This window comes from Leptinotarsa decemlineata, unplaced genomic scaffold (genome assembly GCF_025532065.1).
Source record: "Leptinotarsa decemlineata unplaced genomic scaffold, Ldec_3_MD MMD2_tig00026314_RagTag_RagTag, whole genome shotgun sequence".
NCBI lineage: Eukaryota > Metazoa > Arthropoda > Insecta > Coleoptera > Chrysomelidae > Leptinotarsa > Leptinotarsa decemlineata.
The window spans coordinates 14,891,042-15,369,180 of NW_027412684.1; the positions used below are offsets into that span (position 1 = coordinate 14,891,042).

General features: G+C 35.0%; 12 protein-coding genes and 1 non-coding gene across 16 annotated transcripts in view; 5 read left to right on the forward strand and 8 right to left on the reverse strand.

The window, feature by feature from the left end:
- The window catches only part of Naa15-16 (N-alpha-acetyltransferase 15/16), a 143,348-nt gene extending 88,590 nt beyond the window's left edge, over positions 1–54,758 (forward strand). Inside the window, exons 8-11 of the mRNA XM_074181446.1 lie at positions 47,628–47,821; positions 50,591–50,699; positions 50,854–51,197; positions 53,331–54,758. Coding sequence (XP_074037547.1) covers positions 47,628–47,821; positions 50,591–50,699; positions 50,854–51,197; positions 53,331–53,522 — 839 coding nt within the window. The 3' untranslated portion in view covers positions 53,523–54,758. The remainder of the gene's footprint in view (positions 1–47,627; positions 47,822–50,590; positions 50,700–50,853; positions 51,198–53,330) is intronic.
- LOC111511517 (uncharacterized) lies at positions 23,615–32,456 on the reverse strand. The gene is made up of 2 exons (XM_023167528.2): positions 32,339–32,456; positions 23,615–29,005 (listed from the first exon to the last, which is right to left on the reverse strand). Exons 1-2 carry the CDS (start codon positions 32,348–32,350, stop codon positions 23,696–23,698), a joined length of 5,322 nt encoding a protein of 1,773 aa, XP_023023296.2. The 5' UTR covers positions 32,351–32,456; the 3' UTR covers positions 23,615–23,695.
- Positions 54,759–65,551: 10,793 nt separating the features above from the next.
- Positions 65,552–158,321, reverse strand: LOC111511519 (mitogen-activated protein kinase kinase kinase 11). The gene is made up of 12 exons (XM_074181448.1): positions 157,943–158,321; positions 152,089–152,385; positions 143,870–144,371; positions 112,481–112,810; positions 94,354–94,529; positions 92,598–92,769; positions 89,742–89,927; positions 84,739–84,909; positions 78,652–78,744; positions 75,602–75,740; positions 73,881–74,285; positions 65,552–70,574 (listed from the first exon to the last, which is right to left on the reverse strand). Exons 2-12 carry the CDS (start codon positions 152,365–152,367, stop codon positions 69,944–69,946), a joined length of 3,084 nt encoding a protein of 1,027 aa, XP_074037549.1. The 5' UTR covers positions 152,368–152,385; positions 157,943–158,321; the 3' UTR covers positions 65,552–69,943.
- Positions 158,322–160,816: 2,495 nt separating this feature from the next.
- Positions 160,817–369,703, reverse strand: LOC111512496 (uncharacterized). Its single transcript, XM_074181447.1, has 6 exons — positions 368,409–369,703; positions 367,279–367,303; positions 170,614–171,281; positions 167,646–168,176; positions 162,993–163,262; positions 160,817–162,631 (listed from the first exon to the last, which is right to left on the reverse strand). The coding sequence occupies exons 1-6, from the start codon at positions 369,457–369,459 to the stop codon at positions 160,914–160,916; spliced, it is 4,263 nt and encodes a 1,420-aa protein (XP_074037548.1). The 5' UTR covers positions 369,460–369,703; the 3' UTR covers positions 160,817–160,913.
- LOC111512495 (Protein interacting with Ttk69 and Sin3A) lies at positions 174,610–207,674 on the reverse strand. 2 transcript variants are annotated; one of them, XM_023168629.2, is made up of 4 exons: positions 206,672–207,674; positions 181,178–181,441; positions 179,736–180,016; positions 174,610–178,090 (listed from the first exon to the last, which is right to left on the reverse strand). In XM_023168629.2, the coding sequence occupies exons 1-4, from the start codon at positions 207,480–207,482 to the stop codon at positions 177,965–177,967; spliced, it is 1,482 nt and encodes a 493-aa protein (XP_023024397.1). In that variant the 5' UTR covers positions 207,483–207,674; the 3' UTR covers positions 174,610–177,964. The 2 variants fall into 2 exon arrangements, with proteins under 2 accessions (XP_023024397.1, XP_023024396.1); XM_023168628.2 differs by having other exon boundaries at positions 179,736–180,019; positions 206,672–207,673.
- LOC111514207 (uncharacterized) lies at positions 287,972–301,887 on the reverse strand. Its single transcript, XM_023170446.2, has 2 exons — positions 301,417–301,887; positions 287,972–291,338 (listed from the first exon to the last, which is right to left on the reverse strand). Exons 1-2 carry the CDS (start codon positions 301,658–301,660, stop codon positions 290,845–290,847), a joined length of 738 nt encoding a protein of 245 aa, XP_023026214.1. The 5' UTR covers positions 301,661–301,887; the 3' UTR covers positions 287,972–290,844.
- Positions 318,735–319,973, forward strand: LOC141485253 (uncharacterized). The gene is made up of 3 exons (XM_074181605.1): positions 318,735–318,845; positions 318,905–319,126; positions 319,183–319,973. Exons 1-3 carry the CDS (start codon positions 318,795–318,797, stop codon positions 319,828–319,830), a joined length of 921 nt encoding a protein of 306 aa, XP_074037706.1. The 5' UTR covers positions 318,735–318,794; the 3' UTR covers positions 319,831–319,973.
- Positions 344,219–344,290, reverse strand: TRNAT-CGU (transfer RNA threonine (anticodon CGU)). Its single transcript has one exon. It is a non-coding gene; the product is annotated as a tRNA-Thr (tRNA).
- Positions 345,240–360,669, forward strand: LOC111510208 (uncharacterized). 2 transcript variants are annotated; one of them, XM_074181753.1, is made up of 5 exons: positions 345,240–345,396; positions 346,095–346,255; positions 346,509–346,748; positions 354,466–354,613; positions 359,033–360,669. In XM_074181753.1, the coding sequence occupies exons 1-5, from the start codon at positions 345,311–345,313 to the stop codon at positions 359,343–359,345; spliced, it is 948 nt and encodes a 315-aa protein (XP_074037854.1). In that variant the 5' UTR covers positions 345,240–345,310; the 3' UTR covers positions 359,346–360,669. The 2 variants fall into 2 exon arrangements, with proteins under 2 accessions (XP_074037854.1, XP_023021875.2); XM_023166107.2 differs by lacking the exons at positions 345,240–345,396; positions 346,095–346,255; positions 346,509–346,748; positions 354,466–354,613 and adding exons at positions 355,852–356,023; positions 356,328–356,537; positions 356,745–357,067.
- Positions 369,704–370,666: 963 nt separating the features above from the next.
- On the forward strand, positions 370,667–372,525 carry Tim9a (translocase of inner membrane 9). The gene is made up of 3 exons (XM_023166110.2): positions 370,667–370,848; positions 370,897–370,992; positions 372,305–372,525. Exons 1-3 carry the CDS (start codon positions 370,786–370,788, stop codon positions 372,440–372,442), a joined length of 297 nt encoding a protein of 98 aa, XP_023021878.1. The 5' UTR covers positions 370,667–370,785; the 3' UTR covers positions 372,443–372,525.
- LOC111510209 (ras-related protein Rab-38) lies at positions 372,451–380,786 on the reverse strand. 2 transcript variants are annotated; one of them, XM_074181592.1, is made up of 6 exons: positions 380,531–380,785; positions 379,178–379,210; positions 378,093–378,246; positions 373,993–374,053; positions 373,759–373,939; positions 372,451–372,717 (listed from the first exon to the last, which is right to left on the reverse strand). In XM_074181592.1, the coding sequence occupies exons 1-6, from the start codon at positions 380,652–380,654 to the stop codon at positions 372,584–372,586; spliced, it is 687 nt and encodes a 228-aa protein (XP_074037693.1). In that variant the 5' UTR covers positions 380,655–380,785; the 3' UTR covers positions 372,451–372,583. The 2 variants fall into 2 exon arrangements, with proteins under 2 accessions (XP_074037693.1, XP_023021877.2); XM_023166109.2 differs by lacking the exon at positions 379,178–379,210 and having other exon boundaries at positions 380,531–380,786.
- Positions 380,787–383,782: 2,996 nt separating this feature from the next.
- Positions 383,783–441,502, reverse strand: Setd3 (SET domain containing 3). Its single transcript, XM_023166113.2, has 5 exons — positions 440,556–441,502; positions 397,672–397,786; positions 394,243–394,370; positions 392,052–392,251; positions 383,783–384,271 (listed from the first exon to the last, which is right to left on the reverse strand). The coding sequence occupies exons 1-5, from the start codon at positions 441,317–441,319 to the stop codon at positions 383,994–383,996; spliced, it is 1,485 nt and encodes a 494-aa protein (XP_023021881.2). The 5' UTR covers positions 441,320–441,502; the 3' UTR covers positions 383,783–383,993.
- LOC111510211 (uncharacterized) lies at positions 418,161–435,165 on the forward strand. Its single transcript, XM_023166112.2, has 2 exons — positions 418,161–418,497; positions 432,573–435,165. The coding sequence occupies exons 1-2, from the start codon at positions 418,372–418,374 to the stop codon at positions 434,805–434,807; spliced, it is 2,361 nt and encodes a 786-aa protein (XP_023021880.2). The 5' UTR covers positions 418,161–418,371; the 3' UTR covers positions 434,808–435,165.
- Positions 441,503–478,139: the final 36,637 nt, after the last annotated feature.

Consider the following 478,139-nt stretch of genomic DNA (forward strand, 5'->3'; position numbering starts at 1 on the left):
AACCTTCTTAGTCTATTTAGAATCCGGTTGTGAAGGAATTTCAAATTCAATCACAACTAATTTGAGGAAGTGCCAACGAGGACGCGAAAATCCTTAAATACGTTAAGTATTTGGATCAAGTTTCGGACAATCGGAGTGAAAATAGGATACCACCCTGCTAGTGGAAGCAGGTGGAAAAATCACTGCTTTGAAGAGGTATGGAGGGTGGAAATCAACATCTGTGGCGGAAGGATATATACCGGGTGTCAACGAATCTATTAGACAAGTCATAACTTCTATTAGGTGTATGAAAATGAGATTTGGTATAGTTAAATGGTATGTGAAGAAGAGAGTTTTCACATATTTTTCTCTTTCCGGCCACTTTTGGTTTCACCGGAAATGGCCCCGGTTCTAAATTTTTAAATGGTGGTAATTTTTTTGGATTTCTGAGGTAATCCTGGATCAGAAAGTGATATGTTCGAGAGATTTTACGCCTATATAATTTTTTCAGAGTCACTTTTGAAATTGCATCTAGGTGGCCATGATAGGACGTAAAATCTAAGGACATCAAGTGATATCAGAAGATTACAATCGCGGAGTATTAGTGACTAGTATGTTAGATATGTACAAAACAAATTGGTAAAATTACATTTTAATGTCTTAACCAATATTTTTCATATGGCAACCATTTTTGACAAGCACTTTCCGAAAAAATAATTTTTTGACGAATCCAACGATACGTATTTATTTGCAATTGTATTACAAATAAGAACATTAATTAAATATCACTGAGAAAAATACTTGATAATAATTTATTTACTTTTGTAATTAGAAGTTGTCCTATTCGAAAATAGGCCATTCAGGTTTTTTCAATTGTTCTCGTTTCAGCGCTTATGTAATTCTTACCCAAAAAATATTAATTCAGTCATCATATTAAGGAAAGGAAAAAAGTGTGCTAATGACTTCATCACATCTAACTATGTAACGTAATTATTTCAAGGTCGCTGGATATATGAATATTAATATTTCATCGCCGAATAAAAAAAGAAGTCGTTCTTTTGTTGTGCAGCAACGAAATCAAAACGGCAACGAAAGTGAAAAGTATCAGAACACACCAGTCGCGTTTCCTCTCGAGAGTTTCCACCAGTTACTTTCTCTTGCTTTATTTTTTCCGTTTTAATGAAATCATGTGAAATTTCATCAACTAGAAAATTATGTGGTACTCGTATGCATGTATGTGGATTGTTTTGCGTGAGATTGGGTACGTATATGTTGATGGCAATGAACTTGAATCCGAGAGAAGAGTTCTTTCTTTTCGAATGGATGAAAGTAAACTCGTTTCGTTTGTTTGTTTATGGATTCGATTTGATATTGAGAATGTCGTATTCCCATCAATGATTTACTTTGGATATCATCCTTATCAATCATGTACTTGCACATTCCAGTTCACATGACTAATGAAATGAGTAATAGATATCGACTAAAAAAACTAAAAAACACGCTTTTAAAGAACATCGAAGTAAAAAGTTATTTTTTTTAAATAAGCCTAAAACAATAACGAACAAAAACACTACTATTATTGTGAAAAAAAGCGATGGGTGCCTAATATACAAAAATATGGCACACAGCGCCCACGCGTTTTTCACAACAATACTAGTATTTTTTGTTTGTTATTTTTGAAGCTTATTTAAAAAAATTATTTTCAACTTTTTATTTCGATGTTCTTTAAAAGCGTGTTTTTTAATTTTTTCAAACTGTATTTATTTTTCACTTTTTAGTCCGATTTATTGTCAAAAAAAAAATTTTTCATTAATAATTATCTCTAGACAACAAAATAGCAAAAAAAATTCGAAAATATTGAATTTCTCTATTTGTTTAAAACAATTTAATAAGCAAATTACGTAAAAAATTCATATCCTGTGTTAATAACTGCCATTGTTCAATGTGAAAACAGGCATCAGATAAATATCAATAGAAAAAAAATTTTGGATATATCATTTTGCAATAGTTATAAAAAATCATAATTAACAAATCAATAAATTTTTATGAACTTTTATCACAGGATCGTATGAAGTATATATATCAAAAGGGCTCCACGAAGTTTAAAATTTATAGGCCAATTATTTATACCTTTTATCCCATACCTGTAATGTGATATAAAACTATATATTTTGTATTTGAGTGATGAACTTTTGAAAATATCAGTGTCTTCGCCACACTACAAATTTTAGTTGGGATACACTCGTTTTCACTTTCTAACTATGTTACCGTATTGTTTTTCAATTTGCATGCTTTGCTTGAATCACGTTCCTAATTTGCTTTAGCATTCAATTGGGCTTATGTTGGGCTTAACCGATTCTTCTTCATATTGATAGTTCCATTTCCAAATCGAAATAATGCCAGCTAGAGTAATGGATTTGGAAATAATTCATTAAGTATTTCCTACATGACCGAAACAGGATACTCATATATACATATTAGAATAAATTACGGCAATCACGTTCATTTCAATTATCGCAATTTCTCGTCGATGCTTAATAAATTTTCATTCGTACAAACTTATGGACTATAACATATCTTTCCTTTTTTTTTTAGTTGTTCTATTCAAGGACATTCCTTATTGGGTCGATTATTATTATTGTTCTATAAGCGAGATCGTATGGCATTTGTCTTGAAAGTTAAATATTCTCGGTCAAAAGAAAAACATCGACTCCGTTTTTGGATTTGTTTAATTGAGTCACGAATTTCTATGCTTTTTTGATATCTCAATAATTCGATGAGATGAAATGCCCCTCTTGTTTATCGTAAATTATATTCAGTGTATATTGTCCTATATGTTAGAACTTAGAGGTAGAACCTCATTTCTTCGAATTGAAGGGGTTATATTTTTAGGAGTGATTAATTTTTGGGAAAGAAAGTTTTTGGCTTTCTACTATATATATATATATATATATATATATATATATATATATATATATATATATATATATATATATATATATATATATATATATATATATATATATATATATATATATATACAAAACTCATGAGGAGACATGACAATACGTTGATCACGACTTGGTACACCAAACCTGGCGCTTCAGGTAGGTTTCTGCATTACCAATCATTTCACGACAACAAACAAAAAATCAATCTGGTCTTAGGAATGAAAAACAGAGTGATCCTCACAAGCCACTCCACCCTTCGGAACCAGAATCTCAAAAAACTTACAAACTTATTCATAGCCAGTGGATATCCACCCAAATTAATCAACAGTTTAATCTTCAGTCGTTCCACCACTCTTACTGAACCCAGTAGGGTTGATGCTCCCCTTCCCATACACAATGCTGTGACTTCCAAATATTTCTCCATTCCTCACATCGAAGGATTATCTTATAAAATTAAAAAAAAATTCAAACCTTTCCAAAACATTACAATTTCATTAAAAAATACAGTGATAGTAAAAAACATTTTTTCTAAATTAAAAGATAAAACTCCAACTCTACACAACTCAGGCATAGTTTATGGAATTCCTTGTGCAGAATGCAACCAAATATACATAGGCCAAACTGGCAGACTCCTCAAAGATAGAATCACAGCCCACAAAAGTGATATAAAAAACAACAAAAATAGCTGCACTTTAGCACAACATTCCATCAACCATGACCATAAAATTGCATATGACAATGTCAAAATATTAGACCAATCCAACAACGTACACAAAAGAATGTTCCTAGAAATGACAAACATTTTCAAAAATCCTCTCAGTATGAATTCTAGAAGAGACATAGAAGGACTTAGTATAATCTATACTTACCTACTTCACTTAGACAATCAAAACAGACGCATCAACCATCCTGCTACCAATCCAATACAATAAAAGTCAATCTGCACATCATAATGATTGGAAATATCAGTCAATAAACCCTCTTTTAACTCAATCAAAAAATAAATTTACATTCAACCATTCATCTATCAATTTTCAATATTTGCTGTAAATGACAAGACAACTGTTCATTCCTCCAAGATGTTAACCACAACAAAATTCTATTCAATTTATTTTTAAAAAATTCATCACAAATTTCAATTAGCACTTTATTCCTGTCTGATGATAAACTTAGTCACTTTTGCATTCCATACCACAGACATGGATCTTTTCTCCTTTTCCAATATTTTTTGACAAGACAATTGACAGTTGACTTGGACATGTTCCTTTCACAAGATGTATACAAAAAATTTAAAAAATTTTATTTTACAACAATCTAATGTTATTAGTGCCATCCACATTTTATTATAATGTTCTCAATTTTAACCTGTTATCCAGTATCATGAGTGTTTCATAAATCATCACAGTTTCATAGTGTTTTAAGAAAATAATTCTTCCCATGCTTGCTTCATATACATAACCTCAACTTTCGTAAGTAAAGTACAACAAATTTTGACAATTGTTAATTTTCATCTTATCATCTAGAGTTCCTGAAGAAGAGTCAATAAAGTCTCGAAAGCTTGAACAGAAAAAAGAGTTCTCATTTTTCTCTGTCTCCGACTGCACACCCGTTTCAATCCCCGTGCTAGTTCTTAACTTAGCCAGTCGTGCTAACCTTCAACCTCTATATATATATATATATATATATATATATATATATATATATATATATATATATATATATATATATATATATACATCCCGATATCAATATGGCATCCATACATTGAATGCGCTGATAGGGCGTCCATCATAATTTGAAGAATTTACCGAATATATTTCATGGTAAGTACTAGAAAACTGATTTCTGTAGGCTGGCATGACATTTTTACCACCATAAAAAAATTGAGTTCACTATTGATTCGATAGTAGAGCGTCCGTCCGTCAAACATTCATAAGAACTCCTCAGTATACACCATCATCAGACATCTGATTGATAATAGGGAGTCCAATAAGTATATTTTCATACATGAAATAGATTATTGGGAATCCTTACAACGTTGCCAATATTTACCGCATTAAATGTAGGCAGCAAGTGGGTTTTAATTTCTTCACATCTGTTTTTCAACAAGCGTTGTGCCAACGACAAATTGCGTATGGATTTCAGGTAGCCGGTATGTATTTCATTTTTACATAGGTACCAAGTGATATTGACTGATCATGAAAAGTTTATTCCATAACGAAATTTTCAATATCATTCGATAATTTTTGTCTTGGTTGGCATATTTCCATTTTAACACTGTATGATATTTAAGCGAGCCGAATATAATGATAGGAGAAGTGAAACCGACACATGCATGGTGTGATTATTGAAAGTTCAACTTTAATTACAAAAAGTTCATTGTATATTTCCATTAGAAAACAGCAAGAATTCAAACTAGTTGAAGACGCCAAAATGACAGACGATAGGATAAATAATATGAATTACCAAAGAATGTAAATATTCACGGCCGTAGATGACAGTGTAAAATCTGTTTTCAGCGTTTGCGTGGTTTGCAGGTTTTTATGCCTGACGTTTCGTCTACTACTGCGGTATACATTATCAGAGGCGATGTGGTAACGGTTGCAAAGCCCGAGTTCGTGGTCGAGTTGTTGTTCCCGTTAACTGAGTTATTGAGCATTGAAAAATTTGGTTGTTGAAAATTGGACGTGCCTGAGTGTTTTGTTGAGCACAGTCATATTTACTCAGTGTCATATTTATTCCATTTGGCTGATACACACTACACAGGATAGCCATCTAGAAGGCATCAAGACCTGTCAAGATTCATTTCCGTGTATGGTATACGATTTTTCGAGTCATGCATTTTTCAATATTTCTTTAAGGACTGACCTAAATATTTTTTAATTTTTTCTAGAGTTTTTCGTTTTTAATACGCTTTTATTAGGTCGACCTGTATGTATGTATGTAACTATGTAGTCAAATCTAAGAAAACTAATTTAACCATCTTTTAAAGATCGTAGCGTTATGAAAATTGGCAGTTTTATGTGATTTTGATGACAATATGGTAGGTACTCTGGAGCTGATCTGATGATGGAGCCGGAAGATAGGCACTAGGATTCCATGATGAAATATCGTATCATAGTCGTGTTTGGTCTTGTAATGAACGTGAATCTCTTTTTATCAATGTGCTCCACAAGATCACATTATAAAAGTTCAAAAACATTATATTTTGTTCATTATGATTTTTTTTAGTAACATAACATATTGTTTTAATTTTTCTATATATTTATCATTATATCCTGTTTCTGTATCAAATAAAGACATTCGGTAAGTTGAACAAACTGTTTTAGCGCAATTTGTTTATAAATTGTGTATGACCGTATGGGAATTCAAAAAATTTTTATCTTCATAATATGATATTCAGAAAAAAATACGATTTTTAATTGTTTATGAACGTTTTTTATATATCTCGAATGTTCAAATGATTATTCGGAGAATGTTTTCTATTTTGAAAATCATAATTGACATTTCTCTACAAATTGACAGAAACATTTTTCATAATTAATTTTATCATTTATTACCAAAACAATTTATTATTAACGCATTCTTAACCGTCAGAGTTAGTATCTGAGTTTGATACGTAGAATGCCTGAATCAGTTTTCGATATACTGGATGGTTAGTATTTTGTTGATCAACAATCATGCCGTACTCGAAGTTGAAATTGTCATCATCCCAACAACATCGGATGCACTCATCACTGTTTTTCTACTGCTTTAAGTTTTACTGCAGTTAGATACCTACTATGCAACTACAATGAACTAGTTTCAGTAATTCTAAACCTGCCAATGATTATGGTGTTTTCATGGGCAAAAACAGAGTCTCTGTTTTTTCTCATCCCCAATCTGTAGCTGTTGAAAGATTGTTAAGCTATGTTTGAACTTGACTAATCTGATCAAGAAGTGCTTTTTTCCGAACTTTCTTCAGCAGTCTCCGAAAATTATGGTTGAGGTGTCATTCGATTCGGAATAGCGTCTAGAAAGTTTTTGAAAACGGACGACTTCCGAAAATGAAAATAGCAAAAGTTATAAACAATTTAGAGAATAATAAAGAATGGATTTAATTTTTTGAAAATATTTCTAAAACTAATTGAGATTTTCAAAATCGAAAATTCGAAAATAGGAAGAAATTTCCTATAAAAAAGTTTCAACTCCCGGAACTGTAGGACCAATATATATAATTTTCCCGAAGCCCTGAAAATGAGCTCGAAATCGGCTGTCTGGCCGCGCGTGAGCCGTGCCTGTTTGGGCCATTTTTACTAAAAAAAATTTCAGCATTTAAAATATATAAATTAAGGAATGAAAGAATTCAGGCATATACTCAAATGATAAATGAACAATAATCTGTCGGTAAAAAATGTTTATTGCAGTTATTCGATTTATTACGCTATTGTTAATTAACAATTTTCTATCGCTCGATCATCAACAAATCAGAAGTTAGATGAACATATTTCTTTAAAATTTTTATCACTCATTGTTTAAAAATTTATTATAAACAAATGCATTGTTTATAACATGATTGAATTTTTTTTGGGTCTTAATTTTTGATAAAAATCATGATTTTTTTCAATTGTCTCTTGAAGAAATTTTTACAATGCAAAAAAACGCATTTGTTGAGTAACAATTTTTTTACCACCAATTAATAATATTAAGAAACCAATTTTTTAAAATAATTATTCATTTTGTTTTTAATTCGGAACAAAAACAATTTAATTTTTAAAATTCTCCATTGTGTATTGAATAAACAATTTGTTATAAACAAATGAATGTTTTCATTTCATTTTTGTTCCAGTTGCAATTGATGAATGAAAAAAACCATGCATTTTTTTATTCACTCCATTTTTTATCGAATTTATAACAAAGTTTTAAACAATAAGTGATGAAATAAAAAAAATATTTTTATGTAGCTTCTGATTTGAAAAAAAAAATACTAATAATAATAATCAAAAAAAAATTGTTCTTCGATTATTTAATAAACTTTTTAATTCAAAAATGCAGTAAATGGTTAATAAATAACTGAAAAATAATAATTTTTCAATATTTTGGAAGTAAATCAATTCCTAACCGTTATAATCATAACTCTATGGAAGGAAAAAAATTCCACACTTTTAGTTTGAAAAATATCACACTTGCAATAATGATAATCGAGTGATAAAAAATTGTTAATTAACAATAGCATAATAAATCTAATAATTGCATTAAAAATTTTTTACCGACAGATTACTGTTAATTTATCTTTTGAGTATATGACTGAATTTTTTCATTCCTCAATTTATATATTTTATATGCTATAATTTTTTTTTTGTAAAATTAACCTAAACACGCACGGCCTACACGCGGCTAAACACCCGATTTAGAGCTCTATTTCAGAGCTCCGGGAAAATTATAAATATTGGTCCTACAGTTCCGGTAGTCAGGACTTTTCGATAGGAAATTTCTTCCTCTTTTCGAATTTTTTTTTTTTCGATTTTGAAAATTCCAATTAGTTTTTGAGATATTTCCAAAAAACTGGACCCATTTTTTATTTTTCACTAAATTGTTTATAACTTTCGCAATTTTCATTTCCGAAAGTCATTCCGAAACATTGGCAAATGTTTCTCTGAAAATAGCTCAGCATTCTTGGATTATTCTTTCCTTCAGTGGCTTTATTGAATCAGATTGCGTCGTCTTTAAAACAACCTATTTTAAGTAAGTGGCCCAGAGGAAAAAATCTAGAGGAGATAGGTCCAGGGATGTGAGAGGCCATTCAGTAGAATCTCTTCTTCCAATACATTGATCAGCATAATTATTATCTAACCATTGAATAACTGGAACTACAAAATAATAAGGTTCCCCATTCTGTTGAAAATGTAATACATTTTCTTTCAAAGATAAATTGCCGTGTATGTCTCTGTGATTCTCTAATTCATGAACTATCCGAGGTTCGATAGATCTTTCTAGCATGTGATCATACATTTTAGAATTTTATTAGGTTGCTTCAAAAATGTTGTCTGTTTTAATGTTAGCTCCAAATCCCAATAAATGTTTGTTCTACTGTGTCGTGACATATACTTATCGATTCTATTAGCCCCCAACAGACAACGTGTTACCTCAGGGCTAGCACTAGAGTGCCACCAAGATTTAACCTAAGCCTCGGTAGATAATAACATTATCCTGAGGTGGGTTAAAGGGCACGACAGGAGTGAAGGTAATCGCATTGCCGACTCTTTAGCCAAGGAAGCGGCTGGACTAAGAATTTTGGGACCCAGTGGCACCCACGGCCTGATGACTTCGACAATTGCTGAACTAGCCAAATGTTACACCCATGCTCAATCCTTAAAGAGATGGGATGAAATCAAAGGATACAATCTTGCCAGGGTCACCCTGGGCGTCCCCGAGAAGCTGGCGCCGAAGAAATATCTGGCAATGACCAGGAAAAATCTACGCGTAACAGTAGGATTTCTGACTGGCCACTGTCAACTAGGGAAACACATCCATATTACGATGCTAGTGGACACACATCTATGCAGGACGTGTGAACAGGAAGATGAGACTGTCAGGCATGTCCTATGCGAGTATCCGGAGTTATTGTCAATGAGAGAGTATGTGTCTTGGCGAGTCTTGGCCTACACCTGCCGATATTAAGGATATGTCTCCCAGTGACCTGTCCACCTTCCTGGAAAGGACAGGATTGACGATGACCTAGGAGGACAACTCCTCGGAAGGATGTACAATGGGTCACATGTGGCCTAAGTGCTGTGGGCTTACACTCACCTTCCCTACTCTACAGGTACAGATACAGATACTTTGATAACTCCAGAACCTCAGCTATCTCGATCAACTTCACTTCGAGGTCATCCAAGCAACGGTTAATTTTCTGGTGCGAAGTCCCTCCCTACTCTACATAGCAGGGGAGTCCACGATGCAAAATGGGGATTTACTCGAGCGTCATTGAGACAGATTACATTGCAAAGCTTAGATGATAAGAAGAAAAAAATGTTATATAATATATACCTTTTCATCGGTGAGGAAAGCGGCTATAGATTTCTAAATATGTAAAAAAATACTGTTGCATGGACATACTCGAGCGCGTCAGATATTGATAGCATCAATGTCCTACGTATTTTTAATAATGTTGGTATGTTAATCTGATCGTTTGCATGATGTGGGTGGTTGTACGTAAGGGTTGAAAGTGAAAAGAAAAAAAAAATTATCGAGCGCGTCAGATTTTCTAAGGAGATGTTAAGTGCAACAAAAAAAAGGTCTCATACAATAATCTAACGATTTCGATCTGACGCAAACTCACAGCCATTATTATAATGTGCAAAAATAATTCGCCATTTTGAGATACTCAAGCGCGTCAGATTAAGATATATATGGTTCATCTTTGTGTTTTAGACGTGCTGTCTCATAATCTGACGATTATCTAGAGGGATTCGCTTAATCTGACAAAAACAATATATTTTTTCATTTTTTTTTAATTCATTGAACTTAATTAATTGAAAAGGTCAGGAAATAGCATGCAAGATTCAAGATTTATTTATAGGTCATCATTTTCACACACATATGTATATATATATATATATATATATATATATATATATATATATATATATATATATATATATATATATAGTTTTATTACCCTGAGTGTGAAGATAGATGCACCTAAGTAACTAAAGTACTTGTGTTGCGCTTTCCATCTACCACTCAGGGTATTCAATTATATGCAATTAACTGTCATATATTTATATCTATATACACACATTTCGATTAATTAATTTACAGAATTGATGAACATTGGGAATGATGAAGAGCTTGCTGAACATCGTTTATGTTTAGCCGATTCAAATAAGTGTATGTTTTTTAAGTAGAATACTTGTATTTATAAGAAAATAATTTTGAAAAAATGCTCAAAAAAATTAATTTTTTATAATCATTTGATTAATTAATGAAGAAAAGATAAATGAAACTTTCTTTGTTTTTTACCACTTTTATTTGTAACTAACATTACTGCAGTTTCTTCCTATAAGAACATTTTCAAACTTATATATTGTATAAATTAACACATTCTGTCTCAAGGTGTCCTTCATATGATAATTTGACTGAACCACATGGCCTCAATCCAAAAATGTATTTTATTGGCTATAAGCCTATTTTGTTTTATATAATTCAAATATTACAATGTACAATTCACTTATCTTGATACTTCCTGTTGCCTGACAAGTAAGTTATCTCAAACAATTTTTCCAAATTTCTTAACCTTAAAAAAATTTCACAACTTCAATTATCACTAAATTCCCTTTTCAACTAGATCACTTACTTTCAGGTGAGCACTGATGATGACGAAAGTCGAAAGCGCTTTGCAAGAATTTTAAAAATTATACACTTTAATACAAAACCTCTTCGATTCATTAAATTTGAAAATGTCGTTATATATTGTGTAAGTTTGAAAGTGTCCTTAGAGGACGAAACTACGGTAACGTTAGTTACAAATAAGAGTGGTAAAAACATAGAAAGTTTAATTTCTCTTTTCTTCCTTATGATTTCCTACCACGTAGTAACGGCTACATCCATCAATTAATTGATTAATTAATCATCATCTTCATCACGAACGAGTCTCTGTGATCAGCTGTGATGGCGTCATGGCAACAGAATTCAGAGTGGGGACGGAGTGAGAGAGTAATAGATAGAGAAAAAGTGAATAGAGAATAGAGGAATAGAAACTCGGAGAGGGAAATATAGGTATCACACAGCTGCACGCATTAAACTTTATCGACGAATTTTTGTTATTTCGGCTTGCGGAAATCGTCAGATTATATATTTTTTGTTAACCTTGAATTATTTTCTCCAAAATGAAAATAAATTAGCTATGCTCAAGAATGTCGAAGTGACGTTATTTTTTTACAACTTTGCTGCCCTCCCCTTTCTTTACGTCACTCTCAAATTGTCAGATTACTGGAATATACACTTTTTAGCAGGTAATTAACTCACCCCACCTTAATCTGACGCGCTCGAGAATTTCTGATGATCATTTTTTTTTCACTAATCTGATCCTCCTTTATCCCTCACAGGCGGCCTTATATATGGGGCTAACATTTGGTGGAAGTACTCAACCGGGTACAAGGTATCCCCCTGTATATTAATCTGCCGCGCTTTAGTAAATCCCGAAATCCCCGCTTGGGCTCCCCTGTTAACAGATACAGATACTTATTATTGGGTGAACAATTTTTCATCCAACCCACCCCAGCCAGGTAGGGGTACACGGTGAAGGGTGGTACTGATGTCTGAGGACTTTCATACAGTCATCACCTTTTAATTATGAACCCATTTGTCTTTCTGGGTAAGGGTAAGGGAGCCACGCTCCAACCTGATTGAACTGAGGATGACTTTCCACAAAACTTGACTGAGATAATTTTCAGTATTTTAATAACACTCTGCCTGCCAAATCACCAGATTCGAAATCCGATGAAAAAGGTATTCAGAAACGACATCCTTCAAATATTGGTCATTTGAAATGACCAATCAAATATGTTGTTGAAAACGTAATCACAACATTGGGAATATAACTTTTAGACGATCACTGAAAATATTGAAATTTCTTGTTGGAGAGCATTGATAGGTGAGTCCTTTGAACATTTGAAATACACACTGTAGTGCACCGCTGATTTTTCTGCATCGTGTTACGTTATCAAAACATCATCTAGTTGCTCATACGGCGTGGTCATAATTACACCTGATGAAATGGATTGCAATATATCCAGGAAAAAATGCACCATAATAATTTATGGTATAAGATTTATGTGCAGTTCTTTACACGAATAAATTTTGCTGTCGAGTTTTTGTTCCTATTAGATAACATTTGAAGTGAGTTATCATTTGCAACATAAGTAGAAGATTATTCACGCCATGTGAATTCATTGATGAATTATGAGCGTGGCGAATTGATTAATTCTCATGAGACTGCGGATGTAAGGAACAGCTAGCCTTTTCTTACAGAAACTACATACAGGCAAAGCAAATCTAGCTGTGCCTCTGAGATGCGCGAACGATGAAGAGAGATGGTAACTGTTCGCTACTTTTATCAGGAAGTACAATCCCGTCCCTCAGTAGGGGACAGGAACCCCAATTCATCCTTATGTGCAGGTGGAAAAAATAATCAATAGATAATGAGTGATATGAAATTGCAATCAATGGATATGCACATTCTCATTAGTGATCTACGTAGCAGGTAGATAATCTACAGAAGGTTGCTTGCAATATTGATAATAACATATAACACAATTCATTTGATATTTTTGAAGATGGGTTGCCTAAGACTTTAATATAATTTTTCGCCTACTGTCGAACCATGGTTTTCGTCTGGAAGTGTTTCGATTCGAGTAGATTACCATTTTCATACTCAGACTCGTCATCCCCAAATTCTAGTTCCGATGCAGTGTCGCTATTGTTATCATATAAATCAATAATTAGAACATCCACAATGACGTCTATCATGAATTCATTCGACATGAAATCGTCCGCAAGTTTCTTGCTCATTCACAACAAGATTTCAATTGCTCGGAAGAAAACTGTTCAAAATAAATTCGTCTCAATATTGTATCACATCGTTGAAATTAAAAATACATTTTTTGTTTGCCACGTAATCTTTCAGTCCGACCCAAACCAATTCAGTTGGATTCAAATCCGGATGATGCGGCGATAATCGTACAGTAATGAAAACTGAAATAGCTAGAAAGAACTAATCTATTTCATACCCCTTGAATTTTTGCTTAGGACATATAATTTAGGTTCCAACCTTCTTTTTTTCCGTTGGCATTTCATCGATTTGTTTATTATGATATGGGTGTATTTTTACAATCCGCATATATTATGATCACAAGTTGTCTGATTTGATTTTTCGCACGCAAACTATTGTGGCCTCTGCTACTCGTTTTTGAAAGTTAATATTTGAAATACAATATTGATAAGTTATCCTAATATTCGCAAAAGGAATTCTTATCATATCTGCCGTTGCTTCCACTTGCATAAATATTAATACTTTGTTCACAATTTTTCTGTTTTGTCCATTAAAAACCTTGTTTGTCAGATTACTGGTCGAAAGCATTCTAAAAGACATTGAATAACTCACAGTTCACCACACACAATAATATCCTCACTTATTGTTCTAGCTCGATGTGCACTACACGAGTTTCTCGATGTTGATGAGCTTTCGCCCCACTCCGCCAGGTGGTCTACTGCGCGTCCAATATTCAGAATCACAGCTAGATTTGCCAAGCTGTAGACAATTATACAATCCGGTTTTTGAAAAATCATCATCATTATGTGCTGTTTGACAAATTGTAGAAGATTTCATGAATAAGTCGAAAAAAATCCAGATCTCGATCATAATGCATGGAAATGAATTTATATCCGAGTCTCAGAGGACGATGAAAAAAAAATCACTTTTTTTTATTGAGTAGTTACGGTCTATAAAAATAATTACACACATACTAATATGGACAACTTGATTTTTCACGGTTTCACCTTCAAATACCAGGACGTTGGAAAGCAATATTGTAACTTTAATTGGATCGTGGTCATGCCTACAGTCTTTTGTTGGTTTTTTACAAACATAAAAACTACGAGGTTTTGGTATGTGGGCGGCGAGAAGGCATGGAATGTGTTTCTTCTTAATAATATCAGAGGAAACATTCTGCTAATTCGTATAGAAAAAATCGTTATAAAAACATAAGTGCATTAGTTTGTTTTATAAATCATGTAGAAACTGGACATATTAAAGGCAGTTTGTAATAGATTTGTGGGTAGATTATAATATCGTGCTTCACGATTTAGTCTAAAGCGTGCATTTTTTGTTAACTACTTTTAGTTTTTCAACAGTTATCATTCCAACAATAGAGCAGTGGAACTTTGAGGCATAATGTCTGTCTGCTAGGAAACAATAGTTTATGATTCATACATACTTTTTTTCATAAACAATTTGCCTACCGGGCATATTTCAAAAAGAGTCACTATGAGCAATAGTCTCCAATTTTTCTTACTCATAGAAGAATGGAGATTGCAAATTATGATGAAATATGGTCAACCATATAGCGAGAAAACATCTATTCTGATAATTGGAAGATAAAAAAAACATCTGAAATTTCATACAGAAAACATGAATTCAAAAGCTGTAATAAAATAAATCATTTCGATAAACATTAATTAAAAAAATAAGAAACGACCAGGGAGAGTCAACTGGTTATCTTGTAACTGTAGTGGATTTCAGCCAATAGAATATGGTCTCTTTTTATAGATCTTCAAGTTCCTAGAAAAAAGTGTAGTAAACAATACAATGATCGATAAACTTTCAATAGTTACAAACTATTTGTATTCAATATAATATCAGTTTTGTAATCCAGAATAAGTACTATTCCAAAACGCCAGAACTGCAACACTTTTCTCGACGCGCGTTTCACCACTCCGTTGACATTTTCAAGAGATGAAGTAGATTGAAACTAAGCTTCAAAGTGTTGAAAAGAGTGTTGCAGGTCTGGCGTACTTGTTTTTCTACGCCAGAGGTTCCAGTTCTATCTTCAATTCTGTTTTAAGATGCGTAACCATATGAACCAGTTGTCCGTTACGTAACACTTTACATACTTGGCTTGTTGTGAAGTTACAGGGTTTTCTTCCGGAAGCATTTTGACTGGTCGTATGAATAATTCTGTAACGTAACCGAACAAGGTACGAAATAACGCCGCACGCAATGGTGGTTTGGTTTGTAGGTGCATACCTAAGCAGCCCGTGAAGAAACACCGTACATGAACGGCTGGTTGTGAGGTGACACTTCCGAAAACTTGTTCTAACTGTTGGAAATCGTTCTAACCGAACGAGGTACGAACAGTAGCGCCTGCAACATATTTACTCGTCCCAACATGTCGCCGTGCGTAACTAACGCCTGTACGGTTACGCATATCGAAGTGCAACAATATTTCTTCTCCATTAGCCGTAACGTAATGTGTTAGCTGTTTCGTTACATTTGTCACAAATTATTACTCCTCTCACGAGTACGTTTGTCGAAGAGTTACGACAGTAGTCTATCTCCACTTGTTGCAGCGTAATGTGTTCGCGGTTACGTTACGAGTCATTCGTTACAAATGGATATACGCCTTGCGGGTACGCGTCGTTACAAAATTGTAACAAATGGATACGCCTATTACAGGTACGCATATCAAAGTAGTACGGTAACTTTATGGGTCATTTTTTGCAAATAGATATGCACCTCACTGGTATGGTTGTACTTTTTTTCTATTACTCGTAACGTGTTCACGGTTACGTTAGGGGTCATTTGTTACAAATGGATAAGCGCCTTACGGTTGAGTTACAGACCATTTTTTATAGATGGATTCTTGCATTACAGGTTCGCTGTCGAAGTGGAACGGATAACAAGCATCAGTAATCCGTTTCTACGTAACATGTTGCGTTACGGTAACGTTCCAGTTGGGTAACATGTTGAGTTACATTTACGTAACATGTTTCGTTGCGGTTGCTTTACATGTTACGTTACGATTTATTCGTTTCAAATGAATAAGCGCTCATATTCCAAATTAATATGAGCTATTCTGATTTGAATTCAATTATTTCCAATTTACGATTTCCACGTAGGCATCGGACTCTTAAAGGTTGAAATATTATAGTTTATATTCATTTACATCGATAACGCAATCAGGCTACCCTGTATATAAAGGGAGTTGTGGTTTATCAGGCATGATTTACTATAACTACGTTTAGATATGCATCTTTTTGCACTTTTTGTTCACTTCGTTTATAAGATCACCGGGAACATCTTTAAATTGCGGTTACTGACAGCTAAAGCTCCTTCACATAGTTTTCACAATACGAGGTGCATTCGTTAACTGGTTATTATTAAAAATTCGAAAGTTGCTGCCCAAATTTTTGCTATCGATGAAAAGTTTCCTTTTTTATCCATAATTGTATTGCAGCGTTTTCCATATTCAGGTTAGAAAAGTGTTCATCATCAAGATTTTTTTTCAAGACAATAAAAATGTATTCATTCATTTAACTGTCATGAAATCTTGACATTTGCGAATCAGATAATTCCGAGGGAAACGTTTAACGGAACGAATTGTTCGCAGAATTTCTGCTAAATGGTATACCATCCTGCTGCATTGGAGAGAACGGCGTTGTGAAACTATTCTCACGAATAACTTTGACATCTCGAATACACTAGATATACCGACCAACGCCCTCTTTGCCATTATCAGTGCAGGTTATTGAGAGAACACGATCGCTAGTCACCGTCCCCATTAGTATAGTCAAACAAGTTGGAATTATGATAAATCCTGACAATATATATAAACGTACAGTATTGTAGCAAGTGATTTTTACCGATCAGTGATCGCAAATACATCCATGCTAACATTAATTGCATGTGCAATCAGAGGTGCATATGCCTGAGTAAAAAAGAGGCTGTGCCACACAAGTTGTTTTTTTTTGCGTTTCTGGATCGTCCTGTTGCCTGTATACCATAATACAAACCCCTTGGAAGTGTGCCATATCCATTATTAAAATGAATAATAATTTATTACAGTGTATGTCTGAATTATTCTAATAAAACCTTCGTTTTATCAAAAGGTTGATTTTGTGGCATAGCCCCTTCTTTAACTGAGGCACTCAAATGTAATTCTAGAAAAAACAACATGGTTACCACTCGAAAACTTCCTCGTACAGAACATTGAAAGTCCCCTTTGAATTACTTGAGATGTTTATACGTCATTCTATGATATAAGAACATACCGAGTGTTGTTCAATGAATTGTTTCCTCCTCGCTTTTGGGGCTTCGTCACGAAATGGAATTGCTACTAGTTGACATATATTATTTCCGAAGAAGGTTTCATACATGCAGTCAAGACGCATTGAAACTGACGAGAGAGACGACAGAACTGACAGAGGTAATACCTCGAAACCGGTCTGTAGGTGATCTGCTCTAATAATTTCAGCGTAGTCCTGCTGCTGGGTGAATGAGAAACATCTGCGAGATTAACCCCTGTGGGTTACCAGAACCTACTGTGTAGAAACGTAGGAATATATGAATATTTCGATATTTCATTTCGAAATATTAATTTTCTTATAACAGTTCGAATATTCTCTTCATGAATTCCTACCAGCACAATAAAACACACACTAACTTGTTTGTCCTTATTTTTTTTGTATTATAATTTGCTAAATTAATCTAAGTTGCTAAACACATAGCAACTCAGCTTAATTTATATCCACTATTCAAATTTCTTGTTTAGCCGCTCAATTCACTTTCTAAACTGCCCTCTTGGGTCGGGAAGACGGACTTATATCGGTCCTTTCGAGAATTCTGTAGACGGTTCAGTACTGGACTAGAATTTCACCGGCGGTTCCAGACTGCATTATTTAGAGGTGAGGTCATGTGTTTGTTCGATGAGTCGGCTGGCGTATCGATCAGGGGTGGCTTCAGATTCGTTACAATAATAATAGATACTCAGATTATTTACCCTCTAGTTAATAACTTTTTTTTCAGTTTGTATCTGAAAGTTGCTTCTTTGCATGTACAACCGTGGAACGGACGGTTTGGGATTCAAACTCCTATGGAGGTGCATGATTTTTTCTGGTCTTTTCGTCGAGTTGATACTGCTCCTCTACTTCTCTTCTCCAAACAAGTAGAGTAAGATTGGAATGGCCAGTATATTCGTTGCAGCAACTTTGTTGTTTCCTGACAGTTCTGATGACCAGATATGTCGGAGTTTGTGCTGATACTTGCCGCGGAGAGAGTTCTGCTGGTGTTACCTCTTGTGAGTGGCGTTCTTCCACCCCGTCTCTCCAGCATCCAGATAGTGTAGGATGCTTCCATCTACGAGCTGCACATCCTTTCCGTAGTCCCCGCATCATCCTCTTTTGGTATGGAGCATTGCACATTTGTCTATACCAAATTTCATAGCGATAGCATGCGTGTATCTTCCATCCCCTCAAAGACTGGTGGATATCCTTCTCTCCAGAGGCATAGAGTTTAAGATCATTCATATAAAACAAAGGGGTTTCCGGCGATGCCACAGTTATACTCTCGAGTATTTCTGAGCGCAACAGATAAGGGCAATAGTGAGATACGCAGAAGAGAGAAGGCGACTGAAGGAGTCGCCCTGAAATGCCTTCCTTCTTAAAATCTGAGCAAATGCAAGCTGGGTTAATGTGATGTTGTATCCAAAGCCTTGCGGAAATCGATCCAGGCCATACTATATCCAGGCTTTTACTATATAGAGTCCTGCGTTACACATTCATCGATGAGCAGGTTCTCTTTACATCCATCGACTCCTCTCTTCGACCCTCTCTGTTCATATATCCGTTCGAACACTCGGTCAACTGCGGTGAGTATTCGTGTGTATGAGATGCTCGTAAATAACTCAAATTTAAGAATGTTATCGGTCTGTGATTCTTAGGAATTATTGTTGATACTATTATAATCATTTATACTAGTATACAATTCGCAGTTGAAAATATTTCTGCTAAATATGCTCGGTTATAAATGGAGGTTCCTCTGATGGATTAGTTTCTCAAGCCGACCACCTCAAACACCTTTTTTGTATAACTGGTGATACGGCGATGACTCAACTCGATCTTATTTGAGAGGTCCGCCCCGGGCTTTGGTCGAATTCCTGACACGAATCGCAAATCGAAATCGTGAACCTCGCAAGGCACGCGCGAACCGAACAATCGTACGCTTTTGTAGTACGTGAGTGGAGCAAGGTCGCGCCAAGCCGGTCCGAAATGTTTTTCTTTTTTTTTTATTCCGCAGAGGGCGCTCGCGGGCTGCACATGTGGTCGTTTCCTGGAAAGCGATTATTAGTCCAGGAAGTGACCTTTTTGTCGTATAGTTTTGTCGAACAGCTCCGATGTTTATAAACATTTGAATTTTGATTGTACTTATCCTGGAGGTGTACGAGGGTAGTCTGGAAAGTTTCCGTCCTAACAGATATACAAGACCTTTTTTTCATATTGTTTTTAATTTTTTTTTTATATTTTTTTAAATATTTTTCAACATAGTACCTTTTGAAGGTTGTCGCAGTTGCAGTTTTTGTACATTCCGAACGTTTATCGTCTGCCAAGCTCTTACGCTAGTTGCACACACACCGATTTTGGACGGCCAGTATAAAATCGGCCGATATTTTATTAGTAGCGGGTGCTTGCACACTCACCGGATTCTTATCGGTCAAACAATCAGTTGCTTTGTTGTCGTAATTAGCACGCACTACCAGAACGAAGTTAATGCGTAGTAACTACAATTTCCTCGAGCATTCGAGACTGGAATGGTCGGTAAAAAACCGGTGTGTATGCAAGAGTGTATTTAGTCATGTACGCCACTACTTCTCGGTTCTGCCGGCGATACGCTAGTTGCACACACACCGATTTTAGACGGCCGACTTTGTACCGGTCGTCCAAATTCCAATAGTGAACCACACACGGGACCTGGCACACACGCCGACCGGTGATCGTCGCCGGTAAAATACCGGTGAGCAGCCGTTCACTGCCACTGTATCGACCAAGTAACTTTTGTTTCATCAAGTTTTTCGGTTGTTTTTTCATACTGTTTTTTACGAAAAATAGTGATTATGGTGTCTGTAGACCAACTACAAACGGAGCAATAGCTGTTCATGGAAATAGAACCAAGGGAAAAAGCACTCAGATCGCCGAGTGACGTATGGTAAACCTATGGTAAGATAAATTGAAGCGCATTAGTCGTGATTCAGTATTCGTAGAGTTCAATTCTTTCGAAAATGTATTTAACGTTCATGAAAAATGAGAATTCAAACTTTCTCTTGTATTTGTAACTGTTACCGAAGTTTCGTCCTACAACGACATTTTCAAACTAATACAGTGAACTGAAATATTCAACAATGTACATCCCTATATACCTATACAACCAGACGGTCCTTAATGACTTTATTATCTGTATTTTGTTTACGTGTGACAGTGTGGCTGGCCTAATCTCAAAACTGGCGAGTAAACAATTTTGTCATTGAGTAGGTAACATCCGCAATGCTTACGTTTATGAATTCCCAAGAGTTCCAAATAACTGAGTTTCCAAACCCTTACCTGCATAGTGCAAAATTTTGTATCGTTTAGATTCGAGAACTCTTTGGTTGCATTTCAAGGAATGGTTTGAAAGCGTCCAATTTTTTTTACCTAATCTGAAAGACCATTCATGTAACTCTAGAAGAGAAGCAGCTATCCTCCACCCACCTATCGTTGATGCACCCTGTATAGATATTGTATTCCTTTTTTATAGCAAAGCAAACCAATTCTAAAGAAACAAAAAGAGAGCTTTATAATACATCAATTATTTCCAAAGGACAAAACATTTTTGCATTTGTTTAGGTAAATATTTTGTATATTGAATTTAAAGCCTATTTTTACCATTTACATCAGATATGTATGGACTAAAACTAATAAAGGTGTTATTGTCTCAGTATAATTCTCATTTACATTCAATTCATAACGATTTATACGATTTCATATTTATATTCAAACTTAATGTAAGTACGTAAGTACGTATGTAAGTAAGTAAGTACGTTCAGGATTCACTTGTCAGCTCATATACACCTACTCATGCACATTCCCTTGGTTTCTACTTCCATGTAGCTGATAATAGTCTAATGAACAAGTTTAAAAAATGAAAAAAAGAGATGAAGGTCCTAAAAATATGAGCGATAGCTCATTCGATTCGGAATCACCTCTAGAAAAATGTTTTTGAAGGATTTTGGTGCAGGTAAAAAATTGCAATTGAAAAGTCATTCAATTGTTAACCAACAAATTTTTCCCCAATCTCTGTTAGCATAAATAATAGGATAAAAGGTATAAATAATTGGCCTATAAATTTTAAACTTCGTGGAGCCCTTTTGATATATATACTTCATACGATCCTGCGATAAAAGTTCATGAAAATTCATTAATTTGTTATGATTTTTTTATAACTATTGCAAAATGAAATATCTGAAAATTGTTGATAAAAAAATATTCAATTGATATTTAGCTATGTCTGTTTTCACATTAAACAATATGTTTATTAAATTGTTTTAAAGAAATAGAGAAATTCAATATTTTTGAAATTTTTTTTGTCATTTTGTTGTCTAATGATAATTATGATTAAAAACAATCAAAATTTTAATTTTTAATTGTTTTAATCGATTTTTTTATATTTCGATTGTTTAAAAAATTAGTTAAGAAATAATTTACACTTTTAAATAGTTTGGCAAAAAAATTCTATTTATTACTTGATTGTTTATTGGTTTAACAATTTGTTATAAACAAATATTGACCAACGTTATATCTGAAGCAGAAAAAATTATGAAAACAGCTATATATGAAAAAGTAGGCACTACAATTACCGTATCGTATGATATTAGAAAGTATTATAATAAATAAAAAAAATTATGGCACTTTTTTATATATAGCTGTTTCTATAATTTTTTTTTTTGCTTCAGAAAATAAAATTTAACGTTGGTCAATATTTGTTTATAACAAATAATTAAATAATAAACAAAAAATTTTTTTTGGCAAACTATTCAAAAATTCAAATTATGATTTTATTTTTAAAAGCAAAATTATTTCTTAACTAATTATTTAAACAATCGGAATATAAAAAAATTATTTCAAACAATTAAAAATTGAAATCAAGAAAACATTTTTTTATCATAATTATCTCTAGACAACAAACAAAATGTTTCAGAAATTGGGAACGAAGATTGGGAAAAGATTTTTTAGTTAACAATTGAATAACTTTTTGAAAAATGGTGATAAAACTTTTTTTTCTACGGGACTCGTAGATACTAGAATTTTTTCAAATTATTAAAATGACATTTTATGTTATAAAAAAAATATTATTTTTAATAAACTCTCTTCAGCGGCAGCGCGCGTATGCCGTACAGCCCCGCGGAACCCTATTTTCAAAGTTAAATTAAAATTATAAATAATGGAGATAGAGTTTCGGGAGTTAGGACTTTTTTATTGGAAATTGCCTCCTCTTTAACGTGCTTTTTTCAAAATTGCTCAAATATTAAATTTTTTTGAGTTATTAACGAAAAACTAAATACCATTTTATTAAAATCTTATTTTGTTAATAACAATTGCAATTTTTTACCTGCACCAAAATCCTTCAAAAACATTTTTCTAGAGGTGATTCCGAATCGAATGAGCTATCGTTTATATTTTTAGGACCTTTATCTCTATTTTTCATGTTTTTGAACTTGTTGATTATACTATAAAGATTGTTTTCGATTCGTCAACCGCCAAAACTGAAAGCTTCAACAGGAATTAGCCAGAAAATGATACATTGCTTGAACCTTTTCTGAAGTGTTTGCAAAAATTTTCAACATAATTTTTTCCTAGCATCAAAATCGAGCGAGTAAAACCGAAAATAATGTTGGTTCCTTCGCTCCTATTGAAATTGATCCTACCATTTATGTACTTGTGATATACTCTTAGAAGTTTTTCTGGTTTAAAGTGCTCAGTTTGTAAAGAAATTGAGTTTGAAGTGAAAAAAGATGTTTCTTAATTCTGCAAAAAATCAAGAAAGAGCAGGCTGGGTTCTGAAAAGCAAATAATATTATAAAAAAACAGACTGGGTAATTCACATTATTCAAACACGATTGTCATATAATTGTTTATTGTGAACTTGAAAATTTTACAAACTAATATAACTAGGTAATATAAAAAGTTTAACTGAAAAACTAATTAGACATATGTTCAGTCATCAATTCAGCTAATTTACATATGAATTCAGGGTCGTTCTCACGCTCCGCCCATTGCACAATTTCCTCTAAATTTTCTTTATTTATCGTGCCTTTCACTAGATAAAATTCCTCTTTTTTAGTGGCCATTAAGATTCGCTTGGCGAATGAAAAATTCTGTCTTTCCAAACAAATATCCAACGCAGTTTTTCCTTCATCATTTTTGATGGTCAAGTCGCAATTGTATGATATCAGTAGATCTATGGTTTCGACTGTACCTCTCTGTTGACACGCAGATATCAAAGGACTATTTCCAGATAAGTTGGGTTCGATAACGTTCACATCGAGACCAAACTCAAGAAGCAGTTTGACAATTTCGTTGTGACCTCCAACGCAAGCCCAGTTTAGTGCCAAGTGGAGGTCTTTGAATTCCAGGTAGTCCTTATCTTTGTTTTCCAGAAAGAGTTTGACTATGTCCAACTTTCCATATAGACACGCCCACACAATGGGAATGTAACCCATACCCGTGATGTTGTCCCTGGAGTGGGCATCCGCCCCTAATTCCAGTAAACCCTTCACACATCTCACATCCCCAGTTTTCACAGCCCAGTGTAGGGCGTCATTCAGATTACTGTTGTTTTTGTACTTTTTCGCACACAGCAACTGTATGACTTTCAGTTGGCAGTTTTTTCCTGCCAGCAACATTGGAATATTTCCATCCAAGTTGATATCTCTTGCATCAAAGCCAAACTCGGCGGTAATGATCGCCTTAGAAACGCCAGAGCTATCTCGAACTATGTCTTCCAATTCAAGAAGGTGTTCCACGCACTCGTGGTACCCCAACATCGATGCCCAGATCAAAGCGAGTTCAACTTCCTGCGCATGCTCTTTCCTGTATGTCCTTGAAAGCAATATTTGAGTTATTCTACTCTTTCCGTACAAACTGGCCCAAACCAGAGGTGTGTATCCCAACCCTTCGAATCCATCCTTGAGATGCTTATCAGCTCCTGCTTCGAGCAAAGCTTCAACACACTCGGAATGACCTTGTCGCACAGCGAAGTGCAAAGCTCCCACTCCCCCTTTTGCTGAGTTCAAGGGTTTTGGTCCCAGCGAAATGAGTTTTACTGATAGGAGAGCGTGGTTATTGGCTTGAGCCCATCGCACAACTTCCTGGAACTTCTCTTGCGTATTCAATACATTTAAATCACAATTATCAATTGCGGTCAGGTGTTTAATGACATCTAAGCTGCCTGATTTGCTAGCCAACAACAGGAAAGTATTTCCATCGTTGTCGATTGTATTAACATCAATGTAGTCGAGCAGTACACTTACACAGTCTCGGTAATTGGAGGAAGAAGCAGTGGAACAGGCCTGAAGTATTTGTTCTCTGGGAAACTCTCTGTTTGTTACTAATGCCCTGATTATTTTAGAATGTCCGTAGGTAACTGCGTACTGCAGTGGGCTGAAATCGAAGCCATCAAGCTTGCTTTCATCAGCTCCCATTTCGAGCAGAGCTTCCACACAACTCAAGTGCCCACCTTGACAGGCATAGTGGAGAGGAGTGAGTGATGATTTCTTCTCTTTTATCATTTCTAATAAATTGAACTTTTTGAGAAGTTGGTAAGTTACATCTGACCTCTTTTGAATGCCTGACGAAAATATAGGGTTGTTTCCTCCAACATCCTTCTTATTCACATCAGCTCCCATATCGTGTAGCATCCGCACTATGTCGGTTTGGCCATTAAGGCAAGCTCTATGTAGAGGGAAGCCTTGGTCGATAGTCAGAATTTTTTTTGATAAAAGAATAGAGAGTATTTCTTTACTCCCTTGCCCAGAAGCAATTTCCGATAAGTATTGGTCATTATACTTCGCTTGCAATAGCTCTTTGTTTTTCAAAAACATATCCCTGATCTGAAAATCATCAAAATGTGAAGTTTCGCCAAACTTTTGGCAATTTCGTTTACTAAAAATTTGATGAAAATTCCTGTGGACTACGATAAAAACGAAAACTTCAAATATAAACTCCTTCTCGAATAATAGTTCCTCTTTAGCAAATTTTTTATAGAGACTCTCAACAACTTCTAAAGAACACGATTTCATAGCGGAATCGAAAAGGTCGTATCCAAAAAATCTGTCTTTGGTATTCTCCAATCCATATTCAAGTAATTTTTCTATAATTTCTAAGGAGATTTGCTGGGAATCTTTTCTAAGAATTCTTGTATGAATACCAGACTCTTTCCATTCAATGTGTGAGTGTGAAGTAATGTTGTTGATTCCCTGGATACTGCTTGCCTTGTATAGGTCGTAAAATGTTCCGTGGGTAACTGCTACCTGCAGAGCTGATCGACCCAGGATATCCCGATCAGTAACACCAACGTTGGATTCGAGAAGAGCTGTAGTTTTTGTCATATCGTTGGATAAAACTGCTGAATGTAAGCTCAAACCTTCTGATAAAATCCTGTCGAAGAATAATCTAACTGGTTGTAGTTCATGATAAAAAAGCATCTTCACCAGCGGTGACCAGCTCTGGTCAAAATTGCCAGGGATTTTTTTATCCATAATTTTCTTCGATAACCACTGAGCTGCTAAAAATTCTGCAAATGTTCGGTGGCCAAAAAGAACTTCACCATTATCACTGATACCTGACACGATCGAATCTTTTTTATAGCTCTCTTTAAATGCAACAGAATCCTCATCTAGGTCGTCAAAGTCTATAAGATTTTCCAAGCTGTCTCTGGTATAGAAAAGCTTCAACGCCAGCTTAGACAGCGTTCTTTTCAAACTCGTGGCTTCATACGAAGTATATTCGTTCAACTTGATATTTATGAATTTGTTATACACCGCTGCAATGGTAAACACCTCATCTTCGTTCTCGCTCGGATCATTGCCAAACACTTCTGCGAACATTTTCGTCTGCAGAGGAATTCCCACGAATGATTCGTCTAAGAAAGATGTACATTTTTTGATCGACTGTACTATGCTATCGATTTGCGTTTTGTCGTATTTCAAAATGTGGTGGTTTTCAAAGTACTGGTGAAGAAAGTTCGTGTGATCACTAGTGCTGAAGCAGGTCAGTTCATAAGCTAAACAACCAAGTTCCTTTTCCAGCTCGTCTTTGAACGTAAGTCTGGTTGTGACCCACAATTTCATGTTTGACATTGATTTCAAGAGAGACATCGTTTTTGTTGAAGCCACCTCATCGTAACCATCAAACATCCAAGTCATGTGGTCCTTTAATGAGTGTATCATCAGACTCATGGCAAACGGTCTCAGACAATCTTCACAGTTCTTTGTCTGTTGGTTACACAAGTATTGTAAAATATGCGCCTTTGATTCACAAGATTCTATTAGTGAGATGTGATCGCTCAGATTCACGTAGGTCACCCATTCGTTCTCTTCGAGATGGTAAGCCATACTCTTCAGCAAGTTCGTTTTTCCCATTCCTGCATTACTGCTGATAATCTTTAACTTGGATATATGTTCTTGGGCGAGTGCGTATTCACTGATTGTGCTATCTCTATTGAAACTCGTGGATTGGTCTTGCAAAATACCAACTGATCCTTCAGATCTTAACCACTCTAAACGACCATTCGTTTCCAATTTCAGAATGTGCACGCTCTTCCCTGTACAGTCGTGTAGGGGTTTAATGGAATCCATGGCAAGTTTTAAGAGAATCGGAGTCTGGTCTATTGTCAAAATATAAATATTGTCATTTGCTGTATTTTCTTCTACATTACTCAAGTACTTTATGAGGTTCATTCTGTTAATATAGGAAAAATATACTCGTAAAGTCATCTGGTTCCACGGTATTTTTTCTTCCTCCCCTTCAATAATTATGAACAAATCACCTTTGTGAGACTGGTTCCTCCTCTTGAAAACATTCTCTTTATTGAGTAGAGCTAACTCAAAAGTGGGCTTAACCAAATGTCTCTCGATGTGAAAGTCTCCTAGGTCAGGTTTGTAACCTAAGACAGGAGGCGTCCTAATGATAGACAGATAGGTTTCCGGTTTCAGTTCACTAAGAACTTCCTTGGCATCCCTCAAAAATTTTAATGAAATGTAGGATTTGCCTTGAAGGGAAACTGAAAGCATCTCCAAATTATTCTCGAATAGTTCGTCATCCTTAAGGGAACACAAATTTTCAAAGGTGTCGAAATTGCCGAATGTAAGTGGCTGGGCGCCTATCAAAATGAAACTCATGCTCTGCAACGCGCTCTCGAAGGCATTGAGAACGTCTATCACTATTTCTGAGGATGATCTGCAATCCAGAATTATAGGAATTAACCTAATATTCCAGGCTGACATGTAGAGGTCTCTCAAAACAAGGTGTGGCACAAACTGCTGTCTTTCTTTCAGAACGCTGCTGATGAGATCTTTATCCTTGTTGGAAGTCTGTTTATATATAGAATCGAGTTGGTCTTGGGCGATATTGGTATTCCAGGGAAGTGATTTATCGATATGTATCTCACAGGTCTCGTTGATCTTCTGTCTTATCATCGCAAAAACGTTTTCTAAGTATGTCGGTTCGGAAATGTTGGTCACGTTAAAAGCCACCAAAGTTTTTCGTAAAGTTTCCAAAGAACCTTCCTCCTTAGCTGTACCTATTTCAGGATCGACCACGTACGGCATCAATATAAACTCCAGTAACCTTTCCTGTACATTTTTTTTATTGAGTACGATAATATCACTCTTTCTGCCGAGGGACCATTTCGAGAAAAAGTTTACCAGACTTCCAACAGAGATGTTGTTAATATTTTTGAACTTTTGATACAGCTCGGTTCTTATCAGTGCGTCAAGTTGTGGTTCATCTGCTTGGTTATCGTATAGAGCTAACATGGGTGTGGGAGGATTGATTATCTCGGATGCGGTCTTTTGTTTTTTAGATGTATTTAGGAACTCCGTACCGGGAATACTTCTCATTGATATCGAGCTTCCTTTATTTGTCTTCAAGCTGGTATTCGTGTACAGTATCAAATGTACCTGGTCCACGTTAACGTTTTCAAAGATAGCAAGTGTGTTTATGTTTTCATTAATTTTATCATATGCTTTCTTGTACTTTTTGAGAAACGAATCAAGACTCAGTGTGTGTTCGGCTTTATGTTTCAGCTGAACGCAGAATACTTCTACAGACCCGTTTTTGTCTACGACTTCGACAACCACATCGTCAAAGTCTCCAACTCCTTCTATGTTACACACCATGCGAAAATCCGCCACTGTGGAATCCAATGCAAGTCTTGTTGCTAAAAGTGCGGCCATTTTGTATTCGTAATTTCTCCCATAATCCCTGGCCTCTTTTCTCAGTTCCATAGCCTGGAATATAAGACGTATGTTAGAGACGAATGTGCTATTGGGTAATCAAATAAATCCCGATCTTTTGTAAAAAGTTTTTGTGAAAATCTCAGAATAAAGTGTTTTTCAATACATATTGTGTAGCCTTGAAAGAATGTAATTGCGTGAAAACTATTTTTCGTGTTTTTTGGCCGAGCTGCATGTGTTTATGCTTGACGTTGGTACCGAGTTGGTACATAGGACAGGAAAGCTTTTCCCTTGACCAGCCTAACTGGGGTTACTTTGGTGTTCTCTCTCCAGGATCGTATGGCCCGCTCGAATTCTCCTTCGCTGTACCCATTTCCTTTGAATACATTTTTTAGGTGATTAAGTTCTTCTGGAAAACTCTCAGGTTCACAGATATTTCGTACTCTCTCAACCAACGTTTCAGTATCCCCTCTCTCTTTTGTTGTGGCTGGTAGTTGGAGTTTTTGTTCAGGTACGTACCTGTCCGTGTGTGTTGGTTTCCTATACATTCTGTGAACATCAAGGAAGTCTGGAATTCCTTGGGTTTCTCGTTCCATTGTGAAATGAAATTTTGGGTCGAGATAGTTTAGAGAGTGAGCATGGGTGTGACATTTGGCTAGTTCCGCAATTTTCGAAGTCATCAGGCCGTAGGTGCCACTGAGTCCTAAATTTCTTAGTCCAGCCGCTTCCTCGGCTAAAGAGTCGGCAATGCGATTAACTTCACTTCTGTCGTGCCCTTTAACGTACCTCAGGATGTTATTATCGACCGAGGCTTTGGCTAAATCTTGGTGGCACTCTAGTACTAGCCCTGAGGTAACACGTTGTCTGTTCAAAATAGGACTTGTCTACTATCAGTGCAGATTGTTATGTCTTTTGCCAGAAATTCCTTTCCTGGTTATTTCTTTTGTGTCCATTGAGATACCAGCCAGTTCTGTTTGAACCAAGCTCGTATTTTTTCCCATTCCCCACTCAATCCTTATTCTTAGTGATCTGGAGTACACTCCACATCCTGAATCTTCTTTGGTTTTTGAGCCGTCTGTATATATGCGTATTGCATTTGTAGCATCTGACTCTGTGTTCTGTTTTATTTGTATTTTGTAGGCTTTATCAAATACAAACCTGGGTTCAATTGCATCACTGATTACCTGCAGCAGAGGTTGCGCAGTGAGATCTTCTTGCCATAGGCTCAGCCTCAATTGACCCATTCCTACCTAGAGGTTTACACAAGCCGTGCGCAATCGTAGCATGGCCATTTACGCAACCTCCTTAACGTAAAGCTCCAAAGGGGTCAGACCAACTGTATAGCCTTAGTCCAGGACAATTAGACTTCTGCTACAGTTGAAATTACAAACATCGAACTTTCTACTAGACCTTTGAATATTCGAAACAAACCTGTGATTCAAATTTTTTGAAAATGTTTCGGTAGTGCAGGGCTATTAGACCTGACTCTATTATGTTTGTGTATTTGAAGTTTTCTACAAACAGTTTCCGTTTTTCTACAAGTCACCGTTTTGTCAAAAATTCGGCATACATTACATTTATTTGTCGTTTAAATTGAAATATTTTTGAATATTTCATATTCATTCACTTCATTTGAGATTTGAATTAGGAAAAATAAATCCATTGATAATTTGAGGTCAGCACCAGCTCATTTACAATAACCATTAACAATAACTGGTATTTTTATTACTGAATGGATACTGGACACAAACTTTTTTAGTTAAGTTCCTAAAAGTAGTATGATTGGAAATATTAGGTAGGTACTGTAATATTTTCAAGAATCAGCAGTGGTACATAAAGAGAATAAATATATCATTTTCATTCGAGCGATTAACAGGACCGTAATGGAAAATTTCACAAATTGAGTATATTTGGAGACTGGCTGTAAATTGAAATATCTAATAGAACAATTCGTTCAGGCCAGTCTCAACTACATACACTGTAGGTGAATGAACTGACACCCATGAGAAAACAACTACTCCCCTGACTAATACCACGAAGGGCGTTGGGTTATATCCGACAGGTGTCAGTGCGATGACACCTGTCGGATATAACCCACATCTGCCTGTGAACGAGGTTACCAACCGCAACTTTTGAAATATAAAAGCACTATATATTCACGATAGTATACGAACATTACCGATCGAAAAATTGTAATAATAATAAAAATGATAATCGACTTTATTCGTCACAAGTGATAACGTATATCTTATTTGTATGAGCGAAGTGTCAGCTAAAGATGTTTTTCAACATTCAATTGAAACAAAAAATACAAATCCATATTTAAAATCTAGAAGTTGAGGTGAAATAAAGTAATTTTTTAATGAAATAGGTGCATCGTCTTGTAATATTATGCAAAACGATACTGATGGGGTGATGAGACAGGTGTGTTCTTCCGAAACTTCGAAGTACACCATTCAGGATGAGTGTTCCATGTAAGTGAAATTTTATAGCGATACTCTTTCATGTATTATATTATTACAATGCGGTGTTCCTAACAAAATTTGTAATGGATTTGTTATGGAATTGAAAAGTTTGGAGTACAAACTGAATGCAAAAAAGTGATGTTTGTGTAATACTTATCGTTTCGGAAGGATGTTTTCTTCCAGTTTGTACCTGAAAGAAGATTCTGTGTATGACCTACACTTCTTTGTAAAGTTTATTTTGAACGTAATTGCTTTTTTCCTTTTTTCGAAAATTCCACATTTTTTGTGTAAAGATGGGGAAGAAGAAAATGGAAAAGGCTGTATAATATGATCATTTTCCAATGAAAGTTGCTATGACCAAGTATAAACAGTTTCCATTTTTTTTTTTTTTCAAAAAGTTAGAGTCGAATTTTCAGTATTTCAAGAGTATCCAAGAGTGATAATAATAATAATAATCGACTATTCGTAACAGGAGATACGGGATATCTTATTTGTATTTACATAAATTGAACAAGACCTGATGACGAAAGGGCGAAGTGTCAGGTAAATCTATTTTTCAACTCAACCTTAAGAATAAATAGATATTTAAATCAACAAATTCTATTCGAATAATATCGCTTACGATACGTTTTCTAAAATGCATAATAATTACGAAATGGGTAACTTTTGCACAATTTACCCGACTCTATCTCTTGCAAATATTTTGGTACAGGATATTATTGAAAACGAAATACTTTATAGAAAAATCAAAAATTTATATAAAAATATTTTACAGAAAATTGGAAAATGTATATATAATTTTGGTCGTTAGCCAATATTTTTTAAGTATGTCTGCTTGTAAAGATTACGCAAATTCCAATTTGATGAAGTGCAAAAGAAATTAGTTATTATGGATTTAACTTTTCAAATATTATATATTCACCTTATTTCCCATCGTTGTTTTTTCTCCAATATTTTTAACTATGGCACTACTTTGTAGGAATATTATGCAGTAATAATCTAGAAATCCTATTTACCTTCGAAGTAAAATCAGATAGAGGTTCTTTGAACAGATTTCAGGACCGGCTTAGGAAACAGTGTACACATTCCTAGGTGATTATATATAAATATGAATACTTGGTTATACAAAAATTACAATGAAAGCTTTCAACACTATTGATTATTGGTGATTATTCGTTCCTAGTAGATAAGTACGAATAATATTTAAAATTTTCAGAATATCGAATTCTCATTCTTCTAAATCATTTTAAGAAAAAATGTGTTCAATTTTTTTAGGTTCAATCTGATATTCTCATGAAACAAACCTCAATATCAAACTCAAACAAGCAATAGTTTTGCATTCTGAAAAAAAAATCGAATACTTATATTTTTGAAATGAATCAGGTCAAAAAATCTAAATATTATGAATAACTTGAACATTTAAGGACACATTTTTCATATATGAGTGGTAGTTGTATTGCGAATCCGGTAGATGAATTTTAGGTAGGAAAACGAAATAAATGAAACTTAATAAATTATTACTTAGATTTTTTATGATCTTTTGCAACTTTTCTTGAATAATTTACTTACTAGCTTTACTTATCGCCATATCTCAAATCATAAATAATGTCAATTAGAAGGTTTGACGCCGAACAAACGTTTGGTAAATTTCATGTGCTTCATTTGTAAGTATACGTGTGGTATATTTCACGTGCTAAGAGGAATTCATTATTATACTTCGCATTATCAAGCGCTAAAAATTCGTTAAGTGACAGTGACGATTTTGGATATTGAAGAAAAAGTGAACCCAAAAAAATCTATTACTCAAGTATTCATAACCAAGAGCCGGTATAACCTTCAAACTCCATAATAAAATATCTTTGGATTTATAATGTCTCACGGAAAACATCAGTATGTTTAAGCCGGCCCTGTTTCGTAGATAAGTTGTCGATTATGAATTTTCGGGAAAATGTTATTAGTCACTGATAATGAAAGGAAACCAAAAAAATAAAGACCTGATGAAATATTTTCTGATGAAACTTAATGTTTTGTTCAATTGAAGGCTGATCAACCTGCTTGGATAAAAAAAATCAATTGAGTTCGTTATCGGGATCGGCTCTAGCATTAAAATAGAATAAATAATTATATAGTGATATTGTGGTTCATGTCCAGCTTGTATTAGAAATTTGAGACGAAAGAGGTATAAAAAAAATGTTTCGTATAAAAGTTTTAGATATCGATGCATTTTTTTGAAATATTATCCAATATACAGCTCATCCAGTAGAAGCGTGTCGTTTCAAAATTAAATTTTTTTTTCAAAATGGAATGGAGTATACCGTTTTCCATATTCGAATTAGGTCAGAAAAGTACTTCTGAAGAATATAGGATTGTATGGGTATATACCGAGCGGTCCAAAAGTTAAACCAAAAATGACGTCATAAAGTGGATCTAATCACCCGTCCTGATTTTCATTGAAATAGAATTTGGGGTGTCTGTTTTGTTACGAATATGTTTGAGAAATATAGTTTTTTTTCATTGAGTATTGATAATTTGAACACTTATTTTTTCATGTTGTAACCTTCACTGTCGCGGTTTCTGGAATATGCCGTTTCTCCCATGAACTTCATATGTGCTTCAAATCGGGAGTTCTTAAATTTCTGGAAATTGTACGACATGGAAAATTTCACTAGAAATATTCGACATATCACAGGATAGTGTTCTCTCATAGTTCAAGTGAATTATAAGCAGATTCCTAATATCTCTGTAAACCGGAAACATCAATATTTTCCAGCCGGCCCTGTTTCGTAGATAAGATGTCGATTATGAATTTTCGAAAAAAATTTGTTAGTCACTGGAATTTCAAGGAAACCATAAAAAATAATGATCTGATAACAAAATATCTTCTGATAATATAATGTTCAATTGAATGCAGATCAACCTGTTTGGAAAAAAAAAATCAAAAAGTCCGGTATCGAAATTGGACTCAGCATTGAAATAAAATGAATATTTATATGGTTTATGTCACATCTAGCTTCTATTAGAGATTTGAAATGAAAAAGGGATCAAAAAATGTTTCGTATAAAATTTTTAGAAAACGATGCATTTTTTCAAAATATACTCCAGTATACAGCTCATCCAGTAGAAGCCTGTCGTATCAAAGTTAGGTTTTTTTTTTCAAAATAGAAATAATAATGTGTGGAATTCTTTGAATGGTTACTTGTCAAGACTCAAGAGGATAAACATTTCCTTGACAATATCATATGGACAGATGAGGCCAAGTTCACAAAAAATTAAGTTTTCAATAGACACAACAGTCATTATTGGGCGCCAGAAAATCCCCATGTTGTCTGCCAAAGGGGTTTTCAAGAAAGATGGCAATTCAATGTATTTTGTGCCATAAAGAATGAGTAAATTTTTTATATCGAGTTTTATGATGATAATTTGAATGCATCAAAATATGAAGATTTACTGAGGAATGGAATTCAAATGATTTTGAATAATAGACCAGGAAGAGAACGTGTATGTTACCAAATGGATGGTGCTCCACCCCATAATTCTCATTCAGTCAGCGAAGCTTTAACCGAAATCTTCGAAGACAGATGGATTGGTAATAATGGACCTTTTCGTTAGCCTCCTAGAACACCAGATGGCAATCCATTAGATTATTTCGTGTGGGGTTTCATCAAAAATATGGTTTACAGTACTCCAATAACAACAATGGAAGATATGAAATCGAGAGTTACAACTGCTTTCAATAGTTCAGACTTGATTAGAAGCACTACACATGACAATCTTTTGAAGAGATTACATGTTTGTTTAAGTAGAGGTGGAGATGTGTTTGAACATAATCTGAAATACACTAACGATTAAATTAACTCATTAATTTATGGGTTTATTATTTTCAGTTCGTGTTTCAGCGTTAATAAAACTATTGTTTGAAGATAAGTTTCATTCGATGGTTGAGGAGTATTTTAATAATTTTTTTTCATTGTATTATCTGTGACTAATTAAGAAACATCAAACGAAATATGTTTTACAAAAATGAATGATGAACAAGGAAACCATGTCAATTTCCGTTTGAAACAGTTTCTCTCGAAAACGGTTCAAAATAGAAATGGTATTATCTGAACAAAGTTAATCTAAAATTGGATGTAGAGCTCAAAAAAGTTGAAATATACAGGGTGTTCCATTTGAAAAAATTGAGTTCCACTCATTTTTTCATGAGATCAAAGTATCTGCATTTTTTGAAGACCCTGTATGAGGCAAATGAAAATATGACTCGGAGTGAAGATCCTCATAGTATCACTCCACTCCATTTCAAATTTGATCGTTTTAGTGCAAGAGAGTTCAAGATTATCAGCATTTATATAAGTTCATGTTTGGTACAATAAATATCGAAATTAATTTATATCTTCTAAACGGTAATAGATAGGTATAGAAGAAATAGTATATGAATTTGTTGACAAAGTGATAATGAATCATAATATGATATTATATACGGGGTGTTCCGCTACTTTATAGTAGAAGCGACAACGCCGCTTCGTCTAGGCGTGTAGGTCATATTGACTTATGCATACTGTGGAATTTTCAGGTTGATCCGTTGAATAGTTTGCCAGAAACGGCTAATTAACTCTCATCATGAAAAGCCCTGTATATCAGTGGCCATACTCAGGTCGAAATATCGCAGTCTCGTTCCGATCATAATTGGTTTTATTATTGTTATACAATCTATTTCAATTAACTGGAAGAGAGGTTAAAGATCGAAAGTACTGTTGATTCAAGAACGATCCGTACTATCTTACCAATTCTCTGAGACATGACCTTTGGCTGGTAGTACCGCCAAAGATATATGTTTTTAAGCGATCGTGGTCCCAATAGAACGAATCAAACTTTCACTGGCCACCTTTGATTATATTTCGTGATTACGGAGTGCTTGAACTGGAGCAGTGAAATTTGGCATTTTTCGTCGGGTATTATTCTAATTTCTTTCATCTGGTTGGAAAATGTTACAGAACTCACTTTCCTCATCGAAACACTTTCTGACGTAAGTGAATTATTATTTAGATTGCATTATATAGCATTCCAAACTTTGGACACAGATGCTCGTGAAAAAGTCAATGACATAATTCACAAAATATATCTGATACAAAAGAACAAACTCCAACGATTGATTCAGTTTAGACTTCCCGAGAAACGGGCCCAAAGTTTGGAAAACTATTCTAATCATAAGTTTTTCGACAGATTTGTAAATCTATCCGACACGAAATTTACACTCAATGAAACGAGATTATTAGAAAAAGGCCTCAGTCATAACATGAAACCATATATTAATTCTACGACCATAGAATGTTTAGGTATAGAAACAGAGCTGGCTTTGAGAGGTGCTTGTAATTATAATAAACATGTCGCGGCAAACATTTTGAAATCTGAACCTGTTGATCAAATTCAGTCTGATGGAGAAAGTAAAATTGCAAAATCAATTGAGAAAAAAGTTAAAGATTGAAGTGATTTTTACGAGAGCAGATAAAGGTCGAACGGTTATTGCATTACATAAAAAGGACTATACATAGGAAATACTCTAGATTTCCTTAATTCAGGAAGCTACGAGATTCTCAGGAATGACCCTACAACTGTGTACCAGAAAGAGGTTAAGGAAACACTCAAAACAATAGAATTGGTTATGAATGGAAAGGATAAATGTAGAGCATTGATCATGAATCCACAACCACCAAAACTGTATTCCCTTATTAAATTACACAAAACCAATTTCCCGATTAAACCACTGGTGTCGTTTGTAACGGCATCTACGTAAAAATCTCAGAAATCCTGATTGAATTGATTCAAACCTATACCAATTTCAAGCCAAAATTTAGTATAAATAATTCTTATCAATTAGTGGATAATATTAAGAACGTAATTCTTCCGGATAACGCAAAATTAATATCGTTCGATGTCCAAAATTTATTTCTCAGTATTCCGCCAACTGCAACAATTGGACTAGTTGAGTGTCTCTCAGACAAAAACCACGTGAATCCACTGATAAAACAGGAAATTGTAGAGTTACTTACCATTTGTCTATCTCAAAATTATTTCCAGTTTGACGGAAAATTCTATTCATGCAGTGAAGGACTAATAATGGAAAACCCTTTGAGTCCCCTGCTGGCGGAAATTTTCATGGAAAACATAGAGTATGAAAACCATAATAATCAATTAGCTAACAGTTTTTTGTACTGGTACAGATACGTAGATGACATCTTAGTATGTTTTACTGGTACAGATAGGCAATTAGGCACGTTCATTGAATATGCCAATTCCATCCACCCGTCAATAAAATTCACCACTGAGAGGGAGGTAAATAATTCAATAAATTACCTTGACTTAACCATTACGAAAAATAACAATCATGGATTTGCAATTTTCCACAAACCATCGTACACGGACATTATCATACATAATTCCTCCACACACCCTTACCAGCATAAAGTTGCTGCATTCAATAGTTTGCTTCACAGATTATTGAATATTACACTGTCTGATAGGGATTTCCAGAAAGAGCTTAATTTGATCAAACAAATCGCGGTTAATAACGGTTACAAAGTAGATATTATAAACGCCATTCTTTCCAAAAAACTACAAAAGCAAGCCATGGACTTGGTCTACCCATATTCAAGATGCGATAACGTCAGTTATAGAACATTGGCATATTTGGGTGAACCAACCAGAAATATTGCCCGTTTTATGATGGATGAAGGCGTAATCGTAGCTTACAGATCGAATAATAATCTGAGTAAATTTATTAAAAACAATAAAGACAAAACTTCGGAGTCGATTAGATCAGGACTACCTATATAAGCTGACTTGTGACTCTTGTCCAAAACTGTATATTGGCCAAACGGGAAGAGCATTTTCCCAAAGAATCAAAGAGCATAGAAGTAGTTTTGTAAATAGAAAGACCAATTCCACATTTGCGAACCACCTTTTAGCAGAAACATGAGTTCAATCACTAATACGATGTGTTACATTTAGAAGAGGAGAATCTTCTAGAATGTTCAGAAATCAATAGATTCAGGAATTCAGGTAATTTACTGAATGATCAATTAGAATTGAATAACTCTCCGTTACTAAATATGTTTTCAAATGTGGAAAATGGAACATAAGCTAAGGTAATTTAATTCATTACAAACTTAGGTAGAAAATCAGGTACTTGAAATTCAAATACTTCAAATTATGGAATGAGGTATATATATATATATATATATATATATATATATATATATATATATATATATATATATATATATATATATATATATATATTATATATATATATGTCGGAGACGAAACAATAGTTGGAACTTTCCCTGGAAAAATATTTAGTCTAGACTTTCATTTGCAGTAGTATTTAAATAATAAAATTTAGAGTACCCAGTTGTTTATGATTTAAGCCGATTTTGTTTTCCCAGTCTTAAAGCGATGCACCTGGGTCCGAGGTGAGACATCTGGTCACTAAACGTAGCCACGGTCACAGGATAGATAGTTTTATTCTGCTAATAAAAAATATAAGGTAGACAGTTTTGGGATGTTTGATAATTTTGAGCTGGGAATGCCGAAGGGTATGAAGTGAGGTACCGTGCAGTGCGAGTTGAACCTCGAACAAGAAAGGTCGTAATCCTGCTGACCGTGGATTCGTTATCGAACTTACGGGTCTATCGTGATAAGTGCTGGTTAGTTTTTCTAATAACAATCTCTTCAAAAATATTTTTAGAATACGTAAGCGTTTTTATCGTATTTTAGCAGACTTCGTTTGCAAATTTCTTGTGCCACATATTTCGGTCGCAATTATTCAATGAACGACAGTTCAGCATCTTTTTCATTCATCAACGGGCAGGCCAATTGGACAAAATAAGTACATTGATGATGGTGATGACAATTGATATGTGAAAAAAAATACACAATGGTAAAGGAGCACACGAATGACATAATTCCAGAAATCCACAAACAAAATAGTTAGGCCACAAAGGCAAATCACTCACTGTCCGTGGCTTCAAATTGTGTCGTGTTTACTTTGGTGAAGAGTAGACTAATTAAAACTAGAAGGCAATGGAATTCAATAAGAGTATTTTTCAAATGTATTTGTTTGGAAATATTTTTGAATTATAGTCATAGAAAAGTCTGAGAAATAGAAATGTTTGACATCTAATCTTTAAATGTTTGAATTTCTAGAAGTAGATATTTGAAGTTTTTCGTTCTTCTCTTTTATTTTGGTTAATGTAAATATATAGAATCGTTTTTTCAACAATATTAATGTGATATCAAGAATTCGAGCTTCTTTTTACAGCACATCCTTTAAAAATATTCTTTTTTTATCAAGGAAAATTTTCAAAAAATTCTGTTAGTTATAAAATAGGTCCAGTTCTGAATAATTATTGAAAATTCACCGTTTTAGCTGTTTAGTTTGTTGGTGAGAGGCATGAAAGTTGAAAGTTTTTTGCGTGTTCGGCGATTTTCTGCTATCGAAAGAAATGGATCAAAATATTTGCATCAAATTTTTTTTACACGTTCAAAAGCACTTGAAATGTTGACAGTGACATACAGTGATTGTACTATCAGCCTGAAAAATGTTTACAACTATACAAGTTTTTCGCATAAGGTCGAGAAGATGTAAATGTTGAGAAAGCGAAAGTTACTGAGAATGTAGGCATGAACCATAATCATGCCTTAGCCACCGTATTCACCAGATTTGACACCCTGCGACTTTTTCCTGTTTTATTTCTCCTGTTTGAGACCCATGAAAAATTTTTTTGAGAAAAATAAATATTCACCTCATTTTTTCAACAGACCTCGTACATCTAATATTTTACAAAGATATTTATGAAGAAACGTTCGTGTATCCTTGTTAATAATATAATAATTCCATCTCAAGTGGCAGTTATTAGTTATTCGTGAATTAGAAATAGGGGAACAATTAATTATGTTCAAATGTCTGCGATTTTTTCGCAGTTTGTCCAGTGTTTCACTCCATTCTGACTTATTTGTTCGTACAATACTCGTTAATTTCATTCCGCAGTAAATTATAAAAGTGTCCTTGATTCATTTAACGGCAATGAGTCACGATTACCTTGGATAATTGTTTAGATTAAACGAATTGAAAATCTAGTGAATGGACACCAATTTTTATGCTCCTTTATGAATTCTCTTCGCGCAAACGAATGCCTTGCATATAGTTAGTTATATTCATCATAATCATTTCGACCAATACTTAGGAGGAATATCAGCATTCACCATTTGTTACGGTTTGCGCAGCGCATAGGAGTGTCTGTCGGCTGTTTTCAATTCAAGGATTAATGTTTTTAATAACTATTTTATCGCTATTTGCCAATAGTACGATTAAAAGCATATATTCCGCCTACATTCAGTATTCCCGTGTGTAAATTTATTGCTCATTAGAAGCAATAAAAATTATTAATTTCAATCCAAACGTTGAAAAATCTGAAAAAATACAAAAGTTCGAAAATTATTTGATTATTTTTTTTTATCGAGTTCATGTTTTAATAATCATATTTATTTAATTTGATGTTGCACTATACAAATCCAGTTCTGTGAATAGCCATTTAAAATATTTATAAAAATACAAATATTTGATTTTCTGAGAAACAAAGGTTTTGGACTTCTACTTCTCTATCTTTATATAAAAAAAGGAAGGGGGCAGTCAATTTCAAAATGAACTCTTTACAAAGATTTGTAGATTATGCACATAAGTAACTTTCAGGCACAAACTAGAGAAAAATATCCTCTCAAAACAACTATTTTCATGTAAACAAAGAATTACACTAAAGAAAAAATACTTTTGAAACAATAAATTTTATATGAAAATTGGAATATACAACAAAAAAAAACAATTTTTCCTATTCAGTTTGTACTCCAAAAATTCGTTATGGAATGGAATCGCTTTATCGTCTCTTCTGCACCAATCTAGATAACGTTATGAGATGAAACACTCCATTCATAAAATTATGACTTGAATCTACTCCTGTCATCGGTAACAGTACGTCATACCATTCATTCGCTTATTTGATTTAATCCCAGCCTTAGGAATCTTGTTTGAATTGAAAGGGGTTTATTTTTAGAAGAGATGAATTTTCTGGGAAAGGCTTTGGTTTTCCACTTCTCCACCTTCATATTCCAAATCTCTGGTGCTTTATCTTGTAATGTTATCCAGATAAGTGCTGAAGAGGTAATGAGGCCAGTGTTTTATTCCGAAACACCGATCGATGTCCGCCATTGAGGATGACAGTGTTTCATGTAGGTGAAGATTACCTCTTTCACATATGATATTGTGTAGCAATCCTGTGAATGATGTCTGAGTCGATTCCATAACGAATGTTAGCAGTAAAAACTAAATAGGAAAAAGTGTTTTTGTATAATTCAATGTTCATATAAAAGTAATTGTTTTGAAAGTATGTTTTCTTTTGTGTAGTTCAATGTTTATAGAAAAGTAATTATTTCAAGAGGGCTTTTTTCTTCCAGTTTGCATAATCTACACATCTTTGGAAGGGATAATTTTGAAATGAATTGTTTTCTTCCGCTCTTCGAAAGATTCCCACTAGTAAAAAAAATATTTATATATTCTAATTTTAATTGACAAAAAACATGGGAAGCAAAGCAAATAGCTTAAATAATTTATTTCAGTTTGGTACTGAATGTCATGTCGAATGCTTCTCTCATAATGAGAATTCATTGGCATATTCAATAATAATAATAATACATGGAACAAAAATAAAAACACACATGAAAACTTAATATACGGACACCAATGCAGAGTTGCTACATTATTTCACAAGGCACAAAAATTGCCTTATGTTTTGGAATCAGGTCAGTTTGATAAGAAAATGGGAACCTCATGTGCAAAATGAAACTGATGAAAACAATTTTTCTTAACCAATTGAAGCACTGACTTTCGACTCGCCTTTTACTAACTTATTAATCATTCCCTGATGTTGCTAACTTGGTTAGAGAAGCACGTTTGGAGTTCTAGTGATTTAGTGAGGAGTGTTTTCTTTAGAATTCTTTCAATATTGACATTACCATTCTAAGTATTGAGGGTAGTTTGAGAAGCTGGTATAAGGAGTGATAAATGACACCTTGTCTTTTTGAATCAGATGAACAATATTTGTACAAGAGATTTCAAAGGAATACATTTAGCTCTCTATAAAAATTATAAAAATTACAGTGTATATAAATATTGAAAGTTATTCAGTGACTCATATCACTGAATAATTTCAGTTTCGTCATTTTCAAATGTAGTCAATTTTTTCCCCGTGGGTTCACCAATAATTGACTACATTGAATAATCCAACTTAACTTTATTTCACTTGAAATACAAAAAATACTTCAACCAAAACTTCAACTATTATTTGAATGTCAATCGCCTCACTAGACCACTTCGCGTACCGCACTGTAACGTCCACTTGACTGTCTCGATATCCTCGTGGCTAGCCTTTAAATATCGTAATCAAATGTTGTCGAAATTTCTCCGAAGTTCTGTCGAAGTCGGTAGCATTATTCTCGCTGCTTCTCGATTGGCGGGAAATCATCGTGCACTTGCGCGCTCTTAGCCACGTCACGCCTGATTTGTGGCTACCAGCGGCAGTCTGCATTATTTTCTTTCGGGCATGATTTACAACAATACTAATCTCTTTCAGTTGTTCAGTCATAGATATTACAAGCAGTACCCAGCTAAATTGTAAAGTCGTTGTTTAATTTTGATAATTCTACCGTTGATGCTATTTGATGAACTACTCATGTTTAATAATCATCTACTAATTTTGAACTAAAACCATAACAAATTAATAATTTTTTTGAAACACATTTCAGATCACCCAGTAATTCTAATAGTAATGTTCAGAGTACCTTACAAATCTTTCCACGATAAACCTGTTATATCAACTATTTCTCATTGATTTCATTTTTGTTCAATATAGATCTGATTCTCAGTTCAATTCAGTTTTCTGCTGTGGTGAATGTTGCACGGATCACTTGATAAGCAAATATGCCGTACCTGTCCGGTCAGACAGCAGAACGCTTTTTTTTATGTCTCATATTACTAGATGTTATATAAGACAATGCCGATATCTACTTTTCACAATTTATGTAGATTCAAATGATTGTAGGTGATACAGATTCTAGTATTGAAATAAAGAGACGAGAAAAACACGAAGGATATGGGTGTGTCGGCTTGGCCTACGTTTTATGTATGAACATTTCTGTTGAAATGTTAATTGTTGCTAGGCATAGGCGTCTCATGGAAATCGATAAAGTCAACAAGTATCTGCCGATACTTGTTGACTTTATATTTCGAGTTCATGAAACTTGAAAAATTTTTAAAATTAAATTCTGTAAATATGAAGGAAAACTATTCCAGAAATACTTAGTGCAATCTTGCAATTATAGCAAACGTCGATAATAGAAAGTCAAACTTATTTATGAAAACGCTACACAACTAACTACATCTAACTATGGTTTGATGATGATTTGTTGGTTTGGTGACCTGGTTTTCGTGAAGCTGCTACAAATGGTGTTTCCGGATCTGAAGCAGGGTCTGGCGTTGTACTTGGATCCAATTCTTCTCATCCTTTCCAAAAAATGTCTCACGTAAGGAAGGACGAGCACTAGTTGTGGCGGCTTCTCTTCCTTGCAAGGCCCTTGCTGGTTTCTTGCCAAAATATGTTCCGCCATCGCTTAGGAAGTAACCATTCCGTTGAAGATATTTTCTGATGATGCCTAGTTGTTCCTTCTCGAGACTTTCCTTCGTATTACAGATTTCGAAAGTAGGATCCACTAGAGTCTTGATGATTCCTCTTTTGATAAATTAACGGTGATTGTATGCTTCAGAAACGTAGTTCCATACTATGAAGGTGTCGTTAACATATCTCGTTAACATACATAACAGTTTCGTACACAGCATCCTACTAATTCCATGATTACTTCTATAGGTTAGTTCCTTCTATCTTTCAGGTCGTCGTCTCCGGATATCTTCCTCTGTATAATTTGAAGTTTTTCTTCGACAGGAACGTTGGTATAAAGGCTTTCCACGATGAAACTGTTAAATTGATCTTGCTTTTTGACTTTGATTGCCTCTAGTAATTCGACAAAATGCCTTGAATTTTTCACTAAAGATGAAGTAGTGGTTGTAAGTAGTGGAAGTAAAAATAGCTGAATCTCTGGAACTACTGATCGATCTGAGCGGAACACCTTTCTTGTGGATTTTGGGCAATCCATAAAGGTGAGAGGTTTTACTCTGAGGGAAACGCAAGTCATAAGAAAAGATTGTGAGTTCGACGATGAGCAGTGTTGCCACTTGGTGTCTTTGTCTAAATATGGCATTAAAAAAAATGTTGTTATAATTTCTGACCTCACATTTGTATTTTTCGGTAAAAATTGAAATGTAACTGGTGCCAAAGTCAAATTTCAAATGAAGCTATTAATGAAAATAATTCCTCATTATGCGGATTCGACTGATCACACTGTATTTTTTTTGTGATTCGTATGATATGTATCAGTTTTATCTCAATGTTGTACGTAAATTTGTATTGTCAGAAGAAATGCAACTAACTGGTTTCCCATCCGAAAATATTGGTTTTGTATAATTTCGACATCAATTGTAACTCTTCCTCGTCTACGCCAATGCCCTCGCGTTGATGTTGCACAAGCATCTCATGCACTTCCCTTTTCCGTCGTACTGACAATCAAGAGCAAGTCGTGGTTTTGTCTAATTATGGCGAGATAGGTACTTCTTTCTAATTGTTGAATTGACCGCGTTCATCCGTACTTGGATGCAATGTAAAGGTTGATTTTTGATTTTCAAACCGATTGAAATTTCTATCTGAGAAACGTATCCGCGAGATACCATAGTCAAGTAGTGTTATTTTGCGTTATTAGAGAACTTTATAATCACTGTTATATCTTTTTGAGTGTCTAGAATTGCGGATAACGTTGTATTTCCGGATTTTTTATAGGTGAAAATCAAAGTGTTGAAATGAACTTTAATTATAACTTCTCACTAATAATACCATAATAGAATCGGTAATTATCATTAAATCTCTCTTATTCGCGAATTTGTTGTACAAGCGTTTATTTACAAGCTTGTAAAAAATGAGTTATTTCAATCAAAGCAAGCTATTGTAACAAATTAAAGAATTAACAGTCTTAAAAAATGTATTTTCACTATTTGAGTTCCTTGTTTAACCACTCGATTCACTTTCTGAACTGCGCTGCCCTCTTGGGTCGGGAAGCTGGGCTTATATAGTGTAACGGTTCTTTCTAGAAATCTGTAGTCGGTTCGATACTCGACTAGAGTTTTACCGACGGTTGCCGACTGCATTATTTCGCAGTAATGTCATGTGTTTGTTCGTTGGCCGGCATATCGGTCAGGGCGGCTACAGAATCGTCACACTATATATCGTTGAAGAAATACCAAAAATGAAGAAAATTGGCAGTTATAAAGTGATGTTCGCTGGCAAATAAATTATTTTAAAGAAATGTTTGCCAGTTGTCCAAAAATTATTTCAAATATTCATATAAAAGTTATCATCATTTACTACAATATAATCTATATGCGAGGGTGGTTTCCGACCTCAACATTGAGATAGCAGCACTAGTAAATAAAAGTTAGTGGGTTTCATTGGTCATCTGTTGACAGTTACTCACCAAAGTTTCAGCCATTTTGGATACGCAGTTGTTATGTAAAACACGTTTGAGTGAGTGTTTATGAAAATGGAAAAAATCGTATATAGAACTGTCAATAGAACTTGGTAGACGATGAACGTTCGGGACGTCCAAAACCTGCAACTACCGACGAAAACATCACCGAAGTTCACCAAATGGTGCTAGACGACCGCCGAATTGAAGTGAGAGAGATATCAGAGGTTATGAACATGTCAAAAGAACGTGTTTCTCATATATTAAATCAACATTTAGTCATGAGAAAGTTGTCCCGCTCGTTGGGTGCCGCGTTTGCTCATGTTAGACCAGTGTTGGCACTGTTTAGGTGCAGTGAATCTGAGTTTTGGCACCGATTAACTACTGTAGAAGAAACTTAGATACACGCCCGAAACAAAAATACAGTCCAAACAGTGGATCGCAAAGGGGAAACCGGCTAAAAAAAAAGCAAAAACTGTTTTTTTGGCTGAGAAAGTGATGACTGGTTTTTGGGATAGTTATGAAGTTATTTTAATCGATTATCTTCAGAAAGGAAAAACCATTACAGAAGCATACTACGCATCATTACTTGACAAGCTGAGGCAGAACGTACGGAAAAACGATCATATTTGCAGAAAAAGAAAATCCTGTTTCACCAAATTAACGTACCGTCTCACACCTCAGCGGTTGTCATGGCGAAAATACACGAATTACGGTTTGAACTGCTCAACCATCCGCCTTACTCACTAGATCTAGCCCCAAGCGAGTTATTTTTGTTTCCTCATCTCGAAATTGCGCTCGGAGGACAGAGATTTTGCAGAGAAAAACGCCGAGTACTATTTGCACGGGTTACAGAGATATCTTGTATCCTTGTTGGGTCGGAAACTTTTCAAACTACCCTCGTAAACCACCCAACAAAATTACTTTTTCCTTACACAAGAACTGCAACACTAGACGCGCGTTCCGCCAACCAAGTTGGCGTCATAGCATGAATTCCCACTTTCACTTTTATCCATACCTCAAGGATTTCTCGAAAATTAGCGGTTTATTAAAAAGTGGACAATGGTCTGTTTGGTATAGGACCTCTGTTGCTCTAAGTCTAGTGCCTCATACCCAGGGCTGTCGCCAGGGGGGATGGGGGGGAACTTCCCCTTTGCTTTTTCGACTTGGAAAAAAGTTGGGAAATTTTGGGCCGTGAAGATAGAAAAAAATAATAGTAAAGAAATGAATAAAAATTAAAAAAATAAAAATGAGAGAAAAGAAAGGGAGAGATAATAAGAAAAGGGAAAGAACCAGGAGAACTGTTTAATTTCTCCCAAGTAAGAGAACAGTCCACAAATGTTGAAGTGACAATTTTACTTTTCGCTGTTTTTCGCTGTTCTATGTAGACTCTGTGTCGCCATAGAAGCAGTATTATTGAAAATCACGTTAACCCCAATTGTAACAAGTCAATGTGAGATAAACTAGAACGTATCTGATTTCTAGACATGTGTCTGTTCCATTCTGGTTTCTGACCAAAGGTTTTTTTGTTACAGAAAACATTTCGCCGTCAGAACTGAAGAAGCTGAGGAACAAGCAGAGGAAAGCTCGGCGAAAGGCGGAACAAGAGAGCGCGCAAGCTAGAGAGGCCCAAGTAAAAAGGGATCAGCATCACAAGTCACGGCAACAGGGAGACGTGGAAGCTGATGCTCCTCAGTTGGACGAACTGGTTCCTGATAAATTGGCGAGGGTAAGTAGTATTTTTAATTGTGACGTCAAAATTTTTTGTATCGTGATCTCTCATAGTCGTCAGAGAGTCTTGGTTATCCGATTCAGCTTGTGATACTAAAACGTCGTGGACCTGAATGAAAACTCCTAAAAAGCCAAGCATTGATTTATTTATTGTTGTTGTTTCATATGTTTTGTCCGTTTTGATGAGTCTACTTCAAACTGTAATATCTCAGTGAATACTTATTCAATTCATTCAGCTGTCGAAAGCGCTCGTATATAATAAATAGGAGTTACAAAACTTCAAATCCTTTATTATATTATATTATCCATTATATTATCCATTTGAGTAATACAAATCTGTAAGTAGTACTAGTACTCTTTATGAGGCTAGAACCATAAAAAATGTTTTTTTTGTTTTGTTACGTAGGTGGCTGTGATTTCAAATCTGAATATTGCTTTCGAGTTCAAACGACTTTTCTAAATAAACTTTATTAATAATGTTGAAAATAAGGATAGTTTACTATTGATCAAAATTTCTATTTTTTGTTCTCCCCTGTACATCGTTTCGAAATTTAGAAATTTGACAACTCAAATCCAAGTTTTTCGCAATGCACCAATTTTGATCAAAAATAAAATTTTCTGACAAACGGATAATAAAAAAGTTTCCCATATGGTGCAAACTTTTTGAAACTCACTGTATAATAACTAAAGCAAATTCAAATCCAAGATAGAGTGGATGTAAACATTGATATGCCCCACGCACGTGATATTGAAAATCCCAAAAATTGGCCAGGGTCGTATTCAGAACCAACATCTTGTTGATCGCAAATGCTATATCATATTTAGAAAAACTTTTTTATAATAACGAGTGAAATGCACAAGTTTTGCAGTTTAACGGGAAAATGCAGATAATATGTGTAATATAAAAAGATTTTCATTGGATTTTTCACAGCGCCCTCAAGCATTATATGAAAAGATACGTAATTATTTCTTTATTGATAATTTTTATTTTATGTAATATCGAAAGGAATATTAATAAAAATTATTCAACTGGATGAATTTGTCTCTTCATCAGTAGTGTCATCCTCACCAATATGAATTATCAGTGGCTCGATTTGTGCCTCTATTATGTTATCAACCTTCCACATCTTTGTATCGACTTCCGATATCACATGCCGAACACACTTCTCACATTTCTCCGCTGTGACTCTTTTCAAAGCCTCATCAGAAAGTACTTTGACATCTGCAAATTTGAACGTGGTGTTATGCTGAGCTACAAAATTCTTCACATCCGCCCATATTAACTCGATGGGATTGAGCTCGCAGTGGTATGGAGGCAGGCGAAGGACAATTTTGTTTTGGTATGCTGCCATCTCATCGACTATATACTTTTGGTATTCAAGCTTGCGCTCTTTGACAATTTTTAGTAGCTGTACTCTTAGCATTGAGTCTTCAAAGCTAATATTCTTTGATCGCAGCCAATTTTGGATTTCAACCTTCTTTGTCGGAATCTTCTCTAACCGTCGCGAATGATAAGGTGCATTGTCCATTACAATCACAGCATTATCCTCCAGATGGGGTAGAACTTTGGAGAACGACTGTTCGAAAGATTCACCGTTCATTTCTTCGTGATAATCTCCAGTTTTCTTCGACTCGAAACACCACAGCCCTTCAGCAACAAACCCATTCTCATTGCCGATGTGACAAATAATAAGCCGTTTTCCTTTATCTGAAATTATGAAGAGGTATGTAAGTAAATAAAACAAATACGAGGGTTACTTTTTATATATTAAGATTGAGGCAGGTCTTAATATAAATATAAGTTTACCTGATGGATTTGTTAATCCGGTGGATAAGTCCATCTAGAAAGGCCCTCCTAGATATGGTCACAGTTTCATCGACCCATACTTTAGGGGTAGAATGACCAGCATTAACCCAGGTTTCATCCACATAATAAATTGTTCTCTGTTGTTCCCTATAATATTTAATTTTGGTCAAATACTGTCTCCTCCATAACACAATTTCCTCTCTATCCAATAATAAACTATTGCGCCCTCGTTTTTTCCATACAAAATTCAAATGTTTCAATACTTTATGTACTGTGAGTACTTTGTCTATCGTGGGTATTTCATTTCTGAAAAAGTACTCATGCACTTTCCTCCTGATTGCATGTTTATCAGCATCATCTATTGATTTTATAATGGTTTGACGATTCTGATTTGTATTCGGTTTGGAAAATGTATTATTTTGTTTATATTCCCGTAAAACATTGTAAATCGAAGCGCAACACACTCCAATTTTATCGGAAACTTTCGATACGACTTCGTCGACAGTGGATGTCTCAATTTCTTCCATCTGTACTGGTACCGAACTCGTACCAAGAAGGCGAATTCACCAATAAACGCTGCCCTTTCCATCTGACACTGGGCGATCACGTGAACATCACGCTTTGGTTTTGTTTTACTCTACCTTGGATTTGGATAGACTTCAGTTGCTGATAAAACACCGACTTTTTTCAACAAAAGTCATGCATATCATTAATGCCTGGAAACATTATGCAGCCAGTAATTTTCAAAGATAATATGAAAAACAGAAATGTTTGTTTTTATTTATTATTTATTCTTTTTTTTTTGCAAGTTCCAGAAGAAGTTGGAAGCAAACTTTTTTTTATATCCTATCATCTCGTTGATGTACTAACAACACGGTGATTGATTGACTTTTCTAATGTACCAGAGATGCTCAATCAGTTATTCTGAAATATTAGTTCATATTTATTTTGGATTTTCAGGTAGATGATCCTCTGGAACAAGCTATCAGATTTCTCCAACCTCTCCAGACATTGGCGAAAGATAGGATAGAAACACATCTAATGGCGTTTGAACTTTATTATCGAAAAAGTAAGTTATCCTACAATCTTATAAAGTAAAGTGATAACATAGATATTTTGAAATGCATTTATTCATAACTTACTGAAAAGGTCAACACATACCATGCAAACTGTAGTTATTATATTTTGTATCAATTTCCAATTCTGAGTATTGTATTGCGCAGAAAGAGTCCTCTTGATGCTCCAGTCACTGAAACGGGCTCACCAAGTCGATCCGAAACATCCGAAAGTGCACAGCTGTCTGATCCGTTTCTCCCAGTTCATAAACGAGATCAGAAGCAGTTGGGATCCTAGGGTGGAGGAGGTCGTCCTCAAGGAATCCAAATTATTTTTCAACGGCAAGGACGCACACAAACTCAACAAGGAATTCCTGGAGAATAACTCGGACAGTTTGCGTGCTGTTTTAGAAGGAGCTAAAATGATGTATCATCTCGACAATAAGAGTCAAAGCCAAGCCATCGAATTGGTTACTAGTCTGGACAATAAATATCAAGATGTAAATATTCAAGTGAGTATATTATTCCTGGTGAATTTAATTTTTATTATGTTAAAGACAATTTCCGGAATTGTTAGCGGTGGTCTGCAGGTTTTATGTCTGACGTATCGTCTACATCCGCGGTAGAGACTATTGAAGACGATGAAATAATAATAATAAAGCTAGTACAAACGTTAATAATTATTTGAAATAGATATTTATAATCTCTAAAGCTTTAAAAGCTTATACGTGAGTGACATTGTAAATTTTGAGTATATTGAAATGTTTATGTAAATCAACGGTTCATACTTAAGTTTGAGCTGTGCTGTGATTTGTCATTCTGGATTCTGGGTAATGATTCAGTAAGTTATCTCAATTCAGCATAGTTTTATATTCGGGTAGTTGAGTTTCATTAAATTTTTACTATTAATGATGATATCAAATCTTCTTGATGGGTAAACTTCATTTTCCAAAAGCATTTCATTACAACAGTAGTTTCCTCAATTGTACTGGCACTCTACAATAATTAATAATGCAATTTATATAATACTAATGATTCGACTTCTTACTCTTGCAACTTCTACTACTTGTTTTCAGTTTGAGAGGTCATAGTATGTGAACTCTTATATGGTTGGGTTGAATAGCCGAATTGGCCCTTTTTTTCAAATTAAATTTCTACCTCTTCCCTTCATACTCTTGGATAGTTGTTCTGAGTTTTGTCAAGCAATTCGATAAAAACATGAGTGGTTCATGTTTTTTTTTCAAAAATAACTGTCGGGGTGGAATACTTTGGGAAAATAAAGAGATACTGACAATTCAACAGCTCCCAGACATGCACTAACGTTTTTTTGTTAGAAGAGACTCAAATACTTGACCTATTTCAAAGCTAGAGGGGATAAAAGAATTCAGACAATTCAGAAACTCACAGACAATTTCAACCCACAGAAAAAAATGTAACAAAGTCTGGCTACCTGCACTAAATATTACAGGAATCAGACCATTTATCCTAACCAATAGTAATGAAGTAATGAATAGAAGAGAAGATTCAAACCCCAAACAATGTAGTATGCTCTTTTGGTGTAAGATCCGAATTAGAAATAATTTTACACGTATGTTTATCCGATGAAATATCTTTTTTCAAAAACTATACGTCACGATTTGATCTCCACAAACTTTATTTGAAAAATATATATGACAACATGTTTGGCTAGCACAGTAGCTTCCTCAAGTGATTTGAATACTTCATTACATTACATTTACATTCGTTTATTTAACTATGTTACATAATGTTTGTAGCAGGTCATATATATATAACAGTTTAATTCTCACAAATTCTGAACAAATTTTTAGATATTGAAAAAACAAAAATATAAAATATAAATCATTAATAAATATAGCATAAACATACAATTTTAAAAAAGGCTAACAATATCGTAAATCTGCAACAAGAATTCTATACCAAGATTAACAACAAACTTTCCCTTCTTATATATTATTATTATATACAACTATAATAATGTCAAATCTCATTTTGTAAAAATTCTTGCACACTGTAAAAACATTTAGATTTCAAATATTGTTTCATTCTGATTAAAATTAAGACTTCTTAATTTTGACGGAATTTTATTATATAAATTCAAGTTTAAAGAATTCATTTCGGATGTTGTCAAACGAAATTTGGGTATTTTCAATAAGCCGCGAGATCTGGTGTTATATTCATGGTTATGAGAGAGTTTTTCATAATTTTTATATACTATAGGTAATCATAATTGAGACTACCTCCAAAAAATTTCCATAATTATTTCTCGGTTTTTAAGAAAGCAAGTCTTTTTAAAAAAATTTAGTAAGTTAATTCCTGGTCAGACTGAAGGATTCAAAGATGACTCTTTCTCAAACATTTATATAATGAAAAATTATATCATCATATCAGAATCTGTTGTCAAGTTTGAGGGCCTTCCTAATGCGGAATTTCTTCCTAATGCGGAATTTCTTCCTAACTTAAGAATGATGCAACCACCTCTCCAAGTAACATTTAAATACTATTGAAAGTGAAATACACCACCAGTGTATCCTGGAAAATTGAAATTGATCTCCGGCACTCTCAAAATTGCACAATCTCGTCGCCATGCTCATGTCAGTTTGTTTTATAATTTTTTTTGTCCACAGGTTTGTACAGAAATCTTAAATTCTCTAAGAAAAGGCAACTTTGGCAGTTGCGATGCTCAATTAGAAGAATTCGTCAAAAAGTGTAATTCAAGATTCCCGTACACAGCGGCATTCAAACCGCCTTCAGAGATAGTCCCGCCTAGCGAGTCGAATCACGTTTCGCCCGATCAAGACGGCTACAACAGCAACTGATGGCCGCACGATCGAGAGCATTCGACCGTTGCTGCTGATATCTCGCAGGGAAACAACAAGTGGTGTCTTATCTGTGAGAGTGTGGACATTTAACCGATAGTGTTTTTTTATGAAATTTATTAATTAAGTTATTGTGGTATCAGGTGTACCTCAGGACTCGATTATAAAATATCTACAAATTGTGCACAGTAGGGTCAACGGATCGCTTCACGTGCGACATTGATTTGTGATAAGGTGGCAAAGTTGTGAAAGCGGAAGCGATGTGGCTACTGTTCTAAACACCCTAATCTTCTTAAAGAAAATTGCTTTTTATTTATGAAATTCACTAATAAGTAACCTTTTGTTACGATTGTGGGCCAATTTCAGAAAAGTCTTCACTATTTTGACGATTATCCTGCAATTGCGTTATATTTCATTTTCCAACTTCAACATCTGTCAATTCAAATGAAAATAAAACCACCTATTGGATTTTTCTCGTGCACCGTTTCTTGTCGCTTCTTATTATGTGCTAAATATGTAGCAATTTTAGCATTTGTCACCTCGTCTTCCTCAATCTTTCTTTTTTCTGAACTTTCGCCATCCATACTTGTTTGCATAACTATCTCCCTTGAATATTCCGAGTTCAAGCCATCATCCGCATAAGAGCCATCTCTGATTGAATGTAAAAGTTATTTATTTTTCACGTTTATAAGAAAGGGATTCAATATAAAAGTATGTGTTTCATGGCACATATTTTATTTTTATGACGCATGTGTAATGATTCGTTGTTCCAAGTGTATATTACCTTTCCTTTTTTTATTTGTACATTTACTGTAAATTATTTCAATTTACGATTCACGGCGGAAAGTAGCTTACCAGACAAAGTGTGGGGCAATATCGACTTTCTTTTGAATATCGAGAGCTTTTTACTCACTGTTTTTTAAATTTTATATGGAACGTTGCATATTGCAACGTTTGATTCGATGATGATGATAATGGTAACGTACGGATTTCTGTGTGACGTTGGCATGATTTTAAAAATGTATTCTTGGATTTCCACTACTAGCGTGTTCATAGTGCTGTCGATTTGACGAATAGTTTTTGCTGACACTACTGGGACGCCAACAGAAAGTCGATCTGGGAGTTGTACTTATTGATTCATTTGTCATATGGAACTGATTTTTGCTAATGGGAGTAATATTTGAATGTTACGGAATAATTAGTCCGGTAAAATTTAGTTTTTTGGCTCTCACTTTTTTTTAATATATTTGACAATTCTAACTGTCAGTTGTAACAAAAAAAATTATGTCGTTCTACAGCACCTTTGTAGAAAATGAACTATATTTGAAATAAAATGGCAGACATAATGAAAAAAGGAACCACTCACTTGTTAGTTACCAAAACAGGATGGAACAAAGGTCGTTTAGTAAGAGAGAAAAACTAATATACTAAAATACTGGTAATGAATCTGAAGTTAAAACTTGATGCTTTAGTCTACTTTCATATCTCGTGCTACAGTCCTTTATTCACTCACCTCTTTTTTTTTTTCATACAAACTGATCAGTTTTCCTAAAATTGTATCTTCCAGCAAACTGCCTCATAATTTTTTTTGGTCATCAAATGCTTTGGTGATTAGCCTCGTGTTCTGTGTAGGCCATGTTAATAACTCCCCAAGTCACCATGTTCATCACAACTGCAACTAGATGAATTATCTCAAGAAAAATATCTTGTCGAGGTAGAAACGAACTCAAGACCTTTTGATCATGGGCCCACTCACCCCTACCATAATTATTTATGAAACTCAATGATACTTTTACAAAGAACTTTTGTATTGGAAAAATTATATGACCAACAAAAAGTTGAAAATAACACCTGTTTCTTTGTCATGTAGGATGTACCTTCCGTAATTGCTGTCATGTTCGCAGTTTGTGTAGTTTTTTTATTTGAATTAACAAAATATATTCATTTGCGGCAGAAAACTAAAATGTAAATTGGTATATTCATAGTTATAACTATAAAACATCATCTATAAGCAGCAACCTAGTCTCGTGTATACTTTTCAAACAGAAGATGTCTGCACATTACATTTGTTGCAAATATTTATTGAGTATATAATGGTTAGTGAAACGACCTGTGAATCTAACCTAGTTCAACGAATGCAAAGAAAAATTATTTCACAAAGAATGCGCAATATATGATGTTGAATTTACCGTTGGCTAGGATATGTTACAGGTTAGTTAGTTACAGGTTACGATAAAATCGTAAAAACATTTGAAATGAGTAAATGAATGTTTGCCGCATACTCGAGAAAAAAAAGGCATTTTATGGTTTTTTCGATATTTTCCACTATGGAGTGGTCTTATTTTGAAATGTAGACGGGAGCGTCAAATGTTGACTTCATATTGGTAATCAGAGAACAAATACACGTAAGTATGGTCAGAAATACTTCAAAAATTAGCGCGAGTCCGAAAAATAAATTTTATCGTGGGTCTTTCATATTGACACTATATAATAAATCAGTATATGGTTTATAAAATCGAGTTTTGAAAAAGTTACATTTGTGCTACAGCATATTTCTCCTGCGAGTGGGATTAAGATTACCACATTTTATCTTCTACGAGCCAATTACTTTCTCGTATTATTTTTTTTTATCGAAAAAGTACCATCAGTCAGTATCTTCATCGAAAAAATCACTAGACCTTTGAAATAACCATATTATTTTCAAATTTTTCCATCCACTCCTTGTGTCTTGTTTTTCCTTTTCCAGTTAAACATCACCGTAACATTGGTTATATTTTTATTCTCTCTCCTCCTAAATGACCTTCGTTCCATTCTGTTTTGGTTACTAACAAGTGAATGGTTCCTTTTTCCATTATGTTTGCCACCTCTTCATTTCAAATATGGTTGTTTTCATTTTCTACGAAGGTGTTGAAGAATAACAGAATTTTTTCTGTTACAATCGATAATTTGAATTGTCAATTATGTGTACTCGATAGTTCAAATTATCTTTCTGCTGTAATCGAAAGCTCAAACTGTCAACTGTCTATTGTTGACAGTTTCAGCTGCCGATCATAGTTAAGTGACAGATTAAAAAGTCGAGTAGAGCTTAAAACAGTTTGGACGTCTCTATTTGTTTCTTATTAGTCAGTGGGCTATGCTTGCAGTAAACAAATCTAAAGCAAATGGAACTTCAAACGTTCAAGCCAGTCTCTATATACCTACACAGTAGGTTTAATGGACTGACGCCTATCAGAAAACAACTACTCCCCTGACTAATACCACGAAGGACGTTGGATTATAACCGACAGGTTATATGTGAAGATTCCTGCACTGACGCCTGTCGGTTATAATCCAACGCCCTTCGTGGTGTTAGTCAGGGGAGTAGTTGTTTTCTGATAGGCGTCAGTCCATTAAACCTACTGTGTAGGTATATACACACGTGGCTTGAACGTTTGAACTTCCATTTGCTTTAGATTTGTCTCTATTTGTTTTAAATTTTTCTTTGGCTAATATTTCATGTCCTTTTTCATATATTTTAGCAATTGATATATCACTGGTTGTATTTTTATTTTTTTTTTCCTACATCTAATTTTTTTTACCGATTTTTTTGCTTCATTCTTCAAAAAGCCATATCCAAAATATCTCTTTGTTTATTCGACATTCATCAAATATAATATTGTTATAATTGAAATTACTACCTCTTATTCCTTCATGGTTTTCTTTCTCGTGATCTTCCATCTTCTCCGATTATTCATTTCCAATTTATTGTAACATTGATTTTCCTTTTTCTTTTCCATTATCACATATTTCTCTCTGTGCCATAATTTATTTTTCATTCCACTCTGTTTTCTGTCCTGTGGATGCAGGGTCCTATTAATACAAACGGTGATTATAAATGAAATAATAATCGAACAAGTTACCTCCATAATTACTTTGTCAAAACAAAAAACAAAGCTGTTGCTTTGGAATTTTTTGGCTTTTGTTCTGTATTGATGAAACTTGGTTTTCACTTTCATTTTATTTCTTTGCAAAACCTCTGAACAATATCGTGGACTCCATCCTGAGAAATATGCTGTTGCACATTCGATTTATTCCTAGCGTAAATGATATCAAAAATACTGTGATACAAACTCGTTTAATCAATCAACTGAAAAAATGCTACTGTTCGTTTTTGATTATTTGAAAATGGAGGAATTTAAAATGGAAAGAAATTTAGATATATATCATCAGTTTTTCGTTTATTTTTCATACCATCGAACTAGGGAACTGGGTTTTGGATGTTTTGGTACTACTAGGTGTGATTTTCATTAATTTTTAATTATTTATATTCCATCTGAAAAGACTGCAAAAACCAAAAATAATTATAATTTTTCTGCCATTTTCGGTGATATAAAACGATTTCACTGATTATGTACTATCTTGATTATTACTTGTGAGAAAATAAAACCAAGAGGATATTCCATCTAACTATTGAAAGGGATGAGCAAATTTGATATTTGGAATTTGGCCACTTGCTTTTTCTGCATATGCATTCATCATTTGAACAGAGTTTTTTTTATTGAGTAGTTGAAAGTTCAGTACATGATGATGATGTAGTGTCAGCAAAATGATTCTGAGCCGCAGTCATCTATCCATATATTTAATTGATTTTGTAGATAAACAATTCGTACTGATGTTATTCAGTACATAATCAACATTGTAAATTTTGGTTAATAAAAAAATTGAGCAAATTTCCTAAGATTGTTTTATTGTTTTTTAATGTCATAATTTGTGCTATCATTTGCTATTGATTCTGAGTAAGAATCGTTTTGGGAAGTTTAGTTGATATTGCAGGTGGACATCAAACAATATGAATGCAATCACAGAATGTTTGCAAAAAGGTTGCATGTGGCGGCACAAGTTATAAATAGCAATGAAATATTCAGTTTGAAAAGAGGCTGGTCATAACTATTTTCAGAGCAAAACTGTTTCCAAAAACCAATAGGTGGCGCCATTTATTAGTAGCTGTGGCGAGTTCAGTTTGAAATAATCAGTTATTTTCTTTTAAGATGGGAAAGTGGGAGTTAGTTAGGAAAGCTATGGACTATGCTGTAGACGACCCCTCCCGATATAGAACGCCCCGACACTCGAATGAGGCCCTCATGTCCCCCGTCAACGGACGAATAGCTTTTTCATCCAGCCAAGTAGAGGTATCCCGTGAAGGGCGGTACTGATGTCTGAGGACTTCATACCGCCATTCCCTCAGTCATGAACACATTTGTTCTTCAACAAAAGCCAGCCGAAAGGGTAAGGGAGCTGGGCTCCATCCTGATTGAACTCAAGACGACGTACAGTGGGAAGGTGGGATCCATTTGTCCCTCTGAGATACATCAGTTGAAAAGGTAAGGGAGCCAGGCTCCAACCTGAACGAAACGAGGATGACTTTCCACTGAGAAGGTGGGAGGGGTACATACCAATCATCTCAGCAGGAAGATCTTCAGAAGATGAAGCGTTTATGGGAGAGTTGTTACTAAGGTGTGCTATTAGCACACTAACGTAGTATGTGAAGATGTATTTATACATTAATGCTAATCACAACCAACAGATGGCGCCATTTATTGATAGCTGTGACAAGTTCAGTTTGAAATAATAAGTTAAATATCCTTTAAGATGGCGAAGGTGTTTAGTCAGGGAAGCTATAGATTACGCTGTAGACGACCCCTCTCGATATAGAAGGCCCCGACACTGTCGAATGAGGCCCCTATATCCCCCGATATCTTCATCCATCTCACCCCAGCCAGGTAGGGGTACACCGCGAAGGGCGGTATGGATGTCTGAGGACTTTCATGCCACCATCACAAATCAGTCATGACTCAGTCCCTCTGACGAAAATCAGCCCAAAAGGTAGGGGAGCAAGGCTCCAGCCTGACAGAAACGATGATGATGACTATGGCGAAGGTGAGAGGGGTATATACCAATCATCTCAACAGGAAGATCTTTTTCAGAAGATGAAGTGTTCGTGGGAAGTTGTTACTGAGAAGGTTGTTTCACATTTTAATTTCACTTCCGCTATTAGCACACTAACGTAGTATCCGAAGATGTATTTATACATTAATGGTAATCACAACCAACAGATGGCGGCATTTACTGATAGCTGTGGCAAGTTCAGTTTGAAATAATAAGTTAATCTCCTTTAAGATGGTAGAAGGTGGGAGGGGTACATACCAATCATCTCAGCAGGAAGATTTTCAGAAGATGAAGCGTTTATGGGAGTGATGTTACTGAGAAAGTTGTAATACATTTTAATTTCACTTCTGCAATTAGCACACTAACGTAGTACGTGAAGATGTATATATATATATATACATTAATACTAATTACAACCAACAGATGGCGCCATTTACTGATAGCTGTGGCAAGTTCAGTTTGAAATAATAAATTAATCTCCTTTAAGATGGAAAGGTGGGAGGGGTACATACCAATCATCTCAGCAGGAAGATTTTCAGAAGATGAAGCGTTTATGGGAGTGATGTTACTGAGAAAGTTGTAATACATTTTAATTTCACTTCTGCAATTAGCACACTAACGTAGTATGTGAAGATGTATATATACATTGATACTAATCACAACCAACAGATGGCGCCATTTACTGATAGCTGTGGCAAGTTCAGTTTGAAATAATAAGTTAATCTCCTTTAAGATGGGAAGGTGAGAGGGGTACATACCAATCATCTCAGCAGGAAGATTTTCAGAAGATGAAGCGTTTATGGGAGTGATGTTACTGAGAAAGTTGTTATACATTTTAATTTCACTTCTGCAATTAGCACACTAACGTGGTATGTGAAGATGTATATATACATTGATACTAATCACAACCAACAGATGGCGCCATTTACTGATAGCTGTGGCAAGTTCAGTTTGAAATAATAAGTTAATCTCCTTTAAGATGGTGAAGGTGGGAGGGGTACATACCAATCATCTCAGCAGGAAGATTTTCAGAAGATGAAGCGTTTATGGGAGTGATGTTACTGAGAAAGTTGTTATACATTTTAATTTCACTTCTGCAATTAGCACACTAACGTAGTACGTGAAGATGTATATATATACATTAATACTAATTACAACCAACAGATGGCGCCATTTACTGATAGCTGTGGCAAGTTCAGTTTGAAATAATAAATTAATCTCCTTTAAGATGGGAAGGTGGGAGGTGTACATACCAATCATCTCAGCAGGAAGATTTTCAGAAGATGAAGCGTTTATGGGAGTGATGTTACTGAGAAAGTTGTTATACATTTTAATTTCACTTCTGCAATTAGCACACTAACGTAGTACGTGAAGATGTATATATATACATTAATACTAATTACAACCGACAGATGGCGCCATTTACTGATAGCTGTGGCAAGTTCAGTTTGAAATAATAAGTTAATCTCCTTTAAGATGGGAAGGTGAGAGGGGTACATACCAATCATCTCAGCAGGAAGATTTTCAGAAGATGAAGCGTTTATGGGAGTGATGTTACTGAGAAAGTTGTTATACATTTTAATTTCACTTCTGCAATTAGCACACTAACGTAGTACGTGAAGATGTATATATATACATTAATACTAATCACAACCAACAGATGGCGCCATTTAGTGATAGCTGTGGCAAGTTCAGTTTGAAATAATAAGTTAATCTCCTTTAAGATGGGAAGGCGGGAGGGGTACATACCAATCATCTCAGCAGAAAGATTTTCAGAAGATGAAGCATTTATGGGAGTGATGTTACTGAGAAGATTGTTTTACATTTTAATTTCACTTCTGCAATTAGCACACTAACGTAGTACGCGAAGATGTATATATACATTAATACTGATCACAACCAACAGATGGCGCCATTTACTGATAGCTGTGGCAAGTTCAGTTTGAAATATTAAGTTAATCTCCTTTAAGATGGGAAGGCGGGAGGGGTACATACCAATCATCTCAGCAGAAAGATTTTCAGAAGATGAAGCGTTTCATGGGAGTGATGTTACTGAGAAGGTTGTTATACATTTCATTTCTGTAATTAGCACACTAACGTAGTACGTGAAGATGTATATATACATTAATACTAATCACAACCAACAGATGGCGCCATTTACTGATAGCTGTGGCAAATTCAGTTTGAAATAATAAGTTAATCTCCTTTTAAGATGGGAAGGTGGGAGGGGTACATACTAATCATCTCAGCAGGAAGATTTTCAGAAGATGAAGCGTTTCATGGGAGTGATGTTACTGAGAAGGTTGTTATACATTTCATTTCTGTAATTAGCACACTAACGTAGTACGTGAAGATGTATATATACATTAATACTAATCACAACCAACAGATGGCGCCATTTACTGATAGCTGTGGCAAATTCAGTTTGAAATAATAAGTTAATCTCCTTTAAGATGGGAAGGTGGGGGGGGTACATACTAATCATCTCAGCAGGAAGATTTTCAGAAGATGAAGCGTTTATGGGAGAGATGTTACTGAGAAGATTGTTTTACATTTTAATTTCACTTCTGCTATTAGCACACTAACATGTACGTCGTCTTGATTTCAATCAGGTTGGAGCACATTAACATAGTATGTGAAGATGTATTTATACATTAATTCTAATCACAAGGTTGCGGTAGGTAAAGCCGACATCTATCGTAAATTTTGGAAAGTTTGTTTCCAAAAAAACTTTGATTTTTTTTTAGTTTGCCTGCATCTATCACTAAAGAATCTGGGAAAGTTTCACAAATGCAGGGTAAAAGTGTTTCCTATGGTATAGTGGATCAATCGCATTTAGAAGCCATCTTCCATAGAACTGGTGGACACAGTTGAATCTATGGGATGGATGAAAAATGTGTTCTTCTGTTAACAGGGACATGAGGGTCTCATTCGACAGAGTGTCAGGTCTTTTATATCGGCAGGAGTCGTCTACAGCATAATCCATAGCTTCCCTAACTAGTTCACGCCGAAATCCATCTTGATTTTCTTCAGGTTGAAGCCTGGCTTCCTTCCCTTTTTAACTGATTTTGCCAGAAAGACAAATTGGTCATAACTGTATGGGTGTTAAATGGTATGGCGGCATGAATGTCCTCAGACATCAGTACCGCCCTTCACGATGTACCCCTGCCAGGATGGGGTGAGAATTGGATGAAAACGTTGTTCATCTTTCATCGGAGGATATAGGGGCCTCATACGACAGAGTGTCGGGGCCTTCTATATCGGGAGGGGTCGTCTATAGCATAATCCATAGCTTCCCTGACTAATCCCTAACTAGTTCAATCTTGTGATGATTAATTTGAACATTTATGCTAAACACAAAGTAGTGGTCAGAAAATGGCGCCACCTATCATCAACTTCAGCAAGTTGAAATGAAACGTTCATTTGTGTCTTCCATTAATGAAACTGATAGTAGTTTACTGAATGAAGTGTAAAATATCTTCTTATAGAAAACAGAATTTGCATAATATTTCAATGTGACAGCCTTTTTAAAATGTCTTTATCGAATGTGGTTGAACTGATCTGCAAAAATCTTAGTGCAGCCATTTGACGGGAAAGAACGGAGTGAAAAAAGTAACTCAAATTCAGTGGTGTCAATAATGAAATATAAAACTGGCCACAACTGAATTTTTATCAAATATGGTCGATTATCAATTATTGCATCTTTCTGAAATGAAACATTGAAAGGAGTCTTTTGAAAAATTCTATTTTGAATAGTTACAATATCATTCACACGGTATGAGTATTAGGTAATGTTTTGTTATAAAGATACTTTGGAATGTTTATACAATAATTAAATAAATAAATCTAACTAGATATATTTGTGGAAGCCACAGAAATATTTACTAACAATATTATGTATAAGATATTTACAATATACTTTTATCCAAATACTGAACCTTTGTGATACTTTAAAAATATATCATGGCCACAATCACCTAATCATTAAGTATTTTCTAAACTAATCAGGTGGAATATATTACATAAGGATGGAAAAACCACAGAAACGGTTTTTTAACAATTTGTGCCCGTTTCCAGGTCATTTCCAGTGATAAACGTAATTCCTCCACACTGCCTTTAAAATTAGGTATGGTTAATATGGTTACTCAATTTCCTAAGTACAAAAATTATATCAAAATGGATGGTACACTGTTAACAAAAAGTCAGTATCGAGTGTGGAATGTAACAGTCTCAAACAAATGCACAAAAGTATTCTTATTATTGAATTAATGAACTTTACATTCAAATGTATCACAACAAATTGTTATTTTTTTTTAAATATGTGGTCTCTCAATATGCCATTTCTATGAGTTGGGAGGATTTCATTTATTGGTTGTGCTTATAAAAAAAATGGTTTGCTTTACATATCATGAAATAATATTCATTATTCTCTTGAGGCAGTGGACATTGCCAAATACAATGAAACGACAGAATGTTTCCAAATGGCGTACACATAGTGCCACTAAGAAATGCAATGCTCAGTTCTTCGCTAATGAAGAATTTTTTTAAGAATATTTTTGAGTGTGACCTTTGAAGTGTAGAGGTAGCCAATGATGATGATTTTTTTCAAAAACATAAAAGAAGATGCCACATAATCACAGCAGTGCAGCGTTCAGAAATTAGGTCGCCCTTCAGGTGGAAAGACACCCGCAAGCAGTACATGCACAAGAGGCCTAAGAAACATAACCAAAGGCCTCCAACAGTCGCCGTTTGATATAACACACAAAACTCAGCCACAAACACACAATTTGGATCTTTAGACACACCTAAACACTCATCACCAGTAATGCACAAGGGGCCACTTTGCAAACATTACACACATTAGCGTCAGTTACAAAGGCTAACTTCAAAAGAGGTCAAGTTACAATCGCGCTGAAGTGCCAAGGAACAGGTCGAGGTCCGCTTGGAAGCGAGCGAATAGTGGATGGTATGGAGATTACATTTTTGGCACCTATCAACCGCATGGGAGATTTCTATCTTCGAGCACTCAATCCCATAGGAGAGGAGCACGGTGGTGGTGGTGGTAAGAAAACACAGAAAAACTATCCCAGGACCTAGATTTTTTGAGGAATGATTGTTTTGGGGGGTTAATATTCAATACGTTTAATTGTGTATCTAGTTCATCCTTCTTCCTTTCTCAATAGTCAAAAGCTGGCGCCATCTATAGTAAATTTTAGAAAATTCCTTCATAAAGAGTAACTTCATATTATATCCTGATTTTCTATATATTTTATTACCGTTTAGAGAAATGGTTGATCTTAAAACTCTGAATCCAAACCCAAACGTGAGGATGTAAATAATCTAAAACCCTATAGACACCAAATGAAAAAGTCAAAACCCATTTTGAGGTTAAGAGATTTTGGGAGTTATAGGTGTTGGCATTCAGTGCTCAGGGTTATATTTGGCATTCAATTTATGAAAACATAAAACTGATATATCAATAGATCATATCTCCTCGAGTGTAGCAATAGACGTATTTATGAAATTTTAGGTTATATCTAGTAAACCTGATGTTATAGGTACTTTGAGATTCATATTTAGTTCATCAAAAAACTTCATGAAGTATATTTTAGTTTTGATGATAATGTTGGGAAAGAAAGTTTTTGGCTTTCTAATACTCCATCTGATACAAAAAAATGGATGAGAGAATCTTCCAAAGAAAGGAAGGAAGATTCTCTCATCCATTTTTTTGTATCAGATGGAGTAGTAGAAAGCCAAAAACTTTCTTTCCCAAAAATTAATCACTCCTAAAAATATAACCCTTTCAAATCAAATGATAATGTTGTCCTGAAGAATACAATACCAATTTGTTGGTGATACATATAAAGTTCAATGAAATTAAAAATGAGAACAGTTTTTAAAGATTAAACAATTTTACAAATATCATTTCTTATATTCCTGTTTGCGATTAACGAAAAAAGCTTTTTAACCATGCATAAAAATTGCACGTGGATGACTATCAAGTTATAATATCACTTGCACAAAAGCTGCACAGGCACTATGGATTGTATATAATTACTATACATTCCCATGTTTAAAAGAAATAAAATTGAGCATAATGTTCAGTTGAGAAATTACAAACCTCTTGATCACAGATTTTTCAATTCAAAGTTCAGCAAACCTCGTTGATAGTCTTAGAGTGTCATAATTATTTGAATAGTTTCAATTGCATGCTTATGAAAGGTTCACTTTCAATAATCGCGACTGCAAGTGTCTTTGAATGCAAACTATATTAACATAACGTAATGAACACATCAGAACAAAAATACTGCTTTCGATAAGCGTTTCGCTAACCAAGTAGACTCACCAGGAGATGACAACAACAAAATCTTTAGACTTTGAATTTTTACATGTATCTGGTCCAACCATTACCTTTGATAATAGAGGTCATCAAATGAATGTAATCAGAAGAGGGTATTACTTATTGTGTTATTATTGAACTTTACTGCCTATTCTCCTATATTTATAACTACCTGTTATGATACCTAATATGTATCTCTTATTATTACCAACAATAGAATATACTTTTGAAAAGTAATGAAATGTGAAACATTTACAAATTTGCTTGGAATAGAATTGCTTCCAATTTGATAACTATTTTCAAGGCTTACCTGTTTGAAATGGAAGCAAGAGAAGAGTTAGATTACGTTCCACGGACTTGACGTATTTGCCATTTTCAACACAGAGGATTTTGTGTCAACTATCATTCATATAAAGTCGGGAGTACCTCAAGAGTCTCATTATGCACCTCTTTTGTTCAACATCTTTGTTAATGAGATTACTAAATCTTTTTAAAATTCAAACATTTTAATGTTCACGGATGATATTGAAATTTTCAGACCAATGGAATCATTAGACAATGTTACTCTGTTACAACATGATTCAAATAGCTTGGATAAGTGATGTATCGAAAACAATTTACACATAAACATCCACTAACACGTGTCACTTCAATGAAGGGGTTATCTTTGACTTGCATTTGCGATTCGTAGATCATATTGCTGTCGATACATCAATGCTACTGGGCTTTATATTACAAAATTGCAAAGTATCATGAATCAATTCAGCGAGAACAGTGTATCTTGCCCTAATAGTCTCCCGCTTAGAATATGGCTCGATTATTTGGTAACCATTTTATACAAATCACTGTGTCACATTGGAAAGAGTACAACATAAATTCCTGAGATTCTGTGCCTATAAAATGAAAATACACATTGACAATCATGATTGTACAATTCCTTTGAACATTCTTTACCTAGACTTGTTGATCAGAAGAAGAGAGAATCCTGACCTTATACTTGTATACAAATTAATTAAAGGCCTTATTATATGCCGGGAACTTCTCTGCAGGTTACACTTATACGTGCCAAAGAAAACTTTCAGAAATAATGATCTGTTCAACGTTTCCTTCCATCATACGAACTATGGAATGCATTCTCCTATTGATTGTTAACTTAGAATGTTCAATGAAAAAAGCTGAACCTAGAGATCACTGGTATAGGGCTGTAAAAATTTAAATGTCTTCTGAGAGGAACTTGAAGATTAATTAATTATACACCAAATTCTTGATGTATTCACGCATCACTTATATGTATCGTTTATATTATTCTCGTCATTCATCTCTGTATTTTGAATTGTATAATTTATAATTCTGTTTCTCTTAGTGCTTTTGCCCTGAGTCTTTTCTATGATTTTTAAATTGCATATGAATATTTATTTTATTTGATGCTTGTACTATTATTAAACGGGTGATTCCGTGCAATATAAAAAGTTCACATATTAAATTGAAAATGATGTACTAATGAGAGTTTAGAGTTAGATGGGTTTAAGAAGAATACTAGTACTTTCAGTTATATCTCTGATAGCTCCCCCCAATGCTCCCAATAAAATAGTCTGACTATATTTTTTGTTCATAGACTGGTCACGTTTCCCCTTGAGCTAACAAGTATATGATATAGAGAAAACAGTTATTAAGGAAATAGCTCAAAGTAACCGTCATCTTCAAACATAGTAGATACATTAATTAGGAAATTGGGGGCTTCATAAATCTTCCATTTGAACCAAAATGCACCTATGGATTGATCTCAATTTCCGAGAAATTGAAGATTCAAATGGCTTTCAAAACTACTCATATACTTCAAAAAGTGATGGGTAACCTGAAAGATAGGACATCTTCAACATATTCGGTTCCATAGACTAGACAAGTCTAGTGTCGCTGAGCACAAAATAAGTAAGGATTCTTTGAAAATATTGCAACCAGTACATAACAATAGGCCTTCGAAAGTTTAGAAATGGAAAAATTTAGAATGAAATTTATGAACAAGGACAGAGATCACATTCCGAACAGCTGGTTTTTCACTCTATTACAAAATAATTACAGATAGAAACTAGGTAAATATTAGGTATAATTGGTAGTCATTAAAATAGTGATAAGAAGTTATATAAGATAACTGAGAATTCATTATAATACCCTCATTATCAAAGGTAATAGTGCGACCAGATGCACATTGAAGATTTGAGTTAGTTGTAAAATTTGTTTGTAATCAATCGTCTGTTAATTATACTATTTTGGTTAGCAAAACATGCATCGAAAGACAGAGTGTAGTGTTCTCAATGAATCAATTTGCACCTTTATATTCATACACCAAACTTTTTGAGAAAATTGCTGCACTGGGAGTGTCCATACACCACACATACTTTTTCTTTAAGAATCCCTTAGAGTAAAAGAAAGCACACACAATAACGAACCCTGTTCTTTGTTGATATAGGTAATTTGTGTATGAGTAACCTAATTTATCGATTTTTATCCTCATAGTAGAAAATAAAGTGAAAAGTAAAAGTTTGGTGTATGAATTATCGATTAGTTAATACAGCACACGAAACAGAATAAGTACTATTCAGAAGTACTTGACTACTGTAATTCTGACCACAATTTTGTCAATAAGAATGTTCTGTTCTTTTGACAATAACGTTTCTTTCTTTCTAAGTTTTGACGACCCTCTGTAGTGTGAAAAGAGATAAAGTTTCCTCACAGATTTGAGAAAGCAATCAGAGGTAGTTACCGTAAACGTCATCCAAAGGAAGTAAATATTTATTTGAAAATCATATATTTTCTGTCTTCAAATATATGTTACATATAAAATGTGTAGAAATAATTATGACAATTAAAATGAATAAATAAGGCTCGTCATTTGAATAGTATAAGATGCTAGTCCATACCATCATCTTTAGTATTCAAATCTACTCACAGTAGGATTGTAACTTCTTTCTTACATTCACAATAAAATAGGATATTCCATGTTGGACAAAACAGTTCAAAATACTTTAACCCTCTTCGAAAGCCCCATCTAGTTTCTCAATGACTAATATGTCGCTGGGCGTTGAGTATTTTTTAAATAAATAACTTCTCGATAATTTCTTATTCAGCATCTTTTTGTTTTCCACAATGAAAATAAAAATTACAATTGTGGTAGCCAAATTTGACTAGATTCTACCACAGTAATCATCAAATAATTTTAGAGATGCTTAAATAACCCTCGATCTCGATATCTTTTACAACCAAATAGGGCTCTGACGGATAATTTCGTAGAAAATAATTTAAATAACAAAAATTCATCGAAATGTAAATAAAATTTAAAAAAAATTAGACTAGTAAAATTGAGTCATCTTATGTGCATAATCTGTAGGAACAATATTCTTGAATAATGTCAGTCAATAAATAATTTTACTCTAATCAAAAATTAAATTTATGTTGATATATGAGAGGAATTGGAGAGTACATATTCATTAAAAAAAAGACTGAAACTGAAGAACTTTGCCATTTCACCGAAAAGAAAATGTAGGGTATCGTAATTCTGATTTTCTGAAAAGGGATCAATTGAACTAATAATATACGGAAGCAGAGAAATGTCATAAATTTTTATTTATTTTTTTTATTACATCGACAGTCAAAATTTTGATGTCGTAAAATATTGATTTTAAACTTGAAAATGTTTCTTTTATCTCATTACTTTATTATTGGCACAACTTTTACTTTTGATTGTTCAATTCGTCATTATTTTCTTCACTCTTAAACTTGAAAAATTGATGTTAAACTCGAAATTGAGTCTTGAAATTAAAAATTTTTACTTTAGTCTTGAAATTTGACTTTGAATTGATAAATTGGATTTGAATCTGTGAATAAATGATACAATGTCGGATTTAAAAAAAAAAGAAAATATGTGACACTCCTGCGCTTGTGTACTAATACACATTTGGGAAGATTTCAGCAGATTACACTAAAGAGAAACGACCACCACCGAAAATATCCATATTACTTACTTCCAACACATTATGCACTTAAGCTAACCGAAAAATATTGCTTGTATACTTCTCCATGCCTAAAATACGACACCTAACTCCAGATTTTACAATAAAATACACCGCATCTATACATCATAGTTACGTTACTAGCGGGGTTATGACAAGAAATCCTTCTCGATTTCCGCCAGCGTAGGCCTTTGCCTCGTCCTTCTAGCTTGCAAAGGAACAGTGGGGTCCTGATGTTGCCCGGGTACAGGCAAGTCTATGAGCGTAGTCGGAGAAAACCTAACCCTACTCACGCTACTGTTGCTCTCCTTCGCCGAAACGTACGAACTGTCATCGCTAGTGAGGCTATCAGGTGGGGTGGGGTTGGTGGGCGTGTTGCCCCCAGAATGCCCCTGGGTCGACTGGTAGTTGCTCCTCTTCAAGCTGGATCGAAGCTTGGTGTATCCAGAGGTTTCCAAAGTGGTCGGTCTCTCGAAGTTGGAGTCGTGAGAGTTTTGACGAGAGTAAGTAGAGTTGTTGTAGTCGTACTCATAGGGCGGCCTTCTGGGCAGGTAGTGCGATGAAGTGTACTCGTCCTCCAAGCGGAAGCTGGGGTTCACGTTGGAACCGCTGGTTGTGGTTGAGCTAGCATTGGAAACGTTTGAAGGCGTCCGCTTGTGGGTGTTCAGGGGCAGTCTCTGAGGCGTCCTAGATCCGCTATGGCTGCTAATACTACTAGGGTTGTCGTAAGCGTAGTCGGTTCCGTACCCATACAGTGTAGTCGAACCGCTGTACTCTGAGCTATAGCAATAATAAAAACAATTCATTTGTTTGAAATATACAATATATTATGATGATAATATCCGGTATACAAAATTTAAATAAACATACTTATTTTCACTAAAATATAATTTGCATTATAGCTCCTTTTATATGAGTGTACTTTTTTCGTAGACAGTTCCTACTTTTATTTCCACAATCAAGTAGTTCATACGGGTCATTGTTATATCCAGGTAAGTTGTATTCAGGGTGTAACTGAATAAGTGTAAAACATTTAAGGAGGTGATTCCTCATTGAAAAAAAGATAGGATCTTTCATATAAACTTCATTGGAGCATCTCTTGTTGAGATACAGCCCCTTACAGGGGTACATAAAATTTGTATAACAATTTTTTTCACAAGCACTGAAAAAGTTACAATATTGAAATTAACCTGACGTTTTGTACTACCAAAAAGAGGTGGAAGACGCAACCCCTAAAATTTATTTCCAATGTAACTTTTTGTCTTATTATTTGTTCACCATTTAAAAATTAATTTCCAAAAAAGAAGAAGAATTTCCAAAAAAGAAAAAGTCACTCCCAAAATAGCCTTTTTTATATAGGTCCGAAACTATATAACAAACTACCACTTCAAATTAAAAAAATATATAAACTCAGTTCCTTTAAACACCAAATAAAACAATTGATTAATGAAAATAAAATATACCTATAAATGAAAATAAAATGAAAACATAAAATGGAAAAAAACTTGGAAAAAAAAATGATAACAATTTAACAAAATATTAAAAAAAATTAAAAAGCGCTCCTCAAGTTAACTCATTTCTACTCAATATATATATATATATATATATATATATATATATATATATATATATATATATATATATATATATATATATGTATATATATATATATATATATATATATATATATATATATATATATATATATATATATATATATATATATATATATATATATGTATATATATATATATATATTGTTTTCCTTGTTTTCCTTGTACAGAGATATGCACTACAAGCATTTATGCTTAGGTAACCTCTGTACAGGATTATATTATATTATATTACTATATTATCTGTAACAATCTGTAAAAAATGACAATTATGGAATGGATGAATAAAGTTTGATTTGATTTGATTTGAATAGCTTGTTTCATTCTAAACAAAAAATGTCTCTTGGGTTTTTTGCCCAAAATAAACCAGTTCGCAGCAAAAAATTATTTTACGAACAACTACAGAGATACATCGTCATAAATGCGAACTGGATTTATTGTTATTTTGTAGTTAGTATCTGCATTAAACGATTAAAGGGTATTAAACAAAACTAATTTATTAATAACAAAACACACAACATGTAGAAATCATAGTAAATGTTCAATATGTCTACCTTCAGACATTACGCATGCGTCTAGACGTCGGCGCATTGAGCCACGTATTCGCTCAAATATTCCCTACACTCATTAAGTCCTCTACATCGCGAACAGGAGTACGATAAAACAAATGCTGTAAATGGCTCCAAATAGAGAAATCGAGAGGATTGGGATCCGGGGATCGAGCGGGCCAGTTCTGTGGTCCTCCTCGACCTATCCACCGATTTGCATATGTTTCAGTTAAATGCTGACGTGCTACTTGACTAAAATGGGCGAGGGTCCCATCATGCATAAAAAACATATCCCTTCTGACGCCCAAAGGAACTTCCTCCAGCAGTACTGGATGCACTTCTCTTAAAAATTGAACGTATGCCTCACCATTTAATCGAGGAGGTAGAAAATAAGGCCCAATTAAATCATCCCCAATAACTCCAAGCCACACGTTAAAAGAAAACCGTTCTTGATGGTTACTTTCGACAATAGCGTGAGGGTTTTCATCAGCCCATATGTGGTAATTATGAAAATTAATAATCTTGTCCCGAGAAAAACTACATTCTTCTGTGAATTCTATCGTCTAAAGAAAGTCACAATTTCTTATAATCATTTCCAGCATCCAATTGCAAAATTCAAGACGGTTCGGAAAGTCTCGCGGTAACAGTGCCTGTACTCGTTGCAGATGGTAAGGGTATAAGAGTTGTTCCTTTAAAATTCGAAATACCGTCATATGATCAACATTTAGCTGGGAAGAAATCTTTCTAGTACTGGTAGTAGTTTGTTCTTCAATCAAATTGAGCACTGCTTCCTCAAGCTGTGGTGTTCGTACTTCTCGATGGCGACCACAATCCTGCGTTCTTTTGTCGAATGAACCATATTCTCGTAATCGTTGATGAAATCGAGCAAATATTCTATGTGAAGGATGCTGTCGTTGAGGATACATTTCAGCATATCTTCTAGAAGCTTCTAACCCATTCCCCTGCGACAGACCGTAAACGTATTAGTATTAATTCACTTTCGAAAATTCACAAACTGACAGCGTCATACCAATTTAATTGTCACTATCGCTAATAGCGACCTACTAGATAGATTAGTTTCGTATTTTCGCATTTATGACAATGTATCTCTGTAGTTGTTCGTCATATTCAGTAGTAATTTTTGTGCCTTTTTGTTTCAGTAATAAAACATAAGGGCTCTTAAAAGTCAGACCTTGACCTTCAAGTAAATTTCAAATTCCCACGATCAAGTTCAAGTCCAAGGTCATCATCGAATAACAAGAAAAATCGTGAATCCTTGATACTTTGGTTTTTTCCTGCCCCTCCACATTTTCAAGTAATTCAGCTGTATTGGAATTTTTGGACCACTTTGTATATGAGTATGTGGTTATACCACATAGTGGTATATATCCTGAATTTCATAAATCAATGCATATATGTTGGTAATAAAATGAATACACTGGTGTACATGCTTAAGAACCTACGTACTGTCCTAGATGAGGAACACCGTATTTTGTGGTACAAAAATGAATGAATACAAATTAGGATGTAATTCTCCCAATATCGTAGGGCCACAGTTCTTCAATAAGTTACCGCATCCTCTATCTTGAATGTTTTTAAAAATAGATTGAAAGATATGCTTGTAAATAAGTGAATTACTGTGGATTATTTTTTGTCTGAAACTGACAGATGAAAATAATTTATATTCATCCATTTCATAGTGTATTTTTATTTGGTAAAATGATTTTTGTGTATCCTACCAATCCAATACAATATATGTTGTCAAGTGGATAATAAAATGTTATTATATTATTATTATTTAATATATATAAGTTATTTACTTACAAACAAGCGGTTGATCTGCTTCGTAAGTTTCAAATTCATTCACCATTCAATATACATGTACTATAATTTACTGACGAATAAATTATTGTTATTATTATTACCTCGGATACACCCCAGGGTCAGGATACTGGCTGTAGACGTACCCTGGGTCCGGCCTGAGACATCCCACGCAAGGTCCAGAATCGATCTGACACCGGTGGTAATCACCAGGAATGTAAATCGTCGCGCTTCTTTCGTAGGGCACGTACAGTTCGGAACCGTCATTACTGGTTGAGCTGGATTTCCTCCTGGGTGACGGATTGGGGGGGTGATGTTGAGGGGAGTCGGTGAACCGCAGAGGTTTCATTTCTTCATTTTGTACGTTGAGTAGTTGCGACCCCGTCAGCATGGGGCGACAATGTTTGGTCGGGCCGTGGTATGTGTTGTGATTATAACCTGACGTTGTGGAATACTCGTAGTCTTGATTTTCTACGGGACGCCAAGCTGGCAGTTCATTTACTTCTAATCTGGAACAGGACCGAGTTAGTTTATTAGAGGATACTTCGAGGACATTCTTATCCATGCTGAACACACAGTATAAAATTGCTTACCTAACCAGACTGTTTTAGACTCGGTTCTATTTTCTTTGTCAAACGAAATCTAAATACCACTATAAAAACATTTCTTAATATGAAAAACCAATACCAAGGTGTATTGAGAAAGTGCATCATCGGATTAAATGTAAAGGAATATTTAAAATATGAGGGATTCTTAGGGCTGGTTTAGACATACTAGTCTTTGTCACAATTCTAGTCTTTGTCTCAATGCCTTAAGAATTTTCAAGACACTTTTTCTTCAATCACCATAAACCATCAGCTATCAACCCATATTTGTAGACCATTCAATTAGATCAAACTTTGTTTGTAGAGCAGTTCAAGATCTTCAGATCCGGGTTTTCCTGCAGCTTAAGCCCGTTATTGACGTTGAAATTCCGGAACTTTCAAGGTCAACATTTCAGGACTAAAATCGACCACTTATATTGTCGTCAGATTATTATCTCTAATTATAAATACTTTGACTGGTAACACTGTATGTCACTAGTTCTAATTCTTAGGATTAAAAGTAAACTGTATAAATTGTACGAAGAGATTAAAATGGAGGCAAAGTCTGAAACAAGGACTATGATGTGTAAATAAGACTATATCTATCTGCAAAAGAAATGCTGTTACAAGTATTACACATAAAGATATATCATAGACAAAATTTTAATAAAAAATCTCATAGCTTTTTGGATAGTACATTTTCCAAACTATCGAAATACAAATTCTCAGTATTTCAATGACCACTTTTTCTTGATGAGTTTACTGTGCCTTGAGTTATGATTACATTCAATAATCAGTTTGGAGGTCTGGATTGTGATAATTCAGACTGAGTACTAGTAGACCATATACATTTGTCAAATGTTGTGCTGGATAGGTTATTAAGGTTAATAGAGACAGATCAGACACTCTGTCAATAAGGAGAGCTATAATATTGCCGATTGGTACTAGGCAGTAGTAAATAATTTACACTTACAGAAATTTGAATTTCTCAAATGTCGTGATGACATAAAAAACACAATATTGTATGCTTACTCGTACACCATTGAAGTTTCGATTTCATCGCAAAGAGAAAATTCAACTACAATGCTCAGTACACGTATAACCGTATAAATCGACTAATGCAATTTTCTTGACATACCACAGTCATTCAAACCTGTAGAGTAATATTTTGTTCCATTCCCGGGTTTATTAGTATCGATGTATACTTCAATATTTTGAAAATATATTTAGAATTTTCCTACCTATTTGGTTGCAGTCTTGGGTGTAAAGGCGAAACATTAGATAACCTAACGTCATATCCAGAGGCAACGCCTGCTAACATGGCAGCTATATTATACAATACTAATTCCACTATGCTGAACTTTGGTTTCATTCGTTGTCCTGAAACACAAAATAAAAATTCCCAAATCCAAAAGAAGGAATAGAAACATGTGTGTAATAATCTACCCACTAAGCACAATTATTTGCAAGGCTCGATTTCACTAGTTCAGACTTTCGTTGTCTACTATATAAAATGATTTGAAATCCCTGAAACAACTAAAAAAGAAGAATTGAAAATGAATAGCTGAAAATAACAATTATATTAAGCAAAATAAACCTGAAATGAGATAATAGTGAAATAAAATACAAGTAAAAATAGAACAATTGAATAAATAAAAAATAAAGAAATGAAAAAAGAAAATAAAATGAAAAGTGGGGAGATTCCAAGTCACGTTAGTTCACGACGTTTCGATTGTTAGTATCTACAATCGTCTTCGGGTGATGACTGGACTGATTCCTCCGAGAGATGACTATTCATAGGTCGTTCGAGTACTTTCACTTATCCCCGCTTTCCATTTTCCGCTTCACTGGTTCCGTGATGATGATAGGTTTCCTTATGTTGCGTATTTCTACGCTGGCTTGGCTGAATACATTGTTGGACAACATGTATGCGGCTTCCTTGAATTTTCTCCTAAGCCAATGTTCCTCTCTGTGCAAGATCTCAGTTTGGGACCACTCGATGTTGTGTTGATGGGTCTAAACATGGTCTGCTATTCCTGATTTGCTGGTTTCCCCTCGCTGTGTGTGTTTCTTGTGCTCGGCAATGCGAACATTCAATGGCCTCTTAGTTTCACCAATATAGGATTTTCCGCACCAACAGGGTATCCGGTAAACGCAATTCTTGGAATCGCAGTACGCGTTTGGTGGCCTGGTTTTCGTGAGGCTGCTACGGATAGTGTTACCGGATCTGAAGCAGGTTCTGATGTTGTACTTGGAACCAATTCTTCTTATCCTCTCCGATAATCCTCTGATGTAGGGAAGTGCAAGCACTGGTTGTGACGGCTTCTCTTCCTTGCGAGGCTCCTGCTGTCTTTTAGCCAAAGTCTTTTCTACCATCGCTTTGGAGTAGCCATTCCGTTGAAGATCATTTTTGATGTCTAGTTCCTTCTCGAGACCTTCCTTCATATTACAGAGCCCAAAAGCACGGTCTAATAGAGTCTTGATGATTCTTCTTTAAGTCGATTGATGGTGGTTGGATTCGAGGTTCAGATACTGTCCCGTACGAGTGGGTTTTCGGTATACAGATGTTTCCCACTTAGTGTTGGTCCTCTTCACCAAAACGTCTAAGAATGGCAATTCGTTGTAGATTTCCTTCTCCATTGTGAAATTGATGGAAGGTCTCACGCTGTTGATGTGTTTCAGGAAGGCGTCTAGTTCAGTATTCCCATGGTTCCAAATTATGAAGGTGTCGTCAACATATCTCAACCAGACTCGAGGTTTCTTGTTTCGGAGGAATCAGTCCAGTCATCACCTGAAGACGATTGTAGATACTAACAATCGAAACATCGTGAACTAATGTGACTTGGAATCTCTCCACTTTTTATTTTCATTTCTTTATTTTTTATTTATTCAATTGTTCTATTTTTACTTGTATTTCATTTCACTATTATCTCATTTCAGGTTTATTTTGCTTAATATAATTGTTATTTTCAGGTATTCATTTTCAATTCTTCTTTTTTAGTTGTTTCAGGGATTTCAAATCATCCATATTGATAAATTTTAAACACCTTGTACAACAACATCTGAAGACATCTGAATCCAATTGATCAGACTCATCTATATGTCACCAACTTCATCTTGAAGAAATACCCTGTATATGCAGTTCAAATTGTAGAATTTTAATATTTGATTAGGTGACTATGTATGGTTCTGAGAAGAAAACTCTTAATTTATACGGCTTCACTTGTTAATTTTCTTAATAAAAACAAATCATTCTTGTTTCTTTGCTATATTTTCTATTTAAATCTCTTTTCCACTGCAGAGCAACTAGGGGGAAGATATCTTCACCATTACTTTCCAGCTTGTCTTTTCAGGACCTTTGAGTAGTTCAACTTAGTTCCACTGATGACACTTGTACATGTACATCTAGAACCCTGTATATTTTTCTAGACGATTTGGTAGAATATATGTTCAACGATGTAGCACAAAAGACCATTTCCATTCAAAATTGAAATCTAATCTAATCTAATACGAATGATAAGCCTGAAAAGTCGAAAATTGTGGCGAGCTAAGGATTGACGAGGTCTTACATGTCAACGGCCGATCCTTATGATGTCATCTGTGAAAATATTGTCAAACAACAATGTTGTGGGAAACAAAAGACGATTTTTAGAAATGAAAATTTGGGGATTGAAACTTGTCACCAACTGACCTTCTTTTTATTATATTTTTCAAATGATAACTTGCGTTATGTAGTCGAAAAAAAAAGTTATATTTTAACAAAGACCTAGAAAACTATAAAGGATTCTATTTGAATTACTTGACTCGGGTTTTTCCTGGTTGAACCAAAATAGGTTTTCAACGGTTTTTTCGTCAAAAATATCGTTTCAAATTTCAAAATTCTAAGCCCAGAAAGACCTAAATGGAGGCGTGTGTCATGATTTTGTTGTCACCCAGTATGATGTGAATTATCTTCTACCATTGAATTAAAACAAAACAAACTACCTCAGGTTTCAGATAGTGAAAAATCAGATTCAATGTGCTTAGTATTTATCCCAAATTTTTTCAACTACATGTGAATACCTAATTTTATTTAATTCTGCTCAAATATTTTCCCACGAAGAGAAGAACAAGAGACTTGTATGTCACAATGTTCATTCACTGCTTGTGTCAAAAAAATTTCACTTTAATTCGCTCTAGTTTACCCCTGCGGGAAAAATTTTCTAACTACATGGTTACCATGGTTCAGAATATTATTCGGATAATGGATAAAATTGAGATTTTGATATAGGACTAAAATCACTTCACTTACCATCTGCACTATACAATGTTGGTATCGGCACATTAGGTCTAATCGTTCCAGGAATGGGATATTCGGGTCCCCAATCTTCAGGCGGTGAATAATCTGTTGGTGCAAATATAAACTTCTAGCTTTTACTTTCCTTTGTGAATATGATCGCAATCTAGCTACTGAACACAAAAGTTGCAGTTCTACAGTAAACGCATAAGTACATTCTTCGACTGGATCATAACACAGCAACTAAATATTTTCAGAAAAAATTAATATTTCCTTATGTTAGAAGGAACTCAAAATGGACTGAAATTTTTGAAAGATTTTCTCAAATATCTGTCTAATCACTTTACTTACGTATCTGCACAAACTGTAAATCAAAACTGTCCATATTACTAGAATGTTTTACTTGCTTAGTTACAGGCTAGTAAACAACCGAGAACAAGTAGAACTTTCACAGATAATCAGTGATTGCATAGCAAAACATTTCTTGTTTTGCAGACACGAACTTGATATTATAAAATATTTTTGGTATATTTCCTTTCCAAACTAGAATTTTCTGAAGCATGAATATAATCATGATAGATTTAAAATCATTGTTAGTAATGAAATATTAGAGAAAATCATGAGGAAACGGAAAATATTCAATAGGATTCTAAAACTGTGCAACACGAAAGGACTAAGTTCATTTGGCATTCCATTTCAATCAATAAATACAACCTCACAGCATTTTTGAATTTGATAATTATCTTGACTCCTCTCATTTATATACCAAGTATGCACTTAAACTAGTCTGATTTTGATAGCCCAGTGGGAATGGGAGGTGCCAGTAAAAACATGACGAAACTTTAAAAATACGTAATTGATGATCTTGCATTGTTAGAAGGTATTCGTAGACTGTTCAAAAATTAAGATGGATGTTCAAATTTTGCGGTCTACGTACATTCAATTAGTATTTTTTTCATTTTATGTTGGTACACTTGTGAGGCATAAAATTTTGCAGTGTTTTGCGTGTTCAGCGATTTCCTGCCATCGAAAAAATGGAATCAAGTGCTTAAAAAGACTTGAAATATTGACAGTGGCATACGGTAATTGTACTCCCGAGTCAGAAAAATGTTTACAAGTGGTACAAGCTTTTCAGAGAAGATCGAGAAGTGAATGAGGACGCTCGGTCTGGACGCCCCAACACAAGAACCGATGAAAATGTTGAGAAAGTGAAAAAAATTGTTATGGAGAATAAACGAATTCCTATTAGAGAAGTGCTGAGGATGTTGGCATACCGGTTGGTTCATGCCATGCAATTTTTGTCGTAAATTCTGAGCATGAAACATGTGGCAGCGAAGTTCATTCCAAAATTCTTGAATTTTGACCAAAATCGTCAGAAATTGTTGAATGCAGGTCAAAAGCAATTCAAATTGGCTTAAAATGGTCATAACTGATGACGAATCATGGGTATATGGTTATGACATTGAAACCAAAGTTCAATCGTCCCAGTAGAAGAGCCTAGGAGAGCCAAAAACAAAAAAAAGCACGCCAAATTTGATCAAATGACAAGGTTTCGCTCAGTTTTCTTTGATTACCGTGGCATACTGCGTCTGGAGTTCTTACCACATGGTCGTACAGTCAATAAGGAATATTATTTCGAAGAAGAAGCAAGAAGCAATCCTAAGAAAAACGTATTCATTGCTTGTTTGTGATTTTTTTGACAAAAACAATACCATAATCATGCCTCAGCCACCGTATTCACCAGAATTGCCCCCTGCGACTTTTTCCTGTTCCCAAGATTAAAGGGACCCTTGGAAGGATGGAGGAAATAAAAACCAAATTGCTGAGAGAGCTCAAGGATTTACAAAAAAGTGCACATGAACTACTTTGAAGGAGACAAAATAGAGATTGATGAATAAACAAATGTTTTTTGAGAAAAAAGAAAATTCACCGCATTTTTCATCAAGTGATTGGGTCAAGAAAAAAAAATGTGGGAATTGGACTACATCATTGATGAAACCATTGAAATAATATGGAAGAGGCAACCGAGTTGAATACCACCTTCCGGTTTCAATTATGTAACTCATTTATGTATTCTTAAAAAATTTGGACACATTATTAAAATACAGCTGAACAACTCTCTTTCCAAATCTGATATAAAAATTATATTTTTTCACAAATCTTTTCAACCATTTTCCAAAGACAGGCTTGTGACTGAACGTTTGCAGACCCATAAAAACATGTGAATTCACAGTTAAGCTACCTACGTCTAGACAAATATACCCGTTCTCAACAAAAAATAGGTGGGAATGGAGAGAAATCACGCGAATCATCCTGTAAGGATTTTGAATACAAGTTGAACTTTTATTATTGCCGGCATTTAAAAATGAACTAGAGACTAACTGAAGATCAAATAAAAGTAATTTATAATAAACATGACACAAAAAATTTGTATATATTTTATAAGTATATTATATAATTTCAGACTGTTTAGATTCGGAACTGATGCAAATTTTAGTGTTTTTTTTTTTGTAGAAATGATGAAATCGCCAACATTCGTTATATCAAATAAACCTTGAAGAGCCTACATTGCAAAAAAACCAATAATGAAAAAATCAGTTTGTCACTTCACAGTGTTAGTACTTGAATTATAGGAATAAAAAAATGTAGTCTCAGGTCTACTTCCAGCTTCATGGCACATTCACTTAGAAGAAAAAAAGTATTTACAATTTTTTTCGAGAAGACTTGTTAAAAATAGAAATCAATGTTCAACAAATTAAATGAAAAATGTTAATGTGCAAATCAGTAAGAGGCAAATAAAAGCGTTCACGCAAAGAAATATTAATTTTGATTAGAAACAAACGGTGCGGAAACCCAGAAGGACATGCGTGTGAAAATAAAATAACAGCAATTTAAAAACATCTTAGCAATGTTTATTAAAAATCAGATTACATTAAAAATAGACCATCACCAATAAAGACAACTTTTTTGAATATATTCCGAACTTGGAACACATTACAAATTAAAAACCAAAATGCAAAAGCAGGAAAGAAAGAAATGTTTGTTTTTTCATTCAAGCTATACTATAGCCTGTTGAAATCCAAGAGCTATGGAATATATTCAAATTAAAACTACATAAATAAACTGGCATAAAAATCTAAGTCTCCTAACTACAAATAAAATAATTACACAATCAAAATCTACTCAAAGATTCAGGATAAAATGAAACAATATCAATATTCCTAAGACATGCTACTGTGCTTAAAACTAAAAAAAAAAAACTTAAATATTTGGGGAAGTTCAATTGACTTACATATTATGTTGGGGATATCCTGAGATATACCTTTATAAAAATTTGTAATTAATACATGGGAATGTATACCTCATTTTTTGTAAAATGTTCATAGAGGGAAATTAAAGTTACCTATAGGATATTTTTAATAGTCATCCTAAGAAAAATTTCAATGGGAAATTTCGAAGAAAATGACATACCAACCTATTTATCCTGTGCGATATATTCCAGTCAATACTTATCACAATATATATAAAAAAATAGGCAAGTAATTATGTCTTAAATTGTTTTGAAGTTTCATTTTTTCTCTTAGTTCCTAATGTGTGCCCTTCTTGCACTCATATTTATGACCACTCTACCAAATTGACAGTGAAATTGTGAGAACTTTTACAACGGTTAATACGACTATCAAATTTTTTTTTGTGAAAAGGTCAATTTTATTTTATGAAAAAATTACCATATACATGTTCTACATTTTGAATCCCTCCACAAAATCATAAAGCCTGGTGAATAGTACCATATGGGAGATTATCATTTGGGAGTCCTGCTGACAAGTGAGACATGTTAAGAAAACAATAGTTTCATAATGAAATTGATGCTTCCCAAATAGTTTCCAGAATTTTTCTGTTAGATTAATCACCATTACGGTTTCATTACATTTATTTCATGAAATCATGTCTGACTTGTTTTCTACTGGAAACTGTTAGAAATTATTTGCAAATTAAATAGTTAGATGAAATATGCAGAACATCAAGATGTGAATGAAGTTTAAGGAATAAGATGTTTTGAATACTATACTATTTGGTTTTCATTAATCAGATTTCAATTATACCAATATAATAAACACTGCATTTTTTTAAATAATTCTTTTGTATCCCGAAAGACCTGAAAAACCAGTTTCAATCAAACTGTTAACTCATTTAATAATTTAAAATACAGCAGATCACGATTTAAAAACTTGAAAAGGTTGCTTTTATTGAACCCTAGGTTTAAACGTTTTTATCTGGCTGCAAGCAGTCTGTGAATTGAGGGACATATTAGTGTCTTAAGGAGTACCTCAAGTAACACTTTGTTCGAAGACTGTATCGAGAAGCGATACACACATAATGGAAAATAAATATTTTGGAATAAAATTTCGAAATATTCATCTCTCCGAACTACCTACACCGTAGGTTTTTTTAAGTGCCTGCCGGAAAGTGACTACTTCCCGGCTAATACCACGTTAGATATTGAATTATATCCCGACAGACAGACAAGTACCAGACCAGACCTTTTACCAAGTGGTAAAGGGGGAGATATATCATAGACCAACAGCTGATGACAAATTTGTAATTTGCAGCAGGTATTTTGAATACTTTGAAATGAAAAAAAACATCCTTGAAAATCAATAGCCTGGGGAGATATTTTGCGATTATTTTGTTATTGTATTATTGTAACTCGCTAGAAGAATTTTTCAATAAATGTCTTCAATTTCCGTTTCAAAATATGCATAGTATGTAATTAATTACCAAATGTGTTCACGTATACTTGTTTAGATTAGATTAGTTGATATTGATGACTGAATTTTTTCTTATTTACATTTGCACTCCTCGATTAGATACTCTAGAGATCTATACTGTCTGTTGTGACAATATATTTTTAAGATGACGTGTTGAAAAATTATATACTCCTTCATCATCAGTTCTTAGGCTTTGGAGAAATTATTTTAAACTCCTATTAATAAAGAAGGATTATTACTTATTGCAAATTTATTACGAATATACTAGCTTTGTGATGAAACAGATATAACCTACAAAACAATCCAGCCGGCAATATATTATAGTATGTGAACCACATGAATAAAGTTGTGAAAGAGTGTGATTTGCATGTGATTTTTCACAGGTAAAGTATTATTGTTTGTTCGATTTTAACTCTCAACCATAATGAACTTAAGTCAACTTCAATTGTATGTTGGACGTCAAGTATTTTTAAAACCGCTCAGTGAGAAGATGTCCAATAATCAAGAGGTGTTTTTTGCAAACTTTTAACCCCCCCTTGATATGTGGTAAGGTTTTAGACAACCCCCTTCCCCATTCAAAATGACATGTATTTTTTTGATTTAAGTATCTTGAAACGTTTGGAATATTTCCTTAAATACAAGTACAATCTAATTTGATTTTGGAAAATAAGTATATCACGTGATTAATGGACGATTCCTAACAAAATAATTTAAAATAGCCGCAATGGGTATCTCAGACTTTCGGTTTCATTGTCAGTAACATGAATATAGTTTTCAAAATACCTTTTTCAAACTCGTCATCATTTTTCAGTTCGTCAATAAGAAATCAAATCATCACATTCGATTAATATATAAGTCTGTCTAACAAAATGAAACTTCAAAACGATCAAACCCCCGCCGGGGAAAGAAATAATACTAAAACTGACTCAGTCTATATAATTTAAAACTTTTTTTATGCCTCGAGAGTATTTGTAGGCAAGCAGTCGTCAAACTATGGTGCCGCAATCGTCTAGCAACCGGTCGGTATCGTCACCTTCCCCGCAATTCCCTAAATCCACCGAATTGCTCACCCCACGCGCTATCACGAAACTATTAGTGCTGAAGACGGTATCGTAATGCGACTCCGAAATGTTGCCGATAGATCTACTCAAACGCTTGTGGCGACCCAGCCCCTTGTCTTTCGGGATTAGAGAAGCGTTATTTGTGGGAAAACTATTGTTACGAGGCGTAGTACTCCCAAACCTTTTCCGATCAGAGGCAGTCAAAGCGGATACTTTGTTTAGGAACAACTGTAGCCCAGAACTTTTGTTACTATCAGTAGGAGACGTGTTACCTATTTCGTGCGCCTGTCTGTTCGGGACGATCCTCGGTTTGTCCAGGTTAGGCGCGCTTTTCGACCAGATGGCACTCCGGTTAGCGGCAGGCCGAAGCATTATCTGGCCCCGCTCTCTCTGGTGGCAGGTGCTCGGACCCCAAGTTTTTCCCTTGACTCCATCGGCTGGTACTGAAACGAATAACGTGGTCTGCCGAAATGGTCATGGTTGCACATGAGCCCGATTGTCTGATGAGCCGTATGTGTGTCTTTGAGAATAGCGATCGACAGAGGTGTATGTCTTTTGTATGAAAAGTGAGGTACGTCACATTAATTTTTTGATGTCTAAATTCTACTCTGTCTAAATTTTTTAATGAAGTTCTATCAAGTCTCTTAAGAAAGGAAATTAATAACTTTGCTGAAAGCCTAAATATTCTGGATCTGGAGTAGATTAGTAACTTGGCTCTTCAAATACCCTTTAACAATCCACAATAATGAATTCCTTACCAAAACCATTTACAAGCCCTCTTAAGGACCTTCATAATCTATGAGATAATGGTCATTGAGATAAACTATATGGATGCATAGAGTACACAAAAGGCATCTCTCTGGGATACTTCAAAAACCAACAAATCATGAAAGACTACATATGAATTTCTCAAACGCCAAAGGAAAATTGTGCGCTACATTTACAAAACAGTCTCGCTTCATGAAGTACAAATATATAACGATTATCCAGAATTTATTTCATAAGCAGCGAAATGTTATCTTCATGGCAAGTCAATAAAGATAATCATTATCTAAATTTCCTAGAAAAAATATCTGGGTTTTCCGTTATTTTTTACTGTCTGCAACAAATTTATCTAAAGTTCTTTCACTGTGCAAGTAGACCAAAGATTGCACTTTTAATTTAAAGTCTGTGAAAACAATTGAAAATAAATTCAAGATATTATTTCACAGGTTTATCTGTTTTCGTCATACCTGAGATCAAACAGTAGCGCCTCATCACATCACCACCTGGCTCGATTTGTAGGCATAAAAATGTAGAGAGGAATGAAAGACATTTCTACATATAGTCTGGTTCACATGTACTCGATTTAGCTCTTTTTGGTGACATTTTCCAGCCCTGTCCAAAAATTACGACCAAAGTGTCATTCGATTCGTATTTTTGCCTAGAAAGTTTAAGGGAAGGTCCGAAAACGCGCCGATAAAAATTACAAAAGTTATAAACAATTAAGTAAAAAAAAGGGGCTTTAGTTTTTTCTTAATATCTCGGAAAATTTTCAAAATTTTGGAAATTTGAAAAAAGATTTGAAAAGATCAATGAATTTGCGTAAAAACAGTCCCGACTCCCAAAACTGTATCTCGATTATTTATAATTTTTACAGAGCCCTGAAAATAGAGCCAAAAGCGGGTAGTCTGGCTTCCGCGCGCGTTTCGTCACTCTGACATAAAAACAAAAGAAAATATTTAAACATATTAAATGTAAATATTAAGGAATGAAAAAATTCATGGAATGTTAGGATACATCAATAAACAATAATCCGCTATCAAAAAATTTTTATCCCAATTTTAACGTTAATTATAAATTTGTTAATTAATAACTTTTTCTGAATTGAAAGTTGATATAAAAATAATTATTAAACCTGGCATTTTTTTCCTTTGGCGGAGTTATCCTTAATAGGCAAAAAAAATAGATTACCGTTGCCAAAATAGAAAAAAATTGTTATTTTCTATTTTTTTATTAACAATTGAAAATTATTATTTTATAAAAAATACATTACAATTTTTTTTAAACTTGTTATTGTTTTAATGTCTCATGGCTAAAAAAATAATTAATATATTTTTTTGATTCTTCACAGCTATTATTAATAAATTTATTGTAAACAAATACATTGTTTATAAGCAATTCGAAAATTATTTTGCATTATGTTAATGGAAAAAATTCATGATTTTCAGAAAAAAAATGGTTTCTTAAAAAAATTTCTTTGTTGCTAAAAAATGCGTTTGTTAATTAACAATCGTTTTTTGCAACTAAATATTAAAATTAAGGAACCGTTTTTGTTTTAATCATAAATTCTACTGTTCTTTAAGGTTTTGGAAACACTTTTTTTTGTTCTTTTTTTAATTGTTCATTTGAAAAAAATTGTTATAAACATTTTTTTTCAATACTTTGTTCTATAATAAAAGTAACTATGTGTTTTTTTTAATTTATTCTATTTTTTATAAAACTTTTAATATTGTATATCACTTACAAGTGAAATTCATGATTATCCAATACTTAGCAATACCTACTGATCTATATGTTTCTCGTACACATTATTTGCAATCTATGAACTCAACTTTTCATCGTGGTTTGCTAGAATTTAATAAGCTTCCAATAAAGGCCAAGCTGTCTTGTCCGGTGAGAAAATTCAAGGATGCTTTGATTGAATATATAAAATCAAAATGCTAAATATTAACAGTTTGTAACAGTGTTAGCACTTTAAATTATTACTGTATGACATCTACTACATACTTATAGCAAATATTTGTTTGTTTCATTTATTTATTTGCTTTTTGTTGTTAGATGTATATTTATTTATGTTTGTGTTTATTATGGTTACCAAGAAAAATCTCTGTTTATACTGAGTTCTATTTCATTTTATAATTCATAATTTAAGAATGGTTTTGAAACAATATTAGGTTTTCTATTCCAATAAACAATTTCAATTCAATTTTATTCCAAGAGAATAAAATTTCATAATTACTAGAAATAAAATCAAGAACAGTACTTTAGACCTGAACCTCGGTATTATGCTTATTTTCAAGGTCATCAACAACTTTGAATGATGACATTTTGAATAACCCTCGTATGTTCTTTATCTTTATTCGTACAGCAGGGCACCACATAAAACACATGTAATTCAAGTTACCAACATTAAGAGAAAATAAACGTATTTGATCGATCAATCGATCGTATATGGATATATTTGTTATTTGAAATATGTCAAGGGGGGGAAAAATACAAGTACGATCGTGAAACTATACTTTGAGGACCCAAATTTTCAAGCAAAAGACATACACCTCATTCCATTTTGCGCTCGGGTATACGTTGAATAAGTCACCGGGGGATACTCAACATCCGTAATTATTCGAAAAATAAAGTTATTTAACGATCAAAAACTAAAAAAATAGTGTAAGAAGCAAAGTTCCCAAACTAATCAAAATCGGGAAAAACACTTACACAAAATCTTCTAATGTAAGCAAAAATTCTAAAAAACACACAACTGTGACATGCTCATAAAGACATGCTCGAAATAATGCTAAATGACACTTGACAAGTTCCTTCGAATGGCTCAAGAGAGATGTTACTTTTGCGAGCTACGGGATGTATGAACAACAATAAGAAGAAATTCATTCTTGTGTCAAAACATTATTGAAAGTTTGCTGAAATTGAATTGTTTGATTTATTTTCATAATCACAATACATTTTGTTACAAAATATGGGATATTTTTTATGTAATGATAATATGATTACTAATAATCTCATCAGAAATACTTGGCTTGCCAGGGATTGGTGTTTGGATTGTCATTTATATATTACTTGTGGTTTGAATTTTTTGTTGATATCATAGATGGCGTCTTGGAAAGGGAAGTCATCATCGCCACTATGGATATTTATTTACAATTGATGGCCAACGCAAAACCTGGTCGTTGTGGGCTTATCAAGACTTTTCTCCCGTCTTTTTAAGACACCCATCTAACAATTCCATTAACTTTACTAGTTTACTAATACAGAGTTTACAGAGGAGATGGATGTCGAGTGTATGACTCCAACTGACCTCACTGTAAATTTAGTTCAGGAGCGAGTCTACAGAGGAGATGGATGTCGAGTTCACAACTCCAATGGACCTCCCTGTAAATTCAGTTCAGGAGCGAGAGCTGCGGCGTACCCAGAATCTGTCTCAGGTGGGGGAACTAACCCCCCATGAGCAGGTTAGCAAACGTTTGCGCTCAAGTGAGGTCTCACCAAAACCAGAGGCAAAAAACAAACTAATCCGCTTCATTAAGAAGCTGGGTTTGTTTGGCCGAGTGACAATAGGTGTGAGCCACAATAAACCCTTGCGGGTTGCGGTGGAGGGTCGAATAGACCCACTCACTTTGGACCTAACCTTACTAATAAAGATTCTCATATTCCTCTGGACATAATTTGGGTTGTTCATCAATTAATCACCTCCTTTGATCCAGGTCCTCACATTATCAAAAGACATGGATGAGCTTTCTCTGTACAGCACTGCTGGAGTAGTTCTTCTGCTCTCTTCATTTTCTGATCTGGTTCCATACTAATAATTTTTGTAACCACACAGCTAATTCAAAACCCATATATGGAGTTGATGATCCGTCTCCAACACATGCATCAGCTTTTTTGTTACTTGAGAGTCCCGAGTCCCTCAGATCTTCAGAGTGAAGGTCATGAGGTATCTGGTTGTTTTCTTTTTCTGCTATTTCGGAGCTGCCTGACTTGTCCATTTCTTTCAAGTCTTTTTTATAAAACCCATTCCAACAATCTGGTTCAGTTTGCTTTATATACCAGTATTTTGGTCAGGTGTACTATCAATGGACATTGTCCTGTAAGTAGTCAGTTTTTCTGTTTTTTTTTGGAGAAAACAAATGTATGTCTAATTCAAAATATTTCATGATAATGAAATTTATTTTCAATGAACTCAGTTAATTTTTTCAGAATGCAGTAAATAAATGCCAAAAACCTAATTTTGTTTTGAAAATGTTCACAACATTAATAAGTATACTTCGAGAGATTCACTCTTACCCAGCAAATACGAAATTTCTTCTTTAAATACCCTCAAAAAAGCTTCTGATCACTTCCTCCAAGGTGACAACCTAACCTAAAATACTGCTAAAACTAAAAAAAGTTCTTTTCAAGCCCAAGAGGAATTAGACAGAGCATTTTTCATTTAATTTATGTAGCTCACAAAAGTCCATCGATAACCAGCATGAAGGATTAAAAGAAATTAACAACTTACGTGCGATGGCTCTTAGCCTAGGAATAGCCGGTGACCCGGGAGGACTATTCGGCGATATGATGCCGCCAATACCTTTGTGGTCTAGAGTGTGTAGCACAGTTATCGTATGCCGAAAGTCCGAAGGGGAGCTGATATTCGAAACGGGGTCCTTCTTCAGTATCTTCAACCTGGACATCTTGAATTTTCCTGAAAGGAACAAAAAATCAATCGATTCACAATTTCTCAGATAACAATCGGCATGGATATCCTGTGGATATCCATTTCATGTTCAATTCAGGTCAGACTATCTTTGGACATGACATGTCCCTCAGTGTACTAGGAAGGGATATTCATCAGTGGATAATACTATGGACATACAAGGTATGTCATAAAATTTATACAGGGTGTAACTAAATAAGTGTAAAACATTTAAGGAGGTGATTCCTCATCGGAAAAAAGATAGGATCTTTCATATAAAGAAATTTCATTGGAGCATCCCTTGTTAAATACAGCCCCTTAAAGGGGGTACATAAAATTTGTATAACAATTTTTTTCACAAGCACTAAAAAAGTTACAATATTGAAATTAACCTGACGTTTTGTACTACCAGAAAGACACTTAGCCAGAAATTTATTTGGTTTACCCCATGGTTGTAAGGGGTGGAAAACGCAACCCTTAAAATATATTTCCAATGTAACTTTTTGTCTTATCATTTGTTTACCATTTAAAAATTTATTTCCGATAGCCTGTTTCATTCTAAACAAAAAATGTCTCCTGGGTTTTTTCCCAAAATAAACCAGTTCGCAGCAAAAAATTATTTTACGAACAACTACAGAGATACATTGTCATAAATGCGAAAATACGAAACTAATCTATCTAGTAGGTCGCTATTAGCGATAGTGACAATTAAATTGGTATGACGCTGTCAGTTTGTGAATTTTCGAAATTGAATTATAACTAATTGTGTGTTGTTGTTCTGTTCTTAATTTGTTACTTTAATAATTCACTTGTTATTAAACTGGCATACACAAATGAGGAAATGGCTGATATGCATTACGTTTACGGTCTGTCCCAGGGGAAAGGGTTAGAAGCTTCTAAAAGATATGCTGAAATGTATCCTCAACGGCAACATCCTGCATATAGAATATTTGCTCAACTTCATCAACGATTACGAGAATATGGTTCATTCGACAAAAGAACGCAGGATTGTGGTCGCCATCGAGAAGTACGAACAACACAGCTCGAGGAAGCAGTACTTAATTTGATTGAAACAACCTACTACCAGTACTAGAAAGATTGCTTTCCAGCTAAATGTTGATCATATAACGGTATTTCGAATTTTAAAGGAACAACTCTTATACCCTTACCATCTGCAACGAGTACAGGCACTGTTACCGCGAGACTTTCCGAACCGTCTTGAATTTTGCAATTGGATGCTGGAAATGATTAAAAGCATTTGTGACTTCCTAAAGATGATAGAATTCACAGACGAATGTAGTTTTTCTCGGCACAAGATTATTAATTTTTATAATTACCACATATGGGCTGATGAAAACCCTCACGCTATTGTCGAAACTAACCATCAAGAACAGTTTTCTCTTAACGTGTGGGGAAAATTTAATTGGGCCTCATTTTCTACCTCCTCGATTAAATGGTGAGGCATACGTTCAATTTTTAAGAGAAGTGCATCCAGTACCGCTGGAGGAAGTTCCTTTGGGCGTCAGAAGGTATATGTTTTTTATGCATGATGGGGCCCCCGCCCATTTTAGTCAAGTAGCACGTCAGCATTTAACTGAAACATATGCAAATCAGTGGATAGGTCGAGGAGGACCACAGAACTGGCCCGCTCGATCCCCGGATCTCAATCCTCTCGATTTCTCTATTTGGGGCCATTTACAGCATTTGGTTTATCGTACTCCTGTTCGCGATGTAGAGGACTTAAGAAACCGCATCATCGATACGTGCAGGGCAATCAGAGATACTCCAGGAATATTTGAGCAAATACGTGGCTCAATGCGCCGATGTCTAGACGCATTCGTAATGTCTGAACGTAGACATATTGAATATTTACTATGATTTCTACATGCTGTGTGTTTTGTTATTAATAAATTAGTTTTGTTTATTACCCTTTAATCGTTTAATGCAGGCACTAACTACAAAATAACAATAAATCCAGTTCCCATTTATGACGATGTATCTCTGTAGTTGTTCGTAAAATAATTTTTTGCTGCGAACTAATTTATTTTGGGCAAAAAACCCAAGAGACATTTTTTGTTTAGAATGAAACAGGCTATCGGAAATAAATTTTTAAATGGTAAACAAATAATAAGACAAAAAGTTACATTGGAAATAAATTTTAGGGGTTGCGTTTTCCACCCCTTACAACCATGGGGTAAACCAAATAAATTTCTGGCTAAGTGTCTTTCTGGTAGTACAAAACGTCAGGTTAATTTCAATATTGTAACTTTTTCAGTGCTTGTGAAAAAAATTGTTATACAAATTTTATGTACCCCCTTTAAGGGGCTATATCTTAACAAGGGATGCTCCAATGAAGTTTCTTTATATGAAAGATCCTATCTTTTTTTCGATGAGAAATCACCTCCTTAAATGTTTTACAGTTATTCAGTTACAACATGTATATACACTGTGTCCAAGATGAGTAAAAAAAAAAGCTTTTTTGACAATGTTCACAAAGAATATCCTGTGGATATCCCCCCATCGTATATTTGCAATATCCACAATGGACGTTCACTAGATATCCGTCAAATTTCTGTGCGTTGTCTGGTTTGCCTGGCACAAGGATATATCCCGGCCCAAAGAAATATGTATTATCGTTTCACAATAATTTGTTATATTTGTTAGCGATGTAAACAGTACCTTTCCTTTTGATAGGAGTTGGTGTCTGCTGCGAGATCATAAAGTGCAGTTCTCGTTCGAGTAGGTCGATTTCTCTGGCTTGCAATTCTTGCTCTCTCTGCCGCAGTTGTTCCTCGTGCATCCTTTGCTGCAGCTGAGCTCTGTTAAGGTCCTCTTCTCTACATCGCAGTTCCTGAAAAGGTAGATGATTTTATATCTAGTCGTTCTTGAAAAAAAAGAAAACAAAGTATAATTCAAAAAAATATTTACCTCTTCGTAAGATTTACAAGCCTGGCGACATTGGAAAAGCGTAGGAAAAAAAGTAATGAATATTAAATAGAGTGATAATAAGCGTTTCTTATGTCATAACGTATTTATTGTTTTATACGTATGTATCTCATCAGACATATGTCTGAGATACATACGTATAAAACAATAAATATTTCGAATTAAAATCTCAAAACATTCATCTCACCCAACTACCTACACCGTAGGTTCTGGTAAATGCCTGCCGGAAAACAACTACTTCCCCGGCTAATACCACGCTGGATATTGAATTATATCCTTACTACAGTGTAGGTAGTTGGGAGAGATGTTTTGAGATTTCATTTCGTAATATTTATTTTCTCATAAAACATAACTAGTTTTATGAGTGCAAACAGCACTTCATATCATATCAAATCCTGCCATTCCCTTGTATTTACATATTTAAATGCTTACTATACATCCACGATAATTTAACAAAATATAACACAAATTCTTCTTACCACAGTTACTCAACCAGAAATGGAAAATTGTTAAGTATTCCTAGACACAGATCCTCTAAATTTGAACAGTCACCCAAATATATGGGAATAAAATTATTCAATCACCTACCTGATCACTTTAAAACCATGAGTTTGATGTCATTTAAAAGAGAAGTTAAAAATTTGCTCCTGTCTAAGGCTTATTACAGCGTCAGTGAATTCCTTTTTGACGACTTTAGCTGATTGCGGTCCAGATTTTATTATTTTATTATACATCCAATTTTGACTAATCTTGTTTTTTTTCTTTATATTTTATACATTTTTATACTACTGAGATATTTTATCTTAATGTATGTTTATTTTCTTTATACTATTTTAACGTGTTGTACTGACATGTCCTATACGTTGTTAACGTCTCAAAGGATAAATAAATATTATTATTTATATGTTTCGTTGGCTGTTGCTTTCGGGTGGACGCATTTGTCCAGTAAAAACAAGTTTGACTTCGTCAAAACTATGTCGGTTTTTCATAAAGTATTATAAATTGCAATAACATTAAGTAAAGGCAAATGGAAGCATACATACACATAGAAAACTATTAGAATGGGAGAAATAATGAATGTTACGAGGGTCTCCTTCTAATTGTACAAAAAGTAGTAAAATAATTTTGTGGAAAGGTGTCTCATTGTTTTTCAAAATATTTGCTTCTAAGATTGATACACTTTTGCTTGTTAGAAATTTCTTATTTGTACATCTGCTGGGAATTATGAATAAACATATATTCGCAATAACATAAGGGCGTTTTTTATAGAAAATATGGATTAATTTGTTTGGAATTTTTCTTGGAAAAAAACCAGTAGCTCACAGATGGTGAAGCCGACCACTTTCAAAACCCTTCAATTTTATTCTTTCAATTTGTATGTAGATTTAACCACTGTCTAATGTCCAATTGATAATATGTCTGTATTTTTGAAGTTTCTGGACTGACTACATTGAACTAAATGATAAAAAATCTAAATAGTTTTCCCTACCTTTTCTTTTCTGCGCAATTCCAAGAGTACCTCTTCGATTTCTTGTCGCCAGTCGTCTTGCATTATGTGAAAACTTTCGTGGGGTGTTTGTGTAAAAGACGAATGTGCTATGTGGTCTAAGTCGTCTAAAATTAGTTCGAAAGATGGCCGCCGGTGAGGATCTGATTCCCAACATTCTGAAACAAAACAACAGAATTACTTGTCTGAAATAGTCCCTCTCCAATAATTGTTTCTTCATAAGTCACTTTTGCTGAATAGAATTCATTTTTCAAATCTTCAGGGCTGACTAATGCATATTGATTTCGGAATCTTTTTTCATCATATAACCAGAACATTAAAGAAACTTGCAATATATTAATATGAGTGATGAAGATATACAATAATTATCATTCACCTGTCGAGTCTCATCTCAGGTGAGGTATTCCATTGCGAAATGTTTACAAAAAATATTTCTACGTGAAAATCAACTCCTTATCAGAAGAAGAGGAAGTTTAGGTTAAGAATGAACGAAATCTCGAAATTCAGAAAGGACAAAAACCAAGATAAATACATCTCAGTTCCATACCACCAATATACGAGGAACTTTGGAAAGATTTTCAAGGAACTAGGTATGAAGGTTGTTTTTAAAACAAGTCATACACTACAGAGCCATTTGGGAAGTCCAAAAGACAAAGTCGAGAATTCGGAAAAATCTGGAATTTACGATTAAAGTAAGATATAAGGAACACATGGCACACTTAAAATATGGAAGACCTGAAAAAATCAGCAGTCGCCCATCATATTTTGCAACAAAACCATTCCACAGACTTCAGTTCATTAAGATTAGTTAGACAAGTTAACAACAACAGGCAACTAGATATCTATGAGAGTGTAGAAATAAGTAAACACAATAATATTATGAATAACGATGACGGACCTATACCAAAGAGCACACTATATAGCTTGTTAAAATAAAATAATGTTGTTGGTTTTACTGATTAATACATAAGGACACATTGCAAAAATAAATTTGGATAGGCAATATTGTGAAATTGATTTTTATATAGCTGAAAATTGTTTTATATAAACATATATTGTAAAATAATAGATAAGGCAAAATTGTAAAATTAATTAAGGTTGGTATACCTGCATGGTTGGTACACCTGGATGGTTTACCTGTATGGGATACCTATGTAGCATAAATAGGGTTAGCTTGCATTAGTTTCTAGTTTTAATCTTCCTCTTTGAAGATGATCACTTGGTGATCGAAACACGTGTCGAGGTGTTAATAATAATGATTTGGTGTTGGGAAAAAACTCCAGTAATATTCATTACTACACCAAAGGTTCCAAACAGTGAATCATAAGTCCTTATCATATATAATTTCTATACAGTGTAACATTTCCTTACTAATCTCTTGATGTAGACTCTAGAGCTAGAAAGCGGTACATGTGCCCTGTTCGAATGACTAGCTCTTGATTTGCGGAAGCAAGGGCGCAAATGGGTTCTTGTTTTTTTTATAGAATAGGGTTACCAAATTAAAAGCTCTCATTTGGACGCCATCTACAGAAGTTTCTAGAAATACTGTTCCGCTTTTAAACACTTGTCACTGTAGACCAACTTAGTTACACTGGGATGTGGGACATAGCAAGCATACCAATAATAATAATTATTCATTTATTTCGTTTGTTAAAAAGTACATAACAGTGGATAATTCAGTACAATAACAAGGAAAACGTCACAAGATTCTGTCCTTTTCATATACATATATTCAAACTCAAGTATTTATCTGAATATTTTAATAGAATTGAGATAAAAAGATGAAAAATATATGTAGTCACATAAAAGTAGCGAAATACTACAACAGTAAAATTGAAGGTCATGGTTATAACTAAAAAGTTTAAAATAATGGTAATGTCGAATAGTGACAAGAACATTAAAGAAGACAAAAAAGAAACACCTAAACTAAAATTCCTCAAGGGTGTAGCAATTTTTTTCAATGAGAGTAGCTTTCAGTCTTGATTTAAAAATATTGACATTTGGCGCAATCTTTACCGAATCATCAAGCTTATTGTAAAATTTTGGTACAAGAAAAAGGTGGCTTTTTTGGTATATGGTGGTTCGATGCATATGGGGTAGGTTAGGGTATTTATGCATATGGGGTAGGTTAGGGTAGGGTATTTATGCTGATTAGATATAAAATTATGACCATTCTGGTACATGTATATGATTAATTCATAAATATAAATACCGGCAACGGTGAGTATTTCGAGTTCTTTTAAAATGTTTCTACACGATTGCCTCCATCCTATACGAGCAATAGTTCTGATGGCATATTTCTGTAGTGTAAAAACCCTCACTGCAGACGATCCAGTGCTTCAGTTCAGTATTCCATATCGTATATGACAGTGTATTGATCCATAGTACAGATTCAACAAAACTTGTTTACTGCAATGGTTTGACATGAATCTTAGCGCATAGCAATTTCTGCGGAGTTTGTCGCAAAGAGTTTCAATGTGAGGGATCCAGATTAGCTTGTAGTCAAGTGTAAGGCCAAGCATCTTTGTTGTTGAGCAAGGTTCAACATACAACTCATCGTTCTCATAAATGCTAAAATTGTCAATAAAACTAGGAATACGGTTTACTTGAGTGTTTTAATAGGGCTTTGCATTCCCAACATTGAAATGAATCAATTCACAAAAATACTAAATCAATAATGAAAATCAATGGTCACTGTATAAAGAGATCAGAGGTTCAATGTTCAGATATGTTTTTCAATGATGGTCTTAATGGGAATAACAAAATAGTGGGTCTTACCCTAGGTTTTAATGTGCTAACCCTAACAATTTCTAACCAAAATCCTATTTCCTGAAACCATCAAGAAAATTCAAGGCTTTTGTTTTACATGCCTCCAAATAGACTCCTCTGACTCTTGAAATATGGGACTCTGGCAGTGTCCAGCAGTATCCACCTCAGACTTATATTTTACAGTGCAGCCATACAAGACCATGATGATCTCCTTCTTGTGTCCAATTTATTTAATTTTTTCCTGTTTTTATGCTATTAGTGGTTCTTATACTTTTATTGGTTCGTATAAGTATGCTTTTAATGATGTTACGATTTTACGATTCCATGATTTTTTATGATCCTTGCCTGGCAGAACTATAATACAAAAAAAAACTGTTGAAATTGTACTTAAATCACCACTACGTGTTCAATACATGAAGCCAGGCACAGAAAAGACTTTAAAAATTTCATCCTTCACACACAGAATCGGTATCGGTTCAAAGTTCAGACAATTCTACCATCTGTTACATTATTCCCCTCAGACATATACCCACCATCGAGTCCACCGATTCTAAGTATGAAGTTACCAAAAGTAGATATATAATATAGAATGCTAGGTCTTCTAATTGAAACCACAAATGTACGGTTAGCTCCTGTTGGTGACACCGTGCATATGTGAAGTTTTTCATTTTTGGTAACCAGTTGTTGTCCATCTTTGCAATTGGCTGCACCGCGCCAGAAACACCTGTCCGCGGTTTGCCCACTTTTTTGAGTGTTCCGTCCACAAATTTTCCCTTTTGATTTATATCATATACACTCAATAACGTCTTTATCTCTGTATATGTATATATATATATATATATATATATATATATATATATATATATATATATATATATATATATATATATATATATATATATATATATATATATATATATATATATATAGATTAGTACTTTTTGATTATTCCCATATTGATTTCAATTTAAGAGCCACCGGTATACAGCTGTTTCAGCCTATTGGGCATCGTCAGTACCGGGCAGGCGGTCCTCGATTGAAGACAAAATGAGAAAAACCAAGAAAGTACTTGATAAAAATAGCTGCGTAAACGCAAGCGAAACATAAGTGGAACCACCTATTGGTGTGACACCCAAGTCAACTTGCCAAGTTTTTATGTCAGTGTTGGTGGTTTGACCAATCAACCGACAACTGCGGTGGCTCTTAAATTGAAATCAATATGGGAATAATCAAAAAGTACTAATCTATTTATCTTTTATATATATATATATATATATATATATATATATATATATATATATATATATATATATATATATATATATATATATATATATATATATATATATATATATATATATATATATATATATATATATATAAGTGGTTGACGTCTATTTGCCTACCTAACCCTAACATGAATGACATTGATCAAAGTAAACAATATGGACTTTGAATAAGTGTCAGCATTCTGATTGATTTATTTGGAGTACTAGTGTAGACTGCTCAGAAGTAACCCAGATATGTGAAAATATTAAATAGAAATTTGAATTATTGGTATGTTACAATCTACAATTCAAAATTCATATGAAAGGTTTCTTTGTGTTCAGATTGTCTCCCAAACAATATTAAATGAAAAGTGGAAAAATGGAATGTTACAACGGTTTATTGGCAGTATCATGAATAATTTTTATAGAGTTTATTGCCTATATTTGCTTCTATTTTAGAAATCTATATTACTGCGTTTTCATTTATTCATGGTTGTTCGGGTATGAATCTGTATATGCATGAGTGTACGTAATAACTCTATAATTGAAATATTTTCTCTCTACATTGTATTAAATACGGTTTGTAAAATTGTCGTCTGACACACCTTTAGAACATAACTGATACGAAATATACATAATATAAAATTAATAAAGAGCTTATGAAAAAATCGCTAAAACCGAAACACGAAAATATCACTCAAGTACGGCACTTTCTCTAGAATCGTATTCGAATGTCCTGAAGTTATATATTGCTGATATTTATCGGATTTTCATATTCCACAGCTTTTTTTATACATTATCCTAAGCATGTACTGCTTGTTTCATGAAATCTTTAAGAAACTGACGATATTCTGTACAGCTGAGCAGAATGTATTAAAACTTGTAATTATTAATTATTATTCTCCGGTAATATTCAAAAACAACGGTAATATTTTAAAAACTTGAATGTCATACGAAAGCAACCTACAAACGCTGATTCATTTGTCATATTTATTTTCCATAAAAATATAAAGTGAAAGACATTCTGTATAGCTTAGTATATGTATTTTTATTAACTTGTGATCGTTAATTACTATTCTCCGGTCATAGTGAAAAACGTTAATATTACGTAGGAATCGGTTATGAAAAGTCCTATGTGAGCCACTGCTTTTACCAACGGCTAGGTTTCTGGTATTACCTCTTTTCAGCAAACTCTTATATGGGACTAATTTCTTAGAGAACAGTTTTCTGCGTCAGGCAGTGTCGGTAACATTATTTAGGTCACTCAAGCCACGATTACTCCATTGTCCATTACTTAAACTGGATAAGCAGTTCCATATACGAAAAACACGGCCAACTACCGTTTGATAATGTGTCGTAATATAAATAAATGCACATCCAAGTAGGCTTTAGCGATATCAAGACTGAATACTGAATCTCGTGCGAATTGAAAAATTATTTCTTCTTTGAATCGAGTCAAATATAGAATTTAACTTCTCAACATTACGATTCTTTTCCTCAAATACAGAAGAATTGCTACTAATCTGAACACTTTTCTACTGAAACAAGTTAGGTACAATCCATTTTAACTCGACCTTCTAACAGTAGTAACAGTATTTTATCGTTAAAAATAATAATTTCAAATTGTCCCCAGAATGTTTAATTTGAGGTTTAGCCACATCAGTTACATACTGTTTCAAATATATTGTCTTTCTTTTTCCATTCATATTTAATCAAGAATATTTTTCATAATTAATGTGTATGGTGTTGATATTTGTTTTCAAAATAGACTAGAAACGGTATACTGAACACAAAGTATATGGATGCTAAGCAAATTTCTCAGAATAGCGAAGTTAATGATTGATATTTTTCGTAAAATTGTGATAAAACTGACCGATACTTGATGAAAATCCATCATAACATCTTCAGGAGTCACAATAGTATTATGGCGCATGGAGATGCTATTGTATGGCGAAACAGGTGTCGTCGATTCTATAACACTTCAATACATTAAAGTTATTTTGAGGTTATTTTCCGTAACAAATAATTCCAGTAGGTTACATAACAATCGTAAACGAATTATTAATGATTATGTTGAGTTTCAACACTTATTCTTCCACGTAAACTACAACAAAATGAGTAAATGTTCTAGCTATAGTTAATTAACAGTATATTATATTATATAATTGGGGTATGAATATACTCTTGAAACACCCCCGTTTGGAATTCTAAATAATTTATAAAATTACTGAATTTCGTGAATGAGTAGACCAAAAATATAAACAGCAGATATACTATTTCTATATAATTGAATTGATAAAATTGATTTCATCTTTCCCCTTACTCAAAACAAAATTAAATCACTTGTTAATTTTTCCCAGTAGAAGGGTTCAAAGAAAATCTGAAAAAATACAAAGAACCTTTTGGGGTACATGAACCGTATCTATGTCCAAGATATGGAATGCTTGTTATGGTTTCTCCGAATTCATAATATATCCTAGGATGGAAATCAGAGAAAAGTTAACCAGTCTAAAGCTGTTGAGGAAACACAAAAACCCCGCAAGTTTCCGAAGATATATTTTTTCTGACATTCTGGACATTTCATTCTTTTATTCTCTGATAGAACACATCTACAAGTTTTCAATTCAATTATATGATTCTTTTTATATTGAATTATTTCATTTGTAAGACAAAATTTTTGAACATGACAAGTTTTCAACTAATTAAACTCTTCAGAAATATTACGCAGTACCTTTTCGGGGTTCACTTTTCAGTTTGCCCTTTATTGAGCAGATTCTTTATCGATTTAGCTTTGGTTATTTTCAAATTTGTGGAAGTTTGAGAACCCCTAAAACATCAAGAAACACGGAAGAGAAATCTATTGAGAATCCACGTTGACACTTTGGTTTCTAACAAACAGAAATGTTCTTTGCCGCTCCATATAATATGCATTAAATCAATCACGTCACCTAACAATCAAAGGAGAAATTGAAGGCAACAAGTTTAGAGATTCCTGCTGATTATAAATGCACCTTGAGCGTGATATAATAACACCTGGGCGTACCAATTCAAAGAATTCAATCGTTAAAAGTTTGAATCAAATAATTCGAGTTCATTTCTAAAAATAACTCACCATCCTAAACTTTCAATAATACAGAAAATATCAGTCGTCATAAATTGCACCTGTTCCGAGTATTTTAAAGCAAGTGATAACACATCTATGTCAGTATGAAGCCCATAAACTTTATCTTTTGGATTACCTAGCGATAACTTCAATTACGATTCTGCCGATATTGCGTTGATCTCGGAATTGGTACTTTGCCCATATACACCTATTACAGGGTGTGTTTGAAACTGTTTCTCATCAGTTCTGTTCGTTTTGGCTGAGTTTTCGAAACAATCTCTGATAAATTCACTCTACAATCAAAATTAATTACTTGTGTTTCACATTATCACCAAATCATCGTCTGAAAATTTCATAATTTTATATTAGTATAATTTTTTAGAAATAATTCTCCTTGGCAACTGATTATTAAAAATATTTAAACAATACTGAATAAATAAAACAAGAGGAAGGGTCAGCGCAAGATTTTAAGAGTTTCCCAAAAAATTTCTCCACTGGTTAACGGCAGGTTAACGGTTGTAATTAGGAAATCATGTAAAAATAAAAGATTTTCACAAACCCAGAGGAAATATACAGATAATCTACTTATCTTAAAATATATATGAAAAAAAAATATTAACAAATTTTGAAAAACTACTCTACTTTTATATTACTATAAGACAATCTGCCAATGAAAGTAAATCACTTTACAAATAAAAACACAAAACTGCCGAAAATATACATATAGTTTTTTTTTAGGTGATTCCATTATTGCTATTTCAACTTATATGGTCGGTTGAACTGGACAAAAGTTTTGGGGAGCTTATGATGGCACTGTTTGGAACCTTTGATGTACTAATTAATATTACTGGAGTTTTTTACCAACACCAAATCGTTATTTTTAACCCCTCGACACGTGTTTCTATCACCAAGGAAGATTAAAACTAGAAACTAATGCGAGCTAACCCTATTTATGTTATATAGGTAACCCATACAGGTAAACCATCTATTATTTTACAATATATGTTTATATAAAACAAATTTCAGGTATATAAAAATTAATTTCACAATATTGCCTATCCAAATTTATAAATTTGTCGAGGTGTTAAAAATAACGATTTGGTGTTGGAAAAAAACTCCAATAATATTCAGTTTTGGGGAACTAAAATAATCTCTTTTCAGCTCAAGATTATCAGTAGTTGTTTTGGAATATTTGCCAAACACTAGAATTGTTGAATTTCGTTTTTTGGCTCTACAGCCTAATATAAAAAAGGCACAGTACCATCCAATACTGTTTCATATTTGTTATATTCCGAGATACACCAATATACAATGTGACGTTTCGATTATAATATTCCATCATCAACTCCATTTTTGGTATACGGACCTCTAGTTTTACCATCGATTTTTGTAGCCACTAAAATTGAACACTCAATCCCCAGCAGATTTCTGAAGAATTCAAATACTTTTTTTCATCAACAACTCTAGACACTGAAGTAGATTCTAATACTGTAGTAAGTAGGAGGGTGTTGCAAACAGCTTCATCGGACCAGAACCTGACATTGGCATCGATTTAGGCTTTGCCAAACAAATATTGAACACCTGGATGACAAGAAGATTTATGGACTTCCGGCAGAATCTTCCAGGATTGGCTCTCTCCAAAGCGTTCATTCACCCTTCGAAGCTTGATTCCAAACAGTTGTTGGACTACAGTAGGGATGAACTACGATGTCTAACATGCCTTCTTGCAGGTCACTGTCATTGGAATCATCATATGCAGACACTTGGACTGTCGGAAGACAGTGTGTGTCGCCTCTGTCTGGAAAATGATGAAACAGCAGAGCACATACGTTGTGCCTGCCCCGCTGGGGACCCAATCAGGTTTTTAGAGTTCGGCAGAGCCGTACTAAAGACCACTCATCATATAAAGTAATCGGCTTCGTTAAGAAGCTGGGTTTATTTGGTCGAGTGTGAATAGTTGTGAGCCACAATAAACCCTTGCGGGTTGCGGTGGAGGGTCAAATACCACTCACTTTGGACCTAACCTAACCTAGGTAGTAACTATGTGGAAGCTAATTCCCAGGTGTTTTGGTCGTAGTCTGCAGGTTTTTATGCCTGGCGTTTCGTCTACTACTGCGGTGTGGCGATGTGACAATCGTCACAGTTATCGAGTTGTTGTTCTCGTTCCGAACGCGGTAACGACTCTGGTGGTTTTATATTCTTATTACTGGGCGTGGCTTGGTTTCTCTTAATTGGATTACCTGAATTTGTTTGTGTACTTTTAAGGACAGGTAGCCAAATTTAATTAATGTTCATTGCCTCTTCTTCTTTATTGAAGTCATTTCTGTGTTTTTGAATTTATATGGTCTTTCTATATACTCTTGGATAGTAATTTTGAATTTCATCGAGTATTAGTGTATCTTTCATCTATTTCAAAATTGAAATTGAGAGTTCGAAATATACTTTTATTTGAGTGAATTCTATCAAAAGTCATTATCATTAGTTAAAATATGATGCGACACTATGGCATAAAAAATACCGGCATATACGCAGTACAACCCTTGCTAAGCCGGGGCGGATCACTAGTACATATTGAAATGGAGTCATTTTGTAGATCTTCAATTCATTCAATGCCAGCTGATTTACTTTTGTAAGCTTATTATTTCTATTTCCATTTCCAAAAACTGATATTATTTAGCCTTCTTTTACTAACGTTATTATTGTTTCATTCTGATAAATCTGATGTAATCTTTAGAAAAGTGTGCGTTCAAATTATTATAATACGATTTTTTTTTGTACAATGGAAGAGAAACCTCTGATTGTGGCACTTTAGGCGAGGTTAGATGGGATTTGAAATTCTTCCATTTGTTACGTTGTTAGGTTAATATGTCTTGGTTTTTTTGTATCCTTTTTAATTAACTTCACCTGTATGTATGTATGTATGTATGTATGTATGTATGTTTGTTTGTTTGTAACTCTCAAGCATTATTGTGTATTAATTTCACAATAATACTGGTATTTTTCATTTGTTATTGTTTTAAGCTTATTTAGTTCGATGTTCTTTAAAAGCGTGTTTTTCAGTTTTTTAAACTATATTTATTTATATATTAACTCGCTCCCGACGACAGAAATAATTATTGTTATATGAAAGCACAGCTTGTCACAAATGCCTGTCGCAGTACTAGCCAACCATCCAAACTACCTGTAACATCTATAAGTTACTATCTCGCCTCCTTTGCTTGAACAACACCCAGCGACGCTCCCTAACTTTGACACCACCTTCATCAAAGTACCGACAATATAAATGATTACTATTGCAGTCTGGAAGTTTGTCTCATTGATATTCAATGTGTGAGCCGTCTATTCCGAATATGAAAATACCAGAGAACAATGATCTACGGAGTACGCAAGCATAATGAAGAACAAACCGTACATACAGGGACGTTCTCGGCAACATATTCCAATAGATAAAACAAAGTCACAAAATCGTGACGGTTATGAAAGAGCTGAATCGATTTTCACGATTTTTGATTTGTTAGATTCGTTTCCACCCGGAGTAGCAAAAAAAGCTATCAAAACATTTTAAAAACTTGCATGGTGTATGCAAAGACAATTGAGGGTGGTATAACATTTGTTATTGTACTAGCACCAATAGTTTTTATGTCATAAGAGATGCAAAGTCAGAACGTTGTCATTCACAGTGCCGCGAGCGAGAAAATCGAATATTTCACAACGAAACCGTAATATAATTCGACCGGGGAATGTTGCGAATCAAGCTACTGCATGTGAAGAAAAAATCGCATTAGACGAGCGCCGTGTTCAGTGTTGCCACGACTACTGTTTTTGCAGTAGATATTCTGTTTTGGTTCTCGAGCTACGATTTTATTGTTTGAAAGTTATTAATCTACAGATGATTCAGTTTACTTTCTATAATGATTATACAATGACTGTAAATAGTGGAAAATTACCGTGTATAAAATATATTTTCACTGTTTTTTGTATCAATCTGATATTTTTATTCAAAACCCAGAAATAAATCATATTGGTGTTGTCAAATATTGGCCAATTTACGGGTTTTGATTTTCCAAGATACACACTGTACGTTTCCATATGAACTTGAGCACTTTCAATACATATTCGGAAGGGATTTTATATTTCAATATACCGGGGAAAAGGCACTACTGTTTCAATTTCCCCTTCTTATCATCGCTTATTACCTGTGTTAGTGTCCTAGGTTTTCAGTGAAAACAAATGTTGGTTAACATTACTCACGACTCAAAACTAACGACTTAAGACTATTGTCTGAACTTTTGAGTGATGTTAATGACATTTCACGGGATGAAAAAATACAAATCAAACTTCCGACTATTCATACGCTTCTACTTTTCAAACTCTTGAAGATGCCAAATACTCAAATCAGGTATTCACTCAAGTCTTCACCTTTTTATTCGAAAAATAAAATACATTCTCTAAGTTAATCAGGCGATTTAAAAAATGTCTCAAAGAAGCTGTTCAGCTAAACGTAACGTGACGTCACCAGATATATGAAATACAGGACCGGCTACGAACGACCATTAGATTCATACGTTTCTGTGTAGGCGTGAAAGATTTTTTTTGTGTTTGTATTCATCTATCTGTGTTGTGAAATATGGAGGATAAAAAGTCAAAAAAGCATATACATGGGTATTCAAACAAATTGTTTGTAACTGTTATCTAAAAATAGATATGCGATATTTCGATACATGAACTAATTTTTGTTACGATGATCATTTTAATGTAAATAATCACATTTATTTTAAAGTAATAATAAAATAAACACATTTACACCTATTAATGGTGGACAAAACTGTATTCATTACCTAAACCTATCAGTACACTCAAATTTTCATTTCTGAATAATGCAAAAAATTTAAATTTAGATAATTGGACGCTTCTATTCATTGAAAAAAAAAAACCTAATACTTATTCTTGAAATTGAACTATGCCATAACCACGAGTAAGTCACATTATCATTGAAACCTTAAACATTAAGTGCTTCGTTTTGAACAGCTCGGACATGATTCAGACGCTGAATCTAACATATCTCATGACGTCATACTAGCTGTCGACAAACGCGCAGTTATAATGTTGCGTATCTTGATAATGGTAAATGCTATCGACTTGAAATTTTCATGAAAATATATGAAAATTCACGAAAATGGATTTGACTCTATGCTCCAAAGAAATTTTACTGAATTAAAACGAAAACATTGTTTACAAAGTTGTGATTCTATATACGTTTCATCATTATTTTTCCTTATCTGTTTAGTATAATTTTCCTACCCCACCGCAAGAGACAGAATTTAGTGCCTACTATTTTGGAAATATAGTATAATACAGGAAACAAGATCCTTGGAATGAGCGCTTTGAAAATATGGGAGAAAAAGAGCAAAAAAATCATGAGACTAGTTTCCAGAGCTTCGGAAGAAATGGATGTTTCCTAAGTAGCAAAACAATTCTAAATTTGTATTTGTATATTGAATTTCCAAGTAAAGAGATGAACCCGACGGAACAGGAATTACCCTGTATATGTACACCGGTTGCGACATTCAAGAGAGACGAGAAGGGCCTCTAGCGTTCCGATGTGGTAGGAAAACCCAATCCGCAAATCAATTTGAATAGAGACATTAGCAATTGCGGTTGTCATACGCAGACTTGGCGGGCGCAATATGAATTACGCTCCAACACATGCTTCTTTAAAAAAAAAGGAGACGGGTTGTTGTGACAGAAAAATAATGAGGTTCCGGTCGGAACGAAAATATATAGTAGAAAACGTTCAACGCCGGAAAAAGAATTGAATGATGAGAATGTGTATACCTAGTGTACCGAATAAAAATATTAAATAATGTTGCGGAAAGTCTATTAATGGACGATCATCAATATGTCTTTCGGAAACAAAGCCATATAGACAAGCTTCTATCGTAGGTCATCCATATTTGGAATTACGCAATCGAGAAACATGAAGAATCAAGACCTGTTGCGCTTTATATTTCTAAAGGTACGTCCACACTGGAGCAACATTTGGGAACTTGTAGCAATTTAATGTTGCAACTAGTTGCTAAATGTTTAATTCATTAAACTTTGACATAGACATGATGGAGGAAGACTTATTAACTGCTACCGCGTGCTTTCCAATTTTGTATGGTGATTCACGAAAACGAAAGCGTAAATGTTGGGTCCTTCCAAGTTTGAAGAAAAAGGAAGAATATGGTGGACAGAAATTATCGGATTTAAAGAAAGATGACGTTTTGTTAGAATTTCGAACCGTGCTTCAAAAATTTTTTGCGCATGAGTAGTTCATATATGGAATTTTTGCTGCAAAAATTGCACCAGTGATTAGAAAAACAGATACAAACCGTAGAAAGGCTATACCTCCACAAGACTGATTCGCTTTCTGGCAACTGGAGATTCCTACAGCAGCTTGATGAATTTATTTAAGATTTCGAAACACGCTATCTCAAAGATAGTACCAGAAGTATGTGCTGCGCTAGTAAACGCAATTAAAGTCCAATTTAGGGTAAGTAAACTTTATTGTACTCTTTTTATTGATAAATTTACAACTTTCACATGTTACTCAATTGAAATGCCTCTGCAATAATGTTTGAAGAACCAAAAGCAGCAGAGGAGTCTGAAGAGTTTTTTATGTATATCTCCGATGGTGATGTAGCAGGTGTGCTGCAATACGATGAATGTTATCGTGGTCTCGTAAAAGGTCGCATTGAGAAAATTGGCTCATATGTGTTAGTTGATTATGGAATGCTACATTCCATAATACATCGAAGTCAAGGTTTAGCAGAGGACTAACATAACTCGACATCGAATTCTTGGTCAGAGGGTTCACGAGCGTGTTGAATCAGACCGACGCGACGTGAACCATCCATGTGATATATTACCTGAAGGATTTTATAACTGCTCAATTTATTTTTGACCGACCGTCCCGGTACAGTACAGTGGCATACAGGCACAAAAGGAAGTCATTCAGTGAATAATAAAAAACTTGCATAGTAAACGGAGAGTGGCTGGCAAATCATGATATCTAATAGAATTGGTCGATACTTGACGGTCTTCACTACGACTTAACTAAGATACAAGACATCTCTGTAATCCTTCCAAATAGAACTAGGAGTTTTTCTCTGCAAAATAATTGTTCACGAAGGTGATGTATGAGAAGGGGCGTTGCCTTGGTGGAACAGAATTTTTTTTCTGCAAATGTGGCTGTTTTTGGTCTAACATGAGTAAACGCGGCACCCAATGCGCGGAAGCTTTCTCGTGAATATTACTGGATTTTTATCCCAACACCAAATCGTTATTTCAACAGCTCGACACGTGTTTCGATTAACCAGTGTATGGCTGTAAATAGCCATGTCGGTGAGACTTATTGACAGAACCTACTAAAACACGCGACTGATAACCATAGCAATCTATGGCGCCAAATCCAAAATGATAATAATAATATCTTTTCTCACAGAAAAAAAAATATTTTTTTTTACAACAAAAATAATATATGATGGAATCGGCCGATACTTGATAAAAATCCATAACTGACGTATTCTAAAAACACTTTATTGTGTGATTTTCACTAGACAGTTTTACAAAAACGCAACACGTGTTTCGCCATACAATGTCCCACTATCTAATATCCTAATATCTAATTCTACACATTCAATGCTATATATACCTTATTCTACAATTTGAAGTACCTGAATTTCAAGTACCTGATTTTTTTACCTGAGTTTGTAGCGAATCAAATTACCTGAACTTATGTTCCATTTTCCACATTTGAAAAAATATTCAGTAACGGAGAGTTATAGAGTTATTTAACTCAGGAGTATACAGGGTGTTCCTTAAACACATGCTAATATTTAAGGAGATAATTCTTAGACATATTTTAAGAAAAAAACTATGGACGTATGTCCTAAACGCCTTAACTTTTGAGATACAGGGTGGCAAAGTTTTCAAAAATAATCAGTTTTTTAATAATAACTGAGATAATTTTGTAGACATCTTTGGCATATTTGGTACATATGTTCCATGCCTCAAGGCGCATTTTCTGATGTACACAAATTTGTATTTTTTCAAACAGTGGCATCCCTACGGGTTTCGCATTGAATATTTTTGGGGAAAAAGTACTACGCCAATGCTTTCTTTTCAAAATAAAATCATTTTTAAAATCCTCATTTATTTTTGAGAAAATTTGATCTCCTGGTATTTCTTTGTCCGACGCATGATTTTCAGTCAAAAAAATAAAAATCGACAGAAAGCAAATTAAGAAATTAGATCAATTCTAAAATGAATGAGAATCTGAAAATTGCTTCATAACGCATTACCAACTCCCTAATAATATTTGAAAACAATCTGCAAAAAAATAAATTTTTCACAAAAACGAGTTTCATTTTATTTTGTGACAGTAAGTCTAAACGAATAGCACAAATTTGCTAATTAGTAATAATACCAAAACTGATTATAAAAATTGTTGGAAGTGGCCACCTGCACTTAGTATGCATGCTTCCGCCCTTCTATGCATGGAATTACGCACCAGTTCAAATATTCCCGGCGTATTTCGTATAGTTTCACACGAGGCAACTATTCGCACTCTTAAATCTTCTAAAGTATCAACGGGAGTTTTATACACAAGAGTTTTAAGGTGACCCCATAAAAAAAAATCTAAACTGTTGAGATCGGTGGATCTTGCTGGCCATTGCCGAGGTCCTCCGCGACCTATCCAACGATTAGGATAAACTGTATTTAAATGGTTTCGGACAATTACACTGAAATGAGCAGGGGCGCCATCGTGCATGTACCATATTCGATTCCTTAATGCAAGTGGCACATCTTCCAATAACCCAGGTAAGTCTTCTTCGAGAAAGTGTAAATAAGAACGACCATCAAGGCGTCCTGGTAGAAAAAATGGGCCTATTAGATGATCACCTATAATTCCTGCCCATACATTAACCGAAAATTGGTGTTGGAAATGGGTTTCGGTTATTGCATGGGGATTTTCTTCAGCCCATACATGATTGTTATGGAAATTTTGAATGGCATTCCGAGAAAAATTTGCTTCGTCTGTGAACAAAATTTGTGTCTCAAACTGCGGATTTAGTGCAATACTTTGTAGATACCACTGACCGAAGTTCACACGCTGTGGAAAATCTCTGGGGAGTAATGCCTGCAATCTTGAAATATGGTATGGGTATAACAAAAAATCAACCAAAATACGCCAAACAATTTGATGACAAATATCCAGAGTTCTAGCGATCTTCCTCGTACTCGTCTCAGGATGTTCCTCAATTTCTTGCAGCACCGCTTCCTCAATTTCAGGAGTTCTTACTACACGAGGTCTACCTTCCGGAGTCCGTTTCTTGAAACTACCAGTTTCCCCAAGTCGACGATGAATATTTGAAAAGGTTCGGCTACCTGGTAAGGCACGATTAGGATATCTTTCCTGATAAATGCGCCTGGCTTCTGTTGCATTACCATCGGCAAGGCCATATACGTAATGCATTTGCGCCATTTCCGCATTCGTATAATTTACCATATTTACTGATATTCAGAAAAACAGCGGACTACCAAAATAACTTCAATAACACTTCAAAATCAATCAAAACGCGCTGTGACAGTTTTTAACACCAACACCTTACTTTAAACCATAATCAATATTAGCTACTGACGTTTTTACATACAGAGAATTCGTTTTTTATTGCTATGGTGGGTACGCTGTTTTTTTGCTTTTAATCTTTAAAAGAAATCACATATTGACAAACTCAATATTTCCAAGAGGTGCAGTAAATAAATTCTGCTACACGTCATTTATTCCAGGATAACTAAATTTATGTTTTCAAAAATTATTAAGTGGTGCTGCGTTATGACGTAATTTTAATTGAGAACAGTGCATCTGACAACAAACAAATACCTTTTAGATCCTCAATTATTTTGCAACAAATTTGATCTCTTAGTTTGCTTTCAGTCGATGCACGATACCGCATCAGATTTTTAAGGAATTTATCTTTAAGTAAAGCGATTTTCAATTTTTTGAGCAAAAACCATGCGTCGGACAAAGAAAACCCAGCATATCAAATGTGCTCAAAAATGTATGGAGATTTTAAAAATAATTTTTAATTCAAGATAAAGCAGTGGCGTCGCGTCGCCAAAAATATACATTCCAAAACTCGTACGTACGCCACTGGCAGAGAAAATTAAGAAAATTGTACATCAGAAAATGCGCCTTGAGGCATGGAACATATGTACCAAATATGCCAAAGATGTCTACAAAATTATCTCAGTTATTATTAAAAAACTGATTATTTTTTAAAACTTTGCCACCCTGTATCTCAAAAGTTAAGGCGTTTAGGACATACATCCATAGGACGTTTTTTCCTTAAAATGGGTCTAAGAATTACCTCCTTAAATATTAGCATGTGTTTAAGGAACACCCTGTATAAACTGACTTGTGGCTCTTGTCCAAAACTGTATATTGGCCAAACAGGAAGAACATTTTCCCAAAGAATTAAAGAGCATAGAAATAGTTTCGTAAATAGAAAGACCAATTCCACATTTGCAAACCACCTTTTAGCAGAAGGACATGAGTTCAACCATGAATACGATGTGTTACATTTAGAAGAGAAGAGTTTAAAACTTAATCTTCTAGAATGTTTAGAAATCAGTAGATTCAGGAATTCGGGTAATTTACTGAATGATCAAGTAGAATTAAATAACTCTCCGTTACTGATCAGTAATTTAGTTCATTACAAACTTAGGTAAAAAATCAGGTACTTGAAATTCAGGTACTTAAAATTGTAGAATAAGGTATATATAGCATTTAATGTGTAGAATTAGTTATTAAGACACGCCCGAGGAAGCCATTGTATGGCGAAAGACGTGTTGCGTTTTTGTAAAACTGTTTTTAGAATACGTTAACAAAAACAATGTTCTTGAAACGAAAATAAGTACTCACTTTCCATGAGCTCTCTCCAAGGTTGCGGACAGGTGCTTGGAATAGGCAACGTCAGCTTGTTGACGGCGACGCCGTAAGCGACAGCCAACGTGTCGATACCTTTGTAGGGAGTTTCGCCGGTGAGCAACTCCCAGAGGAGTACGCCGTAACTCCACACGTCGCTCGCTTTCGAGAAAGTGGAGTTCTTGATGACTTCTGGAGCCATCCACGCGTATGTCCCGGCCTGCGACATCCTCGTCGTCTTGTACACCTCGCGGGCCAGTCCGAAATCGGTGATTTTCAACGTTTTTAGCTCGAGGTGGTCGTCTTCGATGGCTTCGCTCAACAGAACTGAAACAATGAAAAATAACCTGGTCAATATAGGTTTCTTGTCGTTTACTATATGCCGACATACATATTTAGGGAGGTATAGACCAAAGCCTAAATTTATCAGAAATGACAAAAAAATTATTGAAAATTATTGGAATTTCTATCAGTCCTTAAAACTAAACTCATTTGTCTATAATAACTATTCATAACTTTTTGAGTTACCTATCACAAAAAATGTGAAATTCTCTGTGTAATTTTTTTTATTTCGTACGTTTTTCATGAAAAAAACTTCAGTTCTCAAAACCAGATACATTTCTCCTTGAAACTATTTATTACTTTTTTAAGTTATCACCAAAAATTGCAAAAACTCATTGCAGATGTTTTTAAAAATTTCTTTTGGTTCATGAAACTAAACACATTTTCCTATAAGAACCATTCACACATTTTTAGTTATCACCAAAAACTGCAAAAACTAAATGCAAATATTTATAAAAATTTCTTTCGATTCATGAAACTAAACGCATTTTCCTATGAAAACCATTCACAAATTTTTAGATTTTTCACAATAAATTGCAAAAAACTCATTGCCAATTTTTTGAAAATATTTTTTCAGTTCTTAAAACTATTCATAATTTTTTTTAAGTTATCATAAAAAATTGTAAAACGCTAAATGTAATTTTTATTTCTTAATTTCGTATATTTTTGCAAAACTTTTCAAATAAAAAAAAAAACTACAATTCCCAAAACTAGACACATTTCTCTATGGATACTATTCATAACTTCCTCAAGTTTTTTTATCGACCTTTTTTGGTTAATTGTTACCTTCCACAATCTAAAAAAATATTAAATTATAATGGAAAACTTTATACAAGTGTAGAAGGGCAAACTTTTTAGTTTACCCCGATAAGTTACTGCGTAAAAATCAAAGTATTTTTCACAAAGAAAAATGTTCTATTTATCAGTAACTTGTCGTATTTAACAATTTTGCCTATCAAAAATATTATTAAGAAATGATACTTATCTTTTGCGTTTCGGAGGCCAAAAATCTGCCTCCGTCTTCAGAAATGGATAAAAAATTCGAATAAATTCGCAGTTATTCCTTTTTTGATAGCTTATTTCTTTACTTCTTCGACAGATGTCAAAGGAAGTTTTGAAATATGAAATTATGTCAATGTTGTTGATTGACAACTGAAACATTCGATGTAATACAAGGTACTCTCCGATATCAGTTTGTTGCCATTTCGCCACTATCCAAAGTTTTCTTCAAGATGGGTAGCTAAGTACGGTCTATTTCTAAGGAGCTATTCGAGACACAATTATCTCCAGACATGAGAATATACGCTGATTCTTTTAGCTTACGTCTCTTAGAATGAGGCTCATTGGTAATCTTACTTGTCCTATTCCATTCCACCCGATGTTCACCGTCTGATTTTAAAATGAGTTCTGATAATTTTGATCCCGTCAATTGTCTATTTTTTATATAATCTCGATGTTCATTCTCACGCACTTTCAATGGTCTTGAGGTTTCACCAATGTAACTTTTACCACAAGAACAAGGTATTTTATAAATACAATTTTTTTGTTTTTTCTTCAGTGTTGTTGGGTTTTGTATGTGTGAGTATAGATCTCAGTGTATATCACACATACAAAACCCAACAACACTGAAGAAAAAAAAAATTGTATTTATAAAATACCTTGTTCTTGTGGTAAAAGTTACATTGGTGAAACCTCAAGACCATTGAAAGTGCGTGAGAATGAACATCGAGATTATATAAAAAATAGACAATTGACAGGATCAAAATTATCAGAACACATTTTAAAATCAGACGGTGAACATCGGGTGGAATGGAATAGGACAAGAAAGATTACCAATGAGCCTCATTCTAAGAGACGTAAGCTAAAAGAAGCGTATATTGTCATGTCTGGAGAGAATTGTATCTCGAATAGCTCCTTAGAAATAGACCGTACTTGGCTACCCATCTTGAAGAAAACTTTGGATAGTGGCGAAATGGCAACAAACTGATATCGGAGAGTACCTTGTATTACATCGAATGTTTCAGTTGTCAATCAACAACATTGACATAATTTCATATTTCAAATTTCCTTTGACATCTGTCGAAGAAGTAAAGAAATACGCTATCAAAAAAGGAATAACTGCGAATTTATTCGAATTTTTTATCCATTTCTGAAGACGGAGGCAGATTTTTGGCCTCCGAAACGTAAAAGATAAGTATCATTTCATAATAATCTTTTTGATAGGCAAAATTGTTAAATACGACAAGTTACTGATAAATAGAAGATTTTTCTTTGTGAAAAATACTTTGATTTTTACGCAGCAACTTATCGGGGTAAACTAAAAAGTTTGCCCTTCTACACTTGTATAAAGTTCTCCATTATAATTCTATATTTTTTTAGATCGTGGAAGGTAACAATTACCCAAAAAAGGTCGATAAAAAAACTGATTTTTTCCTCCACAAAAAATGACTTTCGTTGAATATTCCTCAAGTTATCTCACTAAATGTTTCTAAAAACACTATTTATAACTTTTCGTCAGATCTTAAAACTACAAACATTTCTCTCTAAAAACTATTCGTGACTTTTTCAAGTTATAACACTTTAAACTATTCATAATTTTCTTGAAAATGTTATTTTCTAGAAAATAGCGTTGGAAATATACATTATTTTGCACTTAAATGCAACACCCTTTTGAAAGGTACTTTCATTATACAATACACATTATTGGGAGTATGTAGTTGAATAAAAAAAAAAAATTCAGCCATATGCTGAATAAACAAATTGAAATTATGCATAATATGGTAAACTACTAGGGATTATATGACAAATAATTCCTGATAAAACTTAAATATTCTTTTTACTTTTCATAGAAATGAAGGTGAGTTTATAATAAAACAAAATTTTCTGTGTGTTCTTAGAAATTATTTTAAAATATGAAGAATAACGTTTTCACTTCAGCCATTTGATACAATAGATATTACAACCCAAAAATGTGAATTATGATTTTTTTAGTAAGTCATTAAAGTTTTATTGTACATTTTAATAGTTATTAACAACTCCAAACGTAAACATATATAGGTAAAATTTTCATCAACTACGTATATATCTATAATAGGCGTTATAAAAATTCATTTGGTTATATCGAGTACTTGAATTTTGTAACTTACTCGTTTATTTAAACCAGATATGCAAAAAAACAAAAGCAATAAGATTTTGATATGTTCTTAAGTGATTATACAAATAATCTATCCGAACGTTTTTATACTATCGTATGGCTAACGAAACATACTAACCTTCAAAAGATACGCGTACAAATTTCACAGCTGTCGGACTATTAGTTTGTGGGATATAACATTCTGAGTGAAGCAACTTGTGTCACTTCGAAGAAAATGGATAAAAGCATTGTTTTTGTAAAAAAAAAAAACGTTGAAGATCATGTCCATTTTGTTATGTAGCGTATCCTTATAGTCAATTCAAATTTTATCTAACCTCAATCATCAATTATTCAAATCAAATAAATAAAAATACATCCTAGCAAATAGCCCAAACAAATTTTCACATAAATGCGCATGAGCAACGGGAACAGTTCTTAACAGTTCAGCCTCGAGAGCAAGAACGATTCGAAACGGTTCAAAACAGTTTAGGATCGAAACCAAAACAGAGGATTCATCAATCCGAAATCATCCTCAATAAACCAGAACGCTCTATATCAACTGCGCATGATCCTGACGTCCTAGAACTTGAATTTCGCAGAACGAGAACAAGCCTAAAGTATTCATGCATTAATTTCGTTATCCCAAATTTCAATTTTTTGAGTTGAGCCGTTCAAAAAATTAAAGAAATGCACTGTATTTTTCAAATAACGTTTGTGGAGATCAAATCATGATATGTAGTTTATGAAACCAACTGTTAAAAATGAAAATGTGAGTAGGGCAGTCCAATAGCATTATTTGTCTGTCTGTGTGAAAACGGTCTAGGACTAAAACCCGTCGATCAATAATACTGGACCCGTGAAAAAATCACGGTCTTTCACAACTCCAGCTGTCGGTGAACTAGCTAGTGTAGCCCGAAGAAATTATTAAGATCGTTCACGAAGGTTGTCCTAGATTTCATCGCTTTTCCAAACCCAACCTCTCGCAAGAAATACCACCCTTATTATTGACTCGCCCATAACACGCATCCATCAAATAGTCCTCTTAGTGAGCCAACACGACGCCATTCAACTTTCTATAAATCAAAAATGGCTGGCATCAATCATTGCTAATTAGACGTGGCTACAGCATGCAGAGCTATGATTGGTATTAATTCGATAATAGACAATCGCTATCTACGGACATTGCTCGTGACATTTAAATGCCAAATTGATTTCCGAGGAATCTCGTTCCGATTTCATGCAATTCGATCGCAATGCGGTTCATGGATTTCGCATAGGTTCTCGAATGAAGCACGTTCAGAGGCTTCATTAATCGATTCATTCCGAGTACTTACGACGGTGTCTAGTTTCACTTGGGACGTTTGATTTTGGGATCGTGTGTGTTTAAGGGTCTTCAACACACAAAAAATGAAGACGAAACAAAGTGTCTTTCACAATTTTCGATGAATTCCATGTGTACACAGTGTGGACGTATGATAATAATAATAATAATAATTATGTTTGTTTACTGATACCACTTTGGCGAACTCGCTTTACCATAACATCTGGTCAAGCAAGAGTCCAAACAGGGTGGGCCATTTTCAGAAGGGGTGTATTTCAGGGTGATTCCCTCAGTTCCCTTCTCTCCTGCATCTCGCTATTGCCTTTATCCGTTGCGCTCAGAAACACTCGAGGGTATAACTGTGGCACCCCCGAAAACAGGAGGCACAAGGTCACCCATTTGTTTTATATGGATGATCTTAAACTTTATGCCTCTGGAGAGAAGGATCTCCATCAGTCCTTGAGGGTGGTGGAAGAGTACACGCATGCTACGGAGAGGATATGCAGCTCGTAGATGGAAGCATCTTACACCATCTGGATGCCGGAGACACGTATACTTACCTCGGGGTGGAACAACGCCACTCACAAGAGGTAACAGCAGTGAAAAACTCTCTCCGCGGCAAGTATCAGCACAAACTTCGACAGATCTGGTCATCGGAACTGTCGGGGAAGGACAAAGTTGCTGCAACAAATATGCTTGCCATTCCAATCTTACTCTACTCGTTTGGAGTAGTGAAGTGGACTCGGGAGGAGCTGTATCAACTCGACGTAAAGACCCGAAAAATGATGCATCTCAATAGAAGTTTCCATCCCAAATCGTCCGTTCCACGGTTGTACTTCCTCCGACAACAGGGAGGCCGTGGACTTTTGAGTTTGGAGTGTCTATATGACAGAATGGTGCTGGATACAGCCTGTAAAATCGTCAGGAGTTCGGATCCCCTTCTCTGCATGGTCCGTGACCATGAGAGAGCAGGAATTGGAGCATTCCTATTTAGGGCAGCTGCCCGAGCAGCTGATGAACTAGGTATAGTTTTCAACTCTGAACGAGGTGACTACAACTCTGTCACCGAGTTGGAACCCGTTCAGCAAGAAGCTCAGATAAAAGCCGCAGAGATCACTTTACTTCTGCGGAAACACAAGGATTAGCCAATGCATGGGGTCTTCTTCAATAACATTGGAGACCTTGGCTTATCAAAGCGCCTGACCTTCTCTTTTCTCAGGTCGAGTGTGCTGAAGTCGGAAACTGAGGGGTTCATCATGGCTTGAGAGGATGGTGTCTTCAACACCTTAGTCTACCGCAGTCGCGTGATGGGTATAGAGGTTCCTGACACAAGGTGCAGGGCCTGCCGCGAGGCGCCCGAGATTCTTATGCACTTGCTATCAGCATATGCGGTCTCGGCCTATATCTATCGACATAACGCGGCCCTAAGAGTGCTATACTACCATTTACGGCACTCTTACGGTATTGAAGAGACACCGGTGTTGCCCTACGCTCCGGGGGATATTGAATCCGTTGTGGGGAACGAGAAGTGCCGAATTTATTGAAACTATTCGTTCCCCACTCTCAGGCTCAAACAAGCTAATAAGCCTGATGTAGTCCTTCTCGACCACCAGACCAAAACGATATTTGTCGTAGAGTTTTTAGCTCCTGACGAATATCGTCAGAAAAAAGGAGGAAAAAAGGATAAAATATCGAGATTTTCTCTTTGAACTTCGCAGACTCTATCCAGATCACTCTGTCAAGATGGTTGTTCTGATTATTAGAGTCCTTGGTGGAATGATGTCCTCTCTACTCTCGAATCTTAAAATCATACCGGCTTGCCGCACTAAGGCAGAAATCTTAGCCGCACAGATGCAGAAGGCTGTCATTCTTGGCTCACTGCGCTTGCTCAGGGCACATGATTCTCGGACCCAATGATCACTTACCCCACGGGTAGTGGGGAGTGGTCAATGGTTGATAATGCTGGCGCGCCCTCCTGAATGTATCGGGGCTTCAAGTGATAGGGCCTGACCAACGCACACTACGGTTAAAAAATAATAATAATAATGTTTTATTCCTTTCAAATGATCATTTAACAATGATATAGGAAACGTCAAGTAAAAAAACATGTAGATGTGTTACATAGAGAGTACACTACATTGATTACAATTATTTGGAAGTATACTCAAAATACTCATTCATAGAATAAAAACATCCCTCCAAAAGGTATTCTTTAACTTTGTGTTTAAAAGTAGATATTAATGGGATACTTTCATATTTGAAGGTAGACAATTGAATAGCTTGGAGGCTGCTAGAAAGGGTGACTTTTGAAACAATCTGTTGCTGCAGTTTAATTAGATTTCCATTTCTTGTTGGGTAACTGTGACACTTTGAATTGGTTTCAAACTCAGACTCTTTCTTTTTTACAAAAAGTAGACAATTATAAATGTATATAGATGGTAGTGTTAAAATTTTTTTTCCCCAAAAATGGGTCCACAGGAATCTGTGTGTCGAAGACCATACAACATACGTGTATCGTCACCACCTCCCTGTATAGTGTGTTTGTCTGATTAAGTAGAGTTTTTGTTTTCATTTTTTTTGTTTATATTCTTATCGCGAGACGACTGTGGTTTTCTGTCTGCCGCGAGAGGAAGAACATATAGACAAAAGGTTCGATTCCGGAGAAAGAACCGAAAGTGCTCGAGAAAACTGCAGTTGTACTGGAAAAGTGCAGTTTCTTATCTCTCTCTCTCTATTCACCGATTCCTCAAGTGCCGTTGTGACCAAAATCAAGGTAAGGAAATCACAGACACGTTAAATTCTCTCTTTTTGATATCATTATTATTGTTAGTTAATTCTCATTCATTAGCACCACTGAACAGAACGAACTACTCGATAATTTTCAAAGACCTATTAAAACAGTCCACTAAGTTACCCAATATATAACAATACGTATTATCCTTTTTTGAGAGATTAATGCTCGACTGATGTTAATCCCTTCTCCCCACAAAAGCACATCGTAAGATAGTACTGAATAAACCATCGCATAGTAAATATTCAACAAATGCTCTTCATTCATAACCTTTTTAAGTTGTACCAACGCGTAAAAACTGGTGTTGATTCTCTTGTAAACATAATTTATGTGAACTTGCCAACCCAACGCAGAATCTATATGAAGTCCTAAAAATTTTGTGGTTTCCGACGGATAGATAGTGACATTATTTATATCAACCTGTATAGGCTCAAGTGTCTTCGGTTGAAGAATTGAACTAACACCGTTTTGTCGGCATTGACTATAAGTTTATTTGTATGACACCATTTCGTAAATTTACAACTTACTGTGTTCAGTGTCGACTGTAGTTCCGCAGGACTATCAGCTCCTTCTGAGACTGCAGTATCATCGGCAAGAAGTGATATTGATTTTGTACCTAAATGTTAAGGTAAATCATTGATATAAATCAGAAAAATTAGTGGTCCCAAAACTGAGCCCTGTGGAACTCCAATGTCTACGTTAAATGTAACAGAGTTTGTATCATCCCATGTCACATATAATTTCCAGAACTTCATATATGATATTACCCATGCAAGAAATGTCCCTCTAATACCAATTGCATATAATTTGTTTGTGAGTAAATCAAAATCTATGGAGTTTTGGATAAGTCAAAGAAAAGCGCAGCTACAAATTTACCTTTGTCAATACCGTTATAAATATGCTCCAGAAAAGTTGCAGCCGCCCCTTCTGTCGACTTACTAGGGCAGTATCCATGTTGATAGCTACTGATTATATTGTGTTTCAACAAAAAAGAAAATAATTTGTTACAGATACTTTTTTCAATTACCTTAGCCAACACACTGGGAATGGTTACTGGTCTATGTCTATAATTATCGATTATAAGGGGGTTATTTTTCTTGTATAAGGAAACTATTTTTCCAATTTTTAGAAGGTCTGAAAAAGTTCCGTCCCCAACAGATTTATTGATGTCTCCCTTCTATCAAGTTACGACTTTTTAAACGGAACATCGATTTTTTATTAATTTTTCACCTCTAGAGTGGATCTCAAAAAGTATCTCATTTATTTTCGGATACATATTGTTTTTTTATTATATAATGTATTTAAACCACATCTTATCTATTATGTACTAGCTTTTACCCGCGGCTTCGCTTACATTTATGCCATTAAATAAGTGTCAGTACAATAGAAATGAATCAATATGAGAACTATATTTTAATGCTTGGCTGGGATTATCAATTTTTAAAAATTATCACATACGATGAAGTTTCGAAAATTTAAAATATGCTTTAATGAATTGCAACAACAAATGTTAAACTAATTTTCCGGTAGTGAACTGGGTTTAAAAGGTTTTAACATATATAGATTAGATAGAGACCAAACAAAAAGCGATAAAAAAAGAGGAGGAGGAATACTAGTAGCCATCAAAGAATCTTTAATAACTGAGTTAATCGACATATCTCCTGACAATATAGAACATCTGTATGTTAAATTATCAATAGGTGCTTCAACAATCATTATCAGTGGTTTATATAAATATTCCTCCTGCTACCGTTGATTATATTTTAGAAAAATACTGTACTAGCAAGATTATCCTTTGTGGTGACTATAATATACCCGACGCATTTTGGTTTAATGGAGAGCTTGGTCTGAATTTTGATTGTCCAGAAAACTCACCTGCACCAGCTTTAATACATTAATTTAGTTCCCATAATTTATATCAAATCAATAATATTCCAAATTCAAGAAAAGTTCAGTTAACTTAGATTTAATTTTTTCATCATTCATAAATATGTCTGTTCAAAATCCATCGGACCCAATTTTTCAAAATACCTTACATCATTCTTCGGTATGTTTTTGATTTAAAAAATGATAGAAAGGAATATCTAAAATATGACTTTGTAAATGGAGATTATATGGGCATGAATGATTTCTTGGCAAGTAGTTGCAAATTTTTACAATATTCTCTAGACAGCTTTGGAGTACTTTGTTCCACTAAAAAAAATATTAAGCTTCTACTGTCCCAATATGGTTCAATTCTGAGCTGAAAAAATTAGTTTCCAGATTTCTAGAAAATGATAAAACGTAACATTTGGTTATGTTCAAACGTAAATGGTTCTTGGAACACCAGTCGAATACTAAATCGATTTCATTTTGTAAAATTAAGCAGTCTTCATAATCGTCAATTACTTTGTATAGCTTTAGATCATCAGCGTAAAGAAGTTTTGGGTAGTTCATCATTTTCGCCAGGTCATCAATGAAAACCAGAAATAAAAGAGGCCCCAAGTTCAAGCCTTGTGGTATCCCTGAGCTAGGTGTGTACAAAGAGGACTTAAAACCTTCATGTTCTACGTATTGCTTTCTATCAAAGATATAGCTTGTGAAAAGATCAATTAAACTACTTCCAGAAAAGCCAAACGATGATAGTCGCTGAATGAGGATGTAAAAATCAATTTTGTCAAACGCCTTTTGCATGGCCGTATAAACTACATCAACTTGTTGCTTTTGGTCTAAAGCATCTGAAACATGTTGTGAAAGACATGCAAGATTGGGTCACACATGACTTTTGTTCCACGAACCCATGTTGATCGTCCGATATTATATTTCTGATCGAGTTATATATAAAACCGTATAGAATGATTTCGAAAAGTTTCGAGAAATTGCTTAATATAAAAGTAGACCTGTAATTTTTCATAACAGTTGCGTCTCCTTTCTTCAAGATAGGACATACTCGTGCTGTTTTCCAAATCTCCAGTGTAGCAGTGAAATAAAGTTTTAGTTTGGTTGTACAGTGTAGTAAATTATTGTCGAACCCAACGGGGTAAACATAACAGTAGTATATTGGATTACGAGGACCCACCTGCTTGGTGATATTTATGCTTACCTATGGTGACTTTTGTTTGCAAATTCTGGAAAAAAACCTGCTCATTACCTAGAAACAGAGGAATCGTTCCATGAATTTTTTATTTCGTGTAGCAATTGCAACAGGCGCCGACAATACCATATCTTCTTTACGTCAAAGGACAATAGAAGGGGATGATAAACATTGCGTCTAAAGATCAGAACCTTCTTCAGATATGTGTATACTATTTCGGAGCCAACTCACTGAAACCAAACGCAAGCGTTTCGCATTATTGCGTTTACAGGGTACCATACGAAGTCCTATATCGGTAAAACTAGAGGGCGGTTGAAAATTCGCCTGAAAAAGCACGAAGCGAATAGAAACCAGAAAATCGGAAATAAGGTCCGACCACCACCAAGTGGTCCGTAGCTGGAATCTTCTGCGGGTTAAAACACTGATTCAAACGAATGTTTCAAGAAGCTGCCTTACGTACCTAGGTCATTTCCAAACTACATCATGTCCAATGATTTCTAAACCATATACATAGACCGTATCACCCTGTGCCATGAAAAACGTTTTGACCTTATTCTACGATTTTTACGGTCTAGCTCTGCTCCAAAGAACACCATTTCGCTATATATAGCCAGAACTCCACAACAGAAAATGTCATAAACTTTTCATACGCGATGAAAGTGTACGATCGATATCTACATGAAAGCAACGTGGAAAGCGAACGCCTGGAATTGCTGAGAGGCTTTCACGTTCCATAAAACAATCATAAAAGGACGTTCAGGTTGGATACAGAATACATAACGAAACGTACGGAGCGATAAAAGTTTCAAAAAGTCACTGGATACCTCCGTGAAAACGGGTTACTGCTCACAATAACCGTTCAGATAAGGACCTGTCGGAAATGTCTGAAGAAAAATTGATCCGCCAGAGTATGGAAAAGTATGGATATTCAATAAAAAAAAAATCCGAACAGAAAATTTGAATGATACAAAATATCAATATAAGTCAAGTCTGGTGACCCTTACGGGCAGTTCACGGTTCCTCTAATTATTTTATACTTATACTCTGGTGAAATTATTAGTCATTAAGGAGGTAGAAGGTAATCTGATCCAATTTGTCAAGTATATAAAGCACTAATTAGGTAGAACTTAGTCAGTATGAATATGCCTGAGCAAGCTATTGTAAAGCGAAATTCATATTGCGGTTTCGTAAACTGTTCAGTAAAAATCTCACAATGAATGTTAGTGGAAAAAGCCTGCGCAGAATTTATCCTGGGTAGTTTCGTCCAAGAGTTCTCACCACTTTGAAACCTAGATCCCAAGAACCACAGCTTGGCAAATCTAACTATGCCTCTGAATATCGGATTCGCAGTAGATCAGCTGGTGGAGTGGGGAGCGAGAGCTCATTAACATCGAGGAACTCGTCTTGATTCCGAATTTGCTGTTGAGAAGCGTTGTGTTTATCGATAATGCCCCATATCATAACAAACAAATCGACAAAAAGCCGAAATGCACTCATGGCTATCAAAGATAAATATTCTATTTGGAAAAAACATGCTGAAACCTGAATTATATGCTCTCATAAACAACTATGTATACGCCAAAATTCAAGCGATATGAAATAATCAGCTCTTTATAGCAGCAAATCACAATGTTATACGATTATCGCCTTACACCCGGATTCGAATCCAATTGAGTTGATTTGGCTTGGACTGAAAAATACGTGACAAATAAATACGTTACTTTCTATGTCAGCGTCATGCAATACTGCAACGATTTCTTTGGATGTCTTCTTCCGAACAATAGAAATCTCTTTGTGAACGAGCAAAGAAATTTGGAGACGATTTCATGTCAAATGAACCCATGACAGACACCATCGTGAATTATCTGATTATTGATTCACCTGATGAGGAGGTGCAGGTGTTTTCAGTCGCGGACCCAGGACATATCAACCTGTCTAGGAACCTATGCGACTATATTTCAATGAGGATGAGGATAGCGACACTGCTTCGGAACATGAATATGGAGATGACGTTTCAGATGATGAAGATGGTGATCTATCTTGAATCGAAACACTTCCAGACGAAAACTATGTATCAACAGTAGACAAAAAATGATATCATAATCTTCAGGTAACTAATTTTCAAATATATTGAATGGATTGTATATCTATGTATATATAGTGGTATATTATAATCAATATTGCAAGCAATGTTTTTTAGATCATCTACCTGGTATGTTTCATAATCATTTCTAGTAACTATGCATTCAATTATCTATCAACTATCGGTTGTAGGTTTATCCAGGAGGCACAGCTAGATTTGCCAAGGTTTACAGTTTTGAATGGCATTAATTCCAATATTCTCATAAAGTTTGTTTACGACACACACATAATGAACACCGATGGTAATTCTAGATTCAGAGTTTTAACAAAGTAATTCAAAGAAATCGTGGTAATTATACGTAACCAAAGATAATATTTTATGTCATTGTAATCACAATTCACATCTACTATTCAATTTACATCATCACGCTATAGAATGCGCATCACTGTACCGTCACAAAACAGCGATATTACTGATATCGGCCATTATTTTGAAAAACTTCCAAATCAAATGAAGTAAACCATCCTTGTCGGCAGATTTACTTGAAAATTATTCACGTATGTGAGGCTACCCATTGTACAGGAATCTCAAGACTGACTATATACTTTCTTGACAACATTAAATACTCCAAACAGTTTTTATACGAAATATCATATGAAACGATATTGGCGAAATGTCTTGCTTGTCGATAATCCTAGGAGTCTCTTTCCTAACACGCTTCGACTATTAATTTTATCATTCTCTCCGAAGAGATAGGATGTAATTGCCGCGAAAACCACATCCTCTTGGCTAACGTATCGTCAGATAATGGATGGGCGTTCAAAGATTAGATTGCAACTTGAGCGCCACTGTAGGTTACAATTAATAGTAACAGGGCATTTCAGAAGAGTTGCGAAATAAATCAATAAAAAATTATCTTCCAAAGTAACAATCGACTCCCTGAAAAAGTTGTACTGATAAATTCTCCCAGATAAGTCAGATAAGACAAAATACAAATAACGGGCGCCTCAAGATATCTCTTTGATGTCCAGGAGAGTGAAATGATATTAGCGGTTTTATATATTTTTCTTGATCTTTAAATGCCTATTACATCAGTGACGGCTCGTGCTTTGGAGAACAGGGGAGGCTAAAGTCATAAAGACTATATACACACAGAAAAGCCCGCCGGAGGCGCGAACATTTTTATGTTGTTGCCCACTTTGCTTAATACTAAAGTAAGGGCATGGGCATGACAATGCGTAAAAAGTGCATGAGGAGCTGTGGACTTTATTTTAGTTTGTAAACCATTTAAATGGCCGGCCATGACCGCAGCCCCATCATAGGTTTGCGCAATTAACTTTTGCCTAAAATATAGGTGTCACACGTACGAATTAAAAAATTAAACAAGCTGTGCGCCCAGATGAAACATCATGAAAATCCATAAAACGTTATTCCACATTACCATCTTTGACATATCTAAAAACGATTGAAAGTTGTGATGTACAGGTAATATAGGTAGTTTCATCAATTTCCCATGCAAAAAAAGAAACACTTTCAATCTCCTTGCTTATATTTTCTTTAATAATATATGCCACACTGTCTATAAGCTCATTTTGGATGGTTTTTGAGGTGCCCGAAAAAACGCTACCGTTTGAAAAAGTGCCATATTGTGAATCATATTTGCCCCATAACATTGAAAGTTCCTTGTGATTGCCGTGATTAATCGAATCTTCGGTTTCATCGTGTCCGCGAAAAGCTAATTCTTGGGAACCCAAATAAATCGTAACATCGATGAGCCTTTTTAAATTCGACCGATTTTCCCTAATCTGATTATTAAAAGAAATTATGGCCTCTTTTTGAGCTGTATCTAAAGCTGTTGCTATATTTTGTTTGCTAAACAATTTTAATTTACAAAACGAAAATATATGCCCATTGACTAATAAGAAAGAAAATATATGCTCCTTACATCTAAAATGTCTTTCTGTAGAACGAGATAATTTTTTTAAATCGGAGTAGTCTATTTTAGACCACGTTTGGTATTCCGTTTTTTACGGAAAATAAAACACAGGACCAACAAAAAAGTTTTTCTCGTTTAATGGAGCCGGTTAACCAATCGCATTTATCGTACCAACTAATATTAAATCCTCGATTTTGTCGATTATCTGACGCTTTAATTGAAATCAAATGTGGTTGAGGCCTTCCCAGAGTTTTAATAATGTAGAATTTATTTTCATAAGATAAAGACTTCAAATTATTTGTCAGCAACTAATCGACTATATTGTAAGATTTTTTGATTTCGTTCCACTTATCCATAATAAATGAAAAAAAAAACTTATCGAAAAGTGAAAACCTGAAATCACCTTGAAATTGAAAGAAAACATTTTAAAAACACATTAAAAATATTACCAAAAAGCACTGCTATAATACAATATTGCCTGTTTTATACACAAATAACAAATATTATCAAGAAACACTAAAACGATTTACCGAAATATTGTTCAGTCCCGGTCCGTCACGGCATCCCATCCGAATAATTAAATAAAAAACAAACGCAGTCGCACACTAACGGAGACCAACTGGAGGCTAGCCTCCTCTAACGCTATAATTTCTGCAACTGAAATTACAAATCGGTACGTATGTCGCTGGTTGCATCGGTCTCGTGGAGCCTGTGTTTGTTAAAGCGGTCGGAGGCTTGGCTCCCTTGCAACGTATGGCATTTATTATTTCGGGTTGATGGTTTATTCGTTATTCGTTCATGGCGGTGTGTTCGAGTTTTGTTGATGCAGGATACAGTGTGGTACGTACTACGTAATGAGTGATAGTGTTTTTTCGGGCATATTATGTATTTATATTAAAAATTAATGGTAAAGTAATGATACCCAAGCATTAAAAAAAATTATCATAATTATTTGTCAATACCTTTTAATTTATTGCGATGAATATCCTCAAATTTTATGGGGAGGCTAAGCCTCCCTTGCCTCCTCTGACGAGCCGCCGCTGTATTACATAATATTACCCCGATTACTGAAACTGCTGCTCCATAAATTTTTACAAATTTGAAGCCCCATAACTTTCATTAAGGTAGTAGCCGATAGTTTTTCGTTTAGTACACTTTATATGCATTGATAAAACTAGTGCCCCAAAATTAGTGATGCAGTATTATTTATTGGTTTAAACACTCCTGTAGAATTTTTCAGTATTGGAATTGATCCAGTTTTTTTTTAAGCGTGAAGTGAAGTCTCTTTCACGAATAACTTTTTGAATCATGTTACTAACTTCATTAGTTCAGTTGAAAACTTCAATAATTGACACAAAATATATTCATTTCTTTTACATAATTTCAGTTAGCCTTCATTTCACAAAAAGTAATTTACAATTTGAGCTACGTTTTGCTAGTAAATAGTCATAAACAACTTAGCAAAACAAAAAAGTAGGTGTTCGTTTTTTGTACATAATTAAAGAACTATTGCAAATATACAAATTTAAAAAAAGATCCTCGGAGAGCAGAAAATTCACTAAAATAAATGTCCACCTGCCGAAACTATAGCGGCAATATTCATAGTTTCAACTGGACGGTTAAAATGCATTTAAAAACGGGTGCTTTCGTACGCTCAACAAAAAATATTTTATTCTATCGATTATGAATATTGAGGCTCGATATTTACCATAGCGAAATTATTTATACCTGCACATTGTTACATAAGATTATACAAACAAAGAAGCCACCTTCTCTTAATAAAAACATAACCTTCCAGATTGAGGTTTACCACCTAAACGTACGATTCAAATCTAGAGCTACGCCATTACTGCATACAATAATTTGATTCTACTAATGAAATCGTTTGCTATTATTATAATTATTATCATTATACAAAATAGATAGTTGGTGGATAGATACAAAAATGTCATCACTATTTAAAATCTACAAAATTAAATTAACAGAGGAATTCATCATGCCTTCCAAACTATTACAGATCTGTTCTATAGTATAAAAATTTTCAATTGAAGGTATCTCATATACAAATTGAACTGAGAGCTAACGGCAATAATGGTAAATGTTAGAACTAAATTCTTAACGGGGTTATTGTCTATGCATCGCCATTGTAGATAATTTAAAAGTAAGATGATTCCATAGAATTTGCCCCCCGTAACAAGATAGCTTCTGAATATCGATAGGATGTACGAGCGAATAGTTCGTTAAATACTTTGAAACATCGGTAAACTGATCAACACTTCGCAGGTCTATTATATTTGCGTCCTTAAAATGCCATAACTAGTCATTCGGTTTTTTCATTATCAAGCGTCCTAATCTAAATAGGCGTAATATGTTCCGTTTCTTGTGAAGATGATTTTGTTTTGTATATATTAAATATATTTTATTATATTTATTAAATAGACTGTTATATTTATTAACTTTAAAATATAAGATAGAGTTGTCCGATACTTGTTTTTCAAAATACATTATCATAGATTTTCATCACATTCACACTTTATTGTGAGATAATTAGTTGCCGTAGTCATTAAACTCAGGTATAAATGTTCGTTAAACTCAGGTATAACTGTCATTAATTAGTTCCTAGAATATTATTAATTTCTAGGTAGATAGTAATATTTTAAAAATTATATATAAATCACAATGTATGCAGAATTCAGTTTGTTATTGAACACGCTTGAAAAAGCTACTGTGCAGCAAAACACGTGTTGCGGATTTGTTAATCTGTTCTAGTGAAAATCTCACAATGAAGTGTTTTTCAAAATACATCATCTTTAAAATAGTTTTTGAGGTGAGTAAACAACTGACAAACAGCTGAATAATATGATTGAATTTTATTATTTTTATAGTATTAAGATGGATGCCGTAGCAGGCCCAAGTAATGTACAAAGAAAGCGGAAGTTTATGTCGTTGGAAGAAAAACAGATTGTCTGTAGAGTGTACGGAAATTTAAAAAATACACTCTGTACAGTGGAAACTGTAGCCCAGTGTTCATTATTAACGGGAATATCCGCGTCGACAATTGAACGCATTGTACGTGAAAAAAAGGTGACTGGGATTGTGCAGGCTTCAAAAGTACATTGTCGTGGTAGAAAAAAAATTGACTGGGATTGTGCAAGCTCCAAAAGTACATTATCGTGGTAGAATTGTACGAGTACCAGAAAAATTTTATACGCTATACCATTCATTCTTTCTTTTTTGAGAATAAAGCGCCAACCCTCGAATCCATTAGGACAAATGTAATGGATAATGATCTCATTTCAAAAATGAGCAAAGAGAAGATAAGGAAAATAATAAAAGAAGATTTAAAATTTATATATGCTAAACGATCCCGTAAATCTGTCTAAATAGAAAGAGAAATATAGTCTCATGGCGAAGGAGATATCTTCGCTCTATTAGAGAAATGCGTTCTGCTCACAAAAAGATCTATTATCTGGACGAAACGTGGGTGAATGCTGGTTACACAGTATCTAAGATCTGGCAAGATACTACTTACTGTAACTAGTTGTATTTCAATTTTACTCGACTCTGACTACCGAAATTAGAGGCGTTTTCTGCAAGTCTATTCGAACAAAATAATTTTCTGTAGTTTTTTGGTCAAAAATTCCAAGTCCGCCCCTGCATCGGTTTGTAAACACGAACGACGCGCCGTCCCAGTATACGAAACCACATGTTATCCGTGGTTTTGTATCGCATCAATAGTGCGCTAACTGCTAAACAAACTTTCTGTCCTCCATCCCCGTTTGTTTACATCTTGTTTTGGTTATTTCAACGCAAACTCTGGTTGGAATAGGCTCGTTAAGTTACGTTAGCGGCGTCATCTCATCTCATCGCCGCGACTATTCGAAAGTTAACGACAGAACCGAGGTATTTGTTACGAAGTTGATGAAACCCGAGATGGGAACAACTGGGCGACTTGAGTAAATAAATGCTGAAATATAATCCTTAACTTTACGAAAGGAACCGTCAAGGATCGGCTTTTTCGATAGTTGGATTGTTTTTTTTTTCATGGATATCGAATGATATCCGTTACTATCAGAACAACAATATAGAGTGGATAGCTATTGAAAGCGAACGATGATATCGCCATCGATTTTACTGGAAAGGAACGCTTTCTTTCTCTTTTTAGTCCCTTGTTTTTCTATCAGTTTCAAAAAACTTCATTCTTCAAGTAGAAAGAAGGAAGGAAATCCAATAAAAATGTTGCCAAACTTCACTATAATGTCTTCATTCATCCAAATGCTTGAAATTATGACAGTACATAGGTAACCTCTGTTTTTATTTGACATGAAATGACATTTTTTTATCTGGCGAAGAAGTATGTTAACATTTATTTGCTTTTGCCCGCGGCTTCGCTCGTATTAATGCCATTAAATAAGTGTCAGTACAATAGAAATGAATCAATATGAGAACAATATTTTAATGCTTGGCTGGGATTATCAATTTTTAAAAATCATTACCTAACCTAACCTACTCTATTCTACTCTACTTTACTCTAACCTAACCTCACTTAATCTAAGCTAACTTAACCTAACCTCACTTAACCTATCCTAGCCTAACCTAACATAACTATAGTGTCCGACCGAAAGTTCGGTAATGAATATTACTGGACTTTTTTCCCAACACCAAATCGTTATTTTTAACACCTCGACACGTGTTTCGATCACCAAATGATCATCTTCAAAGAGGAAGATTAAAACTAGAAACTAATGCGAGCTAACCCTATTTATGCTATAATGGTAACCCATCCAGGTAAACCATCCAGGCGAACCAACCATACAGGTATACCAACCTAAATTAATTTTACAATTTTGCCTTATTGCCCGTCCAAATTTATTTTTGCAATGTGTCCTTATGTAGTAAATCAGTAAACCCAACAACATTATTTTATTTTAACAAGCTATATAAGTATGCTCTTTGGTATACGTCCGTCATCGTTATTCGTAATATTATTGTGTTTACTTATTTCTACACTCTCATAGGCATCTAGTTGCCTGTTGTTGTTAACTTGTCTAACTAATCTTAATGAACTGAAGTCTATGGAATGGTTTTGTTGCAAAATATGATGGGCGACTGCTGATTTTTCTTTTTGTCTGTCCATAATATTTTGCATTGCAGTCCTTACATTCAATTTCGTAAGACTTTTCCGAATTCTCGACTTTGTCTTTTGGACTTCCCAAAAGGCTCTGTAGTGTGTGACTTGTTTTAAAAACCACCTTCATACCTAGTTGCTTGAAAATCTTACCAAAGTTCCTCGTATATTGGTGGTATGGAACTGAGATGTATTTATCTTGGTTTTTGTCCTTTCTGAAAGTCGGGATTTCGTTCATTCTTAAACTAAACTTCTTCTTCCTTATTATGTCATTTACAATATCCCTCGAGAAACCGTTAGTGGCTGCTATTTTCTGTATTGTACGTTTTTCTTTTGTGAACCTATCATGTGTTAGAGGGAAAGTCAAAAGACGATGCACTAAAAAATTCAACCCAGCACGTTTGTGCTGTCCACAGTGATGTGAACTGTCAGGAATATACCTGTACGTGCTTGTTTTTTTTCTAAATATATCGTATTCTAACCCTCCATATTGGCTCCTCATTACCAAAACGTCAAGAAATGGTAGTTGTCCCTTATTTTCTAACTCATACGTGAATTTTATTGATGGACATCTATTATTTAAAATGGAAACAAAGTATCGAATATTGCGAAAATATCATCCACATACCTTGGCCAAATCCTAGGAAAATACTTTCGACTTTTCTTAGGTTTCCATTTCGAATCTACTCATGTAAAGGTCTGCCAGGTAGGAGGACAAGGGGTTTCCCATGGCCGTTCCTTCCTGTTGTTCATAAAAGCAACCTTCTACCTGGAACCGATTTTGTTTCATACACAAATTAGTAAGAAAAACGAATTCATCGATTTCGTTATTATTGAAATTATTTTTCTTTAGTAATTCCCCGAGGTATTGCAAGGTCTGTGGAATTGGGACGCTAGGAAATAAGGAACTAACATCAAAAGAAACCAAAATCTCACCTTCTTGCAGAACCACGTTTTTTGTATGTTGTATGAACTCTTAAAGAGTTTTTTATACTAAAACTTGGTTCCGCAATAGACAAGGTTTCAAATCCCTTAGCCACTTTGCTATTTGGTAGGTAGGAGCTCCAATAGCTGACACGATGGGGCGCTTTGCTTTTCCCGGTTTGTGGATTTTTGGGAGGCAATATAGTTTCAACACCGTTGGGTTGGAAACTTGCAACTTCCGTTTCAGTTGAGGGGTAAGTATGTTGTCGCATTTCTTGAGGACGTCTTTTACTTCGGCAATCATCTTTGATAACGATTTCCTGGACAATTTCGCATACGGTCCGTTAGAAATGAGAGTATTGACCCTTTCGTAGTAGTCCGATTTATCCAGAATTACTACTTTGTTACCTTTGTCGGCTTTCAAATAAAAAACGTCCTTTTCTCTCAAACGTTTGATGAATTTTTTTTGGTTTTTATTGTTGTTTATCGAATACTTCCGTTTATCTGTTATCTTGTTCTTGGATATTTGATTCCTGACCTTTTCTCGAACTAGCCCTTTCGAGGAATCGGGCATATATTGAATCGAACTTTCAACACTAGCAACGGTATCTTCAAGAACTTTCTCGGAAGGCGGGATGCCAAATTTCAAACCGTTGTTCAAAAGGTTGATCTCTTCTTTATCAAACGATTGTGATGAATGATTTTCAACAATATTTATGACTTTCGGAGTGGTTTCTCTCGGTTTATGCTTAGATATGAGGGTTTTGAGTTTCTTTAGAAACAAAATATCTGTTTGTATTAGCCTAATTTTAGTTGAATACTTACGATACAGATTCAGTTCCGTTGACCTGGCCGTCATTATGTATTTATGATGCACTGTTTGGAACCTTTGGGGTAGTAATGAATATTACTGGAGTTTTTTCCCAACACCAAATCGTTATTTTCAACACCTCGACACGTGTTTCGATCACCAAGTGATCATCTTCAAAGAGGAAGATTAAAACTAGAAAATGATGCGAGCTAACCCTATTTATGCTATAAAGGTAACCCATAAAGGTGTTGAAAATAACGATTTGGTGTTGGGAAAAAACTCCAGTATTATTCATATTATGTTGTTAAATGTCAATGTATTCAGACAATTATTAAAAGTTCCGCCATTTTGTAGTAGTTGAAGATATTGACATTATATTCTAGGGTTGTGAAGCAAGACCCCCCCTTTCCATTTAATTTATTTTCCCAGATGGCGCCTAGTCGCCATCTTGAAAGTTTCATCTGTCAATTTCACTTCAAAATAAAGTATTCATGCATTAATTTCATTATCCCAAATTTCAATTTTTTGAGTTGACCCGTTCAATAAATAAAAGGGGGGGGCATTAAAGAAATGCACTGTATTTTGAGAAAAATTAAAAATCACCTCATTTTTTGAACACACCTCGTATACCTTTCCACCTGTTAAAATTCAACCCCTCGCCCCTCGAAGAACCTCTCTCTTGGCACGGCCCGGCAAGGTGTTCATCATTACAATTTTTCTATTGAGTGCGGTGACCCAGTGACGTTGAAAAGTAAATAATTCAAACAACCAACTATCGGCTCTCGACACCGACGAAACCCAACCGCCTTCTAAGGAAGTCCAATGCCGAACGAACGAACTCTAATTGCATTATTCGATTCGCGCGGAGAGATGAGAGAACGACCCGTCGGGAAAACACGTCGAATCGCTTCATTTTTATGTATACTTATCAGCCGACGTTAGTTAAACCATAATTCCAACGATTTCATTGCATCACACACCTACGGTCCATAGTAAATACGAGTATTGTAAGTACTTCGACGTTTACTAGAATAAACATGTACTCGTGCAGGACCGTCGTCGCGTCGGTTAGCCCCTATAAAGGCCGCCATACACTGCAATGTTGCCCGACAATTTTAACCGTGACTAGTAAAATTGTGCGTGCAAAACTGTAGTGTGTGGCGTAAGTACTGACAATCTTATTCGGCAATTTGAATTACGGTCGCCACCATAATTTTACACGTACGTGCCAACAGGTTCGTGCAAGTCGACGTGTGTGTGGGCATAGCAATCTTAACCGTCATTCATCGACAGCGAAAACTCTTCAAAAAAGGGTGTGTTTCTGGCAAAAATAATTCAAACATGAATACAAGAACTTGGAGCAAAGATTTTGTAATAGAATTTATTGAGTTATATAGAAGTCACCCTTGTTTGTGGAATGTGAACTGCAAAGAATATAGCAACAAGCGTACCAGGAATTGGTGACGAAAGTACAGTAGGTAGACCATGATGCGACAAAGGAGACTGTTAAAAAGAAAATAGATTCCATAAGAGGATCAGTAAGAAAAGAAACGAAGAAAGTAATAGATATCAAAAAATCCGGCGTAGGAAGTGACGCAGTATATGAGCCACATTTGTGGTATTTTACATATTTCCAGTTTTTAGAGGACCAAGAAGTTCCGCGTCAGAGCCAATCCAATATTGAAAGTGATCAAGAACTAGCAGAACAGGAACATTTACAACAGGTGATAATAAAAATATATTTTTCTATGTTTTTTCTATGTTTAGGTATTTTTTATGTTTATGTCAGGAATTGTTAATTTTTTTGTAAATAAACCAAATATTTATTTGTTAATTGTAATACCAACGAATTGAACAGTTATTTGAGTTTTCACAGTTTGAACATGTTGGAGATAAAAAAGAAAATATGTTAATGTTTATGTTATAAATTTACACTCATGAGAAGGTAACTGTGTTAACTTCTTTTTTCAGATTTTCAACCCGAACTCGGTGAAATTGTTGCACATTTGAAATGGTTAAACTGAAAATAAGGTGATTTCAAAGAAGTATAATAACAAAATTGTTTTTATGGACAAAGAGCGAAGCTAAACAATGTGGTAACGTTGAAACTAAGATTGTTTGAAGGTGCTTGACAATGTTTCTGTATAAGAAGAAATATTCAGGACTACCATTGTCTGTTTTTTTCTATTTTGCCTTTTTTATCACTAATACCGCTGCCACTGCCAGTTTATGTGCTCGTTTCATCGTGTCGGTGTCCAAACTCCAAACTACCTGTGAATTGGCTTTGTGACCTGACAATGTATGAACGCTTCGTCCCTACAATTTTGCACGCACAATTTTACTCGCCAAGGTTAAAATTGTCGGGCAACATTGCAGTGTATGGAGGCCTTAATATTGTGTTATTGTGACTAAGATAAAAATGATGAACATAAACTGTTTAAGTTCCACTGACCACAGCACGACTATCGAACAGCTACCAAGAATAGTTAATAATAATAATAATAATAATATTTATTTGCCATCCCACCTACGTTATGGAATACCGTTTTGGGGAGTATGCAATTCATCAGCACTTCTGTCTGTATTAGTACTGCAGAAACGGGCTATCAGATATATGTGTAAAATTAAACCTCGTGATTCATGCAGACACAAATTCGCTGAACAAAAGATTTTAAAAGTGATTGCTTTGTTCATTATGCAAACGGTTTGCCTCATTTACAAAAATATGTCCCTATTTGAGGCTTCATGCCATTCTTATAGCACCCGTTCTACCGCGTTGAAATTGCCAATTCTTTTAACAAATTTGATCAGGAATTCTATTTATTACAATGGGGATGTTTAATCACTTGCCCTCAGATATAAGACAGGCAAATTTGATCAATAAAATGTTTAGAATAAAAGTAAAAACATTTCTGGCTGATAGACTCTATTATAATTTGCATGAGTTCCATAATGATAAATTTGCGTGACAAAATGTGCATATTTGAATTCAGGTTATATAAGATTTTTGTTTATATTTTTGTTTTGATATAAATGTTTGTTTGTCTGGTTCAATGGGTGTGTTTATTTATGTTATATTATATATAAGTATATATATGTTTATAAGACTATTATATAAGTACTTGTGATGTATTGTTTGGAACCTTTGGTGTAGTAATGAATATTACTGGAGTTTTTTACCAACACCAAATCGTTATTTTTCCACCTCGACACGTGTTTCGATCACCAAGTGATCATCTTCAAGAGGAAGATAAAACTAAAAACTACTCAAAACTAAAACTACTTATACTAATCAGGTACATCATACAGGTAGGTAATCAGTAATCCCACCCATACACTGCAAAAAATGTGAGTAAAATTTCGTGATGCATTCTGTAAATTTCACGGTATATATTAAGGAATCATTATTTTTCGTGATGTTTAACGCATAAATCCTAAAGCCCAGTATTATTTCTATTTTGATATGGTAAGTTTACATATGCTATGTACTTTTCACAAATTATTCTTCAATTTTGCATGTTCTATTTGGTAAAAATATTGATTCGATATTTATCCTGGAAAAAGTCATAGTACTTTACTAAGTTTCCGTTTATAATATTGTATTATGTTAACACACTTTATTAGTTCTGTAGTAGTACATTGTAAATAACCAGTAAATATTTTGTAATTATTTATTTCCAACATCAATACAGGAATTTTCAACGCTTGACTTCTTCAACGTAAAAATATAAATCTTAATAAAAATCATTACTAATCGTGTAATATTGAAGAATTTGTTGTGTAGAATTCCATAATAAACTCGGAAAAAAGTCGTTATTCAAGTGCGCGCGCATCCCCCATTTGCCAGGCCACACTCGATTTTTGCAGTTACGTTGCGGTTGTTTCGTATAGGTTAGAATTTAAGAATTTATCATAAAGTTTGTTGCTAGTTATTGATTTCATCGAATGTCTCAGTAAGTACATATATTTTGTTTATATGAAAACAACAAAGATGTTCAAATGTAATTTGTGAACATTCCATTGTCACACTATCAGAAAATATGATATTCACTATTATGTTCATAGAAATTGACCAAGTGTTGAATTTATTTGTCGCCGAAATGGCTGTGGCGTCATTTTAAAATCGTATACAGGTTACAGGCAACATGTATTCAGGTCACATAATTATTAGAAAAGTAGTAGTGTTGGAATTCGAGAGGGAAATTCACATAATAATAATAATTGTAATGTTGCTGGTTGTAATTTTGCTACATTGAACAAAAAACATTTATTTCTCCATTTATAGTCATTTCGAAGAACCTAATGTTAGAGTAAGCTGTCCTCTTTCTGTAATATGTAATATAAATACGATTTTTTCTAATATCAGAAGCTTCAGATCACATGTTTTCCGTAATCATAGGAATCGAAACAGAACCGTTTTCAGCATTGATTCACAAATTGAAAGAAGTGATATAAATCAGACTGATATACAAGAAGTGCCGGCACCTACTAATAACTCACAAGACTTAAATTGCTCCAGAGTTGAAATTGAAAAATTAGGAGTGCAGTTGCTGGCGAACATGTATGTTCCGTATAAAATCCTAAAAATAGTTCTCGACATTACTCTTTAAGAAAATAAAGTTTTATTTCAGTACATACATATCATTATTCATATAATTATTCATGAGAAACCTATTTATTTTTTCATTTAAGGTGATGCACAAGAAAATGAAATCTTCTTTGTTTTTGTGGAAAGAGAGAACATTGATTTGCAAGGATATGGAACATTTATGGAAGCTCTAAAAGTTGCGTTTTCATTATATTTCATTCTTGATTTGAAATATCCTCCAAAACTCCAAGCAACCTTCGAGCTCCTACAGAGGATGTATCTCAAAATTCATCCTGATGCTGGTTCCAAGAGTAGAGGAAAGGTTACTCAGACAAAGAAGAAAGTTTTGAATTATATGTTGAAATTTAATAATCATTCATTGCAAATGAAATGAAGATCTAGAAACTATGTCTACTTACTGAAAAGCAATTAATTGTAAAATTATCATCTTTATGTACCAAGTGAATGAAAAAAATAATAATAATTTGAGGAATTTGAACTTAGGATCAAAATTTATAGCCAATTCAAAATGTAATATAAACTTTCGATAATATATGGTTGTTAGTATTTAAATTTATACAAGAATAAATTTATCTTTTGGTATTTTTCAAGCAACATTAATAAATGGAATTGAAATCTTCCTTGTGATACATAAAAATGATAATTGAATGGCTATTTGCTATTAACACTAGAATCGTATCATCTTTTGTTGACAATCTTGAAAATTAATTTTTATAATTGAGCCCATTTAATAGTACGGTAGTTACAATTTTTAGTTTCGAATTCTTATTAGATATGTCAACAAATTAAATAACTGGTTCTTCCCTTGAATACATTTTCAGTTCCCCTTTTTATAGCATTTAATATTTGTAACATTATTGTGTTAGTTTTTATCGTTCCTTACATTATTCAGTTCAAAAATGAGTACCTATTTATTTTTATTTGTTTATTTGAAATATTTATTTTATGTTAATTCTGTGTTTCAATAAATATTTTTGTAATGGTTTTGGATTTTAATATGTAATAACCATGAAATACCTTGTAGTTTTACAACAAAAACGTAATAATACCTTGTAATTCTACATTCTAATATTACCATGTATTTTTACATATGCCTACCCTATGTATAATGGAAATTTACAAAGGAATTCGAAATTTCGCATGGTAAAGATACAGTTCCCATATTGTATTATTACTCATGTTCAGAAAAAAAAATCCAATTCAAGTAATGTACAATTATATGAAGGGTATAGTAAGATTACAGATTTGATGGTAAAACCATGCTATTATTACTGAAAATTTCCACAATATATCGTTTATAATAACCTTATTTGTGGTGTAATTTCAAATTGCAAATCTTTTTTACTGTGAAATTTTACTAAATAAATTGTGTTACTTTTACATTTTCTATACTGAAAAAAAATTACGTAATTAGTATCGTTATATGATTACATAATAGATTGTGGTAATAAATTGCCAACGATAAATTGTGTAATTATTTTTATCAGTGTACAAGTGTACCACCCTAAATTAATTTTACAATTGGCCTTTCTATTAGTTTACAATATGTCCTTATGTATGTTTAAAAAGACACATTGTAAATATATTTAGATAGGCAATATTGTGAAACTAATTTTATATAGCTGAAAATTGTTCTATATATAGCTGTAACATTTAAACATACATAAGGACATATTGTAAATAATAGAAAGGCCAATTGTAAAATTAATTTAGGGTGGTACACTTGTAAGGGTGGTATTACTGATTACCTACCTGTATGATGTACCTGATTAGTATAAGTAGCTTTAGTTTTGAGTAGTTTTTAGTTTTATCTTCCTCTTGAAGATGATCACTTGGTGATCGAAACACGTGTCGAGGTGTAAAAATAACGATTTGGTGTTGGGAAAAAACTCCAGTAATATTTATTATATAAGTGTTGATAATATTTTTAAACAAGTCTGTACACAACTATGTTGAGACAAAATTTCGATATTGAACTATAGTGTATGTTCTAACTTTACTTTTTTGTAAGTGTTTTTATATTCACATTTTATATTTCTATATTTACATTTGTATATACTTTTCACAAGCTTTGTCCACAAGATTTATTCTTAATGACAATAAAGTATATTATTATTATTATTCAATTTGAAATATACAATAATCTTAGTTAACGACAAATAAATATAGTTCCCACAGAAGGATAAACCTGTGCGTGGGTTATATCACATTAATATACAAAAGATTATTATGAATGAAATATAAAAATAAAGTTTCTATCAGTATGAACAAAAAAAAAAACACTAGTAGAATTGTATACAGATATCACATTAAAATCACATATATTCAATATAAATAAAAACATTTAGGTTTTATAATGAAACAATCGCAATAAATACATTGCATCAGTCACACATCAATCATATAAACACCCTATTTTTTTTAAATAGGGTGTTGGAGAAATTGACCTACAGATTACACAATTCTAACCACATACATCTTCTACAGGCATTTACCCATTGCGTAGTAATATGTATTTTTCACATCAGCATATTGGTGTATCTGTGCTCTAAGCAAACCTGAGATCCAAGCTTTGAGCTTATTTTTGAACATGTTAATGCCAACGGTAGTTTTGATATGTGCTGGAATAAGATTATACAGCCGAGGAGCTAAGTACTAGGGTTGCCTTTTATATTTCGGGAATAGAGAACAAAAACAAAGATTAATAATCGAAAATCACATTATTGTTTTTCAAAATATTCCCCATGAAGATCTATACAATTTTGCATACGTTTGAACCAATAGTTGAAGCACTTCTGCCACTATGATTGAGGTATCTCCAAAACATGCATTCTGAATTCAGCAACCGCTTCTTCTAGTTTCGAAAAACGTTGAACTCTCCGTTTGTTTTTCATGTGCGGGAATAAAAAAAAAAGTCATTCGGTGCCAAGTCAGGACTATACAGCGAATGATTCATGAAATCGATGTTTTGGGTGCTCAAAAATGCAGTTGTTTAAGCTGATGTGTGAGAGCTCGCATTGTCGTGGTGAAGAGTGATCCGTCTTCAGCGGTTGGTTTTTCTGATTTCTTGGAAGACAAATGGCAAACAAATGGTTGTGTACGACTCATAATCGACTGTTTTGCGTTGTTCTAGTGGTACGGTTGCGACATGTCCAGTTTTTCCGAAAAAACAGGCGACCATTTGCTTGGAAGTGCTTTGTGCGCGAACAACTTTTCTTGGATTTGGCTCATCTTAAAATAGCCATACAGTCGACTGCTGTTTATTTTCGGGCTCATACGCGTAAATCCACGATTCATCATCTGTCACGATGTCATAGACGTATTTCGAAGCACCGCGATCGTATTTTTTGAGCATTTCCTTCAACCAATCGACACGAGTCGTTTTTTGAGTAATTAACAAATTGTGTGGGATCCAACGCAAACACATTTTTTGACAGTCAAATGTTTATGCAATACTGAATGTATGCTGGTCCCACTAATGCCTAAGGTTGTCTCAATCTCACGATAGGTCACATGACCATCTTGCAATATCAGTTCGCGCACAGCATTAATGGGTTTCGGAACAACAACTGATTTTGGACCACCTTCAAGAAATTCGTGTTGGAGTGAACTACGACCACGATTGAATTCACCATACCATAGATAAACACTGGTCCTTGATGGAGTTTCATCGCCAAAAATTGAATTAAGTTCATCCATGCACTGTTGCTGAGTTAATCCACGTCAAAAGTATCGCAAAATAATCGCACGAAAATGTTCGCGATTTAATTCTATTTTTGGGCCGAGATAAATTTTTAAAGTTACTGTAAACAACACAAAGAGTGCGCGTATGTAAAAACGTTCTGAGTAGCTATAAGTAAAATGTCCAACTTTACGATAGAGCTGTCAGTTGCCAGATTGCAACCCTAGGATTGCCAAATCCCGAAACATAAAAGGCAACCTATCGTACGTATAACACTTTTGTAAAGTGTTTTTCTGTGATTTTGGCATATAGGTTGAATTCATTTTGGGGCGAGTTGCATAATGGTGTCCAGTTTTTCTAAATTCAAGTTTATTTTTGTGTGACCTTATAACAGTTTTGAGAAAGTAAACTTGCCTTATGTCTAAAGTCAATGTTTCCTTATATCGCGCTTCTGTGGGGTAAGTTCTTTTTTTATTTGTTATTCAATAACATTTCGTTGTGAAATTTTCACTAGAGATTAAGGATAGACTATAAAAACACACTTTTGTCTATTTTCCATGATAGTTCTATATTTGTTGATTAGTTTCGGTTATTGCACCATTTTCAAAGTTTTGAAACGCGTCTAGAAATATGTTATTGTTTTTCATCAAGTAATGATCGGTCCATTCATAACACAACTAAAAAGTTATGAAGTTATTCATCTGTGATGGGTCTCAAAGGTAGAGAGAGTTATGAATCTAGTGAGATATGAGATCATCGACTACTCACCCAAACGGTCACATAAGTAATTAACGCTTTTTTCAATAGCTATATACTTCGAATATAAGCTCATTTCAAAATGGACGCCAATGTCCGACTCTGTCCCGTCGCTAGAGTTGTCGATTAGCGAAATTTATTTGTCCAAGTTAACAGTTATGAAAATAAACAATCGAGTAAAACAGTCGATTTCATTACCTGCTCTATTGGGTAATTCGATTCTCGTGCGTTAGCCCGATTGAAAACCTAAATTGGAGATAGACAACAATGCAAGAACGCATTAGCCTAGTTAGCTATGCAGCAATATTGATAATAATAAAATTGAGTGTCTTATTGAACGACGAATGAATTGTTTTGCAATTGTTCTTTGCAAACAGTCATGGTTTTTCCCACAGATACACAAATAGAAATATATATGTTGATGGAAAAAATATTCTTATTAGTTTTGACATCCGTTTATACCATCAGAAGAGGTGAAGGTGAATTAACAATGTTGTTGTTTGAAGTATAAAAATGCTTTAATTGGAAGTTTTCGCGTGTACTAAATTTTTAAAATAGGTCGAAACTTTAAAAAATTCATGACTCCAAACTATAATTTATGCATGTGGGTAATTCTGATAGGTCTTGAGATGCTTATCAAACAAAATCTGACATCTCAGCTTCGACTTCCCTGAACAACGTGGCGCCCAACGTGGGGTCACGAAATTTCTGTTGCAACTCACGAGTGTATTTTACCTAAACCTTAGAAATTGTCTCTCATTGTCAACTTGCATAATAAATAATTTCGAATTACTCACCGTTAGAGCTCTTCAGGTCCCGGTGTATCAGCGAGATCGGCGCCCTGCAATGCAAATAGTCCATCCCCTTCGCGATCTGCACCGCCCAATCGACGAGCACGTCCGGCCTGATCTTTCCGCCGGCGAGCACCCTGTTCAGCGAACCTCCCCTGCAATACTCGAGCACCAAGCACAAGTTCGGCTCCTGCAGACACACGCCCTCGAGCGAGACGATGTTTGGGTGCGACAGCAGGCAGAAGAGCTTCGCCTCCTTGACGACGTTGTCGAGCGTCGCCGAGGCGTCGGCGTCCGAGTCCTGCCGAGCCGCCTTCACGGCCACCTCGCGCCCGCGCCACACTCCGCGGTACACTTTGCCGAAGCCGCCGACGCCGATAACTTCTTCGAGCTCGAGCTCGCCGAAGTCGATCTTCACGGGGTCAATGTCCGCGATAATGCTGTTCACGTGATCCGAGTACTGCGACGGGTTCTGATGGGCGACGAAGTTCGACGGAAAAATCCCCACCTGGAAGAAAAAGTTCTTTTTCAATTTTTTGACATTCTACTTCTTCATGAATATATAGGGTGACCAGATATTTTTGACGGTTTTGCAGATTTCTTCAGTGCTTCTTATACAGTGTGTAACAAAGAAAACTTAACAGAGCCGTTTTTTAATATGAAAAGTAAGACCTTTAAAAAAAGCTCGGACACGTCGGGTTTTAATTAAAGGGTGCGTCCGACGACCCTTATTTAGATAGGGAAAGTAGGTCGAGTGGCACCTTGTTTTAAAGGTCTTTCGAATACCTTTACAACTCTGTTGTTTGTTAAAATTGCCATGTTAATAATACATTAGACAGACTACTCGGTAACTTGTATGCCTAAATAAAAATTTTTTCGAGCAGTTATCAGTTTTTTGTTAAATAAAATCCCTTTTTTAAAATCAATACCCACTCCTCTTCTTCCAGTTTTCATTAGTACATCGTTCGATTGTTAAACGGGTCGTGTATTGTTATTTGTTTAAAAATGCCTTACACTACTGCTGAAAGGGTTTCAGTTATTGCTTTATTTTTTGGCAACGACCAAAATGTTAATAGAACATCAATTTTATTTACCGAGCAAAACCCTGGTAAACACCTAAGCAGAAATCACGTTCTGGATTTGGTCACAAAATTCAGGGAGACAGGTTCGGTTTTAAATAAGAAAAGAAATGTTCAGAGAAGGGTAGTGAATGACGATAATGCGATTGGAGTGATTGGTCAAGACATCGCCAATCCCAGGTTAAGTACCAGAGGTTTATCAGCAATGGCCGGAATAAGCCATATGAGCGCATGGAGAATCCTTAAAAACCACAAATTCCATTCTTACAAAATTAAACTTGTTCATGAACTCAACATCTGTTTTTCGGACGAAAGCTCATTTTATTTAAATGGTTGCGTGAACCGTCACAATTGCCGTTATTGGTCGGATGAAAACCCAAGACAATACGCAGAAATACATACCCAACATCCCAAAAGTTTAATGTCTGGGCCGGAATATTATGCAATCATATTATATGTCCATTTTTCATTGATGGAAATTTAACCGGTGATTCTTATTTACAACTTCTTGAAGAGGCAATACAACCTCGTATAGTTGAAATAATTGAACAGGATCCAAGATGTCAAGATGAATTTATCCATTTTCAACAAGACGGTGCACCACCCCATTATGCCCAGCAGGTTCGAAATTTTTTGAATAATCATTTTGAAGGACAATGGATTGGCAGAAGAGGTCCAATTGAATGACCAGCACGATCACCAGATTTAACATCACTGGACTACTTTTTGTGGGGATATTCAAAGTCTAAAGTTTATGCTACATAGCCAGCCAATTTGGATGAATTACGTCGTAGAATTATTGATGAATGCCGAGCTATAACTTCTGAGATGTTGAATAATGTAAGGCAAAATTCGAACAAAATCTTCATTGTTGCATGGAGCAAAATGGCGCACATTTTGAACATTTACTCTAAATTTCCTATGTGAGTTACCCTTATTAGGTGTTACTTTTTTGTGTGTGCTTTAAAAACAATTATTGGGATTCATTAACCCTAAAACAGTTTTGTAAACTTTTCTGTGTCATCAGCATTCAAGGAAATCAGCAGGTTGTATTCGTTGTGTAGGTAAGTTTTTATTATGATTCACTTTTTTATCAGAAGCATAAAATATCCATGTCAAAAAGCAACCTTCATAAGGAGGTGTCACTCAATTTACTTAAAATGTAAGAGTGGTAACCAACCCCATCCCCCGAAAAAATCTTGTAATAAACAAATAATTCTTACTTTTTTACGAAATCAAATGGACACGTATTAGCAACTTGTCATAAAAAGCAAAAATTTATTTTTTTATGAAAGTTCTGAACTTAAATTTTACCTTAAAAACAATTTGATTTATTTTAAAAAGAGTTGAAATCAATATAAATACCTTTAAATCTTCAAATTATCTCGAAAATTAATCGTTACAAAAATTTTCTTTTAACAAAGTTGTAAAGGTATTCGAAATACCTTTAAAACAAGGTGCCACTCGACCTACTTTCCCTATCGAAATAAGGGTCGTCGGACGCACCCCTTCGAGAGGGTGCGTACAACAAAAAATCTAAATAGTCTGAAAGGTGTCCCCTTTTAATTAGAAATCGACGTGTCCGAGCTTTTTTAAAAATCTTTCTTTTTATATTTAAAAACGGCTCTGTTAAGTTTTCGTTGTTACACACTGTATAGTGTCAACATCAAGTGACCATGCGAACAGTAGTGATATTCCCAGCTTAGTAATCAAAAACTTCAGTATTGAAGATGTTTATCATACCCTAAAAAAATTAAAGCCTAAATTTACTGGGGGACCTGATCATATACCAGCATTCATCATTTAAGATTGTGCCTCAGCTCTGGTTGAACCACTAACAACTCTAATTAATATATGCTTGAAAACATCAACTGTACCATCAATATGGAAAATGTCAAAAGTCTGCCCAATTTCTATCATATGCAAATTTGCAAAAATTTTTGAGATGCTTTTTGAGAAGACAATCTATTGTCATATCAGCAACATTATTAGCCCCAATCAACACGGTTTCATGACAGGCCGTTCAACCACCACCAATCTTGTAACAATAGCTCAATGTATTGCAGAGGGTATTGATTGTCAGTCTCAGACTGCTGTCATCTACACAGATTTTTCTAAAGCATCGACAGACTTGACCACAATGTCCTGCTACAAGCTTTCGACTTTTGGGTTATCCAATGAATTAATGACTTTATTCAAATCGTATTTTTACAACCATAAGCAGTGCGTCCAACTCAATGGCCTCAAGTTTATCGAATATATAGCCCCATCTGGTGTACCACAAGGATCAATTCTAGAACCCTTACTGTTCAATATGTTCATCAATGATATCGGAGCTGACATTGATGTCAATTTCCCTTTATACGCAGATGACTTGAAACTCTATCACAATATAACATGTTCTAATGATTGCGAACGTCTAGCCCTGAATTTAAATCGCGTTGCTACATGGTGTCGAAAAAATAATGATCTCTCAACATATCCAAATGTAATGTAATGTCTTACTCACTGAAAACGAACTTGAATTTACACAACTACGTCATAAACAATCAAGTTCTGGAGCGTCCTGACACACTCACTGATCTAGGTGTTACTTTTGATGCATCCCTCTCTTTCAATAAACATATTGACACTACTCTAACAGCAGCTTATCGCATGTATGGATTCTTAGTTAGAAATACAAAAGACTCCGAAAAAGCTTCAACATTGAAATTACTTTATTTCACTTTTGTTCGATCTAGGCTGGAATATGCATCTGTCATGTGGAGTCCCTACTATCAGGTTCATATAAATCAACTAGAAGCCCTACAGAGGCGCTTCCTAAAATATATGTCTTTTTAACTTAAATACCCTGTTATGAATTGCTTGTAACTGACAATTTTTGTGGTCTAGAAGTAAGGCGTAAATATAATTCATTTCTTTTTTTTATTCAAGGTCATAAACAATATCATCACCTGCTCTCAACTGATACATATGTTGAATTTTTGGGTTCCTAGACGATCATCTAGAAATAGTGTCACATTTTATCTCAACACTCCGCGTACAAATATAATGAAAAAATCTTCAAGTTATACAATGTGCGATACCTCTAATTCTGTTAGTCATGTCCTAGATATATTCAACTGCCAGATTATACAAATCAAAAGATATTTCTTAGCTAACTGACAGTCCATTATTTCCTGTTTTCGAATTTATTAGCCGTGGTCTGCAGATTTTTGAGCCTGACACTTGATCTGCAGATATTATCAATGTTGGTGCGGCAATGGACGAAGTAATTCAGCAAGTCTTTCCGAATAGAAGTAATCTATAAGGGTGGTCCCAGAAATACCCGGCCTGACCTAAAGATAGCGGTGGTAGTTCGAAAAATATCACTGTATTAGAAAGTACACAATCTATACAGCATATGTTTCAAGTATGAACACGTTGCGTTGTTGATTATTTGTTTGGTAGTCATCAATAGCGAACGTTTTTGGTGAATTTGTGAAAATGGAGTAAATTGATCATTGATATGTGGTACAATAGTTATATTTGAAAGGCCTTAGACCAACTAATATAAAAGCAGAACAGGATTTTACTCCAGAAACGGTGTAGAAAAACCACAAAGCGGTACTGACTGAACCTACCGCTTTGTGGTACGTCGAAAGGAACAGCAAAGTTCATTACTTCGACCATTGCCGCAACGCCTTTGATAATGCCTGTCGTAGTTGCAGACGAAACGTCGGGTTCGAAAGATAGAAATATGGCCAAAAAATAATTGTGATTTGTATCAAAAGATGCTTTTCAAAACACGCAGTTGTCACCTTAATCGAGAACCTAACCGCAACTAAGTTGTACTAATACGGCGAGATATTCGTTACAAACGATGGGATAAGCATACCCTGCATTTGTTAAGTTGTCTACATTGAAAACATAAAAAGATCACTGAACACAAAGGTACTAAAGTAAGTAATGAAAGTCACCGTATCAAATTCGAGGACAATGCAGAAATCAAACTTCATAAACACTAAAACAATATCTATATTTCTGTGGGTTTTCGGGTATTACAGTGATCTTGACGTGACAACTGAAGAAGAGTACTTTCACCATTCCAATGAAGATAACTGCCGCAGTTGCAGTTGAAACTTTTGGGGATTGTAATCGAAGAAATCTACGATAAATCCCGGAAACCAACCAAAACATTGACGCCAGTCACTGAAATCCTACATTCCTAAAATATCTATATATTATAGGAAACTCAGGGGGTCAATAAAGCTTATCTACCTGTACTGTTTGAGTTTTAAACGGTGAGCTCAAAAATTTAAATTTAAATGGAGTAATAAAATGAGTTTGTAGTGACATGGAGGAACGGTGCAAGCAACTGTAGAATATGGTTTGGCGTTACTGAATGAAAGTGCATTAAACTTGGACGAAAACTAAATATTTTCTTTAGTTTTAAAGCAACCCTCGTATATGTAAATAGAAAATAAAAGGACCTACTATACGAAACAGAAAACTGTCGGGAAATATAAAAAACGCAGTGTGAAAACTATAAAAATGTCTCACATAATTGATTCCAATTTAAATGCATTGAACAAGATACAAATTAGGTATTTTCTGATGATTTAATTGAATTCGTCCAACGATTTCGTTTACCTTTTCTATGGCCCCTTCGTCCCACTCAAATAATTAGCTAAGGACCATTAACAAACATGTTTTCAAATCTTCATCGAAAAACAATAGCCGCTTAAAACCGCAGACATGGGGAGACCAACTTCGCCAAATCGGGGTTATTTACTGATCACCGCCAAAGTGAATATCAAAAAACATCTTCCCACATACCACCAACTCTCGAAAAATAAATATTGCGTTTGAATTCGCCACCGGGAATTCAAAGTTTGGGATGTCAAATGTGGAATGTGAGATGGTTTGTCGAAGCAGGGGTCCCAACACTTTCATTGAATTAAATTTCTCGACTTTTCCAGGTTTTCCCTGACCAATTTGTCGTGTTTTCTAATACATAGTATCAGAGGTAACCGTCTGATAATCCAAAAAGTAAGTCAAAGTGTGAAAACGAAATTTCATTTCAATTTAATGAATTTAATAGTTGGTTCAAAGCTTCAGCAAAATTATACATACACATAAAAGTCTGAATATGTAAGGATGAAATCTAAATATGAATTGAAATGACAAATATGTAATAATCACTACACACAGTTTATTAAATAATATCATTAAGATAGTTTCAGTTAGAGTCTTCCAACAGGGACTTCCGAACATTGACAATTGATAACGGCCATCTTGTTGAAGCTATATCTGTCAAATTAGTTTTCATTTATTCAATCTATTTTGCCAAATCACCATGAACGGACATAGCATTCAACAACACGTGCAAATGATAAAATTGGTTCATCGAAATAGGTGTTCTGTTCAGGCAACGTACCGCGCGCTTCACCCATTTTGGGACCACTGGTTCAGTAAACGATCAACCAATCCCCTTACGTCGACGAAACGCATAATCTGTCGAAAACATAGACCCTGTTTGTGAGAGTGTTCAGGAGAATTCGAGGAAGAACTCAATCTTTCGCAGACCACACAACTTGTCGAATTTCGCGACGTGGGCCTGCACCAGTAGAAAATTCTACTGACCCAGGAAAAAAAGTTCACAACGACGCGTGTTCGCTGTATGGGATCTGGAGCAGTTGGAAACTGACCCTAATTTTCATCGAAAAATCATCTTCATCGATGAGGCCCATTTCTGAACCCATGGGTACGTGAATGAATTTGGAACGATACCAATCCACATGAGATCCAAAAGCGTTCGATACATCCCAAAAAATCAATGTTTGGTATGGATTTTGGTCTGACGGCATCATGGATTCATATTTCTTCAAGAACGATGTTGGCCAGGCCATCACTGTCAACGGAAAGCACTTTTTTTGACCTAAATTGGATGATCTTGATCTGCAACACAGCTCCTGTCACATTTGATATTCTGCACGAGCGAATTGAGGGTATGGTCTTCTCACGTGGAGGTGATGTGACTTTTTCCGAGTGAGCGTTCCAGGTAAGTCTTTAATCAAGGACAATGTAAAGATATTCCACCTCCGTTCCAAATGGAATGACCTCACCATTGAGGGAAATTGGCGTTAGATCGTCCAATTATTTTCTCCTCTTGGTGAAGGGGATTAACACAGTTTTGCTGGGGTTGACAGACATGTGCTCCCTCAGGCACCAACTGGGAACAACGTCCAACGTGCTTTGGAGGATATTACAAGCTACCCTTACCGATGTGGACCTTGCCAGGATGACAAGGTCATCTGCATAAGCTTGCAGATCAACTTTTCTTCTGTCAAGGGTATCAAGCAGGGCTGGTATGAAAAGCCCATAATTTATATTTGCATAAGCTGGCAACATTGCCCAAAAATTCATAATAAAAGTTTAATAACAATGATTGTTTCACACGGCACAACAAAACATGTCTGGGAATTCTATCAAAATAATTGAAATAACTATACTAAAACTGTTTCGCATTATTCTTGGAAAAACTAAATTGACAATTGCCGTATAGCCAGAAAAAATTACTCATTACTACTACTATTACAATCCAGGCGAGTTTCCCTGAAAAGAATTTGAAGAGCGCGTAATTGCTAATTAGGCAATTGTAGGACAATGGCGAGAGTAAAAGCGTTTAACAAAAGGCACCACTATTTACGAGATGGAATTTCGCATTAATTTGTTAAAACAAATAAATAACAATCATTTCTCCCGGAAACGCCATTATTATATGATTTCGTAAAGGTGAAGTTAGAATTGTATTTTCGAAAAATGTGGATAGATGAAAACATTTTCTAGAAACGGCTCAGTAAGTTCCCAACATTTTCGTTTTGTAATCAAATATCGAAGTTAGTACTCCCAAATAATATTGGTTATTCATCAAGACCCCACGTCAACAATACCTTAAAAAAACTGCAGGAAAGTTGAGTCTCACTTCAAAATATCTCAATCTAGAGTCTACTGGACATTATTCTAAATGACCATCTGACCCGATCTTGGCAGATGTATAATGTGAATATTAGGCATGGCGATTGGAAATCAACAGTAGTGGCCAAAAGAACTCATTTTTATGATTCAATCAGTAAATAAAATGAAACGTATAGATAACCTTACCTTGTCTCCGATTTTTCCCGTCCACCATCCCTCGTCACCCGAAATTTTGGCATCTTCGCTGAGGACCTCGACGATCTGGCCCTTGCGCAGCGACAGCTCGTCCTCTCCCTGGGCGTCGTAATCGTAGAGGGCCGTCCTGAGGTAGGGGATGAGCTGCTGCTGGTGGTGATGGTGCGGAGGCCTGTGCGTTCGCTCGACGACATGAACCGGGCTGACCATGTCTCCATTGCGGGGCGCTTCCATGGACCTCAGCTGGTAGTGCTCCACCAACGGAGGCATCCGTTAAGGTCGTCAAGTCTTCGGAGATAAACATTCTTAGGTCAGACAAGGTGATATTAATAGATAATTTGTTAGGATTTGGCGATTTTGCCTCAATATATGTGAATTCTGTCTCCTTTAGTAGTAAGATAGGGCACTTGGGAGCAATTTGTATAAGGAGCTGTACTCAATATTTTTAACGATTTTGACGTTTCGTTATTTAAATACTTTTCACGTCTCCTAAACGCATTATTAACGCTTTGTTTACGTTTCTTGGAAGCTTTCTGTCAACTCATCCGTCAAGCGACCATTAATATACTTCATAAAAAGGGTTCCATGAAAGTTCTTGAAAGTCTTCCCTTAACATGTCTTGTCTTCATGAGAGTCTTCCTACCAGCTGAACTTCATGGAGTTCAGCTGGTGGTGCTTCACCAACAGAGGCATCCGTTGAAGTCGTCAAAAGTTCGAAAATGAACATTCCTTGGTCAAACAATGTGTTATTAACAGATTTTGCCTGAATATTTGTGACTCCCGTCTCTCATAGTAGTAAAATAAAGTATTGGGAGCACTTTTAATGGGGCGCATTTATGTAGAATCTCGATAGGATGATCGCTTATGGTAGTATATAAATGGCGAGTTTCGACAATCGTTGTCGCCCATGAGGGAGTGAATTGGTATTTTTTGGCAAGCTTGTCAAGGTAAAAATAGACATACAAAAGTTTCATTCGCAGGAGTTCAGGAATGTCAGAAAGCGTTCAGAAAACGTCAAAACGCGTCCAAGAAACGTAAAAAAATCGTTTGGTAAGCGCAAAAGCGTTGAAAGTCCGTGTAGGAAAGGTGAAATGCGTATGTGTAAGGCAAAAAAAAAACCTTCAGGAAATAAAAAGACAATTTTCTTAAATATTAACGTTCCTAAACGTGTTTTGACGCGTCCTAGAGGCTTTCGACGTTTTCTGGGCATTTTTTTGACGCTTTGATGTTTTCCAATCGATTTTATACGTATCTTTAAAACTTTTTACAGTTTTTTAAACGTTTTACCGTTTTTAAACGTTTTACCGGTTTTAAACGTATTACCGTTTTTAAAAGTTTCACCGTTTTTAGACGTATTACCGTTTTTAAACGTATTGTCGTTTCTAAACGTTCTACCGTTTTTAAACGATTCACCGTTTTTAAACGTTTTACCGGTTTTAAACGTATTACCGTTTTTAGACGTATTACCGTTTTTAGACGTATTACCGTTTTTAGACGTATAACCGTTTTTAAACGTATTACCGTTTTTAAACGCATTACCGTTTTTAAACGTATTACCGTTTTTAAACGTATTACCGTTTTTAAACGTATTACCGTTTTTAAACGTATTACCGTTTTTAAACGTATTACCGTTTTTAAACGTATTACCGTTTTTAAACGTATTACCGTTTTTAAACGTATTATCGTTTTCAAACGTATTACCGTTTTCACACGGATTACCGTTTTCAAACGGATTACCGTTTTCAAACGGATTACCGGTTTTAAACGTATTACCGTTTTTATAAGTTTCACCGTTTTTAGACGTATTACCGTTTTTAGACGTATTACCGTTTTTAGACGTATTACAGTGTTTAAACGTTTCACCGTTTTTAAACGTTTTACCGTTTTCAAACGGTTTATTACCATTTTTAAATGTTTTACCATTTTTAAACGTTTTACCGGTTTTAAACGTATTACCGTTTTTAAAAGGTTCGCCGTTTTTAGACGTATTACCGTTTTTAAACGTATTACCGTTTTTAAACGTATTACCGTTTTTGAATGTATTACCGTTTTTGAACGTATTACCGTTTTTGAACGTATTACCGTTTTTGAACGTATTACCGTTTTTAAACGTATTACCGCTTTTAAACGTATTACCGTTTTTAAACATTTCCGGTCATCTCCTAAATACCTATCAATGAAGTCACATTCTCCAAAATTTACCTTCCTGTGGAAAATTTTCATCCCACATCCACGCGCGCCAATCTAATGTTTCGAAACTTGCCGTCTGCACGGTTCTCGTCTAGCGACCGTCCCATCAAAATGCTCCATAAATATACCCTAAAAGTGCTGCGAAATGATACATCACACTACTTCCCTTGACTTCAGCAGTAACAGCTCTACCATCGGAGACGGGAGGCATCCGATAAACAATTTTTCACTTTTTGAATTGATTATTGGGGAGATTAGGAAAAAAAGAATTCAAAAACCAATTCAGATTCAAAATTCCAGAAAATAGAAGGATTTCGATTAAGTTCTGCAAGCTTAACGGTAAAACTAGCAGAACCCAGTGTATAAAAACTACACATAAAAATTGAGTGATGGGAGGAAGCAGGATCCTGAAATTATATGCTCTCATGAAAGTTGAATTTAATCTATTGATCAGTACAAAAGAATAATTCCACAACTGAAAATTACATTAGGTATTTCAGATAAGTCATCAAGTTATCAATTCAGTTACCAGGTCTGTTCAAAAAATAAGGTGAATTTTCATTTTCCTCAAAACATATTCACTTATTCATTAGGGTTCTTTCCAATACTCGAAGCAGTTCTGTTATTGACTTATTGTTATGTCTTTGAGCTCTGTCAGCGCAAAACGCCGTCCTTTCATGGGCCTCTTCAAACATGGGAACAGAAAAAAGTCGCGGGGAGTGAAATCTGGTGAATACGGTGGCTAAGGCATAATAACGGTATTGTTTTTGGGCAAAAAATGACTAACAAGCGACGACGAATGGGTAGGCACATTATGGTGATGCAAAAGTAACGAATTTTTTCCACAATACCGGAAGTTTTCTTCGTATAGCTTCTCTGTATATATATATATATATATATATATATATATATATATATATATATATATATATATATATATATATATATATATATATATATATAGCTTCTCGGTAATCGAAGAAAACGTGGCTTTTTGATCGAACTTGGCGTGTTTTTTTTTTTTGGTTTCGGCTCTTTGGTTCTGACGATTGGACTTTGGTTTCAATGTAATAACCCTTTTAAAAAAATCTGGATCGCCGTTGACGCCATTCAAAAATTCCTGAGCTATGCTCATGTGACAGTTTATTTGCTCAAAATTCAGCAACTTTGGAACGAACTTCGCTGCCAAGCGTTTCATGACCAGGAATGTATGTAGACCGCGAAAGTTGAATATTCACCTTATTTTTTGTAACAGTCAACCTACTTACAGTTTTGAAGCCATTTGGATTTTTTTCTAAAATTCAAAAGTATAGAGCTTGTAGATCTCTTTTTCTTAATCATTGTTGTTTATGAGGGTTTATTTACAATTTGTCGAAATGTTTTGACAATTAAAACAGAATTCGATAATTTATTTAATAGCTATTGGTGGATTGGCCTACTCCATTAGGTTAATGATTACAATTTTATATTTCAAAAGAGTGAAATAATATACAACAAATATTTTTTCTTTCATCTAATTCAATGTTTGTATGAAAGTAGTTGATTCAAGAGGGCTTTTTATTCCTGTTTGTGTCTGAAAGTTTCTTCTTTGCATGATCATCTACATATCTTTGTAAAGAGTTTATTTTGAAAGTATTTGCTTTCTTCCTTCTCTGGAAGATTCCTACATTTTTTCTATAAAGATGGAGAAGTAGAAAACCAAAACCTTTCTTTGCTAAATATTATTCTCTTCTGAAAATATACTCCTTTCAAATATACTCCTGAGTGATTTCCTAGCATTGTACACATACATCCTTAGAATATGTATTCTCTTTCATGAACTTTATAATTGTTTTCACCTTATTCATTAGCGTCACAATTGTGAAAATCAAATCAAACAATAAACGTGATTACATATACTAAACCGAAAAAAGCTAGAAATAGTTGAAAGACGCTTAGCGTGCAATTATTTTTCCCAACTCATTTAGTGAATATGGCAGTGAGCTTCTCATTTAATCTCTACATACAAAGTCTCATAAGCTTCCTTACATGAAAACTTCATATCTTATGAAAAAATTATGAATAATAGCATTGGCCCAGATATTAGGTAAGTCTTTTGTCACTCCCAGGTACCCTTGTATTGGTGTTCTTGGAAAAAAAGTACTAGTCCAATCTATAGAATTCCACATCATCAATAGACAAGTAATATGAATAAAATAATACTGTTTCTTATTTAAATACTTAAATCAAGGAAATTACAATAAATGCAAATGAATATACAGAGAACAAACAATATACGGTATAGTAGGTACAAAACTTTGAAAGAATGCCTGTGTGACCATTTATCCAAATATTGATCCAAAAATAGATATGAACAGAATTAAACTGAAATGTATATAAATACTCAAATAGTATAAATACCAATTAATACTCACCATTTAGGAAGAGATTATAAAAAAAAACAAAAAACATATTACTGAATTTGATAGAAATATAATGTTCGGAAATTACATTGCCTGCTATCTAGATCCAGTACCTATGAAATTTTCAAGTGCAAAGTCAGAGAAATTGTGTCGGCACGGAAAATGGATGTTCTTCGGTAAAGAATTTTATAGTCGTTGGCTATATCTCAAGTGGGTATTTCAAGTTAGTTCCTATATTAATTTTTTGTTGGTAAAGTACTCTAATTGATGCTCCTATTTCACATAAATCCTGAAATGTAATTTTTTCTGGTAAAGTCGCAAGATAAAGAATTCTGGAACCACCCAAATTCCACCTCTATGAAATTTATCTTGTCACTCAAAAATTTTGGATTTGCATAATATATTTTATCAGAATAAACTTGATACACTCGGAATAAAACCTTTGAATAAAGTTGTGGTCTTTAGTTCATGTTTATGGGAGATTTGCCAGAGGAGTCTTAGGTTTGTTTTATGAATGCAACCTCATGCTACAATCCCTAATTAAATGAAGGATTTTACAAGGTCTACACAAACTATTTTTAATGATCTGATAATGTGTTACATGTTATGTCCTGATCATGTGCTTCGTTGAGTTTAGAAAAATCATGAATATCGAAAAAAGTCTGGTAAAACTAAATCAGTTGACTGGTTTTCAAGAAATAACTCTGGAGAGGAGTCCAAGTTTTTTTATTTGAAATAAAATTGTTAATCCACTGTTGAATGACATTTGAACAATTTTTTAAGATTTGACTGAATACACAGATTTTCAACACTATCTTTTGATTCTTATAGATTTGTATTTAATTCAATAACCCTGATTATCCAGACACCTATATTCCTGAGGTAAATGTTACATTTATCAACATAACTGAAATATTGTAAGATGCTAATAATTTTCATATTTATTTTAAATTTGATAACGTTTCACTTTCATTGAAGGTGAGAAAACTTCTGTTCCTGTCATTTGGTATCAATTTATTTTCGAAAAAAAATTTAGATTTTTTTTCTGTTACAATTTATGTCTTTTCTGAATACGGGTATTTCTATTTCAATCCCGATAAATGTCCAAACTTGTAATTTTTCCAAAGAAGACATTCAATGGAATTTGTGCAAAACTCGTATGAACAAATTCATAAACACTAACTTCACATCCCATATTTGTTTTGATTATGAACCAAACCAGATGTTCGGAAAAAAGTCTAATTCATACATACCAATTCAACGCGATAGTCCCTGGATTTTTCGGTGGAAAACTATTAAAATCCATCATCATTTTAAATTATAAGGCCCAAATGACAGAACACATAGAGCCAGGTGGTCACACAAATAACACTTCAATTATTTTGAATACATTTTTCGCTCGAAATCGCGTTGTATCACTTGAAAAATGGCACAAAGAAATGAATACGTATGCGAGACCCGTTGATACACAAACACCACTACTTATTTACACATTTTACTGGATACTATTTTGTCGAACCTGTCAGTACGAAATTGTTTTCGGCCATGTTTTTTTCCTAACCACCTCCTGCGAATAATTCGAATAGTTTCCTCTTTTACCGACTCGCGTATTAGACGAGTTCAAAAAACCTTACAGGAATGTTTCTAGTCAAAGCTCGATGCCCGGCAACTGCTTTTACGGCTGTGAGTATGAGGTTGCCTGTATACGATTAAATAAACATATTCGTTGTCGGTTGTGGCATCTAGTATTTGATAGAAAAATCATTGACGTTTTTCGGCTTTTAGGTCACTTTTCCTTTCAAAATAGTTCATTTTGGATACTAAACATTGTGGCAACTAGTGTGGTTGAAATAATGAACGTACTTACATTTCGAGAGAATTATAAATTTTTTGTCACAAAAAGTGCATTGGAAACTACTATTACCATCTAGTAGGCAAAATACACATCATCAATTCAAGATGTATTAAAAAACGGACGCTATAAGGTCTGTTCTGAGGAAACAACTTCCGTCAGGTGGCGGTATAAAACTCTAGGGAAACAAATACAATGTCAAAGTACTATAGTTATGAGCTTTTTGCAGATCTAGTCCGTAACTCTAACGATGCCATATAGTAACGATTATCGTAGAAAATACTGAATGCTCTCATTACTGGAAGAACATATTTTTCTTCAATTAACTGTTCATTTTTCAATTATGCTTCCTCTTCTACCAATTTTTTTGCAACTCCGTCTTTCCTACATATATAATCTTTCTCTTAGTCTAATTCAATGTATACAAGGCGGTCATATTATACATCAAACAATGAAGTACATCAACCAAAATGAATGAGATAACTTTTCGAATGAACCAGTAGAAGAGTCCATCACATCAACTTGTTGACTTATTGATGAAATTGAAAATTTGTCCATATTGAATATATAACACTAGGTTACAGATATGTTGACAGTGAATGTGTCTATTCGACTCTCCGGAGCAACTCGCGAGAGTTTATTATGACTCCTCTCTTTGCAATGAACAAATTTAACTTAGAAGCTAATTGGTTTCTTTGGATTTTTCAGGATTGATGGTGAGGGTGAAACTGACAAACATATTAAACCAGATTCAAGGTACATCGAGACAGAGACAAAGTTTGTGGACTGCTGTTTCATCATCTTTCAAATGAAGATAGTATGCCGGATCTTCCAACAATCCGCGTTTCTTCATATGATGGTCAGAGGACAGTAACATGCCTTCTGTAGCACAACAATTGTTTGGCCTGTCAAGGAATCCAGAGCAATGACAATTTGTTGAGGAGGGTTTTCAGCCAATTTACTATCAATTCGGACGTAACTAAGTGAAAGCCAAGTGCTTTCTGAGCCGCTTCACTACCTCAGATTTTTTTATTGATTTTCTCGTATGTGTGCAGGTGGCTTTTGCTAGTATCTCCATATATAAATTACTGATCCAGTTTCTGCCTGAAATACGGTCGTAGAAGACACTAGACAGGTTGATATGTCTGTCCTAGGTATGTGACTGCCATACAACTACACCGGAACCCGAAGATGTAGGTATTTGATCTTTTCGTGAACCAACCAGCTATTTGATCTTATTAGACTCTCCCAGAGTATTCTCTGTAGAGGTTAGGAATGTTTAAGACGAATAGTTGAGTATATAAATGTTATATAAAGGACTTTCAACTTTGACAATTGATAATGGCCATCTGTAAGAGTGTGCAGGAGAATCTGAAGCAGTGGATTTCGTGTCGCTCACAAAAAATCGGCCTTTCGCAGACTACAACTTGGCGAATTTTGCGTTGTGATTTGGGCCTGAACCTGTACAAAATGCATCTGACCCAGCAACTGAAGGTAAACGACAATAGACAACGACGTGTTTTCGCTGAATAGGCTCTGGAGCAGTTGGCAACTGACCCTAATTTTCATTGAAAAATCATCTTCAGCGATGAGGCCCATTTCAGGATGACTAGGTACGTGAACAAACAAAATTGTCAAATTTGAGACGATACCAATCCACATGATATTCAAGAGCGTCCAATGCATCCCGAAAAAGTCACCGTTTTGTGTGGATTTCGGGCTGGCGGCGTCAAAGGGCCCTAATTCTTTGAGAATGACGTTGGCTAAACAATCACTGTCAACGCAAGCACTATAGCGATGATTGCCACCTTTTTTTAGCTTGAATTGGAAGATCTGGATTCCAACGACATGTGGTCTCAACAAGAGGGCGCTACATGCCACACAGCTCATGCTACATTGGATATTCTGCACGAGCGATTTGAGAACATGGTCACGTCACGTGAAGGTGATGTGATCTGACCACAGAAATCATGCGATTTAACCTCGTTAGACTTTTTCTTGTGGAGTTTTTTTAAATCGCAGGTGTATGAAAATAAGCCACAAACCACAGCGGTCCTCAATGCCAACATAACCCATGCCATCGGTGAAATTCAGCCTGATTTATGCGCTAAAGTCATGGAAAATCGGACGTTTTTGGATGCGCCTCACCCAGAGAAGCCGTGGCGGACATTTGAACGAATGGATCTTTCAAACGAATGAAAAAATTTGATGATATCTCACATATCCTTTATTTTATTTAAATTTAAAGATAGGAAGCGCTCAATTAAAAACCGTATATATTGAAATACGCTTTATTTCGCTGAATTCAAAGCTTTCTCTCCCTACACTAGTTCCTAATAAATGAATTTAATTCAAAACCACTAAAATAATCGCTACGACGTTGAGCTACTATCATGCAACGGTAGGGTATTTTTATTCAGATAATAAGTTACCCAGTTATTAAAATAAGTCCTTCGTTTCCTAATCTCAGCACCACGTTCTTCTGCGAGAAAAGAATGCGGTCTCCTGAACTTAGATGGAGAGCGTTTCCTCCTACAAGCGTGAAATTCCCCGATGCTTATGCTGCACTCACATCTCACCTCCCCCTCGGATAACACCCTCTCGGAATTGGTAATTGTGTCGCTGTTGGAAGAATCCAAGTTGAGCTTGGACTTGTACAAGCTAGCCGGCACGGCTCTAAACTTTTCGTGAATCAGCTTTTCATATTTCGGGCAGTTGCTCTCACAGAACAAATCCTCCTCGTCTCTGTATCTTCCGTTCTTTTCGGCGTGCAGAGGGGATCTTTCGGGAGGTTTTTCGAAGTACCGACGGGGCATAGCATCGCCCTGAATCAATACAGGGGAGACATTATAGTTATGATTATTGAGCTCTCTCTCGTCATCAATTTTGGGCAGACACGACGAATTTTTTCTGACTTCCTTTTGCGATGACTTGCGTTTACCTTTGTCTCTGGAACCTGGAGATAAGTTTTGTGATCCTCCTCCCACCATTTCTGCCAACTTAGAGGAACTTTTCCCCGCAAACACCGCAGATTGCCGAATGTCTGATTTGCCTACCTTTACCGACCTTCGAATGTGGGGTATGACCTTTTTAAGATTAGAAGTCGTTGTCTCCACCAAACCGCTAATGAATGTAGGTACTGTTATGTTTGAGATATCGTCACCATCTTCTTCAATGACGTCTTGGTCGCTCCCCAGTTCAAGATTAGACACCCTTACGTCGGTAGCATGTTCCTTCGTTATTTTATCTCTGAGATTCTTGAACGTCTCCAGCTCTTTGGATCGTCTTACGCACGATCCGGACTTCATCCTCATTTGTCTATATTTTCGATCGTCGACTGTTTCGAGGTCGAGAGACGATTTTTCGCCTTTATCCGTCGCAACTTTTGAAGAGTGTTGAGCTTTAGGTCTTCTTTGTACTACGTCGGCAGAAGACTCCGTGGTGATTGATTCCTCAGTGGAATAACTAACGCTCATGCTGATTATTTCATACGAAATCGAACTTTCTGCGTGTATCCGAGGTGTAGAAACTGAGTCAAGACTGATTTCTTGCTTTTTCGTTTTTTCTTGCTTACCTTCTTCCTTCTCCACATCCTCTTCATGGCCCGCTTCAAAAACCTCCCCAATCTTCTCCCGCTTTGTGTCCTTACATGCTGAGTCAAATGACTCCATGGGTTCCTCCCGCTTGGACTTCTCCTTATCTCTCGTCTCAGGTGTCTTTTCTTCTTTTTCAAGCTTCGTTTTTTCCTCTGCCGCAGGTGCCACCTTTTCCTTCTCCTGCTTCATTTTTATTTCTTTATCTGCCAATTCAGCTATTTCCTTTTTCTTCTCTTGCGTATTTTCATTTGTATCTCCCACCTCAACCGTTTTTGCCTTCTGTTCTTCCAATTTCTTTTTCTCATCTTTGGCTTCTCTTTGATGTTTGCAGGCCAATTCAGCTAGATGAGCGATCTGAGTGGATTTCGTTTTATATAAGCCGATGTTGTATAATTTGGGAGCACCTTCGGGTTCTGTTTGCACCGCTGTGGTTTTCGATCCAGCTTGAATTGATTTTTCTAATGCCTTCATCGATTTCTTCTGTCTTAGTCCATCTGGAAGTGAAGAAAGTAAATAAGTATTATTGAATGTTTCTGTAGAAAGCATTTATATGATCCTATATAATTTTTAGAGTAACTTGTAATTTTTCTTTTATTTGGTCCTAGTACGATCATATTGTCACATACTTGTTATTACTTGTTCAACTTATATCGAATACATAAAATGATGAATTCATTATATGAATTCACATATGAATTATTTCGTTGCTCCAACTGTAATAATTGAATATTTTCAGCATAAATTACAACAAGTTAATTCTGAGTGGCTAACCCTCTGGATATATTTTCATATTCCAAATGATAAAATTTGACAAACACATCTATCGATCAATATCACTTTTGTTTTTTCAGTTACCTGATTCAGAGGCTTTGATCAACGACTTTATTGAGGATAACTTCTCCAAGGTGGCACATTTTGGTTTGTTAGTGGAATAGTTGCTGTTCGATATATGGTGAACGGAGAACCCTTTAGGATTGATATACGTTTTGTATACGTTCTCATCGATGGTGCTGATGACATCCAATGATAAAGCACTCAGTACTCCCGGGTCGTGCTGGTTTTTGTTATCCAAAAGTTGGTATGACTGAAGCACCTTCTGCCGCTCCGAATTATGCAAAGAATCCGCTGAAAATATTATAGAATTTAATAGTGATATATGATTATTTTCATTTGATTCTTCAAAAAACTGTCTTTAGATAGTAGCTTCGTTCGTCGAACGGCTACAATGGACATCTAGTATAACAGTAACAATAACAGAAATTAATTTCTGTATTTCATATATAGGAAATTATTTGCGACGAATCTCCCAAATGGAAGACGTTGTATAGGTACCAGATGGTCCTACTTTAACTTTATGGGTGGCATTAGCTGGGATTAATTGTTGTTTTTCCGTCGAGTATCTGCCACACGTACCTACAAAGTCGTAGGTTCACATGAGAGGCAAGGGTATGGTGTTTTCACCTAAATTTGAGAACATCACAATATGTTATAAACATGTTATCTATGATCACAATTCACCTTTATTCAGAATCGTTATTGTCAGAGATAATTTTATCTTGAGGTAATGTTGATTTGCATTTACTGTATTGCTAGGTTAGGTTAGACGTTAATCTATCCGAGCGAGCCGACTGCTGTCTCTAACCAATAGTGTGATAATATGAAACATATATATGGAAAATCAACATAACTAGCTGAAAATATGTTATTGGTTGGATAAAACATGTATTCATTTTGGTCATCTCTTCAATTTCAAATCAGTAATAAAACTTTTGAATAGTGAAAATTCGGTAAACAGAAATGATTTTCCACTATTGAAATTAAACTAACGTATCAGTTGATACGTCAAGAAAAGTACTTCGACCAAGCCACCAAAGATGACTGCCGCAGTTGCATTTGAAACGTTTGGAGATTGTAACCAAAGGAGACCATGGCGAAACCTGGAAACCAACCAAAAGTTTATATATAAGATTAGGAAGAATTATATTATATTTTTTCTACACCCGTACTCTAACAATACACTTATATGACCATAATCCGTTTCATAATGATATCCATTATGATACAGATTTTTCATAACGATACAGATTATCAACCAATAGAAACCCATAATTTTTCAATCAAGATTCCTGTTCCTTTGTTTGTCCTAGATTCTAACCTAAGTAACTAATTGCTTTATTTGTCAAAATCAGTTTTCATATTACCTACCTATATTATCAAAATGTCTGAAAACAGCGATATAGAAGGAATACCATCGACTCCAATATTTTTAAAAATAGCGTATGCAACTCTCATGTAATGGTTATTAATACACTCGCATATACCATACAAAACTCGCCTTCGGCTCGTTTCGTATCCCGGTTAATGCTCGTGTCTTAATAACCATCATTACATGATCGTTGCATAATATACTATTATGACATTGTTACAAATATTGAAACCTAACCTTCCTGGTTCATCACAAAATCCCAAACATTGAGAAATCCAACATTTTCATTTGTGACTGGTGATCAGTGACGTGAATGAAACAGTTAATATTGTATAATGATTCGGAAGATATTCTAAAGCCATCTAAAACATTCAATTTATTGTACTGAGAGTCGCTTACCTATCACTTATATAAATTACGTGATATGTTTTTCGAAATAATGAAAACTGAGGTCGTGAAAAGTCATCTCCCCTTTTTCTTTCATTTGATAAGTTATTATTACTAGCCGATTTTCTCATGAAAAATCTGTCTTTCACCCATGGAAAAGAAGGGTAACAACCTAATTTCTCAAACAGAATAGCGGAGGTCTTGTGATATCTCATTTGTGAAGTATTTCAATTTTATATCGAATTCTGGTTCGTTTATATACAACAAGGAAATCAGAAAGGCAAAACGGGAGTCTTTGAGGAAGTTCTGTGAGAGTATCTCTGACTTACCTCGCAGCACAAGAATTCACAAGATTCTCTCTAGACAGCCGACTGCTGAAATTGGGTCGCTTAAACGACATGATGAAACATTCACGCCCAAAAAAGAACGATTGGGACGTCGCAAAGTAGGCTATCAAGTCTTTTCAAGCCCTTCAAATCTCCCGGAGAGGATGGTATATTTCCAGCACTTCTTCAAAACGGACTGGAAATAATTTAACCTATTCTAACAAAATTGTATAGAGCTAGTTTGGCGTGGAACTATATACCACCCAGTTGGTTGGCAGCACGGGTGGGTGGGATTTAGGAATAACCACCAGTATGCTTATCAAACCAGAAAATCGACAGATTTAGCATTAAACAACTTCATTGAGAAAAACTTCTAATCCCTTGACAACAAGGGGATTGCGGTTGCTGTATTTCTTGATAATGAAGGAGCATTTGACAATGCACTACATACATCTATAGGATTGTCTCTGGCTAGGAAGGTTATAGAATCGACGATAACTGGCTGGATCTATGCCATACTAGTAAACAGAACTGCAATTACGACTCTTTAAGGCGAGACCATTAGCTTCAGGATCAACAGGGGCTGCCCTCAAGGTGGGGTACTATGTTCTCTTCTGTGGTCGCTCCTGATGGATAGTCTTCTTGATGCCCTCGACAAAAAAAAGCTGATCTGCAAGCTTATGCAGATGACCTTGTCATCCTGGCAAGGTCCACATCGGTAATGGTAGCTTGTAATATCCTCCAAAGCACGTTGGACATTGTTCACAGTTGGTGCCTGGGGGAGCAGATGTCTGTCAACCCCAGCAAAACTGTGTTAACCTTCACCAAGAGGAGAAAATTGGACGATCTAACACCACTTTCCCTCAATGGTGAGGTCATTTCATTTGGAACTAAGGTGAAATATCTTGGCATTATCCTTGATAAAAGACTCACCTGGAACGCTCACTTGGAAAACGTTTTACACAGAGCCAGACTGTCTCAATGGACATGTCGAAGGATTTGTGGTAAAACTTGGGGTTTAGGTCCCAAACATTTCCACTGGATTCATTAGACCAATGATCACTTATGGTGCAACTGCCTGATGGCCGAAAGCTTTACAGAAAACGGCCCAAGCGAAGCTCTTTGGCTTACAGAGACAGGCTTGTCTGGCTATCAATGGTGCCATTAGTACCACACCGTCAGCGGCCATTGATATCCTTCTAGATCTACCTCTGGAGAGAGAGGCTAGATGGACTACATACAGACTTGTGCACAATGCCAATTGCACAAATCAATTTAATACAGAGTGCAACAGATTGTTGGTTGACACTGGAAGTTACAGCATTCTGGAAATGACCTTTAGGCCTCCAACTGTCAACTACGAACTTCCTTAAAAAGTACTATTCCCGAGTAGAGAGGACTGGATCCTCCGGGAGAAGGAAATATTATGAGCAGATGGATCACACAGATGGATCGAAAACACCTTCCGGTTCTGATGCAGGTGTTTTTAGTCGCAGACCCAGGACAGAGATAAAAATATTCTCGGACAGTCAAGCGGCATTGGTAGCTCTTGGCTTCTACCGAGCAACGTCTAAATTGATAGCAAATTGCCAAGAACGACTCTCCTCGACAGGAAGACTCAACAGATTGTCTCTGGTCTGGATTCCTGGCCATATTGGCCTGGAAATCAACGAAGCTGCTGACTACCTTGCAAAGGAGAGTGCTGCATGCAGCTTCATCGGACCAGAACCTGTCATTGACATCGCTTGAGGCTTTGTCAAACAAACTTTGAACACCTGGATGGTAAGAAGATTATTGAACTTCTTCTTCCAGGATTGGCACACTCCAAGGCGTTCATTCACCCTTTGAAGCTTGGAACCAAACAGATGTTGGACTACAGTAGGGATGAACTACGATATCTAAGAGGCCTTCTTACAGGTCACTGTCATTTGAATCATCTTATGCAGAGACGTGGACTGTCGGAAGACAAGTGTGTGTCGCCTCTGTTTGGAAAATGATGAAACAGCAGAGCATATATTTTGTGCCTGCTCCGCTGGGGACCGAATCAAGTTCTTAGAGTTCGGCAGAGCCGTATTCTTACCATCTGACTTGAAGACCACTCACCATACAAACTAATCGGCTTCGTTAAGAGGCTGGGTTTGAATATGGGAAGGTTGTCGCGGGTATCAAGGCGGGAAACTTGCACGTTGACTATCCGACTACCTCATTAATGATGAAACAGCAGTGCCTGCCCCGCTGGGGACCAAATCAGGTTTTTAGAGTTCGGCAGAGCCGTACTCTCACCATCTGACCTAAAAGACCACTCACCATACAAACTAATCGGCCTCGTGTCGCGGTGGAGGGTCAAATACACCCACTCACTTTAGAACTAACCTAACCTGGTTCGTTTCTAAGAATCACCGATTCTTAAATTGGCTCAACCGGCCTGAATGCCGTTCAAAAGTTTCATTTAAATTAGTAATTAATTCAATTGTATGATAGTATTTAAGTTGATTTTTTATGCACCACTTGTTTCATAATCTGTAGAAATTAATCTTCACATTTGTTTGGATTGCGCACGCAAACCACGTTGATTAGGAACATAGTTACCTGGAGATTGTTTCAGTTTTCCATTCTTACTCAAAACCAATTCCGAATCGCTAAAAGACCTTAGCCTTTTCATTCGGGAGGGTTTATATTCATGCAACCCTTCTCTGGAAGACGCCGCTCCTTCGTTTTTTCTGTAGTGCAATCTATTCGCAGTGGATATTATTTCGCTATTTTCGGCAGAAAACACCTTTGTTAGTGAAGAAGAGTATACTTCGAAGAAACCCACGTTGGTGCCTTCATTCTTGTACGTCACGTGAGTCCTGCCAAATGCATCGATAAAAAAGTTGACGAGTGTTTGGACTATCGGTTCTGTGACGATGTTCAAGGAGGGTAACACTTGTACGGAAAGTTCTAGAACAGGTTTCTTCGGAGGTATTTCTAGTCTACCGGTGTTTTTATTTACTAGAATCGGTTGATACGGCTTTTCAGTTTGGGATGACCTGACTGCAGTAGTGATGTTTTCGGTGGTCACGGAAGCTGCCCCCGAGACGAAATCTCGAAACAGCCAATCTTCGGAACCGACAAAAGAGACTGAAATAAATAGTTGTACATATTATTGATAAGTAGTATTTTGCAAAATAAGAGGTCTATTCAAAAAATAAGGTAAATGTTCAAATTTCGCGGCCTACGTACATTCGATTTACGATTGTTTTCATTTTCTTCTGTTGGTACACTCGTCTCGAATATATGTTCACCGTTTCAACTGCTTACAATTTTTGGTTTGTTGTTGAGAGGCATAAAAGTTGTGTTAGGAACTTAACAGAAAGAAATTTCTTCAATATTAATCTTAATTTAATAGATTGTAACTTTTCACTCAACAATACAAATGTGAATCAGATTTATGATAACATCAAAGAAAATTGTGAAAATATCTTAAATGAAATTGCACCTTTGAAAAGAATTACTTTCTATGAAGAAGATCTGCCTTGGTATGATGGTCAAATCAGAAAGTTGAGTAAAGAAAGAGATTTTGCTCACAAGTTATTTAAAAGAAATGCTAGTGATGTCAATTGGCATAATTATAAAAATAAACGTAATGCTGTCGACAGCATATAAATACTGAACAATTCTTTTCTTATTTAAAACCGAACCTGTCTCCCTGAAATTGATGTTCTATTAGCATTTTGGTCGTTGCCAAAAAATAAAGCAATAACTGAAACCCTTTCAGCAGTAGTGTGAAGCATTTTTAAACAAATAACAATACACGACCCGTTTAAACAAAACAATCGAACTATGTACTAATGAAAACTGGAAGAAGAGGAGTGGGTATTGATTTAAAAAAAGGGATTTTATTTAACAAAAAACTGATAAGAAGAACTGCTCGAAATTTTTTTTATTTAGGCATACAAGTTACCAAGTGGTCTGTCTGATGTATTATTAACATGGCAATTTTAACTTCAAATTATCTCGAAAACTAATCGTTACAAAAATTTTCTTTTAACAGAGTGGTAAAGGTATTCGAAATACCTTTGAAACAAGGTGCCACTCGACCTACTTTCCCTATCTAAATAAGGGTCGTCGGACGTACCCCTCCGAAGGGGTGCGTACTACAAAAAATCTGATTAGTCTGAAAGGTGTCCCCCTTTAATTAAAAATCGACGTGTCCGAGCTTTTTTTAAAAATCTTACTTTTTATATTCAAAAACGGCTCTGTTAAGTTTTCGTTGTTACACACTGTATACAATTTCAATATTCAAAAAAGTTCCTTACAATCAACAACAAAAATAAACTGAGTTGAATGAATAGTGAATCTGCTGAAGTGTAATGAAGGACAAATTGAAAAGTTACACTGAAGAGTCTAATCAGGGACGTAGCGAAAAGAAATTCCAGGAGGGGAGGGAATCCACATTTTCCCAACCCCACCAGCAAAATTTCCCAACTTCCGAAACAATGAAAGCCGAGGGATTAGTTACTACTATAATATATTAATTTTCTTACTTAGCTATCCAAATATTGGCTGAATGCTTATGCCCGTTAGGGTATGCACAAACAAAAATGAATTTTGGTAATTATATAAATAATAATGGGAATTATTCTACTTTGGACCAAGGTCCTTGGTCTTCTACCATATCCTCCATGTATAGGAATATTCAATACAAATGAAAGGAAACAACACTCAAGTAATATTGTGTTTATTGTTTTCTACTATTATTTTTTCTATTTTCACGGCCCGAAATTTCCCAACTTCTCCAAGTCGAACAGCGAAAAGTTGGGAATTTTGTAAAATTTGTGGACTGTTCAGGACTGTACTCTTACTTGGGAGAAATTAAACATTTTTGAAGTTTTCAAACAACCCAGAATTTCAAAGTATAGGATCACCAAGTTATACTTGTTGGGAAATCCCAACTTTCTCCCGGTTCTTTCCCTTTTCTTAATACATCTCCCTTCCTTTTCTTTCATTTTTATTTTTATTCATTTTTTTCACTATTATTTTTTTCTATCTTCACGGCCCAAAATTTCCCAACTTTTTCCCAAGTCGAAAAAGCAGGGGGGGAGCCTTCCCCCCCATCCTTCCCATGGCGACCACCTCAGTGACCACCTGCAGCTAGGTTACAGGTTACTTGAGGCTGGTGGGTATAGTTTGTACCCTGCAGCCAAGGGAGAAAATTTTTGGTTAAGGTGCATCACAGAAGACCTACTTTCCAAGTCGCACATTTGTATTGCTTGGTTGATGAAGGTGGTCGCGGACTGATCGCCGATCAGGTCATCACTAGATTGCAATCTTGGAGTCCCTGATAGCAAAGCACCCACTGAGATCCGGGCCGGGTCAGCTTATATCTCTCTAATAGAGTCCCACTCTGGCAAGCTTGAAAAATCAAGACCACTCACATCGTTTACATGCTGAATTTAATCGGTCAAATTTGTATAGGTGTGAATCACAATGAAACTTCTCGTGTTGCAATAGAAGGTCGAGTAGACCCACTCAGTTTAAAATTTACTATATACCTCTTACTAACTAAAATATTTACCCCTTGGTCCTCCCATTCCTCCCAATCTATCTTCAATGGTTTTCTCCTCATCAACAATTGAAACATTACTTCCCGTTGATTCAACGATGGCATTGAGTTTTGCATGCAGATTATCGAATTCATCCTCGTCTACAGTCCCGTCTACAGGGGCCGTTCGGAACTTATCTGTTGAGTCGACTACTTTCTCAGTACAACGACAAGGACGTCTGGTTTTTGGTCTGAGTTTGTCCAGGGCTTCATCGAACGCATTAGGGTATTCATCGGAAATCTTCGGTTCTGTGACTGCTATTGTTTCGCTATTTGTTTCTACCGGTGATGCATCGGGTACTTGTAGGTGAGTTGTTTCTGCTTCGTCAGAGGTTTCCTCAGTAACTACTAACGGGATGATGCTATTTTCTTCTCTGGATTCCAGTTTTGGTTCACTTTCTCCTTTACCTCTCTCAGTTTTCTTTGTTGGATCGGTAGTTTTTGCCACTTTTTCTGGTTCACTGTCAACAGATGCTGCAACTTCTAACAATGTTTTCTTTGTTTTGAACCTGATCTCGTTCAATGTTTTTTGCAGATTCTCTATCAATTGGTTGGTTTTTTGAATTTTCGACTGGACAATGTCATCTGCTACTATGCATCTGTGGCATGTCTTCGATTTTATTTCCACTTGGGTAATTGATCTGTAAAGAAACGAATAGTTATGAATTGAATCTAACAAATTGAGGAACTCAATAACCCTGTAGGAAGTTTGAAAACTCCTAGTGGGTTCGAAGTTATTATCTATTTTTGGTTCCAATTAAAGAAAGACAAACGACCAACAGTTTTTATTTCATGGGGAGTAGTTCAATAAAGTTTAGTTTTTGGAGATAGTTCATTTCCATAAAAAACTAAAACGAATTCAGAGACGATAAATTTGGATATTTCGTTCATATTTTGCTGCCCGAAGATTTTTTAAAACAAAAAGTCACGATATGCATTGTCATGTGCTTTTAAGGAACACTGGTTTCCATATCAAATTGAGTATACCAACAAAATAAGACTTCAAGAACCACATATTGATAAAAACTACCAATGTAAGGTCGGTAGCGTTGTTACTAATTTGGTAATTGGTATGATTACTCTCTCCACAAAATGAATTTAATAATTACCCTAGACGTATTACCTATAGTAAAACCAATAATGATTGAGAGTAAAGCGCGTTGTCATATCTAAATTTTACGTTACCAGTTTATAGCAGAATCAAAATATAGTAAGCAGTAGAGTTGTAGGTTGTGGCAAATTATAGATAATACACAATACTAGTACGATTAAAAGGTATTATTTATGACAAAAATCAGTAATGAGCTTGTAATGAGTAATACTTATACATTTCCTGATTACTGATCAGTTAAAATTCATTATTTTCTTTATAGTGTTAGATATTTATTACAACTAGTAGCAACGCTGTACGCAACAATATTTCTGTCTTTGTCACTTTACCGTAACTTCCATCTCATCGTTGCAGTCCTCACTAATGTACTTGCAGCCATGAGCGTATCATTGGTTTGTGAATTATACAGCGTGAATTGTACGTTTTACAGTTAAGTTAGTCAGCAATCGACGTGTTGTGATAACAATTGGTGAAAATAATAGTGCTAATAAGTGTTTAAGCGTTACATAATTATATTTCTACACCGTTCTTAAACTACTCAAAAAATGGAAGACATGGTCGGGCCTTCCACGTCGAAAAAGGTAAAACGGTCGGAGTCTCGGTCAGTAAGAGAAAAACAAATTGTACTGCGAGTATTTCACTGTCTTGAAAGAGATCATCAGCCACCAAAAGATGACTTTGTGCATATGTGCTGTAATTCTACGTGTGTACCTCCGAATAACCAACCGGGCATTTCTACATCATTAAGTTCCACAATTATAAAAGATAAATTAGTTGATATGTCCTCTGATTATACCGGTGTACCAAAATTATCGATTTACAAAATACTAAGAGAAGCAGAAATTCATGGGGACGTACAAACGCCAAAAACTAGTAGCGGACGAAAAAAAATCACAGTTGATGAAGAAGCCTAAACCAGTATACGATCATGAATTGGTCCCAAAAATGGGTAAAGAAACTTTTAGGAAACTTGTACACGAAATGAAATTTACGTACGGAAAAGTTGACAGGAAAAGCATTCTCATTGAACGTCATGAAATAATAGCATGGAGAAGAAACTATCTAAGAAAAATTGACGAATTTCGGAAGCTCAAAAAAAAAATTGTACTTCATGGACGAGACATGGGTTAACCAAGGACGTACGGTCAAAAAAGTATGGCAGGATGGTAATATAACAAGTGCAATATATTTGTATATGTAACTTTTATTCATAGAGGTTGTCAGACTTTCGCGGCCAGAGTCTACTAAATTGGTCATTTTTTAGGAGAGATTAATTATATAATCAAGTACAATACTCAATTTTTTTCTGGGTCTGAGAATCATGTGCCCAGAGTGGATATAATTCGCCAATAATGACAGCCTTCTGTATTTGCCCAGTCAAGATTTCTGCCTTCGTGCGGCAAGAAAGCATGATCTTAAGATTCGAGAGTAGAGATGGTATTATTCCATCAAGGACTCCAATAATCAGAACAAGCATCTTAACATAGTGGTCTGTGGGGTTCGAAAAGAAAATCACGATACTTCATCTGTTTTTGCTTCTCTTTTCGGACAAATTCGTCTCACCGGGAGCTCAAAACCCGACGACGAATTTCGTCTTGCACGAATGTTATTAGCTTGTGTGAGCCCGAGGGTGGGGAATGAGACAAGGTGCAGGCCCTGCATCTTGTGTCAGAAACCTCTATACCCATCATGCGACTGCGGTGAAGACACCATTCTAGCAGGCCATAATGAAACCCTCATTTTCCGACTTCAGTCCACTTGACCTGAGGGAAAGCGAAGGACAGGCGATTTGATAAGACGTGGTCTTCAATGACATTGGCTTATACTTTTGTTGCTACAGGAGTGAAGTGATCTCTGCGGCTTTTATGTGGGGCTGTTGCTGAACGGGTTATAATAATTATTATTATCATTATTCAATCCGACCTTTTACATCAGACATGGTCAGAGGTCCGCTTTCAACTTTGGAAATGGAAGTACTTTCCAAAAAGCTAGCAATGAGTGCTGGCGAAATGTCAGGAAGAAATTCCATATGGCAAGCCCTTAAACCTGACAAAATATAGTGATATACAGTTGGACCACAGTGGATGACGTTTTTCAATCGTATGACAATCGTTCACAACTGTAAATACTTTACATGCACAGTTCTTCATAAAAAAAGTTAGGTTGATCGAAGCGCTAGTCCCATTGTTTCATTTTCATTAACTTGTCAACTTATATATATATACGTAAGGACGATGGAAGAATATAATATAATTTCGAATGTAATGTAATATAATTTTGCATATCTGAAAATGACAATCATAGATATGTATAAGCAGATATTATTAATGACGCATTATATATAAAACTCAGAAGTAAGATTACCCTGATAATAATTTCAATATCTTGATATACCATAAGAACAATAAAAACTCACAGCAGATTATAAATGTACCAACAATGGATAAATGGAGGAGCAGCGGACCACGAGATATATTTTCAGTCAACTCCATATAGAACACGTCTTCATAAGGGAATATGTTATCACCTTTTTTTATTCAGATAAATAATTCTGTTGTAATATATGTTTATGACGAACGTATCATATTTTTTTTTTATTTTTCATCAATCTAAAACATGAAATTATATTGTTTTTAATTGTGAATTGATGGTTATCCGTACTCCATGCCGACTGTATCTGGAACTCTGTTCTCAACCGAGTAAGTAATTAACAAATCTTCTTTTTTATTTTATGATTCAAAAAGTACATGATATACATAAAGAGAAACGCGCCATGAAAGACAGTGTTTTTGTTCTGGTGTGAGAAAATAATTTTCTTCAGATACAAAAGGAGAATAGGAAGGTAAATACAAACAACATTTTCGACATAGACATACTCTCAATTTATTTGACACCAACTAACAGCATAGATTGTACAAGCTTTTAAACAAATGAATGTCAGTTGTTATACAAATCAACAACTACAATATACAAATCTGACATTGTCAATACCGCTTAGATCTGTGCATACACTATCACAAATTTTAAAACTCTCAGTTACATAATATATCCATTTACTCTAAATTAGGGCCGGTATACAAATACAGGAGTTGGAACTCCGCTGTAAGATAAAGGACAACTCTATAAATCCTTTCAATATCAAAGTCTAGTTGGTTGTGAGGATAAAGAAGTGAATACGCCACAAAATCAACCGAATTTAAACCTCAATAACAAACATTTCTGACTAGTTTTGTTTTTTTGAATTTTGATGAAGTTTAAATGATGGATCTCCTTCTTTATCTACATCCTCATCCATTTTGCAATAGACATACCTTCAAGGTTTTCCTAACAGGATCTTTTGTCCAATTCTAAAAATATCTGTCACGTCTCTTCTGGTCGTATTAACAGTCATTGCCAAGTTTAGGGAGTGTTAACGATAAAAACAAGATCAGAACTCACTGAACTTAGATATGTTGTATCAATTCATGGAAAGGTGTAACGCAAAAACAGTATTTCACATGTAGAAGAAAATATTTGCAGTACAACAAACGTATATCCTTCGTAAGTCTGTATGATCGGTGGACATATCTAACAGAATCATACCGGTGGCTACTTTTTTGACGCTCACCAATGGGACCTCCATCAATGGGATGGAGAGGGGTTGATTATAAAAAACTTACAATGTGCTACAAATTAAAATTCAAAAAATGTAAACTGTCACGCAGATAACTGTGTCTAACCTATTTTCCAGGCTTGTGGACGGTTGTTTCCAGGTTTCAATGACATATTTCGTCTATGAGTGCAGTAGACATTATTACCAAAGGCAATGGGCAAAAAAGTAGTACTTCTTTTTGTCGTATGTAGTATGTGCTTCCTTCATCAGTACCTACTTAGCATTTTTGTGAGGACGGCGTACATTGCCTTATTGCTTTTGATATTGCTATCAGCGTTGTATAAAATGTTAGGCAAAAAAACTGCAGACTATGCCCAATAAAGCCAGAAAATAGCTTTGACATAATACTCCTCAAGTTTCTTATAATTTTTCTTGTCATTTTTTTGGGTTTTCAACCTTCCACAATACAAAAAATCATCAAATATATGTGAATAAATGAAAAAATGCTCTGAAAAGTTCACCTGGAAAAGTTACTGCGTAATATCAACCAATGTAGAGTGTACAAATTGTCAGTAATTGAACTCTTCAGCAGTATTTATAACGCAGTAACTTTTGGGGCGAACTTTCCACTGTACCCTTTATTTCACTTTAGCAGATTATCTGTTGATTTAACTGAATTTATGTTCTCTTTTTCTCCTTTTTTTTTGTTCCATATGATTTACGAGATCCCAGCGGTAAACACCAAAAAATTATCAATCCTGCACACAGATCTTATTTCCAGGATAGATTTCCATATATCTTGAAACTTAACATAGAAGTAACTATTATGGCCAAACTTTTATCAGATTTGCAGATCGGGATATACATATAGTACATAAGTGAATGATAATCATTTGAGACCATTTTCAAAGTTTAAAAAAATACCCCAAAGGTCTAATATGTCCAAGGTGTTGACAAATGTAAAAAAGACGATGGGATACAAAATCTACAGAGGCGGATTTATCATTTGTTTCTTGGAAATCATGACTTTAAAACTTAAATTTCGACTAAAATCTCGAAATGTGGACTTTATTCTCGTAATTTTGAGTTAAAACTGAAAATTTCAACTTTAATCTCGAAATTATGACTTTAGCCTCAAAATTACGAATTTAATATCGAAATTACAACTTTAATCTCGAAATCACGACTTCAATATCAAAATTAAAGTAAAATTTCGAGATAAAATCGAAATTTCGTGTTTCAAAGTCGAAATTTCGTGTTTCAAAGTCGAAATTTCCAAGCAAAAAATAATAAGAACATGTGGTCCTTCTGCGCTTTCGTAGAAATCAACATAAGAATTGGCATTCAAAGAAGTCTTCAAACAAAACAACAGTCTGAAATGTTAACGGGAGGATGGATCATAGAAGTTTGAACCATTCTTCCAGTCATGATGCCACATTCGCAAATGACAAGACAGAAGTGAACGTAAGATATGAAAACTTAAATCAAGTTGGTCGGTTATTTCCAATAAAGACTCTTTAGAGTATGTATCATTATATACAAAGTCTGTACAATGAAATCTGGTGATCCTTTCGTTTGCAGAAGCTTTCAGTGAGAAAAGAGTATACGCTTCAAAGTATACTCCTCACTAATGGCCAAAACAAACTATATATAGTACCATTAATATTACATGCGGTATGGTATAATGTACAAGATAAAATGGTGCGCAAAAAGTCGTTACCAATAGATACGAGTTATCAGCTAGTAACGGCGATATGCGTACCATTCGACACAGTTATGTTATCATGAAAAAATTTTAAATATCGTTCTTAAATTACCAGCGAGTTTTGTAGTTCCTATTAATGAAGTTGTTCAACTTCACGTTTTGACTAGTGTACTTCCCATAAATAAAGCAATGGCCCAAATGTACCACGAAATAATAGTCTAAGAACGGCATTTTCAAACCTGACTCGATTCTCATGTCGTTTAAAATACCCTCAGCTGATGAATATACAATATTTACAGCTTCTCCAAGTATATATTCCAAAGTATAAATTATATACTTTTTCCAATAAATAATTCCAGTAACAGACAACTAGACAACTAAATACTTTTTCAAAATATTTTTTGACTACTAGTTGTGCATATATTATGTGAATAGAAAAATCTATCAACTAAACTTCTAAACGATAAATATATTTTGTACAATTTCAAATTCCATTTTATGTACAATATTTACAAATAAAGTGAAAGTTAACTGAAATTATCCACAAACAATTACAGGACGAGAAGATATCGACTCAAATAAAATGAAAACTCTAACATTTCAATATAACTTCTTCCGAGACGTTTGTAATTCTACCTGATCTTATTTACAAATTCGGCGATGCTAGCCAATTTATAATTCGGTAGTTGTACAATCATAAGACGGATTCGTGGACTCTTCGTCCACCGTAAAACTAATATTTCAACACAGCCATCTTCTTTCCAATGTACACGCCTTTCCTTTCAGGCAAACTGTTAAAATCCGACATCTTTTTTTTTCGACCTTTCGCCAGTTTTCTACAATTTCATCTCTCCGCCAAGAGATACTCGATAGAAATCGAGATAAAGTGTCACCCTCAAGAGCGTGGTTATTCCGTTTAAGTTTCTTTTTCTTTCTTCACTTTATATTCCTCGCCCAGTATGGTAGCAATTTCGCCCTGCATAAAGGCCCACGGGACGTTGGAATTGGCTAAAGGACATTTTTCGCCACTTGGGCAATAAACCTGAAACAACAAAAAACTGTATAGCAAATGTAAAAATTGCTAGTGCTATTTTTTTTATACTGATATTGACGTTATTACAACATATATCAAGCTTACATGATATAACACTTACATTCTTCTTTACCAAAATGTTATCAAAAATTACCGAAATGTATACTTGACTTTGAAAAAAAATAATATACTATATATTTTTGACATAATATATACCTACGAAAATATGACGTCATCAACGCTTTTTTCAAATGGATACCTGAATTATGATACCCGAGTTAAGAGGAATGCCTTGACGTCATTGAAGGAAATGGAATTTCGTCATAGTGTAACTCGTATTGGCAGTTATTCTAGGGTAATTAATTATAAATGGTTTGTCAAATCAAATATTTTTTCATTGTTGAATGTTTCATAACATTTTTCATTTGTGTCGTCAGTGTTCACTATGAATTTCGTTATAATAATGGCTGGATATCCTGAATTGCATAAAAAATTGTAAAAATAACATTTATGTAACTAATATTTGCAATAAAAAAGTTACTTTCCCAAAGAAGATTATCAAACCATCTAATTCTGAAGTATCCATATCATTGAGTTATGATCCAGAAGAACCAATAAAATATTGTTATTATTGATAGCTGATAATTCGACTTAATATAATTCGAAAGATAAAGTAGACATACCATAACAGGTTAATTGGAAAAACGTAATTGGGAAGAAAAATAAAAAAATTAAATGAATACTTTTCAAAATAGGGAAATAGTAGTTTCAAACTTGAAAGAAATACTGAAAACAAACAATTCAATAATAGCTGAAAATTCAACTATGGAAATGAGGTAATAGTGTTGAAAGATGTATCAAATGTATAAGGTACACTTTATATTTTGTAAAAAGATTATTAGTTTCGAATATCTACGTAATTATAACTACTAAATAGAAAAAATAGATCGCCTGTAACCCACATTATTTCAAATTTGGCGCTATTTCCCCTCCGATGACGTCATAAAGATGGTGCCTTGTATACTCAGCCTGCTGATCTCAAAAACATACCATGAGGTGTGCCAATTTGCAAATTGGTACAGGGTAGGTAACAATACAGAAGGTGTTTTGAAAATTCAATTAGAATATTATATGTTCCTGTAATTTTCACAAAATAATATATGAAAAATGAATGTAATAAAAATTACATGACACCCTCTACGAGGGTGTCATTCCTATCATTTTGGTCCATCAAATGATGATATGGGTTGCCCATTGAAAGAAATTTCCATTTTTGATAACGTGAAAATTGAAAAAATGGGATATTCCCTTGAAAAAATCGGTGAAGAAGTCGGTACTAGAGTAAGGCTGCTCTTCTTTCGGAAATTTTCAATAATATTGTTTATTTAAAGAATGTAAACTTTCACGGCCAGAGATAACTGTGTGATAGATATTTTCCAAGTTTTGTGGCCGTGGTCTGCAGGTTTTTATGCCTGACGTTTCGTCTACTACTGCAGTAGACTTGTCGTTTCCTCAGAACGACGGAACCACGGCCAAAAAAAAACGGAAAATAGCTTGCACATTGTTTATTTGACTCAAAATGAATTCAAAATAGTCAATTTTCAGAAAATAGGTACAGAAGTTTCTCGTACCCGAATTCGTGAGAAAAACTTACCTCAGATCCAGCTCCTTGCCTCTTGATGCTATCCCTGCTGCAGGGAAAGCAGAACTTGTGGTACGGTACAGAGGGACACTGAACGAAATGGGTATCTTCTAGTCTTTCCTGGCAAAGGGTGCACTTCAGGGTGACTGGTGTTGCGGGAGTTGATGCCACACTTTCGCCATTCGTAGACAAAGATTCGGTATTACCTACTGTCATAGCACCAGCTTCAGTGGACGTAACAGTAGTAGAAGACACATGCCGTGACCCTGAGGATCTCCTGCCGCTGGACGACCCTGCTGAAACCAAAAAGATGTGACGTAAGTTGCAAGTTGTACGCCTGCACAAATATCTTATAATGCATATTACAGAACGGACGACCAAACAGTCAGCATGTAGCACGTAGAATGAGAGTGATCTCGACTCTATATCATGATAAACAATAAATGACTTTTTTTAATCGGTTAACCTTCTGACCACAATCTCAAAATTGGAAACTAGTATTACTGATAATAAATACTGTCAAAAAATCGTCGTCTGGCAAATGGACTATTAATGTCAGTTGTTGTGGCACCGTTTGGAACCAGACTTCTAAATCTCAACACGATTGCCCCAAAATAATGATGAAAACGGATGATGCATTAACGAATGATGAATTAGAATCAGCTTGATTTTCCACAAATTTAAATTTGAACAAAAAAATAATATGTTAGAACTCCTTCTATGTACAAATGTACATTCTCTAGAACTAGATCATCATTCTGGCCATTACTGTTCCTGTGTTCGTGAGTCTCACTAATTCAAATTTTATGACTATTTAGTGGGTATCGGCCGGTGTTATTGATTTATTTTACCTTTATATAGGCTGTTCATATTACCAATATTGATTTTAGTATATTCACATATGGTTTGTTTCTTCTTCTACCATTTGTTTCAAATGAATGAATGGTACGTTATTCGTCACAATAAGTCCTTTTATTTCAAACAAAACTATTGATGCAGGCCAAAAAAATCGGTCAACTATTTGAATATGAAATTCCAGATGTATGCCTTTGAATCGAAAAAGCATTATATTAACAAAGAAATAAATGACTCGTGACTTCCATTCAAGACTGGCGATCCAAGTTGTTTTGAATGATTCTTTTGTTGAAGGAAATACACGTGCAAAACTATCAATTATATTCAGCAAAAGAACACAACAGCATATTTTATGTGAGGAGTTCTACAGTCTCGTTTTTATTTTGCGATATAGCAGTTTCAGATCTGAGTCTGTCTTCCGATGAAGAATCTGTTTTTTTTGCTAAAAACCGATCTACACTCGGTTACTTCAATATACATTGGAGAGGGTTGCAATAGGCTGATAGACACGGACACGACTTATTCACAACCAATTCGAACTACGACACAAAGCTGTGCTTCCTTCGTGCTTCGGAAACAAATATAATTTGGAAACTCACCTGAAGAATTCGGGGAGTGCTGAGATCCTCTCGATGCTGATCTGGGAGCCACGTTCGTGGGAGGACTACCCCCTGTCGAACGGGGGCTGCCCGGGGGAAGATTATCCGCAACAGACATAAGAGCGGCCATTGGGCTTTGGCCGGATCCGGTGGTTGGTTGATTCTGTTGCGTTGTACCGGCTACGTTGGCTTCTGGCGGAGAGCCTGTCCTGTTCAGGGGTGAACTGGACGTAGTGCCATTTGTGTTTGATACTGATACCGAAGCTAAAACAATGTTAATGGTAATTCAATTAATATTATGAAGTTCAAAGATGATGAGATGGTTTCTGTAGGTATTCTGTAGGTATTCGAGTTCCTTACAAATGAAAAGCTTGAGGTCAATAGCTTTTTCACTTGAAGTTCCAATTCTGGATGATATCTGATTGATGATACAAAAAGAGGAAAGAGGCAGAAGTAGAAGAAGAGACGCAAAAACAAGAGAGCTATTAACAAAAAATGTATGTTTTAACAATTCAGTTGGTCAATTTTGAAAAACTGGTCAAAGATAAAATTTTGGAATCCAATAATTACTTTCAGCATATTAAGACGACATACCTAAAAAAATTGATATTTCTATTCTCGTATATAGAAATATCCCACAGCTTTTAAAAGTACTTTGATACGAATATCTTGAGAATTGTCTAGTCATTCAGGAAGGTTTTTATCTTACTTTCCCGGCTCTACAGTGATAAAATAAAGACAACAGACCTGCTAGGTCAGTGACTAATACAAACAACATATTTGAGTGCGTTGAAGGAGGTTTCCTAAAATAAAGCGCTTCACTTTGAAGCGCAAAGAAGACTGCTAATGTGACGGCATTTTCAATGGAATCTGCAGAGATATATTCTTATATGAATTTATTATCATTCAATGAATCTTTTGTGAATCAAACCCATCTTCAAGAGGTATGTGAATACCTCATTATACTATTTTTACCGAAACCATTATCAACTATACACTATTTCGCTAATGAAACTTGAATAATGCTCCAAAAAAGTATTTTAAGTAAATAGATCAAATTTGTTTAAGAGGATTGTACGGGGAGTAAGTAGTTACAATAATAATGGAATGTTTTACTTGAACTGATCGGTTGTTAATAATATTTTCAACGATCAAGGTCATATAAATACCAGTTTTAGTCACGTTTGAACAAGTTTCTATTTCGAAACCGCAAAAATTGAACGCTTGAACGCCATTACAATATCACGTTTCAGTTTGGATTTACAACAATATGGTAACCTTCTTCTAACAGTTCAAAAACGTGAGGCCATTTACAAAATATTGAATAGCGAATTAATTTCGTCAGCTTTGGTAAGATTTTTAATATTTTCCATTTCATCAATCCTGATGACGACTCAATGATGTCTCAGTTTGTCCAATCCAAGATTTTTTTCTGAGAGGTGATTCGTCTTCACATATATATATATATATATATATGTTTGTAACTCTCCTTGCTTGATCTATTCGCGGGCAGATAGCGCTGTACGCAACCTCCTTGATATATCGACATTATTACTTGATCTAATCACGGGCAGATGGCGTTATACATAACCTTAATATAATTCAAACTCAGTTTTGATGTATTTCTTCATTTGAAAAAAGTATTTTTTCATTACCACGCGCGCCTGCTGCCTTATTTGTTGCCCTCCTTTGCGCGCTTGCTGCCTTCCTTGGGCTTGGTAGCTGATTTTCAGGCTCCATAATCAGAAAATATCAATGGTCATTTTTCTAAACAATATACGGCTGATTGATCCCACAGTTTAGATAAAATGAATATAGTTTAAAAAGACTAAAAAACACGCTTTTATAGCATACGAAACTAAAAAATGAAAAAAAAAATTGTTCGAAAAACTTAAAAATCATGCTTTTAAAGAACATCGAACTAAAAAGTTACAAATATATTTTTTAAATGAGCTTAAAACAATAACTAACGAAAAATACTAGTAGATATTTTTGTGAAAAAAGCGTTCGATCTTCTTTAAAAGCGTGTTTTTTAGTTTTTTAACTATATTCATTAAGATTCTGATCTGACAACGTTTTTAGGTTATGTTGACATCCTGCTTAGTCAGTGCCATGTTCCACCAGCTACTATGTGTAACCTAATTAACACTTGAGGCAACGCAACATTACAAATTCGTCATCAAGTTGTGCAACTAAATAAGTAAAAATTTGGACCAAGCAATGAAAACGTAACCAGGTGAATACATGCTTCTATTTTTGAAATTCGCTAACCAGTAAAAATATGTCATTATTTTACATCAATTGCATAAACTCGGCATTTAATAATCATTCTGTGAATGTATTTTTTACACTCCATTATGCTCCAATATTTCTCAAAACTATTTACAATTTAAGGTTGAAATTTATAATTACGTCATAAAATGCATACTTGAAACTTTATTGTTTCATCTTCAGGGCTGTCAAGTATAAGAACAAGGCATACATAATAAAATCGGATTCTAGAATGATGTTTTGTTGAAAACAAAATAAATTATGTTTCTAAAATAGCAATCGTTGAAAAATAATAAAACGCTTCGAACACTTATGTTGTGATTCACATTACGTAGTAATCAGTTTTGAAATATTGTGATTTATCATATATTCATCAATACCTCCTCGTATATCTGTATGCAGATATTTGACGTAGTTGTTCTAGAAGCGCTCCTTCAAAAGACAAATAGAGCGCGAAGGTTATATTTTGACCATCTTCTGAGTAGATGATACAATGGCACTTGAAACTTTGAACCCATCTCGGGCGATAAAATAATAATAAGTTTCTTAAAATAAAATACAATAATATAATAATAGTGCACTTTCATTCAGAGATATTTCGAATAAACAAGTATCCACTAAGGCAGTGCCTGTGCGTGGGTGATTTACTTATTCCAAATATTGACAATAATTAGTACACTTCAAAATAGGGCTCAGTTGCATTTCTATATGAGAGTTATATGTATAAAATCATGTATAATTCACTAAAATGTTTGTGACATAATAAAATTGTAGTCAATTTAATAAAATTAGGCTAATGAGCCTTACACACAATTATTGAAACATAAATATCATAACATAGGTAACGAACATCAATAATCAACAAAATAAAATATATGGAATATTCTAATATTCAAACAATGAATGGATAGCCTTACGTTCTAAAGAAAGAATATAATGTTTAGTCTTTTTTTTGAAGGAGTATATGTTTGAGACTTCTTTGTTTTCCGTCGGCAAAAAGTTATAAAATTTACTAGATAAAAAAGAATGATTTCTCTGTCCTATTTTCTTTCTGACTGGTTTCGTTTTCAGAGAATTATTCGCTTTCAGACGAGTTTGGTAGTTATGGCTGATGAGTGGGAGATTAAATCTGTTTTTGAATTGTCTTATCACAATTTCATAGTAATAAAGCTGACGCAAATCAAAGACTTCCGTTTCTGCAAATAGTAGGTCGGAGGAATACCTCATTGGTTTGGATGATATAATTTTCAAAAATATTTTTTGTATTACTTCAAGATTCTGCAAGTGAGCATTCGTTGCTGCCCCCCAAGCTAGAATACCGTAAGTAAGTCGTGTTTCCACTAATGATTGATAAAGAATTTTGAGATATTTGAAATCCAGTATTTGCTGAAAGAATTTGAACCTGTATAGGAGAGAACGTAGAGTTTTACAGACTTGCACCAGGTGTTTATCCCATCTAAGATGACAATCCACTATTATGCCCAGATATTTCGCATTATTGGCTCTTTTAATCGTAATAGTTTCATCCGAGCTTATATCAATTTGTAACTTATCGTAGTCCGGGAGGCCACTGACGTAACAAGAAAATGGAACGAAACAGGTTTTTTCATAGTTTATTGAAAGTACTTTTTGTCCAAAACATTTAATTAAATTTGCCATATCTTTTTCTGCCATATGCAAGAATTGATAATTTCGTAATATACTACATGAATTATAAAAATTGATTTTTTTTAAGTTTTCAAGGTAGGACCTCGTTAATCCTGAGCTTGCACAAGTTCAGTCTTTTGAGAGTTGTCGTACGTAGGAGGGCGATAGTTAGTGATGGGATCAAAATGCGCGGACCCTATCATTTGGATAGTAGATTTGATAATAGATCTATTCGTGCAGGATACTACCAAGTTTGAAGGTTAAAAAATCTGAAACTAAGTGAATGGTCTTGTAGCAAACAGATCAAGTAACGAAAAATATACAGATAGGGTTTAGTTTTTCAACACTATTGCATAACCATCAAATGTGTATTGCGGTGAGCTATTACAGGGTAATTTCCCCTGTGGCATCAAAAATCCATTCAATTACTTCATTTTTTTTTTTCGGAAGACCAAAGGTCTGCGTCCAAAGACAATTAGTGTTATTACGAGTTGCCAACCCCAATAAGTAACTAGGTAGTTATGAATGGGTGAGCATAAAAAAAGAATGAAAAAAATGATCATGTTTAACAATGGTACGTAATCAATTAATTTTACACATGCTTTCTTATTGTACTCCACAGTTTGAATGAAATAGGTAAGAAACATCAGTATTCAAGAAAAAATCTAATATTTCTTTTGAATAGGGGGCCTGAGTAGACGTTTTTGTTACAACCGTATTTTTAACGAATTCACCACCTCGTGAATTTTCGAAAGTTGGATCTGTTTCTCTTCATCTGAATGTACTCGAAATTAGATAATTCGCAAAATGCGAAGCAGAAAAACATTGCATGCAACCTTTTTACCTAGACCAACTGAATTAACATTCATTGGCAACGTCGCACAAGCGAACGGATCGCCAAAGCACCGGCAACGTCGCGCGTGACGCCGTTTCCGTTGAGGCGACGTGCTGTTAAAAATACGCAACCGGGAAAAAACTGCTGCTGCGGTCGCATTCCCCTCGGCCGGACACGCCCGATCTGACCCGAGCCGATTATTGTCATCGGCGCTACGTCACTAGACGTGTACAGAAAAGGAGGTCACGTGAACGTTACACGTATCGATGCGCAACGCGTTTCGACGGCCGAGAATTCCCATTCGCCACGTCTGACCTCTTCGCGAACCTGCTAGCCTGGTAAAACAACATTGCGAAACGCTACTCACGACTCGCCGTGGCTTTTGCTGCTGCATCTTTGGCGAACGGAAAAATAAACAGGGTTGCCAAACTGACAGAAATTTCTGGAATTGTAAGCTATTTTACACTTGCATTAATCTATGAGTTTCCAGGAATTTGTGAGGAATTAGTTGATAATAATAAAAACTATAATGATAATGATAATTTCAATAACATTGAAGATCTCGGCTTGTCAAAGCACTTGACCTGTAGCAAAATATGGGTATGTTACAGGGTTGGATACAGAACTATTATTCTCATTTGAAATTTTTGGTTTTTTATTGAAAATTGTCTACGATTTGAACTTTTTCATACTATCCAAATAGTTGTTTTAACAACTGATGAACTGTAACAACTTCAAATTCTACACTAAGTAAATTTTATATCGTGATTATCAATTTCAACCTTCAATTAGGACAAAACAACTTTTTGACTTCCTTATTCTCCATCTTTATACTTTTTTGCGCAACGTGGAAAAAGGTAAAGCGGAAAATCGTGAATTTTAAAAATAAAATCAACTCTTCATTCAAAAGTCAGTTTACCGTTTTCATTTGTTTTCCAACTTATACCTATGAAATGCACTAATTGATAACGCATGTATTTTCTTTCATTTTCCCAATTATATTTCAGTAATTGACTGAATGATGTGTTGTTGGTGATACCCTAATGCAAAGTCGAGAATCTAAAAATACAAATAATAGTCCAGTAATTTTCCTACTTGCTCAATTATTTTTAATAGCAATGAAAAGGTCTGCAATAATTGTTATAAACTATTTGGTTTTTCCAATACATAACTAAATTTCCTGTATGCACCTTGGCAAAGTTATCGTTTGTTCGATTGTACTTTCGTCACTAGCAAAGTATAGTGATAAACTAAAATAACAACAGATGGCGCTACTAGTATCGAATCCTTCACAAAACGCGTGAACAAATTCCACAGCTGTCGGACTATTAGTTTGTGGGATAGAACATTTTGGGTGAAGAAAGTTTTGTAAGTTTGAAGAAAGCATTTTGTGTGTTGATGAAGCATTGTTTTTTGGCAAAAAAAACACTTTTGAAGCGAAGGCTTGGCTCTATAAACATTATTCGGGCTTTACACCAGAAAAACCAACCATTGAGAAGTGGTTTGCTAAGTTTAAACGAGGTGGAATGAGTACTGAAGAAGCTGTTACCGACGAAAACATCAAAAAAGTCCATAAAATAATGTTAAATGATGGCAAAGTGAAGTCAATCGATATAGTTGAGGCTCTAACGATATCTAAGTAACGTGTTAGACGTATCGTGTATGAATATTTTGGTATGCGAAAGCTCTGTTCAAAGTGGGTGCCACGCGAGGTCATAATCGATCAAAAACAACAACGAAGTGATGATTCTGAGCAGAAAAAGAAAGTGCTGATTTATCAAAACGATGCACCGTGTCACAAATCAATGAAAACGATGGCAAAATTGCCTGAATTGGAGTTCGAATTGCTTCCGCATCCACCGTATTTTCCAGATCTGATCCCCAGCAACTTTTTCCTGTTCTAAGACCTCAAGATGAATGCAGCTGGGAAGAGATTTAGCGCCGAGGAAGAGGTAATCGTCGAAACTGGGGCCTATTTTGAGGCTCAAGACAAATCGTAGTATAATAGTATATAGAAACAAAACCTTGACAACAAAGTTTTCGTTTTAATGAAAAAATGTTTTTGGCAAGATGTTTGCTAGAGTTTTCTGAGATGAATTGATTTAATCACATCTTAGTAAACATATTTATCAACTGAATCATCCAAACGAAAGGTAAAAAAGGACACCAGAATTTTCAATAAGATGGAAGTTTTGATAATCTCATTACCTAATTCTGATAGAATAAACACTGGTAAAGCCGAATTTTGCACCGAATGGGAAAACCAAAAATCTGAAAAAGTGTTAACCAAAGATTCTTCAAAAAACTGCAAAAACAAAAAGTTTCAATCAATTGACGTTGTACAAATCAAAAACCACTTCAATAGTACATCAAAAGGATATATATCGTCACGATCACAGACACATTGAAAAAATACATTTGGCTGAAACAATTCTACATAATATTTGTTTTAATGCACAATTATTTTCGAGAAAATTTAAAAACCAATAGCCCTTTGATAAATGAAGATGATTTCAATTCTCACACACACACAGAGTAAACAGCTGCCACTAATTTTACCGCCACTGATCTGTCAGTCCCGTATCCAGTGGGCGAGATTTTTTCAGTTGCCCCTATGATATATATATATACACACGTCTAGTAGGTATATAAAATATGTAGGTTAATTTTTCTCTCGTCTTTCCCATAAAGGAATTTCTATACCTCCAGACAGATGTTCCATTTCCTCTCGAGGTCAGCTGTTCGTTTATAGTAACGAAATAGATAATAACAACTTTGAAGCAACGGCGAAATGTGAACGGGCACCTGTACCTGTGCCTTCTGCTTATAGTTTTTTCACTACCTTGTCTTTAGGTCAGATGTTTCGAACGGATATAGACTTTCTTTGTTTCTCTCGGCATTTTCTACGACACACCTGTCGTGCGAAAAGAGAAAAATTATAGTTTGCTATGCAAACGAAGGATAATTTGCATCTTCTGCGTGCAAAATCAATCAATTTTTCTGTAAATTTGTCGCATCAATGAAATATCTTTCTCGAAAGTCTTCAAGAAACAGCTCTTATTTTGGTGATTTTGTTAATCCTTTGTTTTTTATATTAATTATATCAGAAACTTTTTGAAGCGGTGACAAAAATATTTATATAATTTCAATATACATATTTATTATGATGTATTATAAAAAAAAATTAAAAATTCCATACAAGTGTCGCAGGAAAGGTAAATTTTCGTTATGTGGACACCCGGCGATTTTGAAAAAATTTTTGACTGTACTTACGTATTTTGATGCGTAGATTACGAATCCGAAAGAAAAAAGCGGCGCTCTCCCTTATTTAAAAAGTTACGGCCCTTCAAAGTTCAGAAAAGGGCAACTTTTCAGCCTTCTTTTTCACTAAATAAACTATTTAAAAACACAAGCATTTATTCCTTTCTTTAACACTTTTCACTTCAATAATCAACATTTTTCTTATAAAAAACTCAATTTAAAAACGAATGCTTCTCCTGGTGACATTATTCTATTTTTAGGTTAGTTACTAGTGACATTTCAGAAAAAAGCAGTTGGTATTTGCCGTCGCCTACTATTTCAAATTCGTAATACACCACCAAAAACCAATTTACGATCTATATAATGAAGGTAAAAAACATTTGAATTACTTCAGGAATATGGATTGCATCAGTCGTACCAACCATATCATTAACCTTAAAAACGTAAAATACGGTGATATGTAACCAAAAAGCAGCTCCGTACATTTTTTAACATTTCTATAAGAAAAATGTTGATTATTGAAGTGAAAAGTGTTAAAGAAGGAGGAATAAGGTGTAAAGGTGACCTAGTGAATAAATGCTTGCGTTTTTAAATAGTTTATTTAGTGAAAAAGAAGGCTGAAAAGTTGCCCTTTTCTGAACTTTGAAGGGTCGTAACTTTTTAAATGAGGGAGAGCGCTGCTTTTTTCTTTCGGATTCGTAATCTACGCATCAAAATACGTAAGAACAGTCAAAAATTTTTTCAAAATCACCGGGTGTCCATATAACGAAAATTTACCGCAGGAAATACAATTTTTCATTAAATTGACTCAAATCTGGTTTCATCAATTTGTATATGTATTCGAGAATTATAAAATAATGAATTATCAACAATTGATATATATATATATATATATATATATATATATATATATTTATTTATTTATTCATAACATATATGTTCATAACTTTTTTTGTTACGTGGACATAGAACTCTCAAACAATTCATAATAGCCCACATAAACACAATAACATAATGAATATTTTACAAAAATTGTTATTCTACATAAAAAGCATACCTCAGTGTATAAGCAATATGAATTATTATTATTTTCTCGGTTTGAAATGTTTCTGATTTTAAAAATTCCTATTCCAATTTAAAAAATTCCTACGCCATCGTCTCACTGCGGACATTTTTAAAAACGCCAACCAACGCACGCTTTGATGTTTCATTGTTTGATAATTGTAAATGCGCATTCAAAGCGAAAAATTTACAGAAATTATCACATGTACTACCCACCCGCTCAACCCGCGCAAAAAGTCGATTCCGTCGTTGAACGATAGAGAAATATTGCGGTCAACATTTTTCAGATAACGCATAAAGTTTGGAATGTTTTCGAGTATACTTCACGATAGGTTTATCTCTCTTTTATCGCAGCTACTATGAAGTGAAATTGGGTGCATTTCGTGGAAAAATTAGTAAGATATGTGAAAGTAACTAGAGTAAGAGTGTACAATATATACGAGGGAAAACTAATCAACGTTGATCTATTCAAGAATACCTCCAGCTTGCTTCATGGTCGACAGTTCCTAAACATCAGATCATACTGGTGTTATCCTTCCAGACTTATCCTTACTACTTGAGAGCCGTTTGACTTGTTGTCCTTGAAAGTACCTGAAAACCACGGCAGCCTCATTGCGTCCCCCCCCCTCTTTTTTACGACACCCATTCCAACAATATTGTTAGCTTTACTGAATTGTACAGGTCACTTGCTAGATACATGGACTAAAAAGTCACGTGCCTAAAACATATATAGCACTAACGTTCTTGCATTCAACGCTTTTTCAGCTTTTCAACACTTTTTTTTGTTCTTTTCGAAACAATGGATCAAAAACAATTTCGTGTTTCAATTTTACACTGCTTCTTGAAGGAAAAAATGTCTTAAAAGTTAAATTAAACGTTGCTTTGCTGACTTCAAACGTGGTCGTAGACACACCGATGACGTAGAACGCAGTAGACGTCCAAATGAGGCAGTAACACCAGAAAACATAAAAAATATCAAAAGGACGTGTTGGCTCTATACTGCACGAGCATTTGACTATGAGAAAGCTCTGTTCTACGTGGGTGCCGCGTGAGCTCACTGTTGACCAAAAACAAGAACGTCTTGATGATTCTGAGCAGTGTTCGGCCATGTTTGAACATAAGAAACCTGAATCACTTCACTCCGAAATCAAAATGTGGACCCTCGTAAAACCCCGGAAGGTTATGGTCAACAGGGAATATTATATAGCGTTATTGGAGCATTTGAAAGTCGAAATTGCAAAGAAACGACTGCATATGCCAAAGAAAAAAATGTTGTTTCATCAAGACAACACACCGCAAATCAATGGCAAAATTGGGCTTCGAATTGCTTCCACGACCACCGTATTCACCAGGTTTGGCTCCCAGCGACTACCGGCTGTTCGCACACCTCAAAAAAATGCTCAACGGTAAAAAATTTCGCTCGAATGAAGAGGTTGCTACTCAAACTGAGGCCTATTTTGTGGCAAAAGATAAATAGTTCTACAAAAGTGGTAATGAAATGTGTGGCTCTTAATGGAGGTTACGTTGATAAATAAAGCTAATCTTGAACAAAGAAAAACGCGTTTTCTTTCTTAGGTGAGGGACTTTTCAGGTGTTATTTTGTCATTTCCTTCTGGACATGATTTGTTTGCATTTGTGATCTTGTTCCTCAACATTAGTTTAAAATACGGGGAACCATCTCTGTCTCTTTGTTAAATTGCCTGCAGCTAGAGTCTCCATCGTTCAGACTTGTTGAGGTATCCTCCTCTTGAAGATCCCTGCTTTGTTAAAACCGTTCTGGAGTTCTATTCCACTGCTGGTTGCGGTGGAGGGTCACTTTTGACCTATTCCCGTACGGTACCACAATAAAGACCCGATCCCTCCTAATTCGGTGTTTCCCCCATCATTAATAGATAAGAAAGATTGAAGACAACCTGTAACCTGCTTAGTTTGTTAATAGCGAAGGAATATTTATCTTCGGCCACCAGACCATTGAAGTTTACATTATAATGGGTTTAACGATCATGGTGGTTTAACGATCATGTCTGGTTTTAGCCAACCTGTCTTTTCGTAAGTGCCAACATTAGTGCTACTTCTGCATCTCTTTGTACTCTTTCTAGATGTTGGTTCCAGGTCAGCCCGGGATCTACAATCACTCCCAGATATCTGACCTTTCCCGAGAGGTTCTAGGCCCTCTGTTTTGGCCCTCTTGGCGATTGCTACTATGATCGATTTGAATGAGTTAATGATGAGCACTTGATCCTCGTTGATGTGCTGCAAAAACTAAATGGAATCGAAATACAAAAGAAAATGGTTTAGGCAGCTGAATACATCCAGATATAATTGAAAAAAAGCATAGGACTTGAAACATACAACTACAGGGAACTGGAAGGTACAAATTGAAATATAGTCGGTTCAAGTATATTCGTTTTCGAATATCAAATTTGAAGTAAAAATAAGCTATCATATCTAGTTGGAAAAATATTCACCTTTGTCCACGTTCGACGAAAATACCAACGTAAATGCTAACAAAAAGCCATTTAAACAACACGGAAAAACTGCCATATAATTTATTCTACGCTTATCACCAATTATTCAAACTAAACGATCACCTTGGAAAACACTGCGTAGATCTTCGTCAACAAATGCATTTAGCAATGAGTCACGGTCATGGGTGTTTACATTCACAGCAAATTACATGTCGTAAAAAATAATCGGAAAGTATAGGATTTTCATTAGCAGCCCGTTTGTTTTCATCAAAATAACATTCAGACCAGTCACGGTCGTAACTGTTCATTCAATTATAATCGATTTTTTATTTTCGTATATGGAGACTTTTTAATGACCGCTGGTGATGACAGACCTAATTTCGACAAGGACGTGATTAATCATGCATTTGAAAATAAAAAGAAATAGACGAATTGTATATAATTACAGGCTAAGACACTTTCAATGGAGCCGGAATGGACGCTCACTTATTTATATACAAGTTTGGATACTCTCATACTAAATTAGCGACAAAAAGCCGCTACTCGAAGAACACAACATATTTGTTGTGATTGTCTATGTGTAAAGTCATCAATATGTAAAAGTTTTCTTGAAAGTTTAGTCAAAAATGTTTAAGTGAAGGCCCCCTTTATTCACGTCGGTATCCAGGCCGGGTGGTTCGGATAATCACGTAAAGGGGACCATGTATGTGAAATCAAAAACCCGAAGGTCTCCCGAAGAGGAGATGACAATAAAAAAGCTATATTGTCTTTATTATGAAAAAAGTTCGACAAAAAAGGGGTGGCAGAGCATTGCTTCGAGCAAGACTGCTACGCCCCCCCTGACGAAGCTCCTGTCAACTTTGACAAATGCGCCCGAGTGGGACGCAAAGTCCAATAAATTTAGAGAGAGAAAGGACAGAGATAACTTTAGATTTTCTTTGATTTTTGATGTTCAAGGTCACAACGTTCACGTATTAACAGAACAATATTTGATATTTATAATTTTTTCTATCTGCTTGCTCCTATTTCGTTCACATGAATAAAAACTGATAGATGACTGAAGAGAAATGTGAATTATTTGACAAAATGCTTTAGGATATGAATTTACGGTTACATTTCAGATCATGGGGTGCTAATTAAGAATGTGGTTTCTACATTTTGTGAAAAATCGTCTTAAATATGTTTGAGTAGTGTTTGTACCATTTTGCATTTTCTTATGAAAGGTAAATCACAACAAATGTAGATGCGACCTTTTTGATAAGAAACGCAATTCAGGCGGCTCAACTGTTGATAATGCGTTAACAAAATGACCTTTCGCACGTGAATTTATAAATATGTAAGGTTTATTGTGAGATTCAAGTTTTCATCACGGTGTATGGGATGACTTTGTCCCCAAAAAAATATGGAAAGGCGAAAAAAGAAACTATGTATTCGTGTATATACATGCAAGCAAGATCCAATTGTAATTCATAAAGTTAGATACGTTACCATTAATTCAAATTTACTAGAGATCCACGCAAATTTTTCATATTATTTGTGGATTTCTTTTTCTTTACTATTACCACAAGAAGCATCGTGAAGTAATTCCAGTAAAACTGGAAATTATCCAGACGAGATTTATGTAACATCCTAATAAAAATTCATATCTATAGCCAAACTTTTTCTTTCCAACTTCTAATATTGGCTCGTCTGACATCAAGGCTGCCAATAGATTTCGTATAAACCGAATTCATTTGAATAAATCATGCATAAACAATTTGATAATAATATTCAACATAATTTTCCTGGTGAATAGTCTTGGGCCTCTTTAAAATACTTGCAAATTAATATTTGAGGTGTGTTGAAAAAATATCGATCTCCTCGCGGTTGTGAATATATAATTTAACAATTTGGGCGTTTTTGATAAATTTAAAACATACTTTTTTCCGCTTAAGAATCCTATCGTCGAAACGTTTCGTAATGATTTATACATTAATGCTGACAAAAAAGTAGTCCTTGAGAAAGTATAGTGTTTGCACTTCGCTTCGAGTTTGATTCAATGCGTAAAAGTCATCTCGGACAAAAGCTTTCGCGAGACAAAAAGCAAGCCAACGCAGCAGCCGAAGAACCAGTCTGATTAACCGAGCCAGTTTCAATGACATCCATTTGTCCTTGAGAACTTTCTCACGATGCAACAAGCAGCGCAGCCCTGACCGGCCGATGCATCTGCTGATGCAGAAACGACCTACGGCATTGAATGCATCTCGCATGGGTGAAGAAATGGTAGTATTGCGATACGGCGATAAGAGCGTTGAAAATGGTACAGACAATATTGTATTACAATGTGGCATAATGATGGGTCTCACGTTAGCTACCTGTGACGTTTCCATTCGCAAACACTGACGTGTATGTTTTGTTTTGGGAGTGTTAGAAACTTTCCCATGATTCTTTCAAATAATTCCCTTCAAAGAACAATATAATAGACATCAAACAATTACTCTCAAGAGTTACTATACCATTTATTATACAGGGTCCTGCAACAGTGGCGCGGTGTTCCATATATCTATGTAGGAAACAGATAGGAATCTGAATTTCTATAATATTACCTTATTACTCGAGCTCGAAAAAATAAAAATATTGGCGGTCACACAGGGTGTTCAATTTTTTCTGGGTGGATCCCAACTGTGTTTTTTCAAATGGCAACCTATATTTTTTATCGTTTTTTCGGTTTCTACATAGAAAATAAAAGACACTTTATGTATATCTTCACTTCGAAAATATTGACGGTTTTCGAGATATCTAGCATGACAAGTTTTTTTCCAATATTCGTCACTCAGAATATTTGAAATTATAAAGTTGTGCAAAGTCCAACTGAATTTTTTTTGGTCAAATATTCTACATGGTAACTCTCTCAAACGATATATCTGAAATCTACATATGATATACAGGGTATGAAAAAACACTTGCCACATATTGTAAACAAAAATTTGCAGAATCTTCCTTGTTTTCAATGGAACACCCTGTATATTATTGATCCATAAGGAGCGCCAACGAAACCTCTACAAATTTCATTAAGTATTTCCTATGGCTAGGTTCAATAGTTTTTCTTAAAAAAGCATTTTTTTCGAAGAATGGTCGTTCTTCCTATTTCTACGCCATAAACTCGATGAAAGACTTTATTCAAAGCGAAATCCATTTGACGACTGATAAGAATGTACGAAAGACATCGTAATTCATCCCTGCTATAGTCCATCATCTGTTTGGTATCAAGCTTCGAATGGTGGATAAACGCCTTGAAGTGAGCCAATCCTGGAAGATGCTGCCAGAAGTCCATATAGTCTAATCAACAAGTTCAAAAACATGAAAAATAGAGATAAAGGTCCTGAAAATATGAGCGATAGCTCATTCGATTCGGAATCACCTCTAGAAAAATGTTTTTAAAGGATTTTGGTGCGGGTAAAAAATTGCAATTGTTATTAACAAAATAAGATTTGAAAAAATGGTATTTAGTTTTTCGTTAATGACTCAAAAAATATTTATATTTAAACAATTTTGAAAAAGCTCGTTAAAGAGGAGGAAATTTCCGATAAAAAAGTCCAGACTCCCGAAACTCTATCTCCATTATTTATAATTTTAAGTTGACGTTGAAAATTTTTGATAAATGATAAATTGATGATAATTTTTTTTCAATTGATATTTAGCTATGTCTGTTTTCACATTGAACAATGACAGTTATTAACATAGAATATGAATTTTTTACGTAATTTGTTTATTAAATTGTTTTAAACAAATAGATAAATTCAATATTTTTGAAAATTTTTTTTGCTATTTTGTTGTACTTATAGAGACAATTATGATTAAAAAAAATCCTAATTTTAATTTTCAATTGATTAAAACCGATTTTTTTATACTTCGATTGTTTAAATAATTAGTTAAGGAATAATTTTGCTTTTAAAAATCATAATTTACACTTTTGAATAGATTGGAAAAAAAATTGTATTTATTATTTAATTCTTTATTAGTTTAACAATTTGTTATGAACAAATATTGACCAACGTTATATTTTTTTCTGAAGCAGAAAAAATTTATAAAAACAGCTATATATAAAAAAGTGCCATAAAAAAAGTATTATAATAAATAAAAAAATTATGTCACAATTAAAAGTGGTAAAAAATATAGACATTTTCATTTCTTTTCATCAATTGAAAAAAAAATTATCAACAATTTTTAGATATTTCATTTTGCAATAATTATAAAAAATCATAATTAACAAAAAATAATACATTTTTATGAACTTTTATTGCAGGATCGTATGAAGTATATATGTCAAAAGGGCTCCACGAAGTTTAAAATTTATAGGCCAATGGAGATTGGGAAAAAATTTGTTAGTTAACAATTGAATAACTCATTTAAAAATGGTAATAAAACTTTTTTTTCTACGGGACTCGATTCATTCAAGTGTTAAGAAGATACTAGATTTTTCTCAAATTTTCAAAATGACATTTTATGTTATAAAAAAATTATTTCTTTTGATAAACTCTCTTCAGCGGCAGCGCGCGCATGCCGTAACAGCCGCGCGGAACCCTATTTTCAACGTCAAATTAAAATTATAAATAATGGAGATTGAGTTTCGGGAGTCAGGACTTTTTTATCGGAATTTTCCTCCTCTTCAACGAGCTTTTTCAAAATTGCTTAAATATTAATATTTTTTGAGTTATTAACGAAAAACTAAATACCATTTTTTTAAATCTTATTTTGTTAATAATAGTTACAATTTTTTACCTGCACCAAATTCCTTCAAAAACATTTTTCTAGAGGTGATTCCGAATCGAATGAGCTATCACTCATATTTTCAGGACCTTTATCTCTATTTTTCATGTTTTTGAACTTGTTGATTGGACTAATAAATCTTCTTACCATCCAGGTGTATAATCTTTGTTTGGCAAAGCCTAAAACGATGCCAATGACAGCTGCCTGCAGCACCCTTCTTTGCAAGGGAGTCAGCAGCCTCATTGCCTACCAAGCCAGTATGGCCAGGAATCCAGACCAGAGACAATCTGCCAAGTCTTCCTATCGAGGAGAGTCGTTTTTGGCAAGTTGCTACAAATTTAGACGTTGCTTGGTAGGAGCCAAGACCTTCCAACGCCGCTTGACCATCCGAGAATATTTTTATTGACTTGTGTATGAGGTTGGATTCTTGAAATCTCTCCGTACACAATTCAATAGCGTAAATTTCCGCTTGAAATACAGTCGCATAGTTTACTAGGCAGGTTGATAACTCTGTCCTGGGTCTGCGACTGAAAACACCTGCACCAGAACCGGAAGGTGTTTTTGATCCATCTGTGAACCAACAACTTTCTGCTCTTAATATTTCCTTCTCCCGGAGGATCCAGCCCTCTCTACTCGGGAACAGTACTTTATAAGGCAGTCCGTAGTTGGAGATATAAAGTTAAAGGTCATTTCCAGAATGCTGTGCCTTCCAGTGTCAACCAACAGCACTCTGTATTAAATTTATTTGTGCAATTGGCAATGTGCACAAGTCTGTATGCAGTCCATCCAGCCTCTCTCTCCAGAGAAATGTGGAGAGGAGGTAGATCTAGAAGGATCTCCATGGCCGCGACGGTGTGGTACTGATAGCACCACAGATGGCCAGAGAAGCCTGTCTCTGTAAGACACGAAATAGGAGTTTGCATCCTAAATCGTTTGTCGATGTACTTCCTCCGACCACAGAGAAACCGTGATTCTAGATGGAGACATGTATCATAAATTTGAATCCCCTTCTTGCATGGTACGTGTTTTTTGAAAAGCAAAGATTGAAGCATTTCTCGCGTACCTTACTCGAGTACCTGAGGAACCAGGCTTGATTTTTGATAACCGAGCGATGTGACCCGAGGTTTGTCTTCATGGATCATCGAAGTGACACGATATTCGTCTTGGACTTTCAGGATCTGATACAGAAAAATTTCATACGAAAAGCGGATGAAACATCGAGATTCAATCTTTGAACTACGTAGTCTCGTTAGGATCGTAGAAATCCGTGAGAATTGGGGAAGGACTCGAAAAAAAAATTAATTAGCTGTGCTATCAGGAATATACGATTTTGAGGTGCCTATAATATAAAATTGAGGTTACGTATGAATATTGTTGTAAGGCTATACATTCGAAATTGTCATCTCACCAAAAATATATGTGATATGAAATACTAAAAATCGATATTTCTCCAGTTACATTATATAAATACCCCCGAAGTTTTAATGAAGTATTGTAACTGTCAAACTAAAACATCCATGTTCATGAAAGTTTTACTTCTTTCCGGTATTGTACTGTCTAGAGAGTTTTTGAAACTTATTGATAGAACTTCTGGCAACAGTCTTCAGATATATCATCAAGTGTAAGTTAGATTTGCATTGTTCTAAACTCTAGTCCCATAGGATGTAGACTTTCTACATTCTACATAAACAACATCTAATTATTCTACAGGTTTGAGACTAGAGGAAATATATTGTTATTTTTGGCAATTATTATTGTAGTTTATAATGCAATTGTGTCCCACTTTTATCGATAATAAAAAAAAAAACTAAATCCACATGAACGATTCATTTCGAAACTGCGAGAATCTTTTATATATTAAATTTGCAATCAGGTTCGGTTCGGCGAAATGCAGTTTGTTTTCCTTTGAATTGTTTCTAATAAAAATGAACATCAATAGATTCTCTCAATTTGAAACAGTGTTTTCTCTTTCGAGTAATAGTTATATCACCAAATATATTTGCAAGTCTCCCGCCTCCAAAAAGTTTCCAAACTGAAGAAACTGAACCCAGTATCAAAGTACATCTCTGCGAGGAACCCTGTGGTTTCATTGAACCCGACAGAAGACAGAAAGAACCTCAATCCCAAACCAAATAAAAGCAAAAAAAAAATAACGACCGTCATAAATAAACGAATAAAATGCCAAAGCTAGTGGATACTACCAAACACACCTTAAAAAAGAATCCTAAAGTATCACACAACGGTAAACACGAAAGGGGGCCAAGTTGGTGTAGAACAGGCACTCGGCCGGAGCGCAGGTAATACAAAAAACGTTACCGAGATTATGGAAAAGAAACCCACCGGACCAGTAGTAGTAGTAGTAGTAGTAGTAATACTTGCAACGTTGCGACACCGTTAGCCTCGTCTAGAGAACTTGACGGTTCGTACGGTTATCTCTGAGAAATATGACGGTGTAGAATGTCTAAGAATAAAGTCTTTTGTGTACTACCTTTTTTGTCAACAATTCCAATAACAACTGTTCACTTCCACGATGTTTCAATTAAATAACATTTTTTTTTTAATTTTTAACAGAAAACGGCATAATAATGGTTACATTTTTGGTCACCATTTTTTAAACATTGAAATGAAAGCTATTTAAAAGAGTAGAACATCAATAATGATCATGATTGCATTCCATGCGCATTATAATTGCCTTTCACACCATAAAACTCATTCAATTATCTAAGGAGTAATCGCAAAATTAAAACAATTGCGCCACTATAGAAATTTAAGCGTCGTTACACGCTTGACGAAGAAAGGCTGCAACTGCGAAAGAAAGGTTGAGATAGTATTTTTGTTTTGTGTGATATATATTTACTTATTTCAAAATTAAAATCATTACTTAGTTGTGGCCATACTTTTTTCGGTGAATTTTATCAAAGATCATTATCATTACTTACAAGCTAATACAAGCATATATGTTCTGACACCCATGTTGGGTACATTTTTATTGTTAGTGAGAAACAAGTGTTCAACACTTATCGCTATTTCTATACTCATTCAACAAATTCATGATGTTTTCTTTTCTAGTGAACAGCACGCCTTAGCACTATTGATTTGACCAACTATTAACGGAGCAGATGATATTTGACCAACTATTAACGGAGCAAATGATATTCACAACTTTGACCTGGAGGAAAAATCGTCTGTACTTTATTAAGGCGACTTTCCTACCGTTTTTCCACTCCATCGATTGTGCATTAGGCCTAATGCACATTCACCTTATTAGTACCAAATAGCAACGACAAGGTCATCTTTGCTCATCCCAACCGATTTTCCTATGAAAAATATTCGTAATCAAAATAAAACAAAGGCGAGTAATAGTGATGTTTTTATGAAACAGAGAATAGTGTGGTGTGTATTCTCCAAAGTCTGCCTTGACATTTACGAATTCCGATTTGTAGAGTTCTGTCTCCAAACACTTTTTCAAATCAGCGATATGAATAATAATCTTAATAGCTCTTGAATTTTTCGTACCGAATAATATTCGATTGTAATATAACTTTCCTTTTGATGCAGAAACTAAGCGTTTCATTTTCTGTACCTATTTTTGAATGGTTTTATAATATCTATTACAAAGACTTATCAGTCGAATATATTGATTTTGTAAAATCTCTGTCATTACGACGAAACAAAGCATGTTATTGTTCACTTCATGCTAGTTTTCAACAAATCGAAACCGATGTCATTCGGCGCCCAACGTGGGGCCCCGTACAATAAACACATTCTTCTAGCAACGCCAAACTCAAAGTGCGTGATTGTGAAACGACGGCAACGATGGCCGTGAAAGCCACCGCCGATGACGTAGTGGTCGCGAAAACGAGCAGGTACCGAGGCATATACTATTAAAAGAGCCGGTCGAGCGACTAGTTTCAGAACCGGTTCCACTTTATAGTCGGCGAAGTATTTGGCATGACAGACTTTTACGTCACACCATGTTCACCTCAAACCGAGCGCGCGGCCATTATATTATAGTGAAAGCTCGCGAATTGCCAAATTATATTTTCTTATATTGTATAACCGTTGCTCTCAGTCATTAACGTCTAATATTTTGAAATCTGTTCGTTCACCTCTCGGTCAGCCATTCAATTCGGCTCTGGTGCGGCCAATTTACCGATAGAATCCATCAACGTAACGGCTTTTTCAAGATATTCGTAACGGTGGATGAGATCCAAGCTTGGCAGTCCACTTAAAAAAAATGGGTTTATTCTCAAACTGAATTGCCGTTGTTCATAACCACTGACTATGGTTGTGTTATTGTACATTTCAATAAGTACGTTATGGATAGAAGAATCAAATTCATTTGTAATGAACGAACTCAAAACAATTACAATTGCCATTACAACAAAATTCTCAACAAACTGCCGTAATTTGGAAGTTGTAGTATGAACATTTTCGAATTAAGAGAAGTTTTGAGGTCTTGAAACATGAAAACTTACATCCAGTCCTACCAAACACATAAGAAAAACGTAAAGAGGTTGGTTATTCAAATCAATGAACCACATACAGATTTTTTTAGCAACAAAATAGAATATAAAGAGATTGAAATGATATAAATTGAAAGCACAAAAAAATGGGTGATGCCAAAAACTCTATAGGTGACGTGGAAGTGTTGATAAGTAAATATATTCTGAAAAAAATATTTCTTGCGAAAATTTATGCAAGTTATATCTAATTACGTTATCTTAGTAGCACTGGGTCAGATTCTGCCACCTCTTTCTGGTGTTATACGACGCATACTTTCGTGATGGATAGTGTTGTTAGTATTTTTGTTTATTGAGAGGTTTCAGTTTTGAGTAATTAGGTATCTAATAGACCCATCGTCCCGACTGTATGTAAGCTAACAAGAGAAGTGTCAAGTCAGATGTATTTTTGTATCTTATCCAAAGTAATTTATTGATTTGTTTATTTGAAATACAATACTCTACATGACATAGCCCAATTGCAGAGCAGGAAATAACAGAGTATAATAAATACATCACAAACAGGTGACTATAAAGACTACACATTATATATTTATAATAGGTGACAAAACAATTATTTCAGGAAGTGGGATTTTATATCTGACAGTTTGCAACTAAATATATCTAAATTATCACTAACAGCGTTTGTCACTTTACACATGGTATAGATCGGAGGATTCTCCAGAACATTTGTGCGAGATGTTTTTATATACAAAGTTTTCGGGTGTCTGGAACAGATTCTAGGAATGCAAATATTAAACTTTTCCAGTAATGTTGGGCAGTCAACTATACTTTTGATAATTTTATAGGTTAGTGCAACATTATAATATTCACGCCTTTTTTTGAGAATCAAAAAGTTATACTTTTGTAGCAATTCAGAGTGGGTTGTTCCTATTGAAGGATAAATGCCATCAGTTTTTAGGCTTAGCAGTTTTGAAAATCGTCGTTGAATTGCTTCTACTATATCTATGATATTGATAAAAGGGACTCCACACAACTGACGCGTATTCTAACTTTGATCTAATGAAAGCATAGAATAGAGTTTTTAAGGTCGAAGTTTCTTTGAAATCACTACTGTTACGTGCAATTAGTCCGTACAAACGACAGGAGGAGGTTACAACATTATCGATATGCCTATTAAATGATAGTGCAGTGTCAAATGTGACGCCAAGATCGGTAAATGTTTCTGGAGTCACAAGGAAAACATTTCCTATTGAATAATCAAAGATCAAGATGTTCATTTTTAAACTGTAGGACATGACCTTACATTTATCCGGAACAAGTTATTTCGATAACACCATTCTACAACCCGTTCTAAGTTTGCTGAGAGGTTCACACAATCATCTATGTTCTCAACGAGGCAGTATAGTTTTAGATCATCAGCATACAAAAGGAAATATACATCTATAACATCTGCAATATCGTTAAGTTATTGAAAACTATTCGATGATTCAATCCAGATAATAATTCTAGAGTAATTACCTCGAAAGTCCAGTAGTTAAGTTGAGAAAGTGTTGGTATGAACTGCAATAGATGTGTCCGCAAAAAAAATATGAAACCAATTTCACATGCACTGGAACCGTTTTCATTTATGGATGAAACTTACTGATAAGCAAAAATAATTAGAAACTATGGTACGTAGACAAAATAACGAGATATGCAGATGGAGGTCCAGAAAAATAAGCACTCTAGGACAAAGTCAGAAAACTGACAAAGAAAATAAATATTGAACAAAAATAATTGAATAATTCAAAATAAAATGCTGTAAAATTTCTTAAGCCTCTCATATTCGAGATGATTTCAATTTTGTGATCAGAAATAAATTGCAACAGAAATATTCGCGCTTCAGGCATTTCGCCTCTTACAAGAGATAATATTCCGACATAAACTCTCAGGATGTCCCACATTTTTTCGGAAAAAATATTACACTCGTGTCCTCGGTTGCTATGCGCGTGTAACTAATAATAGAAATCAGGAACAAATATGATACCGATAAGTGGTATCTAGCAAAGCAAAACAAATATATGCCATGAGCGATAAAATATTGAAAACAGGAGATACCGTTATCTTTTTTTATTTAACAAATATATCTGTTGACGTGTTTACGATTAAGACGACGCTGTATGGAATTTGATTCCTCTCAAGATAATAATCGAGTGAAAGAATTAGGTTCAATTTTTTTCTTAGTCAGGCCTTGTATACATTATAATGATTGTTGATTTCATTACCGGTTTTTGATAGTTGTAACAATTTTCTAGTTTTTTTTCTATGAGCGATATCTCACCTGGCGGGGGTATTCTGAAGTCCCCCGCTACAGACTGATATAACGGATATACAAATGAAGATTATGGGCTAAGCGCCAACATAACTACACCTCCGCATCTCCTTTAGCGGTTATTGGATCAACAAACCTAATATTACCCAGTAACAAGCCCAGCACGTACACTATTACAAAACAATCCCAATTATAAACCACTATTGCCAATTTAGAATCTATTAATCAACGCCTTATTCGTTTAAAAGACCGGCAGTAGTAATTTCAGACACAATAGCAAGACCAAAATTGATACAAGTGAATAACTACTCGAAATTACCACTTGCTCCGAACAATAATCGAACTCTAGCCATTTTAGACAGACCTTGTTACGTCACGGAATTCTAGACACGTAACGATGACGCGCCATCAATGCGAGTGTGTTTGTGTTTTGTTTTCCGTAGCATTCTCTTTGGTTAGTTGAATAATTTCACATTCGAAAGTCGGTATATGCCTGCATCCGGTAGGAACTGATAAAGCGCAATTTTCAATTACTTTCCATGTCGGTGTACGGTACTGATAAAGCTGTAACAACACCATTTCCATTGTTGAACTCGGTTTTTTATCGTAACGGCGGAATCGATGATTCACCAAGCTTCCACGGAATGATAAATTGTACGTGCAAGCAAAATCCACCAATTTCTTTACTGAAGAAAAACAACATAATAGAAAGCTTTTAAGCAAGAAGTACAACTCTTATTTCAATTACACAATCAGAAAAGTGTTTTTGAATGTTCATACTTCTATTTGGAAAAATTACAGGATCTCGAATACCCACACAAAACTTTTACATTTAGAACCATGCTGCGGTTGTTAAGACCTCTGTAATTACCACATTTTTAGAAAAAAAACTTTTTCAGTGGGGTCTTGCAATTATTCACTGAATACTGATTCATGTTCTCTAGATCGTTCATATAAGTCACGTCTTTGATGAAGCTTCCCAAAGATTCGGACATATTTTCAAATAAACGGGACATTTACAGATAAACTACAGTCGTAAAATTAATACAGTTATATTGTTGTCGGGCAATAGTATTCCGTTAAAGGGTCAATATTTTCCAGAAAGAGGTAAAAGCTCATCTTCAAGTTCAACAATAAAGTTGTAAAGTATCTTCTTCAATATACTTTACTATCGGCAATCAAGCAACAGAGAAAAACGAAGAAATATTTTGAATTTGAGTTGCAGTTGTGCTAAACGTAAACTAGAAAATTTTCAATTGATATAATAATGTAGTGATTGAATGACTAGAGATTAATTTCAAAACATTAGCAATGAAACAGTGATATTCAGATTTGAAATCGAAACCTTGCATTTTCAAGAAAATCTATAGTTTTCAAATATTTGGCCAGTGATCAACTTGGACAAATGTCACCATTGTACACGATTTATTTGCATTTTTGAATAAAAGTCACCTTCAACATATTTTAAACTAGATTATCGCAACATTTGGATTTTTGCAAAAAAAAATCGTTCACCAAAATACCCTTCCTGATAAACCTACTTTGTAAAAAAAGAATGCACCCATCAAATGTTGAATATTTTATTTTGAATTCAGCTGAACATCTAGCTAGCTAGACAAGCTAGCAAAAATATTTTTCCTCATATCGCAGAGCAATACAGAAATAATGATTATCAATAATTATTGATAATTGAACAATCATTATATTAGCAGAAGACCAAGTGTTCCAAAAAGAACTTGATCATAATGAGTTAAAGTAAGGATATTTCAATAAAGAATATCTTGATTTAGGTTAAATTATCTGGATGCTAAAAAAATCAGAATATTTACTATTTTCTTTGAGAATGTGGTGGATTTCTGGAAGAATTTTGACCCCATCCAAGCTGCCAAAACATCTGGATACTAAATGAACTAACCACATCCAGTACAATGAGAAAAAAATATTGAATTATTATTTTTTTATTCAACGATTTTGTACACCTACGATTTGTTGTTATGATACGCTTATTGATTGGCTTAGTGAAAAAAGAACCGTCCTAGTTCTTTCTTTAAGCTGTCTGAAGGTGTGAAAATAAGGTTGAAATATTCAAAACATTCGTAACATGAAAAATCCACGTTAAAAGTTGAGGAAATATTTATTGTAACTAATGATGATTCACGATTTGAATAATATTTAGCTATGTTAACTAACTCAAAACGTTAAAATGAATCTATTGGCCTTCTGCTACTCCTGCTAGTTAAGAAATTTCACTAGTAGCAATTGGAAATTCTGTATTTACATAAATGGTGGGTGGGTGGTGATTGAAATTGGTACATTGGATTTTCTTGATTCTCTCAATCTACTAATGGATTGTTTGAATTATCGGATATGGGTGCGACAACCAAGAGAACACAAATCAGTACGCCACCTCTAAAAATACCATACCGTTCGTTTTGAATGCGGAACCAGAGTCAAAGGAGGTCGTCCTGATCGGATGCTTCTCCTGCTTGAAAGTCCTCTCCGTAGAAATGACAAAAGGTTGCGCCAAAGACACAGCGGGTAGAGAATCCCCTCTAGTAAGAGGAGGCCTAACGGCCGTACCGTGTTCCTCCACAGACATCATCCTCTTCGTAACGCTGCCGTCCCCATTAGAGTGATGATGACCATGGTGGTCATCCTCATCGGTGGCGGACAGACCCCGCTTGATGCCCTGCTGGGACATGGCACTGGGTCTCCCGTTGCTCGGATGGTGGTGAGCTGGAATCTGGTGGTGGGCGGCCATGTGGGCCGTCGACAGTCGTACCGCGGTACGCGCGACGATATCGTGCTCGGGGGTGGCCTCTAGCTGAGGGCGGGACATGGCCGAGCTGCCCCTTGGCGGCGGAGGCGGTTGAGCGGCCTGGTACTCGGCGAGCATGTTGGACCGCGAGTGGTGCAGGCTGTAGGTGGTCGAGTGATGGACGGCCGTCTGCTGCCTGCTCGACGCCGCCGCCGCCACAACTTCCCCGTTCTGGTGCTCGTGAGCGGAACGGTGCGTCTTAGTCGCATGGCGCGGCTGCTGCTCCTGGAAGCCGTGCGCCCGTTTCATCTGGCGGGCCGTCTCCAGAACTATTTCGATCCGGTCCGCCCCCTCGTAGTTGACGCACCCCCTGCAAACCGCCTCCGAAAAATCATGGACCATCGCCCAGGGCATCCTTGGCAGGTCACAGAGGTAGCACTGCTGCCGCTTGGCCTGCTGAATTTGCATCACGGACATCTTCACTGACAATCAATCTCTCACTGATCCGAAAAAGTACAATCGACACACTGTAACACGTATAGTAACAACGTCTCTCGCTACGCCATGCTCTTCGCGCCTAGCGGTAAACGATACAATCCGAACACAAGCGCTTTACTAACTGATTTCTCGAATGATGCACGGGCCCCTTTGCTGGCAGCGCGAGGCGGTGGCGGGGGTACGAGTCTGGCTCGGTAATCGTTATATCGGTGACGTCACGACGATCCGGAGACCAATGGCAGCCAGCGCTACGTCACGATTTGCGCGCGCTGCAGCGGATGAATGCCGCCGCTGGCTCGGTAGATGCGAGTGATCCGGCCAGCTTGAACTAGAACAACGCGGTGTTGCCGTTGAGCGTGAAATTACCCAAATTATATAGGTAATTTTGAACCTCATGTGAGTTCCAGTATTTTTTGTAAAAATAAGTGGATATTTCGGTAAATATTTCTTTTGAGGGCACACGGCGATTTTTAATAAATTTTCGAGTGTAACTACGTATTTTGATACGTAGATTACGAATCCGAAAGAAAAAAGCGGCGCTCTCCCTTATTTACAAAGTTACAGCCCTTCAAAATTCAGAAAACGGCAACTGCCTTCTTTTTCACAGGATAAACTATTTAAGAACAAAAGCATTTATTCACTAGGTCACCTTTACACCTCCTTAATTGCCACTTTTCAATTCAACAATCAACATTTTTCTTATGAAAAACTTAATTTAAATGCGAATGGTTGCATCAGCCATACCAACTATGCCATCAACTTTAAAAACGTACAATACAGAGATATATAACCAAAAAGTAGTTCCGTACATTTTTTAACATTTTTATTGAAAAAAGTGTTGATTGTTGAAGTGAAAATTGCCTAGGAAGCAGGAATAAGGTGTAAAGGTGACTTAGTGAATAAATGCTAGCGTTTTTAAACAATTTATCTTGTAAAAAAGAAAGCTGAAAAGTTTCTCTTTTCTTAACTTTGAAGGGCCATAACTTTGTAAATAAGGGAGAGCGCCGCTTTCTTTCGTATTCGTAATCTACGCATCAAAATACGTAAGTACACTCAAAATTTTTTTTCAAAATCGCCGGGTGCCCTCAAAACGAATATTTACCGATATCTTTCACTTTATAGTATGTATTGATATTTCATCGATGAAAAACCACGTTGGAATGGTCACTACGTGACAAGTAAAAGTACATAGGTCTCAAACACACAGGTATCTAAAGACTTTACTATATTTCACGAATAATAGTCGCTAACATAACTTATTGTATGTAAGGAAAAAGAGTATGATAGATAGAATGCGGAAATATTTTCGTTTATTATGATAACTAATATTGAAATCACAATGCTTATTTAGTAATAGCTCACTGGGTTGAGTTATGTAAATAATTATCTTGTTGACCGGAGTAAATAAAAAAAATAATCCTTTTTTTATAGATGTAAAATAAGGTATTTTTCCATAACTTATGATTATTCTATTGAAAATTATTCTCTTATAAGCATCTTCTCCATTGGACACGGTATGCAATTTATAATAGTAAATCTGGCAACTCTGGGATAATGTATATTCGGACGTACACAGCGGGATATGCCGGATTTGATAAATGAGTACGTAGTAGGCCCAAAGTGATGTTTGAGCATATTTTGTTTACACTGCGAATGTCCTTTCATAGAGGATGAAAAGCAGTCGGAAATAACCGTTCCTTATTAGGGTTAAACTTTGAGGACATCATCTGGAATATAGAAGGCCCTACTTTACATATAATTCAGATAATTTGTTAGTGTTTTCGAAGAAAATAGCATTCGTTTATTCAGTTATTCAAAGAACAAATCTTGAAACAAACAGAACATGTAAAAATTATGTTCTCTTGAAAAAATTGGTTCTATTAGTGTATGGGAATCAGTGAGAAAATCCTGAAAGAAATATGATTTTAAGGTGATTTTCACGATCTAGAACCATTTCTCCATACTTTTATAACTGTCTTTTTGGACTTTCTCCCTCCCCATTATTACATCGAAAGTAGGAAAGGAACAAATCATAGCTATGTGTCAAAAACTTTTTAGAACAAATCGTAGATTTGATGGAGATATTAATGGAGAGGGAATAATTCAAAATCGTTTTTCTATCGCTGATATTTCACGACTCTATGTATAGTCGTTCGAAATAAACATATATTATCTAACTACATACACAGTAGTTCGTGTAGTGCAGAATGAAAGTATCTTGTCGATATGTTGTTCCATTCACCTATACAATAAAAAAAATGGAATAATATTAAACGCAGTTGAATGTTTATCCACACGTGACTTTCAAACGTGCTCTTTGCATTCGGAAATGGTGTCAAGCAGAAACTATCAAAACAAGTATTCAAGTGAAATGAATGATGAAACATATTAAATATCGTGACAAAGAGACAACGGTAAAGTTTTCCATTTTTTGCTCAGTTTCGAGTTCAATCTTGGAATTTTTGTTGAATTCTGACTGCAAAGGCGGAATTTAATAAAATTCTGACTTCACACTGGGATTTTCGTAAATTTTATAAAATTCCAACTTCAAGTTAGGAACTTTGCTAAATTTAAAGTTCAATCTCGGAGTTTTTGTTGAATTCTCATGCTAAACTTGGAATTTTGATAAATTCCAACTTTGAACTTGGAATACTGTTAAATCTCGACTATGAACTTGAAATTTCAATAAAATCTGTTTTGAACTAAACATTTTATAAAATTACGACTTTAAGTTTGCGATTATGCTTAATTTCGAATATAAAATTCCGAGTTTAATGTGGAATTTTGCTAAATTTCGAGTTCAATTTCGGAATTTTCGTTAAATTCTCTAATCTAATCTAAAAAATTCCGACTTCAAACTAGGAATTCCATAATTTTCATTGCGTGACTTTTCTTTCTAATATTTAGCGACAAGTTTTTTAAATTCTGGCTACAATCTCGGAATTTTTGTTGAATTCTGATTTCAAACTTGGAATTTCTATAAGTTCTGACGTTTACCTTGGAATTTCAATGAATTCCATTCTTGAACATTGAAATTTAATGAATCCCAACTTAAACCTCGATTTTTCACTAAATTCTAACTTATGAACTCGAAATTTTATAAAAACCCTATTTTAAAGTTGGAATTTTGCAAAATTTCTAGTTCAATCTCAGAATTTTTGTTAAATTCTGATTTCAAACTTGGAATTTCTATAAATTCAAACGTTAAACTTGGAATTTTAATAAATTCCATCCTTGAACATTGAAGTTTGATTAATACGAACTTAAAACTCGATATTTCATTAAATTCTAACTTATGAACTCGAAATTTTATGGAATCCCTACTTTAAATTTGGAATTTTGCAAAATTTCGAGTTCAATCTTGGAATTTTTGTTAAATTCTGGTTTCAAACTTGGAATTTCAATAAATTCTGACGTTGAACTTGGAATTTTAATGAATTCCATTCTTGAACATTGAAATTTAATGAATCCCAAGTTAAACCTCGATTTTTCACTAAATTCTAACTTATGAACTCGAAATTTTATAAAATCCCTATTTTAAAGTTGGAATTTAGCAAAATTTCTAGTTCAATCTCAGAATTTTTGTTAAATTCTGATTTCAAACTTGGAATTTTGATAAATTCCATCCTTGAACATTGAAGTTTGATTAATACGAACTTAAAACTCGATATTTCATTAAATTCTAACTTATGAACTCGAAATTTTATAAAATCCCTACTTTAAATTTGGAATTTTGCAAAATTTCGAGTTCAATCTTGGAATTTTTGTTAAATTCTGGTTTCAAACTTGGAATTTCAATAAATTCTGACGTTGAACTTGGAATTTTAATGAATTCCATCCTGGGACATTGAAGTTTGATGAATTCCAACTTCAAACTCGATATTTCATTAAATTCTAACTTGTGGAACTCGAAATTTTATAAAATTCCTACTTAAAATTTGGAATTTTGCAAAATTTTGAGTTCAATCTCGAAATTTTTGTTAAATTCTGACTGTGAACTCGAAATCTAATAAATTCCGACTTCAAAATAAAAATTTTGCGGTTTTTATTGTGTGACCTTTCCCGTATTCAAACGACAATATTTTTTTGTTAGATTCTGTTTGAAATTCCTGATTTTCCATTGAATTCTGACTTTGAACTTAACATTTTATTGAATTCCGACTCTGAACTCGAAATTTAATAAGAAGCATAGGGAGCAGCACGTGTGCAAAAGTGACGATTATGTTGGTTGCCAACCGTTTCGCTGTAAATTATGTTTTTTTTTGAAAAGCCGCAGATGAAATGTACATTCTTTGACATCTTTTGAGACTCTGATTAGATAAAGTCAGCTAACTTTTTGTTGCTACGTGGTGAAACAATTAAATTTTTCATTATCTTATCGAACTCACCAATAAATCGTCAGTAGAGCACTCCACACTGAAAATATATAATTGAATTTGATTATCTACATGAAATAAAATACGGTTTCTATTGCCTAATAATATTATCCAATAAAAAACGAGACTAATTTGACGACTCTAAGGACAAACAAGTGAATACTTTATTCTATCCAGCCTTTCTTGTCCTACATATTTTCGATTGATCAGATCATGTTTGATAGTCACCTGTTCGTGAATGTTCAAACGTAGGGAACATTCGATTTGATTTGATACGACGAAGTCTTAGTAGAATAGAGAGAGAAGTATGTTATATCGCCTAAGATGTCACCTCTGTTAAATATAGGATCTTTCATTAAGCGCTTTCAATCTTTAAAGTTAAATAACAGCAGCTTGACAGAATTAACCTTTCTCAATTTTATATCATGTGGATTAGTTTTCCGATGGCATTCCAGAATAGCTTCCCAAATTTCTGCTACTGCAGTTGTCGATTAATTGGTCAAACCATCAACACTGACATAAAAACTTGGCAAGTTGACTTGGGTTTCACACCAATAGGTGGTTCCACTCATGTCTCGCTTGCGTTTACGCAGTTACTTTTACCAAGTACTTTTCTTAGTTACTCACATTTTGTCTTCAATCGAGGACCGCCTGCCCAGTACTAACGATTCCCAACAGGCTGAAACAGCTGTCTACCGGTGGCTCTTAAATTGAAATCAACGTTTCACATCGATATTGGGTACTCTTTCGTCTATACTCAAAAATTAGATGAAATATTCCTGAACCCACAAATCAAATCAAAATTTCCTATGAACAACGCAAAATGGAGTAAGCAGATTGATAATTGCCCAATTGTCTCAGAAGATGCAGAGGAAAATAAACAAGTTCTGGAATTATCTTTCTTTCACAAATTCGAAAAAACCACCATGAGTATATTTGTCCAGAACTTTATTCCTCCCAAGTGCGCCGCTAGTGTCCACAGTGATCGACGACATGTTTGTGGCCCTTTCGTCTCCTTAATTGTTTATAAAAAACGATTTGTTTAGTCTAGTTAGAAATGTATCAAAGGCAGGACTTCTACGCAAGTCACTAAGTGGCCTCAATTATCTTTTTGAAGAAAATTATTTTGTCTGTATCAATAAATGGGAATAGACGCATGCTTTCATGAAGCAGTATTTCATTTCAAGTCAAATAGCAAAAATACGATAATTACAGTCCACTCCAAGTGTTTCCAGTTATCCCATGGTCCTTCGAGCCGGATTAATCAAGAAAAACATTCGGTGAACTCGAATCAAACAAGTGTGTGAGCAAGCTGGTTATCAGTGTCTAGCACAGAAGCAGAGAAACTCCGAAAAATCGCCAACAAAGTGAGTTCCTTTGAATCTACATTTATTTTTCCAAACATTCCAAATACAGTTTCGATTTGAAATCTAGTTCAAATCAATTACCAATTCACAAATTAAATACAATACATACAGTCCCCTCAGAGTGTTTCAAGTCAGTACAATATTTCTGATTCAATTTCAAGAAATTTAACTTCAAATTCCTCATTCCGTTGGTCCAATAATGGGAAGAATCATTACATCCGTGATTACTGGAATGAAAAAAGCGATGGCGAAAACTTCCGCAGAAGTTATCAAGGAATTGTGGTCAGAAGATTCATCTGATTGATCTGATGAAGTCAGATTTAGAGTTTTGCCCCTCGATTCATGGGTCATGCGCCTCAAGACGCCCATGAGTTCCTCCGTTATCTTTTAGAAGGTTTACATGACGACGTTAATAGAATTATTGAGAAACCTAAACCGACCTTAACGGAGATTAACGAAAAATTGAGCGGCAACGGAAAAGCGCAAGAGTCATGGCTGATTTATTTGAGTACATATAACTCTTAAGATTGTAGATAATTTCGTTGGTCAATTAAAATCCACGATGAAGTGCACACATTGTGGGGAGTCATCTGTAACCTTCGATCCTTCCTGGGATTTGTCACTCCCCATACCACAAAGAACTGACCAATTGAATTTATCACAGTGCTTGGATTTCTTCACAAGAGAGGAAACTTTGGATGGACATGAAAAACCGACGTGTTCAAGTTGCAAGGGAAGAAGAAAATGCACAAAGTCTCTATCGATCCATAAGTTTTCCCGTATTTTAATCATTCATTTTAAAAGATTTTCTCAAACAGAAAGATTTAGAGGCAGTTAAATGTTGCCATCAAATTTCCTCTAGATGGATTAGATATGAACAATTATGCAGCAGAAAATGTGACTCCTTGTCGTTATAATCTATATGCACTTTCGAATCACAGTGGGTCTACCTACAGCGGACATTATACAGCATTCTGCAGACATCCTTATACTGACACGTGGCACGAATACAATTATTCACACGTGTCACCAATTTCATCAAAATCGCTTGTGAGTGGAGATGCCTACATCCTCTTTTGTGAAAAGAAGGAAACAAGTTCGCACCTTTGAGCGTTTTGAAATGTTATTTTTGTACTGTTGTTTTTGATGTAATAAATTAAATGTTAGTAAGGTTAATAATGTTTCATGGAAATACACTCGTAGCTCTGATAAATGTGAGAAAGTATCGTAAACTTTGCCTTTCAAAATGTTAATATAATATCCACAAGCTGTTTTCCCAATTTATACCAGTGATACGAACGATCAATATTCAGGAGTTTCAATTTTACCATCGCCAAAACTGTTTCGCCAACTCTGTCATTTGTCTGTCAAGAATATGAAAATGTTTGACATCATCTATTGAACAAAACTATTGTGTTAACGTTTCTCTTGGAGATTTTTTCAATAATACGCAAATATTTCCTAACAACTTAAATGAAATGAACAACCCCTAGAATTTTCAGGATGGTATTTTGAGTTGGCATCCTGTCTTTCAAATACCTGTCCTTGCAGTATACCTGATAATTCTATAAAATCGATGTTTCAAATTCACATTTCAGTTTTATACTTGAAAATGGGATCAAACCCGAAACCAGTCGTATAAATAAAATTTTCCAGTGGTATTTAGACAAAAGTGTTTTTATTCATTTCATTTAAATGATCATGAATTACCATTAAGTAAACAAGTCATCAATCACACATATTTCCTAACAAATAGGTACAATTAAATTTTTCAAAACTTTTCAAAATTAATGTAAAACAATGAAATCCAAGTTATTCTGATTATCGCTCCCTAAACTCAAATACCAGGTGAAAATATCGAAAATGCAGAATTTCTTATGTAAGGATTTCTTACACATTCTTATTGGAAATTCCAATTAGACTTTTTTCATAAGGTGGTACTTGAAGCTCTAAAATCAACTACTACTGGATTGCACAGTATGAAAAAAAATTCTCATTACATTAGTTCTTGCTAGCAGAAAGTCTGGATACAAACGGATCAAAAATGAAACTTGGTCCAGACACACAATTTTTTCGATATTTTGACTGCAACAGTTTCACAACCTCAACTATTATAATCCAGAACCATTTGAAAACTCAAGCAGTTTATTCCTAATCATCTGGTTGTTAAGATTGTTGGGCCAGTCTGTTGGTATGGAAGATCTTTAAAGGAACAGCAGGTTTGTAAGTTCGCATATTTTAATGAGTAATGATTTTGAAAAGAAGGTTGGTTCATTGTTAATATTCCTAGGGCTTCAAGTTTCTATTCCTTTCGCAATGACCTCAACGATGTCAAAGAACACATTGTTGAATCGACCTCTTTACACAGGCTTTGCTGTCCAGCATGTTTTTGGGATGACTGTTCATCAACTACTTTTCACAGTTTGTGACTTGAATCGTGATGAAAATATATTTCGGTTCATGTGGGTTGTGTACGTTATTTGTACTCGTTCCTCCACATACTGTAGATCGGTGTATTCTCCAGCAGGAATTGGCTCACTATTATCTCCTCCTTTTTCAACAAGATGTAAACGAGTTCTTTTATTATTCACAAACAAGCAAATCTTTACACTCTGTCTACTTTATCGGTAACACTCGCTTGTTCCATCTTTTGCCACCAAACCAAAGATGCATAGGTATGTCACCATGGGTTTATCCACCATTTAGTTTAGCCATCATAACATATTTGGAGACGTCTAGCCAGCACCTTCACTTTTATTTTCATCCTGTCTATGGCGTTGCTTCCAGGACAATCCAGGATCTAGTATAAATCTCACATATTCAACATCTCTTTACAGTTGTATCTTGTCACCTAGGAGTTTTAAAGGTTCTAGTCCATCTTTCTATATTGGTCCAGTCGGTGAATGCTCCAAAAGACCTTATGGTAAGCTTTTGTCTCGGTCCTGTTATAATAGGTATTCAGAGTCTACTGCTCACTCCATTATTGAATTTCTATATAGTGGAATAAAAAATGAGATCAGCTCCCTAAAAATACTATAACTGCTTTTCCATAATAACACTGGTTTCTCATGCGCGATTGTTAGAAAAACTCAATACCGTCATCAAAATTTCCAGTTTTTCCGGTAATCCCTGGAGTAAAATCCGAGTTTCCCGCAAATAAATCGCTCCGCTCGCAATCACCAATAAAAAAACAGCCGTTTTCTTAGTAAGAACTCTCCAAGGTTAATGTTTACATCGAAGAAAAGGTTATAAATAGCCGAGTTTTCGTGCATAAATCGCATCCACTGAATGACTAATAGATGTTCGTTCGGCTCTGACGTTGCTGCCATTATACTCTCAAGATACGTGTCGAGTTAACTACATTATTAACAAAAGCGAATCGAGCCATGAATCGCCAAAGGTCACTTGAATTATTTATTTTCGTGAATGCGTTAATAAGTAGTATTCCAGTCTCGGTTGTAACGAGGTCAAAACTTATTTTTTGTGAGCGTCTCGTCGAACGCCACGAAGGCATCGAGAAGGTCCATGTACGAGTTCTAGTAAGATTAAAAATTACAAAATGAGGGACTACCGCAAGGAGAACCTGCTTATCGACAGATTATGCAGGTCCCAGGCAAGGCATTTGATAGATACAATGTATGAGCTCAATAGGTTGGTATCCTTAGCCCAGACGTTTTGCATCTGACAAAGTAGTGAAGTGAATTTGAATACTAGATGGAGGAATCGTTGACCATAAAAGGTACGAGCCCAGAAAAGTGTGTTCCAAGATGAAGCACTCAAACTCTTCATTAATTTTTTCTGCCATCTTTAAACTTTACGCTATGTAGAAAATATTTTCACTGGTCCTTGAGGGAGATGAAAGATTACATGCAAGTTAACGAAATCGATGTTGACTAATAGTCTAAGATCTGAACCTAAATCGACTTTCACCGAGCTGATAATAGAATAAATATATTTTATAATGAATTTAGTATATTAGAAAATATGTTGAAAATGGGTTCGCTAAAAAATCCTGGACAGAATATTTTTAATTATTTTTTGAAAAATGTTTTTTAATTAAATTTTACATCAAGATAATAAGAAAATTTTTGTCCTTACTTAAAGTATAAAACGTATAGAATGTGCAGCCGTTGGGTTGTCTATTATTTACCTGGGCGAACTACTGGTTTGTCAGGTATAAACAGGTATATCGATGCCAGTTACTTTCACTGATTAGATTATAAAAAAAAATTATATCATCATAAGAGCTGTTTCATTGCGAACACGTTAATATAGGGTTGTCTCCAGAAAATTCGGTCCTATTAGGGGTTTGCGAACTTTAAAGATTTGAATTTCAATGCGCGTGGAAATGTGTGACAGAGAGATCCGAGGTAAATATACTGTGTAATAATAAAGGACCCAACTCATCTGATCATCAGAAGTTTTGGGAAAGAACGAAGATACTACTACAAATATGCCTGCTATTTCGATTTTACTCTTCCCTTAAGCTCCTATAAAGTGAGCTCAGGAGAAACTGCACCAACTCAACATGAAAACCTCAAAAATGATAAACTTACATAGGATTCTGAATCCTAAAATGCTCCTTCCATGGTAAGACAACAATAATAGTGTTTGAATAACGAAAAAGTTCTAGATGGAGCCTGTGAGATCATTAGCAGTTGTATTCTTTCTCTGTGGTTCATACAATATTAGTTTTTGAAGCGCCTCTTTTTATGCCCGGGCAGTCGACCAATTTGGTGATCAAAACTCATTATAATGAAACCAGTTTTGTAAGAGACTACATCATACTTTACTCATACAGCCGCGAAATGTAGACTTCGATTACATGAATAGCAATATCTCAATATGCGAAAAATCAATGTTTTTGCGTCCATTAACGGAACCCGAAATTATGGAATTGATAAAGAGCTTAAAGCATTCAAACTCAAGTGGTTACGATGAGATATCAAACAATTTATTGAAAAAATGTTCTTATGAACTTTGCAGCCCAATGACGTATATCATAAACTTGTCTACTGAAAATGGAATTTTTCCGGATAGTCTAAAACTAGCAAAAGTAACACCAATTTATAAAAGAGGGGATAGAAAACTCTATGAAAACTACAGGGGAATTAGCTTACTCTCAAGTATTTCCAAGATTTTTGAACTAAATTTAAAAAATCAATTAATGTCTTTCTTCACAACAAATAACCTTTTTTCAGAAAACCAACACGGTTTCACAAAGAACAAAAATACAGAAACAGCACTTTATGAGTTCAATGAGCATGTGGTTAATGCACTTGATGGTAAATTCCATATTTGCGGATTGTTCATAGACTTCTCCAGAGCTTTCGATTGCGTTAATCATGACCTGCTATTAGGAAAATTGGAAAGATATGGTGTAAGAGGAGTTGCCCTAGATTTCATGAAATCCTACATGGAAAATAGAGGGCAACGTGTCAGTGTTGGAAACACTCTCAGTCAGTTGGCAACCATTAGGCAGGGTGTCCCACAGGGATCAAACCTTGGACCCATACTATTTTTGATATATGCAAATGACCTGATGAAATATTTTCAAGGATTGTCAACTATTCACACAGTAGCGTATGCAGATGACACAAATTTCATAGTGAAGGAAATTGATGTAACGACCCTACAGGAAAGAACCCAGGATGTACATAAACAAGTAAACATATGGGCAGAAAAAAATCACTTGATACTCAATACATCTAAAACTGTGATGATGAAGTTCACAATTAGTAACTGGATCGAACATTTTGTTATCCATGAAAATGGGGATCTGCCAATTGAATCTTGTACTTCTACAAAAATGTTAGGCGTCACCTTGGACTACAAACTCACATGGACTCATCATATTGAGACCCTCTGTGTATTAAATTGAGAAAAAACTGCTATGCTCTGAGATTCATGGCTAATTTTTGTAGTAAAGAGATTTTACTGAGCTTATACTATGCGACCATAAACTGCCACTTGAGATATGGAATTTTGAATTGGGGTACCGGATCTGCTGCTGAAAGAATATTTATTTTGCAAAAAAATGCAATAAGAATCATTGCCGGTATTGGTTGGACAGAATCATTTAGAGATGCTTTTAAAAATCTCAAGATACTAACTGTTGCTGGTCTCTATATTTATGAATTGTGTATATACCTACGTTTATAGAAACAAGCAGCAACATAATTATCCAACTCGTTTTAGAGACAAACTGATGCCCAATATTCATAGAACAACTCTTTATCAGAAAAGTTTTCTTTATCTTGGACCAAAAATGTTTAATAAATTAGAAGAATCGATTAAAATATCACCAAATCTTAACATTTTTAAATCAAGACTGAAAAAGGCACTTATTGAAAAAAATTGCTACACACTTGACGAATTTTAAACTGTTTTTTTATATTTTAATGACAAAATATCACAACTATGTGATAAAATTGACTTTCATTTATTTATGGTTATTTTTTTTTACATAATCTAAGCCAAACAAATAATTATATGTATATACCTATATGTATCATATTTTTAGATTATTGATTACTACAAACATTATACTCTGTAACGTGTCCTACCCTCAGAAGCTTTCCTTGTCACTGTACGTATAACAATGTACTTTTTAACAAGGAAATAATAAAAAATTATTATTATTATTATTTCATTACTTTCAAGATAACACAAAGATACGCTAGTGCAATGAGTTTTCTTGAATACTGAAGACCTCTGTCTCAGGCCATGCGGTATACAGTTTCGAGTACTATCGATTTTGCATTAATTGTAGAAGCAGTAAAAAATGAAACAACGTCCTATTATCTGCGTTACTCTGAAGTTGTTAGCCATTATCAATGAAGAATCATTAACGAGACACATTGCTTTACTCTGAATATTAAAAGTGATGGCCGTTTTACTATCGAGGCCGAGAATAATGCATTTTGTAGTATTTGTGAAAACACATTATTCAATGGTTCTCCTCAAGTTAGTGGCAAAATTTTGAAGGTGAGGTGTCACTTGGCCTCCCATTTACGATTTAACTTCGATTACGACTTCTGCCAAAATTATGCAGAATTGGTCCAATCCAAGGCGTGTATACATCCTTCACGTTTTAGACTACATGAACTACTTTGTTTACAGGCCTACTACTGCAGTTAGCAACGTTTCCCTCTTGCAAGTCAGATGGCGAGATTATCGAGAAGCTGGTCGAGTTAGAATAGGTGTGGACTACACCTATTCTAGGCCTTGCGGCTTGATTATGGCCCTAAAAGTATGTTTTATGATTCATTTTCTACTCTATAGAACAACTTGTTTTTTAAATTAGTTTTACTATACTTTTATTATTATCATCTCTTTAGCAATAAGCTGAGAATTGTGACAAGTTGGTATCCTGAGATTCTCTAAGTAGAGGCATCATGCAACAAAGGATGAAATGTGGTCAAGTTTTTCTTGTGTTTGTCTGGCGACTTCAAATGTTAAGTATACAGAATGACTCGTAGACCAGCTTGTTTTTTTGCATTTTACTATATAGCAAAGATGCTTTTCGAAATATACCTACTTGTTTTCGAGGGGGATAAATTAAATTTTGTTATTGGGAACCAGAGTTCTTCTCGGTGATGAAACGACGAATGAATTTATCTTAGCAAGAGTCACCTTGTTATCGAAGCCCTACTGATACTCACACCGTCAATTGTTTTGTTTTTGGTCGTTGATCCACGATAATTGAGTGTTCCAATCTTGGTTTCAAGTTCTCCAAACCTGATTAGTCCCTAAGTGAATCTTGAAACATTTAATCAAAATCTTTAAAAGAACTTAGATATGTTCTAAAACAACCAACAAAGTAGTTTCTTATTAGATGGGCGTCTTTATAGAATACTGATTTCCTACAAAAACCTACTAAATATATGATCCAGTTGAACAACATATCGGGTTTATCAAGTTCCAGATGAAAAAAAAATCAAAGCACCAAAAAAATCTCTGCAGATTTAAAGTCTATCCAAATCCAAGATAGAGTAAAACAAAACAAAACCGAAGCGTGATGTTCACGTGATCGCCCAGTGTCAGATGGAAAGGTCAGCGTTCATTGGTGAACTCGCCTTCTTGGTACGAGTTCGGTACCAGCACAGGGTTGTAATCAGTCGTTTGCGTGTTTGTGTGGCGTGCGTTGTAGTATATTGTTTAAAATTGTTTTCCAAGATGTCCAGTACAGACACTGCTGATGACACTGTGAGCTATCCTCTGAGACCAGCCAGGAAACGATCCAAAATAAGACATTTGAGTGTTGAGATGAAAGAAGTGATTTTAAATATGTTCAAGAAAGAGATGGAAGAAATTGACACATCGACTGTCGACGAAGTCGTATCGAAAGCTTCCGATAAAATTGGAGTGTGTTGCGCTTCGATTTACAATGTTTTACGGGAATATAAACAAAATCATACATTTTCCAAACCGAATACAAATCAGAATCGTCAAACCATTATAAAATCAATAGATGATGCTGATAAACATGCATCAGGAGGAAAGTGCACGAGTACTTTTTCAGAAATGAAATACCCACGATAGACAAAGTACTCACAGAAATAAATGAAGATGTTTCATTGCCAAGCGGTCAACATTCCATAAAGTATTGAAACATTTGAATTCTGTATTTTGTATTGAAATTGTGTTATGGAGTATTTGACCAAAATTAAATATTATAGGGAATAACAGAAAACAATTTATTATATGGATGAAATCTGGATTAATGCTGGTCATACTACCCCTAAAGTATGGGTCGATGAAACTGTGACCTCATCTAGGAGGGCCTTTCTAGATGGACTATCCACCGGATTAACAAATCCATCAGATAAACTTATATTTATATAAAGACCTGCCTCAATACCAATATACAAAAAGTAACCCTCGTATTTGTTTTATTTACTTACATACCTCTTCATAATTTCAGGTAAAGGAAAACGTCTTATTATTTGTCACATCGGCAACGAGAATGGGTTTGTTGCTGAAGGGCTGTGGTGTTTCGAGTCGAAGAAAACTGGAGATTATCACGAAGAAATGAACGGTGAATCTTTCGAACAGTGGTTTTCCAAATTTCTACCCCATCTTGAGGATAATGCTGTGATTGTAATGGACAATGCACCTTATCATTCGCGACGGTTAGAGAAGATTCCGACAACGTCTTCACTGCGAGCTCAATCTCATCGAGTTAATATGGGCGGATGTGAAGAATTTTGTAGCTCAGCATAACACCACGTTCAAATTTACAGATCTCAAAGTACTTTTTGATGAGGCTTTGAAAAGAGTCATAGCGGAGAAATGGGAGAAGTGTGTTCGGCATGTGATATCGGAAGTCGAGACAAAGATGTGGAAGCTTGATAACGTAATAGAGGCACAAATCGAGCCACTGATAATTCAGACTGGTGAGGATGACACTACTGATGAAGAGACAAATTCATCCAGTTGAATAATTTTGATTAATATTCCTTTTGATTTCATATAAAATAAAAATTATCAATAAAAAAATAATTACGTCTCTTTTCATATAATGCTTGAGTGCGCTGAGAAAAATCCAATGAAATTTTTTTTTATATTACATATATTATCTGCATTTTTCCCGTTAAACTGCAAAACTTGTGGATTTCACTCGTTATTATAAAAAAGTTTTCCTAAGTATGATATAGCATTTGCGATCAACAAGATGTTGGTTCTGAATACGACCCTGGCCAATTCTTGGGATTTTCAATAACACGTGCGTAGGGCATGTCAATGTTTACATCCACTCTATCTTGGATTTGAATTTGCTTATTGTAAAGATGTTAACTAATTAATTTCCATAAATGATATTTACTGTATCATTTACAACTATATGAGTCACCACACAAACAAAACTTCATAGCGTGCCTACAGCAACTACCATTTTTATTTTTGTTCAGTTTCGTATCTTAGTTATACGTAGAAAGGATCAAGCTCTGAGTGGGCGGAAAATTCTGTTACGAAATAAGAATCGAAATGTCTCGACTAAAATAGAATTTGAAAGCAACAAAATTTTAGGTCGGAGCAAAGGTAAATTTGCTGGCTTGCTGATTGAAAAATTATACAGAAATCTAACTAACAGTTGATTAATTGTTTGGAGGGATTATCAATTCTAAACAACTACTTTTCTATATTATACCAAAACAGCTATCGAGTAGCATCAGAAAATTTCCTCAAATCTTAATAGATGCTTCTTTCTCGTTTTCAACCGGAGAGAAATCTAACTTTATGGGGTGAGAACAAAAAGGGCAAGAAAAATGTTCCAAATGATTATAGATCAGTCGCTTTTTACTATCAGTGATATTAAAAATTATGGAGAAAGCCGTAAATCAGCACGTTCTTAAATATCTGGAAAGCTTCAACATCTTGAGCGATCATTAATATGGCTTTCGGAAACAAAGATTAACAAGCGACCTTCTGTCGTATGTCACCCATATTTGGAATAACGCAATCGAGAAACATGAAGAGCCAAGAACTGTTGCACTTCCACTTTTCTAAGGCCTATGACCGTGTGTGGCATGAGGGTTTGATGGCCAAACTTCGATTCTATGACTTGATGGATCATTTTTGTGTATGGCTCTCCAGCTTCATGAAATAACGTACCCAGCAAGTGGCTGTCGATGGATATCTTCCGAATACTTTTGCCATCATCGCTGGTGTTCCCCAGGGATCCATATTGCCTCCAATCTTCTTTTTAATATATATATATATATATATATATATATATATATATATATATATATATATATATATATATATATATATATATGTTTTGGCATAATCATATCGCTGGAATTGCAAGTACTGCTTCTCAAAAGCTAGGAAAACTGTTCCGAACCAGAAAACTGTACACTGGATTCCATGCAGATTCCACGCCTGACTAGAGACTCGAATATCACTGATAATCTGGAATCTGGAAATGTTGGAGATTTGTCTCTCTTTTATAGATACTTTCACCAAGAGCGATACATATCAGAAATACCCGACAAACTGTGGCTGCTCATCGTTTTGAAGTTCAACTCAGTACACCTCCAACTTCAGTGTTTAATGTTTCATTTGAGAACTGCGTTTCTGCGGAATAAACTTCCTGGAAACGTTTTCCTAAATGAATTCAATCCGCAACGATTCAAATCCAACACGAATCGCTACTTTTGCACAGCCACTGCTCTTAGAGCGCCTCTAAGATTTTCCTGTAGTGCTTGTATTTTATCCTTAAAAAAAATAAAAAGAGAAATGAAAATTTTTATGTTTTTTACCACTTTTAATTGTAACTAACGTTACTGCAGTTTCGTCCTATAGGGACATTCTCAAACTAATACAATAAACTTATTGTATTAGTTTGAGATATCACACGTCCATATAGGACGAAACTGCAGGAACGTTAGTTACAATTAAAAGTGGTAAAAAACATAGAAGTTTTCATATCTCTTTTCATTATGATCTGCTACCACGTAGTAACGGCTATATCCATCAATTTACTTCAAAAAAAAATACTTCCTGCTCATTAATACAGGAAGTAGATGGAATGACTTCTGTCTCTTTTTTCTCCCATCAGCATATTTCTGTTTTCAAAGTAGCTTTCTATTACGTTGAAATTGATAGGGTATAGTTTATCTACTTTCTGGTAGCTCAGTATCCTTCAGATGTAATGGTACACTCGACCACCCTGTAGATTTCTATGGGTTGAACAAAGCCTGCAAAAACGGTAACTAATCTTTTATCAAGTTTTTTACAAACTGTAGGTTTTCGGCTAGAATGAATGATCTGAAAGTGTCGAGTTTGTACATTCTATGCAGTTCTCGCTCAGCAATTAAACTGGAAATATTGTGCTTCAACATGGCTTGGATGGCTGAGATGAATAGAGCTGTAGGGCTTCTTCAAGGTGGCATGCAACAAAATGATGTAGCTCTTCGTTTGGGGGTCTCCCAAAGTGTTATCAGTCGATTGTGGCGGCGTTTCTGTGAAACTGGCAGTCCAGCCAAACAACATCCAGGGCGAGGACGCGCTACAACTGCAGTTCAAGACCGATTTTTGGTCTTAACCGCAAGAAGACAACCGACAATCACAGCACCTAAGTTGGTTAACGTGTTGCAGCAGACGCACCAGGTAACCATTGGTCGTGATACTGTCAGAAATCGACTGCATGAAGCAGATCTCCACAACAGAAGGCCACTTAGATGTCCACCTTTGTCGGGAGGCAATCCCGGTAGAAGATTAGAGTGGTGTCAAGAACATCAAAACTGGGATGCAGACCAATCCAGATTTGGATTTCATCCAGATTCTCGTCGACAGTACCTCGACACCATTCTTCTACCTATCGTCCGTCCGTTTGCTGGTGCTGTTGGTGAAAACTTCCACTTAATGCACGATAATGCTCGTCCACATGTCGCGCATCTAGTGACTGACGGGATCACCAACGAAGGAGTTGATGTATTGCCATGGCCAGCACAATCACCGGACCTGAATCCCATCGAGCATGTGTGGGACATGCTTCAACGAAGAATTACTCCGCATATGGGGAACATTCACACAACGTTTCAATTGAGAGAGCTATTAATCGCTGAATGGGCAAATGTACCTCAACAAGACATTGACAATCTCATTTTGTCGATGCACGATAGATGTAGGGCCGTAATAAACCAGGCCATACTTTGTACTAATTCCATTTTTTATTGTATTATAATTTTTTTCGGGGTGATAAAAGAAGAGCCATATTTTTTTTTAGTTTTGCTTATATGCGCACTCAGTATTTTTGACCATTAAATAAATTTTGTTGTAAGTTACATTCGTTTAATAATCACCCGTCAACTTTTTTTTCCCTAAAGCGATCTAAAAAAAAAAATCGCCATTTTTAAAAATATCCCTAGACTTTTCCGATGTGTGTAGTTTTCCTTTCTGATAAAATTTTATTTATAAGCAAATTGTCCTTTCTCCTTCTTATATGTTGTTCTAATGCCTTCTTTTGGATCAGTTCTAACCAAGCAGTCCTTCATTTACTTGGGAAATTGCTGTTGATTGTTGATGATTTCCAGAATTATCTGGGAAGTTTTTTCTTCAGTTCAGTAGAAGTTCCCCAATTCTTTCTGGCCGAAGTGAATATAACGAGAAACACAAGAAAAATGATATATTGAATTCAATTTGAAACTTCCATATCTTCTGTCGAATGTAATATCCGTTGTGATATTAGTCAGGAGCAAATTGATTTCTGACAGCTCCATCAGCTATAAATTATATGAATAGAATCATTCATCTTCTAATGAATCTGGGAATATTTCGAAGATTGAAGAATGTAAACTTTCACGGTCGTAGATAACTATATGAAGGCTATTTTTCGGGTTTCTGACCGTGGTCTGCAGGTTTTCATACCGGACGTTTCGTCTACTGCTGCGGTGGACATTTTCAAAGGCGTTGTGGTAACCCTCGCAATACTCGAACTGGTGCTCGAAAAACCTGCAGACCACGGCCAGAAAACCTGGAAAATAGCCTTCATACATTTAGATAATTTTGAACGGTACAATTCCATTGAGAGCTTTGCCATTTTTCCCTGAAGCTTGCCAACCGAACGTGATTTATTGTTACACATGGAAACGATTTATTCAATGTTCATAATGGTGGAACAAATAACTCTGCTAGTTTTAAAATTAGCGAGTCACGATTTGCGTAAATGTACTACTTGCTCAATGAATTATGTGACATTTTCAATGACGAATTTGGTTCTGTTAGATAAAGTATTTAATTAGTGGAAAACTCTTGAACTACGTAGTAGTTTCATAAATAGAAAAATAAATATAGAAAATTCATAACGCTTTCCTCGTCAAATATCGGGAAGTGATGTTAAGAACATTTCTGAATATAATTTTCCATGAAGTTCAGCAATTGAAAGATTCAAGTGTTGATCTGAATCGGAATGAAACATCATTTACTCAAAAAAAATTGTTATTTCTTGTTATTTCCGTTTCTTCCTCGTACTCTGCACGTTGGAGATGGTTTTATTTGAAAATATTTTTTTAAATATTCAAACAAAAATATTCACATTTTGTGCAAATGTTTGCTTATTGTGATGTTCATGTTCATGTTCACTCAGAGTGGTTTTTACTAAAGTTGTTGTACCTTAAGGCAGCAGGATCTTCTTGTATATACTTGACGAGTATCGTACTGATGATGGCGTAACAGCCGAAAGCGCTTTGCAATTTACAAATAAATTTTTTTTTTCACGAAATATGATGCCTTTCCTGATTTATCAGTCACGTGTATGCAGTTTCAACAAATCTCACCTCTTACCATTAGACTTGTTTGTCTCTCTAGGAATCAATGAAAAACGATAATCAATGTATATAATGAAGTTGAGATGTGCCTATAGAAGTAAATTTCATAAAAAATGGGTCAATTCATAATTTTAATACCAGGAAGGAAAGTAATACACAAGTACTAGTTACATCTTTGTCATTATGAAATCATTCGACCATCTCGGTCCAAGATTATACAATATTTTCCCCAGTGATGTTGAAAATGAGATTTGCACGTGGAAAAAAGTTAGGAAACCCTATTTGAATCGTGTCCCTATACGGCTGAAGAATTCTTTTTGTACCTCCAAATTAACGGTGTGTTTTTGAAATTTATACCTAATTTGAATTGAAGGGGTTATATTTTTAGGAGTGATTCATTTTTTGGGAAAGAAAGTTTTTGGCTTTCTTCTACTCCATCTTGATACAAAAAAATGTGGGAGTCTTCTAAAGGAAGGAAGAAAGTAATCAATTTGAAAATAAGTAACTCAATACTTGGATGTGTAGATCATGCAAAGAAGCAACTTTCAGACACAAACTGAAAGAAAGCCCTCCTGAAACAGCTAATTTCATATAAATATTGAATTACGCGAAAGAATAAAAAAATATTTCGAAACAAATACTTTTACATGAACACTGAATTATAGAGAAGATACTTTTCTCTACTCAGTTTGTATTCCAAACATTCGTTATGAAATGAAATTCAGATATCATTCACAGGAGTTCTACTTTAAATGAATGGTAATAAATTGCACTTACATGGAACACTGTCATCCTCACTGGTATACATCGATGTTTCGCCATAACACACTTGCCATTGTATCAAGATGGAGTAGTAGAAAGCCAAAAACTGTCTTTCCCACAAAATATACCTAATATTATGACGATAAACCACTCTTGTTCATATATTCAATTGTACTTTTTATTTGACTTATTCAATAGCATTGTTTGTTTGAATTGAAGGGGTTATATTTTTAGGAGTGATTAATTTTTGGGAAGAAAGTTTTTGGCTTTCTACTACTCCATCTTGATACAAAAAACAAGGATGAGGGAATCTTCCAAGGAAAGGAAGGAAGTAATCAATTTTAAAATAAATAACTCTATACATGGATGTGTAGATCATGTAAAGAAGTAACTTTCAGACACAAACTGAAAGAAAGTCCTTCATAAAATGAAGTACTGAGAGGCTGGAAGGTCTTGAAACGCATTATAATGTACGTGACTGTTAAAAAAATAAGGTTAATGTTAAATTTGGTAAGATACGTACATTCGCTTAGCGATTCGATCGGCATATCGCTAACTTCCTCATGAAGAAATGAATATTATTTGAGACGAATGAACATTAATGAAAATTTGACTAATTTATCAAGCAACGTATATTATGTAAGAAACGAATTATAATCTACTGAAGAGGAAGATGATCTAATGTCACAGATTCTTTTCACCCGAACTTTGAGGAAGGCAACTCATTTCCGTTTTCATAAGAGCTTATCTAGCCATAGGCCTTTTCATCACAGTATCACATCACAGTATCAGCCATCTTTTTTGTACTGTTTTTTGTAAACAACCATGTTAAAGAGCCCGCAACTCATGTTTTAAAAATTAAAATATAAACTGAATTTTATTAATTGTAAAAAAGTGAAAAAAAAGTAGTAAGTCAAAATAATCAGAAAAATTTTTTTATAATCCATTATAGTTATGTTATCTGTACGAAAAGGAACAACAAAATGGTGTTGTTATCTCTCTCTCTCTCTCTCTATTTTAGATGGTCGTTGCTTCCTATCTTCAGGCGCATATGACCAATGCTCCTCCTGTTGGTTAACAGGAGCTTCGTCGGGGGGCGCAGCGGTCTTGCACAAAGCATTGCTGCGACCCATTTTTTCTAACTTTTTATAATAAAAAACACTAGTTTTTTTTAACAAGTCGTCTCCTATTCGGGAGACTTTTTGGTGATTTTTCACATATATAGCCCCATTTACGTGGTTACGTGGTTATCCGAACCACCTCGGCCTGGATACCGGCGTGAATAAAGGGGGTCACTTATTCATCACTTTTTAGACACTCCACATTTCAATTTTAATACAACACAACACAAAACGGAGCCCCACGATATCACATGGTATTCGCGTACCTTCTTTGTGGACGGACGTTATCAGCACGTCCGTCCACTACCACGGCCACCACGGAACTGTAGGTGTTGTTATAGAGTATGTAAAAGTGATACACGATAAAAATCATTCAAAACCAACACATACTATTTTACAAATTGTCCAAAGCCTTGTCTTGAATATCACAAAAAAATTATCAAATCATCAAGCAAATTACACATTAAAGCATGTGCAAAATGTGCGAAATGTGAATTATGGGTGAGAAAATGTGGCAGGAGTGACCGAGGCTTTAAATCTATTGATGATGTTACCAAGAATACTTACATTTGCTCAGTACATTATATTGGAGAGAGTGGTCCAACTGAACAAAGTGGAAAGTCATCTTCGTATTAGTCAGGTTTGGAGTCCAGCTCCCCTACGCTTTCGGCTGATTTTTGGTCTCGAGAAGGACATCAGTGCCGCCCTTCACGGGATACCCCTAGCTCGCTGGGGTGGGAAGGATGAGAAAGTTGTTCATCCGTTAACGGGGGACATGAGGGCCCAATTCGACAGAGTGTCGGGGCCTTCTATATCGGGAGGCGTCGTCTACAGCATAATCTGTGGCTTCCCTAACTAACGAGTTTCCGTACCTTCAAAAACTCTCTGATTCCTCGACTGGATAGACTGCCGAATGGAAGGCAGCTGCAATTCTCTGCGGATGGCTTCGTTTCGCTCGAACCAAGGAGCATTCACAATCATCCTAATTAACTTATTTTGTAACCTTTCCAAAATGGAAATGTTGGACGGAATCGCTTGTCCCCAGACGCCTGAAGCATACATGATGACAGGCTTGAACATCGTATTATAGATGGTAATCTTGTTCATGAGGCTCATTTTAGATTTTCTGTTGGTCAGAGGGTACAGACGTGCTATCCGACCCTCGATCTCTGATTTGACGCTCGTTATGTGCGGGTTCCAAGTGAGCCTACGGTCTATTAAAAGGCCGAGGTACTTTACCCGCGCTTGCCAGTCAATCTCCCTTCCAGAGATTCTCACTTTTCTGGCCGGAGAAGATTTCAGTCTTCCCATGGTTATTACCTGAGTCTTTTCTGGGTTCACTCGGGTTTTCCAATCAAGGTACCAGCGCTCGAGGTCGTCCAATGAGGTCGTGCCATACTCGGTCGAAGGCCGATTGCATATTGTGCTAGCAGCACATTATGCACTTTCTTGTTAGCGTTAAGCTCGCTGATGGTGTTTTCGACCAACCTCAGAGCCTGTAATTCAGTGGAGTGATCTCTCCTGAAGCCGAATTGTTCGTTAGGCAGAATATTTCGATCCTCGACTCCTTCGTTGAGTCTTTGCAGAACAACTCTTTCAGCCAGCTTAGCCGCCGACGAGAGTAGACTGATCGGGCGATAATTCTGCGGGAACAGCTGGTTCTAACCCTGTTTTCGCATCGCATGCTTCCACCTTCTAGGGAAGTATCTGAACAAAACCCTGATCCTTTAAGCTATCAGGAATTTCAACATACGTACATTATTGCTTATTGCATTTTTGACTGTAGATTTCATAAATTTCATATATATTAGGGGGCGTCCATAAATTACGTGATGTGTTTAAGAGGGGGGGGTTGAGTCAAATCTCATCTAATCTTACGTTGGAGAGAGGGGGGGTCCCGGCGAATATCACGCAATTTTTTTTTCTGATTGAAACAAAAAAAAATTACTATTACTACTATTTTGGTCCATTTAATCCAGATTGTACATGCTTAAAATTTAATCTTAAGCGTAATCGTAATACGATTAAGATCATTCACTAATTCGTTCGAAAGAAAATAATTTCATTCATACTTCGACGTTATACATCTACTGACTGTCAAACCACCATATTTGTTTTATACCAAATAGCTCGATTTAATCTGAATTTACGGTACAGTGTAGCCCGTCCTTTCAGCCGAACGCGCGACTCGATGAACGAGAGCGTACGAGCTCATATGGACATGTTGGTTCCAACATGTCCATATGAGCTCGCGGTCTCTCTTGAGACCGCGCATAATTCTCCATGGACTGAGTTAGAGTAGATATTCTTTTTTTAATCACAGTAGTTACGATTTAAGTATTCTATTGTTAAATTTTTATTACACTCTCAGCAATATTGATTACTTGTCTTAACTAGTCGTAAATAAAAGCACGAAGCAATTTTTTTTTCTTTTTACAATAACCATCCAACGTGTTTACGTACAAAACCCACATTTTGAAAAATCTCACGTGAGATTGGGGGAGGGGGTTGAGTAACATCTCACGACATCTCACCAGGGGGGGAGGGAGGGACAAAAAATTAAAAAAACACCTCACGTAATTTATGGACGCCCCCTTATGTTGTATTAAATATTTTCCTCTATAATAAAAATTACTAAACATATTCAATTCAGTATTTATATGTTTGTCTAATTAATAATGTCATATGTACAGCCTCAAAATATTTAGGCCTTGATTTATTTATTAGTTCCATAAGTAATACTCTTGTCAACTGAAATATATTTTCAATTACATCAAATAAATTGACATTATTATTAAGAATAAAACTGTAAATACTATTTTTATAAGTTTTTAGATAGTAAACAAATGCTGATACCTAACCTCTCAATCAGCTCAATTTTTTCCTTTTTGCGAACGCCCATGACGTTTTAAGCACCTTTTCAATTATGAGCCTCAACTGAATTACAAACAATTGAAGCACCATCAACGGTTTTTTCTAATAATTGATTTGTTTGTAGAGACAATATTCCTTGCCCAGCCATTGTTGACTAACCCATTAAGGCCCAGAACTATTTTTTTCCAAAATTGGTTATTCTGATACCTTTTTAGTTCAAGGAACGTCAGAAATGACTCAGAAAAATACTTTAAAAAATGCTATCTTTTTGGTTTTTGAGTTTTGAGGTGGGTCGTTAATGACCCCTTGGGACTTAGGAGTGCAATAAATGTACACTTGAGATATAAGGTGGTTTATTAACTTTATATTATTTGAAATTAACTGTGATACGTTTGAAAGCATTTATCATGTAGCGGAACTTCACAAGCATCACAAGACTTGTTGGTCTTATTTTTGCATACCACACATCGGAGTCTTCTTTGTCCAGTTAATTATGTGTCGTCCGCTTCCAATTTTTGGGTACTGAATGCTTGCCCTCTTCGGTTCTGGACATGTGCTTCGTTTTCCGTATTTCAGTAAGAGTGCTTGTGTAACTGTACAGTAATTTGAGACGTCATTATCCAGCTGATCCACTCCCCCCATGAAAGTATTATACCTATTTACAACGTAAGGCTGTGATATGTTGACTTTAGATCTTTCTTTTGCCAAATATCTTTCACATTTGGCCACTGGTTCTAACCCATACTCATTAGACATAAGTGTGACAATATTGTTATCCTTCCAGCGAACACCAACCACATTATTATGGTTATCAAATGCAGAACACATGGAGCCTCTATCAAGCTTCTTCATTGTAGCAGTTTCTATCACTTTGCATTTGCCAGTTCTGTTTTCTCTAGAGGTACCTGTTGCTCCTATACCTTTTTGACCCAACATGTGATAAGTTTTGCAGAAGTGAAAAAATTGTCAAAATAAAGGGAGAATTTTTGATCATCGTAATGTTTTTTCAGTATTTCTGCAAAAAGAAATACTACTGATTCTCCCAGTCCCATACCTTTGTCGATATCCATGTTCTTATCTTTGCCTTGATACACTTGAAACTGTACACAGTATCCGTACTTTAGTGCTGCAACCCATGCCTTATATCCAAAAGGGATAGGTTAACCTCTTATGTATTGTTTACATCCATGCCTTCCATAGTAAGGAATCATGGATTCATCAATGGATATGTTGCTTTCAACAGGTGCATATCGCAAAAAGTTATTATTTAGTGCATCAATAAGATACCTTACTTTGGCAAACTTATCGTTTTGAGGCAAGTTATCGTTATCTGCTGCATGCAAATTAGAAGATATTAAAAAAAACGATTTCTGCGCATAGACTTGGCCACCAGAGGATTATGAACATCTTCGTTTGTTTTCCAATACATTGTTCTTCGTGGTAATGAAGCGTATCCACTCACAAGGAGAATTCCTATGTAGGTGTACATATCGCCAACATCCAACTGAAATCCTGCTTTATTTCTTTTTGCAGCATATAAGCATGAGAATCTTACTAAATTTTCAATAATTTCTGGGGTCAAAAATAGTTCAAAAAAATCTAAAGGATCACTCTCCCTGGAAACAGTTAGGGGCTGACAAAATTTAAAACCAGTATTGGTTTAATTTTTCTAGAAATCACCTGGTGCTTGTCATTCGAAATCTGCAATTTTTGGCAATGTTTGTGAAAAAATGAAGTTTCCAATATTATGATTCACAGCTAAGTTTTTAGAAGTAGAGGGTTGAATTGTCTCCTGAATTACTTCTGCGGCTTCTTTGCTTTCTTCTGGGGGGTCGGAATTGTCATAAAAGAACTCTGCTTCAGCATTTAGTTGTGCTGCACAAAGATGGTCCGGATCCTTACAGTCTTCGTCTCCTGAATCTTCGGCACTCTCATCACCATCATTAGGTGGTAATATCACAATTCCGTCTGGAATCACATCATCTGCATCTAAATTCTCTATCTGCTCTAAAAGCTCAGCAGCTGTGAGTGGGCGCTTCCTAAAAAAATAACCAATAAAAATATTCAAGAACTTCTGAGGCCCAAGGGGTCGTTAACGACCCACTAAAAAAGACACATGCAGTTTGGCAACCACGCAATCGAAGTTTGATTTCTTATAACCTTACTTGTGAGACATCTTTTATAATTGTACTAATTTACCAAAATAAGCAATGAAATACTAAAAGGTTCTTACCAGTTCCGATATGAAGTCATTACACGCACAAGAAAAAAATACTATTTTCAACAATTTCTCTGAAGCCAGAAAATCACAAAAACCCTGAAACAAGCGCCCGGCATGCAGAAGGTAAACAATGCTAATATGGAAATAAGTTTTGATCTTTTGTTTATGCAAAAGAAGTTAGGTTTGACAATAAAAATCTGAAGTGGGTCGTTAACGACCCCAGGGTCCTTAATGGGTACGAATGTTTTGAATTGCCGCTATTTCAATATGACGGCTACGCTTGCGCTCGTCTTATGATAAAAAAACATATTCATGAATGGGCCTACAGAAAGTCATTGCCAATTCTGAGGCTTTCTTTATCGACTTCTTCTTGGTCTTCTCAACGAATATGCCATTCGAGCTCAATTTCTCGACAGAGACACACATAACGCAAGTCCTGTTTCACACTAGCTCCAGCAACAGAAAAATGGGGCCACATCTTCATGTAGCAGTTTACGTAAGACACAGTGGTTTCACTGTGCTTGATGATGCAGATGACGACGTACACGCATTACTAACATGCCCAATGATCTTTATACTTCCGTTATCTGTTGTGTTGACTTTTCCATCTCGCATTCGATTTATTATTGTACATAATGTTTGGGTTAAACCCGATAAGAACCGTTAATGTGTAAGATAAGCCGTTGCGCAATGAGTTCTACAATTTTTCTTCTTAAAATAAGCGTTCAACGCTGGTCTTCACTAATGACCAATTAAGACGAATGAAAGGTCTTTGTACATTGCATAGGCAAGTCAGGAAAATCCTTGACGCGGTCTGAAAGCTGTGCCTATGAGAAAATGGCGATTTAGAATTCAAATCGTTATACAGGGTGTCGCATTCAAGACGAGATGACATGTTGATGTGGACTATTTTTCAAGGACCCCAAGAGAAATATGACCTTCAAAGACGGTCTACTGCGAATTTTTGAACATACTCGATCTTCGATATTTTACGACGTGTTGATGCTACGGAAAAAGTATTGATCTTTGATGAAATATTCGCGTTTTCAAAATTTCAATTTTCTGGTCATATAAACAAAATCAATATAAGTTCATTTTTCGATTAATGAGCCATGAATGCCACGCACTGTAATATTTTATTATTTCAATGAACAACACTCACCAAAAATGATTATTTTATTTCACCACGAAACAAATATTTGCGATTTCGTTTAACTATCCGTTTGAGCTCAGAGATGTTGATATTTCGACAAACCTTCCTTATTCTGTCCACCACAATTGCTCGGCCTTGTTCAACACACTTAATTTTTCACCATTTTCCAAACATAAAAATCGAGGGATGTTAAATCAGGAGACCATAGTGACCATAGCTGGAAAGGGGACTGTTTCTTTTTATCTAACGCACTTTCTGGAAATATCAATAACCCAGTAATTTTTCTTTAGAACTTGTGTCTACATTTCTGATATAACAAAATTCATCAGTTGTGAATGTATAGCCTCAACAGTAAAAATATTCTTTTTCAAAAAAAAATGTCATTCAAGAGATTACCTTGAGCCCAATAATAACCTAATAGTTTGTTATTATATTGATCTCGTTACAAATCAATTAATTAACTGTCCTAAACGAATTTATTTCCATTAATAACTAATTTATTAACAACACTTAGCAACTAACGTCTAATTCATTTCCACTATTTGAATTCCTTGTTTAACCGCTCGATTCACTTTCTGGACTCAGCTGCCCTCTCTGGACGGGAAGCCGGCCTTATATATCGGCAACAATGGTTCTAGAATTCTATCGTCGTTTGACCATTTTGAGAGATTCAATAAAACACTGCCAGATTCATTGAAATCAATGCAGCTGCTTTTCCGTGAGTAATTGAAGCACGTTGGATGTCTTGAGTTATATTCTGCAACAACGTGTTCTTTGCTACTTCGGAAATTATCACCAAACAACTGAATTTTTTTCTGATTTGGAGAAACCAACTGCAGGGATGATGAAAGAATGAACATGCGTCCTCAATAAAATACGTTTGCGTCTAATCAATTGTTTGGATGATAGCTTGCACTCAGTACCTCGAAAATTTTAACCTCAAATTGGTTCTGTCTAATGTTACGTATATATTATAATTGAAAAATTGGAATAAAAAAGGTTTTTAAAAATTAATTGATGAAATGTTGACTAATTTTAGGAAAGTGGTCCAAAATCATAACATGGGATCTCCCCAATAAGTGAAGATGCACAAATTGATGACGCATATGTACTCTTTCACTGCCCCAACTGTATACCTATCAACCGACCAGAAATCATGTGCGTGCACATATTCGCTTGGCAAGAATGCCAATAGTTTTCTAAATATCCAACGGAACCACTCGGATTCATTCCTAGAACTCGACTGAATAATCGAAAGGAATGTTTTGAAACGTGAAATGTAAGCAAACAAGCCGAGCAGTATAATACTCATAAATTGTGTATCGACATGAAAAGCAAACAATCAAAAATAGCCACCGCAGAAATAGTTTATTCCAGAGAGCAGTTGGGGAATATTTTATTTGTAATTATTCAGTTCAAACCAATTTCAATATTAGAAATGGCGGAATGGAAATTTCCATTAGGTTCTATAAATATCTAGATGAAGTTTTTCAGGATAATATCAAAGTAAATACAATTGAAAGGCTTGTTATTGAAAAACATTGGCCTACATGAAAACAGGGACGGACTACGGATGACGTAACCATCCTGTCAACACCAATCAGAGCTACTCAAAGAAGATATTCAAATACTTCATATTTATCAAAAATATAATATTTGATTCATGATTTTGAATGAAAAATTCACGAAAATAAAAAAGCAAAAAGAAGGAACTCTCAGAGAATTTTCACCAAAAATATTGCTGCAAATCATACTCTAAACAAAACAACGCCGGCCGGCACTGGTAGCCGTTAACCAATTGTGACGTGGCGAAGAGCGCGCTCAGTTCGACCGACACTATTCTGAATAGCGCGGCTATTCTGCCGACTTCGATGGAATTATGAGGAATTTTCCAACGCCTTCGATTGCCAAACATAAGCGCCATCCACTCGCCCACCAAGACAGTCAAGTGGAAGTTACAGTGCGCTACGTGATGCGATAGATCGCATTGCGATCTATCGCCTTACTAGATTCGAATGTATATTTCGGATAATAGTTGAAGTTTTAATTCAAGTGTGTGTTGTATTTAAAGTAAAAGAAAGTTAAGTTTGATTAGTGTTCAGTGTAGTCAATAGTAATAAAGCCGATCATAGGTTATGTTAAACAATATAATATTTCCCAAAAATATAATAAGGGTTTTGCTAAAAAAAAAATCATGAAAAAGTTACCAACTTCACGCGGCACTCAACAAAGACTAAACATATCAAGAAAAAACTCTTTTTTGAATTACAGCAGCAAATAAAATAATCTACAAGAGACCAAGTAACAAACGAAACGAAAAAACCACAGTTGAGAATTCACTGTTAGGTTATGTATTTCTTGGTGGGGTAGAAGTTGCTGAAGGGTTTGAAGTAGAAACCCAAGCTAACTTGATAACACCTAACACAATATACAATAAAAAAGCTACTTATAACTAAATATATAACAAAAGATTGGCATATTAAGGATTTGATAAATTAAGAAATAAATTCACATATATGATAGAATTAAGAAAAAAAGATGACATATTAAAGTATAAAAATACTCAATAATATTAGCATTACGTTGAAAGGAGCACTTTTTAAAAGTCATTGCCAATTCATTGATTTGACACCAGTTAATATCTATCAGGTTTAATTGAGACTGGAGATAAGAGCAGCTCTCTGAACTTGTGATAGATGAAAAGATCTTCAAGTCGTCTGCAAAAAGTAAGTTGCCACACGAAAGCTCGGAGATGAGATCATTTATGAAGATGAGGAAAAGCAGGGGTCCCAGATTGGAGCCTTGTGGCACACCGAATGGTGATAAGTATGGTGCAGACGCAAATGCATTATAAAAAACAACATTGGTTCTCTGATCCAAATAAGAGCGTAGAAGTTGAGTTAGTGAGAGATTTAAACCCATTTGAGCTGCTCTTGAAGTAATCATTCGAGGGAAAATTATAATTTTTCGAAAAACATTGCTCAGTCGCATTCATTTCGTGTTTTCCACTAATAGTCTAGTTCACATGTACTTTTTTTTGTAACATTTTTCAGCCCTGTCCAAAAATTACGACCAAGGTGTCATTCGATTCGTATTTTTGCCTAGAAAGTTTAAGGGAAGGTCCGAAAACGCGCCGATAAAAATTACAAAAGTTATAAACAATTAAGTAAAAAAAAATGGGGCTTTAGTTTTTTCTTAATATATCGGAAAATTTTCCAAATTTTGGAAATTTGAAAAAAGATTTGAAAAGATCAATGAATTTGCGTAAAAAAGTCCCGACTCCCGAAACTGTATCTCGATTATTTATAATTTTTACAGAGCCCTGAAAACCATTTTTTTTAATCATGATTTTTTTCAATTAACATAATGCAAAAAAAAATTTTCGAATTGCTTATAAACAATGTATTTGTTTATATAAATGTTTAAATAAATTTATTAGCAAAAGCTGTGAAAAATTAAGAAAAAAAAATATTAATTAGTTTTCAGCCATGAGACATTGAAACAATAAAAAATTAGAAAAAAGTTTGTAATGTATTTTTTATAAAATTATAATTTTCAATTGTTAATAAAAAAATAGAAAATAACATTTTTTTTATTTTGGCAATGGTAATCTATTTTTTTTTGCCTATTAAGGATAACTTCACTTAAGAAAAAAATGCCAGGCTTTTAGTTTAATAATTATAGGGATTTTTATATTAACTTTCAATTCAGAAAAAGTTATTAATTAACAAATTTATAATCAACGTTAAAATTGGGATATAAATTTTTTGACTGCGGATTATTGTTTATTGATGTATTCCAACATTACATGAATTTTTTCATTCCTTAATATTTACATTTAATATGTTTAAATAATTTTTTTTGTTTTTATGTCAGAGTGACGAAAGGCGCTCGGAAGCCAGACTACCCGCTTTTGGCTCTATTTTCAGGGCTCTGTGAAAATTATAAATAATCGAGATACAGTTTCGGGAGTTGGGACTTTTTTTATGCAAATTCATTGATCTTTTCAAATCTTTTTTCAAATTTCCAAAATTTTGAAAATTTTCCCAGATTAAACAAGTAAAAAATAAAGTCCCATTTTTTTCACTTAATTGTTTATAACTTTTGTAATTTTTATCGGCGCGTTTTCGGACCTTCCCTTAAACTTTCTAGGCAAAAATACGAATCGAATGACACCTTGGTCGTAATTTTTGGACAGGGCTGAAAAATGTCACCAAAAAGAGCCAAATCGAGTACATGTGAACCAGACTATGAAGCAAACGCTTCCTAATTTTCCGCGAGCAACACTCGCTGAATTTCGCATCGAAAATAGCCGCGACCATCGTACACAATGGGTGGCGAACTGAGACGTAGTTGCCAAGGATATTCAATAGCAGATCGATCGTCGGAAGCCATGCCTATTCGAGTAAATGAACTTGTCAAGGGAAAACCGAGAGAAGCCGTGACCATGCATCTTACATTCCAAATTAATGGGGGCTCGCAGCCCCTCACCAAAACCGATCGATGGGGGAGGAAGCGGGTAGTGTTTTCGATTTCCCCTCGACGGAAATTAATCGTGGCGAAATACCATCCGGGCGTATCGAACGATCAGATGATAAGCCGGACAAAAATATTTACGTTTCTGATCTACGGCTAGGAAATAAACATTGAGTCTGTAGTATTCATATGCGACGGTTGATCAGCTGGTGGAAGTTGATTATTCGGTTTTTTTTTTCTATTTTATTTTATTATATTATAATATTCATTCATTTTCTTAAATTGTAACTTTGTAATTATAAGGATCGATATAATTTTTCAATATACTTACTCAACCCTGTAAATGGTTTTTAACTGTTGGGTAATAAATGATATCATTATTATTGACGGTCTCGATATCCTCGTGGCTACCCTTTAAATATCGTAATCTAATGCCGTAGAAATTTCGCCGAAGTTCTGTCGAAGTCGTTAGCATTTCTCTCGCTGCTTCTCGAGTGGCGGGTAATCAACGTACATTCGCGCGCTCTTAGCTACGTGTGGCTACCAGTCCGAAATCAGGCCGAATTTGACCGATGGCATGGGTTATGCATTCAGGCGAGAATATTTCAGAAAATAATCTTTACAAATACCACTCGAGCTGAAAAGTTTCTCAGATTAATGTCCACTTTTTTCAATCTCAAACTTTATCATTTTTCATTAATACCAATTGAGCAACCAGAAACTGTTTGCTGTCATGGTATTGCCAAATAACAAAGTTTCTGTTGAAAAATTGAAATTCATAAACGAAATTTTGAGAAGATCAAAAAAGCAAAGTTTAAAACATTGTTTCAATATTCACGACGCCACGATCTATTCTCCCGAAAAGTCCTCCTCTCTGGCATTCTTGACCGAGCGACACGACACTTCGGGCTTTTGCCAAACAAAAATGGGTGCCAGCAAATGCCAGAAACGCGGGCCTCGGTCAACGAAAAATGTCGGGCAAGTCCATTTCAAATACTCCGCGGTTAATTTTAATTTGGATTTCGTAACCTGAAATTGTGACAATCGAGTCAGCATTATTTTCATCCGGATCAGAGCAAAAATGTTGCAATGGTACTTGTTGTAGGTCTGGATGCGGTCCAGTCACGAGAAACTATTTATGTCACAGTTCCATTAGTTCAATCATCCAAGTGTTTGGCGAAAACATAATATAAATGTAGGTTTTTCACCGAACATGTATGTTTTTTTGGAAGGCTGCATCCGAATTTTAACTTTGTGTATTCGTCAGGTGTCGGCGATGAAAAATCCTTAAGGTTTTGACTTTATTTTAATTTTTTTGACCATGAAACTGTGCACTTCTTGACGAAACGTACACTATGAAAAATTGAATATCGGAGAATTATTTGATCCCGGTAGAGCGCGCTGATTAACTTGATGAAAATTAATAATAAAATCCATGATGATAACCATACCTAATTAAGTAAATTTTCAACACAAATCATGAAATTATAAAACAAAAACTAATTGGCGCTCCGGGGCGACTTCATTGATTCCAGTGGCGCATTTGCTTTTCAGCTGCAGGAAAACCCGGAAAAACTAGCAGCAACACATCATCTGAAGATCTTGACCTGCCAATGTCCTATCTCTCATAAAACAATATGAAGAATGTCTCCAGAGGCTACAAATAATTCAATACATCGTCTGAACACTTCGTGCACGACTATCGTCAAACTTAAACCACCGACCAGGACCACTGACTGCATGAAGATTATAATAGTGGTCTGCTAAATTGAAGTGTTTATCTATTTAAAACCTTCATAAGAGTTTGGTGTTTCCATCAGACGTTAAGTCATGTTTGAAGATCATCAGTGTTATTTATGATGCACTGTTTGGAACCTTTGGTGCAGTAATGAATATTACTGGAGTTTTTTCCCAACACCAAATCGTTATTTTTAACACCTCGACTCGTGTTTCAATCACCAAGTGATCATCTTCAAAGAAGAAGATTAAAACTAGAAACTAATGCGAGCTAGCCCTAATTATGCTATATAGGTATCCCATACAGGTAAACCATCCAGGCGTACCACCCATACAGGTATACCAACCTAAATTTGATTTTACAATTTTGCCGAATCTATTATTTTACAATATATGTTTATATAAAACAATTTTCAGCTATATAAAAATTAATTTCACAATATTGCCTATCCAAATTTATTTTTGCAATGTGTCCTTATGTATTAATCAGTAAACCCAACAGCATTATTTTATTTTATTTCAACAAGCTATGTAGTATGCTCTTTGGTATAGGTCCGTCATCATTATTCATAATATTATTGTGTTTACTTATTTCTACACTCTCATAGGCATCTAGTTGCCTGTTATTGTTAACTTCTCTAACTAATATATATGTATCGTTTATTTAGCACAAGCTAATGCAGTTACAATATTAGTCTTAATCTAATTTAAAAATTTAAATGTCACAATTAAAATTTAAAATTTAAAATCATGTACATTGAAACATATAAATAAAAACAGCACAATAAATAAAATCTTAATCTAATCTTAATGAACTAGTCTATGGAATGGTTTTGTTGCAAAATATGATGGGCGACTGCTGATTTTTCAGGTCTTCCATATTTTAAAGTAATAATTCTGGATAAATCGGACTACTACGAAAGGGCCAATATTCTCATTACTAACGGACCGTATGCAAAATTGTCCAGGAACCCGTTACCAAAGATGATTGCCGAAGTAAAAGACGTCCTCAAGAAATGCGACAACATACTTACCCCTCAAATGAAACGTAAGTTACAAGTTTCCAACCCAACGGTGTCGAAACTATATTGCCTCCCAAAAATCCACTAACCGGGAAAATCAATGCGCCCTATCGTGTCAGCTATTGGAGCTTCTACCTACCAAATAGCAAAGTGGCTCACTAAGGAATTTGAAACCTTGTCTATTGCGGAGCCAAGTTTTAGTATAAAAAACTCTTTAGAGTTCATACAACATACAAAAAACGTGGTTCTGCAAGAAGGTGAGATTTTGGTTTCTTTTGATGTTAGTTCCTTATTTCCTAGCGTCCCAATTCCACAGACCTTGCAATACCTCAGGGAATTACTAGAGAAAAATAATTTCAATAATAACGAAATCGATGAATTCGTTTCTCTTACTAATTTGTGTATGAAACAAAATCGGTTCCAGGTAGAAAGTTGCTTTTATGAACAACAGGAAGGAACGGCCATGGGAAACTCCTTGTCTCCCTACCTGGCAGACCTGTTCATGAGCAAATTCGAAATGGAAACCAAAGCAAAGTCGAAGTATTTTCCTAGGATTTGGCTAAGGTATGTGCACGGACTGGTTATTAGTCATATTAGGAAATGCCAGTTCCAGAAGTTCTCACGTTTTTGCCACCTCTTGAACATTTACTACAAAGTGAACAAGTGAGGATTTTTCCAGCAAAAGATTTACAAACACAAGACGAGATATACTGTAAGGAATCATTCAATCCAGAGCGGTTAGGAGTATTGATTCTGCTATTTTCCTGCTCACGAAGAACTTCAAGAATTAGGAACAATCCTCTTGTTGTCCTAACGAGTATCTAGTGGACTTCAAAGACTCCATGAAATCGTTTGGTGGGAAAGATGATACATTCTTACGAAACTGCAGCTGCAATTATGGAATTTTCACAATAAATTTTATTCACGACGCGTATGAAACTATTCTGTATTTTATAGAGTGGGCTATTACAAAACATAATTAGATAAATAGTTAACGCTGGTAAAATTGGTAGATTTTTGAAAAACAATTACATTACTTCTAGGAAAACGGAAAATTTATGAATATCACAATCATTGACGTTTCATAAAAACAAGTTTAATAATGTGAATGAATAACTTCTTGTCGGTCGTTTAGAAGGAAGTTGGAATATTTGCGTTTATTTATTTTCAAAGATTTTCAAGTAACTTGATTCAGGTTTAATTTTTGTCTTTTATTCTCTGTATGTAATATATCTTAGTCCATGTTAAAATCGTGGTTTATCTCTAAAATGTCCAAAAGATGGGAAGCTGAGATGGATATGGTTTTCTTAAGTTCAAAACTTCTTTTATGCAATGCTCTTTTTGAATTTTATGCTATCAGTATTTTGGGATGCGCATGGTATAATATTCATCGACTATCTTAAAAAGGAAAAACCCGTCAACAGCGAGTGTAAAATAGCGTTATTGGAGCTTTTGAAGGACGAAGTCGCGAAAAAACGGCCTCATTTGAAGAAAAAGAAAGTTCTGTTTCATTAAGACAATTGTACCTTGCCACAAATCAATGAAAACGATGGCGAAATTGCAAAAATTGGGCTTCGAACTGCTTCCGCATCCACCGTATTGTCCAGATCTGGCCCCCAGTGACTTTTTCCTGTTCTTAGACCCCAAGAGAATGCTCACTAGAAAGAGATTCAGCGCCGATGAAGAGGAAATTGTCGAAACTGAGGCTTATTTTGAGACTGATGACAATTATACAATAAAAATGGTACCGAAAAATTGTATGACCACTATGAATGTTGAATCGCTCTAGGAGGCCACTATTTTGAATTATAAAATCAAATTTTATGGAATAGCCTATGAATTTTTCAATCCAACTGTTATGTTAATGTTCCTCTTTTGTCAGTCTTTTTATTTTATATATGATAATTTTACAGATTGTAATTTTTGATGAGGGTGTATACTTGGTTATTGGCCTGTTTGAAAAGTTTTTTTGTCAAGTTCATCATGTCAAGTTTTATCATGTTCGGGATGAAGTTGCTGTTTACTGCAATTTGTTTTATCAAATTCAAATCCTTATTAAAATTCTACATAGACATCGGGATATTGATGAGCCTGGGGTTCATGCTGTGGTAAGCTGCTAATTTATGTTGATACGGGTGATCAAAATGGCTATCTATAGTTGTTGTATACAAAACAAGACCGCAAGGAACTGATTAGTGCTAGAACTGTGAGGCTAGATCAAGGACATGCTCTATGGAATGAAATACAGGGCTTCTCTGCCTATCGTGTATGAAAATTGTACTAGCGGCAAGGTAGAAACATTCTTTAGAGGACAACCTACGGGCGAAGACTGATCGAGAACTAGTGAAGATCGAAGAATGATGAAGTTGGGAAAGGTTTCGGAAAATTCACTCTGGTTATTGAAGTATCTGAAGGGCATACCAAGGAAAAATGTTAGTCCAGAAATTAGCGTGTGAAGCAGGAACAGAAAAAGAAGTGAGCCGCAGTACATTGACATGGAAATAACAATCTGGTCTAATGAAAAAACGATTTATACTCCTCATAACTGAAGAACTAGTGTTTCGATAGATGCATAGAGCCGATTGACCTGATTATTTAACTACTTCCAAGTACAATATGGTTCTAAAGTACAATATCAGAGAGGTATGGACGTTTTCAGCTCTCTGGTAAAAGTAGGTCATGATACTTCAATTTTCCAACAGATATCAGAGGTGACAAACAAACCGAGATTCTGCAATCCGAATCCAGCCTTCCGCTGATATCCTCCGCTGAATCTCGCGGTTATTCTCGCTGTACAACAACATGCGTAAGAACATGATCATGTTCTATTCGCATTAAAATAAATATGGCGTATTTCGCAGAACACATAAACGATATCTAAAAATATGCCGCGCCAGCTGGCATGTAACTGGTTTCGTTTATTTTTTTTGGAGCACTGCCATCGATCACTTCATGTTTCTATTAGAGAATAATAACATACCTCCGTGAAAGCACATGTAATGAACACCTCAACAATTGGACGCGCATGATTCAACAATTGAACAAACGTAATGGATGCAGAAACGGTGAGAAGATTTCAACTTTTGTCGTTCGAATAGTCTAGCAGTAAAAAGGTTAGAAAAGTCATCCACGTTATACCTTCATAGTAAATGGAGCTAGGTTAGCCGTAGATAGACTAGCATGTCTTCCAATTTGTTGTTATCATCTTTGTTGATGAAGGTTGGGTTCATATTGATCTCCCACCACTACATGTGACCACGTGGCAATCACTGCTGATGGTCCAGCACATTTTTTGACTGAATGGTTATTGGTCCGTCACCAAGATGCTGCGAGGAAGTCGTCCGCTACCTCCGATTTCGGTTCAAGTGAGCCACGATCAGAAAAACATCTATGACGTCAACGAACTGCTCAATGCCAAAGTACATGTTGCACCCCTCACCAAAAAAAAGTTGGCAGAGCAGTGTCATCGCTGGCAGCGATTCGAACACAGCAATCGGAATTGTCTGGCAATTCCCATTTGCGACAAGTGCGCCAGCAGACACCTTTCGGGTGAATGCAAAAATCCACGCGCCAACCCATCAAAATGCAACAACAACAATTTCGCACACTACGAACTACCGCGGCTATCCCAAGTTCCTCAAGGTTCAAAGGGAGTCCAAAGTAGGCGCAGGTGCCGACCGAAAAGCACCCAACTCTGAAGACCTGTCGGCGCAGCTGGCACAGACACAATGATAAGTTATGCTGGAGCAGCAAAGAGCGGGAACAATAACTCTGCCAAGCAGACTGCAGCTCCCGAAGATCCTTCCCTGCCGAGGCAACCAACATTGCCTGTCTCTCTCAATACCAATAGGATTCTCAACAAGAAGCTCGACTTCGAAAATTTCTTGACTGAAAATAACATCGATGTTGCACTTGTGCAAAAAACCCACTTGCACAATGAACCTTTTGGAATTCCAAACTACAGTTTCTACCACATAAAACGCGTCCAGACCAGTTTCTTTGTCTGGCTTCCTGGCCATACTGGCTTGGAAGATGATGAGGCTGCTGACTCCCTTGCAAAGGAGGGTCCTGCCTCATCTAATCAGAATCTGTCATTGGCATTCGCTTTAGGCTTTGCCAAGCAAAGATTAAACACCGGGATGGCAAGAGGATTTATGGACTTCTGGCAGAATCTTCCAGGATTGGCTCACTTCAAGGCGTTTATTTACTGTTCGAAGCTTGATACCAAACAGTTGTTGGACTACAGTAGGGATGAACTACGATGTCTAACAGGCCTTCTCACACGTCACTGACGTCTGAATCATCATATGCAGAGACTGTCGGAAGACAGTATGTGTCGCCTCTGCGTTGGAAAATGATGAAACAGCAGAGAACATACTTTGTGCCTACTCCGCTGCGGACTGAATCGGGTTATCAGGGTTTGGCAGAGCCGCACTCTTACCATCTAAACCAGGGGTCTCCAAACTTTGAAGCCTTCGGGCCATAATGATTTTTTCTGTTTGTTCCAAGGGCCAATTTCTGCCCTTAACTATATTTCTAGACTAGGATAGTCGCAAAGTGCGTAACCTAAGCAAACTTACGCTTTTTGTGCATTTCAATTATTATTGTGTATTGTGACACTTAACGACATCTAGTGGCGAGTAGTGGTACTATGTACTATCTTTTTCAGCTACCCGCTAGGTGGCATTAGGCGTAATTAAATATTTGGAATTACCGCGTTGGTTTGAGAAAGTTCTGGTTCTAGTTAGTGTATTCCGATCACCTCGAGATGGCAGTAATAATTGCATATAAAAAGGCTAGCAGCGCAACTGCGAGTTAGTCTGCGTAGGAAAGGCGAAGGAAGCGATACTGTCTATTGTGAAATAAAGTAACATCCGTCAATAAAAGTATTTTGATTTGACTTATTGTTTTTATGTGTGATTTGTTAGTATGGAAAAGAAGCGAAAAATCGACAGTGAATGCAGAACGTTCCAAGAAAAATGGAACTTTCAGTATTTTGTGATTGAGTCCAGTAATAAGGCGCTATGAATCGAGACATCTTCAAAGTTACTCCAAGTATACAGGAAGTTTGCGGAAGGAAAAATTTGAAGCTTTGAAACGCGGACTCAAATCGCAGCAATCTTTGTTTACCAAAGCGAATACTGAACAAGAGTCTGCAACTCGCGCCAGCTTTCGTATGGCTCTTGAAATCGAAAAACGTGGCAAACCATTCACCGATGGAGAAATGATAAAAGAAGGCTTGATTGCAGTAGCCGAAGAAATATGCCCCGAAAAGGTAAATTTATTTAAAAGTGTCAGTTTGTCAGCAAACACCGTGGCTCGGAGGGTGCAAGACATCGCAGAAAATATATCATCTCAACTGTCTGACAAAAAATGGACATCATGAGTGATTTTCTCTAGCATTGGATGAGTCAACGGATGTTTCAGATACTGCTCAGGTGTTGATTTTTATTCGCGGAGTAGATAAAAGCTATGAAGGATCTAAGGAACCCCTGTGGCCCGGATCGACTCACTGGATTAGCTCTTATGTCTATTCATAGAGACATTGACATTCCCACCGACAAAGTCATAAATATTTTTGCAAATAAAAAAAGAAAATTGGACTTTGTTTTTTGAGGAAATTTTCATGTGTAATACATATTCGAAACCTTTATATTTAACATTTTAATTAAAAAAATCTCATTATTTCCGAGTGTTAACTTATTTAATACCACACCATATCAACAAATGAAAATCATCTTAGAAATCAAGTTACTTCTATCAACACTTCAATTCTTTTTCGCCCACTGTGGGGGCGAAATGCGGATATGTCATACATATTATATTAATTCCCCCCGAAATAAAAATCTGCGTACGGCCCTGATTAAAGCGCATAATTTAATTACGAAGAAGCGAACTAATGCGATGATTACAAAGTGTGATCAAATTGTAGTGTTTTGTAATTAGTGTTTCAAAATAAAGTGGTAAATTTGAGTTTTTGAGCATACAAGTTATATGTTACATTACTTAGAACACACACATAGACAAAACATCAGTAACATTGCAAGTTCATGCAATGCAATAAGAAATTGTTAGTACGGCTCAGGAATTCGTTAACAAAAGAATCCAAACATCCATTTCCCGATAACACCAGACAATGAAACACACTCAACTTAAACCCATTATAGATCGAAATAAAGAACCGTAAATCTTCGGGCCATTCTTTATTGGGATAAACGACATAAACGGTCTAAATTTAGCCAGGCTCCAAGGCCCCCTTAGTTTAATAAACCCTCTGATCATCTCCCATTCACCCGTCCTGTACTTGTTTAACATTGCACTTGCAGCTATTTTCGACATTCGTTGCTACACTACGCTTCGTCGACGTCTACATCCGTATTTTATCATGTTACTATCGACTAAATTTAAAACGTACGCCTTTACGACACGGCCGACTTTTCTTCACACAGATGTGAATAAAACGTTTGATGTTATTTTAGATGCACCTTTGGGAGTCTCCATCTCGGATATAACAAGAAAAAAGTTATTCCTAGCTCCAAGACGACATCTTTGTATCTGTAAAGTGAAGAGAGTTAGTGAACATAATTCTGATGTTTCAAGGCCACTTTTGTCATTCACGTTTCCCAGAGAAACGAGGGATGCTTTGGTAAAAGTAAAGTTTGGATTTCTACACAACTAAAAATAACTACAACGCGGAATGATGCGATGAAAATCGGAAAATTTTGTAGGAACCTACTGTGTCCGTTGCGAGTGCAGAAGATGAAAGCTAGGATCAAGTCGACGAGGCAACACGCGTGTCACATCCAATGCAAGATGGACTACAGGGCACTCAAAAGATCCTGCAATGGTGTAGTAGTATGACAAATAGCCTCTGAAATGAGACGTGTCCAACACGCTTCGAGTCGAAAATTCTTACCATTTCCTGCTCATTTCCTCAATAGCTACCACGTATTGTGGATCATCCGTCAACAGCTGATCTGGTGGAATCCTTCTGGAACGATATTACAAGCAACTCAACCTAGACACTACATTCCCAGCGCCTTTCGAAGCTTCCTCTACAGTGCTTCAACGGTTGAAGCCAAATGAATTGCGCAAATTGATAACCACCGAAGAAAACTTATCGAAGAGCTCAGATACTTCAGGCGGATAGGTTGAGTACTCATCGGTGAAAAAAACTTTGTTATGGAAAGAATTGCAGTTCTATAACTTACTCACATCCGTATGTGAGCAAGTTATTATTTTGTTATGGTTATGATTATTTTGTTATGCTTACGGTTATTTATTGAATATGGATACCCTCCGCCGTTGACCTAGTGTTAGACCAGAGAGTTTCAATTGGAGAGGTGGCTGGCTACTATGTAATGTAGATATGTGATGATAAACCTCATCTTTCTATGACCGCCGGGTATTTGATACAATATTCAATAAGCTCATCATGCATTTGTTCAAACGCCTTTACTGTGCCCAAAAAAATTGTGACGTACCTTGAACATCTGATGACTCTGCAGAACCTAAACAGTAACAGCTACAAGAGCTTACTAATAAAAATACGCACGATGCTATTTTCTTATTTCTGAATAAAGTTTACTCTGAAATAAATGTCGGTGAAAAGACTGCTGCAGTATTTTATTAACTGTCAAAGGCATTCGACTGCGTTGATCACAAAATACTGCTGAGAAATCTCCAACGGTATGGATGCAGAACCAAATGGTTCGATTTCTACTTAATGGAACGGACGCAAATGGTCAAAACATCTCAACTTCCAAAAAATAGGGAAATTAATTCTGGAGTTCCACAAGGTTCTGTATTAGCTCCCATTCTTTTCTTATTATATATTAATGATCTCACCAAGCTCAATATTTCTGGGAAGTTCACCTTACTTCATTATCATACTTTGGAATAATAAAAAAACTTGTGAGTTGCACAAAATAATCCCCGCCGACTTGAAAAAAGTCAAAGATTGGTGTGATTCAAACATTTTGTGTTTTAACTAAACTAAAACAAATTTATTATCATTTAAATGCTCAATCAACGAACTTTTTTTTGAAGACAGATCACTGGAATCTAAAAATAACACTATATTTGTCTTCATTGACCTGAATTTAAAATGTGTGGATCATGTCAAACAACTCACTAGAAAAATCCGCTCATTTCTTTGAGGTCTCAATTTAATAAGCCTTGCACACTGCAAGATAGCATACACTTCCGCCTGAAAGACGGATGTGTATAGTCCTAGCGGATAGCTGTAGTTTAGATTTCTATCCGCTCGGTATATTCCAGCTCCCGTTCCATGTTTGGTCTTCGATCCATCTGTATACCAGGTGTTTTTTCCAAGCATGTTTTCGGGATGACTAATGGTCTTCCACTCTTCACGACTAATATTTTTGACCGTGAAGTTTGTGTGAAAGGTGTACTTCGGTGTCATGTGGTCCGTGCACATATTCAGTATGTGCTCCTCCACGTGTTCCGAAATTTCTGTTCGGTCCGATCTTTTGTAGTTCGGTGAGTTTTCCAGTCTGATTTGGCCCATCCTGGCCTCCCCATCATCACAAAGTGTAAAGGAGGTAGATTCAGGAGTGTCTCCAATGCAGCTGTTGGGGTAGTTCTCATTGCTCCCGTCATTCCCAAACATGCAACTCTTTGCACCTTGCCTAGTTTGTTGATGGTGGTCGCCTGCTTCATCTTTGGCCAGCAGACCAGAGATGCGTATGTTATCATGGGTTTAACCACCATCATGTATAGCCAATATACCATGTCTAGTTTTAGCCCCCATGTTTTTCCATAGGTGCGTCTGGCAAGCATCAGTGCTAACTCCGCTTTTCTTTTTATCCTGTCCAAGTGTTGGTTCCAGGTCAGTTTGGAATCTAGAATTACTCCCAGATATTAAATCTCCCCCGACACTTGTATTTCTTCACCTCGAAGTTTTAGAGGTCCGAGACCCTCCGTTTTAGTCCTCTTGGTGAATGCTACTATGGTCGATTTGGATGGGCTTATGTTAAGCCCTTCTTCTTCCGTCCATCTTGTTATAATATTATGTGGGCCTGCTGCATGCATCCCTTCACTACATTATTGTATTTACTCTGGACTAAGATGACTAAGTCGCCTGCATAGCCCAGTGCTTTATACCCATTATGGTCCAGGAGACGTAATAGCTCGTCCATTACAAGGTTCCATAACAGAGGGGATAAAACCCCCCAGAGGACAGCCCCTTGCTTCCCGTGCCACGTGATTGGTATATACACCATTACCCCATAATGGTTGTATATACCAATCTTCTCCTGAGCATGCAGTCTATCCACTTACAGCTTGTCTTGTCGATCCCTCTTCTCTTCGACGCCTGGAAGATTGATTCTAACGACGTATTATCAAATGCGCCCTCAATGTCCAAGAAAGTAGCTAAAAGTACTTCCTTGTTTTTGTAAGTATGTTCTTCTTTTTCAGTTACCCGACATAGAGCCGTTTCTGTTGTCATACCTGACCTGTATGCATATTGGTCTTGATTTAATGGTCTGATAGCCAGTTATATGTCCTTGATTTGCCTATCAAGTAGTTTTTCTAGCGTTTTCAACGCGAATGACATGAGACTGATTGGTATCAAGGCCTTCGCCGAGTCCTGTCCGATTTTCCCAGGTTTCGGAATGAAGGTGGCCCTGATCAGTCTCCAGATTTTTGGTATGTGTCCCAGTGCTAAACTTGCCCTGAGAATTACACACAATTTTTTGAAAAAAACTTCCGGTCCCTTTTGCAGCATTACTGGGTATATGCCATCAGGTCCCGGCGACTTATAGGGTTGAAATGAGTTTACAGCCCATTTGATTTTCTCTAGATCTATCACCTTCTTTGTCATTTGCCAGTCCTCCCTGGATGCCCTTTTGGGGATCTCCAGTTCTGAATTCGCCCAGCACTCCGGTGTTAGATTTGTAATTTCTGACCCGGGAAAGTGTACCCGGAAAACATTGGTTAAAAACGATGCTGACACGTCCTCCGAATGAGGTTGGAAATTCAAGTTAAGGGTCTGGCCGGTTTATTGAGTAATAATGAAAAATTGAAATAGATGGTTTATATTCAACGTTGTTATGTTGCTAGTTCGAAATTCATCATAGTATGAAGCCTCCGAAGACTTGAAAATTGCACACATATTTTTTTGTTGTTCTCCGTTTGCATCAAAACACCGGAAGCATAAAAATACACGTAAACGGATTTTAATGTTCAGTACCAAACTGTAGCGTATCTTGTGCCTCAGAGGTGAATGCTGAAATATTTGAATAACCAAACAGGACCTTGAAGAGAAAAACAAAAATACAACCCTCACCCGTATCGGCCAAACTTTGTTAAACAACAATTTGCTTGACACCCCCTCCCAAAAAAGTTGTCCCCCTCGATGCCGGTCGGGTCTGGTGTCGACCGAACCCCGATGACATAATTTTCATCTCGCCAGGGAGAATTACGCCAATTTCACTCTCACAGCAGATTCACTTGTCCGCAGAGACGCGCTGAACTCAGCCAAGGAATCGGGGGTCGATGCGCCTGCGCAAACTGCCGTCACATGCATAATCACAGAGGAGCAGCCTTGGATCGATCGGTCAGCTTGCAGAGATCGTTCAGTGCACCCTGTAATGCAAATAGCTGCGCCCCCTTCCCCCCCAGCTGTAGTTAGCGAGTGGAATATTCCACCCACACCACCTATAGGTAGGCCGTTACGGCAATATGGTTTGATTACATCGTCCATAGTAGAACGGACACGAAAACACGCCAAAGTTTTGTGTGTGTGTGAGTGTCGTAGTCTGTGGTAATGGGCACATTAAATATACGAGGGTCGATACAACGAACTTTTATGTTTTTGAGGAGGAAAATTCATTGAACCAAACGGTGGAAGAGAAAACCAACCTTTCGAAAGTGGTTCAAGAAAGCTAGTAAGCGTCATGGGACTTTGACCTACTTTGACGAACACATCAACAGTATCACTCGTTTTCGAAAAAAAAGTCTTAGACTTAGCTCAAAAACAATAATAATTTGAGAAAGTTTCTTTAAAACGATAAAAACATGGCTTCATTGTTTGATACATCAGGATTATTAAGTTGACCTGTAGTTCTTGTCCCAAACTCTACATTGGACAGACAGGGTGAACTTTTTCCACAAAAAAATCAACGAGAAATAAAAGTAGATTTTCAAAACCTAATTCTAAATTAATGAAACATCTTTTAAAGAAGACCATGAGTTCAATCACGACTATTACGTTTTACACTTGAAAGAGTTGAAAATCAATCAGTGGATTGTTTAGAATTCGCTCGATGCCGAAATACAATTGAATAATTCTTTTTCAATGAATTTGTTTTCTGATGTTGCCAAATTGAAATTGTAGGTACGATTGATCCGTGAACCAAAGTTGTTTTAATTTCATTTCGTTCCTAGATTGTAAGAATAAAGTAAAAGCCATTATAAAGCTATTTAGTGAAAATCTCTCAATAAAATGTTACTTGAATACTAAAGTGAAAGGGTGGTGTTGGTATTATCTGATAATCCTTCATAAACAGATGACCTATTTTCTTCATAGCTCTGGTAATAAAAGATAAAAAACCTTCACTGATTTCATACGTATTTTATATGAAAAAAAGGTTTTTGACTTTCCACTTCTCCATCTTTATGCAAAAGAAAGCAATTAAGTTACTTTCAGATACAAACTGGAAAAAAATCCCTCCTGAAACAACTACTTTCACCTTTACATTGAATCACACGAAAAAAAAAATATGTTTTAAAATATGTTTTTCCGTTAATCAGCTGCCGCCCCCATACGAACGACAACTCTCAGAAGTTGAGAAACTTGTGCGAGCTAAGGACTAACGAGGTCTTACCTTTTAACGTGTGATTCCTAACACGGTTGCAGAACCATTCCAGCTTCAACCAGATAAATTCTCTCGAGAAAAATATCTGGTCGAGGCGGGAATCGAACACACGACCTTCCAATCGTGAGTCGGACGCACTACCACCGCGGCCAATTCCACAACCAAAGGAAAAGGAAAAGTACTTTCCATAAAAATGCTTTCATATGAACATTGAATCACTCTCACTGTTGCCATCGTTGCCAAAACAACTCTTCAAAAATTTGGCGTATAAGTTTTGAAAAAATTGAGTTTTTGTTTCTGTAAAATGGAAAATTGTGAGGAAATTTCTTTTGTCACACATTCGCCCTTTGGTCATAAGGTCTTCTTCAATCATTGAAAATACAAATAAGATATCTTGTATCTCTTGTAACGAATAAAGTCGATTATTATCATTATTATTAATATATATTCAGAAAAAAGCAGTTTCTCTAGGAATTCTTATTTTACTTTTCCCTAAACGGAATAAAAAATGTCTATATCTGTTTTCCAGTAACCAGCTGCCGCTCTTTTGAAAACGACAATCCTCAGAAGTGAAAACTTCTTAGAGCTGAGGATTTACGAGATCTTACCTTTAAACATACGATTCTGAAATTACATTTCAATGTTCTGAAACATATATATTGCATATATCAGACGGCATAGGATGGAAAATATTTGATTTAGCTCGACATTGTCTACCTCATCACTTGCCTGTATGATGTATGATCGATATGGTTCCACATAAAAAATAGACATTGATATTGCATTGTGACCAAAAATAAACTCATTGGTTTTTTTCCGCCCTGAAAATAAGGGTTTTTATTTCTCTTAAGCCGGAATATTCGTTTCATTTCAACACGAACATGGTATAACATCGTAAAACTCCTGAAATTCTGGAAATGCAATAGTCTATTGTAGTTATCATACCGCAATTTTAACACCCTGTAACTTCATTAAAACGTCAATAACTATTATGAAGGAGATCTTTAAACAAAATAAAGTTGAGTTTGATTCATGAGTTTTTGAAATTCACTTCGAAAAGTATCAATTTGAATTGATGTTTCAAAGGTTGGGTTTTAATTTTTAAAGGAATTTGTTTCTAATTTACATATTGGCAACAGCGCCTATATCAAGTTGAAATAATTTATACGTACCTAGATATTCTACTTTAAAAAATGAAAATTATCTTTATAAATCAACAATTAAAGCAAAATATAAATTATAGTTCAATACCACCTCCACAAGCCACATAAACAACAGTTGTTTTATTATTTATTTTCATAGAGGAAGATAGGTTAGGTGCACAAAATGTCATATGTCACAGAATGTCTTGGAACTCGGAACATAAGTAAACAGAACAGCACGCCTCTGAAATATGTCATCTTTGTTTGTCTCATACAGGGGACAGATTCACTGTCCTTTATTAGATATAACCGATGTTGCCAAATGATGAAATAGAAACGAATTCCTTCTAAATGATGAAATGATAAGTTTAAAATGAGTTGTTTTAGAGCTCTTTTATGAAAACTACTTGATTTTCGTCAGGAGGAACATTCCCCATTCCACTTACGAAAAAACAGAACCGATAAAGTCCAATCTTCCGAAATATTCGCATTGAATTTTTCTTAAGGTACGAACAAGAACGAAAGTATTCGTATCGATATTTGTCAACCCGAGCAAAATTCGAAAAAAAGATCAAAGATGATGTGTCGAATGACAAATGATTTTAAAGTCAAGTTGTGTTTTTATGTTCTCAACAGTCATGTCCTGCTTTGTTTTTTCTATGAATGACTTTGTCAGATGAGTAGACATTAGTCTCCATCGACATTGCCACTGTTGTTATTTTTATACTCAGGAACTACGAATTGAAAAACAAAAATGAATGGCATGGCATGCTGATTATTATCTCCACGCCTAATGATAGACATAATTTCATTAAAATAATTGACATGGAAGCATCACTTCTATTTCAATTATTTTAATGAACAGTGAAACAATTTAACAGTGATTAGGTGATCAAGTTAAGAAGTCTAAAGTACAATCGACGGTGTTGGTCGTCAGCGTTGATCGGCATAATGTGGACCACCCTTTAGAATATGTTTCCACTTCAATTGACCCCTCAACCATTCCAAAATAAATCTTTATCTATTATTAACATCGACATGAGCTGTCTCATTTCAAATCATCAAACATCGTTCGTTGTGTACACGACAGTTCTAAACCAACTCTTCAATAATTCAATGGCCAAACAACCACGACAAGTGCAATTATGAATAATGCAGTCGGGTCAACTAGAGCGCACCGCTCGTCGAAGCCGTTTTTTTTTGTAAGTCGATAACACAGCAGCGCCGTCTCGTGCTGGAATTCGGCATGCGACTTTACCCAGTCGGGCGTCTCCACCACAGGAAAAGTCGATAAAAGGTGCGTTTTTTCGATGATAGAGTCAGGAACAGCACTTCATGTCGACCACGATCCAAAAGTGACTTTGAAGTTACCTACTTTAAGTTTTTTACACTGTTTTTTTTGGGTTTATAACTTTGCACAGTTTGGAAAAATTAGAGCTGAATCAGTAGATAATCTTTTGAAGTGTAGTAAAGGGCAAACTGAACAGTGCACCCCGAAAAGTTACCGCGTAATTTAAACTACTGGAAAGTCCAATTAGTCAGCAAGTTGTATTCATAAATTTTGCCTACACTTTGGAAAAATAAATGAAAAAATTAAATATTGATACTTGGTTGATTTTCACGCGGTTTTACAAAAACCGCGACACGTGTTTCGCTATACAATAGCTTCCTCAAGCGTAAAATAATAATCCTTTTCCGTTTTGAAACCTGAAATTCACTATGAAAAATTCCCCCAAACTGTGATAGATCCAATTTTTTTTTGACACAAGTCAACAGTGCCTAGGTATCTGTAACTGTAGAGTAGGGAGGGTGAGTGTAGACCCACAGCACTTAGGCCACACGTGACCTATTGTACATCGTCCGAGGAGTTGTCCTCCTAGGTCATAGTCCATCCTGTCCTTTCCAGGAAGGTAGACAGGTCACTAGGAGCCATCTCATTTATTTCTCATTTCAACCTTCTTGGGGTTCCCTACGTGGAGGCACACAGGTGAGGGAGCTTTCCTGCAGGGGCAACCGGTTCCTTGCCTTTTTTCAAGGCGGAGCTCTTGGCGCCCGCCGTAGGAAATGCCTTCGCTGTTGGAGGTGGAGTGGGGGAGGAGAAGGGTGCCCTTATACTTGCTGCCACTCTTGCCTCCTTCGCCCTCTTTCTCCTTTTGGCCTTGGCGCCGCAAAAGCGCTTACGCCTTGACATTTGTATTACATCACGAGGTGATCTGCTATGTACAGCCTCATTCCAAGCGGTAGATTGGAGTGGACATTTCTGTTGATCCCCAGCCACCGCCTTAGATTGAGGTGTGCACTTCTGTCCAGCCTCGGGATTGGTTTCTGTTTTTGTTGTTTCTGTTTTTGTGTTTGTTTCATTCATGCGTGTTCCCACGAGTAGCAAGGGAAGGAATTGGTCACCTCTGGCAGAGCCCCGCATTACCATAAGTAGGCTGATTACAATGAGGTTTCGCCCAGGTTTCCAAGGGGATCGTTCGTAATCGCATATCACTCTGCAGTCAGCTGTCGGCACGATTCCTTACACCTAAGCTTAGGTAGGCTGGTCCACGGTGGCATGTTTTGCAAAGGCATTCGAGGAGTTTTAGTGACTAGGCAATCAAATCAAAAAGTCAAAGGTACCAATCGACGGCGTTGGTCGTCAGCGTTGATCGACATAGTATGGGCGCACCTTTAGAATTTATTTCCATTTTTATTGACCCCTCAATCATTCCAGAATAAACCTTTATTTATTATTATATTAACATCGACATGTCAAAAAAAAATTCAATTATCACAGTTTGGGGCGAGATTTTCATAGTGAATATAGGTTTCGAAAATGAAAAAGGATCGTTTTCAGAAACGTCAACCACTTGAGAAAACTAAGTATCAATATTTTTTTTCAATTGATTTTTTACAAATTGTAGGCCAAATTCATGAAAACGACAAGTTACTGATTGATTGGGCTTTTCAGTTACGCAGTAACTTTACGGGGTGAAGATTTCAGTTGGCCCTTTACTACACTTTAGCGAATTCTCTATTGATTTAGCTTTTATTTTTTCGAATTTTGGAAGGCTATAAACCCAAAAACAGTGTAAAATATTGAGTCCTCCACAAAAAAAGTATTTTGAAGAATGGTTACTTTAAAATTTCAAGATATAGACTAATAAAGTGACTTTTTTGTCCCAAAGGCCAAACAAACCTAGCAAATTGAGCGAGAAAAAAGTTGAATCGAGTGTCACTAGCAGTTTGTTATTCATGTTGGAAATCATTCAAAAATTAAACGGATTTGGATATGAAGACGTTCACATTACAGAGAATCCAAAATTTCTTCTATTAGGTTCCTTTTGTTCGTTTTTATGCGTCTATTATACTTTAAACTGTAATATCTCAGTGAAATAAGCGCCATTTGAATCAGTGCACTTTTGCCAACGTAACACGAGTCGATTGATTATGTCAGCATAAAAATTGTGGACTCGGGAGTCGATGAAATCGATGAAGGCCATTTTTTGCGTGGTCCTCATTGACGGAGGTTCCACCGGTTGAAGAAGTGTTTGAAAAGATGGTAGTCGGTTGGAGAGAGGTCTGGGGAGTATGGTGGTTGAGGTAGAACTTTGACGCTCATTTCGTTTAATTTTCGTACGGCGATTTGTGAAACGTGTCGCAAACGCTGTCGCACTTTTCAGTACATTTCGTCCATTTTCTCACAATAGGACTCTGGTGTGATGATGGTTATAGTGAACCACACCAGCCGCTGACCACCATACAGTAACTATGGTCTTTTTTGGTGGGATTCGTCTTTGGGAAGTGCCTGGGGGGCTCATCGGGGTCCAACCACTGACCTGGACGTCTCCAGTTGTCGTAGAGGCTCCACTTTTCATCACGTCACGATCCGATCCAAAAAAGGATCGTTTTGGTTGCGCAAAAGCAAAGAACAGACTTCGAAATGTGGCAATTTCTGTCGATCGTGGGGCACCCAAGTTTCGAGCTTTTTGACCTCTCCAATGCGTTTCAAACCATTAAAACCGTATGGAAGCTGGCCCACCGATTGTGATGGGTCAGTCTCCACCAAGTTTCTCAAATCCTTGACCTGGATTATTCTGTGAAAAACCAAGACTGAATTACTGCAAAGAACGAGATTGGTAGAAAAGGTTTTCTTGAAAGAGATCTGAGAAAAGAGGATCAGACAGCTCCCATTGAAAGAACCTTATAGAATCCTCCTATTCACGTCGGAAACCAGGTCGTAGAACACGGGGTATTTACCTAAAAAAAAGAACATGGCAACTGGGCGTTATGTAAATCAACAGTCAATATAGTAGCAATTGATTTTGTTATTATTAAAAGAGGAAATAGATTTTTTTGTGGATACAAACACAGTGGAGGATTTACAAGGTATAGGCCTTACAGTATTTGCCGCCCTTGCATCTACAATTGTCATGTCCTATATTATTTTTAAAATCCAAAGATTTAGTTGAAATTTCACGTTAAATAATTTCTGGTATATTTTTGAGCTAATCAAAGCTCAAAAAGTGCACGTAAAGTTCACTTTTTGAGCCTTGTAAGCTGGTGAATGCGTGACGAGAGCGTTACGAAAAGTGTGATCTGGCAAGGCGAACGGAATTTACGTTTCGTATATTACTGTAGGGGCAAGAGAGAGAAAGAGAGAGAGGTGCGAGCACACATTTACGGTCTAGTAGGCTCTGGAGAATTAGGAGAAATCTGTCATACGCTGTTGCCACTAATTTTAGCAGGAAAGTTCGCGTCCGAAGATGGACAACTCTTGGTGAACTTTATACGAGATTAAGTAGTAGAAATTACAAATGAATAGTACAAATGGAAGTACAAATGAATAGTACAAATGAATAGTACAAATGAATAGTACAAATGGAAGTACACATGAATAGTAATCGAAATGAGCCTACCACAGGACATGGAACAATACTCGATACAGTTTTCTCTGGATATATTTCTGATTTTCATTCGAAAACATATGTATCTCATTTCTCATACCATGAGCATATTGTCTCGGTCTCACAATCAACCACAGAATTTACTAATGTAACTGAAAATGAAAATGATGAAAATAATAAATAAAAATACAAAATCCATTCAAAAATGGTTATTCATCAATGAAAACTCATAATAAATTCAAATTCTTATAGAAAATCAATACATGTATATGTATATACTTTTATGAAAAGACTCGAAATACAACAGTGTATGGGAATTTCAAAAACATCAGGAAGGAATTCAGATACAAAAATACAGCAAGGACACCCTGTACATATATTGAAACCCACAGCGTTGACCGGAAACAAGCAAATAAGAGTGGGAAATTCAAATATTGAGATTCTTACATCGAAATACGAAAAACTGATAACTGATATAGATTAGAAAGAAATGTCAGATAAAATTAAATTAACATCTGTGATGAAAAAACGAAAAAAGCATGATAAACTAATTGTTATTATTTAGGAATGATGTAAATTCAAAATTTATTATTGTGAATCACTTCCTTAGAAACTGACATCAAGTGATGCTTTTGGAAAATAATGATATTTACATAAAAGTGAGGTTAACTATTTTTGTACGAAACTATAAAATGAAAATTTATCTAAATTTAAGAGCCAATGTTAAATTAGTAGAATAGATAATTTTCCTGAAAAAGAATTTGAAAATTTGTATATGTGAAAATTGATAGATGGTAACTAGGGAAACGAGATAGATTTTCAAATTTTTTATCAACATTAGGATTCTTCTTGAGGCAATGAAAGAGACGCCACGCTAAATTTTTCTCTCCTTAAAATTTGAAATATATAGTATATAAATTGAGAAGTAAACAGAATAGTAGGCAATACTGATTTGAAATAATAAATTCAGTGAAAAAACCTACCTGTCCAGCCAAGTCTAGTAACATATCCATGAGTTCCAGCTTCGCAGAAATATCACACCACACACACACCAGCGTTGGAGGAAAGTAAGGTATTTACCTATACCATTTCTAAATAATATATGCATATATTAATGAAAGTATCCAAGAACTGAACAAAACCCTCAAAATTGAATTCTGAATCAAAAACTCGAGTCTGCAGAAATACAGTGACCTACAATAGTAAATTGACATTTGCCAAGTATGTTCGTGTATTCACTTTGAATAGTTCGTTGTAGATTTAGGACATTCTCAGATTTAAGGAATTTTCTATTTTGGCAATTGATATATATATAACTATAAATTATTTTTGATTTGGGTATTTCAGTCAATATCTGCGGGCTATGGAAATACTATTTTTTGTTATTCAAGCTTTCGGAAAGTATATTTTTCTCCTTTATCAAGAATATCAAAGTTAGTATAAAATATAAAAAAGGCATATAAATCCAAACAAAAAACGAAAAGTTTTATGTTTGGATTTATATGCCTTTTTTATATTATATAAATATATAATTTTTGAATTCAACATATTTTTACTCTGATAATTAAAACTGTTCTACATTTTCTAATATCAATTGTGTCTTTTTCCAAATTTATTCACAGGAAAATCTACAAGAAAAGTCAAGTTTGGGTAAGTAATTGTTGAGCTTATGCCTGAATGCCTATGCCTGAGGTATAGGATTTAAACTCAACATAAGAGTCGAGCCGAGTAGAATTTTCATCACAAGTAATAATAATAATAAAAATTAAAAATTTATATTTTTCAAAACCCAAATTAAACTTTAAAATCATTGAACATCATCATCATCTTATAATAATACATGTGTATATTATGCATATAAGAAGTAATCCTTAGTAAGTAAGTAATTTTATTGATTATTTCTGACTCTCTGCACAAAAGAGCCGAAGCGTTTAATTTTTCTTGGCTCAAGGTCGATCTCAGATGATGTTTTACCCTGTTTAGCCTTTCTCACCCGAACAATTCGTAGCGGAATGTACAATGACAATTGAGAGAGAAAAGTCATCGGCAAAATTAGTTGCAGATTTCTATCCGTATGACATCAGAAAACCGGCATTCCAAAATCTTTTTGATTTCCATGATGTTGAAAAAAAAATCTATCTCCAAATTTGCCGCCCTAGGCTCAAGCCTACTCAGTCTGCTGATAAATCTGCCACTAGGTTTGTTCTGGTTCTACGAAATTCAGGTTCTAGGACATCAGGATCATGCGCAGTTTATATAGAGCGTTCTGTTCTGGTTTCAACTGAGAAATGATCCTGAACTGTCTTGAACCGTCCCGAATCGTTCTTGCTCTCGAGGCTGAAAGATTCGTGACGGTTCAAGACAGTTTAGAATCATTTCTCAGTCGAAACCAGAACAGAAGATTCATCAATCCGAACGTATCCTCAATAAACCAGAACGCTTTATATCAACTGTGCATGATCCTGACGTCCTAGAACCTGAATTTCGTAGAACCAGAACAAACCTATCATGTCTTGCGGATGTTAGAACCAGAACAAACGTAGTGATAAACAACTCAAAATCGAATTTTTCTACCTCCACTCGGCAACACCATCCTGCGATGTAAACCGCCTCCCTACCGCGATGGCAGAATCCACACTCCCGGGATGTGTGGGTGTGCATCAGCTTACGTGCACCGAAAACAAATCGATTTTGGCTTCGAGTGTACCGCGATGTGTACGCGTTGACTGTACACGCCTGTGACGTCACACCGCTGACTTTAAACTCCACTGAAATAATATAAATATTCCCACCGATTCTTGTCTTATGTCGATTCGAGGTGAGATAAATGTAACTGGGTTATCAATGTTTTCGTAATATTTTCGTTTTCAACGACGACGTTCAGATAAGTCGTCGGTTACGAATGATTATTTAATTAGTATCGAGCAGTAGAAAGTGGAGTTATGTGAGAACGTAGGAGTATTATTCAGAAATTGATTTCTGATATTTTTATGCAGAATGAAAAGGAAATACTATATATAACATTGATAGAATTCCAAGTTCCATTTCGATAAGTAGCAGACACCTTGATGACAGGTTTTTAGGTCTAACGTTTCGTTTACTATTGCGGTAGACATCATCAAAGGCGATGAAGTAACGGTCGAAGTGCTCGAGTTGTTCTCAACGCAGAAACTATCATGCTGGAAGTTGTTTCCAGTTTTATATTATTATAGGTGGGCGTGGCTTCGCCTCTCTCTTAATTAGATTACCTGGTAGCCAGATTTTATTAATGTTCATTGTCTCTTCCTTTCTTTTGAAATCATTCCTGTTTCTGAATTTCTATCGCCTCGGTTTGTCTGAGGCGACAATTTCTCCTATGTTCCGAGCACCTATACAGGATGATGGTACACTATATTAAAGAAGAAAGTGATACAAATCATGAAGTTATGAAACAACAAAAATTAATTGGCGCTCCTAGGCGACTTCATTGATTCCAGTGGCGCATTTGCTTTTTCAGCTGCAGGAAAACCCGGAAAAACCTGCAGCACCACATCATCTGAAAATCTTGATCTGCCAATGTCCTCTCTTTCGTAAAACAAATTGTAGGGTGTCTCCAGAGACTCCAATAAATTCAAATATCGCCAGAACACTTAATGACACGACTATCTTCAAACTTAAACCAGTCCGTTTCGTTTTTGACCAAGGCGTAATAATCACCAGATTTAACGCCAGAACCACCACGCCTGAAGATTATAATAGAATAAGAATTCGGAGCGATCCTCTAGTTTTCCTAACGAGTATCTAGTAGTACTTCAAAGACTCCAGGAAATCGGTTGGTGGAAAAGATGATACATCTTACGAAACTACAACTGCATGAACAATTGTTTGAGTTTGGTGAATAAGTAAGAAACATTCTCGTTCTCGTTCATCGGTAAAACCTCGTCCTTGAAATCCTTCGTCATGAACAACACTTGTAAAATGCTGTATATTCATGTAGCAAGTGTTTCCCAAATTATCTAATCCAATTTTTTTCTCAAGATTTTCCGGACAACTGTCTATTGATTCGTAAAGAAGAACATGTTTCCCAGAATCTGTATCAAAACCATTTCTCAAGCTGCAATCGATCCTTCCAAGTGATGAAGGGTTTCGTGGAGGAATCGTGGTTTCAATGTAGCCCGACCCGCAGCTACAATGAATCCGGTATACCCCTGATAGTTTTCGTTGGCCTAAATCAGGGGTCTCCAAACTACGGCCCGCGGGCCAAATCCGGCCCGCCAGTGTCATCAATCCGGCCCGCGACAGCCAATGATTTACTGTCATCAATCTGGCCCGCGACAGCCAATGATTACCTTATTGTTGTTACTATGGCTGTGATAAGTTGAAAAAAAAAACACAGAATGATAATTACTCGGTTTTATGTACTTGCAAAGTAAAACTTAACTCAAGTATCTAAGTTTAAGCATATTTATAACTAACAAATAATTGAAATGAATCACAGTAAAACAAAAACATTAATGAGATTTATGTAATTGTGATTTTCCACCGACAATACTTTGTAGTTATGGATCAATTTTACTTGTACCAATTATAAAAAGAGATTTAAGATGCTCATCTTTTAATTGAGATCTGTAAACATTCTTTGTGTACTTCATGAGAAACGTTTGAGAACGTGTGAGAAAACGTTTTCTCACACAAGTAAGTAGTACCAAAAACAGAAAACAACCCACGAGCAAATTTATGCAAATTATCAAATTGTTCCAATGGAAGACTCTTATAAAATTCCAACAAAGATGAATTTTGATATTTGTTCTTAAGCATATCACTGCACCGTAAATCAATAATTGCCATTTGGACTTCCGGATCCAGGGTTTCAATGTCAGAATCAAAAGGATTTTGAAAAAGCTTAATTTCATTCGCAATGATATCAAAATCTGAAAAACGAGTATCAAAATTTATCTTGAAAGCACTCAAAGTTTCGATTGCAAAATTGACGGGAAATTCAGTGTCTGTAGTGTGGCTGAATATTTCACATGTTTCAAAATGTGTAAAACATTTTTTACGTAATTGTGATTGAAATAGTATCATTTTCTGCCTGAAGGATTTGATATTGGTGTATAAATCATGAAGAAGCTGATTTTCTCCTTGCAATCTCAAATTCAGTTCGTTCATATGATTTGTCAAATCGACATAAAAGGCTAACTTCCACATCCATTCAATATTTTCTAAATCGGCAGCCCAGTGGATCTGATGAAGTTAACAACTGATATGACTGGTTTTAGAACTTCAGACATATCCAAACATTTTCCGCACGAAGACTGTTGATGAATGATATAATGTAAGACTAATGGTTTTGAACTACTATCATTTTCTACAGCCTTTGACACAAGTGCAACCACTCCTTTATTTTTACCAAACATATTTTTGCCTCCATCAGTTGTTATAGATTTAAAATGTATCCATCGAAGGTTCTTTTTATTAATGACATTTTCAACTCCCTTAAAAATATCTGCCCCAGTTGTCGTGCCGTGAATACTATCAATATCAAGAAGTTCTTCATACACTTCATAGCAATCAACACCTGAGCAGTATCTGACACAACCGATGACTAATCCAATGCTAGAGAAAACCACTTATGATGTCCATTTTTGTCAGACAGTTAAGATGATATATTTTCTGCGATGTCTTGCACCCTCCGAGCCACGGTGTTTGCTGACAAACTGACACTTTTAAATACATCTACCTTTTCGGGGCATATTTCTTCGGCTACTGCAATCAAGCATTCTTTCATCATTTCTCCATCGGTGAATGGTTTGCCACGTTTTCCGATTTCAAGAGCCACACGAAAGCTGGCGCGAGTTGCAGACTCTTGTTCAGTATTCGCTTTGGTAAACAAAGATTGCTGCGATTTGAGTCCGCGTTTCAAAGCTTCAAATTTTTCCTTCCGCAAACTTTCTGTATACTTGGAGTAACTTTGAAGATGTTCGATTCATAGTGTCGTTCAATATTATAGTCTATGAGAACAGCTATGGTTTCATTACAAACTAAACATAGCGCCTTATTACTGGACTCAATCACAAAATACTGAAAGTTCCATTTTTCTTGGAACGCTCTGCATTCACTGTCGATTTATCGCTTCTTTTTCATACTAACAAATCACACATAAAAACAATAAGTCAAATCAAAATACTTTTATTGACGGGTGTTACTTTGTTTCACAATAGACAGTTTCGCTTCCTTCGCCTTTCCTACGCAGACTAACTCGCAGTTGCGTCGCTAGCCTTTTTATATGCAATTATTACTACCATCTCGAGGTGATCGGAATACACTAGCTAGAACCAGAATTTTCTCGAACCAACGCGGTAATTCCAAATATTTAATTACGCCTAATGCCACCTAGCGGGTAGCTGAAAAAGATAGTACATAGTACCACTACTCGCCACTAGATGTCGTTAAGTGTCACAATAGACAATAATAATTGAAATGCAAAAAGCGTAAGTTTGCTTAGGGCACGCACTTTGCGACTATCCTAGTCTAGAAATATAATTAAGGGCAGAAATTAGCCTTTGGAACAAACTGAAAAAATCATTATGGCCCGAAGGCTTCAAAGTTTGGAGACCCCTGGCCTAAATGTTGGTTTCCGTCGTGTTTTCTCTAAAATTCTTCTAATCCTGTCTGTAACTTTTTCAATGTAGGAAAGGAAAGCTTTCCCCTTAACGGCCCTAGCTGGGGTTAGGGCATTTTCTTTCCTAGGTCGTATATCCCGCTGGAATTCAACTTCGCTGTACTCATTCCTCTTGAAGGCATTTTTAAAGTGATTGAGTCCTTCAGGGAGACTATCAGGTTCTCAGATTCGACGTGCTTTCAACCAATGTTTCATTCACCCCTCTTTTGTTGTGGCTGGTGTTAGAGTTTTTGTTCAGCTTCCTGTCTGTTTATGTGTTGGTTTTCTTTACATTCTGTGGCCCAATGTACCATCTTCACGTCTGTTCACAAGAACATCCAGGAAGTCTAGAGTCCCAAGGGTTTCTCGTTCCATTGTGAATTGGATTTTGGGTTGAGATAGTTCAAATATAATAGAAAATCGTTTAGTGTATCTTCATCATCTTGCCTTATCACGAATGTGAGACAAATTCCAGCATTGTACTGTCTGCGTTGGGAACAAATCGAGTACTTCGACCGTCTAACGCAGTAGTAGACGAAACGTCGGACATATAAACCCGCAGACCACGGCCAAAAAACCCGGAAAATAGCTTTTACAGAGTAGACACTTTTATTGTATAGCACCATGAACTGTAATTGCTGTAAATGAAAAATTATTGCTCTGAAGTGGACTCAACAAACTGAAGAACTGTAGGTCGATGATATCCAATCAAATATTAGTTGTGGGTAATATGGATTCCTGCAGAACACCAACATTGAAGGTGTCCAACGATGACCACATTGAGAAAGCTGATGAGAAACCATAGAAAATATCTGGCAAGTTACAACACTGAAGTTCAAAGGCCTCACGCCAGGCACGATGAAAGATTTTGACATCCCTAGACACTCCGTATCCCGACTGTATTATTAAAAAAGGTATTGAATTTCACTAGTTCGGACTTCCATTGTCTATTATATAAAATGATTTGAAATCCCTGAAACAAGTAAAAAAGAATAATTAAAAAGAATAGTTGAAAATAACTATTATATTAAGCAACAATAAACCTGAAATGAAATGATAGTGAAATAACCTACAAGTAAAAATATAATAATTGAATAAATAAAAATTAAAGGAATGCAAAAAGAAAATAATAAAAAATAAAAAAGTGTAGAGATTCCAAGTCACGTTAGTTCACGACGTTTCGATTGTTGGTATCTACAATCGTCTTCTGGTGATGACTGGACTGATTCCTCCTATATATATAATAGACAATGGAAGTCCGAACTAGTGAAATTCATCACGAAACATTGTCAATCACCTTCAAAAAAAAGGTATTATCTGAAGGAAGGTCACTTCGCTTGCGAAAACTTTATACGGTGATCGTTAAAGCTCTCCCCACACTAGAATCTCTACACGTCACTAAACTTTCATCAATTTCACGATTAGTGTAGAGATCTCTTAAAGATATAGTTGCAGTATTCCAAATGTTTAAGAATATGTCAATTTGAGATGAAAAAAAATCATTAGAAAAAAGACATTTTGAATCACGCCGTTAGGAGATGATAAGATGTCAGCGATTCGGCTGAACGAGAATGCAAACAATGTTGACGGGAGAATTTATTAACATCTGTAAATCCAACTGACGGATTGTAAAGATTTATATAAACCAGACACTCTTTTACGTGTCAACTATACACTTTTAAGTGAAATATGGTAACAATTCACAATAGTTACATTAGGTACTACTGAAACATTAATTTATAAGCAATATTTTGCGAAGGAAAACCCTCAGCTAGTTGGAATTTGCTTTTATAAGTTTTTTATAGAGGGTGTACTACTGATTAAAACCACTACAGGGTGGTAGTGGGTTTTATTAATAGTGGGTCACGAGGAATGTAACTGTGATAAAAACCAATTTTTAATTTCTCCACCAACACGGCTTTGGTATCATTTGATCGTTACGTGTCGGTTGTAGGACCAAACGGTGAATTAAAGGATATTGGGACTTTTATTTTTCAAAATGAAACTGATTTTAAAATGGTGTATTGTGTCACGTTGAGGATGTTTTAGTAAATTCCAATAATATTTAAAATAAAAACATTGTCATGCCTGAATATTCGAGTTTTGTGTTTTTAGATACATTGTCACCATTAAAGTGCGCACCATATGGGAAACTTTTTTTAGAAAAGTTTCAATGAAGTTTAACTTCGGCACTTGTTTGTGCTTTAGATTTAACTTAAAATAATGCGGCCAACTGCGACCCACTGACGTTCAGTGTTTGTCAAATTCAACTTTTTTTTGGAAAAAAATTGAAAAAGTGCATTTCTAGATCGAATTTAACAAAAAGGTACTTGAAAAAGTTGTGTCTACGGCAATTTTATATGCATATGCCAAATTGTATGCAACTAGGATAAAGTTAACGTTTTGCTTATTTTTGACAGATATCCCCTTTATTTTAAAAAACAAGTTCGGTTAATTGTCATCAATTCAGGTATACATAAGTAACTCATCATGGAGTTTAACTTTTCTGATACATTTTTAGAGAGAAATTAAAAATGTGCTATAAAAATTTTAACATGACTGGTGCAAAGTTTCAATCACGTGGCTATTTTCTTGAACAAACGTCAGTACCTTTAATTTTGAAAAAGCAGACACAACTCAAAAACTGCAATAAGTATTAATAAAGTTACTAGAGTTGAAATTACATTCAAATTTCAATATTCAGTATTTACAGATTATTTATAAACACTAACTAGGGCGGTAAGGATGCTTAATCACGTTGAATAAAATTTTTAAGTAGGTCTTGACATGCATGCTATGATAGTGTCAAATTGTTGATTTACTTGTCAAATTGTTAACAGTTATTGTTGCAATAATGTTGTCTCTTCAGGAAAGAATAGAAATAGTTTTAATATGTGGTGAGAATACACCATACCGGCAAGCAGCTAACATTTTTAAAGAACGGCATTCAGGAAAAAATGTTCAACATACTACTGTGTCAAGGATAATGTCGAAATTCAGAGAAACAGAATCCGTAGCAAATCAATTTAAGAAAAAGCACACTCCAAGTAAATATGATGAGGAGGCCCAACTTAACATTTGTTTGAAAGTTATTGAACACGGGCAAACGAGCATAACCGATATTATAAAAAATACCGATTACAAGAGAGAAATTTTTATTAAAGAATAAATTTTGGCCTTACAAGCCAAAATTTATCAACACATTAAAAGAACGAGATTTTGATATCCGTTTGGTGTTTTCATTCTGGTTTCAAAGAGAGAGAGAAGAAAATGTAAAGTTTCCGTATAAAATTTTATGGACAGATGAGGCAACGTTGTCTTCAAATGGAACGGTATAGATGATAAAAAGAAGGGGCCCTATAACCGACCCTTGCGGAACGCCATGATTAATTTTTTTCCACTTAGGAACGTCTCGTGCCATCTGAGACGCATATATATCTGTCCGTTAGGTTTCAGTGGTAGCCCTCTTATACCATAGTGCTCCAGCTTTTTTATCAGTAGATCATGAAACGCAGTCAAAGGCCTTGCTGAGATCTACTGAGGTGATTGAAGAATTATCCACGCGTGGAATGTGAAACCCCCGAATATATTGTCGAAATGGCTAAAGACCGCTTACCGTTATTTTACAACGGTTCAAAATATCGACTGGGTTCGGTCATTTGGTTATTATATGACTGTCCGACAACAAGAATGAACAGACGAAAACCGTTCGTAGAACTAATGTTGTATTAAGAAACTCGTTTGGTTGATTCACCTTCATAAAAATGTGATTTATTGTTGAAATTAAATGAAAGAAAAAGTACTTCCGAAACATACGAACATTGAATCACACGAAAATCGCCTTTTTTTTGTACTCCAAACATGGACTTTAAACAAATATAATCCTCTGGTGTACGTCGAAGTTTCGTGGTGAAATACTTGTCTTATAACCTAATCAGTACCGTTTCGCACGTAAAGACATGCATACGGTTATTTGATTCAAGTTTTTTTTACAAAAACTAATCTCATATAAATAAATATGTGTAAACATTTTTAAAACGCTTTCTTAAATATACAAAGGCGAAGAACTCCTTCATTATAATTTTCAAATAACTCAAAATTACGGAAGGGTACAAGAGAAGGGTTAACTTTGCTGAAATTGAAAATTCTCCAAGTTTCGAGTTTGAAATCAGAGTTCAACAAAATTCTGAGTCAGAATTCAAAAAAATTCCGATATACAGTGTGACCCATTTTTAATGGAAACACCCCCCTAAAATTTGAAGTTGTAAACCGATTTCAATATTTTTTTTTTTGAAATGTCAAGTACTAAAAGGTCTACCTTGGGACAAAATTTGAAATGTTTATTAAAGTTTCAGGGCATCTACGATATATCCCGAAAATCGGGATATTTTATTAGCGATTTTTTTATTGAAAAAATCTCTACGCCACTGGATTCAGAGTGCCTCTTGTCAGGTGTGACCAAAATTTCATGAAAAAATATTCATAATTAACAAAGTTATGACAAACAGTTACACAAAACACCCTATACAGATCGTCCTCGTATTAGCTGCGGTACGGTAAATAAAATAAATAAAATATTCAATGAAACTGGTACAGTATCAAAAATGATGTTAAAAAGTAATCCTGTACAAAGACGAAACAGGAATGACAGGAATGATCAAATCATTTTAGATTATTTCGGAAATAATCCTAATGCCAGTATAAGGAATGCCACTGTTTTTCGTTAATCAGCTACTACTATTTGAATAATTTCTGTAATAACTTATTTCGATATGTTTTAATTTTCTACCTAAAAAAAAAAGAAAAAACTCCCAGACGCACCCTGAAAATCAGAACGACTGGTATTTTTCACTCATTCATTTGTTTTCTGCATATCTGAGACGTCTCGAAGGAAGTCGCTGAACACAACATTCATGTATTTACTACCTCTTCGTATCAACTTATGGTGATAACGACAACCTACCGGAAACTACAACAAAGTAAACCCATTATCGTCATTTTTTCCTATAATAATCGCTCAACCAAACCTATAAATAACAACAATACCCGCAACGTTGTTTGCGCAATCATTTATCTGTCGCGTGATAAGATAAAATGTTATTAAAGTTTCAGTTAAGCCGGAATGACGCAAGTCTTTTGTTATTATTACTCGTCGCCTTCATTATCTCCATTATTGTAACTGTTAAAATATTTGCCGAGATCTCAATAAATTATAACGAAGATAAAAAAACAGAAAAGGTTTGCCAGGGTTAGCTGCTTCATACTAATGAATACTAATAGTTTCGTCCCGATCCAATGATTTTACTCTATAGAAATTCAGGTTTATTCTTAGTGCTTTTCAAAAAAACCGAATCGGCATTTTTAACATTGATAATAAATCCAACAGATAAGTATAATACAGGGATGAGAGTAAACTATGTTAGGTCATTTGCAATGAAAAGGGTGGTGCATTGAATAGAACTAACTGGCCGATACTTGAATAAAATCCATATCAAAACTCATTAATACAGTTTATTGTATGGTTTTCATTATAAAAGGTTTTACAAAAACCGCGACACGTGTTTCGCTGTACAATAGCTTTCTCAAGCGTTAAAATTTTTACATTCCTAATACCAATGAGTTTCAAATAGGTGCAATTTGTTCATTTGATTTTTGATTTTGAATGACGAATTTTTCTTTAGAAGAAACACGACAACTAATACAATTAATAGTAATACAATTTGATAAGACATATTCTGAGATACCGTTAAACCTAAATACCAAAAAAATTATTTCAAAAACAGGCCTGTGTAGATGTATTCATACCAATAATACTAAGAGTCTTTGCTCCTTGCTGTGTTTACAATCACTAGCCAAAATTACAACTTGGTATACTTCAACAGCTTATACCTAACATAATATATAGAATTGAACTTTGGAAGATTGAAAGAACAGAACATGTCTTGGAATAAGACATTTGCTCCATTGCCTCTCAAGCACAAATCTGGATAACAAACAAAAAAACAAAACAATAATATTAATAATTAATTTCGAAGTAGAATACGCTGGGCTCAACAAGTATAGTTGCATGAATAAACAATAGTCCGTAGGCAAATATGTTAATTCGATATTTTTGAACAAATATGCTCGTATTTAGTAGTTAATTTTTGCTAGATGGAAATCAACATAATAATTATTAAACTATAAACCTGTGATTTCATCACTTTAGGAAGCTATTCAAAAAATATTCCTGGAAAAATTTAAAAAATGTTCCGCTTTTTTATCAAGCATTACGAAACTAAGTAAATAAGCAACAAAAATATGTTGTTGGTTTCATAAAAGTTTTAGATGTCATTCCGAATCGAATAACACCTTGATTAAAATGTTTGTGCTTGGTGGTCAGTTTTTTGATAATGAAGCAACTTTGGGAGCATGTATCTATTATTTGAATGCGTGACTGTCAGTTATGAAAATAATAATAAAAAATCACAATATGTCAATAATAGAAGATATACAGTAAAATCGACAAATTCTCAAAAAGGATTTTAAAAAGCGGCGTTCATGTTGAAACAACAAACGTGTGTTTTTCAAAAACCTGTTCAGCCATTGTGCTAGTAGCACATTCGCAAGCAGAAAAACAACACGCAACTTCATTTAATCGCTCGCCGATACTTTTTATGTAGAACATAGTCGCACCACGTTAGATTGAAGGGTAAAAAGTTTGATTTTCAATATTTATCTGTTAAGATGAAATGATAATCTTACTTACTCCCGTCGCCACCTTTGTATGTTCCATGAAATTACAAGATCATAAAATATAGGCTGATGATGAAATTAAGATAAAACATAAAATATAATGAAATAGTCGGTTGATTAGATTAGATTGTCACGAAGCTAGCTCCATGGCCTGATTCACGGCGACCTTTTCAGATCTATTGTGATGCTCCTTGGTTGTTAGAGCTCATTGTCTAGCTTGCTCTCTTTGATGAGACTCCATAGCCTTGACACTGACCCCTTCATATAACTGGCAGCCTCTGGTTTCTCTTCCTCGCACCTTGCGTGTCTCAGCCTTGCTATCGCATTCACAGAGTACATGCAGTGCGGTTTCTTCATCTTCTTGACATAACCTGCATTGATTGTCTTCTGTCAGACCCATGTTGCATGACCCATGATGGTTTCTAAATGCATCCATGAATTTATGGATGTCTTTAGACATGCTTTTGCTACCCCGCAGAAGGGTTCTGGGCCGATCATAACCTTGGATGCGCCTTGACGGGCTAGAACATGGGCCTCGTCAATGCCCTTGTGACCCTGATGTCCAGTTATCCAAGCTAGAGTGACCCTATTTTGAGTAATTAGCTTGAGTGTGCTCAGACAGCTTCCCACCAGTCTTAAGAAGTCTGGAAATAAGCTGAGCGCCTTAATTGCCGCCTGGATGTCTGAGAAAATGACAGTGGTTTTATTTATACAGTGTTCGAAGGCCGCTACTTCTGCCTGGAACACAGTTGCATTATGTCCGAGGCTGAGTACGATTTTCGTCCTTGCTCGGTCTCCGTATATACCGGCTCCCACTCCGTCTTGGGTCTTTGAGCAAACTGTATACCAAGTTTCTTTCGCTTTTATCAGTTGGCCGTTTTGCCTGTCCTATCTACTTGGTATAATGATTTTGACATACCTATGTTTGAAAGTTGTACTGCGTAACTGTGTTATCCACGGGCATTTCTAGTATTATCTGACTTCAGTTCATTGTACAGTTTCAAGTATTCTGCACCGTATAACTGGCCGTTTGGGGTTTGCCCCTGCATTAGCCTGTGTGTCACCAGTCGAGCTTCTCTTTGTATGTAGATGTGCAATGATGGAAGCCTGAGTAGGACCTTAAGTGCTGCAGTTGGGGTCATTTTCATGGCTCCCGCGACACTTAGGCACGCCAGCCTTTGTATGCCGCCTAATAGCCTACAATCTGTTTATGGTGATCATCATTTAGCGTAGCTAGAAAACTGACTGAAGGGATATACAGTGTGTAACAACGAAAACTTAACAGAGCCGTTTTTGAATATAAAAAGTAAGATTTTTAAAAAAAGCTCGGACACCACCCCATTATGCCCAGCAGGTTCGAAATTTTTTGAATAATCATTTTGAAGGACAATGGATTGGCAGAAGAGGTCCAATTGAATGGCAAGCACGATCACCAGATTTAACACCACTGGACTTCTTTTTGTGGGGATATTTGAATTCTAAAGTTTCTGCTACACAGCCAGCCAATTTGGATGAATTATAGATGAATGCCGAGCTATAACTCCTGAGATGTTGAATAATGTAAGAGAAAAATTCGAACAGAATTTTTATTGTTGCATGGAGCAAAATGGCGCACATTTTGAACATTCATTCTAAATTTCCTATGTGAGTTACCATTATTAGGTGTTACTTTTTTTGTGTGTGTGTCATCAGTATTCAAAGAAATCAGCAGGTTGTATTCGTTGTGTAGGTAAGTTTTTAGTATGATTCACTTTTTTATTAGAAGCATAAAACATTCTCGTCAAAGACAACCTTTAAAGAGGTGCCACTCAATTTACCTAAAATGTGAGGGTGGTAACCAACCCCATTCCCCGAAAAAATCTCCTCGTAATAAACAATAATTCTTACTTTTTCACGAAATCAAATGGACACATATTAGCAGGTTGTCATAAAAAGCAAAAATTGATTTATTTATGAAAGTTCTGAACGTAAATTGTACCTTAAAAATAATTTGATTTATTTTAAAAAGAGTTGAACTCAATAAAAATACCTTTAAATCTTCAAATATCTCGAAAACTAATTGTTACAAAAATTCTCTTTCAACAGAGATGTAAAGGTATTCGAAAGACCTTTAAAACAAGGTGTAATTCGACCTACTTTCCCTATCTAAATAAGGGTCGTCGGACGCACCCCTCCGAGGGGGTGCGTACTACAAAAAATCTGATTAGTCTGAAAAGTGTCCCCCCTTTAATTAGAAATCGACGTGTCCGAGCATTTTTAAAAATCGTACTTTTTATATTCAAACACGGCTTGTTACACACTGTATAACATTTCAATGAACTGTGCTACTACCTATAATACTAAATAAAATAAAAACAACAACAAAGAAGTCACTTCAGTCGATCGGATGCCGGACGGTTCGACGTGGGTGCTTTGTTCACTCAGTCAATCGGCCAATGTGTTAGACGATGGTTCAAACCCCAGGCTGAACGCTTGATTTTCAATTTGCTATCGTCCAACCCGTGTTAGGAATTACAAGTTAACAGGTGAGACCTCATCAGTGCTTGCTCGCACAAGTTTTGACTTCGTTGTCGTTCGTAGTGGTGCGATATCTGGTTAACGGAAAAAACATATTTTAAATATATATTTTTAATTGAAACTAATTATAGGTACGACACTGGCCGGCAAGGGGCTTATCGTAATCTAATAGTAGATTATTTGGGAGAGTCTATACCTGCGCGATCGCTCCCCGTCAGCCGTGGCGTGTACAGACTTTTGAATTGTGAATAAAAGAACAATATTTTTAGTAAAACTTTGATACCTCGTTACTCGGAAACGAAGCAAGTTAAGACACACGTTCATACAGTGTCTCACTTCTCATGGAAACACCCCCGTATCTTCCGTAATATTCAAGGTAGAACGATGAAACTCTCTGGACTGATGGAAATGCTCAAAATTCTCTCGATAATCTGAGAATGTGGTGCTGTGACATTTTCCTCAGATAGGCTCAAAATGGATGATAGCATCTCACAGCACTGTATCTTTCATACCTGATAGTACTCTCCAGATAGAATGAAGGGGTTCAGGTATTGGAAGCGAACTATTTTGCGCCGTAATATATTTTACCTAAAAATGGGGTGTTCCATCGCGATTGGCGGACAGTGCAAATCACTTTGGCCAACCCCATTCAGGTGGTAGGTGCATTTTGAGCATTTCCATCAGTCCTGAGAGTTTCATCGTTCCACCTCGAATATTACGGAAGATACGGGGGTGTTTCCATAAGAAGTGAGACAAATTCGGATTTGGTAGTCCTGATCACGAATCTGAAAAAATTTTTAGCCTATTTTGCCGCCTAATATGTTTTACCGTAAAAATGGGGTGTTCCATCGCGAGTGGCGGACAGTGTATATCATTTTGGCCAACCTCATTTAGGTGGTAGGTGCATTTTGAGCATTTCCATCAGTCCTGAGAGTTTCATCGTTCTACCTCGAATATTACGGAAGATACGGGGGTGTTTCCATGAGAAGTGAGACACACTGTATGAACTTTTTTTCATAATATATGTGACAAGTAATAACCACCTGAAATTAATGACGTCATTTCAAATACACCCTGCATAATAAAAGCCCTGACCGTGTACTTTTTTTACTTTGTATTGGGCAGCCCCTCAACATGGTTTGCAGCCCCTTTACATGGTTTGCAGCCCCTTAATATGGTTTCAACATCATGGACAATTCAACAAGCAGCCACCTTGGTTTTTTCTTTTCTGAATCCTCCACAGTCAGACACACACATCCCACTTGTTACATTCACTTCGAGTTGGATGTTCTACAAGGTTCCGTTCGTAGGTCGAAATTTTGTTGGAAAATGCCAGAAGTTCCAATTTTCGTTTTCGTAGAGAAATATACACACATCGGAAAAGTCTAGGGATATTTTTAAAAATGACATTAATTTTTTTTTTAGATCGCTTTAGGGAAAAAAAGTTGACGGGTGATTATTAAACGAATGTAACTCACAACAAAATTTATTAAATGGTCAAAAATACTGAGTGCGCATATAAGCAAAACTAAAAAAAAATATGTCTCTTCTTTGGCACCCCGAAAAAAATCATAATACAAAAAAAATTGGAATCAGTACAAAGTATGGCCTCCACGCTGGTTTATTACGGCCCTACATCTATCGTGCATCGACAAAATGAGATTGTCAATGTCTTGTTGAGGTACATTTGCCCATTCAGCGATTAAAAGCTCTCTCAATCGAAACGTTGTGTGAATGTTCCCCATATTCGGAGTAATTCTTCGTTGAAGCATGTCCCACACATGCTCGATGGGATTCACGTCCGGTGATTGTGCTGGCCATGGCAATACATCAACTCCTTCGTTAGTGAGCCAGTCAGTCACTGGACGCGCGACAAGTGGACGAGCATTATCGTGCATTAGGTGGAAGTTTTCACCAACAGCACCAACCAACGGACGCACGATAGGTAGAAGAATGGTGTCGAGATACTGTCGAACTGTGAGGGAGCGATTTGGAAAAACGAGATCGGTTCTGCCGTCGATCATGAATCCGCCCCATAGCATTACTGTACCACCTCTGTATGTGTGGACTTCCTGGACGTGTCTCAAACGTTCATTATTTCCAGGTCGTCTCCACAGTCTTACTCGACGAGAATCTGGATGAAATCCAAATCTGGATTCGTCTGTAAACAAAACTGTGGCCCAATCATTTGCATCCCAGTTTTGATGTTTTTGACACCACTCTAATCTTCTACCGCGATTGCCTCTCGACAAAGGTGGACATCTAAGTGGCCTTCTGTCGTGAAGATCTGCTTCATGCAGTCGATTTCTGACAGTATCACGACCAATGGTTACCTGGTGCGTCTGCTGCAACACGTTAACCAACTCAGGTGCTGTGATTGTCGGTTGTCTTCTTGCGGTTAAGACCAAAACTCGGTCTTGAACTGCAGTTGTAGCGCGTCCTCGCCCTGGTTGTTGTTCGGCTGGACTGCCAGTTTCACGGAAACGCCGCCACAATCGACTGATAACACTTTGGGAGACCCCCAAACGAAGAGCTACATCATTTTGTCGCATGGCACCTTGAAGAAGCCCTACAGCTCTATTCATCTCAGCCAATGGTAAGTGATGGCGTTCCATGTTAAAGCACAATATTTCCAGTTTAATTGCAGAGCAAGAACTGCATAGAATGTACAAACTCGACACTTTCAGATTATTCATTTTAGCCGAAAACCTACAGTTTGTAAAAAACTTGATAAAAGATTAGTTACCGTTTCTGCAGGCTTTGTTCAACCCATAGAAATCTACAGGGTGGTCGAGTGTACCAATTCAATCGAAATTAAACGACCTCATGCATTTATTTTTTTGATATTTAGTATGTTATAAAAATATCCCTAGACTTTTCCGATGTGTGTAGTTTTTTATTCACAGAGTATTTTACAAAGGGCAAATTGTAACAGCACTACCTTTCCCAATTAATTTTATTCTTATCTGAAAAAAAAATCTGTCTCGCTCCATGAACCCAAAAAACTCGCATCGGAGCGCGTCTTCACAGACACAGTCGTTGGCTGTCTCCTTCGATGCGAAAAACTTTCCCATGCCCGTTTCCGATCGCTCGACTTTGTTAATGTCAGACGAGACGGTGTTGCGTGTTGCGGCATTCGGCATTGTTTCGTGACCTTCCTTCTTGTATTGTCTTTTGTATGCATGATACTGTGACTGACTTAACAAATTCACGACCGTAGAAAGGTAAACTTATACGCAGACAGCTGAAAGAGATACGCTCCGCTGAACAACTTGAGATAAGGAGTCGCGTCAGTGCGTCCTGGTCACATGGGGTGTATAAGAAAAAAAATTATGAATAGAAATAACGATCATATAATAATAATAATACAAATGGAATAGACAAAAATAAAATAGAACAGAATACAGGAACAATAACAAAAACAAAGAAAAAAAAAACTTCCAGTATATGGTGAATAGGCGGAGTATCAGCCAAGGCTGTTTTTCAACTCAACCTGGGAGAAACTATAGATAAATAATATGAACACAAGTCGAGTTTACAATATCAAGTGATCAACCTGTTACCAAAAGATATAAGAAATTCAGAACTTTCTGTTTTACGGAAAAGATTCAAACTCCTTCTGTTCGAAAGCCAACTTTAAATATAAACTGCCCAACCCTATTTTCATCATTATGAGACCAGAATAAGTCTTAGTAATGGACGTCCTCTCCAGCATCCTAATAGATATTGGAACAATCCCAATTTTTTTTTATGTATTACTTTTTTTTGTTTCAGCTTAGGTAGAATCTTTTTGAGGTTGAGTGGAAAAACAACTCAGAAGCACTTGTGCTAACTGAGTTGAACTTCGCCTTTTGTTATGTCAGCAACTAGCTCTCTAATTTATTTAAATATTTGTATGTAACTATAGCTGGGTAACAATAAAGACGATTATTATTATTATTATTTGATTGAAACTGTGTTTATTTGTTATGAAAATCACATACTTCCAATTGGTTTCCCTAACCATTAAATTCATTAACTACTGAGGCTTAAAACAATAATAAGTTCACAAGTTCTTTTTTTGAACTGATAACTTCTTATGGGAGAGTAAACCGCTTCGTTACCTAACGCGTTACAGTGCCAGTCTGTCTGGCTTCCATTTCTCTCACGCATACGTCAGCGGAAGGCAGGTTTCTCCTCTCTCGTCCGACAACCGCTCAGTGTTTAGTGTGCGTTAGATATATGATGTTGACAGTATTTTAAAAATCTAACCAGCAAGCACATAATACTTTTTCATTATGTGAAACGTCGCTCGAAAATGATAATACTAATTTTGATAATAATAATTAGTATCATTATTTATTCCTACAAAAGTAGCAGTTGGCTTATGGTAGCTGTAATATACAGGGTGGGCCATCGAAAACTTGACATGGAGGTTTTGGGTACTAATCTTGCAAATTATAAAAAACGCTCAGACAAGCCGATTTTTATTGGGAGGGGGACAGTTTTTTTCCCCATTTACAGCGTCGTCACTTCAACCCCGGAGCAGAGGGGTGAACAACCCTTGGAATTTTAATAGGGAACTGGGGACGAGTCGCACATCGTTTAAGAGATCTTGGAATTCTCTAAACAATGATGTACATTTTTTTGATTTGGACCAACCATATTCAATTCAGAGTTGAAGTTATTTACTTTATTCTCATGTTAGCATATGATCAAAAGCAGCTCCAGCTTCCAGACAATATTAGAGATTCTGTTGGAAACGTTCTCGAACATTGTGGAGCATATCTGAAGTGATTTGGCGACATTTATTTGTGATTTGTTGCCATAAATATTCGAGTGATGCAGGAGGAGTACAATACATTCTGCTTTTCAAATGACCCCACAGAAAGAAATCTAACCGCGAAAGGTCTGGGGATCGTGGTGGCCATTCGATATTGCCCCGCCTCCCAATCCAGTGATTCGTAAGAGTCTGATCTAAATACTGCCGAACAGGCAGAGCATAGTGCGGAGGAGTCCGATCTTGTTGAAATATCAACAGATCCTGCCGATAATTGTGGTCATTTTCAATAATATCAATGGGAAGTGGATTAATAGTATCTTCCAGAAGCTTCAGATACATTTGTCCGGTCAAATTGCCTTGTAAAAACAATAGGTCACCAAAAATTCCAGCCCGTACATTTAATTTTTGTGGACGTTGAGTATGTACTTCATGAAAAATGTGAGGATTTGAATCAGCTCAATAGCGACAATTATGGCGATTAATTGTGCCGTTTAGAAAAAAGAACATTCATCACTGAAGGAAATGTTGAAAACAAAATGTGAATTTCCCACCGCTAACCAACTCGCAAAATTGCAAGCGTCGATCGAAATCATCTGCATTCAGTTCTTGCGTTAATTCAATCTTGTAAGGATGCATTTTGTGGGTTTTCAAAAATACGCCGAATGCTAGTTCGTGACACCCCGGAAAAAAATGCTAACTTTCTTGTGCTCAAAGTATGATCAAGCTCAACATGGCCCAGAATTGCCAGTTTAATTTTGCAATTAAATCGAAAACATACTGTCGCGTCACATTCTTCCCATGCAAGATTAGTACCCAAAACCTCCATATCAAATTTTCGATGACCCACCCCACCCCAACTTTTCTCAAGTTAAACAATTTCAATATTAAATACACACATCGGAAAAGTCTAGGGATGTTTTTAAAAATGGCAATAATTTTTTTTAGATCGCTTTAGGGAAAAAAAAGTTGACGGGTGATTATTAAACGAATGTAACTTACAACAAAATTTATTAAATGGTCAAAAATACTGAGTGCGCATATAAGCAAAACTAAAAAAAAATATGGCTCTACTTTGGCACCCCAAAAAAATCATAATACAAAAAAAAATGGAATCAGTACAAAGTATGGCCTTCACGCTGGTTTATTACGGCCCTACATCTATCGTGCATCGACAAACTGAGATTGTCAATGTCTTGTTGAGGTACATTTACCCATTCAGCGATTAAAAGCTCTCTCAATTGAAACGTTGTGTGAATATTCCCCATATGCGGAGTAATTCTTCGTTGAAGCATGTCCCACACATGCTCGATGGGATTCAGGTCCGGTGATTGTGCTGGCCATGGCAATACATCAACTCCTTCGTTGGTGAGCCAGTCAGTCACTAGACGCGCGACATGTGGACGAGCATTATCGTGCATTAGGTGGAAGTTTTCACCAACAGCACCAGCAAAAGGACGGACGATAGGTAGAAGATTAGTGTCGAGGTACTGTCGAGCTGTGAGGGAGCGATTTGGAAAAACGAGATCGGTTCTGCCGCCGATCATGATTCCGCCCCATAGCATTACTGTACCACCTCTGTATGTGTGGACTTCCTGGACGTGTCTCAATCGTTCATTATTTCCAGGTCGTCTCCACAGTCCTACTCGACGAGAATCTGGATGAAATCCAAATCTGGATTCGTCTGTAAACAAAACTGTGGCCCAATCATTTGCATCCCAGTTTTGATGTTCTTGACACCACTCTAATCTTCTACCGCGATTGCCTCTCGACAAAGGTGGCCTTCTGTTGTGGAGATCTGCTTCATGCAGTCGATTTGACAGTATCACGACCAATGGTTACCTGGTGCGTCTGCTGCAACACGTTAACCAACTCAGGTGCTGTGATTGTCGGTTGTCTTCTTGCGGTTAAGACCAAAAATCGGTCTTGAACTGCAGTTGTAGCGCGTCCTCGCCCTGGATGTTGTTCGGCTGGACTGCCAGGTTCACGGAAACGCCGCCACAATCGACTGATAACACTTTGGGAGACCCCCAAACGAAGAGCTACATCATTTTGTCACATGCCACCTTGAAGAAGCCCTACAGCTCTATTCATCTCAGCCAATGGTAAGTGATGGCGTTCCATGTTAAAGCACAATATTTCCAGTTTAATTGCTGAGCAAGAACTGCATAGAATGTACAAACTCGACACTTTCAGATTATTCATTTTAGCCGAAAACCTACAGTTTGTAAAAAACTTGATAAAAGATTAGTTACCGTTTTTGCAGGCTTTGTTCAACCCATAGAAATCTACAGGGTGGTCGAGTGTACCAATTTAATCGAAATTAAACGACCTTATGCATGTATTTTTATGATATTCAGTATGTTATAAAAATATCCCTAGACTTTTCCGATGTGTGTAATATAGATAGATACCTGAGCAGTTTATTTTGTATTTTCTCCACTGCATTGATTGTGGACCGATATTCACCTGACCATATTATACTTGCAAATTCCAATTTAGGTCTCACAAGTGAGTAGTATAATAATTTTATAGTACTGTTATTCGTAAAGTCCCGAGTTTGTCTAATAATGAATCCTAACATTCGATTTGACGATTTAACAATATTTTGAATATGTTTGGCAAACGATAAAGTACTGTTGTAAGTTACCCCAAGATCTCTAACCTCAGAACATCTGTGGAGGACTTCCTCGTCCATCATATAATCAAAATTAACAGGATCCTTCAAACGAGTTATTGTGATGATGCTACATTCGTTAATATTAAATTTCAATTTACTTGTGATGCTCCACTCATAAATACTGTCGATATCCCTTTGCAGATCAACACAATCCCTAACTGTTTATATCTGTTAAAATATTTTCTTATCTCATCCTTACATTATAGAGTTATCTGGTTCTGATCTAGTGTGTTAGATTTGTTATTTTTGGAGAAGACCAGAGAAGTGTCCCCAGGAAAGCTCTCTTATAGTTTCTCCTTCTCGTGCATTACCCGGGTATACAGCGATTATCGATACTCCAATTCGTACAATCGAAACGACCAGAGATATTACCAAAAAACTCATGATCGTGACTTTCAATCCTTTTCAACTCTCAGTAGTTTCTGAACAGAAGATGCACTCTGCAGTACAAACCAAGTTCTGCCAACTGTCACCAAATGTCTAGACACCTATCCCTTCACCATTTTAATCACCTTCAAATTGAGTTAATGTCTCCGTTCCGGTCGACGAAATTCAATTCGATCCAAATGAAGTCGCCATTAACGTCGACATTACTTAACACTGGTACTCAGAGTCGTCTCGGACGACGTCACAATTGCACGCTTTGTTTAACATTCGCTTTCCACTGGACCTCCCTCCGGGGTAATTAACCAACAACAATGGGTCATTGAAGGAGGCTTTACTTATTTTGTGTGCTGTTGCACTCCCACGATGAAACGAAGTTCTAGGTAAGGAGCTGGCTAGGTCATTGGTCATTCGAGACGTATGTATGAAAAAATATTCTCTTTCCAACAGGACGTAACACTATTACGCTATTACAAAATACGTGTATAAAACTTACTGAATTATGGAAACATAAGTAATTAATATGATCTATCATACGAGATACGATTTTATAAAACACAAACACAAGTGTTGCCCATCCTTGCACTTGGCTGCACCATAGTGATGAAGGATCAAGAGTCCGAAACAAGTGTCTACATCTAAGTAAAATAGAACATACAAGTAAAACATAATTTGTTACGGTACATAAGAAAATGAACTGAAAATGTCGTGTTCTAATGGAAATGTATTAGGTTAATTCAAAAGTTTTGTCCATTTTAATGTTATGTGTTTTGTAGCTCCATATCTCAATACATATTAATTCTACTGTGTCCAGGTGTATACTGATCGATAGAGAATTTCGTACTCTATAACATTAATGATGTTCATATGATGTCATTAACCATTAACCATTACTCCTCAAAATTACGAGATTAAAGTCGAAATTTCGAGATTAAAGTAGTAATTCCAATGAAAATAATAAAGACAATTCCTACATTTTCTGAAATTGTCGATTATTCTGAGGTGGCACTATGTAAAGGGTATTTCATTTGGAAATACTGAGAAAAAAGTGATCCTGAGTTCTGTATACCCCTGTATAGAATAAGCGCCGTTGGTAAACTTATAAAGACGAAATAAAACTACACTATCCTTAAAAATATTCGGTTGAATACTTTCCTCAGTCCATTTAATCGAGTAGGAGATATTTGGTATTGAATGGAACCATTCATTTGACTATAACTTCTGAACCACCCGGTATAAACCTGAACAACCCTATATTTTTGTGAAGCACTCTGCCCAAGAAAGTCAATCGGGCGAAAATACTCCAATTCTATTTTTAAAAAAAGTTTGGTGTATCACACATTTATTGGAAAGCTTGTATATTACTAATACTTATTAAAATATAGCTTTTATCAATTTCTACAACTTTTTCCAGAATATTTTTTGTAGCTCCAATAGGGAAGCAGCTATCCTTCACCCACATATTGTTTAGTGATAACTTATTAATGAAATATTACTAAAGTTAATTTGGACTTTCATCAAGGGTCAGTACTAGGCCCGATTCTTTTCCTTATTTATGTAAATGACCTGGTGACTGTCTCAATTCAAGGAAGTTTACCATCTTTGCGGATGACACCATCTTTTGGCATGGAAAAAATACTTCTAATATGAAAGAAACTATCTCTAGTGATTTAGAAGTTGTGAAAAAATGATGTGACGCGAACTACTTGTGCTTTAATATTAAAAAAACAAACCTACTCACCTTCAGCTGTAATATTAACTAAGTATAATTAAATGGACAAATTCTTGAGAATAAAAAGCAATCCAAATTCCTGGGAATCTTCATGGATAACAAATTAAAATTTGATCAATATATTTCAGCTTTGAATAAAAAATTGGCATCAGGATGTTATGCACTACGAATAGTTTCAAATGAACTGAGTTCATCCACAACAAAAATGGTATATCATTCCTTGATTGAGTCCCACCTGGGATATGGTGTTTGTTGCCTTCTGGGGATTTTGCAGTCAACAACTTTTTCATTCCGTGTTTGTTTTGCAAAAGCGAGCGGTTAGATACTTATGCAAGGTGGGAGTACGTGGGTCATGCAGACCATTATTTTTGAGAGAAAAAATTCTCACTGTTACTTGTATTTTCATACTTGAAACTGTTTGCCTGATTTACAAAAAATATAACATGGTTGGAACTCAGGAACCTACAAATTACATAACCCGGCAAGTAACTGAAAATAAAATACATCTTCCTGTTCCAAAAACAAGCCAGATAAAGTATTCTTTAATTTATGAAAGTAAAAAGCTGTATAATCACATACCTTACGAAATTAGAAAGGAAAAAAGCTATAAAAAGTTCAGAAATCTTGTTAAAGATGCCCTTGCAACTAAAGCGTACTACAATCTTGATGAATATTACAATGGAACTTAGCTGTAATTTAATATAGGTGTTTTTTTGTTGTTTATATTGACACCTATACTTTAAATTATATTTTATACTGAGATATATATATTATTTTATTGCCATGGCACGTGAACTTATGTTCAAATTGTATATATTTGTTATTTACATCTTGTAAAAGGGACTATACAAACTATTTTGTCTACAATTTGATAAATTTGATAAATTTCTACTGATATATTTTATCTATTAGATATGTGAATTTAGACCAATTCCATCAAACAGTACCCCTATGTGTTCATTCTCGAGTATCATAATATGTTGATATTTGATATAACGAGATTTCATGCGTCAATGGGCAAATGCCTCCAGTCTTAATAGACAGAGTGATTCAAGAAGAAGGTGTTTATATTAGGCATAACATAGTAGAGAAACACTGATAATTTCAGAGTTTTCTAATGTGATGTCGTAAATAAACATATTTTTTGCGTCCCACAAGATATATAAAAAACGCACTACTGTATTGTACACCTTAAATAAAAAGGTCTACAAAAGGTCTAAAAAATAATTGCTTATTCACAAAGCGGAGTTGCCGGGGACCTTCAACCGCTCGTAGGATGAGATTCTCATCCAACGCGTTTATTGCTGTAGTATCGAAGGATTCAACGGTACCACGGGCATCGGATTAGTTATAATAAACGGTGGGAAATTGATATTGTGTTTAGTTCATTAGTTTTTGTAGTTGGTTATGAGTAACTTACCACAAAATCTTCTAAAATAACCTTAAATTTCGTTTTTATATGAGCGCACGCCTAGGGGTAAAAGAACGAAATTGATTCCGCACTTCATTTCGAGGTCACCGAGAACTTTGTGGGTTTATGAATGAAAGTAGTGGGAGTGGACTTACTGGTTGATTTTTACTATGACTGAACCTTGATTGCACTTACGCCTCTCTTGTATAGTACTTCTAGTATTTAGAAAAATGTGAAAGTTTCGAAACAAATTCAAAACCAATCATTACCATTACCGAGTCATTTCAAAAAACCTGAGGAGTTTTATGGGATTCTGACCGTATTTGAAAAGGTTTTTGCAAAAAAACACGGTTCATCAAAAAATATTTATTCAAAACGTAACCTGAATAACAATTCTGTCTAAATATTCTAAAATAACATATTTGTGGAACGAAATAATCGAAGATCGTTAAACAAAAAACTGAATAATTGTTAACGACCGATAAGCTTATCGATCAAAAACACCATATGTGGGTTATTATTTATTACTTTATCAGTCAATGATACCGTTTTTGAGTAGTTCTATATTTTTGAGGATTACCGATATAACTCCAAAATCGCTTGTAATTATTATTATTTTGATAAGAATTACATTTTCTTTTCAACCGACTATTCCAATACTGATCAGAAAACGTTCATAATCTTTTTGAAATTTACAGATATTGGAAAGTGAAAAAAATACGTACATTTCTCGGGTGATAGTTCATCCATTTTCACCCAAAGAAAAACACTTTTGCGATGAAATGTTGTCATCTTGAATCAAAACTCACTCTTTATTATGATCGATTGCGCATTACAAAATTATTTATTAACAATCAGAACTTGTTCCTGTACCGATATATCTTAACCTAAGTTTCTTGTATAACCATAAATAAATTCAATATTTTGTATAATGATTTTTTGATTAATGAATAAGTGAGACGGTTTTGTTCCATAATGCTTCTATAACATGTTTATTTCATACGAAATAAACATGTTATTTTTAATATTGAAGTATTGTTCAAATTTTCTCATAACATAAAATAATGAACGGTTATATTCTCACTGAAATTAACTCTTAGAATAATGAAAACTCAAATACCTTCACAAATTCCATTTTTCTTGAAATGTTTCTTCACGTGGTCGAAAAGTCAGAAGCCCTTCTGGCTAAAAAAAATCGGCAAGATCACATCACTTTTGCTACCACCTAATATCACCAAATTATAATCCGTGGGACAGCTTCTATATTTTTGTTCGAAATTAGAATCTGTGTTATTCTCTTCAATTTAATTACTACAATATAATTTTGTAATTATCAAAGTTATATTTTTCTGGTGTTTGTGGAAGGTTCAACAACAACGTAATTCTTCTATCATAAGGAGAAGTGTCAATATCGATAGAAAATACCTCTCAGCCTAACAGCATACAAATATTTTGAAAAAGGGCAAGCATATACATGGTATTCGGCAATTTGTCAGCTTATTTGCCATAACTTTGCTCTGCTCTGCTCCTCAAACAAATGAAAGAGCCTGTTGTCAGAATAAAAGCCCTGGCCCCCTAGAATTGAAAAGAAGTATTTACCCTAGAAGTATCATGTCAGAAAATAATAAAGTAAATTTGTAATAGAAAAAAAATTATCCTCTACCAATGAACTCTACAAAATAAGTCCTTGACATAAGACACTTTTGTCAAGGACTAAATAAAGTTGAAACCTGTCAACAATACTTATGGCACGAGATACAAGCGAATAAGTGAATTTTAAGTGCCAAATTGTTTAATGTCTTACAAGCATATCTGAAAGAAATCAGGAAATATAACACTTTCAAATGTCAAATATCATCCAGTAAGGATTTTATAATTTACCTTGATTCTGATTGAAATCGAAATAATTTTTAAACTATACACTGGAATATAAACTATTTTAATACTTTCATAGATTTTAAAATACCCATAGAAATGTTCGGCAATATTAATATCATCATTATTATCATTTGTATTACATATAATCATGTATTTTATTGAATATATTGAGCAACTAACACCGAACGCGAAAACTGATGTGATATACAAAAGAATTCTACTGTCTCAAGGTAACAAATTATTTTTCAAAAAAACCTTGAGGATTTTTTTGTTGGTAAACCAATATTATCCCATTAAATATGCTTTGAATATTCTTTTCTCATTCATGAATTGTTTGAAAAAATCGAAAAACCAACAGCTTAACTTCGAAAAAAAAATTTTGAACAGTTTAAAGTTTCTTTCAATGTGCTGTATTTACGAACATAATAGTCCTGCATTTTGCAAAACAAAAATTCTGAAAAAATCGTTTGTCGACTCATAAAAGTAGAGTTAATACTGTATTTTTATTAAAGTTCGGCAAAAAATAAATTTACTGAAAGTTTTATGGTCTGCTCTTTCAAGCTGTTGAGTAATTTTACAGTTTCCAATCCTTCTATGGAGTTAGAAAAACGGTAAAAAGCTAAATGAAGTTTACCTCCTTGACTTCACGACTTTTATATCGAACGGTTATTTGAAAATTAGTACTCTTAAGAAGTTATTTAAAAAAAATATTATAATCTTCAATATCTCCAACCTCAAAATCGCGTCTAAGTGTAATTAACAGGACTAACTGTCTTGAATCTTCCCTTCTCAGTTTGACTATTGAAAAAAGTATACTAGTTACATTCAATATCAAATTTATTTTGATTGCGGACTGATTTTATATGCACCTTTTTTACTATACGATAAAAAAGTTGACTAAGTTGAATGTCGTATACTTATTCTTTGTAGAAAAATTACGTTGTTGTCATTTGACATTTCTCGAAAGACTAACGACTACTTGAGTTGCCAATTTGAAAACAATAAAAAATAAATATATGATGGAATCAGCTGATACTTAATATAAATCCATTACGTATTCAAGAAAAACTTACTAAATAGTTTTACAAAAACGCAACACATGTTTCGCTATACAATAGCTTCTTCAGGCGCTATACAATAGTTTTTGAAGAAGCTATTGTGTTGCGTTTATGTAAAACTGTGTAGTGAAAAAAGTATCAAACCCAGTTGCAATCCTAGACAAGTCAGATGGTGAGGGCTAAACAGCCACAATTCCATTCCATCGATTCAAACAAAAATTGGTACAACCGAGCCAACCTCGAACAAAAATAACGGTGGCCCCTGGACTATCATCCCTAACCCACATGCTAGTCCCTAAGCGTGCCTTGGACCTCCCTCAGCTTCACGTCCAGCACCATATTCACGATGTCCCTCTGGATCCTGACCTGATTGACGGGGCTGAGTTTCTTCACCGTATCGGCCACCCCCCTAAAAAACGAATCGATTTCGTTTTCGGCTGGTCGAACGGTATCCCCCATCGCATGGTGTCTGGAGTAGTCCAGGAGCGCGCCCAAAAAATGGGCGGCGTTTGTGGCTGGTGCTGGGTTCACGTTGAGGAAATAGGTCGACACCTGTTGTTGGTCGTCAGCCTTCATGTCTTCCGATTCCTCTAAAACTTCTTCTTTGGTGGCGACCACCGGGAAGCTGAGGGAAAGGAAAGGCGCAAGGAACTGCATGGCGCTGCTGTAGCGCCAGTTTCTTCTCGGTTTGACGTTCTGGCCGCTGCTGACCGCCATTTTGTATTTGGTTTCTTTGACGTACGAGTCCCGCAGGCTCTTCCAGCGCATCCTCACAGTCCTTACTAGAAAAAAAATTAAGATCCAAGTCAAAACATCCGGAGTGAAGTCACAATTGTTAAATATCATTTCAACTTCTATAACACTATTACTTCACGTAGTACACGTAGTAAGATAATATTCACCTTAGTTTCGACAACAGTATTTCCCTGATAAATGCTGAATATATCGAGGAGTCGATCAATAATACATGGCCTTCAATCGGATACTTGAATCCCCCTCAGAAACGGATGTGCAATCGGAAGTTTCAAAGAACACGTCAATAATTGCACAGCCAAAACTTTACCTCTTTGCGAGCTCCCATGAATTCCTCAATGGTAAAGGGGATCAAATAAATCACCGCCCCCCTTTTTTACCTGTTATTTTTTCAAAATGACTTCATTGTATCGAGAAATTAGATAGTATAACATCAACTGATCCGAAGCAGAAATCATCCACAGGAAAATATACTGGTTCAAAAGAAAGTTCAAAGAAGCTGCGTATATGTTCAAAAACGTTGCATTCAGCAGAGGGAGAGGATAGTGAGGAGCAGTGAAAGCGCCCGAGTTACCTATAAATAGTCTCGATCATCAGGAATATTCCCGTTATCATCAGAAGACGATTATATGTGTTAATAATCGAAACTTCGAGAAGCAACGTGGTTTGAAATCTTTGGTGCTTTTTATTTCATTTTTTTACTTATCTCGATGATTTATTTACATTTGTTTTTTGTTGTTTGTTTATATTTGTCATTTCACCTAACGTTACCCCTTTTATTAATTCATTTTCATTTCGAATCACAATAACTCATTTGCTTCATAAATTTGAGTTCTCACACCTTTTCAGGCAATGTAAATGTTACCTTCTAACATTGATATGGAAAAAAATAATTCCGATGTTTTTTTCTTCCAAAACTACTTGCAAAACTTCTTCAAACTCCCTAATGGTAATATTACCCATTTTCTTAAAATATATTATACTTGAACTGTTATAAAAAAATTATTAAAGAATTGCCATCAAATTTTGTGTATAAAATGGAATTTAGTGTTCAAAAACACTTGAAATGTTGACAGTGGCATACGGTGATTGTACTCTGCGTCAGAAAAATGTGTCCAACTGGTACAAGCTAGCACATCAACAAATGATGAACATTTTGGGAAAGTGAGGAAAATTGTTATGGAGAATTGTTTCGGAAAGTTTTGGCATGGAGCGTGCAGCAGCAAAGTTCGGTCCAAAACCGCCGAATTTTGACCAAAAAAGCGTCGCATGAGCATAAAATTGTTGAATGACGTCTAAGGTGATTCAGATTTGCTTGAAAGCAACTGGTGACGAATCATGGGTGTATGGTTATGACATCGAAATCAAAGTCCAATCGAAGAGACCAGGAGAGCCAAGACCAGAAAAAGCACACAAAGTTCTAACAAATGTCAAGGTTTTGCCCACTATTTTCTTCGATCAATGTGGCGTAGTCCATCAGGTGTTCTTGCCACATGGTCGTAAGGTCAATAAGACGTATTATCTTGAAGTTATGCGAGAAGCAATACGAAGAAAACGACCGGGGTTGTGGAAAAACAATGCGTGGCGTCACGATAATGCACCTGATCACTCGTCATTGCTTGTTCGCAATGTTTTGGTCGAAAACAACACCGTAATCATGCTTCAGCCACCGCATTCACCAGATTTGGAACGCTGCGACTTTTTTCTGTTCCCAAGATTTGAGAGACTCATGAGAGGACGGTGCTTTGCCACGATTGATGATATGAAAACCGAATCACTGAGCTCAAGATGCCAAAAAGTGCATATAAGAACTGCTTCAGCGATTGGAAAAAACGATGGGGCAAGTGTATAATATCTGAGAGGGACTACTTTGAAGAAGACAAAATTCATCTTATTTTTTGAAGAGACACTGTATACTGAAAGAGGGCGTTCTTTTGAAACGCTCATTTGCTATCAAGTTTTTATGGTAACAACTCCCTCTTTGATAGAGTAAATTTCATAGGATTATTAAATAACACTTCCAAAATACTGACATACCCCGGGAAGGAATCAAGAAAGACAAGTGTCTACTAACTAAACAGAACATCAATACAGGGCTTTTCATGATGAGCGTTAATTAGCCGTTTCTGACAAACTATTCAACGGATCAACCTGAAAATTTCACAGTATGCATAAATCAATATGACCTACACGCCTTAATCATATTATGATTCATTATCACTTTGTCAACAAATTCATATACTATTTCCCTATACCTATCTATTACCGTTTAGAAGATATAAATCAATTTCGATATTTTTTTTACCAAACATGAACTTTTATAAATGCTGATAATCTTGAACTCTCTTGCACTAAAACGATCAAATTTGAAATGGAGTGGAGTGATACTATGAGGATCTTCACTCCGAGTCATGTTTTCATTTGCCTCATACAGGGTCTTCAAAAAATGCAGATACTTTGATCACATGAAAAAATGAGTGGAACTCAATTTTTTCTAATGGAACACCCTGTATATTTCAACATTTTTGAGCTCTACATCCAATTTTAGATTAACTTTGTTCAGATAATACTATTTCTATTTTGAACAGTTTTCGAGATAAACTGTTTCAAACAGAAACTGACGTGGTTTTCTTGCTCGTTTTTTTTTGAATTCATCAATTATTTTGGATATTCAACATTTTTTTTATACTTAGTAATATTTCTTTTTGATCCAGTTTTTTAACTGTCTCAGATCAGTCAATTCGAAATTGGTATGTACCTACCTTAGAAAAAGTTACAATTTGTATACATTGAGGTATCGGTCTCTAACGTACAACAGTACACATTAATATTTTTTAATAGTGTGCTTTGGAAAAATAAATGAACCAATTATTTAACGTCAGACTTTCGTTGGTGGTTTTGACTGATTGTGATAGCTACCAATTATAATAGAATAATGTCAAGATTAGGTTACAGTAATGAAGATTTCTTGAATTTATTAATAATTTATGGTGAGTGCAATAGAATTGCAAGTAGAACATGCCGAGTATTTCATGAAAGATATCCACAACTTCCGAAGCCGAATAATAATGTGATGAATCGACTACTAAAAAACTGTAGGTTGAATGGAACCTTCCGTCCAAAAATCATTCGTAAAAAGACTAAAGTGGATGATGATGACAATGGTATAACAGTTTTGGGATACTATCATGAATTTCCAAATGCTTCTCTGCACGAGGCTGAAAGCGAGATAGGTATACCCTACGTGACAATTTGTCGAATTCTCAATAAGCATAAATTGCATCCCTATAAGTTCTACTGAGTCCAACATTTGATTTACCTCGTAGAGTGGAATTCTTTGAATGGTTACTTGTCAAGACTCAAGAGGATGAACATTTCCTTGACAATATCATATGGACAGATGAGGCCAAGTTAACAAAAAATGGAGTTTTCAATAGACACAACAGTCATTATTGGGCGCCAGAAATTCCCATGTTGTCCGCCAAAGGGGTTTTCAAGAGATGGCAATTCAATGTATTTTGTGTCATAAAGAATGAGTCAATTTTTTACATCGATTTTTATGATGATAATTTGAATGCATCAAAATATGAAGATTTACTAAGGAATGGAATTCAAATGATTTTAAATAATAGACCAGGAAGAGAACGTGTATGGTACCAAATGGATGGTGCTCCACCCCATAATTCTCATTCAGTCAGCGAAGCTTTAACCGAAATCTTCGAAGACAGATGATTTGGTAATAATAGACCTTTTCGTTGGCCTCCTAGAACACCAGATGGCAATCCATTAGATTACTTCGGGTGGGGTTTCATTAAAAATATGGTTTACTCTACTCCAATAACAACAATGGAAGATATGAAATAAGAGTTACAACTGCTTTCAATAGTTTGACTCCAGATTTGATCAGAAGCGCTACACATGACAATCTTTTGAAGAGATTACATGTTTGTTTAAGTAGAGGTGGAGATGTGTTTGAACATATTCTGAAATACACTGACGATTAAATTAACTCATTAATTTATGGGTTTATTATTTTCAGTTCGTGTTTCAGCGTTAATAAAACTATTGTTGAAGAGAAGTTTCATTCGATGGTTGAGGAGTATTTTAATAATTATCTTTTCATTGTATTATCTGTGACTAATTGAGAAATATCAAACGAAATCTGTTTTACAAAAATGAGTGATGAACAAGGAAACCATGCCAATTTCCGTTTGAAACAGTTTATCTCGAAAACGGTTCAAAATAGAAATAGTATTATCTGAACAAAGTTAATCTAAAATTGAATTTAGAGCTCAAAAATGTTGAAATATACAGGGTGTTCCATTTGAAAAAATTGAGTTCCACTCATTTTTTCACGAGATCAAAGTATCTGCATTTTTTGAAGACCCTGTATGAGGCAAATGAAAATATGACTCGGAGTGAAGATCCTCATAGTATCACTCCACTCCATTTCGAATTTGATCGTTTTAGTGCAAGAGAGTTCAAGATTATCAGCATTTATAAAAGTTCATGTTTGGTAAAAAATATATCGAAATTAATTTATATCTTCTAAACGGTTATAGATAGGTATAGGGAAATTCTATATGAGTTTGTTGACAAAGTGATAATGAATCATAATATGATATTATATACGGGGTGTTCCATTTGAAAAATCAAAGAAGCGACAACGCCACTTCGTCTGAAATATTTTAGGCGTGTAGGTCATATTGACTTATGCATACTGTGGAATTTTCAGGTTGATCCCTTAAATAGTTTGTCAGAAACGGCTAATTAACGCTCATCATGAAAAGCCCTGTATAGCATAACACCTCATAACACTTAAGGTAGTAGATATGTAAAAACCAAAAAATCCAACGTCGATAAAGACAACAAATTGTGGCTCGAGACCATAAGTTTATATTGGAAGATCATCTAAAAATGTCAAAACCAGAGTCTTCGAACATGAAAGAAGTTTTGAATTCAAGAAAACATATGCAAGTCGTCTTGTAAGAAAACAAGCGCGACTTCGATAGAAACTGCGGCGACGTACTACAAATAAAGAACACAAATTCAACCTGCTGAAATCTCTTAAAACTATTTAACGTAAACTATCAAATTTCCCATTGATATGAAGTTGATCTCTCACCACTCTTTAAATTATCATGAAACATTTACTAGAAATAATCGAATCAACCATAACCATAATTTTTACCTGCTTTCTACCTATTGGCAACCTGTTCTTTCAACTACCTGGTTACCTATTAGTAAACTCTATTAATTAAGGTCCCTAATTTTTATATACTGCATTGAAAATTATTGTAGACTACCGGTCCATCTGAGGAAACTACTGTAGTAGTAAAACGCGTATTGGAAATAACGTCTATATTGTGAAAATTTCTAATTGTCATCATGAATTGTCAAAACTTTGTAAAAAATGTGTTTTACTCCATCGAAAATTGTTGAAATTACATCATATCATTTATTTTATTTACTTACAGACTTTTTATAGATATATTCATAATCGTCATATAACCTCAACGTTTAAAAGTCAAAGTTTCCCTTTGAAAAAAATTAAATTATAAATCGCAGTTATCAACGTCCATTTACGTATTAGAAAATATATCAACATTAAATTGCGTCTGAGAAACAAATCAGTATTCGATTTTTATAGTGATTATTTTTTTAACCAAAGTTCATTTACGCATTACATATCGAGAGTGATTAATTGAGCAAAAAATGTTCAGATAAAAACTGAGAAAAATTACACAATAATAATACTACGAAGTTTTATCAGTACAGTGGCTTGCGGCTGAGGGTTGAAGTAAAGTAATTTTACCGAATATAATTGAGCTCTACTTCGTAGCTCTATAATACTGAGTATTAATGACATAAATGCCAAAATACCTATCACTTTATACAGGGTTTTGATTAAATTAGAAACGATACTTATGTGAAAACTTAAGCTTATCGTAATTGTGTTTTCCTGATATTGTGTGGTTATTGCTGATCAAAAAACTCAGTTTCATATTTAAAGTTCCAAAGGTGAGGGTGACATACAAGTAAGATAAACAGCCTATACAACAATTCCATGAATGTTTTTACGATTCATTGAAGGTTCCTGTGGCAAAATTCAAACAGATTTTATTATCTGCGCCGAATGGAAAGATGCAGCCGAAACTACAAGTTAGAATTTTTCAGTTTTTCCCGTATATCTTCGGAATCGAAAGAGCTAGAGCGGATCGATGACGTCCCAAACTTTCTTCGATATGTTTTACGTGAATAGAATCATAGAGAAATCTGAACTAATCTTCGCCAAAATTCAAGGATGGTCAACTACATGTATGTGGATGATTTCGTCGGATTGTTAAAATCTACATTGGAGATATTATCACAATGATTCGATTCTTTTACCAGAGAAGAAACTCAGGATCAAGATGAAAAACCAACGTATACAGTGCTTTTGAAAAAGTTGATGAACTTTTGTAAAAAGGTATCATTTTTACGGAAGCGCAGAAGGGCCACATATTTTTATTATTCGTTTCTTGGAAATTACGACTTTGAATCTCGAAATTTCGACTTTTATCTCGCAATTTCGACTTTAATCTCAAAATTACGACTTTCATCTCGAAATTTCGACTTTAATCTCGTAATTTCGAAATTACGACTTCAAACTCGAAATTTCGACATTAATTTCGAAATTTCGACTTTAATCTCGAAATTTCGAGTTTGAACTCGTAATTTCGAAATTATGAGATTAAAGTCGAAATTTTGAGTTCAAAATGAAATTTCGAGATGAAAGTCGAAATTTCGAAATTAAAGTGAAAATTTCGAGATTAAAGTCGAAATTTCGAGTTTGAAGTCGTAATTTCGAATTCACGAGATTAAGGTCGAAATTTCGAGATAAAAGTCGAAATTTTGAGATTAAAGTCGAAATTTGAAGATAAAAGTCGAAATTTCGAGATTCAAAGTCGTAATTTCCAAGAAACAAATAATAAAAATATGTGACCCTTCCGCGCTTCCGTACATTTTCAGCACTTTTTGATAAGAAAGACAATGGTGTCGCAACACTTGTCGCCGGGAGGGTGCTACTAATTTTTTATTTCCACTAGAGAAGGAGGGTCTTGTGATAACTCGTTTGATCGGTATTGCAATATCCAATACATTTTTAGTGTTGGAAATCGATTTTGCGGTGGCCGAGTAACAGTTTTATATTCGTTTTGAGAATCTGAAAAAAAAAATTAAAAACCCATTTGATTGAAAGTGGATAACAAACACTGTTTCATGGTGAATTTCATTATTTCGGACTTCCATTGTCTAATATGATACAATATGAAATCTCTGAAAGAACAAATAAAATCAAAATGAATAACCCTCTTCCCTCTCTCCGCTTCATCAGTTTAGCGGGAGTGGGCCGTTTTTCGCTTGATTATGGATTTCCATATGTTGCGTATCTCTACGCTTCCTTAGCTCAATGCGGTGTTGGACAAAATATATGCAGCTTCTTTGAATTTCCTCCTAAACCAGTGTTATTCCCTGTAGATGATCTCACTTCAGTTCATCTCAATAAATATTCAATAATGTTTAATATGTTTATTAATGTTTATTTTTTTCCATTATGAAATGTGAGATTTTGAAAAATTGTCAAGTTATATGTTACTATCGACTTTTCTCAGGAATATTTAGATATGAGTTATTAAACAGCAGACAATATAGAATTTTTCCGTTACAATCAACAGTTTTCTTCAACTCCTGAAGACGCCAACTTGGTTCTTGAAACGCGCGTTTCAGTTTTGGTGATAGGAAAAAAAGCTTGTTTTTGAATGACACAATTTACAGTGGACAGTATAGTTCAAGTAAACGATATAGTGCACCCTACCTTACAGCAGTTCCCCTTTAATAAAATATTTAGAGAGCCAACTAATTTTGTTATTCAATAATCATTTCCGATTATATAAGAATCACAATAATTATATTATATATATATATATATATATATATATATATATATATATATATATATATATATATATATATATCATATATATATATATATATATATATATATATATATATATATATATATATTCATATATATATATATATATATATATATATATATATATATATATATATTCATATATATATATATATATATATATATATATATATATATATATATATATTCATATATATATATATATATATATATATATATATATATATTCATATATATATATATATATATATATATATTCATATATATATATATATATATATATATATATATATATATATATATATATATATCCATATAGTCTTTTTCAACTAAAATTACTTTTTTAATCCTTTTCTGCCAGTCTTCTTCGGTAATATTAGATACTTCTTATTTAACTAGCTCCCGCACCTTCTTATCAAATTTTGGAAAATTATTTTTACGCCTGATGCTTTGTTTCAATTTTTTCCAAATCAACTCGATGGGATTGAAAACACAAAAATAGGGGAGAAGTCTCAATATGGTGTGTCCATACTTTTCAGCAATACTCTCAAGGACATACGCTTTTCAAAATTTTTTTGTCTGTAAAACTTCAAGTAGTTGGTTTTTGGTATGGTATCTTCAAAATACAAATTGTTATCCATTAAAAATCTTTGTATTTCATCTTTCCTCGAATTTTTATTCGGTATTTTGATGAGCTGTCGCGAATGATAGGAAACGTTATCAAGAACTATTACACTTTTCGCATCCAAATTTGGGACCAATGTGTTTTCAAACCATTCCTTAAAAATATTAGCTTCCATGTTCTTATGATAGTCAACATTGCAGTCCTCAAGTTTTTTTCCACATAATTTCAAAGAATTCAGAACCCATCCTATAATTCCTCCGCAATGCACAATGATTAGTCGCGATCCTTTGTTTGCAGGCATGTTAAGCGTACATATTCTCGAACCATCAGCCCACCCTTTCGTAACTGTGTCATAAATGTCATACCAATTTTCGTCCAAATAGAAAATTTGCCGTTGTTCTTGTCTATTATTAGTTATTTGTTCTAAGTATTTGTTATGCAATTCCACTATTCTTCTGCTTTCCATAACTTCTTGAAGTTTGTTTATTATTTTAAATCTGAATCCTAGTTTCTTTATCCAATTCTGAAGAATTTTGTCACAGCAGCCGAAAGCATTCAATTTGTTCCTTATGATTTTAATTGTTGGTATCTCATTGCTTTTGTAAAAGTCGTATATTTTTTTTTTATCATTTTATTAGATGAACATCTAAAGGTTTTGGTAATCCAGCATCACATCGCGTCTTGCGTTCATAAGGTTTGTTTTTGACTATTTTATGTACAGTTGAGAAAAGAATTTCAAATCTGGTATATCTTTTTCGCATTGTTCACCAGCGCTATTGGAGTCACTACACAGGAAAAAGTCTGCGTTGTTATCACACTCGTTATTACTATTAGTACTTGTCCAAGGACGCCACATTTTGAACAAATAACAGAGATTTTAAGTAATTGTAACTTCACCAATATCAAATTTCAACACTCAATTCGCGATCAGTTCCTGAAATAAACATTGACGACACAACGGCGGTACTCATCGCTACATTCTATTGGTCACCGTAACATGACTTCAAATTTAATTTTATGACTCTTCAGCCAATCATAAAACTCGGTTAGTAAAAATCATCCAATACGAACCGCCATTTCTTCAGTCCACGTGGACTAATTCGTAGCGGCATCATTTCTTTGTATTGTTTTTTTTGGCCGATAGCTATATCAGTTACTTCGACTATACACGGCATACTGTAGATACCTATTTACAATGAATCACGAGTGTTACCGATTTTACCAAAACCTCTTGTGAGTGGAGACGTATTCTCTTCTAGCAGTGTGAAATTGCCTTCTATGGAAAGTAGGAAAATAAATCGAACCTTTGAGATGTTATAGATTCAGACCCAGTTTTTCTTGAATAATGTTAAATTAATGCGAATATAACAGACAGACAAATCATTAATAATATAAAATCAAATACGTTAGGTCATCAGTCCCTCATGTCGATAAGCCACCTGTTCTCGGCTGCCAAAGATGACCGTTATTCTAAAAAAAACCAAATTTTTCGCAAACTACAACTAACCTGACTTCTCGTCACACTGCTTCCTCAGCCTGAACGTGATGTCGCACCAGATGACCTGCTTGACTTCCTTGTTCTTGAAATCCTTGTGACTATTATCGTAAAGAGCGGGGTAGTTCTTCACCTCCTCGATCAGCCGCGTATCGTAATCCATGGTATCGCCGGAGGGCGACTTCTTCGAGCGGCACGGGCGGCAAGCGACGTCTTCGAGCAACAAGTTGGTGGATTCGACTGGGCGTTGAAACATCTCGGCGGCGTTGGCGAGAAAGCGTTGGAATTCCCAGAAGGCGGTACGACCTGCACAGAGACGGTGGTACTGATTGGCGCCAACGCTGTGTCGCCTTGCGGTGGACACGCCGAACCGCTTTTTGCAAATTTCTACACTTTTTGCGTGGTTCGCCAGTCCCAGATACGAACGCACGGCTGTTTTTCAGGCAACGAATACCTTTTCGGTACGACCAAGGACGCACGCAAAATAATTTCGTTAGCTTTTGTAGCAAAATTAAGGACGTTCGAGGAATATCTTCCAAAATTAATATTAGACAAATAGTAGCTGGGAATCTCATCTCTCTCTCTATGGTTTTGGCGTGTGCTTCTATTCAGGCGCATTAAGCCAAGGGGATGTCATCAATTCAAATAATAATAATGATTTGTGGCTGAAAAGGCTACAAAATTTTACAAAGATCACTGAAACATGTATGATACCATCGGCAATATCAAAACCATTTAGGTTTTCAGAGACTGTCTATGACAATTTGGGATATTTTCAAATACATATATACACACATCGGAAAAGTCTAGGGATACTTTTAAAAATGGCAATAATTTTTTTTAAATCGCTTTAGGGAAAAAAAAGTTGACTAGTGATTATTAAACGAATGTAACTTACAACAAAATTTATTAAATGGTCAAAAATACTGAGTGCGCATATAAGCAAAACTAAAAAAAAATATGGCTCTTCTTTGGCAACCCGAAAAAAAATCATAATACAAAAAAAATTGGAATCAGTACAAAGTATGGCCTCCACGCTGGTTTATTACGGCCCTACATCTATCGTGCATCGACAAAATGAGATTGTCAATGTCTTGTTGAGGTACATTTGCCCATTCAGCGATTAAAAGCTCTCTCAATTGAAACGTTGTGTGAATGTTCCCGATATGCGGAGTAATTCTTCGTTGAAGCATGTCCCACACATGCTCGATGGGATTCAGGTCCGGTGATTGTGCTGGCCATGGCAATACATCAACTCCTTCATTGGTGAGCCAGTCAGTCACTAGACGCGCGACATGTGGACGAGCATTATCGTGCATTAGTTGGAAGTTTTCACCAACAGCACCAGCAAACGATCGGACGATAGGTAGAAGAATGGTGTCGAGGTACTGTCGAGCTGTGAGGGAGAGATTTGGAAAAACGAGATCGGTTCTGCCGCCGATCATGATTCCGCCCCATAGCATTACTGTACCACCTCTGTATCTGTGGACTTCCTGGACGTGTCTCAAACGTTCATTATTTCCAGGTCGTCTCCACAGTCTTACTCGACGAGAATCTGGATGAAATCCAAATCTGGATTCGTCTGTAAACAAAACTGTAGCCCAATCATTTGCATCCCAGTTTTGATGTTCTTGACACCACTCTAATCTTCTACCGCGATTGCCTCTCGACAAAGGCGGACATCTAAGTGGCCTTCTGTTGTGGAGATCTGCTTGATGCAGTCGATTTTAGACAGTATCACGACCAATGGTTACCTGGTGCGTCTGCTGCAACACGTTAACCAACTCAGGTGCTGTGATTGTCGGTTGTCTTCTTGCGGTTAAGACCAAAAATCGGTCTTGAACTGCAGTCGTAGCGCGTCCTCGCCCTGGATGGAAGAGCTACATCATTTTGTCGCATGCCACCTTGAAGAAGCCCTACAGCTCTATTCATCTCAGCCAATGGTAAGTGATGGCGTTCCATGTTAAAGCACAATATTTCCAGTTCAATTGCTGAGCAAGAACTGCATAGAATGTACAAACTCGACACTTTCAGATTATTCATTTTAGCCGAAAACCTACATTTTGTAAAAAACTTGATAAAAGATTAGTTACCGTTTTTGCAGGCTTTGTTCAACCCATAGAAATCTACAGGGTGGTCGAGTGTACCAATTTAATCGAAATTAAACGACCTCATGCATTTATTTTTATAATATTTAGTATGTTATAAAAATATCCCTAGACTTTTCCGATGTGTGTACAATAGTATATATATATATATATATATAGACACCATTATTTGAAACTCAAGAATGGCTGAGCCGATTTACACGATTTTTCATTTGTTTGATGTGTATTTGTCCGGAATAGAAGAATAACTATTGAAACATTCAAAAAATTGAGAGAAAAAGGCTTTGAAAATATGTCTGTGAAATCTGTTTCTCCGTTAATCAGCTGTCGCCCCCATACGAACGGCAACTCTCAGAAGTTGAGAAACTTGTGCGAGCTAAGGACTAACGAGGTCTTACCTTTTAACGTGTGATTACTAACACAGAGAAAAAAGCTAAATGAATAGAAGTTACATGCAGATAAAGAAGAAATCGCACGAGAGAAGCGCCGTGTTCAGTGTTACCAGGCCTATTGTTTTTGCAGTGAATCTCATTTTTGAGTTTTGAAATACTGTCAATAGTGGAAATTACCATGTATGTAGGTACTATGTAACTATGAGATATACTTTTTATTATTTTTTGTATCAATCGGCTGGTTTTCTGAAACGAAATCTACTTCGAAACATGAAAATGACCTGGCAACACTAGCTGTGTTAGAAAGAAATGAAGAAATAAAATCACTGCAATGAAATAGTATTTACAGTATCTAAAGACGCAAACTGGGAGAAAAACCCGTTTCGAAACAACTACTGTCACGAAAATAACTTCTTTTGGTAGTTTAAGGTTGTTTAAGGTTGAGTTTGAAAACAGCTTTGCTGACACTCCGCCCATTCACCTCAATATTTTTTGGTATATTCTGTATATTCTTACTTAAGATGAATAAAGACGTTTTATTATTATTATTACTTTTTTACCGAAATATGCGCTGGTCAGGCCCTATCCCCCGAAACCCCGATACATTCGGGTATTATCAACCAACTCCCCACACCGTAGGGTAAGTGATCATTGGGTAAGAGAATCATGTGCCCTGAGCAAGCGAACTGAGCCAGGAATGACAGCATTCTGCATCTGTGCGGCCAAGATTTTTGCCTTAGTGCGGCAAGCCGGTATGATTTTAAGATTCGAGAGTAAAGAGGGCATCATTCCACCAAGGACTCCAATATTCAGAACAACCATCTTGGCATCCGTTTCTCCTCGTCTTTTCTGACGATATTCGTCTCGCCAGGAGCTGAAAACTCCACGACAAATATCGTCTTGCTCTGGTGGTCGAGAAGGACTACATCAGGCTTATTAGCTTGTATGTGCCTGAGGGTGGGGAACGAATACTTACTTCGGCACTTCTCGTTCCCCACAACGAATTCAATTGCCACCGAAGCGTAGGGCAACACCGGTGTCTCGTCAATACCGTAAGAGTTCCGTAGATGGTAATATAGCACTCTAAGGGCCGCGTTATGTCGATGGATATAGGCCGAGACCGCATATGCTGGACATGCTGATAGCAAGTGCATTAGGGTCTCGGGCGCCTTGCGGCAGGCCCTGCACTTTATGTCAGGAACCTCTATACCCATCACACGACTGCGGTAGACTAAGGTGTTGAAGACACCATCCTGACAAGTCATGATGACTTCAGCCCACTCGACCTGAGAAAAGCGAACGTCAGGCGCTTTGATAAGCCAAGGTCTCCAATGTTATTGAAGAAGACCCCATGCATTGGCTTATCCTTGTGGCTCCGCAGAAGTAAAGTGATCTCTGTGGCTTTTATCTGAGCTTTTTGCTGAACGGGTTCCAACTCGGTGACAGAGTTGTGGTCAACTCGTACAGTGTCGAAAACTATACCGAGTTCATCAGCTGCTCGGGCAGCTGCCCTAAAGAAAAATACTTTAATTCCTGCTCTCTCATGGTCACGGACCAAGCAGAGAAGGGGATCCGAACTCCTGATGATTTTACAGGCTGTATCCAGTACCATTCTGTCATGTAGACACTCCAAACAAAACGTAACAGTTGGCACTAACGACTTTGGAAAATTTAATGTGTTACAGCTTGTCAAATCTAGAAAGAGCTTTCTGAATTCCGTTATGGTCCCGCCCACTAGATGTGCGTTCGTTAGAAGACTATGAGGCGAGAGAGAGAGAGAGAGAGAGAGTTCTAAGTCTCTTTCTAGATTTGACAAGCTGTACAAAAAAAATGTATTGAAAGTAATTTATTCTCGGAAAGTAATAGATTTTCGGCAAAAAGTAATAGATTTCTGAAAAAAAATTTGCCTACGATGGGCCCTTTTGTTTCCCTGGAAAACCTGTTAATCTGTATGACTAATGTTACCAGAACACTGCTGTTCAGTTGTGGATCTGATCACATGTGTTCTTGTGTACAGTAGAACATGGACTAATCAGTTTTAAGGTTCAATTAGCTTCTACGTTCAATTTGATAATGTTTGTGTTTCAAAATTGAAGAGCACATTTTTGGTAAAAATAACAAATCACATATTATTCTTGGGGAATTTATAAAAATCTATAAATCTGAACCTTGCCTTTGGCAGGTGCGAAGCAGAGATTATCACCAACATGTTCAAAAAGTGGCTGCATACGCGAGATAAATGCGTAAGTGAAATGCGTGTGAGATGTAGGTAAATAAATTTAGAGACAACTTCTATAAAACAAAAATGCCAGACTTGCACATTTTTTTCTCATACGATTTTCGATGCGTCTCTGGCTCAAGTAAATAGATTGTATTTGGAAAAAACAGATTTATTTTGGAAAAAAATATTTTCTATAATTGCAATTTTTTCTTTGGAGGAGTGTGAAATTTTAATAGAAAATAATACGACTGTTCATTATTTTGAGTACATTGTCCAATATAGAATACATAAGAATCACAAATAACCTCAGGTCATCTGGAAACATAGAAAACAATTATTCAAGATGGATTTCGTCATCAGAGATGAAGAAACAATTAAGTTAGAATTTCCACAAGGGACAGGTCTGGATCTGGTACCTACCTGTTTTCCTTATGCACGAGTAACAATAGCCTCTTGAAATTGTATATCGAAGAGTCATCCATGAAATGTTACTATGGATAATTGGTTCACTTCTGTTAAAGCGTCCAATAATTTATTAAAAAATCATCAACTGACAATTGTGGGAACACTTAGAAAAAATTAGAGGCAAATTCCCAATGATTTTTTCATTAAACGACCAGAAAAGTCGAGCATGTTTGGTTTCACAGAAGATATGACTATTGTTTCATATATACCGAAAAAAAATAAGCAGGTTATTTCACTATCAACCCTTCATCGTGATGATTCTTCTATTGATGGTGCAGAGGCGAAACTAGAGATAATTACTTTTTACAATTCGACCAAAGGCGGAGTTGATACAGTTGACCAACTTTCTGCAAAATATAATGTTTCTAGAAATACACGTAGGTGGCCCATGGTAGTTATAATTGGGCTCCTCAATGTTGCTGGTATAAATGCCATGGTTATATACAGAAGTAATTCAAATATCTGCCAAGAGAAATTCGACAGCTTGCAGCTAGAATTAGTGCTACTGTGTTGGTTGAGCAAGTCGAAATTCAACAAAATAAACGTGGAAGATGTGCCTTCTGTAAAGATCGGAAAACAAGATATACATGCCGGTTTTGTTAAAAATATATATGCCTAGAACATTCTGTATCTGTTTGTCAAGCATGTACGGCAAATTTTTTGGAATAATTGTTTTACATGGTGTTTGGTGCAACGATACCAAAAATGCATACCTTTTTATTTTAATTCGTTTTTTTTTTGTTTTAAAAATAGGAAATTGTTTCCCGTTCTTTTCATAACTATTTGTCCATAGAAATGACTTATGTAACACCTTATCAGAAATGAAAATTTATTTAGAAAATTTTATTTTTCTTCTTTTGGGTACCTATATCTGACCCAAAGCGTTCTTTGATGTAAAATTTAATGAGGAGGGTTAATGCAATATGGATTTGTTTCCATTGGGACTATACTATATCCATTGTAATTTTTTTTTGGAGAGCATCCACAAAAATTCAAATGGCTGAACATTTTCTTCAATACACTCTGAAAACTTCATGAATATACTACGAAATATAAGACGGACACTATGAATGTTATACCACTAACACTGATAACAATTTATATATTTTTTTATAATCTACCTTCAAATAGTGCATTTCCATACAGTTTTTACCAATGGACGAACTTATTTCAGAGATGAGTTTATTGTACGAAGAAAAATTATTTCAATTAGGTTTGTTTCGCGTTGTGAATTACTACGAAAGTTTTTCTCGTGTTGTCTTAGTTAGGTACTTAGTAATTTCAAAATTAACATTGATAGTTGTGAGCATACTTGTTTGATTTAATTTTATCAAATGTACATTATCGATAATGTACATTAACAAAGAAAATGTTCTGCTGCCCGTGCCGGGTCGCTAGTTCATTTTTCTTAGTAAAATAAATCGTGCTGATTATTTCTGTACTCGGCCTTCTTGCCAGATTGCTATTCCTGTCCATTCCAGACACTAATTAAAAACACGTTTTCTAGAGTCCCTCTCGAACACCAAAAGGAACACAACCGACGCTTCCTTTTGCTATATATTTATCCGGCATTTAAATTTAGCTAGCTCGTTATTATAAATAACGGCTTCGTTCCGGAGACTTGGCAACGTGAGTTGCAGAAATATCCTTGTTACGAGCTCGGCGAATGCATTCGCGAACAGTGTTGCCAACAAGGTGAGAAATGCGCAAAATCTGCGTATGTTCAGTATCTTAGGGCTTTTGTTGCGTTTTTTTGGTTTTTGCAGATTTTCTGCGCATTTGACAATCGATTTCTCTGCGGATCAGTTTCACTTCAGATCGTCTCAAGCCCATTACCATTCAGTGTTGAGTTTTTAGTGAAACGAACGATCCAAACAGATTGACCAAACCATCTCTTTTGTTCTGTATGTTCAGAGTATTGATTGGATATTTTTTAAATGGCATTTTCACGCCTTAGTAAAGAAGTGTCGAAAGTAGAAGATAGAACAGAATAGTTGAACAAGTATCATTTGATCCACAGTTGGGACGATAAAAGAATAAACATGTACCATCAATAAAATACACGATAAAACACATACTTTCATGAAGCATTCTTTTCTTTTACAAGTGAAAAAGAAAAATGAAGAATGATAAACCAGTTAACGTTTGATTTTAATCAGCAGTAGCCACATGGCTTCGTTTTCATTAGTTTGTGCCATTTTATGGAATTCTTTTAATAATAATATTTATTGATTTCTTTAGGACATCCTAATATACATATATTATTTTATAAATATATAAATAAATGACATAAATAACAAAAATGATGATATGATAGAATAAAAAAAATAACAAAAACCATTTTTCAATGATTCCAGAATGGTTTCAATATGAGAATATACATAATAAATGAATTAAAGGGGTTATATTTTTAGGAGTGATTAATTTTTGGGAAAGAAAGTTTTTGGCTTTCTACTACTCCACCTTGATACAAAAAAAGAAGTAATCAATTTGAAAATAAGTAACTCTATACATGGATGTGTAGATCATGCAAAGAAGTAACTTTCAGACACAAACTGAAAGAAAGTCCTCCTGAAAAACAGCCACTTTCATATAAACATTGAATTACACGAAAGAAAAAGTTCTTTCGAAACAAATACTTCTATATGAACACTGAATTATACAGAAGATACTTTTCTCTACTCAGTTTGTATTTCAAACATTCGTTGTGGAATAAAATTAGATATCATTCACATGAGTTCTACTTTAAATGAACGGTAACAAATTGCACTTACATGGAACACTGTCATCCTCATTGGTATACATCGATGTTTCGCCTTAAGATACTTGCCCTAAGGCTCTTCAGTACCAAATTGGATAACATTATAGAAAATACACACACTTCATTCATGAATAAACATCAGATATCAGAGTAGTAGAAAGCCAAAAACTTTCTTTCCCAAAAACAGAGAAAAGAAAATCAAGTATGATATTTTATATAGTTCATGAGTTTTTTTTTTAATTGGAAAACATTTATTGAATCTTTCAACGAAAGTGGGAGTTTGTTCTACTCATTCATACCTTTATAAAGTAAAGACTTCATCGTACTAGTCAAATTAGTTCGAAGAAGGTGGAATTTTTGGGAACTACTCGCTCTCGTTAAGTGATTATGGATTTGAGATTTATATATACAGAATTCTTTAAAATAAGTTGGAAGCAAGTTATGTGTTAATTTGAAAATGAATATCATTGCTAACTCGTACAGTAACACGGTACAAATTGCACTTACATGGAACACTGTCATCCTCATTGGTATACATCGATGTTTCGCCTTAAGATACTTGCCCTAAGGCTCTTCAGTACCAAATTGGATAACATTATAGAAAATACACACACTTCATTCATGAATAAACATCAGATATCAGAGTAGTAGAAAGCCAAAAACTTTCTTTCCCAAAAACAGAGAAAAGAAAATCAAGTATGATATTTTATATAGTTCATGAGTTTTTTTTTTAATTGGAAAACATTTATTGAATCTTTCAACGAAAGTGGGAGTTTGTTCTACTCATTCATACCTTTATAAAGTAAAGACTTCATCGTACTAGTCAAATTAGTTCGAAGAAGGTGGAATTTTTGGGAACTACTCGCTCTCGTTAAGTGATTATGGATTTGAGATTTATATATACAGAATTCTTTAAAATAAGTTGGAAGCAAGTTATGTGTTAATTTGAAAATGAATATCATTGCTAACTCGTACAGTCTCTGGGAAACAGACAGCCAGACGTACAAATTGATTGCGCATCCGAAAAAATGCATTATTTTTGCATGGTTGGTCCCTACAACATTTTTCTGAGCACCACCAAACCTTCCCCAACCTTTGCCGAGTTATAACTCATTAAAATTGGTATGGTGGACATCATATCATGGAGTTGTGAAAATACAAAATTCACTATCTTTGGGAGTTCGCCATATTAGATTCAGAGTGGAAAAAACTTTTAATTGTAAAAAATTCTCCCTATATAATCAGTCTATCTGAAAATTACATGATGCCATATAACATAGTGAATATAGACAACTATTTAGACCTTCGAAGTTGTTCAAAAAATCACATCTTGACTAATTATTTACCAATTGTTTTCTAAGTTCAATAAAATATCAGATGTTTTCTGAAATGAATTGTTTCAGAAACTAAAATATTATTCTTGACACAGTAATAAATTTCTAGTTTCTTTTTTATAATGGAGATGCACTAATAATTATACAAGATTCTTATGAGAGCGGAACGTTAGGAATGTGACGATTTACGTTCGATTTGAATCGCAATAAACTTCCTAGAAGTCTATTTGAAAGTGACTGACAAGTTTCATGGTGATTTTTTTTTCTGGTGCAGACTTCCATTGTCTAGTATGATATAATATGATTTGAAATAAATACAATAAATTGAAAATAAGCATTCTTTCATCGACTCAACCGCACCAGATGATTTGTCACTTAGTTTCTAATCACATTGGTTTTCTTTGTCCGATTAGCTCGCTTGGATAAAATTACCCTGTGCTCGTAAGATGGTGTAAAATAAAACTTCATTCTTGATTAATATGTACAGATGAGTAACAAAAATGGTCAAATCTATTCGTATTTGAATTTCGGAAAGAAATACAACAAAGACAACAAATGATGCGATCTTGCTTTTAGGGCCTCGAGCTCATCTCACTTGAAAGGCACCCCCAAACGGTCCCAATCTACAACCCAGAAGGTCATTGGTTTAGCCAGACACAATGCGATAACAGAATTGGCATGAAACTCTTTCGTCCAACTCTACCTCGCAAGAGTAACTCCAATGGCCCTGCACTCGGTTACAGGTGACGGTTGATCTTCCTAGTATCACGCTTAACACGGTTAAGATACAAGTCCGGTTAGTCAATGTCAAGCAAGATCAGATTTCTGCTCATCTTGGAATGTCAAGTCTGTTAGTAAAATAATAAGGGTGCGTAGTTAGCCCCATCAGTACACAATATCAAAGTTACTGTAACGAATTAAAGAATTAACTGTATTAAACAAATTTATTTCTAACAATATTTTAATAATCGCAAGCTAATTTATATTCAACACTTAGCAACTAACGCTTAATTTATCTCTACTATTTGAATTCCTTGTTTAACCGCTCGATTCGCTTTCTGAACTCAACTGCCCTCTTGGGACGAGAAGCCGACCTTATATATCGGTAACGATCGTTCTAAAATTCTCCAATGGTTCGGTACTCAACTAGAATTTAACCGGCGGTTGCCGACTGCATTCCTTTTGCGGTGATGTCATGCGTTTATTCGCTGGCCGGCATATCGGTCAGGGCGGCTTCAGATTCCTTACATCACCTTGCAGTGGAAACTGCATCTCATTTAGTAACGTCTATCGCAGTTGTAGACGAAACTTCTGACATAAAAACCCTCGTACCAAGGCCAACAAAACCAGAAAATAAGTTTGGCACACTTATCTCTTCTGTTTTTGGGTTTATCAGTAGTGGTCTGATGGTGTTCGGGCCTGACGTTTCGCTTGCAGTTTCGGCCTTCGACGCCGGTCCTAAAAATCTGCAGACCACGGATAACAAACCAGAAAACAGCAAAACAAGTGTTAAACTCTGGCCGTAAAAGCCTACACAACATGATCATGTGATTCATTTGTTTACTGCTGTTCATTTTTCATTGAACTGCTCTTCATCAACCTCGCGCGAAACAACTTTGTTTTGGCAACGCTGTTTGATAGATAAGATCTCGGCGAGTGCGGGTGGAAAACAGCGAGATACGTCAGCAGTCCTTGAACTCCATTCTCGCTTCACGTGCGGTCATAAAAATGTGACTGGTTCGACGCTACAATGTTGCCGATTTTTTTTTGCATGGACGATACGTTCCGAGAAAAGCCGTTTCCATGAGAATTTGTTTTCGCTAGATAATATTTGCACTAGGCGTAAATGTGTGTACGGATTCAATTTGCCAATTTCTTTGGCGAAGTTTACTTTTGTCTAGTTAGCACAGCGTGTTTGAACGGGAAATTGGTTGACCTGAATGATATTCTGTTTTTTATGTTTCATTTCGTTGTGTTGACTAATCAGTTGTAAAGCGTTTAGGACATTCAAGAATTGGTATTGCTGATGAAAACATGGCACTTATATCTTTTAGCAATTCCACTTTTCATTTTTCAACAATAAAACGGCTAATTGTAATATTTCTTTGGTCTACGAGAGGAAACACTAGAACTTCAATATTGTTTGTTATGTTACGTGGTTGAAGATAACATCACATAAATACAGCGTGACTCACGGTCGATGGTAGGTTAGACGTTTCTGGAAAACGCAAACCTGTTCTATCGATCTAAAATATTTTCAGCATTGCGGCGTTGCCACTTCTATAAAAAAGTCCTAGCGATTATATTTTTTTAAATGGAACACCCCGTATATTAATACATTTTTGGAATCGCTCTAGTATTTTAATACTTTTTTGTTGATATCAGATATTTCTATCTGTTTCCGAGATAAAAAATGAATTGTGCTAAATATGGTCCAAAACATAGCCTTAATTGAAATTAAGTACATCAGTACTCTCAATTCATGAAAAGTTGATATTTTGATGATAGTCTGGACAAACTCGAAATATTCAAATAACACCAAGAAATCGACTCCATATCATACAGGGCGTGCTAAAATTACTATTATTTCCACTGTGCATAAAAGTAGTCGAAGGTTCATTGTTTCAAATGAAACCCCCTGTATATTACTCGATAAATTGAAAGATGGTGAAAAATGCTTCAAGATGATATACATGTCCCTATACCTAAATCGTCAAGTTTTCTTAATAAAGCCGTTTTTGTGGAAAAATAGTTAATCACGTTTTACCTAAAAGTGTTGAAAGTGGCATTTTATTTTGTGAGTGGGGATTATTGCAAAACGAGCGTCAGCAAGTGGAGCAAACTCACCAGCAAAATAAAATCACTTTTAACAAATGTATCATACAAATTTTTTTGTATAACGTTACTGCTGATAATAAAAAAATTATAGGGTCCATGGGATTTGAACACACGATCTTTGGATTACAAGGCATATGTTACAACTACATACGCCAACTCACGTTATTTTAAGGAGGATTATTGGTTAGTCATGAAGGACTTTCTACAGTTGGACTGAATACTACTTTGTCATCGTCAGTAACTTCACAGGGATTTAATATTACCAATAGCACGAACTGCATGTGTGAACTTTTCTAAATGATTTTTTGGTAGGTGTTCTGATTGAAGTGTTTCTATCAAATAGATTTTCAATATCAGTTGTACAAAAAATAATTTTTAAAGAATTTGATTTCTAGGTAGCCGTGAAAATATCAAGCTCATGACAGTTTGGTGACTTTATTGATCGATTTTCAAAAAATCGCCAAAAATGAATGCAAATATTGATTGTTCGAACGAAGTTCTTATGAAATTATTTATTATACATGGGCAGTGTGATCAAATCATTGCCAAAACTTGTAGAAAATTCAACCAAATGTATTCTGAATTAACACCAATGAACGAGAGGAAGTTTGTAAGATTACAAAATAATTTTCTTAACTATGGCTCCATGTTAAAAGCGCCTTCAACATTACCAAAACCTGTTACTTCAAATGAGGACAATAATACTGTTAACGTTTTGGCATATTTTTATGCATATCCAGAAGCTTCCATTCGCAGTGCAGAAAAAGATTTAGATGTATCACATGCTTCAGTTCAACGAATTTTGAAAAATCACGGAATGCATCCGTATACATTAACCAAAGTTCAAGCTCTAAAAGCAAAAGACTTCGAACGTAGAATGCATTTTTGTGAATCCCTTTTGATTCATACACAGGAAAATCGGGAATTTTTGTCAAAAATAATTTGGAGCGACGAATCAAAATTTACAAGGGGATCGTATTTTCAATAGAAGGAATAAACATTTTTGGGCTGATCATAATCCTCATGTTACAAAATAAATAGGTTTTCAAGAAAAATTTGACCTGAATGTTTTCTGTATTCTGAAGAACAATAAAATTAGCTTTTTTATTTATGAAGACACACTGAATGCAGAGAGATATCATCAAATATTAAGGACGACTGTAACCGATTTTCTTGAAAATTTGCCTTTAGGGGAATATAGGAATTCGTGGTTTCAACTGGACGGAGCGCCAGCTCATTCCACCCAGGAAGTTTCCAGGAAACTTGACGAAGTCTTCGACGATCGTTGGTTTAGGCGTTTAGGGCCGTGGGATTGGCCACCGAGATCACCCAATGTCACGCCACTTGACTTTTTTTTATGGGGTGTTTTAAAAGAAAGGGTATACAGTACTCCAGTGCCTACCAAAGAAGAATTGCGACGGGGAATAGTGCGGAGTATTGAAGGCTGAGGCGCTCAATTTCAAGTGAAATTCCCTTGAAATAGAACAAACAGCATCTTCAGTATGCTGGTTGTGCGATGCTACTACCCGGCGACGGACAGTGCCGTGCTGTGTTGTGCCGGACAAATGGGCGACAAGCTCTAATCTTCATCTTGATGATGATCACTTGGTGATTGAAACACATATCGAGGTGTTGAAATAACGGTTTGGTGTTGGGATAGTAATATTCCTCTGTTTGTATTGTTCACCTTAATACATTTTATTTTAGATAAGCGATAACATTTATATTTGGGAAGACGTTGAAAGAAATAATTAATTTAGTCTCCGACATGTCACATTTTTCGTTATGCCTTTCACGAAAGGATCATAAACCTGGAATTGTGTCCCGCCACTGCGAGAACGAATCCCAATCTTCCAGAGGCAGACCTGACCGGAATACGAAAGTAGAGGCAGGACGCCATCCATATTGATCACCCTGCAGAATACAAATGAGAAAACCTGCGGTGTTTTTCTGGGTAGAAAGAGAATCCAGTTTTAACGAAATAAAAATAAAACTAGGAAGCTACGTAAATATATGAAAGAATTTGAAGCAATAAGTGAGCCATTCTCCGTTTAACTTTACTTACGGTAATTCTTGAAAACAAGTCTGTACTTCGACTGGTAGAATTGGAACGACCTCTTCAAAACTGAAGCACCGTTTTCCAGTTTTAGTCATTTCCCGATGATGCTAACTTGGTTTGCGAAACGCGAATAGAGATAGAGAGACTTGTGATCACCTCGTTCGGTGTCGATAACCAAACCGGGTTCACCAGCTGCTCGGGTAGCTACCCTAAAGATGACTGCTTCAATTTCTTCTCTCATGGTTGCGGAACATGCAGAGAAGGGGATCCAAACTCCTGACGACTTTACAGGCTCCATATAGTATCATTCTGCCATGTAGACACTCAAAAGTCAACGACCTTCCTGTTGCCGGGGGAGAAAACCGTGGAACGGACGATTTGGGATGCAAACTCTCCATAGGAGTTTGCATCATTTTTCGAGACCTTACGTCGAGTAGATGCAGCTCCACCCGAATTCACTTCACTACTCCAAACGAGTAAGACTGGAACGCCAAACATATTCGTTGCAGCAATTTTGTTCTTCCCCGACAGTTCCGATGACCAGGTCTGTCGGAGTTTGTGCCTATACTTGCCGCGGAGATAGTTCTTCACTGCTGTTACCTGTTGAGTGGCGTTGTTCCACCCCGAGGTAAGTAAATGTCTCTCCAGCATCCAGATGGTGTAGGATGCTTCCATCTTTGAGCTGCACATCCTCTCCGTAGCCTTGTCACCGTCCTCTTTTGAGATGGACCGTTGCACATTTGTCTATGCCGAATTCCATACCGACAGTATGCATGTACTCTTCCACCACCCTCAAGGACTGATGGAGATCCTTCTCTCCAGAGGAATAAAGTTTAAGATCATCCATATAAAATAAATGGATGACCTTGTGCCTCCGGTTTCCGGGGGTGCCACAGATATATCCTCGAGTATTTCTGAGCGCAACGGATAATAGCAGTAGTGAGATACAGAAGAGAAGGGGACTGAGGGAATCGCCCTGAAATACACCCCTTCTGAAAGTGACCCACCCCGTTTGGACTCTGGCTTGACCAGACGTTATGGTGAAGCGAGTTCCCCAGAGTGATATCAATTGTTCAATTCATCTCACTATTTTGTCGGGTACCGCAAGACATCTGAGCAAATACAAGATGAGCTCATGCGATATTGTATCAAATGCCTTACGGTAATCGATCCAGGCCATAGAGAGGTTACACTCATATTGTATCGAGTCCTGCGTCACACATCTATCGATGAGCAGGTTCTCTTTACATCCAGCGACTCCTCTCTTCGACCCTCTCTGCTCATATATCAGTTCGAACACTCTGTCAACTGCGGTGAGTATTCATGTGTATAAGATGCTTGTAAATTATTATTATTATTGTAATGTAATTGTGATTCAGTAATGCCACTGCTGAGACCTAAGCTGGATCGAAACAGTGCTGCTTGGTGTTGGATCACGAATGCATTTGGTATGTTCCCCGACTGTCAATATCATAGAATTTTATGTATTCTCCTCATTAGCATCATATTTCAGCAGATATTTCAAGTGAGCGTTCTGTTGAGTATGAATTCTATAAATGAACTATATTTTCTACAGTGTGTCTCACTTCTTATGGAAACACCCCCGTATCTTCCGTAATATTCAAGGTAGAACGATGAAACTCTCAGGAGTGATGGAAATGCTCAAAATGCACCCCATTTTTACGGTAAAACATATTAGGGGGCAAAATAGGCCCAAAATTCCTTCAGATTCGTGATCAGGACTACCAACTTACTACGGTTACACTTTTTTCCTGAAAAAATTTCAGTCCTGAAAAATCCGAATTTGTCTCACTTCTTATGGAAACACCCTCGTATTTTCCGTAATATTCGAGGTGGAACGATGAAACTCTCAGGACTGATGGAAATGCTCAAAATACACCTACCACCTGAATGGGGTTGGTCAAAGTGATATACACTGTCCGCCACTCGCGATGGAACACCCCATTTTTACGGAAAAACATATTAGGGGGCAAAATAGGCTCAAAATTCCTTCAGATTCGTGATCAGGACTACCAACTTACTACGAATACACTTTTTTCCTGAAAATTGATTGTTTTGTTTTTTAATTGAAAAAGTGATTTTGAAAGTAGTACTTCGAAAGAATTTTAAACTACATAACATTTTTCGCCACAAAATATCCTTTTGTGGCGAAAAATAAATAATGGGAAATGAGAATATGAACTAACATTGACCATCCTAAAACCTCACTGATTACATGTTTCCGTTCCTCTTACAAAATTACCATTTTCTCTCTTATTGAGAAGGATTGACTTTCCTGATAACAAAATAAAAAATAAATTATTTATGTGAAAACAAAAGTCGAGTTTCTCTTGAACAATTTCGTTCATGTTTTAATGTCAAAACCAAAAAAAAATCTACTTCAATCATTAAGGAAGATACGGGGGTGTTTCCATGAGATGTGAAACAAATTCGGATTTTTCAGGACTGAAATTTTTTCAGGAAAAAAGTGTAATCGTAGTAAGTTGGTAGTCCTGATCGCGAATCTGAAGGAATTTTGAGCCTATTTTGCCCCCTTATAGGTTTTACCGTAAAAATGGGGTGTTCCATCGCGAGTGGCGGACAGTGTATATCACTTTGGCCAACCCATTCAGGTGGTAGGTGCATTTTGAGCATTTCCATCAGTCCTGAGAGTTTCAACGTTCTACCTCGAATATTACGGAAGATACGGGGGTTTTCCATAAGAAGTGAGACACACTGTATATCATTTCCCCACTGCATCAATATAGTTATTTATGTATCAAGGGAATTAGGAGGGCCTTAATTACCGATGGCAAAGTTTGCGTCCCGAGGGCCTCTGGCCCGAGGGACAGCAATTGCCTGAGGTTATTAAGGCTCATTAATTCCTGTGGTACATAGATAATTTTATTTCTGACCGATTTCAATAAAATTTTGTTCATTTTTGAAACGGAAAAATGTACCAATTCATTACCTTCCCGGTATATTTGAATCAGGTACCGTTGATTATACTAGAGTTTTCTTGTTGCTAGGTTGTTGCTATGTTACTTGTTTATAAACAGAACTTTGTTATCAAGCTGTGTTTGCGGTGAAAATGTGTTTTCTACCCCAAATATAATGGAGGATATTTTGAAAAAAGCTGAACAAGCAAGAGTGAAGCCGTATACCAAAAAGAATACAAGATATATCTGGACTGGCTGACACGGAAAAATGTTATGCCAAAAGATGTCACTGAAACTGTATTTCTGGCATATTTTCAAGAACTGGTACGGAATTTTCTAGGTTTTTCGGTAGATTTTGTAGTAATTGTGTTTATTCGTTTCAGTCAGAAACGTATAGTCCGAATTCTTTATGGACTAAATGGTCAATGCTAAAATTGATGGTGACTATACATGAGAAACGAAATATCACCAAGTTCAATGAACTACAGGCTTTTTTGAAACGGAAGAGTAAGAGTTATAAGCCGAAAAAGTCTGCTGTTTTATCTCCTAAAGATGTTATCAGATTCCTAAAGGACGCTCCTAATGATATTCATTTATTGCATAAGGTAATTTTTTTCTTATCTTCCTTTTTGTGTGTATTTATTTCTTTTTTTTGTTATAGGTTGTTTTGATTATGGGTTATTTTGGAGGATGCAGAAGTCAGGAACTTTTGAATATGAAGATATCGGATATAGAGGACCGGGATTCCGTTATGGTAGTGAACGTACCGGAAAGTAAAACTGGTGTATCGAAGAAATTTACAGTTGTGGATGAAAAAGAGTTCTCCGCTTTGCCTTTATTAAGACTTTATATGTCTTTGCGTCCTAAAGGTATTGAACGATTTTTTTTGAGCTTCCGACAAAATAAATGTACATCTCAGCCAATTGGAAAAAACATGTTTGGGAAAATCCCCAGCAAAATCGCAATGTATTTAGGATTGCCAAACTCATCTTCCTATACGGGACATTGCCTTCGTCGCACTTCTGCTACTGCTCTAGCCAATGCAGGAGCAACTATGACTAACTTAAAAAGACACGGAGGTTGGAAAAGTTCCACGGTGGCGGAGGGGTATTTGGAGGATAGCATCGAATTGATAAATAAAACGGCGCGTATGTTGTCTACTTTGTCATCAGAAGAGGCAGGTACCTCGACTGTAGTGAACAGAAGCTCCAGCCATACAAAAGAAGAAATTGTTTCCAGTGGCGGAATTAATTTTCAGGGAACATTTCAAAATTGTACATTTATTATTTGTAATGACGTGAATGAATAAAATATGGTTCAGTTTTCATTTCTATTTATTTTTACTTGTGAAAGGTAGAGGGAATTATAAAATCTATAATGTCCCAAGGGAGTTATGACCCTCTTTATTGATAGCGTAACTATGACGATATAAGCTTATAATATCCCGGTCAGAAATAATAACATTTTATAGACTCTTGTGAGATGATTTGCGAATATGCTGATGTTATTAAGAGTTTATGTTCCATATCATTTTATTTTTCCCAGGTTTAAACTTCAATAAATCGTACACATCAACCTTACTTTCGAATTATTCCGTCCATTAGTGGAAATCTTATGAAAATGCTTTCATTATTTTTTGTGTTTATCGCATAAAGGCAGACAGAATCCGAAAAAATAGTTCCATTATAAAATTCAAATTATCATTTTCGAGTTCATAGGTTGGCACCTGTTATTTCCAAACAAGCACTTGAACGATACACTGTCGCAAAAATTTTCGCCGACGATCCTGTACCTCGCCAAGGTATTCCCGTCGCATACATCCTGCGAACATTACGAGACTTCCAATTCTGTATTAATGCTAATTGCGCCTCTAAGAAGCGATTCGTGTCTAACGGCATATGAGAATTCCGAAGAGTGCGTTATTTTTTCGGGACACAAAAACAAGCGAAACTCGCAATACAGCAACGGCTCGGCTAAATCGGAACGTGACCAGATTCGAAACGTTACTTAATGCGGAACGCCTTGCCTACTTCGTTGCCACAACGTGGGTTAAGAACGTTGCAGAACGGGATGTTGACGCAGACGATAATGTTAACAGTAATGATATAAAAATTGAAACCGACCTGGTCGGAGGCTTGAAAAAGGGGCAGACACTCAAACACGGTAACGGTATATCGAGATTAGTCCAGAAGATAACACCGCTTTTTGGAGTGTATGGTCCAGATTATCTCAAGCTCAAAAACTTCGACCTAATGTTCAACATTCCGGAATATTATAAACTAAAAGTGTAAAAAATAAGTGCATTCACTACTTTTGGAATTGGACCACCATAGTGCGGGAGCTGGCGACCAATTTCTGATGCAAAAGTTTTCTAAAAGCCAATTCTATCCATGATAATAATTACCTACACAATTTATACAAACATATAGATATAAACAAGATTATCTTGGTTTCAAAGCGAATGAAATACGTAGTTATTTTCTACATTATGGCCAGAAATATCATCAGTGATTGGGTCCAAAACTCTAAACAAATTACCTTCGGATATTTAACAGACCCGTAATATGAACCAATTCAAAAGTAAAGTAGTGAGATTTAAAAAAGAACTTCCATAGAGAGTGTCCACAATTTAATTTTATTCAATAACATAAGACAAAAGAAACAGTTGTAATTCATGAAATTTGAATCTCACACTACTAAAATATAAACTTGGCGTTCTCTGCTCTGTAATCGTACATATGTATATTGTTCTATTTTATATTATAAATTTAGTCAATATCTGTATTTCCTTAGTTTATCAATACTTATCTATGTACCTATAATGTGTAAAACTTTAATATTTGCTATCCTCACAAACGAGTATGAACAAGTATGTGAGCTGTCTGTATGCGTTGTTTGTTAGTTAACTATTTTATAACCTTTGACTTTGTCTATTAGTACTGGAATGTATGACATTATTATTTTTTATTTTTTTAGCAAATTGTTTTTATATGAGTAATTGTGATTGAGTTATATGTAACACTATTTTATTTTTCGTATTTGTTAATTTAACTACACACAGGGTTGAACCCTCGGTAAATTTGCAATTTATTCATCATTACTTCAAGATGTTGATTATATTTTGTATGCAACATATATCAATAATTATTATTATTACAATAATCATTATTATTATCATTATGAATGTGGATTGATGCATATTACTGGAGTTTTTTCCAACACCAAACCTTTACGTAAACATCTCGACACGTGTTTCGATCACCAAGTGTTCATCTTCAAGAAGAAGATTAAATTGTGGATGTACCCCAAAATTATATTTCTCATTGAAGCAAATTGTTGAAATAAGCAAAGTTCCCGGTTCTGGTAACTGCAATGTTAACAGTTAATTTGATCTTACGGATTGCATGAATAAATTAGGGTTTTGATATTGTTTTTTATGTATTATTACGTTAGTATCATCCTTAAACAGTGAGAAGCTGACTGGTGGAATAACCAATTATAGATGATATCGTGAACATATATGAGAAAAAGTGTTAGTCCCAAAATAAAACCTTGTGGGACTTTGATCCATAGATCTATATCATTTTTTGTATCTTCAGTTATATGTATGTGAAATATTTTTATATATTTCAAATATGATTTGAACCACTCTACAGCTACCCCTGATATACTAGACTACAGTCCACATATACAACAATAATAGGTACCTAACTTGAGTGGTTATTAATTAAAGCGATCAATAGGTTAAATTTGTAAACTAGTTACACTTTCAGTTCTTGGACGTCAGCTAAATTTTGAATATGAATAAACTTCTTGGTATTATAAAAAAAGGTTCAACAATGGTGAGAGGGGTCAACCTCCTGTTGTTCGTTCAGTAGGGAACGCTAATTTATTTCCCACGACTAAAGCAGGTTCAACTTCTGTCCCTGGAGTATGTCGTATATGGTGTTGAAATCGTGATCTTTCTCTAAAAGGTGACAGACATAGGTGAAACTGGTCTTCTTCAGTTCAAAACTTCTTTTATGCTCTGAGATTCTCGTTTGAAAATTTCTTGAAGTCCTTCCTACATATACTTTTACCAGTCTGATATACTATGTTGATATTTTGTTAAGTTAGTAGACTGATGTTTTTCCGGTATATGTGAATTTGTCAGTATTATAATTTATGTAAGGATATACTTGGTTAGTAGCTTGTTTGAAACGTTTTTATCAAGTGTAAGAAATGGGAAACCTTGGGTGTGTCATACGAATTCAAAATATACTATTTATTAACTTTTCTGATGATAACTTAACAATTCAAAAATTAATTACCACGATTCTAAAAGGCCAATGTTATAACAACTTATTCACATGACAACCGTTCCGATGAAAGTCTGTATAGAGGACGAACAATTTTCATTTCCAACATCAAGGATATGATGAGTTACAATTGGGTTAAAGTTGTTATTCATTGCAATTTGTTCTGTCATATATAATTATCAAAATTCTCAGTGGTCATTGGTAGTCTGTGCATGGATAATACTGTGGTAAGCTGCTAATTTATGTCGCCGTGGGCGATTAGAAATAGTTGTTTGTAGTTGAGTCTGTATGGGTTGGTATATGGTAAATTGCAAAATCGTGTTTGTTATTGATTTTTGTGTGTCAGGTCCTAAGAATCATAATTTAATTTAGTTCTTAAGAAAGTGTCACGACCCCATTGGGTCTATTGGTAACCAATTACCAATTCTTTCTTTTAGGGGGTTTCACTCTTAATTTTGTTATGTTTAATCAGTTCATGATGTAGGGTGGTAGGTGAATGAAACATCTATTTAAAATAGAAACAACACAATCGTACGTACAAAACCAACATTAGATGAAGTATTGAAACAGCAGTCTCAGCGATTATAATTGATGTTAATATTACTTGATACGATGTGAATTGGATACTTCCGGATATGCCGCCTGGTATTCGAGGAAAATAACATGGAATTAATATTTTTTATGAATAAATTCAGATTTTATTGGTTTTCCCCAATGATGTGACAAAAGATACAACTTCCAAATGTGTCAGAAAATACAAATATATTAGGTACTACTCGGTGCTACTTCGTTGCAAACCATTTTGAACAAATAGTTATAATATTCTTTCATCAACCCAAAACTTCAAAAATGACGAAATTCGATACAGTCTTTGGACCCATATTTTCCCCTGGAGGGTGGATATTCCTGATTTCCTTTCTTGATGCTTTTTACGCTATACAAATAACCAATCTGCATATTTCAGTTCAGTTCTTCAGGGCAACAGCTAGTTGAAGATCATGACTCTTCCCTTTTTATTCCTTTTTAGTTCTCTTGTGGAGATCCATAAGAATCTACCAAACTTAGTTACACAGTCAGATATTCATTAACATAATACTAGAGGAGCATACAATATCAGAATACCCAGATATAGACTTACCAAATCGGCAAATAATTCTTTGAATTTTAGCTTATATAATATACTTCCAGATGATCTAAAAAAGGCCAACATGTTCTGAGACAAAAAAATTATCAAACTTTTTTCAATTGAAAATTCCTTTTATACACTAGATGAATATGAAGAAAAGGTGAAACAAGGTGGAATAATTTTATTTATGCTCACTGAGACATTATCTTTAAATTATTTACTCTTATATGTATATTCTGATTATATTCTATTGTGGTAGGAATTCTATTGTGGTAGGGATTCTATTGTGGTAGGAATTCTATTGTGCTAGGAATCACACGTTAAAAGGTAAGACCTCGTTAGTACTTAGCTCGGACAAGTTTTCAACTTTTGAGAGTTGTCATTCGTATGGGGGCGACAGCTGATTACCGGAAAAACAGATTTTAAAACAGACAGAACAGATATGTCTAGTTTTATATCTACTTAATGTTCTTATCCAATGAACAAACTTTTGTGACTTGCTACAAATATACAACTGTATATAACGTGGTTAAATAAAGTACTTACTTATTATTTATATTTTTACTCCAAAAATACAGTAACTGAAAAAATATGCCAACAGCACTAAGTAATGAATAGCTTTGAGAATCGAATTATGTTATCTATAAAGAAATTCGCAAAACTAACACAACCGTCAACGACGTCCGCTCTCACGCGTCTGCCCGCGTTCTCGGCGATGGCGCTTCATTGCTTAGACCGCCCCTCTATCTCCTCGCATCGCATCTTACAGTACACGCGACGCGTAATGGCTTACTGCGTTGCGTCAAGTTAATCTTATCATTATAACTTTTAAACGATTCTTCCAAATTACTCAGTGTAAAAGACAAATTTTATCTATATTATATACATAAAACGACAAGTATATTAATTTTTATAAGAATTTGATAGATATTCTAAAATGTGCATTGTAAAAAAGTATCCAATTCAATCAGTATTTTGCATATAGTGGCTACCATATAGGAGGTAGACATATGATATCTAGCACTTTTATTTAGAACTATTTAACATAAACATAAGCTGTATTTATGTTCATCTAAAGTTTCATGTAAATCCGTTCAGTCGTTTAGTAGTGAAAGAGCCAGAAACTTACATACATACATCCATCCTCACCAATTTTCACATTTATATTAGTATATAGAACATAGATAGATGTACAATTAAATATAAGACATTAAAATAAAACAGATTGGCAGAATGGTAGACGATACACTAAAATATAAAACCTTGATATGAAGCCTAATAATGAAATATTTAAATAATACATAGTGATTAATACATAAGTGTATAGTATAGTCTATCCATTCCCAATTGGAACGGCAATAAAAATAAGAGTATAGTCATGAACATTTCTTGCCTGAGGCCCCTAGTCGCCCAGATAGTTAGTAAACGTGCTATCAAATGTAGTTGAGGAATAAAGGCTCAGCTAGCTGGACTGGCTGAATACTAATTTTTTGTCCGTTTCACAATACTTCTTTATCAGTGCCGTGTGATAGTAGGGTTAGGTGAGTAGTGAGTGGTTTTGCAGACCGATTTTTGAAAACTTTTTCTAGAGATCAATTACCCTAACACCAAACTGATATTTTTGCACTCGACGCGCGTTTCGCTAACAAGGTTAGCATCTTCAGGAGAATAAAATTGATATTGAATCTAAAGGCAAGGCTAAAGTTTTTTGGTCCGATGTGGACTTTGTTAAGTGATGAACATTCTAATGATTTTTCGGTAGATTAAAAAGCGGATAAAATGTCTTTAGATTCAGTATCAATTTGCTTCTCCTGAAGATGCTTACATATTCTTCGAGTCATTAAAATAGCGGATGTCATTGACCATGCAATGAAACGAAAACAAAGGAATAAAAAATTCGCAAACGTTGATGGTGCTACAAAAGATGTGATTCGGCGAACAATTTATGGTATATACCAAAAAAATCAAGTACCAACCTTGGAAATGATTTCGTATAAATTACTCGAATATCCCGATTACAATTACAAATCTTTAGAAACTCTACGAGGTGTCTTATTGTCTAGTGGTTTCAGGTATAAAAAATTGAACAATCTGATGGTCATAATGGAATCGACACGCATTGTTCAACTCCGACAAGAATATTTGAAGCGAATGAAAAGCTACCGAGAATCCAGCAGACATATTATAATCTACCTCGACGAAACTTGGTTTGACACCCATGTTGTCAAATATGGCTGGGTAGACGAAACCAAGTATTGGGCTTTGAACACACCTTCTTCAAGGGAAAAACGTGTTATAAATTTGCATGCCGGCAATGAAAGTGGTTTTGTACCTAACTCTTTGCTTCTGTCGGGCAAAAATATAAAAGATTCGTCTGCTGATCACCACGAAGATATGACTGCGGCTTTATTTGAAACCTGGTTCAGTGAGCAGCTTCTCCCAAATATTCCTCCAAAGTCGGTTATTGTTATGGATAACGCTTCGTATCATTCTCGGTTATTGACTATGATACCAAACAATAACATAAAGAAAGCAGATATTGTTGATTTCATGCGAAATCATGACATGGAAATACCCGAAAAGATTCCAACGAAAAAAGTATTACTGACGACCATAAAACAACGTAATTTCAAAAAAAAATATATTATTGATTCGATGTGTGGAACACGTGGTCATATTCTCTTACGTTTGCCTCCATACTATTGTGTGTTCAATCCAATTGAAATGGTTTGGGCCACAATGAAAGAAAGCTTGCGGAAATGTAATCAGTCACCGACTTTGAATGCTGTAGTGCTTGACAATATAAGGCGAGTGGTGAATGAAGTAGGTAATAGTGATGTGTGGAAGAACTGTGTAGCCCACGTTATAAAAGAAGAGAACAAATATTATGTGCAAAGTTCCATAAATCCGATCGTTATTCAACCCGATGATGATTCCACCTCATCCGAATATAACGAAGAAGAATTTTGATTTTTCTAGCAATTTTGTTGGCCTCTGTTATTTTGTAAATATATGTTTGACGAGAATTCAGTGTGATTATTTGTGATTATTTGTGTTTTCATTGTATTTCAGAGTTTTCGACTCGGAAATTAACTACCTTAAACTTCGAAGTTTTTCATAATTACCCATGGTGGAAAAATTCAGTTGAGATAACTTTTTCATGGATTGATCAATTGCTATGATTGTAAGAATAAGTAACTGAAAAACTATCACTGAAAAATAATATGCCGACGCCTATGTCGAGGCGGGAATTCCTTCTCTGTGCTGTTCCAATTGGTATTGGAAATACTGTAACATCAATAGTGATATCGTGTAAGTCAATTTTTGTCTATGAGCGCACATATATTGAATTTAAAAAGTTATCAATACTACAAGGATAATTTTTTGTGAGTAATATCTTCAAAAAGTTTTTGATTTTATTGAAGCTTAAGCTACTAAGGCTACTACAGTTTGATGTATATAGTATCATCCATTCTTCGTAACTGGATTTGAGAAATGATCAGGTTGTCCTCATTTTTAGTATTGTTATCATGTATTTCAGATACAACAGAGTAATTATGAATACTTTGTTTACCAGATACCCTTTCATGTGGTGAATACTCCATGTAGGTGAATCTGAGCTGCCATTTCAATTTGAGAAAGAAATACCGACCCTCGACAAAGTAATTGGAGCTTCAAAAGAAGACCAAAGTATGTATTCAATGATAGGCAGAAAATAATTGTGGAAAACTTTATATGAGAATTGAATTTCAAGCAAATTGTTATGATAACTAATTCGCAACATAGAGAAATGATATTTTTGATTTTTCTTTAAACTGTCAATTTTGACAGGTACTGACTATCAGATAGTAGAAAATGTTTGTGTTATTGTTGGTCCAATTCGAAACACAAACCAACGCCAAAGTCCAACTTCATGTGAGTTTATTAAAGAAAAACATCCCATGTATTGAAAGACTTAATTGGTGACAGTACATTTTAGGATTGCGAAGAAGTTAGTAATTTGATGTCACGGTCAATGAAAATCTTTGTTCCAGTACAAACCGTAACGTCCACCATCTGATCAATATACCGCCAAGCTACCCCGAGAACGTCGCGAACCGTTTTAAAAAGAGAGCCGAGTGCTCTGATCAATAAAGAGCAGACTCTCGACCGCGCTGCAAGTCTATTGATTTTCAAAGCTGTATGTGTGTAACAACGACGAGATATATGGACCTACCCCTAGCTTTCTACGTTTGGAATCGATGCCGGATAATTTTACTCATTCCGCGTCTTCAATGGAAGAGCTAAATCAAAACGAGCTCCAATAGCAAGCAGGCAATGACCGCAAATATGAGAAAATATGTAGGAATATTGGATTAATATACGCATAACGAAGCAGAAGATTTGAGCCCAATGACGTAAAATAATGCTTCGGAGGGTTCCTAAACAAGTGATATTACGAATTGCAAGAAAAACAGCCGGTGGACATTGTGGGAATAATTGAACGAACATCTTAGTTACAGTAAATTACCAGCAAGAGAGCTTTTCAAAAGTTTGTCATTGTACGGCTATCTAACAAATATAGTTCAATGTCTACAATGGTATTAATAATCAGAGGAATAGTGGTTTCATAAAGTTCCATAATAGTATAGCTGGCATTAGTGAAGCACTAGGTAGGTATTCTACAAATGCCAGCGCGGTTGTGGTTATAGCTGAATAAGGACACCTTCTGATCAAATCGCAAGGTACCAAAAAAGTACTTGGTTTGACTATATACCAAACTCACCTTCGCAGAACATGTTGAAAAATTTCGTCAACAGAATCAGAAAAGAAAGTTTTCCGGGAAAGATAGAACAACGACTAGAGAAAATTCCCTTCTAATGGGATAAAAACAAAAGTGGAGGTAGCATTGATAATGGTGACATGAAAGTATGGAAAGCATGGGAAGTAAACTAGGAGGGATGCAAATACTCGTCTTTTTTTGAAAATACGGGAGCTACGAGTACTACACCAACAACAACATTGAACAATTTCTTGAACTATTGAATCTACCCCTTAAGAACGGATTTGGAGTAATATATATTCGTTTTCGTAATGTGCGTCAAAACACTCATGATGATTTGGCTAGACACGGATCGTTAGCTCTATATGGACCAGCTGTGGGGGTACCAAAATCCATGATACGGGACATATCAGAAAATGGACCATTAATAAATATAAAAATATTTACCAATTCAACTGGTAACATACTGAAAAACTTAATAAAGACAAAATTACTGAAAAGCTGCTTCAATAGAGCAGGTATTGGCTCAGGGCTATCCATCAGACATTGTCCGTATAGAAAACGAACAAAACAGGGTAGTATAACGAAGATATTAGCTACAGGCAATATAAAAAGGGACCGAGGGAACTGGTCATGTTTTATAAGAATGTGAGGCACTGGATGACAGGAGGCAAACAATTTATAAAGAAACCAACATACGTCCAGAAGAATATGCTGGTGCAAGTGGCTAACTTCCTCAGAGGTTTAACCTTCCTGAGTTATCTCCGGTGACTGGATATTACGGCCGCGTAAGGCGTATTTATGTTGACTCATATATTTTGGTGTGCTAATTCTTGTACCTGACCCTTTGTTGACCCTTTTCTACCTGCTGTTTGTTATTCTTGAACTTCTTAGAATGGGATTCCATATTCGGTCGAGGTTCACATCTTCTTCTTTTCTGTTGAATTTATTCGTGTGTTGTGTGTTTGTGGATTTCTTTTGCCACCCGAACAAGTCGGCTATGGGGACAGTGAATTTCTTGTTTTCAACTAGAATCCTGTGGTTTCCTTCGCTGAGTGAGTTACCCCTGCTGCTGACAGTGGGTCTCCTTTTGTCTTTTTAGGCGACTTGAGGGTTTCTTGGTGGGTTTGAAAATCGTTTCAATGTTCTGCCAGTTGTTCCAAAATATGCTCAGCAGTTATTATTATCGCTATCCTTTTCAACTATACGGACTGATATCATGCACACTCTCTTTCATCCGAGGGACGCAACGCGCGCATCTGCCAAGTTACGTTCTCTTCTATCGTAAGGGACAGTTCGCTCGGATCTCTTTGTCGCACTTTACTCAAATCAAAATTTCACTTTTTGAAGTTCGCCAAACTTCATTCAGGTCAAATTTTTCGCAGAAAACTCTATATCATGTCATCATATTCACTAAGGAACAGTGTTAATTTTGATTAAGGATTTATCCGTTGAATAGCTGGGTGTGAATTGTAAATTGTGTATACCTGCCAACATGTTTATACCTGCCAACCTAATAGTTAGGTTACAAAGAATTGCTAACTCAACATTTGTATATTCTGCAAGCTTTATACCTTCGATTGGTCAAAAAATTTGGTAACACTTTTCAGAATTGACTGGTCCGGTAAAAAAATTCTCAAGATCACAGGAACATTCAAGTATTTACGGAATATTCTATTGATTCACATCCCAAACCTGTTCCTACAAGATATATTGCTTATTTCGAAACTCTTTTCCCCAAGCAAGGAAATGAAAACCAACCTTTCATAAATAATTCCCGGGAAAGTTATAATGTACACAAACTTTGGTGATTAGTATTCTCGGAAAAACGAGAGGATTGATCCGTTCCCCGCGAAGCAATTCGCTGCATTATCGACTGAACTGAGGGCGTCTGGGAAACTCGTAAAGCGCATGCTTTCTTCTATATCGTCCCTATGGCGCAGACGAAATCGCCGAAAATAAAAATGGGCCATTCATTCAGAGATCGTCCGGAGTCCAATGGAAATTCATTAAAACTTCAGCTTGTTATATGCTGAAACGAGCCCGAGACTGGAGGAAGCGAATAACTGGATTGTTCGGGATTAGGGGATGGAAACCTACGAAAAATAAATTTGTTGTTGCCACCTAAACAGGTTTTTTTAAAATTACTACAGTTCTCTTACGGCCGGAGAATGATAGCAAAAAAAATGTTGATACGATAACATTCTCTTCAACAAATCAAATAATAGATACGTTGACGTAGATGTAGGTTAGGTTAGATTAGCTCCAAAGTGAGTGGTATTCGACACTCCACCGCAACCCGCAAGGGTTTATTGAGGCTCACACCTATTCACACCCAGCTTTTCAACGAAGCCGATTAGTTTGTATGGGAGTGGTCTTTCAGGTTAGATGGTAAGAGTACGGCTCTGCCGAACTCTAAAGACCTGGTTCGGTCCCCAGCGGGGTAGGCACAAAGTATATGTTAATGAGGTAGTCGGATAGACAATTTGCAAGATTCCACCTTGATACCCATGACAACCTTCCCATATGAGGGTTTTTGCACGACAGCTACACCTGACAATGCCTTAGATTCAGCCGTGCAGGGCTTTTTCGCCCCTGGTTTTGGTGAATCATCACTTGAGCGCAAACGTTTGCTACCCTGCTCATGGGGGATTTGTTCCCCCACCTGAGACAGATTCTGCGTACGCCGCAGCTCTCGCTGCTGAACTCAATTCACAGGTCGCTCCTGAACTAAATTTACAAGGAGGTCCTTTGGAATCACACGTTAAAAGGTAAGACCTCGTTAGTCCTTAGCTCGCACAAGTTTCTCAAATTCCGAGAGTTGTCGTTATCCATCGCTTCTGTAGAGTCGCTCCTGAACTAAATTTACGGGGAGGTCAGTTGGAGTCATAAACTCGACATCCATCTCCTCTGTAGACTCTCTCCTGAACTTAATTTACAGGGAGGTCAGTTAGAGTCGTACCCTCGACATCCATCGCTTCTGTAGACTCGCTCCTGAACAAAATTTACAGGGAGGTCCGTTGGAGTCGTAAACTCGACATCCATTTCCTCTGTAGACTCGCTCCTGAACTCAATTTACAGGTCGCTCCTGAACTAAATTTACGGGGAGGTCCGTTGGAGTCGTAAACTCGACATCCATTTCCTCTGTAGACTCTCTCCCGAACTTAATTTACAGGGAGGTCAGTTAGAGTCGTAAACTCGACATCCATCACTTCTGTAGACTCGCTCCGGAACAAAATTTACGGGGAGGTCCGTTGGAGTCGTAAACTCGACATCCATTTCCTCTGTAGACTCGCTCCTGAACTCAATTTACAGGTCGCTCCTGAACTAAATTCACGGGGAGGTCAGTTGGAGTCGTAATCTCGACATGCATCTCCTCTGTAGACTCTCTCCCGAACTTAATTTACAGGGAGGTCAGTTAGAGTCGTACACTCGACATCCATCGCTTCTGTAGACTCGCTCCTGAACAAAATTCACAGGGAGGTCCGTTGGAGTCGTAAAATCGACATCCATTTCCTCTGTAGACTCGCTCCTGAACTCAATTTACGGGTCGCTCCTGAACTAAATTTACGGGGAGGTCAGTTGGAGTCGTAAACTTGACATCCATGACGTTGATGTAAATCAATCGGCAAAAAATGGCTTGAAAAATAAATAAAAAGATTACCCTATAAATAGAAATTGAGAGGATTCGTATCAGGACTGTGAGCTGGCCAATTTTGAGGTCCTGCAAGTCAATTCCAGCGATTAGAGTGGGTGATATCGAGATGCTGACGAGCAAGAACACTAAAATGAGCTGAAGCTCCGTGCACAAACCAATTATTTATGATGGAATCACTGCTAATTGACAATTCTGACTCTCACTGATATGACAACACTATCACTGTCAGCTAGTCTCTAAAGCAGGTGTTCATGATATGCAAAGTGGCTCCAATTTTTTTCTCTCTAAAACAAAGCTAGATACCTACGAAGAAAACGCAAGCGACGGAAAAGTTGTACTTTCAGTTGATGAATTTGAAAAAATAAAAAACTACAAGTCAGTCGCGTACTTTTTTTTCAATATTGTTGGATGTGGACCTAATAATTTTAATCTAGTTAGAGCTAAATAAGCGCCTTATTACTTCAAATAACTGTAGCAAATTTCAACCAAATCGGTGTAAGGATATTAATGATATTTTATAAATACCATTTTTTTTTAACTTCAACGCCCTTTATCTTAGAAATGACGCAACTCCGGATATATGTTCATAAGAACTTTTTTCTTGATACGACTTAACGAATCACCCTCTATAGTTTCGTACCGTGTAGTTACTTGAAAAAAAAGAGATTCAATATTCACACCTTTCCTTTTTTTGCCGGTTTACTGCCTTGCATTCGCATAAAAAATGAACCGTATCTGTTTCTTTGTTGCAGTATCTGCAGCTAAGATCTGCATTATAGAGCAGCCATATTTTGTTCAGGGGTCCTTTAAGTGGACATTGTCCAGTGAATAATTATTCTGAGCTAATACCCTGATCAGTTATTCAGTTCTTCTAAGACACCATTTGGTGAGTAACTGAAACCAGGTTTTGACCACATAGTTTTTAATATTTTAGTGACACCTATTGGAATCTCTAAAATTCATCTACTATCCCATTTTTATGCTCAATCTTCCACAATTCATTCGTGGGTGCGCCACTGCATAAAAGAATATGACTTCAGAAATGTGAGGAAAAGTAGGATTGATTTTGAACTAATATTATGGTCCAAGAGTGTTAAATCTGGTGAATAGTGTGGACGTTCAAATCCTAATTGCCCAAACCCCTCTACTTTATAATGAAACCAATAAATTTATGAATTGCGCTAGTTTATTTCTGAAAGCTTCTCGGACGTTCCCGGACCGCCGCTCCTGGTCTCACCAACGACCGACTCGAGAATTATCGTCTGCAGTCACGAACGCCATTACACTGAAAAGCAATTTTCCGCGATTGGAATGGCCCGACCGACACACGCGAACCGAACATCACGATCATGAATGAAACGCCGTCATTTGAGAGTCCGTGGTGAAATTTCGAAATACGCGAAATAAGCTTTGTGCGAAAATGATCAGTCTAGACCTGCTCGCAGGCCCGACAGACGATGCTCCATTATTCTTGTTCCTTCTTGCATGACGATGTTGGTCGTTTTCCGAGATTTCTGTCTGCACCCACGCTATCAAAGATACGGGGTTTTCAGAAATTGATTCAACGATCAAAGAAAAATGCATTCAACTATAGTCCGTTCATAATTTGTTGATAGCTCACTGCAAGTTTGACCCTCATTAGAGAACTGAAATACAGAGAGGACAGCTAATATGATATAATAACAAAAACCAAACTAAAACTGGCAGTTTAAGATGTTTTCGACTAACCCACCTTGTATCTGAAGAAATACAATACAGCTATAAAACTTTTAATCCGATTATGTAGGTATTTTGAGTGGAAATGAGTGACCAGTGTCGTAGAGTATATGATTAAAACATTAGTTACTTTAAATAAATAAATATATTAATATTCTTAAACTGTAGGTACTGTAAACTGTATTTTTATTTTAAAAAAATTTCTTTATTTTATTCAAAAATAATAAGTTACTTGCAATTTGTAAAAGATACATTTATTTAATTAATACCTATTTTTAAATGATATAAACTACGATTACTTACAAAATTATTCAAATTCAAAATAAACAGGATCATCTTCGGAATCCGAGTCGTCTTGCAGGTTAATAATTAGCGGTTGTGTCTCTACAGTCGCATCAATTATATTGTCAAGATCCCACATTTCTTGTTCTTCTTCTATTGCATGTCTTACTGTATCTCGCCAATTTTGTTCTGTAATATGTTGTAAAGACTCATATAACAATTCACGTACAGCTTGTATTTTATATGACGTATTTTTTCTAGCCACATAGCTTTTCATTTGTGCCCAAATGAGTTCAATTGGATTTAATTCGCAGTGGTAGGGTGGAAGTCTAAGGACTGTGATGTTTCGTCTTTCCGCCATTTTGTCAACTACGTATTTCTTGAACTTAGATTTGTGTTGCCGGGCAATTTTTAAAAGTTCTGCTTTAACCATTCCATCTTCGTAAGGCAGGGACTTATTCCGCAGCCAGTCAATGATATCCTGTTTCTTCCACGCAGTCGTTGGAAGTCTTTCAACTAGTCGTGAATGATAAGGTGCATTATCTAATACTATAATTGAGTTTGGTGGTATATGTTCAATCATCTGCTCAAAATACTCTTCGAAAACATCAGCTGTCATCTCCTCGTGATAGTCTTTTGTGCTTTTGGATTCAAATTCCAACAAACCATGCTTAGCAAATCCTTTTTCACTGCCAATGTGAGAAACTATTAATCTACTGCCTTTACCAGAGGGTGGGGAAATACCAGTAGACCAACCTTCCATAAAGGCTTGCCTGGAGCTTGATATATTTTTATCTGTCCAAATTTTTGTGAGAGTATGACCTGCGTTTACCCACGTTTCGTCCTGATAGTAAATTGGCCTTCCTTCAGCCCGAAATTTTCGTATAGATCTTAGATACTTTCTTCTCCAACATATTATCTCTTCCCGGTCAATCAAAAGTGATTTTCGGTCTGATTTCTCCCACCGGAAATTTAATTCTTTTAAAACTTGCCACAATTTGGTTCGTCCGACATGAGGCAAATCCGGGTCGTCTCTAACTTCTTGTAAAATTTTGTTTAAGTTGGGTATTTCTTTTTTGTAAATAAATTCGTGAATTTTCCTTCGAATACCATTTTTGGCAAATTCATCAATTTCAATAGGTTTTCTCCCCCTCTTTAAGTATTCGTTTGTATTTGGGTTTGCTGTACCTTTTTTTTTCTTTCTGATAGGAACCTATATATTGTTGACTCCCCTACGCCCGTCATGTTGGCACAACTCTTGATTATGTTCTGAACAGTGTTTGTGGGATTCTGAGAAACCAGAGTATCGTGAACGTTCAAAACAATAGTCTTCTCTCTTGGTGAATAGACAGACTTACTGACTGTACGCAACAGTACCGGTGTAAAACTTGATGATGTTGATGATGATGACGAAGCCATCGCAAGCAATCAAACAAAACAAGCAGGAACGAAAGGTACGTATATGTTTGTAGGAATATGAAAAAAAGTTACTCACGCACTGCACAAAATTCGCAAAATAAATATTAGAGACGTTAATTACTGCCGTAGACGCCGAAACACCAACGAGCCGTAAATTAAATGCGATTAAAAAATGTACCAAACCAAAATTTATTTTCGTTCGTAACAACTTCACCCTTTCAAGGCAAGTTTCGAATATAAACTGAAGCTTTATATTTAATGAATAAACACCTCAGGAACCTCCGCCTATGATTTTACGAGTTTTACGACCGTTTTATAACTTGGGCCCTCATTTTGTGCTATCGACAAATTATGAACGGACTATAAATGTGATTTGAGAAAGGACGGACAACACAGAAGAATAACTTTTAATGTGGACATTATACGGGACAGATTCAGAACTTTGCGATTTTTGAACTTCATAATAATGGAGAAGAACAAAGTTGTTGCTGAAAATATGCTTGCTGTTCCTATCTTACTGTATTCTTGTGGCGAAGTGAACTAGGAAGTAGCTATTCTCCGACAACTGGAGGCCGTGGATTTATGAATTTGGAGTGTTTACATAACAGAATGATTGTGACTGAAGCCTTTGAAGTCATCAGGAGTTCGGATATCCTCAATAGCAGTGTTCGCCAACCTCTTCAATGTGTTGAGCTACTTTGTTAATTTTGGAATAAACAGCGAGCTACCCACACGGAAGCCACGTAACGCAACGTAAATGAAATAATCCACAGTTGATTTATCATTATATGTATTTATTTTACTATTTAACTGGTAATACATAATACATAGGTACTAATAATAAATTAATAACAAAATAATCAATATTACTAGTACGTACTTGTTCATAGCTACATTCCTACCTATCAAAATTGAAAAATAAGCACAAACTTTTATCCAGCCACAACCACAACGTATGATTTAAAAATAGTTAATAATAACAACAAAAAAGTAACGCACTATCATGAACATAAACATTGAAAAATAAAAAAGCACGTTCAATGAGAAGGCTGACACTCAGACTCATCGATAATTTTTTTAATGTTTGCAGTATAATTTGATGCAGCCATTCGAATACAATTATCCAAATGTTCATCTGTAAGTCGATTGCGAAATTTGTTCTTAATAAACTTCATATTGGAAAAAGAAGATCCACACAAATAGGTTGAACTGAATAATGCTTTCATTTTCAAGGCAACACGGCATAGAACTGAATATTTGTCTTTACTTACAATAGGCCAGATACATTCAGTACTTGAGACTAACGATTTTAAGGCTAAATCAACACAAGTTGCAAACTGTAGGATATCAATTTCTATAAAGGGTGAAACAACAAACTGCGCTACTAAAGCCATTTCATTGAAATCCTTAAAATTATTTTTGAAGTTATTCTTCAGGGTAGAAATTATTTCTACATGATATTTGTTGTCATAGGGTTCTAATGGATTTTGAGATATTTTTTCTGAAAGAATAGGAAAATGCTTGGCATCGCTGTTAATTAGGTTTTGTTCCCAAAACTCCAGCTTTTTGATAAATATGCTTTTATATCAGAAATCATTTCCGCTAGTTCTTTGTCTCTCCCCTGAAGCTGCAAATTAGGTTCGTTTAATTTCTCTGTAATGTCCACGAGAAAACCAAAATCTCTAAGCCAGATTGAATTTTCTAGTTCCGGAGTCGGTTCATTGCGTTGTTTGAAAAATTGAACTATGCCAGATAGGACATCATTAAAACGTTTCAGCACCCGTCCTCTACTTAACCATCGGACTTCAGAGTGAAGGAGTAGGTCCCCGTATTGATAGTCAACTTCATCGGCCAAGGTTCTGAATAATCTTCTTTGTAACGCTTGAGCTCTAATCTTGTTCACAATTTTCACCACCCGTTTCATAACGTTGTTTAGTTTCAGGAAATTTCCACATAATGCTTGCTGATGGATAATGCAGTGATAACAGAGAAATTACGGAAAAGTTTCATCTTTACGACATAACGCCACCAGACCCTTATCACAACCCACCATAGCTGGAGCGCCATCGCTTGTCAAGCCTACCATTTTCGATATTGGAATTTTCTCGGAAGAAATAACTGGACAACTCATGTCCAGTAGTGTGTCCTTTCAGTGGATGTGTCATAATCTTCTTACAACTGCTTGCATAATTCAGTTTTAAACTAAGCGCAATGTCGCCGCGCCGTGCGTATTTATCCCGTTCAAAGCAATCCAGATCGTTCTCGAACACTAACGCGCTGGTACGGCTGGTCGGTTCTACCCGATTCTAGCTTGATGGCGTCAGCGGCAGATCGCTCACCGCAACGTTGCCGCTCCATTTCTATATTATGACAAATATATTTTTATGTGGAATTTTCGGAAGCTTCTCTGATTTTTGCAGTTTGTATTTTTTAAATTAAAATCGTTGTAAGAGCTACCAGAATTGCCTCCGCGAGCTACCGGTAGCTCGCGATCGACAGGTTGGCGACCACTGCTCTATAGCATGTTCCTCGATCATGAATAAGCAGGAATTGGGGCATTTCTTTTCAAGGCTGGCTAGGTGGCTGATGAACAAGGCTCACAAGGTGATAACAACTGTGTCACCAAGTTGGAAGAATTTTCGCAAAACACAGACAAAAATCCACAAGGATCACTCATGCGGCTTCATAATGATAAGCCGATGAACGGGATCTTCTTCGAAAACGTTCAAGACCTCTTATCCAATAATATATCTTTCGCCATCCTCAGATCAAGAGAGCTTCAGTCGATAATCGAGGAATTTGCCATGGCTTGTCAGGATGGTGACTTCAACACCTTGTTCCTTCCGTAGTCGAGTGGTAATGAGGTTCACCTGCACTTCATGCAGGCCTGTGGCACCTTATGTATTTGCTGGCAGTTTACTCGTCGATTCAACGGAGCATTAAAGGCGTTTCTAAGGTATTAATGAGACACAGGTGTTGCCTTACGCTCTGGGAAATATTGAATCCACTGTGAATAATGAGATGTGCCGAATTTATCAGAACTACTCGTCCCCCATTATCGACCATCAAAGTACGTGCAGTTTTCTGCTTCGGATGAAGTGTATATTGTCCGGAAAGGGGTGGAAAAGCGGATGAAATATGTAGATTTACTCTTCCAACTCCCCATATTCTACTACTTTGTTAAAATGCTCCCTTTGATTAAAGGATCCCTTGGAGGAATAACGCTCTCCTTACTTTCGAACCTCAATATCATATTGATTGCTATTCATGGTCAACCACGATTCTCGGATTCAATGACCGCTTGCTTCACGGTTGTGGAGAATGTAGATTGTTCAACGATGCTCGTACGCCCTTTCTGTGACGCAGATTCGGGTGCAGAGTCTGATCACAATACTGCCCTACTAGTCTAAAATGCAGTATACACCTCAGTCCTCATTTTGAGGTATGAACGTTACAGCATTTTTTTACTGAGCCACCAATTTAATGATCCCTACCTTCCTATCCCACTTGATTCCTCGAGGCTCCCGCCGTATGGGTGGTGCTGTTGCACTGTTTGCTTGCCGTAATTTCTTCATAGCTTTGAGCAGCAAAAAATCCATTTCTATTATTTCAGAAGGAAAACTTGTTTTATAGCCAAAAGTGTGTTTTCCCCTTGTTGCTACAATTTCAACAATGTCTTTCAGATATGGTCTTGGTACCAGTTTTTTAATTTTATATGCCGATGAATTATCTGGCCATTCATAAAAATCTTGAAGTCTCATCTCTTTCACATGCACTTTTCTTGAATTAGAAGACTCCACACACTTGGCAAAGTCAGAGAAGTCATAAATTTTTTTCATATGGTTCATAGATAGTTCTACGAACAGTCCGGATATAGAGACTTTTCCTTGTGATCAGCGTTGTGCAACTGAAATAATTCATATGTCTCACATTCCTCGTGAAGGATGTAAAAGAAATATTCATTTCGTTTGACACAAACTTCCTCTAAAGCTCATACGAACACTTCATCTCAGGATTTTTCTAAACATAATCGTCATGCATTTTTGCTATTGTGATGTCCTTAGGTCAATACCGTTTATTGGGTGCATGTCCTCTTCTGTAATGTGATACACAAAGGCCAAATGATTCCACATGGAGTCTTAAAAGTTCCCGGTCCGTTTTGGGGTTTTCTGGTGCTTACCGCGCATATCCATGGCTGGCAGAATATTTGCCACATCTCCTTCACGTATAGCGTTTGTAATCACCCTGTCATTTTTTTTGCTGTAGCCTAAGGTAGTTAGGAAAAATGTTCTGCACACCTGTTTTATCTCTCCCTTCTCAGTCCGACGTCTTTTGACCTCTGATGATGATACATTAGAAGAAACAAAAATGTTTTGCTCCTGCCTAGTCATTGAGGAGTACTGTTTGTTCATCTCATTCCGTTGCCCTTTAGATATGATGGTATTACAGTTTTTGGGGCAACCATTACAGGGGGCTACAATTTGGTGCTTCAGTTTCATTTGCTCTGATTTTTCCTTTCTTCTTTCTGCCATATTTTTGTCATATTTTTTTCTTTTGGGGCAACCATTACAGGAGGCTACAATTTGGCGCTTCAGTCTCATTTGCTCTGATTTTTCCTTTCTTCTTTCCGCCATACTTTTGTCATATTTTTTTCTTTGTCTAATTTTTCCTTGTTTTGTAACTTCATTCTGCTGTGCAATACCACAGCTTTCATGGATTTCAATAATACTTCGAAACTTACTCGATGTAATAGTTTCAGTATCTGAGAAATTGGGCAAAATTATTTTGTCCCCCTCGTCCGAGTCCTCTATTTTGTTGGCACCGTGCAATAATTTATTTCGTTTTCTCTCTCCTGGGTCGAGAAATTCAGCCATGAAAGAGTCATCAGATTCAGTTGAAAAATCAGTTGTGGTGAAATTCGGATCTTCGGACAAGTTATCCAAGTCTAGTAATTCTGGCGGACATTCACATGGCGAAAGAGAAGGATACATGTCATTAGAAACATATATTTCCAGATTTGAGACATTGTCAACAACAACTGAACCATTGTCTAACTCAGTATCTGCCTATCTGCCTAAAGCGAAGCCTTAAAGGTAGTCATCGGACAGCGAGCCATGATGGCTAAACCTCTGAAGAAGCTAGCCACTCGCGCCAGCGAAACGTCAGGAAGAAATTCCAAAAATCCACGGCTTTCAAACTCGAAAAACAATGACACTGAAAACCTCAGCCGTGAAAGTCTAAACCATTTTGTCATTGTCTAACTTTTCATTACCTGAGGTATTTTTAGTCGTCTCTTGTGCTGGGGTGAGTGGCGGGGGATCACTGTCTCTCTTTTATGGGTGTTTGACAGTCCCCCGGAGCAGACCACACGGCACTCACCCAGTAAAGTTATCAGTCAACCACCCAATCCCGCATCTGCGGGCAACAGGCGTTGGCCGATTTCAAGCTAGATGTATGGGAGAGGTGTCTCGCAAGAGCCCTCGGCGGTTACTCATCCAACGCTGGAAAGGTAGCTCCTAACATGGGTGCCCTTCGGGGTAACGTAAGGGTATGCGGTGCAGACCACACGGCGTACACCCAAAAGTTGTTGATGAACCGCCCTATCCCGCACCTATACGGGTAATGGGCGCGACATTTTCGACATATGATGTGTGGTAGAGGATGCTCGTGAGAGTCCTCGACGGTTACTCATCAAACGTTGGAAAGGGAACTTTCCTAACATGAGTTCTAGGGGGGAGGTGAGTGCCCGCTCGCGGCTGGAGGCTAGTGAGCCTCATCTCCAACGTTGGCCTCTTAGAGGCAGCGGCTCCGCTAGCGGGTAAAGGGATACGGGTTGCGGTAATCCATTCATGGGTGCATTGCAGCCCCATTCTGAGGCACTGGACGGCTTATGCTGTTCCGTGATCCTCGCCTGCTTCTGTACGGATCCAAGCGTTCGAGGTGTCGGGGCTCGCGGTCCTTCCGGGCTCTAGTATCCGAGTCTAGCCTTGGAGGGCACCAAGGCAGACGCTTGAGGTGTCGGAACCCGATTAGACGGAGCTACTAGTATCCGAGCTTAGGACCCCGGCCGGCCACTTCCGGGACCATGTTCACAACTGATTTGGCATGGCTGGCGGGGGCAGGTGTGCGACGCGAGCACTCTCTGGCGAAAGAAGAGCTCAGTTAACTTGTACGAACGTTCGGTCGAACGCTGCCGATGGTCCTGTCTCTTGGTTAGCCACACTAAGTAGATGTAAGGAAGCAATTCCGGGTTCGGTGAGCGGGAGGAAGCCCTGCGAAATCCTGTTGGTGTGGGGTGAGGGGCGGTACCCGCAAGGATTTCCCGAAAATCCACCCCTCCACACCCGATCGCATCCAACGCCAGGGTGCGTCTGGGGGGCCTAACCGGCCCCCCAGGCCCCCGGTGCGGTCGTAACTATGACTCTCTTAATGGTCAATGCACTTTGGCTCTCACTTTTTTTTTAGAAGTCAGGGGTAATATACTATCATTGTTATCAGAGACCAAGAGCATTTCTTGGTTGAGAGCCATTTCCAAAATCCTCATACCTCTACTAAAATTTGTAGAATTGCTGGATGTCATGATAAATAATCAAGTCAGTTGCAAACAATTAAACACAAACACTCACAGAGTTTTTACTACTCCCGCACTGAATCATTGACGCCTCTTCGATTACCCAAACAACAACAAGAGATGGATAAATAAGAGTGTACAGGTTAAGGAGACAGAAAAACACTTACAGGTGGTGGTTAGTCAGAGCACTCTATGGTAAGAGGCAGTAAACTTCCACTACGTAGTTACTAAATACAACACTAAAGAGCAGTATATCCTCAAAGTGTAAGGTTATACTTCATTCTAGTCTAGTAACTTGACTTACTGCATTTTAGTTTTGTATATCGGAAAGATAGTGGTATATACTTCAAAGCAAATTGAGGTGTTCCCTCAATTGACAATGGCCAGTCAGAAATCCTACTGTTAAGCGTAGATTTTTCCTGGTCATCGCCAGATATTTCTTCGGCTCCAGCTTCTCAGGGTGATCACGGCAAAATTGCATCCTTTGATTCCATCTCATCTCTTTAGGGATTGGACATGGGTGTAACATTTGGCTAGTTCCGCGATTACCTTTACTCCTGTCGTGCCCTTTAACACACCTCAGGAAAATGTTATTATCTACCGAGGCTTTGGCTAAATCTTACCCATCTCACCCTAACCTAAAACCAAAATTGACTAACAAACTAGGAATTATGTGAATATTACTGGAGTATACTCTCAACACCAAAGCGTTATTTTCAACACCTTGACGCGTGTTTCGTTTGATCACCTTGTATAACAAATGAAAAGTAGTTCTAACAAACGTGTTCGTGGTGCTTAATTTAGGCAACCACGGTGCATAGAATAAACCACCATGCACCACCACGTTTGGTGGCGGTGGTAAATGAAGTGTACGACCTTCTCAACAGAGGAATTGCTCTGGTTGCAGTGATTCATTTTTAGAACCACTGTAGTTTTGCAATTCACAACAGTTGGTTACAGATTTGGTCGCGTGTTGTAGCCACTAACCTCAAAACTTTGTACGTTCTACTGATGTGCTTTGTTTAGTGGTCTTATTGTATGAAAAAAATTAGTTTTTTTTGCAATAATTGAGGAAAATTGCATAGCTAATGTTTAAAGTAAGTGTCATTAGCATCAAAACTGAAAATATTACATTACAAGTAAAACATAAACAATTTATTTTTGTGGTACCTTTCGTGTACCACCGTGTTGGTAGAAACTGTTATGATGTCATTTTTCCAGCAACATGGAGAGGCTCAGAAAGGATGAATTACCTTTCAATTTAGTTGAAATTACTTTAGAAGAATTATACAACGAGATTGAAGGACCTGATACTATTGTGGATGAAGACGTAGAACCTATACCGTCTGATTGCGAATCTGAGATTGACGCCTTCGATGACGAAGACTTGGCAGATAATGTCCCCGTTGCAACTGACAATGAAAGTGGATCTGATTTAACTTTATCTACGATAAGGGAGATAATTGTCAATACTAACCCTGTTCATATTCCCGCCCCAAACGTTGTACCTTATACACCACCAACTTGGCCAAATACTTGTAAACCAACTCCACCTCCAGACTTTGAAAGTTCTTCTGGTGTTGCCGATTTTGTACAAAATAATTCAGAAAATGTAACACCGTTCCATAGTATATGCCCAATAATTCCAAAGGATACTTCACCAAAGAGAATGACATTTTTCTTATTGGATGGCTTGGTGGTACCATTACTGTGAAACATTCCCACATTACGAAGCTTCTTTGACAATCGAAAAGTCATTAAAAATATTTCTTTCATTCAAAATAAAGCCAAAAATATAAAATTTCACAAGACACAAAAGTCGAAACAAATTTAATGAGACGACGACAAAAAACAAAAAAAAGACTTGCCTCCTGTGAGGTTTGAACTCACGACCCCTGGTTTACGAGACCAGTGCTCTACCACTGAGCTAAAGAGGCTGATGAATACTACAGCGATGGATGCGATGATAAAGAAGTACATTTCAGGAATAAACTTTATAAGATAAATATTTGATAAGATTTCAATTATTTACATTGATTTGGTATATCATTAATGTCATAAATGAATGAAAAAGGTCATCTTGTTTTATGAATTGTGCACCAGAGATCGATTGAAGGAATGGCTGAATGAAAATGCGCTGTTTTTGAATATACGAAATCATTTTTCACAACAGATTATTTTTCCAAAAATCAATATTTAATCGTTGTCCGTATTTCGGGTATTCCTGATTTTTTTTTGAAGCATCGGTATCGTATATCATAAGGTTGACAATCGCAATTCTGAAGGACATAGCTTTATGATTGATGAAGCGTACCCAGAAACAAACGATAAAAAAAATTACTGATGAATAAACAGCGCTAAAACAAAGTAAGTTACATTGTTATACAAATGATGGATATGCACAACAAACTACTTTACAGAGGGCGGTGCTATTATCATTGAGAATCACGCTTTTTTTATTAAAAAAAAAATAACTTTTTTTACATAAAATTTGGTTTGCAACTTGTTCAAAGGCGTAACTAACCTTATATTAAACTCTTTACTGATTTTTAAAATCCGCTGTTTGAGAAAACGTGTATTTGGATACATGATTAATCCTATTAAAATGCAAGCATTTCTCGCGATAGGATAAATATTTACAATATGGCGATGTAAGGATAATGACTACTATCTTTCCTCTATGTACCGAAAACCTGTGGGCTAGACAACTAACAATATCAGTGTGACGTGTTGCACGAACCACCGCACCGTATAGGAGTAAACACAAGTAAATTCACTCTCCACCATATTTGTGTCAAGATTCCGCACCTCGAATTTTATGCGCGGCTGAACTACAGCGCAACCTGAATCTGAGGCGTTTACCAAGCGAGCAAAGTTGAGGCGGAATATATTATTAGAGAGTAAGTCGTTGTAAGTGGTGGTTTTGTGTTTGTGAGAAATGTGTGTCTAGATTCAAAATGAGCAAGTGTCGAGCTGTGGGTTGCTGTAATTTGCAGGGTGATGTCGACATTCATTTTTTTCGATTTCCACTTGACGAAAAAAGGTATGTTTTTCAAGTATTCAATATGTAAGATTGAAGAAATGAAAATATAACGAAAATCATAAAATAAATTGATATAGACCATATACAGTGGGGTTATTGATACGCAGACTTTTTTTATGAAATTAATTTGATAAAATTGAACTTTACGAATAGTATATGCCTCAAAATAATCGGAGTTCCACTGGAAATCCACAAAGGAAAATAGTTGTTGCACCACATCAAGTTTTTGATTTGTATCTGTAGGAAAAAAATTACTTCTACTGAAATCTCTGCAAAACCCAAGTATCAAATGTTTATTCGAATAACCTTTTTTGGAGCCTACTTTCCATTATTTATATGTTCCAGATAATCTACTGTAAATATAAAATATGTCTATTTTTAGATTCTGTCATCAATAACAAAAAACATTAGAATTTCATTCGATTGACACACTTCATAATTAGCAACCCAAAACTAAGAAATTTGTATTCTATACTGAAGTTTTATATTACAACAACCAACCCAATAATATAAAAAAACCCAAAGGAAATAAACGTTTGCTAAACTACCTCTTTTTTGTCTCTTATCAAATTCTGCTTCAATCTATTTAATACCTATATTCATTTGTATTTTTCAATTGGTCAAGATCCTTACTATAAACACTAATGTTTCTCGAGACCAATAAAGATTGTTGTTATTTATATTTATATATTCTCTAGATGCACGCAGTGGAAGCAATTCGTGGAGTGTGTTGTTGATGTTCCTCCGGAAAAATGTTACAAAAACATGAGGTTGTGTCATCTTCACTTCGATGAGAAATATTTCAAATCAACCAAAAAAAACCGCCTAAATAAAGATGCAATCCCAACAATTCGTTCAGGTAAGAATAACGGTTCTTAATAAATCGAACAACGATAACGACCTTGGAAATTCCTTCCATTCAGTCACAGATTATAATTCTATTATAATATGAGACAATATCCCTAAATATGAACGGTTTTTGGACTACTTGCCGCATTTGCTAATTACTATATAGATCTGTAAGGTCAAGGAATTTTCAAGCCACATTTTCATTTGTAACTGGAAGTTACATTACATATTCGTACTAAACTTAAAAATTATATTTTCAACAGTTGATATACCGACATCGGGAAATGCTCATACAAGTGGGGACGTAAAACCCCTACGTCAGGGTGAACTTGAAGAAGAATCAGAAATCTGTATGATCGAGGAATCTTTCGATAAGGAAACTGATATGGACCCATTGGCGATGAAACTTGAATTAGATGAGGAAGCTCCAAGTTTGGAAAAAGCTTACAAAGATGAAGATGAGGCAATGTCAAATACTGATTATTCTCACTCATTTGATGGAGGTATGATTTTCTTTCGTTTTTCAGGACATGCAAATAACTATTTTTTTATATTGGAAGACCCATTTGCATCTGGAAATTATTTGTTTGTGTGTGTGATTTCCACATCTGAAAGAGTTTTTTTCAATATTCGATAAGATTTTTCATTTCCATATCAATAGACAACTTGAAACCCAACTACAATAATTGACCAAATGCAAATAATGTATGATGTCTTCAGTTAAGTAGATATTGTTAATGCTTTATATAAGTATCGTTATTAAGAAGATACATTTATTTATATAGACTAATTATATATAGCATTTATTGCAAGTGGTTTTTTATATTCTTTGTTGTTATCTTTGTATATAGACTAACCTATACCTACAAAGTTGTTATAATCCAGTCATTTAAGCTTAAATTAGGTAAGAATCTCGGAATTCGAGATACCCAGCTGTAAGTCTGTAAATACTTGTATATTGACTCCCTAAAAGTTGTCTCAAAACCTACGTATGTAGGGTGTAAGCAACTATTAAATTTCAAGGTCAAAGGTCACAAAAATCGGTTTTTTGCGCTTTTTTTGGAAATATCTCATTTCCTATGGGTTTTTTGCTATTTGTATTTATTATCAATATTGTAAAATACAAAATTCTCTACAAATTTTGCTTAAAAAAAATTTTTATACGGTGAATCGTTTTCGAGATAGAGGGCGGAGAGCGCGCGGTCACAGCATCACTTCATGTCAACCGGTGCCTCCGGTCGAAAACGCGCCATATATAGTTGATGAACTATCGATAAATCAATGATTATAAATATTTGTCAATTTTTATTAACTATTATATTATATTTTATCATTTTCTTCATGCATTTTTGAGAAACTGACAAATTTGGATGAACTATATAGCTGCAGCATTTGAGGAAGAAAATTGTTCGGCCCAGAGATTATTAGAGAGTGGAACTCAAACCTAATTGGCAGTCTATAATGCTCCGAAATCTGTGAAAAGTCTCGATCATCTTCGTTATATGCATTACGTCAAGTCTACAAAACTTAATAAACCTGTGCAGCTTTCAAATATTCCACCAACAAGAGCAGCTGCTCATCAACATTTCAACCGTGTTTCAACCAAGTTCAAACTTGGTTAGGACATGATTTGGAACCCCAGGTATGGGGTTGGGCAATGCGAAACGATTTTCTGGAGCCTATCATGACAATTTTACCACCTTCTCCAGAAGATTTGCTAAATACAATTTTCTGCAACTGCAAGAGTGGTTGTGGTTCGCGATGCGGATGCAGGAAAGCGGGCTTGCAATGCTCTTTAGCTTGTGGCCAATGTAATGGGCAAGCTTGTCTCAATGCTCTACCATATCAGAGCGACATTAACGAAGATGGAACCTTTGACCCCGAAATCATGGAAGAACTTGAGACAAATGTCGTTGAAGACGATAATGAAGACCAGTTTGAAATTTACCTATCAATACGGTGCACGAAGAAACATGCCTCCGCACCACTAATCGAAATAATTGACGTTGCAAGGTAACTCTTGTTCCCAAAACATCGCGGAACCTAAAATGTCTGCGGCTATTTTCATTGATTTGTAATATTGTTGTTCATTTCAAACAAGGATAAGATTAAGTTTTTCTTTGTAGAACATGAGCGAAAAAAAGTAATAGGCAGTTGAAGAATGTTGTTCGTGTAGTGGAAACGATAGAAAACAGTTTACAACAAAACATGCGACTCAGACTAGTTTCTGTCTGTTTGGTAGAATTCGAGTTTGTTTTCGAAACTAAAATAACTTTTTATTTGTTTCTTTAAACAAAACTAGTCGTCCGTCTAAAACAGTTAAATCTTTAATTTTCAGTGACAAAGTTTATGCACTAGCTAATTATGTACAGTGTGTGTATTATGTACAGTGAGCTATCAGAAGTATGAGATGTAGTGGAGTTATCAAAAAATGTTCTGCATAAAAGTTTTAGATATCAATTCATCGAGTTCTTTTGACGAATTTTTCAATAATTGGAATACATTCGAGACAAATTAATATTTTTTCAGGTGATCAACCTTTTTGGTGATATGAAAAAAAGAAATGTTTGTAAAGACATTCTGTTGAGAAGACTCAGTTTATTCGGGATTACAACGTGAAATTTATAAAATAATATAACGTTTACTTGAAAACAAAATTGATTAGGACAATATAGTTTTCACACATTGAATTTTCCAGTATCTCAGTCAAATTCTTTTTTTCTTTTTCTGAGAAAAATAAATGTATCAAGAGTTTTCACCCGTCTCGTTAAACAGACAAAAAGAACTCTTTTTGAATCAGTTTTCATTCAAAACGGGGACGGATGAATAGATACATTTTTCAACGTGATAACTTTTGAGCCGTTCGGTATAATCCCATACAATCTTATATATTTGAAAAGAACTTTTTCTGACGGAATATAAATGTGGAAAGCAATATATGTCATTCCATTGGAAAAACTCAACTTTGATTCGCCACACGTCTACTGAATATCCTATATACTGGATACCTAAAACTCTTATATGAAACAGTTTTCGATAAATTCACTCTTTGATCTCAAATTTTTATAATATATATGTGCACGAGTCTATGTACTTAACCGATGCATGAACCGACGCTGAATCGTTAGTGTTGCTTTGAAAAATTAGGCAACGAGTTACCCTCGGAGTAATCACGGCGACAGATCATGTGCATGCGCGTCGCCTGTTCAACCTGCTTGCGTGTAGAAGATAATGACAGTTGCGGCCGCTCGGTGGCCACGTTGCGTTGCGACGTACGTGTAATCGAAGCGTTTTTCATCGATCCGTTCTTCGTAAGACCCCTTAACACCGGAACAAGATGGCAGGAAGGTTCACCAAGGAGGAATACATGCTACTGATAAACACTATAAGAGAATACCGATCTCTGTACGATCCGTTACACAAAAATTACAAATGTAAAATCATCAGAGAACGGTCGTGGGAAGAAATCGCAGCTGTGCTCGGAAAGACAGGTTAGTTTTTATGGTGGAAGTTGACACGAACACATAGTACGTGCGTTGATAATTACTAAAATACATTTTGATAACGATGTTGTTTCGTAATATACTCTGAAGCCGGTAATGGTTAGTATAAGTCTGGTTGAGTCGTTATCTTAACAGCGACCTTGCTCGTTGGTTAGATACCTTATTAATTACTATATTTCCACAATATTGTACTTTTCAACTCTGCGGTTAAACTGAAAGTAAAGCGAATTCAACACCTATGAAAATACTTTCAACTGGGTCAAGCGGAAATACACTATTTGTTTATCGAATTCATCAGCTGACTATGGACACATAATCATAACAATACCCAGACAGTGTTGCCGCAGTTAGAATAATTCGTGGGTGGTTATCAACATTAGACATATCGGCATCTCCTAATATATTCCACAGAACTCATAATTGTAAGGCGGATTGACAAACTGTGTAATCGCTGAAACACTAAATATTCCATTACATTGGTGGCGCACTAATCAAGGTGCGTAACATAGGAAAGGAAAATGGGTAACGTTATTATATACTAAAACCAATAATGATTGAGAGTAGAAGTAAGCCCAGTTGACAGCAAACTCTTAAACTCGTCGTCAGGGGTACTAGAAAATACAAATTACAAGTTTTTGATAATAGAATATAATATAAATGTAAATGTACAAATTTTCGTCTAATCTTCAACCTCAGATTCGTCACTGTTGCTACCGCTATCATCAAAGTGAATTATGATTGGTTCAATATTGTGTTCAATACGGTTGTCTACGTCCCACATTTTTTGCTCTTCTTTTAAAACATGCTGCATGCATTTCTTCCAGTCTTCTGCAGAAACAGTTCGAATAGATTCTTGTAGGTGATGTTGCACGTCAACTAATTTAAATGTTCTGTTTTCTCGTGCCACATATCCTTTTACTTGCGCCCAGATTAACTCTATTGGGTTTGATTCACAGTGGTATGGTGGTAACCTTAAAACTGTAATTCCACGACTTAACGCCATTTCATCCACTGCGAATTTTTTATATGTGTCTGTGTGTAATTTTGTTAGCTGAAGTAGTTCTGCCTTTAAACTATCTTTGTTATATTGGATGTTCTTATTAATTAACCATTCTTGAATTGCTGCTTTTTTCCATGATTGTTTCGGTAATGGTTTTAAATGTCGACTATGGTATGGGACATTGTCCATGACGATGACAGACCCAGGTTCCACAAGTTGAATGATGCCTTCAAACCATTTTTCAAACACCTCCGCATTCATATCTTCATGATAGTCGCCTGTTTTCTTAGATTTAAATAATAATTCACCATTTGGTTAAAATCCACTGTCGCTTCCTATATGCGTAACTATCAGACGACTACCTTTTCCAGATGGCTGTTTTAACCCAACTGACAAACCTTCAATAAAGGCTTGTCGTGCACTTGTTATATTACCATCCTGCCATACTTTTTTGACCGTATGTCCTTGGTTAACCCATGTCTCGTCCATGAAGTACAATTTTTTTTGAGCTTCCGAAATTCGTCAATTTTCTCTTTCTTTCTCTTTCTTCTCCATGCTATTATTTCTTGACGTTCAATGAGAATGCTTTTCCTGTCAACTTTTCCGTACGTAAATTTCATTTCGTGTACAAGTTTCCTAAAAGTTTCTTTACCCATTTTTGGGACCAATTCATGATCGCTAAGTGCCTCCAGAACTGTTTGTAGTGTGGGCAGCTCATTTCTGAAAAAGAAACTGTCAATTGTTCTGCGTATACTGGTTTTGGCTTCTTCATCAACTGTGATTTTTTTTCGTCCTCTACTAGTTTTTGCCGTTTGTACGTCCCCATGAATTTCTGCTTCTCTTAGTATTTTGTAAATCGATGATTTTGGTACACCGGTATAATCAGAGCACATATCAACTAATTTATCTTTTGTAATTGTGGAACTTAATGATGTAGAAATGCCCGGTTGGTTATTCGGAGGTACACACGTACAATTACAGCACATATGCACAAAGTCATCTTTTGGTGGCTGATGATCTCTTTCAAGACAGTGAAATACTCGCAGTACAATTTGTTTTTCTCTTACTGACCGAGACTCCGACCGTTTTACCTTTTTCGACGTGGAAGGCCCGACCATGTCTCCCATTTTTTGAGCAGTTTGAGAACGGTGTAGAAATATAATTATGTAACGCTTAAACACTTATTAGCACTATTATTTTCACCAATTGTTATCACAACACGTCGATTGCTGACTAACTTAACTGTAAAACGTACAATTCACTCTGTATAATTCACAAACCAATAATACGCTCATGGCTGCAAGTACATTAGTGAGGACTGCAACGATGAGATGGAAGTTACGGTAAAGTGACAAAGACAGAAATATCGTTGCGTACAGCGTTGCCACTAGTTGTAATAAATATATAACACTATACAGAAAATAATGAATTTTAACTGATCAGTAATCAGGAAATGTATAAGTATTACTCATTACAAGCTCATTACTGATTTTTGTCATAAATAATACCTTTTAATCGTACTAGTATTGTGTATTATCTATAATTTGCCACAACCTACAACTCTACTGCTTACTATATTTTGATTCTGCTATAAACTGGTAACGTAAAATGTAGATATGACAACGCGCTTTACTCTCAATCATTATTGGTTTTACTATAGTTGCCATTTTTCCTCTTCTCAAATTAGCACATTCGTAAATGAAATAATTCATCGTAATACTATATATAAAATCGATTTGCACGATTCGAAGTATTACAATATTATTTTATAATAAAATGATACCATCACATGATGGCATCACATCATTGTTTACAATTGAGGTGGTGTTTTGTAATGATATACGTCTCAGCTACTTCTCACTTTCTCTTATACAGCTGAATATTGACGTAACTTGATCAGCTCCCATATATCACCGCCCTCTTGAAAGTAATCGACTATCTTGCGAGATTCAGAGATCAAGCAAAAGTTACCATTTTAGTACTGCTTGATCAAAGTAAAACTTTCAATTTAGTTAATTTCGATTTACTCATCAGCAAGCTCAAGTTCATAGGATTTCTCTTAAATGGATGACCAGCTATCTCACAGGCCGATCACAGAGGGTCAAACTGGATGATTACGCATGGTCATCTCTAAAAGTAACAATCTCAGGTGTACCGCTGGGAAGTATTTTAGGGCCCTTGATGTTTTCAGTGTTTATTTTTGATTACCCCACTTTCTTATCACATTGTCAAGTACTTCTATACGCAGATGATATACAGTTATATTTGTCTTCTCATAACACCGATAAGGAAAGTTGCGTGGCCAATATAACCACAGATTTGCACGAAACATTCCTATACTCGGAGTATCATGTACTGAAAATCAATCCAAATGAAACTTTGGCTTTATGCATAGGGTCTCAAAGACAAATAGTAGAAACTCAGTGTAACTTTAGGCTCACTCTCGATGACGCAGACATGGACTGGACAAACAGTGCTAAAAATCTTGGCGTAACCACAGATAGCTCTTTGTCTTTCCATGAATATGTCAGACATTTTCAAAGTATCATTCTTCAAACTCAAATCGCTATATACATATCAGAAGAAATGAAACTCGGGATAGTTAAAACTCTTATTTACCCACATATCGAGTATTGTTGTTCGGTGTATTACAATTTTTTGCCGCAATATAACAAGCGGCAGTTACAACGTATACAAAATGCTTGCATGCGATTCGTATGCTGTATACCATATGGCTTGTTCCCCACACCATGGGGAACATTCCACCATTCCACCAAGGACTCCAATAATCAGAACAACCATCTTGACATAGTAATCTGGATAGAGTCTGCGGATATCGAAGAGAAAATCTCGATATTTTATCCGTTTTTCCTCCTCTTTTCTGACGATTTGTCTCGCCAGGAGCTGAACGCTACACGACAAATATCGTTTTGCTCTGGTGATCGAGGACTACATCAGGCTTATTAGCTTGTATGAACCTGAGGGTCCTGAGGGTGACCTGAGAAAAGCGAACGTCAGGCGCTTTGATAAGCCAAGGTCTCCAATGTTATTGAAGAAGACCCCATGCATTGGCTTATCCTTGTGTTTCCGCAGAAGTAAGGTGCTCTCTGCGGCTTTTATCTGAGCTTTTTGCTGAACGGGTTCCAACTCTGTGACTGAGTTGTGGTCACCTCGTTCAGTGTCGAAAACTATAGAGAGTTCATCAGCTGCTCGGACAGCTGCCCTAAAGAGAAATGCTCCAATTCCTGCTCTCTCATGGTCACGGACCATGCAGAGAAGGGGATCCGAATTCCTGACGACTTTACAGGTTGTATCCAGTACCATTCCGATATTATTATTATTATTTGTCCCACATAAACGCACGAATAAACACATAAGCGCGTTCTTGTCCAAGTATATTCCGGTTCGCTCCGGCGTTGTTACAGGTGTGAACAAATTATCTGGGGGAATCACGAAGTGATCGACATCTGGTTTCAGAATTCGAGCGTCAGAATTGATATCGGAATGTATTACTGCCATAATGAACATTCGTTGTAACATATATCGTACCAACTTTTCACAATAACCAATAAATCCAAAAGATGTTTAGTATGCTAGTGCGATAATTATGTATCAGGATTTTCATGCACAGTTTTCTCTACAGAACAAATTCACGTGTTTACATTCTTAAACATGATTTTTATCAAAAAATACATAAAACACTAACGAATTTTTCAGTAAAAGAATGCCGGATGAAGTGGAGAAATTTAAGGGACCATTATATGAGGGGGCATTTGAAAAACGGGAACCGTCATATGCAGTGGACCTTCTACGAACCCCTATCATTTCTCGAAAAGATAAGAAACCATACTCAGATAAACGGAAGGTAAGTGACATCATGAACCTGGTTTCCGGGAGTGGCATTTTTCAAAATAAAAGTATCTCTATCTATAGAATATTTACCAAATGAATGTTATTTTCAATTTCTAATTCATCTCAAAACTCGTGATTATAGTAAACTCTTATACACAGTAACTAAAAATAACTTTCAATATAATGTAAATGCATTGAGTTGTAAAACAAAAACATTTATAATAACTCAGTGGTTTTGACAATACAAGAGATATAATATTTTGTTTGCCACGGCCCACCTATTTATTAAATTAATCGAGTTCATTGACTGGGTAGTTGTATTCAATTCAAAAATTTCATTCGGATATCAGGGTCATGTGATTCAACTGATTCTTCTTGAAAAACAAGTAATATTTTTGAGCTTTAAGCGATATTTTTTCCTTAGGTTATTTCTAAAAATAGTCTCGAAAGTATATGGAAAAAATATACTCAAAATTTACGACTGGTTATTTCATTTGAATTGTTTTCAGTTTTACAGTTGTTTTCACTAAATAAAAGTTTGGAATTCAAAAAACCTTAAAAAAACTTAGGTTTTGCAACGATTTTGCTCCAAATAATAAAAATTGTCATAATAATCCACATGACGTTGCTTACGAAGAAGTAAATATGAACGGAATATATTGATTTTTTTCTAAATGTAGGTATGCCTCATTTATCATAAATGGCAGAAATAGTTTCGTCTTAGATCAATGAAATTTGGTATGTGGTTATAAAATTGCAAAGAAACAACTTCTTAAAATGTGGATTCTGTGGAGAATTGTCCATTTTTATAGGCACTGACTAATAGTGAAAAGTGCTTGTGTTATGTTTGGTCTAACAAACCACAAAGTACAATTTACTATGGATCTATCATTTAAAAAAAAATCCATATGTTGCCGACTTTAATGGTGACACAGTCACTACAACAGTGAAGTTTATTTGTGAATGGTGTTTAAGATATAACCGGTTGGTATAGTCAATTTTGTTAGTTTTGACATTTGAAATTTGTTATATTTATATAAAAATGATAAATTTTGGTAGTCGAGATGAGTTTCTCTTCAATATTCCTCCTTATTTATATAATTATACAGAATACGTTACTTTATTTTTATGAAGTCCCATCCTCAGGATACGGCTATGCAATTTTCGATGCCACTGTTAAGGATTCAGTGCAGAGCATGTATGCTGCCATCTGACGGTCTTTAGCTATGAGATTTCAGTTCACTAGATGTTAGTTCTATGTGTATTCGTAGCGCTTTTATGATTTTTACTTTTTGCTGTGACGTATTATTATTTGTTTATTATTTATTTATTTATTCTTCTATGATTTAGTGTCAAAACCTGAAAGCTAGCTATTTCTGTTAAAATGGTAGTTATTTACACTTATATATCTTGAAATGTGAAGGTAAGTTTTTAAATGTTATTTTCCTAAAGTGAATTGGTAAAGGTTTAAAATATAATGATCTCTGCAAACTATATTTTGAAGGTTAGAAAACATCTACAACAAATTGACATATAAGTGTACTAGTAATTGAAATTTGGCTGTTGATGTTTTCTAACCTTCAAAATGTATTTTTTTAAAAACATTCCCATTTTATGAGTTCACAATTTTCAATGGGAGTATTCATTTTATATACTTGTTATGCCCTTCTGAGAATTTCATCAGATTTGCAGAAATCACCTCTTAATAGATAATTATATTATTTTAGTTTTCTATATGCGTATAGGCTGTCAGAGCCATGTACGTGAAAAAATGTTTCGTTCCAAAATGCCCCAATACAAGTTTGGATTTAGATAAAATATTCATAAGAGTTCCAAAAATAATGGAGGTGAGAAAGAAATGGTGTGCTGCAGTCAAAAGAACGAATATTCCTTCTACAAGAACACCTGATGTATTTTGCTGTGAAGATCATTTTAATGTAAGTTGTAAAAGTAAAGTATGTTTCGAAGTGAAGATGAGATAAATGTGTACTTGAAAACATTTCCGAATGAAAGCTAAATTTAGTTAATAGGTACCTGACTCATTCAATATATTGTTGATTTTTCTCTGAAGATTTGCTGGAATGTTGATAAATTTCATTGATGATGATGATGAATTATCCAAATTACAAATTTACGTTTTTCAGATGGAGAAAGATTCTGAGAACTGGTTGGAACATAAAATGGTCAAAATGAGATTACGTATGAAAAAAAATTGTTTGCCACATCTTAATCTTACCTCTAATGAAAATATTAAAGACTCCGATTCATCAGAGTTAATTCTTGTTCCAAAAAAAGAGAAAGTTGAAATGGCAGAGGTTGCTGACAAAACTCCATATCATTTTATGGGAACTGCTGCAAACATTTATCTTCCACCCACTTTGCGAGAAGAACCCAACGCATCACAAAGGGAAATTGGCATACAAGTAAATATCAAAAATCCAAGGAGATCGAAGAAAATTGGAACAAGGTCTGTACCTATGTCTCCAATCAAAGTTAAGATACAGGAAAATTAAACAAAAATAATAATAATCTTCGGAGGTGACAACGGAACCTGGGACAGAGTTCATGTTGTCAGAAGGCTCATCGACCTAGAATTCAATGTGAATACTGACTGTACCAATACTGTTGACATTAAACATTATTTATCAATATTAAAAAAAACTCTAGACTTTATTGGTATACTTTCTAGAGTATACCTTCTTAATTAATATATCAGTATCTGATTGTGTTCAATTCATTGTACCAAAAAAAAATTTGAATGACTTGCTTACATGACTGGATAAAGCAAGTTTTCAATAATGGTAAATAATATGTATAAAATAATGATTTTGAATAAAACAAATACAAATTCAAAATTGGTTCAAAATTGTGAAAATCTCTCATAGAGATAAATACTCTTCAAATTCATCTGTGGAATAAAAACATTCAGTTGAATGCTCAATTCAGTATTCATTTAAAATCTCACCAAACTCTTACGAAGGTTCAAAATAGACGAACCCTTCAATCTAGCAGACCACTATTATAATCTGCATGCAGTCATTGTTCACTGTGGTTCTGGCGTTATTACGCCTTGGTCAAAGACGGAACGGACTGGTTGAAGTTTGACGACAGTCGTGTCACTAAGTGTTCTGGATATTTTTTAAATTTGTTGGGGCCTCTGGAGACACCCTACATTTTGTTTCATGAGAGAGAGAGAGAGGAAATGGCAGATCAAGATTTTCAGATGATGAGTTGCTGCAAGTTTTTCCAGATTGCTAAATAAATAAAAGTGGTAAAAAACCATATAAAGTTTCATTTCTCATTTTTCACTTGTATGGTGCCTGGTCTAATCTGGCACCATATTATGATATTGTGGGAAAGATTTTAATAAGAAGTGTGAAGTATTGAATGAAACTTGTAAAATCTGGCCAAATTATTTTGATGTTCGAGATTTTGGCCTGAAGGTGCAAAATAAAAATGAATCTTTCTATACCAGGTACAGTTTCAAAAAAGATTATGCAATAGTTGAATGTTTGATACAGAAGGAGTATGTGAAATCATGAAATTGTAGTCGTGAATTTTTCAAAACACTACCAAAACAAAGTAAAGTTTAAACTGAAAGGATATATTTTTGGGAAAGAAAGCCTTTGGCCTTCTACTACAAACGGAATAAAGAAAAGTATTTTTTGTATAATTCAGCGTTCATATAAAAGTATTTGTTTCAAAAGAATTATTCTATGGAGTCGTTTTTTTTAAATTAATGCTTCCTTCCTTTCTTTGGAAGATTCCCACATTTTTGTATTAAGATGGAGAAGTAGAAGGTGAAAGACTTTATCCCGAAGTGAAGTTGCCTTACTATAACAAAAAAATATAGTTTGTTGAGGCCCCAGAGAGTATGAGAAGTAAAAATCTGCATATTCGAAAAGAAAGTGAAACTGATGTTTGAAACTTCAATTTGAAAAAAGCTATTTTGAAAACACACTGAACATTTTTGTTGATACAAAATGTCAGTATAATTTTCACTTATTTTACATACATATTTTCTGATTGAGACGTCTGCCTTGGAGGATCGGAAGTAAATATATAAGAGTGAATTAATCCTTTAGCTCACCAAGTTTAGATTTTTGAATGTTGGGGATGATAGCTATTAACGGAAAGACCCAAATTGTAACAGTTTTGTTGGGATTAATATGTAAATCATGATTTTCAGAATACATTGACAAATTCTAAAAGCGTATATAATTATTATTATTTATTTTCCTCTCTACATTAGATATATCACAGGGTATATTGAAAATCGATTAGATCTCAATGCCAATGAAAAATTGAGTATGAAAATAACAAATAAAAATGGGTCCGGGATGCTGCTTGAAGGTCACTTGAGTCATGAATTCCAATTTACTCATGGAAAAAAATATAGCTTGTTATTTATGCTTTTCAATTTTTCTTTCAGCTCCGGAACAACGGAACCCGACCAAAACGACGATGAAGACGACGTCTTTTCCGAAACGGAAGAAAAAAGCACCGACAGACCGAACATTTCCCACGACGCCCAAGACGATAGACTGGTCGTCACGACGGTTGTCGTAGAAGATCAGGACGAAACAAATGAAGACATCGACAAGTTTATGCAAAATATAGCCGCCAGGCTGAAGAGATTACCGCAACATTCCATCGACTTGGCCAAAATGAATATTCTCGCTCAAGTAACAGAGCTTGAATTGGAACAATCCTGGACGATCTCAGCATCAGAACCTTATTCTTAACAAGACCTGATGTGATTTTTGTTTTCGATCATGAGCTCACAATATGTCAACTTGGTGGGTACCAAGTTTTTCGGGTTGATGCAGTAGGACAGAAAATATTTCAAACATGATAACGTAACAAAGGAATCATCTCGTCATTTGTATGAATAGTTCAATAAGATAACACAATGTGGTAAACAACACTGTTTTTCCGTTAACCAACTGTCGTCCCCTTCCGAATGACGACCTTCAGAAGTTGTGCGAGCAACGGATTAACCAGGTCTTACTTTTTAAAGTGCGCCAACCCAACTGGCTACTGTCCCGCTACTGGAACAATCCTTCAACTTGTGTTGAGATTTCAACTGTGTGAGAATTTGAGGCTAGCATTGACTGGATGATAAACCATTTTTGATGACTAGATATAAGATATCCCACACCTGCAACCAATAGGCTAGTTCAAGGAAATAACTTGAACACTAATGCAGCCTTAAAGAAAATTGTAGAACAATAAAAACTACTTCGCTGTCGAATAAACCATTACTTTTTGTGTTAATTGAATACCTCTACAGCTGAAGTAGTGGCAAGACAAGAGATAGAATTTCAAGACTAGTAAAAACCCTTCTGACAAGGCATTCCATAACTTGGTTGGTGAAATGCGTGTTGTGAAGAAGGTAACATTTCTGGTATTTAGGAGCAGTGGAAATGGAAATGTATTCAGTGTCTGGGGAAAACGGATATATTGAAAAAAAATTTTTGTTTATGTGAAGGTAATGTAAGATGAGAAATAACCTTACTGAAAATTGGTATTTGGATTGCCTCCTGTCTGAAAATTCCATTATTTGCTCCTGACAAATAATACATTGTTCCAGAATTGAAAACATTTAAGTTTTTCAAAGAATATGGAGCCGTTTTTAATTCTCGAGCTGTTCAAGATATTTAAAGTCTGAAGCAGCACGTAGAATGAAAATAATAATTTGAAGACTTCTCAAAGAAAATAGTTTTGCTATTTTGAGATCATAGAGTTTCACCAATTGACAAAGACATAATTTTCCACCATTTACTAGTCTGTGACCATATCTATATAATTTTGTTACAAAACAGGTTGATATGATGTCTTTGTTGAAAATATTTTCTGTTCATTATGGTGCAGTTGATTCGTTATTTGAAAAAAAATATTTCTCCAGAATCATACTGTTGGAGAAATTTGGTTCATCTTTTTTTTAGATTTACAAAATGCATTTTATTTTTCAAGTCGGTATCTGCCGTTAGATTTGACATGATTTGTAATAGAATAAGTGTTATACTTTTACATTTTTTAAAAATATATAGATGTTTTTAATTTGAATTTTTATTTTCTCAAACCCACCTCTATATCACCAAAGCCCAATATTCATGAGTATTGGATTATTTCAGTAATCCTCAATTGCAAGGCCAAGCTTGGACATTGACAGCTGAATAAGAAATAACTTTTTGAAAATTAATAACAGTATTTATGATAATAATTTACAGTAGCTTCATCAGTCCAACTGATGAAGCACGTGTAGCAAAACACGTCTTGAATGAAATTTATAGTGAGAAAATTGAATGATTATTATCATTCTGCTTTTCATATGCAGGAAGTTACTTGCGACGAGTTTTCCAAATGGAAGACGTTGCACAGGTGCCTGATGGTTTTACTTCAGCTTTTTGCGCGGCAGTAGCTGGATTTGTTGTTGTTATTCCGTCGGGTATCTGCCACACGTACCTAATAAGTCGTAGGTTCACATGAGAGGCAAGTGGTAAGGTGTTTTCCACCTTAACTTGGCCATGTCATATATAAAGGATTGTATATTTAGGTGAGTAATTTATCTTTGTTATATACGGAAGGGTCACATATTTTTATTATTCGTTTCTTGAAAATTATGACTTTGAAACTCAAAATTTCAACTGTAATCTCGAAATTACGACTGTGAAATCGAAATTTCGTCTTTAATCTCGAAATTCCGACTTTAATCACGAATTCACGACTTTAATCTCGAATTTACGACTTTAATCTCGAATTCACGACTTTAAAACTCGAAATTTCGTCTTCAATCTCGAAATTACGACTTTAATCCCGAAATTACCACTTTGAAACATGCAAGTTTCGAGTTTAATTCCGAAATCACGACTTTGAACTCAAAATTTCAAATTCAATCTCGAAATTACGACTGTAATCTCGAATTCACAACTTTGAAACTCGAAATTTCGTCTTCAATCTCGAAATCCGTACTTTAATCCGGAAATTACTACCTTGAAACATGCAAATTTCGACTTTCGATTTAATATCGAAATTACGACTTTAATCTCGAATTCACGACTTTAAAACTCGAAATTCCGTCTTTTATCTCGAAATTACGACTTTGAGACTCGAAATTTTGACTTTAATATCGATTTCACGACTTTGAAACTCGAAATTTTTACTTCAATCTCGAAATTACGACTTTAATCCCGAAAATACGACTTTGAAACATGCAAATTTCGACTTCAATTTCGAAATTACGACTTTGAACTCCGAATTACGACTTAGAACTCGAAATTTCGACTTTAATCCCGAAATTACGACTTTAATCTCGAATTCACGACTTTGAAACTCGAAATTTTGTCTTCAACCTCGAAATTGCGACTTTAATCCCGAAAATACGACTTTGAAACATGCAAATTTCGACTTCAATTTCGAAATTACGACTTTGAACTCCGATGTACGACTTAGAACTCGAAATTTCGACTTTAATCCCGAAATTACGACTTTAAAACATGCAAGTTTCGAGTTTAATTCCGAAATCACGACTTTGAACTCGAAATTTCGACTTTAATCCCGAAACTACGACTTTGAAACATGCAAGTTTCGAGTTTAATTCCGAAATCACGCCTTTGAAACTCGAAATTTCGTCTTTAATCTCGAAATTACGACTGTAATCTCGAATTCACAACTTTGAAACTCGAAATTTCGTCTTTTATCTCGAAATTACGACTTTGAGACTCGAAATTTTGACTTTAATATCGATTTCACGACTTTGAAACTCGAAATGTTGTCTTCAATATCGAAATTACGACTTTAATCCCGAAAATACGACTTTGAAACAAGTAAAAAAAGCAGGGGGGAGGCTCCCCCCATCCCCCCATGGCGACGGCCCTGGTAATATTTATTGATTTGATGTTAGGACGTCGAATACAAATAATCAAAAATGTTCGATTATCAGTATCTTCAATTGAAATATTGAGAAGTAGTTTGTTGTGATTCTTTTTCTCATTATTGCATTTTTTATCATTCATCATTATTTTTCATTTTTATTATTTGTATATAAACCAAGCTACTTACACTCACAATCGAATAACAACATGTTTTTATCATTTTCCTTTAATTTTTGTCATGGTTTGTGTATAATTGTTCAGCCCATTTCCATTTATTTGAGTCGTAAAAATGTATTTCATAATCATTGTTCATTTACTCTCATTCTATTACATTATTTCATTTCTAACTAATCCATCCGAATATTTCAGTAGTGGTATTTTTAATAGCTCATTAATTTATTCTCGTAAATTTCAAATCTGTCAACATACTTTCTTATTGTTAAATAAAACCATCTCAATGTTTCACTATTTTCTACGATTTTGACTGAAAATTTTATGATTTACTACGTTCTCCTTTTTTGAACCTAGGAAACAGAGAGGCCACTTGAATCCCTATTAGTAAGAAAAATGCCACACACTTTTCAAGCATTTACAAACAGCAATTGCTTTAAAGAAAATGTGAATTATGACGCGTGTCAAATATCTTTATTCGAAAACTGGTTCTACTGGCCTACTAAGATCTCCATTCCCCATAGCATTTGAATAACAGCAAGTCATCATTGTTTTTTGTGAAGCCTCCTGCATGCCCCAAGCGGGCACATCCTGTCCAAGGATAATAAGGGGTCCGCGTGTTTTGTAGCGTAACCATAACAGTACAAAAGAACTCGACATAAAGAAAAGAAATGGGAAAAAATCCACAGAAAGACATACACGTCGATTACGTCACGCGAACGGCAAACAAAGTTCCCTTCTTATCGCTAATCCTTGACGTTAGTTCCGTTTTCTTGAGGCCCCCTTTCTGCAGATGTTCTACGGGGTTTCTTATTCCCTCCCAGCAGCTGTTCCCCGTTACAAAAACGTCTTTGTTATGATCCATATTTGTGCGCGTGGCTTCTTACCCGTCATTGTTATCGGTTGCGTCGACACCTTTTACTTTCGCATTGAGAAGCAGTGGCGACGTAGGTCGGACTTGTACGTATTTAAAATTGATAATAATAATGTAGATAATAATGTTTCGAGTACAAATAGTTGGGATTCAGAAAAATTCCGAATGTGAAGTAGTAATTTGGTAAAATTCCGAGTTGAAAGTCAGAAAAAAATCTGAGACTGAAGTCAGAATTTAACAACTTATTATCATTACTCTCTCTACCGTTCTCTAGCAACCATAACATACTGACAAAAAACAAATAATACATCACAATCAAAACAGCCCGAAAAATCCACCATGTATTTGTAATAGGGGAGCCCAAGCGGGGATTTCGGGATTTACTAAAGCGCGGCAGATTAATACACAGGGGGATACCTTGTACCAATTTAAGTACCTCCACCAAATATGAGCCCCATATATAAGGTCGCCTGTGAGGGATAAAGGATCAGATTAGTAAAAAAAAATGATCATCAGAAATTATCGAGCGCGTCAGATTAAGGTAGGGTGAGTTAATTACCTGCTAAAAAGTGTATATTCTAGTAATCTGACAATTTGAGAGTGACGTAAAGAAAGGAGAGGGCAGCAAAGTTGTAAAAAAATAACATCATTTCGACATTCTCGAGTGTAGCTAATTTTTTTTTATTATGAAGGAAATAATTCAAGGATAACGAAAAATATATAATCTGACGATTTCCGCAAGCCGAAATAACAAAAATTCGTCGATAAAGTTTAATGCGTGCAGCTGTGTGATACCTATATTTCCCTCTCCGAGTTTCTATTCCTCTATTCTCTATTCACTTTTTCTCTATCTATTACTCTCTCACTCTGTCCCCACTCTGAATTCTGTTGCCATGACGCCATCACAGCTGATCACAGACTCGTTCGTGATGAAGATAATGATTAATTATTCAATCAATTGATTGATGTAGCCGTTACTACGTGGTAGGAAATCATAATGAAAAAAAGATAAATTAAACTTTCTGTTTTTTACCACTTTTATTTGTTACTAACGTTACTGTAGTTTCTACCTATAAGGACATTTTCAAACTTATACAATATATAAGTTCGAAAATGTCCTTATAGGAAGAAACTGCAGTAATGTTAGTTACAAATAAAAGTGGTAAAAAACATAGAAAGTGTCATTTCTCTTTTCTTCATTTATTAACCAATTGATTATAAAAAAATTAATTTTTTTGAGCATTTTTTTAAAATTATTTTCTTATAAATACAAGTATTCTACTTAAAAAACATACACTCATTTATTTGCATGCTATTTTCTGAGCTTTTCAATTAATTAAGTTCAATGAATTAAAAAAAAAATTAAAAAATTTTTGTTTTTGTCAGATTAGGCGAATCCCTCTAGATAATCGTCAGATTATGAGACAGCACGTCTAAAACATAAAGATGAACCATATATATCTTAATCTGCCGCGCTTAAGTATTTCAAAATGGCGATTTTTTTTGCACATTATAATAATGGCCGCTATTTTGCGTCAGAAATCGTCAGATTATTGACCGAGAGCTTTTTTTGTTGCACTTAACACCCCGTTAGAAAATCTGACGCGCTCCATTAAATTTTTTTTTTTTTCACTTTCAACCCTTACGTACAACCACCCACATCATACAAACGATCAGATTAACATACCAACATTATTAAAAATACGTAGGACATTGATGCTATTAATATCTGACGCGCAACAGTATTTTTTTCACATATTTAAAAATCTATAGCCGCTTCCCCCACCGATGAAAAGGTATATATTATATAATTTTTTTTTCTTCTTATCATCTAAGCTTTGTAACCTAATATGTCTCAATGACGCTCGAGTAAATCCCCATTTTGCATCGTGGGCTCCCCTGCTATTGGCAATGATAGTATTAATGAACGCACTGTTCGACGTTGGTTTGCAACGTCATGGCATTAGACAGGAGAGTAGTTGTTTTCTGATAGGTGACAGTCCATTACCTACAGTGTAGGGAGTTGAGACTGACCTGAATGGATTTTTCCTTTAGATGATTTGACACGATTTACTGTTTGTTTACTTTGAATATGGAATTTCATAATGATAAATCTTTTGAGTGTCTTCTGTTTATTTCGTGATGCATTTATTTGATTTCTAAAACACCTAAAGTTTTGCACTGTATGCAATGATGAAAAAAATATATGTAAATATAGAAGTAATTAATTAATAAAATAACCACAAGTTCCCAACAGGAATATCATTAATATACAATAGTAATTGATAGGGCTGTAATAAAAGCTGAGTGGTGTGAATTGTTGATATAATGTCAATGAAGAAGAGAGGGGGTAATCATTACACTTTCTTATTATGTCAGGGACAAATTTAAAGGTTATCAAAAGGAATCTCTTGTCATAGATATAAACAATCAATTATAATGAAGTGAACAATGAATACCAATCATTACCTGAAAACACATCTTGAAATCAAACTGGAGCAAATCTCTAGTGAATATTAAAATAAAAATAATCGATAAATAAAAACACTTTACTTACCTCCATTGAATTATTGTTTCCTTACACCCACACTGTTACAACTAACATTTCAAAGAGTAAGACAATTTTAAATCCTCTTCCAATTTTGAAGAGTTGCATGGTTATTATTATGTTTAGAATCTTATTCTTTACAATTGGAAATTTGCAATATCAAACATGACCCTTTTCTTACTTTCCCTCAAATAAGGCTATTGGCATTTGACTGTACAACCAAATGGGAAAAAAATGGTGAAAACACAATGAAAAAAATTTTACAATACTATCATCACCAGAAATATTCAATAAAGATTATATAATATATTTTATTATTTGTTGATTTTGCTCGAAAAACTAATTTTCAAGTTGGGAAAAATACTTCATTCTATTAAAGATTAGAAAGACCCGTTTAAAATAATATGATTAGCAGCCATTGTACGCGTTTATATGTATATTCAGTATTAGCATTGCACCCGTGCGGAGCCGGGTTGGGTCGCTAGTATGTAATGAACATATTGCACTTCTGTACTTATATGACAGGCAACTTTACATTTGAAGTTATCTATACTTATTCTTTCAACTTTGATAAGTAACATTTCAAAGTTATCCAACTAATAGTACTGTGTAATATTTAATATTTCCAAATATTGTGCCTTACACAATGATTGTGCTTTAAACTGCCATCTAGTGAATGATAGACAAATCAAAATAGAGTAATCTTTGAAATTAAAACGAGAGTTAGAAAACAAGAAAATATTACTCTTTTGAATTGGAAACAAAATGTTCGAGCTTTGTTTATCCTATATACAAAGGTTTGAGTAAAAGGACGACAGGAATGATATTGGAAGTAACAAATGCATTTCATATAAGTTTGAACTGAATTCTGTTCACTAAACAAGATCTTTCAAATGTGTCAAGACAAATACTACATAGACTAATTTATAGTTTTTTTGTATAGAATAAAAAAAGACATCACATGTGAAGGATCTTTTGAGAAATCAATTTAACTTTGTGTATATTTTATATTTTCAGAAAGAAATTCTAAACTAGGCTCACTTTTTGAGACCATTATTGAAGTAGTTATCGTTTCCTATTCATGTTTTGTATCCCATTGATTTATTGTCACCAAATGGTCATACAGTCAATTTCATAATTCGAAATATACGTTGAGTATATTTATCTCTAAAAATGGACGTATTCAAAAAATTAATTCAAAAACTCACCTGACATCTTGTTCCTCAGTAGAACCTAAAAAATGATAAATAGTAATAAGGTACTTTTTAATGAAAATATTTGATAAATGTATTTAACAACATCTGTGAAATTATTACAAAACAGTTTTAGAATAATACATATTGTTGAAATATGCCTGAAGAAGATTTTTTATGGCAAAAAATGTTTTGCATTTTTGTAGGTATACTGTTTGGTAAAAATGTCACAATAAAGTCTTGTATTTTGGCATTTACAAAATATAATTATTGTTCTCTAATAATAATAATAATGTTTATTTATAAATATACAACAGCACAAGATAGTAACATGTAAACAAAGCAATACAAACATGGAGAAACCCACTAAAACCGAAGTTGTGCGTGGGAATTTTTTAGTTGCGCAATGCATAGTCTATCAGTTACCATCACAACAGTGTCTAGCATTGAGTGTCGAACTATAAGGACCATCGGTCAACGGCATTCAACTCATTCAATATCAATATATGTATCAATAGTATTTCAGTGTAAATAAATCTATTCATTTCAATGCTCAATATATACAGTCCACCTATACCACTCATACAACACAGACAAACATGAAAAAGAAGAACTTGCAAATCTATTAATGACTCCAAAAATGATATTCAGTGATTTTTCAATAACTGAGAAATAAAAAAAGTGAGGGAAAAAGTGACTTGTATCAAGTTTTTTTACTTTATATTCTTTACTTCATGCTGTATGTTATAAACAATGAAACACAGTTTCGAGAAATCAATAAAAAAATTATTTCAAAAACTATACCTCACGATTTGATCTCCACAAACTTTTGAAGATCAAATCGTGAGGTGTAGTTTTTGAAATGACTATGGATCTTCATCAAGTAACAGCCAAATCAATCAGAAAATCAATAAAAAAGTTTCACTTATGGCACAAACTGTTTGGCACACCATGTGAAAAATAAGCTTGCAGCTTCATTCTGCTATACATGTATTAATAGAAAGTATTGATAAATATAAAATTGTAGGCTTCCAATATATTTTGGGTTTATATAATACATATAGGAATAGTACTTGAAAATATTTCTTTCAAATTATCCTTATAAGTTTCATGCAATGTTAGGTATATGCTTATTCAAAACTCACTCAGTTCTGGATCTACAGGTTCTCCCACTTCAAAAGCATCGGTGGGCACTCCAATAAACTTTTTACTGCTCTTCATAGTTGTTTCCTTCTTAGAAACGTCCTCAGTCACTTCCACAGTTGCATTTTCATTGAGAGAGTTAACTTCAGGAACTTTTGTCAAAGATTCATTTTGGTCATCAACTTTTAAATCAAAATTATAAACAAGAACATTTCTGTTTGAACGGAATTCAGCAATTTCAGTGGTGAGCTCAGTGAGATGTTTACGTTTATCATCCTTAGTAGTTTTGATAAGATTTTTTATTTCATCTCTGAGACTCTCAACTCTTCCACGGCGAGAATTGACAGAATTTCTACTAATTTGAGACTCTGTTTTCTGGAGTTGATTAGCCCTAATTTCCTTCCTCAGGTCATCAACGGTTTTGCTCATATCACCACCACTGGTAGAATTGAATCTAGATTTGGGAGCACCTTTGACTTTTTTATTGATGGTTGAAAACAATTCAGACTTGACTGATTTGAGTTTTGGTGCTTTGGTGAACTCATTTTCTTTGCTGCTTGTTGAGCTGGTTGTTACTGAAGATTTTAGGGCTTTAGCTACATTACTTGGCTTATTTTTTGGTTTCAACAAAACAGTGAAACTTGTCTGACCCCGTTTTAGAGAAGAAAACTCCCGAGTTGTCGATGAACTACTAATGAGAGTATGACTCGTGTTGGACTTCAGTTTATTAACAGCATTTGATTTATACCCTCCACTGTCTCCTTTACTATGTTTGCTTTCATTGGCACTAGGTATTTTTGGTTTAAGAGTACTTATAATTACATTTCTTCTAGTCCGACTCAACGAAGATTGAGGAGGGATGGGTTTCTTGAGTTTATTCAAAGTTTCAATGATATCTACATCCGCATTAACTTCTGGAAAGTCACAGTTTCGATGAAGCTTATAGTAATCTACGTTAGGTTGAAAATGTTTAATGATATTCACATTTTTCTGGGTTTTCGCTCCTTGAGGTTTTTTCGATACGTTCCTTTGTAGTTTCTGTTTATTTGCCATGTTACCAAACGAAGATTCAGGTTAGAAATGGAAATTCTTTCATCAGAATTTGTGCAAGGGTTGAATGCGAATGAATGAAGGAAACTCTCACAACACATTTTAGACGAACGTGGTGACGATTTCTCTTAAATGCTACAATTGATGTTCATTTCGAATAATTTTGAAACCGATAAACCGCGGGAACGGATAATTTTGATTTTGAAGATGAAAACGACAACACACGACGTACAACCACAGAATAGCATTACGCACAGATCACTGAATTAGAACAAATGTTCCGTATTTTGTGAACACACTGAACTCTCGTGTTGTCATCAGTCAATTTCAAGCAAATAATGATTGAAAAATTAATCAAGAACTTTTATAACGGTCAAGAAAATAATAAAATTTTTCAAATATTTGTGATTTGTTATTCGAAAGTAAGATGAATTATCACTCTGCTATTCGCTGTCATTTTCTTTCAATAATGAAAAAATCACGACTTAAAAGAGCAAGTTGAAGAAAATAAGAGAAATAATGATTCAGTGAAACATGCCGAATTTAGAGTTACAGTCTGCCTTTCTGCAGGAGACATTGGTCCTGTGACGTAATGTTGAAGGACGATATCAAGATTTTGGCCCCACATTCAACGATAGTTCGTCGAATCGAGAACAGGTTACACGAACATAGTTGAAATTGAAATATAAATGGAATTGCTCAGTCAATGAATATTATTCTCATATTTATTTTACTATTAGTCCTGAAAATAGTTTAATGAAACACCATTTTTTGTAACGTTTGTAACGTTTTGTAATGTTGTAACGTTTGTATTATTATTTATGACTTATATTGCGATTGTGTTAGTTGATTATTTACTCATTTAACACTTTGGTACACTGGATACAAGCATCGTGTTTTTATCGATTCGGTTTTGTTTTGTCAAAAACTGACCTAGCTTTGTACACATGTTTAAAGATGGTACAAGAATCCGAATCTGTCAAGCGTATTTATTGGATCTCTTCATTATTTCTTTATCTGGTGTGTCATACATGAAAAATAGGTCCAAGTGATCACACGGGATATTCCATGAATTTTGACCATAAATGATTTACTTCACAAATCACTGAATTAACTTACTTGCCAAAGCCTCTAGTAGAAGAATTGTCAATAAGCTCAGAGCTGACGTTAGAAAGCTGTCTCTAGTTTCAGAGTCCTAGCAAAAAATGTGACATAACAACCTAACCTCTTTTTAAATATTAATTTTCACTCATTACTCATTTCAGTTTGAGCGTTGTGGTTAGTTTGGCATTGGCAGTGTGATAAAAATTTATAAATCATATTGTGAAAATGAGTGTGCCATTGCCTCCAGGAACTGGCATCGAAAACATAGACGCAGATCAGATCAAAACGGTATGTTTCATATATGAATTGAGGTTTTCCTGAGTTCTTTCATTTCAGTTCAAAGATTTTTTAATCTCCTATAACAAATTGACGGAACTATGCTTTACTGACTGTATATCAGACTTCACGACTAGAGCCATCAAAGGAAAAGAGGTATGTTCTTGGATCTTTATTCTGGTTTATTTAATCTACAAGTTGAGTGAAAAAAAGTGGTGAGCTTATAATCATTTCAAAAAATCTAAAAATTAGTACAGTTCCTAAATACACTGCAATAAATAAAATATCTGAAGTTCTTGTCGATCTGTGTTGAAGAAATTTATTAAAGGTTGATATCAGTATTTGCATTTTTATGTTGGGAATGTTATCATACAAAAGGGCCAAGATAAAGTTGTAAATCAAGTATCATTCCTGAGATACCGCCAGGTTCAGTGATAAGTACTCTTCTTGACATTTCAGTTTCAGTTCATGTCAAGAAGAGTACTTCGACCATGCCACTGAAGATGACTGTTGCAGTTGAAACTTCTGGAGATTGTACCCAAAGAAGATTATGGCAAAACCAGGAAACCAACCAAAACACTATTTATAGTGTTGGAGAAATCTAATGATTCAGTTGAATGAGATGAAATATATTAAGGTTTCGCATCCAGAAGTCATCATTACAAATAATATTTGCTTTCTTGCTTTAGAGCACCAAAATAATGATTGTATAGGACTTACTAAATGAAACAGAATCACACAATAGATGGTGGAGTATACATACTGGGGATACCACGAAAAAAAATTGTGCAAGTGTATTTTCTCGAAGGGGAGGAAACAGATTACGTAAAATATAACTTCTCAAAATTTTAAAATAATATTTCAGGATTGCTGAACAGTAGAAAAAAGGTATAAGAATACTTTTTGTAGACCAATAGAACAATAGACCATATCCCATAAGGATTTCATTTGGAGCACATGTATTTTTCCAATATTGACTACTCTGTATATTTGTCATCAGTATCAGTTGTTTTATGTAGATGCTATTGATGTTTGTACTGTCTATTTTTTTAATTTTATTTGCTGTTTTGAAAGTCTTTGAATTGACTGTGCTTATCATTAGAGTCAATTGTCTTATGTAGATACCAGTTTTTGATTGAATCCATTTTTCATTTAGTTTTTAATATCTAGTTGAGATAACGTCCTGAACAATTAACAACAAGACAACTGGCACCAATGGCAAATACACAGAGTAGCCTACTAAGCAAAAATACTTGTTCTCCAACTGAAATTCTTATCTGATATGCTCTATATAGGGAAGTACAACATTAATCTAACCTATTTTTACAGTAGCAACGACCATTAACGAGAAAAATACAAAAACTGATATTTTTGAGCTTCAAGCAATGAATTTTCAGCACGCCTGAGATTAGTGGGACTTTCTATATTTCATTTATAACTTGATATTTTATTTATTGTTTGTTTCTAGGAGAAATGTGCTCTGAACTGTCTAGAGAAGTTCCTCAAAGTGAACCAAAGGATATCTCAACGTTTCCAAGAGTTCCAAGTGCTAGCTAATGAAAGTGCGATAGCAGCTGCTCAGAAACTGGAGAAAGGTGCAGGTTGAAGACAAAGTTACTGAGAGAATCTGTTTTATTTGCATTTGTTAGAAGGTAGTAATACTTTGTTGAAAATAAATAATAGAAACTTCAGGTTATTTGGTTTACAAGAGAGATTCATGGTAGTGTTGGTTTCAGAATCATGAGAATCAGCAGCAACTGCTCCTGGGTGTATTATCTTTAGGCTCGTCTTTCAAAGTCACTATGTCCTCGGTGATTAAAGAACATTGAGTTCCATAGTAATTTGTTAGGGCAGCCTTTGTTAATTTGAGCATTGCTTCGTCTGGAAACAAAAAAAGATATATCAATCAATCTTCATGTCACAGATTATAATATATACATATAAGTATGAAAGATTTGAAGAACATTCATTAAAAAAAACTCATTAAACAATGAGAGGATGTCAAGACACTTTAAAATCTGTGTTTCAAAATTTTTCAGAAATAGTGACTGTCAGCTTAGTTTTATTATTTTAGAGTTTTTTTTTAATTTTTGTCCTGCTTGAACTCGTTATTTCCTTTTTTTTTCCTTTTATGCTTAAAAAGCGGATCGAAAATCTTAGTGGGTTTGTACTATAAACATGAAATACAAACTGAGTAGAGAAAAGTATCTTCTGTATAATTCAGTGTTCATATAGAAGTATTTGTTTCGAAATAATTTTTTTATTTTGTGTAATTCAATGTTTATATGAAAGTAGCTTTTTCAAGAGGACTTTCTTTCAGTTTGTGTCTGAAAGTTACTTCTTTGCATGATCTACACATCCATGTATAGAGTTACTTCTTTTCAAATTGATTACTTCCTTCGTTTCTTTGTATCAAGTTGGAGTAGTAGAAAACCAAAAACTCTCTTTCTCAAAAATTAATCACTTCTAAAAATATAATCCCTTCAATTCACATAAGTGAATGCCAATTAGAATCAGAAGGGTAGAGCATGGGCGGTCTATAATTTAAGTTACTACTCATAGGTTTCTGCCAATACTTTGCTTATGTTCCTAGCACTACAACTAATTGTAATGTTAACCAACTGAAAATGGGCAGACAAGAACACATCAGGTTTTTTTATTTTTATCAACTTGACTCTCTTATTCAAAGCCGATTGTGTAGAATGACCAAATTTTTTTCTCTAATCCTGGCTTTATGGTTATATACCAACTGTCAATTGTCTATTCATTATATATAATTTTGAATCTTATTTTTTATATTGAATTGTTTTTGAACACTATTTGGCGATTGGAAGGATATAACGTTCTAAAAAAATGTACAACAATTCTATTTCTTGAAATAGTTGATTGTGACCCCGTTCCAATATAATACCATTAACCTACCAATATTAATATTTTGTTTAGCTGATGTAATATACCAGTATAGAATGCCATTGGCTTCGCAATATTCCTTTATGTGATCCGGTATTGTTTTTGTTGTAATGTCGCCTTTATTAGCTAAAATTACTACTGGTATGGATTTTCCTCCGGGCAGATATATTTTTCTTCTCAGGTCTGAGAGCCACTGAAACAAAATCGAACTTTCAACCGAATTTTTAAACTTTTTTATTAACTCACTTTATCGATAGATTTGAAGGTTTCAGGTCTTGTTAAGTCGAAGACTATTGCAGCTGCCACCCTATAAGACAAAAACAATCTGTTGTTTAATGCTTCATTACCCTGTCATTTTGGACTATGAAAAACACTCTTTAAAAAATATTCAGATATTATGAAGCACCCAAAAGAAAAAAACACCAATTCGCTTTTTATATAGATCTGATGAAATAACTTTCCTTATACGTCAGAACTGTTTAGTTCTAGTTTTTGAAATGATCTATACTACTGGGTTTATGCAACACACTCCCTAAGCTTGAGACTAAGAACGTAAAGTTCGACAATAACAAATCGACGACAGTGTTGGTAACTTCATTAAGACTTGTAACTACCAATTATGTCTAGAAAATTGACCAATATTTTTCTAGTGAGTCAACACGAAAATGAGCATGCTTCAAATTAAAATATTCACAGCTGTCATTGACCTTGTTTCAAATTTATATATGTTATAATAATGGAAATGTGTTGAACATTTGCTGTTCATTTCAAAGTAGTTACTACGGGAGGGCTTCTTCTTCCAGTTTTTATCTGAAAGCTCTAAGTATAAAACGAAGTATTCTCTAACATGTTACGTGTTAATACAGTAAGTACATTACTTTGCATTCACAGAGATGCAGGGCTAAGTCATTATCCTTACAGAAAACATAAATATTTGAAAAATATGTTGCAAAAGGTAGGTGTTCTTAAGTGTTCTTAAGTGTCTTAAGTATTTTTATATAGTCGGATATGCCGACTAAGAACATGACCTGAAAAAGAGGTCCGAATATTGAGCCCTCTGGAACACTTGATATAGAAGTATTTGATTAATTCATATTGAATCGAACAAAGGTTTGTTGGTTGCAAAGATAGGACTGGAAAAATGATGAGGTAGTGGTGAAATAGTACGAATGTAGCTTTTTAATCAAGACTTTATAATTGACTCTGTTGAAATCCATCATTTATTGAAGGACGTTATAATAGCTACTTTGAATTCTTTTCTTATATGCAACTTTTTTTTTAAAATATTTTTTTTATTTTCATAATTTATTTCTTTCTTCTTTATTACAACTAGTTTTATTAGAAATGCAACGGTCTGAAACACATTCGTTTTGGTGACCTGACTTAATGCCCCAAGACCATTCACAGGTTGTATAAATGTTGAATGCAGTGTTTGTACGACTAGGAGGATGATAACTGTCAACATTTACATGGTTCTGTTACCGAATTATTTAAAATACTGTTCATAATAGCATGATGCAAAATGTGGATTTACTCGAGCGTCATAGAGACAAATGAGGTTGCAAAGCTTGGATGATAAGAAGAAAAAAATGTTATATAATATATACCTTTTCATCGGTGGGGGAAGCGGCTATAGATTTTTAAATATGTAAAAAAATACTGTTGCATGGACATACTCGAGCGCGTCAGATATTGATAGCATCAATGTCCTACGTATTTTTAATAATGTTGGTATGTTAATCTGATCGTTTGCATGATGTGGGTGGTTGTACGTAAGGGTTAAAAGTCAAAAGAAAAAAAATGTAATCAAGCGTGTCAGATTTTCTAAGGGGGTGTTAAGTGCAACAAAAAACGCTCTCATTCAATAATCTGACGATTTCGATCTGACGCAAACTCGCGGCGATTATTATAATGTGCAAAAAAAAATCGTCATTTTGAAATACCTACTCAAGCGCGTCAGATTAAGATATATATGGTTCATCTTTGTGTTTTAGACGTGCTGTCTCATAATCTGACGATTATCTGGAGGGATTCGCTTAATCTGACAAAAACAATATATTTTTTTTATTATGTTTTATTCATTGAACTTAATTAATTGAAAAGCTCAGGATATAGCATGCAAATAAGTGTATGTTTTTTAAGTAGAATACTTGTATTTATAAGAAAATAATTTTTTTAAATGCTCAAAAAAATTAAATTTTTTATAATCAATTAATTGATGAGGGAAAGAGAAATGAAACTTGCTATGTTTTTTACCACTTTTATTTGTAACTACCGTTACAGCAGTTTCGTCCTATAAAGACATTTTCAAACTTATATATCATATAAGTCATAAGTCTGAAAAAAATGTATGTAAAGGTATGTATATGTATGTATATATTGTATAAGTTTTAAAATGTCCTTATAGGACGAAACTGTAGTAACGTTAGTTACAAATAAAAGCGGTTTAATTTCTCTTTTCTTCATTATGATTTCCTATCACGTAGTAACGGCTACATCCATCAAATAATTGATTAATTAATCATCTTCATCATGAACGAGTCTCTGTGATGAGCTGTGATGGCGTCATGGTAACAGAATTCAGAGTGGGGACGGAGTGGGAAAGTAATAGATAGAGAAAAAGTGAATAAAGAATAGAGGAATAGAAACTCGAAGAGGGAAATATAGGTATCACACAGCTGCACGCATTAAATTTCATCGACGAATTTTTGTTATTTCGGCTTGCGGAAATCGTCAGATTATATATTTTTCGTTATCCTTGAATTATTTACTTCAAAATAAAAAAAATATAGCTACGCTCGAGAATGTCGAATTGACGTTATTTTTTTACAACTTTGCTGCCCTCCCCCTTCTTTACGTCACTCTCAAATTGTCAGATTACTGGAATATACACTTTTTAGCAGGTAATTAACTCACCCTACCTTAATCTGACGCGCTCGAGAATTTCTGATGATCAATTTTTTTTAATAATCTGATCCTTTATCCCTCACAGGCGGCCTTATATACGGGGCTCATATCTGGTGGAGGTACTTAACCGGGTACAAGTTATCCCCTTGTATATTAATCTGCCGCGCTTTAGTAAATCCCGAAATCCCCGCTTGGGCTCCCCTATTATAAAGTACCTACAGATCGTACTGGCAGCTCATGCCATGAATTATTTTGGCCTTGTATGACCTTTATTCAAAAATATAATCTGTTCCAATGATATCAGAGGAAGTCGAATGATAAGCTGGAACCAGACCTGTTGTATACTATCAAAACTGTTCCATTTGTACTAGGTTTCATATGGATTAATTGAAAATCTAAATTATCACTCTCATAATAAATGAATATTGGTTTATATTTGTTCTTAAAACAGCATTATGACATTATGACGCCGCGTTCTCGTTTCACATAGTTATATTTTTTGTCATTTCTGAAGATTACATACATATTGATTATTGCAGAGTTCGTGGTCGTTGATTAAGTGTTTAGTATTTCTCTCTGTTCATCATTGATTACATTTCTTTTGTTTGTTTTTTGTACTGTCAGTTAAAATCAAATCTGTAATATCCCATTTGGCAAAAATGTCGGCAGTTTAGAATTAGTAATTGAAATCAGCAGCAACCACTAAGTTTTCAATGTGCTTTCTCTTTGCCCTTAACAATGAATTGTGATGCTTCCGTTCATCCTTTCAAAAATGTTGTGATGTCTTCTTCATTTACTTTTTGAGTTACCTACCTTTTATGGGTACATCCAAATGTTCTGTTTTCCTCCTTTGATTTTTTTTCTTCCAGCTGCCTTACACATATTTTATTGAAACAATTTTTTCTGTAGACTTGCCACTCTCCTACATTAAAAAGAACGTCCTATGAGCTCAAATTTTGTTGCCCATCTTCAGTGGTCATATTATTTTCGAGATTGATAGCTTGCCAGTTTCCTTGTATTTTGGGTTGGTATAAACTTTTATCAATGCTAAGCAACTTCGTTTTCCTTCAGGGCTGACCCATTTTCTGTTTTAGAATCTCCCCTTGGATAGTTAGACATATATAGTAATTATTATAGTTAAGTTACAATTAATGTTTTTTGTTTGAACTTCCACCAAAACCCGAGTAGAATCGAAAGGTGATGGCATAACATTGATTTTCATCCAACTGGTTTCATTATCAAGATTGATTATGTACATGTAAATTCTTCTTTGAATTATTTGAATCGGACGAGTTCAAAATGTCGTGGATTTGAACTGCGTCTTGTGATACTCTAACTTAATCAATGCTATATTATAGTCCAAAAATATTTCATCTCATGTATAAAAGTAGTATTAAACAGTTGTATAGATACCGATGAAGCCATACCTACATACTTACGCATGCCTGTAAAAAACGCTCAGTAAACTCCCAAATCTTTCGTGACCTGCTATATCCCACACGTGCAAGTTTATTCTTGTATTTTCATCCCATTCCAGCCTTTTGATAGCAAAATCTGCTCCGATTGTTATTTTGTACTCGGTTGAAAATTCATCTGAAAAAAATTTTCAATAGAAAAATAATTCAATAAAGGATCAGATGTGTGTCCCCTGAAATTTCAAACTCCTGTTGTTTTTTATAATCAAATTCTCATTTCGTAGAAACTGACATCGCCAAAATATGAAAGTTGTCGAAACTGAAATCAATTTCACATGGCAGGAATTCGACGCAGTGAGAACTCGATCTAGTGAGAATTCGAACTAAGAATTCTCTAAGTCGAATTCTCGCTAGGTCGAATTATTGAAATAAATTTGACTACATTGAAATGATTTCAGTTTTGAATGTTCATATTTTAATAATGTCATTAAAAGGGATGGCTTCCTCACTACGTCAAAAGCCATCCCTTCCAATGACGTTATCAAAATACGAACTTTGTCAAAACTGAAATCAGTTTAACATGGCTAGATTTAGCCGTAACGGTAATTCGACCTAGTGAGAATTCGACGAAGTGAGACTTTATGCTGCTCCTAGGCAAATGATTCCTCTTAGGTCGAATTTGCCAATCTACAGGGCCCTGAAGGGAAGAGTTAATTTCGAAGTTGAGGGTTGATAGTTTTTGTTGGAAATGTATTAATCTATCATTCAAGCTTTATTTCTGGCAGGTCAGCCTTCTGGTATATTTTACCGACCTGCAAAGTTATTACCTACTGAAAACAATTTGCTGACTTGCAGATCTGCAAAACATATCCTCACACTAGTAGCGTCGAATTGATTCACCCGACATTCATTACCGGTCAAGGTAATGTTTGGGGCGAGTTCATTTTCTTTGAGATTCCGCGAACTGAGTTCATTTCTTTACTGACCCATATATCGATTGTCCTAAAGAATTCAAAGAATGTGAAACTATCGATTTTCTAGGAAATACACTTTCTGGAGGCATTTCCACAATGCTAATAAAAAGAGGTTGTTGACCTAGAGATTCTCACCTTCCGTATATCTGCCTATTATGGACGTTTTTCCTGTAACAAAATGGATATTTGTGAGAAAAGTGGCAGTTCCTTCTTTTTCGAAATTAATATTTTTTTATGATCGCGTTATTCGGCGTGTTTCGTGCACTAACTGAGTTTTGATTACTTGAAATTGAATTAAATAAATGAACCGAATATAACATATTCAAAAAACACACTTTAATGTGAGTTTATCATTCAATACAATTTCTTAAATCAAATCAAAATAATACACTTTTCATTTTGACAAAAAAAGTTTTGTTGTGATTTAAATTTTTTCATTCTTTTATTTCTTCATTTGTCTGTTTGAAGAGGATTTGATAGCTTTAATAGAAAAAGTTAACCAATGTATGATTTCAATATTTTGAGTTGACCTTGACACACTCAAATTAACCTTCATGTAATTATCGAACAATGTAAGAGTTTGGATAATCGAAGAAGATAGTTTATTAGAATTTGAATTGTATCAACATGTATTTTATTTTGCATGAATGTCACGCACAAGTTCTGTGAGCTTCAGTGATAGTTAATTCCTCATTATGTTTATATATTGAATTTTTAAATACCTAAATTGTCACCAAGTCATTAAATAAAAAATCGTGTTAAAGTTGGTAGTTCAATTCTATCATTACATTTTTTCTAAAATTATATTTTCACTGTCTATACATTTTTAGTTGGAAAAGTTGGTATTTGAACCTATATATCTGTTCAATTTCTGTATTTGTCCAGACTCATTTTTTTTCTTGAAGTCCGTCATTTGATATGATGGAATTATTTTGAAATAATTGTCCTATAGTAAGAAGATTATACATTTTATTCACCATTTTACTTATTCATTTTTAGTACTTATTCATTATTTTTGTTAATTTTATAAATTATAAGTAGGTATTATAGCTGAGTAAAATGCAATATTTTGTGATTTACGCATGTATTTACTAAGTTTCTTAGTTATATTCATTACTATACCAACATAACCAAAAAAATAAATTCTCATTCTTTTGTCAATATCTGTTCTTATTTGATTATTGTTTTACTGAATGCAGGGAATTCTAATGGGTTTTTTATCAGATAAGCTAATTTTATAAAACGTACAATTTTTATACAGAATTTACATTACAACTCAATAACCCAACTCGAATAGGAAAAACCTTGAGGGAATTTTAATAGTAGGTATATACATTTGAATATAGGCTCCATCCAGTATACATAGCGCGCTGAGAGATTAGTTTTTGATTTGTTTATGGTATTGTATTTTAATAAAAGTTTTTAATTCACTTTCATTCACGTTTTAAATAAACATATTTATTTATTTCGATTCATAAAGTTTCTCACCTACACCAAAATCTCCGATGACGACAATTTTGAAGTTGAGTTCATTTTTATGTAAGTTATTCTTCCTTATAGTGTCTTGAATGTTTATCAGTTCTTCCCTGGTCAAACCATTTTTGATACTCATCCTATCCACTTTCGACTGAATTTATAGTTTTAATTTTGATGAACAACAAGCCATTTAATTTCGCAATAAATTTATGTCACGAGATCATAAATCGGCTGTTTATTTCATCGCGAACCACAGGTGGAACTGATAAAATAAACAAGTTTGCTGAATTATATTCAAATTATTTTTTGGAGTCGCCATCTAGAAAAATACTAATCAATTTCTAAAGATTTTGAGGTTGATCATTCCATCTACATGGCAGTAGACGAACTAAATTGTAATGATTTATGTTAGATTTTCGTTTGGCGTCACCTATTTTACAGTAGAGAAAATATTTTTATGGAGTATTTTTATAGACCTCTATGCAGTTTTCTTTTACATACAGATGCCTTCTCAATCTTGGATAAAAAATGACTACACAAAAATTTATACATTTTTCAGAAGAGTATTAGTTATCACGGGAGGAATATGAAGATTTTCAATATTTATATGCCCGCATTCACATGAATTTGAAATATTTTCTCTGAGGGTAGAAAATAGCGAGGTGGAGTTTTAGAAGTTGAAATCAAAGTTTTTCGGTTATTTCAATTTTTCCATAGTAACGTTAGTTTTCTTCAATACCATATGAAAGTAGATACTTCATTCATTGTCTAAGGATTTAGTTCATTGTAAAAAACCACCGTTAATTTAAAATAAAAAAGGTGTTTTCAGAACACGGAACAATTATGGAATGTTTAATTGAATATTTCCATTAAAATAAATTACAATATATCCAGAAAGCAAAAAGATACACTTCCACTAGATTTCGTGAAAGACAAATGAATTCACAAATGTTTGAAAAAATAATAACACAACAAATCAAAGTATATTTGGATACAGCTAACATAATTCCAGAAATGCAATCTGGATTCCGACAGAAAAACGGTACCAACACTGCTCTGTTGAAGGTTATCAATGATATCACTACTTCTCGAGACAAATCGATGGTCTCATTTTTGGTTATGCTTGATCAAAGCAAAGCATTCGATCTGGTAAACTTCAAACTATTGCTGAGTAAACTAAAATACATTGGGTTTGAATGCAGTTCTTTAGATTGGGTGAGAAGCTATCTCACAGGAAGGGCTCAACGGGTTATACTGGATAATGATCAATTATGCTCATCTCTTCAGGAAACTTCTTCTGGTGTACCACAAGGTAGCATTCTAGGTCCATTAATGTTAATATTTACCATGCTATCACCAGGATGAACTTGGATTTAGAAAATACACTTCTATTTTTCAAAAATCATGGCCTTGGAATAAATCCAAATAAAACAGTAGCCCTATGTTTGGGATCTGACCTACAGAGAAATGAAGTTGAAACAAATTTCCATCTTTTTGTTGACAATTAACCGATTGTCTGGGTGAATTCAGCAAAAAATTTAGGTGTATATATCGATAACACTCTCTCATTCAACGAGCACGTTAAACATATTTACAAAACTTGCTTTTTTAAACTGAAATACTTATACAAGTTCAAGTTCCAGCTTTCTCAAGAAACAAAACTGAAATTAGTTCAATCATTGATATATCCCCATATTGAGTATTGCTGCTCAGTGTATTACAACTTCTTGCCAGACTATAATAAACACAAACTTCAATGCATACAAAATGCTTGTATGAGATTTGTGTACTGCATAAACTACTGTGTTCATGTAACTCCATATTTATTGAAATTAGATCAGCTGAATATTGAGTTTAGAATTCGTTATCTCATATCTGTATTCTTATATAAACTATTGGAAAGCAAAACTCCTAATTACTTGTTCAGATTAATCAGTAAGCGATCTGATAATCATTCTATCAATTCACCAAATTTGAGGGATGTTTTTCTTACTTTGGACCGAAGTATCTAAATAATTTATTACCGTATATTCATTTGTCTATATATCAATTCAAAAAACTTTGAAAATTCATTTCTTAGATGTTCAAAAATGATTGTAATCTTTTATATTATCTCCATTATATTTTTTTTTATATTATTTTTGTGTCTATTGTAACTGTTACTTATAGTCTTACTGTATGCTGTTTAGAATAGGACCTTTGTCACAGTTAGTAGTTCTCTTGTCACACTCTGCTTTTGAAAGAATTCATGTGCCGATCTCAAAAATTTCAGGCAGGTTTCATTTAATCTATGGCCGTTCTGAGGCGCGTTGAGCGACACTAGATTTTTCTGGTCTTCTAAACCGGATTTGTGATGCGTACTCTTTGTAACTAGTTTAAATGGCTGACTCAGTTTGACCGATATATTTTTTGACAAACAATTTCTACTTAAAATCATTGATGTGTATCTGAAACTGAAAGTGAACCATGTTAGATATAAAAAAAAACTGATTTCAGAGTTAGGAATTAGTTTTGTCCATCTCCTGAAGTCGCACGCACGTCGGGAAGAGCATTGAAGTTCTAAGCCTTCCATTTAGTAAGATGAGCTCATTCGATAATGTATGAAATAAGTTGCGGTAATTGATCTATGCCGTAGAGATGTTATGCTTGTGCTGTTCCAAATCCGGCGTTACACATCTGTCGAAGAGCAGATTCTCCTAAAACCAGCCACTCTTCAATTTGACACTTTCTGTCAAATATCTCTCCGAATATTCGGTCAACTGCGGAGAGTATTCATTCGCGTGTTTAGTGCTTATAACACTAATTTAAGCAATTCATCGCTGTCGCTGTAGAATTTCAAATGCCTTCCGCGAAACAACTACTTCCCTGGCGATAACCACGACTGATATTGTATAACAAGAGGTATTTTTTTCAAGTATTCTCACAGGTCTCACATATTTTTCGGGCGAGGAAACTTGTACGAATGTCTTTAGTTCATAATTCAACACCCGTCATGAAATTAGTCAGGAAAGTCGTGTTTTAGGTAGGTTAGGAAAGTTGAGTGGCTTGAATTCTTTTGAAATAGTTTTTATAATGTATCCTTTTTCCTGGTCATGGATATTCAATTTTTGTTGTGATTCCAAACTTGTTTCATTGAAAAAGTTAATTGATCACGTGTTTAATGCTGTAATGTTCAAACTATCTGGTCACTACATGATAATCTTTCATTTCCTTCTTCTTACTGAAAGGAAAAAGTACTAATTTGTCAATTAATTAAATTCACAATGAGCAGAAAAACGTTATATTTTCCAATAATTACATAACGCAGCATGTGGCCACATAACCAAACGAGCGTTCTCCGAAAAAAGGTTCAAATAACATTAAACAATTAGTGAACACAAATAAATAGATCTATTAACGGAGATTATCCATGAGATTCTTCTCGCCCAGAGACGGTCACGATTTCTCCCCCATTTTTTCTCAGTATTCGTAGAAGCTACTGTTTGATGTATTGATCTACATATTCGACGGCTGACGCGAGTATTTTCTTTTCGATCGCTCTCATTCCGACGGCCAGTCGCTTATTGGCGTTCAATTGCTTTCCTGCCAGCAGTTTCTGGTCCTCTTCGATCGAGGTCTTGTAGATGCCCAAAAGGAGTCGCAGTCGCGCCTGTAGAAAAGTCCAAGATTTCTTCTCCAAAGATGTATCTAGGGCGCACTGAGAGTATCGCAAGTCGTCGGCGCGGTCGCTTTCTAACCAATGCTGAAGTTGTTCTGAAAAAAAAAAGACAGTGACGTATCCGATTGGTTTTGATGATGATACCATTTGAAATATAATATACATACACAATTTTTTATTTGACGAATTAGTTTTTGATGTTATATAAAAAAAGTATGTGATCTGACTGATAAAAAATCGATTTGAAATACGTCACTGACGACTGTTTGTTGTAGAAGGCCTGTGTAATGAAGTTGAGCGATAAAATTGCTTTTCCGACACGTGCAAAACGACTCAAATATATCCAAAACAAAAAAAATATCAATCTAGCTAACAAATTATTTTTTTGACAGATTTTACAAGAAGCCAAAACATTGTCAATCACCTTCAAACAAACATGTCAAAAATAACCCCATAGCAGGGGAGCCCACGATGCAAAATGGGGATTTACACGAGCAAAGGTTGCAAAGCTTAAATGATAAGAAGAAAAAAATGTTATACAGGGTGTTCCTGGACTTCCTTTTTTCCTCTCGGGAATGTATAGATGGGGTCAAAATATCACCAGTACTTCATATAACTTTTTTTCCTAAAATCCTTCGTTACCAAGTAACGGGCCCTCGAAGTTACAAAATGAAAAATGTTTTTCTTTGATAACTTTTCAAGTGAATATTCAAAATCATCCAAATTTTGGTAATTGACTAAACAAATGAATTCCTTCGATGAGCTTTCATGCAGGAGTCAGTTGTTTTGCTACAAAGTCAGGAACGGACTACCCCCGATGGTCCACACCCCAAAACTTTGAAATGACAGATATTTTTCAATATTTTTCAACAAATTAAGGTTACTTGGACAATTTTATGAATAAAAGTACTCGTGTGGAAAGTCGATCGGAGCAACGAGTCTTGATAAAAATGTAGTTTCACTCGACGACATCAAACCCGCTCGTCCACCATTATTTGAAATGAATAATTATCAAAGCAGAAATAATAATGATAACGTTAATTCAACAACATTTATCCTGAGATGTCTACCATTATTCGAAAATATTAGTTTTTAAGGAAAATGGAAATGATAGGTAAAATGTTCATAACGAATTTTTATAATGCAAACACGTTTAACTAACGAAACTCAAGAGCCTCAAGAGCAAACAGAAATGAAAAATCCGCTACAGAAACTGCTCGATATGACCACCTTCTCTCTCTATACATTTTCTTAGTCTGCGAAGACACCCTCTCTGTACTTGAAATAGCATTCCAGGGTCGTTTCGTATGGCTTCACAATGTAATGTTATTCTATTCAACAATGCATCTCTTGTGTGAATAGGTGTAGCGTAAACAAGGCTTTTTAGATGCCCCCACAGAAAGAAATCCAATAGATTTAAATCCGGAGACCGCGATGGCCATGAATATGGCCCACCTCTACCAATCCATCTATTGTGGAAAATATGGTTCAGATGGTCACGCACAATCAAACTAAAATGAGGAGGATCGCCATCATGCATAAACCACATATCTCTTCGGGTTTGCAATGGAACATGTTCCAAAAGTCCATTCAAATCGTTCTGAATGAACTCCAAATAACGTTCTCCATTCAATCGGTCCTGTAAAACGAATGGTCCTATAAGATGGTTTCCTATGATACCAGCCCAAACATTCACGTTGAATTTCCGTTGGTGTTTGGTTTGCAATATCCCATGGGGATTTTCTTCGGCCCATATATGGAGATTATGAGAGTTGATAACTCTATGTCTACTGAAACCCGCTTCATCAGTGAATAAAACTCGATTAATAAAAGTCATATCCTCTCTTTGCTTATCCATGAACCAATTGGCATATTCCAGTCGTGCTGGAAAATCTTGAGGTGTCATGGCATGTACCTTCTGGATGTGAAATGGGTGGAGCAGTTGTTCCCTAATTATTCTATGAATAGTGGACTTGGATGTATGGAACTGTTCTGATAGACGGCTTCCAAAATATTTTCGTCCAATACAACGGTACGTACAGTCCTAAGAGCGCCCTCACCACCTCGTTTTGGCAAAACTGTACCTACAATAATATCGAAATAAAACAACGTGCTCAAATTAATTATCAATTATTACATACCTGTCTCCCTCAAGCTGCGATCGACACGCTCGAATGTTTCTCTTGACGGTACCGTTCGATTGGGAAAATGCTCGGAATACAGACGACGAGCTTCTGCAGCATTACAAAATGCTCGTCCATAAAATACATGCATATCTGCATATTTATTGAATGTAAACTGTTCGGCCAAATCAAAAAAATTCAAAATATCCTATAGAATATTGACAATACAATGATAGTCATATGACAACGCACCACTCAACAAAACAAAATCGCATTCCAGTTTCTCATTTTTTATCAAAACTTTCTAAAAGGTTTTTTGTCAACATCTGTGAAAGAAATGGAACATAATTATTCCCTGGATATTTTTCACCTGATCATGTGCAGCCGTTTTTGTAGTTCATTCGTTTGCTTTTTATTAGTATAGTAAATATTTTTTCCGATTTGCGTTTTTTCAGCTAAATTTAGATTCGTGTTAAAGAATTTCTCCCATAAAATTATAATCATCAGTGAAACTCCTCAACAGTTTAGCTGTGAAGAAGAATTTGAAACATTCGAATGTTGAGTTTCATGAGATTCAGATAACTGATCAACACGAAACGTGATTATTCCACACGTATTATGTACATACAAAATATGGAATGAATTCGATATTTCATAGTAGAGTAGCTTGTTAGTTTAAAAACACCACGAATCTACAGAACTTGATATTTCTTTTGAAAAAATATCTGCTATCACAATTGTGACTTAAACTTCCATATAGGTACTGTACTTTTTGTTTACGACTTCATTTTAGCATACTTTGTATTATTCCTGTTATAAATGTTGTTGAATTAACGTTATCATTATTATTTCTGCTTTGATAATTATTCATTTCAAATAATGGTGGACGAGCGGGTTTGATGTCGTCGAGTAGAACTACATTTTTATCAAGACTCGTTGCTCCGATCGACTTTCCACACGAGTACTTTTATTCATAAAATTGTCCAAGTAACCTTATTTTGTTGAAAAATATTGAAAAATATCTGTCATTTCAAAGTTTTGGGGTGTGGACAATCGGGGGTAGTCCGTTCCTGACTTTGTAGCAAAACAACTGACTCCTGCATGAAAGCTCATCGACGGAATTCATTTGTTTAGTCAATTACCAAAATTTGGATGATTTTGAATATTCACTTGAAAAGTTATCAAAGAAAAACATTTTTCATTTTGTAACTTCGAGGGCCCGTAACTTGGTTACGAAGACTTTTAGGAAAAAAAGTTATATGAAGTACTGGTGATATTTTGACCCCATCTATACATTCCCGAGAGGAAAAGAGGAAGTCCAGGGACACCCTGTATAATATATACTTTTTCATCGGTGGGGGAAGCTGCTATAGATTATTAAATATGTAAAAAAATACTGTTGCATGGACATACTCGAGCGCGTCAGGTATTGATACCATCAATGTCCTACGTATTTTTAATAATGTTGGTATGGTAATCTGATCGTTTGCATGATGTGGGTGGTTGTACGTAAGGGTTGAAAATGAAAAAAAAATTAATCGAGCGCGTCAGATTTTCTAAGGGGGTGTTAAGTACACCAAAAAAATGCTCTCATTCAATAATCTGACGATTTCGATCTGACGCAAACTAGCAACCATTATTGTAATGTGCAAAAAAAATCTTCATTTTGAAATACTCGAGTGCGTCAGATTAAGATATATATATGGTTCATCTTTATGTTTCAGACGTGCTGTCTCATAATCTGACGATTATCTAGAAGGATTCGCTTAATCTGACAAAAACAATATTTCTTTTTATTTATTTTTTATTCATTGAATTTAATTAATTGAAAAGCTCAGGAAATAGCATGCAAATAAATAATTTTAAAAAATGCTCAAGAAAATTCAATTTTTTATAATCAATTGATTAATTAATGAAGAAAAGAGAAATGAAACTTTATATGTTTTTTACCACTTTTATTTGTAACTGACGTTACTGCAGTTACTTATACAATATATAAATTTGAAAATGTCCTTATAGGACGAAACAGCAGTAACGTTAGTTACAAATAAAAGTGGTAAAAAACATAGAAAGTGTTAGTTACAAATTAAAGTGGTAAAAAACGTAGAACGTTTCATTTCTCTTTTCTTATTTCCTTCAAAATAAAAAAAATTAGCTACGCTCGAGAATGTCGAGATGACGTTTTTTTTACAACTTTGCTGCCCTCCCCTTTCTTTACGTCACTCTCAAATTGTCAGATTACTGGAATATACACTTTTCAGCATGTAATTAACACACCCTACCTTAATCTGATGCGCTCGAGAATTTCTGATGATTAATTTTTTTTTACTAATCTGATCCTTTATACTTCACGAGTGGCCTTATATATGGGGCTCATATTTGGTGGAGGTACTTAACCAGGTACAAGGTATCCCCCTGTATATTAATCTGCCGCGCTTCAGTAAATCCCGAAATCCCCGCTTGGGCTCCCCTATTACCAGAACCAATTTTGCTCACTTCAATAATCTCCAAGTTGCAACAAATACAATAAACTGTGATTGTTTGAAAATGTCATTATAAGACGAAACTGCAGTAACATTAGTTACAAATAAAAGTAGTATGTAGTAATGGCTGCATCCATCAATTTATTGATCCCGCATGTGATCGTTGGTCTGGCAATCATCACAAATATCCAATGCATTTATTTAGACCCTAAGCCTCAAACATTTTTGAAGAGATAGTCTTGCTTTGTGTACAACCATTTCCAACTGATCATTTAGGTGAGTTTTTCATCGATGATAATACCCAAATGTTCCTCTTCTGCTGCGGATGGAATAACCTCCCCTTGGAGGAGTCAAATTATTATTTCCCTTGGTGAAGTGGACTATCATAGTCTGGTTGGGGTACACATAAAGTTGCTACTTCTGGAAGCAACTATGAACATCGTCCAACGTTCCTTGGATAATATTAGATTCTACCTTTCCCAATGTGGTTCTTGTCAAGATGATTGAGTCGTCTACATAAGTTTGCAGATCTACCTCTCTTCTGTCAAGGAAATAAAGAAAACTCACTATCAAAAATGACCACAGGAGAAACAATAGCTGCACACCTTATGGTCGAGCCGTAGTAACTGACATGGATCCGACCAGACGATTTTATTCTTTTCAGCTAAAGCAGATCGAATAGATTCAGGTAGTGCATTATCCATTGCAGTCCACAATAGCTGTTAAGTAAGTGCGAGAGAGAGAGAGAGAATATACTTTATTGTCATAAAATTGATCTTGTGGACAAAGTTTCACTTAATCTATAATGCAATTATTATAATTATAATATATATATATATATATATATATATATATATATATATATATATATATATATATATATATATATATATATCTATTCAGGATACTGGTAAATATCAAATAATTAAAAAAATACTTTTTTTAAATCATCATTAAAAAATTCTTGTACATTATAGTATGGTCTGTCACTTAAAAAAAACTCTTCACAGCTTTCCTGAAGCATTGTAAAGATTTTATTTCTGTTATATTCTTTGGCAAATAGTTGAACATTTTGCAACCATTATAGATAATGGAATCTCTTATGAGTGACGTACTAGGTATTGGCAACTTAATGTTGTTGGATTGCCTTGTCACATAATGGGTTGGTGAAGATTGAAATGTGTTCGAATATTTTTTAATTAAACAAACTGTTTCCATTATATGTTAGAATTCCATGAGTGTTGAAGAGTAATCTACAAGAGTCTGTACGTTTTGATTTGCACATTATCTCATGGCTCGTTTTTGCAAAACTAAAATATTTTGAAGTAGATAACCACTACATACTCCCCAAAATGGAATTCCATATTTCAAGTGAGATTCCACCAAAGAAAAATAAACAGTCTTAGCTGTTGTTAAACCAAGTTCATTTGCGACTACTCTGACTGCATAACATCCAGAGGACATTTTGTTACACAAGGCATAAATATGTTCTTCAAATTTTAGTTTTCAATCAATATGTACTCACAAAAATTTTAGGCTACTTTTGTTCTCAATGATGTTACTCCCAATGGGTATATTGTCAAGTTCGCATCTGAGAGTTACTACAGTAGTTTTCAAAATATTTAGAGAAAGACGATTTGAATCACATCAATTTTTCACTGTCATCATATCGTTGGATATGATTTTAGTTAAATCGTTTGCATTGTCCGATTGCCAAAAAATGGTAGTATCATCTGCAAATAGTGTGAATTTTCCTGAAATATTTATACTTGTCAAATCGTTGACGTAGATGAGGAACAATGTTGGCCCTAGTATTGAACCCTGAGGTACACCCTTATGTATTTTTCTAATTTCTGAGCGGCGGTTTGTTTCCACCATCTGGCTACGACCTGACAAATATGAGCTGAACCAGCTCAGCATCACTCCTCTGAAACCGTAATAAGGAAGCTTCCTCAGCAGTATTTCGTGATCAACACAGTCGATAGCCTTCGAGAAATCGAAAAATACTGCAGCAGCAACCTCGCCACTATTGATTCCAGTATAAACTTTTTCCATGTGTGAGAAAATTGCAGCATTAGTGCCTTTACCACTTTGAAAGCCGAACTGTTCTTCATTGATGATTTTATGTTTTGACAGAAATACAGTTATCCTCAGCTTGACTAGTTTTTCTATAAGTTTTCCTAATGTGGGAATTAGGGAAATAGGTCGATAATGCGAGGGGTCGTCTTGATTGCCTCCTTTATATGGTGGTATTACCAATGATACCTTCAGGAAGTCAGGAAATTTTCCTGATTGAAATGATGCATTGGTAATATTGGTCAAGAGCTGTATGTGTGGTACATAATTCCACGCTTGGCTATCCTATTCAGTTTTTTGAGAACAGTTGAAAGCATTTTCATTGTTTTGAAGTAGAGCTGGAAAAATTAAATTATCAAAAAATTATTTTCCACCAACTTTTCATAGATAATGTTTCTTTGACCAATCTAATCTATGTGGTCAACTCAAGGAAATTTTCCTGAATATTTTGGGCGATGCTCTCATTTCAACAGTGAAAATCTGCCAACGGAACCTTTATTTCTATTAAATTCGCGTAATTTTGTTATTTTCGGATTCATGACCTGGTTTAATGACTATTAGCAATCTAACTATTTTACTACTTCCAGACATAAAGATACAAAGATTTAAACATCCCCATCAAATTCTATTCTCATCATAAAAGAGGAACATAGTTTATGACCAAAAAATTTCCAGTAAACATTTGAAAGCGATGAAAGCATGTTTCGTATATGAATACCGATTCACTTTGTCCGATATTGACGACCCAATATAGGAGAGCTGTTCAAATATAATAATAACGTCTATGAAATGATCTCTCGCTAGATTTAGATAGTTTTGACTGACATTTTAGATGCCCTTTCTCAATGGTAACGTTACTGAATTCGTGGGACTGTCTTCAAATACATTTTTACACTCGCAGGTTTGGATTCGGAAATATGAAAACGAGTCAAAAACTGTTATTGACAAGTGGTTGATTCTTCTGCAATGGTTTTCGCATTGGCGTCGTCAAATAAAAATAATTTTTTTTATATTCTTCGATTTTCTAGCGCGTTTTCAACTGAAGTTGGCGTCGAGTTCCTGTTGAAAAAGTGGTGGAGACTGTTGGAAAATTATATAAGAACCAAGAAAAGGGTGTAAGAGTGTCCATGGTTACTTTTTGAACAACCCCCGTACTTGTATTTATAACATAGACAATTCGAAATACACATTACCTTCATTCATATTGAATATCCTCAAGAACGCTAGAAGCGCACCATCGATAGGTTCAGAACCCTTTTTAATGAAGAAATCGCTAGTGGGAGAAATTGCGAGCTTTTGCAGCAGTTTGGTTCTTTTTTCTTCTAAGTTATCTGACTTGCTGATTCCGAGCCTAATCCAATAGCCATCGTGAGAGTTATCTTCATAAATAAATCTGCAAGAAACGAGTTGAGTATTTTCTAATATTTGAGAGAGATAGAAACAAAAACTATATTATTGAGGAACAATTATTTACATTATTATGACGATTTTGATGGAACAATTTATGTAGCAAAGATTGTGGAAGTTATTGCTTATTGTTTTTGCCTTTCACATAGCTCTTTGAGTATGGTAGTTAATTTGGTATAATCCTCGTATGACACCACTCAAATATACGAGGTCTGTTCAAAAAATAAGGTGGATTTTCATATTTCTCTAAAAATATTCATTCATTCATCAATTTCTATTTTGTTCCCTTTGCTATTCATGCCTTTCAATTTACACACATTGGAAAAGTGTAGGGATATTTTTAAAAATGGCAATAATTTTTTTTAGATCGCTTTAGGGAAAAAAAGTTGACGGGTGATTATTAAACGAATGTAACTTACAACAAAATTTATTAAATGGTCAAAAATACTGAGTGCGCATATAAGCAAAACTGAAAAAAAAATTTGGCTCTTCTTTGGCACCCCGAAAAAAAATCATAATACAAAAAAAATGGAATCAGTACAAAGTATGGCCTCCACGCTGGTTTATTACGGCCCTACATCTATCGTGCATTGACAAAATTAGATTGTCAATGTCTTGTTGAGGTACATTTGCCCATTCAGCGATTAAAAGCTCTCTCAATTGAAACGTTGTGTGAATGTTCCCCATATGCGGAGTAATTCTTCGTTGAAGCATGTCCCACACATGCTCGATGGGATTCAGGTTCGGTGATTGTGCTGGCCATGGCAATACATCAACTCCTTCGTTGGTGAGCCAGTCAGTCACTAGACGCGCGACATGTGGACGAGCATTATCGTGCATTAGGTGGAAGTTTTCACCAACAGCACCAGCAAAAGGACGGACGATAGGTAGAAGAATGGTGTCGAGGTACTGTCGAGCTGTGAGCGAGCGATTTGGAAAAACGAGATCGGTTCTGCCGCCGATCATGATTCCGCCCCATAGCATTACTGTACCACCTCTGTATGTGTGGACTTCCTGGACGTGTCTCAAACGTTCATTATTTCCAGGTCGTACCCACAGTCTTACTCGATGAGAATCTGGATGAAATCCAAATCTAGATTCGTCTGTAAACAAAACTGTATCCCAATCATTTGCATCCCAGTTTTGATGTTCTTGACACCACTCTAATCTTCTACCGCGATTGCCTCTCGACAAAGGTGGACATCTAAGTGGCCTTCTGTTGTGGAGATCTGCTTCATGCAGTCGATTTCTGACAGTATCACGACCAATGGTTACCTGGTGCGTCTGCTGCAACACGTTAACCAACTCAGGTGTTGTGATTGTCGGTTGTCTTCTTGCGGTTAAGACCAAAAATCGGTCTTGAACTGCAGTTGTAGCGCGTCCTCGCCCTGTTGTTGTTGTTGTTCGGCTGGACTGCCAGTTTCACGAAAACGCCGCCACAATCGACTGATAACACTTTGGGGGATCCCCAAACGAAGAGCTACATCATTTTGTCGCATGCCACCTTGAAGAAGCCCTACAGCTCTATTCATCTCAGTCAATGGTAAGTGATGGCGTTCCATGTTAAAGCACAATATTTCCAGTTTAATTGCTGAGCAAGAACTGCATAGAATGTACAAACTCGACACTTTCAGATTATTCATTTTAGCCGAATACCTACAGGTTGTAAAAAACTTGATAAAAGATTTGTTACCGTTTTGCAGGCTTTGTTCAACCCATGGAAATCTACAGGGTGATCGAGTGTACCAATTTAATCGAAATTAAACGACCTCATGCATTTATTTTTATGATATTTAGTATGTTATAAAAATACCCCTAGACTTTTCCGATGTGTGTATTTTCAATATTGGTAATAAAATATTCTAGATTTGGAGATAATGAACAAAACATTGTGCAATGTTCATCTTTGAATACACTACAGATGTTTTGTTGATTCCATATATGAAAAAATAACTCATGTGCTACTACTTTTCTTACCCGTTATGAATGAAAAGCTCGGCATTGGTTCTAGGTCCATAGAAAATGAAAAATTGTTCACCTGGTTCAAAATCTTTCAGCGCAAAACATTCGCTTTGATGCAAAATCGGATTATACTGGGTCGAAACCTGGAAAAAATTAGACTCAGCAATAAAATAGGCTTAGTAACACTTTTATCCATGAAATTCATTTGATGACTATCATTAATATTCATTATCATAATTAAAATCCCTCAGCCTGTTTTAGAAATATCATAGCGTATTTCAACGACTCATGGTATACTTCAATTGGTTCTTTATTCTCAGTTTTTTCAAAATCGTTTGTTAAAAGTCACGCTATAGGGCGTTACAAATTTTTTTCAATTCCGCACTTTTGGGAAATGATATAAACTTTTCATGTTTGAAAGAAAGATAGACACTTTGTATATCAATGTATTTACCTCTAATACTATTTAAAATAACGCTAAAACTACTACAAATTATGTTTGAAGGTGGTTGACAATGTTTCGTGGTGTATGTCATCAGTTCGGACTTCCATTGTCTACTATAATATAAATTGATTTGAAATTCCTGAGAAAATATTAAAAATATTAACCGAAAATAACAATTTTATAGAACAAAAAAAAACTAAAATCACACAGAAATAACATAAAACCAAACAACAACCAAAACAATAAAAAATTGAAATATTAATAAAAGCTGAAAATTAAAAATTATTATTAACAAGAATGAACAAGATGAGGGACTGCCAATGGGATCGCCACTTTCACCGGTTATAATATATATGGAGTGGTTTGAAACTCTGGCCATTGAAGAAGCTCCAAGTCTGGTTGAGATACGTAGACGACATCTTCATGATATGGAACCATGGGAATGCAGAACTAGGCACTTTCCTAAAGGACATCAACAACGTAAGTTCTTCCACCACTTTCACAATGGAAAAGGAAGTCCACAACGAATTGACTTTCTTAGACGTAGTGGTGAAGAGGACCGACACTAAATGGAAAACATCTGTATATCGAAAACCCAATCACACAGGACAGTATCTGAACCAGAAATCCAACCACAATCAATCGACAAAGAGAGGAATCATCAAGACTCTACTAGACCGTACCTTCGGGCTCTGTAATACAAAGGAAGGTCTCAAAAGGGAACTAGGCATCATCAAAAATGACCTTCAACGGAATGGTTACTCCAGAGTGATGGTAGAACAGGCTTTAGTTAGAAGACAGCAAGAGCTCCACAAGGAAGAGAAGCCGCCACAACCAGTACTTGTACTTCCCTGCATTAGAGGATTATCGGAAAGGACAAGAAGGATTGGATCCAAGTATAACATCAGGACCTGCTTCAGATCTGGGAACACTATCCGTAGCAGCCTCACGAAAACCAGGCCACCAAACGCGGACTGCGATTCCAAGAATTGCAATTACCGGATACCCTGCGAGTGCGGAGAATCATACATCGGTGAAAGTTCGCATTGCTGAGCACAAGAAACACACACAGCGAGGAGAAACCAGCAAATCCGGAATAGCAGAGCATGTTTGGACTCATCAACATAATATCAAGTGGGCTCAAGCTGAAATCATCTACAAAGAAGAACACTGGTTTAGAAGAAAATTCAAAGAAGCAGCGAATATGTTGTCCACCAACGCATTTAGTCAGGCTAGCGTAGAGATACGTAACATATAATCTGTAAATAACAGTTCGATTTATGTAAGAAAAATGAACACCTTTCGATACTTTTTATCTTCAAATGTTATCAATGTTGTTACTTGGACGGAAACAAAAGGGGTGTATTGACAATGTCAGTTCAACAATTCAAAACCTCAAATCCGGGGTCTATATCAGAACCACTTCTGTTTTCTTTGTATACCTCAACAATTCTGAAATTTCTTGAACAACGCACTGCTCGCTGATGAGCCGAGGATACCCAGATTTATTATAGTTTTTATCTAGGAGATGTGGAAACGGACTGTAATTTTATTAATGCAGATCTTCACGAGATAAATTAAAGTAACATAATGTTATTTGGTCCAAAAAACAATTTACCGTTTTCTCAAGACATCAAAATTACTATTGATAATTGATAGTGACCAATTAGCTCTTGTAGAACACAAAAAACCTTGGTGTAGAGATAGACTGTAATTTAAAATTCGAAAAACACATAAATAAACTTGTTCAGAGATCTTATCTTTACCTGAAAACATTTAACGGAGTCAGACATTTTTTAACGACATATATAAAACTACTTCTGTGTGAATCGTTAGTATTTTCTATTTTTAATTTTACCGACTTCGTTTACGGCCCTAACTCTTGCCTAAGACTTACGCATGGTGGTCGTAGACGTGAAAGAATTTGAAATTAGCTAATTACTTCTGGATTATTGAATAGAACTGGCACATACTTGACGAAAATCCATATCAAAACTAATTAATACAGTTTATTGTATGTCTTCACAACGAGTATAAATAGCTCATATAGTCTGGCTAATATACTTTTTGTCACAAAATTATCAGAGGAGTATTTTCATTACATTCATTGTAGGTCATATGTGCCAGTTTTACCTTTTTGTAGGGACTGCCAATTTATCAAAAAGTGACTTTCAGAATGACCAGAAAAAAATAAAGTATGTTTGCAATGAGTTATTGTCACATGGTATTTTGTTTTCTTTAAAGTTTTCTAGACGATTCCACTTTTGATTCTAAACCCGTAAAAATGTTTGGCAAAGAAACTCATTCCGTGACATAAAAACCGTTATTCATGAATTAATTGTGTATTTTTTCTCATAATGTTATCCAAATTGGTATTATAGAGCTCTGAGGCAAGTGTTTTAAGGGGAAACATTGATGTCTACCAGTGAGCATGACAGTGTTCCACGTAAGTGCAATTTTTACCATTCATTTAGTATATTGTGTAGAAATCCTGTGAATGATATCTGATTTAGTTCAATAACAAATGTTTGGAATACAAACTGACTAGAGAAAAATGTTTTCTGTATAATTCTGTGTTCATATAAAAGTATTTGTTTCGAAATAATTTTTCTTTCGTGTAATTCGATGCTTATATGAAAGTAGCGGTTTTTCCCAATTTGTGTCTAAAAGTTAATTATTTGCATGATCTACACATCTATGTACAAAGTTACTTCTTTCAAAATTGATTACTTCCTTTCTTCTCTTTGGAAGGTTCCCACATTTTTCTGTATCAAGATGGAGTAGTAGAAAGCCAAAAACTTTCTCTCTCAAAAATTGGTCACTCCTAAAAATATAACCCTATTGAATTAAACCGTATTAGTTTGTTTTACAATTTTTAGGCAGGAAAATACTATCATTTCAATTATATTTCTATTGTTTTTTCCGAATGAAGTATCATAATATCTAATAGAAAATTCGAATACGAAACAAACGAACAAATTCTAGATTCTGAAACTTACTGTTCCATTGGTGTGATTACACATATCCCATAATGGTATCAAGGCATTTATCATGCACTGACCATCTTCAGAAGGAATTGTATTCTGTCTTGTCATCACCGTAGACACTGCCCAGCTGCAAAAAAAAACAAAACTTTGACATCATAAAAATTCTCATTGGTCCAGCATCATCAATGCTCTTTATAAAACCTACAGTACCGTGTTTCCTTTGAGTTGCTTTTATTTCTCTTAATATTGTTGTTTCACGACTCAAATAGTATATTTCAATTACTTTGATGCGACGGTATATTTCCTTTCTCAATTTCCAGACAAAATAAATAACTTTTATCATAACTAAATTTAACTAAACTCTCTAAAATTCACACCGATAAGTATATCGTTTATGAAAGACAGGAAATTCCTGAACCAGGTACATGGGGAATAGTTAAAACATATTAATCAATCTGATATTAGTCTGTTCGAAAGCTTTTAGCACATAGAGATAAAGTTATTTATAATGTTATTGGAGAAAATGAACAAGAAAATCCAACTTCATGTAGGTATTGAAGAAATCGAGCTGCAAGGTGAATAGAAGAATATCGAGTATCCTTCTTTTTTGTTTTACATAATAGAGTCAATCAGTAACCAAACAAGTGGATGACATTGTTTCTTTCGGGTATTCTCCCATGTTGAAACCAGAATAAGATTAAAACTTTTCTCTAAAATCTCCACTACTTTCACCATCTATTATCATGCAAATTCATCACATTCTTATATTTAATCTCGCACACTGATGGCTGAAATGAAAATAAACTTGTGAAGGGCAATGACAAATGATGACCTTGAACCTCGTTTATATGCATAAATATCCATTCATAACTTCTATTTTAATGATATGCTCATAGTGCCGTGGAAAGTGAATGTTTCAATTGTTCGTGTTAAATGTTTTTAAATATTTCGTGTGTAGCATGAAAGCATGGGAAATTATGTGAACAATATAAATTATTGAAAAGGTTGTACATGTTAGTTGTGAAACGAAAATTTATCGCTTTTTGAAAATAAATTATCTACGGTATGATTCCATATACAGTGTCACCATTGAAGTGCGCACCATATGGGAAAATGATGCGGCCAACTGCGACCCACTGACGTTCAGTGTTTGTCAAATTCAACTTTTTTTTTGAAAAAAATTGAAAAAATGCATTTCTAGATCGAATTTAACAAAAAGTTACTTGAAAAAGTTGTGTCTACGGCAATTTTATATCCATATACCAAATTTTATGCAACTAGGATAAAGTTAACGTTTTGCTTATTTTTGACAGATATCCCCTTTATTTTAAAAAACAAGTTCGGTTAATTGTCATCAATTCATGAATACATAACAAACTCATCATGGAGTTTAACTTTTCTGATACATTTTTACTTATACGGACATTTTTAGAGAGAAATTAAAAATTTGCTATAACAATTTTAACATAACTGGTGCAAGGTTTCAATCACTTGGCTATTTTCTTAAACAAACCTTTGATTTCGAAAAAGCAGAGGCAACTAAAAAAAAATGCAAATAATTTCGATAGAACTATTATCATTATTATAAATTTAAAACAACAATAATATTATAGAAAATACAAATGGGTAAAAAAAATTACTTATTGATCTAAATGAGGTTGTCAAACACTTATAGCCTACATTTCAGTATGTCGTCCTTTGACATCTGTAACTGCATTTTTAATAAATCGGGGATTTATATTTGCACAGCACTCGCGAATGGTATTTTTCAGATGTTGTATGTCAGTAAATGGTCTACTTCGGTACACTTTTTGTTTCAGGTAACCCCACAAGAAAAAGTCTAAAGGCGTCAAGTCGGGTGATCTAGGTGGCCAATAATGTTCCCAGTTACGTCCAATAACTTTGCCTCTGTTTTACAGAGGCAAAGTTATTGAGATAAACATTTTTTTGACTGCGGATTATTGTTTATTGATGTATCCCAACATTACATGAATTTTTTCATTCCTCAATATTTACATTTAATATGTATAAATAATTTTTTTTGTTTTTATGACAGAGTGACGAAAGGCGCGCGGAAGCCAGACTACCCACTTTTGGCTCCATTTTCAGGGCTCTGTAAAAATTATAAATAATCGAGATACAGTTTCGGGAGTCGGGACTTTTTTTACGCAAATTCATTGATTTTTTCAAATCTTTTTTCAAATTTCCAAAATTTTGAAAATTTTCCGAGATATTAAGAAAAAAATAAAGCCCCATTTTTTTTTCACTTAATTGTTTATAACTTTTGTAATTTTTATCGGCGCGTTTTCGGACCTTCCCTTAAACTTTCTAGGCAAAAATACGAATCGAATGACACCTTGGTCGTAATTTTTGGACAGGGCTGAAAAATGTCACCAAAAAGAGCTAAATCGAGTACATGTGAACCAGAAAAATACAAGTGGTACAAAAACATAGAAAGTTTGATTACTTATTTTTCATGATATTCATTTTTTTACTACTATGAACAAACTATACACAAATTATTATTATATCCACTATTTGGAAATACTGATAAACATAAATTCCAAAATGGATATTTCAAATACCAGTCTGTTTTGATTGTTAATACTTAGGAGGCTTTGCATCCTGCTGTGTTTACAATCTCTAGTCAAAACATCATTTTGGTAAATCTCTAAAAATGCTTTACGAGCACGAAAAGCGGTTTTTGACAACAAAATAGCAACTCTGTTAAAGTAATTACTGTAAAACGAAAATCGACCAGTCAAGCTTTCTCAATCTTTTCAATTATTGTAATTCATGCAATTACACACAGACATTATTTCAAACACCTCCGAACATAATCGTGTGAATACAAATTGAAACTAAAGCTTCGTCAAGATTCCGCATGCATAAATTCCAATAACTGAAAAAGAAAGTACAGAAAAAGTGAAACCATTCATTGTTCGTCTGGAAGTTTTGTAAACACTAAAAGTCCACGGAATGAATTCAAATGCCTTCTTTTGCATATATTATTGAATCGCAAATCCAAATCCACCTCAATGTGAAAAATCGGTAAAGGATTCTCGATTACGTAACCCAAGTAATAAAAAGAAGAATAAAACAGTGTAATCTGAACTAATTATAGGTGGTGTATAGTAAAACAGTAGAACGAAATAATCTTAATTAAATTTATATTTTTTGCCAAATATAATAATGAACTCGTGAAAGCTTGAAAATGAATATGATGGATATCCGGAAATGTTATATTAGGATCAATAACTAGCTCATGATGTAATTCATACTGTTGTTATTGAGTTCAGTGGAATTTATCTACGGATTTATAAGATACACTTATAATATTGAGAGGTGAAAGGTAAAATTATATGAAGAATTAGCCGATACTTTATTGTGAAATTTTCAATAAATAGTTTACAAAACCGTAACGTAATTCAAATGAAGAAGCGAACTACTCTGAAAATTCTACATTGGAAGGGTTGAAAAAAAAGTTAAATGAATATCTGAGTCTGATCTATACTATCTGAGTTTGTGGAAAATGGAAAAAAATTAATATATATGATAAATATTAAAGTATGAGAATGAATTATGGAAAAGGGATTCGCATATGCAAATAAACTACTTAATATATAAAATTAAAAAAACACACAAGATAATATAAAATCACAAATATAGGTTTTTTTTTATTGATACGGCCGTTACTTGATGAAGATCCATAGTAATTTCAAAAACTACACCTCAACGATTTGATCTCCACAAACTTTATTTGAAAAATATATCACAACATGTTTCGCTAAAACATTAGCTTTTTTAAGTGATTTTCAAGTGACTTGAAAAAGCTAATGTTTTAGCGAAACATGTGATATATTTTTCAAATAAAGTTGGTGGAGATCAAATCATCAGGTGTAGTTTTTGAAAAAAGTATTCGTTATTGTTTGCGTATTTTTTGTGTGTTTTCTGTTTGGTGTTTTGATTTGTCCTAAAGATTAATAAATTATTGAATAAATTGATGAATAGTTTAATAACTAGTTTAGTAATTTTTATTTATCTTAATATACAGCGTGACCCATTTTTAATGGAAACACCCCCCTAAAATTTGAAGTTGTGAATCGATTTTATTAATTTTTTTCAAATGTCAAGTACTAAAAGGTCTACCTTGGGACAACATTTGAAATGTTTATTAAAGTTTCACGGCAAAATACGATATTTTTTCTTAATCGAAAATCGGAATTTTTTATTAGCGATTTTTTTATTGAAAAAAAATCACTACGCCACTGGATTCAGAGTGCCTCTAAATAGGTGTGATCAAAATTTCATGAAAAGATATTCATTATTAACAAAGTTATGACAACTCAAAAATTCGAAAACTCACACAGCTAACAGTCACAATATATCATTTTTTTTATGATTTCAACAATAAAGTGCCGCCAGATGAAACAAAAAAACAAATAGCGTAAATATTTTTAATGAAAATAACGGAATTACAATCACACAATTCAACTAACAGTGAAGCAAAAAATTTTAATAAACGTAACTAATAACTAATTATTGAAATGTTTCGATTCAGTGCAACAATTAATTCTAACTCATATTCTAATAGCCTCTACTAATCCACCACGTATTTCGATACATGTGTCGTAGCGCTTACGAATGTTTCTGATTACGTTCCTTAGTTCTTGAGGGCTAATATCTGCACATACCTGCCGAATTCTTGTACAAAGTTCATTTCTATCTCTTGAGCGGTTTTTGTAAACCTTTTGTGTGAGAAGTCCCCAGAGAAAAAAGTCCAAAACTGTGAGGTCTGGAGATCTGGGTGGCCACTGTATAAACGGACTACCAATATTTTCCTCAACAAAGAAAGGACCAATAATTCGTTCGATCAATATCCCACACGAGACGTTGATTTTTTCGGAATACTGGCTTTTATAGTTCATTACCCAGTTAGGATTATCCGCTGCCCAATAGCGACAATTCTGTGATGACACTACTCCATTTGTAGTGAAAGTGGCTTCGTCGGTATATAAAATATTTTTTAGGAAATTTCTATTGTTTAAATATTCCCCTTGGGCCCATAAACAATATTCCAGGCGTCTTGCTTCGTCGCCTTCTTGAAGTGTGTGTAAAAATTTTGGCTTGAAAGGTTTAATATTCTTCGCCTTGAGACATCTCCGAATAGTTTCTCGTGGAATATTCAAATCTAAAGTGGCATTCCTTATACTGGCATTAGGATTATTTCCGAAATAATCTAAAATGATTTGATTATTCCTGTCATTCCTGTTTCGTCTTTGTACAGGATTACTTTTTAACATCATTTTTGATACTGCACCAGTTTCATTGAATATTTTATTTATTTTATTTACCGTACCGCAGCTAATACGAGGACGATCTGGATGTCTCTCATTAAATACTCTACAAACCTCTCTAGCACTTCTAACGACATCTCCTGAAAGGCGTACAATTTCAATTTTCTCTCTTACGCTCAATCTTGCAGCCATGACACAAAATAATTCAAAGAACAGTAAGGTGAATATTGTTGACAATAGTACACTTGAATCTTTCACAAGTGTCAATCTGTAATATCATTTCCATGGCAACTAAGAGTTAAATAGAAATATTAGGTCTTAGTTTTAGTTAATTTGCGTGAAAACTTGAATGTAATTCCGTTATTTTCATTAAAAATATTTACGCTATTTGTTTTTTTTTCATCTGGTCACACCTGTTTAGAGGCACTCTGAATCCAGTGGTGTAGTGATTTTTTCATTAAAAAAATCGCTAATAAAAATCCCGATTTTCGATTAAGAGAAAATATCGTAGTATGCCCTGAAACTTTAATAAACATTTCAAATTTTGTCCCAAGGTAGACCTTTTAGTACTTGACATTTCAAAAAAAAATTATTAAAATCGGTTTACAACTTTAAATTTTAGGGAGGTTTTTCCATTAAAAATGGGTCACACTGTATATAAGACCAAATCAAGTCATGTTTTTCACTCCCACAAAATAAACTAAGTTCATACTACATATTCTACAATTCAATTTTAATGAATTGTAGAATATGTAATGCCATTCAAGAGCTATATTGATTGACTCTAAAAAATCTTTTAATAAATCGGTTTTTTCCGTTAACCAGCTGTCGCATCCCTACAAACGACAACCCTCAGAAGTAGAAACTTGTGCGAGCTAAGGATTAACGAGGTCTTACATTTTAACGTGTGATTCCTAACACGGGTTGGACGATAGCAGGTGAAAATCGATCGTTCAGACTGGGGCTTGAACCACCGACCAACATAGCAGTCAATTCGAGTGAGTGAACAAATCAGCCACGTCGAACTGACCGGCTACCGACCTGGAAGGCTAAAACAAGTTTTTAAATAATTCGTTGAAGGTGTAGAATTTTCTTGCCGAATACCACTCGTGCTCGAATTTCTGGTGGTATTTGAAGCGAAAATTTTTAACAAAAATGCTTCTCAAATCGCCCTTCTAGTCGAGAAATCTAGAGGAAAACGCGGTTAAACGCCTGTCAACCGACGAGGATGTTATTAATAATTAAAAATAGAAATCGTGGTCGCGAGACACCGATCGACACACGCCATATGCCCGATTCACTAATAATTTCCATTTCCACGACTTGGTTTCGTTTATGGTAATTTGCACACCGTCTTGATAGCGATACGTTTTGATCCGTGGGACAGAGCATAATAACACGGGTATAAAAAATAAATATTTGAGAGAATCAATGAGCTTGTTTCATGATTTTTGATTTATAGTTCACTTGATAGAAATTTCAAATTAAAAAACAGTGCACTGTTTAATAATATTCAGTTATGAAAATAAAAAAATATAGCAAACTGGATTAAAGAATCATTTCAAATATTCAATTTATTCTACAATTCTCAATCTGTACAACTACAGTTTATTATAAAAAAAGATTCCTACATACATAACTCTTTCTACTATTGCTACTAAATTCAAGCATTATAGGCTCGCTTGGGTAATCTGTTGAATCTTCCAAAATTTGAGAGGAAGGTTGAATAAGGTCAAGTATAGACAGAATTGATTGTATTCGAACTGATCCAACAAAAGCTTCTGAGGTAATACCATTAATCATATGATAAAATTTAATGAAGTAAAATGTATCATGCTTTCAGAAACAGATAATACTCTCTATGGAGAATACTTGAAGTTGAAATGAAAAACTGTGTCATCAAATTCAATATTTTCGTCCCCCTTTCATTTATAGTCACTTTTTAAATGATTTCTATAAAGTCTTGTAACAGTAGAAGTATTGTAGTCCTTTCTTTTCGATACTTTCACCCATTTTTTTTCTCATCATTTTATCTTTTGGGAACCTAAACTCATTATATGAAATAACTCATCTATAAAACAATGCGCTTTCTGTTTTCTTGTGCCTTTCCGCACAACTAAAATCAGCACAAGAATGCACCATATTAATATTCAAATACACACATTGGAAAAGTCTAGGGATATTTTTAAAAATGGCAATAATTTTTTTTAGATCGCTTTAGGGATAAAAAAGTTGACGGGTGATTATTAAACGAATGTAACTTACAACAAAATTTATTAAATGGTCAAAAATACTGAGTGCGCATATAAGCAACACTAAAAAAAAATATGGCTCTTCTTTGGCACCCCGAAAAAAAATCATAATACAAAAAAAATTGGAATCAGTACAAAGTATGGCCTCCACGCTGGTTTATTACGGCCCTACATCTATCGTGCATCGACAAAATGAGATTGTCAATGTCTTGTTGAGGTACATTTGCCCATTCAGCGATTAAAAGCTCTCTCAATTGAAACGTTGTGTGAATGTTCCCCATATGCGGAGTAATTCTTCGTTGAAGCATGTCCCAGACATGCTCGATGGGATTCAGGTCCGGTGATTGTGCTGGCCATGGCAATACATCAACTCCTTCGTTGGTGAGCCAGTCAGTCACTAGACGCGCGACATGTGGACGAGCATTATCGTGCATTAGGTGGAAGTTTTCACCAACAGCACCAGCAAACGGACGGACGATAGGTAGAAGAATGGTGTCGAGGGACTGTCGAGCTGTGAGGGAGCGATTTGGAAAAACGAGATCGGTTCTGCCGCCGATCATGATTCCGCCCCATAGCATTACTTTACCACCTCTGTATGTGTGGAGTTCCTGGACGTGTCTCAAACTTTCATTATTTCCAGGTCGTCTCCACAGTCTTACTCAACGAGAATCTGGATGAAATCCAAATCTGGATTCGTCTGTAAACAAAACTGTGGCCCAATCATTTGCATCCCAGTTTTGATGTTCTTGACACCACTCTAATCTTCTACCGTGATTGCCTCTCGACAAAGGTGCACATCTAAGTGGCCTTCTGTTGTGAAGATCTGCTTCATGCAGTCGATTTCTGATAGTATCACGACCAATGGTTACCTGGTGCGTCTGCTGCAACACGTTAACCAACTCAGGTGCTGTGATTGTCGGTTGTCTTTTTGCGGTTAAGACCAAAAATCGGTCTTGAACTGCAGTTGTAGAGCGTCCTCGCCCTGGATGTTGTTCGGCTGGACTGCCAGTTTCACGGAAACGCCGCCACAATCGACTGATAACACTTTGGGAGACCCCCAAACGAAGAGCTACATCATTTTATCGCATGCCACCTTGAAGAAGCCCTACAGCTTTATTCATCTCAGCCAATGGTAAGTGATGGCGTTCCATGTTAAAGCACAATATTTCCAGTTTAATTGCTGAGCAAGAACTGCATAGAATGTACAAACTCGACACTTTCAGATTATTCATTTTAGCCGAAAACCTACAGTTTGTAAAAAACTTGATAAAAGATTAGTTACCGTTCAAGGCTTTGTTCAACCCATGGAAATCTACAGGGTGGTCGAGTGTACCAATTTAATCGAAATTAAACGACCTCATGCATTTATTTTTATGATATTTAGTATGTTATAAAAATATCCCTAGACTTTTCCAATGTGTGTATATCTCTGAAACGCTATTGAAACACACACAAACTAAACTCGATGAAAAAACGAAAATAATTCAAAATAATCTCAAAATGAATGTTGAGCCTATTTTTGTTAAAGCTGACTCCCACAACTCACAAAGAGTCGATTTTGAAGTGATCGATGAATTTTACTTGAAAAATTTGAAATAGTTTGGTACCGAAATGAAGAATGAAAAATTGAAACGGTAGGTGGTATATTTAGTAGGTCCTTTTTATTTATATGACATTCATTTCAGACTTTGTATTTTATCGAAGGATGGAAAGTTTTGATTTAATTTTTATTTTAGCTCGGCCTAGATAGTAATGGTGAAATTCAATACAAAAATATCCTGAAAAAAAATTTTTCGGAATGTAAACTAATGAAACAAAAAAAACATTATTTAATTAGATAATTGTAATAGTTGTTTTCACACCGAGATGCCAACAATAACAACAAAAATGGCGTCTGTCAAGTTGGATCATCAGATCTGTGATTGGATATTAAAAACCAATACACTTGCCAACGTGCTCTAGACACGATAAATTTTATTGGTCAACAGACACGAATTTAAATTCTTGCTTTTCGAATTGTTCTTTTTTCTGCAAATATAAAGAGATCATGGGACCGATTAGGCTTTTGATAAGTATAATATACCCCTAACTCGATCAGTCTATATAAGCAAACCAGTAACTATCATTTTTCATAGCATGAAATAAGCCCATTTAATGTACCTCATGATATTGCAAAGTAAGTAATCGGATGTTATTTTACTTCTAAATTAGTATTCACAGTGTAGATATTCAATTCAACCAAATGTCGAATTTCTTCTTGCAATAAAACCCTTTCACTTGAGGTAGGGGGCAGAGTTAGAATAATGATATTTCGTTTCTGTGCCACTTTGTCTATTAAATATTCCTTGAAGTGAGCTTCATGGGAACTTATTATGGAAAATAGTTCTTTTGTAACCTTAGTTTTATCAAATGGTAGGTATGTTTTTTGTCGAAGTCACTCAATGATATGCGCTTTTCTCCTTGCATCAGTTGTATTCTTTCAACTATTTTGAAATGATAACTTGCATTATCCATTACAATGACAGTTAAAGCTCGAAGAGTTATTATTCCAACTGGCTCAATTATGTACACCTATGGAACAGTGACTTGAAAATGATTTATTACTCAGCTGCTTAAACATAGACTATGGCAATTTATAACTTCCTTGATCGTTTTACAAATGAGCTAGTATTTTTCTGAAAGTTCCAGAAAATTCCCAAACATCTGAAATATTTATTGTGGAATTCTCTAGACTAGTCTAGACCGTTCTAGAACTTCTTAAAGGGCTCGACTCCTGGCCCTTATGTCTTCAAAAAAAAGTCCTCCAGGTACAATCGTGAACTTTCTCGCTGGTATATTATTAAGGGTGCTTTGAGCTGTGCTCAAATTTTCAAACTGCCATATAATAAAAGACGGATGAAACTTATATTGACGGTGTCACTTGACTAATTGAAAATTCCGTTTTAAAAGCAGTTGCAGACAACCCCAATTTCGATCTCATAATTTTAAAGCTATAACTCAAGTCGTTCCCACATCATTCAGACGGATTTAATTGATACGGGCTACTAATCAGTGGCAAACGTTTAAGATGGATACGTGCAGGAAGACATGCATGCTCTGAATATAATTTTCGGTAATGATAACAAAATACTCTTTTGAGCATCTGGCAAAACGATAAACAAAAGCTGTCGGGGTTTATTTTGTAACTGGATATTTTTTTTAACGTTGCACATGAAAATCGTCGGTATTCTCACTAATTAACAAGAAAAAATGGGATCGTATACTGGGGGTTTGAAATTTGTAGTAAATGGCTATATTTTGTTTTTCAATGAGAAAAATGATAATGATATTTTATGAAGAATCTCATCATTTTGATGGTGCTTTCGACTAGTGGAGCTCAATAGTGAAAATTCTGATCATCAAATAGGTGTAATAATTAGTAAATTGAAATTTATTGCAATGAATAAAAATATAGGATGAAATAACACAGCACGTACGTGGGATCATAGTAATGCAATAAATTACCTGCAAATTTTTATGTAAAACATTCACCCGATATGTCCGTAATTTTAAAGTGTAAACAAATAGTTCTAAAAACGGATTTCATTGTTTGTTTTCAGTGTATTTCCATGCTTTTACGATTGTGTGGTATTTCAATACATTCATTACATTCATAGTAGTATCCTGAGAATGAAATAATAAAAGTTCGAGACGTAGACACCAAAAGTGACACATTTGGAAATTAGGTTATCTTTTGAGTAAAAGATGACCATACCGCATTACAACATAATGATTAATATCTCAATTGAATAACATACAACTAATAACAGTACCTACAGGTTTTGGAAATTGTTCACCAAACTATTCAGATCTATACTTGTAGAAACTAAACAGGTAAACGAACAAATTTTATTTTTTCAAACTCTAAAAATTCTTATGTCATTTTAAATTTCTCCAGAGTTAATCGTTAATGCCCTTGAGGGTTTATACCTCCAGGAAATGGCTTTGAAATAATTCCAGTTACATAAGTGAGTACGACAATTCCACTTACGAAAAAGCCATCTATGGGAACGACTGGAAACTAAAATCATGCTCATTATATATAATAACGGCAATATCGACATAAATCACTTTTCTCTCTCCCTCAAAGCGAGCAAAATTACGGAGCCATAATGCAATTCGACTGTGGAATATTGCGTATAAATCCACTGCAGATGAAGAAGAAATCCCACGAGTGGAGAGCCGTGGCGAAAAATAATTATAATATTGGTAATTACCAACGACGTTGGCTTCACACTATCACCGTATCCTTCCAGAAATTCCAGTTTTATGTTAATTTGAACAAATAATGTTAAGCCTATAAAATGTTTGATTCAAATTATGTGATTTCATTGATACATGTTTTTATTTATTCAAGTTATTTAGATATTATAATTTTGTCTTTATGCTCACGTGGATCAGAAATATCACTTATAGAATGTATTTATTAATTAGGGACAATGCTGAATTAGTATAACATAAAAAAAATCTATTTCAGAAACATTCATTTCCATTTATTTATTTTTTTTTCGGTTTTTCCAGGAGTCAGTTCTTGAAGAACTGAAAACATATTCAATATCGAAACAAACGGTTTATTATAGTTATTTATGTATCAAGGGAATTAGGAGGGCCTTAATTACCGATGGCAAAGTTTGCGTCCCGAGGGCCTCTGGCCCGATTATAGTAGAGTTTTCTTGTTGCTAGGTTGTTGCTATGTTACTTGTTTATAAACAGAACTTTGTTATCAAGCTGTGTTTGCGGTGAAAACGTGTTTTCTACCCCAAATATAATGGAGGATATTTTGAAAAAAGCTGAACAAGCAAGAGAATCATTAATTCCATCGAAAAGTGAAGCCGTATACCAAAAAGAATACAAGATATATCTGGACTGGCTGACACGGAAAAATGTTATGCCAAAAGATGTCACTGAAACTGTATTTCTGGCATATTTTCAAGAACTGGTAAGGAATTTTCTATGTTTTTCGGTAGATTTGGTAGTAATTGTGTTTATTCGTTTCAGTCAGAAACGTATAGTCCGAATTCTTTATGGACTAAATGGTCAATGCTAAAATCGATGGTGACTATACATGAGAAACGAGATATCACCAAGTTCAATGAACTACAGGCTTTTTTGAAACGGAAGAGTAAGAGTTATAAGCCGAAAAAGTCTGCTGTTTTATCTCCTAAAGATGTTATCAGATTCCTAAAGGACGCTCCTAATGATATTCATTTATTGCATAAGGTAATTTTTTTCTTATTTTCCTTTTTGTGTGTATTTATTTCCTTTTTTTTGTTATAGGTTGTTTTGATTATGGGTTATTTTGGAGGATGCAGAAGTCAGGAACTTTTGAATATGAAGATATCGGATATAGAGGACCGGGATTCCGTTATGGTAGTGAACGTACCGGAAAGTAAAACTGGTGTATCGAAGAAATTTACAGTTGTGGATGAAAAAGAGTTCTCCGCTTTGCCTTTATTAAGACTTTATATGTCTTTGCGTCCTAAAGGTATTGAACGATTTTTTTTGAGCTTCCTACAAAATAAATGTACATCTCAATCAATTGGAAAAAACATGTTTGGGAAAATCCCATTTTTTAAAATGGAAACCCCTGTGAATTATATATTTTTTCTGGAAAACCATCAACTGATAAACAAAAATGCTCGTACTGCCTTTTCTCAGAAAATCAAAAATAACTTGATATACTTATTAATTTCTGGGACGAACTGGACATTGTGAATAGACAAAATCTGCATTTTCAACAAGATGGCGCACCTACCAACAACTACAGAGGTACAGAGGTCAAGTCCTTTGTGCCATTTTTAATAGAAACACATGAATTCAGTGGCCACCCAGGTCGCCAGATCTGAACCCACTTCTTGTAGCGTTATCTGAAGAACCGAATTCACAAGTAAAGATACAAAATCATTGATGGTGTAGAGTTTAAAAATGTATAGTTCTAAACAAATAATTTACAAAAATGTTATATTTCTTTTGAACACAATGCCGGATGTTTTTGTTTCTTGTATCCTAATGAGCGTGAATAGATCTATTAGTTTGCCAATTTAACGGGATCTTCAATAATAACAAAGTTACTGATGCGGACTCTTAATTTGGATGTCACTGTATACAAAGTAATACAGCATGGAAACGTATCTAAAATGATACGCTCTTGTAGTTCTCTTGTAGCTTGTCTCTGACCCACTGACTATTTTACAGATGAAGTGAAAGTTTTGTAAAAATCTCGCGGATCCGCATTATTTGTGGACCATACGCGGAGTCTGCCGAGCGCTGAATTTTCACTCCAACGATATTCGAAAAGGAAAGTACTCCTCACTTCAAATATTGCGGTCTAAGTTCATTTATCCACGATCTTGCATAACCCGTAAAGCGCAAAATGGAATTTCGGTACTGTTACCTGTAGCTGAATAATTGTTGAATTGTTTTGTAATTAATTATTCGAGGGAAATCGTAATTGCGACGGCACTCTTTCACTAATTTATTGTGATTTTGATGATACTCTTCGGTTCAATTAATTCGGATTGTATACCGGAAACGTATTACAGAACACACAACGAACGTGTTACAAACACCACTCCCGAAAAATTTGGAAAGTTGCTACTGGTTAGGTAATTTGAGATCATCAATATTTTTCTTGTATGTGTGATTGATGACTTGTTTACTTTATGGTAATTCATGATCACTTAAATGAAATGAATAAAAACACTTTTGTCTAAATACCACTGGAAAATTTTATTTATTCGACCGGTTTCGGGTTTTTATCCCATTATCAAGTTTTATATTTCCTCTATTTTCAACCTTTGCTGTCTATTGCTTAGATGATTCATGATCCAGTTTAGTGCTATTCCATCAATACCTAAGCTTTCAAACTTTCTAATCAGTCTGCATCTTATCTACAGTTTCAAATGCCCTTTGAAGGTCAAGAAATACTGCAATGGTATCTTATCCATTTCCGCACCTTTCTTCCAATCTGTTGAAACACATTGTAACACAGTTTCACAACTATATTTGCTCCAAAAACCCGATTGATACTCACAAAGGACCATATTACTCTCCAAATAATCCAATCTCTGTTCATATACAGCCCTTTCCAATACTTTAGCTGTAGCATGTTTATTGGTCTCAATTGAATAGCTTGGTTTGTATATGGTCCTTTTGGTATAGGTATAATACTAGATAATAATTTTAGTTTAGTTGGTACTTCACCTTTCTCTAAAGAACTGGTGATAATGTTTAACAATGGATTAAAAATTTGTGTAGAACTTCTTCAGAAGTTCTACACAAATTTCATCAGGACTACTTTTATTTTTCAAAGAACCAACAATTCTACCATATTGATAAAACTAAAGTTGGACAATTTATTATCAGTTGTTCTTTCAGTTATAGGAAAACTATGAGAAAATTTGTTGTCAATTACATCAGTTATATTTATTATACTTTTGATATATAATGTGGTATCAAAGTCCTATGAGTTGGATCGGGTACGTATGGTGAATAAAACTCATCATTGGTACAATTTGAATCATGAATGTAAAGCTTGGATTTGGCTGAGATTGACGAGAACAATCCCCCGTGAGCAAAGATGACTTCCCTCCTTCGAAGAGGTCATCTGAGAGTTCCATATGGAACAAAATTTGCCTAATAACTTCAGCCAGTAGAAACTGGTGCTATCCAGCTTGACCCAGTGAGATACCCTTATAATGATCGAGGTAGTATGAAGTTGCTTTCGAACAAACGTTTCGGATCTCTGGGTGCTGGCAGATTCTAGGCTATAAGCCTGCGGAGGTTATTTGAAAAACCACTATTTCTGATACTCACTAATAATATTCTTCTTCATCAATAGTGCGGTAACTGCAATTGCTAATAGACCAAGTAGAAATTTCAAACCGATTTTTCCAACATTAGAGAATGAAACTTGAATGATCCAGCACATGTAAAAAATATTCCTTATATGCTAACTATTAACTGTGCCAGAAACAGACTCTGTTAATGTTCCAAATACTCGTATGTCACTCCAGTGTCTATATTTCCTTAAAGGTGATTTCAACTGTCGTAAATGATCAAGGTTTTTCCTTTTAGTCAATATCATACCAATGATAGCGAAATACTTGCCAAACATTCTGACTGTACAGTTCACAATGCCGAATGTTACCCAAAAAAAATCCGAGAAATCCGAAACTGATGAACATGAATGAAATTTCTGATCCTGGTGAAGTAATTGACATTGTACGTGTGCTAATGAACTTATACTAGAGCTTTGTCTTGTAGGTTTTCCAACCTGCCCTTTGAAACAATATTATTTTAACAAGCTATATAGTGTGCTATTTGGTATTGGTCTGTCATCGTTATTCATAATATTATTATGTTTACTTATTTCTACACTCTCATAGGCATCTAGGTGTCTGTTGTTGTTAATTTGTCTAACTAATCTTAACGAACTGAAATCTATGGAATGGTTTTGTTGCAAAATATGATGGGCGACTGCTGATTTTTCAGGTCTTCCATATTTCAAGTGTGCTATGGGTTCCTTATATCTAGATATTTTTGTCTGTCCATAATATTTTGCATCGCAGTCCTTACATTTAATTTCGTAAATTCCAGACTTTTCCGAATTCTCGACATTGTCTTTTGGACAATGTCGATAACATTTAAACATTACATAAGGACATATTGTAAAATAGTAGATGAGACTAATTGTAAAATTAATTTAGGTTGGTATACCTGTATGGGTGGTATACCTGTATGGTTTACCTGAATGATATATCTGTATAGCATAAATAGCTTTAGTTCCAGTTTTATCTTCCTCTTGAAGATGATCACTTGGTGATCGAAACACGTGTCGAGGTGTTAAAAATAACGATTTGGTGTTGGGAAAAAACTCCAGTAATATACATAATTTTATATTAATTTGTTACTATAAAATTACTATAAAAGCATAACACCGAATTTGCTACTGTATAGCGAAACACGTGTTTTGTAACCTTTCAAGGGGAAATATCACATTGAAGTGTATTTTTATTAAATTTTAATGGATATTCATCAAGTATCGGTCAGTTTTCATAAATGTTGACCAAAAATTGTATGATTGATTTGAAAGAAACAAATGTCTATACTTAGCTTTCTTTAGACGGTTGACGTTTCAAAAAATAATACTTTTTCGCCTTTAAAACCCAAAATATACTTGAGAAGTAGCTCCAATTTCAAACAGACATCAAAATGATTAAATACCCAGATGTCATATCCAATAGTCTACAAGAATACAGGATTTTTGTCGAGAATTCAATTTAGAAACATATTTCTGTCTTCAACCTCTCGCAGTAACTTCTTGGGGTGAACTTTTCAATTTGCCGAGTGTTCGGGCTTACAGTCCTGTCTGACTACCTGATGTGAATGATTTTTACCATTACATTGGCAATTTCTTCGCCTCACAATGGGACAATTACCCATCATCACAATTATTATGGTGTTACTTAAGTCCTTAGGTTGCCTGAGAGGTGAAAACACGGAGATTAGTCCTTCCGAAGAAGTAGGTAAAAACAACGAAGGCGGTAAATCCATCAATTTCTCAGAAGACGTACTTCATCCTCTCGATCTTCAATATCCCCTAAGGCCAGCCGTACACTGGCTACTTTATTCAAGCAACATTTTAATCACTAAAATAAAACAATTCCTGGGAAATTGCAGGTGTATAGATTGAGAAGAAAATGAGTGGATCACAGTTGGTCTCGTTAGCTCCGTTAATCATGAAAATCTATCAAAGAAACGATTTCAAACGATACACATTTTTTATCGTGCAAGATGAAAGTAATTCTTCTGATCTGTACGGAGTTCAAGGTTGGAATTGGAAAATTAATAATGAGAAAATGCATATTCAATCCTTACTACCAACATAAAAGTTTCCGGAAAGATTCGGAAGAAATCGAATTATTGAAGAATATAGGATTTCCCTGTAGTGCTTGTGTTTTGTCCTTGAAAGAAATTGTCATCTCACGTGGAGAAGATGTGAATTGGCCACCAAGATCGGGCGATTTGACCCCGTTAGACTTTTTCTTGTGGGGTTTTCTCAAGTCGCAGCCTACGAATAGACCACAAACTACAGCGATCCTCAAAGTCAACATAACCCATGCCATTGATCAAATTTAGTCTGATTTATGCACCAGAGTCATGGAAAATTGGATTGTTACAAAAACAAAATCAATATTTTTCCTCATCTCTTCGATAGCCGAATGAATCAAATCAACATATCTAAAGTTGATGATGTATCATATTAATTAATTTTATAGTTTGTGAGCATGAAACAGATGAACGACATGAACTTGGGTGGATGTGATCAACTGTAAAAAAAGATGTTGCTTTTCCAGAAGTACCTGAGTGCGGAACATGTTCAATTGCTTCACTGTTTCCCATATTACTTTTAATCTAATCAACAAGTTCAAAAACATAAAAAATAGAGATAAAGGTACCAAAAATATGAGCGATAGCTCATTCGATTCGGAATCACCTCTAGAAAAATGTTTTTGAAGGATTTTGGTGCAGGTAAAAAATTGCAATTGTTATTAACGAAATGAGATAAAAAAAATGGTATTTAGTTTTTCGTTAATAACTCAAAAAATATTAATATTTAAGCAATTTTGAAAAAAGCTCGTTAAAGAGGAGGAAATTTCCAATAAAAAAGTCCCGACTCCCGAAACTCTATCTCCATTATTTATAATTTTAATTTGACGTTGAAAATAGTGTTCTGCGCGGCTGTTACGGCATGCGCGCCCTGCCGCATGCCGTAACAGCCCGTTGAAAAAAAAGTTTTATCACCATTTTTCAAAAAGTTATTCAATTGTTAACTAACACATTTTTTCCAATCTCCCTTGGCATAAATAATGGGATAAAAGGTATAAATAATTGGCCTATAATTTTTAAACTTCGTGGAGCCTTTTTGATATATATACTTCATACGATCCTGCGATGAAAATTCATAAAAAATTATTAATTCGTTAATTATGATTTTTTATAACTATTGCAAAATTAAATATCTAAAAATTGTTGATAATTTTTTTTCAATTGATATTTAGCTATGTCTGTTTTCACATTAAACAATGGCAGTTACTAACATAGAAGTAATTTTTTACGTAATTTCTTTATTAAATTGTTTCAAACAAATAGAGAAATTCAATATTTTTGAAAAATTATTTTTGCTATTTTGTTGTCTAGAGATAATTATGATTAAAAAAAATTTAATCTTAATTTTTAATTGTTCAAAGTCGATTTTTTTATATTTCGATTGTTTAAATAATTAGTTAATAAGTAATTTTGCTTTAAAAAATCATAATTTACACTTTTGAATAGTTTGGCAAAAAAAAATGTTTTTTATTTATTATTTTATTGCTTAGTAGTTCAACAATTTGTTATAAACAAATATTGACCTACGTTATATTTTTTTTTGAAGCAGAAAAAAATTATAAAAACAGCTATATATAAAAAAGTGCCATTAAAATTTTTTTTCGTATCGTATCGTATTATAATAAATAAAAAAAAGTTTAATGGCACTTTTTCAAATATAACTGTTTTTAAAATTTTTTTTGCTTCACAAAAAAAATATAACGTTGGTCAATATTTGTTTATAACCAATTGTTAAACTAATAAACAATTACATAATAAATAATTTTTTTTGACAAACTAATCAAAAGTGTAAATTACGATTTTAAAAAGCAAAATTATTTCTTAACTAATTATTTAAACAATCGAAATATAAAAAAAATTGATTTTAAGCAATTAAAAATTGAAATTATGAAAAACATTTTTTTAAAACCATAATTATCTCTAGACAACAAACTAGCAAAAAAAAATTTTTCAAAAATATTGAATTTCTCTATTTGTTTAAAACAATTTAATAAACAAATTACGTAAAAAATTCATATCATATGTTAATAACGGCTATTTTTTAATGTGAGAACAGATAGGCTAAATATCAATTGAAAAAAAAAATTATCAACAATTTTTAGATATTTCATTTTGCAATAGTTATAAAAAATCATAATTAACAAATTAATAATTTTTTATGAATTTTTATCGCAGGATCGTATGAAGTTTATATATCAAAAGGGCTCCACGAAGTTTAAAATTTATAGGACAATTATTTATTCCTTTTATCCCATTATTTATGCCAACGGAGATTGGAAAAAAATTGTTAGTTAACACTTGAATAACTTTTTGAAAAATGGTGATAAAACTTTTTTTTCTACGGGACTCGATTCATTCAAGTGTCAAGAAGATACTATTTTTTTTTCAAATTTTTAAAATGATAGTTTATGTTATAAAAAAATATTTTTTTGATAAACTCTCTTTAGCGGCAGCGCGCGCATGTCGTAACGGCCGCGTGGAACCCTATTTTCAACGTCAAATTAAAATTATAAATAATGGAGATAGAGTTTCGGGGAAATTTCCTCCTCTTTAACGAGCTTTTTTTAAAATTGCTTAAATATTAATATTTTTTGAGTTATTAACGAAATTGTTATTAACAAATCTCATTTTGTTAATAACAATTGCAATTTTTTACCCGCACCAAAATCTTTCAAATACATTTTTCTATAGGTGATTCCGAATCGAATGAGCTATCGCTCATATTTTCAGGACCTTTATCTCTATTTTTCATGTTTTTGAACTTGTTCATTAGACTATTAATAAATCTTTCCAAGTCTCATCAACTCATGTGTCACACATGAGGACCAAATTTTCCCACCTTTTCCACCTTTCATAGCAGTTTCAGGGGGTGATTCTGACCCTTGTATTCTCTCCCGACTACGACCTTGTGGGCAACTCTCAACTGACTATATTATTTAATCAACGAAATTAAATAATTGCCAGTGTGTGGCTAGCCTAAATGTCCCTATCGGAGAAAGCTTTTGACACACCATCACAAGTAGTCGATCCGAGTAGATCTCCCCCACCATCGCGTGAAAGGATAATCGCATATTGTTGTAAACAAATCTTTAATCATTCATAGTCAGTAGATAGTTTCTCGATGTGGTTCTCTCCTGTAGAGTAAATATCGTACGGTGCAAGTGTGCAACGTAAAGAAATTTACGTTTTTCCGATATCTCCAAGACAATTGAAGCGATCAGGATAACTCGGATATGACGCGATTGAAATTTGTGATTTTCTTGATAGTTTTTGGTGCCACTTTCTGTCAGGACATCGAGGAGTATGAAGATTATTCGGAAGAAAATACCCGCAGGGAAATTAGACAATACAACCAAGACGTATGTTGAATTTTTTATAAAGTTGAAGTAGAATTAATAATTCGAATAAACAATTTTTGTTTTTGGTAAATATTGTAGCTAATTTATTATTCATATAAAAATATAACTCCTTCAATTCAAATAAGATTCCTCTTGGCTGGGATTAAATCAAATAGGTGAATGAATGTCATTACGATGTCATCGATGACATAAACAGATCAAGCTTATTCCGTGACATTAAAAAATCGTAATTCATGAATGAACTGTGTGTATTTTCTATAATGTTATCCAATTTGGTACTGAAGAGCCTTGGGGCAAGTGTCTTAATGCAAAACATCGGTGTATACCTGTGAGGGTGACAGTGTTCCATGTAAGTGCAATTTATTACCATTCATTTAAAGTAGAACTCATGTGAATGATATCTGATTTTTATTCCACAACGAATGTTTGAAATACAAACTGAGTAGATAAAAGTATGTTCTGTATAATTCAGTGTTCATATAGAAGTATTTGTTTCGAAAGAATTTTTTTCTTTCGTGCAATTCAATGTTTATATGAAGTAAGCTGTTTTAGGAGGACTTTCTTTCAGTTTGTGTCTGAAAGTTACTTCTTTGCATGATCTACACATCCATGTATAGAATTACTTATTTTCAAATTGATTACTTCCTTCCTTTCCTTGGAAGATTCCCTCATCCTTGTTTTTTGTATCAAGATGGAGTAGTAGAAAGCCAAAAACTTTCTTTCCCGAAAGGAAAATATTTAAGATATACGTGCCCATAATGTAATAATCCAGCCTTAGGTCTTACAAAATGGTGTTATTCAAAGAATATCATTCCTAATAGTCAATATATCAATCGCTTTGCATAAACCACTTTTTGAAAGAATTATTGCGACCCCGGAACTTTTAAAACCAATCTTATATAAAAGATTTCTTCTTCGTTGATTATTTCCTACAATTAACAAATAATGTTCATGTTCTATATTTTTTCATATTTATTCATATCTGCACGGTTTACCACTGTTATTTACCATTCACAGCAGCTTGCAAACGATCACTTTGAATGACCATTTGGGGTACCACAAGGTTTCCACCTTGATCATTTTGACGCAAATGTCACATTTTAATTTAAGGAGAATGAACTTCGAGAAAACAACATTGATAATACATCAAAGTCATTTTCAAATGGAATTAAAGCTATATATAAGTTCAAGATTATCGACCTTTAAGACTTGAATATCCTTAAGACTACGATACCTTATAAATAAACAAAACAATATAATGTTGCGTCTATGGATCATTCAAATGAGAGCCTCACTTAACCTTATTTACCACCACAAAATTACTTAGGAAAAAATTGAATCCTGTACAGTAATAAAATACTTGAGAAACGTCATTGAAATTTCATAATTTCTAAATTCACAAATCGATCAGTTTTATGGGACTTGAAATGTTTTTATGTAGTCACCGAGGTAACAAGTTATGGTCTCTTGGAAATCATGATAAAACCGAACAATACTCGTTGATTAAAACGTTTATTCGTTCTCATTGTTACACAAAATATATGCCAGTGTTTGACATTGAATCATAATCTGATTATGGGTAATCGTATTCATTGAATTGTTATTTATGGAATGTTACATATAGGAATTGTTTACAATAATATTCTTCTGAAAAGTGAATTATCGTTAAATACAATATTCGACCTTAGAGTTTGATCGAGCAGTGCTTGATACAAATAATAATACGGTTGAGGACAGACGCTTTTACTGAGCAAATGTCAGTAAAATATGCAAACAGAACTAATTTTAGCAGTACCTTTTTCAGTTTTCTTGAAACTGCAATAGAAAAAGGTAAAATTCATTGTGGGCTTTTATAGAGCTGAAATAGCATAAAACCTGAGCTGATCGGTCTCAGTCTGACATTTTATCTTGAGAAATCATTGTGAATACTATTCGAAACTCTTTGATTCTTTCTCTATTCTGAAAACAACAAAACAAATGAAACATTTTTTACTCTGCCACACAGGTGTCGTTGGTATTTTCCATTTCTTTGATCACAAACAAATGGATAATTGACGGTCAGGCGGTGACTATTAATCATTGTGTTGTACTTGATGTTCTTATCAAAGTTTGTTTTACTAACTTGATTATTACGAAAATGATTCATTGAAATCTCTTGTTTGTGCTCTTGGTTTACTACGAATGTTTTGTTTAATACAATACGACACATCCTATACACGAGGAACCTTTTGAACCCTGTAACTCTTTACAACTGCATTGAAACTTGGAGGCTTGGTGCAATCAAGAAATCATTTCACTGTCTCTATCTCTATCTTTCTTTTCCCTTCCTCAATGTCACCTCATATTTCACCTTGCAATAGATATACTTTCTATATTATTTCAATCAGACTTATTTTTTAGTTTAGTTGCTGGACAAAACATTTCTCTTGTTTCTCTTGATGGAGCCTACTCTGCTTTTCTTTTTGCAGAAGATGATAGCAACTCGTCCTTTATTTTCTTAGTTTCTGTTGTTCTAGTTGTGTGTCAGCAACGTCTCTTGTTCATCTTTTCCGGTCACCCCTCTTACTGTTCTTCTTTCCATTTCATGTTTTGTTCTTCTACTCTCTCTATTCTGCTGAATATCGTCTGCATTATCTTGGTACATGATTATTTTAAATTCTACCTACATTGAAGTGGTTTTCAGAAATGAAGCAAATAATCTTTGTTGATTTCGGTCCTGTTTTGGCCTATACACGATAACAAGCATAATAATAATATACAAAACAACAGTACAACACCATACACTAGTGACAGAATCTGACCTGTGTTACTTTATATTGGTCAAACGGGGATAACATTTTCGAAAAGAATAAAAGATAATAAGAGTATTTTTTTGAATGTGAAGACTAATTCTGCAATACATTTGCAAACAATCTTTTGGCAAAGGAGCATGCGTTCAACAATGACTATGACATGTTACATTCAAAAGGGAAAGGTGTGAAACTCAATTTTCTGGGATGCTTGGATTTCAAGAATTCGCAACATATCATTGAAGAGAACAACATCTGGGCTAGTAGGTCGTGGTCGAATGGACCGTGTAATACCAAACGTTTTGTCTGCTACTGCGGCATACATCATACATTATCGCACGTTGCTGAGAAGCAAGTTTTGGTCACCTCGATCAGTGTCTAAACCAAACCGCGTCAATCGATCAATCTGTTTGGACTTTAGCCTGACTCTGTTATTATTTCAGTGATTTATAGTTTTTTTAGTGCCTATTTCAGTGAGAACAAAGATTTGCCAGGTTGCATCCAATGGGGGATGTTCCTCAATTTGGGTTATTACAGCAAATGCAAGTTTGAACAAAATAAAGTTGAGTTTAATTCATGAGGTTTTCAAATTCACTTCGAAAAGTATTCAAATTGATGTATCCAATGTTGGGTTTTAATTTTTAAAGGGATTTGTTTCTAATTCACATATTGGCAACTATATCAAGTTGAAATAATTTATACGTACCTAGATATTCTACTTTTAAAAAGGAAAATTATCTTTATGAATCAACGATTAAGGCAAAATATAAATTATAGTTCAATACCACCTCTACAAGCCACATAAACAGCAGTTGTTTTGTTATTTATTTATATAGAGGAAGATAGGTTAGGTGCACAAAATGTCATATCTCACAGAATGTCTCGGAACTCGGAACATAAGTAAACAGAACAGCACGTCTCTGAAATATGTCATCTTTGTTTGTCTCATACAGGTAACAGATTCATTGTCCTTTATTAGCTATAACCGATGTTGCCAAATGGTGAAATAGAAACGAATCCCTTTAAATGTTGAATGCATTATTTCATTCCTCTTTTTCAAGTATTTAAATAATTTTTTAAAGAAAAAGGTTGAAATGATAAGTTTAAGATTGATTTTGTTCTTTCAATAGCTAGTTGAATAACCAGTTGTGATTATTAAATACGGGCAAAACAAAACAAAAAATTGGACTGTAAGTTCCACAGATCATCCTAAAAAAATCTAATCACCTCCTTAAAAAGTACGTTTTTCAACACAATGAATAAGAATATTCTCGTGCTTTCTGTGTTAGTGTGATAATTTTTCGAATATGGTCAAGTGTACGTGAGAAAATGAAAATCAAAGATAATCACCCTGAACAGGTATGCTTTGCAGATGTGATAATGTCCTAATGAAATTTAAATGAGCTCATTGAGACTATACAAGGAGATATGGCAATTTGGAGACTCCTTCTGCTTGTCAAGGAAATAGATGATCAGATTGAGGGTCGATTCTCCAATGTAGGTGAAATTTCTATAAAAAATGAGTGGTTGTCGATGTTTTTTCAACGTCCTCATCTAATGTGCAAGATAAATGAAAATGAGAAATTATAACGAACTGTTTATCGTTTATCGGTAGTTTTAGAAAGAAAGCACTATCAGTATATTCAATTACAAGCAAACAGGGAACTTTACATGTACGTGGTACCCCATCATAATTTCTTAGCTACAAATATCTCAGCAGTAAGGTCTCAGTAAAAAAGGCTCAGGACAAAAATATCTGCTGACAAAAACATCTCATACAAAAAAGTCTCTAATTCCATTATTGACATATTTTTGTATTGAGATTTTTTCGTGCGAGATGTTTCAGTCTCGAGATGTTTTTTACTGAGATGTTTTTGGCTGAGATATTATTGTTTGAGATATTATTCCTGAGATAAAAAGAAGAGGAGCCCATGTTCATGTAATGAAAATCAGTCCTGAATAAGTCCCTTTATTCAGTTAGCACCAACTTAGTAGGCAAAACAAATTATCGCTTTTGGGATTTGTTTCATTATTGTTTCATTATCGTTTATATCACATTTTGAAACAGGGAAAATTTTAAATTCCGAAGAGTGGATTACAAAAATAAAACTTGCATTTCTTCAACAATCAAATTACTCAAGTATCGGTTTGGTTCTAGATTGAAGATATTTACAAACGTTTTGATATGACACATATTCAAAAAGTTGCGAAATATAAAACCGCTAAGACATTCTGTCCTATAGTATTTCTCAGTGGAACACCTCGATGTATTTTCAAGGGTTATAATGTTTTCTAATAGCAACTGTTGACTTTTGCCTGCATACTGCAGAGCAGAAGCACAGTCATCTGAGATGAAAAATATATATAAATATCAAAAAGACACTTATTGTGAAAAAATATCCGCTTTTTGCCCTATTAAAATTGTCAACAAACAAGATATATTGATTTTGAAAGGATTAAGTAAAGATTTGCTCAACTACTGTAACATTTTCCATGGAATGAATTGATTAATAATATCGGTCGCCTAATGTGATTTTAATTAAAATAACTTGTTTTGATTGAATATTCTGCGAAATGACCGCATAACTTCCATGAATAACTACAAATTTTTCTGTCAATTCGTGATTCATATGAATTTTTCTAGAACTCATTTTTTGGTCTCTTGCCAAATTGAAAGAGTATCTAGTTACAGAATAGGCAGAATAAAGAAGCCTGAAAATATGATTTAGTTATGGAACTAAAAACAACAAAAGATGGAAAATTGATTCTAAGAAAAAATACAGCATGAAAATTCATTTGCAAAAATGTGTGTTGCCTTCTATAACTCTGTATTTGATGAGTTGAAAGTTATTATTTATCGAAGATCTATAAAAAACGTATTCAACAATTTATTAATTATTCTTACATGAAAGTTTATAACATTGCACCACATCACAACAATATACTTAAAAAAGCTAGTGTTTAGTGAATCACATATTGTGATTTTGTGAACTGTTATGTGAAAATATCATAATGGAGAGTTTTATAAATAAGATTCTCCCAAATGAAAATGGAGTTTTTATGAGAGAACAGTTATTGGGAAACGTTCGGCTTTCTACTTCTCTATCATCATACAGAAAGACACTGAAAGAAAAAATCTATAAGAAACAACTACTTTTCAATATATGAACACTAAATCACACAAGAGTAACTTTTTACCAGGAATCTTTGAAGAAGTCTACTCTACCCATTTTTTGAGTTTGCATTCGATTTTTTTGACGTAAATGCATACACCTTATGCCGTTGGCTAGACATTCAGAAATAAAAGAAGAAATTTCTCGTTCATTGGTAATCATTACAACTCATTTTGTCACTATATTTGGGGGATATTTTCTTTTGCTTTTGCTATTTTGGCCCCATATCAATTTTGATTCCAGTTACCGATTATTTTGCATAGGCAAATTAACATTCTCTTGGAACTCTTACTTAAACAGACGTTATTGGAGTGAATTATATCAACATTTCATTTAACATTTCAATGAGCCGGATTTTCAAGAAAAAATAATTTCAAAGATTTCTAGTTTATGCTCTGTTATTATTATGTATTGAAAGTTTTAGAATCTGTTTTTGTATTGGAGTATTGAATGACAAATATTCTCCACATTTCAAATGATAAATAATTCAAAATGATTTCCAAATCTTTATATCAAAACCTACACAATTCGCAATATTACGGTAACTAAAAATTTTCGGAATAGAGAATCTTAAATGAATTAATTTTTCTTGCTAAATTATAACAGATGAGGATTTATTCTTATTGAAAACAATTTTTGGTAGTCTCGTCATTTTTATTTTCAATCTCTCTCGCTTTGAATTGATAGTTTCCCTACCCACAAATGTATTGAAGTAAGTTCTCTTCAAAAAGGAATTCAACGCAAATTAATTAATGACAGCTACTGTATAGAACAGATGAACAATTATTTTAGATCCTGCGGAACTCATTTTTGACATAAAATCTCAAAGATAATCAGAATTACTTTATAAATAATGCATCATTTGACTTGCATGTTCTAAGTGGAAGAATTTCAAATCGATACCCTGTATAATTTCCCTGTGCATTTCATAGTGATAATATACGTTATTGTACATGAAATGAATAATGATTACAAAGCTTAAGTGATAAGAAAAAGAAAACCAAAACAAAATTTGCTGCCCAACAGAAGAATCCATTTACTGGATAATACATAATATAATAATGCAGTATAAATAAAGGCTGCTTAAGCTGAATATATAACGAAAGATTGACATATTGAGGATTTGACAAATTGAGAGATAAATTCACATATATGATGGAATTAAGAAAAACAAGATGACATATTAATTAATTATTATCTAGTTGCAGGCAGTAAGCTAGATGATGGTTTGTTCAATTTTGAATAATATGGTCTTCATCGTATCGAAACTACTGTCACATTGACTGCAGTGGGTATTATAATTTTTTTAGCCGATGTCGCGACAGTATTGGTGTCGCCAACAAATATCAACCTGCTGTCGAACGTCACCCCTAGATCTTCGACATCTTCTTCGCGAAGGAGTATTTCATCTTCGAAAGTATAAAAATACTCAATAATATTGGCATTTATGAAGATGAGGAAAAGCAGGGTCCCAGATTGGAGCCTTGTAGCACACCGAATGGTGATAAGTATGGTGCAGAAGCAAATTCATTATAAAAAACAACATTGGGTCTCTGATCTAAATAAAAACGTAGAAGTTGAGTTAGTGAGATATTCGAACCAATTTGAGATATTTTCTCTAGTAATATTAAGTAACTAATTCTGTCGAATTTAGTATATAAAAATATTTGCATACAAGTCTGAAGCTGTATAAAAATCTCAACGATGAAATGAATATTAAAATAGTGTTACGAAGCGTTCTGCCATTCGAAATTTTCACGTTTGAATTGGTTCAATGCAAATAAGCAAAATAATATAGATAATTGAAATAACCCACCCGTAAAAGCGAAAATTAATTTCCGCAAACAAAATCCGGTTTCCATGAGACAAATTTTGCTCGTAGACTGGAAATTATTCACCGAACTAAACTAACGTGGTTCATGATGCGGTTGTGGGAACGAACACTGAAATATAATTAATCATCAATTACCATCTGAAAACAAATGAAAGTTCCTAGCGCGTCACGATGTTAGTCTGCATCTGGTGGAAGTGACAGCAATTACAATTTTCCTCAAATGTGAAGATAAATAAACCGTAACGTTAAGATAAATAACTATTTTATCTGTTCGGAGAAGCCGAAACGGTTCATCAACTTCCTCAGTATTACTTATAAGCTGTTCCATGCACATCTGTCGCGGGACTTTTTCTGTAATGTTACCACCTGTCATTTATAAACAACTTTTTCCTAGTGCGATTTAAATCCAACGTAAATAGCAAGCACCGCTCTCAGAGGAACTGGAGCATATTTCTGTAGTGCTTGTTCTTCTCCGTAAAAAAGAACCTGCACCATTTCTTGGAACATCACTTCCAATTGTATAGCTTTTGAAGTCTACTCCAGTACTCCAAATAATAGAAAATCCCTCCAGAACCTCTAAACTCAACAAACAATCCTGAACAACCTTCCCACATTTGTCACTCTCTCACTCTTCCTTTAACTTTTATTAAACTCAGCCCTGTTCACGATAAAGAACACAGCTTCAGGACCAGATGACATACCAATGATCTTCCTAAAATATTTACAGTCAGAAACTAGAATTCAACTGCTCGAACTTTACAACGAAATTTGGTGCAACCAACAATTTCCGGCTATATGGAGAGAAGCAACCATAATACAAATAAAAAAGAACAACACAAATACCAATCTTCCCAATTCCTTCAGACCAATTTCTCTAACATGTGCTCCATGTAAAATTTTCGAGAAAATGGTTAATAGACGCTTACACTGGTACTTAGAATCGCACAACCTCTTAACTTCAGAATAGGCAGGTTTTCGATCAAACAGATGCACGAAAGTAAGAAAGACCTAATTGCCGTTAGTCTAGATATTGACAGCGCCTTCGACACGATTCGCAAAACTACCATTTTTGAAAAACTCATGGATTTTGGACTAACTGGAAACATTTTCTCCTTTCTACAAAACTTCTTTACCAACAGATCTTTTAAAGTTGTTACAAATGGACTGTCATCTACACTACTCGGTTCTTAGCACCGTCACATATGTATTATACGCCGACGACCTCATCCACTACTGCCAAGGCAAAGCCACGGTCAGTACTTGCACCTTACTTCAAAAGGCCCTAGACAGCATCCACAATTGGTCTCTCAAATCCGGACTTCACTTTTCAACAACAAAATCTAAAGTAATCCAGTTTATCAAAAGACTTAATCCTCTACCTCCACAATTAGATCCCAATGGGGATCAGTTACAAGTGGTTGATCAACATAGATTCTTGGGAGTTATCTTTGATAAAAAACTCACATGGAGATAACATATTCAGGAGACAAAAGCTAACTGTCTGAATCGTATCAACATTTTAAAATAATTAGCTCATCACTAATGGGGAGCAGAAGAGGAAATACTAATACGGACTTACAGATCATTAGTCCGCTCCAAACTGGATTACGGAAGAATCCTTTATATGAATGCCTGCAAAACATACCTCAAATACACAATCCAAAACACAGCACTACGAATATGCCTGGGTGTCTTCAGATCCAGTCCTATGGAAAACATTCATATTGAATCCTCTGAACCACCTCTCTTTATACGACGAAAATACCAACTATTATCATATTTCTCCAGGGTATATGCTAACCCACAAAACCCGGTATTTCAATTAATTGATTCTATACAACCAGCTCCCCAAACGACCCAGAACGTCGCTTTCACCTTCACAATTATTATACCCTGTTTCAAGAAACACCAACCTCAAAGCTACAACTCTTATAAAACTGTCTAAAACTCCGCCATGTACCAAAAATTCGTAGTCTAACATAGTCTTCATACAAAGATTCAGAGAACTGATAAATAACCAGCAATTCGACAAAATCCTTTATACTGACGCATCCAAAGAAGTTATTGGTACAGGATGTGCGGTTACTACACTCGATGCAATAATAGCAACATACAAACTCCCCAATGTCTGTAGAATACACACAGCTGAACTATATGAAATATTACAAGCGTTGAGGTTTCCAGTACAAGATAACAGTAAACTTGTCATATGCACAGACTCCTTTTCATCAATATTCTTTATCAAAAACAGTTACTCACATCATCCTTTGGTTCAAGATATCCTCGATACCTGCCACCACCATCGTACCAGAGGCGTTCTTGTGAATATCATCTGGATCCCTTCTCATGTAGGAATTACGGGCAACGAACGTGCAGACCAAGCAGCAAAACAAGCTTGTTCCTCCGAATTGCCCGAGGAGCAGATCCAACTTCACCAAGACTTGAAATCAGCAGCTCGACAAATGATGATACAAACATGGCAAACACATTGGAACACATGTACCACCAAACTACATACAATCCAACCCACAGTTTCGGCGCTGGACCTGCCCCCAATGACAAGAAAGGACAAAAGTGTTATAAGAAGACTCAGAATAGGCCACTCCCGACTCACCCATGGATACCTGATGTCTTCCCCTACTTGTGAATTTTGTGGTAATGCAAGACTCACAATTGCGCACATACTTTTGATTTGTATACACTACAGCCCAATTCGCCGCAAACACAAACTCAGTGGAACTCTCAAAGACATTCTCGGCCTACCTAACCAGCTCAGTGTCGTGATACAATTTCTGAAGGACTGTCGACTGTTTCATTTGATATGATTTTTTTGTTTTGTATTATTATGTAAATGTATCACAGATCCCGTGTCAGTGGCCATTAGATGCCGAGACACGTTATTAATAAAAAAAATAGAAAAAGATTGGAACGATAAGTACATATACAGGCTGATTCACGGTGGATGGCACATTAGACGTTTCTAGTGAACCAGACAACGGATCACTTTGAAAATTTAATGGAGGGCATATTCGGACATTCTCTAGCCAACTAAAATATTTTCGACAATGCGGTGTTGCCGCTTCTATTAGAAAGCAGTAGCAACTTTGATTTTTCAAATGGAACACTCTGTATATAATATTATTTTTGGAATCTCCAACAATTGCCCGACAACTTTTCTTGATATTTCCCTATACCTATCTGTTACCGTTCTCGAAATAAAAATTAATTTCAATTTTTTTCTTCGAAAATCATGACTTCTAAAAATGCCGATATCTTTAAGTTAAGAAGTACTATGATATCGAAATTTGGTTTGGAGTTAGGTGATACTTGGACACTTCCCACACGTCAGCCTAATCTCCGTTACTTCAATACAGGGTGGTAAAAAAATACAGTTTTTTCGTTTGCTTGAAAAAGTTGCTGAAATTTGATTATTTTAAATGGAACACCCTGTATATTATTGAAAATTCGGAAAGCTGCTGAAATTTGCTTTCTTTCTATGTATATCATACCTATACCTAACTAGTCAAGTTTCGGACTTATGAACATTTATTTGTGAAAATGTCCCTTCAGAATGGTATTTCCATTCGGTATTTGGTAAGCAGGCCATGATTACTATTTGACAGTAGTGTTGTGACATTCTCCTAATAATATCGACATTTTCGTCACTTCAGAAGTTGCAAATACCTTCAAAACGATGGAACAAAACTATTCAAACGAAGTTCTTATGAATTTGTTTATTATTTTTGGACAGTGTGACAAAATTATCAGCAGAACATGCAGAAAGTTCAATGAAATGTATCCGAATCTACCGCCAATGAACCTCAAGAAATTTATACGAATTCAGAACAATTTTAATGCATTTGGATCAACTTTAAAAGCACCAAGAAACTTGCCTCGACCCGTAACTTTCGAAGACAACCAGATTAATGTCTTAGCATATTTTCACGCATTTCCCGAGTCATCGATAAGAAGTGCTGAAGAAGATTTGGGTATAAAATATTCATCGGTTCAAAGAATCTTGCGAAGACATAAAATGCATGATTATAAATTCACCAAAATTCAAGCAATGAAGCCTCAAGATCCTCAACAGAGAGTAGAATTTTGTGAAATGTTGTTGACACGCATTCAAGAAGATCCACTTTTTTTAAATAAAATTATTTGGACTGATGAATCGAAATTTTCGAGAGAAGGGATTTTCAATAGAGAAAATCGTCATTATTGGTCCAGTGAAAATCCTCACGTCACAAAAGAAGCCGGATTTCAAGAAAAATTTAGTTTTAATGTCTTCTGCATGTTGATGGACAACAAATTGAGTTATGTGATATACGAGGAGTCATTAACATCCAGAAGCTACCTGAATATTTTGGAGAATACTGTAGACAGTTTCGTGGATAATCTGCCACTCGAAGATTATCGAAACTGTTGGTACCAACTAGACGGAGCTCCTGCACATTGCACAAGAGAAGTGAGCGCAGAACAGGATAGACTATTTGACGATCGGTGGATGAGGCGCTTGGGACCATGGAATTGGCCAGCGAGATCACCCGATCTTAATCCATTAGATTTTTATTTGTGGGGAATGTTTAAAGAAGAAGTTTACAAAATACCCGTGCGTTCGAGAGATGAATTGTTAGAAAGGATTGTCCAAACATTTGAAGATTTGGATCCCAATGAAATCAGATCTGCCACCACGAAAGCAGTCAACACCCGCATTTTAAAGTGCTTGGAAGTGAACGGCCAGCGATTCGAACATATTTTGAAATATTCCACATGATTGTTTTACTTTTTTACAATTATTCATATCAATATTTCCAATTTCAAGTTTCTTGGTGCTTTTTTAAAGTTTATCCAAACATATTGAAATTGTTCTGAATTCGTATAAATTTCTTGAGGTTCATTGGCGGTAGATTCGAATACATTTCATTGAACTTTCTACATGTTCTGCTGATAATTTTGTCACACTGTCCAAAAATAATAAACAAATTCATAAGAACTTCGTTTGAATAGTGTTGTTCCATCGTTTTGAAAGTATTTGCAACTTCTGAAGTGACGAAAATGTCGATATTATTAGGAGAATGTCACAACACTAAATAGTAGTCATGGCCTGCTTACCAAATACCGAATGGAGATACCATTCTGAAGGGACATTTTCACAAATAAATGTTCATAAGTCCGAAACTTGACTAGTTAGGTATAGGTATAATATACATAGAAAGAAAGAAAATTTCAGCAGCTTTCCGAATTTTCAATAATATACAGGGTGTTCCATTTAAAATAATCAAATTTCAGCAACTTTTTCAAGCAAACGAAAAAACTGTATTTTTTTACCACCCTGTATTGAAGTAACGGAGATTAGGCTGACGTGTGGGAAGTGTCCAAGTATCACCTAACTCCAAACCAAATTTCGATATCATAGTACTTCTTAACTAAAAGATATCGGCATTTTTAGAAGTCATGATTTTCGAAGAAAAAAATTGAAATTAATTTTTATTTCGAAAACGGTAACAGATAGGTATAGGGAAATATCAAGAAAAGTTGTCGGGCAATTGTTGGAGATTCCGAAAATAATATTATATACAGAGTGTTCCATTTGAAAAATCAAAGTTGCTACTGCTTTCTAATAGAAGCGGCAACACCGCATTGTCGAAAATATTTTAGTTGGCTAGAGAATGTCCGAATATGCCCTCCATTAAATTTTCAAAGTGATCCGTTGTCTGGTTCACCAGAAACGTCTAATGTGCCATCCACCGTGAATCAGCCTGTATTTGAAGCAGCAATTTGTCATTTCTCGACGGTTCCGATCTATCGGAATTGGTGCTCTACGACTTCAAAATGGTGCAAGATTATTTTTTTAAATTCAATAGATGGAAATGAGAACGAAACAGTGAATATTTTCCCTCCTGTAGACGCCCTTTGACCATTTTGGTTGCGCAGATCATAGTGATCCGGCTTTTGAAACCTTTCACAGAAAGCTTCTAAGCGGTGATTAGGTTGAATTAATGCATGTGCTTATTAATATTCTCAGGCTCATGTATCTGCTTTCGAATAGTTCACCCTAATTGTAATAACACCAAGGGTTATCCTCTAGCTCACTTGTTCACTCAATACGTTCTGTGCTACATGTACCGAAAACAAATTTGGATTGTTACCAGATTAGACTTAAATTCGTACTATTATACTGAATAGTACTTTTATTTGGAACTGTGTAAAATTACAATGTCAGCTGTATTATTTTCCCTAGCGTTGCATTTTTACTTATATAATTTTCCTTCCTTCCAGACGTGGCGACCTGCAAGACTTTCGGTGGAAGAAACCCCTGGCTGGTCACCCAAAGAGGAGCCACAAGCACTCTCAGATATCAAAATCGAAAGGAGGCGTCTGCGCAAACGAAAAAGGAAACCACCACTAATAGAGGATGGCGATCCTTACCCAGAGTTACCACCCAGAAGAAAAGTACGTCCACATGTATTGGAGGAAATGCGAGAACTATGGAGGGAAATGGAGGAAGACGCAATCAGCAAGCCGAACGTGAGAAGGAGAGTAACGCCGGTATACCAGCCTTCGAAAGAAAGCGAAGAAAAAACTGATTGGCATGTTGGTACAGAAAATAGAAATCAACCAAATGAAGTACTGAAGAAACCGACTGAACCAGAAAATACCCAATCATCAAAACCTCCGCTAAACACAATATCCGATCTAAAGAAATTGCTGAAGAAGACAGGCGGAAATATCAGCCTCAGCGAGCTACTGCAGCAGAAAAATCTATCGCTGGCCGAACTCCTGAGCGGAAGTGAAAAAGCGATATCCGTGTTAACGGAGCCACCACCACAAGCCATTGAGTCTGCCCAAATGCCAACAGAACCCGAGCAGATCCACAAATACAAGAGGCTACCACCCTCTATAGCACTGAAGAAAACTACAGACCGAAACTATGAAGTCGAAGCAGACTCAGTGGAGTCGCTAAGTGCCAAAGAATTAATGGAGGCTCAGAGAAAACGCCTTGCCATACTTGGTGCCAAAGAAAGTAAACTGTATTCTACTGTTGCTCAATTTGACGTGTTCACAGAAGCTACGACTGAGAGAAGAATCTTCGTTCCAGCTCATCCCAAATACTACACCTCCATGAACTTCAAACCTGACTTTCTTTCAGACCTTATGCCTTTCGAGAAATCTGCTAGCACGACCTCAACCACTACGAGTACAGTCTCTCCTAGTACAGCAGAAACGATAGAAGCTGAGGCGGCAGCTGTGAAGAAGAAGGGCGCATTGCCTACCACGAACGCTAAACTGAAACAAACGACGAAGAAATTGAAAGAGGAGGGTTATCCCTTCCCTTTCGAATTTCCGAAACCCTCGAAAATAAGCCTGAACGAAATCATTGGTTTGAACTACGAAGGTAACGATAGCGAAGACGGTGGAGAGCCTTTGCGGATGCCAATAGACATAAAAACTAGCATCGACACTAACAAGGAACAGGTTAGTGTAACAACTGAAATACCTAGGGAAAACGTGACTCTTGTAACCGCTAGAGAGGAAATTATGGAAATAATGAAAGACCCCACCGCTAGAGACTCTCTGTCCCGTATCTTGGAGATCAGAAATATGACACTGCAAGAGTTGGTAGAGCAGAGGGAGCGCGGTTCTAGCCAGCTTCACTTAGCGGATATTTTCCACAACAATACCAGGGAGCCGGAACCCAAAGAAGAGCCCCTGATCGGACAAATCAATCCAGAGTATTTTGACGTGTTCAAATCGTACGAAAGGAAGCAGAAGAGTCTGGATGTGAGGAGAGAGGAGAATGAAGGAAATCATATTTCTACTACGATTGGGAAAACTGTAGAAGCAGTAACTAGGAAGACTGTGGAAGCAGTAACTGGGAAGACGGTAGAAGCAGTAACTGGGAAGACTGTAGAAGCAGTAACTGGAAAGACTGTAGAAGTTGTAACTGCCAAACTGGAAAAAATGACAATCAAATCGACGGAACTGTATCCTGAGGTGGAACAGGAAAGTTCTGGAAATTCGATCACTTTCCCTTGGAAGCAGCTGTATCCAGATATATTCTCAGAATCTCTGGAAAGCGAGAGAGATTTCATAGACCCTAGAAAAAAATTTATAGATGAAAACAGCAAACGTGTGGAGGATAGCGACATCGACTATATTTCTACTATAAATGAAATATACGACGCGGATGATAACATCTTCATGAACATTCCTTCCGGTGTGAAATCCGCACTTTTCGTCAGTTTAGCCATAATAGGGCTATCTCTGATCGTCTTCATCGCCATCTTGGTGATACTCAGGTGTTTACAAAGAAAAACACGTGCAGCAAACTACTGCAGCAGCTTATCTTCGAGAATGAGGTCGCCGATGATTCTCCAAGGTCGTAGTACGGCAGCTATCAAGTCTTTCATGAATGAAACGTTGGGCAGAAAGAATAATTACGTTAGATCCAGTATGAAGAGTGTGTCTGATAACATTTGGGTTGTCGGCAAAGAAAGAAAAGACTCGTTTTGATGGTTAAATGGCGTTATGTGACTGTTGGTTATTTATTGTTGTTATTTATGTGATCGCAAGTGCAATATTTTTAGGTCTAAGATACTTAAGCTTCCACTCCTAGTCGATATGCGGATGTATCGAAAATGGTAAAAAACCAGTTTCCCGATTATCAAATTGTAAAAGTTAGATTTTGGAATTGATTATCATCCAAGGAGTGTAGGTTTGTCTATTTCGTCTATTTCAATTGGTATTGTATTCCTGGATTTCTCTTTCAATCAAATACCAAATAGCTCAACACTATTTATACAATTTTCTGGTATTGTGAAATGTTTTTCTACTCATTTTATTTATTATAGGAATTAAAATTATTATTCATGAGTAATTGTTTATGTATATATATATATATATATATATATATATATATATATATATATATATATATATATATATATATATATATTTATATATATATATACATCAAAAGGGGGAAATTCGTGGACAGAACACTCAAGAAATATGAGGCCAATAGCCAGAAACACGTGTCCGCGGTTTGCCTCCATATTTCTTGAGTGTTCTGTCCACGAATTTCCCCCTTTTGATGTATATCATACACACTCGATAATAATCTATATCTATATCTATATATATATATATATATATATATATATATATATATATATATATATATATATATATATATATATATATATATATATATATATATATATATATGAAAAAACTTTCGAAAAAATGGTTTTTATTTACAATATTTGCGAAGCTTTCGCTTCATTTTAAAGCTTCTTCAGGGCTATCTAAAATACAATTTGGTTTAATTTTAACAGAAAAAGGTTAATATTGATACTTACAGTAAATATAAAAAAAATATATTAGAACACTGTTGATTGATATCTATCTATTCGTTTGTTCATAGTATTGGGCTGTTTCACAATTTCTACCATTTCAAGAAAAAGTCTTTTTTTGTAATTGTTTTCAATTTGTAAAATCATACTTTGTTCGTAATTTGGAAAATGATTTTTTGTAATACAATGCTCAGCCAAAGCACAAGATTTTTTATTGAGTCTTTTATTTTATATATATATATATATATATATATATATATATATATATATATATATAAAATATATATATATATATATATATATATATATATATATATATATATATATATATATATATATATATATATATATATTCTTTATGAGATCCTCAAAAAACTCAATTCACGAAAATTAAAAGAAAACGAGTTTCTCGAAAATAAATCTGTTGCAAAGCCAAACTTTTCGAGGTCGACTTTCGAATGAGAGTTGGTTTCTGTCTTTTTCTACAAGAGGCGAGTTGTTGCATTCGAATCCATTTTTTTCAAATTTTGATAGAGGATAGATGTGAAACCCATAACGTTCTTAAATCCGTGATTAATTCTTCCGGTGCCAAAAGTCAAGATTTGTACGTAATTAATTTGGATTACAACTGACATTTACAAAACAGGAAAAATTGAAGATATTCTTTATCTTCACACAAATCAGAACTTAAATTTTTTTGAAAAAAAAGCATTTGACCTATCACCACTTCCTTGTGCAATAAACAATTTTTGATTATGCTGTCAGTTGTCAACTATGTGAAATTTTACGATACGTTTTGTTTATCAAATGACATCATGGCCTCATTGAACGATTACTGTTGAATTTCAAAACTAATCTCAACTGGTAACTAGAAAATACCAAAACCCAAAGCCCCGTTGAGCCGTTTTCGATTTGAGTTTGGGTAGCCCACTAGTCGAACTGATGAAGCTACCGTGTAGCGAAACGCGTGAACATTGTATAATTATTATCATGGATATTCATAAAATATATTCGTAGGATAAACAGCAACACCATCAAACATAAGTTGTCACGATCAACTAGATCAACCGGTATTTGTAGACTTTAGGTGCATGAAGAAGAAGAAGAGGAAGATAATGAAGAATAAAAAGCACCTGTATTCGTGGACAGTGAACATGCGCATTAATAACTTTTTCTCAGTAATAGTCCTAAAAATTGAAATTAGGGAACATTCAAGGTCACGAGTTAAGGATAAAGACAGGGACAGAGACAAAAAGTGACAAAAAGTTTTATAGATAATTTTATAGAAACATCAAGATAGAAACAAATATTATGATGACGGAATTTGACCTAAACGTGATAGTCAGAATCTGCAGTTTTTGTAAAATATTCAATTCAAAAATTTTCAATCTTATCTATGAATATAACCAATATAGCAACCTTTTTCTTGTAATACCCCGCTTGCAACTGCTGCAGATCTGTTCAAGAGAGAATTTCCAATCAGGTTTTATGTTCTTGTATCGAACTCCCGACACATACTTGTGGGTTCAGTGGATTGTAATTATTTAGAAACCGTGCCCGGAAATTCAATTTCTAACAGCAAGAAAACGTGAAATCAATTCGTTTGTTTCTAGACTCCCTGGTGACATTCGAACGGATGCATATTATTGTAATCTAGCGTCTGTTTGAAGGATCATGGATCGGTTCAGTATTCTCTTCTCTGTTCCTCCAGACATAAATTGATGTGGGCGTCTTTATTTATACAAAGACAAAACACAACGCGCAATGTTCGATGCTAATTTGAAGAGTTGGCAATGACAACTTGATATATGGCAGTAGACAATCTTGGACAAAAAATTTACAACTATAATGAGGGCAAAGAAAAATTTTACGTGCGTCATCAGTTTGTGCATCCGAGATAAGTCGACAAACAAATCAATAAAAACTGATTTTGAACAACCGAGTCTTTTAATGAAAAATAGCTTTAATTCAAGAAACTCATTAAAGAGTAACAAAGAGGCATTTTTAATTTGAAGTCAAAATTTATAATAATCAAGATTCACAGTTTATCAGTTGTGAAAACATCTGTAGAAGAAAACTTCTGTGAAGTTAGTAAAGCCACTTGAAGTAAAAATAATGAAATATAATTTTTATTTGTATTACCTCACAAATTAGTGTGACATAGAAATATTTGAGTTTCATTATGACAAAATTTATCGAATAACTGTCAAGAATTTGTCGATAATGAAAAATAATTGTTGCCCCCTTCCTTTTTGTTAACAGGAGTTCTGCTGACTTGATATTCAAGTTAGTCTTAGTGGAATTCTTAATAAAACTCAAATGTTATAACTTCTGTTATCAATATCTGAAAATTATTGCTTTTTTCGTGTTGTTATAATTTGTAATCGTGTTGTAATTTCCATTCTGAATTCAGTTTGAATTTATGTCAAATAACAAAACTGCAATAACATTAGTTACAAATACAAAATATAAAAAGTTTCAATTCTTATTTTTCATGAGTCATTAATGTACTACAGAAAACACCAGCGTTAATGGTAAAGGTATCTGATTGAAAACCATTGATGGCTGCTTGTGATGAAAGGTCTTAGTTAAGTTAGAAGGTTCCAAAACAAAAATGATTTGGCAACAAGTTTAATCAATGGATCCCCAAACCAGAGACGGTTGAAGGTCTTAGAATGTCAAAATAATGTTTGTCTGAAAACAATTTTAAGGATACTTAGTATGTGTTCTAATTGAAAGATATTGCAATTAAATTATCCATTTTCGTGGAATAAAAACTATAATTTAAATACTGAAATCAGTATAGCTTTTTGCCATTCTGAAGCTTATGATTAATGAGAATGAGTCTACCCAAAAGACCATCGAAGTAAGGATTAGTTGAGAATTTTATATGATATAAGTTGATATGAGAGAAAAACCGTTCTTAAAGTAATGTCTTAAGGTACCTAAGAGAGTTCAGGATGCCATACATCGTGTAATATATGAAAAAGTACTGTTATTACATTTCACTCAAAAAAAAATTTCCCTTTTAATGAACGAAGTCATTGTGGCGAAGTCATCTCTTCCCAAGACATCTTCGAAATTTATCCATAAAAATAAAGCGTTGGAGACTAGTGTTTCCACCCAACACTTGGAGGTTGTGAGTAAATTTTTATGAGAGATGAAGGTTGTGACTTTTCACTCCCTCACCTCCATTCTAAAAAATGTGGGAAACTCGTATAATTCAATGTTCATATAGAAGAAGTTGTTTCAAGGGACATTTTCTTTTTTCCTTTCTCCTTCTTACCTAAAAATAACTTCTATACAAATTGCCAAAAACGACTCTTCCTCGATAGTTAGACTTAACAGATTGTATCTGGTCTGGATTCCTGGCCATACTGACCTGGAAGGCAATGAGGCTGTTGACCTCCTTGCAAAGGAGGGTGCTGCAAGCAGCTTCATTGGACCAGAACCTGTCATTGGCATCGGCAGAGTACGACTCACCATACAAACTAATCGGCTTCGTTAAGAAGCGTCATTTGGCCAAGTGTGAATAGGTGTGAGCCACAAACTTTTGCGGGTTGCGGTGGAGGGTCGAATAGACCCACTCACTTTGGACCTAGCCTAACCTAACTTCCATACATGATCTACACAACTTTATTAAGAGTTTATTCTGAAAACAATTGGTTTACTTCTTTCTTTGTTGGTTTCACACATTTTCTTGCAAAAAAGATGAAAAGTGGAAAGCCAAAACCTTTCTTTTCCAAAAATTAATTTCTCCTAAAAGTGAAACCCTTTCAATTTAAATAAAATTTTATAATAATAATTTCTGTCAAAAACATATGTTTCAATTTCATTGTGAACGTTTGTACAAACTTAATGAGAAAAAATGTAAGTTGCCCACTTCCTCAACATGCACAAAAGTGAAACATTACCTACATTTATCTCAACAGCTTCAATTCATTTGAGAGTTTACTGTTCATTTTTCAAAGAGATTGGAGTTGTAAATATAAAAAGTCAATGTGAATTATCATGTCAATAATATGACTGATTCAAGATGTAGAATGTTGTAAATATCGGTCAGGATTTGCGGTTTCTGTTTCTGAGAGTGTGGAAATGTGTGACGAAGTTCAATTCAACTTTAATATAATATGAAAAATACAAGAATAGAACACAATAGTTGACAATTACTAAAACAATATTCAAGACTAAAATTGAAAGGAATATATTTTTAGGAGAGTTGGCAGGTTCAAACCAACATGCTTGAAACCATGGTTTAAATCAAGGTTTAAAGCAACTGTTTTTTTGAGAAAAAAACCTGTTTTTTATTGGGTTTTTCTCTCAATGTTGTTGATATTATTCTAATAGTGAAAACTACAGCTCAATAAACTACAAATAAAAATTTGACATTTAAATTTTTGTATTACTTAATATATTTTAAATTATTCTAATACCTAATTGAAAAAACTGTAATTTTATACTAGTTATATTTGAATTTTTCTTCATTTTGTTATTTTTTTAATACATCTGTCCCAAAAGAAGATAAATAAATTCGAAATGATATCGTATTGGAACATTATTGTTCAAATATGATGAGCAGAAATAAATAAATTACAACCAGAACACTCCCAGAAATTGATGAAGATGTCACAATTTTGTAAAAAGACTTTGATTTTTTTAAAATTGCAGTTGAAATCATAGTCCAAAAACAAGCAGTTGTGAACAGACAGCACTGTTTTGGCATGTGGCTGCTCTAGCCTGATCTATGAACGAATGCATTCTATTCATTGCACAAGTAAGCATAATCATCCTGATCTATGTAGACAATCTTGAGAGCTTTGTTGAGAGCTTCGTAACTAAAGATGTCTATGCTCACGTATGATATGTATTATATCTACACTACAGTATTTCATGAAATCTGACTTACCAGTACTCCACATAGGTGAATTTCTCCCGCATGAATCTACTTATGGGATCTTCCGAAGTGTGGAACAGTTTGTGAAAATAAGCGTACTGTCTTGCGATACACTTGGTTTGTTTCAAAGCTATTTCCAAAGTTGGACTGCCTTTCAACTCCTCCAGCTCATCTACATTGAAATACAAAACCGTAGTATAATCCCTCGGCAAAATATCGATATACGGCCCCCAAAACGATTCTTTCTTGAACTTCTCGAAGAGCAAGAAGATAGCGAGAGTGACGTTGGGCATGTTATTCAGTATTTGATCTTTTTTTACTAGACCTTTCAGTTCGTTTTCGCTGGCCAGTTCCGCGGTCATCATAAGCTTTCTCGGGACAGTTATTACGAGACTTGATATGGGGATTTGCATGTTTACTTCGAGCCCCAACTCGAAGCCTTCGATTTCTTTGATGTCACATCCTTTGAAATCCGCGCCGTTTTCTCGTATCCAGTTCGTGAATCTCTCGATGGTGACAGCACTTGTCCGGTTACCGACCGAGACTTCATTCTGATGCTTTTTATTTGCTTCCAGTAATTTTATTTTATCAGTGATTGCGTTAATTTCTCTTTGGTTTTCCAAGGCTTTCGCTAGGTTAACATGTTGAGGTAAAGTACTAAGCCTCAGTAACTTATCTACGTAGGCGGCTATTTCCTTGTCTTCCTTCTTAATATTTTTTTCATTCCTCGAGGCGACTGTGTTCCTTGACCTTTGAACTTGTCCTTTTCGCCCCATTGTTCACTATCATTCGGGTATTGGTGATAAAGGTATTTACCGTGTAAATTATATGTTATTCATTGATTTATAGCACGTGATTTCACTAACACCAAACACTACATGCTCCTATTCTCGTATTACATTTGAGGTTTTATTTATAAATATGAATTAGTGTCTGTTGTGGTCGTCGTTGGTAGGGGCGATGTTTGGCATCCAGACAATAGATGGCGCGATGAGTTCGAAACTGCTGTTTATTTTTCATTAAATAAATACTCCAGTCAAATTGGTAATTCTTATGTTACGGGTATTGGGGTATTATATTCATATACAGGGTCCTGCAACAGTGGCGCGGTGTTCCATATCTCTATATAGGAAGCAGATAGGAATCTAATTTTCTATAATATTACCTTATTGCTCGAGCTCGACAAAATAAAAATATTGGCGGTCACACAGGGTGTTCGATTTTTTCTGGGCGGATCCCAACTGTGTCTTTTTAAATGGCAACCTATATTTTTTATCGCTTTTTCGGTTTCTTCATAGAAAATAAAATAAACTTTATGTATATCTGCACTTCGAAAATATTGACGGTTTTCGAGATATCTAGTATGACAGGTTTTTTTTTTCCAATATTCGTCACTCAGAATATTTGAAATTATAAAGTGGTGCCAAGTCCAGTTGATATTTTTTTTTGGTCGAATATTCTACATTGGTAACTCTCTCAAACGATATATCTGAAATCGACCTGTGATATACAGGGTATGAAAAACCGCTTGCCAAATATTGTAAATGAAAATTTGCAAAATCTTCCTTAGATTAAATGGAACACCCTGTATATTATTGATCCATAAGAAGCGCCAACGAAACCTCTACAAATTTCATTAAGTATTCCCTATGGCTAAGTTCAATAGTTTTTCTTGAATGAGCATTTCTTTCGAAAAATGGTCATTTTTTCAAAGCGAAATCCATTTGACGACTGATAAAAATATACGAAAGATATCTTGTTTCAATTTTGTACATTAGAAGGTGTCCAAACAAATATTTTTTAACGAAATAAATGTATGTACCTATCACTTTTTGCTAAATGGAAAATTATTTTTTCATTGGATGCAGAATTTCACTCATAAATCGTGCAATATCAAACCAAACAAGTTGAAAGAAAGAAACATTATAAATAACTATTTTTTTCATGTTATTATATTCATTCAGAGCTTGAGTTCTAGATATTCAAATTTGTCAACTGGTAAATTACAAAACTACAAAAGGGAGAGTTTAATTAAGGTTGATAATGAAACTTTTATAAAATATGTTCAACATGTCTTCCATTTTCTTGAATGCAGAGCTGAAGTCTATGTTTGAAAGACTGTTCTACCCTGCGCAAGACAGCTGGTGTAATGCTGCGAAAAGCATTCGTTATTCTAAGTCGCATATTTTCGTAAACCATATTTTTTATGTATCCCCTAGTTTCGTCAAATCTGGTGATCTAGCGGGCCACCGTACAGGCCCATTCCGTCCTATCCATTTATTGGGAAATACTTCATTTAGATGATCTCTCACTTCTGCCGAATAGTGAGCAGGTGCACCATCATGTTGTAACCACATTCTATTGCGGAGGTCAAGAGGAATATCATCTAACAAACCTGGTAAATCATTTCGTAAGAAATTGAGATACATTGCACCATTCATATGTCCCTCAAAAAAGTATGGACCAATTACATATTCTCCAATGATGCCTCCCCAGACATTTATCGACCACCTATGTTGATAATCCACCTGTTTCAATAAGTGAGGATTTTCTGTCGCATAATAATGGTAATTATGTCGATTTACAAATCCATTTTTATGGAATGTCGATTCATCCGACCATAAAATATTATTGAAAAAATATTCGTTTCGACGAATTTTGTTCATGGCCCAATTGCAAAATCTCACTCTTTTCTCGAAATCAGCATACAGTAGTTCTTGATGTAACTGAACGTGGTATGGATGCAAGCGATGTTTCTTCAATACTCGTTGTACTGATCTCTCACTTATATCCACTATTTCCCCAATTTGTCGTTGACTCCTACTAGGATCTTCTTCAACAGCAAGAAGAACTTGCAATTCATTATCTTCATTAGTAGCTGGCTTGATGGGCTCATGTTTGGAATAATTAATAGATCCAGTTTCAACGAATCGTCCCAAGATCTTTCGGAAAGATCTTTCATCTGGATGCCTTCCATCTGGATACCGTTGAGAATAAATTCTACTTGACAATAAACAATTCCTGTCTGATTCACCTAATATGAAAATCATATCAATCAAATCACTTTTTGATAACAACATTCTGATGAAATTATACCGACAGTTCAACTTCACGATTGACTAAAAATTTCAATATTCATTTGCAGCCAAATATTTTGTTCTGTCATTTGCCAGACTACTTGATTTCCAATAAATATTTCATTCGCTGAAAGGTTGTTTTAGACCGAAAGAATATGGCACAAATTCCGAGATTTTTGAAATTATTGTAACTATTCAAGAACGTCCATTTTGTGGTGTAATTCTCAATTTGTTTATCTAGCAACAGGTAATTTTAGGAATGGGCGATATTTTAAGGAAAGGGTATTTTTTGTATATTCTTATCAGTCGTCAAATGGATTTCGCTTTGAAAAAATGACCATTTTTCGAAAGAAATGCTCATTTAAGAAAAACTATTGAACTTAGCCATAGGGAATACTTAATGAAATTTGTAGAGGTTTCGTTGGCGCTTCTTATGGATCAATAATATACAGGGTGTTCCATTTAATATAAGGAAGATTTTGCAAATTTTCATTTACAATATTTGGCAAGCGGTTTTTCATACCCTGTATATCACAGGTCGATTTCAGATATATCGTTTGAGAGAGTCACCAATGTAGAATATTCGACCAAAAAAAAATTTCAACTGGACTTGGCACCACTTTATAATTTCAAATATTCTGAGTGACGAATATTGGAAAAAAAAAACCTGTCATGCTAGATATCTCGAAAACCGTCAATATTTTCGAAGTGCAGATATACATAAAGTTTATTTTATTTTCTATGAAGAAACCGAAAAAGCGATAAAAAATATAGGTTGCCATTTAAAAAGACACAGTTGGGATCCGCCCAGAAAAAATCGAACACCCTGTGTGACCGCCAATATTTTTATTTTGTCGAGCTCGAGCAATAAGGTAATATTATAGAAAATTAGATTCCTATCTGCTTCCTATATAGAGATATGGAACACCGCGCCACTGTTGCAGGACCCTGTATAAACTAATTGGTTTAGATTTATGATTTGAGAAAAATTATACTTCGAAGATTTACTGATCATAGTCTCAAAATTAATATAAGACAGGGAAATTGATTATATCTCCCGAAATAGGTGAAATTTCTTTCAGTTACACATATATCATCAGTTTGTGCCACCAAAATAAGACCAAATAATGAAATCAAAACAATATAGATACCTACTACTCTGATCAACCTAAGAAAGTTTCTATAGAAAAGATTCATCAGCACCTAATGATTCTGCAAAAACATATCTATCAGATATCTGACAGATTAAATATTCTAGTATGGAGAACATTGGACAGAGTCATTCCCAATTTGAAAATAAGCACTTAAAACTGCTGAAAAGACTGATATGTCATCAATTGCCGAATTTGAAATTAGATTTACATTTGTACAGCCATTTATTTAATATGTACGGAGTGCAACTATCGTCTGAACAAGATATCTCTGATTAAACTGTTTTGTTTTTCACTATCAAAAGAAAAAAAAGCTAAAATAAAGTATGTGTTGTATTATGTACTATATTGATGATGAATTTGAAGTGATTCATTGCTCCAAGTGTAATTTGGTTTCAATTTAGAAAGTATCGTTTTTGGGTCGTTTCCTATAATTTGAGGTTGAGAAAATGTTGATCAAATTGGCTTGATGCTTCACTAGATCAGGTATCAAATATCATGGGAATACCTTATTGATGTAATATAATTTCAAATAATAACGTGTTCAATGGTAGAATGGTACACAAAATGATTTTGCAAGAGAGAAGTCAATAATTATTGCAAATCATTAGTTCATTCATGTTTTAATTTATGTTTATTACTAATAATAATGAAGCTACCGCTGTGATTGATACACAATCGGGAGTTTATTGAACACCATCATGAAATATTAATCGCGTTTTTATAAAATTATTTTATATGATGTTCAAGGCCTTCAAAAGTATCCTGTACGGTAATGGCCCCATATAAGTTCTCAGGGTAGGTACTTTCAACGCAAGCAGAAAGATAAATTCAACAACACTCCATAAACCATCATTTCATTCAGTTCTTATAAACCCAAAAGGATCCGAACGAAATGGAAAGCTGCAAATAATTGAAAGTGAGTTGTGTAAAAGCCATAAACTGGCAGACTCCGGGTCCATCATCAACTTGTTGGCATGCGTCAATTGTAGCGCTAAAATCTGAAACTGGGAATCTGTCGGATCCCAGTTTGCAATTTAACACGGCCTTGCGAACTCAGATTCCGGTGTCCGGAGTTTCTTTCGCGGTGAACTCCGTGTTCCCGGATCAAGTACAATCGAGTTCACTTGCCCGAGTCGTAGAAATGTTGCGTTTGTGGAAAATATCGAATAATGACTCAAAAATATGTTGGAAATGTAGCCCGTGTCATAGTTGATTGGTGAACTTTTTCTTTGAAACCAGAGTTGAACTTGGGGAGACATGCATAAAATACTTTTGATTATCTTGATTGGTAAGTGGAGAGATTTTTCATAAACTGATCAATTTCTTGTAAATATGATATGAAACATAAATTTGATGATCAAAATGAATTATTGGAACTCTACCCTCCTCCAAATTGAAAATGGAATATATTTTCAGAAGAGATTAGTTTTTGGCTTTCAACTTCTCCATCATTGTACAGAAAATGGAAAACTCCCTAAGAAGGCGTTTTCTCCACAACTCTCCACAAAGATGAATGGATCATGCACAGATCCAAACTGAAAAAAATCCATCTGGAACAATTACTACGTAGGCACACTCTTTTTCAAACTAATGAAGGCATTTAATTTGACTCGATAGATACAAATGTTATCCTATCAAAATTGAAAAGAATTGGATTCTGTGGCGATTTTTTGCCATAGCTGTCCTTATAACTGAAATTTATTATTTTTCTCTAGAAGAAATTAAGCTAGGGCTCCATATTGGGTCCCTCGATTTTTTTTTGCTATATAAGTGACATGTTATGTCACGTAAGTTATATTAATATCAGTGCATACTCTGTTTCCTGATAGTGAAAAGTAATAAATGCTCATTTCAAGTGCAAGAAATTAAGAGAATGCTCAAACAAATTTTTTAAATTTTTGATTCGCCACAGCTGGCAAAGGCAGTTTTATAACACTTTACTAGGTGCACCAAATTTTTGCGTTTGAAAAGGGTGGCAAACAAATAATTTTATGAGCTTTTGGGTTGTTTTATTACCTACAGAGGCGTGCGTTTAGGTATTCGATAAAAAATACTTGTTAAAACTGATACTGAGCAGGTTCACTATCGTGATGCAAAAGCCATGAACCGCTTTTCCACAATACCGGACGTCTTCTTCGTATTGCTTCTGTCAAGCTGCGCATAACTTTAAGATTATACTCTTTATTGACCGTACGACCATGTCACAAATACTTCTGAAGCACTATGCCACGGCAATCGAAGAAAACAGTGAGTAACATCTCGACATTTGATCGAACCTGGCGAACTGTTTTATGGTCTTGGCTTTCGTGAGCGATTGGACTTTGGTTTCGATGTCATAACCATATACCTTTGATTCGTCAACAATTATGACCCATTCAAGCAAATTTGGATGGCCGTTGACGTCATTCAACAATTCCTGAGCGATGCTCATGCTACTGTTACGTTTTTACCCGTGGGTTCACCAATAATTGACTACACTGAATACTCAAACTTTCACTTTGAATACAACAAACACTTCAACTAAAGATTTCAACTATTATTTTAATGTCTATCGTTACTAAATCACTTCGCGTACCGCACTGTAACGTCCACTGTCTGAATGTCCATCGCCTCACTTGATCACTTCGCGTATCGCACTGTATCTTCCACTTCACTGTGTACTTGACTGCCCGAATCCCCCCCATTCCCCCTCCCGGGTTGAGTGCCCTGAAGTAAAAGATTCGCCCCACAACTAATTTGCGAGGAAAACCTAATACTCCACTCCATCCACCCCCGCTGTCCGAGCGGTCCTTAACTCACTGATGGGCACTTTAGCAAGATTGACATCTGACCTCTTCTGGTCGAATACGCTTGCAGCCAGCGTTTAAATATCGCAATGGAACATCGTAGAACTTTCGCCGAAGTTCCATCGACATCGGTAGCATGTTTCTTGCGCCATCTCGAGCGGCAGGTAACATTGGACATTCCCACGCTATCAGCTACGTCACGTTTGGTTTATGGTTATCAGTGGCGGCTGGCATTATTTCCTTTCGGGCATGATTTTCAACACTACTTTTTTTGTAAAAATTCAGCAATTTTTTAACGAACTTCTCTGACACACGCTTCATGCCCAAAATTGAAAAAAAGCATGGCATAAAGCAAGTGATATGGCGACTTCAGCAACTTCTTTTATAATTATTCGACAATTCCCCACAACAATTTTCTTCACTTTCTCAACATTTTCATCGGTTGTTGATGTGTTGGGGTATTCAGGGCGAACGTCGTCTTTAACATATTTTCAAGCTTCTGTGAAAAGCTTGAACCACTTGTAAACAAACACCTCTTGGATTGAAGGACTCAGTGTTTAACTCTTAGGCATACATCTAGATGATAATATGAACTGGTTAGAGCACATTGAACAACTTAGCATTAAACTGTCGAAATATACATTTCTTCTTCGGAAATAGAAAAAAATAGTCTCTCAACAGACTCTATTATCACTTTACTACGCTTTTTTCCATTCTCACATCTCATATGGAACAATTCTCTGGGGAAATAGACTAACGCAAATAGGATATTTATGTTACAAAAAAGGCCATAAAGGTTATTTTCTGGGGCTGATTTCTTAGACTCCTGTAGACCTCATTTCCTTTCGATGAAAATAATGACAGTAACTTCTATTTATCGGTATCAACTTTTGATAGATATTCATAAAAATGAATCAAAATTAAACATAAATTTGTGATTTCCACGATTATGAGACTAGACGATGTGATTTGTTGAGGGCCAGTAGATTCAGACTGAAAAAGTCAAGCAGAAACTCTATCGATGTCAACTTATACAATATTTTACCTCCCCATGTCAAAAAGTTAAATCAATACTTGCTCAAAAAGTATTTGAAATATGTATTGATATCAAATTGTGTTTATTCTACTGACGAGTATATAGCTGTCTTACCCACAGAAACACAAATAAACGGCGAAACAGTATAATATTCATTCTTGGGTAATAATATGTATGTGTGTATATGTGACTCATCTTATTTGTATCTCAAAAGATCAATAAATTATCTTATCTATCTTATCTATCTTATCTATCTTATCTTATCTTATCTTATCTTATCTTATCTTATCTTATCTTATCTTATCTTATCTTATCTTATCTTATCTTATCTTATCTTATCTTATCTTATCTTATCTTATCTTATCTTATCTTATCTTATCTTATCTTATCTTATCTTATCTTATCTTATCTTATCTTATCTTATCTTATCTTATCTTATCTTATCTTATCTTATCTTATCTTATCTTAAACATGTTTCTGACTCAGAGTACAATCATCGTACGACACTGTCACCATTTCGAGCGTTTATGAGCATTAAATTCCACACATTTTCACACAAAATTTGATGCAAATTCTTTGAATAATTCTTTTCGATATCAGAAAATCACCGAACATGCCAAACACTTCTTCCTTTTATGCCTCTCACCAACAAACTAAACATGCTCAACAACTGAAACTGAAAATGTTCGAGACGAGTATACCAACATACAACATACCAATACGTATATCTGAGAAACTGTAACAAAATATTTAGTTCATGGTGCTGAAGTTTTTGAAAATAACAACTTTCCATTGTATAACAATGAGAAATTGTTTTGATACAAATTAGGAAACAGTTTTTTCGATTAATCTGTTGTAAGAAAACTAGCTTCTTTAGTATATTGTTTGTAGATTGTGGAATTATTTCAATAAAAAAAACAAATAAAATTAATAAAATAAACTAAAAATGTCTAACAGTGAGTATGATTCAACACAATCGCCTTCGCCCCAGTTCTACCAATCATAGGGATAAACTATATTTCAATCCTCCTTTCTAATTAAAAAGCTTGGTAAGTTTTGAAACTTTGGTTTACCCTATACTTTCATCTATTTTTCCAATCTAGATTAAAAGGTTAACTTAATTGTTCGATTTTCGTAATTTTCTATCCCAATAGTTGTTCGTTACCTCAGGGCATTGTTTTGTTCAAAACATACTCAGAAAGGTAACATTATTTTGATTGGGATGAGTGTTTTTGTGACAGGGGAAGATGAATCGCCCCTGCGGGCTGGGTGACTTTCAGATAAATGGTTCTGTCGATTCGGGATTTGCAGAAAATGGGGTTTTGTTGTATTATATAGTTCTTGTACAATTGGACGGAAGATAATATCAAGAAATTTGGATCAGATTGAGCGAGGCTGTCGCGGTCAGGATCGATTATATTCATCGGCATCGGTTCTATTTGCGAATTATACAGGTTTTCCCATTGAAAAGGTATCGCAACCACTGATATACAAAAACACATTAAGTTTGTAAAAGGAACAAGTTTGGATACAAAAACTTTCGTGCATAACCTAAAGGTGCGTATTCACCAAAAAAGCGAGCACGAGCGAGCATGAGCGATCATTCGTGTATGTTTGCTCATGCTTGCTCGTGTTTGCTCGACATATTGATGTCTCGTCCAAACCAGAGCGAATATCTTCAAGTTCGTAGTCGTAGTTGATCCATCTACTTTGTGCGAGCATCTTTTGATGTGCCGCGATCTTTTCTGAACGCGAACAAACATACGTCCGCTCGCTCGCTAGCCCGTACTCACCAGACGATTATTGGTGCAGAATGGTCGTCCATTCTTGTTCGCTCGTGCTCGCTTTTTTGGTGAATACGCACTTTAACTGGACGGAGCGCAGACACATGTTTCTGGTTCATCAGCTGTCATCAGTACGTTATAGCGAAGCTTCTGTTGATGGCTCCGTGAATTTGTGTTGCTTTCTGCAACTTTGCCCTTGGCTATATCGTACTGATTCATTTATTTATTACCCAAACAGGCTATTTCAGCCTAATTACTTGGATAAATAAGGTGAACTACAATTATTTACATAAAAATATTGTCTATATATTACCTACTACCTATTAGTTAATGCCCAGAATTGTAGGAGATGAACTGAGTCCAAAATTCTGGAGATGTGGAAAATCAGTCTCAAATACTTGTATTCAATAAGCAGTCTTAAATATTTTTTCGATAAAGTGCTGGGGGTGAGGTCCAGTCTAAACCAATCAACGTGTTGAAAATATTAGCTAATTTGAGAATGTAAACCAGTGGTGCCCTTGATGGATTCCCTATTCTTGATATATTGAACATGAGGGTAGAACGTGTACGACGAGGAGGAATGTTGAATGGAATCGCATTAAGAATTTCTGAAGAGTTGATTTTATTATTTATTATTTTGAGCAGTTCAAGCTCCTTCGTTGTTTCAAAGATAATATTTTAAATTTCGATCTCAACTGATATGTTCTCATAGTATTATAATCAGGCCACACATAATACTATTTCAAGTATGAATGTCTTAGTGATTTATTCTGGACCTTTTCCAATTCATATAGATACTTTTGATATTCCCCTGACCAAATAATAGAAGCAAATTCTAGTTTAGGCCGTACTAAAGAATAATATAGTAGCGTAATCGTATGTATACTCGAAAAGCATGATGCCCGCCTGTTCAGAATTCTATTGGCAGATTTGACATTTTTTTGATATGACTAGAAGATGAGAATGGGGAATGTTATTTGGGTTATTACAGCAAATGCAAGTTTGAACAAAATAAAGTTGAGTTTGATTCATGAGTTTTTCAAATTCACTTCGAAAAGTATTCATTTTGATGTTTCAAATGTTGGGTTTTAATTTTTAAAGGTATTTGTTTCTAATTCACATATTGGCAACAGGGCATATATCAAGTTGAAATAATTTATACGTACCTAGATATTCTACTTCAAAAAAGGAAAATTATCTTTATAAATCAACAACTGAGGCAAAATATAAATTATAGTTCAATACCACCTCCACAAGACACATAAACAACAGTTGTTTTGTTATTTATTTATATAGAGGAAGAGAGGTTAGGTACACAAAATGTCATATGTAACAGAATGTCTCGGAACTCTGAACATAAGTAAACAGAACAGCACGCCTCTGAAATATGTCATCTTTGTCTCATACATCTAACAGATTCATTGTCCTTTATTAGCTATAACCGATGTTGCCAAATGGTGAAATAGAAACGAATCCCTTTAACTATTGAATGCATTATTTCATTCCTCTTTTTTAAGTATTTAAATAATTTTTTAAGGAAAAAGGTTGAAATGATAAGTTTAAAATGCGTTGTTTTAGAGCTCTTTAATGAAAACTACTTGATTTTCGTGAGGAGGAACATTCCCCATTGTGAATTATAAGTTACTCCGAGATCTTTCACTTCTGATTTCCTTTCTAGGATCTCCCCATTCATTTGATACACAAAAGTAATTGGTTCTTTCAGACGAGTTATTAAGAGCACCGAAGATTTTTTCAAATTGAAGTATAATTTATTCATCTGACTCCATTCTATAATAGAATCAATATCCTTCTAGTGCCCTATATAATCCCGAATTGTTTTTATTTGTTTGAATAACTTCAAATCGTCAGCAAAAAGTAAGCAATCTAAAAATTTAAGATGAGAGGGTAAATCGTTTATGAAGAGTATCCATAGAAGTGGTCCTAAATTCGAACCTTGACGAACACCCGAATTGGCCAAAAATTTCCCAGATGTATTTCCATCGTATCTGACAATGAATTGTCTTTCTTGTCTGATGGCAGCTAATGTACCAGAAATACGTGTCAACATGTTTGCAGTTTTTCGAAGTCTTAATACATGATTGTGAACCTTCTGTTGGTCTATGAACAGTTTTAGCTTTGGATACATCTGAAAAAGCTATTGTATAGTGAAATACGTGTTGCTATGTATTGTAAACTGTTGGGTAATACTTGTGATGCAGTGTTTGGAACCTTTGGTATAGTAATGAATATTAGTGGAGTTTTATCCCAACACCAAAACGTTAATTTAACACCTCGACACGTGTTTCGATCGCCAAGTAATCATCTTCAAGAGAAAGACGATCACCAACATGACCAGCATCTTCCTCTTGAAGATGAATACTTGGTTGGTGTTTATCTTCCTCTTGAAGATGATCATTTGGTGATCGAAACACGTGTCGAGGTGTTAAAATAACGGTTTGATGTTGAGATAAAACTCCAGTAATGTTTATTGTTCAATGATAACTTATTAATAAAATGTTACTGAATGTTTCATCAAGAGTCTGCCAATTCCATTAAACAGTATCCCCATGTGTTCATCATATGTTAATATTATCTCCGGCAGATGGAAAGGATAAAAGTTATATTTGATATAACGAGATTTCATACGTCGATGGGCAGATGCCTCCAGTCTGCTGAATCGTTTCATATACAATATGCTATGTTCCCAAGGGGATGAAAAATAAATCAATTCAGGTGTTTTAATGCTATATCCCACTGAGAGGCACACATTTTCTTTTTCAGGTGCAGTGAATGTTTAAATTAAAGAAAATGCTTCCAATAGTGGAGTCTGAATGAAGGGTTTTAAAAATGAAACAACCGCAGATGAATGTGGATGGATTAATTCGCCCTTTATTTTCCCCGAATTTCCTTCCATAAGTTTAATTAAAATCTATGAAAAGTTCAATGATAATTAGATGATAGGATGAAAGTTGCTTCAGAACGCTCCTTCCCGGACAATGTAAATTGAGGAAAGGCTTCATAAATCTTCGAATAAATAAAATGATTTGAATTTTTTCTTGAATAATTTAGTTGAACAAAATACGAAATTCAAATGACAACAGAACATTAATATTTGCTCGTTTCATAATGAGCACTTTCTGCTTTCAGTTAATGTTGAGATACATGAAATGCCCACACCACAGTAGACCAAATAAATCATCTGAACTAGTATTATGAAAATGAAACTATACATGAACTCCAAAAAATACTCGAATGATTTTCAAATTATTTCACTCATAACATCAGCCAGTAACATGGGCAATTCGAAAGCAGAGCCCAAAAACAAATTCTATATGACCCAATACAAGATAGCACTGTTTCGAACCGCCATAGATCTCATCAGAAGTGCTAAGCTGTACCACGAATGCATAGCCGGACTTAACTATCCTTAAAAACAAGCCTGAGATAGTGAAAGCGACATCTTCCGTTATGAAAAGTCCATCTATGGGACAGACAGAAGGCCTAATCTTCTACTGCCAAAGACAAACAAGGCTCTCAAAGGCAGATAGTTGCAAAATCAATTTCATCAGTTCGGAATTCCATTGTCTAATATAAAATAAATTGATTTGAAATTTCTGAAGAAAATTAAAAAGAATAACCGAAAATAACAATTTTATTAAACAAAAAACTGTAATTACAAAGAAATAACATACAAGCAACAACCAAAAAAAATTGAAATATTGATGAAAGCTGAAAATTAAATCAACAAAAATAAAAAATAATATTTAAAATATTCCAAACCAAGTTATGTCACGACGTTTCGATTGTTAGTATCCACAATCGTCTTCGGGAGACAACTGGACTTATTCCCCTTCCGGGTTGAGTTCCCTGAAGTAGAAGCTTCCCTCCCCAGCTATTTAGCGAGGAGAACCTACTACCCCACTCCTCCCACCCCCGCTCTTCGAGCGGTCCTCAACTTACTCATGGGCACTTTAGCAAGATTGACATCTGACCTCTTTTGGTCGAAAGTCAGTCTTTAGGTGCTATTCTTTCGCGATCGGTAAAAAGTGTTTTGTCTGATTATTCCTAACTGAATTTTTGCATGGGGGCCCCCAAAAACTAACCGGCGGCTATTGCAATTAACGTCGGGCGTTCCTCAGTGAATCTAAGGATAATTGGATCGCGGTCGAGTTGTTCTGCGGTGAACTTGCTGAAAGAAAATCTGATTAGTATGCTTACCGGAGTCGCCTGACGGAAACTCGTGGGTGCGGTCGTTGGTTCTGCTTAGTCGGCCTTGGATGTTTGTCCCTTTTTCGGAACCTGGGGTCATCCATGTTCAACGCATCGTGTAGATCGCGTAGCGCTGGGTTGTTGTGGGATCTGATTCTATCGAACACGCTTTCTGCGTGTTCGATAGAATCTGGCTTCTCAGTTTCACGGATGTACGATTCTCCGCACTCGCAGGGTATCCGGTAAATGCAATTCTTGGAATCGCAGTCCGCGTTTGGTGGCCTGGTTTTCATGAGGCTGCTACGGATACTGTTCCCATATCTGAAGCAGGTCCTGATGTTATACTTGGACCCAATCCTTTTCATCCTTTCCGATAATCCTTTGATGTAGGGAAGTACAAGTACTGGTTGTGGCGGCTTCTCTTCCTTGTGGAGCTCTTGCTGTCTTCTAGCTAAAGCCTGTTCTACCATCACTCTGAAGTAACCATTCCGTTGAAGGTCATTTTTGATGATGCCAAGTTCTATTTCGAGACCTTCCTTTATATCACAGAGCCCTAAAGCACGGTCTAGTAGAGTCTTGATGATTCGTCTGTTAGTCGATTGATGGTGGTTGGATTTCTGGTTCAGATACTGTCCTGTGTAAGTGTGAGTATTTAAATTTTTTATTTTCTTGGTTGTTGCTTGTATGTTATTTCTTTGTAATTACAGTTTTTGTTCAATAACATTGTTATTTTCGGTTGATCTTTTTAATTTTTGTCAGGGATTTCCAATCAATTCATTTTATATTAGACAATGGAAGTCCGAACTGATGAAATACACCACGAAACATTGTCAACCACCTTCAAACAAATGCAAAACCAAGCTTTGACATCGGCCGCTAAAGTAGATTCGTCGTTTATTTTTCATTGCAGCTTCCACTGCAAGGCAACTAGATGATCTTGTGATCCAACAACAGACCGTGCTGTTTCGATCCGCCAAGGTCTCATCAGTAGTGCTGAGCTGGATCACTCAAGACTTGTTGAGGTTTCTTGATGACTCACTTCATTAAAAACCTCCTTTAAACCTCTCAAAAGGTATCTGCTGAGAGTTTTGCTGCACATGACCCATGGAAAGAGGGGTAATTTTGGATTCGAATCTTTTTACCACATGATGATGAATATAATATTATGAATGATATGATGTAACAAATGTAAATCTCCTATTATTGAAAGCAGGGTTATAATATAAGAGATATCTCTGGATTAATATTCAGAAGAGATAAACCAGTCAGTCTGTTTTCTAGCATGCTTACTCTCAACCAACTTTTACACGGCCAAATTTTGATAGATCTCATCGATTGTAGAGACCGCACAACTTTTCAGTCAATATTTTCTTTGAGCTCCCGTTCCATTGTGAAATTCATAATCGAATATGATTGTAACAACATTGAAAGCAGGAACACCCAAGAAATGGAAATGAATTTTTGAAGCTTCCTTCACATTGAAAAGATCTGTTTATCCAGAACTTGGCGTAAAATTGAATATGGAAGCGGTTTTTAGAATTATTCGAACATTTTGACAATTATTTAATTATGAATATATATACAGCTCGGATCAATCGTTTGGCCACGAAACTTAGACTAAAAAGAGTGACGCGAGCCTCCATTAATGCAAGTTTCTGTGTTCTCGCGGTCCGCTGAAAATGGGTCGGCGGTCCGAATGCGGACCGCGGTCCGCCATTTGGTGACGCCTGGCCTAGAACATCGAAAAAGCGTTGGAGATTTGTCTCTTTCCTATATTTCCACGAGAAGTGTTCAAGTGACTTGGCACATTTGATTCCACCAAGAGCGGTACATATCAGAAATTCGCCACGGACTGTAGCTGCTCATCGTTTCGAGGTTCAACAAATAGCAATAGGACAATAACAAAATACTAGTAATCATCATGTAAGGTAATGATTCGTGTAGATGCATATGAAAACATTAACATAGTTTGTTAAAAGTAGTCTTAGTCCAATCCTGATGATGCTAACTTGGTTAGAGAAACGAGTGTCGAGAGAAAGCATTTTTTGTTCTAATCAGGCGCGTGCCTAGGGTAAATCCATGTAAGGGGGGGATAATCACCCATTTCGGGCCCAATATTTACTATGAAGGGTTCATATATGTTTTAAAAAGTAAAACTTGAGTAACACTACACCTATATACACACTATACCTATATACACCTATATTCAGTTTCAAAACTTTTTATCTCAATAACTCCATTGTCTCTATGTCCTCTTAATGGAATATTCTACCGACCCAAAAAGATAATGCTTTCAATAATAGAAGTGAGACGTTTCCTATTTTCGATAATTTGCTCCTGGAAGCTAGAAGACTAGAAGACAGGTGTAAAAACCCGTAGTTGTGTCTTCATCATAATTTTTTGAGTTCGAAAATAAGTAATGTTCGAATTTTTTCTCTATGTAGTCATGGTCATGGGGGGATAATTGGCCAATTACCCCCCTCAGGCACGCGCCTGCTTTTAATAATAAATTGATGGTTGTAGGAGAAGTTTATTGTATTCGTTTAAAAACGTCCGTATAGGACGACATTGAAGTAACGATAGTTTTAAACACACGTGATATAAAAACATAGAAAGTTTTATTTCTCAATTTTCATTTTTGTTGTGGCGAGGGAAAAGTGTTTTCAATAGACGATAATCGGTTGTTAAAGAGAGTTCTACTCCAATATCTTTCTATCTCAAAACCATCTCTATTGAAATCCCGACTCTACTCAAGAAGTAAGATCAACGTAACTAATCATATTGTTAATTCTCAACTTGCACAATTTTGGTGCACAGGTGGTGAAAAAACCGATTTTAACTCATTTGTATAATCCTAATGGCTGCTAATGCAATGCTGCCTGTTCGGTGCCTCTTTTTGCTATAGTTACAGATGACCTCGATAATCTTCACTGGTTCAATAATTAGAACTATATTAGTGTGAATGACAAAGAAAGCGATGATGTTTCTTTTGATAGTTTCTCTGGAATAATACAATTTTGCTCTTAATGAGTCATCTCTCGAAAACTCCTTCAACTCTAATCCACCCTAAATCATATTAAAGTGGTATCACTGGGATGTCGCCTGTCACTTTTTCACGAAATGTAGCAGCAGAGAATCTGGATGACTGGGTTCGTGGGTTAATTAAATATCGTCTCTTACAGCGCTGACAGTTGACAACATGACGTTATTAAGGAGAGAATAAGGAAAAACAGAAGACTTGGGATTTTCATGATTTGTGATATTCAGTATATATCAGTATTGGAGAAAAACGATAAGGTCACATTGAAATGGTTGTGCGAGAAGACGTCGAGTTGAAAATCAGATGTATGTTTTGTCACACTGCAATATATCTTTCATACTAACCAACGTTAGTATGAATTGGAACAGAATTGGATCAAAAATATCAAAAAAAATGGATTCATCATATATAGGCTGATTCACGGTGGATGGCACATTAGACGTTTCTGGTGAACCAGACAACGGATCACTTAGAAAATTTAATGGAGGGCATATTCGGACATTCTCTAGCCAACTAAAATATTTTCGACAATGCGGTGTTGCCGCTTCTATTAGAAAGCAGTAGCAACTTTGATTTTTCAAATGGAACACTCTGTATATAATATTATTTTTGGAATCTCCAACAAATGCCCGACAACTTTTCTTGATATTTCCCTATACCTTTCTGTTACCGTTTTCGAAATAAAAATTAATTTCAATTTTTTTCTTCGAAAATCATGACTTCTAAAAATGCCGATATCTTTTAGTTAAGAAGTACTATGATATCGAAATTTGGTTTGGAGTTAGGTGATACTTGGACACTTCCCACACGTCAGCCTAATCTCCGTTACTTCAATACAGGGTGGTAAAAAAATACAGTTTTTTCGTTTGCTTGAAAAAGTTGCTGAAATTTGATTATTTTAAATGGAACACCCTGTATATTATTGGAAATTCGGAAAGCTGCTGAAATTTGCTTTCTTTCTATGCATATCATACCTATACCTAACTAGTCGAATTTCGGATTTATGAACATTTATTTATGAAAATGTCCCTTCAGAATGGTATTTCCATTCGGTATTTGGTAAGCAGGCCATGATTACTATTTGACAGTAGCGTTGTGACATTCTCCTAATAATATCGACATTTTCGTCACTTCAGAAGTTGCAAATACCTTCAAAACGATGGAACAAAACTATTCAAACGAAGTTCTTATGAATTTGTTTATTATTTTTGGACAGTGTGACAAAATTATCAGCAGAACATGTAGAAAGTTCAATGAAATGTATCCGAATCTACCGCCAATGAACCCCAAGAAATTTATACGAATTCAGAACAATTTCAATGCATTCGGATCAACTTTAAAAGCACCAAGAAACTTGCCTCGACCCGTAACTTTCGAAGACAACCAGATTAATGTCTTAGCATATTTTCACGCATTTCCCGAGTCATCGATAAGAAGTGCTGAAGAAGATTTGGGTATAAAATATTCATCGGTTCAAAGAATCTTGCGAAGACATAAAATGCATGATTATAAATTCACCAAAATTCAAGCAATGAAGCCTTAAGATCCTCAACAGAGAGTAGAATTTTGTGAAATGTTGTTGACACGCATTCAAGAAGATCCACTTTTTTTAAATAAAATTATTTGGACTGATGAATCGAAATTTTCGAGAGAAGGGATTTTCAATAGAAAAAATCGTCATTATTGGTCCAGTGAAAATCCTCACGTCACAAAAGAAGCCGGATTTCAAGAAAAATTTAGTTTTAATGTTTTCTGCATGTTGATGGACAACAAATTGAGGTACGTGATATACGAGGAGTCATTAACATCCAGAAGCTACCTGAATATTTTGGAGAATACTGTAGACAGTTTCGTGGATAATCTGCCACTCGAAGATTATCGAAACTGTTGGTACCAACTAGACGGAGCTCCTGCACATTGCACAAGAGAAGTGAGCGCAGAACTGGATAGACTATTTGACGATCGGTGGATGAGGCGCTTGGGACCATGGAATTGGCCAGCGAGATCACCCAATCTTAATCCATTAGATTTTTATTTGTGAGGAATGTTTAAAGAAAAAGTTTACAAAATACCCGTGCGTTCGAGAGATGAATTGTTAGAAAGGATTGCCCAAACATTTGAAGATTTGGATCCCAATGAAATCAGATCTGCCACCACGAAAGCAGTCAACACCCGCATTTTAAAGTGCTTGGAAGTGAACGGCCAGCGATTCGAACATATTTTGAAATATTCCACATGATTGTTTTACTTTTTTATAATTATTCATATCAATATTTCCAATTTCAAGTTTCTTGGTGCTTTTTTAAAGTTTATCCAAACATATTGAAATTGTTCTGAATTCGTATAAATTTCTTGAGGTTCATTGGCGGTAGATTCGGATACATTTCATTGAACTTTCTACATGTTCTGCTGATAATTTTGTCACACTGTTCAAAAATAATAAACAAATTCATAAGAACTTCGTTTGAATAGTTTTGTTCCATCGTTTTGAAGGTATTTGCAACTTCTGAAGTGACGAAAATGTCGATATTATTAGGAGAATGTCACAACGCTACTGTCAAATAGTAATTATGGCCTGCTTACCAAATACCGAATGGAAATACCATTCTGAAGGGACATTTTCACAAATAAATGTTCATAAGTCCGAAACTTGACTAGTTAGGTATAGGTATGATATACATAGAAAGAAAGCAAATTTCAGCAGCTTTCCGGCCAGCGATTCGAACATATTTTGAAATATTCCACATGATTGTTTTACTTTTTTATAATTATTCATATCAATATTTCCAATTTCAAGTTTCTTGGTGCTTGTTTAAAGTTTATCCAAACATATTGAAATTGTTCTGAATTCGTATAAATTTCTTGAGGTTCATTGGCGGTAGATTCGGATACATTTCATTGAACTTTCTACATGTTCTGCTGATAATTTTGTCACACTGTTCAAAAATAATAAACAAATTCATAAGAACTTCGTTTGAATAGTTTTGTTCCATCGTTTTGAAGGTATTTGCAACTTCTGAAGTGACGAAAATGTCGATATTATTAGGAGAATGTCACAACGCTACTGTCAAATAGTAATCATGGCCTGCTTACCAAATACCGAATGGAAATACCATTCTGAAGGGACATTTTCATAAATAAATGTTCATAAGTCCGAAACTTGACTAGTTAGGTATAGGTATGATATACATAGAAAGAAAGCAAATTTCAGCAGCTTTCCGAATTTCCAATAATATACAGGGTGTTCCATTTAAAATAATCAAATTTCAGCAACTTTTTCAAGCAAACGAAAAAACTGTATTTTTTTACCACCCTGTATTGAAGTAACGGAGATTAGGCTGACGTGTGGGAAGTGTCCAAGTATCACCTAACTCCAAACCAAATTTCGATATCATAGTACTTCTTAACTAAAAGATATCGGCATTTTTAGAAGTCATGATTTTCGAAGAAAAAAATTGAAATTAATTTTTATTTCGAACACGGTAACAGATAGGTATAGGGAAATATCGAGAAAAGTTGTCGTGCATTTGTTGGAGATTCCAAAAATAATATTATATACAGAGTGTTCCATTCGAAAAATCAAAGTTGCTACTGCTTTCTAATAGAAGCGGCAACACCTCATTGTCTAAAATATTTTAGTTGGCTAGAGAATGTCCGATTATGCCCTTCATTAAATTTTCAAAGTGATCCGTTGTCTGGTTCACCAGAAACGTCTAATGTGCCATCCACCGTGAATCAGCCTGTATACTAACCAACATACGAGGTATGCTAAAAAAATAACAGGAATTTTTGAATTTCACTGATGGTTTGGAGGAACCCATTGTAATTTTTTTATTACGTTAGTACACCTATCATTTCAACAACTATATTATCATAAATCTCAATATATTTGATTATTTTTGCAAAAAAAATATTTTGAGGAAAAATACTGATTTTATTCCAAAGAAGTTTGACAAGACATACATATCTACATAACAATAAACAGGTTGATGTTATTTATACAGATTTTCAAAAAGCAATCGATAAAGTTAATCATGATGTGATACTGGAAAAGTTACATAGAAATGGCGCTGATACCCAAGCACTCAAATTGCTGGCATCGTATTTGAATAATCGACACTTCAGAGTCAAATATGAAGGTAATTGTACAGGGAAATTTCGTGCAAACTCTGGAGTTCCTCAAGGATCAAACTTGGGTCCATTACTTTTTGTAGTATTCATTAATGATCTAACTCAAAATATAAAGTACTCTGAGTGTCTCTTATTCGCAGATGAGCTTAAATTTTATAGACAGATCGAAAACTTCCAATATTGTGTCAAACTACAAGAGGACATCAATAGTGTTTATCGATTGAGTGTGAAAAATAATCTTCCGTTCAATATATCCAAATGTTCTGTCCTGTCTTGTACCCGAAAACTAAATAAGACACTATACAATTACTTAATGAATGGTTTTGAATTATCCAGGGTAGAGACAGTCAAAGATTTAGGTATATACTATAACTCCACAGTCTCGTACAAACCCCATTTGTATTACATAGCATCTCAGGCACTGAGAATTATGGGATTTGTAATGAGACAAAGTGCACATTTCAATGATATAAAAGTGATTACTACACTTTATAATAGTTTGGTCAGACCTAAACTTGAATATGGGGCTGTAATATGGCATCCTTCCTATATTGTTCATAAAAGTAGATTAGAAAAAATTCAAAAATAGTGTTAATGTGTTATAAAATATATAAAAAAAATTATAACTGTCCCAATCTCAAATCTTTACTGAAAGAGAGAATTCCCAAAAGAACAACAAGACTCATTCAATTCTTTGATGTACCACATGTATCAACAAATAACTGTTCACCTATCATTACAATAATCAAAATAACAAACAACTTCCTGTTAATGTCAGATATCAACTTTGTTCTCCCTCCCAAACAAGTTTATAGTGGTGTAAAAAATACTTTTCAAGTTTAGAATAATTGTGTTTCTTCCTTCCATTCGGCTTTATGTAGTAACTACTCGTAGATACAATGTAACTGAATTCACGTACAAATATTAGAATTCTATTTATAATTTAGACTGTATTGACATTTTTATAAGAATAATTATTTTCATGTAATGAGGTTTTTACCTGTTTGAAAATAAATAAATAAATATATTAACGAATGTGAGGTTTTCACGTGTGACCAATTGCAAACGAGCTTTTTTCGTCAGTATTTTTTAACTTGCGATATGCGCCCAATTGTACTCAATATTAGGAATAGACTTCAGGAATATTTAAAAAAATGCCATACATACTGTATGTATGTTGCATATTGTACGTGCAGATCAAATTCCGTTACACTTTCTTCAAGTTCAAAATAAAAAAAAAGTATTTTCAAAATAACCTTAAAATTTTGTAAGAACGCAATTTCTATCATTCAAATTTTCTCGATATTTTCTAATTCTTCATCTTCCAATAACAAAAAGGAGAATATATATTTATTTATTGAAATAGGTAATCCTAGTACACAGTATTATATAAACATATTACTAACATAGGAATTTGAAAATAATCATACAAAAAAAAACTTTAAATGTAGATATAGTTGGGAATAAAAATGTTTAGTTTGAAAAATCACGACATATGCTATTAAAAATAGATTGCAATGTAGGTGCAGCTCCAATACAATAATAAAAAGCAGAAAACAACATATAAATACTATATTTATTAATATTATCTTACCAAATAATATTCTATCTAGCATTATGGATGGATTTCAATAACTGTTTTTTAAAAATACTCAATGATGGACTAGATTTAATTTCATTTGGTAATTTATTGTATCCATCAAACCATTTGAAAAATAAATAATTCATGGCACTTCTCCTATTTGTTCTGCATAAATGCATATTTGTGCACTTCTGAATTTGAACTAACAAAATCAGAAAAATTTGAAGGTGATAAGTTATTCAGAATTTTATATTTATATATGTGAAATAGTTAAGTAAACCGTAAAGAAACTGGTATCCACCGCAAAGTTTGTAACATTATTTCAATTTCAGTGAATCTATTCACTTTTAGAACAATTCGCATACCGCGATTTTGAAGTTTTTGTAGTTGGGATGTTTGATTTAGATTAAACAAGAAAATAGTAGAAGCACAGTAATCAAAATGTGGTTGAATAATCGCATTGTACTCAATAATTTTAGACTGAGTGGATAAATTACAAGAAATTCTTGTGAAGAAATATAGTTTTTTGGATATTTTTTCACACATATAATCGAGATGATTGCCAAAAAGTAATAAATTATCTAACTGGAATCCAAGATATTTGATACATGACACAATTTCAATGTTTTCATTATCGATTTGTAGATTTATTTCATTTAAATCAAGGTTGTTCCAGTTATATTTTGTTGTAATAACCATTCCTTTAGTTTTCATTTTATTCAGTTTCAATTTATTTGCCATGAGGTACTCATTTACATCCTTTAATGCGGCATTCATTTCATCAATAGCTTTATCTAAGCTTGTATCGTAGCATGCCAATAGTGTATCATCTGCAAATAAATTTATAAAATCAACGTTTATAAACAAGTTTACGTCATTTAAGCATAAGATAAAAAGCAGAGGTCCTAAAACACTACCCTGAGGCACACCTATATGTATATCCAATTCCTGTGAGATATTATCTTGAACTCTGACTTTTTGCTTTCTATGGGATAAATAGTCAGATAACCATTGGTAAACATCACCATCAATGTCATAACCTCTTAATTTTATTAGAAGAATATTACGATCAATAGTTTCAAACGCCCTCTTCAGATCAAGAAAGGAAAGGAAGTAGAAAGCCAGAACTTTTTTCAACAGCTTTGAAATATCTTGTTAATACAAAATTTTTTAATATACACTATTTCTCTTACAATGAAACAGCATCGATTGCCTTAATTCATTTAATCGGTCAGTAAATATAAGGTTCTGAAAAACAAAAAGCATCGATATTATTTTTTTACACTTTAAGGGCTAGTTACAATCTCAATCCATAAAAAATCGACGACATTCATGATGAATCAGCGACACTCGACATAGCGGTCGAAGATGAACTTGCATTTTATATTCTTATGAAATTTTTCATCTTTATATCCAGTCTTCTTGATATCCCTTACAACAGGTGTTTTTAAATGAATTGAAATTTTTAAAAACTTATTTTTCGAAAACCAACTTCAACTGGCGCAGTCGGTAGGATTTGTGAAAGAGTATGTGAAAGTTTGTTGTCGTTTTTAAACGTATATTAGTGGTTCGAAACAAATGTTTCCTTGACAATAGCAACACAACTATTCTCCAAGAATCAAAAGGAGAAAGCAGATCTCTGGGAATGAATCAAGTAATCACCACTCTTCTGTGCGTATTAATATCTCAAAGTTTTCGATTTTTCTATGCTGACCACCCTTATCCTGGCGAGTCTGTATGGGGGCAAACCGACTCTGTTGCTGTTGCTCTGTTGCTGTTTTGCTTCGATAAAACTAGAACCAGTGATCGTGCATTATAGAAAAATCCATTCATGTTGTCTATCTTTTTAGTTGCATTGCCTAAAAGCGTGACAGAACATTAAAAGCATAACTCTACTTTTGAATAAAGATCAGTTCGATTTTTCACAAGTATTCATCGAATTGTAAGGCCACTATCAAATATGTGATGAAAGTTGAGACGAGTAAATTCACAATCAACTGGTTAACTGTGATTAGTCCAGCAACTGATATCGAAGGGCGTTGGTCCTTGGTATACGCTTCTAAGATTGCCAAATGGTCTCTCAGTCTTGACTTGGCCAGACCTCTTTGCAAAACGTTACAGGTTCGATTTACTTTTTTCCCTGCTTTTTCCAACGCATCGCACGATGTTATGAGCAGAATCATTACTGTCTGAAATGAAGGAATAATGTTAATATTGATTTTTAAAGTTGCTATTTGTTGTTACAGGATATGAAAACGTATTGCAAAAAGTGACTGCTAGGGAAAAATTTTCAATCCCTTGACAGCATATAAGTTTATGGACTGTAATATAATAGCAATAATAATGATAAATATCTTCATTGACAAGAAGAGTGGCTATTCGGTCAAAAGGCTGAATTGAGGTTCTAGGGTTCCAGGGTGACACAATCATAACCTGTTTTTCCGTTAAACTATGTTCAAAAAGTATTATTATATTTGAATGTATTAGGGAAGAGGCGGGGAATCACACGCAGCGGGCAATTGTACGCATGGCCCTGTATGACCAAGCGATCGTCGAATGTCGGTGCTAATTGGATAGACTTGTGACACACACATATATTTCAACAAATATGTTACGGTACATTTCCACAAAACAGCCACACATAGAAATGTAAGTTAAATGGCAACACTTGGTTATATGTTACGCGGCTGCCAAACCAGGGATGGCGACACTATCGGGGTTTTCTCCAGTTTTCTGTAATGAATCACGTGCCTTCTGCGCGCGCATGATTCAAATTACTGTTTACAGATGAAGAATGAACTTAAATTAGGTAGGAAGTCCGTTAGTTTTGTTGTGATGATAATGTATAAATATGGTTTGGGACTGTTTTCCTTTTGAAATTGTGTTTTTGCTTGTGTACTGTCAGTTTCATATTTTTATTTATCGTAATGAGAACTTCCGAACATAAATGATATCGAAAAAAGTGCTGCGTTCCTTCTTGTGAGGATAGGAAGAGTAGTCAACATCGGTTTCCCAAAGATGACCCCGCTGTTTTCGATGTTTGGCTCAAGAATATAAACAATAAAGAACTCTTCAATGTACCCCATGAGACAATTTATTGTAACTCACGAGTTTGTTACAGACATTTCGCTGTTGAAGATAAAATTACTAGCAGAAGAGGTTTAAAACGACATGCTGTACCTGTTTTATTTCTTCCTGGTAAGTAAGCATAATCCTTACTCCTTTCGATATCTTGCAATTCTAGTTTATATATCTTATTCATCATATTCTCATTATTAAACAACAATTTGATTAACCACTTATCGAGTGCACCATAAGTATTGCTATATGAATTTGCAGAAAAATAGAGATGTTATCATGTGGTTGAATAATAGTGTTCTATATGTTTTCAGAAACTATCGAAGAACCAAGAGGTATGGCAAGAGTAGGTCTTCTGTGGCAGGTAAGAATTATTGTAAAACTGTAGTTCCAAAATATATGTAGTTTATAGAAAAAAATCCATACAAATGCTGCAATTTCATTTTATAGGCCAAGAACAATATGAGGACATGTGTCAGCCCTCCACTTCCATACCTGTTTGTTTTGGTACACCTTCCAGAAATGAAATTATCAGTGTTACCCAAGGTATGAATAGAAAAATCTTGGAATGTTCATCATACACACCAATTTGTTAATTTTACACAATATATGAAAGAAAGAAAGAGACATTATATATTCATGTAATTTTTCAGGTCATGGAAGCTGTGATAATAGCTATTTAAACCAGCCATCAACTTCCACTTTTGAGCAAGAGCAAGAAAGTCATTTCCGGACACCAACAAGGAATAGAATAAGCGTTTGTGTAATTTGACAAATATTTCACAAATTTTGAGAAAAATAATACTGGAGCAACTATCCTTTAACCTAGTCAACTGTCCAGATCATTCTGACAATGATTCAAAACTGTGTCATCTGATTGTTAGATGCTGTTTGTATTTTTGGTGTAGAAAAGTCAATTTGGTTACTAGGGGACGAGATAAAAAATTCATTAGGTTTTTGAACACCCAGACAAACAGCGATTTCATTGATCCAATTATATTGTCTGCTCATGAAAAATTTTTGAAGAAAAAGAATCGTTTATTGAAAAAACATTAGTGTAAGTTGAGGTTTACGTATTTCCAGTAAATTTTGAACTGATTTCATATAGTTTCATTACCACATTTACTGAAAATAAATATGGTTGGTCATAATTTGAGGTAATTCAGTTCACATATTTATTGTTGCTTCACTTGTTGATATTTTCGATTGGTCAAGGTTTTTCCCAGATGATTTCTGTGGAATCAAAACTTGACCGGTAGTGAAGAAACAATAACAATAAATGATGAGATTGGAACCTGTGGTGTAACAGTTGAAACTTTTCCTAGAGATCAATCTCCTTAACACCAAACTGATATTTTTGCACTCGACGCGCGTTTTGCTATCAAGGTTAGCATCTTCAGGAGAAGAAAATTGATACAGTATCAATTTTCTTCTCCTGAAGATGCTAACCTTGATAGCAAAACGCGCGTTGAGTGCAAAAATATCAGTTTGGTGTCAGGGTAATTGATCTCTAGGAAAAGTTTCAACAAAAAAGTAAAATGCGAACAGCCACTATTTGAATTTCGCGCTATATCTCTTAGGTTCGGCTGCCTAACACTGGAGGCGCTGAGAAAAGTGGTTCTGTCGTCAACATTGCCGTTACCGTTCTATGTGTGGCTGTTTTGTGGTACATTTCAGTTCTACGCTTCTGTTAGTTGGATATACACCATTTTTAGTTTTCGGAATTTTTGTTATAGCATTTGTACGTGACTCAAGTAAAGGTAAGTATTACATTTATATTTCAAAGTTGCTCTATTCTTTTCATGCATGAACTGGCCCTTACTGAACCAAATGCCGTATATATTTCGTGGCAATATCGACCAATAATTTGTTCAAATAGCTCATAAGACAAATGGCGTAAATCGGGTAATAAAACGCGGTTGCGTACGATTACCCTCATTGGCGTACCATTACCCGCATAATACCGAAACCATCAGTATGTACATGTGTTTCAGCTGCCCATATTGTAGTTTCAGATGCCTAACAAGTACGTGAGAAAAACAAATATCGCTGGTTGGATCGAGGAGACTTTACAGGAAGCTCTTCTGGTAGAAAAGAGAGGTTTCCAGATCATTCAACATTCACGAGGCAACACTGAGAGCGCGCAGAAAAAACAACAACAGATCTGGTCCAAGACTAGGAAGACCCTCTATCTTCTCAGCTGAGGTTGAAACTCAAATGGCAAGTCACGTTCTTAAACTAGCTAAATTGTTTCATGGATTGACTCCGGTAGAGTTACGAAAAGTCGCGTTCCAATATGTAGAAGCCAATGGCATACGACACGATTTTAATAAAACTCGCCAAGAAGCAGGCAAGGAATGGCTGCGATCATTTCTTGAGAGAAACCCTTAAATTAGCCTAAGAAAACCTGAAGGAACAAGTGTCAATAAAATTACTGCTTTCAATGAAGAATCCGTTAAAACTTTTTTCCAACTTGGCATCTTTGTTAGAAAAACTAAAATTTGGTCCAAGCAGAATCTTCAATGTTGACGAGACTGGGATTTCAACTGTTCAGAAGCCAACTAAGCAACTGGGACCAAAAGGCGTAAAACAATTTGGATCAAAAATATCTTGGGAACGTGGAAAGAACGTAAGTGCCATATGCGCAATGAGTGCTTCTGAGACTTTTATTCCACTCCTTCTAATATTTCCTCGGAAACGAATGTCTTCTACATTGACGAAAAATGGACCACTAGAGGGAATTTATGCTGTTACTGATAATGGCTGGAGCGATGACAAAATGTTTTCTTCAGTTGTTACAGCATTTTAAATTGCATGTGAATTCAAGTAAAGCAAACCGTGTTCTCCTGGTGCTCGACAATCATTGTAGCCATATATCCATTCCGATTTATAACTATTGTAAAGATAATGGAATTGACATGTTGTCAATACCGCCACACACCGCACATAAGAAGTGCGATATTTTTTTTGAAAACTGGCAAGCAAGAGAAAATAACTTTCCCAGATTTGGCAGATTTATTTAAAAATGCGATTTATTTAAAATTGCGACAATGGAAAAACTATATCAGGTTCCAACTCATCTGGAATCCACCCATTCAATCCAGATAAATTTACCAAAGAGGATTTTGAAGCTGCTAGTCAATATTTGCCTACTGTATCTGATGATTTGGACTCCACAAATCAGCCTGATCCCGGCCCGTCAACTTCCAACGTTCCAATTATACCCCAATCCTGCCCTAAACGAAATTCAAAAGTGATAAGTGCTTTAGCAAAAGGTGAAGGCAGCATTGTAGAACTTTCACCATTGCCGTCATATTCTGAAAAAAAAAACTGAAAAATGTACCAAGGAAAGGTCAGAAATATTAACAGCTACACCAATGAAATTAATTCTCGAGGAGAAGCAACAAATAAGGAATAAAATAAATTTTGCTCGAGAAGGAAAGGGTGAAAATATCAAAGCAAAAGTTCCATTATGCAAAAAAACAACGAATAAAAGAAATATGGAACTAGATTCTGATACTTCCGAGGACAACGAAATTGACGAGAAAAATCTTGTTGATGATGATGAACTGGATGACATATATGTGGATTCAAACGAGAAGGATCAATGCTTGTTATGTGAAGATTTCGGAAAAGACGGGGAAATTTGGCATATACAGTGTCACACATAAAGTCCGCATCAAATGGGATTTTTTTTGTTCATCTCTTCAAGCAACTTTTGATATCTCCATTAGGTTGTGCTTCGAAAATGATGCCAAATGACATGCATATGACCGATCAAGTGATTTTTCTTTCCTGTCCAATTTGACATTTTTTCCAAAAAATGTTCAGAAAAGCAGTTATTGCTCGAAATTTCGAAAATCGGTAAAGAGAAAAGAACACCAGAAAAAATTATGCCAAAAATGATGCAAAGTTGATACAGTTTTTAAAAACAGATAAATATTTCACTTTATTTCTACTTTTTGCGAAGTAGCTTGATACATTAGCATAATTAAAAAACAATATTAATGAATAGTCAATAATTTATTCTTTATTGCACTTTTCAAACAGTTAAACTTTGATTTACTAATTACGAAGAATTACAACGCAATCAAACTAAGGGAATATCTTTTATGAGGTATGAATGAACAAAATTACTTCAGAAATCAATTTAGATTTTGTTGCCTAGAAAACTAAACCGTAAAAAATTCTAACAAACATCTGTTAAAATAAAGTTATAATTTAAATTAAGAATACTAAACCAAATCGAAACATATGCCTAAACCATGTAAATACCAATAGAAATACAAAATAAAAAGTCACATTTCGGTGTGCCTTCTACCACGTTCAATGCAATCAATTGTCCTTTTTAAAACATCTTTAACTGCATTCTTTATACTACGGGGTTTCGTGCTTACAACACATTCTCAAATAACTGCCTCTAAATGGTTTATATCTCGAAAAGATCTTTGCTTATACAACTTTTGTTTTAAGTAACCCCACAAGAAGAAATCTAGTGGGGTTATATCAGGAGATCTAGGAGGCCAAAAGTGTTCCATATTGCGACTGATTATTTTGCCCCTAAATATTTCCGAAGACACTCTTTAACCACCCTTGTAGTATGAATAGGTGCACCATCACACTGATACCAAAACTTCAGATAGTTCGGTATTCACAAAGTGTAGGTAGTCCGCAGAATTTAAATTATGTCTAAAAAAGTATGGTCCTATAATTTGATCGTTTAATATGCCACACCATACATTCGTCTTAAACGAATATTGATCTCGACATTCGATTACCAAATGTAGGTTTTCTTTTGCCCACCACCTGCAGTTTTGCGAGCTCACAACGCCATTTGAAGAGAAGGTCGCTTCATATGTCCATAAAATTTGATAAGGAAAATGATAATTTTCTTCTTTTTCCCCTTGAAACAAAAAAGAAAAATACAAACGCATATCGAAGTCCCTTTCTTTTAATGTATTAATAAATTTCGGTTTATAAGGCGTAAATTTATTTTTGTGTAAAATACGTCGTACACTCTCTCTATCTGCAATATCTTGAATACTTGTCTTTTTATGTTCTACGACATCCAAACATATTTCAAATTCCACTTCTTCAGTATTTCTAGAAGGCTGATGTGCTTTTCTAAAATTACTCTCAACCGAGCCAGTAGATTTAAACTTGGCTATTATCCTACTAACTGTTGACTGATGAATATTTCTTGCAGGATGTCTGGCATTGAAAATATCAGCTACTTGTCGGTGACCGGTATTCTCCCGCAAATTAAAACGATTTCAATTTTCTCCTGAAGATTCACCATTTTTAACAAAACACTAGACAACGAATAAACTATTTTAAATCTAAAACTGATAAACCCTATTTTGAGTTATTCAACAAATGTCATATGACAATAAAATGTTTTGCTTATTCAGTTCAGTTGAATTGTTTCCACAGTACCCTTAGTTTGAAAAGTGCAGTAAAGAATAAATTATTGACTTTTCATTGATATTGTTTTTTATTTATGCTTATGTATCAAGCTATTTCGCAAAAAGTAGAAATAAAGTGAAATATTTATCTGTTTTTAAAAACTGTATCAACTTTGCATCATTTTTGGCATAATTTTTTCTGGTGTTTCAAATTTTTGCGAAATAAGTTGTATTTAGAATTGCAATTGGTAATGAAATTGCATTGGAAAGATAAGTTAGGCATAAAGCACTAACTTTGTTGAGGTTTGGCTAAATTTGAGAAATCGGCAAATGTCAAATTTTCGAAAAACTGTAAAAAAACAAAATTTGTTATAGAGAGCTAAATATTGGTATATGGGTAAAAAAATGAAAAACCAATCATCTTTTCTCTTTACCGATTTTCGAAATTTCGGGCAATAACTGCTTTTCTGAACATTTTTTGGAAAAAATGTCAAATTGGACAGGGAAGAAAAATCACTTGATCGGTCATATGGCATAATTTTTAAAGCACAACCTCTCAAAAGTTGCTTGAAGAGATGAACAAAAAAAAATCCCATTTGATACGGACTTTATGTGTGACACTGTATGTGTTACCTGCGGGAAGTGGGTACATGCTGAATGCAGTGGCAGGACTCTGCCACTGACTATGAATGCGACTTTTGCACTGAAGCATCTTTTGCAAAAAGGGACCTTGTTGGAAAATTTTAATTTAGTTTCTGAAATAAGTTTAATGTTTTTGTTAAATATCTAAAATATGTTTCAAGTTATCGTTTTTATTAAGTTTTAATTAGGAATGAGTTTACTTTTTTTAATTTATGATATTTTCTTACAATTGTCAATAAACACGATTTTTTCAAACAGTTTTTATTTGCGTATCATTGCCCGACAAAATGCATATCATTAACCGCCGTGAAGGGAATTGGTACGCAAACCACAAAACTCGGGTTTATCTGTTTTATACCAACCCCTTTCATTTTGTAAAGGAACATATGAATAAACGACTATGGCAAATCTTCAGTTTTTACCGATAAAAACATTTGATTTATGACAAATATTGCTTAGATGCGTACAATTACCCTCCTCTCCCCTACAGTTTTTCCTATCCTATGCTATCTTAGTTTCGTAAGTAAAACGTTTCAAAAAGTGTAAAAATAGTTAAACAGTCTTTTTGTTGTTTTTTCCAATAAATGTTTCATTATGATTCTTCCAAATTGACATAATTTCCATTTGAATTTGAACCGATTGAGATAAATCAAACACTGAATATTAAAAGAAGCTCAGCACAATACATTATTGAGAAACGCATCCAAATCGGTCAGGAAGTCTTTGAGATAAGCGTGCACAAACGCAGAGACACACAAAAAAACAGACAAACAAGCAAATGGACAAACACGAAAACGGACAAGCAGACAAACAAACAAATGTACAAACAGACAAACAAACAGACAGACAAACAGTTACGCAGACAAACAGACACACGAACAAACGGACAAAATAGTCAAACTGACAAACTGAGGAAGGAAAAATAGACAATAAGTCATTATGTTGAGCTCTATTGCAAAAATTGGATCCCTTAATAGTTTTGAAATAGAAAGTTAAATAGTGAATAGTCACATGGATGAATTTCTCATGAAATTAGATTTTTAATGATGTATCACAATCTCCCTATTGAAATTCGAAGGGTTGGTGATCACCAAGGACTGAGGAGAAAGTACTCGTATTCTAAATTTTCTTTTTGATGGTTTCCTGATTTAGTATTATTATTTGATCTACACTTTCTGTTAAATCCCATAAAAAAGTAACAGAAATAACACAGCTTCAAATTGTTCAAACGTGTTTTGACAACTACAAATTTTCGTTGAATGAATTAGAATTTTGAATTTTCATTTGTGAAATTATAAAACAATGATAAAAATAAAAACAACAATAAAAATTAATTGGCGCTCCGCGGCGACTTCATTGATTCCAGTGGCGCATTTGCTTTTTCAGCTGCAGGAAAACCCGGAAAAACCTGCAGCACCACATCATCTGAAGATCTTGATCTGCCAATGTCCTCTCTCTCAGAAAACAAAATGTAGGGGGTCTCCAGAGGCTCCACTAGATTCAATACATCTCCAGAACATTTCGTGGCACGACTATATGAATTATGAATTATTTTGAATTAAACTTCGAAAGAAATACTTACTAAATTCAACAAACTGCTGCTTATGAACGAGTACTTAAAAATAACTCGACCCATTGAAAATGCGGTGTATGAGCGCTTCTCGAACAAGCTCTGAATGATGTTGTGTATGACAGTAGAAATTGTCGATACCAAGTAGAAGAGAATCGGCAGTCCGTATATTTTATTGAGGCTCTCGACAATAGAGATATATTCACCGTGGAAAAAGTTAGCACCTTTGAAAATCATGTCTATAGCTGTATCAGAAGACACTCTATTTCGCAAAATCTTTTTCACTTCGCTCTTTAGAAAAATATCCAACTCCTCGTATTTGAAAACCAGAATGTAGATGACAACACTCATTTTCACAATCATATAAAATGTCATGTCTTTGATCAGTGCAACAAAAGTGGCTGTAACAACATTGATGTTGAAACTCGGAAAATAATAATATACTGTAATGAGCGACAAAATAACATCAATGAAGATCAGAGCTGCTAGGAAGGTATTGATGTAAACCATTGAAGGCAGTATAGTTGGTTTACCATGGTATACAACACGTCTCAAATTTTCCAGGAAAGTTTTCCACGTGCCCCTGCAGAAGACTGTGCGAAAAATGTAGTACTGGATGGCAACCAAATCAGTAGATTGGAATAAGATATGCAACAGCTTCTGCGTATCGGTAAGATATGACTTTACGATAAAGATTGTACTGTTACAGATGCCGATGTAGGACATCGACACGTTTATCAAGTTACTCAGATAGATGATAACTCTATAAATTATGTGTCTCTCTCTACCAGTGATGGGAGTGAATCCCAGAAAATTCATAGTGTTGTACTGCACTTCGAAAATACGATACAAAGTCACCTTCATTGCGTTTATGTGAATGTTTCAATTACAAATGATCAACAATGAGTGTGAACTTTGAACAGACACGAATATTTTGTTCGAAGAGCTATAATCATTGATTTTAAATATCCATAGATTGGCATCTGAAAAAAGTAATGATCATTTGTGGAAATTTATTTATATTTAAAAAACGTTCAGTTGTCTCTAGCGGTATGAAAAATTCATAGAAATAATTCATAATATTCTCATTCGGAAATTATGACTGAACGAAATTATCGTACTGAGTATTTTATAATAAAAACGGATAACACTAAAACCCTCCACTGAAAAGAAGGAAGTCTTAAGGGGTTAAATCCTGGAATCTTGGATGTCATTCAATTACTCTTCTTCTGCTAATCCATTTATCCGAAAATCTCAAGAGAATGATGAGGTGGAGCACTGTCTGCTGAAAATATAAGACATTCTTCATTGGAACTAAATTCCCTTTTGCACCAATTTCAGTTTTCATCTCGCTCGTGAGTTATCAGACGACTGATAGTCTCTTCAACCATGTTAGGATATAGATCGCCTATCAAGTTTTGAAAAAACTCATAGTCCAATATGCATTTCCAAGAATACCAGCCCAAAAATCAACTAGTTTTAGCCATTGTGTTGTATATCTTTTTCGAAAAGTACATCGAGTTGTTTTGGCTTAGCAATCGATATTCGTCAACTCGCAGCTCTGAGACATTTGCAGGAGCAAAAGCAATACAATGTTGAGAGGTCAGGTGATATTGCTGGCTACCCCACCACATCAGTTTGTCGGTTCAATGAATGGAATAAACTTCGTCCAGCAAAAATGTAAATATGGAGTTTACACTATCCACATGGTTTTTTTTTATTATTCCAGTATTTACAGTTGAAACTGTCCACTTCAACATTAAACATGAATTGCTAACCTCTGACACCTCGAGTAATGTAAGGAAACGTTTTGAAAATCGCTTATATTATTGAATAGAATTCATACTCTGTTTCCTGATAGTGAAGAGTTATAAATGATCATTATGAATGCAAACCGCTAACAGAGTGCTCAACTAAAATTTTGTGAAATCGTTATGGATCTTTACTATACTGGGTCCATTGATTTTCCTTATGCTTATCAATGATCTGCCAGAGTATATGAATGCCGATTGCTTAGTATTATATGCATATGATGTATCTGTTGCATTTTACAGTGGAAATGAATGTGAATTTGATGAGAAAGTTAACGAACTTCATAACAAATTCAGTAATTGGTGTGTCTCTAATCGATTAATACTTAACCACAACAAAACCATTCTTATGCAATACTCTATAAAAAACAATAATATGGTCCCAGAAATAAGTATACGTAACGGAACATTGGTTACATCAGAATATACGAAGTTTCTAGGCACGTTCTTAGACTCTCATCTATTCTTCATAAATTGTATCGATCATATCAACATATTATGCCATTCTGCAAATGAAGAACATCTTCGATAAGTTTCAACTCATCAATATTTACTATGCCCTCATATATCCCCTTATATCCTATAATATAGTTGTCTGGGGTAATGCAGTATCATCTCAAAGATTGATGATTTAACAAAAGAGAATAATACGCCTCATTTTCGGAATTAAACGTACAGATTCTTGCAAACTCTACTTTATAGAAAACAATTTCCTCACTGTGCCATGTATATACATCATGAAAGCATTATTGTCAATTAAATTACAACTCTAACCTCCCGACAAGTGGTGATAATCACAATTATAATACAAGATACGTTACTCGCTTGCAGATACCACAACATAGAACAACCCTGGTCGAAAATGCCCCTTCCTCTACAGGGGTTCAACTATACAATAAGCTGCCTGAAGATATTGCGAGTGAGAGGAATTACATAATATTCAAAAACATATTAAGAAAGATTCTAATCAGTAAATAATAATAATAATAAATAATAAATAGTTAATAATAATAATATACTTTAATGTTATTAAGAATAAATCTTGTGGACAAAGCTTGTGAAAAGTACATACAAATGTAAGTATAGGAATATAAAATGTGAATATAAAAACACCTACAAAAAAGTAAAGTTAGAACATACACTATAGTTCAATATCGAAATTTTCTCTCAACATGGTTGTGTACAGACGTGTTTAAAAATATTATCAACACTTATATAATAGACTTATAAACATATATTATATGCTTATATATAATATAACATAAATAAACACACCCATTGAACCAGACAAACAAACATTTATATCAAAACAAAAATATTAACAAAAATGTTATATAACCTGAATTCAAATATGCACATTTTGTTACGTAAATTTATCATTATAGAACTCTTGCAAATTATAATAGAGTATATCAGCCAGAAATGTTTTTACTTCTATTCTAAACATTTTGTTGGTCAAATTTGCCTGTCTTATATCTGAGGGCAAGTGATTAAACATCTTGTCCCCATTGTAATAAATAGAATTCCTGACCGAATTTGTTAAAGGAATTAGCAATTTCAACGCGGTATAACGAGTGCTATAAGAATGGCATGAAGCCTCAAACAGGGACATATTTTTTAAATGAGGCAAACCGTTTCCATAATGAACAAAGCAATCACTTTTGAAATCTTTTGTTCAGCGAATTTGTGTCTGCATGAATCACGAGGTTTAATTTTACACATATACCTGATAGCCCGTTTCTGCAGTACTAATACAGACAGAAGTGCTGATGAATTGCATACTCCTCAAACAGTATTCCATAACGTAGGTGGGATTCAACACCTTTCTGGCAGCTTTGATTCCCAAATTTATTGAAGTTATTATTGCATAACATCCAGAACAAATTTTATTTTTAAGTTGTTTAATATGCTCAATAAATTTGAGTTTGTTGTCAATGTGAATACCTACAAATTTAGATTGAGTCTCGTTCCTGATCACTAAGTTATCACCGAATGACAGGTCATCAAGAGCACTCTAAATGATAAAATGTTTGTTTAAGTAATATTGAAGGATAGTAAATTATCATCACACCACTCCTTGATTGTTTTCATATCAGTAGATATGTGTAAATCATTTAAATTTTTGTTGTTCCACAATATCGTCGTGTCATCAGCGAAAAAGTGAAATTTCCTGAAATGCTCAAATTTGCAATGTCATTCAGAAGAATAAGATGGATCCCAAAACTGATCCTTATGAAACACCACATAAAATTTCCTTTTTTTTCTGAAAGTCCTGTTGTTCTTACCATTTG

Excerpts from the sequence above, each read along its gene's own strand:
- LOC111511519 (XM_074181448.1), bottom strand. The coding sequence starts at position 152,367 with ATGCCTCCGTTGGTGGAGCACTACCAGCTGAGGTCCATGGAAGCGCCC. Across the intron at positions 89,928-92,597 it reads AACTCCTATCAAAAGGAAAG|GAAAATTCAAGATGTCCAGG; the intron begins GTACTGTTTACA and ends TGTTCCTTTCAG. Across the intron at positions 74,286-75,601 it reads CCAAGACTGCAACCAAATAG|ATTAGAAGTAAATGAACTGC; the intron begins GTAGGAAAATTC and ends GTCCTGTTCCAG.
- LOC111512495 (XM_023168628.2), bottom strand. The coding sequence starts at position 207,482 with ATGTCCGTGATGCAAATTCAGCAGGCCAAGCGGCAGCAGTGCTACCTC. Across the intron at positions 181,442-206,671 it reads TTCCGCATTCAAAACGAACG|CTTCGGTATCAGTATCAAAC; the intron begins GTATGGTATTTT and ends ACATTGTTTTAG. Across the intron at positions 178,091-179,735 it reads GGCAAGGAGCTGGATCTGAG|GTTTATTGCCCAAGTGGCGA; the intron begins GTAAGTTTTTCT and ends TTGTTGTTTCAG.
- LOC111514207 (XM_023170446.2), bottom strand. The coding sequence starts at position 301,660 with ATGTTTCAACGCCCAGTCGAATCCACCAACTTGTTGCTCGAAGACGTC. Across the intron at positions 291,339-301,416 it reads GCAGTGTGACGAGAAGTCAG|TAAGGACTGTGAGGATGCGC; the intron begins GTTAGTTGTAGT and ends TTTTTTTTCTAG.
- LOC141485253 (XM_074181605.1), top strand. The coding sequence starts at position 318,795 with ATGCCAAAAGATGTCACTGAAACTGTATTTCTGGCATATTTTCAAGAA. Across the intron at positions 318,846-318,904 it reads TGGCATATTTTCAAGAACTG|TCAGAAACGTATAGTCCGAA; the intron begins GTACGGAATTTT and ends TATTCGTTTCAG. Across the intron at positions 319,127-319,182 it reads ATATTCATTTATTGCATAAG|GTTGTTTTGATTATGGGTTA; the intron begins GTAATTTTTTTC and ends TTTTTGTTATAG.
- LOC111510208 (XM_074181753.1), top strand. The coding sequence starts at position 345,311 with ATGAGCAAGTGTCGAGCTGTGGGTTGCTGTAATTTGCAGGGTGATGTC. Across the intron at positions 346,749-354,465 it reads TTCTCACTCATTTGATGGAG|TAAAAGAATGCCGGATGAAG; the intron begins GTATGATTTTCT and ends CGAATTTTTCAG. Across the intron at positions 354,614-359,032 it reads CATACTCAGATAAACGGAAG|CTCCGGAACAACGGAACCCG; the intron begins GTAAGTGACATC and ends TTTTTCTTTCAG.
- LOC111512496 (XM_074181447.1), bottom strand. The coding sequence starts at position 369,459 with ATGGCAAATAAACAGAAACTACAAAGGAACGTATCGAAAAAACCTCAA. Across the intron at positions 367,304-368,408 it reads ACCTGTAGATCCAGAACTGA|GTTCTACTGAGGAACAAGAT; the intron begins GTGAGTTTTGAA and ends ATCATTTTTTAG. Across the intron at positions 168,177-170,613 it reads AGGAATGGGAGGACCAAGGG|TCTCTTTTGTCGGTTCCGAA; the intron begins GTAAATATTTTA and ends TATTTATTTCAG.
- Tim9a (XM_023166110.2), top strand. The coding sequence starts at position 370,786 with ATGAGTGTGCCATTGCCTCCAGGAACTGGCATCGAAAACATAGACGCA. Across the intron at positions 370,849-370,896 it reads ACGCAGATCAGATCAAAACG|TTCAAAGATTTTTTAATCTC; the intron begins GTATGTTTCATA and ends CTTTCATTTCAG. Across the intron at positions 370,993-372,304 it reads GAGCCATCAAAGGAAAAGAG|GAGAAATGTGCTCTGAACTG; the intron begins GTATGTTCTTGG and ends GTTTGTTTCTAG.
- LOC111510209 (XM_074181592.1), bottom strand. The coding sequence starts at position 380,654 with ATGAGTATCAAAAATGGTTTGACCAGGGAAGAACTGATAAACATTCAA. Across the intron at positions 379,211-380,530 it reads CATCGGAGATTTTGGTGTAG|GAAAAACGTCCATAATAGGC; the intron begins GTGAGAAACTTT and ends ATTTTGTTACAG. Across the intron at positions 373,940-373,992 it reads CCTTCAAATCTATCGATAAA|TGGCTCTCAGACCTGAGAAG; the intron begins GTGAGTTAATAA and ends ATTTTGTTTCAG.
- LOC111510211 (XM_023166112.2), top strand. The coding sequence starts at position 418,372 with ATGACGCGATTGAAATTTGTGATTTTCTTGATAGTTTTTGGTGCCACT. Across the intron at positions 418,498-432,572 it reads TTAGACAATACAACCAAGAC|ACGTGGCGACCTGCAAGACT; the intron begins GTATGTTGAATT and ends CCTTCCTTCCAG.
- Setd3 (XM_023166113.2), bottom strand. The coding sequence starts at position 441,319 with ATGGGGCGAAAAGGACAAGTTCAAAGGTCAAGGAACACAGTCGCCTCG. Across the intron at positions 394,371-397,671 it reads GTAATCACACCAATGGAACA|GTTTCGACCCAGTATAATCC; the intron begins GTAAGTTTCAGA and ends AATTTTTTCCAG. Across the intron at positions 392,252-394,242 it reads GAGCTTTTCATTCATAACGG|ATTTATTTATGAAGATAACT; the intron begins GTAAGAAAAGTA and ends CGTTTCTTGCAG.